A 576,716-nucleotide genomic window follows, 5' to 3' on the forward strand; every position below is an offset into this window, starting at 1 on the left:
CCAGTTCCTCTGTGATTGGTCTAAGTCCTAGATCCAGCCTCAAGGGGAGCAGCGGTGTGCTTGGTGGAAGTGCTACCAGTTGCCTGATGAATTTGCTTTCGGTTGTTATCAAGTTTAGGGCTGAAATATGGCCTCAGAGTTCGGCCCCGTAGGTTACTGCCCCCCGGGCCTGGGCTTTGTAGATCTGGATGACTGGGCCCAGTGGGCGGAGTGTTGATTTGGTCATCATCCTTGATATGCCTCCCGCGATCTGCACCAGTTTCAAGTTAGCCTTAGTCTGATGTGCCGCCCATGTCATGTTCTCATTTAAGGTAACACCTAGATAGTCGAATGTGGAAACCCTCTCTAGGCGTGATAGGCCAAGCAGTGGATTTGGACGCGTCCTCGGAGTGGGATTTAGGATCATAAATTTTGTCTTTTGCGCATTGATCTCTAAGCCCCTCTCCGTACAGAAAACCAAGAAAGAGTCAAGGATTCGCTGGATCCCCATTGGGGTTTTGGACAGCAGCAGGGTGTCATCCGCAAACATGACTGCGGGCACCCTGCTGCCATCCAATTTGGGGGCGTCGGTGTGTTCAATCCCATTCAGGTGGGCGATTACCCCGTTGACAAAGAGGCAGAACAGGGTCGGTGCAAGCTCACAGCTCTGTCTCACCCCTCTGTCAATGGGGAATCTGTCTGTCAATTCACCATTTCTTCCACACCTGACGCTTGCAAAGTTGTTCCGATGGAGCCTCTGTAGGATTTCAAGAATGTCAGGTGGGACTGCCATCTCAGCAAGCACACTCCACAGTTTCATTCTGGGCACCAAATCGAAGGTGGCGCGCAAGTCCACGAAAGCTGTGTACAAGCTGCCCCCCTCGAGTAGCGCCGTCCTCCAATAGATGAGGTTTAGGCGGAAAATCTGATCTACTGTGGACACCCCCTTTCTAAATCCTGCCTGGTAAGGGCTAAGGGTGTTAGTTTCTTCCAGCCAGGCCTGAAGGCAATCCAGCACAATCCTGCCAAAAAGCTTCTGGGACACGCCTATTAAGCTAATGGGCTTGTAGTTGGCTGGGAGTAGAGGCGAGCCCTTCTTAAATATGGGAACCACCTCTGCCCCCAGCCAAGTACTAGGAATATCCATGCCCAGCAGGACAGCATTAAATATTGTAACAAGATAGGGAGCCCAAATGTCAGGCTCCTGTTTAAACAGGTCACCTGGAAGACCATCCAGTCCGGGGGCCCTGCCAGATGCCAGTCCCACTATGGCTGCCCGCACCTCCTTTAATGTAAACAAGTCGCTCCCACTGTGGATGGGCGCACTTGGGAGTGTATTACAAATATCCCCAGCATCCGAAGTATAGAGCGACTGGAAGTGCGCCTGCCATATCCCAGGTGCAATATTTGGTTCGATTGCTGAGGGTAAGTTCCCAGAACCACCATTAACAATTCGCCAAAAATTACGATAGTCCCTGGTGGCTAAGGAACTAGAGACTTCCTCCCACTGACCCTCCTCCCATTCAATCTTGGCCTGGGCGACCAGTTTCTTATATGCCCGTCTAGTAGCCTGTATCTCACCTCTGCCTCTGCCCTCCTTAAAACTTAGGAGGAGCTCTCCCTTTGTCATACGGCAAGCGGCATTATACCAAGAGGACTTACAATGTGGTCCCCCCTATTGTGATGGGCTTTGGTAAAGAGGTCGTCTGCCATGGTACTAATAAGATCCTCATGGGCCAGATATATTACTTTTCGGATGTCCTCATTACTTATTTCGTCAGTTAACACGCCAACTTTTTCCAAGATTGGAATTATTCCAGCATAAAGCTTTGGAAGCTTCTCTCGGCTGGCAATAAGTTTTTCCCACCTGATTCTCCTTCTATTATTTTCAAGGAGGAGCTCGGGTTTGGTCACCGCCATACTTTGATCGCTGGTTCCCATACCAGGGTGGACAAAATCTAGTTCAAGGGCATTGTGGTCGCTGTCGGTTCTTTCTGCCACCCTAAAGTCAATAATATGCGACCATTTGACCATTCGGAAAGTTGTACAAGGACATAGTCCAGACGGTACTCCCTTCCCACTCTGTTGTAGGTGTGCCTGCTTGGTATATCAGATTTAATACGCCCATTGCAGGCTCTAATTCCGTGGTTAAGAGTTGGAGCAGTAATCTGTATGGCTAGGGGTGTCCAAGCTCTGGGAGGAGGTGCCGCTACAGGGGGAACCGCCCACCTAACACCCTCTTCCATAGAAAAGCCATCCAAAAGACCTACTAGGGGCTCAAAATGTGAATTCTCTTATTAGTTTCCCGTAGCAAAAGTACTGTTTCTTTATGTTGTTGGGGCACTTTTTTAATGCACACTTTTCCTAGCTGTGTGCATTTGTCTCCTATTTTATTTAAACTTTATGGGCACGCATTAAGAGCATGCTTGTAAACCCACGCCGAGAATGAAACCCAGCTCTCCAGCTCCAAGGTTGGCAGTTCTGGCCTTACGCCACTTCTTCTGTCTTGCACCTTTACTCTTTTTTTATTTCATCGGTAGCCCTCCAAATAAGTGCATGTTTTTGCAGACCGTTCTCCCCCCATTGCAACCTCAATGTTGCTGGCATCCGTCTCCAGCTGCCATCCCTTGCCCTGGTCATTACTTTCACCTGCCACCCCCTCCCCGTCATTGCTTGTTTATTTAGTAAGGTTGCTGCTACCGAGGGTCGCGCTCTAATACTAATATTACATTGTGAAGAGTTGCACTGGCTTTGAGCATCACATGTTGACACGAGGGATAGAACGGATTAAAGCACTGCTATTATTTGCTACAAATTACAACAACAAAAAATATTAAGAATCACATTGGCGAAACCTAATGCATTTACCAACACATGTTATTATTGGTCTGGCTTTTTTTGCAAGGAATTGTGCATGTTTTGTGCTTCATCTGATGGGGCAGTGTGCTTGTTTGTTATTTCAGACCTGGTAAGCTATTTCATGAGAAGACCTCATCACACAGGCAGATGCTGGTGAAGTTGTTTGGATAACTTCTACATTTGTGTCCTTTCATATGTTTTAAGGTGAGCTGGATATTCTTCATCTGTTACATTGTCCTTTATGCCAATGCTTCTCACTGATCCTCAAGTGATTCTCAAATTCAGGCTTGAATAATTCGAAAGCATCTACCATAATCCCACTTGACATGCAATGCGACAATGAATGACCATCCAGTTCACCTTAACCAAAACCTTTTCTGATTGATTCCTCATACGTGGTTTAGAATTTACAATTTGGATTTGAGCCTTTCGCTAAAGCAAATCATTGGTTTTAATCCCTGCCTATATGACAAATTGACACAATTCTTGGAAATTACTTTTTTTTTGACACACAGAATTGTAAATACAATTTGTAGAGTGCATGCTACTATTTGTGTGGCATTGTATTATTATTTACTTTGTCAAGACTAAAAGCCTGATATAGATCTTGTTTGATGGGTTACTCTGTCACTAATGTGATGGTCATCCCATCCACTGAAATATAAATCCCATTATTTCCTATGGGATTTATAATTAAGCGAATGGGATAACCCCCACCGGCGTGGAAGAGTAACCCGCCTGCCAAGATCTAAATCAGACCTTAAGTAAGCTGAAGTTTGCAAGGGTGGAAGAGGTGCATTGACCCAGTATATATTATATCAGAGCAGTGTTTGTATGTGTGAAGGCCAGAGTTGTGATTTAGGAATGCAGCTTAACACTACGGGTAAGCATGATAACATTCTGAAGCGTTAGATGAAAAGAGTAGAACTTGCTGTAGAGCTGCTGTAAGAAATCTAGGAAAAGTTGCATATCATGTATGAGGGCAAAGGATGTGCTTCAATCATGGGTGACCAACATTTAACTGCATGTGCGAGTTATTAGAGAAGCATAAATTCATAAATACGCATATTATTGTAACCTGTAGATGTGTGACTGAGGTTCATAAGTGATACAGCCAATAGCACTGACCGCAAGCAAGGAAATGGAACTATGTTGTCTCTCGAGTTGGGAGGGAACAACTAATTGCCCATGAGAACATTAGATGGCCTTCGTAGGCTACTGTTAAATACACACACAAGCATGCTATGTTTACTATTGTCCTGCAGAAATATAGATCTGTAATAAGAGGGTGGCATTACCCAACTCGGTGGTGCTCATCTTATTCTTAATTGAAGAATGACATTTTTGACTGACCTCAGTGAGACTTGAACCTGGGACCCTCAATATGCCGAAAGATTTCTGCAGTTGTAACTTTAACCCTCAAAGATTTCTTGCTAGGTATGTTTCCAGGCCAAATTATTACACTGGTAAAATGAAAGATGGCTCTCTCGGATATGTTGCTGATTGAAGGTAGACATGACCACACTATCACATGGATCCCTTTGCTATCCAGTGGAGGTGCAAATCATTGCGCAGCTCCTTCTGTAATATGTATTGCACAAGCAAGAACGTACAAACAATACACAGAAAGCTATATGCAATGCATTTCTTGTTCTTAAAAGGACTTTATTACTGTAACAATTATTATTAGTCTATTTCTATTTTCCTTGCTGACCCTTCAAGTAAAGCCTGTCACCCGTTGGCCACATAAAGGTGCTTTCAACATATCTTCCACCTTAACAGCTTCCTGTGATCTCTTCAGTTTTGACTGTTCTATCCTGCAAACTATCATTTTTCTTCAAACAAGCTTGAAATAATTAGTATTTTCCCCAATGCACCATAGGCTTGGATTCGGTCGTGAGTAAATTACCTTTTTAAAAATAATATTTTGGAAGAATACTATTTTTTTATACCTTGATCTATTAGAAAAAAATCTATTCTCGACTGATGTCTGTATTTCATGTTATTAGACGTGAAACTCTTTATCCATCCATCCTTTCACGCCAGATATCAAACCAGCCTAGGTTTTTAATAGAATTTATAATTAAAGCACAGGTTTTATTATGAGTCACAGTTTTACTTTTAGTGGAGAGATCTAATCTCTCGTCCAGTACTACATTAAAATCTCCCGCCATTATTACCGGGTCAGGAAAATCTAAGAGTTCTGACAGTAAGTTACTAAATGGATTAGGGTCATCCAGATTTGGTCCATAGTAGCTGACGACTGTAAAAATCCAGTTGTGGCATCTCATTTTAACTATGAGCCACCTGCCTAGTTTATCAACTCTGCAGTCTTCAATAATTATATGGGGATTAGTTTAGGACTCTTAAATGCCTTCTGTGAATACCGAAAGTCTTAAAATTAGGATTTTTCTCAATTTAGTAGTAGTAAAGTTAGGACTCCTAACTTTAGAAATCCTAAATGCCTTCTGTGAATACCGAAAGTCTTAAAATTAGGATTTTTCTCAATTTAGTAGTAGTAAAGTGAAGACTCCTAACTTTAGGACTCCTAAACTGAGAAAAATCCTAATTTTAAGACTTTCGGTATTCACAGAAGGCATTTAGGAGTCCTAAAGTTAGGAGTCCTAACTTTACTACTACTAAACTGAGAAAAATCCTAATTTTAATACTTTCGGTATTCACAGAAGACATTTGGGAGTCTTAAAGTTAGGACTACTAACTTCTGTGAATACCGAAATGAGTAAGTGCCTTCTGTGAATACCGAAATGAGTAAGTGCATTCTGTGAATACCAAAATAGTAGTAAGTTTAGGGTTGAGTCTTAAGTTCATTCTGTGAATCGGGCCCTATATTTTTGCCGGAGGTAAACCATTCTCTGCAATTCCCAATTTTCTTATTTTGCGTTCTGATCGGATATTGATTCCAGAAATACTTCAGCCTCCTCTACATTTCGAAAGTTCTGCATTTTATTATTGTGCATAACACTCAAACTAGCAGGGAATCTTAACTGTGCCGTCACACCACACTTTCTAAAAGGTTCAATCAATTTCCCAAATTCCCATTGTGTATTAGCCATTATCGGAGACACATCTGATCTAATATCAAACGCCAGCCCATCTAATGATAGATTTTTCTGTTTTAAAGCTTTTGAGAGTATCTCTTCCTTTATTTTATAGGTGAGAAAGTTTACTAAAATTCTCCTAGGTTTGGATTTCTTTGCATTGGGCCTACAGGTGTCCCTGTGGACTCTTTGAATATCTTTAATCAGCTCTATTTTTAGAAAAATCTGCATGTACTCCTGGTTTGGGCTCAAGATAGCAATGTCTGTTCCCAGCTTAGCCAAGTTTAATGTGGGATTTTTCAACTCCACTACCGTGGTCGCTATTTTGAAGTATGTCCTCAAAGAGGGCTTGATTTTAACATTGGAAAGTAGATCTTTCTTTCTCCCTCTTAGTCCTTTTCTTTTATGAGTCTCCCACTCCCCGTCTCTGCCTTGAAGATTGGGGAGACCTGATTCAATAACTCCCTTACAGTCTTTGCTTAGAACACTTTGTGCACTCGAGGCAGAATTTGCCTTCTTTCTTGCCTCCAGTCTCCTCAAATTATAGCCACAGGGCAGAGCAACGTTTTCTTTCGGTTCTTTAGATACACCCTGCTCTGCCACCCTTTAATCACTAAACCCTTGGCTACAAAACCTAGGTTTCTCGTCAAAAGACACACTACTTATACCAACAACACTCAAATTCACAGGTTTCCTCACAGTTACAGTTTTAGCGATCGTGGTTTTCTCAGTGGGCTTTGCCCCCCCTGCCTGGTTTCCATACCTTGAGCGTCTTGAGCTTCTTGTGAGAGAGAGCGATCCCCGCCCAGTCAGAGCCCTTCGCTTCGACTCCTTCAACTCCAACTGAGCTCCGCTAGGAATCGCGGTGCTTGTTCTGGCTCTGCCTCTACCCCAACCGATCCAAGCGCAGTAGCCTCGGCGAGAACGCTGCTCAAACGCCTTCCTGCCTCTGCAGAGCTCCTGTGCAGTGCGGGACCAGCAGGAATTCCGGACCGTTAACATCAGGGACTCCACGATGCTATGACACCACAGAACACCTCCCTCCTCGAGGGGTCAAAAAGAAACACTCCACAGCAGTGATGAGAGAGCGAGAGGAAACACAGAACTAGCACGGTAATCATAATTCTTGCTAGCCCACATTTTTCTATCCAACGCTGTCATTAACTGTTCATTTTTAACCATACAAAACCACTGAGAACATAACAGGCTCTTCGTAGCCTCTCAACCTTCAGGAACCTCCGCGACCGAGCTTCAACTGGCCGCCATGTTTTCCTCACTCCTACTTGTTTCTTCAGATGAACACTATTTTGTGCAAGCTGTTTGAGCATTGGCTATTTCGTGTTGAGCTGTTTTGAGTATCACCTGAAGTGCATTGTTGAGTACCGGGCGTTCACAAAGCAATCAAAGTCTGGGAGTAGGAGCAAACTAACCGAGCCTTAACACCAAAGTAAAACTCGCATGCCTCATTGCAGTTTTACTCATTGAGTTGGAAAAGTACCTGCCAAATAAAAAGCCTCTTGTTTCTTAGCTGCTGTTTTAGAAAACAATTTTGTACTACATTTATAAAATTGTTTCTGAAGGCAGTAACCAGTCAGTCAGCTTGGTATGCACTCTCCCTTATTAATGGAAGGGATATTGAACAAGATATGTGTTTGAAGCGTACCGATTTAATTTAAGTTTGAGTTGTCAATCTTGAGTTGGAGCTCAACTTAAGGTTTTTATAGAATGCCTAATGTGGTCCATAGACTGTTGAATGTTAAGCAGATTATTCCAGTACTTCATTTTTGTGCTACACACCTACGCACATCCTTCCCACATACTGCCCTTCAGATAAATAACTTATGAGTTGTCCACCAGTTGTAGCTAGGCTACATTAATTATGAGGGAAAATGAATATCTGCTCAAATTGCTCGGTTTGAGGTAATTAAGGTTACTGATTTTCCAGAAATGTGGGTGGGGTTGGAGTGTGGGTTCAAACAGGTATACCAAAGGTGGTAAGGATTCACCAATCTTTAATCCTCAGATAGTATTTGTTAGACGTGAAAGCTCTGAGTGGTAGTCCCCCAAAGTTTTAGCCTTTACGCCTCTAGTTTTGCTGAACTTGTTTTTGTTTGCTTTAGGACTCTTCACACTATACCACTGCTAACCAGTGCTAAGGTGCTTCTGATCTCCCCTTTAAACATGGTAAAATTGCCTTGCACCCAATTGGCACATTTAACTTACTTATAAGTCCCAAGTTAAGCGGCACTATAGGTACCCATGACCTGTAAATGAAATGCTACAAGTGGACCTGCACCACTTATTGTACCATCCACTTAAGTAACTCTTTAAAATGTCTTGGCCTTCCACTGCAGCCTGTGTGTGCAGCTTTAAACAGCCAATTCGACCTGGGAAAAAAAACACTTACTAGGGATAAAACTCCTTTTTTAGTACATATAACACACTCCTAGGGTAGGCCCTAAACAGCCTATAGGAAAGAGTGCATTTTATTTAAAAATGTGGACATGTATTTTTAAGCTTTACATGTCCTGGTAGTGTAAAACTCACAAATTCATTATTCATATTAGTTTGTTTGTTGTTACAAGGATCACCACAGGCGTGTTCCTGATATTCGAAGCAGAGACGAAAGTGCGTCTTAGACCATCAGCCCAAAGTCATAAATTAACTTTAAAGATCGCATCAGGCAGTAGTCTCATGTTTTCCTAGTAAGTTGTGGCTTCCGTTAGCGCCGTTCGTATCACTCTCATCGTTTTTTACTACATAACTGAGGATGTATGTCTTTTCCCCAGAGCGACTGACCAAGTCTTCACCACTGGCCCAGTCCAATCCGGTCTTTTTATTTTCATCATTCTCTTCTTTACACATACAAGTGAGTGTGAAATACAGTACAAATTTATTTATGATGTTGTAATCGATTCAACAGGAATTCTGAAGAACAAAAAGTTATTTGTTTAAAAATTTATGATTGTGACAATCTATGAACTTTGCAGCTGAAGAACCTGTTACACTTAAGTGATAGAGTTTTATTTTTGTGTCATTTCAGGTACCGCCCCTGACGAAGGGCCAAGTGGCCCGAAATGCATTGGGCAGGGCAAACTTGTCAGATAAATCTCTACTATCTTGATGTGATGTAAACATCAATGTGTATATATATTTTCAAAAAAAATATGAATTTGTGGTATTTACCCATACCAAATGTATATCATGTCTGATGATAACGATATGTCAGTAAAAACATAAATTTGAAACCTAAAAGGTTTAAGTCTATTTATGCACTAAACATATGTTAAATATTTGTCATATTTATATTCCTGCATTAAGCTAACATCCAAGGTTGGAATCGCAACAGTGCGTAGAGGGCAAGCGGTTTCGCTTGATCATTTTCATGTTCTAGTTCATTGTCGCAACATGGACTTTGCGTCTTCCTTCACAGCACGCGTAATTTATTGATGTCTATAAGTTTAGTATTGAGTATTGATTTGTTGCAACAAAAGGAGTGCCTCTCCCATCACTAACTGTTGTTTTGTACCCTGTCCACAGGGAGTGAGCACCCACTTTCAATAATGTCGTTTGATGCCATAACTAGTCTCACGGACAATTGAGCTAACATTCTAGCTTATACTAATGAACAAGCTTCAGAAATCTATTCCCTGATTCATGATGTCAGGTCCTTCAATGTGCAGGGGAGTAGCTTGTCACAACAACTCAAACAATTAGAATTCTTGACAAGAAGACAATTGAATCAGCGCCTCCATGCGTCCACACTTGTGCAATATCATCGCGCAAAGAGAATTCCAAGAGGCCTAAGAATGCCCATCAAACCCATGCTTTTCCGTTTCCACATGAAGAAAGATTTTATGGACTGCTGGTATGCAGTGCTTAACAAATGTTCCTTGGACTTGATTCTATTACTATTAGAGGAACTAGCAGTAGTTTTTAAGGAAATTACAGATGAAATCACACTCATTGAATCAGACTTACAAACTAGAATGGATTCAGAAGATTGGTCAAAATTTTTGGAAGACATGAACACTAGAATGGATAAACATTCCAAAGAGATTCAGGAGGGTAAACTCAGGAAATATAAGCGTGATACATTAGATTACAAGCTTAATGAAGTGTACAGGTGGGCGGAGGTGTATGCCCAGAGGAGAACCTTCACAAAACGAACCCCAAACACGTCCTCTCAAGAAAGTGTGGCTTCGGAGGGAGAAACCCATGTTAACAGAGCACCCCCAACGGTTGTTGCAACAGCATCAGGTGTAACAGACACAACAAATACCGAGGGAGCTGCCTCCTCCAAAACGTCTTTTTCCGCCCAGGACGCGGAAACCACCCAACCACCTGGAAAAGCCAAAGGAAAATCAGGAGAGGTAAAGGAAGTAACAAAACCCAACCTGAGGAGTACCCGACTAACTTAGTGATCAACATCTCTACACATAATCTAACAGCTCAACAAACTAAAGTTCTCAACAAAGGATTGAATTTTGTGCCAACTTATAAGACAAATCCACTTGAGATTGAAATTGACTTTTTCAAATTCATGAGAATTTTACGTTTGAGATACTTTTTTTCTAATCTTCCTGACCAAGCTACAGAGTCAGATCCACCTGAGTATTTGGAGTTTAGACCTAAATCTACTTTTCAGGCACATACTTCCCACAAGATTCTGGATGCATTTGAAAATCTAGTGCTAAATGATCTGAAACAGATTAACACCAACAAGAAATGTTATTGGAACCTTTCTAAATATGAGAGGGATACATTAAAAGAACTTGCAGAAAATCCCAGAATACATATCCAACAAGCTGACAAGGGTGGTGCCATTGTTGTAACGGATAAGACATTCTATGAGTCCAAAGTGATTGAGCATATATCTGATATCCACACATATCTAAAATTGGAACATGATCCCATTAAGGAACTTAAGGAGACACTAGACAAAATACTAGATGTAGCTGAAAACATGAAATGGATAAACACCAAGACTTGACAATTCCTTACAGTTTCATTTCCAAAACAGCCAGGACTATATATGCTGCCAAAAGTCCACAAAAATCTTTCTAACCCACCATTTCGTCCTATAGTCACCGGGTGTGGCACCATTTTCGAGCCTCTGGGCCAATTCATTGATCAGTTTTTGCAACCTTTTGTTCAGTCATGGTATTCTTATACCAAAGATACCACACACTTTCTACAAAAACTCATGAAAGTTGCAGTAAAACCAGGTATGTTGTTATGTACTTTGGACGTCAAAGCCCTATACACCTCTATCCCGCATACCGCAGGTATAGAGGCAGTGGAATGGGCTCTGCTAAAACAAGAGAATTTACCTGTCAACAACATTTTCTTATTGGAACATTTGCATTTCAGTCTCTACCACAGTTATTTTAAATGGGACAATGCTTACTATCTGCAGAACAAGGGTACCTCAATGGGCTTTTCTGGGGCCCCAGCCTATGCTAATACCTATATGGCAAGGTTTGAAGACCAATACCTGACAACAGATAAAGATTGGATTGACAACACAGTTCTTTACTGTCGCTATAGAGATGATATTTTTCTAATTTTGCAGAACTCAAAAATTCTGTTGGAACAAAAGATATCTCAGCTCAACTTGCATGATGAGAACATCCAATTCACGCACAACATTGATGAGAAAGTTATTCCATTTTTGGATGTAGTAGTGAAACTGGGAGATCATACTCTTGATACAGAAGTATATCACAAGGCAACAGGCAAAAATACAGCTCTCTCATACAACAGTTTCCATTCTAAAAACCTTATTGATAATCTGCCATATTCCCTGATGTTGAGAGCCAAAAGAATTTGTTTTCAAGAGGAGAGTCTCCAAACCAATCTCACTACTATTTTCACCAAGTATGCATCAAAAAAGTACCCAATTACAGTATTGGAAACAGCTAAAGAAAAGACTGAAAAAATATCCAGGGAAATTTTGTTTCACAAAATAACTAAACAGCAACATCAACGACAGGTATTTGTTTCGAAATACTCCACCAGTTCTCAAGAGATAAAAAAGAGTATCAATCACCACTGGGAACTGCTCAGTAATGAAACTGACTTTAAAGAACTATTCGTCAACAAACCTATTTTTGCTTACAGAAGGTCTCGCAATATCAAAGAACTATTGAAACCCACTCCGGCAAAACCACAGGGAATTACAAAGGAATGAAAAAGTGTCAAAACTGTGTACACTGCAATAATGTAATAGTATCTGACACAGTGAAACACCCACATACGGGAGAAACCATTCCCACCAGGATCAACGCAGATTGCAATACTATGAACGTTATATATGCCATCAAATGCTCCTGCGGATTGTTGTATGTGGGCAAGACAGAAAGAAAAATCAAGATATGCATATCCGAGCACAAAAGTACCATTCACAATAAAAATATCAACAGCAGTTTGGCAGTACATTGGGACAAAAACAGACACACAATAGCCCAAATGAAATTCCAGATTCTTGAAGTGGTCCCCCCATCACCCGGCAAGAGCCTCACCAAAACTTTGCTACAGAGAGAAATATTTTGGATTAAAAAGCTACAGACACAAGATCCCAAAGGGATCAATGATCGAGTTGATCTCATTTGTTTTCTCTGATATTTGCACAGACTAAAACGCTGGAGGACTGTTATTTTTCATTCATGTTGTTTGTAACATCATATAATGGATTCCATCTCATAACAATGCACTGTAATTTTTTTATTTGTTTTGTCTAGACTTGTTTCTATATTGCATCAAGTATTTCTTTCCTACATCCTCATCATGTACACTACACCATACAGATATGGCGTCTTTGTGTTGTGTCTTTCGCGACCCTTTTCGTGTATTGAGTCCGTTTTTTATCTTTATTCCTCCTAAACATTCCCGCGTCATTAAAACAGGCCGTCGCATCTAGCCTGGCGTACGTATCCATCCGTGCACTGGACGACTGGTATCACGAGCAGAGAGGGAGAGAATATTGGAGCATTGGAGTGACCGTTAAGAGCGGCATAAGGTACTAACGTTAGAGATGTGGCCAAGCAGTCTATTTTAAGGATAGCATTTAGTTGGAATAACGTTGGTGTTTTCGTTTTTCTAGTTTTTTTTCGGACATCTGTCAAGAATGGGTAGCATGGGAGAATGTTGACTATTATGGCATTTCGCCAGATAAACGAGGTGTGTTCGACGTTTTGTTTGTTGTTTACTATCTTTGGAGGATATAAACTTGGATGTGAGTTAGTTGTCACATAAGCTTTGTACTCGTATACAACTGTTTATTCAGGTCAAGTTTGTGTTTGTTTGTTTTTACAAGGATCACCACAGGTGTGTTCCTGATATTCGAAGCAGAGACGAAAGTGCGTCTTAGACCATCAGCCCAAAGTCATAAATTAACTTTAAAGATCGCATCAGGCAGTAGTCTCATGTTTTCCTAGTAAGTTGTGGCTTCCGTTAGCGCCGTTCGTATCACTCTCATCGTTTTTTACTACATAACTGAGGATGTATGTCTTTTCCCCAGAGCGACTGACCAAGTCTTCACCACTGGCCCAGTCCAATCCGGTCTTTTTATTTTCATCATTCTCTTCTTTACACATACAAGTGAGTGTGAAATACAGTACAAATTTATTTATGATGTTGTAATCGATTCAACAGGAATTCTGAAGAACAAAAAGTTATTTGTTTAAAAATTTAGGATTGTGACAATCTATGAACTTTGCAGCTGAAGAACCTGTTACACTTAAGTGATAGAGTTTTATTTTTGTGTCATTTCATCCAAGTGGCCCGAAATGCATTGGGCAGGGCAAACTTGTCAGATAAATCTCTACTATCTTGATGTGATGTAAACATCAATGTGTATATATATTTTCAAAAAAAATATGAATTTGTGGTATTTACCCATACCAAATGTATATCATGTCTGATGATAACGATATGTCAGTAAAAACATACATTTGAAAACTAAAAGGTTTAAGTGTCTTTATGCACTAAACATATGTTAAATATTTGTCATATTTATATTCCTTCATTAAGCTAACATCCAAGGTTGGAATCGCAACAGTGCGTAGAGGGCAAGCGGTTTCGCTTGATCATTTTCATGTTCTAGTTCATTGGCGCAACATGGACATTGCGTCTCCCTCCACAGCACGCGTAATTTATTGATGTCTATAAGTTTAGTATTGAGTATTGATTTGTTGCAACAAAAGGAGTGCCTCTCCCATCACTAACTGTTACAATTCTGTAAACGCCACTTTTCTAAAGTTGGCATTTTCTTGTCCTAACTATTGGTGCCTGCAGCCAGTTTTTTATCACATAACTAGGTGTAGCTGGCAGTTGGCCTTTGTGTGTTCCTCCCAGACAGCCATACTATAGAAGGACTGGGTGTCGGCAGGATAGGCCATCCTGATGGGAGGGTGTCAAACCGTCACAGTTGCACTTCAAAGACACTGCCTCAGCCACACACAAAGAACTTTACACTATCCTTTTGTGACCCCCAAATCCAGTGGAGCCTGTGCAGGAAGGCAGGGAATTCTAGACCTCGATGTGGGGGATCTCTAGAAGTGTCTCCCACTTCAATGCTGGCACAAGTTTTAAATATTGGCCCCCAGACCAACTCTACAGATCACTTCTGGACCTGTTGAATACTCAGAAGGACTCCTCTGCTGCCCTGCTTCTGGAAGAACTGCCCTCTGGCCCTGCTGCAAGAAGGACCGCCCTCCTGCCTGAGAAAGGAGGTCTGGACTTGCTCCTTGAACCCAGAACTACCAGAGTGACTCCAAGGGATTGCTGGTTAACCCTCATGGACTTGTGGTGTATCTTCCCAGCTACTCAGACCCTGCTTATCTTCTGCTGCTGGCCTCTGATAGAGTAAGTCTGGAACCCTACGAGCTACCCCCAGGTTCTTGCCCCACGGTTAGCATCAGAGTGGACTCCTCCTGGCCCAACTGGGGGTTTTCTCAGAACTGATGGATTGCAATGCAGGACCTTGTAATGCAGCACCTCGCAGCCCATGATCAGCGGCCTCAACAGAACTAATGCAGCATGAAGCAACTTGATGTAGGGCCTCGCATCACAGACCTTGCAACTCAACATTGGAATCAATCCAAAGCAGGACCTTGCATTGCAGCCTTTGGAGCTCCTCGTCAGAGCTGACGCAGCGTGATACAATGCTCCCCATCAAGAACATAAGGTACAATTCTCAGTAGGGCTAACCTGGACCCTGTATCAGGCTCACACTTCATCATGGTTGGCCTGAACTTGTAACTTTTTCTAGGTCCTGCGCGACCAGATAACCACAGTTTGCGCTTTGTGTTTTTAAGCGTTATATTTACCGTAATACTTTGCAATTGCATATCTCCAGTTCCACTGATTGGATTTTTGTAATTTTGCAAAAAAATCATGAAATGTAACTCTTTTTTACTAAATTGGTGTGGGATTATTCTTGTGCTGTGTTTTCAATTTATTACTGTTTGTATGCTGCATAAATACTTTACGTATTGACTCTAAGTTGAGCCTTAGATGCTTTTGTGCCAAGGTACAGAGAGTTAAGCACAGGTTAATTTTAGTGACTGTTAGTGGTTTACCCTGACAAGGACTGCGACTCTTGCTTAAGAAGGGCTCACATCACCCCCTCTACCAACAACTCAATTTCATAGAATATTTATAGAGTCTGATACTAAAACTGATTACGTCCATCAACATAGATCATTAAATGGCTTCACAAGAGTAATGTAGGCCACCAAACAAGCATGTATATCCCTTCTAGTGGCATACATCTAATGCCATAACAAGAGCAATAAATGCCCCAAAATCAGGAATAAATGCCACTCAAGCATAAGTTTTAAATACTCTGGAAAATGCTCCTTTTGATAGCAACTATAGTTTTCTCTAATCACAGTTGTCGCCAAATGTAATCTTGTCTTTTTTATCTTGTTTGTTTCTTCCTCATATTACAAGTACATTCTTATGTCCTTGTACTGTCATGTATGTCTTAGTGTCACAATTAGACCTGAGAAGTGTTTTCAGGAGTTCAAATGCAACCCTTACTTGCCCATGTAAGTATCCTATACTGTGTCTCGCTTCATCTTCATGGAATAGCTTCCTGCGCCCAGATGCAGCCTTCCACGCCCACTTGATGCATTCTATACTCGTGTCCTGCCTCGTAGGCCCAAACTATCACTGTCACTTGTCCAAGTACCATCATCATATGCCAGGTCGAGCCCCATATGTCCATGTTCAACATCGCATACTGAAGGCGAGGCAGCACACACACCTGCTATGTCCTGCTGCATCGACACTGTGTGGGTGGATGTTACAACGTTTAATAAGCAGCACTGGTTGAGTCCTCAGTCTGAAACTGTGCTAAGCAATTACAACTCGTGCAAGATAATGCTAAGTAGTAAAAACCTGGAGACCCCAAGGGAAACAACTGATATCGCCAAATTGTTCTACACATTTCAATTCATATTTGGGTGCTCTCTTTGCCAATCAACTGAAGGGGAAAGACGTTCTGGCCTCTGCATTTTTTGCTGCCCAGTAGCACTTTCATATGAGGGCTTTGTGAAGCTGCAATGTTTTCCCCACCAAGTTTGTTTTCTCAAATGTTTTTAAACTCTATGAACTTTTTGAAAGGTTAAGTAATTACAAAACCCTTCAAAGGTAGGTTTAATTGTGAAATACCTCAGGAAAACCGTCGTTTAATCAGGAGAATTCTCTAATTAGGCAGTCTTTATAAGAAATTGTTCAACACTTTGTGCATGATTTGTTGTGCAGATGTGAAGTTTACCAAACTTTTCAACATTGCCAAAGTATAAAATGTTTAACCTGCTCAAAGATGCTGACGAAATGTCATTTTTCCTTCTCTTGACTTTAACATCAACTTAGAAAGCTTTTCCTTAGATTCCTTACATGGAGCCGTTCAGCGAGAGTTACACACAGACAATTATTATGGGGCACTGGCTTCGTATTTGCTGTTCGTCTCTTTAAGTCGCTGGTGGAAGGTCAAATTTGGAAGTATGCGCTGGGTTGTAGTGATGACTAGACGTGGAATTTTTGTGTATGATGTTCTGGATCACCGAACTTCCCTGTTTGACTTATAACTACTCCCAACCGGCTTATGTCTTCGGACGTTGAAGATGCTTCTGAAGAACCTGGAGGCATATTTACAAGGGCTTATCGCCATAGGAAAGTCACATTTTTTTACTTTCCTGTGCGATAAGCCCTTCACCTTAATTACAAGGTGGCGTAAAGCCAGTTTACGTGGCTTAATGCTACCATGTAAATAATGCCCCCGTTCACACTACACTTAGCGCAAAAGTGGTGTGCAATCAGTGGCGGCTCGTCCGCTAAGGCGGAAGAGCATTGCCACACTGCTTTATGCAGTGAAAAAAAAGGAAATATAAAATGATAATAACTCTACTCTATTATCATTTTATTTGTTCCTGCTTCAGCATCTTAGCGGGGCAGATCTGCTCTGCTCTCAGAGCAGAGGGAGGAGTGGTGAGCACTATGTAAGTGTACATGAATGTTTGTCCGGCCCTCTTGGGAATGGGGAGAGGTGTAGTGAGAGGGGAGAGGGGAGTGAGAAGGGAGAGGACAAGGGGGAAGAACGAAAAGAGATAAAGGGAAAGTCAGCCCAAAGACCGAGTGGGTAGGTGACGGCCAGGGAGATAATCCAAGGCCAGTCTCCTCTATAGCTCTCTTGTAGCTCCTACGGGCATCGGTCAGAAAAATGGAAATGAAGGAGACAGGAAAAAGGTAGAATAGCAGAAATACGCAGGGGGGGAGGGCGAGACAGGGAGAAAGGGAGAAACAGTGTCCAGGGTGCGGCTGGGCAGATGACGGTCAGGGGAAAAACCAAGGCCGATCTCCTCAATTAGCTGAACAGAGCAGTTCCACTGGGCATCAGACAAAATGCTCGATATTGCGCTGGCTAGACCCGAAGGTATCAGAGTGCTTAACAAAAGGTTCCACAAAATTAAACAGTACATTAGAATCAGGTAACATCAGTTGCTAGAAAAACATTTCTAGAGCATAGATGTAAAGAAGGGTAAGGGGGTAGGGAAGGTGGGGGAGGGGAATATAGGACAGGGAGACGAAAGGAAGTCAGCCCCAAGTCCGGCTGGGTAGGTGACGGCTAAGGGGGAAGTCAAAAGCCCATCTCCTCTTTAGCTATCAGGTAGCTCCAACGGACCAGGGCCAAACAGCAGGGTCTCAGTTATGAGCAAAACATTTTTAAGAGTAAGTGGAGCGTAGAGGGGGTGGGGGAAAGAAAAAGGGTAGGGGGAGAAAATAACAGAGAAACGAAGGAAAGTCTGCCCATCGTCCGGCTGGGTAGGTGATGGTCGTGGGGGAAATCCACAGCCCAACTCCTCTTTAGCTAGCAGGTAACTTCACCGGGCATCGGTCAGCTAAGTAGGTCTCAACGGTCAGAGGAAGGTCCCAAAGTCAAAGTCAAGGTAGGTGAGCCAGGGTGGGAGGGTGGAGGGGGAGCACCTCCAGCCTCTCTAGAGTAACCTCGAAATGCCAGTCCAGGGAGTCCAGTGTGGGTGGAGGGGTTTCCAGGGTGAGGAATGGCAGAATAGAAGGTGGTAGCCTAGGAGTTTAGTCCATTTGTGTGGAAGCCAAGATGAAGTCAGGCTCCCAGGTAGTTTGTGATCCCTCATTTGCTTCATACTCATGATTGTGACTCCCACGGCTGCTCTATTGGAGTCATGCATCACCTTGTGTGAATGGACTCTCCCCTGCTTGTTGCCCCGGAGGGGAACCTCATGAGAGGATAATTCGTGCCACGTATGGGAGGTACAGGATTTTGAGTTTAGTAGAGGGGGTGGGGAGAGGACGGCCAATGTGTGCTTGAGTGGTATGTGTCTGCCACAAGTTTGAGGTGTTCGTCATGGGACAATCAGAGCTATTGTCACCCATCCCACACACTACATTAAACTGGGCAAGTCTTTTCAGAAGGTTGTTTCATAAATCGATCTACCATGCCATAACAACCATTTGCAGATCAAAGCTGACTATTAAGGACCCACAGATCTATTCCCATCCATAATAAAATCATAATCTGGGTGTTGAACTTGGACCTTTTTGCACGGTCATCCCAGAACCATTAGCCTTCCTCCTGTGTTTTTTTTATACCTGTTTTGTGGTTTTAGGACTCGGGGCACTTTATCACTGCTGTTTAGTGCTAAAGTGCGTGTGCTCTCTATGGTAAACTCGGTACGATTGGTCTACACCTGTTTGGCATATTTGATTTACCTATCACTCACTTGTACAGTGGCCTTTGATATACCCAGGGCCAGTAAATTAAATGCTACTGGTGGGCTTGACCTATCAGTCATTTGTACAGTGGTATCTGATATACCCAGGGCCAGTAAATTAAATGCAACTAGTGGGCTTGCAGTGCTCCTTGCTCCACCCACTAATGTAGCCTTTCAAACCTGTCTCAGGCATCTGCCACTGCAGGACCTGTGCGTGCAATTTACTGCTGCTGTGACGTAACACATAAAGTGGTTGCCACGTCCGTGACTCCCCTTTTACTACATATCAGTAACCCCTAAGGTAGGCCCTAGCTAGCCCTATGGGCAGGGTGCAGTGTAGGTAAAAGGAAGGACATGCGCCTTTACTGTGTGCCATGTCCTGATAGCAGTAGCGGTCGGCAGTAGGTGTTTCTATAGGGCGGTGACGTAGGCAGGAGGAGGGGCAGGGTGGGGGGAAATAATGTATGGAGTACGGAGTTTTACAGGTAAGTAAACATTTAAATACATAAAACGAATTTCGTTGCGCACACTGCATCACCAAATGTGATGCAGTGCGCGCATCGAAATTCGTTTTATGTATTTAAATGTTTACTTACCTGTAAAACTCCGTAATCCATACATTATTTCCCCCCACCGTGCCCCTCCTCCTGCCTACGTCACCGCCCTATAGAAACACCTACTGCCGACCGCTACTGCCTGATAGTGACAAACAGATTATTTACTACTGTGAGGCTGCCCTCTCATAGGAATACATTGGGGATTCCCTGATATACGCTTCAGTGATAATGTAGCAGCAGGGCCCTCATTGATTAATAACACGCCAGCCCCTTCATCGAGGGTCACAGTCCAGGCCCAAATAGCTCCTGTCCAGCCCCCGGCTGTCACCAAGGGATCAGCTAAGGGCACTTCTGGAGTTAATAATCTCCCTGTTAATACCCACTCGGGAGTTTCTGCTACACAGCAAGGTGTCCAGCGGGTCTCCTTGGTGACAACAGTAAAATCAGCTGCATTGGCGACTAGAGAAACTCCGAAGGGAGAGGAAAGTATGACACCCCCTAACCAACGAGCGGGTCGGGGAAGGTTGAGTCGACCTAATAAAGTTAAATTGCAGGGCCCCAATGTTGAATTGCCTCCCGATTCTGTGCCCTATGTGGTCGTGCTTACTGGCGTCCCACCCCTAGAGGTTGGTAAAAGGGAGGGGTATTCCCAACTAAAAAACTATGCTTCAGTGGTAATTCCTGACATGAGAGGGGTGGCGTGATCAAGTTTGGTATTTTTGGAATAGTGGTGATAAATGCTGTGTTCATGGATTTATTATCACTATTTTAGAAATGCCACTTTTAGAAGAAGGCATTTCTGTGTGCTATGTGTCTTTGTGCCTGCCTATTGTGTATTGACTGTCTGACCTTGGAGTGACAGCGGCTGGGGAGGTGGCAGTGGCTCCAGAGAGTCTGGCTAAGTCAGCGCAAGGCTGAAAAGGGCTGATCTGCATTTGGAGTGGTGGGAGGAGGAGCACCTGCGCCTGAATAGGGCTGTGCCTGCATTCCACAATGACGCCTCCACCCACTGTGGTGTGTCTGGGGCCAGGGCTTACATTTACAATGGGGAGTGTTGAGCACTGTAAGGCTAATTTTAAGTGCCTCCCAGAACTGGTTTTCAGTGGGTCCAGGGCCCTGTACCAGGGCAGAACAAAGACCTTTTGGAGTATAAGTATTGGGGCTGTGACCCCATGTTTTGTAGACTGGAACTGAACTTCTGGAACTTGGGAGAGCATGCTGCGTGGACGTAGTGTGCCAGGAAGAACCACCACTTGGGACTTTCCTGTGGCCCCCTTAGGGGGGCTGAAAGGACCATCTGCTGAGGGACTCTGTGTGCTGGCCTGCCTGTACCCTAGTTCTCTACCCCTGTGCAGGGAAAGCCATTGTGCTTCATGTCCTCTTCAACTGCTCCTGTGGACAAGCGCTGACAGAGCGTTTAATCTTTTCAATGGGCTAGAGCGCTCTTTGAGAATGCTGTGAGGTCGAGTGCCCAAGGAGTGGGCTCACTCATCCTGCACATAAACAGCTGTTTTTCTGCTCTTCTTGGCTGGAAGTGCAGAAGCTTTTTCATGTCATAAAGCCTCTGTTAAACACAAATCATTAGTTTCAAGCCACGAAAAATAAAGACAACAGGATTTGGACGGTAGTACTGGTGCATTTTCAGCACTTCACACGTCCTGCTATGCAGATCATTTACACATAATTATTATGGCTTTCCTCAACAGCTTGAACCAATGTCTTGTGTAGATCCCATCAAATAGCAGTTTGTATGATCTAATGCCAATATATCAACTCCTCCATAGATGCAAGACACTCATAAGAAGCGGTAACGTTGCATGTCCGGTTCACGTTCGAATGCCTTGTTGGCGCCTCATATGATTCTACCACTTCTTATGCCCAGAGCCAGTCTCAAAAGAGTTTGGACTGTCAACATTTGGTCATGTATTATCTTATTCATGTGCAACTGGGCCACTTCTAAATACATTTTAAAGATCTTTGTACTGGTCATCAAGTTTTATGTATCTTGACAACTCATATTCCTTACTCACAGACTGACTGACACTTGATATTCAGTGGCCTGGCATTCTGTTAAGTGGCAATGGGAACGTAACTATGGAGACTGGATCCTAGAAGGGTCGGTGAGCAGATGATGATTGGTGCAGGAGTTCATGCAACGTCTCAAAACCTAATGAGCAGCCCACTGCTTGTCATCAGGTATTCAGCACACCAGCATCATGTGCTCTTTCGAACAAAGGGAACGGGAAACTCTAATGTTGAACCCCTTAGTACTTGATGCTATTGTACCACTCATCTTTCAGAGGCTGGACATTACAGACACCATCAATTTAGCTTTCATCCCATTGGTTGTGACTTACTCCTCCTCTGCCACCTCCTGATGCTGGAGCCATGGTGGGGGATCTCCACAGAGTGTTTCCCTCCCTTCTCCTCCTGATTCAAAGCAAGTGGCATCAAGGGAATGGTCAAAACATGTGGCATCCAGAATGATGACTTATGGTGGCTCACAAGCACAACCCGGCACTACTGCAAGGGTTGAGACCATTAAGTAAAAGAAGGCTAGGGTGAGACATCAGGCCCTAGCTTGTTTTCTTTGAAGAGTCAGACGCTCCATCCTTATCCAGGTCCAGCAGATTAATATCCACTTCTGAAAGGACCTGAAAACCACCTCTCTAAAAAGCATGTCATCAGGTTGCATTCAGCTTGAAAAGAATCTCCTCCTCATGCCCTATCTAACAAATCTATCACTGCCACAGCCCCTTTAATTACCCAATCTGTTAGTGAGCACTTCAGGATTTGTTCAGTACTCTGTTGCTTAACAACTCGGTTTGTACTTTAGAAGACTCACACATATGTAAATAGATACATACAGTCATGCATCCTTGTGTTATTGGTGTGCTAATAAGGCCTGAGATGATAGCAGTTGCATGTCGTGGGAGGATTCCAGTAGAGTGGCAAAGTGCCTACTTTCTCCCTGCAGCACTGTATTTATTCTGGGTCTCTAGATGTGATAGTGTGGCATTGTTGGAACTGGCAGTTGCTGGTTGGGTGAGGCAAAAACCAGCCAGGCATAACCTGCCGCTCCCATCCGGGGTGGGTGATTACACCCACTGTATAACCTGTGCACACCCTTGGGTAGCTTGGCTCTGAGCAGTCAGGCTTACCATAGAGGCAATGTGCAAAGCACTGACACAGCACTCACTCATGATAAATACCTTGAATGTCACAAGAGATACTTCACAAGTGATGTACGTAAATGACATTTGTACTTAACACATGTAATCAACACAACATATGCATCATGTATTTCTAGGCATAAATTACATTGGGATTTATTACTTGCCATACTAGGACCAGCCGTGTTCAAATGACATCATTATTATGCACACTTGGGAAAGATCCTAAACTACACCCCCCCAGCACCCTTGTGTGGAGAAAAATGTTGTACACCCTAGCAATTCTTATAAATCAATAACACCCAGCACCTCTGGTCACAACAACATCAGAAATACGTACATATCACAAATTATAAAACTTTTTTGCAGTACCATGGGCTGAGGCCATGCGGGTAAAACCAATGACACATGTAATGCTATTTTGACAAAAAAATTAACGTATCAGGCAAACCGCCATCCAGTGTCGTCAATCAAGGGTGTTTCCCCACTATCACTTCCACACACAAACTCACTCTGCACCGCTACGTGATACAGCAGATAGCAGACAAGTCTGCATGGAAGTGGTCACACACATACGCACTTAGCACTCTAATGAGGTGCACTGATATCAAGCAGGTCAATTGGTTACACACTGCAGACCCTGTGGCCCAAAGCCTCCCTCCACCCTCCAACTCACCCTGACTATCCTACACCCACAGATTTGAGACACCTTGTCCTCCCTCCTGGGCACTAGGCTGCATGCGGCTGAAGTCCCTCTTAGTCACAGCCCCTGGAAGCAGGTGGGGGTAGGCAGCAAGGTCAATTAGGAGGCAGTCAGTAAAAGGGGTTTGGTAACCACTCGAGTAGTTCGCCCACAGGATGCAGCGCAGACACGGGATGAGGGCAATAGACGGTCACACCGAAGGGGTCCCCAAGGGCCTTCCGGTAACAGCCCAGTTCTGCAAAGCATGGGAGGGTCACACAATCACTTGACCCTCTTCCGATCATTCTCAGTAGCATTCCTCCAGCCCAGTCACTCACTCTCACCACCCAGGCTTGAGCTGGGTAATACTACCTGACAACACAGTGTCATTGGGGAAGACCAGGGGAGGAGAGGGAAGATGGAGGAACAAAAAAGGTCCCACAACAAATCAACTCATAAGAACCCAAGTGTAGTTCACATATCCCTCAAAATACCAGGTCTAGCTTAAAGTATGTACCATGTAGACATAAACAAATGTTAAGCAAAATATAAAACATAGAAAATGTGTGTATTATAAAAGTATACAATTTATTACAATTCAAAGATAAAATCAAACAATTTATACAATAAATGTGCCCAAATGCACAATAGCTTTTTTTAAAAAACGATTAAAAATCACAATTTAAAAACATTTCGTCACAAATGTCACAGTTGTTCTTGTAGTCGACGCAGCGTTTCGGTGAATCGGTGATAACACCTTCTTCAGGACAAACAATTCTATAAGAGAACATTGCAATTAGAAACATGCCATTGTTTATAGAAATCGGCATCTTCTACCTCTTTATGACTAAACATTTTCCGTTATTTTTGGGCACAGTTTTCGCACACATTGAGGGTTTTTTTTAAAAAAAAGTCACAGTTGGAATCTATGTGGTACATTTCTAAAGGCATTTGGTCTATATGACTATACACTTGGGTCTTGTGGCATGAAGACATAAAGTCCTCATCTGGGTAGCTATAAAAGATAAAAATCCTGTAGCATACCTGTGTGTTATTTAAACAATATCCTCACTCTTTCAATTTTGAGGAGTATTTATGGTCGTACTCAATCAGACTTGGTAAACATCTGGTATCTTTAATTTCCAGTTGGCAGTCCCTTGTTAAAAAGATGATTGTGGTTACTTTTCTTGTGGTCTTCAGTCATGAATTATAGACTTTTCTATTTTTGCCAACTAACCCTGAATATACATGCTCGTTTTACCTTGTTATGTCAGGAGCTCTGTAGTGAGGAGGGTACCGGAGGGGGGCCACTGTATTGTATATAAAAACACTGTTGGAATAAAGAAGTAATCTTATCCTTCAGGAATCAGCTCAGTTACTGTTTCCGCGGTTTAACTATTTAATCGCGTATCCTTAGCATAGTTTCACAAGGAAATGGCTCAAATTTATGTACTTTAATTTGCAGAAGTAGAGGGCATATTACGAAACATAAGAAATCCTACTATTTAATTCTAGGACTCTTCAATTAACATATCAAAATAGACTTCAATGATGGAGGCCATCAGTTATTTCTTAAGTTTCACTCACCTATGAATAAGAAAATTTCTTATTCTTTTTAGCGCCACTGGGTGCCTTCAATTCTGCCCGCGGCGTCAATTATTATCAATCGTGGTTGATCATTAATCCAACCTGTAAGGAATCATATGATGGCCTCAGTATGTATTCTTATTATAGTTCATCTGCGTAGTATTTTGGACTCGCTAGGGAGCTCAATTTGATAGCTTAATCTAAAATTTGTATTGGGTTGTATATTCACTTTATTCTTATTTTTACCCATATTATGGATTTGTTAGGTTTGAGACATATAATATGATTCTTAGGGAGGTTACATGATTCGCTATTCAGCTAGTAGATTGTTAACGATAGCGAGGTGATTGTGCAAAAGGCACTTCAATCGCATCGGTACTAACAGAAATTTAGTAACTAACGGGCCGTTTTTTTGTGCCGCTAAAGTTAAGTTTCTAGAGGGAGATATTAACTAGAAAAGGGGCCGTGACCGGGTCAGGTTGGTCTACCACAAGTTTGGGATTGTTCTTACCTTCGTTTTGTAAACCGGCCTCCCTGCTCCCCTCTCCGTCCTTTCAGCGTCTGGTTGCCCAAGCGATCAGCCAAGTGTGTGTCTTGGCATTCGTCAGCTTCTTTTTTAAATGCTCGTTTCGCGGGAAAAAGTCAATTAAGTGACGGTTTTTGTCCGCGCCTTTTTCTCATTGTTATGGGTTGAAGTAAAGAACTAGAATTGTAGTTCTATATGTCGATCGCGCATCACGTTGACAAATATGCGTATGTCAACACTACGGCGCGTTTGTTATTGTTTAGGTGGCAAACTGTTTGGATTACTTGCGGGAGCTTGTCAATGTCTCTTTTGTGTTCCCGCTATGTTTACTCAAAAATAACTCTGTGTCCCCTATTTTACTATAGAGGAGGCCTCCCTTCTTCTTTTCACTTTAGTGTCACCGGAGAGGGAAGATGGTCAGCCACGGTGAGGTCTAAATAAGGGAACAGTAGATGAATGGAGAATGAAGTGGGGGGGCCCTCGGAAGGAGGAAGCACCACATCAGGTACTCGTTGATCAGAGTCGCAGCTAGGCAACCCCGGCACAAAATCGACTGTGCAATGATACGGGGCACACCAGACTTTTCCGGTCACACACAAAAAAGAGTTGCAAAATCTGTACCTCCTTGAAAATGAGGCACAACATCCGTTGTACGTCAATGTGGGCCACACCAGACAGCTCTGATCATACACACAGCAAAGAGTTGCAAATTCCGTGACTCTCTGCAAATGAGGCACATCATCTGGTGCATGTCGATATTGGTCGCACCAGACACTTTCGGTCTCACACACAGCAGCAAGTACAACAATGCTTCACAAGATAAAATGAGGTGCTACTATGGTTACGAACCCACCTCTGGGGGTCACAACCTATGAATTGGACACTGCACACAATGAGCATGCAGTCAGTGTATCACACGTAGAGATGTGGCGCGATCAACGAAGCGTGCCATGTGGGTCCTGCAACCGGTGAATCTGCTCACCACCAACATATGGCCTATGTCTACCAAGGTACCCACAATGAGGAGGGTCACACACCTTAGAAGCGGGTCAGACTTTTGGCTCTACACAAGGCAGTCTGGTCTCCAGGCACACTTCTTAATTACACGCCACACTACCAGCTGGAATCCAGAAGACAATGTGGGCATTTGAGAGGGCACCGTGCTTCAGGCATCACAGTTAAACAATGTGGATCCCTCTTAGGAGATTTTTGATGTCCCTGAGACCTCTGAAAGAACAGGGGGCAAGATCAACAAGCCCTAGAAGAGGACACTTCAGGGGGCAACAAAACAGCAAGTAGTCGGCCAAGGCCAGCCACGTTTGAGGAAGGCCACAATGTCCCTTTCAATGGCAGTAATCCGCCATGTGTACAACAGAGTCCGCCGGCAATGTGCACCATGTAGTCCAGGATCTCTGGTCCTAAGTTCCCACAAGCGTCTCTCACCCCATGCTGAAGTTAGGCACCAGTAGTTATACTATAATTTGCCTTTGAAGTTGGGGGTGGTTCAAAAGATCTCTTTTCAAATTACAGATGCCTCCTCTAAATTTCATTCATGTCTGCCATGAGGCCATTGAATGTAGAGCTTTATTTTTGGAGGGGCAATGATCTGGCTCCAAGTGTCAAAACCTCTTCATCCAATCTCGCCCACCGTCCAGAAAATGGCAGAGGTCTGTCATTTCTGTTGCATTCCCAGTCTTTTATAGCTGTCACTGGGGAATGCCCAGATGTGTCCCCACACTCTCCAATGTGGACTGGAGCCAAGCAGCACACTAAGAGTTTAGAGAACAAAAATGCCCACTTTCCAGTAGTGGCTTTTCAGCACGAATTACCACAAAGCCACCTTTACCATTGGACAGGGGTTGTCTCTGCGAATCCAATGATATAAAAAATCATGAGGCTGCTCCATTGCAGTCTGATGTGATTTCCACCATTTCCCCATGTTAGTCATCGGAAGATCAAACCTCATAGGCAGTGAAAACATGCATGGATATACCTCAATACCTGGGGGTGGGGTTGGGGCACATCTGTTCTTGCCTTGCCTTTCATCTTCCACACACTTCACCCCTCAAGACGTACCCTCAAGTGAATGGTCCTCTCAGGATAGCCAGTGTCAGTAAACACTGAATTGTGCAAATCAGCCTGCAATGGCAGGATGGACAAGTCTAAGCACCATTGGGGCAAAGCAAGCACCAGCCTGCGATAGCAGGCCAGACACATATTTAGGAGCACCAAAGGTGTAAGCACACACACCAGTCTACAATGGTAGGCCACACCCAGATTTTAAAATATGATAGGTGAGAGTGTGCACTCACCAGTTGGCCATGGCAGAAATGACCGTCATTTTAAAAACCTCAGTTGGGCACCACTTCCTAAATGTGTAGGAAAAGCACACACACTTTCCCACTGCACTTACAGTGAGATAGTGCCACAGGCCATGAGGCCTTAACACAGGGGTCTCCAAACCGGTCCTGGAGGGCCGGATCCATGCCAGATTTTTAAAATTACTACATGTATCTCAATGGGGATATCCAAAAAATCTGGAATGGATCCGGCCCTCTAGGACCGGTTTGGAGACCCCTGCCTTAACAAGAGAATCAGCCACACCCAGTAAGTGTCCCATCGGGAGAGCCCACCCCCTAGATAGGGAAATCCCACATGGGGGTTTATTCCTACCCGGGCACAGCACATGCAGATGTATCTACCCGGCCACTCACCTACCCTGGTTTGGTGGTAGTTAATGGACCCTCAGGCTTGGCTATGGAGTGAGACCGGCCACCTTGAGTGTGAGACATTTTTGACAGGCTATGCAGGAGGGTGGCACAATCAGTACGGCATCCCCCTAGTAGCCAGTGTCACACCTGCCCTAGGTATATGGTGTACCTTTTTACAGGGCACTCACAGGTACAACACCTAACAGAAGTAAGCACCCGATCCAGACATGTGCAGGAAGGATGCGTGCACTGTCCTGCTGCTGTACAGTGGGAAAGTGCCCAGAGTCCTAAGGTCAGGATAAGAGAGTTGGCAAAAAGCAAAAGGTTTTAGGGAAGTCCCCCTAAGAAGGACCATGTTCAACTGGCATAGGGTCAATGTCTCAGCCAGTTCTCTGCCACAAGATACGTAGCATGCAAACCCATGGCAAACTTTCAGCCGTGGTCTCCGTTCAGCTCTGGATTCATGGGTTGTCACTTAACAAGAGCAAGCAGTCTGAACATGGCCCACTCACACATGTGCAGAACTCATCATTCCTAAACCCTCTTCCTGGCTACTGACTAATTTCACTTTGGGGGCACTCTTTGAGCACATTCACATCCTCCTGAGGTGGTTTTTGTAATTCTGAGGTTGAGCTAACACTATCAAGGCTCTGATTATAATTTGCACAATATTGGCCTGGTGCAAACTCTGCACACAAAGTAACACACAACTAATACTGTGCAATTAGTTAATCTCCACAGAATGGGATATTACTTTGTGGATGCAGTTGTACCAGGTGGCATTCTGCTGGGATTTCTCTGTTCAAAAAAAGGGGGAGAAACCACTCACCTGCTTTTAGCAGGTGGTAAATGTGAGCTGGGGCAGCTGCTTGGGGGACATGAGGGTTCTGTGAGGGCAGGGGAAGGAATGGGAAAAACATCGTGCGAGTACGTGTTTTTGTTTGTTTCTCGGCTGGTAAAATCGGGGGAAACTGGGTGCAGGAAGGCCAGCCCACTTGTGACCAGGCGAGGTCCGCCTGACTCCTAGCCAGACCCCAAGTGGAAGAGCTGCCATTGGTCTACATACGAAGAGTTGCTTTTTACACGTTTACAGTATCAGAAAGAGTATTTGTGTGGCTTGAGAGCCTCCATCCCAGACTGCGCCTCTTTTATCTGCAAAAGAGCTGTCTATTGTACAATGCATATGCGTGTCCTCCCTCAAAGTTTATATATAACTATGTACAGAGAGAAAAGAATATTCATATTAAGTCCTTGTTTTCTTTCATGACTTAAATGACAGATTTAAAATCGTGCCTTACTTGTCCGCGCACAAAGTGATTTTAGTTTTTTTAATCCGTTTGCTTCCTTGAGAAGACGGACGCATTTTCAAACTTGTGTTCATGCAGTGCACGCTATGCGCCTTTGAGCTTTGAGACAGATTTTACAATAAATGTGGCAATCTGTTATCCGAGGTTACATGTGTGTACTGCACATGTGCACTGCCTAGGACCTGTGACGGCGCATTGCTCTCAGTGTGGAAAATTCCAGTTGTTGAGAGTGTCCGATCCATGGTCGGTAGGCCTGAAATCTCCTATTCTAAGCTCGACTTTCTGTACTGAAATCTAGCCTACGTACAGTGTTCGGGAGGTACAGAGAAAGAGTCATCAATGATACATCGATGCATGGCCCAAACGTTGCCCCCTTTGCTAAATAATATATGATTAAGTGGAATTAAATATAATGTATAGTCTCTTTCAACCTTGACTTTGAACTGTTGCCACGTGAGATTCCCTGTACATACTAATGCACTGAATGTAGTGCACCAGAAATGCCTCCTTATTTCGAAGATCTGTTGGTCCTGGGTGTACTGCCTTGTCTAAAGACAGTTTCACGGGCTCAGGTCAGTAGAGGAGGAAATTGTCGAGCATTGTTCCACAGGTGAAGAAAATGCGCAGAAAATACTTAGATGATGCTGCAGGCCAAAAAATGAACCCAAGAGACCCCGATTAACAAAGGGATTTCTCTGTTTTACCCATGAGTATATTTATTTGGGTGTCTTGTGCAGTGAAAGAATGTTGCTGTTTGATTGCCAGTAGCTAAAGTAGGTTGATACATTGCCCTTTAACGTATGTTGGAGTGGGTGGAAGAAAAATGTGAATGACACTAACTACAGACTTATGGATGAAGTCTGGCTGAAACCCCTATTAGTAACTAAATTATACATATAATATAGTAAAATCAAAAGGTCTTGGCTAGCAGAGACCTAGTCAATCAGTTTGGCATTGGCTGCAGCCCTCTTGCCTTAAAGAAAGAAAGAAAGGAAAAAAGAACAAATGCAGGACCGAAAGAAGGAAGGCAAGAAAGAAGACAAAGAAAAAAGACGGCAATTAAAAAGACAAGAAAGAAGGCAAAAAAGGACACAGAAAGGACAGCGAAAGAAAGGGGGAAAGAGAAGGAACGAAAGAGAAAAAGAAAAAAGGAACAAGAGAAGGAAAGAGAAAGAAAGAAGGAATGAAAGAAGGCAAGAATAAAAGAAGGCAAAAAAGAGGAAGAGGGAAAGAGAAACAAAAAGTGGGAGGAGGGAAAAAAGAACAAAGGTCAGAGAAGGATTAAGAAAATGAAACAGAAAAAAGCCAAGGCAAGAATGTCAGAAAGCAAGAAAGAAACAAAGAAAGAATGAAATCAGGAAAGAAAGTAAAAATCACAGAAATAAAAAAGGATAACTTAGTACAAAACAGTTTTAAATGGACACAATCTTATCTTGAATGCTGTAAAATAGCAGATTCAGAATCATGAAACACTCCGAAAGGAACTTAAAACAGAATTGGCAGGAAATGGGATCCATCTGATAAAGATGGCATGTGCACCAGAAGCATCCTGCTATCACATCATACTCTAACAACAAATACAATACCAAAGTAATCGTAAAGTAAAAACAAAAACACTGACACCGAATTGAACTAGCTTGTGTGTGTAGATGAGCTCCTTGTGAGAGAGCAGAATGCAGTCACTCAAGGTGACATATTCAGTGGCTTAGGCAGTCTGACCCATGCTATATGCTGTAGTGGGCAGAAGCAACAAGGGAATGACACAACTACAGAGCAATGGATGAATCGAGGTGGCTAAAAGCCACTATAAGTAGGCACTTTATACATAGTTAAGTAAAATAAAAAGGTCTTGCCTAACACCAGACCCAAAAAGAAGGGAAGGTTGTTCCATATAAACTTTCTAGGTCCATGTGCAGTGCACTCGAACTCTGACAAGACATTTCATTAGCTTTACCTGTCAATGCATGATTAAAAATATGCATAAAGCAGGATTATTTGCAGTCCTCTGCAAAAGAACAGAGACACAAACACAACTGATAGGAAAGCTGACAAATAAAGCTGGTTCTTCATGAGGGTCTAGCACTGTAGTGGTAGTCGTTGAGGAGAAAATGTATATTCATAGCTAAGTAAAATTGATAGAAAATAATGAAGACATGGATGTAATACTTGAATTAATCTCAGACACTGGTAAATAATCTGGTCTGTATGCTAATCCATTGTGTTGTGCATATGTTATTAACCCTTGGTCCAACTTCAATAGCAAGTCTTCCACGGAACAGCCAGAATGTGGTCCTTGTGAAAAAGAAATGCCAGGCTGAGTTAGTTCTTGCTGTGTATAATCAGTGAGATGCAGTTTTAGTCCTATGGGACACTAAGCAAAGAATATATATGTCTAGGCATGCCTGTTGCACCAGGGTTCTGAAAATTACGAATTCGTTCGTACTCAGCCTCCATTTTGTGATCGCCGCCATTTTATGTTGCCCTCACTCAGGCAGCTCGGCAAACGCGATGTTTTTGTCGTTTCTGCCTTTGCGTGTCAGGTGGCTTCTCTGCTTATGTTTACTAGCGAGTGTCAGGGTCTGGCCGAGTACACTAATTCCTATCTGAGCTGATTAATCACCGTCCGGACTACATGTTGGTTCACACCATTGTTTGCTTTAAGTTATCTTATCTACTGTCCTTCGCTACATGTCTCCTGCATTCTCCTGTTTCACGACTGTCCTTCTACGACACACAGTTGTGTTTTCTCTGCTTGTAAATCGAATAATGTGGATTCATTTTGTAATTTGCTTAAGGGGTCGAGTGACAAACGGGACCGGGAATTTGAGTTGCCTTAGTCTTAAAACATTGTTTCTAACGTTTGCCTATAGCTCATGCTTGTGTGTGATTGCCTTTTTGCATTGTGTCATAACATATATAAACCTGTGCGCCACAGAGTTAAGTGGCAGTCTCATTTGAACCTAGTTGCACTGACGACTTCTAAGACCACTGTACTAGCTGCAGCTAATAAATACCATCTTCTACGCCAGTCGAAGAGTCTGTGTCTCTGTATTTGATAAGGCAGGTGAACTACGGGGATTTAGGCGTACCCTGCGCCGCCGGGCATTAAGGCTGCGGTTCTCCAACTGGCGCCCACGTGGGGCGACTTCAGCGGTAGCGGTTGAGCCTGAGGGTCGTGAGGAGCCCCGCAATAAAACACCGGAGGAAGCGCACCACCTGATCGACCCCTGTATGTCGGAAGTGGACCGAAGGTCTTTGACAGCGTGGCTACTCCTCTCCGACGGCTGCTGACGACTGCTGCCCTGACTGTCGCCCTGCCTTGGACCCTTCTGATGATGCTTGGTAAAGCGAGACGATAGGCGGACCTTCCGGTGGTGTAGAACGATCCTTAGTTAAGTATTTGGTGGGTCGCTACCACAGACCTTTGTTTTGTTTTGTTTTTGGTACATTCAGGTATTGCAATAGCTGAAGCCAAGGGGTGAGTACGATGGTACTGTTTCACTGATCTATACCCCGTGTTGTTTGTGATCAGTCTAGAGAAGTGATGATGCCTGGGCTGAGTAAGTTTAAGAAATGTTGTTGTTTAGGTTGTACGAGGGATTCCCAGTTAGAGGAATCGTGTCCGATCCCTCCAGTTGGAACTCCCACTTATGAGCTCAATTCGAAACATGGTATTGGTCCCATTACCTTTAACGAGACATGGGTCCGATATTCGAAAAATAGTGGAGTTTTAAGATGGCCCCAGAATGGTAGTTTTGATCCCACTATATTAGATAATTTAGAAACGATTTTGTTTAAAAGAAAAGCCCAGCCGGCTAAGTTCGACTCCTTTCGCCTTTGGCGTAAAGAAGCCAAACAGAAAGAAATTAAACAAGTGAAAAAGGATAAGAAAGCACAAGACATGTCGATTTTACAGGCTGCCCAACAGTTTAAAGATAATGAAGTAGATGGTGCAAAGGAGGTATCAGAGAGACAACATTGTATGGCAATAGATAGATGCTATCCGATGCTGCCTACTTCATCTTCAGATAAAAATAAGAAATTAGAAGAAGATGCCCTAATGACTTGTTTATTGAATTCCCCTCCGCCCTATGTCCAAAATGCTACTGCACCTCCGTTACCCCCTCCTGTTGCTCAGCAAGTGGTTGCTCAGTTGCCAATTGTTCAGCAACAGGCTCAGCCTATTAATACTTCGTTGCCTGCTTCTGCTCCATACTCGCAGTCTGTAAATCAGCCTCCGCCTTCTCCTGCTCCTACTCTTCAGCCTGCTATGTTTCAGTCTTTGCTGCCTTCTACATCTGTCATGCCTCCTATTCTTTTGAAGGATTCTCCTACTTCGCAGAGGAGGATAGCGGATGCTGTTTCAAGTTTCTTTTCTCCTCTCCTTGGGTCTTTTATCTGTCCCCAGCTTTCTCTAGACAACAATCTCGTTGTCAGCTTCCTCTTACGGACGAGAAAGTAGTTTTGGGCTCTCTTGCTCGTAGATGGATTGAGCAGGGATTAGAATATAGTACCGCAGATATTATGAGTAACTTCTATCAATGGCCAGAACCTACGCAGAGATATGTTTTTAACATTATGTGTCAAACCCTTATTAGAGGTTGGGAAGATATGGAGTCAGATACAGTTCTCTCGGAATTGCTGAAGCTGCAGGCTGACTTTAATAAAGGCATTACTGTAGGACACCGGGTTGAAGAGGCAGTGAATAACCTCATTGCTTTTCGCACAATGTTTTTGTCCTTGTCTGGTTCCGAGACTAATCCCACCAATAAACAAGGTAGCAAGAATTATCCGATGCGTGAAGTTCCTCCCGTATGGAGAGAAGAGGTGCTTGGTCCACCTCAAGTCCCCGCTCATTTCCAGCGTATATGGGTCCACGAACCCTGGAAGAGGTCTGAAGTGTTGGCGCTTAAGAACACTCTTCCGGACCCCCGTAAAAATCCTGCTGGATATTACAAAGAATTGTCCCAAACAGTCGACGCTTGCATTATGAATTTGGCCGACATTAATATGCTATTTGGAAATGTGGTTCCGCAAGGCACATGGACGCGGATTCGTAAGGAAAATCACTTGGCTGAATTAGATGGCGATTGGGCTGCTATTAGAGCTGCGGATGCGAATCAGGTGTGCGGTGCCAAACCTGAGGATTTGATTATGGCACTACCAGGTAGAATAATTGAATTGATGAAGACCATGATGCCGGCGGTGCGAGTAAATTGGGATAAGCTGGCCGCATGCAAGCAAAAGAAAGATGAAAGTGTCTCTGATTTCTTCACTCGTTTTGAAGAGACGTTATAGACCACAGTGGTCAGGATTTGAGTGTAGAGGGCGGTCAGCGGTTATTTGTGGACAAGTTTGTATACAATTTGCTTCACGAGTTATCAAATAAATTAAAGAGTTCTGAAAGTGCATGGGCTGTCTCTTCTCCTGCTAAAATATTGGCTACTGCACAGTATTATGGGAACAGAGATAAGGAGGAAAAGGAGAAACAAGAGAAGAAAAATAGAGATTTGAAAACAAAGGTCCTTTTACAGCAGGCATATCCGCCTCGCTCGAACCAGCATCAGCAATCTTCCCAGTTTCAGCAGCCTTCACAGTTTCAGAGATTGTTGCAAAAGCCCGAGTATTATGCGCCGCGACCTTCGTTAGGTCCTAATCAATGTGCATATTGTAGGGAAGAAGGGCATTTCAAGAATAGTTGTCCGGTTCTATTACAGCGTAATAATGGGATGTCTACTCCCCGAGGTCGTGGTAATTTTCAGACAGGATCTAGAGGTAGAGGACGAGGTGCAACCTCTCAGGAGCAGCGTTCTTTTTCTTCATCTACTTCGAATTACTTTGACCAACAGGCAGTTCTGTCCACACAATATTACAATGATGATTATTACGTTGAGAATAGGGTCGATGATTTTCAGATTGAATAGGAAGCCATGGACAAAGTAAGGGAGTTGTGTCAATTCCAGTAGATCAAAATGGGCCATAAGTCATTGTCAATACTATGGGCATTTTAGAACCGTTTCTTTTGGATACTGGTGCGATGAGAAGTTCTATCATGCATTCTAAACTCCCTGGGACACCTTTGTCTAGCATTATGAATACCTCTTTGGGATTTTCTGGCGCCCCAGTCCGTAATCCGGTTTCTTGCCCCTTGCCTGTCTCGCTTGGTCCTTATGATTTGGAAGCTTCCCTTATCCTGACAAGTGGTTGTGGTGAGAATTTGCTGGGTTTGGATTTGCTAAAAAGGTTACATTGAAAATTGTATTGTTCTCCTTCTGGTGTGCATCTTACATTGGGAAAGAAATTGATGTATTCTATGTGCTTGTCCCGAGATCAGTTTCCACCTGAGTTGCTTTCTCTCCCGGAAAGTCTTTGGGCCACAGGTCCGAATGACGTGGGTCGTCTTGCGATCGCACCGTATGTTGTTACAGTTAGAGAGAATGTTAGAAAGCCACGTATTCCCCAATATTGCATTTCAAGTGATGGAGAAAAAGCACTATTGGCTATTGTTGATGACTTTATTCAGAAAGGTGTGGTTGAAGAAACGAGAGGCAATGTTTGCAACAGTCCTGTTCTTCCGATCCTTAAAAGAACGGATCCTTCACAGCCTCCTGTCTATCGATTTGTTATCGACTTGAGGGAGGTCAATAAAATAGTGGTGCCACAGTTCCCTGTTGTTCCGGACATTACAGCTTTATTAACAATGATCCCTGCTTCGGCAGTTTGGTTTTCTGTGATTGATCTAAAGAATGATTTCTTTAGCATTCCTATTGCTGAAAAAAGTAGGACATCTTTGGTTTCTCTTTAGGTGGCCGAAGTTTCCGCTTTAAGAGAGCTCCTCAAGGCTATTGTGAAAGTCCTTCTATTTACAGTAAAGCTCTTAAGTCCCAGCTTGATGCTTTTTCTTTGCCTCCAGGTGCTACACTTATTCAGTATGTGGATGACTTACTGGTGGCTGCTGATACGGAAGATGTGTGTAAGAATGTGACAGTTGCATTGTTGTGTCATTTGTCTGCTTTAAATCATAAGGTGTCACCCTCTAAGCTGCAATATGCCTGCCAAGAAGTGACCTATTTAGGTCATCTCTAGTTGAAGGAGGGAAGGCGATTGACCCCAGAACGTATTCATGCTATTTCACAAATGTCTGTACCTACCACACAGAGAGAAGTGCGTGCCTTTTTGGGTATCACTTCCTACTGTAGACAATGGATTCCCAATTTTTCTCTTTTGGCGAAACCATTGGTGGCACTAACGTTGAAAGTTACGCCCCATCCGCTCCCTTGGACGGATGAATGTCAGAAAAGTTTTGTTGATTTACGTACTGCCCTGTGTTCTGCTCTGGTGTTGGGTACCCCAGATTATAGCAAGTCCTTTACACTGTACGTGCACGAGAGAGAAGGTTGCGCATTGTCAGTTTTGACACAGCAATTTGGAGATAAGCAAAGGCTATGTGCCTATTTCTGCGCTACATTAGACCCAGTAGCTAAAGCTTTGCCCAGTTGTCTCAGAGCTACAGCAGCTGCCGCAATCTCTATTAGACAGTCTGCTGGATTAGTATTGGATAATATGCTCATCGTTATGGTTCCACATGCAGTGGATACCTTGCTGAACAGAACTAAAACGCAGCATCTCACGAATGCTCGTTTGTCTGGTTACGAGCTGACACTTTTAGCGAGTCATGTACATATCAAAAGATGTAACACATTAAATCCAGCTACGCTGTTGCCACTCCCAGATGAGAAAGATGATCAGGAGAAACATGATTGCTTTCTCCGAACAGAAGAAGAAACGAAGGGTAGGATTGATCTAAAGGACACTCCGCTCAAGTACCCGGATGGGATCGTTTGGGTGGACGGTTCTTGTTTTAAGCTTCCAAAGGGAGAAACCACTTCTGCCTATACTGTCACTACCTTATGCACTATTGTTGAGACGGCACGTATTGGACATAATTCAGCCCAAGCAGCTGAATTAATAGCCTTGACTAGAGCGTGTGTGTTGTCAAAGGGAAAGATAGTGAATGTGTACACGGATAGCCAGTACGCCTTTGGCGTTGCACATAGTTTTGGTAAGTTGTGGAGGGAGAGAGGATTCTTCACCTCCCATGGGACGAAGATTCAGCATGGCCAGTTAGTGACTGATCTTCTCGAGTCACTTACCTTACCTACACAAATAGCAATCACAATGTGTAGTGCACATAAGAAAGTTACAGATGATGTGGGTCGTGGAAATGCGTTTGCAGATGAGGTAGTGAAAGCAACAGCCAGAAACACCGCTAGCCGAATGTATGTGGCAGGCCCTGCAAATTGGGTTAGGGAAATTGGAATGTGTGAAGACACGGTTGAGAGTGTGAAAACGATTCAGGGAGAGGCTACTGAAAAGGAATTGAGTACGTGGAAGGAAAGTACAAGAATGTTAGATCCGATGGGCTGTTGGGCAGAGTTGTCGGAACATCAGCGATGGTTGTTACCGGACGCTTATGTGTTACCGGTCGTAACTATGGCTCATGGTCCAGCTCATATTAGTGCGAAGGGCATATGAAAGCTTTTGGCCCCAGTATGGCAGAATGAAGGAATTCCGAAAGGTTCAGAAAATGTGGTTAAGCATTGCATTGTTTGTCTAATGCATAACCCAGGAAAGGGTACCCCAACTCCGGCAGGTCATTTTGCTCCTCTGCTATATCCTTTTGAGGTGTTGCAGATTGATTACATTCATATGGATCGCTGCAACAATCTCAAGTATGTTCTGGTGGTGGTATGTGCCTTTTCCCGTTGGATAGAGGCCTACCCCTTGAAAGATAATACTGCTCTGTCGACTGCTAAAGTACTAATTAAGGAATTCTTCCCTAGATTTGGTTTGCCGCGCATCGTCTGGAGTGACAAAGGAAGTGAATTTCTTGGGCCAGATTATGCAGAAAGTATGTTCTGGCCTTGGTATTAGACAGAAATTCCATGCGGCAAACCATCCACAGTAAGCAGGTTTGGTTGAGTCTTACAATGGTACACTCAAATTGAAGCTAGCCAAGATTCAAGCTAGCACTGGTCTTGCTTGGCCTGATGCTTTGCCCCTAGCTCTTTTATCTACCAGAACTACTGTGCACTCTCGTATGGGACTTAGCCCCTATGAGGTGGTATTTGGACGCCCGGCTAACGTTTGGGGCGTCCCTCGTCCCAAAAGATATTCTGACATACCATATCCTTTGTTGATTGATTATTTGCACGATTTGACTACTAAATTAAGTATTATTCCCCAACAGGTGCAAAGTGTTTTGCCGGAGGCCTCCACAGACCCAGGTCATACGATTCAACCTGGAGACTGGGTATGTGTGAAGAACTTTCAACGGACCAAGAATCTGGAACCTCGCTGGTTTACGCCTACGCAAGTTTTGCACGTCACTCGCACGGCTGTAAAAGTGGTGGGCAAGCGAAATTGGGTCCACGGCGTGCACTGTAAAAAAGTGCCACTGCCATTGCCCTTTGACCAGTGGATTCGTAGTGGTGTGAGAGAATCGGGCACTGCAGCGATTCCTTGTTTCGTTCCTTTCAGTGACACTCAAATCTATGGGACTCAGTCTGAAAAAGCGGATGATGATATTCTTCAAGCCGCTGTGCCTTTGCATCGTTGGATAGACACTACAAATCCAGAAGCTCTATTCCAGGACCAGACCGTGCCGAGCAAAACACGTTACAATTTAAGACCAAGGACTAATAAAGAGAACTACATTTATTTGAACATTTTATATTTAAAGACATTTCTTTTTGAACTCTTTTTGCTTCCTTGGATACAATTTTTAGTTTTAGATGTGCCATCTGTCTCCGTCGCAGGGTCACGGTAGGAGTCTCAGACTGTAACCTGATTTTTGATCCTTTAGTAAGTGGCTAGGGTCTCAGGATATACAGAAGTAAGTAGCTGAGTGATGAAGGAAGATTGCCGTGAGCAACATTTTTTTTTAGAAAAGATGGATGGCGCAACAATCATAGGTAGGGAAAATAGGAAGCAGGAAATGAGATTAAAGTATTGTACATTACTGCGTAGTCGATTTGGCGTAACTTTGTGTGTTCTGAAGGTTTTGTGTATTTTATTAGCTTGCACAGGATGGATCGTACATGTTTTGCAAACAAGAAATGTTGCTAATTCTACATCTTCTTTGCCTTCTCGTCTTTCTGTCTTTTCACATAAAATGCATACTCTACCCCCTCATGAGCAGATAAGGAGAGCCGAGTATATGAACAATACGTTCATTCAATTATTGCACCAACATCAGTTGGCTATTAACATGACTGTCTGTTGGGTGTGCGGTCTTATGGCACATAATGTGCAAAAGGGAATGCCAAATCTGGTTCTTCCCTTCTCATATGAAGGTTCAGCTTGGGCTATCTGACGATTTTCTCAGCCGCTTACCACAACAGACTTAGAAGCCCTGTAAGAACTTCTGGGAATGGACTAGATTTCAGTCATAGCTCTCTGATAAAAGGCATAGTGATAATGGCTAAAATCGTAGAGAAGAATAAGATTCCATTAGATGAGAAGAGAGCTTACGACGGATGGAATGTTACCCACTATGTCTCTATTCTTGGTGACAAAACTAAGAAGGGTGAGTCTTCCCCAGTATGGATTGTGCCCCATCAAGGTATTTCGTCTGCAATGACCGAGCTCATACTTGGCTCCCTTCCAATTTTTCTGGAACTTGTTACATAGCTTTCCTCCTTCCCCCTACATATACGGCTCCGTCAGACCATCACAGAGTTAGAAATAGCAGAGGTGTAATTGATGCCAAAGACACGGCAGAACAAGAGGGAAGAGACTTTCTTAAAGGATTCCTTCCCTTTTGGGCCCGAGGATTAACAGCAGACATATTAGGCAACTGGTTTGAGTGGTTGAGACCACTATTAATGTTACTGCAGGTGCGATAGGTAACATTACAGCGGAGCTTCAGGCTGACCGTCTCATGACGTTGCAAAATCGAATTGCATTAGACGTGATCTTAGCAGACCGAGGAGGTGTCTGTAGATTGATCAGATCTAGTTGCTGCATTTATATTCAAGACGACGCTCCGGCAGTATACCAAGCCATTTCAAAATTGCACACGAGACCGTCAATTCATCAGGACGAAGGAGATTGGTCTTTTATGGGATGGTTTTGGGAAATATTGTCAACTTGGGGATGGAAGATCTTAACGTTCCTTGGAGCAATCTTAGCCATCATATTCTCTTGTTGTGTATGAGTGCAATGTGGTCCTGCAGTTAGTGGCTTGTTGGCTACTTTATGTGTTCCACAATCTGCTACTCAGGAGACAGAGAATATTCGAATGATGGTGCAGCAACAGCTTGAAGACCTTATGAACATCAGTGTCGACTCTGACTCAGATTAGCGTGAGTTGGTCTGTTTTTGCCTGAGTAATGGCAAAAGGAGGATCTGAGGTTCTGAAAATTACGAATTCGTTTGTACTCAGCCTCCATTTTGTGATCGCCGCCATTTTATGTTGTCCTCACTCAGGCAGCTCGGCAAACGCGATGTTTTTGTCGTTTCTGCCTTTGCGTGTCAGGTGGCTTCTCTGCTTATGTTTACTAGCGAGTGTCAGGGTCTGGCCGAGTACACTAATTCCTGTCTGAGCTGATTAATCCCCGTCCGGACTACATGTTGGTTCACACCATTGTTTCCTTTAAGTTATCTTATCTACTGTCCTTCGCTACATGTCTCCTGCATTCTCCTGTTTCACGACTGTCCTTCCACGACACACAGCTGTGTTTTCTCTGCTTGTAAATCGAATAATGTGGATTCATTTTGTAATTTGATTAAGGGGTCAAGTGACAAACGGGACCGGGAATTTGTGTTGCCTTAGTCTTAAAACATTGTTTCTAACGTTTGCCTATAGCTCATGCTCGTGTGTGATTGCCTTTTTGCATTGTGTCATAATATCTATAAACCTGTGCGCCACGGAGTTAAGTTGCAGTCTCTTTTGAACCTCGTTGCACTGACGACTTCTAATACCACTGTACTAGCTGCAGCTAATAAATACCATCTTCTACGCCAGACGAAGAGTCCGTGTCTCTGTATTTGATAAGGCAGGTGAACTCCGGGGATTTAGGCGTACCCTGCACCGTCGGGCCTTAAGGCTGCGGTTCTCCAGCACCTAAGTCACAAAGAAAAGCCAAAAAAATGTCTATATTTGGGGAATTCAACATCAAACAATGGCAACAATACTGGGTGACACTTTGGGCGATCTGGGCATATATATGTAAATCAGCTTTGGTCCTGCTCCTCTGGGAACAGTCCAGCCCAAACTGCTACGGGCAGTTGTTAATTCTATTCTAACATTTAATTCATATAGCCAACTTGATTTGTTTCTCTGATATTTTCATGTTTTAATGTCATACAAGGATATAATATGATGGAGCCGCTAGAGAGTCCATCAGCAAGTTGGCCACTGCCTAGTAAGGCTCTGCCAGTGATGGCACAATCCAGGGTGCCTCTATGAAGTGACTGAGATGCAGCCTGGGCTGCTGTTCGCAGTCGTTGGCAACTGACGACACTGCAAAACTGACAGCCAACATTGCGGCCTAAGATTCCTCCTGACACGTGGCCCATCACGTGGGGCTCCTTTGGGTTTGCTCAAGGTGGTCTGGGGAGCCTCAGCGACTGCATTGGGGCCAGCGGTTAGCCAGCCCCACCCCAACAGATACACTTACCTATTTTTAGTGGCCGATGATAGCCCCAAGGAGGCCGAGTGGCTCGGCGGATGAAGTTGACAAGGTAAACGGGCCAGCAGGGGCAGGTTTGAGTCACATGATGCAGCCATCAGGCTGCTGCTGAGGCTGGTGAGATTGGCATCTGACAGTCGCAATTTGTGCAGGGAGCTGTTGGAGGGTAGCCGAACGTCTGCTAGGGCCAATGGCACTCCGGGGAACTGGCCTGGGAGAGGTGGATTGCCACGCCAGCCCTGCACAGTCACCATAGCCAAGTGAAGGTGCCTTGTGCTAGAGGCCCTGGGAGGCAAGGTGTGCTCCCACTGTCCCCAACCCGGTGGATTGTTGCGGGCCCAGTAGGGGTGTTGCATATTCAATACTGCCTGCACTGCAAACTACTAAGCTACAGGGATGTCAGAGGTGCTCCAATCAAAGCTGGATTTTGAAGGAAAGTGACAGAGATGTCAAACTGAACTGGACAAAGTTGTTGATGACCCCTTGGAGCAGTCCCGAGATGTCTCTCGGTATGAACTTGACTTTAAAGAAATTCCCCTCACTGTCAAAAACAGTCTCTGTGCTATAGATGCTAAGATTGATCTCCTCACAAGCCACATGGACTGGATGAAAGAACACGTGGACAAGCATGAAGACCAACTGGACCACTTTGAAGCATGCGTCTCAGATGCAGACAACACCCAAACAGTGGTCAGAAAACAACTACTACTCATGGACAAGGTTCTGGAGATCATCAAACAGAAGAATGAGTTTGGAAGCAAACACAACGCAATAACCTCCATATAATTGGTGTCCCCGAATCCACAGTGATTGACAGAATAACTAGGACTTCGTAGAAACAATGCTCAAATCTTAATTTGCTGATGATCTTTCAGCGGTGTTCATAGTGGAGAGTGCCCACAGGTTGCTCTAGCAAAGAACCCCGCTTGGCAGCCTGCCATGACTCATAATCGCCATTCTCCTCAAATACTGTAACACGATTCTTTGGGGTGCTTGCAAGTGACACTCCATTCAATACCAGGGAAATGAAGGGGCATATTCTCAAGGAGCTATCGTCAAGTTAACAGCATTTCATTGCAGTCAAAGTCGTGATAAAGTTACCACCCCATTCACAAGCTGGTGCTAACAGCCCATGGCACCGGTTTACCTGCAATAACAGGCGCAAAAAACATCGCCACAGACAACCTGTGCAACTATCGCTAATGAGATGCAGGGTAGGCGTTCCTGTGCAAAAACCTGTGACAACACGACTCTGTCGCATTCTCAACGGCCAGCCAGATCTGCGACACGACCACAAAACATGTGACAAGGTGCGTTAGCAGCAGGAAATTAACACCAGCTCTGAGGTGGTGCAAAGTTGGTTAGCAGCCTGCACCAGAAAAGGGAGCCCAGCCCACAGCCACACCTGAAGAACAAAAGATGCCATGGAGCTACTGATCATGCAGCTCTGAGCCCCCACAGGCCCACAACATGCACCGCTGCCACCCCCAGGCCCGCCACCACCATTCTGAAACCCCCCACACCACCGCCCCGTACCACCAGAGAGGCAGCACAGACACAGACCGCTGACCTTCAGAAAATGCACCAGCCTCACAGGCATGACACCAGAGTATGTCATTGCCCACTACAGGTTCAAAAGGACAACCATCCTCCGCATCCTGAACATCATTGCCCACAGGCTGACGGTATCAACACAGCGGACAACCAACATCCCTCCGCAGACAATGCTGCTGGCTGTACTGCATCTGTTGGCCTCTGGTACCTCCCAACTATCAATCGCCAGAGTCGGAGGAGTCTCACAGCCAGCACTATTAAAGTTCCTCAAAACTGTCCTGGATGCCATCGTCAGCTTGGTACCTCAGTACCTATAATTCCCCCACACTGCGTAGGAACGGCTTGAGACCAAGCAAGGCTTCTACACCATAGCTGGATTCCCGCATGTTTTGGGGGCAATAGACTGCACACATGTCCTACTTGTGCCCCCTGCCGACACTGCACACAATTACCGCAACAGAAAGCACACGTATTCCATCAATGTGCAGGCAATAGTGGACCACCGGGAACTCTTCACAAATGTCGTTGCTAACTACCCATGCAGTGTGCATGATTCCTTCATCTTCCGACAGTCCATCATCAATCGGTGCTTCAAGGATGGCACCTCACAAATGCTCTGCTCATTGGTAAGTACCAAATGAACACACAACACACCTCAACTCCACAATCATGCAACTCACAACTCTGGGAATGCGCATGTTACAAACTCACATACAACATGCCAAACAACATGCCCACCCACCAGACACAACAGCACAACTTACTGTGGGAACCTGAGCTAGCCATGTTCACAAGCCATCAACGGCATGGCACCTCTGCCACACAATAGCAGATTTCGGGGAGAGGTGGGGACCAGGTATGTGTGAAGGGGCAAGTGACCCATGAATAAACATGTACACAATGCCAAGTGTGGCATGGGTGTGATGCCAGACTGCAGTATGCAGACCACACACATATCCATATCGACATACACCGCTGGCCTATTCAGTATGATGGACAGTGGACGTGACCCTGTCACCCCAGCCAGTGGGGAAGATCGCCTTAATGTAGCTTGTTACGTCCCCCCCCCCCCGTAAGTGTGCGTGGAGTGGACTGGCCCGGCGTACGCCAGGCCAGCGTAGGGGTGTGAATAAAAAGCACGTAGCTCTGGGCGTGGTTCTCTTCCTGAATGCCCAACATCCCTGCCAGGGCGACGCCTCTCTCCCAGCCACGAGGCAGATGCCGTCGCCATGAGCAGTGGTGTCTGTGATCCTGTGCGCCTGCTGCACCCCAGTCCGCCGGTCCCCGAAACCGTCTTGCCCTTTTCCTGCGCACTAAGGCCTCAATGCCCACCTGCCAACACCGGTGTGTGTCGAAGAGGGCCCACCACATGCCGGTGCAAGGTCCAGGCCCAAGGCCCACAACCTTAGCAGCCTCCACGGACCATCACGGCCTCCGCGACACAGGCTTGCAGGACTCCATTCTCGTTGATGTACTCCACTGGCATACACAGAGGATAGTAGAAACACAATTGGAACTGAGTCTTGATTACACCATGGCAGGAAAAATTATTTAAGGCTGGTGTTAAGTCACTATACTCACTTTGATGTGGTGCCACCAAGGCTGTGCATAGGACTCGCACCAAACGCGTTTGCGGGCACTTGCTGACTGCGTCCTTTGGCCCACACCGCAGTCCTGCAGGCCTCACACCAATACAATGCAGTCCGTCACTGGCAGGACACGGCATCGTCGCTGGCTAAACACACGCCCATCTCTGGTACCTATGTCACCCACAAATCTAATACATATGCCATTCCATGTTGTGTGTTAGATCCAGGAGAAGATGGCTGGACAGCGGTTAACCTGCGCTGACCGCAGACTCCGTCTGACACTACGGCCAACTTTTTGGAACTGAGTCTTGATATCTTCATGGCAGTGTACATGTCACAGTACACAAGGAGATGAGAAAGGTTAAGGCACGCTTCAGTCCGGAGGAGAAAAGGCTCACCTTTATGGAGGTGATGGGACATTACCAACAACTGCACTGGTGCCACTCCCTCTGTGCAGTGCATGCCTATCACATGTCGCTGTGGGCCCCTGATGACCGCTGGCTCCTGCACACACTGCGGTGGAGTAGGTCACACGTTTTGAACTGCGTCTTACCCTCTATATGGCAGAGTCCATGTAATTGTACGGGCCTCATTGCAGACTGCATCCACTTCCAGCTCTGGTGCCCCTGAGTGTGTGCCCTGCAATTCATTGTCGATCTCTGTTTGTACGTCGGTTGCATCTGGGCCGTTGGGCTGGAGGTTGCTATCCTCTATATGTAGCTGATACTGACCAGGTGGAAAAGTGGAGTCTGTAACATTCAACTCCGTCATTTACCTGTTCCTGCTTGCTTTTGCCCTCTGCATCATGCCCTGGAGGGACACCTTCCACTGTCCTCCTCAACCCTCATGATATTCCCCTTGGACATTGACGAGTACAAGCTCAGCTCGTGTGGCCCTACCTTAGTGCACCACAAGTCACTGTCCCGTGGCGGTGTGCCTGTGCTGGCCGCTGTGCATCCAGGGCCACAAACTCTGTGCTGCTCAAGTCAGGGACACATGATTTCTGTACCTTTTACTTCTGATTGTCTGCTCATTGTTGTGGTTATTGCCAGCACCACACAATCCCTGAGTGGTAGATAACACTACCCAACACCCATCCAGCACATGCGTCACTGGAGATGTGACCCTGGCACGTGCCCATAGCCAGTCCCACAAAGTCACTCAGTGTGTCTGTGTGGTCATTATGTATGCATGTGGGACCGGGGCCATTCCACATTACATTGTGCTGTGTACAGCGTGCGCAATCATGTCACCGCAGGCAGTAGTGTAGACCTGGGACATGTAACCGTGTTGTATCTTCATGTGTGCGTAAGCGGGGTGGACAGGCATACAACAGTCCTGCATGTGGGTGTCGCCCCTCCTCACTTGGATCTGGGTGTGGTTCAACGTGGGCCTTGCCAAGGATGTGGATGATGCGTGTGTCTCTGTTGTAGTGTCTGCGCCACCTGTCCCGCACTGGACAATGTTGCTAGGTGGCATTCCCCCAGTGTGCGTGGTTGGCCAAACGGGTACATAGGGGAGGGCATACCTGCTTGGGGTCAGGGATCACACATGTCAACTGTTGTGTGTGTCGCTATTAGCGCAGTGTGTGCCAAAGATGTACGCTCAACTGCATGTAGAGTGCAGCCAGGCAGGTGCTATACATCTGTGTCAGCCCTGTCCTTGCAATGGGCCGACACAAATGTGGCTGGCTACATTCTGCGCTGCATCCTCACTGTTTCGTGCTCAGGCTTGTAGACATGCACAGACAGGCATGTCAATGGTGTGCCATAGGGGTGCAATTGATGCAATTGCGCTGTGCACACTAGTAAATGTGCTGGTGGGAGGTGCAGTTGTGAAACTACGTAGTATACAGTGATGCAGCTCATGTGCAACACGCAGTACATGTCATTCTGGAATCACTAGGTCACACATTTCACACACTAATAAACCAGTGAGCCTGGCAACACATCATGCAGTACATAGTCGGGACTCATGTCTCTCTCTGCACTGTCACAGGTGACCAAGGATAAGCACTCTGCGCTTGGATGAGGACACCACTCCGGCCCCGAACACACAGGCCTAGAGGCAGTACAATTTGGCCCATACACGCACCAAGGGCATCGTGGAGTGCACATTTGGCATGTTGAAGTCACGTTTCAGGTGCCAGACATCACAGGTGGTAAGCTCCTGTACAGCTAAGACCTCGTGTGCAAGATGATCATTGCATGTTGTGTGTTGCATGTTGTGTGAACGCAGCAAGGCCCCATGGATACGAGTGCCAGATGCACTGGACGATTATGATGATGAAGATGAGGCAGGTGAACCACACCCCACTGCAGCCGCCGCAGCACTAGCCCGTAGGTACTACATCATTGACAATTTCTTCTCTGGTTGACGTCACATTGTGTGGGTCCTTAGGAGTCATGGCACAGTATGTTGCCAGACCACAAGCATTGCATGTGCTAATACAAGCATTCCGATGGGAAACAACCTTTACAACACAACTTTTACAACGCACTACCATTACAATGAAACTTTTACAACGCAACATCCATTACAACGCATGCCATTACAACGCGACCATTACAATGCGTGACACTACAACGCATACCACTACAACGCATGTCATTACAACGCAGTCATTACAACGCATACCATTACAACGCATACCATTAAAACGCATAGTACCCTTACACTATCCAACACCTACCCTACTGTTGCACCCCCTGGAGTTAGAATAGTAATTTTTACCCCTACACTATCCAACACTTACCCTACTGCTGCATCCCCTGGAGTTAGAATAGTAATTTTTACCCCTACACTATCCAACACTTACCCTATTGTTGCACCCCTTTGGAGTTAGAATAGTAATGTTTACCCCTTCAATATCCAATACTTACCATACATGCAATGTAATGGTATGCGTTGTAATGGTATGCGTTCTAAAGGTAGTATGCTTTGTAATGGAATGCGTTGTAATGGATGTTGTGTTGTAAAAAATGTGTTGTAATGGTATGCGTTGTAAAAGTATGCATTGAAACATCATACATCATTTCCGATACACATTTCCTGCATGCATGTCACTCATCTGTACAGGCACTTCACTCAGAAAAGCGTGGGTGCAACATGTTGTGCTGTCAATTGAGGGATTTGTTAATAGATGGTGGGTGTGCGCCCTCTGTGCAGTGAGGCTGTTTAAGGTGTCACGTATTCGAACTGCCAGTTCTGTGTGTCACAGTTGTTAAGGTATCCCACTCTTTATCGTTTCAGATGTGTCCCAAATCATTCCATTTTGGCTGTCATATGTGGTCTACAAGTGACAACAGGGATTCTTTTGTGCCCCCATGTTGTAGGGATGCACTCTGTGTCACAAGTCCCACTACATGGGCAACATGTACGTAAGGGGGAGTCACTGCCCCTACGTTGGTCTGTGCTTTCACTCTTGTCTGATCATGGACATGGCACACCGGTGTGCAGGGGGTGTTGTTTGTCCCTCTGCAATGTGAGGGGGAAATGTGATTTCACGGTGTGTACCATGTTTGTTTCCGCATTGGCACAGGTTACATACTGAATGCATATTGATGTACATTGTGGCTGTTTGTGGGGAATTGCATATCTGATTTGAACAATGGTCATTTGTTCTGCATCACAGCTGTGGGGGTGTGCTAGCATGTTGTCATTTTACTGTTTATTTACTTTGCTTTTATGGTGCATTTTCCAGCAGACGCGAGGGATTTGCAGGCCGGTCGCTGGTTTTCTCTGCTTTTTGTGCCGCATAGTCTCCAGACGCATAGTCTCCAGACGATAGTCTCCAGATAACGTGTCAAATGTCCATGTTAAAATCAACGCCACACTGCAAAAATGCAAAACGCGAACGCAATAGATCTTGCGACGAGGCCCATCGCCAGATCTATTGCGTTTCGCATTTTTGCAGTGTGGTGTTGATTTTAACATGGACATTTGACGCGTTATCTGTAAACTATCGTATGGTACCGCCGTGTTGAGAATGCTTGGTTAATATTTTTCCCGCGATAGGCTGCGATGTTGAAAGTTGCGTTAAGTTACTTTTGAGATGGTTATCACACGTTCTTGAGAATATGTTCCAAAGTCTCTTTCCATTTCAGCCTCACACTGGCAGTGCAGACGGCCCACCTTGCTTTCCTCCTTGCCAAAAGTCTGCTCCAATAAGTGAATCCCACATATTACCTGCTTCACTGTGCAAAACTCTGCCTCTTTCAGGACTGGAAGACCCACTATTTCATGGATGCTTAAGCTGCTCTGTAATTCTCATGTCAGATTTCACCTCCCTCTGCCTCTCCCAGTTGTCATCATTAAAGATGAATATGGCTGCCTCATCGACAATGAATAACATTTCCTTGACTGCTGACTGTGCTCTTGGTCCTTGGTACTGCATGCTTATTTCTCTGCTTCATCCTCACCGCGGACACTTTTCTGAACCTTTTCCATCGTTGGCACCAAACAAAATCCTAAAATTGTCTCTTGCCCACATCTACTGGTGTGTTAACACCCCACATTGGCCACCCAGTTCTCCCCTAACTGGGCAGTAGTCCTGGGTCTCTGATGCCTTCATGGATGATACCTGTTGTGTCAAACTGTTGTTGGGTTGCGGGGGAAGAGTGGTGGGTTAGTAGGGTAAGTTCAACCATCTTCCTGGGTTGAAGCGGGTGTCTGGTGGTTGGTTTGAACACGTTGTTTTTTATGTTACATTCGGCACCTGAGTTTTCCTTGGCACACAATGACACACCTTATGCTCGACAAATACCCTGCATGTGACTACACTTTGAGGATGATCCGGCTGGTGGTTCTGGCATTCAGCACTGCACATAACTCACTCCCCCAACAGTGCGCTAACCACGAAGAGATGCCTGACCTGAAAAGTTTGTGGGCTGAACGACCAGCGGACAGCCAGACTTATCCATGCCTATATTAAAATACACTGCATAGACGTATGCTTCCTATAAGAATGCTCCCTCATTTAGTTGACGTCACCCCGCCTAAGAGTGGGACTGTGCTAAGGAAAGTACTATACCTATCATCAATGACACAATTAAAATACAGGCCCTTCAGGTCAACTGGGATTAGGGTACAGAGAACTCAGTCATGGATCAAGAACATTTGCTTGAAACTGAACTCAGACAACACGGAGGTCCTCGTCCTCAGCTCCACCCCTTCTGCCTGGGACAACTTTTGGTGGCCGGCTGCACTGGGAGCTGCCCTAAATCCCACCAACCACACATGCAACCTGGGGTTCATCCTGGACTCATCATTCTCAATGATCCAGCAAGTCAACGCCTTCTCCTCCTCCTGCTTCAACACCCTCTGCATGCTTCACAAGATCTACAGATGGATCCCCACAGGAACCAGTAGGACAGTCACCCAGGCCCTTGTCAGCAGCAGGCTGGACTACGGCAACGCCCTCTAAGCAGGAACCATGGCCAGATTCCAGAAAAGACTTCCACGCATACAGAACACCTCCGCACGCCTTATCCTCAACATTCCCCACCACAGCCACATAACTGCCCACCTGAGAGACCTGCACTGGCTCCCCTTCATTAGAGGATCACCTTCAAGCTCCTCAACTTTTTTTACAAAGCACTCCACAACGCCGGATCAGCTTACCTCAACAAACGACTCACCTTCTACACCTGAACCGCCACCTTTGCTCCACTGACCTCGACTCGCCACCTTTCCATGCATTCACAGAATGACCACCGGTGGCAGATCATTCTCCCACCTCGCCGCCAAGACATGGAACACCCTCCCCATCCACCTACGACAGACCCAGGGCCTGCTGACCTTCAGGAGACTTCTCAAGACCTGGCTGTTTGAGCAGTAGCATCACCTCCTCCCCCTTAGCGCCTTGAGACCCTCATGGGTGAGTAGTGTGCTCTACAAATGTTTGATTGATTTATTGAACAGCGCCATCTGGACATGAATGACCAGGCACAGGTAAGCAATGCTGCGGCCAGGCGGATCCCCGCATAACTGACTCGCAATTGAAGTGAGTACCAGTGGTTGGCATACTGCATTCACCCCCGGCGGGTAGTGGACTGACCTGGCATTGCAGGAGACTGTGAGATCTTCACAGTAGTGTCCAATGTGCCCCCATAGCGGGACGTTAGCAGAGGCGATGTACAGTTGCTGTTGATCTGGCATAGTTAACTGGGGCCAGCGCCGAACACACAGCACTGACATGGAGCTCCCATCTGCAAGTGGCAGTGTGCACTGCGGTAAGGGGGGGCCCCAGCATTCCATCAGGCACCCGCGGTGTCCCGGTGTGCTGTTGGGTGGCTGACCGGATTTCGTGCCCTCAAGCTGACTGTCGCCTGCGCTGGATTCGACGCAGTGATTGCACACTGGGCAGGAGATGAGCGCAAAGCAAATTCACTCATGCCACAAGATTGGGATCATAGAGCCCTAGAAACGCTGAGCTTGAGCGGCCGGTGTAAGATCAGAGGGGAACTGAACACAACCCCCCCATAGCAGTAAAAATACTAATCGAGCCACAAAGGCAAAAGACAGAGGGTAGGCAGGGGGCAGCGAAGGTGCGCAGACAACGGCATTGTGGACCCCGGGGTCTGCACAAGTGAGGGTGCCCGCTGTGGGAACTGGAGACGTGTTGGAGGACTGAGTGAGGTCCCCCCAACCCCATGAATCAGACACACCAGTAATGGGGAAAGCGGATGCTCAACAACCCCGTCTGATGTTCGATAAAAGGACCAGCAAACAACCGGAGGGGGGACTTACCGCCCCAGAGGTTGCATGAGACGCAGTCATGGGTACCGTCCCAGATGATGACATTTGAGCAATGTTTAAGGACGTTAAGGCAAGCCTCCAAGCCATAGACTCTAAAATAGACAACCTTGCAGTCCACATGGACAGGATCACTCAACGCGCTGAAAAACACGAAAACTGAATATATGCACTTGAAACCAGGGAATCTAATGCCGTCGACATGCAGACAGAAACTCAAGAAAAACTGCTGCAAATGGACTCCGTACTAAACCTCATCAAGGACAAAAAAGAGGATTTGGAGGCCAGGTTGTGGCACAACAACGTGCGCATTACTGGCCTTCCTGAATCCACAGACATCCAAAACATGGAAACGTTTATAGAATCCATGCTCAAACAATTATTTGGAGATGAACTTTCGGCCTTGTTTCTCATACAACGAGCGGACCGATCCCTTGGCCCCAGACCGCCTCCGGGAGCGCAGCTGCACCCCATCCTTGCTAGGATTTTAAATTACCGAGATGGAGACATGATCCTGCGGCTTGCCAGGGAGCGGGTAGCGGGGAGCCGTGCAGTACCAAGGGAACACCATATCTATATCCTGACTACTTTACTCAACAGGTCCAGACGGCCCGCAGAGAGGTTCTCCTGGCGAAGAAAGATACTGCAGCAGTCAGGAACAAAGTATGCTTTGATCTACCCTGCCAAGCTGAAAATACATGGAAATGGCAAGCCCACGATCTTCACAGACGCAAAACCGACTAAAGGTTCCGGACACAAGTATTGAGCCCGTGAGATCGAGCAGAAAAGTTCTCCACTGCAACATCAACACTAAATACACCACTGGACATTCTCTTATCTAGGGGGGACAATAGGGCCCCACAGTGGAATTATAAACTATTCAACATAGGAATGGGGGGGGTGCGGGTGTCACCTAATGTTGTATGTACAATGACATTCAATGATGCACGTTATGTGGTGTTTTTTCAGCAGACAAGGCCTCCCCACAGTATGAGTCAGGGGAGTTTGCCAGTGACCCCATGTTCATCCGGGGGATAAATCCCAATTACCCAATGTCGACTAGGAGTACAATAGTTTAGGGTTGTTAACTGGGATGTACACACATCCTGATTGGGGGATTGGTGTGAGAGGGTGGTGGGTTTTGGTTGTTAATTGTTGTAGCTTACCGCCACTCAATGTAAGATTGTTGATGATGTCATGACATAAGTTGCAAACTGGTCCAGGGCCATACTAAAATATCCCCAATGAATGCATGTGGACTATGTTCCCAGACATGTCACACCACACGGATGAGAAACCATGAAGTACATGGTATGGCCTTGCACCACTGACACACCATATCTATGACACCTAAAATGTATTCACTGAAGTGTATTACTCTGAACATATGTGGCTAAATGATCATAGGAAGACAAGACTGGTGCATTCTTATCTTATCAGGCACTGTGCAGATATTTGAACAAAATATTTGTCTTTTGCAAAAAACAAACTTGACAGATACATTAAGGCCCAGCCTGAGATCTAACCAGTGGGGGGAGGTGTTCATATCCAGCTCCTCCAACTATTCTCATGGGGTGGCAATCCTGATAAGTAAATGCCTTCCAGGGAAAACACATCAGACAGTTATAGATACAGAGGGGCGTTACATACTGCTGCAGGGAGAATTATATCATCAGCAGGTCATAATTGCCAATACATATGGCCCCAACACTAACAGTCCTGAGTTTTTTAACCAAGTATGGCACGGGATTCAATCGCTGGGCAATGCAGCAATACTGTGGGAGAGAGATTTTAATTTCAACACAGGAAGACAGAGTGGGTGTTTCCCACACACACCATCCACAGGCGGAAGCTGCACTCCTGCACATAATAGAAGACTATCACTTAATAGACTTGTGACGCCCACTACACCCTACCGCCTGAGAGGGCACCTGAGTAACCCAGCAGCATTGCGCATGGTCCAGACTGGACTTTTGGTTAACCTCTAAAGACCTGTATTCTTGGGTTACGGATGTCTCACACCACCTGAGGACACTCTCAGACCACGCTCCCGTATTAATTCAGCTCCGAGTCTCGAAGCCATATATCCAAACATTTACTTGGCGTTTTCCACCCAATGCACTACTCGACTCAGTGTTTCGGGTAGAACTACACAACAAAATACCAGAATATTTTGAGCTAACCGAGGGTACTGTGGACTCTGTGGAAACCATCTGGGAGGCCTTCAAGGTGGTCATATGAGGGACCTGCATAGCATTACAGTCAGGAGTTCTCAAAGATATACGATCTACTACGCTGACGAGAATTGAACATGAACTCCGTGACCTAGAATGCAATACTTTCAGGCCCTATCACCCACACTGCTGGCTCGTACATGAGTCAAACTGACGGAATTTCAGTAAGAGGCAGAGTGGGAGACTAAATACTTGCATACATACGCACAGGTGCGCAGATATGGTGAGGGAGACAGGCCGGGGAAGACTCTAGCAGGCCTCCTGAAACCACCTAGAGGCTCGGCGTACATCGCTGAACTTCACAACCCTGATGCACCACCATCCCGTTCGCCACCAGAAGTCCTGCAATCCATGACAAACTTTTGCTCACAACTATACACCGCCCAAACAGATTCAACCGAATCTGATATAACGGGTTATCTGGACTCGTTGGAGCTATTATGGCTAGGCAGGGCACACCGGGAGTACTTGGACATCCCATTCTCGGTGGATGACATACAACAAGTGATTAATAGCCTGCCAGCTGACAAGGCCCCAGGTGCGGACGGTCTTACTGCCAAATTTTATAAAGAATATGCGGACCTATTGGTTCCACGGCTGCTGCCGGTGTACCAAGAGGCTCAGGAGACGGGTATAGTGCCGATCAATGCACAAAGCGACCCTAATAACGCTATTGAAGCCAGATAAAGACCGCACAAAATGTGATTCCCACTGCCCACTCTCGTTAATCAATCTGGATGCTAAAATTTTCGCCAAACTCCTAGCAAACAAACTTCAACCATTACTCCTGCTAATAGTGCGGCCGGACTAATAGGGCTTTATTCTGGGCCGCTCTACAGCCAATAACCTATGCACAATCTTTGCACTTTTTCACTAACTGGCTCCTCGCATGTCAGCCAACGCTGCCCTGCTAGACACCACAAAGGCGTTTGATGCTTTAGAATGGAAATTCCTCTTTACGCTCCTAACCCGGCTGGGCTTTAGCCCTATTTTTATACAACAAATCAAACTACTGTACAATTCACCAACTGCCAGAGTTAGAGTGAACGGGCTCATATCAGAACCTATACAAACAACACGGGGCACCCACCAGGGTTGCCTACTCTCACCCTTGCCATAGCCAAAGAACCATTAGCAGCAAGAAACATACAACACCACACAAAACATGGAATTGGATTCACCACTAGGGGTCTGATTGTCTCAATGTATGCTGATGACATGACTGTACATCTTTCAAATCCTGGTGGGAGTTTTGCGCCTTTTACTAGGGAATTGGTGCGCTATGGGGTCCTTACTGGGATACAGATACACTGGGCCAAATCCGCTATACTTCCATTAAAGGTAGACACTACCCCATTCGAGTCAGAATATCCCATAAAATGGACAGACAGACCAACAAGATAGTTGGGAATCTGGATCAGTAGTGATGTGCAGGAAATATGGTTGGCGAACTATGGTAGGGTAATGGGCTGAATAGATAACAGAATACAAAGATGGGAAAATCTCATTCTATGCTTGGGGAGCAGCATCACAATCACTAATATGATCATTCTTCCCAAACTATTATATCTGTTTGTAAACATACCTATGCCTCGAACTGTGCACTTTTTTAAACGCCTCTGGTCCAGTATAATTGAAAACAACCCAGGATATCTTGGGATATCCTCACACTACCATTTTCGCAGGGTGGATTTGCCACTCCGGACTTTGAGCTGTAAGCACCCAGGCACAATTCCAACACGTCTGTCAGCAGCCAAAGCCATTCCAACCTCATGTCACCATTGAAATGGATAAAGTGGCCCTCTACCTCTACACACAGCCCTCTATTAACAATTCAAATGCCACAATTGCGAAATCGACACTGTGGAAACACTGAAATAGGTCTGGAAGAGACTTGCCAAGAGAGCAAAACAAACGGTACTGTATGCAATGTCTATGCCTATAGCGGGGAATCTACTAATTCCCCCATTACTGACCAATGCTGCAAAAATCAGAATGTAAACACATAAAATCATAACCAGGGGTGATCTATTCCCTGACGGAACATTTCTCACACAGCAACAAATGTGCAGCTCATCACAATGCTCAGCGCTAGAATGCTCTTATACTACCAGATTGGAGCAGAGTGCAAGGCTAGATACAGTACATTTCCTGAGGCCCCCCCATCTTTGCCCACACTGGAACACATCTTCACAGTCACCTCTGCCCATAAATTGGTCACACAATTGTATACAATCACTCAAAGAGAGTCCCTGATTACTGTTCCACAGTCATGCGTTGCCTGGGAGGAAGAAATGGGTCTAGACATCACTGACCAGCAATGGATATTTTGCTGTAATCAACTGGAGCAACTATCTCCCAATTATCGCCTCAGGCTCATCCACATATTTACACCGCATGTATCGCACACTGACACAGTTACATCGCATGGGACCATACCCCGACACACCTTGCTGGAGATGCGGATTCCCCCAGGCAACCTTTATACACCTCGCTTGGGAATGCTTGACCAATAGCCGCCTTCTGGCTAGCGGCACTGTCTCATACGGAGAACATAACTGAACAAACACTATCAAAAACCCCATTGGTGGCCCCTATTGAGTTATGTACATGCACCCTGGAGACAGTGAGAAAGCTAACTACGGCTCCTGGCCAAAAGACAGGTGGCAATTCACTGGAAAAAGGCAGCTCTCCCAACTGTGAAGGCATGGGTGTGGGACATCACATACTGCAAAAAGCAATTGTCACATTATTGGGAGCTGATGCCGACCCGCTCACGCCCCAAGGATATATGGGATCCATTTACCAATTGGCTTAGATCTGTAAGGGAAAATATGGGATAGTCCTGTTGGCCAAGGTGGCTTCACTAAATGTTGTACTATAGTGAATGGTATGAATCTAGTCAGCAGATATAGGCTGCAAGGCTGAAACGGTAATACATATGTGACTTGCCACAAGAAGTGGATGTACCAGACTGTTGGTAATACCATAAAGTGGAATATGTTTGTGACAATGTAAAATGTAACTCATAATTTGTCAATGACACAAACAAAAGGCGGTGATTTCACTTAATGTGCCCCTTTATTTTTATTCCCCTTTCCCTCATTATTTTTGTTGATATCATGTTTATTGTAAAATTTCAATAAAAAGAATTTTAAAAAACCCTGACACAAACCCAAATTTACTAGTTACATTGCCTGTTATTGTGAGTGAACCTGTAAATTGTGTATGTATATGAGAACACCATTGGCACCTCACACAAATCAGACGTCTACGACAGATCACACAAGTAATTAAAATAAGTAATGCCACTGGTAATAGCCTCTTGTAAACTGTAAATAAAAGTGAGATAGGGTAGCCCTACCTGGTGCCATATTTCATACAGCTCTGAGAGCAGTTGCAGCCAATTATAAAAACTGTCCTTTGAGGGCCTAATTTAGAGGTTGGTGACAGTGGGACATCTGCTCAAAAGTTGCAGATGTTCTGTCCACCCTACCATTAGTACCTTGTTGCCAATGGCACTCTAAATACAGTGGGCAGGAGATTAAACCTTTATGGCAGATGCCCCATTTCACCAAACTCTAAATAGGACCGTAAAGACCAGTTTTTGCACCACATTGATAAATATTGTGTATCTACATGTCTGCTAATATCCTGCAGAAACCACTGTACGACCTGATTAAAAATCTTGTTTGAATACAGTAGCATCAATGTCACTAAGGCACTGAAGAATCAGAGCATGATTAGTCTGGCTCATGGTTAAGTTAATGTGCAAAATGGTGTATGTTCCTGGAATGATCCCATGGTGAGTATTTGACACAAGGCAGTCAGTAAAAATGCTGTGTGTGCATTGCCAATGCAGTTTGTTTTGTAAAGCTACAACACATAATTTGGAATGCTATTCACAAACCTTATGTCAATGTTATTTTATGCAGATTTGTAGCTAGCACTATCACCAGGGAGGGTATCCAAACTAAGGGCCTATTGGGACTACTCGAAAAGGTCTTCAGATTGTGCGGAATTCGAGAAGTGAGGAGGTGGCTCTTATGTATTGTGGCAGGTCATTCCATGCATTAACAGAAATGTAGGAAAAGGCTTGACTGTTGGATTTTGTTTTCTGTATCTGTGGGATGTGTGACAGTAGGAGTCCAGATAGGGGAGGTGTCTTGAAGGTTTGTGAAAGCAGATGTGGTTGTTGATGTATACTGGGCAAGTGTTATGTAGTACCTGGAAAGTGTGGGTGAGAAGTTTGTGTTTATTTGCTTATGAGGAACCTAAGGAGTTCCTTCAGGTGTGGTGTGGTGTGAGTGCAGCATGAGAGGTTGAGAGTGATTCTAGCCACTGAGTTCTGATAGGAATGCAGCCTTCTGGTGCATTTTAGAGTGATTCCGACATTGAGGGTATACCTGTGGTACGGCTTGGTTGTGACCATGACATGTGTGACATTTTTTGGGATTGAAAGTCATTTGAAAATCTTCCTCAGCATCTTCAGGGTATGGAAGCATGAATAGGTGACCACATTGACTTGGGCGGTCATGTGTAGTTTGCTGTTGATTACAATCCTGAGGTTCTTTTCATGGGAGGTGGGGGTGGTTGTTGGACCTAGCTGTGTTGGCCTCCTGATGGAGTCTACTGGGGAAATGCTCTTACCGAAGATACAATTTTAGTCTTCTCAGTGTTCAGCTTTAGACATTTGAGTCACTGAACTTGCCATGTCCAAAATCATGCAGATGTCATCAGTCCTGGTGATGAGGGCAGTTTCCTTGCTGTTGTTAGGTCTGAAAGCAGGCTGTGGTCTGTCGAGGAGTTTGAGGTCATTGAGGTATTCAGTGAAGTAATGATGATTTCCTCTAAAGTCCTGGCTAGGAATCATAGCAGGGAGATTGGTTTGCAGTTGCCAAGCTTTGAAGGGTTTGCAGATGGTTTCTATGGCAATGGGAGGACAGTTGCAATTTCAAATTGGTTCACATTCCCGGTGGTTTGTAGATGAGAGTGCCACGTAGGGTAAAGTAGGCTGTTTCATGGCACTTGAATGAAGGATGATCCATGTGGAAGGATGACATGTCCATGGAGGTGGTGCAGCTGATGGTGTTCTTGTGGATGATGGTGATTCTGCCTCTGGGCTAGTTAAGTTTGTTTTGCCAGATGATCTTTCAGCAGGGAGGATAGCTGTGGGGATACAGGGTTCAGAGAGGTTTCTGTGAGAAAAATTAGATCAGAGGCCTGGTTGCACAGCAGGTCCCAGTTCTCTTTGGCATGTTTGGTGAGAGTGGGTGTTGGTGAGCATGCATGTGAGTGCAAAGTATTGTGTGGTTGGTCGCAGCACTATGTGAGAGTGAGATGTTGGGTGCAATTGGTACGGTGAGTGTTGGCTGTAAGAGCATAAAAACCGGCAGGAAGAGCACTCTCTCTGTTGTATGGTGCGACAAAGCAGAAGCGTGTGGAGCGGTGGCCTGGTTTGAGGGCATTGAGTGTTGCAGTGGGATATTGGCAGGGCAGATCAGGGTTCCTGGTGTTGGGTGTGCTCCACACGCAGATAGGTGCAGATTGGCTTGCCAAAGACACCCTTCAGTACACAAGTGGTGTGCCCACATCATGCACCCACTGCCGCTGATATTAATTAGGCCCTGGGAGATGAATAGAGTGATGTCACTTCCTGTACCAATGGATGATGGGAAATCCAGTGATGTCCCCACCTCTTGCATACCTATATGTGTGGAGATTTCCACCTAGATATATTTTCTAGTAGTAAATGTGTAAGGGACACAGGGGAGTGGCTGGAAAATGAGGAATACTCATGATTACTTCTCCCTGATGATTATCTGGGAGGAGTTTAGGACTAGATCTCATAGTTATCCACAATCTGTGCTTCTATAGCCAAAGACGGAGCCAATCAATAGTAAAGTTCTTCAGCTCAGATTAGATGAGATTTAGCATCACACATGGCCAACCACTCATATTGCAACCCATTTGCATAATAGAATAACGAAATTAGGGACCTATAAGAACTTGGGAAATAAGGTTAAAATAAATTACAATACTTTAAATATTAAAAAGTAGAAATAAATAAAAATGCTAAAATAATTAATTTATAATATTATTATATACATTTTTAACATAATTGTAAATATTTTAACAATTGTTTTATTAGAAATTATTGAAAAATAAATTGTATTCAAATATAATTATTACCTTTTAACAAACTACATACATCACTACTGCATAATGTGTTCTATTGTTTTTTATAATAGGTGGAAATCTATTTTTTAATTTGAATTTCAGAAGATGAATTTTAATTTAGTATAAATACATTAATTCAAATGTTCATTTAAAATTATGGTAATAGTGCTATTGCATTATTTTATTTAGTTCTAGATTTACTATAAATATATACATATTTTACATTTATCATAAAAAACTATGATTAATGTTAATGTAAAATATGTACAAAGAAATAAATAAAAATGCTAAAATAAGTAATTTATAACAATATTATATATTTTTTTAACGTACTTAGAATTATTTTAATAATTGTTTTATTAGATTATTAGAAATTATTTGAAAATAAATTGTATTCAAATATCATTATTATTTTGTAACAAACTGCATACATTTTCAAGAGTAATAAACATTTTTTTAATATATTTTTGACAGCTCCACAGCCAAGCAAGAGATTACATCATGGTAAAGTATAGTCAAAATATAATTTTTCAAATTTGCAAAATAATAGGAAAGATTTTATGTTAAACATTACTGTGAATTCATTTTAAATATTTTAAATATAGAGCTAAAAAGAATCTCCAGCACTATCAATAATTACGATTGACGCTGCCAAAGCGTTTGACAGGGTAAACTGGTCTTACCTAAGTGAGGTATTAAAGAAATTTAAACTGGGGGATAACATCATAAAGGTTGTAGAAAATATTTAAAACTCGCCCAGAGCCAAAATTCTAATTAATGGTCATCTAACTAACGACATCCAGATGGGAAGAGGTACACGCCAGGCATGCCCCCTCTCCCCCCTGCTTTTTAATTTCTATATTGAGCCGATTGCAGAATATCTTAGGAATCTCCCTTCAATCTCCCCATTTTGCTATCAAGGGTGGCACAAGAAAGTTGCTTTATATGCAGACGATCTCATGATCTTTACTTCAGACCTAGAAGAGGCTCTTAAAACAACAGAAGAGACCTTAATAAACTTTGGGAGGATATCTGGTTATCAGATAAATCAAAACAAAAACTGAAACTGTAAGCTGGAATGAAAATTTCGTATCCCCCTTTAGTAAAGAAAAGATAAGATACCTGGGTATTGATCTGGTAAAGGAGATTTTAAGAATTACCCAAATAAATTTTCATAGGGTAGAGATGGAGGTCAAAAAGTTACTGAAAGTCTGGAGAGCTCTGCCCTTAACATTCCTGGGTAAATCGAACATCATAAAAATGGCAATATCACCAAAATTCACCTTTATTTTTAACGCTATCCCGCTCGAGTTCAATAGAGACAAGATAAAAAAAGATGCAGGGAGACCTATCCAGTTTCATATGGTCTTCTAAAAAACCAAGAATCGCATGGCGTAAATTAAGAAGATCTAAAGAGCAAGGAGGTATAGCAAGCCCAGATCTACTAGAATACTGCAGGGCCTTTCAATTTAAAAGTAGTAGAGTGTTGTTGGGTCCTTATGAAAACTATCCATTATTCCTACGAATTTTAACAAATAATACCAGCCACTTTCTCTACAAATTCGGTCATCCGAAGTTCTTTAAAAAAATTAAATTGAAGGTCCTGAAATCTGCAGCTAGATTGTAGTACTGTATTAGATCTACAGTGGATATCCCCTTTTATAGTGATAAGGCCCCGATCTGGGATTCTCAGATCACACCAGACTGCCTTAAAGACAGTTTAGCGATACCGCTAAGATCAGCAGGAATAACGGAATGGGGACAGCTCCTGTTTCAAAATAAACTTCTTGATTGGGATATATTATCCCAATGCACGAACCCCACTCTTTCGAAATTCAAATATTACCAACTACTGAGTTGGAGTAAGTCCCTCAAAGAAACCAGAAAAGGTAACACCGCCCTGGAGATAAAGATGCAGAGGTCCAAACCATTTCTGAAAGAAATTTCCTTCTGGTACTGGGCTCTAATCTCGGCTGGGGAGGACGACTTCCGAATTCCAGAAAGTATCTGGGGAAAAGACCTGCCGACGCTGGATACAAGTGATGCATGGCAAGTATCTATGATCATATGCTGGTCAATTGTAACGTCTGCTGCTCTCAAAAGAAATCATTTGCTCACTGTACACAGAGCCTACTGGACACCGAAAAGATTATCCAAACTGAACGGGGCCACAGTGAAGAGCTGCCCAAAGTGTGGTTTACAGATGGCTGATGACTTACATATGTTCTGGCGTTGTCCCAGTCTGGACGCCTTCTGGAAAGAAGTGGGTACTACCTTAGAAGGGGTATTTGGAAGACAACTTTCTGTAAGTATCGACCTAGTTATCTTTGGGGTCTCAAGTACGATTGTAGGAAGACCTTTTACTAAAGCTCAAGAGAACTTAATTTTCATACTGATTCTTTTGGCAAGGAGGGAGATTTGTGTAAAATGGATAATTCCTGTGCCCCCCACTCATAATGAATGGCTGGCTTCAGTTTTGAAAGTATTCAACCTAGATAAAAATAAGAAACATGCCTCTAAAAAATATAAATTCTGGGACTTGTGGGAAGAATATCATAAGAGGTGAATTTAAGCTGTTTATATATAATGTGCATGTAACATGGTGGTAACATTCCTGGATTTCCCACTACTTCCTCTGTAAACTGTGAAATGATTACGCTATCGCAACAATGTCGAGGAAGGCTTGCAAGAGTAGCAAATATGGCTAGCTCATCCCACTACGATACAACAATCCTCCTCCTTATAAGTGTATGGACGTAAGGGGTCTCTTTTCTCAGGGGTGCCACGAAGTTGAGAAAGGTCCCTGAAAACTCCTTACTTTTAACTGTTGTGTAATCAAGAAAATTATATTTCCGAAGTTTACATTAAAAAAAAGATTCCCACCTAAAGTAAAGCATTTTATTATGAATTATTAATTAAGTTATTTATGGAATTTATTAATAACAATGTTATTTTCACAATAATTTTTAAATGCAGAAAAACTGAAACCTTTTATAATTAAATTAAAATGTGTAGTAGTTTTATAATCTTTAATAATATATACTTTTTTAATACTTTTGAATATCTAAAATCTTTTTATGTAATTTAACCTAATTTCCTAATGGATTTTTTTTTAAGTTACCAACTCTTTTATCTTTAATAGGAGAGAGTTGGCAGTACCAGTGTTTGGCTATGTATAGTGCTGGATGTATTATTTTTTTCAATTAGTCATTTACACACGTACATTTCGGTCCATATCGTTTTAGGGAACCGGGAACCTTACTACGAATCTGGCAGTCCATGGGCTTCAAGATTCACGAGGGCATGGCTGTGATGGTCTTCCAACAGTTAGTGAACGGCCTGGACTGCAGCAGTCCATGCAGTGGAGATACTGATTTTGATGTTCTCATTGCGGTGCCTATTTCATAGGCACCTCTGTGGAAATGACAAAGAACCACCCACCAGAGAGGAGAAAACTCCAAATCTGGCAGGCGGTTCAACCACAAGTGTCTTGGAATGGGCTGTGTAACCTCTTCCTAAAGGATGCATTTGGTTTCAGATGTCACATGACAATACCCAAAACACACATTAAAAAACTATTTTACTGTAGTTCAGTGTGTTCTGTTTGAAAATCAAAATGTATCTAAAGACCATTAAGGCACAAACGGCCCGATGTAGGTGGCCCAAATACCGGTTGGTAAGGGTGAAATCCAGTAAATTTCACAGTTACCGACCGGTATTTAGGCATTCGTGATGTAGGGAAGGATTCGGTATTAAGGAATCGGTAAATACTGATTCCTTAATACCGATTCCTAAATAGCCCTGCATTTAAGGAATCGGTAATACTGATTCCTTAAATGCAATGTAGGAAGCACTTTTAAGAGTGCGTTGCTGGCAAATGCATCAAAGTAAATACTGGGAGCAAATGGGCATATTCTCAGAATCTGCACTTTTGCTCCCAGTATTTTTGTTTTTGGGAGGCATCATCCCAAATGCAAAAATCTTAATTTAAGGAATCTCTAAATTGAGATTCCTTAAATTGCGATTGCATTTAAGGAATCCCAAATTTAGATTCCTTAAATGCAATGCATGAAAGTAAAAAAAATAGCGAATTCGCTAATAGGGGGAGCAAATTACCATGAAGTTGAACTTCATGGTAATTTGGTAAAACTTTGAAAAAAGCACTTTTGTGCATTTTTCAAAGTTTCATGTTGCGCACACACAAGCCCTTAGGGCATGTGTATTTACAACATATGTGCATAGATTAATTTCAGGGGTGCAACAGGGTGTCATTTTGACACCCCTGCACCCTTGAAATTGCATGAGCAATTTCCTAGTACCTACTGGTACTCGCTAATTGCTCATGCAATCTCCAATACATTCCTATGGGCCTGTAGGCCCATAGGAATGAATGGGACAGCATTCCTTAATTGTGACTAGCAATTTGCGAGTAGCAATTAAGGAATGTTAAGGAATCGCTATTTTAATAGCGATTCCTACATGCATAGGCTTTTGCTCCTCCTAAATAGCGATTTCTTAAAAATCGCTATTTAGGAATAGCAAAAGGCTACGTTGATGCATCTGCCAGTTGGGGCCTTAGGAATTTGTTAATTACCACCAACTTCAAGTTGGTGGTAATTGCCGAATTCCTTTAAAAAAGCACAATTTTGCTCTTTTTTAAAGTGCCATGAAAGTGCCATGTGGCACACATCCATGTCCTTAGGGCATGCATGTGTGCCACATGTGCACACATGCACATTTCAGGAGCGCAACAGGTTGTCCTTTGGACACCCTGGCACCCTTAAAATACCTCCCAGTAATACTGAATCGGTATTACCGAATGTCTTCACATTCATTCCTATGTGCCTCCAAGCCTATAGGAATGAATGGGTAGGTATTCCTTATTACCGAAATGGTATTACGGAATCGGTAATAAGTAATATTAACAATTCAGAATATTTTACTGAATATTTACCTACATCACAAATATCGAATTCTTAATACCGAATCAGTAACATTCGGTATTAAGAATTCGGTATTTGGCATTTACCTACGTATGACACAAAGTTCTCTATTCACGTAGCTATTTCAACCATTATTTCAGTCTTACGTTTTGGATCATCACAGTTTGAGCCATGTATAAATAAATTGAAATGTCCATCTGTTGTCAGCTAGTGTAATGTCCATGTATCAATGATAAGAAATACTCAGATTAAACCTCAAATTTTAAGTAAAACTATGATCTTCTTTGAACTGGCTCTAAGCCTTTGATCATGCATGTAAAGATTTTTGCAGTCGTTACTTTGTCAGGAATTTAATCAATTAGGCTTGGGCGGAAGTCCAGGAGTCCTTCGAATGAGCCGAAACTGGCATATTACTCTGCTTTTAGCACCCGGAGCTTGTTCCATGCTGCAAAATCAGCAAAACTGCACCACACAGTGCGCCAGAGAGCCCTGCTTATTTGCTGCCACTCAAGTAGATTTTCTGCTCGAGCTGCAGCTTTCTCACAGAAAACAATTGTGACCTTCTGTGACTGCCCACGTTAGGAAAATCATGCCAGGTGTCCTCCTAGCGCCCCCAAATCATGTTAGGGGATGCAAATTCTCACTCGCACTTCAAACCATTGGCGAGCCACATGCAAGAAGGGAGAGGAGTTGGCCTAACCGCAAGGACAGTCGACCTCTAATCTGCGGCACCGGTTTTGAGTCTCGGAAAAGACGTGCAACATCCTGTGATTCTGGGCAAATCACTTCGGGGCAGATTTATGTTAACTGGCGCATCCCCAGGGATGCGCCAGTTAACATGCACCACAGTGCGCCACATCTCCGCCAGCCATGGTGCGCCGCATTTATAATGCGGCGCACCATGGTGCAAAAACGGCACAGATGCGTGACGCATCTGTGCCGGAAATGTGGTGCATTGCTGGAGTTGCGTCGCAAGCGCGATGCAGCTCCAGCAAGGCTCGGGGGTGCCCCATTTTAACAATGCTGCGTCAAGACCTACGCCTGCTTCAAGCAGGCGCAGGCTTTTGACGCAGCATTGGCTTAAAAGTGACTGAGTGAAATCTCATAGATTTCACTCAGCCACATTTGCGAGGCGCACCTGCCCCGGAACGCCCACCCTGCGCCGGAACGCCCACAAGCGGCGCAGGGCTTTACAACGTGACGCATCTGCCTAGATGTGTCACGTTGTAAATCGTTCGTAGGGATGCGCCACGTTTACGCCGCCTTGCGTGACGCAACAGCGGCGTAAACGTGGCACAAGGGCCTCATAAATCTGCCCCTTAATCTCCCCGAGCCTACCAAAAATTAATGTGTCCTCATGTAACGCAACTGGTGTTCATGTAAACGCTCTGGTACTCGATACCCTCGGGTCAAGTTTGTGCTATATAAAACTCCATTAAAAAAAAGAAAAAATTCCACCACACAGCAGTTAGCGGAGTATGGTTGGAACTCCGCATTACAAGCATAAATTTGAATGGTCAAAACTCCAAACTCCGCTGCCGGAGTGAAATTAATCCCACACCCCTATAATTTATATTTCCACTGTTTGCTAAAACTTTTTTTAATGTATACATGTATTATCTTCACCCCACACCTGGTATATTTATTCCACACGCTGTTCAGACATTCTATCCTCTGGAGATACTACCCCTATTTTGCTTGGCAAGTATCCTATCAAATGGTTTTCTCTCTCCTATATCGGCTGTGTTCATAGCTCAAAAATCTTCCAAAAAGCATCTCTCCAGCCTCCAGAAATGCCACCAAATTACATGGTTTAATTTTTGTTCCAGTGGCCTGAAAAACAGTTTATCTTACTTTCCCTATGAAAGAAAGGTAAAACATTTGTCCTTTTCACTAGTTTTGACCTAACTAGCTGGTCTTTTGAACCGAGATGTGTCTGATCCTGGCAGTATTTGCTCACAATGTTTTTGCCCAAATAAGCTTTTCAAGAGAAAACTGTTCCATGAGATGGAGCACGTTTTTTCCTTAGATTTCTACAATTAAATGGCAGGATCTTATGAGGATATTTCCACCCTTATGTCCTGTAAATAATCAATGAAATTGTGCATCCTCTAATGTTTGTCCAGGGTTGACTTTCAGAAGTCTGACCTAAAGAAAAAAACGACTGTTCATCACATAATATGTTGTTCTTGAGCCAGAATATGAAACGATTTATCAATAAAGTTTATTGTATTAGTCGAGGGGGGTTGGGCATGCTGAGGTTGCATGGAGGACGAAAGGGAAACTTGCAAGCTCTCTGGCACTGATTTTTGAAATACCAAATGCTCTACTCCGGACAAGCTTCAGTTCGCAAGTCTGACATGAATGTCAAGGGGTTGTAAACTTCAACCCCCTCCTTCATTCCAAATATCTTTCATTTATTTAGCATTCTCTTTTGTCATGTCATCCAATTTAGAGAGTTTCTGTTTCAGACAAAAACATTTTTAGTTCTGTTTTCCATAGGTGAAGTATAAACGTGTTATTGTAAATTGAATGAAGGTTGTTTGGAACATCTGATTAGTTGTCAAAACTTTACTTTCTCAAAATTATACCTAGTTTCTCCCCATTGTAGATTTATCAGTTTTTCAATTGTTGTCAAATCGAGAGCGGTTGGTATCTCCATGTTCCCATCTTATCCCAATTAGTAGGGAGTGCACTGCTGCTTCCTGATTCCCTTCAAAGAGACCAGGCACCATTAGAGGTTACGGGTGGGCTCTTTACATTTTTTTCCTGTTTTCCCACAACAAGGTACCTGGTTAGATTTTTACTCCCAGGGACATCAAAGGACCCAAACTTTGTGTGCAGGTAATTAATCGACCCATGTTTACTTTGGGCCCTTCGTCTAAGATTGACTGCCTAATTTCAGCTGAAGCCTTGGTTGCTCATTTTTTTAAGTGTTCAATTCCAGGAGCAAAGTCCATAGAGAACAAGGGGGCATATTACCAAGCAATAGCGATAATTATCGCTATTGCTTGGTTAGCGTGAAAGATTTACTGCTGAGCTGCAGCGATTTTTACCGCAAATAAACCTTGGTATTACCAAGGTTTAACGCAAATGCGGTAAAAATCGCCGCAAAGCATGAATATCGCTGAAAAGTCAGCGATATTCATGCATTAGCGAGCAAATGCTCTTAGCCATGTTATCCACCTCCCATTGGATAACATGGCTAAGAACTGCTCAGGGCAGGTGTTAGCTTTTGGAGATATTCCCGCTTAGCGCGAATATCTCCAAAAGTTGGTAATAGGAGATAGCGATGTTAGCGACTGTTTTCAGTCTCTAACATCTTGGCACGCCCACTTTGCATCTCATTAGTGATAATTATCACTGACATGCAAAGTGGGGCCCAAGATGGTCGCTATCTCCTACTAGCTGTCGCTAACTGGTGTTAGCGGCAGCTAGGTAATAGGGAGATAATTTTATCTCCGCTTTCTTGGCTTTTAAAGCCAAAAAAGCGGAGATAAACCCCCTTGATAATATGCCCCTAGGTTTCTGGGAAATGACATGGAGTGATGGGAAGAGGACGCTTGAGTTTAGCCTCGTCATCAGGTGGAAGATATAGCTTTAGTCATTAGGAAGAGCAAAAGTGGCAAAGCTCCAGGACCGGATGGTATTCCAGTGGACATTTTTTTTTTATGTGGATCTGTTTGCTCCCTTGCTCATGTTCTTCGTGCTGCTATAACTTCACCTCTTATACCGACTTGGAAAGCAGCAGTCATTATTCCCATTTTTAAGAAAGGGGACAGAAATAATCCTCTTTGCTATCCTCCCTTATATCCATGCTGGACTCAATCGTGAAGATTTTAGGCAAGACTCTTTTGGCAAGATTAGAAGACTGGGCGTAGACAAATAAAAATAATATAATTTCAGATTTACAGTATGGATTCAGACAGGTGACCGGAACCACACAGAAATGCATAATCCTCTCCCTTTTAATTGCCAAATACACTCAAGCCAAAAAAGTGCTTTGCATTTAGCCTTTTGAACTTATCAAGCACCTTTGATACCATAAATCATTCAAAATTATAGAACATTCTAGAGAGTTTGGAGTGGAAAAACCCTTAGTCATGCTCTTAAGCCATCTACCTTGGAATACCTCAGTAAGGATTCGATAGACACCTTCTGGAGATTGCACAGCCACTATAAATTGCAGTCAGGAAGCCTAATAAGCCCGCATTTTAGCTCTGTTTTTTTAGACTATATAAATGGACTCGAGGGGCATCTTCTTCAAAAGAGGTCAGATATACTGAGGGTGTGAAAGAGTTTCACCCCTACACTCCTTTATACCAATGACGCAATCCTCGTAGCCAGGAGTGCAAAAGGTTTGCAGTGGATGTTGAATGGCTTTACAGAGTTTAAGACCTCCTTAGATTTAAAGGTTAATCAGTCAAACAGGTAGATTCATCAAAGACCCGTTTTGCGAGTCTTTAATAGCGATTCATAAGGAATCGCTATTACAGACTCGCAAAACGGGATTCATGTAGGAATCACAAAATAAATTGCGATTCCTACACATTCCTTATTTGCGATTAGCAAATTGCTAATCGCAAATAAGGAATAACTCCCCATTCATTCCTATGGGCCTAAAGGCCCATAGGAATGAATAGGGGGAATGAATGGGGAGTATTCCTTATTTGCGATTAGCAATTAGCTAATCGCAAATAAGAAAGCGATTTCAAGGGTGCCAGGGGTGTCCAAAGGACACCCTGTAGCACCCCTGAAATGCAAATTTACACAGGTGTTGCGCACACACATGTCCAAAGGACATGTGTGTGTGTAACATGCAAAAGAGAAAAATGCACTAAAGTGCTTTTTTCTATTTTTTCGCAATTTACCACGAAGTCAGACTTCGTGGTAAATAGCGACCAAATATTGCGAATTCGCAATTTCAAATTGGTTGATGAATTGCATTTAAGGAATCTCTCTTAGAGATTCCTTAAATCCAATTCCTCGCAAATATGCGATCTCGCAAATAGCGATTTTTGCATTTGGGATGATAAATCCCAAATGCAAAAATCGCACTCCCAAAGGGCCAGATTCTCAGAATCTGGCCCTTTGCGAGCGCAATTTTGTTTCATGAATCGGGCTGCATGTCCTTTGTTCTAATTTGCGCGTAAATAAGTACCAAATCCGAAAATCACCTTACAGAGTGATTATCAGTTTTAAAAGTGGACAGTTGTAACTTTTTAGGTGTTCCATTCAACTCTAAGCTTAAATGGAGCCCTTTGTTGTCGTTAAGAGTACTCCAGTTTTCAAGGGCAATTTAAGTAATTTTTCATTTTGCATCAAAATTGGGGAATATGCTAGTAAAGGAGATGATTACTGTTCAGGTGGAAACGAAGGAGTCTGACCAGAAATCAGCTCCAACACAGAAAGTGTATTCGTTCTCTTCGCAAGAAGGGGAATCCCAGACTGCTGCCTCCAGGAACCGCCTCTCTGAGAATGCGGGCTGCGGCCCGTCCCTAGAATTCCAGAGAGGATACCAAGAACGCTACGACAGTCCGCGAGACGCAGCAGCTAAAGAGCACCAGGTAAGAAACCCATCACAACACATCTCCTTTTCTCACAACAGAACAAGAACAATGAAAAAATAGCAAATCAAGAAAGCGCACAACAATATACAATATATGAACTCAGTTGAGAATACTATGCAAGTAACATCATAATAGAACAAACTAAATTAATACATTACAAAAGGCCTATACTTTTCCGGCACACAACACTTGTGTGGTTGTTTAACAACACAAGAGGGTTTTCTTATGAGCAGAGCCACTACACATTTCATCAATGCTTGGATGAACAGCTTTACCACACATTTTGTCATTGTTTTTCATATTCAATGCAACCCTCCTCAAATTCCACTTCTGCTCATTCTCCAATACCACGTACCTATGCACTTCTTTCACTTTGAAAGGATCGGAGAATTTGTTTACACCATGCTCCCTTCTCCCTAACTTGACTTTGATGAGCTCTTCAGTTTCTACTTTGCTACCCTTCTCAGGAAGCCTGACAAGAGTGGAATTGCATACATTCTCACACATCCAATGGGGAGTAAGTTTAGTCTTCAGTGTCCTCCCTCTCATTTTTGTAAAAGGGGCTACATTTGTGACACCATGTAAGGTAGTATTGTAGGACCCTACCATGTCTCCCACACACTTTTGAACATCACAAGCACCTTGAACGGCCAATTGGATCGTGCCCTTGACCCTATTCATGCGCTCAACCATGCTGTTACCCTGGGGGTTGTAAAGGGACTATGCTGGTTTCTTCTCTCACTTCTCATTCTGGACACCAGGGGCACTATTGCCAAGGCAAATAGGAGAGGGGATAGCAGGCATCTTTACCTCGTCCCTCCAGCTCCTTGGTGTTCAATGATTAGATATGGCAGTTTCTAACCCTGGTAGTGGGCCTAGCATAGAGAAGCTACATCCTTGGCCTCATATGTCTCCCAATGGCATGTTTTGTACAATTGTGAATGTATACTGCACGTTGTGGTGCTTTTTGGTGTCCAGAGTTAGACGTGTACACTGTGACCAATAATAGGGGAGGCCTTCCATTATTCCATGAGTCTCCTTATCTCCACAGACTTATTTTGAACTTGGATAAAATAATCTGTTCTGATCAGAATGGATCCAGTTTGGAAATCCCAGTAGTAATCTTTTTGCTAAAATCTTACCCAAAATTTGCTACATAGGGTGCAGGTTTGGAAAATGAAACTATAACAACCCAATTAGCTGTGGAGAGAGAGGTGCCCAACTTCAAATGAAGTTTTAATCTGTACGAATTGACAAGCTTAGGGCACAAATGGTTTCCAGATGTTGTATAGAATTTCAGACGTAAGAGCATCCAAACCCAGGGTTTTTCCTTTGGGCACATCTAATTAGTCCCCTTTAAGTTCTTTCTCTGTAATGGGCCACTCTTCTCTGACCTCAATGAATCAATTGATTGCCTCATCTGTGGCTTTTGGCCAGCATATAAATCTCTGTAATAGTCTGGTTGTTAATTATATCATATGAATCCTTGATTGTCTTTAATCGGTGTTATTAGGGAACAAGATTACTGTTTCCAGGTTAACCAGAAAAGGAATATGCCCACTTTGTTGTTCTCTGCATGTGTTCTAGCCGTATATACTGCGCAATTCATGCATCTCAGTTTCTCTAACATCATAGTGTGTTTCACACTAGTTTGCCAGAATCTCTCTGTCCATTTGGTCATTAGCAACCCTTCTACAGTTTGTTGCTCTCATTCCTCCCTTTACAGGCTTCTTCTGCAAATGGAAAACATGCCTTTTCTCATAACTGCTTTAAATGTTTTCCATTCTATCAGAAAGAGGAGGTGGTATCTTCCTGTTCTTCAAAAAATGTATCTATATTTTTTTCAAAGTTGTGTCTAAACAGAGTCGTCCAGTGCAACACATTGTAACCTGCATTAGGAAATGGGGTTTGGATTCTACCTCAAGGAATTTTCATTTCTATTGGACTGCAATTAGGTTTGGACAAAATTTCGATTACACCAAAGTAATTGCAGCAATTCTGCATTGCTCTTTGATGCGGAATGATTGATAATTACACTATTACTCCTACTTACCTAATTCAGAGCTATTTTGGGGGAAAAATCCTGCAGCAAGAGTACATTTATTGAGCGGCTGCTCTCGATCACTATTTGTGTTCTGCAGCATTAACTACTGCTTTTTAGCGCAAAACGCATCCTCGCTTCCATTTTGGAACTGAGGGGATATGTTTGCGCTACAAAATAGAGCTAAACGCAGAATTCCTCTTCTCACGTAAACCAAGCAAAATCTCTACAACATTTTGCGTAACTCTGTGTGATTATGCTCCATGGAACTACACTAATTATGCCCACCCCTAAATGTGATCTCAAACCGTTTTACCTGCGTATTCCATATGGTCTACTGCTGTTTAATCTTTTGAAATTCAATTGATACACTAAGTGCACAGTCATTACTCTGGTTTTTTTTCTTTACTAGTGATGTATATATTCAATTTTGGCATTTATGTCTCTAAAGTTTTGAATGTCTTGACGAGTTTACATTATGGTGTCTGGCCTCTATTCGTTACTGTCTTTTGTTAGACAGAGCATCACAAAAATAGTTTGCTACCATAATGGTTGAAAAAAGCCAAACATGTCTGGCATCATATAAGGCACAACTCAAATATAGTCCAGAAAATGAAGTGTCTTTATTTTCAAATCTTCATCAAAGTTGACTCATCACAGTTGACACGTAGATATACATAGACTCACAGCGGACACGTGTTTCGTCTTGAGACGACTTTTTCAAGGCTAAATAAGCAAACAGTGTGAGCGTTTCAAGGTTCAAGGACTTCTATGTATGTAGCCAGGTTTATACTTATTTGAAATCACATCATATCTGTTTCAGATAAGGTAGTTAGTGCAGTCACAGCAAGACCAGTCCTAATGGTACAGGATTACCAAAAAAATTGCGTTTTGGACAATCGCGTGTGTTTTGGAGAATCTATAATGGCTAATTTCAAGTGTCGATAGCCTTCTAGCTCTTTAAGAGGTAAGGTGCAACCGTCCTACTGAATTTCAAAGACTCTATATACTCAGATTCAACAGCGGTAAAATCAATGTAGTTGGGGGCCACCTGATAATGGTACGCGAAATGACGGACACAGGGCTCCTCTAGCCTGTGCGGGACTAGAACTCGCAAGACGCCATTTCAAAACTCGGCGGACCGTCTTTCCGGCTGACGTTTTTTCGTCCACCGCGGTCCTCCTCGCCATCCTAATATGGCGGAAGGGAATTTAGGTGCGGATGGCGGGCGGATTGCCCACACCAGGCTGGCGGTTGGTACCGCCAACCTGGCGGGGGCAATCTGCCCGCCATCCTAATGGGCCCCTTAATGTTCTGGACGTCCCCTACCCCCACCCCCAGCGCCTTGAAACCTTAAGGGGTGATTTGTTCTCACTTTACAAGTATGGATTTCTTTATTTATTTTACAATTAGGCACCTCAGCTGCTATAAAACAGCCAGATCTCTGTTCTAGTGGCCTTGGGTTCTACCCTCAAATGGCAAAGTATTTTCAAGGAAATGGAAGTCTAACCTCTCAGTGAATGCACAGGGCTTGACTCTCCAGAACAACAATCTGCATTCCGGGGTACCTAGGAATGAGTTGCTACCTGCACAGGTTCTTTGGTACTTTCATCCTTACACTGATAGCGAACGGGAAACGTCGTTTATAACGCTGTCGTTACATCGCGATGCCATTACATCTCGGTTACAACGACTTGCGCTGGATGGCGCTCTAGGACAATGAATAGTATAATTTACTATCCAACACCTTCCCTACTGTATGTAGACTGGAGTTGGAATAGTAAATTATACTACTCCTAAGTCCAGCGCCCTCCAACGCAAGTCGTTGTAACGACTTGCGTTATAAAAACCGCGATGTATTAGCATGTGTTGTAATGTCATACAACCTATCGAACAGAAGAGTCAGACTCAAATATGTTTGTGCCTGGTTGTCACTTGCACCCTTTATGCTCTGAGCAGCAATAGTGCATTGTCTAAATTTTTGCTCATTAAATTAGGTTTTGCTTCTACCTGGAAAAAAATGCTAAAAGAAAATTGTGTGATCTCGGTAAATACGACACACAGAATCGCTTCATTCCCTGTTGTTTACCGCAAAAGTCACTTCTTTGTGCAAAAACACACCGTGTGACATGAGCATTTGCACGTGAGGGGGTTTGTGCTCATTTTGACGTCCCATTGCGGAACGAGTCTGAATGAGTTTATTTGTTTAAATAAACGAAGGTGTTCATCAACTGCTAAACATATTCTTACTCCGTAGTCGGATGGCTGTTTATTTAATTTCCTCGTGTCCGGATGGTTTTCATCTGCAAACAATGTTCTGTTTCCTACTGGTGTCGTTTGCATGTGTTTATTCTGCATCTTATGGCAAGGCAGCTATCTCAATTTCCAGTTCAATTTGCATTTGATGTGCCTGGGCAGTAGACTGCCTGCATCTTCTCTTTGCGCCTCCCACAAATATACAGCACACTAGCCCCTGGCAGAGAACAGCAGCTCTATTTTTCCTTGCAACATTTAGCAAGCTTTATCTTGACAAGGTGGTGTCCTTGAGTGGAGGACGCTGCATGCTTCTTAGTTCAGCAGATCTGTCAAGTCTGAGGCAGTCATTTGATTTCACTTTCATACATATGCTTAGGTGCTCAGAAAATTACAGTACGGTATGTAGAAAATCAGACCTGAAGATGCGGAGGCGAGGTCAAAGCCGGGAGTCGGATCCCCCGGCTCCCATTCTCGCGCCTTTTCTCTAGGCTGACTTTAATCTGACTTTGGAGCGTGGACATCTCAGACAATTCCACTCATTTAATTTGCATTATAACTGTTCTTTTGCTTAAAAAGCGGGTTGTGTTGGCGTGGGCAGCGTGGCAGGTCTTCGTCATCAGCGGGATTCCTTTCTAATCCATTTTTATTTTGTATTCTATTGACGGCACTCATTTTCAGCTGGCATAGTGGAGTGCAGAACTACTGAAATAAAGCAAAAGATTAACAGGAAATCTGAACAAGGGTTTTTTTCTTTGAACTATTTTTGGTTTAATACATGTCTTTATATTTATATTGATGTAAACCAAGCCACCTGGTAGGTGCTGGTGACCATTTAAAAGTGTTGGGTGTAATCTTTTTTTGTTTTTGTTTTATATAGCGCAAACGCGCCTCTAAGGCATCAGTGCACTTTACATGAGCACCAGTTGCGTTACGTTACATATTAAGGGGCTTATTTACAAGCCGCTTGCGTCACTTTTTGCGTCACTTTTCCCATGTTAAAACTGACGCAAAAGTGGCGCACGGGGCTTGTAAATCTGCCCCTAAGTGATTTGCACAGAATCACAGTATGTGTGTCCCTGCCAAGATTCGAACCCTGTTCCCCGGCTTCGAGGTCGGCCGCTCTAGCCGTTAGGCCACACCCTCTCCCCGAATCCTGTAATCCTTGGTTCGAATTCGAATGAGCTTCTTCTTGAAGGGTTCTTTCACACTTTCTTGCACAAACGGTCTCAATTACAAAGATTTGGAGCAGGGGCAGTGTTGTACTTAAAGTGAAAGGCACAAAACAAGTAATATGCGAATACAACAGGCAGCACCTCAAGTCTTTTTGCTGCGCTACCTTACGCCAAATCGAAAGGGCAGGAATGCACCTTTCTATGAGATAGGGTGCATTCCTGTCCTTTCATGCAGCACTGGTGCACAATTTGGTGCCTAGCTCCAACACAGGCACCCTTGTCCTGCATTGTTGACAGGATTGTTTTTGTGCAGTAAGGGACACCATACTCTACAAAAACAATCCATGGAGGCTTTGTCCTCGTTGTATGTGCGCTGCAGAATGCAGTATATATGGAAGAGGAAAAAACTAAGAGACAATAAAACATTTCTCCTCGTTACGCCTGCTCTGGGGATGGGTAAGGTTTTAGCATCGCCCTAGGTTTACATGACTTTGTAAATCTGGGGCAGTATTGAAATTCATGGGTGTTCCAAAACAGTTGCAGCCCGTCATCTCTCTACCTTCTTCTCAGTGTAAAGGGCACATCGGGTCCCAGGAGGCCCGCCGAGGCCTGGGCTCCCGCCCAGCCCAATTGTGGCACGAATTTTCATTTATAGGGACAGAGACATTATACTACAGACAGCTCGCACTGGGCTACCTCTCAAGTTTAAAAATGTGACGATCACCTTTTTCGAGACTTTACAATTAACCCCTTCGCTGCTGATAACCAGCTCAGCTCGTCATCAGCCACGGGTGGCGTGTGCTGATGACAAGCTGAGCTCGTCATGTAACGCGGTATTTTTAAAAATGCCACACAGCGCAAAAATCACCGCAGCAGCGATGCGGTTAAACTACAGAAGTTGCGATACTCATTTATAGAATTTAAGAAGGCCCCAAAAGAAAGAGAAATGAAATATGCAATGATATTCCCAGTCAAACTCCGAGTGGCAGCAGAGGGCAAGACTTGATTTTTTAAGACTCCTGATGATGCATGGGCCTGGTTGGAGGGGTGGAGTAAAGTTGGGAACCGGAAAACGCAAACAAATTATTGGAGAAATTATACCAGCTCTACAAATACTGAACCACATCGGAACCCGAGGGCCAATACCACAGAAAAAAGTCCTCCAAGGTTGTAACTTCCTAGAGACTGTGGCGCTGTTGCAACTAAAGCTGGACACATCTCGGCCCAAATATATCAGTCCGTGGACCCAGGGATCCTCTGGGCCTTATTGATTAGCTTTCATGCAATATAAAGAACCGATTGACCTGAAGGGGGAAGGAGGGTGACCGCCCCAGGTTTAGTCACATTTTCCCCCATAATGGGTTGTTGGGAATGGGGTACACAGGCGCTCTGCACAGTTGGGGAAGGGGGGGGGGCGAGGGGGGGGTGAGTCCACAATGCAAGGAGGAGGGTGTGGGGAGGTGGGCATTTCAACATTTAGTTGTTTTGAAAATGTTTAACCTTATGGTTAGTGGAAATGGCAGGGAGGATGATACAGCATGAAGGTCGCAACACCTTACGTTAACTGGTGGCATTGTAATCCCTGATACCAGATGATGGGGCAGGGGAGGAGTCCCTGGGAGATGTAAGCACATACCGCTTACGCCACGCATGGTGGTCCCACCCAGCTATGTCATAATTGAAAACTAGAACAGATACTCAATGACTTCACATCAGAGCATTCATAGCTTCAGAATTTTGCCCTGGAATGTGAATGGACGGGTTATAAGATTAAGAGAGGGGTGGTACTACACTACTTGAAATTACAATTGCCGGACATAATCCTTCTACAGTACACTCATTTGCATGAGACATCATATGGGATGCTGTACAGACGGGGATACAAATTAGTCGCACATGCAGGATATATTAGAGGGTCGAGGAGAGTGGGCATCCTCCTCCAAAATACATTCCCCTTTACAGTTCAGCACATTTCACATGACCAACAGGGATGTTTCATGGCGATCTCTGGGAACGGGGAGGGGCGTTAATTTAACATCCTCTCTCTTCACATCCTTCCTAGACTCAATGCGGCAACCCTGGCACATTTGGGTTCACTATTTTTATACTGCTGCAGGGTGAACTAGTCATTGGAGGTGACTGCAATGCCGCAATCAATGGGGAACAGGATAGATGGCCTGTACAGGGATGTGATCCCTCAGTGAAATTATTAGCAGACGTTTTAGCAGCACTTGGCCTTATGGATGTTTGGGGAATACACAACCCAAGCATTAATCAATTTACTTTCCACTCTGAGGCACACAGTAGTCTCTTGTGCATAGATTATATATTCGGACTGGCACAGTACTCTCAATCGTTCAGTGGTGTGGGTCTCCTCCCCAGGGGTATCTCGAATCACTCCCCCATTTGGGTGATATATGGTGAGAATTTGCACCCAGCGGGCCACGCTGTCCCGTTTGATCCCTGGATCCTGAACATACCACACATTTTAACTGAATTACAAAAGACCATGGAGCGATACTTTCGGGAAAACAAGGGTACTGTGGAGTTGACCTGAATCCTCTAGGAGGCCTTTAAGGTGGTGCTATGAAGTCAGAGCATTGCCTCAATTGCAGGTCACAAAAAAAAAGGTGGCGCGATTTGAGAAACTAGAGAAGGAACTCCATCGCATTGAATCTGACCTGACAGCCACAGATCCGCAAGCAGTTAGACATAAATTAAGTATCAAGAGGAAAGAATACAGGGACACTGTTGAGGAGGCAGCTACACTTAGACATAAAGCAACCCTGCATCATCTATGTGAAGTGGAAGATAAAGCAGGAAAGCTACTAACCTGGTTAGACAAGCAGGAAGCAGCATCTAAGTGGATACGTAAAATTACAACGAAAGAGGGAACTCCTATACGGAGCAAACAGGGTATAGCAGATGCCTTTGCGGCGTACTATGCAGAATTATATACGCCATCACAAAGTGTAACGGCAGACTCAGCTTGCAAATTATTGTCCATACTCAATATGCTAACTGTGACAACGGAAGACAGGGCCTTCCATGAAGTAGATCTCACTGAGGACTATGTGATGCAGGCCATCAGATCCTTGAAATCAGGCAAAGCAATGGGCCCCAATGGCCTTCCAATTGAATTATATTAATGAATAGCAGCTAAGATTGCCCCTCATTTGATAAAATAGTTTAGAGGCAGTGATATTACCAGATGATCAAAGATTAGCTAACATAGTTGTGAACCACAAGTCGGGTAAACTGCCGGACCGCTGTTCATCTTCTTAGTGCTAAATGCTTTAGTAAAGAACTTGGCTAAATTGCTTGCAAATAGATTAACCCCGGTTTTGGGCTCGCTAATACATCCTGATCAGTCAGGTTTCATGCCAGGTAGAAACACCACATTAAATCTGAGACACCTTCATGGAATACTGGGTAGGACAGATACTATTCAGGAGAGCGCTCTTGTGGTATCAATAGATGCCTAGATAGCGTTTGATATACTGGAATGACCCTTCTTATTCGCGGTCTTAGAGAAACAAGGTTTTAGCCTAACATGTTTATCTTGGATTCGCCTCCTTTATACAAATCCTATGGCACAGGTATTGGTGAATGGAGGTAGATCAGCAGTATTCACCCTACAAAGAGGCACGAGGCAGGGCTGCCCCCTTTCTCCGTTTATATTTGCCTTGACCTTGGAATCCCTTGCAGTTTGGATCAGGGGTGACCCTCTGATTAGACCGGGTTCCAAGGTCCTGCATAGCAAAAGTGGTGACAGAGGGATTTCAATACCTGGGACTATACATTCCCAAGGACCCGGCGATCTTTTACGGCCACAATCTAGAACCCCCAATGCGACGGCGTTGAGACAATATACAACATTGGAGAACACTGCCCCTCACATTGTTGGGAAAGGTTGCTCTTTATAAAATGTTGGCATTACCCCAATTCTTAAACATACTGCAAAATACGCCACACCCAGTCCCCCTGACATATGTTCAAGCTATAGACACGGGTTTAAGAACACTGTTGTGGGATGGGAAAGCTCTGAGAATAGGTCTACACAAGCTAACAAACAGTTTGCATGATGGGGAAATTGCCCTACCGACCCAGCAATATTACTTGCGGGCGGCACAACTAATGGTAGTCAACCATCGGGGGCACTGTCCATCAAAAGACCCAGCCTACCAAATAATAATAATAAGTCAACAGGAGTGTATCTAGGAGCGATATATGGGGGGATATGTAGCATGCCAACACACTCCCCCCACCTCAGTGACAATTGAAATCTGGAATACGGCATTGACTGCATTAGAATGGCGTGATAGAATCACGTGGACCACCCCCTTATGGGACTCAATATATCGAAGCCTACTGGCGAGATGCCATGGTTTTGATAAATGGGACCTCATAGGTCTCTCGCAGGTGGGCGACCTGTTGACTAGCGGAGGGGTAAAACCTCTTACTGAACAACAGCGATAACACAAATTGGTGCCCACAAAAATATTACGCTACCCCCAAATAAATCATACACTGAAATGAGTCATCCCTCAAATAGGAGAACTGCCTGCATCTTCCCCACTAGAAGATAGACTACTTGACGATCATATGCCAAAGAAGGCGGTCTCCCGAACATACAGGAAAATACTAAATAACACCCTTGGAAACTTAACAAAGCTCAGAGAGAGATGAGGGAGGACCTGGGGCATATAGATGATGAGGAATGGCTGGAGGCGACTGCGTCCCCAAAAGAGGTTGCCAAACATTCCTGTTTTTTAATTGATCCAATTGTAAATTCTACACAGAACTTACTATTCCTGCACCACACTTGCAAAAATAGGGTCAAGAACCTCATCGCACTGTATCAGGTGCTGTATTGGCGAGGGCACCTTCTTCCATATTTTGTGGGATTGTCTTGTTACCCAGAGTTATTGGGGAGAAGTGAAATCCATTGGTGGAAACGGTTTGGACAGAGAATGTTGACTTCACCCCCCCAATTATGCCTGTGGAGTATATGGGGATGACAGATCTCGCAAGGGGAGGAAGATTATGGGTTTCACTCGGCCTCATGGTTGCAAAATGCATTATAGCAAGAAAGTGGGGGGCTCATTCTAGGCCAACCCTGAGGGGCTGGGAAGAAGATAGGGATCAGTGTTTGCAAGCGTAGCGTGTTGTCTATGAGAGTAGAGGGTGCCTCCACGAGTGGTCCAAAATCTGGGGAAACTTGAATACTGACAGAGGGATGCAGTGTCCGCCAGTCCAGGTAACCACTCAGCTGGAAGAAGAGTGACTTCTTATGGAGGTGATAGAGCCCACGTCTTGACAATAGTTATAATGTATTCTTGAGGGTATGTGAAGATAATTGCTGCGCATGTATGTATTGCCACAAATGTCCATCTGTGAGAACTAAACTGCTGCTGTTCTGCTTTCTGCCTATAATAAAAAAAGATTGTAAAAAAAAAACATGGGTGTTGCGTGGGAACACCCACTGCAACGTCATGGAATGCCTCCTTGACACAGAATAAGGCATGCAGTGCTTTGCGCTGTCTTGTATTACTCCATATGTATTAGGCCATGCCAAGCCACACAGGGTGGCTTTGCGTCGCCTCATAGATATGATTGAGAGGCTTGCACCACCAGAGCATCAAAATAAGTGATGCTTCAGCATCACAGGCCACTTGTAATTAACCCACTAAGCTTACTGTCTCATTTTGACTCACACTGTCCCACTGATTCTACTCTGACCTACTCCGTCTTCCCAGTCCCACTCATTCTCTCTCATTCTGAATTACTCAGTCTTACTGTGCCTCACACACAGCAACACCCAGTTACACGCATTCATTCTCCCTCACTCACTCACATTCATTCTCGCACATACTCAACCTTACTCTCACTCATTCTCACTGACTCTGACTTACTTCTTCACTGACTCTCTCTCACTTTAACAACATTTACCCTTTCTCTCAGCCATCCATCCTTTCACTCGCTCATCTATCTATCCATCTATTCATCCATCCGTCAATTCACCCTTTCACTCATCCATCCATCTTTTCATCCAGACATCCATCTACACTGCCTTTAACTCACACAGCCATTGTTTTATTCATCCATTTTACATATATATAATTTCACTCATACATCCATATTTTCACTCCATCCATTCATCCACTCATCCACACTTTTACACTTCAACTCATCCATCCATTCCTTCACTCATTTTTACATCCATCCATCTTTTCTCTCATCATTCAACAATCCATCCTGTCACTCTCCATCCATTCAGCCTTTCACCCATCCATCCATCCATCCATCCATCCATCCACTCTCTCACCTTCTCAAGTTCATTATGAGCCTTTGTCTGCCACACGCCAGACAGAAGAAGTCTATCAAGAACCTCACTCCCTCTGTAGCTGCTAAAGCAGGGAGTGGGTGGGGCATGAAGATGCCCCTGATGCGGAAGGGGCATTACTGCACACTTACCTTCTTTCTCATGGGCCTCTACAGTCATACGGAGCACTCTGTGTGCTCAGCGCAATAATGTTTTTTTCAAAGTGAAATCCAATGGGGTACTAAACATATGTTACTGCCAGTTGAGCAGCCCTAGCACCCCTCCTTCAGTCTGCCCCTCTGTGGTAATCAACAAATTATTGTCACTCACTCCCTCCTTAACCTCATTGGCCTGTCTCACCCTCAGCCAATGAAGTGCATGGAGTTTTGTAACTCCTCCCCGGGCCACTGTTCATGCACCCAAAAAGAAACCGGATCCTAATTCAGCATTCCCTCTCATGTGATGTCACTGCTGTAGCTTGTGCCTGCAGGTCAAAGAAAACCTCGCCCAGCTGATGCTTGCGCAGTACTACAGTTCACCCAGGAGATTCAGCAAACGGCCTCGGAGCATTATTTTATTTTCAGCTGCTCTGTGTTTATTTTCCCTGTTCTTGCCTCTTCCCCCTGGGTGGCAGGACAACGCCTCTTTTTCCCATGAACACTTGTCCCACCTGAGTAGGTGAACAATAAAGTGATACTTGAGACTGAACCAGGTAACATATGTAGCTTCATTAGACTGATATATGGTGACAGCAGACAAATATCACAAATTGAGTTTACAGTATGAATAGAGTAGTACCAAATGCAAAAATTACCCCAAGATAATACTGTTACTGCAAGATAAATATATAACCCCCATTAATATGTTCCCATTAGGAAAGGGGTATAGGGTGTGGCGTGTGTCTTCGTGATGAGTTTGACTGTACAGTATCCTCATTTCCAAACTGTTTTGCAAACCCAAATTTCGCTGGTTATTACATTGACGAAATTGTTCAGGCAATTGTAACAGAACGTGTGTTTTTTTAGTTTGGATGCAAGCACAATTTGTGCCGAATTCCAAATATACCACTGGACTGTTATTGAGACAATTAGTATCTCCCAGGGTCCACCTATTGCTTCAGTTTGAGATGTGATCTCTGTTCCTTGTAAATGGGAGGTAAAACCTCATGTTCCTTTCCCCAGCTCTTACCTCCAGGATGTTCAGCCTTTTCATTTCAACACACACCCTGGGTACCTCCACCTCCTGTTTTATTTCTGTGTCCCTCACACAGGTTGCATTGAGAAGACAGGAAACCTTTCATAATGTAGTAATAATCTGGCTGGGCCTGAGTACTATGGACCCTATTAGGATGTCGAACGGAAAGTCTCCGAATTGCATTTGGAGGCTTTTTGACTGACATCCTCGGTTTGAATTCCAACCACCGTATTATGATTATAGAGGCTGGAATTCAAACCAGTCGGTCATTACCACTGGATACGACAGGCTCAAGGTGCCCATCGATCAGTCAAAACTGCCACATAATCCCTCAGGGCCAGCCTTTCCGCCGTTGGGATTACGATGTAGGTTCCCGACAGGCTATTCATACCTGGCTTTCTATCATGGAAAGCCTATCAGAAAGTGACTTTGGGTGCCCCTAGCAGGGCCCCCTTCCCTCAGCGGCCTCTGGCTCGGGACCTATGGGGCAGCTATGGTGCCCCTGTTTTATTCTCTGCATCAAGTGGCAGGCACCATGAGGTGCCTGCAACAAGGTGCAGGGATGAACAAAACCTCCCATTTCTCTATGGGAGCTTGTACTGCAGATGGTGCCAGACTGCAGGACAGGCTCCCAAAGAGAAATGGAAGCTTGCGACCGCAACATGTGCGGTTGCATCGTAATTGCAGAGTCAGGCCGCCGATCGAGTTCTGCAGTGATCAAAAGACATTGTAATAAGGCCCTAAGTTTACTCTGCGAATACCTGCTTGGCAGTGGGTTTGGATCAAAGTTCATCAAATAATTCAAGCCTCCAAAGCATTGTTGGACTTCGGCTCGATACCTTTTGGCCTGCAGTGGGAACCAAACCTCCAAGCATCTGCAGGACCTGTCTGGATTTATGCCCATAAGGCACCTGGCGTTGAATCAGCTGTTAGATATATGCTATTGAGAAACTAATGAGGCATGGCCGGTCTTCCATGGCAGGTGGGATATAAACAAATTTGTGACATTCTCCTGTGCATTCCACTTCAACTTCTGGGGGACATAGACTGAGGGTATTCTATAAGGGTTACAAGAGAGCCAATTAAAGTCATCCATTTTTTCAACTCCTTTGAAAGTAGAGCCCTCGTTTCTGTGCTATTAGGACTCTGAACACAGCTACGTTGAGCAGGCAGACCTGAAAATGTTACAGCTATGCCTCATTTTGTAAGTCAAGTCAGCAGACCATCTTGTGCAAGAAGAAACCAGCTGGTTATATGTATATGCCAGTGTCTTGAGACATATAGCATTTAACAAGTCCTTTTTGGGTAATCACTAAGTTGAGGGAGTGTAACTTCAACATACAAATGTACACATTCACTTTATACACTCTAATGATTTGTGCCTGTTTGCTATACAATAGGTAACTATTTTAAGGCTGCTATATGCAGGTGAATCTTTCTTTCAACTTACAATAAATGTCTTGAATGCTATGGAACACTTGTGAGGACAACCTAATACCAGATAGGTACTAGGACTCGCTGGTTACGTCAAGTGCAACCATATTCTTAGCAAACTGTTTTTTGAGAGACACTACACATGTGTGCCAGTAAAATGCCCATTGCTTTTGCTATGGATTGTGGTGGAAACATATACTGAAAAAAAAATAAAGGTTATAGGGACCTTATAGTTTGTAAATGGCAACTAAAAAAACCTTCACAATTTAATGAAAAAAACAAAGGTTACAGAGACGTTATAATTAGGCTCAGATTTAACTCGGACAAAACCATAGAAATTCAGAAGTTATAGTTACCTGAGCTAACTGTAACTTACGCCCACTGCTTATGACCCCATATATTACATCACTTATGACATAGAATCACCATCTACTCAAACAAAGAGCCAACTCTTTGTTTTTAATGTGTCAGAGTGTGTCAGTGTGTGAATCAGTGTACGCCTGGTTTGTTATTGGTTGTATTAGTATTTGGCTGAGTGTGTCAGTGTCTGCTTTGGTATTTGGCTGGCATGTGTCTGCATTAATGTATGCCCAGGTGTGTCAGTGTATGCATTAGTATCACCCTGGGTGCATCACTGTATGCAGCAGTGTGTATTTGGGTGTGTTATTGGATACATTAGAGTTAGGTTAGGTGTGTCAGTGTAGGTATTGGTGAATGCCTGTGTACATCTAAACCTGCGTTGGTATATGCCTGAGTGTGTCAGTGTATGCGCCACTGTATGCCTGGATGTTTTATTGGATCCATTAGTGTTAGAATGGGTGTGTTGGTGCCTGCAATGCTCTATGCCTGGGGTTGTCAGTGCCTGCATTGGTAAATCTCTGGGTGTGTCAGTGTGTGCATCAGTGGGTGCCAGTTCACTGACAAAATATCGCCACTGGAAATATCGCCACACCAAAATATCATGACATAACCATTGTTGTAAAAAATATCATCATCATATATTTATAATGTGGCAGACACTTCACAGTGCCTGCCACATGGGGCAGGGATGTGAATCCAAGGCCACAAGCTGAGGGCTAAGGGGTAAAGGGGCCCTGTAAGGGGCCCCCCAAAGACTCTTCCAACAAGGAACTGCAGTCGAAAAGGGCATCATAATCCTGAGGGTGGAAACTTAGGGGTCTATTATGATGGCGGGCGGCCGTAATGGTATGCGTGATCGGCCGCCAGGGTTGAGGCGATGCCGCACCTGCAATTAGGATGCCACTGCCACCGTGGCGGTGGCATCCCCCAATTCCAGCATTGTGGCGGACGGTGCTCGCAGCACCGCCCACCACAATGCTGGGAATGCACGTTGTGCATTGGCATGCACAAGGGGACAGGCACCGCACGGTGCCTGCCACTTTGTCCATGCCAATGCAGGGGGTACAATAGGTACCCCCCCATATGCACCCCCCAATATCCTGGGGGCCCGCTACGGGTCCCCACAGTGAAAACTGCATGCCTTTCCATGGTGGCAAAGACGCCATTGAGAGGCTGCTCTCCGGCGGCATCGTAAAATGAATGTCAGTGTCTTGCAGACACCGCCACCATATTAAGCCCCTTTTCTGCCGGGTCGGGCGGAAAAGCAACAGACTGTCTTCCCGTCCGTCGTGGACCCCCCAGCCATCTTAATATGGCAGGGGGTCATTAAGGGTGGATAGCGGGTGGACGGCCTCCGCCAGCCCGGTATCCAAATAGACCACTTAGGGCCCGATGTAGGTCGCCCAACGGCTGATTTCGGCTGTTACCGACCGGTATTTGGCTTTTGACATGTAGGTGGCTCTGAATTTATAGATTCGGTATATTTACCGATTCGGTAAATTTACTGCTTCAGTATTTTTCCGAATCAGTAAATATACCGATTCTGTAAATCCATATATAGGTGGCACAGTTTGCAGTGCCACAGGCCCTTATGAATTCTTAATTTACCAACACATCCTATTGGGTGGTAAAATACCAAATTCCAGTGTACATGCACATCTGTGCATGTACACCTATGCCATGTGACACACAGACATGCCCTTAGGGCATGTATGTGTGCCATATGGCACACAAGCCTGCAATTGGGGTGCTACAGGCTGTCAAAGTGACACCCCGTTCCCCCTGCCAGGATTCGGCATTTACCGAATCGGTAAATACCGATTCGGTACTTCCCATTGATTCCTATGGGCTTCAAGGCCCATAGGAATCAATGGGAAATACAGATTCGGTATTTACCGATTCGGTAAACACCGAATCTTACAGAATCGGTAATTGAAAAAGAAAAATTACCTACATCTGCCTATTTCCAATTTACTTAGTCTTAAATACCGAATCGGTATGATTCGGTATTTAAGAGTAGGTAAATCGAAATTACCTACATCTGGCCCTCAGTCTGTTAGAGATTATAATGCCCTTTCAACTGCACAGCAGGCTCCTTGAGCCCATCGAAACTGGGTCAGATTCCCCGGCCGGTGAAACTCCGACTGCCATCATGTAATATGGTGGTCAGACTTTAAACCAACAATGTCGGTCGGAAAATCTATGACCAGCGGTTGGATGTTTTCCGCCCTACATCGAAATCTGGACCTAGATTTTTGTAAATGACAACAATATTACTTGTTTTAAAATCAATGCTCTTGACAACAATATTCTTGCAGACGATATTTTTATATCATGACATTTTAGACACTATGGTCCTAATTACGATGTCAACACTGTTTTGGCCCATGGAATGACCACCTCTGGTCAGCAGTCCGACTGCCTAATTAGGATGCGACCGAACACTGTACAGGCGAATTCCTACATTTCCCTATGGGAACATGCATTACGGCCGTAAACCACATGGCCGCACACTCAATGGGGGCATGCAGGGCGCAACAAACATGCTTTCTGATATGGTTTCCATGTCGGTCAGGCTGACATGGAAATCATGCCGGAAACCGTGCATCGTAATCCCAAGGGTGGAAAGGCCAGTCATTTGGTATTACGAGCCGATTACAACAGGAATCACAGATAGTTTTGTTTCCAACCACCAGCATTATAAGGCAGCTGTTGGAAAGTAAACCGAGGTCGGAGACTTTTCGGGCCGCATCGTAATAGCCCCCTATATTTTGGTATGACCATATTTTTTTTCTGTACTTTGTTTAAATACTGCGTCTGCCTGGTTGTGTTATTGTATGCTTTAGTGTTTGTCTGGGTGTGTCCATGTCTGCATCAGTGTGTCAGTGTCTGCATTTGTAAGTCTGGGGGTTTGAGTGTGTGCCTCATTGTGTACCTGGGTGTGTTAATGGGTGCATTAGTGTGTGGCCAGGTGTGAATGCGTCTGCATTGCTGTATGCTTGGGTGCGTCAGTGTCTGCATTATAAGTCTCTGGGTGAGTGAGTGTATACAACAATGTGTGCCTGGGTGTGTTAGTGTATAGGGTCCCGATTCACAGAACTAACTTAAGAAAAAATCCTAAACTTACTACTTTTGGTATTCACGGAATGCACTTACTACTTTGGTATTCACAGAATGCTCTTACTACTTTTGGTATTCACAGAATGGATTTTTGACTACTAACTTTACATCCGCACTAGGATTCCGGCCCGGAGGTGGGACTTTCAGCCCAGAAGTGGGCTTTCCGGCCCGGAGGTGGAGATTTCGGCCATGGCTAAATCTCCGCCACTGGCCGGAATCCCCACCTACGGGCCGGAAGTCTCACCTCCAGGCTGAAACTTCCACCTCTGAGCCAGAATCTCCGCCTCTGGGCTGGAATCTTCGGCCCCAGTGCGGACGTAAAGTTAGTAGTCGTAAATCCATTCTGTGAATACCAAAAGTAGTAAGTGCATTCTGTAAATACCAAAAGTAGTAAGTTTAGGAATTTGTCTGATAGTTAATTCTGTGAATCCGGCCTACGAGAAAAAATGCCTGCGTATGTTAGTGTATGTATTAAGATTGGGCAGTATTTGTCAATTCACAATACGCAAATTCGCGCAAATTTGTAATCGCGATTCGCAAAAATCCTCCAAATTCCGCGAGCTTCCAAAATTTTTTTTTGCGAGTTCGCAAGATTTACCAGTTCAGGAACGAAAATTTGCGCATGCGGTCGCAACGGTCGCAAACATGTTGTTTCCACTTAACCAGCCTGCTCTTGATGCCTTTTTCTTGTTTCGGGTCGCAATGACGTGTTCACGTTTGCAATTTCCTGTTTCGGGTCGCAATGGCGTGTACGCGTTCGCAATTTCCGGTTTCGGGTCGCAATGACATGTTCGCGATCGTGGCGTCGCTCGGCCAGCTACCAAAATCTCACAGCGCACGTGAACAGGGAGGAAAACTTATCAGCGAACGCAGAATCATGGTAAGTCAATGTTGCGTGCGCCAGATTGTATTTTTGAAGCGCGAACAAGAAAAAAAAATAAGCTAACTCGCGATTTTGTGGATTTTTGGGCAATTTCGAGCGATTCGAGGATCGCGAAATTGCCAAAAATTCGCAAATTCCGCGAGCGGAATGAATTTTCCGCCCATACTTAGGGGCCTATTATGATTGCGGTTTTCCAAAATCCTCTGGGCCGGCGGAGCCCACCGCCGGCCCGGAGGATGCGGGAAAACCGCAGCGGAGCAACGAAAGACCCTCCGCCAAATTAGGATGGCTGGTGGGTCTGGCATTCCGGCCGCAGCTTTTCCGCCGCGGTCGCCTTCCGAAACATGGCTGGCGGTGTCTATCAGACACCGCCAGCCATATTAGGATGGTGTAAAAGGCATGCTTTTCCGTGGCGGTTTTCCGCCGTGGAAAAGCATACGGACCTTCATTTCGGGGCCCGTTGTGGGCCCCCTGGGTGAAGGTGGGGTGGGGGGTGCACATGGGGGGTACCTATGGTACCCCCCTGCATTTGGGTGCACAAAGCAGCAGGCACCGCGCGGTGCCTGCCGCTTTGTGCATGCAAATGCGATGCATGCATTTTTAACATTGCGGCGGGTGCAGCTTGAAGCTGCACCCTCCGCAATGTTAAAGATAGAGGATGTGACCGCCACCCTGGCGGTCACATCCTAATCGGCTCGGAGGGAACGCCGCAGACCATGCGGACGTTCCCTCCTTCTGATGGGTCGCGGACGGACTGAAGTCCGTCCGCAATCCTAGTCGACCCCCTAGTATGTATCAATGTGAGCCTGGGTGTATCAGTGCATGTGCCACTGTATGCCTTGGTGTGTTACTGTCTGCATTACTGTTTGGCTGTTTGGCTGGGTGTATACTTGCCAGGGCCACGGAGGTCCGACTAAGCATATTACGAGTTTCCTCTCCATCACAGATTTCATGGTGGTTCCTACTCCATGAAAACCATGGCAGAGAGGAAACAAAGGAGGCCCTACAAGGCCCCCTATTGCCTCAGGGCAATGGATGCATGCAGGAGGGGCACATGTTGTGCCCCCCTGTGAGCAGGCACTAACTTTGATAGTCCTACTGTGGCACCTATTTCATAGGCACCAACATGGGAAAGACAAAGAACCGCCCGCCAGTGTGGCAGTCCCACACCCACACTGCCAAAATCGTACTCAGGGTCCTATTACAAGTCTGGCATTCCAAGGACTGCCAGACTCATGGTGGCACGGTGGTGGCGGATCCAGTCACTGCAGCACGGGCGATCCATCACCATCATTCTTTGGCATTCGAGTGGTGGCCAGAGGCTGCAATATACTTGGCTTTACTGTTGTGGTCCCACCAAGCTTAATACGAGTTTCCTCTCCTCCAGGGGTTACATGGAGGTTCTTCTTCCAGGTAAACCACGTAAAGAAAGAAAGGGGATCCTAAAGGGCATCCCTGTACCTCAACTGCATGTGGATACACACAGGGGGGCATAACAGGTGTCCCCCTGTGTTCATGCACATAGGTTTACTGCACTGCATGGACATCCACGTCTATGGCATGCAGGAAGTTATAGTGCAATCCCATGGTTGTGCATTTTTCAAAGGCACCACTGTCTTTCAAAGAGGCACCACCATGGAAATGCCACATCACCCGCCTGCCAGACCACTGAAAAGTCATAAACATCGGTGAAGCAGAGGCACTGCGGTTTGCACTGCCACACCACCACTCTGCCAAAAAGTTTTAACAATTTGTGCTTATGTGTGCAGGCTCAAAATCTAAAGTTATTGAACAACGCTGCTAGAACTAATAAGACATTATACCAATAGATGGTGCCATTGATCTGCAAAAACAGAAAAAAAAATATTCATTATTTTTACAATTACCAGTAACTTACAATTTTATTGTGAACAAATTACTTAACATTTCTCATATTGTGAAGGTATCTAATAATGTTAATAAGCATTTAATTTTCCCTTTTTTACTGTTCTCAGCTTCCTTACTCATTCAGCGTAATCGTTTTAAGCAGTCATCATTGAACAAGTGGGGAAAAAAACTATTATGAAGATTTTAGAAAAAAATGCTGCACACTATCTCATTGCAATTAAGTAACACTGTGAATTGTACTCACTACAAATAAGTAAATAAACAACAGAATGTATTTAACCATTTACAAATACAGTTTTGTGTACAACCACTTTAAACACATGTAGGTATATCTTTACATCCGCAAGCACAAAAGAAAGTGATGTCTGCAAGCATTTTAGAATTCCTTCAGGGAAAAAGATTACAGATAAATATGTACAGTGTAATATTTGCAACATACAGTTACCCAGAAGTACTGCCAAGAAGTATTTATATGGGGCATGTTTCAATTGAAAGCATTTAAAATCAATTCATGAAAGGGTGTACAACAGAATGATGCATGAGAAAATAGGTGCAGCAGAACATTCCACCACTGCCAAACTCATACTCAGAGCCCAATTACGAGTCTGGCATTCCGAGGACTGCCAGACTCATGGTGGAACGGTGGTGGCCGATCCAGTCACTGCAGCACCGGTGATCCATCACCATCATTCTTTGGCATTGGAGTGGCGGTCAGAGGCTGAAATATACTTGTCTTGACAGTTGCGGTCTCACCAAGCATAATATGAGTTTCCTCTCCTCCAGGGTTTACTTGGAGGTTCTTCCTCCATGTAAACCTTGGAAGAGAGGAAGGAAAGGGGGTCCTAAAGGGCATCCCTGTGCCTCAACTGCATGTGGATACACACAGGGGGCATAACATGTGTCCCCCTGCCCCCAGTGTGTTCATGCACATAGGTTTACTGCACTGCATGGACATCCACGTCTATGGCATGCAGGAAGCTTGTAGTGCAATCCCATGGTTGTACATTTTTCAAAGGCACCACTGTCTTTCAAAGAGGCACCACCATGGAAATGCCATGCCACCCGCCTGCCAGACCACTGAAAAGTCATAAATATCGGTGAAGCAGAGGTGCTGCCACACCACCGCTCTGCCAAAAAGTTGTAATCAGGCCCTAAGTGTGTCAGTGGCTATATCAGTGTGAGCCTTTATGTGTGAGTATCTCCATCTGTGTGTAGGTATGTATGTGAGTTACTTTACTGATGTGTTCCTAGGTGTGTCAACAAGTGTAACAATTTGTGCCTATGTGTGCAGGCACAAAATCTAAAGTTATTGAACAACACTGCTAGAACTAATAAGACATTATACCAATAGATGGTGCCATTGATCTGCAAAAACAGAAAAAAAGAAAAATATTCATTATTTTTACAATTAACTGTAACTTACAATTTTCATTTGAACAAATTACTAGACATTTCTCATATTGCGAAGGTATGTAATAATGTAAATAAACATGTAATTTTCCCTTTTTTACTGTTCTCATCTTCCTTATTTATTCATCATAATCATTTCAAGCAGTCATCATTGAACACGTGGGAAAAAAAAACAATCATGAAGATTGTAGAAAAAAATGCTGCACACTATCTCATTGCAATTAAGTAACACTGTGCATTTTACTCACTAAAAATAAGTAAACAAACAACAGAATGTATTTAACTATTTACAAATACAGTTTTGTGTACAACCACTTTAAACACATGTAGGTATATCTTTACATCCGCAAGCACAAAAGAAAGTGATGTCTGCAAGCATTTTTGAATTCCTTTAGGGGAAAAGATTACAGATAAATATGTACAGTGTAATATTTGCGACATACAGTTACCCAGCAATACTGCCAAGAAGTATTTATATGGGACAAGTTTCAATTGAAAGCATTTCATGAAACGGTGTACAACAAAATGATGCATGAGAAAATAGGTGCAGCAGAACATTCCACCACTGCCAAACTCATACTCAGAGCCCTATTACGAGTCTGGCATTCTGAGGACTGCCACACTCATGGTGGCACGGTGGTGGCGGATCCAGTCACCGCTGATCCATCACCATGATTCTTTGACATTAGAGTGGTGGTCAGAGGCTGCAATATACCTGTCTTGATAGTTGCGGTCCCACCAAGCATAATACGAGTTTCCTCTCCTCCAGGGTTTACTTGGAGGTTCTTCCTCCATGTAAACATTGGAAGAGAGGAACGAAAGGGGGTCCTAAAGGGCATCCCCGTGCCTCAACCGCATTTGGATACACACAGGGGGGCATAATATGTGTCCCCCTGTGTTCATGCACATAGGTTTCCGCACTGCATGGACTTCCAAGTCTATGCAATGCAGGAAGCTTGTAGTGCAATCCCATGGTTGTGCATTTTCAAAGGCACCACTGTCTTTCAAAGAGGCACCACCATGGAAATCCCACGCCACCCGCCTGCCAGACCACTGAAAAGTCGTAATCATCAGTGAAGCGGAGGCACTGTGGTTTGCACTGCCACGCCACCGCTCTGCCAAAAAGTTTTAATCAGGCCCTAAGTGTGTCAGTGGCTTTATCAGTGTGAGCCTGTGTGTCTGAGTATCTCCATCTGTGTGTAGCTATGTATGTGAGTTACTTTACTGATGTGTTCCTAGGTGTGTCAACAACTGTAACAATTTGTGCTTATGTGTGCAGGCTCAAAATCTAAAGTTATTGAACAACACTGCTAGAACTAATAAGACAATATTCCAATAGATGGTGCCTTTGATCTGCATAAAAAAAGAAAAATATTCATTACTTTTATAATTAAGAGTAACTTACAATTTTTATTTGAATAAATTACTGGACATTTCCCATATTGCAAAGGTATGTAATAATATAAATAAGCATTTAATGTTCCCTTTTTTACAGTTCTCAGCTTCCTTCCTCATTCATCGTAATCGTTTTAAGTAGTCATAATTGAACAAGTGGGAGGGAAAACAATCATGAAGATTGTAGAAAAAAACACTGCACACTATCTCATTGCAATTAAGTAACATTGGGCATTGTACTCACTACAAATAAGCAAATAAAAAATAGAATGTATTTAACTATTTACAAATACAGTTTTGTGTACAACCACTTTAAACACATGTAGGTATATCTTTACATCCGCAAGCACAAAAGAAAGTGTTGTCTGCAAGCATTTTAGAATTCCTTCAGGGGAAAAGATTACAGCTAAATATGTACAGTTTAATATTTGCGACATACAGTTACCCAGCAGTACTGCCAAGAAGTATTTATATGGGGCATGTTTCAATTGAAAGCACTTAAAAACAATTCATGAAAGGGTGTACAACAGAATGATGCATGAGCAAATAGGTGCAGCAGAACATTCCACCTCTACAGCACATTTGGGAGAACATTTATCAGCTGCAGTCATCACAAAACCAGCAGCCTTTGAAGATTTGAGTGAGATGGTTACTCACTGTACAAAATGTCATGTTTGTCACAGTTAAAATGTATTCTGTGGGTCCATTTCCTTTATACTGATCTCGGATTGTATACTGACTACACCCCAAATGATATACTGTTGAAAGAATCACCATTGAACAGTTGGAAAAAAAAGACTGTAGTTAAAATAATAAGCTGCACACTATGGGCCCAATTATGATTTTGGCTGCATGGCCCTAGATGTCATATTCCATATGAATTCCATCTGTTATTTGAAGTTGCTTCTTCTCAGTTCTCTTTTGAAAAAAAGGAAAAATATAAAACTTAGAAGCACCTTCCTAAAAAACATCAATACTTTAATAAACATTTGAAAAGTACCCTACAAAATCCTCCCAGCAGTAGTGATATGGTTTCTGACTAACCCCGAATTTCAACCTGCACTCCTCCGGGGTTAATTCATACTTACTGACAAATGCCTCCTTTATAGTGAGATACCTCAACCTCTTACCCTTCACTAGAGACAGTACCTTGTCCCTCCCATCACCATGAATATGACCTCAAAGACCCATCTAGAATCCTCCTCTTAGATCCTCTGTACCTCTACAACTGCTTTTTGTGCCAGAAATAACCTGTCTATATCAATCCCCTCCTTAAAGTCATGCACCAAGCCTCTGAATATATTAAATCTTTCTTCTGCACTGGACACAGAAGTGGTAATCCACTAGTTCTAACAGATATTTTCCCTTCAATCGGACTGCCTTGCCACTCCAGCCAACAAGGCCCTTTTCTCCGCCAAGTTTCTCTTAGCCTCAGATTGTCTCCCATCTGCACCTTGCTGGGTCAGCTGCAGCCTCAGGTCCCACTCAGTCTGTCTGTCCTTAAGGTCCTCAGGGGATTGAATTTGGGCAGAAACAGTACTTCCTGCACTGTATCCAATAGAGATGTGTCTCTCTGGGGGTCCCCTCTTGTTGCAAGGATTCTTCTCCTACACAGAACTGTGCACAGAGACCCAGGACCTCAGTGAATTGTGGTGTACCAAAAACTCACCTTAGTGCCTAGAAACCCTAATCAGCTAGCATCAATGTCACATTACCTCTTTGTCCTATAGCAAAGAAACCAATGATTAGACAACCCAGAACATGCGACTTAGATTATACTCAGGAATGGTGGGAAGCAAAAACACTCTTTTGTTACATACTCTCATACCAGTCCACAACAGGAGTAAAAAAGAGACACAGTAAGGTTAAAATGTTTATTTTAACAACGTGCTCTAAGGTGCAGTATCTTTGCTAACATGAGCAGACATATGATTAGAAATAATATGATCAGCATTGTTACAATTTCATAAAACACAAAAGTAGAAATCATATTACAATGATGTTGAAAATAGGTACAATAGTGCCTAGTAAATCACCCTCCCTAGCTAGGAACTATGGTTTATAAACTATAGAAGGTCTCTTAGGCTTGTTTGGGGGACTCCCATACCTCTAAGATCAGCAGGGATGAATCACATTAGGATCTGCAAAAGCTCTTTCTCTTTGGAAACTGAAATCTTCAAAGTGTCTGAAACTGCCTACAGTGTGATATTATAGGTGCCAGGATCGCGTTGGCTTTCAGCTGCATATGTGTTATGGCTAGAACGTTAGCCGATCAGCCCGGACAACAGCTACCTTGTTATGATAACCTTGGAGGCTTTAGCTCTCAGTGTGCAGACTAGAGTCACGGTGTAAGTCTAGGGATGCTGAAAAGAAACCATTCTCATGTGAAGCATTTCACGCTGCCTAACTTACGAAAACAACTATATGCAGTGTTGTGTGCAGGAGCAGCAAAGAGGAAAAATGGTGTTTAACCTTCTAATAATCTTATGCTAAATTAGCAGTGTGAATAACAAGGCACAGCCACACTGCACTCTCTCATATGAAAACTTCACCCACTCATTTCTCCACTCCTCTCACTCCTTCTGAAACCCACTCCCTTTTGGGGCTGTGATTCTGAAGTCAACTACAATCTGGGTTCTCCTTTTTCAAGAGTGCTGAAGTAGTCCTTCTCAAACTCTTCTTGTGGTGCAGGTTGCATTCTGCTGATATCCCCCCAGGCTCTTAAGGCGATCTAGTGCTCAATCATGGAAGTACACATGAGTAAATGGGTGTACGAAACAGTGTGGCACGCACTGTGGGAGTGAGTTTGGCAGTCACTGTCCGGCAATAAGAGTGGTGGGTGTATAATTGCTGTTGAGAGTGTGTAACTGGCTTTGGGGACCCAAAGGTACTCCCGTGTTGATCTCTGCACCCTGTGGCAGGCACCTTGTGGTGCCTGCCACTGTTGCAGGGATGAGCCTCACCTCCCATTTCCGTAATGGAGCATGTATTACAGCCGGTTTACAGCCGTAATGCATGCTCCCATAGGAAAATGTAGGAAAAAGACCGAATAGTGTTTTGGTCACATCCTCATTAGGCGGTCGGGACCACCGGCCGGGTGTTCAGTCCCAGGACCGAGTAGGTGTTGGGTGAAGCAATTCCGCCTGACATTGAATTTGGCCCCTAGATCCTAACTTTAACTACATACTGGCAACTGCCATTATGTATTTTTATATATATTTATATATATATAGATTTATCTGTCTATAGATAGATAGATAGATCGATAGATAGATAGATAGATAGATAGATAGATAGATAGATAGATAGATAGATAGATAGATAGATAGATAGATAGATAGATAGATAGATAGATAGATAGATAGATAGATAGATAGAATCTCAAACACATGCACAAGTATATTCACTGCAATTCCTCAATTATTTGCTAGAGAACCCTCTTGAGCCAGATGCAAAAGAATTTACATTCTTTAACGAAACTGCAGCTTCACATGTATTTACTAGAGGACCCTCTCAAGTTTGATGCACAAGCATTGACATTCTTTCATGAAGCTGCAGGTACAAACGTTATTACTAGAGGTCCCTCTCATATACAAGTACAACAAATCACCATCACTAAGCTGGGAGACTGCGTTTTTAATATAATTTGTTGCATGCACACTTTTGCTATTTTAAATAATTGTTCCTGTTCTCAATAAGATAAATGCATTTGCCTAAGTTGGTCTGTACTAATGAGTCAGAATTACAGATTTCATTAAACTTTCTTCATTTTTTTAGTTCAGTAAGATTTTATTGAATTTTTTGACAATGGAGATTAACTGAAGAAAGTAATGACTCACTACTATGTGTAGGAACTAGCATTTACTGGAAAATACAAGTGCTTTCAAATAACTAATCTTGGCTGTATATGTTTCAGTGGAAATAAAAGGATGTGCAATCAAGCCTCAATGTAAAGTCGCTCATTGGTAGAAGTGGAAATACCTATTTATATAAGTAGCGAACTGTGCTGGGAGTGGGGATTATTTGAATAACAACTGAGCAACGCAATGGATGGAGAGTGTTAACTAAAGGCTGTTATATAATTTCATTATTTATTTTCGTGACGCAGGCTATCAGCTTTTAGGAATAAAGTACTAGAAGACATTTGTAAAGCAAATTAGATTCAACCTTTTTCTTAGCATACTGTTTTTTTAATGGTGCTGTACATGTATTCCAATTATCCCAATAACGTATCTTAAAGCATGATGCCCTATGCTGTGGTAGGAAGAAGAAAAATGTCAATGTCAGTAAAGCAACACAGTAGACAAATATATTTGATGAAAGGTTATTTTATTCATTTCACATTGGAAATAGCCATTGTGTAGTTATAGGCGAGTCAAAGTATCCATAGGAAGAGCATTTTTGGATGGGGAGGATAATAACTATATCACTGTTTGGTGAATCTTCATGAAACTTTCCAAAAGAAAAGTTCACCCACCTCAGCTCCTTCCTGAAATGTTCTGGGGGATCCATCAAGTGGGGGCAAGAATAAGAAGGGGTTCCAAAGCACTTTCTTTCCCATGCGATTTCTATGGGGAAAATTGGACAGCGCTACAGACAAAACAGCTAAATAGGATTACACCATATTTTGCAGGGAAAGCTAGATATTTACCCAGAAAGCATGTTTCTGTGATTTTTTGCAATTCTATTCAGACATTTTATAGAAACGTAGGCTTCACAAATAGCGATATCTTTTGCAGATTGAATACTGCGTATTAGTAGAACTATAGTGTTACTGATTTATATAGTTCAGGTTTTTGTTGTTTTGCTTTTCAGGGTACTTGTCACGGTACGAATGCCTGGCCATTAACATTTGAAAATCACATATAACTGGCTTTTGAAATGCCGGATTGAAAGAGATGCAGCAAGCATTACTTGGTGCATTTTTGGCACATGAGCCTTTATTCTTTTATTTAAGCGTTATGGATCCGTGTGCATAGCCATGTGTACATTTGCTTATTGTAGTCACATGGATTGATTAGATGTACGTTAGAAAAAATTGGTTTTGTTTGTGTTTCTTTTTTCTATGGGTCCAGTGATTGAAAGGGATCTCAATTGGCACAATATATATCCGCAACACAGAAGTTCTTCTATATGTGTGAAATTTGGATTCCGGCACATTAGAATATACTATTCGTTGCAATTTTGAACAAAAGGTGAGATGTGTGTAGCAAGCTAAGCACATCTTAATTGGTTGAGGCCTTCAACTTATCTTATAGGATCCTTTGGTTTCACCACTGCAGGTTTTGTTTTTTATGTACTTTTCGTCACTTCATGGCATGAAATATATAGACTCTTTTTGTGTGTGACACTATTGTATGTCACTCACAACTACACATGCATGGCAGTTAGGGTTTTCTACAACACGGAGTGGAGTTCGTTTCTCCCCTTTCTCTTTCTTTTCTTTCGTTTTTCTTTTCCTTTTTTCTTTGGTTTCCGTAGAGCTCATGGACTTTTTTGACCTGAAAATAGAGCACTTTTGAGGATGGTGGTGTGTGCTCCACGCTCACTTTCAATGAGGAATATTATTTCGCAATTGTTTTTTACAATTGTGTTTTAGTCTTTTAATGAATAAAGTTGGTTTTAATATTTGTACATGTAATTAATGAGTGTCCATGATATATATCCACAACACAGAAGTTCTTCTATATGTGAAATTTCAATTCAGGCACATTGAATATACTATTCATTGCCATTTTGAACAAAAGCCTTGCGAAAGTCCAGGACGAAACGCGCATCAGCTGCCGTTTTCTTGTCTCAAAAAGGAATAAAATATTAATGATTGTACTTATCGAGTTTTGTGGACTACTCATTGAAAGATAGTACATTGGAACTTTATTGACTGGAGCTGTTCTTTTTTGATGCCTTACCACTTGTATGAGGATAAAAGTAATATTGAGTTGGTGTTCTCAGGTGCATTTCTGGGAGAATTACACCATATGTTGCTGAAAAAGCCAGATACTTACCCAGAAAGCATGCTTCTGTGATTTTGTTGCAATTCTGTTCAGTCATTATAGAGACATTTAAGCTTCAAAAATAGCGATATCTGTTGCCAGTGGAGACCTGAGGGGGAACAATAAAGACAAAAAATAAATTGTGATTGATTGGGACCATGGGAGCTTCACTAGACCAAGTGATGTGATTAGCAGATGCAACACAAAGAAGAATGGTTCAGCTGCCATTATAGGACTCAGAGACCCGAGTCCTAAAAACAAATATAATAGCCCTCAGTGTGGCCCCCTGTGTGGTTCCGCAGTAGATTCTTGAAAAATTAACAAAACAAAACAAAAGTTGGGTATGGGGTCTGTGGCTGGTTGGCTGTTTTAGAGAATATTGGCCACCTTCTAGATGGGTAAGAATATATATATATATATATATATTTATATATATATAAATTCACTGAAAAAAACAACGGTTACATGGATGTTCTAGTTAGGCTCAGATTTCACTCGTACAAAACCATTAAATGTTCAGCAGATATATTACCTGAGCTACCTATAACTTACGCCACACCAATGTACTGCTTATGACCTCACATATTACATCACTCATGACATGGTCTTTGACATCACTGATGAAATCTCAAATGACATCACTGGTGACATCATTCAGTGAGTGTTATTGTTTTGTAAACATTTCTGAGTCTTAAAGATATATACTAAGCTTCTGCATAACTTAAATTACTAATATTTTTGTACTTCTACTGGTTGATACTATCTCTACATAATAAGCTACTGCATAATTTAAAAAACTGTTATTTTTGTACTACTTATGTTTGAAAATATTTCTAACAGGTCATCTGAGAGGCAGTGAGACTGTCTGAATATGTGTGTGAGTGGATGTCTTAGTAGTTGCATGGGTTTGTGAGTGGGTGTGTGAGTGGCAGAATGGATGAATAAGTGAGCCTGTGAGTAGCTGATGTTTGAGTGAGTGCCTGTGTGAGGCTGTATTGGTGAGTGGGTGTGTGTGAGTTTCTGTATAGGTAGGTGAGTGACTGTGTGAGTGGCTGTATGTGTTGGTGAGTGGCGGTGTCAGTGGCTGTATAGTTGAGTAAGTGGGTGTATGAATAACTACATGGGCAAGTGAGTGGGTGTGTCAGTGACTGTATGAGTTAGTGTGTGGCTATGTGAGTGGCTGAATGGATGCGTCAGTGTTTTCACAAGTAGATGTATAGGTGGGTGAGTGGCTGTGTGAGTGGATGCATTTGTGACTGAGTGCCTCTGTGAGTGGTTCCATGGTGAGTGACTAGGTGCATATGTGGGTGTATGGATGATTGGCTGTTTTATTAGGGGTATGGGTAAGTGAGTGGGTTTGTGAGTAGTTCTATTGCACAGTCAATGTGTGTATGAGTGGTTGTATAGGTGAGTGAGGGGATGTGTGAGTGCTTGTATGGATGTATGAATGGGTATGTATGTGACTTTGTAGATGAGTGAATGGTTGGGTGAGTGGCTCTATGGCTGAGTAAGCAGGTCTGTTGGCTGTATAGGTGAGTGAGTGGCTGTGTGAATGGCTATATGGGTGAGTGAAGGTTTGTTTGAGTGACTGTATGAGTGAGCGAATGGGTGTGTATCAATATTTCTATTGGTCCGTAAATGGGCATGTGAGGGGGTGTGTGAGTGGGTGTTTAAGAGATTGCATGTGAGTGTTAGTGGGTGTGTGAGCAGTTCTGTGAATTATGCCATCAGTGATGTCAAAAGTGATGTCATTTGAGATGTCATCATTGATGTCACCGACCATGTCATGAGTGATGTAATATGTGAGGTCATAAGCAATGCATTGCATGACATAAGATATAGTTAGCTCGGGTAACTATACTGATGAATTTCAATGGTTTTGTACAAGTGAAAATGTTGCCTAACTTTAATGCCACTGTAACTTTTGTTTTTATCAGTGAATTTCGTTTTTGATTTTTTTAATTTTCTAACAATAATGCCCCTGTAACCTTTGTTTTTTTCAGTGAACTTCTAAAGTTTTTTATGTTACTTCCTAAATATAACATACCTGTAACATTTAGTTTTTTAGTAAATTAAGAAGATTTTTTTAATTTTATTTTCTAACTATCCTGTAACCTTTAAGAGTGTGTGTGAGTGGCTGTATAAGGCAGTGAGTGGGTGTTTGAGTGGCTGAATGGGTATGTGAGTATGAGTAGGTTTCTGGGTGTGTGAGTGGGTGTTTAAGTGTCTGTATGGGTCCGTGAGTGGGTGTGTTCATTTTTTGAGGGTGTATGAGTGGGTGTGTAAGTAGCTGTATGGATGAGTGAATTGAGGTGTGAAAGGCTGTATGGGTGTGTAAATGGTTGTGAGAGTGACTAAATGAGTACGTGAGTGTGTGTGAGAGATGCTGTGTCAGTGTGTTAGTGGGTGTGTGAGTGGCAGTATGGGTTTGTGAGTGGGTATGTGAGTCAGCAAGTGGGTGTGTGAGTCACTGTATAGGTTGGTAAAAGGTGTGTGAGTGGCTCTTTGGGTTTGTGAGTGGGTGTATATATAGCTGTATAATTCTATAAATTAGTGTGTGAGTGGTTTTGTGGGTGTGTGAGTGACTGTATGAGTCTGTGAGAAGGTGTGTGAGTGGTTATATAGGTGTGTGAGTGGGTCCTTGAGTGCCTGTATGGATCTGTGAGTGGGAGTGATTTTGTTGGTGTGTCAGTGGATGTGTGGCTGACCGTAAGGGTATGTGTGTGAGTGGCTGGGTTGGTCTGTGAGTGGATGTAAGAGTGGCAGAACAGGTGTGTGAGTAGGCATCTCAGAATCTGTGTGGCTGTGTCAGTAGCTGTGTGTGTTTCTGCAACAGAACTGAACCTCACCTGCCCCATTATCCAACAAGAGTTCATAGTTTCATGCAAAGTGTTTACCCAACTGGAGTACTTTCTACTGGTTAATTACTAAGGGCCTGATTACAAGTTTGGCATTGTGAGAGCGGGTGGTACTCTACCACTGCGTCCCCATACTGCAGAGTCATTCCACCACTCGTGCACCACAGATTACAAGTTTTTGTAGTCTGGAGAGCAGGCAGGTGGCATGTCATTCTTAGGGCAGTGCCTCTTTCAAAGGCCATGATGCCTTAGAAAAAGGCACTGCAATGGTAACACTTCACGAGGTTAAAAATAATTTTTCTGGAGGACAGTGGAGCCTTCTCACTGCCAGCACCTAACCTAATATTGCTCTAAAAAGTCTTGCCCCTTCTATTTTTATGGGGGTGACCACTGCGCCTTCGGCCTGGTCACCCCCACGCTCCTGTGCCTGTGCCTGCTCCCGCAGCCCCAGCCACCCGAGGGCCGCCGAGCCCACACCAGCCTCCCGCAGCCCCAGCCACCCGAGGGCCGCCGAGCCCACACCAGCCTCCCGCAGCCCCAGCCACCGAGGGCCGCCGAGCCCACACCAGCCTCCCGCAGCCCCAGCCACCCGAGGGCCGCCAAGCCGGCTCCAGCTTTTCCCGCCGCCACAGCCCATGGCCCCGCCCCCCGACAGCCGATTGGCTCGCGCTCCCGCCTCCCCGCAGACCCTCCCGACCGGCTCCCTTCTTAAGGGGAGCCAGACCAAGATCCAGGGAGTGACCACTGCGCCTTCGGCCTGGTCACCCCCACGCTCCTGTGCCTGTGCCTGCTCCCGCTCCCACAGCCCCAGCCACCCGAGGGCCGCCAAGCCCACACCAGCCTCCCCCAGCCCCAGCCACCCGAGGGCCGCCGAGCCCACACCAGCCTCCCGCAGCCCCATCCACCCGAGGGCCGCCGAGCCCACACCAGCCTCCCGCAGCCCCAGCCACCCGAGGGCCGCCAAGCCGGCTCCAGCTTTTCCCGCCGCCCCAGCCCGTGGCCCCGACCCCCGACAGCCGATTGGCTCGCGCTCCCGCCTCCCCGCAGACCCTCCCGACCGGCTCCCTTCTTATGACGTCCCCAGAGCGACCGCGCAGCGGACGCGCGCAGCGGGAGCACCGATTGAGCGCCGAAGGTGCACCAAAGGTAAGCCCGTCTACGCCCGTCCGCGCCTGGACCGCGCCCAGCGCCAGAACCCCTGGCCCCCGCAGATCCCAGCCCACCCGCCGGACGTACGACGCCGCCACCCTCAATGCACTCAACGCCGGCCGAAGCCCAGGATGCTACCGAGCCACCCCGAGACGCACCCACGGACCCTTCTGCTGCAACTCCTGCAAGTTCACCTGCATCCGGACCTGCACCACTCCAGCAGTGCCCAAGACCTCGACGAGCAACGGCAGCAGCCACCTGAGATGCATCCTGCTCAACACTCGCTCCGTCCACAGGCACGCCATCGAGATCTGGAACCTGCTCGACACCACAGCCCCAGACGTCGCCTTCTTCACGGAAACCTGGATGAACGCCTCCTCTGCGCCTGACATCGCCATCGCCATCCCAGACGGCTACAAGATCATCCGACGGGACCGCATCAACCACACCGGAGGAGGCATCGCCATCGTCCACAGGAACTCCATCCGCATCACGACCAACACCGACGACACCCTCACAACCGCCGAGCACCTGCACTTCCAAGTCCACATCAACCCGAAGACCACCCTTAGAGGCACCCTCATCTACAGACCCCCTGGACAACGCACACAGTTCAGCGAAGACATCGCCGACTTCATCAGCCCACACGCCCTCTGCTCCGCTGACTACATCCTCCTCGGGGACCTCAACTTCCACCTGGAGAACAACAACGACCGCAACACCACCACCCTGCTGGACAACCTCGCCAACCTGGGACTCAAGCAACTGGTGACAACCCCCACCCACTACGCTGGACACACACTCGACCCCGTCTTCACATCCAGCAAGGACATCGCCTTCAGCCTCGCCACCGGACTTCACTGGACGGACCACAGCTGCGTCCACTTCAGCTTCGCAAGGACCACGATCCACCACCACCAGCAACAGGTTGCACGCAGGAACTGGAACAAGATCACAGCCGACCAGCTCGCGTCCTCCCTGAGCATGAACCCTCCCACCAGCACAACGAACCCTAGCCAGGCGGCCACCAACCTCACGAAGTGGATCAGCGACTGCGCAGACAAGCTCGCCCCCCTGAGGACCCCGCCTAGCAGACCCGGCAGCAAGAAAGCCCCATGGTTCACCGACGAACTCAAGAGCTCCAAGAAGAACTGCCGAGCCCTCGAGAGAACCTGGCGCAGAGACCCAACTCCGGACAACATGACTGCCCTCAAGCTCGCCACCCGAAAACACCACCAACTCATTTTTTTTTTTTTGTAACATCGTTTTTATTGCAGCACCAAAATAATTGTACAGACAATATCTCCATGGCATAAGTAAGAAACATAGCAAGAAGACACTTTATCAAATCTCTCCCCCTATCATATCCGGCACGTCTCCAGAAAGAAGACTAAACTGCCATCGTGCTGAGTCCATTCCTCGCTGCATAGTTCAATGTCCGACATCACATTTACAAGAAAAAGAGGACTGCTTTTGTAGTTTTCACCCCTCCCCCACCCCCGTCAACTCTCCTCCCCCCACCGCCCGTCAGTCCCGAACTCCCCCCTCCCCCGTGGCAGCGCTGTGTGAAAAATCCCAGTCAGAGTAAGGTCTGGTGTGTGCAAGAAGGTCCTATACATTGACTAAGGTGTGTTCCTAGGTGTGTTAGTGGGGTCAGCTGCCACCAAGTCCTCCTCCTCTTCTTCCTCCTCATCATTATCATCCCTGAGTGCCTGCACCATCATTTCCCATGCTGTTGCCCTTTCCATGGCCTTCTCAACATCCGTCCTCCTAGCCATCTGGTACCTCAAAGTACTTTCACACGCTGCCCACCGCAGACACTCCCCATACCACCGTTTATACATGGGTCCCGCTTTCGACTTCCAATTCCTCGTTATTTCCCACTTTGCAAGGATCAGCCCCAAATCTATAAATCGGCTGGTATTTTTATTTTTAGACGTGTGTGGAAACCAATGTAGGACCCCCACTGCCTTGGTGTACTGTATGTCCCTATCTGTAGCATTATTCAGAGCCCTCCCGATTTCCTGCCAGTAATCCCCCAAGGCAGGGCAGGCCCACAGCATGTGACCCAGATCCGCCCCAACTGTGTTACACCTGGGACAGGCCGCCTGTTCCACCCCAAAGTATTGCCGTATTTTCCCAGGCGTGAAGTATGCCCGATGAATAATATAGAAGTGTATGAGCTGGAACCTGGCGTTCCTTGAGCTTTTCCGCGCCCTTCGTAGCAACTGACCCCAAGTTGCATCAGGGATCTCCATTTGGAGGTCCAACTCCCATTTAGCCTTCAAGGCTGCGAGCAGCTGCAAGGCCTCCCGCAACATTCTGGAGTACAGGCAGGTTACCGCTTTAAAGGTCCCGGCTGCCATCATCGTATATTGGCACGCCATGGAGGTCGCTGGTTCCTGCAAACCCTCTCCCCAGTGATCTTGCATGGCGCCTGTTACCGCCGCATGTAACAAGTAATCACCTCGCGGGAGATCGAACTGCTCCTGCAATTCCTGAAACGGAAGCAACGCACCATCCTCATACAAGTCACCCAGCATTTGAACCCCAGCCTCTTCCCAGCCTAGTAATCGCGACCAGTCCCCTCCATGAGGGAGGGCTGTAACCATCCCCAGTGGAATTTCCGGAGCATACATAAGGCGGACCCCCGCTCTTTTGCACGCCCGTTTCCAGCAGAGTCGAAATGTCTGTTCCTCTACTGTCAAATCTCTAACCAAGAGCTTCTGAAGCAGCCCGATGTATGCCAGCACATGCCGCGGGTGCCCTCATCTCTAGAATGCTCCGGGCCTCAATACACCCTCGCGACCTCCTGAGTGAAAGCCTGCAGCTGAGCCGCCAGATAATAACCTTCGAAATCGGGCACCACCATGCCTCCCTCATCCTTTGACCGCAAGAGGGTATCCAGCGCGATTCGTCGCCTGCCCGTGCCCCAGAGAAACGCTATGGTCAATGATCTCAGGCGTCGGAAAACGGAGCCCGGAATCCATATCGGGAGGGTCCTAAAGTAGTACAACAGCCTGGGCAGAGCCACCATCTTAAGTAGGGAGACCCGACCAGCCAGTGAGAGTGGAAGAGTGGACCAGAAATCCATACACCCCCTCAGGGCAGTAATACAATGATTAATATTGCCATCCAGCATATCCGTTGGGGTATGGTAGATGTAAACACCAAGATAGTGCAGACAATGCGGTTCCCACCGGAGTTCCTGCGCCGTGAGAGGGCACGGCTCTCCTTGTCTCAGAGGGTATAGACAAGATTTGGGCCAATTGACCCTCAGGCCCGACATTCGGCCAAACAGCTCTAACAGACGTCTCGCCCCCAGTAACTCTGCGTCCGCATCAGCCAAGAACATCAGTAGGTCATCTGCATACAATGAGATGACATGCGGCCTGTCCCTGTACATCAGTCCCGTATAATGGCGGCCAGATCTGGCCTCCGCTGCAAATGGTTCCATTGCCAAAGCGAACAAGAGGGGAGAAAGGGAGCACCCCTGCCTAGTGCCTCGTCGTACGGGGTATTGCTTCGAAATCAGTGAGCCCACTCTGACTCTAGCTGTGGCTTCCGTATACAGGACTTTAGTCCAGTTAATATACCCGTCCCCCAGCCCGAAACGCCTCAGCACCTCGTACAGATAGTCCCACTCAAGACTATTGAAGGCCTTCTCGATATCTATAGAGAGCACGAACGGAGTAGTGGCTTCCGACCACTGGGCCCCCATCAACCTTGTAAGCCTGCGGATATTGTGGGTAGTGTTACGTGTCGGGATAAAGCCGCACTGATCCTTGTGAATCAGACCGGTCATGTGGGTCAATAATCTATTTGCCAGGACTTTGCTCAGGATCTTGTAATCCGTCGTGAGCATGGACAATGGGTGGTAGGATGAAAGGGCAGCGCCCTCCCTGCCAGGCTTTAATAATGGGATCATAAGGGCCTCGCACATGGAGCTCGGGAGCCTACCTCGCGATTGCGCTTCATTATAAACCAATTGCAGTTGCGGAGCTAGATACTCCAAATATTTACTATAAAACTCTATCGGGAGACCGTCGAGCCCCGGAGTCTTGTTCCTAGCCATCTGCTTCACTGCACTCCCTATCTCCCCGATCGTAATGGGCCGACCCAACTCCTCTGCTTCCGAGTCCTCCAATCGTGGTAGCTGTAACCCTTCTAGAAAGGTGCCCAGCTCATCCGCCCGTCTGTCCGCTCTCATACAAACCCTCGTAGTACGTCCTGAACCTATCCAGAATCCCGGCTTGGGTGTGGCAAAGCCCCTCCCCCTCCGCCCGAATCGCCATGATCGGCGTGCCCCGCCTGATCGGATTGGCAAGCCACGCCAGCATCGATCCCGCCTTATCACCTTCTGCATGCGCCTTCGTCATATACGCCTTATGGTCGAAGCTACGCAGCCGCTCCAATTCCACCGCTAGTGCTTCCCTGGCACCACTAAGCCCCTCCTGAAGCTCGGGGTGATTCGGGCATTCCCTCTCCTTCTCTCTCAATCGCTTTTCCGCCTTCTCAAGATCATCTAGCAAAGTTTTACGAGCCCCTGCAGTGTTCCCAATACAGTGCCCCCTGACCACCACCTTAAACGCGTCCCACTCCACAGCTCTAGTGGAGGCGGAGCCACTGTTCTCCTCAAAGTAGCGCGCTATTCGCTCCCCCAAGGCCTCCCTGAAGAGCAAGTCATCTAAGGTATCAGGTTGCAGTCGCCATGTTGGTACACAGTTAACTTCCACCATCCAGTTCAGGGACAACAATAAAGGGTTGTGGTCCGACATCGTGCGAGCTAAATACTCTGCGCTACCCACTGTTGAGAGCATATGTGATGAGCACAGAAACGCATCCAATCTAACATGCAGGTCATGTAAGTGTGAGTGAAAGGAATAGTCCCTAGTGGTGGGGTGTAGTGTTCTCCAGGCATCCCCCAGGGCCCAACTCTCCTGCCATTCCAGTCTGCGTTTCGCTACCCTGTGTGCTGGGGATGCGCGCAGCGGGGGATGAGATCTATCCAAATCAACATCCACCACCGAGTTGAAATCCCCCCCCATGAGCACCGGCCCTGCCAGATAACTTGCCAGTTTGCCCGAGAGTGTCGTTAGAAAAGCGGGCAAATCCACATTGGGGGCGTACACGCTACAGAGAGATACCACCCGGCCCCTCAGTCTCCCCTCCATCGCTACAAACCTACCCTCCGGGTCCACCATCGTCTTGGTGACCTGGAAAGGGACCCCCGCCCGTATCCAAATCAATGTCCCCCTCGCAAAGGCCGAATACGTCGTGTTGAACAGTTGCCCCCTCCACCTTCTTTGCAGCGCAATCCCCTCCTGCTTGTTGAGATGCGTCTCTTGTAGGAAAGCTATATGCACACCCCTACGCTTTAGATACGCTTGAACCTTGTGCCTACGTACCATAGTATGGAGACCCCGCACATTCCAGGTCACACATTTCAGAGCCCCCGTACTAGCCATATGCCTTAGCACACACAGACAGAACGATAAATGTCATCGACCATGCGCTTTTGCCAACAGCGTGCTGCCCCTCCCTCCCACTCCAAACAAGTGAAATCCCCCCCCCAAAACAACCTTAGCACCCCCAACTACTCTCGGTTCCCAACCCCCAGGACAGGCCCCCCCACAATTGGAAGCAAACCCATCCCAACTATCACACCCAACTACCCCTCAAAGGAAGGCACTAGTATTCGCAGTCTCCACTGCGATGACCGTAAGGGCCAGTAGGGCACGGACCGATGTCGAGAGGGTTTGTCAAAGCAAATCAGTCCCGCACATCCCGCCCCATGATCCCCTCATTATAGAATCACAAAACCCCATAGAACAGTAAACTGCGCTCACGGGCACAGCGCCCCAGTGTCTGACCAGTAGGCCGCTCCTCTTGTCCAGATTGTCACTCCTCGACTATCTCCCCAGATGTCTGCAGTGTCACTATAGGGCCCTTGGCTCCACCAAATTCCAAGAGCCCCGTCTCCGACCCCGTGCCCTGCTCATCAGAGTCCGTGCCCTTCCCGGACTGGCTTCTGGTCGCGCTAGATAGGTCCACAACTGCCTGTAAGGCCGCCTTCCTCTCTGACTCTGTTTGTGACACGGATGGTTTGCCAGTTCTCCGGCGATTTTTACGAATCCGTTGCGACTTCCTGATCGGCTGTGCTTCTCTAGCCTCCTCCGCCATGGCTTTAGCTCCGTCCGTTCCAGCTTTATAGGTGTCCCACCAGGCCCAAGCATCCGCCGAGGTCGTAAAAAAGAGCGATTTTTCATCCACCACCACTCTCAGCTTCGCTGGAAAGAGCAGGGAGTATTTTATGCCCTCTCCACGAGCTCACGCTTGAGGGACAAGTAGTTGGCCCTGAGTCTCTGGGTCTCATAAGTGTAGTCCGGGAACATGGTGACTCTGTTGTTGTCAACTTGAAAGGGACCCGCTTCCAACGCCCTCTGTAGTAGGCAGTCCCGGTCCCTGTAATGGAGCAACTTGAACACCACCGGGCGAGGTGGCAGGCCCGGGGCCGGTGGTCGAGCCGGAACCCTGTGGGCCCGTTCCAGGGAGAAGAAAGGAGATAGTCCTTTTGGCGCCACCTCAGTGCGTAGCCAGTTGTCGAGGTAGCCCACCATATCGTCGCCCTCAATTTTCTCCGGTAGGCCCACGAGGCGAACATTATTGCGCCTACTCCTGTTTTCCGCATCCTCGGCCCTTCTCTCCAGCACCTTCAGCCTTTCTAGGGCGTCCGCCATCTGGGCTTTCACAGCTGCGTGGTCTGGGGCCAATTCCTGAACAGCGATCTCCATGGATTTGACTCTGTCCTTAAGTTTATCATGATCCGCTTTCAGGAGACCCAAGCCCGTCGCCACCTGGGCGATGTCCTGTTGTAGGGCATCTTTCGTGGTCGCGATGGCCTCCAATATACGGTCCTGCATGCGCTGGAGAGCAGACTGATCACGATCCGCTTCATCCGCCGCCTCCGTGTCGGTCGCTCCGTCCCCCTTCCCTTTCGGTTTCACCATCTCGGCTGCAGCTGGTAGCGGCCTCTAGGGTCGCTTTGTCCCCCTCACTGTCTCCACACTGCAGAGCTCCGCCACTAGAGAACTCGCCGGGCAATAGGATCAGAGATCTTGGATGTACGTAGGGCAGTGGACTCTGCTCCGATCGCACTAGATAGTGTAGTTCTCTAGGGTCCCCTGCTGCCGCTGAGCCTTAAGATGCCAGCTTGTGCTCGGATAGTCGGGACCGTCGTCACAAAGCCGCCGCCATTTTGGTGCTTTATCGGCGAGCGTAATTATGGCCACGATTCCCAACAGCTCGCATCAGCGTGAGGAAAGTTCACCCGTGCCCGCCGAGAAGGTCAAGAGGGGTCCTTCAGTCTATCAAACACCGCCAGTAATAGAGCAGCAGGAGAATCCGGCCACGCGCTCCCGTCGTTGCTTTGTCCAGGCCTCAGGGCGCCATCTTAGATCGACGGCATCACACCCGGTGCTGGTTTTCAAAGTCAAATTTCAGGACAAGGAACAGCTCCAGGTCGTCCACTGTGAACACTGTATCCTCCGCGACGACTTCAGATTACGGATTATCCCAGTTTTACTGGAATCCGCTCGGATATTCAGGATGATATTCGGGATCGGGCGCGGAGCTCCGGGCTCACGCTGCCTACCTCCTCGGCATCCAAGCCACGCCCCCAAAACACCACCAACTCATCCGCGCCACCAAGAAAACTGCATTCAAGGAATGACTGGACAACAACGCACACAACAGCAAAGAACTCTTCAACATCATCAAAGAGCTCTCCAACCCCAACGCTGGAAACAACAACATCACCCCTTCGCAAGACCTCTGCAACTCCCTCGCCTCCTTCTTCCACAACAAGATCGCGGACATACACAACAGCTTCAGCACCCAACCGACGAACACCACGACCGAACCACCGCCCCCCACCACCACCCTCCGCGCCTGGACTCCGATCAGCACCGAAGACACCGTCCGCACGATGAACTCCATCTACTCCGGATCTCCGACCGACATCTGCCCTCACCACGTCTTCAACAAGGCCGACGCTGTCATCGCACCCCACCTGCGGGACATCATCAACACCTCCTTCGATACCGCTACCTTCCCGGAGAGCTGGAAGCACGCCGAACTCAGCGCTCTACTCAAGAAACCATCAGCTGACCCCACCGACCTCAAGAACTACCGCCCCATCTCGCTGCTCCCGTTTCCTGCAAAAGTCATCGAGAAGACCGTCAACAAGCAGCTGGCCGCCTTCCTCGAGACGAACAGATCCCTCGACCCCTCGCAGTCTGGCTTCCGGGCCAACTACAGCACCGAGACCGCCCTGATCGCAGTCACCGATGACATCCGAGCACTGCTCGACAACGGAGAAACAGCGGCCCTCATCCTCCTAGACCTCTCCGCGGCCTTCGACACTGTCTGCCATCGTACCCTAGTACAACGCCTCAGCAACATCGGAGTCCAGGAGAAGGCACTGGAGTGGATCATCTCCTTCCTCGCCGGGAGGACACAGAGAGTCCGCCTCCCCCCGTTCAGATCTGAAGCCACCGAAGTCATCTGCGGCGTCCCTCAAGGCTCCTCGCTCAGCCCAACCCTCTTCAACATCTACATGAGCCCACTCGCAGACATCGCACGCCTGCACAACCTCAACATCATCTCCTACGCCGATGACACCCAGCTGATCCTCTCCCTTACCAACGACCCCGCCACCGCCAGAGCCAACCTTCACGAAGGGATGAAAGAGGTAGCCGAATGGATGAAGAACAGCTGCCTGAAACTGAACTCGGACAAGACGGAAGTCCTCATCCTGGGATCCTCACCCTCCGCCTGGGATGACTCCTGGTGGCCCCCCGCCCTAGGCAGCGCACCCAAACCAACAGACCACGCACGAAACCTGGGCTTCATTCTGGACTCCTCCCTCTCCATGACCAGACAAGTCAACGCCGTCTCCTCGTCGTGCTTCAACATCCTGCGCATGCTACGCAAGATCTTCCGGTGGATCCCCACCGAGACCAGGAAGACGGTCACCCAGGCCCTCGTCACCAGCCGTCTGGACTACGGCAACACCCTCTACGCCGGAACCACCGCCAAACTCCAGAAGAGACTCCAGCGGATCCAGAACGCCTCAGCACGACTCATCCTGGACATCCCCCGTCGCAGCCACATCTCCGGACACCTGAGAGATCTGCACTGGCTCCCGGTCAACAAAAGAATCACCTTCCGTCTCCTCACCCACGCACACAAAGCCCTACACAGCCAAGGCCCAGGATACCTCAACAGCCGCCTCAACTTCTACGCTCCCAAACGCCAGCTTCGCTCGACCAGCCACGCCCTCGCCGCCGTCCCCCGCATCCGTAGAACCACCACCGGGGGACGGTCCTTCTCCTACCTCGCCGCCAAGACTTGGAACTCCCTCCCCACCCACCTTCGCCTGACCCAGGACCACCTCGCCTTCAGGAAGCAACTCAAGACCTGGCTGTTCGAGCAGTAACAGACCCCCCCCCCCCCCCAGCGCCTTGAGACCCTCTGGGTAGGTAGTGCGCTACATAAATTCGATGATTGATTGATTGATTGGGGTCAGTGTGCACACCGAATGACACCCACTGTCACAGTGCCTATTCCCTCAGGAATTTTAACAATTTGAAACAAAAATGCACACGCACACCACATAAACAATGATTCAAAGTAGCACCCATTTTAGTATTCATAAAACAATAGATAGCAAAAGTCAGAGGTCTTCAATTTAAGTTCTTTATTCCATTTTCTTGTTGTGTAGAAAAAACAAAACAGCTGACGCTTTTCGTCCTGCTATAGGACTTCTTCAGGGCTGTTGAACAAACAAATATATATACATAAAAAGATATTTACAACACATATACAACACCAGTTACAAACTCACATGTCATTTTTTTTCTAAAAACACATTACAAGGGCTTAACATGTTATAGTGACATACAGAAAGACAGACAGGCAGTTATGTTTTTTTAAAGAATGTTTACCGATTATAACTCTTTTTAGGAAAGAAAACACATTTTTAGGTCGAGCTCTCGACCTATTGTGGCCAAGTTTCTCCTCAAGGGACGTAGATAGGTGCACACGCGCCGATTGCACATCGTGGACGCGCATCATGCCCCGCCCCCCCCAGCCGTGCACATCTTTTGCTCCACATTCCACATTCACAGCGGCAGCCTCTCACAATCACGCACACAGCCACACTCACAGAAGCGCGCGCACACACACACACACACGAACACACCACACACCATACACACCACACACCATACACACCTCACACACAGGTGCCAAGCCCCACTTACCGCCTCAGCCGCCTCTCCTGACTTCTGCTGCCATCCACTCTGAGGGCGCGGGCTTCTCGCAAAGTCGGAAGTCCCGCCCCACGACTGCCGTGAGCGTGCACATCCCGAGACCGGAAGTTCGGGAGAGTGCACGCTCGCGGCATTTTTTTAATGTGCAAATGATCCTGTCACGGCCATGCAGCTTTACTGCTGCGCAGCCAATGCTTGGGTTTTTTGGATCCATTTCGCGGCCGACGCAACTAAACGCTGACGTCTTGTTTCCCCACTGTTGGCAGAAGCGAATCACCTGAAGAGGTCTGATTTATGCAGGGATTTACTTCTGCTAATAGGGAACTAACACATAAAACGCTGCCCTGCCTTGCTCATGAGGAGAGTCCGTAAACGGATGTGAACAGGTGATTTTTCGCATGAGGTACCAGGATTTTTTTTGCTGAGTGTTGGTTTTTATGAGAGCAGGTTTCTCTGTTTGAGGTGACTTCCCCCAAATGTATTTTTTAACTAAATCAGGACATGTCGTGCCTTTTTTAGCTTCCATAGCTTCTAGCCTGATGATAGTGCATAAAGACTATCGTGACGTAGACACAGATGCGATCACGTACGGTGATTAAGATTGTTTTCTTTCCTGCACTGTGCACTTTTAGGTTTTTTCTAAAAGTCCATAAAACTCAGGTTAAATGAGTTACTAATGTAAATCTGTGAGACTCGGGTCGTGTGTGAGAGTTCATGTTTGGTTGTTAGCGCAAAATATGGATGTACGTTTACGAAACCCCAGTGGGATTTTTTTTTAATCTTCACAAACAGGGGAGTACCTCGTCACTCAAAATCTAAAATGCACCATGTGTTTCTGAACCTATTGCATGGCCCGCGTGCTTTGTTGATCTTTCCCTTAATCAGTTTGTTTTAAGCTTGCATTTTATCTAACGGTCCTACAACATAATGGTGTTAAGGTTCAATGAAGTTATATTTGACGGAAGCAAATTTGCACCCATTTAAAAAATAAATATTTATGATTAGATATTTTAATTTTATTTATTACATTTTCGTCAAAGTACAGAATCAACAGTTAAGTGGTCAACCAGACAAAGGGCGAAAATGTGTCAGACAAGACATTATCATTTTTTCCTCAGCTACTTATTCCACAGCAGACATAAAATGTGCTTACTCTTGACCACAGTGATTGCGCAGCAGCGGCACATGGACATAGTGGATGCACGGGCTTCTCGCTCTTCTACATATTTCCTTTAAATGTGTATCCAGGGGGTTCTGACGACCATATTGCTTCCATTTTTCAGGTCCAAGATCATCCCATTTCACTCAACTCCTAGATTAGTTACTTCCACAATTGTCGTCCCTGTCCTGAGGAGTCGGCGCAAAGGGGCCCATATGTCTCTCGGGCGAGTCATTTCCAGGAGCATCCATGTGTATGTTTCTAGTTGTTCATTACTGTGGATCAAGTCCAACATTCACGTTTTGCACATTGGCATACTACCCTTCCCCTTTGGCACGCAACCAGACGTTTATCTAACAGTAGTGTTGGGGCTCAATTGTTGTAGCCCAAGCCAATAGTGCCATCTGAAGCTTGAGGATGCCCGGCATGTCTATCATCTTTGACAGGGACTCCAGCACCGCTCTTCAGAAACCCCTCATCCCAGGGAAACCTCACGCCAGGTGTGCATAAACCCTTGCTTCCACTGCCTGCAATCTTGCACAATGAGAATCTTGCCTAATGCCCCATTTCTATTTCACAAACGCTGTATAGGAGAGTCTATGAAAGTATCTTGAGTGAATCAGGCGAAGTTTGCTATTTGATGAATAAAAACATATCTTGAGGGTTGTGTGTGTCTCGTCCGTTAATGTGGCCTGAGGAGATAAATATTTCCTCTTCATAGAGCCACCGCCTATTTCACAGTCGTTATTGTCTGTAGCTAGATATGACATTATCATCACTTGTCAGACTGAAGTGTTGGTGGTGTGGTATTGGAAGCGCATGTGAATGCATCAGTTCGAGTTTTGCTCTGGACTTGAGTATGCACCAGGCCTACAGCGTGCCATGCACCATGCTGATCTCAGCCGACCAGCTTTTTGCATGATATATTTAACAGTGGTGTCAGGTTAGCCATAAACTGTTCCACCACCAAGTGGGCCATATAGGTTTGGGGATTAAGCCTGTAAAAGGCAAATTGGTTCTGTTCACATAGGTAGTATCTTTCCGTGCTGGGCGCGGCAAAGCTAACTTGTTGATATGGGAGAAAAATCAGTGGCAGCTGGTGACATTTGAAAGTGGTTGGGCGTAAAATTTGGGTATGACTTTTATGTTGCGGGCAGGCTTAATGGATAAACATTCCAGAGAAAAAAGATTGATAAATTGTGCATTTTAAAGGAAATGAATTTAGTGATGAAGCAATGCTTATAAAGCAGTGGGAACATATAGTCTTGGAATATTGAACACATTAAAAACTGCCCCATATCTATCTTCATTATATGTTATACAGCTACTGTAATGTGCAATGCACGTAAAATCACAATCTAAGTACAGGGGAGAAGTAAAACCAATTCACCTCACACTGAAGGGGTATGGAGTAACTGGCCGTACAAAGGCAGGGTGTATTTATTGCAGCTAAATATTAAACCAAATAGCCCTGTGTCACATCAATCACAGTAGTGTAAATGTGCAAAAGCCTTTCTAGATGATATAAATTGCCCTGGTGTCGTGGCGATTTTGCACTGACATTTTCAGATTATGTAAATTGCGCCGGTGCAACTTTGTACTGCCATTATCCTGCCTGGCAAGTTGACCGATGCAAAACCAACATTTGCACTTGTATGCCTGTCCTAATGTCAGTGGGAAATAGCCCAGGCTTGCAACAGTGAAATATTCATATTCTCAGGACACTAATGTGACCTTGGGTCCACCCTGCATCCCTCTTTTAAGGAACGGATGAGAGGTTGCAGACTATTCCTATAGGTGTCCAGCAACATTCTAGGATAACTCAGTGAGTTATAAGCTTAACCCTGTGATAACATGTCACTAGTCCAACTCACGAGAAGCCAGGGCCAACTCCGTCGTTCATACTGCTGAGGCGGATAGTAATGCTAACTTACTGATAGTTGCCCGTGTATGCCGTACAATTACAAAATTGTGAAACTGATGTTGCAGGTGGGTGGTATACAGAAAACAAATTATCATCAGATGGGATCTATCAATCATCCTACAATGACGTCATGGAACTATAGAAATATTAAGATATGCAGCTGTCTGCCATGCATTATAGTCCCATTCAAAGCTACTCAACTGTTTACTTGCTATTATTAAATACATTCCTGATTTAGGATCGTGTTAGGGAAGCCTGTGACTTGGTGCATGACCCTGCCTTCTTTTAGTTTGGGTGTCAGCAATTTTCCAGGTGCAAATACACACATGCGTTATAGACAGTTTTGCGTTAAAGCGCATAGAGGTGTGTACCTGCCCACCATATGCGATATTTCTTAGTGAACCTCTACCCTAATTAGTAGGCGGACCGGAACATCCATGTGGAAGTTAATAAGCCTTTGAACAAAAAGATCCTCTCTGCTTTATGTTATTCCTGACAGAAGAGTAGCCTGACTCTGGTGCCCTCCTTAGCTTCGTGTCAAGACTTCGAGCTGGGGCATTTGTATGCTTAGCCCAAACACAGTAAAGAATGCATGCCATCCATACATACAATTTCAAGTCTCTACTCAAGTCCCGCGCTCCCCTTCCCTGTTCCCCCACCCTAACACCAGTGTTCGGTGTGGCAGGGAAGTGTGGACATGAAACAGGTGCCCATACCCAGTCTATCTCCGTCCCCTCACCCGCTGCCTCCCCGCCCCCACCCTCCAGCCATGACATTCATATCCGCGGTAAGTGGCGTCACGCTTGGTTCTCTGCAACTGGCATGTGTGTGTTTTAATTCCTGGTGGTGGACACACAGAAAGTGAAACTCACGAGCAATCAACGGGGCTCGGGGTGCACAACGTAGGCAGAGCACAGCTTTTTAAAGATGTTTGTTAAGGTGTACGGACATTTTCACAGCTTCAAGTTTACAGACTTTTTTGTTTTACCGATTTGCACACCTTGTTATTTAAAGCTACCAAAATGATGGAACAGAACATATAATTTGCAAAAACTGGTTATTTTCCTGCATGCTCCACTTTGCGGTTCTAGAAAACGATGGACTTGTAGAGAATTGTCCAGACAGTTTCCTCTGTGCATAGAAAAGATTTTCAAAAGGTACATTGCGGGAAATATTCGTCATTCATTTTTGTGCAGTGAAAATGGTCTCATGCCACAGAAGCAACCCAAACATCGTAGCCATCGACGCTTAGAAGCGAACAAACATACAGTGTGCTTAAAAAAGCTTCCCAGACACTGCAGTGAATGTCTGTTTCTACTGTGCCCTCGGGTACAGAGGCCATTCGTTTGGAACGCATGTGAAGAGAAGGCAGGGAGAGAGTGGGACCCTTCAGGTGGTTCACAAAACATGAAGATGGGGCTGTAGCAGCTCCCTGTGGAGAGTTGTCAGACAAGAATTTTTGAATGGACAGGTGGTGATCGTTGTGACAAATAAACAGAACTGAATATGAGAGGTAGTTTACCACGTAGAGGCCAAGGACAACTCCATACTAGGTTCCAGTCCCTCTGGGCACCAAATATGCAACTTGTTCCCAGTACGCCACTAGAGTCAGCCTCATGTTTCTGCTCAAAAATGTACTTGTGTGAGGGGAAAGCATCACGTCACGTCACCCTTAAGGAAACACATCCAATCACAGTTTGGCTTGATAATCAAGCTACACCGTGATTGGTTATGATATTTAATTACCCGCCACCACACAGTGTCTCCAAGCGCGGTACCACAGGGACAGGCTAATCGAACAACAGCGAATCGTAAATTTGCTCTCATGCAGTTTCAAGTAGAACAATCATTGAAAATGCTATAAGTCTCGCCTTTTATTAAGTTAAAGCCATTTGCTTTGCTAATGGTTTTGTATAGCATAGCAAATGGCTTTAATTTAATGAAAGGCGAGACCTATTGCATTTTTAATGCTTGTTCTTTAAGTTATTGTCCACATTATAGAGTCAAGATATCTTAAATGTCCCAAAGTTACAATAATGGTGATATCCCACTTATCACCAATGTTGTACACTAACTCGGATTTAGCTTGTATATGATCTCAACAATATTGTTTCTTATAACAAAAAGGTTCCAAAGCTATGTGACTACATAGATAGGGAGAGAAAAGTGAAAAAAGAAGAGAGAGGAAGAGGCCGAAGATGACCAAACTCAGAGACCAGGCATGGACTCCATTGAATTTGTGCAAAACTCTTCTTATTCAGTGCAACATGTCGAAACACAATATATATATATATATATATATATATATATATATATATATATATATATATATATATATATATATATATATATATACCTGTGGTCGTCCCCACTGGGTAGTTATATTTAGGACCATGTTTCCACAGGAAACTATACTTTGTTTTACTAATAACTTTAGTGACATTTTAAGAAGCTTTCCCAAAAAAAAGTTCATCCACCACAGCTCTTTCTTGGAAAGTGTTGGGTTATCTGTCAAATTGGACCAAGACAAAAATGGGGTACCAAAACTCATTTTCCCTATTCATTTTTCCATAGGAAAGTTAGACATAGCTACAACCAAAAAAGCTGAATAAAATTACACAAATTTGGTGGAAAGCTAGAACTTGGTCTAGCAAGTGTGCTTTTTATGATTTGTTGTAAACCTGTTCAGTAGTTTTGGAGATATTAAGGCGCAAAAACTTTGCATATGTTACCCCGTGGAGGATTTAAGGTTAGAACAATGATGCTGCGGCAGCCATCTTAGGACTCTGGACTCAGTCTGTAGTCCTGGAAAAACATTAAAAAGAGATATAAGGGGCAGATTAGGCTTAGGCCCCTTAGGCCTAGGGAGGGATCCCCGGCCCGAAAATATATATATTTTTTTAATTTGCAATGGATATGAAAGCCTGTGTCAAAACTAAAAAAAAGGTGGAATTCTGCTCTTTAACAATATACCCTCCCCCGGGAGTGGGCAACGCATTGCATTTTAAAGGGCAGGTGGCAAGCTGACCCAGCCCAAAGCCTGCTTGAGGCCCTGTGGTCCCCATCCTCCAGGCCAATTCTTGCATTTAAAAGGAGGTCGGATACATGCCTTCCCAGAGCTTTCTTGAGGCCACAGGGACACCATTCCCTATTGCCAGCAGGTAATTAAAGGGTAGAGGGGCATGCACCCCCATTCCTTGGACCTTCATATAGCTCTGGTGACCCTACCTTCCAAGGCCATCACTGTTGCGATGTCCCAGGGACCCCATACCTCGGGACACCGTGGTTTCCCTGGCCACAGAAATGGTATTAGCTCCCACCCGTTGAGAGCAGAAAGCTTCTCTTGCTGGGTGGGAACCTATACATTTCTCCTTGCAATTGCACTCATGAGGTGGAACTCTTTAAAGAAAGCAGCTTCCACTGGTTAAGATCAATGCTGTCTCCCACTGCATGTGGGATAGATGCAGGCAGAGGGACTTGGGAATGCCCCCTCAGCCCCCAAAGTGAGTAATGCTATGGGGTGCCCTGGATAGACATCAGGGCATCCCACTTTTGTAAACAAAAAAAAAAGTAGAAAAAAGCTTTGATGGCTCCTGTGCGACCCATGGGGATGCTTGCAGGGAGCTGGTGGGGCTGTGGTGGCTCTGGGGTTCCCCTTGTGCCACCTATCAAAAAGTAATCCTGTGGGTGCCCCAGGTGGTTACCCGGGCTCCACAGTCGGCTTTTTTTAAAGGTCAAACATTGCAGGCTCCTGCTTTGCCCATTGGGACATCTTGCAGGGAGTAGAAGGAGGCTGCAGGAGCTCCTGCTGCTCCCCCTCTGAAGGACTGGGTTATTTAAAACTCAGCGGTGCCAGGGGACAACACCTGAAACCTTTGTGGGTAACCTGCTCCGGCGTACGAATGACAGAGACACGGGACACTTCCTTCGGCGTCAAAGATTCGAGCTTTATTTACTGCAGGGAACACAGAAGTCACAGCAAGTACAACACGTGCAACTTGGGGAGACTGCTTCAAATTGCTGCAAGTAGGTCGCTCCTTTTATACACGTTTCTTCCATAGGTTTACATGGTACACAAAGGTTTATGGCTTGGTTCCCATAATTATCCCCGAGAGGGGTCGCTTTGGTCACTTTGATACATTCAAGGTCCGGAACATAAGTGCGGAAACATTTGGCGGTTCCCAACTGTAAAAACCCATCTTCCCATCATTAGTACATTCCAATCAGCAATAAAACAGATCGAAGAAGGAACAAGGACAGGCACAGAGGGAGATGGAGACAGTGGGGAGATTGGAAAGGGTGTAAAAAGAGGAGGTGTCGGGAAACACGAGCTACAGGCATCAAAGGGACGTGCCTAATGAGATGCACGGCTGAGACAATAAACCGGCACGGCAAGATGAGCCTCGAGCGAGGCCATCTGCCTTACAGTATCATCCCCCTCGTCATAAAGACATTTTCAAAGAACGTGTGTCTTCCGCAGATATCTTGGGAATCCCAGGGTCGCGAAGCGGACAACGTCCGTTCGCTGGCTACTTGAGGGCAAGCGACAAAATGGATGCCATATCTAAGATGGAACCCGTGGGTACAGATAGAAAAACCCACGTAACAGACGAACGATTTAGGTTAACACAGCGAAACTGCATACACCCACTAAACTCGTCATTTGCGGTTCATAGATACCAGACTCGACCATATTCGTGCGAGTCGAAAACACCACTTACAATTGTCACGGAACCTCAGACGCTCCTTTTGCCCTCATGTAGGCAAGCACTAGTCGGAATCATACTCGATATTCATCAGACCATCTAGATGTTGCTGTAACATAGCTCTGTCCAATCGAGCTCCCTTGGTAACAGGCGGCTGTCTTATACACGTTGTAGCACAGAGGCCACATAAGGCAGGACCACACTGCACACAAAGGCAACACGTGAACAGGAATGCCACAACAACTCCGATAATCATCAGAATCTTCCAACCCCAAGTCGACATCAGGCCCCAAAACCACCCAAGTAGCGTCCAATCCCCTACGTCCACGTGTATGGACTCAGAGATCTTATGCAACCTTGAGATGGCTTGATAGACAGTCGGAGCGTTATCTGGAATGAAAATACAGCAGCTCGAATGGATCACCTTACATACCCCACCTCGATCTGCTAAGATCACGTCTAAAACCATACGGTTTTGTAACGTCATAAGTCTATCCGCCTGAAGTTCTGTGGTGATATTACCAAGGGCACTGGCAGTAATATTAGCTGTCGATTCTACCACTCGAGTCAATTGTCTCAGGTTCCTACTATTAACCATAGGCCCCCAAAACGGGAGGAAACCCTTGAAAAAGTCTCCTGCCTCTTGACCGGCAGTATCCTCTTCGCTAATTACGCCTCTCACAACTCTAGTCTTGTGATAGTCTGCGTCTACAGTGAACGTCGGAGGCAACAGATTTGCGATAAAACATGAGCCCGCAAAGTCGGAGGGCAGCCATGCATACGCACGATCATGGCAGACAAAGTATGTACCCTTGGCCGCCAGAAACACAGGGGATGAGACCATCGGCAGAATGTAATTCTCGGTGCAAGCACTCCCTCCAAGTCGAGCTTTTGATCTTCGGCCACGACCCATTAAACAAAAATTACCAATGTGGGGTACGACCCATATCGGAGGTGAGTTTTTAAGATGTTTATCACTCGTCAGCGCACTATATTCGACCTTACTCAGGACCCTATAGGCTTGTACCTCTTCATCCGGAATGAGCGACGGCTCATAGATATCTCTATCTAAGTCTTCTATCGCTATAGACAAAGGCTTGTGATACGAGCCAGGGCCAAAGTAGGGAGAACGTGGCTCTCGACTGGGGTAAGAATCTAGTGCGCTTCGAAACATTGTTTGAAATGCTCGAGCGGAACCCTGGGAACTATACGGTAAAACCAGATATGGAATTCCCCTATCCGTGGTATGTGGCATCAACCCACACACCCAACAATTAGTAGTGTTAACCACTAACTGGTGCTGGTGAAGGAGCTGGATAAAGGAATTATTGCGGAATTCTACACGTCTAGCCTGCTCGTGTTCGGGTAAGATATGAAAAGAATGAGGGGATGCAGTGGAGGTAAGTTTAGGGTCAGAAGTAGGAGTAGGTATGGCAGAAGGTAAGAAGTACGACATCATATAGTACACCCCACCCGCCAATAATGCAGAAACAGTCAAAAGCAATATGAATATCTGAAACATAAAACATTTTGTACGACTAAGTTGTTGTAGCTTGAATCTTTGTGCCTGAGCTTCTTCCAAGTCCATCAGCTTTGAAAACGCCATCCCCTATGACCGTCCGCAACGTTTCTTGACGCACTTCGTTCTGTGTAGCAGTAGTCAATCCCTAGGAGTTCCCAGGAACCGACGGTCTTTAACCTAGCGTCAAGACCTACTAACCAGAAGGAAGTACACGCGCGGCCCTACGGTCTTTATTTACAATGTATATGCAAATGTCTCTCAGCTGTGGAAGCAAAAATACATATGAAACGAACCTTCAATATATACAAGAATAATTACAATGACACGGGTGTTCAGGCTGATCGTGGAAAACAGGGTAATGCAATTGCCAAGGGGCAGAACAGAATTTTATTTGTCCTTAGTGCTGGATCGCAAAAAGTATCGAGTTTTCCCAGGACGTGTCTGTTCGTCGAACAAAGGATCCGTTGAAGAAACAGAGTTCTGTTGATCAGTCGAATGTTCTGGTCTTGAGTCTTTCGGTGACAAATGTTCAACAGTGTCTTTCTGCTGCACTGGGGATTCTCCGACAGGTTGTGCGTCGCTAAAAGGTACAAACGCCGGCAATCCTTCGGATTCAGCTGAAGCAATGCCCCTCCTCACCCACGAGTCTGCCGGTAACGGTATAGGAACTTTCTTCGTATGGGTGGCATGCACCCAATTTTTCCGGCCCTCTAAACGAACGGCAGTTCTCGTGGCAAGGAGGACCTGATAGGGTCCAGTGAACCTGGGCTCCAAATTCTTCTTACGAGCAAAATTTCTGGTTACCACCCAGTCTCCGGGCTGGAGCTGGTGGCCTGGACCCTCCGTCTGCGTCGGCAATGCTTCGTAAACCTGTTGGTGAATTAACCTCAGTTTAGCAGTCAGATCATGAAGATAGTCAATCAACATTGGGTACTCAAGATCACGGAACACACCCGGTCTAGGGACCCCCCACACATTCGCAGGGCGACCGAACACTATTTCATAGGGACTAAGCCCTACTCGGGAGTGTACGGTTGCCCTTGTTGACAGTAAAGCTAAGGGTAAAGCGTCAGGCCACGAAAGACCAGTCGTAGCCTGAATCTTCGCTAGCTTTAGTTTAAGGGTGCCGTTATACCCTTCAACCAAACCAGCTGACTGGGGATGATTGGCGCTGTGGAATTTTTGATTAATTCCAAGGCCTTTGCACACACTCTTCATCACACTCCCCACAAACTCACTTCCGTTATCAGACCATACAACCCGAGGCATTCCGTACCGAGGAAAGTATTCCTTCAGTAGGATTTTTGCAGTTGACAAAGCAGTGTTGTCTTTGAGAGGATAGGCTTCAATCCATCGGGAGAACGCGCAAACAACAACTAAAACGTATTTCAGGTTATTGCATCGCTCCATATGGATGAAGTCTAATTGAATCACCTCAAAGGGACACGAAGGGGGAGCAAAACTACCAGGAGGAGTTGGGGTTCCCTTACCAGGATTGTACAACATACATACCATGCAATTCTTAACCAAACGTTCAGCACATTTCGTGATACCATCATTCTTCCACACAGGAGACAGCAACTTACAAATACCTTTCACGCTAATATGTGCTAACCCATGTGCCATTGTCACAACAGCCAGCACATACGCATCTGGCAACATCCATCTCTTATGTTCCGACAAGTCTACCCAACAACCATTCGCATCCAACTTTCCCGCACTTTCTTTCCACTTCGTCTTTTCAGTCTCGGTGGCCTTATTTTGTATCGCCTTCACACTCTTGATAGTGTCCTCACACATACTAGACTCTGTAGGCCACCTAACCAAACTCGTCACATACATTCGAGTGCTAAGGTTCCGGGCAGTCTCCTTAGCAGTCTCATCTGCAAACGCATTACCACGTCCAACATCATCCGTCACCTTACGATGCGCACTACATTTAACAATCGCTACCTGCTTAGGCAACGTAAGTGCATCCAAAAGATCATTCACAAGTTGCCCATGCTGAATCTTCGTACCATGCGATGTCATAAAACCTCTCTCTCTCCACAACCGTCCAAAACTATGGGCGACGCCAAATGCATATTGGCTGTCGGTAAACACATTCACACGTTTCCCTTTTGCTAACACACACGCTCTAGTAAGAGCAATCAGTTCCGCAGCCTGGGCAGAATTCTGATTCAATCTTGCAGCTTCAACAACAGTATTCAACGTCACAACGGCATACGCAGTAGTGACATCGCCGTTCGGCAATTTAAAACATGAACCATCCACATACAACGTTCCGTCTGGATCTTCTAAAGGGGTGTTTTTAAGGTCCACTCGACCTTTTGTTTCCTCTTCGGTCCTCAAATAACAGTCATGTTCTGCTATTTCATCTGACTCCGTGCTAATTGGTAACAAAGTTGCCGGGTTCAGAACATTGCAACGTTTTATCTGAATATGACTTGCCAGAAGCGTCAACTCGTACCCAGACAACCTCGCACTCGTCAAGTGCTGAGTTTTCGTACGATTTAGAAGAGTATCAACTGCGTGCGGAACCATCACCGTAAGCATATTATCCATGACCAATCCTGCTGATTGTCGGATGGACACCGCAGCTGCAGCCGTTGCTCTCAAACAACTCGGCAATGCTCTAGCTACCGGGTCCAAGGTCGAGGAAAAATATGCACATGGACGTTGCTTACCACCAAAAGGTTGCGTTAAAACACTCAAAGCACAACCTTCCCTCTCGTGAACGTATAATGTGAACGGCTTACTGTAGTCAGGAGTACCTAACACAGGAGCCGAACACAATGAATCACGCAATTCAGAAAAACTCTTCTGACATTCTTCCGTCCATGGTAAAGGAGTTGAAACATCCTTGCACGTAAGAGCCACCAATGGTTTCGCTAGCAATGAAAAATTTGGAATCCATTGCCTGCAATACGACGTGATACCTAAAAAGGCACGCACATCTCTTTGGGTTGTTGGCACAGTCATTCGCGCAATTGCTGCAATTCTCTCTGGGGTCAACCGCCTTCCCTCCTTTGACAATAAGTGACCTAGATAGGTTACTTCTTGACAACAATATTGGAGTTTAGAAGGTGACACCTTGTGATGTAAGTCACAGAGATGTTGCAGCAACGACACCGTAGCAATTTTGCAAATGTCCTAAGTGTCCGCAGCCACCAATAAGTCATCGACATATTGGATTAAGGCCGCACCAGCCGGCAACGTAAACGCATCCAGTTGTCCCTTCAAGGCTTGACTGTAAATCGATGGACTCTCACAGTAGCCTTGAGGAGCGCGTTTAAACCGGAAGCTGCGTCCACCAAGAGAGAAACCGAAAAGGTCTCTGCTCTCTTCAGCAATCGGAATGCTGAAGAACGCATTCTTCAGATCGATCACCGAAAACCAAGATGCAGAAGCTGGAATCAGAGTCAGTAGCGCCGTGATGTCAGGCACAACGGGGAACTGAGGAATCACAATTTTATTTACCTCCCGTAAATCGATAACAAAACGATAACCAGGTGGTTTCGAGGGATCAGTACGTTTCAGAATGGGCAGTACAGGGCTATTGCACACGTTTCCCCGAGTTTCTTCAATAACATCTTTCTCGATCAAATCATAGATGATCGCTAACAGTGCTCGTTCACCATCAAGAGAGATACGATACTGGGGAATACGCGGCAATCGCACATTAGATTTCAGTTGAACAACATAAGGAGAGATGTCAAGCAGGCCCACATCATTGGGACCTGTTGCCCATAGAGACGCAGGAAGAGAACTCAATTCCGGTGGAAGCTTATCGAGAGACAAGTACATAGGAGAGACAACCCTCTCTCCTAACGTAAGCTTTACACCCGCAGGAGAACAATACAGAGTTGCATACAAACGTTTTAGCAAATCCAGGCCCAAGAGATTTTCACCACAACCAGTAGTCAAAATCAACGGAGCTTCAAGCTCACGTGGCCCAATTGTAAGGGGCAAAGGGCGTGAAACTGGATTGCTAACAGGGGCGCCAGAGAATCCAACGGAAACATTTGTTAAGCCAGACAAAGGTGCGCCAGGGAGTTTCGAATGCATTATAGAACTTTTCGCTGCACCAGTGTCCAACAGAAAAGGCTCAACGACGCCCGATGTAGCAACTGCGACGTAAGGCCCTCTCTGATCAACCGGAACTGATACCACTCCCTCTCCTTGTCTATGGCTGTCCTAGTAATTACTGTCGTCAGTTCCCTGATCGACGTAATAATCGTCTACATTGTACTGCGCAGATCGTCCTTGCGATGATCCACGTTGATCGAAACAGTTATTAGAATTTGATGAGTTATCTGAACGGTCATTTTGAGCACCACGACCCCTACCGCGTGATGTCTGCTGAGAACCACCACGACCTCCTCTAGATGAGTTACCACTATTACGATCGTTTAGAACAGGACAATTACATTTTAAGTGACCCTCCTGTCTACAATAGGCACATTGATTGTACCCTAACAAAGATCTTTGAGAAGAGGAGTCATTTCGGGATTGTGATCTATTTGATTGTGGCTGCGATCTATTTTGCTGTGAGGCCTTCTGATTCGAACGCGGAGGATACGCTTGCTGTAACAACACTTTAGTTTTAAGTTCTTTCGTCTTTTTATCAGCGCGATCGTTCTCCTCTTTCTCTCTGTTCTCATAATACTGTGCAGTAGCCAATATTTGAGCCGAGGTAGAAACGGCCCACGCACTTTCAGAATTTTTCAACTTATTGCTCAAGTCGGGCAATAAGTTTGAGACAAATTTATCCACAAACAACCGTTGACCACCCTCAGTGCCCATATCCTGCCCACTATGATCAATGAATGCTTCCTCAAATCTCGTAAAGAAGTCGGAGACACTCTCATCCTTCTTCTGCTTACAAGCTGACAATTTGTCCCAATTCACCCTCATAGCTGGCATAAGAGTTTTCATTAGTGTAATTATTCTCTGAGGGAGAGCAGCAATCAACTGTTCCGGTTTAGCACCACCAGTTTGTAACCCATCCGCTGCTATAATAGCCGCCCAATCACCACCTAATTCGTTTGCGTGATTTTCCTGACGAATCTTAGCCCATACCGGTTGCGGTACAACATTACCAAACAGCATATCAATGTCGGCAAGATTCATCACCGTAGCATCTACAAGCTGCGACAATTCCTTATAATACCCCGCAGGATTTTTGCGAGGGTCAGGCAAAGATTGCTTCACCTGTAACACTTCTGATCGTTTCCATGGGAGATGTATCCACACTCTCTGGAAATAGGGTGGAACAATGGGGTTAGCATTAGGATCGCCTGGCATCCACACTGGTGGAACTTCCCGCATGGGAAACTGACCAGACGCATCTAACTGCCTCTCAACGTCCTCAACAAACAAGGCTTCAGGTATAGGAGTGGGACGGAAAGATAACAACCGCTCAACAGCACGTCGAACGTTGGTATCCACTATCAGTCCGTTCGAGAACTGAAGCTGTAGATCAGACAAAGCGGTCAACACCTCGTCAGGTGCATCAGCCGATATCTGATCGCGCAAAACTTTGCACATGTCTTCGAACACAAATCTTTGTGTCGGTACATTGAATTGGCAGAACGTATCAAGTACAGCACGTGGAGGATTTCTAAGAGGATGCGTCATCCAACCCATCGCCATATTGTATAGCGAAGCACGTTCCCTGTTACCGGGAAGCTGACTACGTCTCTGAGGACCATCCGAACCAGCGGACCCAAGAACAGGTCCGAGAGAATGAAAGAAGCTAGCCGCAACAGGAGAAGTACGACTACGAGTAGATGAAGAAGTGTAGCACAAGGGACTAACAAGAGAAGGAGTAGAGACAGAAGCAACAACAGGAGTTAGTAGAGCAGAAACAGTAGCGGGAGCAGGAGTATGCGGAAGTGGAGGCGCAGTAGGAATAGCAGTAGGCAAGGGAGCAGGAACAGTCGGAAGAACGGGTGCAGGTTGAGGAACAGCCTGAAGAACAGGTGGAGGAACAGGTACAGGGGGAACCACTGGAGCTGCGGTACCCTGTACATACGGAGGTGGCGACTTCATAAGATAAGACATTAGAGAATCCTCAACTAATTCTTCCTTTTCATCCGACTCCGTAGGCAAAGCAGGATAGCATTTATCTATGGACATACGCTGTAGCCTATCAAACACTTCCTTTTCCTTATCCTCCTTATCACGCTGAAACTGCTCTGCTTTCTTTACAATAGTAGCAACACCATCTCTCTGATTACGTTTAGTCTGTCTGATCTCTTTCTGTCGGGCTTCTTTACGCCACAACCGAAAGGCATCAAACATGGCCGGCCTTGACTTTTTCGCAAACAATTTAGCCTCAAGATTATCTAAAATCGGGGTCTCAAAGCTACCATGAGGTGGCCAACTAAGGACACCATCCTTTTTAGTGTAACGAATCCAATAATCATTAAAAGTAATCGGGCCTAGCCCGTGTTTGCTGTAGAGCTCATAAGTGGGAGTTCCAACCGGAGGTATCGGACACGAGTCCTCCAGTCGGGAATCCGTACCACAACGTCTGAAACAACTAAACAAAGTACAGCGACCAGGCATCTTGCACACTGGCCGTGTTTCACAAACTTCAAGGGTTACGGGATTTACCAAGTCCCAGCAAAGAGCAAAAACCCTTGGTTTTTGGCGTCTGCAGTCGTCAAATATCACAACAAAGTACCAAGAACCACAAATGCAATGGAACCATGCAACAACTAAGTAACCACAACCAAGAACTCTGGGAGCGACCCACAAATACTTAACTCAAAGATCGATGGCGTCACCAGGAAGGCCCGTCAATCGTCTCGCTATACCAAGGTCTACGCCAGGCGCCAAAACAGGTCTACAGTCAGGGCAGCAGTCCGTCGCAGCCGTCAGGAGGCGGGAATCTTCGCGGGAAAAGTCTTCGGGCCACTTATTTCGACAACAGGATCGATGAAGCGGAGTGCACCTTCCCTCGGAGATTTCACACGAAGTTCCTCACGATCGTCGGGCTTGGACCGGTACCACTGATGCAGCCCCACGTTGGGCGCCAACTGAAGGACTGGGTTATTTAAAACTCAGCAGTGCCAGGGGACAACACCTGAAACCTTCGTGGGTAACCTGCTCCGGCATACGAATGACAGAGACACGGGACACTTCCTTCGGCGTCAAAGATTTGAGCTTTATTTACTGCAGGGAACACAGAAGTCACAGCAAGTACAACACGTGCAACTTGGGGAGACTGCTTCAAATTGCTGCAAGTGGGTCGCTCCTTTTATACACGTTTCTTCCATAGGTTTACATGGTACACAAAGGTTTATGGCTTGGTTCCCATAATTATCCCCGAGAGGGGTCGCTTTGGTCACTTTGATACATTCAAGGTCCGGAACATAAGTGCGGAAACATTTGGCGGTTCCCAACTGTAAAAACCCATCTTCCCATCATTAGTACATTCCAATCGGCAATAAAACAGATCGAAGAAGGAACAAGGACAGGCGCAGAGGGAGATGGAGACAGTGGGGAGATTGGAAAGGGTGTAAAAAGAGGAGGTGTCGGGAAACACGAGCTACAGGCATCAAAGGGACGTGCCTAATGAGATGCACGGCTGAGACAATAAACCGGCACGGCAAGATGAGCCTCGAGCGAGGCCATCTGCCTTACAGTATCATCCCCCTCGTCATAAAGACATTTTCAAAGAACGTGTGTCTTCCGCAGATATCTTGGGAATCCCAGGGTCGCGAAGCGGACAACGTCCGTTCGCTGGCTACTTGAGGGCAAGCGACAAAATGGATGCCATATCTAAGATGGAACCCGTGGGTACAGATAGAAAAACCCACGTAACAGACGAACGATTTAGGTTAACACAGCGAAACTGCATACACCCACTAAACTCGTCATTTGCGGTTCATAGATACCAGACTCGACCATATTCGTGCGAGTCGAAAACACCACTTACAATTGTCACGGAACCTCACCTCCCCCTTGCGCCCATAGCCATGAGGTACTGATTTGATAAACCTGCTGCTAATTTAGAACAATTCTGTAATTTCTCTTGCATAGAAAGTATATGGAGATGTTTTCTATGTGTGCATAATGGAGGCTTTTACACAGATTCTTCCACTGGGCATGCAGGATGCCTAACTTTACCTAAATCAGCTATAGTCTCTAATCAAGGGTTCCTTCCAGGCATCCCATGAACTGTACAAGCAGCAGAGACAATCAGTTTTTTTCTCAGATAGACTATACTACTGATGTGTTCCTAGAGTACCCCAAATACCATATTGCTGAACTTCAACGTCTGCAAAATACCGCTCTTCATGCAGTGTTTGACCTAATGTTTGATTACCACATTAGACAACCTTCTTGTCCGGCTGCCAGTAATAGCAAGTATTAAGGTAATTTATGCCCCATCTGGCCCTCTATCAACATGTCCCCTGGCTCCTACTTCAACGGGTTGGCCTGTATAGATCTACCCATCTCCAGCAGCTAATAATTCCAAAGATTAAAAAATGTTGGGAGGAAAGGTTGAACCTCTTTGGAATTAGTGAACCAGTTGTGGAAATCTCTGCCACCTTTCTCAGATCACAAAAATGGCGATCTTGTCTTCAGGTGTACCAAGCAGATGAGGCTTGTCTTTAAACATGACAACAAAAAGGTGCTTGATATTCACTCCTTCTCAAAACAACCATATACTATGCTCTGTCAAGTATTCTTAACGTAAAGGGGCCTATTACTATCTCAGTCGGAAAGCCTCAGGTTGGTTTAAATTCCCACTGGCTGATTAAAATACAGCTGGTCGGAAATGAAACCGTCAGTCATTCCAGCTGGATTCCGACGGGCTCAAGTCGGAAGACGGCCCGTAATCCATATGGACTACGTTTAATGCCATCCGGATTACGATGCAGGTTTCCGAAGGCCTTCCAACATGGAAGAAAGAGTGTTCGGGGGCGGCCTGCTAGCCCCCTTCTCTTTGTGGCCTCAAGTTGGGGGCCGAGTGGCACCTATGGTGCCCCCTTGTTGTTCCCTGCACCTTGTGGCAGGCCCCTTAAGGAGCCTGCCACAGGGTGCAGGGATTAACACAAGCCCCCATTTCTCTATCAGGGCTTGTGTTACGGCCAGTAAACCGGCCATAACACAAGCTCCCATAGAGAAAAGGGAGAGAGAATGCGACCACACCAGGGGGCCTATTACGATTGCAGATTTCCCGCATCCTCCAGGCCGGCGGAAGCCACCGCCGGCCCGGAGGATGTGGGAAAACCGCCGGGGATGCTTGAAAGACCCACCGCCAAATTAGGATGGCTGGTGGGTCTTGGAATCTGTCTGCCACTTTTCCGCCGCGGTCACCTTCCGACTGCGGCGGAAAAGCATTAACATGGCTGGCGGTGTCTATCAGACACCGCCAGCCATATTATGCTGGAGTAGAAAGTATGCTATTCCACGGCTGCTTTTCCGCCGTGGAAAAGCATATGGACCTTCGCTTCCGGGGCCCGTTGTGGGCCCCCTTGGTGAAGGGGGGGTGGGGGGGGGCACATGGGGAGTACTTATGGTACCCCCCTGCATTTGCGTGAACAAAGCGGCAGGCACCACGCGGTGCCTGCCGCTTTGTGCACGCAAATGCAGTGCATACATTTTTAACATTGCGGCAGGTGCATCTTGAAGCTGCACCCGCCACAATGTTAAAAATAGAGGATGTGACCGCCACCCTGGCGGTCACATCCTAATCTGCACGGAGGGACCGCCGCTGCCCCTGCGGACGGTCCCTCCTACTCTATGGTGGCGGACAAACTCAGGTCCGTCTGCCATCATAATCGGCCCCTAAGTGCGGCCCCATCGTAATAGCAGTGTCAAGACCAATGACCAGAGGTTGGTCGGTCCGGAGACAGCGACGCTGTAGGGCGGACATCGTAATCGAGCCCTAATGAGTTAACTCAAGGATAGTCCTTTATATAAGGGGCAATGACTGCCCGAGCAGCAGCCAGAATTTAAAAATGAGATGTAGTCAACCTGGGATAACAGTGCAAATTCTGCACCCGGTGACTCTGTTGCAGCAGTGCCATTCTGCTAAATGCATAAGCAGTACAGGGGTGCAGCGGCGCATCCCTCCACAATCGCAGGGTAGGAGAGCAAGTGCTTTGGGGAATTCATAATTGTAGAATCTATAAAAAAAATATCCATTTCTGTGTGGAAAAAATAAATAATCGCTAATATACATCCCCAGGGGCCCCCCATATCTGTTAATAGTGTCATCTCACTTGAAGAATCGGTGACAAAACGACTCGTACTTGCTACATGTTCTTGGCACCCAAATGCCACTTACAAGATGACACAATTAGCAGATGCTGGAAGAGGTTCCCCTAAGGGGAATATGCAAATTCACACTGAAAGCTTTGTAGAAATAATAACATGGAAAAAATACATTTGTTACGTTTGCAGAGCGGCGGTAGGCAAGAAACAAAACATTCTTTGTTCCCGAGGAACTAGAAACCCCTTTTCATAACTCCATCCGTGAAAAAGAATCGACCTAACTGTCTTGAGGTCACGAAGCTTCAATTCCTAAAAAGTTTTCGCATGTGAGGCTTACCACAGGAAAGGAAATTGAATGCTTTCCTGATTTGGTAATGCATTTAAAAATAGAGCAAGATATGTGTAGCGAGCAAATTACTGCTCTCATTTATTATTCCTAGTGAATTACACATTATTCTAATGCATTTCTGTCCTGCTCATTTCTGCTGCGGCATAATTATTCAATGAGAGTGGGGCATGTTGGGTGAACAAAAAATCTGGGGGCATATTACCAACAACTAGCGATAATTTTTGTCTCTAACTTGTTTAGAGACAAAAATTATCGCCGCACATCGGCGATTTTTATCGCAAATAAACCTTGGTATTATCAAGGTTTAACGCAAATGCAGTAAAAATCCCCGCAAAGCATGAATATCGCTGAAAAGTCAGCGATATTCATGCATTAGCGAGCTAATGCTCTTAGCCATGTTATCCACCTCCCATTGGATAACATGGCTAAGAACTGCTCAGGGCAGGTGTTAGCTTTTGGAGATATTCCCGCTTAGCGCGAATATCTCCAAAAGTTGGTAATAGGAGATAGCGATGTTAGAGACTGTTTTCAGTCTCTAACATCTTGGCACGCCCACTTTGCATCTCATTAGTGATAAATATCACTGACATGCAAAGTGGGGCCCAAGATGGTCGCTATCTCCTACTAGCTGCCGCTAACTGGTGTTAGCGGCAGCTAGGTAATAGGGAGATAATTTTATCTCCGCTTTCTTGGCTTTTAAAGCCAAAAAAGCGGAGATAAACCCCCTTGATAATATGCCCCCTGGTGTGTGCGCGCGTTAGGAAAAAAAGCATTCATGCATTCAGCACTTTAAAGGAGGTTTGTGTTTTTTTTCCGATTTTTTTTTACCTGTTCTGTTTTGAGCTATATGCAAGCTGACAGCAAAGGGTGGGTCTACTTTAGATTATTCTCAAAATTCATCAACAGACGTGCACATTTACAAACAGCCATGTCAATGTAACCGAAATTCATCACTAAGAAAAACAAACAAAAAAAACAACACCACGACCTGCAGACATATGGATTAACGTGCAACGTTAATATGCAATAGAGGAAATCGATAGTTGTCTAAATATTTACAAACAAATCTGAAAATAATTACGTGTATCGTTTAGCTTAACCAGTTGTAGATTGAGTGCCCCGCCAAATTCCCTTGGAGCAAAAATGTAGAATTTGCGTTTCAGTATTTAGATATCCTGCATCAGGCCAGGTCATCGCACCATTCTTCTCATGAAATGCACAGAACCATGTACTATGGCTGCTTCCCTCTTATACATGTTTTGAATTGATAGATAATGGGCCTTGCAATCCTCGCCTCTCTCTGCGGTTCGACCAATCAAACTTGAAGAAATCTCAGCATCCATGAATCAAAAACAAGCGAAGCACATTTCTCTCTTTTCAGTTCGGAGTGGAATCTCTTGGGTATTCTGTCCATTACGCCTACGGGCCGAACGTTTTGCTGAAGCTTACAGATAAGTACGGCATATCTTTTATCGCTTCCCCTTTTGCCTCCATGTTCTAACATTATAGAAAAAGAACTTTAACATCGGAATACAGTTGCTCCTCTATTTATGCATTTGTTTACATTCTTCCCTCGTTTTCAGCTTTGATCTGAACCCATGCGGCTCCCATAAGAATCTTGAGGTAAGAAGTGTTTACACTTATGGGCAGATATACTAGAGAGTGACGCATCTGAAAAGATGCGTCAGTTTCCCTGCACCAGCCTGTAATACTCTTGCTCCACCCATGGATGCGCCGTATTTACAATACAGTGCACCATGGCGCAAGGATTGACTGATTCATTCGAAATTCTGACGCATCTGTCGGCACAAAAGTTATGCATTTGCTGGAGTTGTGTTGCAAGCATGACACAACTCCAGCAATGCATGGGGAGGCCAATACTTATTGTACTGCGTCACTCCTTCTGCCTGCTTCATGCCGGCCTAAGGTTTTGACGCAGTGGCGTCCTAGAAGTGGCGCCGCGAAATCTTGTAGATTTCACTGCGTCACTTCTACAAGGCTTTCCTGCGTGGGAACACCCATCCTGCATACATCATACCTGACGCAGGTGTAATGTGACGAAGGGCTTTACAACATGATGCATCTCCTTAAATGCGTCACGTTGTAAATGGGCCACAATGTGGCGCATTGTTTACGGCGCCGCTGTGTCACAAAAAGTGATGCAGATCAAATCTCTACCCCTGGGTATGCTGCAACAGGCTTCAGCTGAATTGGTAGCTGCTGAAGCATAAACATGGACTAAGGTCCCTCCCTCTACTTATGCAAAACCTCTGGTAAAGAGATTTGTTGTGCCTGCTCTGGATTCAGTCACTCCATTCTAAAAATGAGCAGCACAGCATATCTGCACATTAACCTGTAGATCAGATCTATACTCTAGCCTTAAAGAAATATTGGACAAACCAATGCATCTCTACTGTAAGAGACCAAGCTATTGACTTTGCTTGTGATTTTTTTCATTGGTATTACCTAAAGCAAAAATAGTTGCCATTGCGTCAGGGCGCATATGACCACATGTTGAAACATAGGTGACCATTTTGAAATGTGTTTTCTGTTAAAGAAAAGCCATTCCAAGATGGCAGCTAATGCAGACACGTGTTGTGACACCTGCGTCATGACTCATTTAACTTCTTATAGCCATTCCAGTATGGCTGCCAATGCATAAGCATATGCACCCATGCCTAATGATTCCCTGGCAGCCATTTTAAGCTATTTGTAATCTAATGTTATGATATGGCTGATGCCCATTTTAGAGTAGTAGATTAAAACTGAAAAGGAAAGTGTGCAGCAGTGCAAAAAAGTGGAAGCAATGGACCCAGTAGCACTTGCTGCCAGGCTCTCATAAAATAATTGGAAATGGGGTTCAGAGTGGGCAGAGAAGCATTAGGGAGCGTTGGTGTGGGAGGGGAAGCAACAAATGACCAGTGGAAAGGGATGGTAGTAAATAAAGGGCAAGGGCACTAGGATGTCTTGTTCAACTAAAGAGTTCCTCGAAGTCAGCAATGAAATCATTCAAATCAGACAAGTTGAACACTATGATCCATAAATCATTCTGAGTTGGGCAGACATAAGAGTAGGGAGGAAAGTCATTACAGTAAGAAAAGAGAACTAAGACAGACAGCAAAATCATCTAATCATGAGCAAGGATTTGACCCAAAGCCCACGCAGAGTATAAATTACGAATTGAAAATATTAGTTCAGACACCAACCGCTATAGGTGTCTGTAGTTATCCAAGGACAGATGCCAGATGATCTTCCTAATTCACGACTCTAAGAATAATCACAGGATAGAGGAAAACTACTGAGGCATAAAAAACCTCCATAGAGATCAAACGAATGACTACAGTTGACTACAGTAGTCTTCAGAGTCTAACCCCATCTCTAGACACCATTTCCAACAGCCTAGAAGGACGAAGGGCTGGAAATGTTCCACAATCCGGAAAGCACTTTAACGAAGTTGTTCCTGTGCATTCACAGTAAATAGTTAAATTGCGAATGGCACATTTCGCCATATATTTTTACTGTGAATAGCGCATTATCATGCAAAGTGCTGTAATGGTGTAATTTCAGGAATTTCACATAACAAGCGTAACCTGAAATTCCCAAAATGATGTGAATTACGCTGACTTAATTTACATTTTTCCCAGGCTGGTGATGAAACCGAAAAAGGCTACGGCTGCATTGCAATACAGCTTACATGACGAGGGGACACCTTTTGCAGGGGGATAAAGGGAATGATCCATAGGATGACTTGATGAGCGCCATGAAAGTCTGGGCTGAACAATGAAAAAAGATCTGGTCCGCCAACCTGAGTTTGGCAAATTGTAGAATAACTCAAGAAAAGTAATCTGCAAGGCTTTAAAAGAGAGATGCCCCTCTTTTTGTCTCGATGGGTTAGCCAGAAAGCTCTGAGGATGGAACAGCCCTGCCCCTTGTACAGCAAGGAGCTATGCTCCACCAGGACGAGAAGCCCCTGCATGAATGCCAGGGGTAGACAAGCAGACAAGAAGACGATGGCTGGGCTCCAGAAGTCACAAGTGAAACAGAGTTTTATAAAGATGCAAAAATAAAATAGTTAACGTCACATGTGACATGCTAATGCACAATTTATAGTGAACCGAAACAACATTTAAAATGTGCAAAATGCAGTATACATATATCCATAGTTGTACTAGGCCTAAAAAATGCGTAAATCAACTTTACTTTACTAGTGGCTTAACCAAATGTGATAAGACATGCATAAAATGTTTAAAAATGGACCTAATCCAGGAGGGATGTGGCCAAGGTGGTCAAGGTGGCTAAGATGGCGGTCGAGCTTTAACAAGGCTCCCGTCGCCCAAAACTAATCCCTAATCATCCTGCCTGACAGCACTTATCTACTATCCTCTGCTGGTACCCGATTGTAGAGGGGGGAGGACTCACGACACCCTCTCTGCCAGTTTTGGAGCTGCCGGGGGTGCCACGATCGGATGCTGGACCACAGACAAGGTGGGGGTGCCAGGTGGTGGTTCCCCAGTGACTGAGGGCCTACTGTGAGCTGCTCTAACCGGAGCTCAAGGCTGCCCACACCACTTGCCTGAATCCTGGTGTGAAACTAGGAGACGACCCCTGCTGTGGAGGGGTGCCCCAAACTGGGACGCTGAGGAGGATGGGGGCTGATTCACAGACAAGATGGCGGCTGCACTGCCACAGCTCTCCGGCAACTGAGGGCCTGCTGAAGGCTGCCACAACTGGAGCTCTAAGTGGCCTACACCATCTGCCTGAGACCTGGCATGACACTGGAGGGAAGACCGTGACTGTGTTTTGTCCCTGCTGATGGCTGAACTGGGGCTTCAGTCCCGAGACCGGCCATGGCGGATGGACTCGCGCACCGTCCTCCCTGGTATAGGTAGGGTAGCATCCCAGGTAGAGGCTCACTGTCGGCCCCGCCTCTCTCTGCCCTGCTGCCCAGGGGGTGGTGGTGGCAGTGGTCCCTGATCCCTCCCTTACTCTGCAGCTGAACTGGGACTTTTTGAGGGAATCTTGGGGGCCAGAGGGTGGCATCAGACACCGGGCCTTTACACCTGTGGCCACTGAGCACTATGACCGAGGGGGCCTTTCCATCCCCTGATTAGTTGGAGACCACGACCCCAGGAGCTGCAAAGTCCTGCTGCCCTTGTTTGGCATCAGTGTGCTGTCCATCTCCCGCTGGGAGGTGGTGGGGTGAGATTCGCATTGTTGCTGTTGACTGCAGCATAGGCCACCGGGCCTGCCACTGGAGGGAGGTAGGTGTCTTTGTAAACTTCTGCCCCCCCCCTCTTCCGCTGCTCACCTGCTGTTAGGTAGACTGGCTCACCCATGGCCTACCCTGCCTGATTGATCCTCTGGCGCCCGGTGGTGGCCTGGAAAATTGGGTGCCCCACTTGATACCTATGGCTGCACACCACTGATACCACGGATCCCTAGCCAGGGTAGGGGCAGTGGCGTGTGCTTCCCTGCCTCGCCACTGCTTCATCTCCCAGATCTTGTCCTGTTGATGTTGGCCTCTTATTGCACCTTGGTGAAGTTAAGTGGGTGCACTCATTTCATTGGAGCCCCAGGCCTGAGGCTGACTGCCGGAGAAGGACCACGTCCTGGAGACTTTGAAACCCAAAGCAGGCAAGCTGCTCATGCTCGCTGTGTGGCAAGCGGGTCTGACCCTCCTCAATCTCACCTACTGCTGTACCTGGACTGGGTCTCCTTGATGATGGTACATGGTAAGCCTCCCTCACCGACACTGGCCCAGACAAAAATGGGCCAGTACAAAATCTGTTCGTTGGAGGGCGAGGAAACCACCGGGTTCCCACACCTGGATCTGAGCCCCCTGCCACTGCAGACCTGGGAATGAACCTTAAAACCAACTAGATCTCACGCGAAGACATAGAATCCAAAGTTGATGGCCTCCGAGTGACTTCTCACTTCTGCACCAGGACCTGCGCAATGTAGCCGATAGAGTGACCGAAGCGGAGATGTGGATTAGCACAAATAAAGACAAGTTGCCAGATGTAGGTCGCCAATTACGGGTCGGTAACGGCCGATTTCGGCCGTTACCGACCGGTAATTGGTTTTTGAGATGTAGGGGGCCCGAATTTTACCGAATCTGTAAATTTACTGATTCGGTAAATTTACAGATTCAGTAAAATACCGATTCGGTATATTTACCGAATCGGTAATTCCAGATGTAGGTGGAACTTAAAATAGTGCCACAGGCCCTTAAGAATTCGTTATTTACCATGAAATACTATCTCATGGTAAATAACGAATTCCTGTGTACATGCACATGTGTGCATGTACACCTGTGCCTGTGACTGGATTGTGTGCCATGCCCTTAGGGCATGTATGTGTGCCACATGGCACACAATCCAGAATCAAGGGTGCAACAGGGTGTCAAAGTGACACCCTGTCCCCCTTGTAAATTTGGTAATTTTAACGAATCGGTATTTACCGATTCGGTAATTGACATTGATTCCTATGGGCCTTCGGTAATTGACATTGATTCCTATGGGCCTCAAGGCCCATAGGAATCAATGTCAATTACCGAATCGGTAAATACCGATTAGGTAATTACCGAATCTTACCAATTCGGTAATTGATTTGGTAAATATACCTACATCCCAATTGCCAGTTCTTAAATACCGAATCGGTATGATTCGGTATTTAAGAATCGGTAATCGGGGATTACCTACATCTGGCCCAAGGTTACTACATTCAACTGCCAAGTATCCAAGCTACAAACCTCAGTCGCTGCCCTAACTGATGGCTGATTAGCCAGAAACCGGTCCCAGGATGCTTGTTTCCGGGCCAGGGAAGACATGGCTTGGCAGTTCGGGTTGGACTGTTCCTATGAGGCACAGGGTCAGACTGATTTGCATGTCTGAACTGGGGTGGTGGAGTGAGCTAAAGAATGATGATGGATTAAACCCAGATCAGTTGACTGAGGGTGAGTGTTTGATTTGCTCAAACGCTCTGTCCATCATCCCCTTTGGTATCGCTTTGTTCGCCCAAAGTTGGCAGGGTATGCCCAGACGTGGGTCCCTTGCTCACTTTGCCACTGGATTCAAGCTAGCCTGGCTGATGACCGTTGAATAACCAGAAACCGGTCCCAGAATGCTTGTTTACGGTCCAGGGAAGACATGGCTTGGCAGTTCGGGCTAGACTGTTCCCATGAGGCAGAGGGTCAGACTGATTTGCATATGGCCATGTGTAGCGATTATGTGGTCAAGGGGACTGAAGCCCTATCATGCACGAAAAACGGGAAGCATCCCTAAGACTACAGCTACCAGAATGCCTTGGGGCCTTTTCCACAGACATAAGCCCCTCCTTTTCAGGGGAAAGGTGTTTGTCTATTAACCTGCTTCCAGAGAGGAATGGCGGATGGTGATCCCCGCCGGATTCCAGCGTGAAGATTCAAGACTTGTTAAAGACTTCTAGCTTTCTTGATATGGACCTGGTGAAATCCTGACCTACGAAGATTCGGAGGGTGTTTGATACAATCGTCACGTAGTATTGTGGAAGGAGAGCGGGCTCGCCTCCTTTACATCAATCCTTTTTCTGGAGAATAGAAAATCCCTGTGGATAGAGAAGCCGCGATGCAATTACATGCGCAGAGACGTGTTTCAATGGCACGTGAGTAAAAGAAAGCATTTTACTGCGTACAGCGTCTGAGAGTAAGACGCGTCCGGTGCAATTGCTTTCAGTGTTAGTGGAGGGATTCTTGTTGAAGAATACCTTAGTGTTTTTTGGTCACAGCTTATTTTTATTTGAGTTGGAGCATGTTTTGAAAGAGCCAGGCATTTGCTCTGAATTACGGACGCGAGTGGTATCTCTTTAAATGATCCATGGAATCAGTGTTGTGACTGTAACAACGTCTTGTTAAAAGGGAAGACAAATACCCCTTTTTCTAGTGACTTTTCTGCTTAGGTGTTTGGCAGCGTTCTAAGACTGTGCACCTTTTGAGGAAGTAATTGTTTTGCTGACATTAACTCTCGGAAATTGGCCAGAAACTATATCTAATATATGGGTTAGAAACTAAGTACAGAACACAAATTATTGCAGCGGGCTGTGAGACCTTGGTGAGCTGGAGGAGGGGACGAACAGTACTTTGTAGAGATAGTACAAGTGAACAGAGCGTAATCTTTTGCTTTGTCGCCCTTTATGCAGCCTTGAAGGTCTTTCGGACCCAGCGCAGATTGTATGCCACGCCCTTGAGAGGAACACAGAAAGCACAGCCTCTTTATTCTTTTATCCCCTTCCCTTTTTTCCCCGGGGCACGAATTCACGCAGAGAGTATATTCTCCTCTGTTGGGGGTCATGTCGAGAGGAATTGGGGGGCTTAGCTTCAGCCATCATGAGATTCTGCATGCCACTCAAACCGGCTTCCGCCCCAATCTAAGCACGGAGACCGCGCTCTTGGAGGTGTCAGAATCCATTAAAGGGGTACTGGACTCCGGGGGCAAAGCCATGCTGGTCATGTTAGATCTGTCGGCGGCCTTCGACACCGTCCCCCATGAGGGCCTTCTCGCTAGACTCTATGAGGTCGGCCTACGGGGGACGGTGCTTAGCTGGTTTACATCTTTCTTAGCTGGCCGCCGACAAACGGTCTGGGCCTCCCCGGACTCTGCCGTGATGCCGCCATTGGGAGTCGGGGTTCCGCAGGGCTCTGTATTGAGCCCAACTCTTTTTAACATCTTTATGACCCCTTTGGCGGCGTTGGCGGAGTCTTTCAGGGCCCAGATCGTATCTTACGCCGACGACACCCAGCTCCTCTTTTCATGTAAGAAGGGAGGAGACTTCGATAGGGAGAGTATCGGGATTGCCTTGGGGCTGTTTTTAAATGGTTCCAGCTGAACAGCCTCAAGTGCAACTCAAATAAGTCTGAGGTACTCTTCTTCGGTGTGCATCCGATCCGGACTGGCAGGCTTGGTGGCCTATTAACATGTTCCCCCCGTCTTGCCCGTCCCAATTAGCCAAGAACTTGGGGGTCAAGATGGACAAGGGTCTGACGCTGAGGTCCCAGATCCTTGGTGTGACGGGTACATGTTTCGGCCTCCTCAAGATGCTCCGGAAGTTTCTGCCTCTTCTTTCTGAGGAACACAGGAAGCTGACTGTGCAGGCTCTCATTGGGTCAAGATTGCATTATTCCAACGTCCGCTACTTGGGCCTGCCAGAGTATCTACTGCAGCGGCTTCAAGTTGTGCAGTATGCGACCGCGAGGGCCATTTATGGCCTAAACAGGTGAGCCAGCGCTGCTGGCCTATTGCAGTCCCTACATTGGCTGCCTATCCGAAAACGGATCGGCTTCAAGGCGTTAACTTTGGCCTACAAAGCTCTTCATGCTGTGGGAGCTAAGTATCTCCAAAGGAGACTCGCCTTCTACCACCCGGCCCGTTCTCTCAGATCAGAATCTCTGTTTCTGGCGGTTGTGGCGCGAGTAAAAAGAGCCCGCATTGGAGGCCGCTCCTTTGGATTGCTGGCGCCACAGTTGTGGAACACTCTGCCGCTGACCCTCCGCGGAGCTACTAATTTACTTCCTTTCAGGAAGGGCCTTAAAACCTGGCTGTTTGCCCTTTAGGCCTTTATTTTTCTGTTCTGTCTTCTATTATGTTGTTTTATCACTGTGTTGTGTTATTCTGCTATAGGTATCATTACAAAAAAAAGCGCTGGGACACTCTTTTTGAGTAGCCGCGCGCTATATAAGAATAAATATAACATAGCATAACATAACATAACATCGTCTCCGCTTGGCACAAGAACAAGGTTAGTGGCGTTCTTATTTCTTGCGCTGCTGCCAATCACAACACCATGTCTGAACAGGGGTGGTGGAGTGAGCTAAAGAATGATGATGGATTAAACCCAGATCAGTTGACTGGGGGTGAGTGTTTGATTTGCTCAAACTCTCCGTCCATCATCCCCTTTGGTATCGCTTTGTTCGCCCTAAGTTGGCAGGGTATGCCCAGACGTGGGGCCCTTGCTCACTTTGCCACTGGACGTACAGAACCAACTGAGCCAACACATCACCAAGTTCTCATTGCTAGATGAATGCCAATCAGGATTCAGAGCAGGGCATAGCATGGAAACAGTGATCCTCCATATTGCTGATGATGCACTACAGGCCCTTGACCAAAATCAAGCATGCTTACTGATTCTCCTTGACCTGTCTTCGGCTTTCGACACGGTGAATCACGAAGCATTACTGACCAGGCTGCGGGACAGGATGGGACTGTCAGGAACTGTGCTGAAATGGTTTGATTCTTTTTTACAGAACAGGACACAGCGATTCCTGGTCAATCAGTCAATATCACTTCCATGCCCTATTTCAATAGGAGTCCCTCAAGGATCGACGCTATCCCCAGATCTGTTTAACCTATATGTCGAACCGCTTACAGAAATTCTCCCAAAATCACAGATATCCTATCACATGTATGCAGACGACACGGAAATATACATAAAGATCGCATCCCTAAAAGACATTGAACTAATGAACGAGACATTAAAAATGGCTCTTCAATGGTTAACTACCAATCAGCTGAAGCTAAATGCTCACAAAACAGAGTTCCTACTAATCTCACCAGCAAGGAGCCATACGGAAATAAAGGAATGGACGAAATTCGTGACTGCCCTAAACTGCACCCCAACACTAATCAAGTCAGCGAAATCGCTAGGAATCACATTAGACGAGAATCTGGACATGAAAGCCCACATTAACTCAATGGCTAAAAATGCCCGCTTCCACCTGAACCACTTAAGAAAATTGAAACCATTCATCACAGAGGCGGATATTAAATTGGCAATCCAATCCTTAGTTATCTCGAGGATTGAATATGGCTGCACCACCTTAGCTGGCTTACCAAAAGCGTCCACAGCACCACTGAAAGCATGCCTTAACGCTGCAGCAAGAATTATCACCGGATCTAGGAAATATGATCATATATCCCCACACTTGAAAGCTTTAAACTGGCTACCTTATGAAGCCAGAATCCAAATGAAGATAGCATGTATCACCCATAAAGCGCTACACCACAACACCCCAAGATACCTAGCGAAGAAAATTCAGCTATCCGGTGGTAATCGACCAGCTAGGAGTGCTGAGGAGTTGCTGTTACGGCCAGCCTTTTTCTGAAAGAAAAAAACCTATGACAGAGCGTTCTCAGGAGCTGCCCCCAGAATCTGGAACTCACTCCCTCCTAACATTAGGAAGATCCAGAATTTGGCAACATTCAAACGGGAAGTGAAGAGCCTTCTGATGAATAAATACATTACTTAGAGTAGAACTATGATCACGGCCTTGATCTATTACTACCCTAATACAGAACAGTTATGACATCAGAAGGGAAGCACAGTCAGTTATATAATGACCGCTAATTACAAGGATGTAAGACCTATAACTAAATCCTACATGAACTTATAACGACCTACCTCATCTATGTATATATATATTGCTTATGATAGAAGTTTAGCCGCAACTGACTATTAACGCTAACTACACATGTGTTTTGAATATATGTCATCTACCTCATATATGTTGTTCGTATAACTGTTAATATATTTGTTAATCCTCTACTTCTTCTATGTTAAGCACGGGTCTTGTTCGTGCTATACAAAACTCTATAATAAATAAATAAATAAATAAGCTAGCCTGGCTGATGACGGATGATTAGCCAGAAACCGGTCCCAGGATGCTTGTTTCTGGTCTAGGGAAGACATGGCTTGGCAATTCGGGCTTGACTGTTCCCATGAGGCACAGGGTCAGACTGATTTGCATATGGCCATGTCTGAACTGGGGTGGTGGAGTGAGCTAAAGTCAAGTCAAGTCAAGTCAAGTCATGGATATTTATATGGCGCACAAATCACTTCCAGGAAGTCTCATGGCGCCTACAGCGGACTCTGACATCAGAAAATGGTATTAATTTGCAAATAACCAGGTCTTTAGTCCTTTACGAAAACGGCCATGGTCAGGGGAGTTCCATGCGGCAGGGGCCAAACACAAGAACGCTCGGCCACCATTTTTGGAAGTACGTACTCTCAGAGGTATTGATAGGAGTTCATTCTTGGACCTGAGATTTCTTGATGGCGAAAGAATGATGATGGATTAAACTCAGATCAGTTCACTGGGGGTGAGTGTTTGATTTGCTCAAACGCTCCGTCTATCATCCCCTTTGGTATCGCCTTGTTCGCCCTAAGTTGGCAGGGTATGCCCAGACCAGGGTCCCTTTCTCACTTTGCCACTTGATTCAAGCTAGCCTGGCTGATGACGGCTGATTAGCCAGAAACCGGTCCCAGGATGATTTTTCCCGGTCCAGGGAAGACATGGCTTGGCAGTTCGAGCTGGACTGTTCCCATGAGGCACAGGCTCAGACTGATTTGCATATGGCCATGTCTGAACCGGGGTGGTGGAGTGAGCTAAAGTATGATGATGGATTAAACCCAGATCAGCTGACTGGGGGTGAGTGTTTGATTTGCTCAAACGCTCCGTCCATCATCCCCTTTGGTATTGACTTAACTGAGAGGGTAGAGGAGGCCAAACACCGCTCAAGGTACCGTATTTTCCGGCGTATAAGACGACTCGGCGTATAAGACGACCCCCTACTTTTCATGATAAAATGTAGGTTTCATGCTATACTCGCCGTATAAGACTACCCCCACTTCCAACGCAGTCCTGCATAGCGATTTTGGTCATTCACGGCGCCATTTGTTCTATTTGCCTATTACTTTTTATTTGCTATCGATACTTGCACAGTGCTTCCACAGTGCCACCATCACCTACGTAACATTAGTTCTTGTGTTTGAGTGCCCTCCATTTATTTCAATATTATACCGTACCTCTACTTGCACACATGTCACTTTTTCCTCCTGTAATGCACCATTTTCTATTGAGAAGCGGTCTGACACCTTCGGGTGAAGTCCGCACTATGTAAAAACGCATGAACACATACCGTAAAGTTTGGTACCCGGCATATAAGACGACCCCCAACTTTCCAGAACATTTTAAGGGGTTAAAAAGTCGTCTTATACGCCGGAAAATACGGTGTGACAATCTCTTTCTCGTCAGCCTCCCTGAGTCCTTAGAAGCCTTGAACCTCACCAAGACTCTGGAGACCTGGTTCTGAATTCAGGGTCCCACTCGGCAAACTCTCTGCTATGTTTGTCATCGAAAGGGCACACCGATCTCTTGCCCTCAAACTCCCCACCAGAGTTTCACTTTGACCAGTGATACTATGCATATTTAATTTTCAGTACACTATCCTGCACGAAGCTCGCACTCAGACTGACCCCAGACACCTGATCTCTATAGTCCTGACCTTTCCTGACTACACCAGGGCAGTGGAGCAGCGCTGTCGCTCTTTCGAGGAGGTGTTCCATGCCCTTAACCAGTGTTATGTGCTCCTCTTCCTTGCCCACCAGAAGTTCATCTTCCAGTCTTCCACATATACTTTTTGGGGATGTATGATGTTACAACGCATACTTTTACAACGCCTACCTTTACAACGCAATTTTTACACCGCAACATCCATTACAACGCATACCATTACAACGCAGGCCATTACAACGCATAACATTACATTGCATGTAAGGTAAGTGTTGGATAATGTAGGGGTTAAAATTACTATTCTAACTCCAGGGGGTGCACAAGTAGGGTAAGTGTTGGATAGTGTAAGAGTACTATGTGTTGTAATGCTATGCGTTGTAATAGTATGCGTTGTAATGACTGCGTTGTAATGACATGCGTTGTAGTGGTGTGCGTTGTAGTGTCATGCGTTGTAATGGTTGCATTGTAAATGCATGCGTTGTAATGGATGTTGCGTTGTAAAAGTTTCGTTGTAATGGTAGTGCGGGGTAAAAGTTGCGTTGTAAAGGTTGTTTCCCATTTTTTTGATACCTCGGAAAAGGCCTGTGTATGGACTATGGAACAGCGGCCGCTAATGCAAACTGAGATGCATAGTCAGGAGGGCGCTCTCGACCACTTCCTCCGCAAAAGACCAAGGGAGGATATTCTCAATCCAGAAGACCAAAGGCTGACCACTGGGAGGTGGCCACTTCACCAGGCCCGGCACCAGTGGGGCCCTAGCATTGACAGAACCAGACTAAACCTTGATGGGCATTCTGCATATTTTTCGAACCTTTAACAATGTCCCAGCCCCACTGCTGTGACCCCCCTCCCTTCTCAGATCGCAGATACTGAGTCTGACTATCGAGCAATGGTCAATCAGGTACGGCAAAACCCCCTGCCATATTCAAGGTTGTTGTGGAACCTTGGTCTTGCCCTTGTTGGTTGGTGGGATTGATAAGCGTCTTCCACTCAGACTTGTGCAATGATCCTTGGCGCCTTTTATTGTACTGTACAGTAGGGCTCAGCCTGAAAATTCTTGCTCAACTTAACTACTTACATGCTGTCAGGCACGATCGCCTGTTCTATGGGCGCCTATGTAACCACTGACCTTTTACCCTGATTTTATTCCTTACCACTATGTTTTATTTAAGTGTGACAGATACTTCACAGGAGGAATTACGCGGTGAGTAGAGTTGGGGGACTCATGTCGGCCCTGCTGGGCCGTGTTCTTTGTTCTAACCTTGTTATTTTCTTACAGGTTTATACACAGCAAGCTCTTCTAGGTACTTTAGTGAATCTTTTTGACTGGGCTTGGTCCACTCTACCTGTCTGTTTCATACCGTCGTCAAGCCCTATAAATGCCCTTCTCTCCCTGCAATGCATACAACCGGCCTGATGATATTCTCTTGGAACACCAACAGTCTTCTAGACCTGATCAAGAGATTTGCTGTGTTGCGTTATACGAAGAGGTACAAACTGGCAGTTTTCCTACAGTAAGAAAATCTATTAATTGGGTTGACGGTGTTCCTTCTTTGGCTGATTCGGCTAGGATAGAGTTTTTCACTCAGGCTTTATGAGGGGCTCCCGAGGGATGGCCATACTGTTGCACTAATCCCTTCCATTGATGGTAACCAGAGTCCCTGGGACCCCCTGGGTAGATATTTGGAGGTTAAGGGAAGTATGGCCTGCCAGGAATCAAAATCGTGTTTCCTGCTAAGCTCCCCCACCACTGCTGCAGCCCATCCTCTAGGTCCTTGATCCTAGCCATACCTCTGGGGACCACAGTGGAGGTCTTCAATGCGGTTCCTGACCTGAGCTGGACACCTCAACTTCATCCCACCCAAGCTGGCGCACTCGCTCGGCATTCCTGTCCTCCTGGGCTGATTCAATTGGCTTGTGTGATGCATAGCACTCCTGGCATCCAACGATACATGCCTTCACCCATCAATCCGCAACCCACATAATGGAGTCGCGGATCGACTTGCTGTGGTTACCAGCTTCAGCCCTCCTTTTTTTTCAGCCAATTCACAACCTCCCCCATGGCATTTCTGACCATTCACCGCTGTTGATGGAATGGGGCGCCCGCCCCCAAACTTTACGCGCTGTCTGGAGGTTTAGTGCATGGAACTTGATAGCTCCTGACTGCGCCTCATTCATGGATGAGGAACTGCAGGCCTTCTTTCGACACAATGAGGGCTTGGTGTCCACAGCAACAAGTATCTTGGCGTTAAGCAAGTCCTCTCTGAGGGGCCTCTTGAAGGGCTATGTGAGGCGTTGTGAGAATCACCAGCAAGAATAGGTGAAAGGCATCGAAAGTCAGATACTCCAACTGGAAACCCACTCTTGAAGCTCTGATATGAAGGAAACTCATCACCTCCTGGCCCTATTAAGCATCAAGCTGCAACAGGTCTCCCTGGAGGAGACCAAACATTGCTGGAGGGCCTCCGCCCGAAGAGTTTACGAATCTGTGGTAAATTCGGCACATTGCTATATCGGCTGGTGATCCATGGCATCTCCACCAGGGTGGTGCCTGCCATCCGGGATTCAACTGGCCGTTGTCATGAAAAATTGCCCAGAATCACCCAGACCATCACAACCTTTTACCAAAACCTTTACACCAGCCATCCAGCTCCTACGACGGAGCAGAGATACCCATTCCCCAAGACAACCCGATGCCCTTTGTCCCAATTTCTCTATCCCTAGAATTAGACCAACCTTTGACTGCAGAGGAGAGAGACTCTATCGGACCTTCAGTTGAGGAAAATCAAGGGCCCTGATGGTTATCCCATCGAGTATTATGAGAATTTCTGTGACATATTAAGCCCCCATTTATTAAACTTCTACTTAACTGCGATACAGAAGGGGTAATTTCCCCTGGACCTGGACTGTGCTACCATTGTGGTTCTTCTTAAAGATGGCCTTCCCACAGACCATTGCTCTTCCTCCCACCCTTTGTCGCTCATTAATTCAGATATTGAGATCTATGCCAAGGGCTTGGAGACCCGGCTGACATGCACTCTCCCACATCTCGTCCATCCATTCCAGACCAATGTGGGTTTATGCCAGTCAGGAGCATGCACATTTTTAGAGCGCAGGAGGCCCTCTCCCGGATGCAGGTGCTGGACAGTACTCTTGCTGTCATCCTCATATATTTTTGCAAAGCCTTTGACACAGTCTTCTGGGACTTTCTGGATGCATTCCTCCAGCGGGCGGGCCTGAGGGCTGCTTTCCCCTGGATGGTCAGCCTTCTATATAGTGGCCATACAGCTTAGGTCTGGGTGAACGGTATCTTGTCTGCCCCCTTCCCAATCCAGCAGGGCTTGCACGAGGATTGCCTTCCTTTCCCTTTACTATTTGCCCTCGCTATAGAACCTCTGGCATGCATCATATGTTACGATGGACAGATACATGATTGGAAATGGGGTAGTGCATTTGAAGACCTCATAGCACTATACACTGACGACATCCTTCTGGTTCTTGGTGACCGCAAGGCCTCAGGACATCAATGCTTGGAGATCCTTTATCTTTACTGTGAGGCCTCTAGCCTCCAAATCAACATGAGCAAATTCATTTTGGTGGAGGTGAGGGGTGATGCTAGGGCGAAATACTGGTGCCCAGATATCCCTCTCCAGTGGAACTCCTTTAAATATTTGGGGATCCACATGTCCCTTCTCCGTGATCTGGCACGGACCCTTAATTTTAAATTCTTAGCCCAGGCTCTTGATTGGGTCCTCCGCCAATGGACCAACTTACCCCTCAACCACATGGGATGAACTCTTTAAGATGCTGTGTTTTACCCGTTACCTTTATGTCCGGGTGAATTTTTCTTGGCCTATCCCCTGTAGGTGGTTTCTCTCCCTGACCTCTACACATATGACCTTTATATGAGCTGGGAAATGCCACAGAGTGGCATTCCACCCGGCATGCAAATCACCCTTTGACAGAGGTCTGACATTTATCTATACTATCTGGGGCTCAGCTGTTACCCATTAACAACTAGTTTGCCAGGGGTTGGGATAATCCTGCTTACCATCTGGAACTTCACCTGATGGGCTTTGAGGGACTCCTTTGCCTCCTCTATGGAACTCAGCTGCCTCAGACATTATCATCCTGCACCTGGATGTCGATTCTGTGCTGGAAAGCAGCCTTACACCTTACTCGGTGGAACTTCCACCTGACCAGTATGACTTCCCTATGGCAGGGTACTTGGTTTCAGCATCTTTCCACAGGGCTTCACCCAGTGGACCGCATGGTCATCACATACATAGGGGATGTCCACAAGGGGAGACAATTTGTTGTCCTTCCAAGAATTGAAAGACCAATATGCCCTAGCTAAAACACTGTATTTTGGTCCCTTCAGCTGCAGCATACTCTGCGGTCACATATCACCCCGAACACTCCACTACCTGAGTTCAACCCACTCTTGGCCAAGATTTTTCCTGGGGTGCCTGGGAAAGGGAGCCATCTCCATGATCAACTGCTCCCTGATTATCCACTTTCCCAACTGCTTTGACTCTCTTAGACAGTAATTGGTGAACTGGGTGCATGAGTTAGACAAAGATGGCTGGGTGGTCTTTTTTACACCTCTAGAACTGGCAATTTCCTCCAATTTCTGCATGATTCAAGTAAATTATCTCCATGCACACTGCTTGCAACAAATATTACCTGAAACTCAGGCTGCTTGTATGCGGTGCACCCCGGCTATCCCAGCTGATTACATTCATATGGTTGGGACTGCCCAGCACTGCATTCCTTTTTGGATGGGGTAGGCCAGGAACTGTCAGCGGTTCTAGGATGCTCCCTTGAAAAGAGCCCACATGCTACCCTGCTGGGTCGGGTGAAGGAACTGAGAGGCCCCTGTGCTGAACAGACCCTCATTGTCGTGGCATGTCTGGTGGCCAAGAGAGATGTGGCTGGCATGTTGAAACAGCTCTCACCCCCCTCGATCCAGCAGTAGGGCAAGGGAGTAGACTGGTGTACACAACAATAAAAACCAATTTATGCTTCAAGTGGGTGTCCCCACAAACACAATAGGGCGCGGGTTGGAAATGGTGTGCCTTTAATGGCTTGTCGATGTAAAATAGTTGATTTTATGGCCGAGACCGCAGCATGTTTTGGTGCTTTTCCCAATGCACAGACCATATTGATAGATGTACTTCCTGTATAAACATAATAAAATTAGTTATAAAAAATGTTTTACCTTATTCTGGCATGCCTTTAATGAAAGCTTCACATAACACTGCAGAATGTTTCTGATTAATAATAACATTTTGAAAATGTTTGCTAGAAACACTATTGTTTAATAAAAATAGTTCACACAAAAATACAATGCATAAATAAGAAATGTTGACATATTTAACATATTTTTCTCATTTTCAAATGAAAAGATGTGGTGCTGAATAATATTTCATTTCAGTTGACGTTTCTATTTCACATAGTCCATTGTTAGCTAATATACAATTTGCTTTATTAGAAGGTTACAAATGTAGTTAAGCTCTTGAGAAAGGATGTCAAGGATCGAAAGACCCTTAGATGTAGACACAATTTTCATATTGTTTCACACTTCATAATAATTTTCTGTAGCCTTTTGTGCAAAATCGTTGGAAAGTAAAAGGAGAGTCTGTTTGCAGAAGAATAATGTAAGCTGATTGGATGGGAGGAGAAGACAATACAAAGTGAATGGCAACATTTCTTTTGACTGTTAATATTAGTGCCTGTTCCTAGAGTAGGTTAATGCCTTTTTTGAAGGCCCTTACTCCATTCACTTCCCATTTTTCCCTTACGCTATTATGCTAACGGCTTAATGCTGAAGGCTGAATGATGATTTGCCATCCTTTTCTGAACTTGTTGCAGATTGCGGTTTGCTGGTGCTTCTGCATGAATATTTTGCCTAATTGCTTGAGACTTTACTGAGATTCACGAACCTCCCTTATGGGAAGCTCTTCTGAAACTGAGTGATTGAATTTGAGCTTCATGCTCCATCTCACTCATTCTTTTCAAATTTGAACTCTTTATAGGTTTCCTGCCAACACCTTTTTTGCCCAATTCTTTTAGTAGGGATTCTTTGCTTTATGGAACACGCTTGATGTATTGTTTTAAAAAAAAAATCTTTTTATTAACAAGACAAAAGAAAAAGCATCAAGGGACATGTTGCACTTTCACATTTGTCAAATATACATTTCCATAATACAGAATAATACATACGGAATAACATTTAGGGATCACAGGGTATCCGACGCTACTGGTACTTCCCGGGCAACAGGAGGAACACAAATATCCCCTCTGTGGCTATTACATGCTCCCCAAATCTTACTCCACTTCGCGGGGCAACCCCTAGCAATGTAAACCGACCTCTCTCTGTTCATGCACCAATCCAGATCCTCCACCCACTTCTCAATCTGAGGCGCTTGATTGGCGCCCCACAACTGAGCGATATTGCGCTTAGCACTCATGCTCGCCAGGGTCACCCACTGCCTCCCACATGCACTTAGGTCTGTGCGCTCCCAGACATTTAGGACACATCTTCTGGCCTCCAGCGTTATCTCTACCCCCAACACCTCTCGCATCATTTCGTGGATTCTAACCCAGTAAGTCCTTGGTGAAACACCACCAAGCCATCCATGACCTCATCAAGGACGAGTCTCCCGATATATTTTCCATCACGGAAACCTGGCTTCAGGAGGCTGATGCGGCTATTATCAACTTGGCATCTACACTTTGAACCGCCCTACTAGAGGTGGAGGTATTGCCCTCGCAGTCAGGTCCAGTTTCACCTGTAGTTGGAATGGTCTTAACATTGCTGGTTGCGAAAGTGCTTCTTTTAAGATCTCAATCAGCCCCCAGTTCTCACTCTCTAGGATGGTTGTTTACCGACCTCCGGGTAGCGACGTAGCGTTTAGGGAAGCTTTCCCAGACGCCGTCAGCTCGTTAGCTATTGGCTGTGCCAATTTTTCCATCCTGGGAGATCTGAACCTTCACTTTGACAACCAGAACATCCCGGCTGTTAGCAGCATCTTAGCTGATCTAGAGGCCCTTCAGTTATTCCAACAAGTATCCCAGCCCACCCATGTAGGGGGTCATACTCTGGACCCTTTTTTTACAAATCTAGCTGAAGCTAAAGTTTTGACCATTTCCCCATTAGGGTGGACGGATCATTTCCTAGTGTCCATTCGGTACCCTCTGCCTGAGACCCCTTCTACTCCATCAGCCAGACTGGTTCCTAGACGGCACTGGAATAAACTCAGGCTGGAGGATTTGCACCGTATCCCGGATGAAGAGCCGTTAGGCACACTAGATAACGTGGAAACGGGCTACGATCATTTCTTCCAGTGGATCACCAGGGCGCTTGACTCTCTGATTCCCATTACTTTGAGCAAACTTAGCTCTAGAGAGTCGAGTCCCTGGTACGACAGTGCCTTACGTGCTCTAAAAGGTACCTGCAGACGGGCGGAAAGAGAATGGCGGAAGTCCTACAAGGCCGTCAAGAAAGCCGCGTGACTTGCTTCCATTAAGCTCTACCATCGAGCCATCTGTAGAGCTCGCGCGGCGTTCTATTCCTCGGAATTCTGCAACAGCCCGAACCCGTCTAAAACCATCTTTAAAGTCCTTAAAGACCTTTTGGCGAAAAGGATCTCCTCCCCGGAAGCCTGTTCCACCTCCCACTGCGAGACCCTGGCATCCTTTTTCCTGGAGAAAGTCCAGGTTATCTATCAGGCTTTCCCTAGTATTGGACCATCTCCGGGAGCCCCAGACAGCACTCAAGGCCATACCACCCTGCACTCTCTTCCCCCGCTACTACCTGAGGGGTTCAACAAATTGGCCCAGCAAATCAAGTCCTGCTCTCCTTCGGATCCGTTAAGACCTGCCCTTTTTAGAGACAAGTCTTTTTTGGGACGCTCCACGGTGTGTTCTCTGATTAACCTTTCACTGGCCTCGGGCATGGTTCCAGCCAAATGGAAGCAGGCGGTGGTTTCTCCAATCCTGAAGAAGCCTTCGTTGGACCCACTAAAACCCGAGAACTACTGTCCTATCTCATTGCTACCCTGGCCGGCGAAAGTTGCGGAGGCTCACGTTAATCTGGCCCTCTCGGACCACCTTACTCGGGCCAATATCCTGGACCCCACGCAGAACGGCTTCCGTGCTGGCCACAGCACGGAGACAGCCCTTCTCGCCATGGTGGAGCATCTGCGTGCGGTATTGGATGCGGGTCAGACGGCGGCGCTTGTACTATTAGATCTTAGCGCCGCCTTTGACACCGTCTCACACCGCATTCTTTTGCATCGCCTGGAGGAGATTGGCATCGGCGGGCTTGCTCTGCAGTGGTTCCGCTCCTTCCTCGACAATCGCTCTTTTTGCGTGGCCATCCCACCTCACCAGTCCAAACCCCATCCTCTGGGCATTGGGGTTCCGCAGGGATCCTCGCTGAGTCCCATGTTATTCAATCTATACGTGAGACCGTTGGCTGATGTCGTCAAGCAGTGGGGCATGACTATGGTCTCATATGCCGACGACACTCAGCTAGCGGTCACTATCAGTAGGGATGCTGAGCAGGATGCCCCTAGGTTCCAGAGTGGACTGAGGGCGGTGGCCAGCTGGATGAATGCCAACTGTCTCCAGCTCAACGCAAAAAAGACGGAAATCATGATTGTCGGTCTGGGGGGACAGGTGGTGGCCTCCGGAACTTGGGCCGTCTCCGACTCTGGTTCCGGAATTAAGAAACCTGGGAGTCTGGCTGGACCCCACCCTCAGCTTTATCGGCCACACAAAGAGAACTGCGGCCTGCTGCTTTGGTGTTCTTCGGGGCTTAAGACCTGTCCTCAAATTCTTCGATGCCCAGACCAGGCAGCAGGTGATTCAGGCGACCGTGATGTCCCGGCTTGACTATGCCAGCTCTCTCCTGGTGGGGGCCAACCAGGCAGAAATTACTCGCCTGCAGCGCGTTCAAAATGCTGCAGCCAGAGCGGTAGTTGGCCTGCCCAGGTTCTGCTCCGTCTCTAACACCCTACGATCCTTGCACTGGCTGCCGGTCAAGATGAGAATTCACTTCAAGGTCTTATGTCTGGCCTTCAAAATCTTGAAAGGTTCTGCTCCCCAGATCCTTACCAACCTCTTGTCTTTGTATGTCCCGACACGCTCTCTTAGATCCTTGGGCCAAGCTCTCGCTGTGGTCCCCCGGTTCAAGCTCAGACGAGCTGGGGGCCGATCTTTTCGTGTGAGAGCTGCGGCTCTCTGGACCTCCCTTCCGGTAGAGATCCGTATGCTGGAGGACCTCCTGCTGTTCTGTAAGGCCATCAAAACATTCTTATTTTAAATCTTGCCCCCGCAGCTGTTCCCCTTTTCTGTCTTTGCATCTAGCGGTGTTGTGTTCTACCTTGTCGTGCGCCAGGACGCTCCTTTGCTGGAGCATCTGTGCGCATTTTAAGTGCCCATAACATAACATAACATAAGTCTGTATTTCTGTACAATGCCACAGAATATGCATGAAAGGTCCAGTCTCTCCACACCCCCTCCTACAATCCCAATTTCCTGCTAGACCCATGTGCACCAGCTGAGGTCCCGTAACATATGACCAGTGTAGAATATTCAATTGCACCAGCCTGAGTCTCATTTGGATGGCCACCACTTTCGGGGAGGAAACTGCCTCTCTCCAGTCCTCATCATCTAATTCCAAGCCATCAGTACCCCATTGCTCCCTGATGGTAACCAGTGGATCGTGCATATTATTGATACATTTTTTATATATCAATGAAATGGTCTTTTTGGGAAGATGACCATCTAAGATTCGGTCCTCCAGATGGGAGACATTGGGGTGTGGTACCTCTGGGGATATGAGCAAGAAGGGCATGGCTAATCTGGAGGTATCGATAACTCTCACTCCCCTGTAGACAATATTTTTTTGGGAGAGCATCGAACTCAAGGACTGCGTCCTTGCCCCAAATGTACTTGATCTGCGAGATCCCAATTAGATCTCATTAGTCAAAGCCTTTAGTGTTCCAAAGGCTGCCCAACCTCTCAGAATTTCACAGAGGGGTTGGGAGGGTAAGTTTTCAGTGCCACTTAAGATGTCGAGTAGCCGCATGCCACACCTGTACTGCGTGGGCCGATGGAATGGCAAGGGGAAACCGGCCGGCCCTAGCATATAAAGCCCTCGTAAACCCCCCCCCCGCACCTGACCATGGTCCATCGCATATCCCGGGGACACGGGAGACCCGTAGACAGCTTGGGTGACCGCAGCTAGCTGGGAGGCCCAGTAGTACTTCCGCAGGTCCGGGTCTGGCAATCCAATCCCTCCATCGTACCAAGGGAGAGTGAATTTGGTGAAAGCAATGCGAGGTTTGCCCTCCCAGAGGAGGGACTCAATTTCCTTAAAGTAGGAGGATGGCACCGGGTGCATTATGTTTTGCAGCGCGTATAAAAATCGGGGGCGGGCCATTATCTTAAATAGCACCGCTCGACCGAGAAGGGAGAGCGGCAATGCTCTCCACCTTGTCACATCTTTCCTAAGTCTGACCAACGGAGGACCCAGATTATTATCGAATCTCAGCTTCCGATCCAATGTCAAATAGATGCCAAGATTACCGAATCCCACTGTCTCAAACTGTAACGGGCAGTCCCTTGGAATTATCGGGGATCTCCGCTAAGGACAAAAAGCACTGATTTTGACCAATTAATGGCAAAGCCAGAGTATCTCCCAAATATAGCCAGGACATCGAGGAACCAAATCAGAGAATCCCGAGGAGTGGTGAGGTAAAGCAGAATATCGTCTGCATAAAGCGAGATCTTATCCTCCCATTCAGGCCTCCAACGCAGCCCCCTAATCGATCGGTCCCTACGGACCCACGCTGCCAACGGCTCGAGAGCCAGGGCAAAAAGGAGCAGGGACAGGGAACACCCCTGGCATGTGCCTCTACCCAGGGAAAAGTCCACGGACCTACGGGTATTTACCACAACTCTGGCAAGGGGACCCTCATACAAGAGACGGATACAGTTTATGAACTCATGGCCAATACCCATCTTCCCCAGGACGGCAAATAGGTAGGGCCACTCGACTCTGTCAAAGGCCATAGTTGCATCCAAAGACACCAGCACCGCCGCCGCATGTATTTTCGAGGCACCTCCTAGTATACTGTGTAGCCTACGTAAATTAAGGTTCGTATTTCTACACGGCATGAAGCCCGATTGATCCGGATGAACCAGGGTAGTAATGACCTTGGCCATCCTGGTAGCCTATAGCTTAGGAAGCACCTTAGGTTCAGCGTTAAGAAGCGAGATGGGCCAATAAGAGGAGTACAGGGTCTTAGGCTTTCCTTCTTTGTGAATAATGACAATATTAGCAACTCTCTGATTGTATTGGAGCTGACCCCTCTCTATACTCTCTACAAACATGGCTCAGAGAAATGGAGCCAAAACACTTGCGTTTATTTTATATAGCTCTATGGGGACTCCGTTCAGGCCAGAGGCCTTCCTGGAGTGGACACCTCTAATAGCCTGTGCTACCTCGTTGTTCGTGAGTGGGGAGTCCAGGTATTCCCTATCTTCTTCAGATAATGAAGGCATACGAATGTCCTGTATCATAGTCACGCTATCTGCCTCCGTATAGATACAGACTGATTTGCATATAGCCAGGTTCTGAGCTGGGATGGGGCAGTGAGATAAATAACGGTGATGGATCAAGCCCTGATCTTTGGACTGGGTAAGAGTGGTCTGCTCAATTCAGACACTCTGTTCATCACCACCCCCTTTTGTAAATCGATTTTGGCCAGTATAGGTGTGGCAGGGTATACTCAGACATGAGTCCCTTTCTCACTGCTCCATCAGGATTCAAGCAAGCCGGGCCGAAGAGGCTGAAATGCCAGAAACCGGTCCCCGGTAGCTTGTCTCCTTTCTGGTAAAGAATTGGCTTGGTAGTTTAGTCTGCCCTGTTCCCATGATGCACTGGGCCAGGGACAGACTGATTTGCATATAGCCAGGTTCTGAGCTGGGATGGGGCAGTGAGATAAATAACGGTGATGGATCAAGCCCTGATCTTTGGACTGGGTAAGAGTGGTCTGCTCAATTCAGACACTCTGTTCATCACCACCCCCTTTTGTAAATCGATTTTGGCCACTATAGGTGTGGCAGGGTATACTCAGACATGAGTCCCTTTCTCACTGCTCCATCAGGATTCAAGCAAGCCGGGCCGAAGAGGCTGAAATGCCAGAAACCGGCCCCCGGTAGCTTGTCTCCTTTCTGGTAAAGAATTGGCTTGGTAGTTTAGTCTGCCCTGTTCCCATGATGCACTGGGCCAGGGACAGACTGATTTGCATATAGCCAGGTTCTGAGCTGGGATGGGGCAGTGAGATAAATAACGGTGATGGATCAAGCCCTGATCTTTGGACTGGGTAAGAGTGGTCTGCTCAATTCAGACACTCTGTTCATCACCACCCCCTTTTGTAAATCGATTTTGGCCACTATAGGTGTGGCAGGGTATACTCAGACATGAGTCCCTTTCTCACTGCTCCATCAGGATTCAAGCAAGCCGGGCCGAAGAGGCTGAAATGCCAGAAACCGGTCCCCGGTAGCTTGTCTCCTTTCTGGTAAAGAATTGGCTTGGTAGTTTAGTCTGCCCTGTTCCCATGATGCACTGGGCCAGGGACAGACTGATTTGCATATAGCCAGGTTCTGAGCTGGGATGGGGCAGTGAGATAAATAACGGTGATGGATCAAGCCCTGATCTTTGGACTGGGTAAGAGTGGTCTGCTCAATTCAGACACTCTGTTCATCACCACCCCCTTTTGTAAATCGATTTTGGCCACTATAGGTGTGGCAGGGTATACTCAGACATGAGTCCCTTTCTCACTGCTCCATCAGGATTCAAGCAAGCCGGGCCGAAGAGGCTGAAATGCCAGAAACCGGTCCCCGGTAGCTTGTCTCCTTTCTGGTAAAGAATTGGCTTGGTAGTTTAGTCTGCCCTGTTCCCATGATGCACTGGGCCAGGGACAGACTGATTTGCATATAGCCAGGTTCTGAGCTGGGATGGGGCAGTGAGATAAATAACGGTGATGGATCAAGCCCTGATCTTTGGACTGGGTAAGAGTGGTCTGCTCAATTCAGACACTCTGTTCATCACCACCCCCTTTTGTAAATCGATTTTGGCCACTATAGGTGTGGCAGGGTATACTCAGACATGAGTCCCTTTCTCACTGCTCCATCAGGATTCAAGCAAGCCGGGCCGAAGAGGCTGAAATGCCAGAAACCGGTCCCCGGTAGCTTGTCTCGTTTCTGGTAAAGAATTGGCTTGGTAGTTTAGTCTGCCCTGTTCCCATGATGCACTGGGCCAGGGACAGACTGATGTGCATATAGCCAGGTTCTGAGCTGGGATGGGGCAGTGAGATAAATAACGGTGATGGATCAAGCCCTGATCTTTGGACTGGGTAAGAGTGGTCTGCTCAATTCAGACACTCTGTTCATCACCACCCCCTTTTGTAAATCGATTTTGGCCACTATAGGTGTGGCAGGGTATACTCAGACATGAGTCCCTTTCTCACTGCTCCATCAGGATTCAAGCAAGCCGGGCCGAAGAGGCTGAAATGCCAGAAACCGGTCCCCGGTAGCTTGTCTCCTTTCTGGTAAAGAATTGGCTTGGTAGTTTAGTCTGCCCTGTTTCCATGATGCACTGGGCCAGGGACAGACTGATTTGCATATAGCCAGGTTCTGAGCTGGGATGGGGCAGTGAGATAAATAACGGTGATGGATCAAGCCCTGATCTTTGGACTGGGTAAGAGTGGTCTGCTCAATTCAGACACTCTGTTCATCACCACCCCCTTTTGTAAATCGATTTTGGCCACTATAGGTGTGGCAGGGTATACTCAGACATGAGTCCCTTTCTCACTGCTCCATCAGGATTCAAGCAAGCCGGGCCGAAAAGGCTGAAATGCCAGAAACCGGTCCCCGGTAGCTTGTCTCCTTTCTGGTAAAGAATTGGCTTGGTAGTTTAGTCTGCCCTGTTCCCATGATGCACTGGGCCAGGGACAGACTGATGTGCATATAGCCAGGTTCTGAGCTGGGATGGGGCAGTGAGATAAATAACGGTGATGGATCAAGCCCTGATCTTTGGACTGGGTAAGAGTGGTCTGCTCAATTCAGACACTCTGTTCATCACCACCCCCTTTTGTAAATCGATTTTGGCCACTATAGGTGTGGCAGGGTATACTCAGACATGAGTCCCTTTCTCACTGCTCCATCAGGATTCAAGCAAGCCAGGCCGAAGAGGCTGAAATGCCAGAAACCGGTCCCCGGTAGCTTGTCTCCTTTCTGGTAAAGAATTGGCTTGGTAGTTTAGTCTGCCCTGTTCCCATGATGCACTGGGCCAGGGACAGACTGATTTGCATATAGCCAGGTTCTGAGCTGGGATGGGGCAGTGAGATAAATAACGGTGATGGATCAAGCCCTGATCTTTGGACTGGGTAAGAGTGGTCTGCTCAATTCAGACACTCTGTTCATCACCACCCCCTTTTGTAAATCGCATGTATTTTCGAGGCACCTCCTAGTATACTGTGTAGCCTACGTAAATTAAGGTTCGTATTTCTACACGGCATGAAGCCCGATTGATCCGGATGAACCAGGGTAGTAATGACCTTGGCCATCCTGGTAGCCTATAGCTTAGGAAGCACCTTAGGTTCAGCGTTAAGAAGCGAGATGGGCCAATAAGAGGAGTACAGGGTCTTAGGCTTTCCTTCTTTGTGAATAATGACAATATTAGCAACTCTCTGATCGTATTGGAGCTGACCCCTCTCTATACTCTCTACAAACATGGCTCAGAGAAATGGAGCCAAAACACTTGCGTTTATTTTATATAGCTCTATGGGGACTCCGTTCAGGCCAGAGGCCTTCCTGGAGTGGACACCTCTAATAGCCTGTGCTACCTCGTTGTTCGTGAGTGGGGAGTCCAGGTATTCCCTATCTTCTTCAGATAATGAAGGCATACGAATGTCCTGTATCATAGTCACGCTATCTGCCTCCGTATAGATTCCCACAGATGTAAACACTGATCTGTAATAGTCCGGAAACTCTTCTGCAATCATTTGCGGGTCAGTTATCTTACCCAAGTCCCCCTTCTGCAATTCTGGTACCAATCTAGACGCCCACTTTCCCTTTTCCAGCAAGGCTATCAATTTCCCAGCTTTATCACCGTGTTCCTATATCCTGCTTTGAGTATCAGCATGCTGCGCTTTGGGCCTGTCTCTAGCCAGGGACTTGTATTCGTCCTGGAGGAGTTTCAGTCGGTGTTTTCCCTCAATGGTCACCTCCCGGGATACCGCCATCTCCATCTTAGTCAACTCCGCCTCCATCCTGTCTACTTACTTTCATCTTTTTCCCTGAGACTAATTATAAAACTTCCCCCCTAATGACAGTCTTGTACGCCTCCCATAGAGACTGCGCAGAGTCGACCGTTCCCACATTTTCGTGAAAGTATCTTTCTGTGCCCTGTATAATTTCTTTCTTGGTGTCTGGGTCTCTCAAATGCCATGCATTTATGGGGGCAATTCTACCTGCATCACATCGTCCTACCTCCACCCTGAACCAGATAGGAGAATGGTCAGAAACACCCCTACCCAAATGTCGCACCTCCGGGACCGCTGCCGCCTGTGCCACCGTTATTAGCATGTAGTCAATTCTGGAGAGGGTATGGTGAGCTGGGGGTGTGTGCGTGTAGTGTACCCCACTTGGGTTCCTCAGCCCCGTTGTTTCCAAAAAGTCGGGCAGTCACCTCTGGGACGGCACCAGGAGCCGGGCAGGATGCCTATCTACCTCACCATCTTTCACAGCGTTGAAGTCTCCTCCTATTACCAATAACCCCACAGGCAAGGTCAGGAAGATGGCACACAGGTCTCGGAAAGTGTCTGTCTGTAGGCCCAGTGGGACATACACTGACACAAAGGTAACAGTACTTCCCTCCCACAACTCCGATATTGCAAAATATCTGCCCCGATTGTCAGTCCAAGTGGATTGGATTGTTAGTGGGAAAGAGTTCCTAACCAGGATGCCCGTCACCTGGATCCTGTAGTGAATCTGGCATGGGCCACCAACTGACTCCCCGCCTTATAATAATAATAATAATAATAATAATAATAATAATAATAATAATAATAATAATAATAATAATAATAATAATAATAATAATAATAATAATAATATTAATAATAATAATAATAATTCTTAGCTTGTAAAGCGCCTGGCTACACTTACCAGTGTGTCCCCGCGCTATCAATGGACTGAGCAGCACATCGAGCAGAGAGAAAAGCCCGGAGCCGACAACAATTAAGGCTTTGGGAACAAAAGAGTTTTCAGCACCCTCCGGAACACCACCTCCGAGGTCTCCACACAGAGCCTAAGAGGGAGAGTGTTCCATCTACGGGCAGCCAGGGAACGGAAGGATCTCCCCCCCATCCTCGCCCTGTTGATCTTGGGAACCGAGACAAAACCTGCACCCCAGGAGCGCAGGAGCTGGGTGGGTTTGTACGGTAGGAGTAGGTTGCGCAGAAAGTTAGGGCCCTTCCCATGAACGATCTTGTGACTGACACAGAGAGCTTTAAACTCTATACGTTCCTTATGTAAGGCCATACAGCGATTGGCAACTAGATGCATCTCTTGCAGCAACACCACATCCGGGGAATGCCTCCTTGCTAACTGATTAACCATCCCCCTCTTAATTTTATTCCCGAGTCCATTAACATTCCAACTGAGCCCGGTTATACCCACTCCCTTTCTATCAAAAGACATTATAATGGTAGATCATAGCTAAGTCACCTGATGCAACGAAAAAATGAGAACATATTGCAAATATAACTGTACATGATACAATCACAATTCAGAAAAAAAAAACTCTTGGTCCCCCACCCCCCTCCCTGCACCCCTGCATATAGCTTACGCTCATCCCCAACTAGCAGTGTGCCTGTCGCCCCTCACTAATCTACAACTAACTAAAGGTAGAAAATGGAAGGAGGGCCAAGAATCCCACCCGCCACTCCCCCGCCAGCCACAATGCCACTGTTTCAAAACGGGCCGGCTCACAAGTATCTCTAAGCTAACAAAACAGATCAGGAAATGGCTGTGGACCCACCCCGCCCCCAGGCCATACCATACAACAAATTAAGTCCTGCCGTCCTCTTTGTGCGCGTTCTTATTGTTCCTCCGCTTCACCTCGATCCCGACTCTTTGCCTCATACAAGTGTATACCGTCCAACCAGTCCGACGCCACCTACGGGTTATCGAAAAACCAGGCCTTCCCATTGAGTTCCACTCGGAGACGGGCCGGAAACATCATGGCGTATTTTAGCCCCTTGTCTCTCAGTTTCCTTTTCACTGACAGAAAGCTCTGCTGCTGTTTCTGTACCATTTGAGTGAAGTCCGGAAAAAAGGAGAGGGCTGCGTTTTCATATCTCAATTGGGACCCTGCTTGAGCCTCCTGCAGGATCGCATCTCTGTCTCGGAAATTTAGGACTCTCGCAATCATATGTGGAGGGGGACCCTGGCCGTGGATGCCCCCCCGGCACCCTGTGCGCACATTCAATCGTGAAGAAGTTACTCAATCCGTTGGGCTTGAGGTGATTAAGAACGATGTCTTCTACGAACAAGTCCGGCGTTTGGCCCTCCGATTTTTCTGGCACACCAAGAATGCGGATGTTGTTTTGCCAGGTCCTCCCCTCATATTCATCCAGTTTGCGATCCGTCAGAACTCTGGAGGCCTTAAGGTCCCGCACCTCCTGCTGCAGCAATGCCGCATCATCAATAAGGCTGGCTGTCTTGATTTCCAGCATTTTCACTTTCTCGTTCGCGTTCGCAAGATCTGCCCGTATCAGTCCCACCTCAACCATGACAGTGTCGAGTTTGTTATCCAGGGTTTCCATCTTCTGGCCTAGGGACGCCTGGACTCCATTTATATCTGTCATGAGGTCCATCTGTGTGGTTCAGTGGGACTACGCATTTCAACCTCTCTCCCTGATTGGGTCTTCTTCGATTCCACTGGGGACTCTTTCGGCATAGTATACCGATCAAGCTTGTTGGATTGAACGTTTCTGGACCCCTTGGAAGACCTAGACTGGGACATGTCAGTATCCGTCTTGGTCGGCATCCTGCTTCCCTACTCCCCTGTGTCTGATATTAAACTGGGGGCTTCCGCCAGGGACAGATCCACAGGATATCTGCACGCCCTCAGCACTCAAGAACGCCGGCCACCTCCATCTCTTTCCCCCAGGAGCCTCAGACAGTTCATATCTGGTCGCCTGGTCAACAGGCAGGCGGGACAATCGTCTCAGCTACCAATCGTTCCCGCACTCGGGGTTCAGATTGCCACTTGCCAGTATCAATGCCAATGTCCGCTAGGCCGGTGGCTCAAATCAGTCCTCCAGTCACAGGATCCGGCCAAACCAAGCAAAGGCAACCCACTCTGCATCACAGGTCTACTTCCTTCACCACTGGACAAGCTACCCAGGCCCCAGACTCAACACAGACGGGGAGCGTGTCCCCTGAAAGCTGTATCTACGTCGTGGCTCCACGTATATGCAACCCACTGCACCTCATCAAATGTCTACGGGCGCACCATGGCAAGGCAAGGCACGCAGATCCACTACCTCTCCGGCGCCAACCTCCACTCAAAGCGTATGATGGGCACTCTCCTCCACGCCGCCCGCATCAAGCTTCAGTGCCCAGTAGGAGATAGTATCAGGCTGGCAGAGGAGTCCCGCCGCCACCTATCCAGCCAGTCCACCAATTTTCGGGGGCAGGGGCGACCCGTGAGGAATTCTTGCTTGTAGTTGATCGGCAAATTCCTGTTTCTTTATGAGTAACAAATACTCACACCTTGGAAACCATTTGGTATGCTCAATCCATGGGTCATCCCCTGATTCCCAACGCCTCAGTCCACCATCACAGCAAAAACACTTGACATCATCATTGCGACCCACATAATAGAAACCAACATTTGGCAGCTGGTCTGGTTGTACTGGGATTCTTGAAGGCCAAAGAGAATATGCACCGCCACCTCTGTGCACCCTGCAGCCCCCAGTCAGCATGGGTCCTTAACTCACGGGGCCAGGCAGGCAGGTCATCCAGTGCCCGGGCCCCCTATGCTCAGCCTGCCCCCCTCCACTCACTGCGGGACCGTACAGGGCCACTGGGGCGCCGGGGCCGATCTCCACGCCGGACCGGCAGCCACCTTCAACCGGTGCCCGATGTTGTTCCACTCGGTGGCCGCCGCCACCTCCACCTCCAGGAAAGTCCCCGGTTCTGGCAGGGAAGTAGGCCGCACCTCGCCGGATGCCATATCTCGGCCGCCGAGCAGCGCCGAGGGCCCGCTCCACCAGCAATGCGGGTCGCTTCTGCCCATGAAACCAGGAGTAGGACTCAGACCCAGGGGGGACCCCCGCAGGATATTTTGGTTGAGGATGGGGGCCGGCGGAGCCGAGCTCCTACGCGGCCATCTTGGTCGACGGTTAGGCTCTTCCCCCGCTTGATGTATTGTTGATTATGATTTGTTCTAACCATATTTTCATTATTCATGGCTGATTGTCATGTAAAATTATAAAGACTTTTATTTTAAGTAAGGCAGACCTCTTGGTTTTGTCAAAGGGTCAAAATATAAGCAGTAGGCCCATTGTCTTGAAAAAGGGGCCAGCACATCAACATATGTAAGGCATACCTGGCTTTGTCAAAAGGTCACCAATAGCTATAATCAAATGTATATTTAATAAATTGTATAATAAATAAATTGAAATATTCAATAATTGTGATTCTCTCAAATTATTTATGATAGAAAACCTTTAATTAAAAACATGAAACATGTTTTTCAGTTGTTTTGTAAAACTTCTCAAGTTACAAAGTGCAGCCATAAAGCGAGCCATAAATGGGCTCCGCACTCCAACGCTAGCTGGCAGTGTTTCAAAAAGACATGCTAAGATCTCCTGGGGTCATGAATTCAATGCTCCTGGAGAATTACTGTGGCCATTACCAAGAATAAATAGTATTCAGCAAAAAAGCCCTAGGGCATTATGGGGCGCTCCTTCAACCGAGCTGTGAATAACAACGGTGGGATGCCTTTGCTCATTTATTATTCTTTTTTTTTTTTTTTTTTTTTTTAAACTGGATGCAATGTAGGCAATTGTAGAAATGGCAGCATGGTCAAAGATTGAGTGACATCACTATAGTCAAAGATACTATGATGTCACTGATTTTAGTGTAATCTGGAAATAAAAGGGTATATGATGTCACAATACCCCTAGTATTTTGGTGAATCTACACCCATGAGCACAGCCGAAATGTGAAGTTGGCTGGAATTCCAAAATGGAATTACAGGTTTTGTGGTATTTGCAGCCATATGTCCATCCACTAAGTCACCTGAAAGTGATCTGGAATTTTGGGAAAAATACAAACGTCTGGCCAGTAATAACAATTTCTGCATGTTATTCCCAATTCCATGTGGGATTATATTTGTAATCCTACAGTAACATGGGCTATGGTATTACTGATAACCAATATATCTGTAATGACAGATTCGATGATGTCACCTGAAATTAGAGTTCCCCTCATAATGAGGGCCATTGTAGTAACCATGGTGTTTTTGCTGAATTGGAGGCCTGTTCTTGATTTTTAGGAAGCCTTTGTGTTTATAAATTTGTATTGGCACTGTACTGTGAAGAGCAGGCGGCTATTAAAATTAGGTGACTTAAATAGGCATTTAATGTAGATTTAAAAAGACAGTTATCATATGGTAATAAAATATCAACTGGTCACTGAATCCAGAGGTGTAAAAAAAGTGACTGGTAATTACGCAGGACCGCATCCCAGTCCATCAATATTTTGCACACCATGCCACTTCAGTTTGGATCCAGTCTTATGCAAATCACTCTTGACCCTACTCCAATGGGAGCATTGCAGCCCAAACTGCCAGGCCAGGTCCTCCCTAAACCATACCGTAAGCAAACCAGGACTGGTTTCATGTTAGTATGGGCTCCTCAGCCAGGTATACCTTGGTTCCAGTGATACAGTGTGCATGAGAACCACGTTTGGGCATACCGTACCACTTAGATCAACTCACTAAAGTATACAAAAAAGTGATGGATATAATGTTTGAATTAATCTCAGCCACTTGCAATTACTCGGGTAGCATCACAGCCCATCATTATTTTGCAAACCATGCCACCTCAGTTTGGCCACAGCCATACTCAAATCAGTCTTGATCCTGCTTCCACAGGAACAGTCCAGCCCAAAATGCTAGGCCAGGTCCTCCTTAAATTTGAACACAAGTAACCCATGACTGATTTTGCCCCAGTTAGGTTGGTGCTGGGGTAGCCAGCAGTGGCAGCAGTGGCCTTGGGGCCCACCCTGCAGCACCCGGCTAAAAATAAAATAAAGAAATGTGGGTTCCACAGGTGGGCACTGGGGCACCCATAAAATTAGTGTGTGTGTGTGCGTGCGTGAATGCGTGTGTGTATGTGTGTGTGTGTATATATATATATTCAGAGAAAAAAAAATATGTTTCTGGGGTGTTATAGTTAGCTGGATATTTCACTCGTACAAAACCATAGAAATTCCTCCGTTATAGTTAGTTCTGCTAACTATAACTCGCGCACCCGCAATGCACTGCTGATGATGTCATATATTACATCATTCATGACATGGTCAGTGACATCACTGCTGACATCACTGATGACATCTCAAATGGCATCACTGATGACATCAATGATGACATCATCCAGTGAATGTGGTTTAGTTTGACATTTGAATATGTATTATATATTATGTATTATATATATATCAATCTGTATTAAAGATTGAGTGGATATATAACAGTCTGGATGGAGGATTTAGTAACTGTCTGACTGACTGTTTCATTGAGTAATTAAAAGTGTCTCACTTAATACATGTATTAGTAACTAAACTATGTGAATGTGTGCATCACTGTCTCTGTTGTTGTATAACATGCTGCATCAGTTGGTCGCTAACTACATGAGGGTGTATATTAGTTATTGATTAGTTGGGTGAGTATTTGTATGGGACTCTTGAAAATAGGTGTAGACCCTCCACGGTAGCATTCTTACGTGAATTATATACAGATGCCTCAGCTAGAGTCAGATATGGTGCAAAAGGTGAACTTACCAATTCATTTCCCGTGACTAAGGGAGTCAGACAAGGTTGTGTTCTGGCTCTCTTTCTTTTTAATCTCTACACAAACGGCCTAGAACTGGCTATGTTGGAAGGGAGTCAGGACCTTCCTGCTATTGATCGCCGTCCAATTCCCGCATTACTTTATGTGGATGACGCTGTGATCATGGCCAGAACTTCCCTTCAATTACAGCATCTTCTTAATAGTTATTGTAAATTTATGGCATCCTTGGACCTTATGGTCAATATTAAGAAGACCTTCATAATGCATGTTGGAAAAAGGGTAAAGAAGTTAAAATCAATCTTTATTGATAATACTAAACTGGAATGTACCAATGTATACCCATACTTGGGCATATTAATTGATAATAAATCCTGTTGGCAACAGGCCATTAGCACCAGGAAATTATTATTCTTAATAGCCACTACTGCTCTGGTAGCATTCGCCCAAAAGTTAGAGAAGCCTCCCCCCGAAGTAATGATCAAAATATACCAGGCGAAATGCCACAGTGTATCAGTATATGGTGCTGGGGTGTGGGGCCATGTTGCTGTTGACTCTCTTCAGAAGGTAGAGAATGGATTTGTTAGATACCCGTTGGCAGTCCCACAGAGTTCTCCGACCTATGGTTGACATATTGAGTTAGGTATGGATTATATATCTGACAATATCAGAATCCAGCCAATTCTTTTATGGCATTGTGTTTGGACAACGGATCAGTGTAAACTAACACGCTCCCTTATTACGGCTTGTACTGGGCTGGCAAACTGGATACAAATTCCATGGTTGGCATATGTGTGTAACTTCCTAAAGGATTTAAATCTTGCTTCTTACTTTTTCCAACTATTATCTATAGCTAATATCTCGAGGAAAAATCTGAAAACTACATGCTTATCCCATTTAAGGGCATTACGATTAACCCAGGAGGTTATTAAAGTCTTGAATCGCCAGATTCTAACCATGCAGACTGCACCAGGGATTCAACCGTCTTTACTGTTTCATTTGAATACCTATGAAAAATATTTATTGACCTGGTTTTGTTTCAATACCTTTTTCGCATTGTAACTTTTCCAATTCAGCACGACTGGTCAAAATCACTTATCCTGTGTCCATGTGATGGAACCGCGGTACAGTCGACAATTCATGTAATATTATTTTGCAGAAACTATGAGTTTCCACGCAAGCAATGGAATATTCCCCTTTGGGTATCTATGGGCCTGAAAAGCTGCCGCCCTGCTCTCCTTGCGTTACAAAATCTTGATTCTGAATTCAGTGCCAAAAGTATTGCTTGTTTTCTTAAGGCATGTATAAAATATCGCTGTAATTATGAGTAACATCTGATGCACTAGCACTTTATTGAGATTTAATCAGATTTGTTCTCTTGAAATGTCCAATTTGTAATTATGATTCTATGTATATTCACCCCGCTCTCTTTTTACTTATGTTTTAAAAAAAATATATATGTACTTTTATGGTTCCTAAAAAAGTATGGCAACCGAATAAAGATATTTGAATTTGAATTTGTATGGGACACTGAGTTTGTGTGTGGTTGGATGGGGTGTGTGTAACTCTATGCATAGATGTGTGTATGGTTGATTGACTAAGTGTATAGTTTAAGGGTGCATGTGAAAACAGTTATTTGGGTGACTGAGTGTATTTATTTGTGTGTAGTGAGCAAATATATGTTTTAGTTGTACATCTTCAACAAAGTAAAAAAATAAACGACATTGTATGTGAGAGTTGGTGTATATAAATAAGTATATGTAAGAGTCCGTGATTGTGAGAGTAACTATATGAATGAGTGTATTATTGTAATGGTGATTTTTTAACATATTAAGTATGAGTTACAATGTGTTGAATAAATGAGGTGTGTGCATAATTGCGTAAGTGAGTAAATGTAAGTGTGATACATTTTTTTCATGAGTGAGTAGGATGACTGTATAACCGACTAAGATGACTGCTGATGTGTTAATGTCTATTAATGTGTATAAGTGCATTTGATAGTGTTCTATTAATTAGTGACTGCATATATAAGTGATTCTGCTGTTGAATGGGTAGTTGTGTGTGTCGACTTAGGAATCAGTGAGTGGGTATGTAGTAACTGGTATTGGTGTGTCAATGGTTTCAAATATGGTACTCTGTATTTTACAGTGAGTGATGAAAGGTTGTACTAGTGTACGATGAGGCGTATCAGATTGTCACGTGGATGATGTCATCAGTAATGCCATTTGAGATGTCATCAGTGATGTCATCGGTGATGTCAGTGTCATGAATGATGTAATCTGTGAGAATCAGCAGTGCACTGCGGATGCGTGAGTTATAGTTAGCAGAACTAACTATAACGGAGGAATTTCTATGGTTTTGTATGAGTGAAATGTCCAGCTAACTATAACACCCCTGAAACCTATGTTTTTTTTCTGTGAATTTCTAAGGTTTTTTAAATGCTAATTTCTAACTATAACGTCTCTGAAACCTTTGGTTTTTTCAGTGAATTTCAAAGCTTTTTTAAATGCTAATTTCTAACTATAACGTTTCTGAAACCAATAGTTTTTTCAGTGAATTTCAAAGGTTTTTTAAATGCTAATTTTTAAGTGTAATAGTAGTTATACCTTTTTTTGTACCAATTTTCTACAGTTTTTTATCTGTTTATTTATAAATATGTTATTCATTAAATAACATTATATCTTTTTCTGAAAATTGCAAAAAAAAATCAAAAATTCAAACTGAAATATTTGTAAAATTTTTGTTTTAAATTTTTTTTAAATATATTTATATTATTTTCTTTTTTTCAAAAAATAAATCGGAGTCGCGCACCCAAAGCGTACACATCACAGTGGGTGCACGGATTCTAGCCTCCATTTTAGAAAAGTTGTGAAGGATCCGCGTACGTTGAGCGACGGCTTCGTGTTTTTTCAGTTACGTCATATACATTTAACATTATGTGATGTGCGCGATAGGTTTGCGACGGATATGCAACTCCTGCTCCTGCACATTGGCGACACAAGCACATTATGGAACGCGACGCTTGCGCGGTGGCGGGTGCCGCGTGATGTCATATACGTGCTGGGTGTGTGACTCCCGTAAAAAAAATGTATGTTCTAAAATGATATGTATGTGTCTTTAATATACATATTAGGGCAAAAGATTATCTAAGATATTCATAAAAATAATCTATTTGTACTTATAATAACCTTATATTATTCTTAAATATAATTTCGCGAAGTCGTGTGTGGTGTTTCGTGAGCGCAGAGTGCACGGATCCCATGTGACCAGACTTCATTGGTTCATAACATTTCCCACTGTGACTATTGAAGGACCCCACCCATTTTAATCATTCTTGTTGGAGCATCTTTAAAGAAAAATCTCTTTTCCTACAAGAACCCTTTTTTTGGTGTTTTTCAAAAAATATCAAACAAAATGACATCTGGACAATAGCAGCAGCAGGAGGACGCATTTTCTGAAGAAGAATTCCTGCAGGAGGCACCACGCCCACAGAGGCCGGAATATGTTGTGTGGAAATTCTTCACTTTTCCACCTTGAGAGAAGAAAGTAAATGCAAGAAAGGTGACGTGCAAAATTTGTGACTGAGTCCTGTCAAGAGGCAGTGAAAAAAAATACTCTTGTGGCACTGCTTCTATGTACAACCATCTCCGGAGCACGCATCCTCTCAATCTTGCTCGGGAGAAATTGAAGCGACCTGCTTTGAACCCCTCACCTGCTGTGGCAAGTACGTCTGGGGCGTCCTCAGGAACACCTGCAACGGACATTAGGCCAGAATTCGCCTTTCTCGCGCAACACTGCGTGAAGTGTAAGAAATGTATATGCTTCGGTGAGCAGTCGGTGGATGCAGTTTTTGCTGCGCAATGCAACCACCATTTTTTGTTATTGTTTTTGGAATGATAAGTAATTCCTGAAGTTCCCTGTTTTATTCATTCTTTTTTTGTTAATTGTTTTGAAAAAACACCAAAAGAAAATACACAATTGTTCAAAATAAATTTACAAAAAAAAAAGGAAAAAAAAGTTCTGATCAGAACTACCTTATCTGGTTAAATAAAGAACTATAATTGCAAGGTAATGTGTGAAAGTTTGGTTGAATATATGTATACAGCATGATTGACTGAAAGAATGCATTAGTAGTGTATAGTGAATTTATAGGTGAAGATTTATGAGGAAGTACTGCAGCTTGACACGGCAAGCTCTTTAGCTGCACTGCACTGTGGCACTTCCGAAGCACAGCGATGTGACATATGTACATGAATATGTTGCAACTCTGTGCTTACCTCTGCACTGCTGCACTAGCTGCATCCATGGGGTGACACAGGCACCCTTGCACCATGGTGCAAGGATGTCTGTGTTGTGCGAAGATTGTTTTAGTGCAGAAAGGAACACCTTCCTGCACAAAAACAATTAGTAAAGGCATGTTCCTCTTTCAATGTATGCTGTGGAATTCAGCATGCATTGAAAGAGGAAAAAATGAGGAGAAATGAAAACAATTCTCGTTGCGCCTTGCTACACCAACTCTAGGATGGCGCAGCATTCACACACATCTCCAGATTCATGATTTCTCATAAATCTGGAGATGTGTGTTGTTCTATCGGTGTTGCGTGGGAACACCCACAGCAAGACCTATGGAACGCCCCTTCAATGCAAAGTTCTGTGTATGAAGGGGTCGTATTTACAAGGAAAGGAAAAACCATGCAGGGTGGCTTTTCCTCTTGTATATATGATGGAGTGCCTGGCACCATCACTACGTTACAAAAAGTGATGTACTGGTGGTGCAGGGTGCTTGTAAATCTGCCCCATAAGTGCTTAGGTATTGGCAGACTGATAAATAAGAAAATAGTGCTGGATGGGTGATTGAAGAATTGCATGAGACGGACAGGAGGTATCCTACGCTACATGGGTACTACTTCAGTGTTTAGTGGAGTGGACCAATAGTATGTATCTGCTTAGAGATTTGTAGGGATTATGCACAGAATACTTTATGTGTGCTTGTGTTGGTGCCTAGGTCATTTTATAAGATTACCACTAGTAACTGGAATGATGACAGTGCTGCAAACAGAGTGAACACTTAATTTTTAAGTGCATACTTATTGGTGGAGTGCTAGGATAAGTAGATAGTGGTAGATAAGTGATTAAAGAAGTGCATGGGACAGACTGGACGATTCCTACCCTGCATGAGTACTAGCTGGGTACTTAGAAGAAGGTATCAATAGTATGTAGCTAGTTAGAGGTCTGCTTGGATAGTACACAAAATATCATAGCTGTACTTGTGTTAGTAGCTAGGCCATTCCATATGTTCATGAATAGTAACAATAATAATTACAGTATTACAAACAGAGTGTATAGTGAATTTATAAGTGCTTAGGTATTGGTGGAGTAATAGGTGAAGTAGATAGTGCTGGATGGGTGATTGGAGAAATGCATGGGACAGACAGGAGGATTCCTACACTGCATAGGTACTAACTCGGTATTTAGAAAAGCGTATCAATAGTTTCTAGCTGGTTAGAGGTGTGCATGCATAGTGTACAAAGTATTGTACCTGCACTTGTGTTAGTGACTACGCCATTCCTTAAGTATACGACTAATAACTGAGGTAATTTCAGTGTTGCAAAGAAAGTTTGTGCTGAATTTATAAGTGCTTAAGTATTGGTGGAGTGATAGGATATGTAGATAGTGCTGGATGGGTGAATGGAGAGGTGCATGGGACAGGCAAAAGGTTTCCTAGACTGCATAGGTAATAACTGGGTATTTAGAAGATCGTATCAGTAGTATGTAGCTGGTTAGAGGTCTGCATGCATAGTGCACAGAATATTGTAGCTGTACTAGTATTGGTGTGTCTATGGTTTCGAGAATGCTAGTCTGTATTTTAGGGTGTAAGAAGGTGCATCAGATGATCACATGGATGATGTAATCAGTGATGTCATTTGAGATGTCATCAGTGATGTCATCCGTGACATGTCATGTCATGAGTGATGTAATATGTGACGTCATCAGCAGTGCATTGCGGGAGCCTGAATTATAGTTAGCACAACTAACCATAACGGCCGAATTTCTCTTGTTTTGTACGAGTGAAATGTCCAACTAACTATGACGTCCATGAAACCTGTGTTTTTTTCTGTGAATTTCTGAGGTTTTTTAAATGCTAATTTCTAACTATAATGTCCCTGAAACGTGTAGTCTTTTCAGTGAATTTTATATATATGTACTTAATCTCCTCTCACTCTTACAAGGAAGGAATCAGCGATCAGGTTGTAGTTTGGAAGTATGTAATCTGCAAAGGACGTGATCCACGTGTTTTGACTCATTCCGAACCTTGATAACGATACAAGACGTCATTGTAGCATGCTTATTAAAATGTACAAATGCCTAAAGTTGCCAACATTAAAAAAGGACTACATATTACTTTAATCCGAAAAGCTGGGGGCCATATTGGCCTGGTAACAATGTGAAAACAAGTGTTAATATGGACACAATGTAATTTCAGCATATCTTGCCCCGTGACCGCCATACCTGTATGTTCTTCAACGTGACTTATTCATAATAAGCATACTTAGGATTGTAAACATCCACCTAAACAATGAACTACACATTACTTTAAAGTGAAAAGCTATCAGCCATATTAATGTGGGCACATTGCGTATTAGAATGGTTCTAACACGCAAGAAAAGAAAAAAAGGGGTGTTAATATACACACACAATCCCTAAATAAAGTTCTAGCGATTATAGTTCCATTCCATTCACAGCTCATTTGAGATGCCATGAGTGATGTCTTGAGTGATGTAACTGACCATGTCATGAATGATGTAATGTCTGAGGTCCATAACAGTATATTGCGGGGGTGTAAGTTATAGTTAGCTCAGGTAACTATAACTGCTGAATGTCACTGGTTGTGTATGAGTGAAATCTGAGTCTAACTATTCTGTCCCTGTAATCTTTATTTTTTTTCAGCAAATTTCTAGTTTTTTTTAACGTTAAGTAAGATGCATATCACAATGGATGGTGGGTGGTTGCAAGCAGAGCCTGGCATTGTGCTGCCCCTTCCCAAGCTTGCTGCTCCTGCCTTCCCTCCTCCTAGCCATCCATTGTCCAAGTCCATGTCCCTGTTCCCTTATTACAGCCCTGTGTGGCCGTTGTTCCGCCACTGGCCTTCCCACCTTCTCTGAACAGTTAGCTTGCTGCCCCATCCACCTCCTTCCTATCCTCTGTTGTCTGAATCCATGGACTAGCTTCCTCCCTCCTGCCATGCATGGTCTGATGTGCTGCCACTGCCCTCCATTTAGCATGATGTACCAGTCCACTCCTCCTGCCTTCCATTGCCCAATTCTATGCCCCATCATTGACCTCCTGCTTAGCTATTCTCCTTCCCCCTGCCCTCCGATGTCTGTTTGCATGCCCCTGCTCCATCCTTTTTCCCCACCATGTTCCATGGACCTTCCAATCCTATCTACTCTGAGTTTTCTGTTGAGCTGCCACTCGCCTCCCACCTGCCTAGCATTGTCATATGACTGTAACATGTCCCTGCCAACTCCACCCTGCCTGTTCACATTCCATGCCCCTATCCCTTTCCTCTTGTCCTCCATTCTCCATTTTACTGCCACACCCTTTCTACCCTCCCTGGTCTGTTGTGCTGCAACTGCTCCTCCTGCCTGCCCCACGTGATCTGTTGTGAGGACCCTTCCCCTGAACTCTCTTGTCTGTGCCCAGGTTCTGACCCTCCCTTCTATCCTACATGGTCCTTTGTGATTGCCCCTGCACCCTCCTTCTTGCCCATCATAGCCATTGTGCTGCCACTAACCCTCCCGCTTGCCATGCATGGTCTTCTATGCTGCCACAGCCCGTCCTACCTTCTCTGTGTGGTCACCTAGCTGCCCCTGACCCCCTCCCACCTTCCCTCCATGGTCTGTGTGTATGCCATTATAGTCTCACTATTGCTCTCCATGGTGTGTCTTGCTTCTAGTGCCCATCCTGCCTGACCTCCGTGGTCATTGTTCTGCTCCTGCCCTGCCCCCTTGCTCCCAGCCCTCTGTTTCCACATGCAGACCCCTATTCCCTCCCTCCTGGCTTGTCTGTTCCATTGTAATGCCCCTGATCCGTTCTTACTACCCTTTATGGTCCGTTATGCTGCAGCTTACGCTCCTGTTTGTCCATTATGGTCAGCTAGCTACCTTTGCCTCTTTCCCCTCTGTTGTCCATGTGCATGGTCCTGTCCCCTCCCTATTGATTTCCATGGATTGTTGTGCTGCACTCCCGTCCCGCATGCCCTGTGTGGTGTATTGTGCTGCTGCAAACCCTGCTGCCTGCCCTGTAGGGTCAGTTTGGTGCACCTCTCCATGTCCCTCCTGTCCTCTGTTGTCCGAGTCCATGTCCCTACCACAATTCCTCCTGCCTTCCATGATCCAATGTACCATACTTGCTAACATTTTGAACTTGGTAAGAGGGAGATTTTGAAAAAAAATAGGGTATTGATTTTCCCCTTTGACTTACATTGAAAAAGAGGAGATTGTAGACAGGAGACAGATCAAATAAAGCCCATTTGGGCTTAAAAACATTGGACATTGTAGGAGAGTAGGGTCTGCTATCCTATGGTCACCCCAAATTTTTGCTTTTTGCTTCACTGGTTTCTGACTTAATGTGGCTGTGGGCCTGCTAATCAGACCCACAGCCTGCTGTTCTCTCTCTAAATTACTGCCAATGCACTTTAGGTGCATTACGAATTGGAACTGGTTCACCTTATGAGCCCCTGTAGTAGTGTACCCTAGGTACCCAGGGCATAGGTGTATCCAAGGCCTACCAGGGGCTGCAGCATGTATTGTGCCACCCCTGGCCTGGCCTCCATATTTGACACAACTGGCTGATCACTCAGCTGGGGTAAGTTGGTGTAACCACCTCTTACTTAGGTACAGTATGTCTGTGCCTAACCCTAAACTGGACACATATGTTCCTATCAGCCACTCCTATGGAAGGCCTCATCAATCCTGGAGGCAGAGTGCTTGGAAATATGTGAGATGGTGCTCTAGCATGAGCTGAGCCTGTCTGCAGCTGTCGGGAACCACTCCCTAAGCTGTTCCGGGATATTGCCCTACCGTATACTCTTAAGTGCATTATAATCCTCGCGGTTAAATGCTATCTTTGGTTTGGCTTTATCAAAACATGTCGAGTAAGGTGTCATACGAATTGGAATACTATCCCCTCGCCAGTTCTGGCGACGGGGATAGCATTCCACCCTTCTAGAGGGACACGACATGTGTGTAGCCTTAACCCCGGTTAAAGTTAAACAGAGCCTCAGCATCACAAAATGGATGCTGCCACCACAGACACGAGTCTGGCCTCCTGCTGCTGACCGAAACTCGGCAGATGGTGGCCTGGACAAAGGGTTTCCTGCCTTGGGAGGTGCGAGCACCACCCCAGACAGGGTTTTGTGTATTGGGTAGGACAGGGCTGAATAGAATCAGACATGCCCGGGGCACACAAGGTGTCCCCGTGCATAGGCCAGTCCAAACCGGTCCTGGGACTTTCCAGACCCAACTTGGCGCGGAACTGGACAAAGGAAAGGGGGTGCAACCGCCCCCCTTCCTGGTTCCTCCCAGAGGAGGGACCTAGTAGGTGATCCACCCCTCAGATTGGGAATAAGAGTGGGAGCAGTGCCATTGCACAGCAGATCATCCTGAATCAACTTGAAATACAGAAGAGGACTGGACTTCGACATTCTGCTGCACAGAAGACTGAAGAGAATCTCCCTTGTGGCCTAGGAGTGGCCACCCTGTGAACACAGGTACCAACCAGCAACTCGACGTCTGCTTTGCCGCCGCCTCCCGCCAGAGCCCGAGCCCAGAGCCCAACAAGAACCAGACTCCCAGACCTCTCAGAGCCCGATCCACAGTCCCTGCAAAGAAGGGACCTGTGGAGGCACTGAGTGACGTGGGACCGGACCTCTTGGAAGACACTCGAAAAGCTGACTGCGCAGCTTCTGAGGCATCCTCGACGTTGTGATTTGGGGACTGAGAACCCCCACCACCGAGCAGCCCTTGCACCGAAGATCAGCCCTCCAGCCTCTCCACGATCTGCGTGGGGCCCTTTTGCATTGTGCCACTCGATGCGCCATCCCGGCCACTAGCCACGTGGTCAGCGGCCATCTTGGCGACGAAACCGACGATTTACACAGCAGGTCTGGTTGCTCCAGACCTACCCAAGCTCCTGTGAAAAGGAGCACCCGCTCTGACCTTGCTGGTCCGAGTGAAAAGCATCTTTCAACTTCTGCGTGGCTTGCATTTGCCAAGGCCTGTTTGCTCCGATCAGGTCGCCGACACCGCCAACAGCGAGAAGCCTACGTGGGACAGCTCGTGACCGACTCCTGGACTTCCTCGACCCCGGGTATTCACGTGGCTGCAGAAAGAAGCTACCCAACAACGCCTGTTTGCACCCGACATCGCCTGGTTCCAATCTGGTTCCACGGTAGTCACTGGCTAGTGACTTTGAACACTGTCCCCTCTGCTTTCAGGTCTTCACAACTACAGATCCACCCTTGGATCCACCGGAACTCTTCACATCGAGCTGCCTGCAGCACCTTCAGCTCCAAGCACCATCGACCAGCGTGACGAAACCCGACACTACTTCGACCCTGTGCACCCGCTTCCTGTGGGTGAGGTAACTCAGCTCCGCCGGTGCTCCTGCACTGGTACACATCCCAAGGGCCTGTGTCTTAAGTTTCAGCTCCGTAGGTCACTCGGAAGGTTCCTAACTTTCTAACTTTGTACTTTTTACGCACCATAGACTTTACATTGGAAAGTGCGTGCACTTTGAACACTGCACCCGAGTCCCGCGGGCCTTTCCCGACTTAATCATTGCCAGTCTCGAATAGCTCCAGCGATTCCCAAGGCCCTAGGCCTGTTCCCTTTCCTATTGGTATCTCTTATACCACTTTCTTAGTATATGGTTTAGGTGGCCCCTAGGGCTCATCCATATTGTGCAACTTTTGTGTATTTTAAACTGTCTTCTGTGCTTCTGTGCTCATAAAGAGTCCAGGGGATTTTATAGTTAATAAATCAATATATATTTTCAATATATATCTGTGTGGTGTCCCTTTCATTTGGTATTCAAGGGGGTTGTGTATGGTATAACAGCTGGCTTCACATGCCTTTCAGAGTTTAGCCTAAGACTGCTTTGTCCACGTTACCACTAGGATAACTGGTCTACAAGGTTGAATTACAACCATCATCATAAGGGTTGCTTGGCATGGTACAAAGTGATCACTAAGAATTAGTGAGCATTATATACCAGGCCAACTTCTCACATTGGTGAGCAGCGGATTGGGATCTGAGCTTGCTGTTGTTTTACCATTACAATCTTTGAGATTATCATTTGAAAGATCATACAGGTACCTGCTAGGTACATATAAAACAAGCCTAGTATACTTAAGTTCTACTGAACTTAGTTGTTGTAGAGCAAAGGGAGTAGCACACCCTAGCTACAACTACTAGATAGGTTTAGTAGGTAAACACCAGTGTAGGTAGATTGCAACACATCCACCCACACTAGAGCAATGTCTGGAGCAGAGGGGTCCAGTGGACTTACTCCTGTTGAGAGTGACCCTCCAAGGGCACCATCCAAATTTGCTATTTTTTCCTTTAAGGAATTAAGACAGCTTTGTGTCTTAAGGGGTCTGAAGACAGGGCCTTCCCCTACTACAGACCACCTAAGAGAGCTCTTAGACCAGTCTGAGACTCTAAAGCCCTCTAAAGCAAACCCCACAGGGAATGCTGAAGGAGGCCATCCTTTAGAGGATGACACTGTAGACACCCCTGCCCCTATCATCCTGGTAGATGAGGAAGCCTCCACCACTGGAGCTCCTCGGGTAGATGAGGAGGAAGAGGAAGAGGAAGAGGAGGAGGTGGAAAGCAGTGAGTCAGATGATGACAGAAATAGTCAGGTGCTGGTCAGTAGACTGAACCAGGCTAACTTAAGTGTGGTTGGGACTGAAGCAAGGCTGACCTTGCCCAGCCACCCAAATGGACTTAACCAGGGGCATAGGAGGAGGAGGAATCACTCAGGTGAGTCCAATACCTCCCATGTCTCTAGAGGCTCTCATGGTCACTCCAGAAGGGAGATGACTAGCCCTCAGAGAAGGGAACATGAGACCAAATTGAGAGAATCTCAAATTAGAGAGGCTGAATTGAGAGTCCAGAGACAAGAGTTAGAAATTGCCCTGGCCCAAGAGAAACTTGCTAGAGCAAGACAGCCTAGAGAGAGTGGGGTAATAGAATCCACTGGTGGCAGCAATATCCACAAGGATAAAGACAGGTCTTTTGATAACAGAAACCTGAGTAAGATTGTGCCCCCCTACAAAGCTGGGGATGACATCCATAAATGGATTACTGCAATGGAGAGAGCCTGCAGAGTACAGCAGATCCCTCAGGAGCAGTGGGCAGCAATCTTGTGGCTCTCCTTTGAAGGTAGAGGCCGAGACAGACTCCTCACAGTTAGTGATGGGGATTCTAGAAATTACCTGGTCCTGAAGAGTGCTCTGATTGATGGGTTAGGCTTAACCACTGAACAGTACAGGTTAATGTTCAGAGATACCCAGAAGACACAGACTCAGGACTGGTCTGAATTTGTTGAGTGTGCCACTAAGGCTCTGGAGGGATGGTTGCTGGGAAGCAAGGTTACAGACTATGAAGGATTGTATAATTTGCTGATGAGAGAACAAATTTTAAATAATTGTCAGAACCAGCAGTTGCATCAACATTTGGTTGACTCAGATTTGACCTCTCCCCAAGAATTGGGAAAGAGGGCAGATAAATGGGTAAGAACCAGAGTTAAGCAAAAGAACCAGAACCAGAACCAGGGTGGCGACCAGAAGAAAACAGACCAGAAGGGTGGGGAGCAGAAATCTAAAGACCAGAAGTCTTCAACAGGGCCCCAAACTGAGACAGAGGGTGGGTCCCAAACTTCCAAGAAGAAGAAGAAAGAAGGTCAGAAGAAACCCTGGTGTAAAACTTGTAAGAACACCTCTCACTGGACAAGTGAGTGTAAAAAGGGTGGAGCCCCCAGCACTACTGCCCCTAAGGCACCTGCACCCACTAGTACAGCTAGCAGTGCTGGTCCACAAACCAAGGGGGTAGTGGGAATCACTTTGGGAACTGAAGGAGATTCTGACCTAGTCAGAACCCTTACACAGGCTGTTCTGGTTTGTGAGGGGGACATGGATTTGTCCCCTGACATAAGCCCCAGTAATCTGGGCAAATACAGACAGACGACCTTTGATCAACAACAAAGTGGCTCAAGCTTATAGGGACACATGTGCCAATGTCACAATGGTGACACCTAACTTTGTGGACCCTGGACAGTACATGCCAGGTGATAATTACCTGGTGACCAATGCCAGCAATGTCACTACTACACATAGTGTGGCACTTGTTAACTTTTCCTGGGGAGGGGTAACTGGCCTAAAAAGAGTTGTGGTTAGTGCTGATCTCCCAGTAGAATGTTTGTTGGGCAATGACCTGGAGAACTCTCTATGGTCAGAAGTTGAGTACAGGACTCATGCAGAGATGTTAGGGATATCATCACATGTCCTTGCTGTGACCAGGTCACAGGCCAAAAAGTGCCTCTCTGAACCTCAGGTCTTGGATCCTGGAACAATGGACCAAGCACCTTCCAAGAAGAAGAACAGGAGGGTTAAGGCGGTGCCTTCCCAACTGCCTGCAAGTGAGGATCAGGCTTCACAGGAAACTGATCTTGAGACCCCTGAAGGAACTGTCTCTGAAGAACTTGAACCTGATCAGGTTGAGTTTCTGGGGACAGGGGGACCTTCTAGGGCAGACTTGGGGCAGGCTCAGTTAACCTGTCCTTCTCTTGAACCCCTCAGACAGCAGGCTGCTGCTGAGGCTGCTGGGAATGCTGAAGGTGCCCATAAAGTTTATTGGGATGAAGGACTCCTTTACACAGAGGGTAGAGACCCCAAGCCTGGTGCAACCATGAGGTTGGTTATACCTCTGCAATTTAGGGGTTTCCTTCTCACCTTAGCCCATGATATTCCTCTAGCAGGACACTTAGGCCAGAACAAGACCTGGGACAGGCTTGTCCCTCACTTTCACTGGCCTCACATGTCTGAAGACACCAAGGAGTTTTGTCGCTCCTGTGAAACCTGCCAAGCCAGTGGTAAAGCAGGTGGAACAACAAAGGCCCCCCTGATACCACTACCTGTGGTGGGGGTTCCCTTTGAAAGAGTGGGGATTGATATTGTTGCTCCAATGGAACCCCCTACAGCATCTGGGCACAGATTCATACTGGTGGTAGTGGATCATGCCACCAGGTACCCAGAGGCAATTCCACTTAGGACCACAACAGCTCCTGTTGTGGCCAGGGCCTTACTTGGAGTTTTCTCCAGAGTGGGGTTTCCTAAGGAGGTAATATCAGATAGAGGTGCCAACTTCATGTCTGGATATTTGACAGCTATGTGGAAGGAATGTGGTGTCAACTACAAGTTCACCACTCCTTATCATCCACAATGCAATGGGCTTGTTGAGAGATTTAACAAGACCCTAAAGGGCATGATTAAAGGATTACCTGAAAAGCTCAGGCGAAGATGGGACATCCTACTGCCCTGCCTTTTGTTTGCTTACAGAGAGGTCCCTCAAAAGGGGGTTGGCTTCAGCCCCTTTGAATTGTTGTTTGGGCACCCTGTAAGAGGACCCCTATGTCTGGTGAAGGAAGGATGGGAGTTACCTCTCAAAAAGCCTAAGCAAGACATAGTGGATTATGTACTTGGTCTCCGCTCCAGGATGGCAGAGTACATGGAAAAGGCATCCAAAAACCTTGAGGCTAGCCAAGAATTACAGAAAGCTTGGCATGACCAAAAGGCTGTCCTTGTTGAATTTCAGCCTGGACAGAAGGTATGGGTGCTGGAGCCAGTGGCCCCAGCAGCACTCCAAGACAAATGGTCTGGACCCCATACAATTCTGGAGAAGAAGGGAGAGGTCACCTACTTGGTGGACCTAGGAACTCCCAGGAGCCCCCACCGGGTGCTCCATGTAAACAGATTGAAGGCATATGTCAGCAGGGCAGACATGGGCTTGCTCATGGCTACAGATGAGGGACAGGAGGAAGAGAGTGACCCTCTCCCAGACCTGCTCACTCAGAACCCTGAGGATGGTTCAGTTGATGGTGTGGCCTTAGGTGGCAGCCTCACTGAGCATCAGCAACATGACTGCAGACAAGTTCTGCAGGCATACAGACATATGTTCTCCTTGAGACCCAGTCAGGCTAACTGGTGTACCCATGTGGTGGACACTGGTGACAGTCTTCCTGTAAAGAGCAAGATTTACAGGCAACCTGACCACGTCAGGGACTGTATAAAGACTGAGGTGCAAAAGATGCTGGAATTAGGTGTCATTGAGCCTTCAGAGAGCCCCTGGGCTAGCCCAGTGGTTCTGGTCCCCAAACCTCACACCAAAGATGGCAAGAGAGAGATGAGGTTCTGTGTGGATTACAGAGGACTCAATGCTGTCACCAGGACAGATGCACACCCTATTCCAAGGACAGATGAGCTCATTGACAAGTTGGCTTCTGCCAAATATTTGAGCACATTTGACTTGACAGCTGGCTACTGGCAAATCAGGTTATCTGAGGAGTCTAAAGCCAAGACAGCATTTTCTACCCCTAGTGGGCATTATCAGTTTGTGGTGATGCCCTTTGGTTTGAAAAATGCACCTGCCACCTTCCAAAGGTTGGTGAATCAAGTCCTTACTGGGTTGGATGACTTTTGTACAGCTTATCTAGATGATATTGCTGTCTTTAGCTCCACCTGGGAGGATCACCTGGTCCACCTGAAGGGAGTGCTTGAGGCTCTGCAAAAGGCAGGCCTCACTATCAAGGCAACCAAGTGCCAGATAGGGCAGAGCAAGGTTGTGTACCTGGGCCACCTTGTAGGTGGAGGCCAAGTTCAACCACTGGAGAGTAAGATCCAGACCATCAAGGACTGGTCCCCTCCAACCACCCAGACTCAGGTCAGAGCTTTCTTGGGCCTGACTGGGTACTACAGGAAGTTTGTTAAGAACTATGGGTCCATTGTGACTCCTCTTAATGATCTGACATCCAAGAAGATGCCCAAAAAGGTTAAGTGGACAGAAATCTGTCAAAAGGCATTTGATGACCTGAAGAAGGCCATGTTCTCTGCACCTATCCTGAAGAGTCCTGACTACTCAAGAGAGTTCATTGTCCAAACAGATGCTTCTGAGTTGGGAGTGGGAGCAGTGCTTTCACAGCTTAATGTAGATGGCCAGGACCAGCCCATTGCTTTTATTAGCAGAAGGCTGACCCCCAGAGAGAAACGTTGGTCAGCTATAGAGAGGGAGGCCTTTGCTGTGGTGTGGGCCCTGAAGAAGTTGAGACCATACTTGTTTGGCACTCACTTCAAGATTCAGACCGACCATAAGCCCCTCTTATGGCTTAATCAGATGAAGGGTGAAAACCCCAAACTACTCAGGTGGTCCATTTCCCTACAGGGGATGGACTTTACAGTGGAGCACCGCCCAGGGACTGACCATGGCAACGCAGATGGTCTCTCCAGGTACTTCCACTTAGAACATGAAGACACAACTGGTCAAGGTTAGTCTAATATCCCTGCGTTTGGGGGGGGGGGTTATGTAGGAGAGTAGGGTCTGCTATCCTATGGTCACCCCAAATTTTTGCTTTTTGCTTCACTGGTTTCTGACTTAATGTGGCTGTGGGCCTGCTAATCAGACCCACAGCCTGCTGTTCTCTCTCTAAATTACTGCCAATGCACTTTAGGTGCATTACGAATTGGAACTGGTTCACCTTATGAGCCCCTGTAGTAGTGTACCCTAGGTACCCAGGGCATAGGTGTATCCAAGGCCTACCAGGGGCTGCAGCATGTATTGTGCCACCCCTGGCCTGGCCTCCATATTTGACACAACTGGCTGATCACTCAGCTGGGGTAAGTTGGTGTAACCACCTCTTACTTAGGTACAGTATGTCTGTGCCTAACCCTAAACTGGACACATATGTTCCTATCAGCCACTCCTATGGAAGGCCTCATCAATCCTGGAGGCAGAGTGCTTGGAAATATGTGAGATGGTGCTCTAGCATGAGCTGAGCCTGTCTGCAGCTGTCGGGAACCACTCCCTAAGCTATTCCGGGATATTGCCCTACCATATACTCTTAAGTGCATTACAATCCTCGCGGTTAAATGCTATCTTTGGTTTGGCTTTATCAAAACATGTCGAGTAAGGTGTCATACGAATTGGAATACTATCCCCTCGCCAGTTCTGGCGACGGGGATAGCATTCCACCCTTCTAGAGGGACACGACATGTGTGTAGCCTTAACCCCGGTTAAAGTTAAACAGAGCCTCAGCATCACAAAATGGATGCTGCCACCACAGACACGAGTCTGGCCTCCTGCTGCTGACCGAAACTCGGCAGATGGTGGCCTGGACAAAGGGTTTCCTGCCTTGGGAGGTGCGAGCACCACCCCAGACAGGGTTTTGTGTATTGGGTAGGACAGGGCTGAATAGAATCAGACATGCCCGGGGCACACAAGGTGTCCCCGTGCATAGGCCAGTCTAAACCGGTCCTGGGACTTTCCAGACCCAGGCTTGGCGCGGAACTGGACAAAGGAAAGGGGGTGTAACCGCCCCCCTTCCTGGTTCCTCCCAGAGGAGGGACCTAGTAGGTGATCCACGCCTCAGATTGGGAATAAGAGTGGGAGCAGTGCCATTGCACAGCAGATCATCCTGAATCAACTTGAAATACAGAAGAAGACTGGACTTCGACATTCTGCTGCACAGAAGACTGAAGAGAATCTCCCTTGTGGCCTAGGAGTGGCCACCCTGTGAACACAGGTACCAACCAGCAACTCGATGTCTGCTTTGCCGCCGCCTCCCGCCAGAGCCCGAGCCCAGAGCCCGACAAGAACCAGACTCCCAGACCTCTCAGAGCCCGATCCACAGTCCCTGCAAAGAAGGGACCCGTGGAGGCACCGAGTGACGTGGGACCGGACCACTTGGAAGACACTCGAAAAGCTGACTGCGCAGCTTCTGAGGCATCCTCGACGTTGTGCTTTGGGGACTGAGAACCCCCACCACCGAGCAGCCCTTGCACCGAAGATCAGCCCTCCAGCATCTCCGCGATCTGCGTGGGGCCCTTTTGCATTGTGCCACTCGACACGCCATCCCAGCCACTAGCCACGTGGTCAGCGGACATCTTGGCGACGAAACCGACGATTTACACAGCAGGTCTGGTTGCTCCAGACCTACCCAAGCTCCTGTGAAAAGGAGCACCCGCTCTGACCTTGCTGGTCCGAGTGAAAAGCATCTTTCAACTTCTGCGTGGCTTGCATTTGCCAAGGCCTGTTTGCTCCGATCAGGTCGCCGACACCGCCAACAGCGGGAAGCCTAGGTGGGACAGCTCATGACCGACTCCTGGATGTCCTCGACCCCGGGTATCCACGTGGCTGCAGAAAGAAGCTACCCGACAACGCCTGTTTGCACCCGACATCACCTGGTTCCAATCTGGTTCCACGGTAGTCACTGGCTAGTGACTTTGAACACTGTCCCCTCTGCTTTCAGGTCTTCACAACTACAGATCCACCCTTGGATCCACCGGAACTCTTCACATCGAGCCGCCTGCAGCACCTTCAGCTCCAAGCACCATCGACCAGCGTGACGAAACCCAACACTACTTCGACCCTGTGCACCCGCTTCCTGTGGGTGAGGTAACTCAGCTCCGCCGGTGCTCCTGCACTGGTACACATCCCAAGGGCCTGTGTCTTAAGTTTCAGCTCCGTAGGTCACTCGGAAGGTTCCTAACTTTCTAACTTTGTACTTTTTACGCACCATAGACTTTACATTGGAAAGTGCGTGCACTTTGAACACTGCACCCGAGTCCCACGGGCCTTTCCCGACTTAATCATTGCCAATCTCGAATAGCTCCAGCGATTCCCAAGGCCCTAGGCCTGTTCCCTTTCCTATTGGTATCTCTTATACCACTTTCTTAGTATATGGTTTAGGTGGCCCCTAGGGCTCATCCATATTTTGCAACTTTTGTGTATTTTAAACTGTCTTGTGATTTAACGCTTGTGCTTCTGTGCTCATAAAGAGTCCAGGGGATTTTATAGTTAATAAATCAATATATATTTTCAATATATATCTGTGTGGTGTCCCTTTCATTTGGTATTCAAGGGGGTTGTGTATGGTATAACAGCTGGCTTCACATGCCTTTCAGAGTTTAGCCTAAGACTGCTTTGTCCACGTTACCACTAGGATAACTGGTCTACAAGGTTGAATTACAACCATCATCATAAGGGTTGCTTGGCATGGTACAAAGTGATCACTAAGAATTAGTGAGCATTTTATACCAGGCCAACTTCTCACAGACATTTCCTGGCTGAATCGGGTCTGTTGGCGTGTGTGGTTGTACTACCACTGCCTCTTCCTTCTGCCCACAATGGTCTATTGCAGTGTTTCCCAAACTGGGGTCCGCGGACCCCCGGGGGTCCGTGACACATTCCCTGGGGGTCCGTAGGCAAAAGTTTTAAAAGCACAGAAAAGTTTCCTGTATAATTAGCAGAGTTCGAGCAACAATAAAAGTGTCAGATCATGTCAGTGATTAATGTACTTGCTGGAGAGGAGGAGAGTTTTGTTCAGTGGCAGCTTTGACTTAACTAATGTAGCACAGAGGGTTAATGTGCCTACTGCAAAGAACGTGTAACATGCATTTTAAAACGCAGTATTTTATGTGCATAGGTTCGTGTTACTGCTTTTGTCACAGAGATTCTTTTGTTACTGTGCACTTCACAAGTGACATTTGTAATGTAGCAGAGGGAGTATGATTCAATGTATCTATATATGTGTGATGTAAAGTGCTCTGGCATCCTACAATAGTATGAGAGATGCTATAAAACAAATAAAATGTATGTGACAGAGGGGCTATTACTTCAATATAAAATACTAGGGCCAGATGTATGATCTTTTTTATATGCGCGAACGGGTTCGCGACCCCGTTTGCGCATGCAAAAACCTATTGGGCCTTCTACATTGCCTATTTCGCGAGTCGCAATTTGTTTGCGACTCGCTAAATACGTTTTGCAACTTGATATTTGGAAGGGGCATTTCCTTCCAAATAGCGAATCTCAAAACCATCTACAAATGTTTTGCGGTCGCAAAACATTCGCAATTACCACCTACTTCAAGTAGATGGTAATGCATTTGCAAATGGGAAGGGGTCTTCAGGGGACTCCTTCCCCTGTGCAAATGCATGCAAAATTATTTTTTAAGGGCAGTCAGTGGTCCCAGGGACCTCTGCCTGCCCTTAGAAAATGAAACGAAAATGTTTCATTTCCTTTTTCTTTAAATGCATGGTAAATGGGCTGCATTTTCTTTTTAAAACTGCTTTATTTAAAAGCAGTCCCAAACATGGTGGTCTCCTGAGCCCAGCAGGCCGCCATACCTGGGAGGGCTGGCATTCCCAACGGGCTGCAAATTGCGAGAGGCTCATTAATATTAATGAACCTCGCAATTTGCGACTCCATTGGGAATCCCAAACAGTGTTAAACACACTGTTGTACATTTCATTTAGCGACTCGCAATTTGCCACTTGCCATGTGTCGCCAATTGCGAGGCGCTAAATGAAATGGTCGTACATCTGGCCCCAAAATCCTTAGTACTTTCAGTATTTGTTTTGTATGCACACCTGTGTATTTTTTTCGAATTACTGTTTTAACATTTGAAATTTAACTCATACAAATTGATTGGGGGTCTCCGGCTTCCAGTGGTGACTCAATGGGGGTCCTCAGGAGTCAAAAGTTTGGGAACCACTGGTCTATTGTATTGCCACAGCCTCTCTTGCCAGTCCTGTATTGTTGGTTGGTTGCCCCTGCCCCCCTTTTCACTGCCCTCCACAGTCTGTTGTGCTACCACTGCCCTTCCTGCTTGCCCAGTGTGGTCAAATTATTGCCTCTGCACCCTCCTACCTGCCTTCAATTTCAAGAGTCAGTGCCCCTGGCCTCTGCCTCTCAACAGTATCCTAATGAACAACTAGATTGCTAACATTCTAATATTTATTACAAAAGTGTGGAACTCCTGACGTCATCTTGATGTAATCAAAACTGTAATACCTAGAGTATTTTCTTCTAAATTACATATATGAGAGGGTCTTATTTGCATCAAAATTATGATTAGTGTTCTAAAAGAATAAAATGAGGACATATTTTCTGAGTTTTCAAAAAGCGACAAAGCACTTTTAAATTATTTGTTAACTTTATGTTTTTTTATCCAGTTGACCACTTGAATAAATTTTGCACTTGAGGGAGAGGATGTGGTGTTACTTCCAGAGCTGCAGACTTTGCAACTGGGGAACCAGGTTGGAGTTTCTGCTTCAGCTCGACATTCTGTGATTCTGGTCAAATCACTTAATCTCCCCATGTCTAAAACCAAAATGAATTTGTTCTTGTGTGATGTAACCAATACTCATGTACAGCACTCCAATACCTGACAAGTCTGCACTATATAAAACTGCAAAAACACAAAAAATAAAAAGTGTTTTGCACACTTCTGTCATTGGGCTACATGTGGGCTACATCTGGGTGATATTTGTTCTACATGTGGGCTCTTTTGTGTCTGGTGGCCATCTTGGGAGATTTATTTGTTATGAAGTTTCCTAATTTCCTCATTTACTGCAGTCTCATCAGTAGGAAATGCTTTCAGTTTTTTACTTTGATTCCATCAAGAAGGTATTCAGGTATGTCAAACATTTGCCATAAATTCTGAATGTTAGCACTTTAGTTGTTCATTAGATCACTGTAGTAAAGCTACTGCTCACCACGGAAGTCTGCTGCTGGTGTTAGAAGTGCATGTTTCAGTCTGCATGTCAGAATGTTTTAATGAAATAGAAGAGGATTTGAGAAGTCACTCAGTTGAGTTCAAAATATGCCCTAATTTTTCATTCTGCAGCACTAATCATACTTTCTATGGCAAAATGAACCCACTCATTTTGTTCCTTTTTAAATTAAATGTTTTAAGAGTTTCCACTTAATTCCAATCAAGATGGCTTCAGGTGTGCAATACGTTTGTCATAAGTAGGACTGTTAGCGCTCTAGTTGTTCTTTAGAACACTCTGGGAAGCTGCAGTAGAACACAAAGGAATCAACTGACAGTCTCTGCCCTTGTTGGATGTACAAGTTTAACTGAGAATGTCAGACTTCATTCTCACATGACTGAGAAAGATAATGAGAATTTACCGAAAATATGCTCTCAGTTTAGCTTAAAGATCACCTTCCAAACCTCTGTGGGAAAAGCATGAGAAAATAGTTTACTCTCAAACATGATTCATGATATCCCAGCAGAAGGCTTTTTCAGATGGTAAAGTCACCTTAGAACAATCACAATTCCTAAAATGAGCATGGTACCATCAATAAATGATTTATATTGTAACTAAAGTCTGAAAACCTTCTATTAACTGCAATGCTTTTTAATGAGGTGCTATCATGTATATTGGTCCCAAGATGGCTGCCAACACTTCTTTGATGAAGTGCTGACAGCCAATCAGATCTCACGATGAGATGTGGGGTTAGGCTCCGCCCAAATATATATATATATATTTCTTTTTCCATTAATATTAAAAAAAACTACTGAACGGATTTACATCATTTGACAAAAAGGGCTCTTTCTGAACACAGGGCTACCTTTCTGCCAAATGTGGTGTAATTCCGGGCTGTAGCTGTGTCTAAAGTTTCCTATGGGAGATTGCATAGAGAAAACACGTTTTCGGACCCCTTTTTTTCTCTGCCCCCACTTGCCGAATCACCCCGAAACTTTCAAGAGAGGCGCATACCGAAGCGGGCCATATGTTATGAAAATTCCGCGAAGATTCATCAATCGACGACAAAGTTATTGGGAATAGAATGTTGCAATTTTCCGATGGTAAGTAGGTCCTAACTATAACTGCCAGTAGGTAATATATATAAATATTTATATATAACCCAATGGCACTACAGACCAAAAATGGAGCGCTTTTTGGTTTGCTAATTACTTTGGTGCCATTTTACAAATCTTCACAAAACTTAAAACAAAAAGTACATCCACCTCCTCTCCTTCCTGGAAACGTTTGGAGTGATCCTTCAAGTGGGAGGCCAAGGAAAAAGGGGAGCTCCCAAAACGCAAAATCCCCATGCATTTTCTATAGACTTTTTTAGACAGCACTACTGCAAAAACTGCTGAACGGATTTAAACCAAATTTGCAGGAAGCTAGATCATGGTTCAAAAAGCTTGTTTTTTTATGTGATGTGAATCCACTTTGTAGTTTTTGGATAATTAAGGTTAGAAAATATTTGTATCTCTGTACTGTTGGGTTTGAGTGTCTCTCAAGAGATTCTCTTGACCTCCAATTTTAGAATACAGAGCATTCTGATTGGCCCAGGGATACTTGTTTTCGCTTAAGTCAATTTGCTCCCGTACTAGTCAGACTCCTGTGGGAGCTAGCTGTCTGACTGGCTGCCAACAACATGAGCAAAATGTTGCTGGCAGCCATTACCGGATTCTGAGACTTAGTCCCCTGTCCTGAAGTTTAATTAAAAAAATATATATAAGAGAGCATGGCACGGATACCCTGCCCCCATGTCCCAGTAAAGGTTAAGGGGGATCCACAGGGATAACCACTGATGCAAAAATTTAAAAAGTGCCAATATTTTCTTAAAACTCGCAGGACCCTCGTGGGATCATTACAAAAACAAACAAAAGGAAAATGGCGGCACACTATTAAAAAAAATATTTTGGGAATGGGGCGTGAGAGGGAACCCCTCCCTGACCCAATTTGGGGCCCATGGACCCAGCCCTCAGGGCCATGTCCTAAAAAAAGGGGAGTGGGGCGCGCAGCCCCCTCCCTGAGCCTTTGTAGGTGCCTGGGAGCGCTGGCTCAGTTATTGTGTCCCGGGAAGCCCACCCCGTGGACACTGCAGTTCCCCTACCCCCACTAACACGGGAAGGAAAATGTGTTTGCACCCACCTGGTGAGAGCATTTTTGATACTCTCACTAGGCGGGAACAAACCTGCCTTCCATGCCTGCAGTAGTGTGGGCAGGAAAGGCAAGTCTGCTGCCAGCCAACTTGAGATTTAAACACGCTCTCTCTGGCTAGGAGCAGACTTCAGCTCTGTTTCCCTGCCCGCACTCCAGCAGGGAAACAAACTGAACAGATACTGCTATTGCCCAGAGGAAGCAAGCATAGATGAATGCTCCCTCCGGGCAGGGAGCCGGCTGGAGCGGCTGTGGGCTCTGAGGCTCCTAACGCAGCCCTCAACTTTGTGCACCCACCTCTGATGCCGGGCCTAATGAGGCTCAGGGAGGGGGGGCTGCACACCCACTCCATTTAATATAAGTGGGGGTTGGCTTTACATATGTTAACAAGATATTACTTTACATTAAAAAATCTAGAGATGCCTTGAAAAAAAACAAAGGTTAAAGTGACTTTATAGTTAGGTGAATATATCAGTGCCAATCTTCAGCTGGAGTGCAGGGTCCCCTTGCGGTTGGTTCCATGGCTCCACTTTGTGGCCTGAAAAATGTTCAACAAAGACTAGCTGAGGTAACGGATCATCAATCCATTTCAGCTACCACTACCCTTTATCACAACAAGCAGTAGCTGATATGCGTTGATGGTCAATTACCTCAGCTGGTTGAAGTGAATAAGTATGGGCGAAATTTGCGAATTCGCGGTACGCAAATTCGCGCAAAAGCAAATTTGCGGTCTGCAAAATCCGTGAATTTGTGCATATTTGCATTTTTTTTTGCATGTTCGCAGGGCGCTTTGCGTGTTTGCGGGTTTTTTTCAGTCCAATGACCGCAAAGTTAACCATGCGGTCGTACATGGGCGTGGCCATCTTGTTTTCAGTGTTCGCTTTGCATATTTCCGTTTCCGGGCGCCACTTTTTTAACTCTTTTCTTTTATTTACTTTTTCCCTATTCTTTCTTTCCTATTTTATTTTCCTTTCCTGTCCAGGACCATGGCAAAGGGAGCCGGGAAGAACATGATTGGGAAGGGTCCCGCTCCCCGAACCCGGCTCCCTTGCGGGCGCTTAAGGGGGGAGGAAGTAGTAGCCCGGGAGATCTTCAGCGCGGTGGAGGTGGCCACACTGGTTTTCTTCGTCCAGCGCCCCCTCCCCAAGACCGTTGTGGCAGGTGGCAGGCCCGGTGCAGGGTACGGGCTGCGGGAGTGTCGCCAGCTATAGGGGAAGGTGTGCCGGGCCATGTATCGGGAGTCTGGGGTCCTGCGCACCTACAACCAGGCGAGGCACCGGTGGTCCAACATCCTGGAGCGGGAGCAAGACCTGCTCGACCTGCTTGGAGTTGAGATCCTGGGCCTTGGTGAGGAGTAGTAGCTAGTATTTAATCACTACTTTGTTTTCTCCTGCTCTGTGTTATGATATTGCAATTTGTTTTTTCCAAAGAGCAAGAAAGCTGCCGATTACTTTGCAGGTAAATTATGTTTCAAAAGCTTTTGTGAATGCAGGTGCTCGCCTGCTCACTGGCGGTGCTACTATGCTTACTTGTTTTCAATTTTGTGCTCATTTGCCCTGAGTGATTATGTATGAGTGAGTACTTTACAGAACTGTGTAATGCTAGACACTAGAGACTCAAGTCCAATCCTTCCTTTGTACTCCTGCCAAGAGATAGTGGTGGTGGATTGATAGTTTGAGTATGTTATGACATGGTTATTTAGTAGGAAACATTTTAGTGGTCTGCAATCATGACGGACTGTGTCTGTCACTTCACGTGCTGCAGAATTCTGCCTGCCAATACTAGTAGAACCTTTTTGTAGTTGGTTTAGTGAGTTACATAACTTTCCAAGTAGACGGTCCGCGAATCCAGCAATACTAATATCCTAGTGTACCACATCAGATAGATTAATACATTTAGTGCAATTGTTGTCTATTTCCCCGAAATAATTTGTTATTGTTTTTTGAAATGTTTGATTTGGTTGACAACAATCATCCATGTTTGTGTCTTTCTTTCATGTACATCAAATCCCCCCAGGGGCAAGAGGACAGAGGAGGAGGTAGCGGCGCCGGCGGAGCAGGAACAGCAAGGCCTAGATAGGTCTGCCGAGGGCTCCTCTGCTGGCCCCAGTAAGTTTTCCTGTTAATATTATTAATTATACTTCCCTATCTGTTACAGCACCTATTTATTCCAAACGTTCCTCATAATTCTATTTTTTCCTAAATCGTCTTTGATCTTCTTGTAGACTGTTTCTAAATTCTTATCCTACCTCTACTATGACTCTCTGTGCTACTACTAGATTATTATTAGTCTGTCTGTGTAGCTAGTTAAGCTTGCACAGTTGGCAAAAGGTGTACTGTTAAACAAAACTCCTATTCAGCAATAGCTCTAGGCACTGAGTGCAGTCATCTGGGTTGTCCATAATGTCTATTGAAGTCTTCTAAATGTTTATGCTTTGACAATTCCCAACAATAAAATGTCAATGGCCACCAAGAATAAGATACTAGTTTATTTTTTGATTGGATAGGAGGACATACTACTACTGTTGCAGGGACTATTCTGCACATACAGAACTATGGACAAGAAATAGGGCATTGGTTATAAACAATAATAGGTGTAGTTAGACCTTCCACATACCTCAGTCATACCAGAAGTTGAACCCCCAATCTCCTTACTGACTAGCTAGTGTGTCAGAGAGTAATTATTTTGCTCCCGAATGCAGCGATGATCCCTAATAATTATACAACCCAGAGAACATAAGACTATGGAGTCAGAGTCCCGACCTCTTAGAGTCACAGACTCATGCTTGCAAATTGCAAACCCTTTCGCTCACTCACTCATGACCAAAAACCACAGAGTCTATGTACATTTTAAAGCTTTATTAAAAGTAAAACAAGTAGCTCTGTGTGTACTCTGTACAAATTTAAATTGTGCATTATATAAAAACATTTATTAAAATAAATGTCATATAACAAACGGAGAAAATGAAAAGTGGCTGATTTCACACATTAATTGTGGGAAAGCCCTCACCTGGTTAGAACTTAAAGTCTTGGTGGGGATGAATCATTGACGACTCCGACTAAGAAATGATGATGATCTGCTCTTGTTCGTAGAAGGGAAGCTTCTGTCTGTTATGAGAAAAATGGTGCATGTTAAAAAGCAAGCATTCATAAGTTGTGTCAAAAAGTGTAGCATCACATGTTATGGCTAAGCATAAATAAAAAATATCCTTCCCTGAAGAAAGGGACATTTTTAGTTTAGACTAGAGAGTCACAAATTATTAAATTTGTTTAAGTAGTTCTAGTAACTTTTTTTCATTCCTAGACAAAATAGGGAGTGGTGTGTATGGCACCAAAAAATATTAAATGTTTTTTCTAGGCGTAACACCATCGGCACAGCCAACCACCAGTGCCCTGGCCAGCGCGGAGGTGGGCTTTTCAGGGTCAGATGCAGTGCCACAGCCAGCAGGAACTGCTGTGGGGGATGCCATGGTAGTGGCGGGCATTGGTAAGCTATTATATTCCTTACTTATTGAGATTGCAGAGTGAGCTCTCTGCATGGGGTGTATATGTTGTACAGTACAAGTACACTTTACTGTTAAGAAGACTTACAAAGTTAGAACTAAGTTTGTGTCAACCAGGTAGAAGACAGTTACCCTTGACTTCTCATTAGCAATAGTGGTGGGAGTTGACGAGTAACCAATGGCCTCCTTTAAATTTGACTTCAACTCAGCTGTGAAAGTTTTATCAAGAAGCCAACTCAGATCAGAGATGAACTTGATGGATGGGATGAACGAAATGGGAAAGAAGGGTGTAAGGAAGGACGAGCAAGTGAAAATGAATGACTGACAAAGAATGATACTTGTTTTTAAATGCTGCCCGAGGTGGCTGGGAACCTGATGCATGGTCTGATGCATGGCCGGTTGAAGGCTGAAGCAAGGATGGGTGGAAGTGGAAAGAAAAGAGGACTGGCTGGGGTGGGTGAAAAAGAAACTGTACGTGTGAGCAATATATACTTTGGTTCAAATTCAAATGCAAGTCAAGCACAGGTGCATGGCTGGCATTTTACAAAAAAAAGCAAAAGGTTGTTTTTCGGTGAAAAAAAGATAGGTTTGTCCAGTTGAGAGTCAGACATTAAGAAGAATGATTGACATTTACTTTGAATGGATGGATGCCTGCCTGCCTGGATGGTATCTTCCTCATAGTTAGCAGCATAGGTGTATGTAGACAGAGTAGACGGTCACTGGATGAAGAGTGTTACTTTGAAGAGCGTGTAACCCCGCACGTTAGTTCCAGAGTAGCAAAGCTGAGGAAAGTAGAAGTTGTAATTTTTCAGAATACTATCATGACTAGTAACAGTAGTTTGCAAGCACAGCATATATCCGGCGATTACGGTGACCACTCAATCACTACCTCTGTTAATAATTTTTTTACAACTCTGTCATTCATGTGTGGCCTATCAGTGTTCACTCAATCAAAAACAAAGCACCTAAATGTCATCCCATATGTAAGCAAATATCCTGTGAAGGGATAGATGATCCTATTATTTATATTCTTCATTTTCCTTTTGTAGTAGTCAGGGGCAGGGCAGGGTGAAAGTTAAATTAATCAAACAGTAGCCCTTGTAACAGAGTATGGCCAGTGCCACCCGTAATAGAAAAGTAAGAGTTTAACCACCTGCATATACTGGACTGGTAACAGTAACGCAAGTCTGTGTCATCATGGCTTGCCTCTGTTTTTTAGGGTACAAGTTGACTGCGCTGGCATTATGCCGGCTTCCACAAGTTTACGTACCAATTTAGCTAAACAAGAGAGAAGAAGAAGACTGGTGTACTGTCTGAGTATAATGTAGTGAGTCCATATAGTGCTAGTAGAATTCCTGAAACTCCCACTAATGTTAGAGCAGAGGGCGACAAAGTGGGAGGTTAGATAGATACGTGCCACAAATGTTATGTACTGTGCTTGCAAGTTGCCAGTGCTACTAGGACACAACTTTCTGCTGAATTATTTTGTCTTAATCTTAAAGAGCATTGGTTACAGTATGTTTTTCTTTCTTCATATAGATGCTCCTTCCAAACTACCAAGGAAGGAGTTGGCTAGACGGGCCCGGCAACGAAAGCTGGAGGCAATTGTCACCGCATATCGGCGGCTGATGGCCCAGGAGGAGGAGGACACGCATTCGCAGTCGACATCAACATCCACAACAGCTGTATCCTCCTCCCACCCTGGATCATCCAGTCAGCGCAAGCCTTCAGCAGTACGGAGCTGTGGTCCCGCAGCCACCTGCCACCGCCAAGCAGCAAAAACATCAGCTGCCCCCCACAGCAGGTGCAAGGCTTGTCTGCACTGCTTGACCCTCAGAGTGTCCAACCTCGAGCAGGAGGTGGCGAGGCTGAAAACCCTGCTCAAGGACCTCCGCAGAGAGCTCCTGTCCACCTGACCAAAGGACTCCGCTGGCGGAAATAGAGGAGAGACTGTCCCTTGCCCCTTTTTTAAAGACTTTTGGGGGGTGGGAATTGGGTGTTGGGGCTTTTGGACTTTTGGGGACTGATTTGATTCATGGACATTGGTTGGGGTTAGGGAGGGGGGTGGGTTGGGTTGGGTCTTCTTGTGGGATAGTTTATTTTTGTTAGGGCTCCAATAATTATTTATTTCTCTACTTAAACATAGCATACGTGTTTTTTTAAACTGTTTTGTGGGGAGGCAGGGGGGTTAACTGTACGTTTGTTTTCCTGAAACTTAACTGGCTGGTTGATTCAAATTGTGTAATCGCCCACATTTGTACAAAAGTGCCACTGACAGAGTTAGTGAATTCAATTGTCCTACTACTTTACTAGTACTACCGTCAGTCTCTCCTCTCCTCCTACTCCATTATTCTTCCTCCCCAAAAATGCTTATCTTACCTGTGATTCATGTTTGAGAATAGTGCTAGGCACAGAGCTGGGTGCATGGCAAATGGCAATTAAGGTTGGCTATGGAACTCTGGACAGATGAAATGTCATCGTTGTGGTGGTGGTAGTAGTAGTGGTACACACTGGCAGTAGCAGCATATGAAAAAAAAGGAAATGAAACATTGAGTGGCCTGAGCGTAGCCTTAGAACAGTACGATAGATAGTACAGTACACAGTAAGAATATATCCTCGGATTCCTTCACCATCCTTGAAATTGATTTTCTGTTGCTTGGACCTCATCCTCCCCAGCAAGTGTATGGAATTATTGTTGTCATTTAGTCACACCTCAATGAAAACCACTCAGCCCAGGGGAAGAGGGTTAGGGTTTGTAAATTGGAAGGGAATGGGGTTTTTTGGGAAAGTTTTGTGGAGAGAGGGAAAAAACCACAGCATGGACAAACAACAAATGAAGAAAAACAAATCTTTGGATCCGATGATATCCATCAATCTTTTAAGGGACATAAGGGAAGTGCACTACTGCATGCATGAAGTTGTTTGCTGAATGGATGGTTAGGTTACTGAAAAGTAGTACTTACTTCAACTTACTAACTATGAAGAAACATTATTTGACAGTACAGGGCTGCAGTAATTATGCAATTTCACTTGCCTATCTGCCCTCAGAGAGAATAAGCACTTATTGGTACATTAAATTAGTTTTGAAAATAGCAAAGAAACTTATGAAATAGCTGGAGGGATGAATTTGAAGCAGAGAGCAAACACACGCACAGAGTCACACTCATAGAAGTTCACAACAATAACATTATTTAAAAGATAAGGAGAAGTGAAGAGGATACTGTAACTGTATGTTGTAGTTGTCCTGTTAAATTTGGGAAGTTGCATGCATCCAGCCATTCCTCTTAAACGCGGTACTCCTCCATTCCATCTGACGCTCCGTTGATCAATCTTGGTGACCAGACAGACACACTGTCCACTGCCTGCCTGGCAGATGCGGAATTGCGGATCGCTAATGGTAAGCCTGAGTTAATCGTTTTTCCCATCGAACAGGGTAAAAGCCGGCCTGTAATTGTTGAATGAAAAACAGAAAGTGATATTAAAAAATACGACGTAGAAAAAAATATTAGGTACGGTGTGTAGTGCAAAAATAATACTTTCAGTTTCAGAGGCGACAGTAGTATTACATACAAGTATCATTTCTAAAGTGCGTACTCTGAGTTTCCTTTTCAAGGATAGTAACTAATTAGCACACAGCACAGCAGGCCAGGGCCATGCAGATGGTCAAGGCAGGCACCACTGAATTAAGCAACCTGATGTAGCATACCTCTTTGACACAGACAGACAAAGCATATCTAATTGTATGCAGCAAGCCACATAGCCATAGCCGCAATGTTACATGAAGTGCTGTCTGGACTCTGGCATAACAACACTACACTGGCTCGACCACTGCATACCACGACTAGACAGACATGTAGTTCTGCTGTAGTTGTTTTTGACTGGTTTACCTGTTTGCCACTCACGAAATGGCCATAGTTCTTCCGTGAACCGACGATGATGATCCATCCATCCCAGTGAGTGATTGTAAAGAAAAACTATATTATGTAACTTTGATCATCAAGACTCATCATCATCATCATGGTATATTGGCAAACTCAATGTTGTTCATGCAGTCGCAGTCTACGCACACAGTAAGCCCAAGGACATTTTGCAGATTAAAAAATGTAACGTAGTGGCCCCTGCAGTAGAAGTACAATTTGAATTAAACAAGGTAAAAAAAACTGTCACAGAGTGAAGGTTCACTAACCTCAACTGCCGGATACAACAGGAGCGATGCTAGGATACCAATCCCCCTACTCTGGCAACACCTGTGAGTCTGTTAATAGAACTCTACAGATATATACCATAGCCAGGGAAAGGGTAAAAAGGGACAAAGGAAACAAAAATGTAGGTGCAGTAAATCAAATAGACTCGACGTGAAGGGGAGGTAGCGGTCTTCGCTTTTCTAGGCACCCCCGAGTACCTGCATGTGACACAAACAAACAAACAGTAAGTGAACCCCTCCCTACCCTTGTGAAGGAGGTATCAATGAAGTAAGAAACATCTAACTACACACTTACAGAATATACTGCCCCACAAGCTCCAAGCAAAAACAGTTCAAAAATAGAAAAATAAAGAAAAAAAATCAAAAAGGGTCTGTAGGCTTTTTCAATTTCAATGAATCATCCAGGTATTAACAGCATGACCTTTCCGATGTTTAGCCAATAAGTAAAGGTCAAAAGAATTGTACTTAGCTGCCCTTTAAGAACGATCACACAGGACATGCGATTTCAGGTGTGCCAAATAAGTAATCCGGCGCTGCTTCTTCCTTCTGAACCAGCGGTGCCAAATGATGGCGAATTCAGTCTCAGTCAATACCGCATATCTATTAAAATCAAATCCTTTCCGTTTAAATATTCTTCAAGGCGGAAAAAATAAATTCTTTGTTACTCCGTGTTCTTCATCACGAGGCACAAGGAATACCAATAGGTCAGGCTACTGCCGCGAATGCGCTCCAGCGCTGATTCCAATGTCGAGAAACAAATGCAGAGTGTATATAAACACGAACGCGCTCCAGCGCAGTTCGAAAATAGTCTCGTACAACAACCCCAGCAACTGGGGAAAAACAAACAAGAGAACTCGGCTTGGGGAAATCCAGGAAGTCCTCAGGTGACAAGCACCGGAGAAAGGGAGGAGCAGGTTTAGATAGGCAAGAGGAAAGGGAAAGGAAAGTAGGACAAGGCATCAGGCATTCTGGGAGATGTAGTTGTCTGCTATCTCACTGCTCTATGGCTTAATTGTGACAAAAACAGAGTAAACTTGAGTTACATTTAGTGTGTAAAAGATTAAATAATAACAGAAGACATATGATGATTCATTTCATACACAACAAACAAACAGGAATTGCTTTCATCAGAGCCAGACAGCCAGTGCAATCCACTGCATGTACCTGTTCCACTTTTTGTCCGCATCTTGTTCTTAAAGTGAAGGTCCACTGGGCAGCCTCTTGTGTCAATTTCAGAAGTAACTGTCAGCAATCAGCATATAGTCAGTAACTCCAGTCCCACTTCTTTTGAGGGGACTCGTCTACGAAGCGACAGTTTCTTCATTCTGCGTAATCCAGCCATCTGCCTTGAGGGAAATGGATAGGGGGAGTCTGGAGGAGGAGGATAGAGGATCATGACTGAATTTTTTGCAGAGAGCGGCACCTTCAATAAGGAAATAAGACGAAGACAGTGCCTCTGATGGATTTGTTGTGATTAGAGTTTTTTTGTTGTGGTAAAAGTTGCAAAACAAAGAAAAACACACAGGAGTAAAAGTGAATAAGGAGTAGGACGAAAAAAAGGAAGTCAGTTTCCGGCCTAGGTATCAGGGAAGTAGAGCTCGTCCTCAAACTCTGTGAATTGAGACAGGAGTAGGTCAGCTAACAGAGAAGAACTTCCGTCACCTAAGTCGGTGTCCTCTTCTTCCTGCGTGGATTCACGTATTTTGTAATCTGGTGGTATGAAGTGCTGATTCATCTCGATCATTGTTAACCTCTCCACATTTTTGGGCGAGAGGCGGGTCCTTTTTGAAGTTACAATGGCACCAGCAGCACTGAGAACACATTCAGAAGACACGCTTGCGAGTGGGCAAGACAAATAATTTAGAGCCAGCTTGGTGATCAGTGGCCATTGACCCCTTTTCCAAAACCAATACAGCAATGGGTTGTGATCAATGTAGACCTCTGTTGGGTCATCCAGATATGCCTGCACCATCCACTCAAGGTCATCCAGGGCTGCTCAGCTTTGCGTACCATCTGTGGCGTTTGCATCAGCACTGGAACGAGCAAACTCTTGATGAGTTATCCAATCAGCTTCCGACAATATTATGGCTGGGCCTGGTGCAGGTGAGGATGATGAAACGGTTGCTGGTGTAGGTAACGGCTGTGAGGGAAAGTGACTGACTTCGGCCACAGAATTGGACCTTGACGTCAGGTGGCCTGCTGATTCAGTAGTACTTCTGCCGGTTCCTTCAATTTCCTGCCGCTCTTTTTTTAACCGAGTGGCTGATAGAGCTAGCCAATGTTTGTACTTTGTAACATCTGCTTCAGTAAAAGGAATAGATGCTTTGCTGGCCAGTGCCTTTTTGTACTGTGGATCCAGAATAGTGGCACAAATGTAATGTTGTTCTGTATGTATTTTTTTAAGCCTTTGATTGTCAACTAGGCGGGTTAATAAGCTCTCCGCCAATGGATATGCGTCATGCTTGTCAGTATCATCTTTGAACGTTGAAGACACCGCCTTCAGTTGGTGCTCTAGCATGCGCAACAATGGGATAGCTTTGCCCAGAGTACAGTCCTCCCTGCTGACTTCACGCGTGAGACCTCAAAAGGATGAAGCATGTCTGTCAGGCTTTTAACTAGGCCCCATTCCTCCAACTCTAGCCTCATGTCTTTCATAGAAGAACCTAGTGCAAAGACATACTCATTGATTACCAAGCACTGCTCAGACAGACACTCAAGTATGTAGAAGGTTGAGTTCCAACGTGTTACCACCTCCTGGATGAGTCCTCTGACTGGCACTCTACGTTCATGTTGAAGTTTCCTCAGCTGCTTCCGGGCCTTAAAAGAATGACTGAAATGTGTGCAGATTCTTCGGCAGGTGATCAGTAACTTGCTGACTGTGTTTTCTTTTTTCAAGAAATCTAGAACAACAATGTTAATACTGTGCGCCAAACACGGCACTCGGAAATAGCCACCACCATTCATGGCCCTAACTATATTACTAATTAAACAACAGGGGGTGGTGATGGACAGAGTTTCTGAATTAGGCAGAATACTCTCACCCAGTCAAGAGATCAGGGCTTAATCCAACACCGTTTTTTAGCTTACTGCACCATCCCAGCTACAGAACCTGGCTATATGCAAATTAGTCTCTCCCTGGCCCAGTGCATCATGGGAACAGGGAAAACCAAACTACCAAGCCAATTCTTTCACTGGGAAGGAAACAAGCTACTGGGGACCGGTTTCTGGCATTTCAGCCGTCTTCGGCCCGGCTTGCTTGAATCCTGATGGTGCAATGAGCAAGGGACTCACGTCTGAGTATACCCTTCCACGCTTTGGACAGAGTTTCTGAATTAAGCAGAATACTCTCACCCAGTCAAGAGATATGGGCTTAATCCAACACCGTTTTTTAGCTCACTGCACCATCCCAGCTACTGAACCTGGCTATATGCAAAGTAGTCTGTCCCTGGCCCAGTGCATCATGGGAACAGGGCAAACCAAACTACCAAGCCAATTCTTTCACTGGGAAGGAAACAAGCTACCGGGGACCGGTTTCTGGCATTTCTGCCGTCTTCGGCCCGGCTTGCTTGAATCCTGATGGTGCAATGAGCAAGGGACTCACGTCTGAGTATACCCTTCCACGCTTATGGTGGACAAAATAATTAAACAACAGGGGGTGGTGATGGACAGAGTTTCTGAATTAAGCAGAATACTCTCACCCAGTCAAGAGATCAGGGCTTAATCCAACACCGTTTTTTAGCTCACTGCACCATTCTAGCTAGAGAACCTGGCTATATGCAAATTAGTCTGTCCCTGGCCCAGTGCATCATGGGAACAGGGCAAACCAAACTACCAATCCAATTCTTTCACTGGGAAGGAAACAAGCTACCGGGGACCGGTTTCTGGCATTTCAGCCGTCTTCGGCCCGGCTTGCTTGAATCTTGATGGTGCAATGAGCAAGGGACTCAAGTCTGAGTATACCCTTCCACGCTTATGGTGGACAAAATAATTAAACAACAGGGGGTGGTGATGGACAGAGTTTCTGAATTAAGCAGAATACTCTCACCCAGTCAAGAGATCAGGGCTTAATCCAACACCGTTTTTTAGCTCACTGCACCATCCCAGCTACAGAACCTGGCTATATGCAAATTAGTCTGTCCCTGTCCCAGTGCATCATGGGAACAGGGCAAACCAAACTACCAAGCCAATTCTTTCACCGGGAAGGAAACAAGCCACCGGGGACCGGTGTCTGGCATTTCAGCCGTCTTCGGCCCGGCTTACTTGAATCCTGATGGTGCAATGAGCAAGGGACTCACGTCTGAGTATACCCTTCCACGCTTATGGTGGACAAAATAATTAAACAACAGGGGGTGGTGATGGACAGAGTTTCTGAATTAAGCAGAATACTCTCACCCAGTCTAGAGATCAGGGCTTAATCCAACACCGTTTTTTAGCTCACTGCACCATCCCAGCTACAGAACCTGGCTATATGCAAATTAGTCTGTCCCTGGCCCAGTGCATCATGGGAACAGGGCAAACCAAACTACCAAGCCAATTCTTTCACTGGGAAGGAAACAAGCTACCGGGGACCGGTTTCTGGCATTTCAGCCGTCTTCGGCCCGGCTTGCTTGAATCCTGATGGTTCAATGAGCAAGGGACTGACATCTGAGTATACCCTTCCTTGCTTATGGTGGACAAAATATTTAAACAACAGGGGGTGGTGATGGACAGAGTTTCTGAATTAAGCAGAATACTCTCACCCAGTCAAGAGATCAGGGCTTAATCCAACACCGTTTTTTAGCTCACTGCACCATCCCAGCTACAGAACCTGGCTATATGCAAATTAGTCTGTCCCTGGCCCAGTGCATCATGGGAACAGGGCAAGCCAGCCAGGTTCTGAGCTTAGATGGTGCAGTGAGCTAAAAAACGGGTGAGAGTATTCTGCTTAATTCAGAAACTCTGTCCATCGCCACCCCCTGTTGTTTAATTATTTTGTCCACCATAAGCGTGGAAGGGTATACTCAGACGTGAGTCCCTTGCTCATTGCACCATCAGGATTCAAGCAAGCCGGGCCAAAGACGGCTGAAATGCCAGAAACCGGTCCCCGGAAGCTTGTTTCCTTCCCAGTGAAAGAATTGGCTTGGTAGTTTGGTTTGCCCTGTTTCCATGATGCACTGGGCCAGGGACAGACTAATTTGCATATAGCCAGGTTCTGAGCTGGGATGGTGCAGTGGGCTAAAAAAACGGTGTTGGATTAAGCCTGATCTCTTGACTAGGTGAGAGTATTCTGCTTAATTCTGAAACTCTGTCCATCACCACCCCCTGTTGTTTAATTATTTTGTCCACCATAAGCGTGGAAGGGTATACTCAGACGTGAGTCCCTTGCTCATTGCACCATCAGGATTCAAGCAAGCCGGGCCGAAGACGGCTGAAATGCCAGAAACCGGTCCCCGGAAGCTTGTTTCCTTCCCAGTGACAGAATTGGCTTGGTAGTTTGGTTTGCCTTGTTCCCATGATGCACTGGGCCAGGGACAGACTACTTTGCATATAGCCAGGTTCTGAGCTGGGATGGTGCAGTGAGCTAAAAAATGGTGTTGGATTAAGCCCTGATCTCTTGACTGGGTGAGAGTATTCTGCTTAATTCAGAAACTCTGTCCATCACCACCCCCTGTTGTTTAATTATTTTGTCCACCATAAGCGTGGAAGGGTATACTCAGACGTGAGTCCCTTGCTCATTGCACCATCAGGATTCAAGCAAGCCGGGCCGAAAACGGTTGAAATGCCAGAAACCGGTCCCCGGAAGCTTGTTTCCTTCCCAGTGAAAGAATTGGCTTGGTAGTTTGGTTTGCCCTGTTCCCATGATGCACTGGGCCAGGGACAGACTAATTTGCATATAGCCAGGTTCTGAGCTGGGATGGTGCAGTGAGCTAAAAAACGGTGTTGGATTAAGCCCTGATCTCTTGACTGGGTGAGAGTATTCTGCTTAATTCAGAAACTCTGTCCATCACCACCCCCTGTTGTTTAATTATTTTGTCCACCATAAGCGTGGAAGGGTATACTCAGACGTGAGTCCCTTGCTCATTGCACCATCAGGATTCAAGCAAGCCGGGCCGAAGACGACTGAAATGCCAGAAACCGGTCCCCGGAAGCTTGTTTCCTTCCCAGTGAAAGAATTGGCTTGGTAGTTTGGTTTGCCCTGTTCCCATGATGCACTGGGCCAGGGACAGACTAATTTGCACATAGCCAGGTTCTGAGCTGGGATGGTGCAGTGAGCTAAAAAATGGTGTTGGATTAAGCCCTGATCTCCTGACTGGGTGAGAGTATTCTGCTTAATTCAGAAACTCTGTCCATCACCACCCCCTGTTGTTTAATTATTTTGTCCACCATAAGCGTGGAAGGGTATACTCAGACGTGAGTCCCTTGCTCATTGCACTATCAGGATTCAAGCAAGCCAGGCCGAAGACGGCTGTACGCCAGAAACCGGTCCCCGGAAGCTTGTTTCCTTCCCAGTGAAAGAATTGGCTTGGTAGTTTGGTTTGCCCTGTTCCCATGATGCACTGGGCCAGGGATAGACTAATTTGCATATAGCCAGGTTCTGATCTGGGATGGTGCAGTGAGCTAAAAAACGGTGTTGGATTAAGCCCTGATCTCTTGACTGGGTGAGAGTATTCTGCTTAATTCAGAAACTCTGTCCATCACCACCCCCTGTTGTTTAAATATTTTCCTAACTATATTACTGCCATTATCCGTGGAAACATAACCAATCATGCGCTTTCTTGGATGCAGCCATTCAAAGACCTTACTGTTAAACTCCTCCAAAATGTTTACTGCAGTATGAGATTTCTTCATGGCAAACATGGCTACTGTTGCATGTTTCCGACTAGCTTGAAAAATTGTGGCAGTGTCAACACCTGCTGACAGCTTGTCTCTAACCCCTGCGAAAGAGACCCAGAGTGCAGTGATGCACATGTAATCAAGGGCTTGGCACCTGGTCCACATGTCTTTTGTCAGGTAGATAGTGTGAACAGCACTCTTCTGCAAAGCTGCCCCAATCACCTCTAGCACATCTTGATGTAGTGCTGGAACCGCAACTCTGGCAAAATAGGACCGGCTAGGAACCTTCCATTTAGGGCAGACTGTTGCCACAAATTCTCAAAAACCCACCCCTTCCACGAAAGAAAAAGGTAGAAGATCCAGCGCTAACATTTTAGCCAGCATTGCATTATAAAGAGGTGCCGTTGGGTGGTTGCGTTCTAAAGCCGCCTCCGACCAAAACATGCTTTTAATGGTGGTCTGGACCGTTTTCGTACGTGATGATGATGATCCAGACTTCTTCAAGCCAGTTAGGCTCATTGATGTACTTTTTCGTATTGGTGTCTCTCCAGACTATTAGTGTGCCTCATAGATGTTGCTGGGGTAGAGGGTGTGGGCGCTACCACTGCAGTGCTGCTGCCAGGGGTACTGTGTGTACCAGAAAAAATGTCTGTCACTACTTCACCTCCCCCTGCACGATCATCACCCCCTCGTCATCATCAGATGCAATATCAATGGATACATTTGAATTTGTTGTATTTTTGGCTTCCCGGATCTTACTTAGGTGCGCCTCCCACTGGATAGTGTGATGTTTTTGGAGATGACCTCTCTGGCCTCCAGTACCATAGTTGGTACCAAGCATACCCCGACTAACTACAGTTTTACAAATCGAACAAACAACTAGGTTTTCTATCTTTTTGCTAATACTAAAGAAGTCCCAAACTGGGGAGTTGAGATTTCTGGTGGTGGTGGTGGAGGTGCTACTTTCAGTGCCAGATGAAGTGGAGGATGGGCGTGGCCGAATTTGACTCTTTTGTGCACTTACACACTGCCGGCCCTTCTGAAGAGAAAATATGGCAGCTGTAGGTCGTGTTGGTGTAGTAGTTACCTGTGTTGGTGGTGGTACCAGTGCCACGCCACCTACATCCCGCTCAGCAGCAATTCGAGATAGGGTAAAAATGTCTGTCTGCTACATGCCCGCTGGGGCTGGAGTGACGACTGTGATGACTGGGTCATCATCGTCAGACTGGTCATCAGCAGCAGAATACACTGCTTCTTCCACTTCTTGTTCGTCGCCATCACCCATAACTAAAAACCTTGCGAGAACCTTCCTTTTAGGCTCAGCTACCTGTGTCGGCTCATGGTGTGCCTCCCTCTCAGACTGCATTGGTGGGTTCCAATCAAGATCTAGATCATCAGAAGGAAGGGGGCTTGAAGAATAACTTGTACTAGCCCTCCTTGACCTTTTTCTTGATGGGGATCTGGAAGACAATGGATCATCAGGAGGAGTGGCTTGCTCAGATGATACCTCCGCTTGAATCTCAATTTCCTGATGTGCCCCTACTTCTGGAGGAACAAGCATTGTGGGCAGTTGGGCCTCTCCATGCGCCTCTACTTGCGCCTCACTATGCACCTCTACTTACGCCTCCACTTGCGCCACTCCTTGCGCCACTTCTTGCGCCTCTACTTGTGCCACTCCTTGCGCCACTCTTTGCGCCACTTCTTGCGCCACTCCTTGCATCTCCTTGCGCCTCTCCTTGCGCCTCTCCTTGTTGCACCTGTGGTTGCCATTGCGGCTGTGGTTGAACACCCATCAGATGAGTTACACCCTGCGTTGATTAGATGTTACTTTCTTGCGATGAGTCAACGCCAACATCACTGGCCGATGATGATTGAGCAATTAAAGTGGCTGCCTCTGCGGCACTCATGGCCTTGGGCCTAACTTGGCGTGGTGGCACTGAGACCAATGAAGCTGAGGTGCTGCTCCCAGCTTGGTCCCCGGCGGACACCGCTGCTGCAGGCGTAGTTTTTTGTCCCAAAAAAAGTGTCTGTGGGCACACCAGTCTCCTTTTATAAGTGGTGCCACTTGCTTCTTCTGCTCCTTCTTACTGGCAGTGGCACTGGCAACTTTCTTGGTAGAGGAGCTACTGCTACCTTTCTTTGGGCCCATCTTCTTCAGATGTCAGAACAGCAGGCTGCAGTTGCACGAGTTGCAGAGTTGTCTGTGGCCACACAAGACGTCACGTGACGTTGTGCTGCACACACCGCAGCAGGACTTCTTCCTGGCACTGATGATGAACGATAAGGATGATTCCTGGTTCTCTTTGTGCACCTAAAAGCAAGGAAGCCAGAGGAACATCAGCTAAATAAATGTTGCATATGTTGTGCTTCAATTAATATTTGCAACTAGGCATTTATTATTATTACAACACACCCAAAAACAGAAAGCCCAAAAATAGAAATTCAAATTATTTCTAATCAAAAATGGATGTTTACATTAATAGAAGAAAGACCACACAGAGAGAGTTGTTTCATGCACCACTGAGTACCCCTGGGCATAATGGATGAAAGGAGGCAGCTGGGGACAGGCCTATGGGACAAAGCACACTGCCTGGCTTCAAAGTGGCTCCTTGAGCCCCACCCACATGGCCAGGCCCTGGACCAGGCCTCAAAATGGCCCCCACACACATGGCCAGGCCCTGGACCAGGCCTCAAAATGGCCCCCACCCAAATGGCCAGGCCATGGACCAGCACTCAAAATGGCCCCCACCCAAATGGCCAGGCCCTGGACCAGGCCTCAAAATGGCCCCCAGCCACATGGCCAGGCCCTGGACCAGGCCTCAAAATTGCTTCCACCCACATAGCTAGGCCCCAACAACACCCCCAAAAATCGAAAAACAAACAAAATCACCCCAATCCAATGCCATCCATGCCCTAAATGATGTTTAAATTCAAGATACCCCACAGAAAGACTTGGTCCATGCACCACTGAGTACCCCTGGGCATAATGGATGAAAGCAAGGCAGAATGGGTGTAGGCCTATGGCACAAAGCACACTGCCTGGCTTCGAAATTGCCCCTTGACCCCCACCCACAAGGCCAGGCCCTGCCTGCCCTGGACCAGGCACCAAAATGGCCCCCACCCACATGGCCAGGCCCCAACAACACCCCACAAAATAGAAAAACACACACAAATCACCCCAATCCAATGCCATCCATGCCCTAAATGATGTTTAAAATCAAGACACCCCACAGAAAGACTTGGTCCATGCACCACTGAGTACCCTCTGGGCATAATGGATGAGAGCAAGGCAGACTGGGTGCAGGCATATGGCACAAAGCACACTGCCTGGCTTCAAAATGGCCCTTGCCCCCACCCACATGGCCAGACCCTGCCTGCCCTGGACCAGGCACCAAAATAGCCCCCATCCACATGGCCAGGCCCCAACAACATCCCAAAAATGGAAAAACACACAAAAATCACCCCAATCCAATGCCATCCATGCCCTAAATTATGTTTAAATTCAAGACACCCCACAGAAAGACTTGGTACATGCACCACTGACTACCCCCTGGGTATAATGGATGAAAGCAAGGCAGACTGGGTGCAGGCATATGGCACAAAGCACACTGCCTGGCTTCAAAATGGTCCCTTGCCCCCACCCACATGGTCAGACCCTGCCTGCCCTGTACCAGGCACCATAATGGCCCCCACCCACATGGCCAGGCCCCAACAACACCCCACAAAATAGAAAAACACACACAAATCACCCCAATCCAATGCCATCCATGCCCTAAATGATGTTTAAAATCAAGACACCCCACAGAAAGACTTGGTCCTTGCACCACTGAGTACCCCCTGGGCATAATGGATGAGAGCAAGGCAGACTGGGTGCAGGCCTATGGCACAAAGCACACTGCCTGGCTTCAAAATGGCCCCTTGACCCCCAACCACATGGCCAGGCCCTGCCTGCCCTGGACCAGGCCGCAAAATGGCCCCCACTCACATGGCCAGGCCCCAACAACACCCAAAAAATAAAAAAAAAACACAGAAATCACCCCAATCCAATGCCATCAATGCCATAAATGATGTTTGAATTCAAGACACCCCACAGAAAGACTTGGTCCATGCACCAATGACTACCCCCTGGGCATAATGGATGAAAGCAAGGCAGACTGGGTGCAGGCTTATGGCACAAAGCACACTGCCTGGCTTCAAAATGGCCCCTTGGCCCCCACCCACATGGCCAGGCCCTGCCTGCCCTGGGCCAGACCTCAAAATGGCCCCCACCCACATGGTCAGGCCCCAACAACACCCCACAAAATCGAAAAACACACATAAAGTCCCAATCCAATGCCATCCATGCCCTAAATGATGTTTAAATTCAGGACACCCCACAGAAAGATTTGGTCCATGCACCACTGACTACCCCCTGGGCCTACTGGCTAGTGTGGCTTTACACGCAACCCCAAAATTAAAAAAAAATCCACATATAACAGTGAGCTATTCAATTCCATCACATAAATGATATTTAACCCCTTCCATGCGTCTGCGATTCTGCGCCTGTGCGGCAGAATCGCGAGTGGGCGGGTTCATGACGGCCCCCAGCCGTCATCAGCACACGAGCTGGGGGCCGTCATCAGCATGGAAGGGGTTAAGTTCAACAAAACTCACAGGAACTGTTGTATCATGCAACCATGACTAACCCTGGGTCTACTGGATACTGTGCCTACCCACAATATATTTTTTTTCAAGTTGTGAAAAAGTTTAAAAATTGTAGTTGCAGCAACTGCAATGCCCCAAACAACACCAACTTACTTGTAAAATCTCAAATCCAAAAGTAATCCAAAAGTGATCCAAACAAAAAGTCCTCAAATACAAATATCCAGCAGCAGCCACAAAAAGTAATGCTTCCAGCTCCAGATCCAAATGAAAAGTGACCAGGACATGGACAAAGCACTGGGAGGAGCCTGCTGGACAGGAACAGGAAGTTGGATACTCAGGGGCACTTCCTTCCCCCCAACCGCCAAAAATGGACTCCTTGCACAAAAAAGTGCAGCCAAATGTCAGTTATTCTGATCCAAATCGTCATTTTCAGAAGGTTTATGCTGCTTGCGGTAGATTTCTTGTGCAGAATTGCAATTTTTGCAAGTTCGGGAAAGCGAGCTGTTCAAATCTCCCGCCGGATGTCAGCTGCGCAGCGCATCTACGTGTTCGCAATAGTTTTCTCGCTTGTTGCGTGATCGCGGGCCCTTATGACATATTCGTGTTCAGTGCAAGATGCGAGGCCGCAATGACGTACTCGCGGTCGAAAAATCTTGCGCGATCACGCAGCCAGATCCAAAATGGCGCAGCACACGCAAACCAGGAGGAAAAACAACTTGGCGAACTCAGAATCACGGTAAGTCAACGCCGCGAGCGCGAGATTGTATTTTTTGAAGAGCTTCTGAAGCAAAAAAATCTGCCAGCTTGCAAATTGCAATTTGTTTGACAAGTTTGTGCGATTCACGGCTTGCAAAATTGCCAAAAATTCACAAATTCCACGAGCGGAACGGATTTTCAGCCCACACTTAGAAGTGAACCACTAAATTATCTTCCTGAGTGTCTGTCTCTTATTGCGTGGGCAATGAGAGTGTGTGGTGAACTTGTGCATAAAATTGTATAATCAGATACTAATTTACCAATAATATCCTCAAGAGAGGACCTTTAAAGTCCCTCTGAAGTTTGTGCACTTAGAAATGCACAATATTCAATAACATGCACTAATAAATCAGGTGGGAGAAACCCCTGCCACCCGACCCCTCGCAATGTTTTCTGTAAAGCTATTTTTGAATGTTATTTAGGTCAATGAGGCTCTCATGAACCTCTGTAAACTGCTTCGTTAGTTTTCACTGTTTATTGGGAATAACCTCCTTAGAAAGTTTTAAATGGAATATATTCCATTTTGGCCATATTATGGCCCAACGTACATTTAAATACACCATGTTTTACACATTTGTCTAGCTATTCACCAAGGAAGAATACAGCCATCGTAAACAATGCCTGGTGTCCGGTTAACAATGCCTGTAATTTTAACATGTATGGCCTTGTAATAGCTGTTCTGAAATACCCTGGCAGTCCTTTAGCAGAGACTGCACCAGATAGCTAGTGTAAGCAGCAGAACGAACCGCAAGGTTGGAAGCCACAAAGGACCCTTTTAAATCCCCTCCAACCCTCATGTCCCCAGGATCAGAGGGAACCGCATAATCGGAAACCAGTTCTGCCAGCAGGGAATCCACCTTCACCACAGACGGAAACTCCTCCGAGAACCCTAGCAAAGGATATCTTTTAGCCAGAAACCGGGGAAAGACATGATTATCAATATCCTTCCACCAACTTGTAGTTGGTGGTAAATAACGAATCCTTAACTGAGGAATGCACCAACTTGAGTGCTCCCTACATCCTGGATTCAGTAATTTACCGAATCGCTATGTTAAGAATTCGGTATTTTACCGAATCCTTAAATTACCGATTCAGTAAAATACTGAATCCTAAAAAAATGCCACCTACATCTAAAAAGCCCAATACTGGTCGGTAACGGCCGAAATTCGGTAATTTCGGCCGTTACCGACCGGTATTGGGTGACCTACATCTGGCCCTATATCTTTTGTCCAAAAAATGAAGCAGTGTGTGTAAAACTCTTTAATTATTTTAAGAAGTTTATGTACATATTTTAATTTTAGCATATTTCTGCTTGTCTTTTTATGAAGTATCAGTATTCTGTTTTTTACTAATTTTGCATTTTTTGCACACTGATTGGCTGCTATTTGCTGCTATCTTGCACACCAGGGTCATGTTGAGTCTGTTTCCTATCATGCACCGGATGTTAGCCTCACATTTTATTTGAAGTGGGTCCCGGGATGCATTTTGCACATGAACTGGTTGTTACTGAATTGCTTTAATGCACAGGCCTGGATATGCCTAGTTATCCTTTTCTAGCTGCTAATTCCAATTTGAACATTTGAAGTCCAACTTGAACTTTGGACTTTGCCACATATGACCTGGTGTATATATACACTGCCCTTGCACTGAATATGAGATGTTTTGTCGTTTCTCCTTTTGCTGCTAACTCTAAATTGATTTTTTAGCTGAAACTGAATTTTAGATTTTACTGCATGTACGAACTGGTAACTTTCCAATGTCCTATATGCATCATTGGATGTGCAATGTTGAAAACCTTTAGTAGTTTATGTTTCGTGATTATTGACAATATTGTCCGGTTTCACTTACATGAAATTTTAGCTATCCTAATGCAGGTCCCTGATAATTACATGATGCTTCGTGGATTGAGTTTGTAATGTTTTATTAATCATATTAACATGTTTGTATTCATATGCTGACCTCCTAGGAGTTCCAACTCTTTAAATAAATATTGAATTGAACTCATATGGAGAGTGTACATATGTGTACCACCAAGGACAGTCTGTTTAGTGATTATGCTCTTATGGAATAATGCTAATCAAAGGGGAGCTTGCTTGAGATTTTGAGGCTGTATGTGTGCGTTTGATACTATTTCTAGGCATATAGTTGTTCTGCTCAGGAAAATTATGGTTGCCATTATCAAATAATGTCTGTACTGGGTTTTTTACGCTTTGATTGGGTCTTTGAAGCCTATGATTGTGTTGTCCCTGGTCTATGATTGTTGTCCTCCTGGCGTTTGTTGGTTGCACCACTAATATGTCATGACAGAAGTCCATTCAATAAATGGTCAATAGCGAAAAACACTTTTGTTTATTTTGACATCCTTTTTGTCATTGTGACATCCTGCAAAATGTTATCTTTTGTGAAGGCAACTCTAGAAATGGCAGCAGGTTCAAAGGTCGAGTGCCATCCCTTCCTGTGAATTCACTATGGTCAAAGATACTATGATGTCACTTACTTTAGTGTAATCTGGGAATCAAAGGGCATATGACGTCATGCTAACCCTAGCATTTTGGTGAATCAACGACCCATGATCACAGTCCAAATTTGAAGTTGGCTGGAATTCCAAAGTGGAATTACAGGTTTTGTGCCATTTGCAGCCAAATGTCCATCCACTAAAACCAAGTGTATGTGCAGCCTGACAATGACGCGAAATTGGGGAGATACGCAGAGATCTGTCTGGTAATACCAATTTCTGCATGTTATTCCCAATTCCATGTGGGACTATAGGAGTATCATTTGTAATCACCCGGTAACTTGGGTTCTGTTATTACCAATACTCAAGGTATCAGTAATGCCAGGCTCGATGTTGTCCCCCTCATAATGAGGGCCATTGTGGTAACCATGGTATTTTGCTGAAAGAGGCCTGTTCTTGATTTATAAGAAGCCTCTGTGTTTATACATTTGTATTGGCACTGGACTGTGACGAGCAGGCGACTGTTTAAATTAGGTGACTTAAATAGGCATTTAATGTAGATTTAAAAAGACAGTTATCGTATCGTAATTAAATATCAACTGATCGCTGAACCGTTTTGTGTTGTTATTGAAGTTTGCTAATTATCCGAGTGATAAATCAATTTACCATGTAGTTGACTGCCATTTGCATCAGCAATAAATCTGTAATTAGCTTTTGTATTAGCATAGTGCTAGTTTATTTGCCAAATGAATATATCTTCTGCCCTTCTGCAAAGAATGAGGTCTTTTTTTCTAATGTTCCTTGAGCTGAAGCGTTGACTCTTGAAAATGCGCGGCTGATGCTTTTCAAAATCGTATGTTCCCTGTTACAGAGAGCAAAACAGATTCATAGAAACTGCCTAAAAGTTTTCAAGCAGCTTTCGTATTTGTATAGACGGCTCTCAAATATGTGCACCATAATTCACTTAGTTCGAATGTTAGCAATTTTACACAGGAAGCATAGCAAACCCGCCCAAAAATATTGTTTGAAACTGCGAATTTAAGTAACACTTTTTTTTAAGAATAACGTAGTTATTGAAGTTTTCTGCTACTTAAAATAATGATTTCATGGTTAAGATGCTGAAGTGTGGGCACTCCACTTGAACCATGCCCATCACTTTTTCAAGGGAGCGTGAGTGGTTGGCATAAATAATCCGTTAATTAAAGAATTTGCTTTGGCTAAACGCAAATACAATAATTTACATTCTCAGTACCATATTTCAATGATGTCCTTAATTAACGAATACATGATCGTAAAATTCACAATTCGATAAAGACTTAAATACCTGATGTAGAGTGCTGTTACAACCTATAATCAATGCAATGCTATTTCAACAGTAAAGGTATTGGAAAAGGAATACAGTATGTCACAAGTTTAAATCGTATAACTAGATGGCCCTCTGTAGGAGTTAATGAGACCCCCTTCCCCTCCAAAAAACAATGGGGCAGATTTACAAGTACCCTGCATAACCAGTAAGTCACTTTTCGTGAGTACTGGTGGAGAAGGGGGCTCCTCCATATTTACAAGGAGAGGAAAAGCCACTCTACGTGACTTTTCCTCTCCTTGTAAATACGGACCCTATACATGCAGCCCTTTGCGTTGAAGGGGCGTTCAATGGGTGTTGCTGTGGGTGTTCCCATGCAACACCCATGGAACAAGACACATTTCCATGAGAAATCGTAAATCTGGAGATGCGGCTGAATGCACCGCCACCCTGGAGGTGGCGTAGCGAGGAGAAATGTTTTGTGCCCCTTCCTGCACAAAAACAATCCCCCCATGATGCAGGCATCCTTGCACCATGGTGCAAGGGTGCCTGCGCAAGCTCATGGCTGCAGTTTGTGCACCAGCGCAGGGGGAAGCACAGAGATGCAACATATTCTTGTAAATATGCTGCATCTCTGTGCTTCGGAAGTCCCGCAACGTGGAGCAGGGAAAGGGCTTGCGGTGCCACGCTGCCGCACTTCCTTGTAGATCTGCCCCAATGTGTGGGGCCATTGGATGAAACAACAAATATCCTTAAAGATAGTCTTTTACAATAATGATAGTGTTGCTGGAAATTTGTAGATCGATATTAAATCTTGCTGATCGATCTACCAGTATAAAAAGCATGTTGATCTTGGGTCCCTAATGGCAAGGCAAGATGTATTCCCACCTCTGCTTTGCCAGTCACTTTTGTAAGTGACATAAGAAGGGGACTTGGGTGGGATATCTTTTGAAAATAAGGATCAACTGCACGTGTTGGATATTTTGGAGAGCACCTGTCTTTCCATGAGGGGACAATTCAGGCTTTAGTGGTCATGGCGGTGGCAGAGACATTTGATGGGTTAGCGGCAGATGCCTTTGAACGGTGTAGTGTTCTAGATGAGCAGCAATGTTGACCGTCCATGCTATTCTTGATGGAACACTATCCCACACAGTCAAGAGGCCTATAGACACGGATTGCTACATACTTAAACCTGAGTCCTTTGTATCTAGATAACCCAGATGATCGCATCTAACTAAAGCTTGGACATTTCAAGTGGAGGGTAGGAGTCTCCACTATCTAAAGAGCTAGGGCAAGTGTAGACACACCCGGGGATGGAAGGTTAGTAGTCATAAATGAAGTCCTCATCGATTTCCATGTTAATTGGCACATGACGTCTGATGATTCCGTGGAGTTGAAATCTGCTTTGATTGGTGAAGAAAGCTTACTCTGCAGCTAAGGGTCTCTCCTGCCCATGGCCCAGAGGCTGAGTCAGAAGTGCAGGCAGTCTGGGTGGGTGGCATCCTTAATGTTACTCTTTTCTGTTCTGAACTTGTAGCTTCAGAACAAATCTAAAATAGGAAGTAGGCAAGGACGGTAGGTGAGTAAATAAACCCATCAATTCGAACAGGAACAAGCCTGAATACTACCTCGAACCATTGGGCCCTGATAGCTGAAGCACATAAACAGCTTTCAAATAATTTCAGGAAAAATGTATTGACTTTTAGTAGTCTATCAGTGGGAGGGTAATTGCCTTCAATTTCAAGGAAGCCTGCATACCTGCCACAACACCAATGTGTGAATGGCCTCCCATTTAAAAGGTTTATATGTTCTAGCTGGTGAAAAGGTGAGCAGTAGGAACCACAAAACATCAGCACCACATTAGTACAAAAGGTATGATTTACCATTCGTTAAACTTGGAAACTAAATGCTAATTGAATGGCTTTATTGAAGTAATAGATGAATTTAAAAGATGGTAGATTCGCGAAAGGAAGGAACATCTGGATACAAAGGAGTGCTAAGGGCCCTTTAACATTACTATACAACCTTTCTGATTACTTCATCTTGGCACTGAAAAAACTAAGGGGCATATGTACAAGCCCCTATCACCACGGGAACAACACTTTTTCCGACGTTCCTGTGGCGATAGGAGCTTCGCCTTATTTATAAGGCAGTATTAAGCCAATTAATGTGGCTTAATGCTACCTTGCAAATAAGGCCCCCTTTCACGCTATGTTTAGCATGAAAGGAGTAGGCATTGGCTGTTGCGGGGTTATATTGGAGACATGCAGATGGTAAATCCCACAGTGCTAAGGTGCTGGATTTCCTGACCTCAAAAGGAATTTAAAGGAACCTATTGCCTGGAAGAATACATGGATATAATTGAGCCCCCAGCTGCCAGATCCCTTTACGTTAAGTTCCGTGTTGGGGCTCTGCCACTTTGTTCATTCACTGCGACGTGGCAACGTCCCTTTGCCAATGCTGAACCTGACCTGAGATGTCTGCTTAGTCCTGCAGTTAAGGAAACTGTAGTCCATCTCCTGTATTTCTGTCCGCAATGCTATATTCATAGGAGGAAATCGATTCTGCTGTTGTTCCACAATCTGGGCATCAGGGACTACAAAACTGCAACAAGGATACTTAAGGCAGACACCGCTCACCCAATTGTGTTTGCTGTTTCAAGCTTTCTCACATACTTGGGGATACATAGACAGAAAAGGGTCGCCCTGCTGGTGCTTTATGCCTAGTGCCCAGAACCTGTATGTTTTTATCTTGTATCCTGCAATCTCAGGCCAGCACGGAAAGGCTATGGGAATCCGACATCGTAATCCTGACGGCGGAAACGCGGTCCTTAAGGGATTACGGTATGGTTCTGACCGGCAGTAAGACTCCGAGAGCTGGTCGGAACCTAGTCGAGAAGACCGGGCAGTTTATGTTCCGACCGCCAACATCGTAATCGGGCAGTCGGACCACAAACGAACTGTGTGGTTCGGGATAGCCTCCAACCGCGGTCGGAGAACTTCAGACTAGTGGGCGGAGGCTTTCCTACTGACATAGTATTTGGCCCCTTAATGTTTTATTCTTTTAACTTATTGTTATATTTGCTTCAGTTTGTCAGCACAAGGTTCCCTGCTTTGCAAAGGCATATTTTCAGACAAGAAGCAGAAGCAAATATTTTCTATCAAATCTTCTTCCAGCTCACTTCAACACCACCACTTCATTTCCAAAGAACCACAAAATGACACAAATTCAGTGTGTGCCTCTTTTCAAGAGATCACAATTGTTTAATGTTCAGGAGTGAGTAGCTCGTGTATTATAGTTTTTTTATTTACATCCTGGGGGTCCTGTTAATCCCACTATAAAATCAGGTGTACGGTCATCAGATACAATGATTATATAATTTACTGGATATGCTACTCACACATGAAGATGAGAAATTGTATTTCCTATCTACAGTAATTTCATGTCTATAGTCCTATTTCACTGACATCCCAAAATAGCATTTGTTTTGTTTTTGCCAAAGGATGCTGCATAAACAGGAGTTTTATCATCTAGTTCTGCCTGTTGTGTTTTTCAGTATCAGCAGTGCTAGCGCAGGCCACAATTCTGGGGCAAAAAAGACTAATTTATGAACATGAAAAATTAATTTGAAATTGATCATTTTGATAAATTAGAAAGAAATGCATGCCATTGGATACAGACCAATAATTGTGATCGTCGTTTTCTTGTAGCAGCATCCAAGCTATGGAATGCACTTCCTCTTCACATTAAGACGAGTTCCTCTCTCCTCCAGTTCAGGAAACAAGTAAAGACATGGCTATTTAATCAGTGAAATTATCTGCACAATATGGAAACAAACTGAATGGTCTAGCGCCGAGACGCCTTAGGGTATTCGTCGCGCTCAATAAATGTCATAAATAAATAAATAAATAAATAAAATTTGTATAAAGAAAGCTGGTACTGTGGACTAGCCAGTAGGAAATCATGGGCCTCATTTATGAGACTGTGCGTCACTCGTATGCCGCCGGTGCGTCACTTTTTGTGACGCACCAGTGGCGTAAAAAATGCGCCTTGTTGCGCCATATTTACAAAGTGACGCATCTAGGTAGATGCGTTACTTTGTAAACCCCTGCGCCACATTATACCTGCGTCAGGTATAACGTATGCAAGGGGGGGCGTATTGACGCAAGGAAGGGTCCTAGAAGTGACGCAGTGAAATCTATGAGATTTCACTGCGTCACTTTTAGGACGCCGTTGCGTCAAAATCTTGCGCCTGCCTCACAGCAGGCGTAAGACTGACGCAGGCCCTTTCACATGGGGCTTTCCCCATGTGAAAGGACGCATTGCTGGAGTTGCGTCACGTTTGTGACACACTCCAGCAATGTGTCACTTTTGCGCTTACAGATACGTCTGAAATACTGACGTATCTGTTACTCCTTGCGACATGATGCGTCATACATTAAATATGACGCATCAGGAATGTCGCAAGGAGTGCGCACTGAGAAGTGACGCATCGCTGCTTTCACGCAGCGATGCGTCATTTCTCATAAATGAGGCCCCATGGTCTTAGTGTAAGGGGACTGCTGCGTTTTCCTGGGATGTGTGTGAATAACACTAATAAACAATGGAAGATATTTGTAGCGATTATCGCTGTGGGGAATCTTCGTCATTTTCTAAATTGTGAGTTGATTGTTTCGTTTTCAGTAGCTGCGGGATGCTGGCAAGGGCTATGATGGATGCCCTGACATATAGTCTAGTTTGGATCAAGGGAACAGAGGTTTGTCTAGGGCATGGATAGGACATTCCCACACACTAATAATCAACAGAAATGTTGTGAATAACAAAAGGAACTTGGGGCTTTATTAGAGTATGGCAGATGTCGAACCCCTGCCAAAAACTGATGGCCGTGCTTTCTGACTTCTTTAAGGTGGATAGTGACCTATACATTCTAAATAGGGTGGGTGGGGCATCTGCCATATTTTAGCCGATGTGCTGTATCCACCAAACTCTACAAAGTCCCTTGGTTAGAGAAGCATTTTCATATTGATCAATGTTCATTATTGTCATGATCAACAGCTTGACTCTAACTTTGGCTACACCTTTTCTGCTTGGGTACTATTTTGAAAAGAAATCACATTTTTTATCGTGTTGAATATTTTGTATTTCATATTTTTATCCAAAACACTCTACATTTCTATATTGATTTGATTCGACTCAAAACGACTTTATTCTGCAAGTATGCATCAAATCCATAAACCTTCAAATTACAATTGTTTAAAATCAGATACACAATAGATAAAATCTAATAGAAATATTTTTTAAAAAGCCAAACAGTGCAAATAATTGAATAACACTTGAAGTACTATAACACTTAGAAGAGATAAAAGCTACAAAACCAACAGGATAGCTATCAAATGATGTTTTATTAGTGCTTTGCAACACCACTTAAAGTGCTTTTCCCCGATCCTCCACATAGCCAACATAAACTGTAAAGACCACATATTCTCAGGGATTCTCTGAATTCTTTCGACAGAGTGGTAAAGTCAATTTTTCTTTTATGCTCAGACATGCGGGGCAAAAGAAAAGTACATACTCAATTGATTAATTTTGATTAATTCAGAACGGGCACTGCCCCTTTCTTGGCTTAGTGTCTTGCCCCAACTGGATGTGAATGAAGAGAGTGGCAGGGTCCCACATCTGCATTGCAGGTAGAGCTTCCTGGCATTTATAGGTTCGATTTCGTCCAGGAACTGCTCTATCTCTAAGCCATCCTTCAACATAAAAAAATCAAGGGACCCATGTTAGACTGGCTTTGCAATAAGCTTACTTTATACTGCCAATATGACCTCTTACTTTGGTCTTTAGAGAACATTCTAGCCTCCACCAGAATGATCCACAGTCACTCAAGTCCAATGTTTGTGAAGGGTGGTCTCACATGCCTGAACCAAAGAAGACCACTGGCACCTGACAAATGTAATGTCTCAGCAAGGCCCAGCTGGAAGAGACTCAGTTTGGGCACTGTCCAATCCTTCTCCAATATAAAATGGGCCTCATACTAAGTCTGTCTGAAACAGACAGGCTCAGCCTTAAGGGGAGCAGAATGTTGTAATGAGAAAACTGCATAAAGTGATTTTTAACTGCAGCAAAAGAGGACATCTCCCTGTGTCCCAAAAGCTCATCACCATACAGGGCTGATCCTAAGGCCTGATAATTGTAGACTTGCAGTTCCAGGGAAATAACGCAGAATTTGGAGGCCTTATGCATCTTCAGCATTCCCCCTGAGGTTTGCTCTAATTTGAGTCTACACTTTGCAATGTGAGTTTGCCAATTAATGTGTTCTGTTAAAGTAACACCCAAATAATCAAAAGTGTGTACTCACTCCAAGGAGGGCCCTCTCAGCGTGGGGTTTGAGTGAGTGGAATGGCAAAGGTCAAAACAGTATATTTTGTTTTAGCAATATTAAAATCTAGGCCCCTTAGTTTTCAGAAACTATCAAATCTCTCAAGAATTATTTGCAAGTCCACGGGGGATTTTGAGAGGAGCAGCATATCATCAGCAAACATCAGGACCAGAACACTGATATTTGCCAGGCAAAGTGCGTCAGACTTTCAATGGTCCACATATGCTACCAGATCATTAATAAATAGCGAGATTTAAATGGGTCTGAGGATGCACCCCTGCCTGACCCTGGTGCATTCTCTAAAGCCAGCTTGCAAAGGTTGTATTGGCATTTATATAGCGCACTACTTACCCGTAGGGTCCCAAGGCGCTTCGACCGCTGCGAAACCCTTCCTGGCTTCCCTGAGAGATGGTTCCTTAATGGGTATCTCCAGGGTGAGACCAGGCATTCCCGGCGGTCTGGTGGGGCCGTTAGTGAAGATGAGGCAAGCTAATGCCCAGAGTTGCCGAGTGTGATCGCTGATCAGAGTGGGCACCGAGGCGAGAGAATTATCGAGTCCGCTGACCCTGGTCCAGAAACCTGCCACGCCGGGAATCGAACCCTGGTCCCGGGCCGTCCTCTGCTCTCGGGTCTGCCGCCTCTAACCAGTGAGCCACACTACTTCACTATATTTCACTATATTTCATTATATCTGAAGCAATGATCCAGTCTTGGCCTATAATTAGAGGGAATATCGCAGGATCCCTTCTTAAAGATAGGGATCATCTCAGTACCTGCCCAGAAGGGAGGGATGGGGGCTCCTTTCAACATAGCAATAAAGATAAGAAAGAAGTAGAGGGTCCAGACATCGATCCCATTCAAGAAAAGGTCCTCTGTGACATTATCTAGCCCGGGTACTTTGTGTGGAACAATCTTATTAATCGCTTACCAAATTTCCCTGGGGTAAACCATGTGTCCTCCAGTGGGCCACTTGACGGGGCAGATAAACTTACGGTGGGTACTAGCCCCTCAGAACTTTCAGTGCAGTGTCACATGCAGCCTGTTCGAAGGCTCCACGTAAGAATACAATTTAGAGAAATGAGCATCCCAATCTGACATCATAATATGATTTTCAACAGGAATAAACCCTTCAGAGGAACCAGTGGAGACAATATTCCAAAAGGTGTGAGAGTCTCCGTTTTTTGCCGCTACTAGCATACTCCATTTTCTGAATTTCCACTCTCTCTTAGCTTCCTGTATGGCTTTTTTATATGCCCATCTAGTTGCTTGAATTCATTTAGACCATAGCCAAACATCGAGCAAAAAATTGTCAATAAGTCTTGTGCCCTGTGGCTGGTTAAATGTATGATTTCTGTCTTCATCAGGTTTTGACTTGAAATTGCAGGCTCTTAGGCCCTGGTTCAGTGTAAGGGAATTGAGCTGTGAAGCCAAAGGGGGCCATTTTTTATGGGAGGACTTGTTAACTCTGGTGTAACCCTTACATGGTCTTCCTTTGTTGATTGTAACTTTAAATGGGCATCATGTGGCTCAAACTGGCAGTTTAAATCACCCCCTATGATCTTATCAGCCTCTGCTGGGAGTGCAGTCAGGTGACCAGACAACAACACCTGACTCTGATCTGTTTCCCGAGGGCCTACAATAAACATTGTAGCTGTAACAGGTAGCAGTACCCAGGGTGGGCAAGCTAATGCACATCAAATTAGGAGAACTTAGCTTGAGTTCCTTAATGATGCACATTACAGTGGTTTTAACCCAGAATGTGACACCTCCCCCTTCTGGTTACCTCTCCCTGATGAAATCGCCTCCTTGCTAAATGAAGTGAACGCTGAATGATACAAAGGAGTAGGCGACCATGTTTCTTGGAATAAGCATACATCATATGCATTGATGAAAGCAAACCAGTCTGGAGAAGACAACATGGACAGGAGCCCTGCTACATGTCAAAATATCAATTTGCATATCGGAGCAGTGTAAGATTTGTCCAAAGACACACTCTTGCAATCAACAACATGAGGTGAGACAGACCCAGTCACATCCAGAAACACACTCTCGCTATAATCAACATGAGATGGGACAAAGCAAGCCCCATTAAAACACACACTCTCTCTATCAACAATTCAAGATGGACTAGACCCAGCGAAATCAAGTCAGTCTATATCTTCTTGTACATCAAAACGAATGTAGGTCAAAATTCCACTTGGGGGACCTTGCACAACCATGGGGCTAAGATTGCGGGCCCCCTCTGTGCTCCAAATTACTGTGTCCGGGAGCACGAGGATCAGGCTTTTAAAAGTAGCCCAAGGACAATAAAAGAATATTTCTATTGTCTAACTAAGTACTCATGTACCCTCAAAGTAGGCTCTGAACCAAGGATGGTGATCTGTAATTGACAAAAATACAGTCTCCTTGCCTATACACAGGTTCCACACCTATCCAACCCACCCTTCTTGTCAGCAAGATATTGTTTGCCATGGCAAGCGGAACATTCCTCTAACGTCTCAACCAGTTCATGGGCTTATAAAAAAAATCGTACTCTTTGGTCCAGTTGCAGAAGGAGTATTGCGGAAAAGATTGCCACATAAGGGCAGGAGGCTTGGTTTATGTTGATCACTGGCTGCATTGCCAATTGTACGTGTCCATTTCGACCAGCGCTGCCTGATACCTGGGCTATATGGGTTGGATGTGCCTCTGGATGGGAATGACTATTTGGCTTGTAAGTAAAGTAGTCACTTTTTTGCATGAAGGTAATATACATTACAGCTCAAACTTGGGGAATCAAGGGCAGAGCGTATTATTGTCAATGTCACCGTTGGGTGCAGTTGGGGTCTAACAGGATTATTTTGATGTAGTCCTTGGCCCACCGTCTTGGCAGGATTTGCGGCAGAGTACATGCAATGACCCTAGGCGAGTAGTTCCCATGGATTTTTAAGGTTCCTCAGTGTACACTCAATAACATCTAACCATCTTTAAAACTGGAGACAGTTCCGCCCGCAGAAGATCATTTACTTTGTCTAATCAGCCCTCGATCAGACGCTTTGCTCCAGAAGATTCAAAAGAGTCTCTCACCCTTTGCTCCAATAATGCAGGATTTAACTGAGCTGGGCTAAGCCTGCTGTGCAACACAGGGGAGAGAAATGTGTCTGTACTGTAATTTCCACTGAGCAAGGCTTGGTGGACTACTTTAAACACTTAACCACTGCAGGGGGATGCAGACTATACAGTGAGCAAAACACTGCAGCGGGGTATGTCGGGCCTGGGTTGGGTACAGATGAGGGCAACAATGATCAATATGGCTTTCTTGTAGGGGGTAGGTGGGGAAGAAGGAGGGGGGACTTGCTTTTGAGGCCCATCACTTTGTTGGAACCAAAAGAAAGTCTTAAGTCTGTGAGAACGATCTCATTACTTTTAACGCTCACACCTCGTTGCATCATTCTATCAATTGACGTAGTTGTAGCTGGAAGTGTAGTGGTGCTTGGGCCTCCTCACACTTTTCTTTTCACCATTTTAGTTATAATTCTCAAAAAACAAACATACACAGGAATCCACTATGAGCTTGGCTGTTGTAAGATCACATAGAGAAAGTGCGCAAACCTCGAATAAGAAGACCCAAGAGGGGTGGCATCCTCAGGTCTCCGACGTGCCGGGATGGGGCCACCCTTGGCCAAGACTTTGCCTGGGCACGTCCTGCATGGTGGGACAGGGACACCAGTTTTGTAGCACATCCTATCTGCAACAGGTGTGCTCAGTTGATGATGGGACAGCCTCCTAGGGCCACAGGCACACTGGTACATGAAGTCCAAATCCCCTTGCCAAACTTGCAAAATCCACCCAAACTCTCCTAAAGGCACTTCCTTAAAGAAGCATTTTCATATTGATCAGTGTTCATTAGTGTCATGAGCAACAGCTTGTCTCTAACTTTGGCCTGCACTATTTCTGCTTGGGTACCATTTTGAAGAAAAAAAATCTAATTTGTCTATTGTGTTACATATTTTGTATATCATATAGCACTTTTATCCAGAACACTCTATGTTTTTGTATCTAACTGTCATAACACCTAATTTGTCATCTTAGCAATTTCTGGGATCCTGGGCCAGACTTATAATTTGGGGAGCTCCTGTTCGGAGGAACTTCGAATTTTATTGCCTTTTTTTCTGCTTCTTCAAGGCTGCATCACTATCAAATTATATATATTAAAAGAGAGAAATAAGAGTCTAAAATAGAAGTAGAGAGGTTCTGATAGAAAAATCAACAGAGGTAAGCTAGAGTGAGAGAAAGATGACATTACCAAGGGGGCTGTTGTAAGGTGGGGACCTAGGCAATTGCCCACTTTTCCCATGCCTTAAAATGTCTCTGAAAATTGTCAATCACAGGTGTCTTTGTGTTATATAATGTATGCAGGTAAAAGGCTAAATCCATTTTGAAGGGGTATTAACCAGTGTTAAAGGAATTATGAAGGGTCTGCCACTATTCCCCTCAAAGAAAAGCCTTTGTACCAGATGATGCACTAGCTAGGTAACATTTTAACAATAAATCAGATCAGTTTAGCTTTACTCTGACACTTTCTGCTTCGGTGATAGTCGCTGCTTAATATAATTTCTCAAAAAAGAATTGTTTCCTTTTTGAAAGAATGGGGCTTATTTACAAGCCTCTTTCCCTGCTGGTATGTCACTTTTTCCCATGTTAAAAGTGATGCACTCACATCACAAGGGACTTGTAACTAAGCCCCGATGTTTTCTAAATAATTGGTATTCGTTTTAGAAAACAAAATTCTAAATAAATGTAACTAAATGTCTCCTTGCATTCGTAGCCAAATTGTATTCATATAATTCAATTAGAGATAAAGAGTATATAGATTTAGGTAACATCTATTTTATTTCCGGATCTATAATGGAAGTTCATATCGGATAAGGGATTTCTGTTTACAGAAACATTCCCAAGATCACTTTGCAAATTTATGAATAAGCCAGAGAAGTCAAAGTCAAAAATTATGTTTATTTAGATCAAAATCTTTAAACATGTGTGAATGCATAGCTAAAAAGTTAAAATATTCTACAAGGAGATTATAAAAGTCATTACAGGTAAGAATATTCCACAATAGTTTAAAAAGGCTTACGCACACTATACACATATCTTAAAAAGCAACCACCAGCAAAATCCCTTTTTTAGGCAAATCCTTACCCTTTTTTTAAAAAGTGTTTTTTAAAACAACCTTTTTTCTCTTAGACAAGTTATATAGTTTCAGTATTTTAAAATTCCTAAAAATTACTCCTGGCTAGTCCATTTTTTGAAAATTCTGAACTACTTTTATGTACTTCCCTAGAGCAATGGCAATTATAATTGAGGGCATTTATGTTAAAAGGTTAACCGCCTGTGCCCTTGTTCTTAGTGGAGAGGTGTGGCTCACCGATTAGAGCGGCACACCCTGAGGCAGAGGTCTGGCCTGGGACCAGGGTTCAATTCCCTACGCGGCAGGGTCTTGGGCTCAATGTCCACGGACTCGATAATTCTCGCCTAGGTGCCTACTCTAATCCTGGGTCCCACTCTGCAACTCTGGACAATAGCTTGCTTAATCTCCACAACAGCCCCGAAAGCGCTAGGATGCCTGGCCTCACCTTGGAGGTGCCCAGTAAGGGGCATCTCACAGGGAAAGCCAGGAAGGGTTCCACAGCGGTATACAGCGCCTAGATACCTTCTAAGTGATAGTGCGCTTTACAAGTATACACACATTTACATTCTTATGTCATATTTTAGGAATATTGGGCGTAGCCACAATTTACACTGTTCTAATATTGTTAGACAGTCAAGGAGAATGTGCATTAAGTCTCCTTTAGTGCCCAAATTACACCTACAACACCCTTTATGGTCTAACATTTTTACTTTAAAATCTTTATTTATTAACCACGGATCAATTCCAATTCACATCCTTAATATCTCCTGTCTGTACCAGTGATTTGGTAGAATATCTAAATAGGGGAACCAGTTTCCCTTTGACTACTACTGATTTTGTCTTTGCAAGGTATCCCATGTCATTCTTTCAGGATACTTCTTTCCCATTAGTTTTCAGATCACTCTTTGTACAGACTATTTGTTGGGTTTCTTGGCACAGCTCCACCTTTAACCCTTTACAAGCCTGCACCAGTCTTTCCCTACAAGCGTTTGCACATTTTAGGTCACTGATTTGGATCTCTTTCCTACACCATTGTGCTACTTTTTGACCTTTTGTATTTTCCAATCGTTTCCAAAATCTGATTAACGCAGCTTGTACATGTACCCCCAATACTTTGTTCCTATTTCCGTTCTTATTGCTTGGACCATTGATGATTGGGGTAGGGATAGTAGACTTTTCAGGCATTTCCCTCCCTCCATGTCCCAGACTCCCTTACCGCTCAAATAAAGGATTTCTGCACCGTAGAGGATTTGTGGGGGTATCATTGCATTAAAGGTTTTTAGTAATGGACGGTGTGACATATCCCCATACTCTCTGTTAAACATTTTTAGGCCACAGGTTGATGTGTGTGCTTTTGCTTTTTGGGCTTCCAAATGAGTATGCCAATTTAATGTTTTATCGAACCATATACCTAGGTAACGATATTTGTTAACCATTTCCAGTTTAAGATCACCTAAAAACCAATTAAACCTAATTGCCTTTTTACCAAAACATAACATTTTTGTTTTGTCTAAGTTTACTCTTAGAAACTTCCTAACACAGCATTCATTAAAATATTTCAGCTTTCTTTAGAGGCCTGTCTCTGTCTGATCTATTATTACCAGGTGTCTGCATATAAAAGGCAGGGCACCTTTTTTCATTCCATTCTGGGGCTTGCACTACCCTCAACCTCTAGACAGGCGGGTAGATCTGACAGGAATATAGAAAATAACTGTGGGGCCAGAGCACAGCCCTGTCTCAGGCCATTTGCAATGGGTATTTTTGTGTTAATGACCCTTCAGTGTCCCTGATTACTTGGGCCCAATTACCTCGATGTAATTCTTTTATTATAATCAACAAGTTTCCCATAAGCAATCCCGGTCTACTGAGTCGAACGCTGCTCGGAAGTCAACGAAACAGCAGCATAGCTTGCCGTTTTTTTCCGTTGACTTCCTTGCCATTGCCCACAGTGCAAAAGAGTGATCTATCGTGGGGTGCCCCTCTCTGAACCCTCCCTGTTCAATGGGTACGATTGAGAAGTCCTCGACCCATGCGTTTAGTCGGTTTAACACAATTTTTGAAAAGACCCTCTCTCCTACATCTAGAAGGTTAATAAGTCTATAGTTTTGCGGTATATCCATGCCACCTTTTTTATGGACTGGCCTGATTACAGCGCCCTTCCAATTCGGTGGCATTATTCCTTCTGAAAGTATTAAACAGAACATCTGGGCAAAAAGTCTTGCCCACCACTTTACCTCTGACTTTAATATTATTGCAGGGAGATTATCGGGGCCTGCCGCTCGTGTTAGTTTCAATTCTCTTATTATGTTTTCTACTTGCTGCTCATTGAAATCTAATTTAATATCTTCCGATATTTCCTGCCAGGGTTGGGGCTCTGTGTACTCTTGGGAGTCTTGTGCCCCATATAGTTCCCTTAGGTACTCCTCCCAAGCTGCCTCGCTAATGATACATTTCATTTCTCTGTCTGTTGGGTCAGATGCTGTTTTTACCATTTTCCAGAATTGCCTCAGGTTTTTATCTTCAATTGATTCTAGCAAGTTTAACCAGCATTTCTCTTTGCATGACCTTTTTGCATCCATAACCATTTTTTAAAAATCAATTTTCAACTTATTCAAGTATTTTTCTCTCTCTTGGGTGAAATTTTTCCTTTGACTTCTTGCACTGCCCGTATCTCCCTTTTTTTAAATTGGCAGTCAATAGAGAACCACTTCACTCGACTAACCGGGGTTTTAGTACTATTTCTTTTATCCTTTTTTAGTTCTATTTTTAGGCACTGAACTACTTGGGCTATCTTCTCTACAAACCATTCCAAGCTCCGACTCCCAAAATCTTCTGGTTCAGTTTCGAGTGGGAAGGCCTTTATTTTTCTTGATACTCCTCAGTTAGTCTAATCGTCACACGTTTGGGGTAATCAACTTCTTGTACGATCACTTTATCTCTAAGCACCTTTCTTCTCCCCAATATCGTTAAATGCAATGGAGTGTGGTCACTAATTTCACTTTGATATATCTTAAATTCCTGTACTAAGTGAAAATTCCAGGCTGGCATAAACATATACACCCTGATTCATCATTCTCCCGTTTTGCGAGGCCCTAATAGCGATTCATAGCGAATCGCTATTAAGGACTCGCAAAACGGGATTCATGTAGGAATCGCAATATTTTTTGCGATTCCTACACATTCTTTATTTGCGATTAGCAAATTGCTAATCGCAAATAAGGAAAAACTCCCCATTCATTCCTATGGGCCAAAAGGCCCATAGGAATTAATGGGGAGTATTCCTTATTTGCGATTAGCAATTTGCTAATCGCAAATAAGATAGCGATTTGAAGGGTGCCAGGGGTGTCCAAAGGACACCCTGTAGCACCCCTCAAAAGAAATTTTACACAGGTGTTGCACACACACATGTCGAAAGGACATGTGTGTGTGTAACATGCAACTCAGAAAAATGCATTTAAATGCATTTTTCTGAGTTTTCGCAATTTACCGCGAGGTCTGACCTCGCGGTAAATTGCGGCAAGAAATTGCGAATTCGCAAAATGAAATTGAATGTTTAATTGCATTTAAGGAATCTCAAATAGAGATTCCTTAAATGTAATTCCTCGCAAAATTGCGAGATCGCAATTAGCGATTTTTACATTTGGGATGCTGAATCCCAAATGCAAAAATCGCTCTCGCAAAGGGCCAGATTCTCAGAATCTGGCCCTTTGCAAGCACTATTTTCTTTCATGAATCGGGCGGTTAGTCAATCGGGCAATTCTGTGAGCCTATTTTGAAGGTTTTCCCTGCCGGGCAGTCTGTTTTAACTCTGCCGTTAAGGCAGAGAAGACCCCTTCCTCCTAGAAATTTTACTAATTCCATATCCTGTTTCGAGGGATCACATACTGGGAAACTAGCGTAGTTTATTCCATAAACATCCAACAAATCTCTATTCCAGATATCAACCTTCTTAGGGTATAACTTATGATTAAAATCCCCCATGATTATCAATACATCTGAGACATATTTTTCTAATAAAAAGTCAATATCCTTTTTGAACTTTTCCACCTCGATAGCATACTATGCTGCATTGTCCCACTGCATATAAAGATTTATAACAATCAGCATTTTGTGTTTCTTTCCCAATGTCAGTAGTTCTAATCTACAAGCCAATACCCATTTACATTTCGTTTTTATTGATGTTACGTCTCTTATTAATTTTGTTGAAACAAGGGTCATTATCCCCCCCGATGGGCGACCAAATCTTTTGCTCTTGTCCGGTCTATTTAATTGGAGATAACCCTCGATGAATGGGGTTTCGTCGCATATCCAAGTCTCTTGTAGGCAGGCAATTTCCATTTGATTTACTACTTCCTTTATACGCTCTTGTTTTATCCCATTGCCAAGGCTGTTTACATTCCAGGTCAAGAGTCTTAGACTGTGCGACACCCCCCATCCTATTCTACCTCGCTTAGGCCACCATCTTCAGCCCTTTCCTCTGTGTGTCTCTTGGAGGATTCTCCCACGTAGCTTCTTTGGCTCCAGTTATTCCATGAATCATCCTTTCTTGCATTATTTATCACTATGTTCAGGCAGCTAACATCTTCATCATTATCTCTTGATAATGTCACTTGTCTCTTCCCTAAACCTGCATGGCACTTTAGGAAACTACTTCCTGAGAGGCCTTTCACTTATCTCTCGGGTATTATCCTTATTCCCACTTGAGTTATCTCATTAGTTGCTTTTATTATTGCTATTTTTACCAGATCTAAGTAAAGTAAAACTTTTGTTATTTCCTTGCCATATTTATTCTCTATGAAGCCCACCTGCCTCAGATCTTTTGTGCCGATCCCATTCAGGCTTCTACATTTGGCAAAGGAAGTAAAAATCTGTGCCCTGTTTAGTGGGTTCATTTTTCTCAATTTCTTTCCCCTTTGACCTGCTTGCACCGATTCCAGATACACCCATTTATTGTTATCCACCCCTAGTAATTTCTTGGGGATTTCAGGCTTTATCTGGCTACCCTTTGGTCTCCCTGGGGGCCTCGTTTTGCTTTCCACTCCTATTAGATCTTGCAGTTGTGAACTCTCAAATCTTTGGTCAAAGTGGGGTTGTTCTCCTTGGGATGCATTTACTCTCTGTTTTACAAAATGGCTTTTTGGGCGTTTCTCATTTTAACCCTTACTGCTCTGGCTCTTCCTTAGTACCTTTGGAGTATTTAATATTTTAGTCACTGGTTGCGGGGGTGTAATCGTTATATAGGTCAGGGCAGAAGCGTTTAAGCCTGATTGTACCTCGCCCTCCAGTTTCTTCCCTTTTCTCTTTTCTCTTCTCTTGCCAGAGAAGTGTTAACAGGTTTAGATGGTCACCTGCTTTCTCTGAGACTAAAAAAGCACCACGCGAGACATAGTTGGAATTGATAGGGCCAGGTTCCCTGTCCTAGACTTACTTGGGAACCCCTGGTCAACAGATCTTTAGCTTTTGCTTACAAGTGAAGAAGAGAGAAATATCCTGTCCAATTAGATGTCTCAAACATAATAACCATGAGTCCAAAGAATCACTGACTCCAGTTAGTTAGTTTATTACTAAGCCAAAAATAACTGGACAAACAGACACCTCAAGATAAGGGTGTAGAAATACATTGGAACTAATACAAGCCAAATCTACGGGCAAAATTGAGATGGTGAAGCACATAAAGATTGACAAGTTCAAAGATTAGGCCGCTGGAAATGACTGCGTCTACATCGAGATTATTCTTCATTGGTGGTTCGTAAGTGAAAAACACTATCACCAACGTGACATCCCTACTTAGCATTTCCCTAGGCAAGTTCTGGAAAAGGTGGTAGCGTGTGAAGACTTCCTAAGAAGTAACCTCACGTTGAATGGGTCAAGTAGCATAAAGCTACAAAGCTTGTTCTAAGATGCTCCTTCTCTCTCCATCAGATCTCCTCTCCTAACTCAACCCCCGGGCCACTGTCCCTAATTCCAACATCAAAGTCTTACGACACACCCATCTTCTCATTACACAATCCCCCAACGAGCTAGACATCTCCTCGTAGGTAACTTTCCAGACGACTTTGATGCTCCCAGCCTCTGGCTCGATGACCTTGATTCTCAGTCCTTCTCCAGTGAGAAAGAACACCGTCCCACATTAGCAGCACCACTTGTTCAAATGTATCCTGTCCTCCCTAAGCCTAACTCCTAAAACAAAAGCGTTTTTCTAACTAACAAGGATGAATTTCTCCACCATCAACAGAAACGTGAGAAAGAAAAGATTCTACATGCATATTAAAAGTATGAATACTTCAACTATGAGAGCCAGGGAAAATTACACATAAGGCCGACAGAAAATCGGCTAACATAAGAATTAATATGAACTCCATTAATCACACGTATACATGAACTTTAAGGCTGTGTATGTTTAAATCGCTGCTTTAAATGTCAGTGAATAAGATTCTCATTAGTCACGTGTAAAACGAACATTAAGACTCCACCGTTTAGAACACGATTACATGGGCAATTTCTCCACATTACATGAAGAATCGCCATCTTTACACATTATTACATTGTACATTCTAAAAGCCAAATGTTAACACAACAAAAGAAAATATGTAGGTGCAAACTACTCGTGATTATAATGCATCCCTACAATTAAGGGAGCACAATTGCGCTCCATCAGAATGCTCTGTTTCTTTTCAAGGTATGAACATATGTAGTAATTTTATTGGTCACTTTTATATTTACATAGTGACACGTGACCTTATTGCTTGTCCTGAGAAGGCCCTTACACATAGGCCAAAATGCGTCTACATAAAAGTTTAAACCTGGAGGAGATTATTTTTGCCATTTACTTGACATTATTAGTCCTTCTGGACTTATAAATATGCTACCAATAAGGTTGTACTCCACTATAAAGCTAATACGTGGGCACCCCCATATTCAAATACCAGACAACAAGACTAAAGTGCTAATGGACTTTTGTATAAATAATTATTTACATGATAAAGAAAATGATTTGGTCATACTACAAAACTGCTGTACGAAATGATTGAGTTGCGATGTGCTTGGAGGTGAAAGAAAATATGCATCAGAAATCAGACTTAATGTACATTGGCTAAATAAGTGTGCCAGTCCAATAATTGGATTCTACTATTGTTGATGAAGGAATTGTTCTATTTATCCCTACAGAGAACCCCTTTTATTGCAACATTAGCAAATGCTCAGTCTCTAGAATGGTTGTTCGGCTCCTCCTTTTCTCTGATTGAAGTCATAACCTTTTCAATATGCTCCCCGCAATGGCACCCTTTAAAGCAATAGCTCCGATTGTGTTCTTACCAGTAACTGTGTGAAGTGGAGAAAATCTGGTAATCAGTTTTACAAGGCATCATGGTATTTTCGTGAGACGCAATGGTAATTAATACAGGAAGCTGCTTCCGTATCACTAGGTATCTTCTTGTTCTTAAAGATGCGTCCAGGAGTTTATTTTTTAGTGTCAGAGAAAACTCGAAGAATTACAGGTAGAAACAACTTTTTAATCAGTTATATCCTCAAATTGCAAGGCCCAGATCTAAAAACAGAGGAAAAGAGCGCTTGGGAATGGTATGATTAGCTCAGCACGTTATGCCATATGTACTGTCCTCTTTCCTAATCTGGGATTTGAGAGTTTATAATTTTAGGATCAGAAGGCAATTAGACATTTAAGACATTGGCTATCCTAAGGGTGTACCAAGCCCCACTTTTGTTAGTGATTAGGCAGAGGTATAATATATATTGGTAAATAATAAAAGCTACAGGGAAGACTGCTTCTCTCCCTTGCAGGTACCCGTGATCATTATTTTTGAAAACTTCTGTCAAGGTCAAAAATTGCTAACGATTTTAGCTTCTTTATTAAAAAATGTAACTTTTTTCAGCATAACATTACATTTTTCTCCCAATGTATATAAGTTTAGATCCTTGAATTTTGTCGCGAACAAATGTTAAATCAGAGAAATATAATCCAGCGATTTTGTTTGGTTCTGAAAAAAAGATTCCTCCAGCGATGAGCAGGAAAGTATGAATCCCAGGCAGGGTGTTAGCGTTACAAAAAACTGGTTAAGATCATCTCCTCTTTCGCCTTTGGAGAGAAAAGCAATCCTTTCACAATACCTACTCCAGGAGCAACCGAAAATGCTCATCCAGCAATCATAGACCCTATTAAGCATGTGAATAATATGGCATTTTGTAATCAGCTCAGAGAAAGGCAACACTTCATTGGCGTGGCGGATCTTGGCAGTTTCTGTCATTGTCAAAAAAGATTAGCGGGGAGGAGAAAGAAGCAGCCGTGTGATATTGTTTTCCCTTCTTACTGGGGGGATTGAATCTGCAAACAATTGGCAGCTGTTTCCAAGTCACAGGGATGATTTTTCCTGCTCAACCTTGACACGCGTTACTCTGATTCATATTAACACCATTTGCAACTTGTTAATCGGAGAGAAATAGCTGCAAATAGCTCTTTTAGCAATAGGGTGGGTATTTGTTTTTTTCTCATGAAACATGAGGGTAAAATGTCAACTCGTTGGCGGAAATTCTGAAACATTTCCTGAACCTATTCCGTATCCCACGTTTCTAACACTAGAGTGAAGCAGTGCTTAATTTGAGCCGGTGGTTGCAGATGATGGGGACCTGGACTTATTTTTTTTTTTGTGACAGTTTGACCCAGAACAAGGTAGATAAAGGTAGAAAAGGGAGCAAGCAGAAGAAACAGAAAGACAGGAAAACAGTGACAAAAGGAGAGTGCAAGGAAGATAAAGAACCAGCAAGAGTGAAATAAAGTGGCAGCGAGTATAAGGTGCCGGACAAGAGAAGCAAAAGGTTGTAAGAGGACTAGGCAGCCTTTTGTATCTACAACATCCACATTCAATAGTGCTGGTGGCTAGCTTCTGCGAAAACTTGTACACTGGCCCTCATTCTTTGTCAAATTAAGCACTGGAGTGAGGAAATCAAACTGTTTTGCTTACTGGCTTCCTTGGAGCCTAGAAACAGGGCACTTTCTTTTGTGTCGCGTCTGTCATTTTCTACAAGATCATTTTTTTTTTTTAGGGGGGTATAAAATGTATCACTTTTTATGCTTGCCTTGACTTGCGTCTCGAAATGTACCTAATTTTCATGTATTGAATGAGCAAGTCTATGTGGCATGTGCATCAGCACAATACTGTATTCAAGTGCACAACATTCTACAGTTCTGGTACAGCCAGAGCCACTTGAATTTTGTGATTTTGCGAACACAACGTTTTTTGCATAATTATAGATTTGCTGCATTTGCTACATAATCCGTTACCTGCTGTATAATCGTCAAAGGTTAACAAAAAGTGTTTTATGTTTCTTGTAACATAATTTAGTCAATGCTTCCCTATAGGTTGTCCTCTCCTGCTACATAATTCCAGTGGTCCTAGATATAACCCGCCGATTTGAATAGTTGAGTATATTTCAAAAGAATTAGTTGAATTGAAAATTAACTTTCTTTTCCTGAGGAAAGGTGGCCATGTTACACGTATTGAACAGTAAAGGCTCTGCTATTATTTTCTATTGCCCTTATTCCTATTTACTGAAGAAAACGAGTAAAATAAGTCTGCTTGGACATCCAGAGACAATACTAAAACATTTTTTATTCAGCATGTGAAAATAATGGAAACGAACAAATATGGGCAAAAGCAATGGGGCACAGTGCACTATAATCGAGTGTTAAAAACCAGACACGCTCTTGAATATTTACCCTCCCTTAAGTCAAATGTCTCTTCCAAATATTTTTCTTCACTTGCTGACATTTTATTTTATTGTTTCTAGGTCACCTCAACAGCACTGACATGTGTCCCTCTGATTTTTGGTATTGTGTTTTGTTAGTTAGTTACATGGAAGGCAAAGGAAACATAATCCTCAGATTCAGCCACAAATGTTTTCTTTCAACTAAAGGTAAGATTTATTCTACCAAGATCATTAATATCTAGTTAAATATGTTATCCCAGAGAGTTTTAGCAGTGGGCATTGACTAAGGAATATTTCCAGACCCCTAGGTGGTTGAACCAAAGAAGTTTCCTAATTGATGTCGCTTGTAACCAGATAGTTTATGGAGTTCAGATGAAGATGTACTGTGTTGGTTATAGGCATCAGACAAAATTTGTATTTTTTACTTTAGGTGACATTTAGGTCCTCTGGCCAGTTTCTCCTTATTTTCTAATAGTTTTGTGTGGCATTAGGGAAAGGGTTCAAATAACATGAGGTACTTTTTTGTGGCAACATTGTACAATACATGGCAAAGCGGTTTTGAGTGTCTCTCCCTGCTGTTATTCACGACTGCCAGGTCAACAGCTGACCGAGTCCCAACATGAGGAGTTAAAAAACTGGTTGATATTTCCTTAAATCAATGCATATCTCATTGCATATGTGTTGTATAATGCACATACAGGTGTATTGTTCTGTTTTATTCCACTACTTAATGTGTTTAATCCCAACAGGCATCACCGTAAGATTGCATATTTATTCAAAATACATATTTTTTTAATATGAAGAGATGTGAAAAGGCATGTAATCAATCAAAGATGCAATGTCAGCACCCACAATATTCATTCTTGCTGCAGGCCAATAACTGAGTAGATTCCTTTTGTTTAACAATTTTTATTTGGGATGCAATGTATTCACGTATGGTATACAAAACTAAGTGAAACATATAAGTAGTTCAATAGACTGCTACTAAGATCTGTCAAGGTTAATGCATACGTTATATCATGTCTTCTCATGACCTACAAAGACATCCCCATTGCAGACATCCAGGTAAAAGCCCTTCTGTCTCTACAAACTCCCAGGATGGTACTCATGGTGGAGAAATGAATACTAAAGGTCGCACAATGTGCAAAAAAAAAAGATTTTGAACGCACCACACATAGGGCCTCATTTACAAAGAGGCTGCACCACCGGATCGTCCCTTCTTGCAGCGCTCCGGGGTTACAAGGACCTGCTCCATATTTGCCTGGCAGCACTAAGCCACTTTGCATGGCTTAATGCGGCTTTGAAATATAGTTCCCTTTAATGCAATTTTCTGCATTAAAGGGGCATGCAATGGGTGCTGCTGGGGGCGCTCCCAGCAACAACCATGGCTTTTTGACACTGCTCCAGATGTACGGGGAATCGTGACTCTGAGGGAGCATCAAAAACGTGCGCCTTCAATCTGGAGTATGTCACTAAATTTCACTGGAGCTGATGTGCCAGAGATATTTAGTCATGCATGTTATATGAAAGGAGACCTTTCAAATTATGTCAAGTCTCCCTAATGTGTCCAAACACAACTCTAGGCCCTTTTCAGGTAATATGTCCTCTTGCCGTTCCCTTCTCAGGACTTTAGGATGCATTGATTGTGAAAGCTCATTTGGCAGCTTTGCTCTCTTTAGGGTTGTTTTTCCAGTGACGTTGGTGATGTTTTGGGTCAGTCATTTGGCATATACAGAGATTCCATCCTCTCTGCATCAACTCAGTATGACAAAAGGTTACCTTTTCAGGGAGTTAAGGGTGGAGCCTCTGTCAGCCTGCACTGCTAGGTCACTGCAGTATTTTCAAATAGTTATTCTCCAGCAAAATAAAAATACATTTTAGCATTTTTTCCAATGAAGCTTTTTATTACAGAACAATGTATTGTCAGTAAGATTGTGTAAAACCCCAAAACTACACAACTGCACAAAAAGGCAAAGCTTCAAATTTCTAACATCTTTTTGGGCAGAATTTAAATTGCACTTCGCCCTAACTCTGACCTTAAAGTCATGGCTGAAGTATGATCATCATGTCCACAGGTTCCTCAAAATGCTCCTAAATCCTCAAGAGAAGAATGAATAGTGGTATAGGAGCATTGCTTAGTACAGCAAGATGAGGGAGATGAGAGGGGAAAAAAGTTGGAGTGATAACCACAAGTGCCTGCAGAATGTAGGCTTGATCCCAGGAGCCAGGCATGATCTTGATGCATGCAGCTCCATAGGCCCCTCTCAAGGTTGGTGCCCCAGTATGAGCCCCGAGTGTCATTGCCAAAAGCCAGTCCTGACCCCAGGTATGGAAATTTTAAGTAGGGCTATTAACTGAAATGCCTGCGGCCTCAAACAGGGGAACCAATGCATTGTTGAAGCAGTCGCATCTTCTGTTGCAAGGATTGGCATCTGTACGAAAAAATGAGACAACCCCCATAACACACGAGTAGATTGTTTAGCTTGGAGCCTTTTGTCATTCCATGAGTCCTGAGCAGCTGTAACAGTAACTTACAAATGGACTAAGTGGCTTTAGGCAAAATTCCTGAAAAAGAGTTGCTTCGGATTAGGCAGGTCTGAGCTCTGGCTGTGAAAGAAAAGATCTCACCAACATCTATTTCCTCTGTAACCCCTACAAGGAAAGCAAAAATGAAATTGTGTTCATGGTAGGCCTTTACCTCATCTTTTCTGGACTGGCTTGGAAGCTATCTTACCTTTCTTCCTGGTTCATGAAGTTAAGGTATATCTAGTGCAAGTGAGATTGAGCAGAACCAGGTGGGCTGGTGTGGAATGGAGCTGTGGAGGAAAGTGGCTGAATGAGTGTTGATGCTAATTTGTTCTCACACAAATTGTTGGCACTAAATTATTATTCTTAAGCACTCATTTTCCAGATGAGACACATTGTGTAAGTCTCAAAGGGCAAGGACCACGGAAAAGAGATAAACCAAGACAAAATCAAACTTACATCAGACAAGATTTCAAATCAAAACCAAAAACATTTTTTTTAATATTCAAAATTGTTAAAGAAGGCCAAAAGCAATTAGTCAGTTCTTATCAAAATCTTCAAAAGTTCTCTGAATGCAAAATAATGGGAATTAGCATACGGCTTAGTCTCTATTCTACTTAAGAAGCCAGAACCAAATACAGTCTAGCCCCATGATACTCATAGTACGGCCAGCAGACAGTCTGCGGCCCGGCAGCCCTTTATTGGCGGCCCATGGACCTTGCCTTGCCTTTTCTACCTTTCCAGTGAGGCCGGCAGTAAACACAGAAGATGACCGCAGGATCATATGTAGTGAATACGTATTAAATACCTATTCATTACATATGCTCCTGCCACCATCTTCTGTGTTTAGTGATGCCCTATGTGACGTCATATACTGCACTGTTGGAAAGCTTCCCAAAAGGCCCTTTAAAGGTCAGCTGTAAGCGCTTTCACAGCTGATTTTTAAAGGACCTTTAGGGAAGCTTCCTGTTTTGTGTTGCCCATGATGTCCTCTTCTCCCGCAGGCCGCAGCAGCTTCATCTTCGAGTTACAATCCCTGAACATTAGATGTAAGCACATATAGAATTTGGACAATGGCACCTAGAGACAGATAGAGACAATGACAGGTAGAGACCGATAGAGACAGAGACAGATAGAGAGAGACAGAGACAGAGAGAGACAGAGAGAGACAGAGATAGACAGAGACAGAGATCGAGAGAGAGAGAGAGAGATAGAGAGAGAGATCGATATATATAGAGAGAGATATAGAGATAGATAGAGAGAGAGAGGTAGAGAGAGCTAGAGATACCAGAGATAGATGAAGATAGATAGAGAGAGAGCTAGAGAGAGCGAGCGCGAGAGAGAGAGAGTGAGAGATGAAGATAGATAGAGATAGATAGAAAGAGGGAGAGATAGAGAGAGATAGAGAGGGATAAAGATAGAGAGAGATAGATAGATAGAGAAAAATGGATGTGTGTATGCCGGGTCTGGTGGCTCAGTGGACTAATGCGTCCACTGCGGGGGCCTGTGTTTGACCTCATGGTCACAATTTTTTTTTTTTGCTCTAGTCCGCCCCCCTACTGACCCCGCCCCCACCAGTGAGGCCCTCGACCACAAACCACACTGTAAATTTGACCCCTTAGAGAAAGTTTGTGACTACCCATGCTCTAGCACAACACAAAATGACACATTAGCAAGAGGTCTGACAATGTCTGCTTCCACAGAAAGCAAATAAAACTCTCTGTGTGTTGCATTAAAAATTGATTACCGTGGAGATTATTCTTCTATGTAAAGTGTACATTTTCTGGTAAACAACTCAAAAACATCATGTTATATATGTTTTCAACCAGAGAAGTTGCACTATGGACATGGTGCAATCACAAGATACATAATAATATCCAATAAAAGAATTAAAAGTTTGTTTTTTTCAGTCATCCCTGGGGGATTGGTGTTAAGCACATATGTTGTGATTTGACCGCATATGCTAGGATAAGTGGTTTCTTGGGGCGTAGGGTCATAGACTGAGATGTCTTTAGCCCTGGGACACTCCGGTGGAGTAACCATACAGTCTCTAAACTTTAATCTAATCTAATCTAAACTTAAAACGTTATTATTATTTTTTTAATGCTGAAGGACACATTTTTAACTAGATCTGCACAGACAAACTAGAAACCATGTTCATTTTAAATTGTTCAAAGTACAATAAATGGAAGTGCATTTAAGGCCGGATGTATGACGTTACAACGCATACTTTTTCAACGCACACCATTACAACACATTTTTTACAACGCAGGATCTTTTACAACGAAAGCCTTTACAACGCATGACATTACATAGCAGATGCTATTACAACGCATGCCATTACAACGTAAGTATATTATTTTTTTAACAAATGTAATTAATAAATATTTACTTAATTTTATTTATTAAATTAATTTTTTATTAATATATTTGTTAATACATTTATATATTTTTTTTAAATAGTGTAGGTGTTTAAAAATAATATACAAAATCCAGTTAGTGTAAAACCCAAACCCAGCCCTGAATCCTAAAAATACCCCTCTACCCCATAACCCAAACCCAGCCCTGAACCCTAAAAATACCCCTGTACCCCATAACTCAAACCTAGCCCTGAACCCTAAAAATACCCATGTACCCCATAACCCAAACCCAGCCCTGAACCCTATAAATACCCCTGTACCCCATAACCCAAACCCAGCCCTGAACCCTAAAAATACCCCTGTACCCCATAACCCAAACCTAGCCCTGATCCCTAAAAATACCCATGTACCCCATAACCCAAACCCAGCCCTGAACCCTAAAATTACCCCTGTACCCCATAACCCAAACCCAGCCCTGAACCCTAAAAATACCCCTGTACCCCATAACCCAAACCCAGCCCTGAACCCTAATAGTACCCCTGTACCCCATAACCCAAACCTAGCCCTGAACCCTACAAATACCCCTGTACCCCATAACCCAAACCTAGCCCTAAACCCTAAAAATACCCATGTACCCCATAACCCAAACCCAGCCCTGAACCCTAAAAATACCCCTGTACCCCATAACCCAAACCCAGCCCTGAACCCTAAAAATACCCCTGTACCCCATAACCCAAACCCAGCCCTGGACCCTAATAATACCCCTGTACCCCATAACCCAAAACTATATATATAAAATTACTTAAATTAATTTATTTAATTTATTTTGTTTGAATAAAATGATATACTTACCTATACTTACGTTGTAATGGCATGCGTTGTAATACCATCTGCTATGTAATGTCTTGCGTTGTAAAGGCATTCGTTGTAAAGGATCCTGCGTTGTTATGGTGTGCGCTGAAAAAGTATGCGTTGTAAAAGTTGCGTTGAAACGGTTGTATACCTTTAAGGCCTAGTCATGTCAACTTAAAAAGCTTTAAGTTGAATACAGCTCAGTTATATAATTTAAAACCTTTTATGTTAACTAAACACACTTTGTTGGATCTGACGTCCTTGTTGTGGTTTAACACAAACATTTTGCCTTCCACCCTCCCGTTTTCCCTGACTTCTTTTTTTGCTGGCTTTAGGACTCTGCACACTTTACTACTTCTAACCAGTGTCACAGAGGTTGTGCTCTCCCGTTAACCAAAGTAAAATCAGCTTACAACCAATTGGCATATTGAATTCACTGATAAGTCCCTAATAAAATGGTACTACTGGTACCCAGGGCCTGTAAATTAAGTGCTACTAGTGGGCCTGCAGCTCTGATTGTGCCACCCACTTAGTAGCCCTTTAAACATGTTTCAGGGCTGCCATTGCAGCATGTGTGTTCAGTTTTAAACTTCTATTTCGAACTGGCAAAATAAACCTTTTGCCAGGCCGACACCTTCAGTTTTAATACATATAAGTCATACCTAGTAAACAGCTTTAATTATCACAGAGGGCAGGGTGCAGTGTATTTAAAAAGCTGGACATGTACATTTAACTTTAGCATGTCTTGGTAGTGAAAGATCTTTACATTTATTTTCACTACTGCAAGGCCTAATTCTCCATTAGGATAACATTGAGTTACCATATTACATGTAATAAGTGCTAACTTTCAATTGGGAGCAAGTGGAAACATTGAGCTTGGTTTCTAAAGAATTGTAATTTAAAAACCTCTTCATGGGTAATGTAGGATCTTAAGTCACCATTCTGAAAATGCCACTTGTAGAAAGGCGGCATTTTCTTGTCCTAATGGTTTGGTGTCTTCAGCATGTATCCAGGGTCACATGACTAGGTGTAGCTGGCAGTTGGTCTTCGTGTATTGCTCCCAGACAGTGGGACAAAGGGGACTAGGTCTTGGCAGGGTGGCCCATCTCTGACTTGATGAGGGGGATAAGATGTCATCTACCACACTTGCATATCACAAAGGCTCTGCTAGCACACTCACAAAGGAGATGGCACTAATAATTTGAGACCCCATACAAGCTGACCCAGGATGGGGAGGGCAGGAAGCATCTCAGGGGGTGGAAACCTCCAGAACCTTCTCCTGCTTCAAAGTGGGCACAGGTATAAACAATTGACCCTCTGACCCAACTCTTCAGTACACCTCTGGACTGGCAGAAGACTCAGAAGGACTGCTGTTCTGCTCTGCAATAAGGACTGCTGCCCTGCTGCCCTGCTGCCCTTCTCCCTAAGTGAAAAGGACTGGACCTGCTTCCTGAACTCAGGCCCACCAGAGAAACTCCAAGGGCTAGTTAGCTGGCCTTCTGATCAGAGCCTCAGGGGCAAGGAAGGTTCCAACTACCATGAACCCAGCACCTGGACTCTGTCTGTTGTAAGTCTTACCCTCCAATTGGTGCCGCCCCAGTCCTGGACCCTTGGAAACTCCTTGCAGCTCTGCTCCAGAACCGCAGAACAACACATCCTGGACCCGGACCTCGTATCGCAGCCTCCTCTGAAATGCCACTGTGCGACACATCCTTGATGCAGGCCTTCACATTGCAAATCCCTCATCAATGGTATGCTCAACGAAGACACATGACTCTACAGTTCATGCACCGCAGCATCTCTGGAACCACTGAAGTGTGACGCATCTTGGATGGTAGACTTGGCATCAGAAGACCATCGTTGATGGCATTCTTGGCAACAATGCAGGACTCTACATCACAGCCCTGCAGCTTCCTCAGAAATGCCACTGTGAGATATATCCTTTTGGCAAGTTCTCCAATGCTTCTTAAACTAGGATTTAAGCTACTTTGCTCAGTAGGCCTAAATTGGTCCCTATATCCAGCCTTGCTCCATTACTGTCGGACTGAACATACAACTTTATACAGGTCATGTATGACCAGATAACCACAGTTGGTGTTTTGTGCTTCTGGGCACTAGCTTTACTTAAAAATTTTCAAATTGCATAGCTCCTGTTCTGCTGATTGGATTTTTGTTATTTTGGTCTCAAAAAAATTTATTAAATTTTTCTCTTTCTAACTTATTGTGAGACTTTTCTTACATTGTATTTTCACTTTATAGCTGTTTGACGTGCTGCATAAATGTTATCCACATGGCCTAAAAGTTAAGCCAGAGTGTTTGTGTCAAGTACAGGTAAATTTTGGGTTTGCTTATGACACAATCCTGACAAGGATTGTGTTTTTTGTTTGAGGAGAGATTTAAACCCCCCATCAGTACCCTAATTTCCTATAAATAATTTTTGTTAATTGCAAATTTACTTTCACAAGACACAAAGTGGGGTATGAGAAGGTCATTTTAGAAGAACAACCTCTACTTTAAGGGCAGGGGTATGATATCACATATATGTATTGATACATGGTTTTTCCAATGAGTAGCTAGTGAGCTACTGTTACCTCACCAGCTACCCATAAGTAGTTGTATGGTTTGCGGGTCAGCCTACTAAATGAGAAGCATTTGCTTGGCTGAAGTTATTTGGGTATACCAAAATAGAAAAGTGTGTTTTACAGATGAAATGTGTGTATTTTTAGAACTCAAAAGTTTGGAGAGCTAATGGTTGAATTTTCCAAAAATATTTAAAGCTGATATTTGATTAATAAATTATTTGGGGGCAGATTCCGATTCGGTAAAATCCCCTATGAACAGCCGTATGGAGCATATTTCCCGCGCAAATCGTACACCATAAATGTCCCCGTATGTACCATGAAGTACGATCTGAACCCAAAGCAGATCTCCGTACGAATCGTACGAAAGACCATACGACCTAAAAATCCATACAAATCGCATTCCGAACACGCAGTACGCGACGTCCGTACGGATTGAAGCAGCTTTTTCCGACCCAGCAAGTACGATTCGTCACGTCAACACTCCGGACGACTCTTTTTTTACGGGAAGTGTGTACAAGCAGATTTCGACTCGAACCGCATATGAAACGGATTCCCCCGGGTTTACGCGAGTACACCCCATGATTGCAGGGGTACGGTGCGTAGGGGTACGGTGCTTAGGGGTACGGTGCATAGGGGTACGGTGCATAGGGGTACGTTGAATAGGTGTCCTGTGGGTAGGGGTACAGTGCATAGGGGTACGTTGCATATGTGTACGGTGCATAGGGGTACGGTGCATAGGGGTACAGTGCATAGGTGTACGATGTATTGGGTACGGTGCGTACCCCCATGATTGCAGGGGTACGGTGCATACGTGATTGTGTGGCTCGCCGTATGAACTGCTCATACAACGTTTTCTGTACGTATTGCGTTCTCGTTCCCCGGTCCGGATCATACTTGTTGGATTGTACAGCATGTTTACGATTCGTACGGTTCATCGTGAGTGTCTGTATCGTACAGATTTTCCCTTGCTTTTCGTAAGGTTTGCAAAGATTCGGACGTATGTTTTTCCTACGGATCGTACTACGCGATGATTCGGACGGATTTGTACGATTTGGACAGAAAGGGCTACGAATTTGAATCGTTGTACGGATTAGTTTCCCGAATCGGAATCGACCCCTTGGTGTTGGGGAGGCTCATTATTATCATTATTATTACCTTGGTCCCAAGGGCTTTGCAGCCATGACTGTTGTGTATTTCCAATGCAAAGGCATTCCAAACAGACAAATTTTTTTCATGTCACTGCTTGCAACCCTGTTATATGCACGGGGTGATCACTGTTGCTAATCATGCATAGGGAGTCCACTAATGTAATCTTGTCTGTGGTCACTACCACAGCTATGCAATGCTAATAATGTAAGTAGCTCGGAATGATCACTGAACATTAGTAGCTCTTATTAAAGAAAAGGTTGGAGATCCCTGGTCTAACCTGCACTGAATGAATGGCTTAGCAAGCTATTGTTTTTGTTAGAATAGCAGTAAGATCACACATTACACCAACACAGTTAAGCATTTTAAAATAAAGTCGAACGAGAAAGTGTGACTACATTATATGGGATGGGGGAAATGAAAGACTGTGCCATGTTTCTACAATTACTTCCCTCTCCTTCCCACTTTTAAAACTGTTCTATTTAAATTACTTATGAAAAAATCAGATCCATGATTTTCTATTAGCCAACCCACCCCCTTCCCCCCCCCACCCCACCACCCCCCGTACACCCTCCCTTGAAGCAGTCATGTCATTTGCTTGGAAAGCTGATGCCGAACACGATTATGCACAGAACACATTTCTACCACTGATTGTGTTCATTTGCTAGGGCTGTAGTTATCCTATAAGCGAATAAGAGATTAACTAACTCTCAATTCAGCACAATCATGATAATTGGAACAGTGAATAATCGTATGCACAGAGTGCAATCTCACACAGGTGCATGGTAATTATTTCACTTGCAAACTCTAATTAGCGATCACAATCATGCAAAAGAGCAGCTCCTCTATTTCAGCTTTCAGGATTCATTTGAAATGTTTCGCTTTTTGTTTAATACTTCATGTAAAGGGCCGTCCCTGGCTCTTCAGAGCACCGATTTCCCTAGAGCACATCTTGCGAGTTTGTGAATGATATTCTTTGCCCACTTATCGATGGCTTGCGTTTACAAAAGTGGCTTCATCTCCTTGTACTTATGACGAGAAATATTATTCTTGTCGTTATACTGGTTTGTCTGTTCCATGGAGCAAAGAGCAGTTTGCCCTGCAGAAGGTGTTCATTCAAACGTGGGTGTTCCCTTATTTGCATTCAGGTGTGGCTCCATGCAAAGCAGTTGTGTTTTTGGCCCAGCGTTATCTTCATTTTACCTCACCATGCGCACATGCAAAGAGGCCCTGGGAGGGGAGACAGGAAGTGCACTACCCAGTTCGTGTTGAGGGGCCCAATGGGTGGGGGAATTATGCAGTGGCGGCCGCCACTAATAAAAACTGGTGGGTCAGCGGGGCGTATGGGGAGAGCAAAGCCTCTCCTTCGTCCTCTTCTGTTCTTGACTCCTGGCAGCACACAGGCTCCCAGACTTCCCTAAGCCAATCACTGCGCTGCTGTCATGTAGGTCATAGTATTATCAGCATGACAGCTGCGCCGTGACTAGTCTGAGTGGCCTGGTTTGCCACTCAGACAGTGCCTGGGAACCTAGGACTGTTCTCCACCTGGATGTGCAGCACAGCCGGATGGAGAAATGATAAGTGTGTTTGTTTCTTTGACCGTCCTAAGACAGTCGGCCAAACCGGAAGGCACCCTTAGGGTCCCCACCACTCCTCCTCCCTACTTACAACCGTGCAGCCCTGTCCAAAACTGGCACAGTACTGAAAAATAAAATAATAATTAAATTGTGCTATTATAATTTTATTTTTCCCTTTTGTGCTGCTCAGAAAGCAGTGGGGCGACACTCCTTTGCCTTAATGGAGGAGCCGCCGCTGGGATAATGAAGTCACATGTCCCTTGACCACTTTAAAATGTGTGCTGCATTGCCGCAATGAAGAAAATGAGTAAAGGTCGCTCTGCCAGTATCACTGTAGAAGCACTTGAGCCTTTTGTGAGAACCCGGAAGGCTGCAATGAGATTTGATATAGTCTGAGATTATGCCCATGTGGTGATATTTGGGCATAATGTTTGTGATGATATAAGAGTCTCTCTCAGTTGTTGGAGACCCATGAACACAAAGGGGTGGTGATTTTATCTTGTGCATGTGATAACTCTATCAGTGCATACATAGGACAAGGGATTTGTTTGGTCTGCCCTTTGAGGCCACTTTGTCTCACCAGTATATTTTTATCCCCAAAAAAGTCAAACATAACTTGTATTCATAGAGGGGCTTCTCGTGTGCAGGCTTTAATTCATCTATTTCAATATCACTCGCCGTGTGCTTCCTTTCACCACATTATACACCATGGGGCAATAAGTCAGCCCCTTTTACCCATTGGCTCCCATCACTTTCAACTATGCACAAAGCCTATGCGCATTATTCACACCTGTCAAAAGGTACTTTATTTGCCTACAGCTGCAAAGCTAGTTCAAAGCTAATTCATAGCATGTTATTTATTTAAAGGTAAATTGTTAATAATGGCTTTTTATGTTAGGTGTACTCCTTTGTAAAGTGTGTTAGAAACGATTTAAATGACTTTGTAACATTGTCGAAGCCTACAATTTGAGTGCTTAGTTGGTGATATGTGTCTCCTTCACAAATAAAGATAATAAACTAGAAGGTGCAACTTGAAAGGCTTGTTTAAAAATGTACTGATAGTAGAGCTGCATAGGTGTATGTTTTTTAAATATTACATTTGTATTGCAAGCATAAAATGGCGACGTTTAGTTGACTCTTCTTTTTTCTTTCTTATTTTTATAACGTGCTTGCAATAAAAAAGAAATTGCGCATCAGACCTATTGAATTTGGTAATGTTTGTTTTATCAACTGGGCTCATTTTCTCGTGTTGCTGTGGTGCACCTGGGTTCACATTTGGGAATGAGTGAACAGGGAGCATACAGCCTGATTCATCAAGCTGAAATCGGCTCGCAAAGGGCCAGATTTTCAGAATCTGGCCCTTTGCGAGTGCGATTTTTGCATTTGGGATTCATCATCCCAAATGCAAAAATCGCTATTTAGAAATTCGCAAATTTGCGAGGAATAGCATTTAAGGAATCTCTATTAGAGATTCCATAAATGCTATTCTTGAAACATTTTAAAATTGCGAAATCGCAAATTTCGGCCGCTATTTACCGCGAGGTCAAACCTCGTGGTAAATAGCGAAAACTTAGAAAAATGCTTTTAAAAGCATTTTTCTAAGTTGCGTGTTACACACACACATGTCCTTAGGACATGTGTGTGCGCAACACCTGTTGAAAAGTGCATTCAAGGGGTGCTATAGGGTGTCCTTTGGACACCCCTGGCACCCTTCAAATCGCTATCTTATTTGCGATTAGCAAATTGCTAATCGCAAATAAGGAATAACTCCCCATTCATTCCTATGGGCCTTTGGCCCATAGGAATGAATGGGGAGTTATTCCTTATTTGCGATTAGCAATTTGCTAATCGCAAATAAGGAATCTGTAGGAATCGCATTTAATTTTGGGATTCCTACATGAATCCCGTTTTGCGAGTCTGAAATAGCGATTCATAAGGAGTCGCTATTTCAGACTCGCAAAACGGGATTCATGTAGGAATCGCAAAATTAAATGCGATTCCTACAGATTCCTTATTTGCGATTAGCAATTTGCTAATCGCAAATAAGGAATAACTCCCCTTTCATCTTCTTTCATGAATCTGGCCGTTAAACCCTTAGATAGTCTAGTCTAGTGCTTAATTTGAACCCGTGGTTTCAGGTGCTCTGCAACAGCACCTGTTAGTCAACACCTGCATTTATGACAGCCTGCCACAATGTGGCACTGTCTATCTAATTTAGAGATGAGAAGAACAAGCGTGGCTTTTTAATTCAGTATAAATTAAAATGATTAATACCGGCTGTCCAATCTATTCTTATAGCATTAGGGGTGTGGAATAGATTGAACTGCTACACTTGTAGGAGTGTGATGGTTAGTAATTATGTTGGTACTGTCATAGACTAAGCATACAGGGGCAATGGGTGGCTCAAGGTGCAATGTCTCCCGTCGAGGGACATTGCACTTTTTAAAGTAAAAAATTACAAATCAAACACTAGCCCCTGATCTCTTAGAACCAATCAGACCATCTGTTAATATTATTCATTCTCTTGAGCTCCAGGTATAGATCTAATTTCTAAAAATGTGTTTTTAACATGACACATTTAATTGTCCTAACCACAATTAGTGCTAAAATCAAATGTGGGAAAATAGCGGAATAAGCAATTAGCACAGTATATGGACATTTATATGTTTTTACAGAGACAAAGAGCTGTATTGCAATGCACTTGAAACAGTATGTAGGTTCATAAAGAGTTCTCAATGTGCATAGCGATTGCACAGTGAGTAGAAAAACCATACGAATGTGTATATCGAAAGAATAACAAATGCCCCGTGGACACAGCATGAAATATGGATCAGCAATTTAGGAGCTACATATTATTCTGCATTAAACAACATTAATGCCCATGGCCTAATTGCTCATATGTTGACGATCGTAAACACAAGAACGACAACAAATTCCCATATCTATAAAGGGTCGCGTCACTGTGGCACCATGCAACCAGGTGCAAAAGCGACGCAACCCTTGAGAGGCAATTTATCAGGCCACCTTGCGTGGCCATTAGTGACTTGATAAATCCAGGGTAATGCTACGCAGCGCAGATTGCTGTATTGCGTTACTCTGCCCCAGGTAGGCATTCCATGGGTGATGTGCGGTTGTTCCTGTGCGAAACCCATGCCTCCCCAGATGAGACTTAATGAGGAGAAATATACAGGGATAAGTATGTTTATTTCTCGTCATTTTTTTCCTCTCTCTATGTTTGCTCCATCTTGCATCCCATGTAGAAAGAGGAAAATGCCGTAGGGGATTGTTTTTTTGTGCAGGAAGGTGCCCCTTTCTGCAACAAAAAAAAAGAGCCTGCTAACGATGCAGGCACCCTTGCACCGTGGTGCAAGGGTGCCTGCCTTGGCGCATGGCAGCACATTGAGCACTCGTGCAGGGAAAAGGCAGGAATGTGCCTTACAATATTAAATACAGAGCATTGCTGCTCTTTCCCCGTCACATAACGAATCAAGGTGACTTGCTGCACTGCACTGTGTGATATGATAATAAATATGCCCCACAGTACGCAAAAGTGAGGAGCTGTGAAACATATTTGATCATGTTCTCAAGCTCAAAATGTAGTAGCTCCCATCAAAACTGTAACACATGTTGAGTACATTTAGAGCCATACAGGAAGGTGCTATGAAAAATATGACAATTATTAGGATAATTTGCAATACTCGCTGAGTTGGATTGCCATAGGTATGGGGCTCGCTAGCAGGTAGAGTGGCAGTGCAAATATAACTGTGAACATAGCAATTATAGCACACAGGAGTATGCTTATAGTAGTAAGCTTGTCTCATAAATGCAGTTTTCACAGATCGTCAAAAAAGAACACAACTCAAAAAAACAGCAGGCAACAACGACTACAGCGCAAAAATCAACACCAAAAAAAACACATTAACACAACAAAATGAAGCACAATTATTTGCAAAATATTGTTGCCACAATTGTTTCCAGAAGTTTGCTTTGATAATACAGTGGTAAAATATATTTCCACTAAGCTCGGCCTTATTTGCCACCAAGGTATCGAAACAAGTGGTGGATGGAATGCTTGAATTAATCTCTGACACTGGTAATTACTGAGAGCCGCATCCCAATCCATCGTTTTTTTGCACACCATGTCACCTCAGATATGTAAATCAGTCTTGACCCTGCTCCAATCAGAAAAATCCAGCCTGAATTGCCAAACTAGGTCCTTATTTACCACAAAGTGCAGGTATTTTATCTGGAAGTGACAAAAAAATACAATTTAACCATAATAAATACACAGGTGTGGATTAGTGATAAATTGGAATGACATAAATGTAGTAACAGGAACAGGTATCGTTAACTGGTCTGGTCAAAAAGTTGTGTTTGGTTTTTACACCAGAAAGAATGCAATACAAATAAATCCATAGGGAAAAATTAGATTTTTGAAATATTGGCACTTCAAATATAGATTAAACAAGAGAAATGGGCTTCAGAAAGCAAAACACATTTTATCGTGAACAGTTGTTTACTTTGATTCCTGACAGAAATTCGTCCTCTCTGTACCTCACCGCTTTGAACGGAAATCCTCCAGGAAAAGAGGTCCAGGCTATGCACAGAATATTGCAATGACTAACTGCAAAGTGCTTCATAAGTCTTGTTTTCGCACTAGCTGGTGGTCCAACACAACAAACACACATATGATCATATGATTGACAGCCGGCGCCATAGATGTTAGTTAAACTTGTAGTGCCTGGCTAACTGGCATTTGCAAGGAGACTACTCCTGAACACTTCTGTGCATTTTCCCTTTATCTGGGTAAACCTTGAGGCAAGGTCAGGACCCTCCTTAGTGCTTGAAGGAGGGGACATGGTTAGGATTGTACTGTTTCCATTACTTCGTCGTCTGCACATTCTCGCCTACACACTGTGCATTGTCCTGCCAGCACACTGCACCCCCCCTCATGATCTGTTCTATGATGCCACCCATTGTAGGAAAAATGTTGTCCACCCCTGGAAGGGGCATATCTTCTATCCTCACTATAGTGAAAGCAGTCAAGAAAGTCGTTTGAAAACTTCTCTGACCTCCTGAAAAATTACACATGGAGGTCATCAAATTGATGATTCTTTCCTGAGATGTTTGCTTTTTCGGCCTCCCTCGGATGACGTCTTAACCATGGCAACAAGCCCTGGATCAGCATCCCTGTTTGCTCGGGTACACCCCGTGCAAAGCAGGTTGCTTCCTGTTCCGAGTGGGTTCCCACTAAAGCAATTTGATTTCAAATGCTCCTGTTGTCGCAGTCCTGATGATGCACTAATTCTTGGATGCGGTCGAAACGCCATTGCATTCATCACACTCCGACTCCTGGGCCTGTTCATTGGTGCATAAAGCTCAGAAAGGGAAAGCACTTGAATGGCAAATCCCTTGACATTATGGGTCACAAGTCGAGCTTTCACTTCTTTACACACACTTCACTTTTTCACTTGTGTACTATGTGATCACTTAGAAGTCCAACATTTGCATGGGAGTACCCCCATTGCAGATGCTTCCTGCCCTTCACAATTGCAGTGTCGCTGGGTGCACATACAAATCCATCTGGATTTGGATAAGTCTTTTGTTGGTGCAGAAGTGGTCCCCTGAGATGCGGCAGAGGGCTATCATACTGACCCCATCCAAGAAGTCTAGCTTACACCTCCCATACCACTGGAGTAGCAGGTAAAAATGACATGGTGTGGCAGTAATAATAAATCTACATGGTGACTGAAGCTCACTGGGAATTAAAATTGCCAGCTGTTCTAGATGATAGCATTTCTGTCACTGAGACAATATGATTAGTCTAGTGCTAATTGATATAGGTGAATGTTCTGTTCCTTCAGTAATGAAGCATCTCCCTTCTTACTAGGAGTAGTGGATTGGTGGGATCCGGAGATGATTTTTTTATTGGGTGAGTGCAGACTGCAAGGTGGTATTTTGTTGCTGCGATATTTACGGTGCACCGTATGGGGTTGAGTGCATGGGGGTGTTTGGGTCTGAATATGTGCACGCGTGCATGCTAGCAATGACTATGCATTGATAAGGAGCCTGCAGAATGACTTCCTAGTTCATATTAGATCCTCATGGGGCTGGTTGTTATTTGTTTCTAGGGTAAAAATTAAGATAATTTCAAAACAAATTTACTTGATGTTTTGCATGACTGAGTCTTAAGACTTTTTCCCACAACCTGTTTGGTTTTGGGATTCTAGGCCACTTGATGACCACATGTGATGGATAGGGTAGCACCACCTGTGTGATGTAGAAGCTCACCACTCCAGATAGAAAGATGCTACTGCTGTGGCTCTTGGGGGAGTTATCATGTTCTAGGCAGTATGTGGCAGGAGGCCCAAAACCATCTGTACAATATAATTATGCTCATTTATACACAGTAACTCGTACCCTGCCCACTCGAAGACCTCCAGCGCCCTGTTTCCCAGAAGCCCAGCACCCCTGTGGTGTCCAAGTGCAGTGTGCAGCTCTTTCTCCAAGTTGGGCACCACATTTGGTTGAAATATTTTTAGGAGTATTTAGGGAAAGAATGTTTGAATCCTTATTTGTTTGGGTTCGGTGGTGATGCGGCAGTAGGCCACACCTAGGTGGAACCCTAGCTCAGCAGTTACAAATAGCTGGGTCTGGGGAGAATCTCCGTCTCATACGTTTTCGGACGTCCAGACTGAATGCAGCTACACCTTGGAAATTCTTGTCAGTATCAAATGCCCCTTTCTGGCTTCCGTTTGTTTATATGCACTTACCTTATGTGTGTGTGTGTGTGTGGGGGGGGGGGGGGGGGGGGGGGGGGGAGAGGTCTGCTGGCCCGATAGAAACCGTTTGACTTTCCAAACTAAAGTCGAACTGAAGGTATCAGAACATGAGCACCAGTTGCGTTATGGACAGACACATTCATTTTATAAGGTTTAGGGAGATTAGGTGATTTGCCCCTAATAACAGAATGTTGTGCGTCCCTGCGGAGACTCAACCCCGGTTCCCCAGCTTCGAGGTCGACCGCTCTATCCGTTAGGCCACATCCTCTGTGATGAGTAAGAGTACATTGAGATCGTTCACAGCAAGACTTAAGATCCAGACAAACATACATTTGGAGAGCAAATTTGTATACATCACTTTCTATTGGTCCCAGAACATTTTTCGCATATTTGCGCAGTTAAAATTGCCAGGGAACCAGGAACGAAATATCTCGCACTGAAAAGCTCCCAAAGTCCTGAGCCTTTTAGCCAATAGGAGCTCAGTGTGGTGAAGAATGGTTCCCAACCTGACCAATCCCAAACCAAAACACCCCTTCTGACCTCTTCTGTCAAAGGGAAAGTCGCTTATTTATGTGTAAATGGCCTCGAGACAGCCTGGGTGGTAAACAGGCTCCGCTCCTCGCGCTTTAAGATTAAGGGATTATCTCTGCTTTCCCTGCTCTAGGAATTAAGTGCAGCTGGCCCATCCTCTTTGTCATTGAGACTTTTCATCTCTTTAGCAGCAGTGCCCCGCAGGCCCCCTCCGCCCGTGCAGTCACTGCACCAGCCTTCCATCTTGCAGACAAAGGCTGAGGGGTGTGCGCTCACCAGGCAACTGGAGTCCCCCTAATCAATAACTGTGGTCCACGTGGGCACAACAATGTTGCTGATGGCTAATCAATACACTGTTCCTGCTGACTTGTGCACATCTGCTGTGCTGGCTGCAAAAACAGAGGCGGGCGCGAGGCTCCCTCCATTAATTATCTTTGTTTATAGTTTGACCTGGAAGACTTGTGATCTCAATCGTGAAAACGCTCCTAGTAATATATTTTGTGACACTTTGCAATGGGTTCAGATGACAGCAACAACGTGTGTGTGGCAGCTTTCTCATATCTATGAGCAGGTGTTTTGAAGCGCTTTTGGAGGGTAAAAGGCAACAGTGCATCCCTTCTTTGGGCAGTAGGGAGCGAATAATTATTTAGTATGTCTTGTTTTGCAGTGCTACTAGCATTTGTCCCGTGCATTTCTGTCATTATTACATCGTAGCACTGTGATGCGAGTCTTTGCACACGGTTCTGGGCTTTCTTGGTGCCTCGAGTCAATATCCCCACGTAACGGTTTTGAGTGGGTTGCAAAATGCGAACTTTTTTTTACTGTAGTGGGTCGTCAGGTTCAGGAGTGTCCACTGTGCGTGGTATTTGTCTGTTTAGATCTCCTATTGTTGATGGAGGGTTACATTGTAACTGTGATGTATACTGGCTGGCTCGGATGGTTTTGACATTTACAATGTGTGTCTTTAACGATGAGCAGCCATCACAACGCTGGTATTACCACGCGCTGCCATTACGACGCTGCTTTTACAACGCAAGTCGTTTCAACGACTTGCGCTGGAGGGCGCTGTTGGAAAAGGAAGGCGACCAGGCTGAACACCACCTCGTAAACAGACATCGCCATAGCCATCCCAGAAGGCTATAAGATCTCCCGCAGACACTGCACCAACAGTTTTGGAGGAGTAATCGCCATAATCCACATGAACACTGCCGGAGTCACTACCAACACCAACGACACCCTCCCCACCGCCTAGCACATGCACTTACAGATCCACACTGACGCCCACAACACCCTCAGAGGAACACTCATCGATAGGCCACCTGGACCCCGACCACAATCCATCAACTCCCTCGCTGACCACATCAGCACTCATGCCCTCGGCTACACGGATAACATCCTCCTTGGGGACATGAACTTACAGCTTGAGAACAACAAGGACGCAAACTCCACTGCCCTGATCCACAACCTCATCAACCTCGATTTTAAAGTACTCGTGACAACGCCCACCCACACCGCTGGACACACACGGGAACCCATCTTCTCCGCAACTCCACACGTCTCCTTCAACCACACCACCGAACATCACTGGACAGACCACAGATGCCTCCACTTCATCTTCAGTAAACCCACCACACCACCCCGCACACAGCACATGCAATGCCGCTCCTGGTGCAAGGACACCGTGGACTAACTGACCGCCAACCTCGCCCTGGGACTACCCGCTGACCACACCTACCCCGACTCCGCTGCCATCAACCTCAAACAATGGATCAACGACTGCGCCAACACCCTCGCCACACTCAAGACCTCCGCCACCTATCACAACAACAAGATAGCCGCATGGTTCACCGAAGACCTCAGGACCTCCAAGTGCACCTGTCGGAAGCTATAGAGGAGCTGGCTCCGCAACCAAACACCAGACAGCTAAACCGCACACAAGAGCACCACCCGCAGACCCCACCAACTCATCAGGACCACCAACAGGACAGCCTAGACAGCAACGCACACAACAGCAAAAAGCACATCAACATCGTGATTGAACTCACAACTCCCCCCTACAACACCAATGACATACCACCATCACAAGACCTGTGTGACTCACTGTCCACCTTCTTCCACTGTAAGATCATCGACATCCACAACAGCTTCCACCCCGCTACCCCCACCCACACAAACGAGTCCACCCCCCCCTTAGACCAACACCCACAAAAATAACCTGACCTCCTGGTACAACGTCAGCGACAAAGACACCATCAGGACCATGGACTCCATCCACTCCGGATCCCCATCTAATACATGACTTCTCAACATTTTAAACAAATCCAGCTAAGCCAGCACACCCCTTCTCCAATAAAACAATCAACATCTCCTTGGAGACAGCTACCTTCAGCAGGAGCTGTGAGAATGCTGAGATCAACGCCTTAGTGAATAAACATAAGGCGGACCCCAAATACCTCATCAACTTCAGGGCCATCTCCCCTTCACAGAAAAGGTCACGTAGACGATCGTTAACAGACTGCTGACCCGCTACCTCAAAGACAACAACATCATGGGACCATCCCAGTCTGGATTCTGCAGCAACCACAGCACGGACACCGGCCTCATCACCGCCAATGACGACATCAGCATCCTCATGGAGAAAAGAAGAAACAGCCGCCCTCATCCTTCTGGACCTATCACCAGCCTTCCACACGGTCTGCCAAGACACCCTAACAGCACAAATCCATGACGCCGGAATCCAAGAGATTGCCCTGGCCTGGGCCACATCCTTCCTCTCTGGCAGAGGCCAGAGCGTCTGCCTCCCACACTTCCATTCCAAGACCACTGAGACCATCCGCAGCGTTCCACAGAGATCATCCCTCTGCCCGACGTTGATCAATATCCACATGGCACCACTCACTCATGTTGCACTACAACATAGCCTCAACATCATCTCCTACGCCAATTACACCCAGCTGATCATATCCCTCACCAAAGAACCACACACTGCCAAAGGAAACCTCCACAGAGTAATGAAGGCCGTTGCAAAATGGATGAAGTACAGCAGGCAGAAGCACAATTCTGACTAAACGGAGGTCCTCATCCCCAGCCCCACCACCTCAGCCCGTGACAACTCCTGGTGGCCAACATCGCTAGGAACAGCCCCAGTCCCCACCAACCACGCACGCAACTTGTAGGTCATCCTCAAATCCTCCCTCTCCATGACCAAGCAGGACAACGCCATCTCAGCTTCCTGCTTTAACACCCTCTGAATGCCCCACAAGATCTTCAAATGGATCATCTCAAACACGTGAGAAACAGTCATCTGGGCCCTCTCCACGAGTTCACTGGATTACGGGAACGCCCCCTATGCAGCTACAACAACCAAACTCCTGAGACGGCTGCAACGCATCCAGAATGCCTCGCCACGTTTGATCCTCCAACACGGCCACATCACACCACACCTGATAGGCCTGCACTGGCTCACTGTCAACAACAGGATCACCTTTAAACTCCTCATCCATGCACACAAAGCTCCTAACCACGCCGGACCAGCATACCACAACGACCAACTCAGCTTCTACACACCCACCTGCAGCCTCCTCTCGACAAACCTCGAACTTGCCACAGTCCCTCACATCCAGAAAACCACCGTCAGTGACAGATCATTCTCCTACCTTGCCTCAAAGACCTGGTACACCCTCCCTACAAGGCTACGACAGACCCAGGACCTGCTGGCCATAAGAAGACTTCTCAAGACCTGGATTTCCGATCTGTAGCAGCCCCCCGTGCATTGAGACCCTCACGGGTAGGTAGGGTGCTCAACAAATGAATTGATTGATTGATTGATAGATGGCTTAGCCAAATTGTGTGTGTAGGATTGGAGAGCTGTAGATGATAGTTACGATGAGGGTGGTCAGGCTGTTGGTGTGATACCGGATGTGCAGATGTTTGACAATGCGGAGTGTGTCCTTGGTGCTGTATGTGACACTGACGGTGTACCTCGTTAAGTTAGACCAATCATAATCCTGGTTTTGGTGTGTGGTCCCTGTGGGTTTTGGACTATCCGTCTGTGATGGCTATGTACAAGTGGTGTGCTGATGTTGCGTACTACCACGTTACAGTAATGAAGGCGATGTGTGGTGCTGTTGTGTTGATGAGGTAACACAGCACAATGTGGTGCTGCTGGAAGTTGTCTGTGTGCTGTACGAGGCACATGGCCTGGTTGTACTTAGACGCACTGTTATGTGGGGCTGCATCGTGTTGCCAGTATGAGTTGCACACACAGGCTGAGAAGCTGTCATGGGTGTGTTTGTGGTAGCGTGATACCAGGTGGATGATTGTCTGGTGTTCACTGTGTGGAGGGTGGCTGGAGGATGAGTCTGTTGTGTTAAATGAGTCATAAAATGAGCTGAGTGACTTGCAGTGTGCTTGTTGCAGGTGCTGACAACCTCCATGCCTATGTCATGGAGGTTGTGCAACAGTGGCACAGACAAGCTGTGGCATGCTTTAAGAATAGATGGATGGAGGAGTATCTTGTAGCCTTGTGTGGTGCAGGATCTGGCCACTTGGCGCTGTGTTGTGGCTGGGGATGCAGCAGCAGGAATGAGTGAACACATGACGGCAGAAGGGGTGAGACTACATGCTAAACAAGCACACAAACCCAAGGATTCTTGCAGGGCACAAAGTGACATGTGTATGTGAAGGCAGGAGTGTCTGGTTACCCATGGGTCACCGCGAGCAAAATGGGTGAACAGTCGCCAAAGATCAAGGGCAGAGGATTAGGCAGCCTAAGGCCAAGCGGGGCACAGAACACACAGCGTCAGCAGGTGTAGCCTGCACGTCGAGTGTAGGAAGCTAAACAATGCATACACAACCATGTACATAAGGCACAATATGGTACATTTGCGATTACCAACAGCATGCATGTTGTTACTGTACACGTAAACACATATGAACAATCATCGTAAACAATGCCATATTGAACGCATGCAGACTGACAAGAGATGTGCGTTGACAGCAATGAGGCACAATGTTCTGTGGGAAACACACTTCCTACACAATAGGATAAAGTTGTTTGTGAGGCCATGCTGCATTAGCCAATATACATGCCCAGTGGCATTGCTCTGAAGACAATAACAGTCATGCAATGATGTTACCTGTAATGCTGGTGAAAGATTCTCCACACGACTGCCAGGGACTGTACGTACCTTTGATCATCAGAGTGGTGCGATGCTGAAAGGGCTCCTTCTCCAAATAGCCCCTTGGTCTAAGTACAAATGACAGACACAAAAGGGAGATCAGGCGAGGGAAGGAGAGGATGGGAACTGCAGGGAGGGAGATCTGAAACAAAGGAAAACAAGCATAAGGATTCCATACTTTTGTCACAGAATCACAGAATACCTCCGGACCTACACTGTACCAGTCACACCTGTGAAGTGTAACCACTGCTACTGTACCCTATGTGTGATCACAGATTTTGTAATGAGACAAGATCAGATGCTTGAACACGGACACATAAAAGGTAGTACAGTTTGTTACCTAAACTAAGCATGTGTAACGCTCACAAGGCTGCTACTATGCAATTAGATCCATGCGGCCATCAACTAAGTCACAGTGTATGATTAAGGGTCCTAATCTCAGAAAATGTAATGTATAGTAGTGCTACTAACACAAAGCCAAAAATCCGTATTTATCCCTGTGAATACGTAAGGGCCATGATGGGAAAGTAGACATCACCCGCAAGAGCCGTTAGTAGCTCCTCCAATGAGGAAGGGAATGACCTAAACACAAGGAAGCCCCGCAGGAGCCAGTCATTGGCTCTTGCAACTGTGCTCCACTATGCTAAACATGACAAGCAGGATCCGGACCATCCGAAAGAGGTGGCAGGACATCCAGAGCTGGACCCGCTGTATTGCCCGGGTCCAGCTGAAGCTTGAAGCTCCACGCCGGCATGGTGGCACCCATCACCTCACCCCCCACATGCTCCGGGTCCTGGAAGTGGTTTTTCCTGACGTCCATAGGCAGTTGCAGGAGGGACAGCAGCAAGGAGGGGGTAGGTACATGTCTGTTTGTTGTCATGTGTGTCACATGCTACCTGCATTGCTCAGAAGCCTGGTAACACTCCCACAGTTGGGGTTGTCTGGTCAGACAGGCAATTTATACATTGTCATTTCCATGCCCCATATTCAGCTAAATGCTCTTTTACATCCCTTCCCCTCCTCCACATGTGTCCCCTGCTTTGGGTATTTCAGTTTTGCGCTTGTACTCCTAGGGTGCAATGTATTAGTATGCATATTGCTTAGCACATCATCATGTTGGTGGGAGGTCTGTGACACGTGTTGGTACCTTACCTGGTCCACGACCTGTGCACTGTGTTTGCCCTTCATGATTTTTTGGGACTGATCTTGAGTCTCAACATGGGGTTCAGCACGGGTCTGCCTCAGTGGCCTTTGTCCCTGGTATACTTTGTATTTCTCATGTGTTAGCTACATGTGCACACTGTCCATGTATACAATGTTTGGCTTGTGCATACTCACACTGGGCAGTGCGTGTGTGCATATTCACAAGAATATGTTGCTGGTTGTTTGTGACTAATATGGATGGGCAACCACACGAGGTGACCTTGGGTTAATTTACATCGCTGCACAGTTATTGATACCCTGATACTGAGTTTTCACTACTTGAAAAGCTGTCACACACATTCAGTCAGCTGGACACACAGTATGCTACACATCCCACTCTATGGTACAAGCTTGCACAATATTTTACTAGGTTTTCCCATTATGAGAAGAAGGTGCGTATGGGCTGACTCCGGCTATCATCCTCCTCCTCCTCATCGCTTGCATCCTGGCCAAGGCCTTCATCCTCAACGGGTGGATGTTCCAGCTCATCAGGATCCAGGATGAGTGGCACGGCCTTCTCAACTGCCATGTTGTGCAGCATGCAGCACACAATGAAGATGTTACACACCTTGAGCGGGGTGTATGGGAGGGATTCGCCAGTCTTGTCGAGGCACCTGAACCGGCTCTTCAGGAGTCCAAACGTTCTCTCTATCACTCACCTGGTCTGCCCGTGTGCATTGTTGTACCGCTGGCCTACAGCTGTTCTGGGGTTGCAGAGCGGAGTCATGAGCCACGGCATGTTGGGATATCCTGAGTCTCCTGCAAATTGACATCATGGCAATGAGTGTGTAATGTGATGCCGTCAGAGATAAACATAAAATTGAGACATACATGAGAAATAGAGTTTATCCACCAACAAGACATGCCCGATGGTTGCGCAGCTGCAGCATCATCTGTGGTACCCTGCTACGCCTCATGATGAATGCATTGTGGCACGATCCTGGAAACGTGCACAAACATGTGAAATCAGCATGTTAGCAAGACACACCACCAGGGCATTTATGGAGTGGTATTGTTTCCTGTTGTGGTAGGCCTGCTCCTGAGCTTGTGGTGGCACCAAAGAAACATGTGTTCCATCAATGGACCCAATTACATGTGGCATCCCACCCAGGGCATAGACATCACCCTTGACACCTGTCAACTCTTCTGGAGTAGGGAATTTGATGAATTCATCAACGTGACTCAACATAGCAGCTAACACATCACGTAGGACACGGCTGAACATGGTCTGTGACATCCCCCCCACATCGGCTATGATAAATTGAAACGTACCTGTGGCAAAGAAATGTAGGGCTGCCATTACCTTTACCTTGGGTGTCAGCGCAGTTGGATACCTGTGTCGTGGTAGGAGGTTTGGTTCAAGCCTGTCCGTCAAGCCCTGAATCAACTGTTGAGTGAATCTGTAACGGCGGATACAATCACTTTCCCTCATGGCATCCAAATCTGGCAACGGCCTTGGCAGAGGGGGTGCCCTGCACGACATATTAGTGGAAAAAGGTGCACAACTATCAGCCAACGACTATTACAATGTACATAGCACAAGCAACAATGATTCAAAACATTAAATCCTGCATGAGAAGGGTGTCAACACATCCAGAAAGCTGACTGCAAGGCACACACCCACATCACATGTGCTATCAATTGCACATATCTATAATATTGTGAATGAGGTGTGCATTTGACTAAACTGCACCACAGACATTCACAGAATGCAGACCTGTATGTTTGGGGAAAAAAGATCTATGATGCCATCACACACATGAGCAGTTGAAACCCTTGCAATCACGGCACAGACCCATTATAGATGCACCTACAGCAGGTTAAGTTTACGGGATACAAACAGCATGCCTAATCTTTCATATGGCACACACATGACATTGTCACACAGGGTCATGCTGTGCAAGTGAGACAGTGCCCCTGTCCCAGGCATCATGTGACAGATGCCCGTACGGAATAGTGTGCTATCCCAGTGTTGATGTGCATCACAACATGTTTATGAGGTTACTTGTGTGACAAGTGTAAAGGTTATGTGAACCACATAGTGCCCCATCACAAATGACATGTCTCAACAGCTCATCACACATCAACTGTGCCAAATGATCACATGCCCTGTGCTATATCACTGTCTGCCACTCCTAGGGCCTGCTGATGTAAGGATGCCATGCAAATATATACATCAACATCCGCATTATGACCTTACACCTACATCCCTGCCATGTGTTTTCCTGGTATCACTATTGTAATGGTACCATGCATGAGCTTGTAAAACGCACCGTACACATGCATTCATTAGAGCATGTCAAACGCCCAGTACCCCTATTGTACGTGCGTGTGTACGGGTCATTTCACTATTACATTCGAGCCATACGCGTTTGGACCGTGCGTGTGTACGGGTCGTTTCACTATTACATTCGAGCCATACGCGAGCGGAGCGTACCCCAATAGTACCTGCGTGTATGGGTCGTTTCACTATTACATTTGAGCCATACGCGTTTGGACCATTCGTGCGTACGGGTCGTTCCACTATTGCATTCGATCCATACGCGAGCGGAGCGTACCCCAATAATACGTGCGTGTGTACGGGTTGTTTCACTATTACATTCGAGCCATACGCGAGCGGAGCGTATCCCAATAGTCTGTGCGTGTGTACAGGTCGTTTCACTATTACATTCGAAATACTGTGTGGGTTGGTAGACAAGTGCACAGATGTTGATCAACTGTTTGTGAGCAAATGTTCAGTTTATAAAGTATGTGCTCCCAGGTGTCGTCCTCTCCCCGGTGGACGAGTAGTAATCCAGAAATCAAAGTGCTATCAATTGGAAATTGATTGCATCCCTTAGGGCACACTTATGTTGGGGGGTCATATGCCTCCACAGTCTTAAAGAAACAATCTTAACAAGTGTGTTTGAAACTCAAAGAATAAAGGTTTTAATCCAATGTAGCCATTACAGTATGTTACTCCACATACTCAATGTAGAACATTATATCCATAATTATTTCCTCCTGCTCCAATGCATTTCGGGCTGCTGCCCTTCATCTGGGAGCATCTAAAAAAACGACATATAAGAATACCTATGTATATTCCTTGTGTTACTTAAACAGACATTTCTATGTACATACAGTGAAAATGCATACAGTGAAAATACAGTGCACTAGAAATCAGGATCTACGCAATGTGGACAATGGTTGTGCTCAAATGTGATCAGTCGACAGGTTTGTGCACGTAAAACTGGGAAGCAAGCTGTTAGATATTTATCGTTCGTGTGCGTGAAAAAGAAACGGCTCTATGGCGGGGGAAATACAAGGGGTGGTGTTACGCTATTCAAAAAAGGCACGATTGAAATAAGGATGTTTGGGGAACCAAAAACGCTAAACGCGGCTGGTATTTAAACATGACAAGGTTAATGCGAGCGTGCTCGACTATAATTCATCATTTACCCAAGCTCTAAATGTGGCTAGTATCTGACAAGGATAATGCTAACAGCTTCAGAGGTGGGTAAAGCTTAGAAGAATGCTCCGTGACTTACGTTAGGGGAAAAAAATGACGGGTCTGTGCGCGCCGGTTCAAACGCTCAGCAGTAAGTTGGGAACGAATGCGGAAGTGTAGATCAAACCCGGTGTGTCGGTCACGTGATCGGAAGCATAAGGGTAAAAATAGGACTGTGTTTCGATCGGGTAAATAATGTACAACAACGATAATATTGGCTTCAGAACATAAATAATAAATCATAAAAGATACAAATAGTAAATGTTGCATGAAAGGGCCATACGCGAGCAGAGCGTACCCCAATAGTACATGCGTGTGTACTGGTCGTTTCACTATTACATGCGAGCCAAACGAGTTTGGACCGTGCGTGTGTACGGGTCGTTTCACTATTACATTCGAGCCATACGCGTTTGGACCGTGCGTGTGTACGGGCGTTTCACTATTACATTCGAGCCATACGCGAGCGGAGCGTACCCCAATAGTATGTGCATGTGTACGGGTCGTTTCACTATTACATTCGAGCCATACGCGAGCGGAGCGTACCCCAATAGTACGTTTGTGTGTACGGGTCATTTCACTATTACAGTAGACCCATACGTGAGCGGAGCGTACCCCGCCATTGCGTGTGTGTGTGCGGGACATTTCACTATTGAATAATTTGAATTCGCGAAAGAAAACGCACCGTACTTGTGAGGGGATCCCAGAAAATACATTGGGAACATCTAGGGGAAGAGTGGAATGCCCAGAATACAGGCTAGATATCAAGGAAACAGATATTTGAGTGTGTACTACAGGTGTTCTGAAAAATTCAGTTGGCCAAAACTATCCAATGTTGCAATATTTGTTGTGGATCTCAAGCTTAATTCTTAAACCATGCAAATGTGTGTAATGGCCTTATGTGTAATGGGATTGGATGAAACACAGGATGCAAAGTAATCTGGCCTATCACAATGTACTCCTTGGACTGATAGGCCCTCAGCAGCACTGATTTAAGGCTGCATGTGGCTGTGAGAGGGCACTTGCTTGCACAACAATGAAGTGGACAACACTGCTGCTGTCTCTGCATTCCCTGGACTCTGATTTTGCTGAACATGGAGAGAGCACCTGTATTCAGTGAGGAGGAGAACCAGGCCCTAATGGATGCCCTCCTCCCAAACTTCAGCAAGCTGTTTGGGAAACCAGGGGATCATGTGAGTGATGAATGTGTGAGTGTCACTACAGCCATTGTGTATTTATGGAACAGAGATGCAATGTTGTGTGGAGTGAGTGCCGGGTGTGTACACTGTGGTATCTCCCATGTAGTGAATGATGTACTTAAATAGTGTTTACTGCTTACCTGCATTGTGCTAACTGTGACATTCAATGCAATGTGAATCACACTTTCTGCGGTGCCACACCTTGCATGTTTTTTAGCCATGATTTACTGAGGTGTAACAGTGTTCCCCCAAGAGTGATAGATGAATGTACTTACTGTTGCGAATTGTTTTTCGTGACCAGTGTGGATGTTGGACAAATGCATGCTTTGAAGTCATGGACATTGAAGAGTGTGAATATTCTTTGTCACCTGGCTATTTGTGTATGTGAAGTTTGGTAACACTGATGCATGGCGTATGCCACAGCTGTACCCATCTGATGTGACAAATATGCAGTGCCCTGTGCATGACTTGGACAGTTAGCATGACGCCTGTGTCACATCTTTGTAAAGTGTGACATGTGTAAAGTGAGGTTGTATACAGTGTTGACAATGATGAGCAAATGATCTGTGCCAAGGTGTGCATGTATGGTCTGCTGAGGGTTCTTAGGTGTAGTGTGATATGTGAGAACATGTCACGTGCTGTTCCCCACCCTGAAGTTGCATATCTTGTTCAGTGTGCCATGCTCAGTGAGTGGTTTGCACCCCTTATGGCATCTGTTGCCTTTCAAAGGCATGTAGTGCATTGGTGCTTGCTTACAGGCCACATTCACATGGGACCTTACCTGTTCCACGACCTGTTACTGTGTTTGCCCTTCATGATTTTTTTCGGACTGATCTTGAGTCTCAACATGGAGTTCAGCACAGGTCTGCCTCAGTGGCCTTTGTCCCTGGTATACTTTGTATTTCTCATGTGTTAGCTACATGTGTACACTGTCCATGTATATAATATTTGGCTTGTGCATACTCACACTGGGCAGTGCGTGTGTGCATATTCACAAGAATATGTTGCTGGTTGTTTGTGACTAATATGGATGGGCAGCCACATGAGGTGACCTTGGGTTAATTTACATCGCTGCACAGTTATTGATACCCTGATACTGAGTTTTCACTACTTGAGCTGTATCACTCACATTTACGGGGTGATGGGGGTGTTGTGCAGGGGAGGTGTGATGGGCGAGCCTGTTTAGCCTTGTCAGTGGCGAGCTGTGTATGTAATTTCTGATGTGAACTCATCATTATGCACTTACCATGTGATGCTGGAAAATGCTGTCATTGTTGGATTTAGAGGCTATGTTGTTGGCTCACAGAGATGATTGTTTCACAGAGATTTGTGCAACATGTATGTATTGGTGGTGCAACACAGTTTTATATTGGTGTGCACTGTATTCACTTTTCCCATGTTGTTGAGGGTGTGTCAACAATGCTGCGATGTTTTTATTATTCACAATTCCAGGCATATTAGCTTAGGCATTTTGAGGATTTTGGCCATGGGGCCCACTTCACTTGACAGCCGGTGTGTGTTATGTGCTAGCAACTGTATGATCTGGTGATAGATGCCCCTGTGAGGAGTGTCACAATAGTGTGTGGTGATGGAGGGAGCCTCTGTACCAATCATATACTCACACCCAGTCAACAGGTCAGGGTTTTATCCATCACCTTTTTGTTGCACTCTCTGCCCCCCCCCAAGTTCAGACGTGGTCATGTGCTAATCTGTCTGTCCATGTGCCTCATAGGAACAGTCCAGCCAAATATGTCAAGCCATGCCTTTCCTGGACTGGAAACAAGGTTCCTGGAACCACCTTCTGGCATTACAGCCGTCTTCAGCCATGCTTGTTTGTACACATATCTGTGTTTCACGCAAGCCTGGCTGTAGACGGCTTTGATGCCAGTGAGAGATGATAGAAAGCTTGTTTCAGGTCCAGGGATGGCATTACATGGCAGTTTGGGCAGGACTGTTCCCATTTGGCACAATGTCAGACAGATTTGAACATGACCATGTCTGGACTGGGGTGGCAGAGTGAGCAACAGAACGGTGATGGATCAACACCTGACCTGTTCACATACAGTGGCTCATCATTGTGACTCTCATTCAAGTTGTGGCCTGGTCTGTTACTTGTATCTTTGTATACAAGCAGCATTGTGTCTATTACAATTGCGCAGTACTGGACCTAAAAATGTGCTGAGTTATGTGGCATGTGACTCATCATGCATGCCATGATTAGAAATGTCCACAAATGATTTGTTGATCATATGTCTGATGTGTACAGGTGACTGATATATATTTTTTCTTTCTCCTTGCCAACAGCATCCTCACCCGAAAGTGGAGGAGACACAAGCACGGACCAGGCAGAGGGACCCAGCCACAGTGCCACCAGCTTTGAGGTGTCGGAGGGAGGCAGTGGCACAGAGGGTGAAGGGAGTCAGGCGGCCGGACCTCATGAGCAAGATACATCATACCATGTGGACGTCATACCATGTGGACGGCTCGGCTTTGGACTCCCAGGAGGAGAGGGAATACGCAGCAACGGCATCTGCACCCACTATGTCTGTCCCCTCCTCCTCCAGACCCATCTTCACCCTCCTAGTTGCTAGGGCCCCTTCGGTCCATGCTGCCCCCGTGTCTCCTTTGTACCCAGCACCGCAGCCCCTGCCACTGTCTTCCCTGCTGCCCTCAGTGCTGAGTCTGTGGACCTACTCCGGCAGATTCAAGTTGGTCAGGCGTCAGTGTTGACTGTCCTCGATGGCCAAACAAAAAACATGACACAGTTGTCATTCATGGAGGGCATGTCATCTGACATGTCGGATCAACACTTGCCATCCTGCAGCATCAACCCCCCCACTCCTTCTGACCCATCCACATCCCCCTCTCTCATACCTGTCCACCATACACGCAGATGCACCAGATCACACACCCCAACAGAGACACCCAGCACACCCACACGTAAGTCAAAATGCAGACCCCCAGGCACCCAATCTCAGGGGGATGTACGCACACCCACAGGGACAGGGGACAGACATCATACATCCACCTACAGACACACTACACCTGACTCACAGCCCTCTACCTCCACTCCCATTGTGTCCCTGGGTTCGGGCGGTAGCCTGTCGGAACTGGCCGCAGCGTGCAGCGCTGAATATGTTTCATCCTTTTGCGCTGCACCTGCCACTGTGGAGGAATCCTCCCCACCTGCACCCACTACACATACCCTTCCCTCTCCTGTACCTGCGGTGCCGGACACTGACTCCGATGATGCCCCCTATGTGTCCACAGACCTCTAACTCCACCATGTGCAGGCAAGTTTGGGGATGACAACCTCCACAAAGTTACCACTGTTGTGGACAGTATTTGGGACTGGCCATTGGCCGTCTGCGAGCCTGGACTCATTTATTTATTCATTTACATTATGGCACTGAATAAAGCATTTTGGGGCATATTACCAACAACTAGCGATAATTATCGCTATGTTGGCTTAGCGGCAATATTTTTATCACCGTGCTGCGGCGATTTTTATCGCTTAGGAGCCTTGCTATTATCAAGGTTTATCTCCTAAGCGATAAAAATCGGCTGAAATGCATGAATATCGCTGAAAAGTCAGCGATATTCATGCATTACCGAGCTAATGCTCTTCGCCATGTTATCCACCTACCATTGGATAACATGGCTAAGAACTGCTCAGGGCAGGTGTTAGCTTTTGGAGATATTCGCGCTTAGCGCGAATATCTCCAAAAGTTGGTAATAGGAGATAGCGATGTTAGCGACTGTTTCCAGTCGCTAACATCTTGGCACGCCCACTTTGCATGTCATTAGTGATAAATATCACTGACATGCAAAGCGGGGCCCAAGATGGTCGCTATCTCCTACTAGCTGTTGCTAACTGGTGTTAGCGACAGCTAGGTAATAGGGAGATCATTTTATCTCCGCTTTCTTGGCTTTTAAAGCCAAAAAAGCGGAGATAAACCCCCTTGATAATATGCCCCTTTATTTTTTATTCTGAAATATTGCACTTCAGGGAATTACTTTAGGTGCTGTGTGCCCACGAGGTGGTGTAATGTTAATGTTTTGGTATTGTGAAAGATGTCTATTTTTCTGATGGGAATGAAGTGGACCATGGTATCTCTGTGCTATCCCAATGTTGCAGCACATTATCTAGATTGGTGTGTGTGCAGTTTGCATATAGACATGATCTGAAAGAGTGTCCCTTCCTCAGTGTCACATGAGATCTTCGCTACAGACAGTTGCACAATTGTTGTGGTGACTTTTGTATGGATTTCCCCTAGGTTTGTACATTCCCTTCAGCAATGGCCATGCGTGCTCACAAATGAAATCAAATAATTGGTCAGTGCATCCATGCTACTCACTGTACTTGGGTTTGTAATTTGTAGTACTGCCTTCAGGGGGTCCATCATAATTTTTCACACTATGCATGACAATGTTATCTGCCTTAAACTCATGATTCAGATTGTACACTTAGAAATGTGTGCACACTAAACACATTTCGGTGCCTTGTATCTAGGGGTTTTCTAGCCTGTTCCTTCTATGAGGGTGTACATGTTTCACCACCTGGACATTCACATCATGTCTGGGATGTACATGACACTTTATTAGTCTATTTGTGCTTCATTTTTTTGTTGGTCTGTTACATGACTACACACTATTGAGTCATGATGGAGGGGGGGCAGGGGGGGGTGCCGGCAAACTACATGGGTGGATATGCATGTGGGATCTGACAAAAAAACACATGTGGTGTGTCACCCAGGGTGTGACAGGATACCATTCTACCTGGAGTAGGTCACTGCTGTGAGTGATGTGTTGATATGCAACTATCATGAGTGTTACAGGTTAGGGATGTACACATACAGGCATGTAGTTGTTGTATGATGTTGGAAATGCAAACCCCTATGACTGAGCACTGCTGGGAGTCCTATGCACCCACCCCTCCTATGTTTGGGCACTGCTGGGAGCCCTATGTACACCCCCCTCCTATGTCTGGGCACTGCTAGGAGTCCTATCCAGCCACCCCTCCTATGTCTGGGCACTGCTGGGAGTCCTATCCAGCCACCCCTCCTATGTCTGGGCACTGCTGAGAGTCCTATGTACACCTTCCTCCTATGTCTGGGCACTGCTGGGAGTCCTATCTACACCCTCCTCCTATGTCTGGGCACTGTTGGGAGTCCTATCTACACCCCCTCCTATGTCTGGGCACTGCTGGGAGTCCTATCTACACCCCCCTCCTATTGTGTCTGCATACCATAGTGAGACTCTGGGGAGCAAAACAGGATACACACTTGGGGATCTGGAAACAGGATGTATGGCTGCTGAGCAAGGGGTGTATGGAGGCCGCAGTTGCCCTCAGAAATGGGTGGAAAATTCGGGGGAAATGGAATGCATATAGAGGTAACATTTGTAATGGCTTTAACTCCACAGACCCTATTGAATAGTGACCGGGTCTCACTGTACCCCTCATTTTTGTCGATCCATTCAAGTAGTGGGAAGGAAGTATTGTCTTAACGGCCAAGTATCACACTGCATGCTTTCGCGCCTCAATGGCATTGCTCAATTATGTTTAGTATTTTTTGTCTTTGTTTATTATACTGTCAATAAAAATACTTTTTTTAAAAGAACACCCCTTCTGCACTTGATTTTATGTCAGGACCGGAGGCTTCAGATTATGCTTTTCCTTCTTCGCTGTTTATTACAATCACAAAACACAGCAGCCCAGAAAAGCACTGAAATGTAGAAAAAAATGACTGCATAATCCCGAAACAAAGGGATTAAGAACATGTATCATCCAAAATCCATGGAGAAAAAACTACATATCCCATGAAGTCCATGAGTAACCATAGAACAATAGTCCTTTCATAGTGTCCATCGCACTAAGATAGGGCGTCCATCTTGTGTCCCCTTCCTCTTTCTTCGCTGCTTCGCAGCCAGTTAAGTCCATTGCTCTTTTCTCTCACAAATTTGGCTTTGGGTAGAGTTTAAGTTGCATGTTTTGGGCTTCGTTTCGCTATTGAATGCTTTGTAATGCTATTGGGGGGCTCTGTGTGGTGCATGTTCTGTTTTTTCTCTTTCCAGAGCCACTTTTTGCATCACGGGGACGTTTTCACCCCTCACGCGATGTCCCCGTAATTGTAGCGGTACTGATTCAGCCGCTAGAGGGAGCCATTGCGTCTCGTTCTCCTCGGCGTGGTTCCTCTCTCTGACGGGAGCCGCGCTGAGGAGAGAGAGCCGCGCCGGAGCCTCGCCTTGCCGCCTCAACCCTGACGCCCGTTTTCGGGCTGTATTTGCCACAGTTTTTTCTTATTTACGCCCGACGGGGTCTGTATCAGCGGGTTACCGCAATGAATGCCAGCGGGCTGTAACACGGCACCATAGCGGTTTTAACCGCGTTTACCCACCGCGTTGCTAAAATCAAGGGTTTGACCTGACCTAGTTGGCCCTTAAGTTGTAAGCTCGCAGCGGGGACGGCGTGGACCCGGTCCTTTGAGAGGGTCTGCGCGCTTGGAGGCGGGTGCTGCCTCAATAGGTCTGGTCCCCAGCCCAACTTACCTGCTAGCCTCCGGCTGGTCAACACCTAGGTACTGCGGTTACCTGTGCGCCCCGTGCCCACCCTTTTTCATTCCTGACAGGGGGTAGCCAGTCATGGCAGAGGGGTATTACGCAGAGGAAGAGGAATCTCATTAGTACCTGTATGATGATGAGTTCTTCGACACTGTAGACAGTTCCATCTATAGGTGCGTACAGGAGATAGTGGGTCCCATGGAGGACAGGCTCTCCGCGCGCATTGTAAAAAAGTGCGCGAAACTGGGACAAGCGCATTTAGGGACCTCTGGAGGCAACTCGGCATCCTCTGAAGAGGTACCTCCTGCGCCTTAGAAAGTTTGTAGGGACGGGGGTTCTAGGGGTCTGCAGGATGTAGACAGGGGTGCCTTTGAGCGCTAGCGGGACGCTTTTTTGGCAAAGGCAACCAACCCTACCCCTGCGACGCCCCCGGCCCCGCGACCTTCAGTGCCGGCTGGGACAGCCCCTTTCTCCCAGGGAGGGATCTCCCCGGCGGACACAGACGAGGATGACGAGTGGTACGCTCGTGGTGGCCGTCCAGCTCCACAGCAGAGTTGCCACAGGATAGCTCAGGCATGCTGGACCCGGACAAAATTGTTCATCCGACGTCAGCGGCCTGGGTTCCTGGGGACAAGGTTGCGAAGTTTGTGGCGGGACGCCTCTGCAAAACACTGGAGAAGGAGGCACAGAGTTGTCTGAGGGGAGAATGTCCACGTCCTACCCTGGAGGGAAAAGTCGCCATGACTCCAGAATTGGATGGCAAGATGGCCACATTCATGGCGAATTTTGTCAAGGACCCCCTTAAGGGGATTGACCGCTCCTGGCGTTCCTGCCAGGATAAACTGCTGGACGCCATAAGCCTAATTACGAAGATTTTGGATATGGCCGAGGAGGCCAAGGTTTCTGGCACCCCCATTTCCCCAGATATGCTATTGAGCTAGGCGCAGAGGGTGGTCATATTCTTGGGGAACGCCAACTGCGCCCTCTCGACTGAACGTCGCCGGTCTCTGTTGATTAAGTTAGATCCCAAGTTCGGAGACTTGGCCTCTTCGAAGGCGGGTGTGGTAGCGCAGACAATCATCAAGGAGCTGGGCAAGTTCGTCAATACATTCACCTCCCTGTACAAGGCCCAGTCCAGCATAAAGATGGTGTTCCAGCAACGTTTTTCCCGAGGGGCCGGTCGCAGTAGGGGCCACGCGACCGGCCGTGGCGGTCAGAATTTACCCAACAAAGGGCAAGGCTTTGGCAGAGGCAAATACAACACGTCGGCAAACTACAACAACTTTTATCCGACGAGAGGCCAGCGCTTCAGGGGGCGCGGCGGCGGTTTCCGGAACGACGCTGGTGGCAACAGTTCCCATGGTAAGTGTGATACCTGCAAGTCGGGTACAAATTGGGGGCCGGCTGGCGGGTTTTCCGGATGCTTGGGCAGCGATTACAGAGGACGCATGGGTTCTACAGACCGTGCGAGGTTTCCGCATAGAGTTTTACGATCGGCCCTGTCAGCTAAGGGCACCACGCCCTATTGTTTTTTCGCAGGCAGATGCAAGTCTAATCGACGAAGAAGTCTCCGCGTTATTACGCAAAGGGGCCATCTGCCGGTCAATGCGGCACCCCTATGGTTTCCTCAGCAACCTCTTCCTGGTGGAGAAGACGGATGGGGGAAAGAGACACGTGACCAACCTCAGAGATTTCAACGGGTGGTTGGTGTACCATCATTTCAAGATGGAGGGAATCCATCTGCTCCGGGACGTTTTGCTTCCGAACGACTGGATGGTCCGGCTGGACCTCAAAGATGTGTACTTGGTTGTACTCATTCACCCTCCCCAACGTCGGTTCCTTCAAGGAAGGATCAGGTCTTCGAATTCACCGCCCTTCCATTCAGGCTTTCATCGGCCCCTTGGTGCTTCACCAAACTGTTGCACCCGGCGGTGGAGGTCCTTCGGAGTCAGGGGATCCGAATGATCGTCTACTTGAATGACATCCTTCTGATGGAACAGTGTCCAGACAAGTTGGTTCTCCAGCTCAATCAAACAATTTCCTTGTTGCAAGGACTCGGTTTCATCATCAACATGGACAAGTCGGTTTTTTCTCCATCACAGACAATGGTATTCTTAAGTTTCGTAGTAGATTCCGTGCAAGCCTCGCTCAGCCTCCCTTCCCGGAAGATGGCCAAGATTTGTCACTTACTGAAACAGACGATTTCCAAATCTCACACCTCCCTGCGGCAGATTGCCAGGGTGGTAGGACTCCTGTCCTCCTCCATTCAGGCAATCTTCCCGGGGCCCCTGCATTATCGTGCCCTTCAGCGCCTCAAGGCGTATCACCTCAGGAAGGGGTTGTCTTACGACCAGCTGGTTCCTCTGTCACAGGAGGTAAAAGGGGAGATGGCTTGGTGGCTCTCCCATATGGAGGCGTGGAACGGCCGAGCAATTTTCGTGTCAGTTCCGGATTTAATCATAGAATCGGACGCCAGCAGGTCCGGCTGGGGCGCCCGCTGCGGGGATTTCTCTACAGGCGGCGCTTGGTCGTCCGAGGAGCAAAAGCTCCACATCAACTGTTTGGAGCTGCTGGCGGGGTCCTTTGCGATCCGCTGTTGGACCAGAGACTTGGCAAAGTCATGTGTCCTTTTACGGATGGACAATGTCTCAGCGGTGCGATATGTCAACTATCTGGGTGGTCCTCGGTCCCGAGCACTAGCAGATCTGGCGAAGGATTTTTGGGATTATTGTCTATCCCATCGAGTCTCGGTGACGGCGGAATACCTTCCGGGCCAGGACAACCAGGTCGCAGACTGGCATTCGAGGTACCTGCGGGACTCCAGCCTTTGGAGGCTGGACGCCCAAGTGTTCCAGTGGCTGAACAACCTGTGGGGTCCATTCTCTGTGGACCTGTTTGCGTCCCACCTGGATTTCCAGCTACGTAGATTTTACAGTTGGAGACCGGATCCGCTTGCGGAGGCGTGGGATGCATTCCTCCAGGACTGGAGTCGGGAACGACCTTATGCGTTCCCCCCTGTCTCGATGGTGCTGCGGGCGGCAGCCCAGCTCCGCCTGCAGAAGGCAGAGGTGATTTTGGTGACACCTTTTAGGAGGTCTCAAGTTTGGTTTCCTGTTCTTCTGGAACTTTCCTTGGATTCTCCAGTCCTAATCCCCCGGCTCCCTCATCTTCTTCTCAATCCGAAAGGGGATCCACACCATCTCATAATGCAGGATTCTCTCCACCTCATGGCATGGCGGCTTTCTGGGGACGCTGGTCGCTGCCAGGCCTTTCGGAGTCGGCTCAGAACCTTTTGTCTAAAGCCTGGGCTAACAGTACTGCAAAGAGGTACCAATCTGCTTGGACCAGGTGGGTTTGTTGGTGTCTTTGACGAGACCTGGATCCCCTGGTCGCAGGAGTTGTTCCCATCTTGAATTTCTTGGCAGAACTACTGGCGGAGGGTTTAGCGTACCGCACCATTAACGCGATGCGGTTTGCGATTTCAGCGGCTCATGAGTCTGTGGATGGAGCCCCGGTGGGAGAACATCCCTTTGTTTGTAAGCTCCTAAGGGGAGTGAGGCTGTCTCTGCCTCCAGAACCACGTTATTCCATCCTGTGGGACGTTAACGTTGTGCTGAATCATTTTCTTTCCTGCAAACACAGCAAGTACCTTTCTCTGATGGAGTTGTCCGCAAAATTGGCTATGCTCCTGTGTTTGGTGTCGTGTCGTAGGGTTTCGGATGTGAGGGCCCTGGAAATCTCGGCGAGAATTTTTTTCCCCAGAAGGGGTGACATTTACGGTGGGTCGCCGCACAAAGACTGCGACGAGATCAATTTCTTATCCGGCATTCGCGGATGTTCCCAAGCTCTGTGTGGTTCAGTGCCTTAAGACATATGAAGATGTCACTCTTCGCCCTCCAGGTGAAAAGCAGTTGCTCATTGCCTTGCGTAAACCGCACAGGGCTGTATCTTCCCCCACCATAGCCAGATGGGTGCGGTGGGTGTTACAGGAAGCTGGCATTAATACTAAAATGTTGGCGCTCATTCAGCTAGGGGGGCCATGGCCTCGAAAGCTTTCTCGTTGGTTGCGCAATTGGAGGATTTGATGCGTGCGGCTTATTGGTCCTCGGATTCCACCTCTAAAAGGTTTTATTTCAAACCGGTGGTGGATATTGCGCATTTGGTGGTAAGTAAGCTTTGAACGAGCATAATCTGAAGCCTCCTGTCCTGACATAGAATCGAAATTTGCCTAGCTTTGTAACGGTAAGTTTCAATTCTATTAAGGACATGGATGCGAGGATTATCCCTCCCAGTCCTTCGGAGGAGATCCCACCCGTATGGCTGTAAGTAAACAGGTTTACTTTCTTGATTGTTAGTGGTATTACTGTATTCTTCCCTTAAGGAAAGTTGATGATGGATGTTTCTAATTGGCTTATTTGGCTTTGCAACGCTTACGCTATTGTTGTTTATTCCGTTAGGTAATGAAGGTTCAAAACAGGACCGTTGATGTTTTGGCGTGACTCGCGCGAAGAAAGAGGAAGGGGACACAAGATGGACGCCCTATCTTCGTTCGATGGACACTATGAAAGGACTATTGTTGTATGGTTACTCATGGACTTGATGAGATATGTAGTTTTTTCTCCATGGATTTTGGATGATACATGCTCTTAATCCCTTTGTTTTGGGATTAGGCAGTCATTTTTTTCTACATTTCAGTGCTTTTCTGGGCTGCTGTGTTTTGTGATTGTAATAAACAGCGAAGAAGGAAAAGCATAATCCTCGCCTCCGTGTCCTTAATAGAATTGAAACTTACCGTTACAAAGCTAGGCAAATTTCGATTCTCAGGGTAGCTAGGATAAGCAGTCTAATAGGGTCTTTTGGATGACGGGCGGACTTAGTCCACCCGCCATCTCATCAGGGGAAGGAACGGCCTGCCATAAGGGCGGGGCTCCCATACATGTTTAAGATTGTGGCGGGCAGTGCTCTCAGCACCGCCCACCACAATTCTAAAAATGCTTGTGATGCTTTTGCATACACAAAGCGGCAGGCACCGCGCGGTGCCTGCTGCATTGAGTATGCAAATGCAGGGGGGTACCAAAGGTACCCCCATGTGCACACCCCACCTTGCCTTCACCATGGGGGTCCGCAGGGGGCCCCATAGCAAAGACCGCATGCTTTACTGTGGCGGCATTGCCACCACGGAAAAGCATCTTCAAAGGCCCATTCTAAAATGGCTGGCGGTGTCTGATAGACACCGCCACCATATAAACCCAAGGCGACCGGGACGGAAATGTGGCGGACGGTCTTACCGTCCACCGCGGACCCCCAGCCATACTAATATGGCAGGGGGTCATTCCGGAGTGGATGGCGGGCGGATTGCCCCCGCTAGGCAGGCGGTGACTACCTCTGGCCTGGCGGGGAAAATCCGCCCGCCATCCTAATGGGCCCCTTAGACTTCTCAGGAAGGTAGCGTGGCGGCAGAAACTCAGAAATTGTCAAAGAGCAGACACAAGAATTCACTGTGCTACGCAGGGCTTATTTTATTAATGAGAAATTACTTTAAATCACATAATTCTATAAGGCAAAGTTATAGTTTAAGTAACTTGTTATTAGGAGTGTTAAGTGTATCTTTAATTGTGAAAGTATATACATTAACAGTATCTCTGTATACCCTCCTCTCTGTTCTTCGGAATGAAAGTGGCAATTCCAGGAAACTACACATATGAAAAATAAGAATCTAAAATACATGCGTGAACATGCTCTTTTCCCTATGTTTTGAATAAATGCTTCAGGCTTAGATACTTCACCCTTTGTTATGGAAAAGAAGTTATAGTTTCTATTCTCATTCTGCAAGGGTAGCCCTTGACCAATACCTGATATTATGTGGAGTTGCGATGATGAATGAAAAGGCAATCTATACTTTTAGTGTTAGTGGTGCTTGTATTTGGTGTGGAAAAGCAATTCCAGTGTGAACTGTGAATCTGACAAAGAATTACAATTAGTTCATGTGGATTATGTTATTAAAGTGCATGCTTTTTAGATCTATATAGTTTTTCGTGCTGTGTAGTTTGTGAGGTTTTGGGATGGTGTGTGTGTCATTCTTTTACAAAGGTGTTTTGTATTTAATTACCTTGTTGTTATGTTAGATGCACAAGTGGGTGGTTTTGGAACATCTAGGTTATTCTACTAATTTGTCATTCTATGGTGCTCAGATTTACACTTCGCAACTCTTTTTGTGTCTCTATGTCACTATGCTTTTCGATCCCTCTAAATCTATATTACTTGGAAACAGGCCAAAATCCTGTAACTTTTGATAAAACCCTCTTTGGATCCTTTACTCCCGGTCAGCTAGCGTCCCATCTCTCTCCTTCCGGGCGTGGTGAAAGTCTGTGGAAAAGTGGTTAATAAACAACTTTCTAGCTATGTCGAAGGTCACAGCCTGCTCCATCTGGCCCAATTGGGCTTCAGAGCCACGTACAGCACCAAGACGGCTCTTGTTGAAGTGAAGGAAGCCATTTGGTAATGTTTAGATTCAGGCGGCAGAGCAGCTCTGATTTTGTTGGACCTATCTGCACAAATTGAGAATACTTTCCCATTCATTCCTATGGGCCTCCTGGCCCATAGAAATGAATGGGAAAGTATTCCCGATTTGCGATTCTCAATTTGCTAATCGCAATTAAGGAATATAAGAATTCGCTAAAAAAAGCGAATTTGTACATACATACCAATTTGCGATTCTGAAATAGCGATTTCTTAAAAATCGCTATTTCAGAATCGCAAATCGGTACCTTCATACATATGGCCCTAAGTCCCTTAGGACATGTTTACCACTTCTCCATAGGTCAGCCAGGGAAAGGGTTACCCGGGCAATGATTTTTTCACACATTGACTTTGCCAATGCCCTGTATGTAGGCTTTCCGGAATACCTTTTGAATAGACCACAGGTAGCCCAGAATGCAGCAGCTAGGACTCTTCTTACTATCCCTATAAGAACCAGCGTAAGGCAACACTTATGGGATCTTCATTGGTTACCTGTGATACAAAGAGTCAAGTTCAAAGCCCTTGTCCTGGCTCACTCAGCCCTGTACGGACATGGTCCGACCTATATGAGAAAGTGCTTCAGTATTTACATTCCCGCAAGACAGCTTCATCCAGCAATACAGCTTCTTGCTCATGTCCCACGTTTTCGCTTCAAGAGAATTGGAGGAAGATCTCTTGCCTGTATGGCTGCCTCTGTTTGGAATTTGCTTCCACTGGATCTCTGCAGTATTCAGGACCCCAAACACTTCATGATGAGATTGAAGACACGCTGGGACAGTAGTGCCCCATGGTGGGAGTGCTGCCGGGTGCTGACGTGGGGTGGGTGAGGGGCATGGTGGGGATAGTAAACTATGAATTACTGCCGTAATAGCGGTAAGTAAACATATAAATCAATAAAACTAATTTTGTTGCGCGTGCCGCATCGCCTGGCAGCATTCCCACCATGGGCCGCTACTGCGCTGGGACACTGTTTGAGTAGCTGTGCACATTATAAATTGCATTAACATAACATTACTTGCTCTGCTGTCTCACCCCCACTGGTGTTTCCCGGAATATCACTTTCTCTCTGCTCTATCCTACTGTCATTCTTTTTTAAACTGTTCTTGAATCAGTCTCTCTCTCTCATTCTCTTCTCGTTCTCTGTTTCTGTCTCATATCTTTGTGTCATTTTCTCTTCCTCTTTTGCTCACTCTTTTACACTTTCCACAGATGTCAACTTGGTCAATCTCGGTCATTGTCGTCTATTGCCCTCTATCTTTCTCCTTTTGTATTGTTTCTGCTTTCCTCACTCATTTTCTTTCTTCTTTGGTCTCTCACACTGCCTTCCTCTGTGCGTCTGAGAGGGACAGAGTAGGAGACAGACATCTAGAAAGAGAGAAATAGAAAAGAGCAGGAAAGATGTGAGCGAGAGAATGACAAGGGGTCATATGTACAAAAGCATTTTCCCATAGACACAGAATGGGCAAAATTCTTTGATACATCTGGCCCAAAGACTATTAGTTTCTGTGTCTTTTTATGGTTGGCTATCAAAATGACCTAGGGAAAGAAAATGAGATCAGGAGATAGGCTGAGTAAGTGACGGTGTATATGAAAAAGAGAGGCGCACTAGGATGTGAAAGTGGACATGGAAGACAGTGTGAGAGAGAGAATTCTACAAAGAGAGAAAAAAACTGGATGCAGAACCAGAATCAGAATCATAAGACATGCTTCCTGGTCTAAACAACAGGGGGGCACCGGAGAGCCAGGAAGCATGATGGCCGCTCTTTAAGGAGGTTCTGCTGGCTGGGACTATATTCTGTCATGTATCCTAATCAACTGCTGTTGGACAATGCATCCCAGAAGCTGTAAGGACTGCTGGAGATGCTGGGTACTCATCAGCTGCTTCAGGGTCACTGCCAGAGAGAGTGGAGAGTGGAGGTGACGGCGCACCTGAGGCCTAAGACTCCGCTTGCATCAGCGGTGGTGAAACTACATGTCGCCTGTGTTGATATGTAGGCGTGTGTCAATGGAAATAAGTTCTGCTGGTGATCTGAGTCGGCAGGCCCCACGTTGAGCCCTGCAGCCCCAAGAGTCATGAAGGGACCAGGAGGACTGCACCCAGTGGGAGAGCCCAGAGGTCTGAAACATTGACCGGAGGGAGCGGCTGATGACAACAGCGTGCTTTGGGGGTGCGGGCACTTCAATCTGTGTCATCAGAATTCAGGATTGCCATGGCCATGAAGGAGACTCTCCACTGGGCCAGGAGTGGGGGAGATTCTTCCCCTTGTTGAGTCAGCCTCGGTCGGATACTGGCCCCTCCATATCCATATCGAGATGCAGCATACATACCATCCGGAGTATGAAAACTGGCTGCAAAGTTGCATATACTGGTGAAAAGATGAGTTTGCCAGCACTGGGGGAGGCCGGTTTCGCCCAAGGTTGTTGACTGGATGGTGGATGCAGCATATTGTCAGGAAAAATTGACTGAGTTCTGGTAGCTGATGCCAGCCACTAGCAGGCCACAAGATATATTGGTTCCGTTAGAACTATACCTGGCAGTGCAAGAGGGGGATGAATTGACTGGTTAGTGCTAGTCTTATAAATGTTGCCAATGACAATTGCAATGTCTCTGCAAATACTAATCTACCAATGTGTGATGTTCATAGTGAATGTATATATGTTCCTGTTGTATCGCCATTCCAATATGTCCGCTATGCATCTTGTTCTTGTCTTATTTACCCTTTTTAAATGTTTTCACTATTCAACACGCATGCACAGGGTTTCCAGTATATGAGATGCTAACGCCGTTTGCACTTTTACCTAATTCCTGCTGTCACGCTTCACTTCACATCTTCTGTCCAATCGGTGAGTGGAGACATTTGCTGCTCTCCATTGGTAGCACTCCATATATGGAGTCTTCACTGGTTGCAAATTGCCATGCCTGTTTGGCTTACTGCCCTACAAATGTATTTGTTATTTTTTAGGTTGGTTTCTATCATATCCCAGTGTCATTTTCCAGCCCGCATGTCAGGTGCAGCGCGATTGCCTGAAAATATTTACGGCTCCCTTTTACATACAGATTCACTGTCAACCTTATTCCTATTTTATTTGCAGCCCACTTCGTCCACCCAGCTGCAACCCTGTTTTAGCGAATTGTCCTGACATGCCACCTTATTCAGGTTGGTTCCCTACCCTTGCAGCATTGATCCTCATACCTGTAATTACTTTCCAACTAATGGACCCTCATGTTTTTTAAACTCAATCGGGTTTGTACTAGAATTTGTAAAGGCTCCTGCCCTTCCTATCCTACAAGACCATCTCTAATGTTTTTTTAGGTCAGATGATCCAGCTATTAAGACCACAGTCTACAGCCTTTGGAGATATGCACGATGACACATTGCCACCTTATGCATGGCCTGATTGATTGGACCGTCAGAGCAGTAATAGGATGACTAATTGGTTTAACATTTTTTTTCTCTCTCCCCTTCTTCTTGTGCTCTTCCTTTTTTGTTTTCTTTCTCTTCTCTAGAATGCATTTTTCTCTGAGGCATAATCACTTACTTCCTGAGGATGATCTCTACATCTACTTAAGGGATCAAAATGTCGTCGACCATAGTACCATGACTCGAATTGTTGTTATGTAATTGCTCATGTGAGCATAGGTACTCAAGAATATATGTGACATGGCCATTATGTGTTTACTGTAGTCACTTGGAGGAATGTCTGAGCCTAGAACTTTTTTAACTTCTCTATGTTTGTTTTACCACCCTATTGTTGTGTTATTTTAACTCAATTAATGTATTTGAATTTCCATTTGGACACCTAACGTAGACCTCATCTCTATGTATCAATTTTTGTGTTACCTTGCAAGTGAGGGGCCATTGTTCCTTTAAAAATATGTATGCCTTCGTCCCTTAAACTCCTTGGGGTTTTCTTGTCTTTGAAAATATACTACTGGGCCAACGATTTCCTGTGATACTGCTGGTGCTGCTGGCCTCTGCCATCCATCTTACCCTTGCCTGAGGTACCTCTTTCAGTCCTGTGCCTCAGAAGTGGGTTCTGCAGCTGATTTTGGCAAAAAGCAATGCATTGCCTCAAATGCGTGAGAATTTCCGCCACAGTGCAACTTTGACACTGACCCTGTTTAATAAAAAATCCGCAGCCAGCACGGCTCGACGACGCCACAGATGCGGCTCGATGATAAAGCGTTGACTCACTTCAACAGAGCTCGCCGATGACGTGGGACCCTCTCTACCTAGCTCAAATGATTACGCAGTAGACTCTAGACATTAACAAAAGCTCCATCTAAGGTATTTCTTCAGCTGGATCTGTCTGGGTCCTGTAGCTGGCCTGCCATTTATTGTGGTCAACCCAAACTTTGATTTTGCATCAGTTCAGCACTATTTTTGGTTTATTCTTTAAACATTCATATCTTGACTTGTACTTATTGGATTTTTGTTGCTTTGGTCTTGTTTTCCTCATATAAATATTCTCTATTTTCTAAATCTATGTGGAGTCTTTTTGTGTTTAATTTCATTGAGTTACTGCAATTTAAGTGTATCACAAATAGCTTACATATTGCCTCTTAAGTTAAGCCTGACTGCTCTGTGGCAAGCTTCTAGAGGGTGAATACAGGCTAATTTAGGTTATGTATCTCACTTACCATGACTAGGCTGGTGGTCCCTACTTGGACAGGGTGCAAACCTCTGCCAAATAAATACTCAATTTCTAACAACGGGTATCCATTTTTACATTTTCCTGTGACATTGGATCACAGGGTTATGGGGGAAAAGGGTAGTTGTTTTGAGCTCCTACTTTTTAGGTCGAGCTCTCGACCTATTGTCATCGAGTTGCTCCTCGAGGGAGCTAGACTGGTGCACGAGGGCCGATTGCACATCGTGGACGCGCACCCCCAGCCCCCCCCCTCCGGAGCCGTGCACATCTCTTGCTCCAACTGTGCACAGCCAGTCAGCCATTCAATCGTGCGCGTGCACACACCCCCACACCCCCACACACACACACACACACACACACACACACACAAGCGCACAGAGACACCCCCCCCTACAACTAAGCCCCACACCGCACACACAGACAGTGCACACACACGCAGATTGTGGTCTGTGGACGCGCCCGTGAACACGTGCATGTGCACAGCTCCCTTCATCGTCGCAAGCTTCACTTTCCTAATGCGCACGCACGCTACAAGCCCGGGAAGCGCCGTCTTCTTGTATTCAGCCGTCATGTCCCTCTAAGTACCCCTCCTCAGCAGTATAGATCACCCTCGCCCGTTAACGCTTACCGTGCCCTTCTCATCCTCGCTCTGGCACCTCTCCCCGTACTCTACTTCCACAACCAGGTCCAACCTGCGAGCCCCACAGAGCAGCGCGCCTCCCGGTCCCTGGACAGCCTCTGCCTATTTTCAGGGGCGTAACACAGGCCCCCGCAGCCCAGTAAGCACTATATATAGTCAGGTATTTGCTAATGAAATCGTTACGTGCATGGCAGTCGTTCGTTGCACCAGCACCTGGTCCTCGCAGTGGCCTCTTCATATTGGTGAGCATGGATGTCTCTCCATCTGCGGCTGCGCAGTATTCTCCCATAGGGTGGGGCTGGCCTGGTGACCATTATCATGCGCATTACGCAAGCGTGACTGGTGAGGCGAGGCGCCGAGGCATCAAAGAGGCCAGAGATAACTGAAAGGGACCATGCGGCCGCAGCCCGCAGGCCATAATTGAATTATTACTGCCCGCAGGTGAGTCTGTCTATGCATCCATGTCCGAGGAGCAAGCAAGGAGTCCATGTCAGAGGGTGGAATGGTATGGGATGCATGGTGGGGCGGGTGGCCGGGCCGGCATTAAAAGTGAAACGTCACATAAGCCTCGGTTCCGTTCTGCGAGTGCAGACAGAGACCATGAGGATTGCTCCAGTGCGTGTTTTTATTCACGAGGATTGAAAGCTGCCAAGGTTTCAGATTACTGTGTGTAACATTTTCATAATTTCTTGGTAAATATGATTGAACTTTTAACGACTATGCGTGGCACTTTGTTACGAGCATAATTAAGCAATGAAGACAAGTGCAATAGATGAATATCAGAAATATTGAACGAATGTGAATCCACCAGCAGCACTCTGCTGCCTGTAGGTAACTTGGTTTAGCAATAATGCCACGTTTTACTGAATGTTGCACTCCATAATTATGCATTTGTTGCATTATTGTTTACAGTCCGTAATCGTTTATTTTTCATGCTGCTCGTGCTCCCGTAAGCTGTTGTGTATGAGTGTAGCAGGGCTAAGCACAGCGCTATCTCGGGATAAGATCTCAGACAGATTGCCCACCCCTGAGCTATAATATGTGGACAAGGCAAAATGACAAATGGCACAGTGTAGATTATTGCAATTTTAAGTAAACTACTGCAGAGCCCAAAAGGCCGAAACTACCATCAACACTGTTAAATGCGATTCGTTCTTTCAAGAGCTCAGAGAGGAGCGACCGTGCCAAATTAGACACTCTCTTTACCAGACGATTATCAAGCAACCTTAGAGCTCTACACTCGCTTTCTTATCACTTGTCCACCTCTCGTCTGTTGCTCTCCTCTCTCTCTCTCATTACGTTTCTCTCTCTAGCTCTCTCCAGCTCTCTTTTTATCCTCATCTTGTCTATTATTTTCCTCTGCTCCCTTTCTCTAATTCCTATCCCTCTTTCTCTTCCTCTTTTTACCCTCTCTCTTTATCTTCCTACCAATCTCTCGCCTTCATCTTCCTTCTCTCTCATGTTCATCAATCCCTCTCTCCCAGTTATCTTTTTCTCTCCATCTTATCCTCTCTTGCGCACACTCCTTTCTTTCCTCCTGTCTTCATCCTCTGCCCTCTTAGTCCTTCACCTCTGTCTTTGCCTCTCTGTAACGCTATGCTCCAGCCCGTCCTTTCAAAGAGACAATACTATCGGGCGACATGCTGCACTAGCCTCAGGCAGTGCAGTATGTCAGAAAATGGTGAATTAGGTCCTTTCCCTCACACGCCCTTATGACCCATCAGAAGCCATGATAATGGAAAAGGACAGCCTTCTGTCCTATTTGAGCTTCTGATTTGGCATAAGGGTGTGAGCCTCGATCTGGCGCACTTTTTACTGAATCTGGGCACTTGGGAACCGTGATTCATGAAGTGCATGTCAAGGACTGCCTCGGGTAAGTTTCACTTATGTCTATGTCTGAAAGCATGTGCATATTTTTTTCATGGGTCTGCCAGCCTGCACCAGTGTATGTGTATTTTAATGTGTGTATGTGTGAGATTTTACACAATTGTATCAGAATACTTTAAAAAAATGTTTTTTGTGGCAATGCTACCTGCGTCGCTTCCCCTCGCCCTTTCACCCCGGAAGTGTATTCAAGGTGCAAATAATAACTTCTCAGGAAGCTACAAAAAACATTTAAAACGCCCCCCCGCCCCCCCCCCCCCAAAATATTCTGCCAATGCATGCACCACGTAGAACGGGCAGTCAGTAGCAGTGATAAGGGGCATACATATCCGGTTAATATGGAATGCTACAGACATAAATAGAAAACTCTGACACCGTTACATTTCTTATGTGTAAAAGTGCAGTTTCACAATGTTTGTTATTTTCTGATCTATGGCACAGCTCCACTTTAACAAGCAGCATTTAGAACAATTAAATCTGGTTGTAGTTCTGAGCAGAATCGGGTGCCTCATTGAAATGTAATCCTAGGTGACGTAGCAACCAGGCTCAACATAAAAACGTCATTTGCAGCTTCAGCTTCAGTTTAAGGTGTCTGATTGGAATGGCCTTTGAATTTACCAATCGTTGACTTAGGTGCTGCACATGGTTATAAAAATAGAATATTACAGAATTGTGGGTGTATATAGGTTAGGATGATAAGAAAGGCCATTACAAGCCAGTGAAGCGTGGGCTAGAAATTGCCCCAAACAGAAGGACTGACAAAAACAGCAGATCCACAATGTGAAAAAGGATACTTCGAAGGAGTGTACTTACTTATTCTGTATCATAAATGTACACTAAAATGTATTGATGTGTGTGGGGGCGGGGAGCATCAGGAGGGAATTGCGTTCATGGAGCACAAAATGTGTGTTAAAATAACTGGAACTAAGTTGGAGAGGCTAGTCTTGCAATCAGCTTCTTCCTTTCCTTTGTTTCTCCCTCTCCTATTACTCCTTTTCTCCGGTTTATGTTGCTTTGCCAGTTCTCTTCTCTTTCATGTTCCTTGTTGTGCCATTGTCCTCCCTTTCCTCTTTCTCTTTCTTGCTCTTTTCTTTCTCCTCTTCACTTTCTTGCTTTCAATCTCCTCTTTACTTTTTCTTTCCTCTTTCAATCATTTCGTGTCCTCTTACCGCTCATATTCACGTAACTCATCCCATCTCTAGTTCCCTCTTTTACTTTTTCTCTCCTCTCCTCATCTTTCCTCTTTCTTTCTCTCCCCTCATGTTTTCACACCCTCTCCTTGTTTTTGCGTGTTCTCTTTCCCGTCTGCTTTCCTCATTCCTTTCTTCCCTTCTATATTCCTCTTATATTATTTTATTCTCGCACTGTTTACTCTCTTCTCCTTCTTGCTATTTTCCCCATTTCCATTACCACTCTTCACAATTTGATAATCTCACAATTAACTCTCTCGCTTTTTCTCTCCTCTCCTTTTGTTTGCTCTCCTCTTGCTTCACTTTCTTTACATGATCCTCATCTTTTCATTCCATCCACTTTCCTCCCACCTCTTTCATTCTGCTGTCCACCTTTCTCTACGTTTTTCTCCTCTCCCCTTTTCATGTCTTCTATTTTTCCTCTCCTCATTTGCTCTCCCTCATTTTCTTTTTTTAGTTTTCACAATTTGGCTCATCTTTCCTCTTCTCCCTACATTTACTCCTAATGCACTTCCCATCTCTTTAACAGAGCCTTAAAGCACATCTAGTTCCACACACCTAAATTCCTTGCATACCTGAAAATAAATGGTCCACCAGTCTAATATTCTTGAGAATGTGGATACGTCGCATCATCAGACAGCTCACACCCATCATCTGAAACCCTCTCTATTACACCACCCTCATGTCACTCTGCCTATTATTTCACGTCCTCATGCTGGCTCCTCTCATCCCCGCTCACATTTAACTAAAAGGTCCCCTTCCTCTCTTCTCTTCACTCTTTTCAACTTTCCCTCCCGTTGTAAACCTCTTGTCCCCCTGTCTCCCTCCCCCACACTCCCCAATTCCCCCACCACCAACTACTATACATGGCTCCTGGCCATCTTCCACATCGGAACTTCCCACACAACAATACACCCAACATTGTACCATTTCCTATGATCTCACCTCACATAACCATACGATACTTCTGCATTTGGCCAATATACTCTCTACTGTGGATTGATTCCTGTCTTTCTTGTGCTCCCTCTCCTGCCTCTCACTCTCCTGCTCACTGTCCACACCTGTTCTAGACCATCACTTACTCAACAACACACCACCACTAAAACTCAGTCTCCAAATAAAACTCACCGGCGACTTCATCCCTGGTGCCTACTTTGCCTTCCCTTCTTAGAGTACCACAATATTCCATGGCATACAACCCAGGTCACAGCATATCATACAAACTCCACATCTAGAACACCACCCGCCTTCACACTTCGGCACATGACTCAACACTGCAGAGACATGGTCAACAGCATCACTTAATACATCTCACCATACACCATGAGGGAACTCTTGCCTTAACTCACTTCAGCATACCACTAGCTCACACAACATAGACCTTTGTGTCACTTGTGACTAACACATTTCAGTACACTAATCTATCACACCCATTTCAGTGGCCATTTTTCTGATTAAAGACCAATACATAAAAGTCCTATGTAAAAGCATATTTAAAGACAGCAAACTTTGCCGAAGGACATAAGTGCACTTCTCCAAAGACACAGGCCATGCTCCATTTTTAGGCACAAGGAGATTTTCTGAGATTCAAAACTACTTCCTAGTGTTGCATTAATAGCAGCTATACCTACTAGGGAACATTGCCTTTAACATTCACCTTCCCATCAGACGTCAATACGATTAGTCAACTTAAAGGAAAGTCTGTTGTAATTCCCAGTGCCCACTATATATATGGCCTAGCAATTTTGCTTATTCTCTTTGCTGTCTTGCTTAGTCAGAATCAAAAACCTGGTTTACGTCTCACCACTTTCTAAATCCACCAGCCGCCTCTGCCTGATGAAGTCAGGGGGGGCGGGGGGGCCCTCTAGGTACCTTGCAGGGGGGCCCCCTCAGGTTTCGTTACGCCACTGCTTTCCTCGGTGGCCAGGTATGGCCATACCTGCTACAGGGTTTCATCCATCCAAGCGGACTAGAGGGTCCTCTATCCCTGAGCATTCGAGCGAACGCGCTCCACACCCCACCTGTGCAGTAGTCCATCCGGCAGGCGCGCGATCGCGACTCCACTCCTGACCCGTTACAGGAACAGAGAAAGTTGCAGTCGCGTCCTAGAGACGGCGCGCTCCCACCGCCTCCTTCCCTCGCTCTGACCGCAAGCGCGCGCGCCAGCCTGCACCTGGTGAGGGCAACGGCGCGAGACAGCGGAAACCGGGCAGAGCGCGAGATCCTGCCCCGCAGCAATGCCTCCACAGCCCGAGTGCGGCAGAGGAAGCTTCCCCACTCTGCCCCGCCTGCCCTAAGAGGGTGAGTTGGGGAAGAAGGGATATTGCTTTCAACTATCTGTTCTAAAGTTACACGTCCCAGCAATCACAGCCTCTCCTACGGTGAAGCTTCAACTTTCTCTGAAACGTGTAATGCTGCCTGTACCCTGGCATCGCCAATTAATTATACCAAAGGGCCCTCTTTGCTGCTCATCTTCCCTGTGCACATTACTTCATCTTTCACGTTTCCTTTCTAATCACCATCGCCGCCCCTCCCGCCTCATGCAACATCAAAATCCAAATCCGGATTCATATTCGTGACGTCACTGTATGTTCCTTACTTGCTTTATATTTCGATATCAATGTAGTCTCATTGCTGCTTTGTCTTTTTATTATCCATTCCCTACACTTGTTTTATGTGATGTCATCGCCCACTCATGACGGATGGAATGTGATGTCATTGCCCACTGACTCCTTGATTTATGCGCCATTATTGCCCGATTCCTAATTGTTTTTTGCGGCATCATTGCCAGTTCCACACTTACTTACATGTTATCTTTGCCCACCCTACCACACGTTTAATTTGATGTTATTGCCCCCTCGCTGCTTGTTTATATTTTAATATTTCCGACCCCTAATTGTTGTATACACTACCATTGCCTACTCCTCACCTTTGTTTTACGTGCTGTCGGGCCCCAGGCACAAATATAGATTGTGACATCAATGCACAATCTAAGCTTGTCTTGTGATATCACAAATTATTTAACTTGGCTACATCACTGTCCCCACACCCTTTGCAATTTAGTGGACTTGGAGCGATTGTTCATTTGAAACAAGTTTACACATATTTACATCTTCGCGGTGGACTGTAAAATAAAACTGCGATGGACACTCTGATACCCACTTGTGTCATGTTCGTGCTATACAAATCTTTTAAAATATATACAAAAAAATAAGACCTATCACCACACTGCCTTCCTTGCATCCTGATGGCCAAACCTCACATCACCACAGCACAAACAGGAAGCAGGCCATTTAAGGAATCCGATGCCCATGATGAGCCAGCAGTTTCAGACCTACAGAGTTCAGAGTTGATTTCAGACTCAATTTAAACCCAAAACGTTACGGAAGATAAGGGTTTGCCATTGTTTACTTTTTGTTTTATAATTAAGATATTGTACTTCGAATCGGCCAAACCAACTTGTTTAAACAGGCACCCACACAGCACCAGCCGTCACTGCACGCTTTCACCAGGCATACACCCCACCGGCCGTCAGTGCACACTTTCACCAGTCACAGACACCATCAGTCGTCAGTGCACGCTTTCACCGGGCACAAACACCACCAGCCGTCAGTGCATGCTTTCACCGGGCACAAACATCACCAGCCGTCAGTGCACGCTTCCACCAGGCACACACCACCAGACGTCTGTGCGCGCTTTCACCAGACACACACACCAGCGGTCAATGCACACATCCAACAGGCACACACACAACCAGCCTTCAGTGCAAGCTTCCAGGCACACACACCACCAGCCATCAGTGCACGCTTTGCCACCAGGCATACACACCACCAACCGTCAGTGCACGCTTTCACCAAGCATACACACCACTGGCCGTCAGTGCACACTTTCACCAGGCACAGACACCATCAGTCGTCAGTGCACACTTTCACCAGGCACAGACACCATCAGTCGCCCGTGCACGCTTTCACTGGGCACAAACACCACCAGCCGTCAGTGCACGCTTTCACTGGCCACAAACACCACCAGCCATTAGGGCATGCTTTCACCAGGCACAAACACCACCAGCCGTCAGTGCATGCTTCCACCAGGCACACACCACCAGCCATCAGTGCACGGTTTCACCAGGCACACACACACCACCAGCCATCAATGCACGCTTTCACAAGGCACACACACACGACCAGCCATCAGTGCACGCTTTCACCAGGCACACACCACCAGCCCTCAGTGAATGCTTTCACCAGGCACACACACCTCCAGCTGTCCGTGTGCGCTTCCACCAGGCACACACACCAGCAGCCTTCAGTGAACGCTTCCAGACACACACACCACCAGCCGTCAGTGCACGCTATGCCACCAGGCACACACACCACCAGCCGTCAGTGCAAGCTTTGCCACCAGGCACACACACCACCAGCCGTCAGTGCACACTTTCAACAGGCACACACACACACACACACACACCACCAGCCATCAGTGCACGCTTTCACCAGGCATACACACCACTGGCTGTCAGTGTACACTTTCAACAGGCACAGACACCATCAGCCGTCAGTGCACGCTTTCACCGGGCACAAACACCACCAGCCGTCAGTGCACAGTTTCACCGGGCACAAACACCACCAGCCGTCAGTGCACAGTTTCACCGGGCACAAACACCACCAGCCGTCAGTGCATGCTTCCACCAGACGCAAACTACCAGACGTCAGTGCACGCTTTCACCAGGCACACACACACACACCACCAGACGTCCGTGCTCGCTTTCACCAGGCACACACACACACACCACCAGCCGTCCGTGCACGCTTTCACCAGGCACACACACACCACCAGCCGTCCGTGCACGCTTCCACCAGGCACACATACCACCAGCCATCAGTGCACACATCAATTGTTAACGCATCCACAATTAACTATTGTAGCAATCGCAGTATGGCGCACTTTTCTTTTAAACATCTTCATCTAAAGCGCAGCATGCCACCATTGCTAATAAATACACATTTGTTTGGCCTACAATTTACAGACTTTTGTTGCAATTGGTGTTGCAATATTTAGCAATGCCAATAGCTCAAAATTAATTAATGCGAGACCTATTGCATTGCAAATGCTTGTTCTTAACAGTAGCTTTTCTTTAAAAATGCCTTTGAGTGTAAATGGAGAAAGGCAGCCTTAAAGGGAGACTGTATATTGGGGTGCGATATCAAGAGGTGGACCATTGCAAACACTAAGGTGGGAGAAGATCGGGTGAACTTTCCCATTTAGAGTGCACCATTAACTGGGTGCACCCAGTACAGACCAGTCCAGCTGCTTGAGAATTTGTGAGATTCCTCCCTATATGTTTCTAAGGACATGAGGTTGGCCAGCTTGTGAGTATGAAGAAAGTCTCCATATTCATCACTCAAAAAACCTGGGAACGCATCATCATCTACAGAGAATGTTGATGAACCTACTTTGTCTCTGTCACTCTAGGGCATCAAGGTAACATGTTTGCACCTTTTATTTGCCTCTACAAAACCACGAGGATTACCTTAGTAGAATCTACCTGCTAGTAGATTGTAAGAACGGTGGCTGGACATGAGTGCATGGAGCAGTACTTAATTTTTAAAACAATAAGTGCCAGGCAACTCATCAGGAGGCGACTGCAGCTTACACCCCCCATTGTCCCTGCCAGCAGCACTAATGACATAACCAACACACTATTAACCAAGTCAAGTCAAGAAGGCTTTATTTCGATAAAAATTATCATAAAAGCTTTTAAAATACACAATTACATATTTAAATTTAAAAAAGGCAGAGTAATCAAAACACAGAAAATTAAGTATACAGTTAATTTTGGAATTTCCGGAGTTCATAGGGAAAAAAAAGATATTTCATAAAATGATTTAAAACGCAAATTAAAAAATTGATTTAAGCCTCTTGGATCTAATGGACCAAGCCCATGATAAAAATTTTGCAAGAATGCAAGCATATAAAGTGCGACAGTCAGACCTAAGTATGCGTATTGCCTCCGCATGGCGCCTAGTGCTTAGCTGGCGACATACATGTTTAAGCCATTTCTTCCGTGGCAAGGTGTACTCTCCGCATTCAAACAAGAAGTGCGCCACTGTCTCTGGTCTGCCTATGCACATTGGGCAGAACTCTGTGGTTTGCGCGGGCGGTTTCCAACGTGATGAAAAGGCATACAAAGGAAGAGTACCTACTCTAAATCTAAAGTAGAGGGCCCTATCAAAAGGTTTCTCGATTGTATCTAAGTACAGTTCACGCACTGGTAAGTCCTTAAAATTCAGGAAATCTTCGGTTAGTCTGCCCAAACAGTCATTGGTGTCCCTTTTTGACGCAATCCAATTCCAGTACAGGATTTTTTAAGTTTCTTTAGGTGGTGAGGATCTATTTAGCCATGCTTCTTTTAGGACCACATTAATTAACAAGGTTTTCATATCTCTCAGCCATTTAATTTTCTGCCATCCTGGAAGGGACATAATTTCTGCAAGGCCTTTTGCGTATTTGCCAAGTTCCTCTACTCGCCACAGGCGGGCCCGTAACAATAGTGGCCGAAGTTTTGCTTTGTCGTCAATTGGGCGACAACCTAAATCCAGCATTAGTGGGACCATAGGCGTACCTTGTGGGAGGGAAATAATTGCTCTACAAAATTTCCTCTCGGATCTTGGCAGTTTGTTTGTAATAGATGAGCCCCATAACTCAGCCCTATTAACCACCAAACCCTGCAAGTGTGCCGATTCAGGCTATTTCAGGCCCCTCAAAGGTATAGGAATGGCATGGGCAGCAGGTATTAGTCATGTTTAATGTATATTGAATTAATAAAGAACTGCTGTTGTAATGTTCATCCTGAAACCACAGGTTCAAATTAAGCACTGGCACAAAGTCTGTGGTTATAAACTGTGTGATAATGTGTTACAAGGTTGTAGAATTAAAAGGTTTTGCAACACCTGTCAATACCCCAAGAACTTACTTCCAGTTTTGGCGATCTTCCATATGTAGAATAGGTGGCAGGACTGCGGGTGAACTGGGGGAAATCATGTGCTTTCGCCCTTAGCCGTTATGCACTGATTCGGGTAATTCAGCTAGGCGGAGAGCTATTGACATGGGTAACAGATGCAGTCTGACATCTTGGGGTACACCGTTATCAATTGCCATTGGCCCTGGTGGGTAGAGTAGCCCTTTCAAAAATAATACTTCCTCATCTACTATATTACTTTGTTAACGTTCCAGTATTTCCCAAGTAATGATTCTTTCTTAACTTAGACTGGGCGATGGGAGGTTTACTCTGGGAGAATGTGTGATGTAGGATGGCCTTAAATAAGCTTCAGTAACCAGTAGAGTGTGGAGGGCTGGGAGCGCCATCCTGCGAGGCTTATTATCTTGCAGCACAGCTGCAATGGGTGGCCAGATGGCTATCTGGAAATACTCATTTTTAAACCAGTACGGGGGACGGGTCCCTACCCCCCCAAGTGATACAAACATTTTTTTTTCATCTACTATTAAGCTGCTTTGTTCTTGGGTACCAAGCCTCCAACACACGCAGTGATGCAGGCGCTGCACATCTTGGGAACAGGTCTACAGAGCCTTTAGGGCCAACTCCATCAGGAATGGGAGGAGGATTTAGCGTGGGCACTATATGAGACAGAATGGACGCTAGCACTCGAATCCCTTCTACAACCTCTAGAAATGCACAATTTAAGAATATTCCGTTTATGATTCTTCATAGGGCTTATCTCACACCTTCTCGAATAAACTATATGTTCTCATCAGCTGAATGTGCCTGTGCTAGATGCCGAGCACTGTTCGATGACCTTAGGCACATGCTTTGAGCGTGCCCGGATATTGCCAGTTTCTGGCAATCCTTGCACGCCCTATTAACTACAGTTACAGAGCAAACAACACTCAACTCCTGGGAAGCTACAGCGCTCCGTATTTTTCTAAGGAGGAAAAGGTTTAAGTTTCGGATACATGTTTGCTAATTTAGACCTTCTTTTACCCAAGCGTATACTAACTATGCATTTGCATGCACAATAGCCCCCATCCTTTCTCCAAATGTGTTTAACTTTGCTCCGTTGGGTGTGAAGCAAAAAGTACTGCACTTCATTGTGAGAAAGTCAGAGGAATAAAAAAAACATCTCTTGCTAATACAATTCAAAGAGCATATAGCAGGGTGTAATCTCACACCAGTCTACTCCTCCTATGTCGTCCTCTAAAAGTGAATAACATTAAGGGTGTGCGCAAAAACCGTTCCGCTCGCGGATTTCGCGGATTTTCGGTAAATCCGCGATCCGCGAACTCCCGCGAATTTACTGAAAATCCGCGAAATCCGCGAGCGGCGGATTTGGGGGGAAAAAGTTCAAGCCTGTTGAACTTGTAAATATTTTAGGATGGCGCCGGCAAGCTGCCAGCGCCATCCTAAAATAGTTACTAAGTTAGCTTCAACAGGAAGCACTAATAGATAAAATAAACTCGAGCACCTGCTTTATTTTATCTATTAGTGCTTCCTGATGAAGCTAATTTAGTAACTATTTTAGGATGGCGCTGGCAGCTTGCTGGCGCCACCCTAAAATAGTTACAGGACAAAAATGTGAGTTTTGTCGAGGTTGGGCAGGTGTGCGTTCTCCCCATATCTATCGTCGAAAATTTGCTATGATGCTTGATGGAGGCCTTTGCATTATTGACTTTCACGAGCTCAATCCCTGTGCAGTTCCTGTGACCATGAGCTTCTCTGATCCCTGCCTGTCCTTTTATGCACACAAGAGGCATGTGAACTCGCATATAAGGCTCGCCTGTTTGGCCCCTCCCCACACACTAGTGGTGTGCACCGTCTTCGCGCCCTTTACCCACTTGATGGACAGCTCACTCGAGGGACCCCGGCGCTCTTTGTTGTGATGGCAAAGTTAATCAGCCCCCCCAAAAATGTGAGTTTTGTCAAGGCTGGGCAGGTGTGCGTTCTCCCCATATCTATCATCGAAAAATAGCTATGATGCTTGATGGAGGCCTTTGCATTATTGACTTTCACGAGCTCAATCTCGTGCAGTTCCTGTGACCACAAGCTTCTCTGATCTGTGCCTGTCCTTTTATGCACACAAGAGGCATGTGAACTCGCATATAAGCCCCGCCCGTTTGGCCCTGCCCCTCACACTAGCGATGTGCACCGTTTTCCCGCCCGGCCTTTACCCACACAATCCGCAAAATCCGCGAATCCGCAAATTTGTGGATTTTGCGGATCGCGAATTCGCAAATTCGCAAATTCGCGAATTGCGAATTCGCAAAATTCGCCCATGCTTAAATAACAAGACACAAGGTAGATCTTGGTCAACACCATGACCGGGCCTCACACTACTTACTTACAGCCCCTAACTAACAACCCCTCTATTCCCTCATTTGTCTAACCATGTTTTCCGCTCGTATAGTCCTCTTTCTTCCACCCCTTCCAAGTTGGACTTCCCCAAGATGAACCCAACTAGTTAATACCAAATGTTTTCTTTTCTTATTTTAAAGATGCTGAATTAATCTCTCATAATGTATGTAGTGCAAAAAAGCTTGTTGTATTGTAATACTACATTGAATATTTTTTTAAAAACCTAATTAAAATAATTGAACTATCATAAAATCTACACTGCAATGATTCCAGTGAGCAGATAGCGAAAGCCTGTTAGTCCCATACATAGCTATTTGCATGGTGGATTCCTATAACAGGCCAGTGAATAATGCCCATTTCCTATCCTTAGTGTGTGATTTGTTTGATAACGCTTTGGGTAGCCTTTTCTCTTCATTTTGAAAGCTGGGAACCAAAATGGGTGTGAGTTTTCATTTAGAAACCAGTGATACAGTAAAATCACTTTTCTTTTTTTTTTAAATAGCAGGTTTATGAAGAGTTGTAGGTTAATTGGTTGTAGGTTAATTGGTGGTGACTGATGGATGTATTGAATATATACATCAAGGGATACTTTTCAGTTGGGGAACATTGCAACGGGCTAGTGGGCCGCTGATGGATGCTCGTAGACTGTTTGCTTAAATGAACTTAATATTGAGCTCGTTGTGTTACTGTCTTAGTGGGGACCAAGCAGGAATATCTCCTAAAACTTGGCTTAGGTCACTGTATTCAATGTTAAGCTCTTTTCTAGCACTTAGCCTATATCAATATACACATAAATGGCCTCAGATTTCAGGCTATGTGTATTATTTCATTGAATGTATAATAAAGTAGTGACTGACATTCAGTATCAGGCAGTATTGTTGTGCTATCTTGAGTTCTGAGGGTCCAACCCTCATCACTTCCATGAGTAAATCTTGGACTGATCTACTGAGCCAATGCTAAAAGGGAGAACTTGAATTCTGTTTGAGCTTCAATAGTAAAGGTCCCCAGGATATTTTTTGTGAATTACTTCAGTTGTCAGAATGGGAGCTCAGTAACCTCAGATTGCCCTTGGACCCTAAACTGGGACTCATAAGATGTAAATTTTGGTTTGACTAAAACCCTGTTTCCCACCGAATCTGTTTTTTAATAGCTATTTTCTAACACAAACGTGTATAAAGGGCATTGGAGCTCTTTGCAACAGACATAGACGTTACATGTTCTTTCCTTTTTAGGCACAGGGAGATTAAGCTATTTGTCCAGAATTGCAGGATCTTGAGCCGAGGCTGGGATTTGACCTGGCTTCCCAAGTTCCAAGGCTGGTAACTCTAGCCACTAACCCACATCTCCTCCATCAACCTCAAAAAGAGGGTCTTAGTCAAACTATCTAAATAAGGCAAAATTGCATCTTCCACCTATATCTTAGTTCCCTTATCTACCAAACTTCTCAGGGGGCATATTTACAAGCCCCCTGCGCCACCCGTACTTCACTTTTCATGATGTACTGGTGGCGCAGGGGGCTCCTCCATATTTACAAGGAGAGGAAAAGCAAACCTGCGTGACTTTTCCTCTCCTTCTAAATATGGCCCCTTCACACACAGCACTTTGCGTTGAAGGGGCGTTCCATGGGTGTTGCTGTGGGTGTTCCCACACAAAACCCATGGAACAAGACACTTCTCCAGATTTACGAGAAATTGTAAATCCGGAGATGCGTGTGAATGCTACGCCACCCTAGAGGTTCAAGGGGGAGAAATGTTTTCATTTCTCCTCGTTTTTTCCTCTTTCAATGTGTGCTGCATTCTACAGCATGCATTGTAAGAGGGAAATGCCTGTAGTGATTGTTTTTGTGCAGCAATGTGACCCTACCTGCACAAAAAAAATCTCCCCACGACACAGGCACCCTTGCACCACGGTGCAATGGTGCCTGCGCCAGCAATTTGTGCAAGAACGCAGGGGGAAGCACAGAGATGCAACATATTCTTGTAAATATGTCGCATCCCTATTCTTCGGAAGTGCCGCAGCGTGGCGCAGCCAAAGGGCTTGCGGTGCCACGCGGCGGCACTTCCTCGTAGATCTGCCCCAATGTGCATTGATGTTTAGAAGAAGGAAATTATTAAAGTTGCACCATTGCAGGATACTGATAAATGTGAACCTATGCCCTGGCATACCACTGAAAAATATTATGTGCATAGGAGGCGTGATATTTGAAACAAAATAATATATTTGACATTGTGCAGCAACAACTAAAATAAATCTGAACATGCAATTACGTTTCAATTATGTTTCCGAGACCTATGAAGTAATTTTTATTTCTAAATCCAGGAGACAACCTACGGTTGTGCTCTATAATTTGCAATGATGTACAAAAATCTCAGACATTTACAGTATCTGTGGTACATTAATCGCTATTGTAGTCACCACATTCCATGGAGGGCCATCTCTAAAAAGTATATATTTGCTCCTTTAACCCACAGGCATTAAAAATTGATTCTTGCACTTCTAAGACTAAATGTCAGTTATTCCCATATCGTGCATAGTAGATACCGTATGCAAAATGTACTTCATGAACAAAAAAGAAATGCAGTAAAAATATTTCATTAATGGGTACCATGCCTACCAGTAATAGCTGACCCACTCAGCGATAACCAGGTTTTTATTCTAAGACATCTCCCTACTTCTCCTGTGCACCTTTCCAAATACCTTATTTCGACAAGAATATTCAGCTGACTTACAAGGTAATAACACTACATATGGAAAGATTACAATAGCTCATGGTTTTTGTGTCGGGGAGAGTTTGGACAAATGGGACAGTAAGTTAAACATCCTTTATTTATTACAGGACGGAAGTGTTTCTTTAAGTAACTTTGTTTTTCAAATTGTGCCTTTCTTTCATCATAGCTACTCATCACAAATGCCTATACTCTCTCGTGAGCCAGCTTTGATTACATTAAATTACGGGGTATATTTACAAGTACGGTGATAAATAAATGCAAAGCGCGCTTAACACTTTTTTATTTATCGCCGTCTATCGTTGTATTATATCGCCCTGTTAGCGCATTATTTACAACACGTTTCCCCAGGGCGATATAATTACCAGCGATAACGGGGAAATCGCCGTTTTGCTGGGAACATCACTGGTTTTCCAGCGATGTTCCCTGCAAAACGGCGATAACCTTGCTAATACGACCTTGTGGCAGGGGCGCAACTAGGTCTTAATTTCGGGGGGGGCTAACATGGCAGATGAAGGGGCGTGGCTAATGTAAATCAATGGGGCGGAGCTAAAATGGCAGATAACCAGGATCGGTTAATGCTCAGGTCAAGCTGAGAAAAAAATGTGGTGAATTCTGCATTTGAAACTGGACAACAATTAAAGTACACATTTTTGTTAGCTTGATGCATTGCCCCCCAAAACCCATACTTACCCCGAATCTTAAAATTACCCCGGGCACACCAAAACACATACCCACGCTGAACCCTAAAATTAACCCCCTCACACCCTAAAACCCATACCCGCCCGGAAATCTTTAATTACCCCTGGCACCCCAAAACCCATCCCATCCTATCCCTAAAATTATCCCTCCCCGGCACCCCAAAACCCATACCCACCCCACACCCTAAAATTACCCCCTGGCACCCCAAAACCCAATATAACCCTGAACCCTAAAATCACCCCCCTGGAGCCCCAAAACCCATACCCGCCCTGAACCTTAAATTACCCCTGGCACCCCAGAAACCATACCCATGCTGAACCATAAATTCCCCCTTGCCCCCCAAAACCCAAACCCACCCTGAACCTTAAAATTACCCCAGGCACCCCAAAACCCATACCCATGCTGAACCATAAATTCCCATCTGGCACCCCATAACCCATACCCACCATGAACCCTAAAATAGCCCCCTGACATCCCAAACCCACACCTGCCCTAAACCCTAAAATTACCCCAGGCACTATAAAACACATACCCACGCTGAACCCTAAAATGAATCCCATGGCACCCCAAAACCCACACCTACCCTGTACCTTAAAATTACCCCTGGCACCCCAAACCCCATACCCATGCTGAACCATAAATTCCCCCCCGGCACCCCATAACCCATACCCACCCTGAACCATAAATTCCCCGCTGGCACCCCATATCCCATACCCACCCTGAACCCTAAAATTGCCCCCTGAAACCCCAAAACCCACACCTGCCTTGAAACCTAAAATTACCCCTGGCACACCAAAACACATACCCATGCTGAACCCTAAAATGTCCCCTGGCACCCCATACCCACCCTGAACCCTAAAATAGCCCCCTGACATCCGACACCTGCCCTAAACCCTAAAATTACCCCCGGCACCCCAAACCCCATACCAATGCTGAACCATAAATTCCCCCCCCGGCACCCCATAACCCATACCCACCCTGAACCATAAATTCCCCCTGGCACCCCATAACCCATACCCACCTTGAACCCTAAAATTGCCCCCTGACACCCCAAAACCCACACCTGCACTGAACCCTAAAATTACCCCTGGCACACCAAAACACATACCCACGCTGAACCCTAAAATGTCCCCTGGCACCCCAAAACCCATACCTACCCTGAACCCTAAAATTGCCCCCTGGAATCCAAAAACCCATACCCGCTCAGAACCCTAAAATTAGCCCCTGGCACCCCAATCCGTAACCCACCCTGAACCATAAAATTACTCACTGGCACCCTAAAACCCACACCCACCCTGAACTCTAAAATTACCCACTAGCACCCCCAAAAAAAATAAACACTACAAACTTACACTACATTTGTATATTTGGAGGGGACTGTCCTCTTTGACGTTTCTATGTATGTAAGTCAAGAACAACATTCACAGTAACCTAGATATGCAGGCAGTAGGTAATGCTGTGCTGAAAAATGCATTAAAGTTACTGGAACTTACACAAAAAACTGCTGCCTGCTCTTCTGATACTATACTGTGGAGTCTGGCTGATCAGCAGCACTGTGTCCTGGCATCCAGCCCCTCCCGAAGGTCTCACTGTGTAGATCAATGTGTGTCAAATGCACAGACAGCAGGGGGAAAGGGATGGCCAGTGCAGGTGAAGCTTTTCCTTTGTAAATTAATTCCCGCTGGCGTCATAGGGTTTGCTGTCTGTGCACTTGTATGGAATACACATCTATACAATTGCACAGACAGCACACCCTGTGCTAAGATGCCAGCAGAAATTCCTTTACAAAGGAAAAGCATCACCTTAACTGGCCATGCCTTTCCCCTGCTGTGCACATCTTCACACCCCATGCTCACAACCCATCAAGTGCTTAGGTGAAATCCCTGCCTTCAGGCAAGGATTTCACCTCTGCCACTCTAAAGGAAACACAAGAGGTCAGGGCAGGGGGGTCGTTTCACTCGCTGAAACTTTTCAGAGGCTCGCTGTCTGGCTCGGGCTGCTGGGCCTCTCAGGAAGCATTTAAAAAATCACATTCTCGGATCGGATGCGCAGCCTTCCTGCACCATTTCAGTGCGTGTCATTTTAGCCCGGGCAGAGGAGGCGACGGGGGGGGGGGGGGGGCTGAAGCCCGGTGAGCCCAATGGGTGTTGCGCGCCTGCCTTGTGGTTGAATCAGCACTAACACCCCCTATGTTAAGCATAGGTAGGTCAGGATTTTTGCAGACGTTAGTTTTTGGCAACAACCGCAGTTTTCGCCAAATTCTAACATGTGTTAAAATCCTGTGAGCTGCCTTGTAAATATCGCGATATTTGCAAGGTAGTCCATCTGGGGTACGCCCAGTGACGCCCACTTTGCATCTCATTAGAGATGCAAAGACGGGCATTGAGGGAAAGGGCGGTCCGGCAAGGATTCACGTGATAGGGTGACTTTGCTAATAGGGCGTTAAGATTATAGCCGCTTTAGCGGCAAAAAGTGCTGCTAAAGCGCCAATAGTGCCCTTGATGATATGCCCCCCGTTTCTTCAGCTCTACACTTTTTGTTAGCTCCCTTCTTTGTGTTGCTTTCTCATTCATTGTCTGCGTAATACTTTAACATATTCCAGTCTTGGCACCTCATTGCGATGGTCCCAGGAAGTCGAGTGCAAACTGTTTGATATCCGACTCCTAATTTCACAGCATGCATTTTTTCCACGCACAATTTCCTCCAATTTAGAGAAATGTGTGCAGTTAAAGAGATCAGCAGTGGTAAAAACGTGCAAAAATAACATGCGGAAAGACCCCAACACGTGTTAAAACACACTCTGACCTCAAACATCTGGAATGGATAGTAAAATGACCCCAAATAACACCACGTAATCCTGAAGTGGATTTACCACATGGTGAGACTGAAGGAGGTAGTTGGCGCGTTATGTTTAATGCGATAGGGAGGTGAAAAAGCCTTTGTGGAACTAAGGGTTACATGACCACGAGGTGCTTTTAAAAGACCGCTTTGTCTCAGGCACAGTTTGTGCTACTTTATAATGATATCTCGTTCAGTTTCTACCCCAAACTGTTGCCCTTTCAAGGCCTTGGATCATTGTTTGAATAATCTCCCTCTTGCCGTGGGGCACGAGACTGCGTGAAATGTCCCCATATCCTTCCTGAAAGGAATGCTTCTGTGATCCCTGCCCAAATGCTCACTCTTCATTCCAAAGTTCAAGGGAATATTGGGCTCAAGAAAACCTAATAGAAATATCATAAAAAACAATGTTCCCTCTGGACTGGTGTAAGATAAAATCACCGATGAAAACGTACAACATTCGATCCATTGTCATTGAAAAGCCCTTGAAAAATGTCAACAATCATAATAAAAAATTCCATGAAAGGCCAGGGAAATACAATAATAGGAGGTGGAGTTAATTGATGTTGTATTGTCAAAGAATTATTTACAACAGATTTGTGGCAAATGACAAATAAATAAATAAGGAAATAAAGGTTTTTCCCCCACATGCATCAAACTCCCGTTTTGCGTTTCCAAATTTGAGATTTTTACCGCATCGCAAATATGGATTCGCAAAACGGGATGCATCACAGAAAGTGCATAATTTTTGCGATGCGGTAAAAATCGCAATTTTTACCGAATCGCAAATATTATGCGACTTCAAAATTGCGAATTCACTATTCCCATTGATTCCTATGGGCCAAAAGGCCCATAGGAATCAATGGAAATTGCGAATTCGCAATTTTGAAGTCGCATAATGTTGATGCATTCCATGGGTGCAGGGGGGGGTCCAAAGGACCCCCCCTGCACCCCTGAAATGTTTTTTTAAATGGATGTTTCACACACACATGTCCTAAGGACATGTGTGTCTGTAACATGACATTGTTTAAAATGTAAATTTGACCATTTTAAACATTTTTCGCAATTTACCACGAGGTTCAACCTCGTGATAAATTGCACTTGCAATCTTCAAGATCGCAATTTTTTAAAGAATGATGCATTGCATTTAAGGAATCGCAAAATTGCGATTCCTTAAATGCAATCGCATTTTTGAAAATCGCAAAATTAGCGATTTTCAAGAAAAAGCAATGATGCATCCCAAAAAGCATTTTTGGAATCGCAAACGGCCGATTTTAAGGAATCGCACCGTTTGCGATTCCAAAAATGCTTGATGCATGTGGGCCTTTGTACATTAGATCTAAAGTAATTGGTTACAATCTGTATCTATGATGTCTACAATGTTTTAGCTACAGTAGCAGAATGGCCAAGGTTTTCTTTAGGACAGCATTATTTAAAAAAATGTTGAAGGATACAAAGACCTCCCGAAGAAATACAGCGGTCAGTGTACAGAATATTATGGGTCTGAATGCTTTATTCCCCCTTATATGACATCATTAGTGCATGCCATTACTTAATATCCTTATTGAATGATCTGAAATTGTATCTCTTAGTGGTTTAATAAGTGGCAATTTTTCCTTGGTTAGTGACACCATTTACTCTTTTGGAAATTGAAAATATCATTAAGAACTCGGCCTGCCGATCCTGCAACTGCCCAAGGAAGTTTTTATTCACACTTAATTTTTGAAATTCCTACTAGCTTGTGGGAAAGAGAACTACCCATCCTCACTCGTCTTGTCGCCTAAAACATACTCCAAGACTGATATTTTGATGCTGGTTATATCGACAACTCAGAGGTATGGCCATTTGCCTGTCCCACAAATATCCTAAAGGAAGTCCAACTGTGTAGCTCCTCACTTCACAGGTATTCTACATTGTGTATAACTGAGCTTCTGTGAGGCTGTGGTCTGCCCTGACCTCTATAAATCCTATCCTTACCTTCTTCTCGGCCTGCTGAACTTATGGTTTTGTTTGTTAAATGTTCCTTGTCAACCTATGTGAAGCCCAGACATACAGGAAATCCCAAATAAGGCATAACTTGAGCCATGCCACTGATTCGCCCAGTCTCTTGCCCTCCCATCTTCATATGTTAGAAGAAACAAGGATGTCTGCGATCGCTTAACTGGGCCACCCCCTCTCTTGTTCCTCTTGCAGTGATGGAGTCAAATGCAACTGATTGTAGCCACTCTTGTATGCCAAAGGAGAAGAGAAACCCATGCGGGTTCGCTCCTTTGCAGCAAGAGGAAAGAGGGGTGCTCTCGAGTGCCACTAATGTGCAGTTTCGGGAATGTGGGACTGTATTGTAAGCCATGACTGTGCAGCAGTCATGGCTTACATGCTTACATGCTTGTCTCCCTCCATTTCTGGTAGAGGGAAGATTGACCGCATGATGATCTGCAGCAAGTACTAGTTCCTGGAATGTAAGCACCATTTGCCAATGACCAAAGAACCCTGGCACACAACAGTTCAAAGTTTGACAATCTGAGCAAAATGAAGCACCCATGCGAAAATTACGGACCATCAATGAATTCAGGACCATCAATTTAAATGAAAATGAAGGATGGAATCAGCATGCTGATCAGAAAGCTCATGATTGCAGTAGTCACACAGCCAAAAAGTGAGCAAAAAAATGTCAGGAAACCTTTGGGTACAAAAGGTGATTTTTTTAATGCACATACTTTACATCCAATGCCTTTCTTGCTATTTTTGTGAAAAGTTTCGACATTTTCTAAAATATTCAACAACTGTTTATTGACAGCAGCAAAAATGGCAGCTGGGGGGCACAGAATAAAATTAGGTGGACACTCTCTTAGGTATTTTAAAACTAGTTTTGTACTGATAAGATCCCAGTAGCTGTAGGCTTATCGAGAATGTTTTGCCCTAAAAAAGACACAATTTATTTGCTCTACACTGAGCGTTGCACTGCACCACAGTGTGTAAGCACCCCCTATGATGAAGCATGACACTATCTCCAATGAGGCCAGTTTAAACTCCTTAGAGCACTGCCCATGTAGAAGGCTATTATTATTTCCTCTTACTTTTTCATATGCGTGGGAACAAATAGAATAACAAAAAATTAAAACACATCCAATTAATGCTATTGATGCGGGACCGGGGGAGACCACATGAAAAGATGGGATGTCCAAACTTCAGGGGAGGAGAGGGTGCGCAAAGGGCAGTAATCACATAGATTGGGAGACGGAAGCATGGGACAACAATAATGCACTCCTGCAATAAAAAATAACAACGAAATACGTTGACTAAAATAGCATGCAAATATGCTCAGCATAGCTTTATTAAAAAATCTAACATGGAAGTAATGCCAATTACATAACAAACCAGTGTAGATCAAATAAAACTAAAAACCTAAATCATTTTGATGAATGAGCTGGCATGGTGGTGTACATATTTTCCGCTTTACATGTTTCAAGGAAAGCTTGCAGTCGAGATGGGTCCTCATAAGTTGTCATCTTATTATTGTATGTAACTTTAAAAAGGAAAGGATGAAAGTGCCCAAACTGTGCTCCGAAAGAATTAAATGTCAGTCGCATATTTAAGAAATGTCTTTGTCTATCAGCAGTACTTTTAGCCTAATCCTGAGAAAAGAAGATATAATGACCAAGACAAGATATACATTTCAGTTGCCTAGCCACTGAGATGACCTGCATTAATTCAGTGTACTCCATAAAATACAAAATTACTCTTCTGGGCTTTTTAGAAGTAGTCAGAACCTTAGAAGGATGGCCTGGCCAAATGTTGAGTGACGATCCTTCAGGTAACTTCAGTAACGGAGGTAAAAAAGTTTTGAGTTGAAGAATGAGATAGGCTTTGTCCCTTCCGTAGTTTCAGGTAAACCATAAATGCAAAGATTGTTTCTTCTATTACTATTTTCAAGGTTTTCAGCCTGTTTAAGCAAAGTGACAACCTGCGAACCTGCGAATTCACTTCTCCCTTCAATATGAGACTATTTGTCACTAAGGTTCTGCTACTTGGCGTTAGTTTCCTCCATAAAAGGGTGAAGGGCTCTTATTTCATCAAATGATAAGTCTAATGCGGTATTAGGAGAAGATTTTGTGGTGGATAGAGGATCTTTATTGAATATTTTAATTGCCACCTTGCGAGGATTTGGATGTGCAGAGGAAGAAGAAGAAACAACGCTTTTATTAGATAAACAATGCTCCATTTCAAGATATTGTATAGACTTATGGGAACACTTGAAGGATTTGTCTGCAGGAGGTTTGAGGTGAAGTTTGAAGTTTCTCATTCTGCCCATAAAATGCACTAGAAAAAACACAATGAGCAAGCAATAAGGCCAAACACATATATAGAATGCATGCAAGGAGTCAGGAATATACCATAAAATCCGTCAGCTGAGGCAAGAAGGAGTATAACAAGAAATGAAGGTGATAATTTATCAAAACTTGATTACATAATGTTAAATGTGTGTAAGACGCAACACACGACTGATTCCGCCCTTGCTCCTCAGACACTGAACTTCTTCTATGGGCACGAACTACATGTGCCATAACTCTTTGCGCCCATTGAGAGCGACGGCGTCCCATAAAGATAGACGCCTTGCAGGAAACGCCGTCTGATTCTTCCTTCACGTTTCCGTGCTGGATGCTTCGTCCTGCCTGGTGCTCAGGTGGCATTTTTGGCCACCTTCTGTTCTGCCCTCTGTTGGTGGGCTCCTGGCGAGGAGTCCGTGCAGAGGACGGTTTTAGTTTTCCTGTTCTGATCGGCACTGTTTGCCGATACCTGTTTTCTTCTGACTCCTGTTGGTGAGCCGCCTGTGCTTGTGCGGGAGAAGTAGCTTTTTGCTGTTTCTACCCGATCGGCAAGGACAACCGAATCGAAGCCTGTGCCCCCCGTTGGTGAGTGCATTTTCAGTGCTCGTGCGGGGGGGGGGGACATTATTGGTTTGTGTTTATAAATAAATGCATTGTCCTCCGTTGGCGAGTGCATTATTGGCGCTCGTGCGGGGGATGATTTCCTTATTACCAACCAGCAATTTGGGTTCAGAGTTTCTTTATGACTTACCAGAGAACAAGGATCAGTCTTGGACGAGCGCCAACTCCTGGTAACATTGTTTTTGTTCTTTCCTTATTAGACAATTTCCTTATTGACTTAGTACTCCTGGATTTACCCTGACCTTATGACTTTGCAATTCTGCCCTGCCTATTAAGCACATTGGATGTTGGCATCTTTCTTGGAGGTTACTGCATGCGGCCTCAGCACTATGTTTTGACAATAGTGTCCCTTAGAAATCAGCGAGCATTCACAAAGGGTGTGTTATGTAGATGTATTCTATCTTTGAGGATAAAAGACTAGACCCTATATAAGTGAAGTACTGATATATATACTCTGGTTATGTTTCCTTTCTATGAAGTCAGGATTATACTTTGGATTATAACAGGATCGCAACAGGGTTCAAGCACAGTTGTATGCTCTTAGTTTTCTTTACAGGTATTTTCAGTATATATGATTTTGTATTGTGGAGATAGTTACGGCATTGCATTTGATAATTACAGGTTGATCTTTGTCGTTTCAGGTCTCCCTCCTAGCTGTCCCCTTCCTTTTCTTCCCTCACCTGATCCTGCTGCTGACCTGTGCCATTATGGCTATAAGGCTCGGCTAGATCAGGAGGTGGACATTTCTGGCATCATACCAATCCTGAGGACTGACAACGTAACACATAAAGTCTCATGTTTAAGTTGAGAGAAAGAACAAAGTCTTTAAAGTAAGTATAAAATTACCTCCATCAGACGCTGTGACTGTTTCAATTAAGCTGAAATGTGCTCCCTTCAAAATGCCTGTGTTTGCGCTCGACGCGCATCTATGAGATTCAAAATGGCAGCCGCTTGTGCAGAAAAGAAGCACACCATAAAAATGGACCTTACACTGTCTCCTAAGTTCTATTGGTGGAGAAAGTAGCAGTGGACATTCCTGTCAGAGATTTATAAAGTAATTCTTATACTTGGGTTAATGAGACCCTTCCTGTCTGTGATGCTGGCGTACTTCCTGTTTGTGATACTGAGGAGGAGTGGACAGTGAACTCCGCTCTGCTGGCCTAGTTTGCAGAGGTTTTCCCACTCTGCATAGAGTGTGGAGTTCTTAAGAACTCTGCAAAGCGGCATAGGGTTTTTCCTCTCACGTGGCTCACCAACGTTAAGTTGGTGAGGGCGAGCGAGAAAAATGATACGCTTCCTGGTGAGATTTCTTAAGGAGGGCGTTCGCGGCAGGTTGCTAACACTCACAGTTTAGAAACCTGCTGCATGCGTTGAGGAAGCTGTCGCTTGGGTAGAACATCTACTGGAGCGGCAGAAAGAAGAAGCCCTCTTGCACTGCATGCAGTGCTGTTCACATTCATTTCACAGTGCGGGACAAACTCCTGGTGCTAAAAATCAGTCTGACTTACTGCACTCCGCTACTTGCGTAGCTTTGCAGAGCACGGCTGAGTTTTTTTGGCACTTTGCGGAACTCCTCGTAGCAGAACTATGCAAACTCCATCCAGGCCTAATACTGAAGTAGCCCCAGATGAGCACAACATTGTTTTCCTACCCTCTCCTTCATTGAAGCTTCTGCTTTAGGAGCATACACCACCCAACCATGTGGCTGACGTGTGAAGGAAAACGATGTTGTGGTTGGTTGCAACTTACGTTTCTTCGGACCATGAGAGTAAGAGTATTGTTTTCTGCTTTGCTGCTGACAGGAGCAAAGTACAGAGATTTAGGGAAAGTCTGAAACAGTGCGCATCAGACAATTAACTAGCATCCTTTTAGTGTTCATATCGATGAACATTGTGCCAATTCAGTTCTGTTTGACAACTGGCTTGTTGAACATGCAGAAATCAATGATATTGAATGTCTCAATTGATTAACAATTAACCAATTGTCAGGTCTCGCTGCTTATTGATCACAAAACATGTATAGCACTTATTCACTCATCCCTAGTTTACGAAATTTGTCTCGAGTACATGGAATAAAATAATGGCTACCGAGTTGAGCAATTGCAAACTAATTTCAGATAAGAGAAGGTGCTTGCCAAATTTTTGTTATGCATCATACAATTCTATGTTTGAAAAATAGTCTGTGGTGGTACAATTGTAATTACTGCCCTAGAAAATGCGAAATTACAAGAAGGTTCAATGATTCTAATGTTTCAGTATAATCAAATTAATGTGACTACAATAATTTGCTGAGGAAATGCCATGTAAAAAATAATTAGGTATACACTAATGGTTATCTGTAACTGTGGGCAGACTAACATATGGGGGAATCAGGAGATTGTCTCATGAGCCATAGACTCTGAAAGGCAAGTTGGGCTCAGGCAGATTAGTTTATCACGGTCTTGAAAGTATTGGGCTTTGAGAGGCATCATCATTGTAGAATATCTCAGTTTTCTTTTAGTCTAACACATCTGCTGTCAACTTTCTTTATATATATATATTTACTAAAAGCAGGTTTGAAGTTTTGTATTGGCAGGAAGTAATATGTTTAAATAAATGCCTATTTTTGCATGATCACCCCATCGTTTGGACTGATGCTGCTTGTTTTTCGACTCTGAGAGTGCAATGGGGACTGCTAACCAGACCTCGGTGCCAGGGCTCTGACCCTTAAAAGCATATGTTTGATTGGGTTATAACTATTTGGTATGATTTAACTTACTTATAAGTCCCCAGTACATGCTACCAGGGGGTCTCCAGGGCCTGTAAGTTAAAGTGTCCCGCTAGGGCAGCAGCATTTTGTGTGCCACCCTCCATGTGATAATGGAAAAAAACATATTTCCCAATCTGCCATTGCAGATTAGAAGAGCAGCTTTACACTGCTAACTCGATTTTGCCATTTAATTTAATTTATATTCTGCCCTAAGGCAAGATGCTGTACATTAAAAAGAAGGACATGTATTTTTATATGTCATAACAGTAATAACCCAAATTGTCATTTTTTACTATGGAAAAGCGAGTAGCCCCTTTGGCAAGTACATGGTTGCATGATCACAACTCAGCTGTGCTGACTTATGAATGGGACTATTAAAGTCAGTACTTCAAGGTATCCAATAATCATTGCTGTAAACCCTACTTGATGCCCAAGCCAAATTTAATGTAACTTTTAAAGAAATGCAACTTTTAGAACCTTGCCGCTCTGTTACCAACGTTTTCCAGTGGCCATCCACAGACGCTGGCCAACAGACAACATTCTGTCCTCCTGGGGAGAAGTGGGTACGATTTCCAGGGGTGGAAACAATTGTGGTCTGCCTTTGGAAGATGTGTTACCTCTCCCTTTCAGTAAGCCACACAGGGTGTGAGCCCCGAAGGTGAGCTTCAACAGGTAACCTGTGGCAGAGTCAGGCTACCAACAAAGATGTCCACCTAACACTGAGTCTCCTGGCCACCGTAGGGCTCCCATCTATCAGACTACTGGCATTGAGGAGCTGAGCCCCTAGGTCATGTCTGCCAATCTTCAGGTTCCCCTCTGCTGGGCCATTGAAGAACACACTGCCCCACCTGCTGAGCTGCTGCATAAAATTAAGGCCTGTCAGCTCCTGCAGATGACAAGAGATAGTGGGTCCCAGATATCCTCTGTGCTCCACGTTACATTGTCCACGGGAGCTGAGGAAGCACTAAAGGACTGCACTATTGAGGAACAGGGGAGGGGAGCTGAAGTGGGAGACCCCACCCTTTAGAGACAACAGTGGCAGGCTGGTGAAACATGGAATGGAGCCATAAGCCTCACCCTCATCGGCATTTACCTGTAACCCCTGAAGTGGACACAACCAGCTAATCTGCGGTGCTGAGGAGGAGAGAAGCGTGGCCTCCACCTGCAGCCCGCCCACCCCTTGACCTCCCTCATCCTTGGAACAAACCACAGAGCCACAGCACTCCTGTTCTGCACAGGCCTGCCCTGATAGGTCCCTTCCTTGTGACTGCCGATGTGGCAAAGACCTGCTCTCTCTGGTGAAGAGGGGGTGCGAAGCGAGACCTCCATCAGCAGCTAGCTACCCTCATCACTTGCACGACATTCAGAGCCATAGTTCCCTGCCCTGCACAAGCCTGCTTATCACTGTGACTGTCTCCTGGCAGGCACAACTGCCCCCTCTGCCAAGAGAAGCTTGGAGGGGCCTATCAAATGGGGAGATCCTTGTGGGGCCTGGATTTTTGCTTGACAATTGGGTCACCCACACTAGTGGACATCCCCTGCTGCAGATCCACCTTTCCCTCTGCACAGGGTGATGAATTTGAAGGGGGCCATCCCAGGTTAACTTACATCTATTTGCCTCAACACCTGCATTTCAGAAGCCTGCCCTTGGATTCAGGGCTCCCACCCCCTCGATCAGCTGTTGTTCATTAGACGCAACCCCACACAGCCCACAGCATGGAAAACACTGACATTCACGACCTGGGACCCTCTTCGACATTGGCCCCCAACCAGCCTTCCTCGATATAGGGTGGTCCACTCTCCAAAATCACAGCGGCACATATCATGATGCACTTAGGATCTCCAAAGAAAGGGTCAGAAATTGTGTGCACTGTGTGAACGGGTAAGAGTCCTGTGGAGCCTGGACTTTCGTTAGCCCCTGGGTTGCTCAACCCTTGTCCCTCACCATAATGGAAACCACCTGATCCAGGTTGGCCTTAACCCCTGCACAGGGTGACCACTTTGGAGGGGCCCCTTCCAGCTTAACTGAACCTCATTTACTTGACAGCAGCATTTCAGAAGCCTGCCCTTTGGTTCTGGGCTCCCCCTCCCTCCATCAGCTGTCGGCCATTATCCATAACCCCACAAAGCCCTCAGCATGGACAACTCTGGCATGCACCACCCTGGGACCCTATTTGACCCTTGGCACCAGACCGGTCTTCCTCGAAATAAGGTGGCCGACTCTCCCTCTATACAGTGGCACCTAACCTGGTGCACTTAGAATCACCAAAGAACAGGAAGAGGATAGTGGATTCTGTGTTGAGAATCTGGACAGACTGAGCTGGGGTGACTAGCTTGCATAGCACACTACTCGCCTGCTCCTGTGAGCCAGAAGAGGCCGGATACTAGTGGACATGCCTGCTGCCATCTTGGGCATGCTTCTTCCCCTCGACCATCTACTAGAACCAGCACTCATGGTGTCTGGGAAGACATCCCAACAATTGCTTTTCAACGAGGTCCTGACTCAACAGAAATACTTTGCTATATAGGGGCGGAACGCCCAGACGATATGATGGACCTCATCCTTAAAGAAATCACTGTGGTGGGTCAGGGACTGAACTTGATGGACACGAAGATCACAGACCAGACCTTACCACTGACATAAAGTCCATCAGACCAGAGATTGGGTGTTTTAAAGGCAACTAGAGGGCATAGATAACCGCCTGATTACTCTGAAATCCCGAATGGCCTGCATGGACTCTTGAGACTTGTAGGCCTGGTGCCGCTGGCACAAGGTTGTCAACCTAGAAGGCAGGAGTCACAGGGATAAGGTCTGTTTTTTTAGCCTACCAGGACGGGTAGAACCAAGTGCTGTGGGTGGCTTTTTATGTGATCCATTCCCCTGTCTCATGGGCCTTACATTCACACTGCCACTGGAGCTGCAGAGGGCCCAAATGCATCTGGACTCACAGGCCAGATGCTGGAGATAAAGCCTGTCCAATCATTGCATGTTTCCTAAGACACTGGAAGGTTCGCCAGGTACAGTCTGTGGCTCCTAACCTTGGGCCATATGAATATGAAGGACATAAGATCCACATTGTGGTGGATTTCTCCAGGGAGACGAACAAAAAAGGGAAAGCCTTCCTTTCCCTACAACCAATGCTATGTAAATGGGGCATAAAGTATGGCGTCTTTGAGCCCGCATGGATGTGGATCACAATGGACAGAACCAGCGCATCATATGCCTTCCTAAACAGTCTTCCTGCCTGAGTATGGATAATGCACAAATCCCCCCTCAAGAATAGAGTGTCACTACCCCAAGGGATGGTGTACCAAACAGTTGAATGGGTAGATTGCAGGATCAGGGATTTGAATTGCACCCCCTGAAGGATGGTGTGATCAAGGCAGTAGTGGAACTCACTCAGGACTCAGAGTGGATCAATTCCGGTGCACTGCTGAAGACGAGCATGGACCCAGACTGGGCATGATCGGTGAGACAGCCAGCACCTTGCAGCAGATAAGTATGTCTATTTGCATTCTCTGTACCATGTGCAGTTTTCTTTCTTCTGATGCGTCTCCCCCATGCCAGTAGTTGAGGTATGCCTGTCTGTTCCCCAGTGTACATGTTGCTGACCGTATCCTCCTCCCTTCTTTTGATATTTCCCACACCCGCTTTCCTTACACCCACAGCGGGTGGGTACTGGGATTTCTCCCCATGTGCAGCAACAACAATGATATTCATCGGGCCCTCCTTAGTTGAGGCAGAGTGGCATTCCATAGTCCTAATGGGCTTACCATTCGACGTCATATTCCCCTCCTCCCCACCGATTGCCACTTCAGCTCCTGCTCTGACCGGCTGTAGTACTAGCTTTACTCACTACATGTGGGTAACTAGCCATAATATCGAAAAAAATATATAGAATGGACATCATATCGAATTAAAATTATAGAATGGACAAACTATCGAATGGACACAATATAGTAGTTAAAAATATCGAATTGAAGGTAAGTAATATCGATTGTCAAAATATAGAAGTCAAAATATCGAAGTATATAATTAAAATATATTGAATTTTTATAATATCGAGTGTTTTGTATGTTAGTATATGTGTGAAAAGTGTATATTATTTTTGTAATGTATATATAATTTATTTTAAATAATGAATTTATGTCATTTAATTTGGGTTTATAGGGGAATAGGGTGGGAAGTAATTTAATTATATTAAATTAAATATTAATTTTTAGAAATAATTAATTATTTTTAATTTAATTTTGCTTTTTAGTTCTGTAGCGAGAAGTGGGTTTATAGGGGAATAGGGTTGGGAAGTAATTTAATTGTAATTAATTAAATATTTTTATTTATTTATTGGTGTATATTTTGAGTTTATTGTTAATTAATTTTTAATAATTGATTAATTGATATTTATGTTAATTGTATTCATTTATTTTCCGTAGTGGGTTGTGGGTTTATAGGGGAATAGGGTGGGAAGTAATTTATTTTGTAAGTGAATAAATATTTTTTTTCTTTATTGGTATTGATTTTTTATTTATTGTTAATTATTTCAATTGGTAATACATTTTTATTAATCGGTAATTAATTTGTATTAATTGATTAATTGATAATTATGATAATTGTATTAATTTATTCTCTGTAGGGGATTGTGGGTTTATAGGGGAATAGGTTGGGAAGTAATTTAATTGTAATTAATTACATAATAAAAATACTTTTTGTGTATTGATGATTAATGTACTGCTAATTAATTAATAATCGGTATGTAATTTTATTATTAATTCGTTTTTGTTATTGAAAATAATTCGTTGTTAATTAAATATGAATAGGTCATACATTTTTTATAACTAATATTTATTTGTATTTCTAATTGATTAATTATTACATAATATTAAATTGGTATTTCATTTTAATACATTTTTTATATGAAATCATTACTTTCCCTACTGTTAAACTCACTGGAGTGGGAATAGTAATTTTTACCCCTATGCTATCCAACGCTTTCCCTACTGTTGAACTCTCTGGAGTGGGAATAGTAATTTTCACCCTCCGGCTATCCAACGCTTTCCCTACTGTTGCACTCACTGGAGTGGGATAGTAAGTTTTACCCCTACACTATCCAACCCTTTGCCTACTGTTGCTCTCTCTGGAGTGGGAATAGTAATTTTTACCCTCCCGCTATCCAACTCTTTCCCTACTATTGCACTCACTGGAGTTGGAATAGTAATTTTTACCCCTACGCTATCCAACGCTTTCCCTACTGTTGCACTCTCTGGAGTGGGAATAGTATTTTTTACCACTACACTATCCAACGCTTTCCCTACGGTTGCACTCTCTGGAGTGGGAATAGTAATTTTTACCCTTACGCTATCCAACGCTTTCCTTACTGTTGCACTCTCTGGAGTGGGAATAGTAATTTTTACCCCTACTCTATCCAACGCTTTCCCTACTGTTGCACTCTCCGGAGTGGGAATAGTAATTTTGACCCCTAGGCTATCCAACGCTTTCCCTACTGTTGAACTTTCTGGAGTGGGAATAGTAATGTTTACCTCTACACTATCCAACGCTTTCTCTACTGTTGCACTCTCTGGAGTGGAAATAGTAATTTTTACCCCTTCGTTATCTAACACTATCCCACCTATTGCACTCTCTGGAGTGGGAATAGTAATTTTTACCCTCCCGCTATCCAACACTTTCCCTACTGTTGCACTCACTGGAGTGGGAATAGTAATGTTTACCCCTACGCTATCCAACGTTTTCCCTACTGTTGCCCTCACTGGAGTAGTAATAGTAAATTTTACCCTCTCGCTATCCTATGGTAAAAATATTGTATATTTTTTATTAATATTACGTTTATATATATATATGTACTAAAAAATAAAATTGTATGTTTATTTTCTTAACTTACATTAATTATTTATTAATTTTAAGGTTATTTACGTATTTTTAAGTATGTTTTAGTTAATTAGATTTAATATTTCATTAACTTTAAATTACTTTTAAGACATTTAATAAAATTTGTTATTTTGACTAACTATATTTTTTTACAACTATATTTTTGATTCAATATTTTTGTACTTATCTGTTTGCAGATAGGAATTAGATATTTTTGCATTCTATATTTTGTCCACTATATTTTGGTAGGTTGATATTTTGGCATTCTGTAATCTGTTAGTGATCCGAGGGCAATCACTCTACCACCATACCGTGGAAATACAGTGTAGCGATTTTTCTTCACAAATAACTTCCTTGCATGGTGCTCAAAACCTGTAGGGATCCTAAAGGCAGATATGTTTTCACAGAACTCAGAACTCAGAATTGATGACAAGTTTGTGAGTGTAGGATGATTCTATTCTCCAGTGGGGATGAAAGCAGCATTCTTTTTTCTGACTTAATCATATTCTGAAGGAACTAGGCATCATGCTTATGTTCCTCACGGGCAACTGGACTTTGGCCCTTAATGTAGTCCTGGACTAAACAACAATGCTGATAGAGTGATCATGCAAGATTTTTTGTCAGACCAATGACTGATAGATGCCTGTTCTCATCTCCACCCGGTTGGGAAGGAATATAATTTTGTCTCCCCCGTTCATGGTACCCAGTCCAGGTGGGATTACTTTCTCATCTCCACTCCCTCACTGCACTGGTTGAGGATGCCATGATTTTTGAGAGTGCGCTCTCAAACCATTACCCAAAAGGCATACTGATTGACCTGGGATTGGCATGACAAACCTGTAAACCCTGGCACCTTAATACTTTCTACTACAAAAACCTGAGAAATAGTACTCCTCCAATCTCATCTTAAAATATTCCTGGATCATAATGCAGGATCGGTGGCCTCCATGCAGATGCTATGTGAAACAGCAAAAATCCATCATTGGGGGCAACTCATGTGCAATGCCACCTTGCATAACAAACAGAGGACGACCCAACAGACCTCCCTAGAGACCACAAGCCGAGATCTGACATGACTATAAGACCCCCCCATCCAATGCCACCAGGTGGCAACTAGAGAAAGCAAAAATGAACATCAACACCCTCTTCACTTCCAAGGCAAAGTATGCACTTCACAGGTTCCAGCTCCATAACTATGAACAGGGTGAGAAAGTCGGAAGGTTGTTCGCAGCCCAACTTAGACAACAGGAAGCTATGATGGCCATCCAGTCCATCAGGAGCTGGGCCATCCAGGTTATTAGGCAGCCACAAGGAATAGCAGACATATTTGCTGAATGTTATAGGAACCTCTACACACCTGAGATCATCACTGATAAGGCCCATACGAAAAAAAAATTCAACAGTATCTATATTTTCCAATGCAATAAGAAGGGCCTGTCACAGCTTTCTGGTGAGATTACTAAGGAGTTGATTGAGTAAGCTATCACTAAGTCACCAAACAACGAAGAAGGCTCGCCCCAGAGTTCTACAAGCGGACTAACCCCGACATAGTAGACTCCCTGCACGCCACCTACAAGGGGAGAGGCCAGACTAGAGGCCTGGGGCCAATCTGCAATAGGGCCCTGATAATGGTGCTCCCCCAACTGGGTAAGGTCCCGATGTCCTGGAGCAGTTACCAACCAATCTCTCTCGTCAACAGAGACATCAAAATCCTGGCCAGCATTCTTGCAGCTCACCTGAAACAGGTTATCCCCACACTTAAGTACTTTACGAAAGTACACTGCATCCCAGGACGATAGTCCTAGAACCATCTCTGCACTCGGGCTCATGTAGCATGGCTCGCCAAGGACATGCCGGGTGGCAATGGCACTGTCACTCGAAGCTGAAAAAGTGTTTGACCACAATTAATGGGATACCTATTCATGGTTCTCCAGAATTTTGGACCCTCAGATGATTTTGAAACTAGGGTACACTGATTATATTACTCCCTGCAGCACAGGTGAACTGCGGGGGCTTCCTGTAAGTCCCTTTTGCCGTGTGGCACAGAATCTGGCTGGAGTGCCATCTTTCCCTTGAGCCATTGGCAGCATTTGCCAATCTCTGGACACTGTGGGTATACCCACTCCTGGGGGGCCCCGCATCCGAGCTTCTTTATGCTGTCAACATCCTGCTGACACTTACTGACCCTCCGAGCTCCCTCCCTGCCCTCCTGAAACTTATGTTATGTTATGTTTAGGTCTCTTTTATAGCACACGGCTACCCCGGGGGGTGTCCCAGCGCTTTGGCAAAGAGAACTGTAAAGGAGAGAACACAACACAGCAGCTCACTGAGGGCCAACCAGAAGATCATACTGAGTAGAGCCAAGTTTTCAGCTCCTTTCTGAAAGCCAGAAGACTATTTGACTTTCTTAAGGAGACAGGTAGCTCATTCCAGCAGCGCGAGGCCCAGTATCGGAAGGAACGCCCTCCGATCCGGGCAAGTTTAACCGGGGGAACGACGGCTGTGGCCAACAAGGCCGACCGGAGCGTCCTCCTCGGGACATAAAAAGCCAAGCGCTTCTCCATATACTTTTGGCCAATTGAGTGGAGGGCCTTAAAAGCCAAGGTCAACACCTTAAAGGTGATTCTTTTAGCAATAGGCAGCCAATGCAATCTCTTTAGTAGTTCCGAGGCTTTTGCCTTGCGTGGGAGACCGAAAATGGCTCTTGCAGCCGAGTTCTGCACAATCTGCAACCGGGCCAACAGATATTTAGGCAGCCCGATATACAGGGCATTCGCGTAGTCCAGTCGCGAGCCAATTAGAGACTGCACTATGATTTTTTTGTGCTGCAGAGACAGCAAAGGAAGAAACTTCCGAAGCATTTTCAAAATGCCAAAGCATTTCCCAGACAAACCGATGATCTGGGGTCCGAAAGAGAGGCTGTCATCACATTGCACACCAAGGTTTTTGGCCTTCACAGAGGCCACATCAGGCGGAAACATGTCCTGGGGCCACCAAGTCTTCCAACTGGGATCCGGCGGACAACCGAAAAAAAGCAGCTCTGACTTATCGGAGCTGCACTTCAGACTGTGTCCCCGAAACCAGTCGAAGACTGCACCCAGGCATTCCCTTATCAGACCACCATCAAAAGCCTCTCCCTTTTTAAATGTAAAAAGGAGCTGGGTGTCATCAGCGTAGGTTATGATCCGGGCACCAAAGGACTCCACTACCTCCGCCAGAGGGGCCATATAGATATTAAAAAGGGTGGGGCTCAGGATAGAACCCTGAGGGACCCCCACCTCTAGCGGCGGCATTTCCGCGGAGAACGGTGGTGCCCAGACCACTTGTCGACGGCCGGTCAGAAAGGATTTAAACCAGTTCCACACCGTCCCACGAAAACCGATCTCCCAGAGTCTAGAAAGGAGACCGGCATGGGGGACGGTGTCAAACGCCGCCGGCAAGTCCAGCATAACCAGAATAGCCTTCCCCCCAAGATCGAGCGCCTCTCTGATGGCATCGGTGATCTCGAGCAAAGCTGTCTCCGTGCTATAGTTAGCACGGAAGCCTGATTGGGAATCATGTAAGATGTTGTTGCTCTCTATGTAGTTGGAGATAGATAGCTGTACATGTTTCTCGATCACCTTTGCCAGAGCAGGGAGAAGGGAGATCGGCCTGTAGTTAGCATGGACAAGATGATCCAGAGTGGGCTTTTTGAGTAGTGGCAGGATCAGAGCATGTTTCCAGGCCGAGGGAACTTCGCCCGTGGTCAAGGAGAGATTGAGCAGCGGATTAAGCAAGCTGTTAATTGCAGGCGCTATATTTCCTAGACATTTCGCTGGGCAAGGATCCAACAGCGAGCCAGATTGCAGCCGGGAGAGAAGGTCAAGGGAGGAGGTTACGGATAGGGAAGGAAAATCCGAAAGGACTATACTCCTCTCATCCGAAGGCAAGGGAAGGATGGCCCGTTGACTAGCAGAAGAACCAATGCCGGCGCCTGGGAAAGTGTCCTGAATGGACTTGATTTTATTTATGAAAAAGTCCCCCAGCTGGCTGATACAAAGCTCGGAGTGAGAATGGGAGGGTGAGCTAGAGGGAGGGGAAATGAACTCCTTTACAATCCTAAAGAGTACTTTACTCCTATTTTCCGCCTCGTCAATTCTGCGCTCCAGGTAAACTTTTTTACCCTCGGAGATATGTTTATGATAGCTCCTAATAACTTCCCGATATTTAGATTTATCATCCGGGTCATACTTGCGCCGCCATATTCTCTCTGCTTTCTTGCAGTCCTGACGCATTTTTCCCAGAGAGGGAGTAAACCACGGGGCCGAGAGATGTCTGGCCACCAATTTAGCTGGTTTACCCGGGGCAAGCTCATCAAATCTAGCGGCCAGCCACTTCTGGACAAGATCTAGATTTTCCTCCAGATTGCCCGAGAGTCGACAGGGATGGCAGCGCAAAGCATCGGACAGCATTTCCATAGTAACTTGGTGGAAGGGCCGCCCCGTCTGAGTCACCTCTTTCAACACTCTAGGACCAGTCGTGGTGGAAGAAAGAATCCAAAAATCAATTAAAAAATGGTCAGTCCAAGGCACAGGACGCGGCAAGGACACTTCAATCATCTTAGTTGACTTATCAACATGTTTGCAGAAATAGCCGGATATAAGGTTTACTTGAGCAAAAGCAAAGTTCTGCCCATATCAAGATGAGAAGGAAGTATGCCGTACAGTGCTGTCAGTTTCACTGGAAAGCATCCCACCTCAAATTCCTGCGAGTTTAAGTCAATTGATGCTCAGAAAGCATGATACTAGACTTGGAGCGTATGCAGGTGGACTCCGCCAAGTGGGCTCACATCAAATTCTCACTATGGACAGGGCCCAAGCTGTCAAGATGATGACTCTGCAGATTCACGTATGTTTTAGGCACGTTTTCTGGCTCATGCATTCCATAGAGTGGCATTGATAGGGTCACTAAAGATTTCATATGGGGCTCCTCGAAGTCACAGTTGCTGATGTCCAAACTTATACCACCCTCCTGTCAAACACTGTAACCATGCACTTCATCTCATGCAGCTTGCCTATCATGCAATGGCTTACACCCTCCCCTCCCCTCTGGGTCTTGATTGACCGAAGTCTCTCCCACAGCCCTCTGGGACAGCAGACACTCTGTAAGCAAGGCATGACACGACCCCCCATTCCCTTTGATCCAGGGTATGGTCTGCTCATGGGAACATGCCCATCACTTACTCCCAGCGACGGCTCGTGGAGGGAGTTACGGTGGGGCAGGAGGGTGGGGAGGGGGAGGGGCAGGGTGGAGGTTGCTAAAAACCGGCATATGGATAATTGCAGGTAAGTAAACAATTTAATTAATAAAACGAATTTCGTAGTGCGCCTTGCATCGCAAAATGCAATGCAGTGCGAGCTACGAAATTCGTTTTATTAATTAAATTGTTTACTTACCTGCAATTATCCATATGCCGGTTTTTAGCAACCTCCACCCTGCCCCTCCCCCTCCCCACCCTCCTGCCCCACCGTAACTCCCTCCACGAGCCGTCGCTGCTTACTCCAGAGCGATACCTACATCCATGTCGGGCATCCAAATAAGGAGAGTCTGGCCCAACTGGTTTTTATGGTGGAGGGCGGGCACTATGCCCTGATCATAAGTCACAAGTCAAAATCGGAGGTACCCTCGAATCGTTTGATGACCCAATAGAGGATTTCGATAGTTCTCCTAATGAGAGTTGGAGGTCTTTAGCAAACTGGGCACCCACCATAAGTGTATTCTACCTGAACTGTTGGAGCCATTTTTCGAGGGTAAAGTCAGGCATGTACAATATGCTGATACAGCATCGACACCCTGTGCTTCAAGTGCAGAGGCTAGCAGTAGCGGCTCCTCGAAAGAGTGCTGTGGGCGGAAGGGCGGGCGGGGGAGGGGCTGGTTGAGGGTAATAAACTCCAGCATACGGCCGACTGGAGGTTCGTGAAGAAATAAACAAATAAAACAGATTACATTGCGCACCTGCAACGCCAAATGGCGATGCAGTGTGCACAATGTTATTAGTTTTATTCATTTATTTCTTTACATACCTCTGTTCGGCTTTATGCTGGAGTTTACTACCCCCCACCCTGCCCTCCCATGCCTCACCCCACTAGAGGAGCCGCTACTGGAGGCTATGAGACATTGGGCAGGAGAGACTACAAATGGCTTACATGGATGAGGATTTGGCAGAGGTCCTGGAGAACTTAAACTTTGGGGTGCAGGTGTCACAGAAGAAATTCTGCCTCTTCAAGACAATTTAAGACTGGCACAGGACCCCGGCAAATCTCGAGCAAATCTGGAGCACAGGGGGCTACTGCACCACTTATGATGTTGGCGTTGTAGACAACCCGATTGTGATACAGTGCACGTGCTTTGTGTCTGCCCAGCGATTACAGACCTGCAGGTCACAATGGATGATATGTTTAGCAGGACTATCTTCATCCCCTCTCAATGCCTCAGCATGTAGTGATGCTACGCAGCACCTCTATCATTTCCACGCTAACACACCACGAACTCTGCAGCTGGCTAAGGCACCCACAGGGGGCCACTAGAGAGGTCAGCTCTCCTGTGTTGTCTGGGCACTCCACACCCCCCACCCCTTTCAGGGGCAGAGACTCTGGTTGGAGTCCCCCCTCTCCAGCCTCGTAGCAGAGCACAAGTGGCATCACTTCCTGGGTGCCCAGGACTTGGGGAGGGTATATGTCCCTCCCCCACCATTTTGGGGATCTCTTTGATCGCTGTACACGCCGTCTCCCTCGCTACCGCTTACCCTGCGTGGTGGTGGCAGGAGGGGGGCAGAGAATATTATAATGTTTTCCTTTTTAGCTACAGGCGGAGTTACAGGGCGATATGGAAGCAAAAGGGTACAGAAGGGTACCTCTGCGCCGCACCATGGTGGGTGCCAGAGCCAAATCCGAGGAGCCTCATAGGAGGGTCCTTGAAACCGTGTCGGTGCCTCGCTAGTCCTTCCGGTTTTGCTATGTGATGCTACGCCCTGAAAGGGGCGTGAGTAATGTACCAACGGTCACGTGATCCGGGAGAGGATCACTAGTAAGGGCAGCATTGGCGGGGTTCGCCCCAGTGCTGCCTGGCGCATTAGGCGGGCAGGCGGCCCAGTTGGTTACCTGCCCTTGGATCGCCCGTAAGATAACACACCTATTACATAACGGTGTATGTAATAAACCTGCAGCCACTTTTACCCAAACCAAAAATGTGTTGTGTGTTTATTTATAGGAAATGTATATTATGTTGGGGGGGTGGAAAAGGATGGCAATGACGATACTATGATTCCTCTCCCTGAGCTCAGCGCAGCCAAACTTTGCATCCTTTGACACTGGTGTTCCCTGCAAAAACCCACACATGCGGAATGACTGACCCAGATGTTTAAAGCAGCTTCGTACGAGCGTCTCCTTTACAAGCTATCAAACAAACTGGAGACCAGCTTACCAGTGCCCTGACCAAACAGGTACAATAGATGAATCTCAGCTTCCCTGTACTGACTCAGGTATTGGGGACATCCCTGGTGCAGATCCAGACTGCTGAGGTCAAAACACAGTAGAGTCTGACCAGACATATTGCCTAGACAGACCTTGATCCCAGTACATAAAGCACGAAACATCATCTTTCTTACAGCTGTTTGAAAGAGATAATCTAGACCACGAAAACATAAGAAATGCCATGGTTCCTAAAGGAACAGATGGTAACACAATTACTCTTGCACTCATTACCCCAGCTCACAGGGGTAATGCCTGGACCTGCAGCAACCATCATGCTTTCACGTGACGTTACTGGAACCTCTGAGTTTTTCACAACCCTGCCCATTGTCTACCGAGAAAATCCAAAGTGGACAGAAAATCTTATTGTGGATTCACAGCATGTGTTCTCAAATGCTGAAAAATAAACATTTCTTCATCCACATTCACTCACTCGTAAGTAGTAGCAGTGAAGGAATCATGTCCACTCTGTACAAATCCACAAAACATAGTTTATATGTGCATGGATTTTAGGGAGCAGCTTTTGAACCTAGTTCCCAGTGGAAGTAAACATCAGGTTGCCAATCAGTCAGAGCTCAAAACAAGATGCTTTCAAAATCAATCGGACTGTAGAGCCAGCGTCTACCTAGACTGCAGCTCCCCAACATCACAACCAAGCACACAGCAGTCCCCAGGCCACCAGTAATACACACACGGCTAGCTCACATCAAAACAACAACTTCTAAGCAAAGGTAGGTAACCAGGCCTTCCTCTTTTATACTCCACAACCACCCTTGGTTTCACTTACTCAGTTTTCTGATTTTAATTTGAAGGTTGGTGGTTAGCATTGGCATGGTTTCACCGAAAGCTGTCATTTCAGGAGTGCAATTGACGTATGGATTTGGCGATGTGCAGTTTGTTGTACACACTGACCTCTGCTTTAACCCCTTAAGTGCTGATGACGGAACCACTCCGTTATCAGCTGCGGTGGCGCTGTGCTGATGACGGAGCGGTCCCGTCATGGCCCGCCCGCCGCTCATGGGCGGCGTGAATTCTGTGCCTGCGCTGAGCGTTCCATTGAGCAGGAGGGGCCATGACGGAACCGCTCCGTCATAAGCACAGCGTAACCGACGCTGGTGACGGAGCGGTTCCGTCACCAGCATGCGCACGCCGCTCTTCCGCCCCGCCCCCTTAGCACTGCGGCGGAATAGCCGCCGCAGTGAAGGGGTTAAGACATTCAAAGGGTACCCCAGACCACACTTACCGTACGGATGTATGGAGGATTACGCCTACTTAGATGTTTTGGAGTGTTATGAAGGGTTTTACTTACCACGAAATAGTGCTGTGCAGCAGCAAAGACATGTTTAGCTCTACAAAATTCCTTAAATAAATGAGTAGCTTTTTCTGCCGAGGGCGGACACCGCCTTTCAGGAGGAAGAATTTGAGGATAAACTTAATTTGTCATAATCGGTGACACAAAAAGGAACTAGGCCCTCAGAAAGACAATTGCATTTCATCATGTTTTGCAAAATTTTTTTCCAGATCGATATCCTGCCATTAAACATCAGCATATTTAAACGATAACATTGAAGGTGTCAAATTATTGCTTTAGTAATGCCTTTAATCAGCCAAAAGGAAATTAGCAAATATTTTCATCAGTCTTGGTGCCAGTCTTCTAAATAGGTTTGCAATTTAGGGGCAGATGTATAAAGATTACATTTTGCGAATCCTAAATAGCGATTTTTTGCAAATCGCTATTTAGAATTCGCAAAATGGAAAGTATGTAAAAATTTGCTATTTTTTAGCGATTCCTTAATAGTCTTTATTTGCGAAATCGCATTTTGCGAAATCGCAAATAAGGAATAATTTCCCATGCATTCCTATGGGCCAGGAGGCCCATAGGTATGATTGTGAAGTAATTCTCAAATTGCGAATTCGCAATTTGCTAATCGCAATTTGAGAATTATTTCAAGGGTGCAGGGGTGTCTCAAAGACACCCTGCTGCACCCCTGAAATGTACAGGTAGCCCTATGGGCATGTGTGTGCGTCACATGCTACCTTAACAAATGACAAATGACAAATTGTGCTTTTTCAAAGAATTCGCAAATTACCATCAACAACAAGTTGGTAGTAATTTGCGATTTCTTAACCAAAATTCGCAAATTAAAATTGATACATACATAGCATTTAAGGAATCGCAAAAATTACGATTCCTTAAATGCTATGGCAAGATAAGGAATCGCAATTTTTTGCGATTCCTTAAATTGCGATTTTTTTATACATTCCAAAACATGCAAAAAGGCCGTTTGCGATTCGCAAAGGCCAAAATTCTGCGAATTTCGGCCTTTGCGAGTCGCAAATGACTTGATACATCTGCCCCCCTGTTCTTTCTGTTAATTTTTCTCTAAAATGTCTGGAATTAAGATAGATGGCTGTAGGACACTGGCAATGGGCAATTCAGTAAGGAATTTCTGAAAACGGGTACACCCCTGACTTTTCCCTAAATATGTCAGAGCGAGCATTCTTTGATAAGCAACATTTACTAGCATATTTTAGAGGATTTGACTACATTTATAAAAGGCCTATGACATGATAATTAGGGGTGGGCGAAGAACTCCGCTCTGCCGCCGGAGTTCATGGAGTTTTGCGCACTTGGCGTTCTGCGGGTATCACGAAGTTCCGCAAAACTCTGAAAAGCACTGTGGAGAGGAGTTGTGGAGAGGAGTTTTTTCTCTCAAACAGCTCACCAACATTGTTTGTGAGCGCTATTGTTGAGAAATCTGCCATTAACCTTGAGGATGCTGCCGCTCGAGTAGGAAATCTACTCGAACAGCAGAACAAAGCGGCAACCTCTTGTGCTGCGCATAATGCTGTTCGCACTGATTTTACAGTGCGGGACAAACTCCAGGTGCTAAAAATCAGTGCAAGCAGTCCTGCTTGCTAAACTTCGCGCTTGCGGAACTCCGTGGAGTGCAGCAGAGTTTTGTGTCACTTTGCGAAGTTTCGCAGAGTAAAATTCCGTGAACTCCGCCCAGGCCTAAATTAGTTTATGAATATTTCTGATCAATATTTTTGTTTTAAAATGTATAGGATATATTTTAATTTGTATTATTATGGCATATTACAGATACCGATGCAGCTGATGATGAAGGACATCATTTACTAGCCATTTAACACTCTGATGAGGCACTTTTTAGAAAGTGATGGAATTCAAATTGCATAACTTTAGACAGGAATTTGCTTTGCAGGCTCTCAGAATGGCTCTTAAAAAGTTAATATTGAATAATTGCAACTTGGTCGTATGAGACTACTCTTAAATGTCTTTCCTGTACATGATTGACAATACGGACATGAAAAATTTGAATAATCCCTTAAACAAGCTGCCTCCCTTGTCCTTGTAAGAAACAGTCTACCCTATTGGTAGTACCAGAGAGTCTTTTTGAACTGATTTCATAAAGCAGGCGTATCAAAATTTGCAACCAGTGCTTTATTTGGAAATTAAATCAAAAGTGCTAGGGCCTAAGATGTCATGTGTGAGAAGGGAATGGGAGTGCTGATATTATTTTCTTGATATAAATATAATTGTTAAAAACGCTACTGATGTGCTGTGTTTAAAAATATGCAGACAGCATCACCATGTGGTGGAATATAAAGAAATACCGGTGTTATGAATGAAATAAGCGCTGGTGATAGGACACAGCAAACACCGCTACAAATTAAGCACTGGCTGGAATTGATTGCCCTCTACTACCTCTCGTTCCCTCTTCAGTAGCAGCCATCATTATCTCTACCCACATGCAGAAAGAAAATCTTTCCCAGGTTTAGGTTCAAGACATTGGACCTGTAGTAAGAGCCTGTAAGTTCCTACAATCAAATGTTGCTGGTCCCCTTACGCTAGTGCCATCGGCAGTGATTAATTTAAGTGACGTCAGAAGTCAGCTTGCACCAGTCCATTTCTCCTGTTAGCGCCGCCTAAAACAGAACCAACTACTAACCATGAAAGTGGAGAGAGGATGTGGCGTTATGGCCAGAGCTACCGACTTCATGCGAATCTTGGCGTCGGCTCATCATGGGCCTATGGGTAAATCACTTAATCTCCCTGTAAATGAATGTGCCCTTAACTGAAATGAGCTGGTGTTGATGACAAGTGCTGATGATGAGCACCAAAAACCAGCGGCTCAAATTAAGCCCTGGCCGTTTGCATAAAGCATACTGACTTCTGCCTGACCACTTACTTTTGAGGGATTGGTTTATTCATGAATATCCTCTTGCTCGCCTAAAAGTCCTAGGTTTGAGTTGGGATTGGATTCCTACGGTTAGATCAAAGGCAGGAGGTAGAATTGCAATGCTCCTAATTCTACAAACCCAAACAGGAATAAAAAGAAGTGTTGCAAAACAGAGTCACTCTTTATTCGCTTTAGGTTGAGGACGCCTGGGTTCAAGCAAGTGCAGTGCAACGTGAAGAAAATCCTTCAACTCTTTCATATGACCTTATCGCAAAGTCCAAGCGCAGCAATCTGCAAAAAATGTAAAGCCATTTTAAGGATGCGTTCAAAATATATCCGTATAATAATAAAATATAGCACAAAATGCATTTTAGACCCAAGCTTTAAAAGGTCATGCAATGCAAGGTGCAATGAAAGTTGCTGTTTCTTTGCTATAGCACAGAGCCATGGTTTTTATTCACTTTTCACATAATATGAATGCATGGGGGCAGTAGAAATGCAATTTTGTTCGTTACTTGAAAATTCCCATTCATGAATTTAAAAACAAAAGTTTTCTTGTAAATATCTCTCCTTCCAACCCGCAGATTTGTGCATATTGGTCCAATTTAACATACTGTGGCATGCACGCCTACTGTACCAATCAGGTTTAAGTTTTATGTGAAGATAAGTGTTGGAATAATGCATTTGAAAATGTTCCCACAAGGTTACCACTGGTGGGGTGTTCAATTTATATACACTGAATTTCACTCCCCACTTCTGGAACTCCCCTGAGGAAAGTCTCTCATCGAATCTCAGCATTTTTCTATGTGTGTTGTGTATGCATGAGTGCATACAATTGACATATGTAGATCACATTTTTAACGTTCAAGTCTTTATTCTATGTACATGTTCACTTCCCCCGTTGGTGTATTAGTAAAACAAGAATTGACAAAGACAATAGGTCAAGCATTTTGGAACTTTTTGCTTTGCTGGTGGTTTTTAGAGATGCTGTATATCAACACCGATGCTGGCCCCATTGGTTATAGACAGAACAGCTGTGCTATTTTGTAGGTGCAAAAATGCACATGCTTACAGAATTACTCATGCTTTTTTCATTTCATTTACTGGTCTGAGTTAAAAAAAATGTAGAGGAAAATAATTTTTTAACCCAGATCTTTGTGACTGGGGTGAATGTTTGCATTATTCATCATTCCGTCCATCATTGGTTCCTTTTGCTTTTTTCATTTTAAGTGATAAGGTATGCTCACACATTGGTCCCGTGCTCCCTGCGCCACTGGATTCAACTAGCCTGGCTGATGAGGTGTGATGTCCAGACACCGGTCACAGGATACTTATTTGTGGTCTAGGTAGGACCTGGCTTGGCAGTTAGGGCTGGACTGTTCCCATGGAGAGCAGGGTCAAGACTGATTTCCATATGGCTGGGTCCAAACTGGGGTGGAGTGGTGATCAAAATAATTATGGATTAAACCAGATTTTTGTGACTGGGAGTGAATGTTTGCATTGTTCAGCATTCTGTCCATCATTTGTTCCTTTTGCTTTTGTCACACACTTAAGTAGCACTTCAAACATGTCTCAGGCCTGCCATTGCAAAGCCTGTGTGTCCAGTTATAAACTGCATTTTCAACCTGGCAAAATAAACCTTTTGCCAGGCCCAAACCTTCCTTTTTTAATATATATGTAACCCTTAAGGTAGGCCTGGAAATCCCAAAAGGCAGGGTGCAATGTATTTAAAAAGTAGGGCATGTACGTTTATGTTTTACATGTCCTGGTAGTCGAAAACTATTAAATTTGTTTTTCCCTACTGAAAGGCTTATCTCTCCCATACAATAACATTGGAGTTGCCTTAATACATTTTATACGTGTAATTTCCAAATGGGAAGAGATACTAGTTCATGTTTGGTGTCTCTGGAATCAAAATTTAAAATCCTAACTTATGGTGAAGCCAGATTTTGTATTCCAATTCTGAAAATGACACTTTCGTAGAGAGGTGGCATTTTCTTGCCTTAGCCATTTAGGGCCAGATGTAGGTAAATCACATTGACCAATTCTGAAATACGGAATATTACCGAATTTTACAGATTCGGTATTTCAAAATCGGTAAATGGGATGTAGGTACCAACATCTGGATTTTTTGCCGATTCCTTAAAAATTCGGTATTTACCGATTCGGTAAATACCGAATCGGTATTTGCTATTGAATCCTATGGGCCTTGAAGCCCATAGGATTCAATTCAAATACCGATTCGGTATTTACCGAATCTGTAAATACCGAATTTGTCAAGGATGCAGGGGGTGTCACTTTGACACCCTCTAGCACCCCCAAAACGGGCATGTGTGAAATGTGGCACACAGACATGCCCTAAGGGCACGTCTGTCTGTCACATGGCACATGTGTACATGCACTGATGTGCATGTACACAGGAATCAGTATTTTACCATGGATTTGTATTCCATTGTAAAATACCGATTCTGAAAGCCATGTGCCAATGGAAAATTGGCTACCCACATTTCAATCTTGCATTTTCTGTAAAATTACAGAATCCGTAATTTTACCGAATCGGTAAAATTACCGATTCGGTAAAATTACCGAAAATGCAACATTTAAGGGCCCCTACATGGCAATGGCCATTTACCGGTCGGTAACGGCCGAAATCGGCCGTTACCGATCGGTAAATGGCTATTTTCGGCCACCTACATCTGGCCCTTAGTGTCTGTAGCCTGGCTCTGTAATGACTGGGTGCAGTTGACAGTTGAACTTTGTGTATTCCTCCTAGACAGCCCCACTCAATAGGGAGCTTATTTGTGCCTGGATGGACCATTACTGTCAGGGCAGAATGGGGGGCTAGGAGCAGCCCCACTTACACCTGAATAGGCTGTCTCTTGCCTCCACGCAAAGGACTGCATATCCCCTTTAGTTACTATTGAGCCAGGACAAAAGAGGCAGGATGCAAGGGGACAAAAGGGGAACCTCCATAATCTTCTCACCCGCTTCCAAACCACAACTGGTTATAAATATTGTACCTCTGACACCAACTCTTCAATACACATCTGCACCTGTGGATACTTTATCAGGAAGAAAGGCTGGTGTGCTTATACAATGACTGCCACTCTGCTGGGCTGTTGCTCTAAAGAAACTGCTGCCTGCTGTCCAGCTGCCCTCTAGCCTAGGGAAGAAGAACTGGCCTGCAACTTCATCTTGAACTCAGACTCCAGAGTGACTCCAAGGGATAGTCTGCTGGCCTCCTGATCTAAACCTTAGGGACATAAGCGCTCCCAAACTAGCTCCTGAGCCCAGCTGCAGTGAGTTCCTGAGACACAATTGGTGCCTCTCAGGTCTTGGATCCTTGGTGTGGCGCATAGGCTCTTAAATCATTCTTTTGGGCTCTTCACGACTGTAAACTGATATTTTCGTATAGTGACGGGGCTGTTCGCACTGCAATCCAGCATGAGCTGCTGCCAGCCCATCTCTTTGCACTGCATCCTCAACAGCTTGTGGAGGACCGCTAATGCAAAGCACCTGTCCGCCTATCCGTGACACCTGGGCTACTCTTCGTGCCAAGCTGACAACCGCCGTCAATGCTCTCCATTCTGTCCGTGACCTTCTCCAACACGAGCAGGACTCTTGCCACAAAACTTGAGTGGGGCTAGGCTGGGACTGTATTGGACCGGCTCTATCGCGGTCAGCCTGAAATTTTGACTTTGAACCAGGCTAGAGTGACCAGACAGCTGCAGTTGGCGTTTTGTGCTTTTAGGCACTATATTACACTTTATTATTTAAAAAAATCATAACTTCGGTTCAACTGATTGGAATTTTGTGATTTTGGTCTTGTTTTATTTATTAGATTTTGCTCTATGTTTCCAGCCTGGTGTGGGATCTTTCTGTGAGGTGTTTTCACTGTTTTACTTTCTGAAGTGTTGCACAAATACTTTACATATTGCCTCTAAGTTAAGTCTGACTGCTCTGTGCCAAGCTACCAGGGAATTGAGAACAGGTCAATTTGGGGTTTGCTTGTGCCTCACCCTGACAGATATTGTAGTTGCTTCTTGACCAGGGCTCACTCCCCAGTGGATGTGACCACAGCTGCCAACTTTAGATTTGGGGAACCAGGTTAGAGTCTCAGCATCAGCTCAACATCCTGTGATTCTGGACAACTCAATCTCCCTGTCCCACCAAAAATGAATGTGCCCTAGTGCAAAGTAACTAGTGGGCATGTGAAGTGCTCCAATACCTTTGGGTTGAGTTTGCGATATAATAAACTGCAAAAAAAAGTAACCCAATTTCTTACATGGGGAAAGAAAAGCTGCAATTGTAGGGCAGTTTGAATCCTTGACTGAATTCTTGTTATCTTGTTTTTTCTCAGCATTTCAACAAAATTCCACATCATATGATGATGCAGTCGGACTATGTACTCCATTATTCGACAGAGAACTTTCTTAGCATTTAGAGGTCAGAGATTTCGATCATGCACGGGCAAAAATTACCTCTCATCCAGGCTAAAGTCTTATTCCATAGAGACCCACAAGATTCTTTGGTTTTTATTTTGGGAACATTTATCAGAATGACATTTCATTTGATCTTTGACCAGATCTAGTTTTTTAAACCACCCAATGTTGAGAGGAGGCAAACCTTAAAGAGATTTCAGAGTTTTTAATCCGCCGGAGTGTTTCATGGGGAGAAATTCTGAGTCCTTAGCATTCAGAGGGTGCATTAATAGACTTCCCCTTTCTCCCTGAAACTGTTGTAGTTTTCAATTGTAATCTGACACAGAGGAGCAATCACTGGTATAATTCCTTTTGCCTTGTTCCCCGCTTTGATTGCATGCTTCAATCAATCAATTAATCAATCAAGGGTTTGTTGAGCATGACTACTCACCCGTAAGGGTCTCATGGCGCTGGGGGTCACAGGTTTCGGTCCATCAAGGAGGGGGTCTGTCGAAGAGCCAGGTTTTGAGGTTTCTTGCAAAGATGGGGAGCGATGTTGTCTGTGTGAGGTGGAGAGGAAGGTTGTTCCAGGCTTTGGCCTCGACGAAGGAGAAGGAGCGGCCTCCCGATCTGGTCTTTCTGGCTCAGGGGACCACTGCGTAGGAGAGCTGAGCTGATCGTAGGGTCCATTGGGGTGCGTGGATTTCGAGTCAGGTGTTCAGGTATGCTGGTCCGGTGTTGTGGAGGGCATCCTTGTCGAGCATCAAAAGTATTCGGACAAGCCTCAGGATTTCGCTATGCATTATGGTCCTCAGAGGGTGAGAGCACCCTCTTTGAACCACATTTTGATTTCTTAAAGTGGGTCATTGCTGACTGAGTCATACGTCTCACAGAGTGGGGACCACATTCCTCAGTCTGCCTTCTCATCTCACTTGCTTTCCATTTCACCCCTCGCTTCTCATTCCCTTGGGACTCTACCCCCTTCACCTTCTCCTGCTCTTTCTCACCCTAACCGTGAGTAAAGCCCAAACCAATAAGAGAGGACAGGAGGAGAGAGTCCAAAACGTACATTGAGTGCTTGCAGAGCACCCAATGTGCAGTGGAAGAGGTGTGGCGCAGCAGTGGAAGAGGTGTGGCGCAGTGGCCCGGGCGCCTGACTCCAGACCACGGGGTTCACGATTCGATCACTGGTGCCAGCAGCAGGTTATCCCAGCACCAGGTGACTCTGGGCAATAGCTCGCTGAATCTTCCAGACGGACCCCAGTGCCGGGACACCGCTCCAGGGGTAGCTGTGCGCTTAACAAATACTAGTATTTATATTTCAAACAGGGCCTCTTCTGACAGACTGTGCTCATGAGACACAAAAGGAGCCAATTTATTTGGCGACGAGGAACCAGTACATAATAGTAAATGAAGATAAGTGTCGGCCTCAACACATTTATTGGCCCTGTAACAGCACAGTAAATTACTTTAGTCCTTGCAAAGCATGTTGAAAGCATTAAAAAAAAACTATATAATGGGGTTGTGTACTTACATCATACTTCTTTTCCAAGTCTTCTTGTGAATTCCAGAAGTAAGGAAAATTTTTCTAGACGTGCAAGTAATACTCACATGAAAGGTTAACTCAGTAAATCTCAGCAATTGGGGCCAGTAGCTAAGACAATTCAATTCCATAATGTTCCCATTTAGAGATGTATGCGGTATAAGGGATGTTTGAACGTTTTGGGTGGCTAGAAATGTATGAAAAGCAGAGGATTCAATTCACTCTCCATTTAATTACTTAACCAAACCTTAAGTAATGTTGTGTGACATGCTCCGGGGATGCTGTCCTTAATTGAGCAGTGTTCTGTTGAATTAAATGGATATCTTTGTGTGTGGGAGTGCTGTGGCGAGGCCGTTAGCCGGACTCGCTGTCTGGGTGTCTTTCTGCGAACAATGCCTGTTTTGTGATGACATGTTTCGCCATTCTGGGTCTCAACATAATAGTATCAAGAGCTGCAGAAATAGGCAAACTAACTTTAAAAGCTTGCAAAAGAAGTCCCCCTACACTCACGGACGGCCGAGGAGGCCCAACTTTGAGTCTAAGTAGGCATGGCTTTCTTTTCTTCCGAGGGGGCTATTGTGGAGCTCTTGTTGACCTCCGACCCTGAACTCTGGGATGGAGGCTTCCCAGGGAACCAAGTGTTGGACAAAGTTGAATGAGTTGTGACCCAACGCGAGTGAGGAAATGGCTGACGCTGCCATGGTTACATGACCTTGCGCTGTCTGCCTGGAACAAAAAGGGTTCTCTTGTCCTTTTTTTCTCTCTGCCCTTTGAGCACGTACGCGTCAGGAGGGAAGTGAATGGTGAACACCACGCGGAAAGGGGTGTTCTTTTAAGTAGGGCACCCATATGGGGCATTGGGAACGTCTGAAACCTGGAAAAAATCAACTCACCAGAGCACTTTGGAAGAATATCTCCTTTTCACTTGGCAATTTAAGTGTGAAATTGATTAACACTCGCGCAGAGCAGCTCAACCGACCAACTATTGCCTTTCTACTAGTAACAATATATTAAAACCGTAAGGTCCCGTTCCCAAGTAAGACCTTTTTAAAGCCTTGTTGAAGCATAACTGCGATCCATCTGGCATAAGTTGTGCACATATCAATTCTTGTGGTTGAAAGACAGTAAACCTCCTCAAACCATTTACTTTCATGCATATACAATTATTTGAGTAGCACATATGGCAAACCAATTTGGGAATATTATTTTTGATTTCATGATTAAGCTATCTTTCTTTAACTTCCCATGTGTGTGCTCCTGAAAGCATATTCTGTTCCTACAACTGAAGAAAGCATTTTATATATGTCCTGTATATTTCAACATTTTCACTACGCATTTATCATACAGAACCCGCCTCTGTACTCTAGGCTCTCATTCACTGGTCAACATGTGCCCACTTTACAGTAGTCTCTATTGCAAGAGAAACTAGCACTGGCAAAACCAATAGGTCTTGCTTTTACATGCTAATACATGCATGCATGAATGAATGGTATTTGCATGCTTTAGCACATTAAAACCAAACTTTTGGCTTTGTCACTGCTAGATGTCCTGAGAGTGACAGTTTTTTTTGTATCAAGCTAAATTATATGTTACCATTTGATCATCCCCCTTTACATTAGCAACAAGGCTCTTTGTAGGATATGTGTTGCAACTTGGAACCAGATTGGGCTCATTGATGGTGGCACTGGTTTGCACCAGCATACAATTGCCGGAATACACCACCAGCCCTGGGTGGCTCTGTGCATATGAAAAGGATAACAGGTGCAGAACTCCCTAAAGAAACAATTTTGCATGAATCAGAAAAGGCAAAGGAGTGTAGCTGTGGCCAGAAACAGCCTTGTCTGAGGCTCACAGACATACTCTTAGGCGCCAAGGGGCATATTTACTGGAAAATGTCAGAGTGCAGAGCAATAGCAAATTTGGCAGCGCAGCTCTCCTACATTTTCAAAATGCAGGGATGATCCGTATTTAATACAATACAGCTCACCCCTGTGTTTTCCTTAGCGCTTGCACTACGGTTCGCTGCCTAGCCCCAACGCAGGCACCCTTGCATCATAATGCAAGGGTGCCTGCGTTGCCGGGAATGATTGTTTATGTGCAGGAAGGTTCCCCTTCCTGCACAAATAGAAGTAGCAAATTTTCATTATTAATGATTGTTTATGTGCAGAAAGGGACACCTTTCTGCACATAAACAATCATTAATGGCTTTTTGCTCTTTCTATGTGGGCTGCCGAATACAGCACACGTAGAAAAAGCAAAAACGAGGAGAATTTAAAGTATTTCTCCTCGTGCGCCATTCTAACACCTGCTCTTGCATGGCATTCGTTTTTGGTGCAGCCACAGATTTACACCTCCTTGTAAATATGGGGCAGCGTCAAAAAGCAATGGGTGTTGCAGTGGAATGCCCACGGCAACATCCAATGCACACCCCTTTGCCGCAGAGGACTGCAGTGGAAAGGTGCCGTTAAGCCAGTATAAGTGGCTTTGTGCCACCTTGTAAATATTGAAAATGGCGCAATGTCATTGGATCATCAAAAAAAGTGATGCTCCAGTGGCAATAGGAGCTTGTAAATATGACCCAAGAGTCAGCTGCCTGAACAGGCACAGACAATTGCACACACCCCTCGCTATTGGTTGAGTTGTTTCTGTTCCAATTACCACTTTGTACTAATGTGATGGGAGCATCTGCTGCAGCTGTGATGTGTGTGTAAATGTGTGTGTGTGAAGGAAGCTTGCACTGCTGCTGCAGTGAACAAAAACACGTATTTCTATATACAATGAATGTTTGAGATGAAAGTTTTAATGTAGGATTCAGTCTACTTTTGAGAATTAAATTGTCCTATATGCAAAACCATGCAAGCTTTCTATAGGAGGTGGAATAATACACCAAAAAGCCAATAGTATGAGGTGAAAGGAAAATATTTCTGGGCAGTTCTTAATTTGTAAATGAAGAAGTGACAGGTCCCAAAGCTTTGCTCAGTATGCCACGGCCAGTGCTACTGCATGACGAATACCGGGACTGCATTTTCTTGTTTCTACCTCAAGCCTCTTTAGTTCACCACCAGACACTTTCTTCTTCACTATCTCACTCTTGAAAGTACCTATTCACCCCTGCTTTCTCCATTTGTCACATTTTTACCATTTTTCTTTTTTCTCCTCCTTTCCCCCTTGAGTGATTTTCTCACCCTTGCACTGCGTTAAAGTCTGATGTGAAAAAGTAAGAGCTGTTCCCCAAATCTTAGTGTTGATGGGCACCACCTGCAACAACCCGCTCAAATTAAGCACTCAATTTTCCCACTTGAAGGCCTTGTGTGAACAAAGTGATGTTAGCTTATTTCTCCTTTCCGCAGTCCCTATATTTGACAATCAATCAATCAATCAATCAAAGCATTTATATAGCGCACTTCTCACCCAGAGGGTCTCAAGGCGCTAGGAGAGGGGGGTCTGCTACTGCTCGAACAGCCAGGTCTTGAGTTGCTTCCTGAAGGCGAGGTGGTCCTGGGTCAGGCGGAGGTGGGTCGGGAGGGAGTTCCATGTCTTGGCGGCGAGGTAGGAGAAGGACCGTCCCCCTGTGGTGGCTCTTCGGATGCGGGGGACGGCGGAGAGGGCGTGGCCGGTCGATCGAAGCTGGCGTTTGGGAGTGTAGAAGTTGAGGCGGCTGTTGAGGTATCCTGGGCCTTGGTTGTGTAGGGCTTTGTGTGCGTGGGTGAGGAGTCGGAAGGTGATTCTCTTGTTGACCGGGAGCCAGTGCAGGTCTCTCAGGTGTCCGGAGATGTGGCTGCGACGGGGGATGTCCAGGATGAGTCGTGCTGAGGCGTTCTGGATCCGCTGGAGTCTCTTCTGGAGTTTGGCGGTGGTTCCGGCGTAGAGGGAGTTGCCGTAGTCCAGACAGCTGGTGACGAGGGCATGGGTGACCGTCTTCCTGGTCTCGGTGGGGATCCACCGGAAGATCTTACGTAGCATGCGCAGGATGTTGAAGCACGACGAGGAGACGGCGTTGACTTGTCTGGTCATGGAGATGGAGGAGTCCAGGATGACAGATATTGGAGTGCTTAGAAGCCTGCTTAATGTTTAGAATAAATAAATAGCTTCATTTGCATTACAAAACATATTGGGACATGTTTTGCGAATGGAACTATTCTCGTTTAATTTGATTTCGTTAGAACACTTTTCTACAGTAGTACATTGGCAGCTTTGCTTGGGATAGTGCAGTTCCCGGATAATCGAAGAATGATTGTAATTTTGAAAGGTTCATGACTGGCAGTCTACCTTACTTCATGCCTGTGGCAGTCTACCTTACTTCCTGCCTGTATTTTTATTGGATGTAAGGATAAGGCCCCATTTCGTTGTAGTCTGTCATATTGGTAATATTTTTCTGAGGTTTGAGCGATGACCCAGAGAGCTCAAGGTCTTCGTTTTGAATCCTAGAAGAGCTAGCTCAGCTTTTCATCCATCCGATAAGTAACACAGAGTTTGACTGTAATAAGAAGGGTCTAGAAGTCATTTATTTCCTGGTCTGCACCGAATAAATAATCTTTAATAATATCACGCTATTGTTGAGCAAGGTTGCTACACTCATAAAAGTTGGATACTTGCTATGTAAAAGGTTATCCATGAGATTATTGCCTCTCTTTTATTTTTGAGTCCATCTGAATCAAGGAATAACCATGGGTCCAGGTTTCATACAGTCATACACCAAGGTCAGTGTCCCCTCAGACAGTGAACTAGAGTAGTTACATCAACAGGAAATCCCGGCACCATATCAGCCCCCTTATGACAGCTACATATACTGTGGTATCTTCCCCTTCTATCATACAGTGAGACCTGGATTCCTAGAATCATGATGATGAAAATTTGCTAGATTTGCAAACCATTTGCGCTCTCGTAATGTGAGACGACCCTCTATATGAACCTACATTAGTAAATGCATTCGTTTTCGCCAATGAGATTAGTAATAAGCTTTTTTTGTTGTAAGTTGTAGCTTGCTGAGTAGTTGTACAATATAAGTTTAAAAAAGTCTGTTAAAGTGTTTTGACTTGTTTATGAACAAAAAGGCAATATATTGTGCTGTTACTAGTCGTATTATATAATGGGGAGATTAGGTAAATGGTGGAGGACAAAGATTGAAAAAAAACTTTACCTGATAAGTAGGCTTGAAAGCGCTGCAGCTATGGGGAGAGGTAAGGGTGGATGAAAAACTGTACAAGTACAGAGTAAGCAGAATTTTTGCAAATCCAAAAACACAAGGTTACGAAAACTAGATGAAAAGGTCTTATTTGATTATTGTCCTTTGTTAAGATAAACAAATACAAATTAACTTAATATTTTTCAAATGAGCATTTGAGCAGTTGTCCAATATAAGTGAAAGAAACACACTGAAAGTGAGATTACTGTTTTTATTGAGATGGGCAAGATTTTGTTTTTATTACAGATTTCTCTTATAAACTTTGTTATTCTACTTTGTATTGCACATTGTTTGTATTATTGCGAAAAAACCTAAACATGAGCATAAACTCTGAAGCAATAATGAGCATAAAGTAAATTATTGCACTTGTATTGTCATTGGCATTGTGTTACTTAAGGTATTTTTCTTTATTTAAACAGTACACTGTGACATTTATAATTATTGTTCTATATACTTTGAAGTTTGTATGTTGTAACAAATATTGAATTTGTTAAAAATAAGTCCTGGTGCCACTGCACTTGCCTCACAGTTGAAATCATGACCCTAGTGCCAGCTAGATAACTGCAGTTTGCCTGTTTTAAGACAGTGCAGTTGATGCAGTGGTGTTCTTTATACTTAAGGCCCCTAGTTTTCTGATTTACTGATTTTAACAGATAAATGCAGACAAAAAATTTGTGTTTCAATCTGTATTTATTTTTTAGAAGTGGAAAAATACTGAAAATTGCGCTTCCTTTGAGTGACCATCTCCCCCGTTGTACTCAATTTGCTCAATTATCATGTTGCTTATTCATATGGCCAACAGAAAATGCAGCAAACGATATGACATGATTTTGTGCTAGAACAAGGCCAGTCTGAAAAAAAAACATGCTTACCACCTACCTGCTTACTAAGCGAAATGCTAGGGGGCCCATTACGATGTCGAATGGATTGCCCCTGCCAGGCTAGCGGTAGCCACTGCCAGCCTGGCGGGGGCAATCCGCCCGACATCCATACTCGTTTTCCCCCCGCCATATTAGTATGGCGGGGGTACCTCGGTGGACGGAAAGACCGTCCGCCGCTTTTCCGCCCTGGTCACCTTGCGGCCAGGGCGCAAAAGGAATAATATGGTGGCGGTGTCTATCAGACACCGCCAGCCATATTAGGATGGGCAATTGTGGATGCCTTTCCGTGGCGACAATGCCGCCATGGAAAGGCATGCAGAGAATCCCTGCGGGGGCCTGTTGCAGGCCCCCTGGACTCCCTGGGGTGAGGGGTGCACATGGGGGGTACCTATGGTACCCCCCAGCAGTTCCATGCATGGCAGGTACCGCGCGGTGCCTGCCATGCTGTGCATGGAAGTGCACAGCATACTTTCCTGTCATTGTGGTGGGTGGTGCTGAGTGCACCGTCCGCCACAATGGTAGGAATGCAAGTGGTGAGCTCACACCAAAGAAGAAAAAAAGTTTTTTTAATTTAAAAGTATTTCAAAATATTACATACCTTCTGTAGAAAGAACAGCTGCACAAATCCCATACAGTCACTAAACTTGCTTGCTCACAAAGACAAGCTTTATACAATGCGACAAGCTTTGACGCAATGCGACAGCGATGCCCAGCAGCTGGAATTTTCAAATTCACTGATCTTGAAACTATACAGTCTCTTTCCTGGCCAGTAGAAGGAACAGGCTGCAATTAAAATTTTTGAGGAATAGTTTTAGAACAGACACATGGCCATGTATACAATCGGAGACTCTGCGGCCGTTGTCTGGTGCTGTAATGTTATAAAGAAACTGTCCCAACAGATAAAGGAGGTTAAAACATCTTTTTAAAAACGAATCAGAGGTCTCGTACTTATATCCCGGAGGAACAAAGACGAATAGGCGTGCCTTTTCCTGTTTTAAAACGAACATGGAAGTGTGAAAAGCCCATACACTCTATTGCTTACCGGAATATATTTATATATTTTTGAAAGGAAAACAGCCGACGTGCTGAATTTCCGGTCGACTGGGACTTAGATAACATAGTGGAAACTTCAGAACACTAAATAGACTTTTATGAAACGCGGTTGAACTCTGAGGAGCCCCGCCTGTACACAATACGTGATATCACTATAGAACCTACCTCGCAAGCAGAGGAGGTGTTTTTATCATGTTTAAATACAGGAGAGACAAATATTAGGTGGTTGTTATCAATCAAGTACCAGCGAAATGCGTCAACGCTTTGGTTTTAAATAATGTGGTTGTATTTAAGGAACGTGTTCATGCCCAATGGATGATTATATTGATGGACATTTGAACAGACTAATGAAATGGATTCCATGTGGAACAACCAAATCATGATGTGATTAATAAATTTACGTGCAAAAAGGTATTGGTAGGGTGCACTACTCTTGTTAATCTATGATTGATTCGTTGTTCGGTGCTCTGGAGTATCACTTTCTGACAGGGAGTGTAATGGATAACAAGGTAGGTTGCATACCCATCCACGTGGGCTATGTCCCCCAGGCTCCGTTGATGCCTTCAATGCGAAGGTTTATCCTTTTAAAATGAAAGCTGGAAACATTTGTGTTGATTCGCAGTATATTGTTTATTTCGGGATCTCGTTGTACTTCACAAGATTTCTTATAATGCATATAATGGTTCATTCATATTTCAGATATCCACTTTATAATTCCCAATGCATTTCGGCATAAAACATGCCTTCATCCGGGGATATTTCTAAAGAAAAACAAAGTATCTATTTTTGCACTCTGGTATGAGGAAACCGTGATAAAAAGATTCCAAAAGGTGCACGAATTTAAGAACAACGGTTGTGGTGGTGTTCCCCAAAAGGTATAGATAAGACAGGTGATACCTGTGTTTAAACGAAAAAGCGTAAGACGCTTAGCAGAAGATGAAAGGACAAACAAAGCTTAGGTGGTGCTTTGAAAAAGGCAGGAGAGGTTTCTAATGTGATATACGCGATAGGACCGTGAACGTAAATAGATTCTGGGTGATTAACGGCGTGTAATAAAATCCCGTGCTATGAGATTTGGACAAAGTACAAGCATGCATAAACATTTAAGACGACGATTTAGCAGTTAACCACCGGAGCTTACCGCATTGCTTGGCGTAGCGTCTACCCACGAATGACCCGGAAGTTAAGCTGATTTACTCCGGATATATTAGGCGGCCATATATACGGTTGCTCGAGCGCGAAGCTCAGCGTTTAGGCATGAAAATAAACAACGGAGAGAAACATGCATCGATGGTGGAAAAAATAAAAGCGAAAAGAGTGTCTGTGGGATAGCGACCAGATAGTATTTATGCAAATCAAAGAAAATACGGATGATGTTCTAACTATACCATACCACCAAATATAAAGTAACAATTTTAAGTGTCATAAGTAACATTTCGATTAATTAAGGGTAAAATATCAGAACATACTGCATATGATTGAATAAAAAACGTAAAGTAAAATTTTAACAGTGCCACATTACGGACAAAGGAAAAAAATATTTATAGGTAACAATTGTACTCCATGCGGTCATTGAGACCATGTGGTTTCATGCTTGATAATAATGAAATCCAATAGTTCTCTCTCTGTAATAGAGAGTTGTGATTGTCCCTTCCTTCCATTTTCGCAACGTTTTCAAGAACACAGAATCTTATTTGACGGACATTGTGTCCGGCTTCAATGAAGTGTTGAGCCACTGTAGATTTGGTTTGTTTCGTTCTGATATTAGACTTTTGTTCATTGAGTCTAGTTTTGATCTTTCTTTCAGTCTGTCCTACGTAAACTTTGCCACAAGGGCATTTCAACATATATACCAGATTAGATGTATCACAGGTTGCTGTTGCTCTAATTTTGATTTTATGACCCTTCATAGGGTGATTGATGGTCGTTCCTTTTATGACGCTGTTGCAATGGTTGCAATTCCCCAGATCTATTTACGTTCACGGTCCTATCGCGTATATCACATTAGAAACCTCACCCGCCTTTTTCAGAGCACCACCTAAGCTTTGTTTGTCCTTTCATCTTCTGCTAAGCGTCTTACGCTTTTTCGTTTAAACACAGGTATCACCTATCTTATCTATACCTTTTGGGGAACACCACCACAACCGTTGTTCTTAAATTCGTGCACCTTTTGAAATCTTTTTATCACGGTTTCCTCATACCAGAGTGCTAAAATAGATACTTCGTTTTTCTTTAGAAATATCCCCGGATGAAGGCATGTTTTATGCCGAAATGCATTGGGAATTATAAAGTGGATATCTGAAATATGAATGAACCATTATATGCATTATAAGAAATCTTGTGAAGTACAACGAGATCCGGAAATAAACAATATACTGTGAATCAACAGAAATGTTTCCAGCTTTCATTTTAAAAGTATAAACCTTCGCATTGAAGGCATCAACGGAGCCTGGGGGACATATCCCACGTGGATGGGTATGCAACCTACCTTGTTATCCATTAAATAAATAAATTTACACCCTTGTGTCTCTCAGATAATAGATATATGGTACTTTGGTTTTTAAATTTATGATTGTAACTTTGATTAATTCATGACTATTTTAGGAAAGAAAACTCAAAAGTAAATTTGTTGTTTTTAATAAATACATGTTTGCTATAAACTTTTGGTAGTTATTATTGTGTGTATTATAATTGTCGAATAGGGTACATTTTTTAAATTTTTTCTATTTTTATCTTTGGGTGAAAGGACTGTGCTTCTTTGGTACAACTGGATGTTGGGAGATGTATGACATTATATGCTAGTTTAGAATCCCTTTTTTGGCAATCCCAAGAGAGTCTTGATTTGTATCCACCCGGTGCCACTGCACCTATTGCGCCATTAAAATCATCATTAAAATATAATTGCAAAGGTAGCTGCAATTGTGACTGTCTGTTTAGTAGTCAAGTATAGCAATATTAGGTGTTTAGACGGAAAGAAAACAAAATGTAAAAAACAAGCGATATGCAGCGTTAACTAAAAGAAAAAAGTTTGAACCACCAACACAGATGGGAATTAATAGTTAGGCCATGAAACTGATAAGTGAGACACAGAAGGGAGGCTACAACCAATAGAAATTAAGGAAAGTAAATTGGCAAGCACACGGACCAATAGAAAGTGAAGGCCCTTGTAAGATATATTAAAACAATAGATTTAACAAGCACAAAGCACGCCGTGTGCAGGCGAAACCTACAAAGGACATCTGCACAGCATGTCTATTACAAGATAGTGCAGGAAATGCAAGCACTGTAAGTAGAGGAAACATTAGCCAGCAACAAACTGCATTTTCTGCACGCATTTAGCCCATTAGATGGTTTCTCACTATTTGTGGTTGATGGTGTTAACAACTGCACAAACATTTTCAAAGCTAAATATTGCCTATCATTTTATTTATGACTCCCAGCATTTCCCTTATCGGCCCTTGATTTACAACCTTTGCACGGTGCTCGGCTGCTAACTTGCTTGTGATAAAATGCGCTGCAGGAAACTTAAAATTATTGGATGAGGAAGGCAGCCTGTCACAGTGTCAACAGACCCGAGCAGGCTTGCCATATCATCTCAGCCTCTGGTCCCTGGCAACTGAGCAAGGCCTTTTACATCAGGTAAATCTCCACCCCTTTAAATGTTAACAAGTGATCTAATTGTAATGATGGCGTTAATCATAAGTGAATCAGAGTCTAAAGGGAAATGAGCAATTCTCTGCTTTTCAGTGTTTTTCAATCAAAACTAAAACGATTGACTTCTGCCATACCACAGCCTTTTACCCAAGGAGCTCCACAGGAATAAATGTTTAAAAATTGGGTAAGTTTCACCTTTTTCTTTAAAAAAAAAACTCAGCAGTGAATTTGCTGACTAAATAAGTTTCACCCGGCCACTAATCCACTCTTGTGGCTAAAATCAAAGAGCTGAGTGGAGACCCATCGGATACAACTGATTGAAGAAAACAAACAAAAAAACGAGCTGTAGACATGCTTTAGATCTGGATGCAGTATTAAAAGTAGTCTATAAAACTGTCCACATCCTAAAGGTGATAACTGTTCCCCCTTTCCTTTTGGAAACCACAGTCCTTGATCCTCCTCATAAATTGCCCACCTTCCTCAATGCATAAAATGGCCGTCTTCCTCAATGCATAAAATGGTCATCTTCCTCTCCATCCATATGACATTCCAGCAAAAGATCACTAAAGCTCCATTCCATTGCTTGCTATTTTTAACCTCTGCAAGGAGCCTCTGACCTCAACTCTATTTCACTATTACATGTCTTACCACTTGTGTGAAGAAGAAATCTAACTGAATATGGAAATCCTCTCCCCAAAAGAAGCTGAGTTCATGACCAAGGGTCTGTAGGATATTCAAGCATGAATGGCACACTACAATATCAAGCTCATTTTGCTTAAACTAGAGTTCCTCCTCTTACCCTGTCTAACTTCCCAATGCTGATTCAAAAATGTATTAGCCCCTAGTTAAATTGTAACCCTTTCATAGTAGTGTTTGCCAAATCCCTCGGCTTTTGTGGTACAAGACCTTTCCATGTAAACATTGATCAACGATATGGCTATATTACCACCGTTTTAACTTGGACTCTGTGGGGGGAAAAGTAATGTTTATATGGAATTCAGATTTTAAGGTCGTAAACCAGTCCCTAATTTTATTGAGATTGGATGATAAAAATGATGTATTTGGATTTACCTCTAACCGACATTTAGTGCCACTCAACGCAGCCATTCTTGCAAGTGCCAAGCTACCGAAAGCCAAAAGAAAGACCGCAATTCTGATCTTGCTGAAGTGGTTCCCCATAAGCAAATGAGCATCTTTAAGTTCAGAAAGAAGTTTATTGGTCAAAATACATGGTATCATCAACAGTACAGGAAAAATGAAAGGAAACCAAAGGAAAGAGAAAAGAAAACAAAAGCATTCAAGAAATATATAACAATAAAATCAATGTCATAAACAAGTTATGGGCATTAAAATGGATCAAAGACAGTATAAGGGCTATACTTGTAATCAAGTAGAAATAGTCAAATAACAGGTGAGAACGAAGGAAGAAGGAAATTCAAGGGGTATTCAAGGTGGTTTAAGGACTTCTTGGTGGTCAGGCTGTGGATGGTGAGAACGCAAAGCACATTTATCTAGGTACAATGTAATAGGAAGCCATAAATCTGCACGTTTTGTAGCCATGCTAATGGGAAAGACAAAAGTAGTATCTAGCCTGTGGTTGTGACAAACATTATACCACCATGCTTTAAAGGAAATGTTAGATGGAGCTTTCCAATTAATGGCAATCTGTTGAAACGCCACAGCCAACAATAAGTCAACAATGCGTACATCAAGGTCAATATCTTTCCAGCAAGGGGAGAGGCTTCCTAGGAAGACGCAAACATGAGAAAAGGGAATACGAGTACAAAAAATTACATTGATTTGAGCCCACACCTGCAACCAAAATTCATGTACATATTTGCAGAGAAACAGCATATGAAATAAGTCAGCATGTGGGGAGGAACAAGACCAGCATGCATATGGGGTGGCGGGAAACCTCTTATTAAGGGTGAAGGGTGTGTGGAGTAGCCTATTGTAAATACAAAACAGAGATTGCGTTAGGGTCGCCGCCCTGGATGATTTACGAATCTTGGTCCACACTTTATCCCACAATGAAATTGCCCAAGTAGTACCAAAATCTTGTTCCCACTCTTCCTCCATCTTGGACTTGGGTCTAATGAATTCGTGAGCACGAAGATATTTGTAAAGAGTAGCAGCCTTTCGGGTAGTGCGAAGGAGACAATGAAGTTGTGTAGCACAAGTGAGAGAAGAGGAAGGCAACTGGGCTTGCATTAGTATGTAAAGCCATCACAGCTGTTTTAAGTAAAAGATACTTGAAGGCAAAAGATGCGGGTAAATCGAAGGAAGAACAGAGAGTTGAAAAAGGCATAAAGGTAGAGTGTAAGAATAATTGCGATATCCAAATTAAGCCTCTTTGTCTCCAAGCCTTCCAATAAAAGGGTTTGTTGTGGATTAGAAGATACGCATTATGCCAAATTGTGGAAGAAAGGAAATCATCAACAGTATTAGGAGGAGAGGGCTTAGAGGAAAGGAGGAGCCTGGTGGTGAATTTATGAATGGGAGTGGGAATCTAGGTAGGTTTACGGCAAAAGGATAGATAATCCGCAAACGAGAAGGGGGAGAGGAAAAGACGCTCCACCTTAACCCATAGAGGACAGGGAGAAACAGGGTCCTGTAACCAAAAGGAAGCTTGGCGTAGCAGAAAAGCTTTGTGGTAATCTGGGAAATTAACTCCACCTTCTGAAACAGGATGAATCAGTCTGGCAAGGGACATCCAGGTTTTTTTGTTATTCCATAAAAAGGAAGATAAGACTCTGTTAATTTTCTTTAAAAATTAGGAAGGAATAGGAACAGGAATATTGGAGATTGTATAAAGGACTATGGGGGATAACATCGTCTTAATGGTGCCAAGGCGGCCCCACCAAGACAAATAAGTGGGTGCCATCTGGTCACTAAATCTGTTATCTTTTTAATACAATTATTCAGGCAAAGGGAAACAGTATCTGAAATAGAAGGGGTAATGTGAAGGCCTAAATACTTGATATGCGAGGGGCTAAAATTAGAGGCACTTAAGTCGGGCTTGAAGGTGAATTTTGTTAGGGGCAGGATCTCGCACTTATCATTGTTAAGTTTGCAGCCAGAAATAAGGGAAAAGCTACATACTTCCTGCAGGAAAGCAGGGATTGAAACTGTGGGGTTGGAAAGGAAGAGTAAAGTGTCGTCTGCATAAGCAGCAAGTTTAATGTGAGCATTCGTGGTCTGAAAACCATGAATGTTAGGGTTTTGACGTAATTTAGATAAAAAGGGTTCCAAGCCAAATTGAAAAGAAAAGGAGAAAGGGGACACCCTTGGTGTACACCCCTACCAAGGTCAAAAAAGGAGGAGACCTGACCATTGGCACAAACTGCCGCGCGGGGGCGTGAGTACAAAAGGGAGACTAAAGAGATAAAAAGAGGGCCAAAGCCAAACCATTCGAGAGTATGGAAAAGATAGGACCATTCAAACCTGTCAAACGCCTTTTGGGCATCAAGGGCTATCGCTGCTAGGGGGAGGTGTAGGCGTGGGGATTTTGACAAAATGTTAAACAGTAGTCTGGTATTATCAGTTATAAAGCGGCCCTTCACAAAACCGGATTGCTATTCTCCTAAAAGATCAGGCAACAAAGGGTCTAAGCGCACAGCTAATGCCTTGGCAAATATTTTATAATCGATATTCACTAGGGATATGGGCCTATAGTTCTTACAATATTGAACATCTTTCCCATCTTTGGGTATCAAGCAAATGTGAGCATCAGAAAAGGATCCAGAAGAACTTCCGAGGGTAGTGAACGTGTCTAGAAGAGAATGAAGTTTTGGGATAAGTAGCTTGGAAAAATGGAGGTAAAACTCAACAGTGAAACCATCTGGCCCAGGGGCTTTGTTCAATTTGAGATGTTGAAGTGCAGTAAGTAGTTCCTTCTGAGAAATGTCCAATTCTAAATGAGAAAGGTCAATAGGGAAGTGTGCAGGTTTTTGGATAGTGGAGAAGAAATGTGTAAGCGAGTGTGGGGAGGGTTGAGTTTCAGAGGAATATAAAGTTTTATAGAAAAGGGAAAACTCATTGAGAATGTCAGCATCGTTGTGCTTGAGAACAGAATCCGTGTCGTAAATAGATTCAATGTTCAACTTATTATGTTTTGCCTTTAGGTAGTTGGCAAGAATCTTTCCAGCTTTATTTCGTCCCCCATAGAACTTAGCACATAGATTTCAGCAAATATAATGAGGCATCCTCCGTGGATTTCTTGTTAAACTTCATTTTGGCATTCACAAAAGCAGTCAAGCTGTCCCGCGAGTGTGAGGTAAAATAGGCATGTTCCTGTCTCTTAATGTCACAAAGGAGATCTCTAGTGATGTTATGAGCAACCTTATGCTTCTTTGCCACACAATTAATAATGAAATCTTGAGCTGCAGCCTTAAAGGCGTCCCAAATAGTGTGTTTTGAAATGGAGGGAGACTCATTGATGAAGAAAAATTCATCAAAAAAGGCAGTGAAAGAAGAAGTAAATTTGGGATCCAGAAGGAGAGCATTGTTAAAGAGCCACCTCTTAGGTCCGGCGGATTTAGGGAGGACGTCTATACTGATCAAAACAGGGGCGTGATCCGAAAGTAAAATCGGACCAATTTCAGCAGAGTTTGAGCGACATGGTGAGATACAAAAATGTAGTCAATCCGTGATTGGGAGCGATGATATGGAGATTAAAAAGTGTACTCCTTTAAAGTCGGATTGCACAAACGCCATGCGTCAATAAGCTTATGATTAGAAATGGTGTGACTGAAGAGCTTGTGGGATTTGCTAGGAATGTAGTGAGCAGCCGAGTTCCTATCCATAAAGGGATCCAAGGGCTGGTTGCAGTCGCCCGCCAAGATGAAATTATCATCCGCAAGACGAGTAACATGTTGGGAAAATTCAGCCCAGAAAAGAGGCTCACCTACCGTAGGAGCGTAGACATTGAGAAAAGAGGCTGGAACACCTCTGATAGATAACTTAACAAAAGTCCATCTGCCATTATCATCGGATTCTTGGGAGATAATGGAAAATGGAAGAGATTTGCGACATAAAATTGCTACACCATTTTGTTTGCCATCGCCTTGTGAATAAAAAACTTCACCCACCCAACCCCTTTTAAGTTTTGCAGACTCAACGTCAGAGAGGTGGGTTTCCTGCAAGAAAGCCACATCAACATGCAGTTTGACTAAGTGGGAGAAAATGCGTTGGCGTTTGATGGGAGAATTAATACCCCTAACATTCCATGTAACTATGTTCAGCGACATATCATATAAAGTAAGCCAAGAGAAACATAACAACAAAATTGACGAGAAAAGACCAAGATGAAAAGCATGAATACAAAGAATCGAGTAAAGTCCGAGAGAAGAAAACAATCACATAGGTAAAAGTGAGGGAGGAAAAATATGAAGGGGAAAATGCAAGATAAAAAGAAGAACAAAAGGTAAGAACAAAAGGAAAACATACCTACGAGAGGAGAAAATGAGAAGGAGCTGGGGAGGGATGGAACCACACGGGTAAGGCAGCACATCCAAGGTCAGCTAGGCGGGGAGCCGGGGAAAAAAAATCAGACAGGGAGGAATTCCTGCAAAGATGAAGAAGGAAAATAAGGGTTAGGATACAGACAAATAATTACGGGGATATAAACAACAATGAACGACAACAGAAATCAAAGAAGACCAAAATCGGAGAGTGAAAAACTGATCAAAAAGTGAAACAAGCGAAATGCAACATCAGAGCAACATCAAAGCAACATCTGATAAAACTGCAGTTCAGCCAGGGAAAGAGGACGATGGCCCAGAGGAGTCCATGGTGGAAGTCTGGTGCGCATTAATGAAACTCTGTAGACAAACTGGATCCTCATATGTGGTTGTCTTGTTGTTATAGGTGACTCTAAACAAACAAGGATGGAAGAGGCCATATCTTGCTCCCATTGAACGAAGATCGCTTCTCATACCCAAGAAGACCTTACGTCGGTTAGCAGTAGCCTTTGAATAATATTGGGCAAAAAACAAAGAGGATCCAGACCATGTCAACTTTGGAGAAGACCTGGCAGCTGTCAAGACCTTCAGAAGATCCGTGTACTCTAGAAAATAAAGAATAACACCTCTGGGTCTCTGCGAAGGGAAGGCAGAGGTAGTGGGTCGGCCCAAACGATGTGCACGTTGGATGTTGAGATTTGTACCCTCTGGAAGATGAAGCAGCTTGCGCAGGAATGATTTGAAAAAGGAAAGTGAGTCTGAGCCTCAAGTCCCTCCACCAGACCATAAATGCGTAGGTTGTTTCGCCTATTCCTATTTTCCAACTCTTCCACCTGTCGCTGAAGAGCAGATACTTGGGAATTAAGATGGAAGACAGTGGAACAAATCTCCTGAAGAGATGTAACTGAATGCTCAACTGAGGATACCCTTGTTTCCATTAGTGATCAAATATCCGCAAGAGCCTGAAGTTTAACATTAGTTTCCTCCATAAAGGGGCGAAGGGATCTAATTTACATAAAAAAAGGGCGGAAAGATCTGATTTTGTCTAGTAAAACTTCCATGGAGACAGGTGTAGACTGTTTAGGCGAAGGAGGGTCCTTTTTCAGTCTCTTAGTAGTAGATTTCCCCGTTACAGTTTGAGATGGCTCCATAGCAATGTCAGAGCTTGCAGAAGTGGAAGAATCCTCGAGCTTTGAAAAGGCAGAGAAGACTTTAGAGTTCTTGACAAAACCAGTCTGTGTTGATGTAGGCAAGCGGGACAAGGACTTGAGTTTGCCCATATATTGCAAGTTATGGTGAACTTGTAAAACAACAAAGGCAGGGAGGACAAGATCCAAAACTTACAGCTGGTTAATCAGGAGCCAATAAGAAGCACATCTGCACAAGTGGGTAGATCACTGTATGCAAATAAAGTCGTCAAATGAGTAGGTTATAAGTTCCTTGAGTAGGAAAGACCAACCATCAGGCAGCCAACACAATAGAGTGAGAGATAAAAGGAAGTTGCGGAGAACACATCTCTCATAAATTGAAGCAGGCGCGGCCTCAAAGACCCACATGGAGCCACATAATGGAGTAACGAAGGACAGCGTTGTAAATCACAATGTCCTCAAGAGAGCCAGCCCAATGACAGCAAGTAGGAGATAAAAAAGAAAAGAGCTTCCATCACCCATGGAGGCAAATGTCATAGAGAGAGAGAGAACTCTTGAGGTGAGATAGGGTGATAGTTGCAACAACCCAAAGCCACAAGTAATCTGCTGCATTCAGAAAAAGAAGTAGCTGAAGCTGAAATGCATCATTAGAACACAGTCTTAAGCTCATGTGGCCTCAGAAGAGCAAACGAAAGAGCAAGCAGCTGTATAGAGGCTGTATATAAGCAAGTCCGTCAGGTAGGGAGAGGACGAAAATGCAAACATAACAGAGAGCACAAAATGGCGGCCGTCAAAACAGCGAGACCGCTAAAAACTCACTGCGACATGTAGCTGGGTTGTAGAGCAGGTGGAAGGCTCCTGGTAACTGTACAGCCCTCCGATGGTGCTCCGGTAAACATCAATAAGCTTATGGCACGGCATTTGGGAAATAAGGAGAAGATGCGGCAGCTCGCGAAAGAGCAGAAAATGGCGGCCTCGATTGCAGCGGCTCACAAAAACTCTCTCTGACAGAATACTGCGTCTTCTGGAACGTATGTGAGACCTGCCATCGTCTTAAAGTTGTCCCTGAGTGTTCCGTTAGCAAAACATTGTCTCAGGGCAGGAAAAGGTGGTGGTAAAGCGGGATTTCCTCGGCTTCGCAGTGGAGCTTCACATAGACGCCGCCGTCACCCTCGGGCGCCAAGCCACGCCCCCGCCAATGAGCATCTTTAAAAAGGTACTTTACCAAACAAAGTCATGTTTTTGGGAACTCCCACAACGACCTTGCATAAACACTGAACATCTTCTGCTGGTCAATATCTCATGAGCAGGGACAACCTCTCAAAAGAAATTGTACCAGTCTGTGGAATTCCTATCCCTCTGGTCTTTGGAACCATTCAGTCCACAATGCCTTTGTAGAGAACTGGAAAACATTTTATTTCCATGCTACATTCAGCTTCAAAATCCCTTTTTGTCTTGAAGCAGTTATGGAAACTGGTACTGAGTGATATGCACCCTTTAAATTCTTTTCACACGGAATAGCTTGTCCTACCTTTTATAGTATTATATATTACATTGCTTATATTGTTAGTTTTCTCTTTGCACAAAACTGTTCTGCTGTAAAGCACTCTGACAGCCATTAAGTCTTGCATGTGCTACATAAAACTCCTAGCACACAGATACATCTGTGTGCAGATGCTTAAACTAGTTCTTTATTGTACTAGTGCTCTAAATAAATGCATGCATTCTAATTGATATAATTGTATGGTTAATAATAAAATAAATATGATATAGTGTTGCTGTTACTCAGACTAGAAATAGAATCTTACATTTTGCTAGTATGAGCAAAGTCCTTGGCTTAACCTAAGCCATAGTTTCACAATGCTTCACCTGTTCCATGCATCAGCATTTACTGCCCATCCAAGACAGAAGATCAAGAAGCAGAGATTTATTTTCCTACTGTCAGGGTTGTTCTAGAGTAGTCGTGTGTTGCAAATGGGTTACGCTGTTTTATTTTGCTCATGCTTTTTTTTATCGCCCGGTTTTGAACTTTTTTCTGTGAGTGAATCTCATCATTTGTGTCTCACCCAGGGTAACCACTTTGCAAACGGATTGTGTGTGTTTACTGCCACTGTCTCCCTTTTAAGATAAGGCTGCTTTGATGAAGCAAGGGTAAAGGGCAGCTCCCTGGTTACACATGTGAGTATGGCTGAGATACCCGCCACCCCCTCTCAACACAATCCCCAAAAGGAGGGAAACCGGAAACAGTCTTAAAGTTTTTGGATGTGGGATGGAGTGACCATCCCGCGGCCGTATTTATTAAAACAAAAATTAAAACATTAAACGTTTTCATATTATGTACAATTTCATTATCACATTACGATGTTTGGCTAACCTTAACATAATCTCTAATACAGAGGTTCTCCTAGCCGAACTAGCATCCTACTAAACATTCTCTAAGAACACTGAAATTGTACATCCTAACGTTTAAGGGCCAACGGCAAGGTCATAACCGGTGTCAAGATCCCTAACCAGACTTACCCCTCCCACTTGGGAAGGGCGACAGCACAGAGGCTTACCTCCAGTGCAACTACTAACAATTTCCCTTGTCTTGACGGGGGCACTTAAGACTCGACGCCATTTAAAGGTCGTTCGAACACTTGTGCGTGGTATCTAGAAGGTATCGTTGACCTCTCCCCACCCCACACAACTTACCGCATCTGCCGTCGCAGATGACACTGGCCCCGGGAAATTCCCCAGGAGGGGGCTGTAACCCCTCCTACAAAGGAAGGGGCCTTGACCGCCTTTCCTTTACTTCCGGCGACCCGCCCTTAGACGGGACCGCCTCCCCACCGAGGGGCCAATGGCCACCTCTCCCGAGCGCTCCCATCCGTGTTGGGTGACGCCCACTCATAGGGATCTACCAATTAGTGCTCACCGATCATGACCTTACCGCCTACCAAAAATAAATACGACAATTTTATTCAAACCTATGAAAACATTGGTCGCTACGACCGAAAGAACGTACTAGCAATGTAACACTAAACAACTCATTTTAATCGTAACAACCTAGACGATATTCACCAAACTTTATTATGATTAACCACAAACTGATACTGTCACAGCCTGTAACGAAAACGGAAAAAACCAACTTATAAATTAACTTTATTGCACAACAACTTGCTGTCCTCAGGGGCTGGTGGGTGGGTAAAAAATGGCTCTTCGTTCCGTCCCGAGCTCACGTGTAGCGAGGAGGTGCAGCTTCGGAGCACAAGAACAAGAGGACGTCTTCTGGTCTTGCGCCTTCTTTTATCCGTCTTCAGGGCGGGCGAAAACCCGCCCCTGCCCGCCCCGAGGGCGTGGCTGGCTGCGTCGGTGTCTAGGCCAGCCCACTCTAGGGCGAGAAAAGGCGCGCCCCGGCTACGCCGCTTCGGGCATACCAGCCGAGACGCGCCTCCCGCCCAAAAATGGCTTCCCGGGGGGATCGAGGCACTCAGCCATACGTTCGGGGGGACCGAGTGGTCGCCCCTTTCCATATGGCTGAGATACCCGCCACCCCCTCTCAACACAATCCCCAAAAGGAGGGAAACCGGAAACAGTCTTAAAGTTTTTGGATGTGGGATGGAGTGACCATCCCGCGGCCGTATTTATTAAAACAAAAATTAAAACATTAAACGTTTTCATATTATGTACAATTTCATTATCACATTACGATGTTTGGCTAACCTTAACATAATCTCTAATACAGAGGTTCTCCTAGCCGAACTAGCATCCTACTAAACATTCTCTAAGAACACTGAAATTGTACATCCTAACGTTTAAGGGCCAACGGCAAGGTCATAACCGGTGTCAAGATCCCTAACCAGACTTACCCCTCCCACTTGGGAAGGGCGACAGCACAGAGGCTTACCTCCAGTGCAACTACTAACAATTTCCCTTGTCTTGACGGGGGCACTTAAGACTCGACGCCATTTAAAGGTCGTTCGAACACTTGTGCGTGGTATCTAGAAGGTATCGTTGACCTCTCCCCACCCCACACAACCTACCGCATCTGCCGTCGCAGATGACACTGGCCCCGGGAAATTCCCCAGGAGGGGGCTGTAACCCCTCCTACAAAGGAAGGGGCCTTGACCGCCTTTCCTTTACTTCCGGCGACCCGCCCTTAGACGGGACCGCCTCCCCACCGAGGGGCCAATGGCCACCTCTCCCGAGCGCTCCCATCCGTGTTGGGTGACGCCCACTCATAGGGATCTACCAATTAGTGCTCACCGATCATGACCTTACCGCCACAGGTCCGGATAGTTGACCGGCTATCCGGACCCCCCACAAAACTCCTACCTAAAGGTCATGTTTTAAAGATGTTAACCAGGCTAAGAAGTCTCCTATGAGTAACTCATTCCCCGCCCTCGACAAATGCACCCCATCCCCCAAATACATACTGTCATCATTAATACAGTTATGCGAGATCGAATGCAATGTCTTGGAACGGAACAACCTACTCACTTTGTTATTCAATTTTTTAACAGAATGATTCAAAGCAGGGATCGAGATAGCTCCCCGCCACACTTTTCGTGGGATCATATGGGACCACGCAATTAGGCACCCCGGAACTCTCCTCGCCAACCAACTTACCGTGGAAAGCATAGCCTCCAGGAGAAGTCGTCTACCGGTGGTGACCAAATCATTGCCCCCCAAATGCACTATGACTATGGACGGCGGTGACCTCATCCGCTCTAACAAACCCTCAAAAAATTCCTGAAACTGGTCAATACAGAGACCGCCCCTTCCGTAGAAGGACACTCTGTACCCGTATTCCCCAGGTACGTGAATCATGTCACCTGCTTTGAATACGTCTGCGGCCCGTCTCACGTATGAGTGGCCCACGACCCACACCTCCTTCCTCACAGCCGGTGACGTGCGACCGCTGGCCTGGTGTTGGGTTGACTGCACAGTCTGCCCTGCCGCGTAGGCTTGCGCAACTGCAAACAAACAAAAGACAAGAGGCGTGAGTGCACGGTTACAGCTTCACAACATATGCAATCGCACGTACCTCTTATAACAATTGGAGGACCAGCGCCCCACACGTTTCACTTGCTCTACATTAAGTCCCCTGGCTGTAGCTTCAGTGGCAGCCCCTATCCGAAAGGAGTGGGTCCCAAATTCGCCCGGGTCCAAGCCCGCTGCGGCAACGGCCATTGCAAGCACCCGTTGAAACTGAAACCTCGTCAGCGGGGTGGCGTCTGCATGCCTCAACAATGTCCCCCCCCATGATGCCGCTCTCCGTGCTAGGTAATCTTCTAAGCACTGTACCGGACACATGGATGACTCGGGGTTCCTGCGAATGATCGTGCAGTCCCCTCTCCCATCTTGGTCGGTCTTAGACCTGAGAAAGGAGACAATCATCGCATCCCCCCTGATCTGAACATGTTCCCTGCACAAGCCCCCCGTCACATCCTGCTTGTTCCTTGCAACCAGCTCACTAACTCTCATAGCCCCGTGAAACGCCAGCGTAAATGCAGTCCGGAACAGACAGGACTCAAACGGGGACGAGCATGTGTTAGGGAGTGTGGCCAGTAACTGGGACAACCTGTGTAGACCTATCGGTCGTCTTACGTCTACTCTGCGTCCCTCTAGGCGTTGCCACCCACGCAGCGCTTTCTGTACTGTGAAAGACGCTGTTGGGTCCAGGATGCCATGGGCCCTGGCAACAAAGGAAATGGCGGCACGATGCCTTTGGGCCGTAGCCACCGATTTCCCAGCCCTACGTAAAGACATCAGAAAAAGTACAACACACTCTTCCTGACCCCAAAGACCCCCTCTCTCTGCCCCCAAAAAGGCTAAATAGGCCTGGAACGCCCCTTCATATGCCTTCCTTGTCCTGGGTGCTAGACTCTCTCCCACGAGGTGACGAAGTTCGGGGCACCGAGAGACCAGAGAGCTTCGGGGAAGGGTGCCGGCTCCGGGTCCGCTGAGGGAAGGAAACCCGAGAAAGCCTGCATGTGAAAACGAGACAGTGCGTCAGCAGCCTGATTCAACACCCCTGGGACATGTTTTGCTCTGAATACCACGTTCAGTTGCATACATAGTAGGACAATTTCTTTGAGCAGCCTCAAAATCATTTTACAATGGGCTGACTGACTATTGATGCATTCTACCACGGTCATATTGTCGGACCAAAAAACGACAGAATGATCTCTGAAACCTTCCGGCCAGGTTCTCAGGGCCACGAGAATGGGAAATAATTCAAGGAAAGCAATATTACTCGTTATCCCCTTCTCGTGCCACCATAGGGGCCATCTTTGAGCAGACCAGTTCGTGCCGAAGATGGCGCCGAAACCTATGCTCCCTGCTGAGTCTGTCCATAGCCCAAGCTCTTCCGAGGACACGGCTGGCTTGTTCCAAACGACTCGGCCATTGAAGTCCGCCAAGAATGCTAACCATATCCGCATGTCCTGGCGGACCTCAGCCGATAACCTCGTGCGATGATGACCCTCTTTCAGGCCAACCATCGCTCGGGCAATTGAGCGGGAAAAGGGGCGAGCCATTGGGATCACCCTCAAGGCAAAGTTCAACTTCCCCACTAATTGTTGCAACTGATGCAGTGTAACCTTAGGTGTTTTCAAACATACTAGGAGGGCTGTCCTGAATTTCAACACTTTGCTAGCTGGTAAACGGAAACACCCCTCCCATGAGTCCAACTCGATCCCCAAAAACTCGAGGCAAGTCGTGGGACCCATAGTTTTACCCGGTGCCAATGGCACGCCAAAATGACCCATCAACACACAGAATTCAGCTAAGGCCTGAGCACATTCAGGACTTGCGGCGGGACCAAGGAATAAAAAGTCGTCAAGATAGTGCATTACATTTCGAAAACCCGATTTCTTAGTGAACACCCATTGCAGGAAAGTACTGAACTGTTCAAAATAAGCACATGATATAGAGCATCCCATTGGCATACACCTATCCATGTAAAATGACCCCTGGAACCCGAACCCCAAAAGACGCTGATCGTCTGGGTGTACCGGGAGCAACCGGAACGCTGACTCGATATCTGATTTCGCCATCAACGTTCCGGGCCCCAGGCGATTCAAGATGGCTACTGCCTCGTCAAACGATGCGTATCGCACCGAACAAACTTCTGGATCAATTGCGTCATTTACTGACAGGCCGTGTGGGGCAGACAGATTATGGATCAAACGAAACTCACCCGGGTCCTTCTTGGGAACCACCCCTAACGGAGAACAAACAAAATCCGGTACCGGGGGTACACTAAATGGGCCGGCGACCCGTCCCCGGCTAACCTCTTTGTGAATTTTTTCTTGCACCACAGATGTATGTTGTAAAACGGAAAGTTGGTTCTTGCAAATCCCTACACCCCGAAAGTCCCCTACCGGGATGCGGAAACCATGTGTGAAACCGTTCCGTAGCACCCCGGCAGAAGCACGATCCGGGTATTCGCTGAGCCAGGGAATCATTGCCAAGGTATCAATCGGGGTTGGTAAAGGCGCCCCTCGGCCTAGCTTAGACCTGTTTGGCGCCTCTCTTACCCCCATTCTCACCCGTTTTGGCTCTGCACGATGACTCAGGATGGGACGACCCACACGCACTACACTCATGTTTGAACTTACACGATCCCGGAGGCCTGGTACATTTCCCCTTGTTGAAATTAAAACAGAAACCCTTTCTCCCTGTATTGCCTGCGGGCCTCGACTGGTCGTCGCTGCTCGTACTCGGTCGAAAGGGTGTCCCCACATTTTGGCGGGAGTAATCAACAACATTGCTCCCGACCAATGGCATTCTTAACATTCCTGATTCTTTCATTTTGTCCCATGTTAACGAATCGTAACAATCCCAAGTCAAACTCTTGTTATGCTCTTTTTCTTTCCTGAACAGATTGTCATAACAAAACCAATGGTTACCTTGATACGTTGTCGAGTAACCCATAATTCGTGATTGGTAAACGGGAAACTCAGGGAGCAACTCGGGCCTACGTTCCCCCAAAATTGATGTGAAAATACCCCACGCATTGCCCCAGTTGCCAATGTTCTCATTTACCTTAAAGGCGGCCATTTTAGCGCGCCAAACACTCGGATGCATTAAGTCCTTCTGACTTTTCACATGCTCCACATCATAATGATCAACAAGCAGGGAAAAAATATTCACGTACTCCCCCGCCCAGATCTTTTCCTTTATAGCTAAAGGCACATGTTGTCCCAATCTCTCTCTACGAGAGGGTGCTGACTCGTCCCTTGCAATCGGCAATGGCCGCTTACCTGCACCGGACGCAGCATCTGCCGCTTGCGGCTTGTCTATCCCCGCCACTCTAGCTGCCTCTTTCTTCTCACGAAGCCCTTTTATCAGCGCCTGTGCCTCGGCAGCCGTGGCGCCATCACCACTATCCCCCAACCATGCCGCTAGCTGTGCTGCCAGCTCGGGGGGCATGTCTTCCTTCGATGTCGGGGTGACGACAACGGGGATTGGATTCCCCTCCATCGGTACTGGGGTCGGCGCCTCGAGAGGGGCAGAGGGAACCGGGACGTCCCCACCGGCTGGAACCTTTCTCGGCCTCTTAGGTCTCCCTCCAGCCGGCGAAGGGCCCGAACCCTCCTCCCCATCTCGCTCCGCCAACCGTTTCTTTATGTCGGACATATCCTTGAAGAGTGCCCGAACCATCTGCTCAGTCGTCATTCTCTTTTCGCCTTTCTTGGGCATCTCTCCTACGAAGTATCTAGAAGACAAAGAAAACAGATCAAAACGCTCAAAAAATGGCTCTTCGTTCCGTCCCGAGCTCACGTGTAGCGAGGAGGTGCAGCTTCGGAGCACAAGAACAAGAGGACGTCTTCTGGTCTTGCGCCTTCTTTTATCCGTCTTCAGGGCGGGCGAAAACCCGCCCCTGCCCGCCCCGAGGGCGTGGCTGGCTGCGTCGGTGTCTAGGCCAGCCCACTCTAGGGCGAGAAAAGGCGCGCCCCGGCTACGCCGCTTCGGGCATACCAGCCGAGACGCGCCTCCCGCCCAAAAATGGCTTCCCGGGGGGATCGAGGCACTCAGCCATACGTTCGGGGGGACCGAGTGGTCGCCCCTTTCCATACATACTGCAAGTGTGAGACTACAATTGTGCGCAGGCCAGTAACTGCGCACAGGCAGCCTGGTACAGAGGGGACTGTGCATTGTTAGACATTGACCTGGGGTTGGCCTTACACTATTAGTAGGCACTCATAGGTAAAGTTAGTATGGTTTACTGTTTTGTCTGAAGTGACACTGTATCATACATATAGGGGGAAATCTGCCTTACGGTGCAGTTTCCCTACCCTTAAGCCTAAAATGCCAGGAATTAAACTGGGATGAAACGTGTGCACCCAGTCTGACAACTTTGGTCTGGCTCTGCTAAGGATGAGAGACAAAGTTGTTTCTCCCCCTGCTGGGCCAAGCTAATTACATTGAACCCCAACAGAGGGAACAAAGGCCTTCCACACACAAGGAGTATTTAACACTGCTTCCCTCCGCTCCTGAGGAGGAAGGGGTGTGGAAGATAATATGCATCTATTAATTTAGTTGTCACACTGTACCAGGGTGGGGGCAACCCAGGGGCACTGATCAAACGGGGAAGCCCAGCCACTGGAGCCAACGCAGGAGAGGGCTTGAGGTTTTAGTGTGAAAGACTCTAGCAGTGATGTCGCTTCTGGGCAGAGGAGATGCGGCCAGTGACTTCTGGATGACACCATCTTGAACTGTTCCACCATACAGTGCAGAAGAACTGAGACAGGAGTGGAAAGCTGATGTGGCACCATAGGATTGGCCAGTTGTGCTTGGCTTCTAGAACCAACCACCCCCATTTAAAGACTCCTGCACAAGGTAGAGAGGTATGTTTTTTGCTGTTGGACTCTGGAAACAGGGACTTCAGTAGCAGCAGCAGCCGTGGACAACTGGAAGAACAGCTAGCCCCCGATATCCTAAAGGAAAGGAACTCTGCCTACAGTTGACTCCAGGACAAGTGAGTCTCTCCAATTGCCAATGAGGCTGGCCGCTCCCCCCAATCCCCCCACCTCCCCCCCGCCCGGTCCCTCCAAAGGATCAGTTGGGGAAAGAATTGGACTCCACTGCCCTAAAAGATGACCAGGAGAGTCTTTTAAGAGCAAGGCAGAGGAGAAGGCTAGCCCAAGGAGCCGCTGAGACCTGCTCCCCTTAGTTGTTGTCATTTCTTGTTGCAAGGTCTACTGAAAATGCTCCTGACAGAAGAAAATGAGACCAACATTTTGCAAAACAGTCCAACAAGGCCCAAGATTTCACAAGAAAAACATGGGCGACCTTTGAGCCGTGCTCAATTGATGGAGCACATGTGGATCCACTGTCTGACTGAATTCTATCACTGGGATGAGCCAGGGCCTGGGATCATGGTGGTTTATTCATTTACTGGGAGATAGGGGCGTAGGGTGTACTCCTCACTGGAAGCTCCCTTGGCCCGAACACCCCATCCCCTTGGGATGGCCACAATTCCGAAGTCCCAGGTAACCTCATCTTCCTGGAACTGGAGAAAATAAGGGCCATGCGGGGAGCTAGCTGGCCCCTGTCATAACACCCTGGCTGTAAGGACAGCGGGCTGGGGCAGAGAAGAATGCACGCACTCCCCCACCTGCAGGAGGACAGCACAGGCAGTGGGGAGAGAACAGGGAAGAAGATGCAGGCTTCCACATGCTGGAAGGCAGTGCGCATTGGGGCAACAGGGGCATAGGGGCTCCCTTCGAAGTCCCTCTTGCAAGAACTGCTACAGGGGTATACTGGGTAGGATAGGACCCACCCCAAAAAAAGGAAGAACTAAAAGAAACTGCAAAAGGCCACATGGATGCAAGCAAATGTGACCTGGAGCCACAAATATAATATTCACGATCTGGCTGGAGGAGTGCCCCATGTACAAAATAAGAGAGGCACAAACATGGAGATATCTGAACAATGTCCTTGGGATAATCCACAAGACAGTGAAATCACAATCACCAAAGCATGGGACGAAATCAAACATGCGTCTATGTTGCGCAGTGTTTATAAAAGCCGTAAACGGCCATTAGGGAGTCAGCTGTGATTCTGTAGCGTCAGAATCAGAGCTGACCCATATAGTATCCAGACAATAAATGACTGCTAATACACAGTTGAGATTTGGACCGGATTTTGATGAAAATTGTGATGAGGACTTTTTTCCAACATTAGGAAACCCTCAGTGGGGGATTACCCAGCTTGATCACGCCCTGAGGAAGCCCATATTGTGGGCGAAATGCATTGGCTGTTTTTATAAAAAGTGCATATGTAGTGCCAAGAAACGAATAAAAGAAACTAAGAATATATAAAGAACGAATGCATCTGTCATCTTGATTTCGCTGTCTTGTGGGTCATCCCAAGGACTTTGTTCAGATATCTCCATTTAGGTGACTCTCCTATTTTGTTTTTCATGTTGTGTTAATAAGGACCATTAATGGTGGCTGGTTCTGAGAGGTGGGCATTTTTTGGAGACCGAATAGGAAACCAGCATTGGTATCTAGTACTAGAACAACACGGGAAGTGGTGCGTCAGTCTATATATCCTGCCATCAATCATCATTTTTGAGTGCCCCATGTGCTCTCTGGTCCTGTAATTAGCATATTTTCGTGGCTTTTGGTAGCTCCAAGATAGCAGGGGCACTACCAACGAAGGAACAGATGTCATGGGAGGAACTGCAGGAGTTGTATTAGCCCCTCAGAAGTGAATTTGGAAACTGACCCTGTGTTTGTGGAGTCACAGAATTTATGAACCCCCAGGTTTTTTATCATAATTTCAAAGCACTCCCAAAGCTGGAGCTTTTGCTCTTTGGCTGGGAGTGCAGTGGTGCTACAGACTGGTTTTATGGTTGCATTGCTGACATGCTTCATTGTTAGTAATTACTGCATTTACCCAGGGTTGTTATTGTATTTTATTCACGAAATTATGGTGGTTTTTAAAATGTGATTTATTTGCCTTTTAATATGATGCACCTTCTATAAATCCAATAGGCTTATTTTATATGTTGTGATGACTCTCGATAAAGCCAATAGGTATTTTGTATTTGAAGTGATCCGCAACTTTTTTGTGATGTCTCTCTGTATAGGGAAGGGGACTGTGATTTTGGAGATCATGGCTTCATTAGGGGTCAAATGTGTTTTCATAACATAATCAAAGGTATTTTATCTGCCTTATGTACATCTTTGGAAATTAGTGCATAGTAGTTAGTAGTGCGTGTTTGTGTGTAATAAATATACTTTTCCTTTTCTCAAGAAAAAGCACTGAATGGACAATATTTTATTGAGTATTATTATTGCGTGCCAGTGAAGAGTGAGTACTAGCCCTCACCACCTCACCTGTAGAGACTTTGGACTGCTCTGCTTCTCTACCCTGAGAGCGTCAAGCTCTACAATGGGGTGCTTAGTTCTCAGTAGGGGAAATTGTGGACCTATTACTTGACCAGGCCTCGCATCCAGCACAACTAATAACCTAAGTTCTTACATAGTGTAATACACAATAGCTCCTGCTCAGTAGCCAGCCTTTCCCTCCTGCCATGAGTTCTGCCTGAGGACTTCTGGTGCGGAATAAATTAAAGGGAGGCAGCTATGACGCAACCCCGACAGGGGTAAAACAAACAATAAAGCTGTCTCAAAAGTATTTAACCCATATTGATTCACCTATTATTAAACCCAATCACACACATTTTGAAATGAGGTCAGAGAATCAGGAGAGGCCTAGAATGAGGCAATGAGTTTATAGTTGATTTTTTTATAAATACATATCGATTAATGTAACCAGAATGGTAAAGAATAGCGGGGCATATTATCAAGGGGGTTTATCTCTGCTTTTTTGGCTTTAAAAGCCAAGAAAGCGGAGATAAAATTATCTCCCTATTACCTAGCTGTCGCTAACACCAGTTAGCGACAGCTAGTAGGAGATAGCGACCATCTTGGGCCCCACTTTGCATGTCAGTGATATTTATCACTAATGACATGCAAAGTGGGCGTGCCAAGATATTAGCGACTGAAAACAGTCGCTAACATCACTATCTCCTATTACCAACTTTTGGAGATATTCGCGCTAAGCGCAAATATCTCCAAATGCTAACACCTGCCCTGAGCAGTTCTTAGCCATGTTCTCCAATGGGAGGTGGATAACATGGCTAAGAGCATTAGCTAAGTAATGCATGAATATCGCTGACTTTTCAGCGATATTCATGCATTGCGGCGATTGTTATCGCATTTGCGATAAACCTTGGTAATACCAAGGTTTATTTGCAGTAAAAATCGCCGCAGCTCAGCAGTACATTTTTGTCTCTAACCAACCAATAGCGATAATTATCGCTATTGCTTGGTAATATGCCCTAGCATTTTTTTAATAGTTCCGATGGTGGGCGAGCAAATGTAAATACTAACCACCACATGCATCAATGTTGGCCTTTGCAATTCCTTTTTTTTTTTAATAAAATAAATGTTTTATTTAAAAAGCAATCACAGACATGATGGTCTGCAGATTCTTGCAAACCAACATCCCTGTGATGGTAGCGAATCATAGTTTATAAAAATAAATGTATTAAGATTTTTGCACATATTACAGATTTTTATAATTCCTTGATACAACAGTGTCTGTGTTGAAAAAAGAAGATATTGCATGTGCATAAACTATATATCTGTACCAAAAATACAAATAAAAACAACTTTTCAAAAAAAGAAACTGCCGCCTTCCCCTTGTGTCATCTTCACATACACGTAGTCATATCATCACTTCACAGGTTAACATTTCCATGACATTTCATAGTCTGCATAAATAATGTCCACATTATTATGCAGTTCGCACGGATGCATAGTTTTTCCCCCCGTATTTATGACCATCTCAATGCCCAAATACATACTTGCCCCCCTTCAGACCTGCCGTGTGTTCTTGTATTAGTAATCCCAAATGTCCACCCCTCCTGTTCCCAACCGGGTCACAAAGGGTTCCCAGATATCTTTTAGTCTGGTCCTGCTGGGCGTTAGCTCCCAATAATGTGACAGTTGGTCTTTGCAATAAGTGGCTGCTTCCACCCATGCTGCTATTGTTGGAGGGACTGTTTTTTCCAATGTATCACCACCTATTTTTTTGCCCGGAGTAGCATGATTGCTATGAGTTTTCTCTTTCCCTTAGGTAAATGTAGGACATATCCCAGCAGTGCTATCAACGGTGTACACGTCCATGGATGGCTTGTCATTCGGCCAATGTGATCAAATACTGCTAGCCAAAACTGCACTATCGGTCTGCATTCCCAGGCTCGGTGAATAAAGGTGGCTCTTTGGGATCCATATCTCCAGCAGCACGTGTTTGGGTGAAGTCCCATGCGGTATAACTGGGTAGCTGTACGATATAGTCAATGTAAATAGTTAAAATGAATCAGCCGAAGACGGTAATTTGGTGACAGTTGTTCAAGTTGAGTACAACAGAATACCTATTGCTTGTCTATTATAGTGATGCCTGCATCTACCTCCCAGTCCGTTTTGTATTGAGCTACGATGATCAGGGATTCCCTCTGTGTGATACTGTATAGGCGTGTTATTAGTTTGCGGGCAGATGATGTGGATATAATATTTTCCAGCGCTGGTAGCATGGAAGATATTAGTGGAAATTCTTCATATCTAGCCCTGCAGGCCACTCTTTTCTGATAATACAAAAGCATATCTGATGCAGTGGGTTATGCCTATTTGCACATCTGTTGTAGTGTCAGAAATGTACCATCTGGAAACAAATCGCTGCCCCTACCTAGCTCATGAGATGTCGCTCTCTTCTTGGCAGCCTTACCTAGTAGTGGCGCGATGAGTGGGTTGCCACCTATTGGCATAGATGGTGAAAATAGAACCTTTTGGTGTGCACTCTTTGCTAGCCCCTGCCACGCCCATCTCATGTTTCGACAGTATCATTTTCTAAGTTAGGGCATTTGTATTGCTGATAGAGTGCTGTGTTTAATGGGAGGGGGATACCTTGTCTAGTTCAATTACCACATGGGGCATGTATGGTGTGAGGTTATGCCAGTAGTGAAGGAATTGTGCTTATGCGCAATATGCTATAGTCGGGTGCTCCTAGGCCGCATTGTGCAAATGGTAGAGTTAAAATATTCCAGGAGTTTCGGGGTTGTTTACCAGCCCATATCAATTTCAGTATGTTAGCACATAGTCTCTTAAAAAAATTGTGTTTATCGGAATTGGTATGTTTACAAATAAGTATAGTAGTTTGGGGAGTATTACCATCTTTGTTATTGCTATGCGTCCTGCCAGGGATAGTGGCAATTGTTTCTATCTCTGTATTTTACCTCCTTGCCAGTCTATCACCCTTCCATAATTAGCCAACCATAACTCCTGCATGTCTCTACTTGTCCATATCCCCAAATATCATATTGGACAGTTGGCCCATTGTACTGGAAATTCTGTATCGAACGGAATGGCGCCATCTGTCAGCGGTGTTATTGTTGACTTGGCCCAATTTATCTGAATTCCCGTTAGCCCGCCATAGTGAACCAATTCTCTCATCACTGGTGTGAAATTTTCTGCAGGGTTCATTAAATAGATCGTCATATCGTCTGCGTACATTGATATAAGTAAACCCCTAGAAGTAAATCCTATACTACCCTGTGTATGATGTTGACGGAGTCTGGCTGCGAGTGGTTCGGTGGCGATCGCAAAGAGGAGCGGCGACAGAGAGCAGCCTTGTCTTGTTCCTCTCGTTATGATAATTGGTTCTGAAATGTGTCCGTTCACCCTGACTCTCACCATCGGTGTTGTATATATTAGTTGAATTTGTTTTAAAAAAATCGGACTGAGTCCCATATGGGTTAACAGCGTGAAAATACATTTTCACTCAAGAGAGTCAAATGCCTTTGTGGTGTCTAAGAGGGCTGCTACTGTTTGAACTTGTGGAGATAAATAATGTAGACAACCGAATATTGTTCTGAGGTTATGTGCCATCGAGCGGCCAAGTATGAATCCTGATTGGTCAGGCAGAGCTATTTGTGGGATCATTGGCTGTAGCCTGTTTGCCAATAACTTTGCATGAATCTTGGCATCTAGATTTATTAAGGACAGTGGATGGTACGAGTCAGGCTGTGTCGGGTCTTAATCTGGTGTTAGCAGGGTTATTATGGTAGCTTCGGGCAGTGTCTGTGGCAATAATCCTGTTTCTTGTTCTTCCAGGAACACCTGCAGTAGTCTTGGCACTAGTATATCTGCATATTCCTTGTAAAATGCAGCAGTCAAACAGTGGGCGCCTGGGGTCTTGGCCTTTGCGATTCCTCAATTGCAATTATTGAGGAATCGCAATGAAGGAATCGCAAAAGCCTTTGCATGTAGAAATCTAAAAAAAAATAGTGATTCCTACACATTCCTTAATTGCGACTTGCAAATTGCAAGTCGCAATTAAGGAATGGCTTCCTACTAATTCCTATGGGCCTACATGCCCATAGGAATGAATGGGAATTGCATACACAATTTGCGAGTACCCATTAGGTATTCACAAATTGCGCATGCAATTTCAAGGGTGCAAGGGTGCCAAAAGGACACCCTGTTGCACCCCTGAAATTGCGATGTGCATCCATGTTGCGCACACACATGCCCCAAGGGCATGTGTGAGTGTGACATGGGACTTTGAAAAATGCCCTTTGGTGCATTTTTCAAATTTAGCAATTTCCTAAATGCAATGCAATAAAGTAAAAAAATTGCAATTTCGCAATTAAGAATCCCAACTGACGTCAAATGAAAGGTGATGGTAAATTGTGAATTTTAATTTGCGAAATTGCAATTTCTTTGTTTACTTTATTGCATTGCATTTAAGGAATTGCAAATTGCGATTCCTTAAATGCAATCGCAATTATAGTAATCGCAATTTTGCAATTACTTAAATTGCAATTTTTGCATTTGGGATGATGCATCCCAAATGCAAAAATACTGGTCGCAAAGGGTTTTTCCTTTGATGCATGTGGGCCTAAGGCCCTCATTATGATGTTGGGCGGACGTGTTGGGGTAAAGGAACCACCCGACTATGAGCAGGTGGTTCCGCAGTGGCAATTAGGATGCGACTGCCCATGGTGCAGTCGGAAACTTTTATTTTTTGAATGGGAACTTGTGAAGTGGGCTGAAAATGCCGGCAGCACAAGCTCTCATTGAAAAATGGAAGTTTGTAAACATCCCTGCACCATGTGGGAGACTCCTCACTGTGCCTGCCACAGGGTGCAGACATGTTGATGGGAGGCACCATTGGTGCCCCACAGGGCAGTATGCGGAGGCCCAGGAGGGAAGGAGGCCCTGCTAGAGGCCCCTAATTTCACTATCCTACAGCCTTTCTATGTCAGAAAGGCAAAAATGAAATGGATGTCAGAAACCAACAACATAATCCCAATGGCGGAAACGCCATAGTTAAGGGATTATGCTGCCTTTCCAACTGACCGACAGGATCCTGCAGCCCATCGGAACTGAGATGGATTCCCTCACAGATTTAAACTCTGACCACCATCATCCTAATATGACGGTCAGACTTTAAACATACCATGTTGGGTGGAAAGCCTCCGACCAGTGGTTGGAGGTTTTCCGCCCAACGTCGTAATCGCTCTCTAATACTTGCTAATTGAACACAGAATTTTAAGATTTGTTGTTCTCTCAATATAATCTAATATTTCCATGTTTTTCTGATAGTCTGTAAGCACATAAAATTTATATCTTAATCGAGTTCTGAAGTGTCCCTCAGAACTAATGGGAGCTTAAAGGCACACAGTCACCATTCAAGCACAAAAAAGTACAAAGGTCGTTATTAAAACTAAAGGCCTGAATTTGGCAAATAAATGCATCAATAGATCAATTTGCAGAATACGTGCATCTTCATGCCTACTGCACCAAAAGTGAAACACTCAGAAGAAATGTAGAGCAGTGAAATTGCAAAGTAAAACTATTAGCTTTGATATTGCAAATGGTATTTGTATTCAACAGGGTATGGTAGTAAACGGTTTTCTGGTGTATAAACTCAATAGAAATTCCAAAACATCAATTGTGTCTAAGGAAATATTGAATTTTACGAAATGAGTGAAGCAGGGGGCATAGAACATAAAACCTCAAAGCATTCATTTGACTGAAAAAAGGAAGGACAGAAAGCCAATTTAAGTAAAACAGGGACAACAATAATCCAAGATACTCACATAGCAGCAGATCAGAATGACCATGTAGTAGTTTGAAAGAAGGTTGGAGAGGGAATAATGAAGAAAATTAGAAGTCAAAAACCCAACAAAGACCAAATCTAAAAAAGTAAGGTGCTTACTATGAGTCTGGTGGTCCATGGAACGCCAGGCTGGCAGGTGTGCGGCGGTGGAAGTCTTCTGACTGCCCTATTAGGACCATGGTGGTCGGGATGCCCTGGGACCATTGCAACCACCAGGGAGCACAGATCCCTGGCGGGGGCGCGGCGGTTTTGAGGTCGCAATATGCTTGGCGGGGAAACAGACCTATATTGATAACAGACTTTTATTGACTACGACCATATTTTTAAAAATTGTGTACAGAAGGAGTCATATGTTTTTGGAATAGTGATGCACTGTTTTCTTGTTTATTTCATCACCCCTCACTGCACCACTTCTTCACTAAAGCATGAGCACCAGGTCCTCTCTATGCAAACAAGTATACATTGGATTAAGAATGTGCAATGAATAAATTAATTGCAAAAGAACATATCTCTCGCAGCCTGTCTTCGTTATATGCCTTGGTATTCTAAATTGGAAACACTCTCGGTCCTCGACTACGAGGAATGAGTTTATTTCATTGTAGATATTCAAATCCTAGTGAACCATTGCTTCTTTAACATTATGGTCTCTTTAGCCAGCATACATAGAGTAACATGGGAAAGTTGTGCCATTAATCACAATGGAGGTGTTACAACAGGCATGGGCGATCAGGGTACTTGTACATTCCTGTACACACACGTTATAGTATTGGTGGTATGGATGAACAATTGCAACATTTGAAGTGCCCAACAATGGGCCCGATTAGGATCGCGGACGGACTTGAGCCAATCCGCGACCCCTGAGGAGGAGGGAACGTCCGCAGGGGCTGCGGCGTTCCCTCCAAGCAGATTAGGATGTGACCGCCAGGGTGGCGGTCACATCCACTATCTTTAACATTGCAGCGGGTGCAGCTTCAAGCTGCACCTGCCGCAAGGTGAAAAATGCATGCATCCCATTTGCATGCACAAAGCGGCAGGCACCGCGATGTGCCTGCTGCTTTGTGCACGCAAATGCAGGGGGGTACCATAGGTACCCCACCCCCCCTTCACCCAGGGGGCCCGCAACGGCAGTCCGTATGCTTTCCACGGCGGGAATGCCGCAGCAGAAAAGCATGTCTTTCCCACCATCCTAATATGGCTGGCGGTGTCTGATAGACACCGCCACCATATTAGAGCTTTTCCGCAGCGGTCGGAAGGCGACCGCGGCGGAAAAACGACGGACGGACTTCTCGTCCCCCCAGCCATCCTAATCTGGCGGGGGGACATTGAAGGCTCCGCTGCGGAGAATCCGCATCCTCCGGGCCGGCGGAGGCTTCTGCCGGCCCGGAGGATGCGGATTCTCCGCGATCCTAATGAGGGCCTAAGTTAGGTAACCCTGAGTAACTATTACTAGTAAGTGGGAAGCCCTGGTGTAAATCATCTGATATTTTTAATCCTTTTGAAAGTAAGCATCATCTATCCAATGGAGAGACTGTGTTCCCATATAACAGAACAATTATTTCCATATTGTTTCTCAGAAGGATTAATTAAAGGTGCACACCAAACCACTCCCTTGGTTGTAGCAAGTGCTAGACATAAACGGTTTGCGTCTGGGGCAAAACCTGTTTCTTTATCAGGCCTTGTGCATAAGAAGGTGAGTGTAGTTTCACTCAACAAATGTCACTACTACTTCAAAAAATATTAAGTACTCTTTTACAATTGTGTCTTTTGAAAGCTATACATATCTCTTAATTCTATTTCCCCCCAAGTACCAGCTTATTGTTGTAGCGCCTGGATGCACTCTAGGATTGACTACACCAGCGCTTGCTACTTAGGATATAAGAATCAATCAATCAATCAATCAATCAATCAATCAATCAGTACACTTGTAGAGCGTGCTACTCACCTGTGAGGGTCTCAAGGCGCTGGGGGGGGGAGTAAGTGCCGCTACTGCTCGAAAAGCCAGGTCTTGAGGTGTTCCTGGAAGTGAGGTGGTCCTGGGTCAGACGTCGGTGTCTTTTAAAAGCTTTACATATCTCTTAATTCTATATTCCCCAAGTACCAGCTTATTGTTGTAGCACCTGGATCCACTCTAGGATTGACTACACCAGCGCTTGCTACTTTTGCTGGTGGGGAGCCAATGCAGGTCTCTCAGGTGGGCTGATATGTGACTGTGGCGGGGATGTCGAGAATGAGTCATGCGGATGCGTTCTGTACGCGTTGGAGAAAAACCAACTTCAGTCTTGCTCTCGTCTACATTTGCCTCAAAACACCTCTATCCAAATTGTCTGTAGCCTTCGTAAATTTGCAGAGGCTAGACTTATGTTATACTGGCAACTTGTTTCTTCTTAAAACAGTTCTTTGCATTATGATTTGTTCATAAAGTCCTCAGTGGGTTTGATGGTCATCCCATTAGGACCCATATAAAAGTTATGAGCTCTCATATGTTTTACGCTCTTTTACAACTCTCGGGCCATATTATCAAGAACGGGGATAACATTATCGCTGCTTTTGTGGCAGGAAACTGCTGCTAAAGCAGCGATATGGGGCTTGATAATTTGCATTTTTGAATTCCCATAGAAGCCCAGGTTCTGGTGTGAACCTGGGCTTCTAGGGATATTATTCTATATATATTCTAGGCATATTATCAAGCCCATTATTGCTGCTTTAGCAGCAGTTTCCTGTCGCTAAAGAGGCGATAATTTTATCGCCGTTCTTGATAATATAGCCCATGATGTGGTATCGGACATTAAACTAGCCTCATGGGCGGCAGATCCTTTGTGGTATTAACAGCTAAAATGTGGTATCAGCTCTCTATATATCTTCAGGACATTGTTGATCATGTTTTTTCGTTTTTTTTGGTAAAACAATCCTACCTAGGCTAGGCTTTCTTATTGAACTGGCCTTTAGCTTGCATTTGAATTCTGTTCTTTATTTCTGTTGGACCTTTCTCCCATCGACAAAGTGGATTTTGAAGAATGTTGTATTTATTATCAAGGTTTATTATCAAGGAACGGCGTTAAAATTATCGCCGCTTTAGCGGCAGAAAACTGCCGCTAAAATGTCGATAATTGGATTGATAATATGCCGTGGAGAATTCCAATAGTAGCCCATGTTAACACCAGAACATGGGCTTCTATTGGAAATCTCCAGGGCATATTATCAAGCTCATTATCGCCGCTTTAGCTTTAATCCTGCTCCTTGATAATATGCCCCGCTGTGCTTTACAAATATGTTCATCCACTCAAAAGGTTTCAGGGAAAAGGCCACATATTTATAAAATGGCCTTTACACTGGAGAAACAGTGTACTACAAAGGGTCTCAGAAAGGTTTTCCCAATCCTTGACTTTTTGAAAAGTGTAAATAGTGAGAATGCAATAGTTGACAAATTCATACAGTCTAATTGCTTCTTAGCTGACTAGACTCCAGCTAGAGAATTTTCTTTTATAGGATAAATGGCTAATGAAAGGATGGTAGGCGGTCCCCCGCTACTGCTGTGTAAGGTACAAGACTGTTAAACTGATGCAGAATTGCTTGTCTGTAGTGTGGTAGAGAGTGCACAACAATAGCCTTATCTTTCTGGGATGGAAGGCATCTATGGCTGGGTGATTTATATGTTGTAGTGTATTTAATGTCAATGTCTCCTTTTCTAGGCTTGCTGTACCTAATTACTTCTGCTATCTATCAATATCAGAAAGATACAATTTCCCAGTTGTTACCGGAGAATAATTTTGGACTCTTTAGGATGGCGAATTAAAAGTATAAGGGGGACGTATTCATGTGACATCAGGAGGGATTTCATGGTCCGTGCTTCAGAACAAGTGATTTTACCTAATTATCCCGAAAACTCTGATTAGGTGCAGTATTTCCTCCGTGTTAAAAGTAACAGCTGCCTAGACGTGTGTGTGTGGTCCTGTGAAGCAGCAAAAGGGTTCGCCGAATTATCAAGGGCATCTTTGCTGCCTGTATTTTCTAACTTCACCAGCTAACTTTTTGTCAAAACTTGTGATGTTTTAAAAAGGTTTCGGCAAAGTTGTAAGGATTAGAAGTTCTCAACGTTTCGTAAAACTACTTTTAAATCGTGAGAGAGCGCAATTTGAATGAAAAGTATGTCCGTACCATATTTACAAGCTAGTAGCGTAAAGTTAGCACATGTAACCTTAGTAATAAGAAATATATCTGTATTTACTCTAGAATGTGCATTAGAATTAGAAAGGCCCGTATATAGGTTGGGCTAATATAGAAGTGTGTGAAAATGCTTAAGAACAGTAGAACGTGCTAAACGGAATTCATGTACGTATGTAATTAATTAAATGGAGAACGAGATGAAATGTAAGTTGAAGAAACGTGCAGACCACCTAGCACTGTGTAAGAACGAGGGTATAACATTGTATTTTATGTAACATGGATTCGATTATAATGAATAAGTTACTAATTCGACTATGTATATGTGTGTTAAAAGTCATATCGTATAGAAGAGTTTGTAGGAATTCTAGAATGGTGTGTTCATATGCTATTTTAACCTAACGGACCAAGGGTTCGCAAGAGTGTAGTCCACTGCATGTAATTTAGTGGTCACAGGGATAGGGGGATAGCTTTGATCTGTACGTGCGAGCCAAGAGTCAAAGGTCTCGTTAAATTAAAGTGACAATGCTGGATGAAGTTTTATGGCCTAGTGCGATAAGGGGCGTTTGGAATTTGGGGTCTTGTTTTGAAGTGTCTGTTTTCGAAGTGACCAGGGGGTTACAATCACAATTGTAATGAATAGAGCTCTGTTGAGGTGATAGACTTTGGTCTGGAGGTGTCAACTGGAATGTCATGGGGTTACCAGCACGACGGAGACGGCGCCATGAGAAGCAAGGTCAACTTAACAGACGACTCGAAGAGACGAAACTATGGAAAAAACCAGAAGCAGGACTACGTGAAATGTGTACGTGGTGGGCGTCTCAAGGGGGCGTTCCACCCATACTGTGATTTTGTATTTAGGGACAGCACCCCGGAGAGAAGGGAGCGCAGAAGAGAGCAGATGGCCTGAGGCAGAACAGAAGGAGAGCAGTAGGCCGAGGACCCTTAGAGAGCAGATGGGTAGGCAGAAAGGGTACTGCTTCTCGACATAGGTTTTCATCAGAGATTAAGGGAGTTTGAACTTCTTTGGAAGTCAAACGGCTGACACCTTTTTAGGTCAAGAACTTGTTGAGTAGGGATGTCATCTAGCATAGAGTAGGGACAGATTTAACTTGTTTCATTCTTTTTCTGTAAATGACGCATCATATCCATTTTGTGTCTATGCTATTCAATTTGCTGATTTTAGAATTGGTTTTAATTGTTTTCTTCTGTAGACTGAGATTCTTTAGGGAATTTATGTTCCTTTTAGTACCTGTATACTTGTTGAATCTTATATTGAGAGGATTGTATGTGCAAATAACTTTGGGTTTATATTAAACTTTTTAAACTCTACCAGTCGTAAGTGGTTCTTCAGAGTTGCGTCAGTCTATTGGGTTGATTTAACTTATGTGGGTTTGCCTTTTACTCAATGACAGTCAATAATCGATCCAAAAAGGATGAATGAGATAGGTATCTAGGTGATCAGATAAGATATCAAAATCTCATTCCCCGCAGTTGGTAGCAGAGAAAGATGGTTGGCTTCTTGAGGAAGGCAACCTAGGTTAAGTCTAGATTACCCCAAGGCCCCTAGTCATCGACGACCAGAAGAAGAATCCCTGCCGAAGAAGGTGCTGACGGTGCGAGAGAGAAAAGCAGCAGAGTCGATCGAGAGTGAGTATAAGGGTCATGCGTTGCCAGATTGCGGTGTTTTGTGTTGTACCTATGTTGTAATGTCAAGCGGAGTTGAATGCCTGTAGTGTGATTGGGAGAAGGTTGTGAGCGCGCGCAACCGGTGAAAATCTTAAGTCCAAGAAGGGCTTAAGTGGTTCGGGTGTATCGAACATCCAGAGTAATTGTCTACCATTGTAAAGGGGGTCATGAGGTACCATTGATCGCCCGTTGGACCGAGATAGGGGGAATGTCAGAGTGAGTGTATGAGTAACGGACGCTGGTCGGACGTTTACTGTGTGTAAGTAACCTATCAGTTAAGGCGAGCGACGTCTCGTCAGTTGAGGTGACAATTACAGTTAGACTGTGGACGTACAGTCAAGAAAAGTGATCGCTTGGTCGGAAGTAGTCATTTTTCGGTGTATGAATGAGACGCATGCAAGACCGCGAGACGAGCTGAGAAAGGAGGGGAACTGCTGCAGAGGGGACGAGTGACGTCAGCGTAGAGACGCGCTGGGATAGGCTGATCAGCGAGAGCCGCGCAGGGATTGGTGGTTCGCCATCGGGAGGTAAACAAGGAAGAGAATTAAGGAAAATCGTAGATTTTTGAAAATGAAGTGTTTTAAACGTTTAAGGGCGATCTTTAAGAGAGATAGAGGGAACTCGTATGCGGGGGAAGAAGCCCCACCAGAAGGCACACCAGCTTATTATATGGCTGTGAACGTTGGGTTACACTCAATATTATGGATCTCCGAGTGGAGTAAGCTAACAGAAGGAAATAAGGAACTGACGTTCCCGAGATACGGGACGTTTAGGTTAGAAGCATTGAATCAGCTGAAAGCGGTAATGCTCGCAACGAGACCTCTACCGAGGCCAACACAGTTCGAAGCCCTCAATGCATGGTTCAAGGCGGCAAATGACAGGAGCCTGAATAGGCACCAAGAAAGAGTGAGACGATCTGTAAGAGCAGTGCAGGATGCTAAATGGGATGATGAAGCTAAAAAGTGGAGGGTGCAAAGAATAGAAGCAGACAAACTGTACCCAATGCTAGAGGCTACGGGAGAAAAGAAACCTCCAGAAGAGGATGAGGAGAGCGAGACGGAGGAGGATCTGATAGATAGGCTATTATTGGACAGACCACCTCCGTACAACAGAGAAGCCGAAAGTCCCGAACTACAGCAGGGGGACGGGGCTAGGATAGGGGAATATAGACCGCTCCCCGTAACAGAGTGGGAACCCAAGAAAGGTGAGGAAGTACCTCAATCTAGTCCCGTACAGAGAGTAGTAGGAAGATTTGTGGTACAGAAGGGGCCAGAAACGGAGTGTACAAGGTCGTATCAACTGCCAGATGCTCTACAAGTACCTGTTACCATAGGTCCTATAGTGTCAATCTACAACCCGGAGGGAGCCCAGCAGGAGGAACAGGCACAGTGGGACAGGGAAAGGGCAGAGATGGAAACTAGGACCAATACGATAGATTCCCAAAGGCAGTTGCTAGGACCAAGGAGTCGGAGTACACCATTGAATCCAGCAACGGATCCCTGGGTAGAACAGGGGGGTCAGAGAGGACAGATGGATTTGAGGGGACCAAAACCGAAATCCTTTAAGGAGTTAAGAGAGTACTTGAAAGAATGGGATGCTGCCGTAGAGACTCAGAATAAAAAGATAGAAACAGAAACTGAATGGAGAGATCAAGATAACAGGATCCTCTCTCACTGCTGAGCTGGCGAAAGCAGTCCGGAGTGGGAGAGAGGGAGTCAAGGAAGCAAAGGAGATACTTGCCATACCATCGGTGGCAATAGACAAATGTGTGATGACAAGAGTACAGGATGTGGGGGAGTGCCTCGCCCCATCCTTAGTGAGGGAGAACAAAGGACACAGGAGTACCGAAATAGTTACAGGTGCACGCACCATACCCCGGACGAAAATGTGCGACATTGGAGTCACGAGAGTATGGGGAGTCGCGAAAGGTCTCGCCATGCATTCAGTGATCACGGACGGGATCGCGGGAACATGGAGGGCCGTGAGGGACCTTATCGTTTATTGAGTGACACCAGACAGCAAGGGAGTTGCAGTGACTCAGAACAGAACGGAGGATCCTACCTTGCATCTAGAGAGACCGAGCCGAAAAGACAGAATGCAGTGATGGGGAATAGAACATTGTTCCACCATACCCCTAGGGAAGATGGGAAAGCTTGGGACCTAGAGAGGTGGGAACAAAGAGAAGCAAGAAGGACTCCTCATAACTCACCTGTGCCTAGACGAAGGACTCGTAGTGGGGGTGAGAGGGATGTGAACGGACCATCTAGGAGTGAGATACTGAAGGCTGAGATAAAGGCAAAACGGCTCGATGTAATCAGTTTAAAATCAGATTTGGAGGAAATAATAGACGGCACATTGCCAATGGAAAGGATCGATCTGTATGAACAGGATGAAATACTGTTTATGGCTAAGGATGTTACTCGGAAAGCGAGGTCAGTTCATGAAAAATTATCTGAGTTGGCAACCAGGTATATGATAGACCTATCAAGGACAAAAGCTTTACAGGGTAACCACAGGCTAAATTGCACGGATCAGGATCTAGATGAGCGTAGGACGATCGGGCTGAAAATACACATAAAAGAACTGATCCTGAGTATCAGAATGTGGAGGGATTTGGACAAATGGGAGGAAAGATGGTCCAAGAGGGGAACCGTCAGAAGGAGCACACTTGAGGGGTCCCCGGAGGGAGGGCTAATGCGAATGGAAGCTTTCCCTTTGCGAGAAATCGCGAACGGGAACTACGTGCATGTGCCCTGGAGTAGGGGGATCTAGCGGCATTTACCAATTCCTTCCCAAAGCTAAGGGAGAATCCCGTCGAATGGTACAAACAGGTAGAGAGGTTCATGAAGATCTCTAAAGTACTGTGGGTCGACTTGAACACCCTGTTTGATATCGTAGTACCCGGAGATTTGTGGACGGCATGCAAGCTTAGTGTTGAATGGCCCATTTCCGAACCGGATAGAGATGCCCAGACGAATGGACCATCAGAGAAAGTCATGGAAAAGTACGAGAGGGTAATGGCATGGTTGAAAGAGAAGGTGCCGTTGCAGGACATAGACTGGGTTAAGATAGATCGAACCACTCAGGAACCTAAAGAGACCGTTCACGAGTACTATGAGAGATTGCTGAAAGCATTCAAACAGTACAGTGGATTGGACGTGATGGATCCTAAAGACATAGGACAGTTTGTGTCGAAGTTCGTCCTGGGATTGAGATCAGACATAAGCCTAATGATTCAACAGCATTTGATCTGTTGGCAAAACAAACCTTTAGATGAGATCCTGAGGTATGCGAGGTACTGTAGCGATGAAATAGATTCAAAAGCAAAGAAGCTTAAGGAGAAGCTGATGTTGGTGCAGATGCAGTCAGCTGGAAAGGGTGGACAGCGGCAACAGGGAACAGGAACCCTAGGGAAGAAACAGATTAATCAAAGCAGAGATGAGGAGGAAAAACCGAGACCTAGGGTAGATATCGCGACACTGAAAAAGACAACGAGGTGCCATCAGTGTAATGAGGTGGGACATTGGAGACGCGAGTGTCCCTATAATATCGAGACGGGGGAATTTGAACAGGAGGAGGATGAGGTTCAGAACAGCCTGGTAAAGGGAACAGCGGTCCCGAAGGGAAAGTTTATCAAAGGGGGGACTCAGACCCCTCGAGCTCCGTTCCCTCATCCGCCTCGCATTGCAAATGGAGGGAAAACCTATAGGCAACTGCCACTGTTCGTAGGAGGAGAAGAATGCTACTACGTTGATCCCCTTACGGGACAACGAGTGAATAGGGAAGAAGACTGTACCCTAGGGGCAGCCCTGGAGGTAGACCAGAGAGGACCATACGTGGAGGCTGAGGTGGCTGGATGTCCTACGACCTTTTTGGTGGATACGGGGGCCACTCGATCCACTTTGAGATCGGCGGTAGTCCCAGGTCTGCCAATGTCGGGAGAGACAATCCAGGTGGTAGGAGTCGCATATAGGAGAATGACGAATCCTCTGACAGAACCGGTGTCAGTGAAAATAGGGAAATACAGTGATGAACACCAGTTTGTGATTTGTGATTCAAGCCCTGTGTGTCTGCTAGGAAGAGATCTGTTGTGTAAACTAAACTGCACCATATATTGCACACCTGAAGGAGTAGAAGTGCAGACCAACGATGATGATGCCGACTTTAAGGTTGTAAACTCACAGGGATGTGTGGAACTATACCCTACCTTAACGGTGGAGGAGCTTCCACAGGACTTGAAGGAGATGGTGTCAGCTGAGGTGTGGGATTTTACTGGAGAAGAAATAGGACTGATCAAAGGGGTAGAACCGGTAAAGATCATGGTAAAACCCAATGCCGATTATCCAAGAACACCACAATATAAGTTGACACCGGAGACGATTGCAGGAATAAAGCCTGTGATCGAATCCATGATTAAACAGGGAATATTGAAGGAGATCGTGGGAAGTCCATGTAACTCCCCGATTATGGGTTTGCAGAAGCCTAGTGGGAAATACAGAATAGTGCAGGATCTTCGAAAGATTAATAATATTGTTGTTTCATGTTGTCCAGTGGTACCAAATCCATCAGTGATATTGTTTCAGATACCGTTCCAAGCTGAATGGTTCAAGGTGATAGACCTGTGCCAGGCTTTCTTTTCAATCCCCTTAGATGAGGAAAGCCAATATCTGTTCGCTTTTAGGCTGGAAAATCGCGTTTTAACATGGTGTCGTATTCCCCAGGGGTATACAGAAAGCCCATCGATTTTTAACCAGCTGCTGAAGAAAAATCTTGAAAGTCTAGTACTGCCCATGAACTCGGTTCTGGTCCAGTACATAGACGACCTACTTGTGGCGTCAGAAACTGAGGAAGCTTGCAAAGTAGACACCATCACCTTACTAAATCACTTGGCCGAGAACGGACACAAGGTATCTCCAAGTAAATTGCAGTATTGTCTGACAGAAGTGCAATACTTGGGCCACAGGATTGAAAAGGGAAAACGGAAGGTGTCTCCAGGCAGGATAGAGGCGATCATGAAAATGAGTGCGCCCAAAACACAAAGAGAAGTCAGGATGTTTCTAGGCATGGTTGGTTATTGTCGGCAGTGGATAGCCAACTTCTCACTGAAGGCAAAACCTTTGCAAAAACTGACGCACAAGGGGGTGAGTGATCCGGTACCATGGGACAAAGATTGTTTGATGGCGTTTCTGCAGTTGAGGGAGGACTTGTGTCGTGCCCCGGCTTTGGGAATGCCTGATTACGAGAAACCGTTCTTGCTTTACTGCTGTGAAAGGGAAGGTTGTGCTTTGTCAGTTTTGGCCCAGATACACGGAAATGCCCGTAGACCAGTTGCATACTTTTCGGCTACCTTAGATCCAGTAGCCGCAGCGTTGCCCGGATGTCTCAAATCCGTTGCTGCAACGGGTGTCAGCATTGAAAGGTGTGAAAATGTGGTTATGGGACATCAGTTAGTGGTGTACGTACCGCATTCTGTGGAATTGTTAATGACTAGGACCAAGACTCAGCATCTGACGAATAGCAGGCTCACATGCTATGAGCAAGTCATATTGGCTGCTGAAAATGTGACCCTAAAAAGATGCTCTGTCTTGAATCCTGCTACTTTGATGCCACTTCCTAATGATATTGATGATGAAGTTTGTACAGATCATGACTGCCTTGATGTGACTGAACTATGCACCAAACCAAGACCAGATATCGTAGATGAGCCATTGACCGACCCTGATGAAATATTCTTTGTTGATGGTTCATGCGTAAGAGACGATATCGGTCAGCTGAGAGCAGCATATGCAGTTTGTACCATTACCGGAGTAGTGGAAGCCGCCTGCCTGGAAGGAGTACACTCCGCTCAGGTAGCTGAAATCATTGCTTTGACCCGTGCCTGTTTGGCAGGCAATAAAATTCGAGTCACCATATACACCGATAGCCAGTATGGTTTCGGGGTAGTTCATGACTATGGGCAGTTGTGGTCTCAAAGAGGTTACATACCTCCTCGGGTTCTCCCATTAGGAATGGAGAATTCGTGAGATTATTGTTAGAGGCATTACAAGGTCCAGCAGCTATAGCGGTTGTTAAATGTACCGCGCACACGAAAAACACAGATTTTGTGTCGCAAGGTAATCGGTATGCAGATGAAGTCGCACGTTACTGTGCGGAACAGGGGTATTCCCTCACCAAGGTAGAAGTGGGGGGAATACAGGAAAGAACTGATTTGACTATGTTGTTAGAAACTGTAGACACGTGGGATGAACTGAAATGCGTCCAGGAGAATGCACCTGATTTTGAGAAAAAGGCATGGGAAACAGCTGGTTGTACCAAAAGTGAGATGGATTTTTGGATCTCTGCAGATGGGAGAGCAGTTTTACCAAACAAACTTGTTAGTCCAATGGCAAGGAGATTGCATGGACCAGCACACATAGGTAGAGATGCCATGGTGAGAGTATTCAGACAAACGTGGTACAATCCGAAGTTTAGAGTAGCGGCAGAAGCAGTATGTCAGCGTTGTGTGATCTGTCAGCAGCTAAACGTAGGAAAGAGAACACCAGTGGTGGAAGGTGTCTCCAGGCAGGATAGAGGCGATCATGAAAATGAGTGCGCCCAAAACACAAAGAGAAGTCAGGATGTTTCTAGGCATGGTTGGTTATTGTCGGCAGTGGATAGCCAACTTCTCACTGAAGGCAAAACCTTTGCATAAACTGACGCACAAGGGGGTGAGTGATCCGGTACCATGGGACAAAGATTGTTTGATGGCGTTTCTGCAGTTGAGGGAGGACTTGTGTCGTGCCCCGGCTTTGGGAATGCCTGATTACGAGAAACCGTTCTTGCTTTACTGCTGTGAAAGGGAAGGTTGTGCTTTGTCAGTTTTGGCCCAGATACACGGAAATGCCCGTAGACCAGTTGCATACTTTTCGGCTACCTTAGATCCAGTAGCCGCAGCGTTGCCCGGATGTCTCAAATCCGTTGCTGCAACGGGTGTCAGCATTGAAAGGTGTGAAAATGTGGTTATGGGACATCAGTTAGTGGTGTACGTACCGCATTCTGTCGAATTGTTAATGACTAGGACCAAGACTCAGCATCTGACGAATAGCAGGCTCACATGCTATGAGCAAGTCATATTGGCTGCTGAAAATGTGACCCTAAAAAGATGCTCTGTCTTGAATCCTGCTACTTTGATGCCACTTCCTAATGATATTGATGATGAAGTTTGTACAGATCATGACTGCCTTGATGTGACTGAACTATGCACCAAACCAAGACCAGATATCGTAGATGAGCCATTGACCGACCCTGATGAAATATTCTTTGTTGATGGTTCATGCGTAAGAGACGATATCGGTCAGCTGAGAGCAGCATATGCAGTTTGTACCATTACCGGAGTAGTGGAAGCCGCCTGCCTGGAAGGAGTACACTCCGCTCAGGTAGCTGAAATCATTGCTTTGACCCGTGCCTGTTTGGCAGGCAATAAAATTCGAGTCACCATATACACCGATAGCCAGTATGGTTTCGGGGTAGTTCATGACTATGGGCAGTTGTGGTCTCAAAGAGGTTACATAACCTCCTCGGGTTCTCCCATTAGGAATGGAGAATTCGTGAGATTATTGTTAGAGGCATTACAAGGTCCAGCAGCTATAGCGGTTGTTAAATGTACCGCGCACACGAAAAACACAGATTTTGTGTCGCAAGGTAATCGGTATGCAGATGAAATCGCACGTTACTGTGCGGAACAGGGGTATTCCCTCACCAAGGTAGAAGTGGGGGGAATACAGGAAAGAACTGATTTGACTATGTTGTTAGAAACTGTAGACACGTGGGATGAACTGAAATGCGTCCAGGAGAATGCACCTGATTTTGAGAAAAAGGCATGGGAAACAGCTGGTTGTACCAAAAGTGAGATGGATTTTTGGATCTCTGCAGATGGGAGAGCAGTTTTACCAAACGAACTTGTTAGTCCAATGGCAAGGAGATTGCATGGACCAGCACACATAGGTAGAGATGCCATGGTGAGAGTATTCAGACAAACGTGGTACAATCCGAAGTTTAGAGTAGCGGCAGAAGCAGTATGTCAGCGTTGTGTGATCTGTCAGCAGCTAAACGTAGGAAAGAGAACACCAGTCACATTGAGCCACATAGGGAGGTCTGGGGGGCCTTTCAATAGAATGCAGCTGGATTTTATTGAAATGCCCAAGTGCAATCTCCTCAGATACGTCTTAGTGATTGTCTGTATATTTTCCAGATGGGTTGAGGCTTACCCTACACGTAGGTGCGACACACTTACAGTAGCAAAATTGTTGCTTAGAGAACTGATACCGAGGTTTGGGGTGCCGGCCTCTTTGGAATCGGACAGAGGAACACATTTCAACAGCGAAATAGTGAAGATGCTATGTTCAGCTTTAAGTATAGACCAGAAGCTCCACTGTAGTTATCGACCAGAAGCTTCGGGGATTGTAGAGCAAATCAACAGCACCATTAAATCCAGACTCGCCAAAGTTTGTTCATCGACGTCCTTGAGCTGGCCTGACGCACTTCCACTGGTCCTTATGAGTATACGTAGCACGCCAGATAGAAGAACAGGTCTCTCTCCACACGAGGTGCTAATGGGGAGGGCTATGAGACTGCCATCGGTTCCGACTGCAGCACTGTTGAACATCACAGACGATTTGATCCTGGACTATTGCAAGGGACTATCTGACGCCATTCATTCTGTGTCCCTCCAGGTCCAGGCTGCAGAGGTTCCATCAGCTCAAGACTTGTGCCATGACCTGTGTCCGGGGGACTGGGTCCTGGTGAAGAAACATGTCAGGAAGAACTGTCTAGATGTGCGCTGGCGTGGACCATTCCAAGTCATACTAGTTACGAACACTGCAGTAAAGTGTGGAGGCTTGCCCAACTGGATACACGCCTCACACACCCGAAGAGTTCCAGCACCTCTGGAAGAAACAGCTCCTCTCTCGGATGAAAATCCAGCGGAAAGCGGAGAAGCCACAGAGAGGGAAAGTCAAGCTGTAGAGGTGGTCGAAGAGGCTGAGCCTGTGTCGGAACAGGCTGATGACGGTCAGGACACCAGTGAGACCGAAGTTGCCTCAGAAGAGGAAAGTAGCTGGGAATTCGGCTCAGACACCGATCAAGCTGTAAGCGGACAAGAAACGAGTCCAAGAACAAGGAGTAGGAGGACAAGGAATGGAGAAGCTAGTTGGCCGGAAAGAAGGAGAAGGTCAAGCTTGAGAGCAAATCCAGAGAGAACCCTTGTCCCGATCTCTGAAGATTTAGATCTAGACGAAGGAGCTACGGACTCAGGCTCTGAGAGTCCGAGAAGATCAAGGAGGGTACGTGTGCCCTGCAGAAGATACGCCACCCCCGAGTGGACCTATCTAGCAGCAGATGTCTTGGGGACAGAGATCTGGGAGAGTGAGAGAGGTGCAGGTGACTAATCTCGATCCAATTGTGACGGTGGAGATATGGATGTTGACGCCTGGAATCGAGACTGAGGGGTTACTGACCTTCACACTCCCCGTTCCCCTTTACCTAAGTTGGATCAAGGACCTGATGCTGAATCGATTAGAGTTTCCAACTTTGGGTCATCCAATACCAGCACAGGAAGAAAAAGTCATTCGTTTAGAACTGTTGGAAAATGCCATTAGAGCTGCTGGTACTAGAATCATTGTAGATGCATAAAGACTTTGTGATTAAGCCATAAAGAAGAAGATAACCTAGCACTGAGTGGAAAGAAGAATAAAATTAGGGATTACATTTAGAGGACGGAGAAGGGTTAGGGTTGTCTGTTGCTGAAAATAAAGAGACTTTTTGTTGGTTAAGAGTGCTTCACAGACTGAGAAATCAAATAAAGCACATAAAGACCTGAAAAAGAAAACTTTTAAAGAAGAAAGAGCCACGTTGTTTGATAACATGGAGACTGGCAACCCAAACCGAAAGGGCAAATGCATAATAGGCACACTAATAGCAGTAGTAATTTCTCTTATCATCATAGTAGTTACCATATCATACATAATAGGACATGCAAGTGTAAAGGAGACAACAGATGTAAAGCCTGTAACGACTTTGAAACCTGCTCTCATTGGGATGAAAGAGGAGAGCAATGAAATCTGTGAAAAGACGTTACTGGCAGGTGAAGCTCGTAGGTTACACGTAGACGAGTCGCAGGGAAACTTTAGATCAAACGCATACGCCAAGTTATTATACGAGTATATTGATGCCATGGAGGCCAAAGATTGTTATGTTTGCATGCAATTGCCGGCTTCCGTAGATGAAGGCATCAGATATCATCATCTTCCACTGACATATGGGATAACATGTAGTTTATTGCTCAGTATATTTTATGGTCGAGAAGGGTTTGAGTACTACTTTTCAAATTATGATTCGGTACTGCCTGAAGTCCCGAATTATAAACAAATGAATAAGTGGGACTATTACAAAAAGGAAGATAGATTAGCAAAATTCTTTCTTCCTTGGGATACATTAGATACTTCATATGCACGCCGAAATAATCTGACTTGCAAAGTGTCAGAGATTGAGAAAAAATTCATTGGACAAGTTGATGACCGGTACAGGAGGCAGAAGATTCTAAAATTGTCAGGACAATGGAAAACAGATTGGACCGAAGAGGAAAAGGCACACAAAAGGAAGGGTAGTAATGGTCCAATAGCTTTGGATAGAACACAGAAAGGAAAGTTATGTTTGACTCGAAGCAAGACATATTATGAGAGTGTATTTGTAGGTGAAGTTAGTTGCGAACATGCTTTCCGGTTAGAGTACTATACAAAAGATTTCATGAAAGGGATGCAAGCGATTCCTAATGTATATTTTGTATGTGGAAGGAATGCCTATGTAAAATTGCCTGACAATTGGTATGGTTCATGTTATTTGGCAATTGTCTTCCCCAAAATATATCATGCAAAGGATTTAGAGATCATAGAGGGAAAGGCTTCGACAAGAGGGAAAAGGGAAGTAGGAGATCTTGAGGTAGTTGGAGACGTATTTGGAGCCATGTTTCCTCTTTTAGGTTTGATACTTAATGATGTTAAGATCAGGAGACTAGCTACAGTTGTGGATAGACTGTCTGCCAGTACTGCAAGGTCATTGATGCTAGTAGAAGGAGAGATGCAGTCGATTAGGGCAATGGTCCTTCAGAACCGTCTTGCTTTAGATGTTCTGTTAGCAAAAGAGGGCGGAGTCTGCAAGGCTCTGAAGGTCCAGGAATGTTGTACTTACATTCCAGACAATTCAAAACCACTTGAGAAGGTTATACAGAACATTAGTGAGATACATCAAGAAATCGAAGATTTGACAAAAATAAATGTTTGGGAAAAAGTAGGTCATGGAATGGGAAAGGTTGGAGGTTGGTTTGCTAATCTCGGTAAAAGCATTGTTTGGTACATCTTGAAACCTGTTTTAATAATTTTGATTTGCATAATCATACTGTGGGGTTTAGTGAGACTGTACAAATGGTATAGGTCAAACCAGTTGCAAAGGTCCATGAGAGAGCAAGAAAGGAGATTAGCTGCTTTACAAGATCAGCAGTATAGAAGTTTGAGAGCTCTCGAGACGATAAAAAGAGGGAGCCTTGCAACTAGTTCTGTGTAAAGTAACATTCAAATTGAAGTATTTGTGATGACCCCTAGAGGTCATCAAAGGGGGGAACTGAGAGAGCGCAATTTGAATGAAAAGTATGTCCGTACCATATTTACAAGCTAGTAGCGTAAAGTTAGCACATGTAACCTTAGTAATAAGAAATATATCTGTATTTACTCTAGAATGTGCATTAGAATTAGAAAGGCCCGTATATAGGTTGGGCTAATATAGAAGTGTGTGAAAATGCTTAAGAACAGTAGAACGTGCTAAACGGAATTCATGTACGTATGTAATTAATTAAATGGAGAACGAGATGAAATGTAAGTTGAAGAAACGTGCAGACCACCTAGCACTGTGTAAGAACGAGGGTATAACATTGTATTTTATGTAACATGGATTCGATTATAATGAATAAGTTACTAATTCGACTATGTATATGTGTGTTAAAAGTCATATCGTATAGAAGAGTTTGTAGGAATTCTAGAATGGTGTGTTCATATGCTATTTTAACCTAACGGACCAAGGGTTCGCAAGAGTGTAGTCCACTGCATGTAATTTAGTGGTCACAGGGATAGGGGGATAGCTTTGATCTGTACGTGCGAGCCAAGAGTCAAAGGTCTCGTTAAATTAAAGTGACAATGCTGGATGAAGTTTTATGGCCTAGTGCGATAAGGGGCGTTTGGAATTTGGGGTCTTGTTTCGAAGTGTCTGTTTTCGAAGTGACCAGGGGGTTACAATCACAATTGTAATGAATAGAGCTCTGTTGAGGTGATAGACTTTGGTCTGGAGCTGTCAACTGGAATGCCATGGGGTTACCAGCACGACGGAGACGGCGCCATGAGAAGCAAGGTCAACTTAACAGACGACTCGAAGAGACGAAACTATGGAAAAAACCAGAAGCAGGACTACGTGAAATGTGTACGTGGTGGGCGTCTCAAGGGGGCGTTCCACCCATACTGTGATTTTGTATTTAGGGACAGCACCCCGGAGAGAAGGGAGCGCAGAAGAGAGCAGATGGCCTGAGGCAGAACAGAAGGAGAGCAGTAGGCCGAGGACCCTTAGAGAGCGGATGGGTAGGCATAAAGGGTACTGCTTCTCGACATAGGTTTTCATCAGAGATTAAGGGAGTTTGAACTTCTTTGGAAGTCAAACGGCTGACACCTTTTTAGGTCAAGAACTTGTTGAGTAGGGATGTCATCTAGCATAGAGTAGGGACAGATTTAACTTGTTTCATTCTTTTTCTGTAAATGACGCATCATATCCATTTTGTGTCTATGCTATTCAATTTGCTGATTTTAGAATTGGTTTTGATTGTTTTCTTCTGTAGACTGAGATTCTTTAGGGAATTTATGTTCCTTTTAGTACCTGTATACTTGTTGAATCTTATATTGAGAGGATTGTATGTGCAAATAACTTTGGGTTTATATTAAACTTTTTAAACTCTACCAGTCGTAAGTGGTTCTTCAGAGTTGCGTCAGTCTATGGGGTTGATTTAACTTATGTGGGTTTGCCTTTTACTCAATGACAGTCAATAATCGATCCAAAAAGGATGAATGAGATAGGTATCTAGGTGATCAGATAAGATATCAAAATCTCATTCCCCGCAATCGTAAATTACATGTGGGGACTGTATCGCTGCTCATTGGCATATTAGGTCTTGAAAATATGTTTTTATATGGGGACAGTCATGTTTTGCAATCAGGTGCAAGTTTTCTTGGACTATTTCTATAATCCCATTTCAAGTGGTTTATTCTGTACCTCTATCAGACCCTATTCACCGTCGTATGGGGCAAGCAGAGTTATTGGGTGTCAGCCATGGGTGCTGGGGTCCCTTGGCTTCTGATATCCAATGTTCTGCACTGCAATGGCTTCGTAAACTGGGCCAAGTACAACCACTTAAGCACTTGACTCTCACTGGTATCAACGAGGAAAAGTCTCAGGTATCTCAGGGAGATAGTGTGGAGGCACACACAACTCAGCAGTCACTCAGCAGCGCTATCACTGAATGTCTAACCTGTGATTTACTTTGATAAAAGAAAAGTACTTTAATATACACCATTAAAACGTAAAACTTTTTCGCAAATCAAAGTCATAATTCCTGTACTGGCACATGGGCTACTGAGCTGTGTATCAAGCCCCTTCTCTCCACTCTGGAAAGATCACCCACTCCCCCATCCTTCCAAGTCTAGGTAGCCCTCACTGCTCACCAGTGAGTGTCTCTCACGCACGTTTCAAGGTCAAGGCATAAATTAGCCCTAAGTTTGATTCTCATCATTTAGTGCCCTTTGCAAGTCCCAGGTGTTACAGGCTCATCACAGTGCAGGCCTCAGAGTCTGTTTCTAGTTGTGTCAGGAGCCTGAAGCATGTGCCTTGTTTCACTACCAGTTTTGGAAGAGACAAACCACAGTATAATGTCAGTGGGAGCCAGTGTCCCGAGAGGCAGGTTTCAACTTTGAGTGAAGGACCCACTTCTGGGTCACTGCCCACTGGTCATTTGCATTTGGTGAGCCACCAAGATTAGAGGTCACAGCAGGATGAGGGTGGTGTGCAGCCACGGTCGGCAGTAGGAGTTCCTGCAGGGCGGTGACGTGGGGAGGGGCAGGGTGGGGGGTAGTAATGTATGGATTACGGACCTTAACAGGTAAGTAAACATATAAATGAATAAAACGAATTTCGTAGCGTGCACTGCATCACCAAATGCGATGCAGTGCGCGCAACGAAATTACTTTTACTTATTTATATGTTTACTTACCTGTTAAACTCCGTAATCCACACATTACTACCCCCCAGCCTGCCCCTCCCCCTTCCTCACGTCACCGCCCTCCAGGAATTCCTACTGCTGACCATGGCTGATGGTGTGGTGTAATGGCCAGAGATGCCAACTTTGGAGCTGGGGAACCAGGTTTGAGTCTCAACATAGACTCTAAATTCTGTGATTCTGGGCAAATCACTTACCGTATTTTCCGGCGTATAAGACGACTTTTTAACCCTTTAAAATGTGCTTGAAAGTCAGGGGTCGTCTTATACGCCGGTAACCAAATTTTACCGCTCCACCAACCTTGCCTATGCCTGCCTGCTGTTGTCCTTACCTGCTATGGTAGGCGTGCCGCTCCGCTTTCACGACCCATGCCACTCAGCTGGGCCAAAAAAATATGCCTCCGCGTCGGTGCAGTCAGTGATGGCAGCGCAGCAGCTCCAGTGGGGAGGAATTTGGGCGCCCTGTTATCTGCCACTGCTCGTGGGAGGGTGGGGGGATGCAGCAGCATGTCCTGATCTGGCGTCTCTCTCCTTCCGATGTGGCCAGAAATCTCGCGGTCATCGGAAGGAGAGGAGTGTCAGTTAATGGCCATAGAAAGGGGACTGTAATATTTCCCCCGCCGGCAATACAGCAACATAATGTTTTGCTGCAGTTACCGTACTGTATTTCAGAAGGGTGATTACAGTACACTTCTTCTGAAATCCCGAGTAAATTCCAATTAAGCCAGCAAGTAACTCTAAAAGTAAACTTAAGTCTATGAGAAGACATTCCATTCTTTTTGCGAGAAATTAACACCATGTAATCAGAGGCTGTGAGCGATCACAGTCGGCCTGTTCTGGCAGGTTTAAATTGCTGCTTGCTTGATACAAGAAATGTTAATACCTTTTAAACAGTTTTTTCATACATTCTTTTTAAGATCGGATGGACAGTTCTTTACACTTCATGTCACGGAGGAGGGCTAGAATCACGGGTAGTCTTATACGGCGAATATAGCACAAAACCTAAATTTTTTCAAGAAAAGTAGGGGGTCGTCTTATACGCCGGGTCGTCTTATACGCCGGAAAATACGGTAATGTCCCCATACCTACCAAAAATGAATGTGTCCTTGCTAAGTGTAACTAGTGCTTATGTAAAGCACTCCAATACCATTGAGTCGACTTTGCGCTATAAAAAACTGCAAAAATAAATAAATAAGAGGGCTCATTGGTGCAGTGACACAGCACTCCTTGGAGCAGTCATTGAATGGCAGCAACATGGTCAGCAGTGGCACACACCGTTGAATGGTGGCACAATCTTCCTTGGGAACAAATATTCTTGCGGTGGCATGGTCTATCTTGGCACAAAACTTCTTGATGCTCTGCTCTGAGCATTATCTCCCTTGTGTCAAAGGTAATGGCAGCTCTCTGCAATTACTTCAGGAATCGCCCACTTGATGATTCTGATGCCCACACACGGTACACACCTCAGCGCACGCAGCCCACTCTCTTCAGTCTTTGTTTGACTGAGCAGGCCCACACAGCACCGGGTCAAGCTGTTTTCCTGCCTCAGATCAGTCACACCTTTGCAGGATCATTAGGCTCTTCATCTGTTTCTTAGCAGCAGGTTGGCTTTAAGGGAAAAAACACAGTCCAAACCTTCGCCCCCACCATCCACAAAATGGCTGTGCGGAGGGCGACTTATCAGCAGCTTCTCTCAGCAAAAGGACCTAATCGAATACCTAAAGAAGCCCTGTCTCCTCTTTCCCCACTTCATTGTTTAGCTTTCTTTCCTGCTACTTCTGGGTTCTCAGCAATACACTTCCACTGTGGAGGAAAACAACTTCCCCTCCTCTGGCCTCCATTACTCTGGTACACTCATATACACAATGCATGTGTCACCGAGGCTACATACACTTAGGATGCTAACACTTGGACATGGATTAGCTCATAAAACTGGAATTTTATATGGGTGGACCAGTACACCTCCACTTCAGTGATGCAGGCGAAAAGGGCTGATAACAACTACCGATTCACAAAACACGCCACATCCACCAGTCTACTTAATAAACTGTGTGAGGAACAGTAGTCCTCTGTCAGTTAAATGAGGCACAACCAATGCACTCCTCCAGGTCACGACAGGTATAGGACCTCACTCACATCAAAGTACAGGCCTACACCTTTACCTGCCCACTAGATTAGCATGAGGCTGGGGCTAAAAAAAAACAGGAAACCAGATACTCTCAGTCAGGTACTTGTTCCAATGGAACACAACTGTACATCATGCAGGAATTATTCCTATCCTAGCATGCCGTTTGACTTGTTAAATTTTTGGTTTACAGCACACTACTTACCTTTTCCCTCACATTTTAGTGCATGTCATCCCTTTCTTCTGTTCGTTTGTACTCTGTGGCACCAGTCAATTGTGTGCTAATGCCACAGCACATCTCATCAACGATTTGAAGAAATTCAACCACATCACCCCCCATGGCCCATTTGCTCCCACTCTTCATGCATCTGCTTCAAATCAGCTGCATGTTTTAAAAGGATAATCAGAAAAGATTCCCCAAAATACTTGGCTATGAAACTAACCACTTCAGGTAGGCAGCGCTGCATCGGGAGCTAGAACATCGAAGGAAGGAAGGAAGGAAGGAAGAAAATGGTAGAAATGTAAAACTAAAAGGCAAGCCTTCTGGGCTCCGAGCGTATGAAATGCCACCCACACTGACATCAGAACTACTACAGCCCTTGTGCAATTCAGAAAGAAGCTAAAGACAAATCTCTTCAAAAGACACAATCCCTCCAAACAACTCCTTTTACATGCTTCTCTGCAAATGTAATTGAATTTTATCCTCAGGCTCCCATCCGTTGTTCAGCCCTCCACCACTCCCCAGCTAAGTTAAAGCTCTACAAATACCTTTATATTCATATACACACATATGTCTTTGTACAGTTGCATCAAGTACATTTCAGATTTTGACCATTTAATTATGACTAACTCGTCGAGTTTGTCAACTTTCTATTTCTCTTAACTATTCAAGGATGACAGGACTTTGTAAAAAAAATTGCTTATACATAACTCAGCTTGGCATCACATTTTCATCTAGTGGGACTAGCTGAGCTGCAACTTTGTGAAGATGGGTAGTAAGCAAAGTATGCCATCACACTGAAGGAATTCGCTCCCCCACAACTTTTCTACCAGTTCAACTTGTAAAATATTAATGTAATGTCTGTCATGAACTTAGATCTGCAAAATCTACAGTACACCGATTTATATTGCATTGGAGGCATTGTTAGTTATGACAAAGCGGTTGGACTCCTGGGATGCAGGACAGCAGGTAGCCAAGCGACCCATCCCTCTGCTTTGGTCTTCCTCCAGGATGGAAAAGTGCCCCATAGGATTTTACTGGGGAAATCTTCTATATGTACTAATGAATAATGTATAATGACATCTTATGTGAAGTCAACATAAATGGCCGAAAAAGTGATCCCTTCCTAGTAAGGTCCCATATAATAGTGGACTGTAGTACCGTGCCTCCTTGTTATGCATCATAAAACGTTTAGCGTTCATATGGAACAATGCTGAAATCAAACAGAATGCAGAATATACAGATGGTAGATGACTACTGGTGCCACGCTTTTACTTAGAAGACAACATTATATGATTCAAGCACAGTTGAATAAGGAAGTAAGTCTCTGGTATAGCCCACAAAGACAAGGACCCTGCATTAGGAGCTATGCTCAGCATTATTAGCCCGCCATTACTGTTTACCAGCAGAACTCTGGGACTCTGTTGAACTTCTAGATTGTTTGCTCTGTCCCACTATTCTACCACAACCTGGTCTGTGCACCCGGCTAAAATTCCATAAATTGCAGTGTGCATAAAACACTTAGAGGTAAAGTGTTGTGAGAATAGAGCTTGTACATACAGGTTCTGACATGCTACAGTATAACTTTGAAAGGGTTTTACGGTTACACGTATAATTTTCTGACTTCTCCAACGTGTCACTGTTCTAGCTACTGCTAAGTCAGACCCTGTGTATGTACAATTAACTATGTGTAAAAGCCTAATGCCACAATAAAAACTCGTTGCCCTTCAATAGGTGTTAGACGTACATTTATATCAAGATGGGTAATATATCAGATTGTTGATACAGCATGCGTCACTGTGGATTTTTTTTGGGATATTTGATTTTTGGTATGGTTTGATTCATCCTCACAGGAAGATTTGTGTAATGAGAATGCCAATAACAAAAATGTCTCTTTGGAAGTGTCAAAGGAGCAAGGGTATATTCTCTCAAAGGAAGGCCAATTGGTTTCTGGTTGGGAGTCAATGGATTCATCCTTTTTGTGAAGCAGCTCTTTCTAGAGATCCATCGAGTTCTGGATACAAGTGCTGAAGCGTCAGAATTTCATGTATTGTGAGATTTACTGCATTTGTCCCCATAGTGAAATGAGATGCTTGGTCAGTTTGCTAGAACTGACATTGACTAGTTTAGTGACATCCTACTAATCAAGCTTTGGCATTTTTTTGTAATGCCAAGCTGAAGGCCACCTGACAATGCATTTGTTAGCATACAACTTGCTCTTTGCCAGATGAGGAGATTCTTACTTGGCTTAGTTTGTGTAGGAGTGGTGACTGCTTCCAAGATAAGGTTCCCAATTTCCAGTCTTTAATTTGAGCTAGTGATTGTAGGTGGGGCCAACTGCACTCATTTTTGGAGATCAGCACTTTAGCATTTTCCTCATCAGAGCAAGAGGGCAAAAAAACTAAAACAAACAAAATTTGTAAGAAAAGAGGATGAAGAGAAAAATAGAAAAACAGTGACAAAGGGAGGTAGGAGGGATCAAAAAGCCTGCAAGCGTGAAATAAAGGGTGAATGAGTGCATAGCACTGATAGAAAGAGGCTTTAGGTGGAATCAAGACTAAGAAGTAATGGTATTCAGAAGTTCCAACATTCATCAGCGCCAGCTGTCGCCTTCTGAAAACACTTTGGAGACATGCACTTTTTATTTTTAAAATGAAGCACTCCCCAGGACAAGAGATGCCTCAGCTTTGCCGGCCGTAAGATCTGATATTTCAACTTAAGTGTATGTAAACCTTTGGCGGAATGTGCTTCACAAGCTACGTGGCTCATCGTCTATAGTCAGCCATTAGCTGAATGGGGCTTTGAGTAGGCCAATGGAAGCATCCCTTCTGTTGATCCCGAGATTGCATCTACATACTTTACATATGTTACCTGAAAAGCATTTGGAGTTTGAGGTTTGCAAAAGAGCATAAGTACTAGGATGAGTACTGTGCAAGACTTTTCAATATCACCGCCTACTACAAGCAAAATATGAAGACCGATCAAACTGATGTAGATCATCAAATCTCTTTCAACCCAGTCTATGCCACAGTCTGGTTCATAATGAAATCCAATTTCAAGAGTCATTTTCCAAGTACTTAAATGATTGCTCATGTAATGCTGTTTTGTAACAACTGAACTTGCTTCAACCAAGTGTTTGACCATGACAGGACCATTACTGAGAGATCTAACCAAAGACACCAAATGATGTCTGTGGTATTAAAAATTGCATTTTAACTCAGAAGATGAAAAAATTGTGAAATATGTTGTTGGAAATGCAATTTGGGTGTTGCATTTACGTCAAGGATTTTTATATTGGTTGGATTGCACATTTTATAATTTAATAGTAATGCTTGTTCCATTGGTTTCAAGTTACCTTTGATGAAGGGCATGTATTGCCCGAAATGCATTGGGCTAATAAAGCACTGCTTTTGAAGAACTTTTGCGTTTGTATGTGTTCTTGGATAAAGGTCCGGGTGGACGAACTTGAACATAAGAAACACTTGAAAATTGGCATGATATCGGATGTGTGGAATTAACTTAGAGAGATTCGAGAGAAAAAAATGATGAATGGAATGTTTAAATTAATCTCAGTCACTGGTAAGTACTCGGAGCTGCATCCTAGGAAATTATCTGTGCATTCAGTGTCCTTGTCCTTACAAGGAACACTGATGCAACATGCCTGTCTGTGAAGTAACATTGAATCCCGAGATTAGACAAATGGAGTTGCCTGTTGTCTGAACCAACAGTGAATTTAAAATCACTTGATCTCCATGTGTCAGCCAATAGGAATTTCCTATGAGCACAGTACAGTAGATTCCTCGTCATATATATGTACACATTCCTTAAATTTCAGACATGCATAATTTCCTGCACTAAGGGCACAAGGTGCACAGATCGCAATAGGGTGCACGCCATCTGCAGGTACTAGTTACGCAATTTGGTTTCCCAATTTTGTTTCAATATGAGTGAGGTTTTTTATTAGACGGACATAAATGATGTACAAATAAGCTAATATTGAGTGGTTCTTTGGATGTAATAGGTGTTTTCTTTAGGCCCCATATGCACTTTGTACAATTCTGTAGTGTACTTATAATTTTAAACGCATATTAAAAAATGAAGTCTACTCATGAAATATTTATGAATAATGTCGGTATCTTGCATCAAATTAGTGCAATTTATATATAATCTCAGATACAAGAATACAGGCAACTTATACATGCTTCTTTATGCACATTTTTAGGGGTGTTGACATGCATCCTTGTTATGTCTCGGTGAGGCCTAAATTAATCAGGCCTAAACATGTCTAACTAGTTCTAGAAGAGTTTATAATTTAAATAATAACAAAAGGTCTGATTGATTTCGGCCATGAAAGAAGTAGCGGCTGTTAAATAAAGATAGGCAGTCATTTTGTGCTGCTTTCACACTGAGAAGTACCTAAGGGTGTAAAAAGCATACCATAACTACGTGACAACACCCTTTTGAAAAATTCTTCAGAAGACTTGAATTCAGTGAATGAGAAATTAGTGTTTGTATGCAGCCACGATAAGGGGAACATTTGTAAATTTTATCAAATGGCAGAATTGTCAGAAAGATGATGTGATGTTAATTTTGCAACAATGCTGAAAAACATTTACATAATTGTGCTGCCCGAATACAGGGCCACTGGGACTATGCAATTCTGTGGCTGCAGCATTCTTTCTCATAATCATAGATATGCCGTATGCTTCAATAACAGCAGCATAATTTGCATTCTTCCCCGAAAAAAAACAGTTTCTAGCTCAAATTTAACAACATATTACACTACAGTGGCAGATTTTTTGTGAAGTGTAACCGGTCACTTTTCAACTACTAGTTGTTGTATTGTGGTATTAAACAGGTACTAATAAGATGCAACTTTGTTCAGATACTATTAGTAGTTAATAAAAACGAAGACATGCTGCTGGCACATAATGCTCTCTTGTGCTTCCTTATACCGCATAATTTTCCTTTTCTTGACACATAATCTGGTCCCCCACTGCTGCATTATTCCAGTGGTCCCGTCTGCAAAAACTGCAATAAAACTGTTGCAATGTAGGGTGAATGGATTGCAATAACACTAGTGTCTTTTCGCGTGTGAATAGTGCAGAAACGCAGAAGTGATGCCATGTGAGAGCGGTGCATTAAGGTTGATGGATGTCCGAGGAGAGCATTTCACTAACACCACAGTGATGTAATATGACAGCAATGTCCTCGGTGATGTCACCAGATTGCATTGCTCAAGTGTTGAAAAGATGTTACAAAAACATGTGTAATTATGCTGAAAAGATGTCCGTTTAGTACCGGGGAACTCTGGGAAACAAAATCTGATGTCTGTCACAAGATCACATTTCACTTGATTTCACAGTGGGCAATATCCAATCGTTGCATTAAAGACTGAGTGGTATCATATGAAAACATTACACGAGTGCTGTCATTATAGTACAAAAGTATATTAAAGTACTGCTAATGAGAAAAGGCATGGCAGTACTGCTTGGCTACTGAGCAGAAGTCACTTGGAAGTATAGTCCTAATGCTGAATGAGGTAATATGAAAACATTGCAAATAGGTTGCAGTGATGTTACATGTGAGCATTGAAATAATGCTAATTTGATAACACACGGCAGTGTGTCTGTAACACTATAAATACTCCCTATGTGTCTACTGCAGTAATGCTGGAGAGATCTCCCCTAATACTATCACCATAATGCTGAGGTCAAGTCACCATACAACAGAGGTCTCCAAACTTTTATTGTTCTGAGCTCCCTAAGATAAATGTTTTGCAGTCAGGCCCCCCTCCAAAGCTTTCTAGCAAGGATTGGAGGAGTGGGAGGGGCGGGGCTGAGCGCAGGCGACTGGCTTTGTGAGATCATTTCAGGGGTACTTTTCAGTAGTTCACAATCCACACTAAATGTGACACTAGTAAAATAGTAAATGCATCAAACTAAAACAGAAATTGAGCAGCAAACACTGCTCCCCATAATGGGTGGTGTTGTGAGGCCCATATACTCCTGGGCCCAATTGCAACAGCACATGCTGCACTAATGATAGCTGTGTCCCTGAGTGCAGTTTGTCTTAGGTGCCTCTTACCCCCCTTCCACACCATTCCTGGCCATCACTCCAATCTTGAAACAAGTTCTGTGTTGCTTTCAGGATAAAAATTAGCTCACATATTTTGCACCCCTCTGCAACAAGGGTGCCCGCGGTTCCAATGTTATTAAAGAGTATGATACCCAATGCCCCTTTTGTAACATAAGATAATCATAATTGGGATGCAGGGGGGCCCTCACAATCTTGGGCCCCAGTGTCCTGCTTCATTAATGATAGCCCACTTGCAAAGAAGCAGCTGGAAGCTATCGCTTCCGCCCTTTGTTAAAAATATGGGCCCCCCGTCTTGCCCATTCACCCTCCATGCTGTTTCTCTGAGGCCCAAGCTAGGGTTCCCCTCTGCATCAATCTTTCCCTCCCTTAGGCCATTGCTCCGAGGATCAAAACAACAGTGGCACAGAAAGTTTAAAATGGGTCCTAATGCAAGCAAGGGACAATAGCAAAAAGATCTGTAATTTGGGTTTAGTTGGGCCTTCACACCCTTGGGTTCCAGTGCCACTGTACCTTAAGCACCAGTGATGCATAATGGCAGCCACCTCTACTTATTCCATTGAACCATTATACCTAGGCCTAATAGCCAAAATAGGTAGTCTGCCTCCTTGTGTAAAAACCTCCCAAAAAGGTAAAAAAGACTTGAATCTCAAACTTTTTTTGCTTGGGCCCTGCCCAGAAAGGGGGACATGGGCCTTAAAACTAGCATGAAAAATCTGCATGTAAACAGAGTTGGATGCAGGTTGTATTTATGTGACCCATGTGGCTATGTTTTTATTTTTACCATCACAGACACAGTTCCTGTACTTTTTGTTAAAGCACAACCACACCCTGAGCGGTTAATGTGGGCCTTGAGGGGCCTCTGACTGAAAGAGAATTGGAGGGAGCTGTCTCCTGTGCTGGGAAGCCTAGGGAGGGACAGAGATACATAGAAGAAACAGGCCTACTCACCAGGTGCCTGTTACCCTAAATAAACATAAATGTGTGTAATAAGTTAATTACCAAATGTAAAAAAAATGCTTTAGAGCCAGTATTGGCTTTCATTGATGGTCTCTTGAAGATTCATGCTGATCAAGATGAATTCTTTCTGAGTATTTCTGAGTTCTGGAATGTGTCCTTTTAATGAGCACTTATAAAAATGTTGGAATTATGTACTGTCTGATTACATGAACAGTTTGATACGTAGTACTTACATATGTTAAAGCACTAGTTTTATCTTAAACACTAAGGTCCAGATTTTGCAGAAGTGGCTGCATTACAGTGGACAGCAGAACAGCGCCACTGGAACTAAGATGAGTGCTGTTCTGCTCTCCCTCGGTGCTGGCACACTTTATGCTGCCATGCCCTGATGCAGATGCCATAGTGCAAGGGAATCTGCTTTGTGATCTGCATAGTTTTTCTGCTGGAAGGCATATTTTCCTTTTCAAAAACTATGCTTTAAGGTGTTTCATTCTTTGCATATGCACTGTAGAATGCAGCAAACATGCAAAGAGGGTAAAAAGACAAATGAAATATTTCTCCTTGTTATGCCTTGCTTCAAGGAGGCTCAGGATTTTGGCGGAAATCTCTGTCCACAAGTCTATGGGGCAGATTTATGTTAACTGGCGCATCCCCAGGGATGCGCCAGTTAACATGCGCCACAGTGCGCCACAGCTCCGCCAGCCATGGTGCGCCGCATTTATAATGCGGCGCACCATGGTGCAAAAAACGGCACAGATGCATGACGCATCTGTGTCGGAAATGTGGGGCATTGCTGGAGTTGCGTCGCAAGCGCGACGCAGCTCCAGCAAGGCTCGGGGGTGCCCCATTTTAACAATGCTGCGTCAAGACCTACGCCTGCTTCAAGCAGGCGCAGGCTTTTGACGCAGCATTGGCTTAAAAGTGACTGAGTGAAATCTCATAGATTTCACTCAGCCACTTTTGCGAGGCGCACCTGCCCCGGAACACCCACCCTGCGCCGGAACGCCCACAAGCGGCGCAGGGCTTTACAACGTGACGCATCTGCCTAGATGCGTCACGTTGTAAATCGTTCGTAGGGATGCGCCACGTTTACGCCGCCTTGCGTGACGCAACAGCGGCGTAAACGTGGCGCAAGGGCCTCATAAATCTGCCCCTTTGTAGTCAGCCATTTGCGTCAAGACACTCAATGTTTTTTATGTTGATTATTATTTACACCCTTTTGGTCATTTTACCTCGTTCTGTATTTTAGTTTTTTTTCATTTGTGTCCTTCCCAGCCCTGAAGACTCACATCTAGACATGGTGTGACGATATACATGTCGACTGATTTTATGTCTTGTTGTACTGATCAAGTTGAAATATATCACTTTGCAAATTAAACATTGGATGTCGGCCTCAGTCATTTCTAAATATGAACAGTGAATAATAATTTTGGGTTATCTATCAACCCTCATTACACTTGAAATGTGTGCACAGGATTTTGAACACTCCCCATTAGTTCCGTGTCACACCTTGGTGCTAGCCCCTGAATATAATTGTCTTAAAAACCGGATCAAGACCTGATCTACCTTCAAAACAGCCAGAATATCCAACAGTTTACTATGTATCACACAGTCAAAGGCAGCCGTAAGGTCAACAAATGCCATATAAAATATCCCTGCCTTTGCCTGAGTGTACTTACAAATTAAAATACTTAGATTTAAAACCTGCTCATTTGTTCCTAAACTCTCTCTAAAACCATATTGAACATCACTTAAAATATTTTCCTCTTCTGCCCAAATCTGTAGTCTATCTAAAACTATCCTGTCCGCAACCTTTAACAAAGAATCTAATAAGGAAATTGGTTGATAACGTTCAGGATTTTCACGTTCACCTTTTTTTAAAATTGGCACTATTACAGAGTCTGACCAAGTATCAATAAAACCCTTTTCACAGCAGGCTTATAGGAACTGTGTGATCAGAGGGGACCATAATGAGGGGTTTGACTTAAACCAATCTATTGGCATCCCGTCAGGCTCAGGGGCCTTACCAACTTTGCTTGCGTCTAATGCCACAATAACCTCCTCATGTGTCATTTGTAGTTTAATGGGTAAAAAGATGGGCGTATCTCCCACTGGCTAAACAGAGTATCTGTAGTACCTTCTGTATTCTCTGTTGATTTGTACTCACCTGAAAAAAAGTTTATCCAAGTTTTCTCATCTATTGTGACCGCTATTGTCACAGCATCTGAGTTAACGTAAAAAGGTGCGTTCACTGCCCGCCAGAAACTTGAGCTATTCCTATTTAGGAATGCTTCACGGAGGGCAGCCCAGGCTTGCTCCTTTAACTCTTTGTTTCTTACTTTTCTAGCCAGGTTGTACATCTTCCTACATTCGAGGATTTCCTCCTGATCTCTATCTGTCCTGCGTAGGGCTTCTTTTAAACGTCAGTACGTTTTGGTACCATGTAGATCAAGCCACCCATTACTGCGAACACGAGTGCCCTTCTTTTCTGCTCTGAGCGCATTATCAATACAAAAGTCACTATTCCCCACAGTACCAACTAGGATTCAGTTATGTGACTCTCTAGGGGAAACATCCTTTACAACGCAACTTTTACCACGCAGTGCTATTACAACGCAGGTTTTACAATGAAAACCATTACAACGCATTGCGCTGATGGGCGCTCTAGGATAGGGAATAGATTTACTTTACTATCCAACACCTTCCCTAGTGTCCACGGGGACTGGAGTTGGAATAGTAAATTAAACTATTCACTATCCAGCACCCCAAAGCGCTATGCGTTGTAATGGTATGCGTAGTAAAACCTGCGTTGTAACAGCATGCGTGGTAAAAGCATGCGTTGTAACGTCATACATCCCTCTCTAGTCACATATACACAGACATCTGCAATGATTGCATTCACCAACTGAGGTTTCATTACGTAGGAGTGCTTTATCACCTGATTAAGTTGCATTTATATTTCATCTAAAGTATGTGCATTATTTTATATACAGCTAACCACAGGTGAAAAAACACACGAAAACAACTACAGAATATTGTGACTTTTTTATGCTGGTCAGTGGCCCTGCTTACCACACTGACTGACCCCTGCCTAATGGCACTTCAAATCCCTGCTTATGTGCTTTTTCATGCACTGAAAGGCAGCATGTAAATCAAGCAAACACAAAGAGATGAAGGACGGAGTGCTGAACATTTTCAGACACTCACCCCCAGTCACAGATCTGGGTTGATTCCATAATTGTTCTTTAGCTCACTTTGTCACCCCAGTTTGGCCTAGCCAGGCGCGCAATGCCCATTGGGCTCAAAGGGTTTTAGCCCCCATCATGTGTGTCGGTTAACAAGGCTTTGTTGTGTTTTCACCCCTTCTTAGAGCCCCTGAATCTCTACTCTGCCTACTGCTGGAACAATTAGCCCCTCTCCGAAATAATAGCCCCTCCTCTGAAATTTGTCTATAGTTGCACCTCTGGGGAACAGTCCAGCCCGAACTGCCAAGCCAGGTCTTTTCCTGGACCAGAAACAAGCATCCTCGGACCGGTTTCGGGGTAACACCCCTCATCAGCCAGGCTAGCTTGAATCCAGTGGCAAGTTAGCATGTAAATGAAAACTGCCTAGAATCGCAAATACGGTCACACTTTCAGACCATACGCAGTTACAAGTATTCAGTATACATTCGCTTGTCCTGCACCCCCCCCCGCCAACTCCCCAGTTGGAAACAGGCATGCCCCCCCGCACCCTCCCCCCCCCCCCACCGGCTTGATGACCACTGCTATACAACAATGTAATAATGCTTTGGTACAATCAGATGAGAATATTTAAGTGATATGGTTGTAACGCCTCTCAAACTTTGATAAAATGCTGCCTTGATCTCAAATGTGACTGCTGTACTGATGTCGCATGCCAGCAATACAATAAGGCTGTGGTCATGTCATACAACAGTGCTGCGTATTTATGAAGTGATGTCATGCTATTTTTGGTTAAACTACTCCAGTATTGCCATATGAGGTTCCCCTTGCTGAAGTTCCGCAATTGATCAGAGTGCCAATGAGGCCATATGGCAGTATTTGCAGAGAAGTGGGATGCCAACACAGACTGCAGGTGACTGTGCCAAGCCCTAGTTTTCATCCCCAAAGAGTGCCACAGAAAACAAGCAATTATTCAAATGGAAGCTCTCTTGAAATGAACAGTCTAGGAATTGAAAGACACAACTTACCCAGCCTGACATGAACAAGAAAGAATGTAAAAAATCTGGCACATGAAATGAAGTGCAACATGTGTTCCTAAATGCAGAAATGTAGATTCTCCATTGCTCGCACAGGGATCCTTGGGGCACGAAGAATTCAGGGGTGTAGGTTCTGCTCAGGGTGAAGTATACCTATGCCATCCTGCAGCAAAAATATGAATCCTCCTTGGGGGAGCTTGAAAATGGCTTCAAATGATCCCCTCATTAGCGAAGATGAATCCTCTTTGAACACCGTCCCGTTTCATCACACCAATTCACTCTCCAGCACTAGGAGATAACTGCCTCCCCAACATATGTCATGACTCATTAAGGGACTTCGGCGGGATGAAGTCTGAGCTTTAATGACTTGTTAAAGATGTTTAACACTTACAGTTTTGTTTTTAATTTAAGAAGCAGCATGATCAAAGGGCGCCCTGAGAATTTCACTTAGATTTGGCGAAATCTGGAAATTGGCCTGCTCCGAGGATTCGTGCTCAGACGAGGTGCTGCTTAAATTGAATTGCGGCCCTCCAAGGCATGTTTTGATGTCAAGTGCCGCCATGATCTGACGTGCTAATGGGTTTTAGGAAACAATGTGTTTCGGAGGTAATTGCTGAAGCAATGAATTCCATGAAACATTTAAGGGGGAAGAAAAAATGTGCGAGACTCGCTGGTAGTCGATGCTAACGCGACGCATAGCTAGTTAGTTGTCTTTTAGCATTTGTTCTCGTTCTCTAAATTCAGCATACACGGGCAAGTGACATGAAAAACACGTTTTCTCACTGTGAGTTGTCTTACAGTGACCGGTGGTAAGCTAGCGAGTCCCTTGATCACGTGAATTTCTCCCAGTTGCATCAACTGGTTTGCCAGGAGAGCTGAATTATTTTCGCAACTGACGAGAAACTTTCGAAAGTGTCCTGATGTATGTCAAATTGGAGCGTGCAAATCTTTTTTTTTTTCGCTTTCGGAATTTTACGAAAATTGCAAGCATCCAACCTTTTTGAATTTTGTAAAATGTCTGTGGAAAAAAAAATACTCAGGCGGTTCCCCAATAGGTTGTCATTCGATGTAAAATCAGGGCACAGGATAGGTGCTTTGCGAACGAGTTTTCACATCGTTAATATAATATTGTAGCAGTAGGGTGTGTCCTAGATCACATTATAGAACAAATCCATGGCACACACGGCACTAGCATAGGCTGTGAACTCTCTTTGCCAAGGGCCACGTCATCTTACATTGTCGCACATAGCATAGGTTCCTTTGGCCATCAACCAGTAAGCAATCAATTGGCCTGAGAGCTTGATGTACTTTATTTGGTTCTCGCAATTGTTTCATTTTGCTCAAGGGAGTATTTTGCTGTACTGTATTTAGGACCTCCAGTTGTCTTTTCATTTAGAGCAGAACAGAGCGTCTTTGGCTGCCCTCTTCATTGCTCAGCTCCCTCTAACTTTGTGTCCTGCCTCCACCCCCACTTCGTCCTCATTCCATTGCCAAGTGGCTTTGTACTACTCAGTCCTTCCTTAATTGCAATCCAATGCCCATGACATATTGTGAATGCTCCTCCTGTTGGGTGAGCTTCCCTTATCTAGGAGCAGGTGGCTGTCTTGCTGCCAGCAGCATATGGTTCCTCTGGCCAATAACTGGTAAATCGACAAGGTAAACCCATGCCTGAGGACGCTGCTTTTTGTGTTTGTTTCCACCCGAATTGTATTTTCATTGCATACTCTGTCCTGGTGGGGTGTACCTCATTTGCTCTCCCCTGTGTTCATTTATTCCTGTGTGTCTCTTTTTCTTTACTCCATTGGGAACCCAAGTCTTCGTTCCATTTACACCAGAACCAAGCACATTGTTGTCTGCCATTAGTCAAGTTGATTTCTCTATGCCTCCCCATGTCCTGCTTTCCTCTATGTCACCATCCTCTCCTCTCTCAGAAGACCTAAACTATTTAGAGTCCTTCTTCTGTAGTAGCATGATCTCCAGAACTACTCAGAAACCCTTCTTATATAGTAGTCGGATCTTCCACCTTGCGATTGCAGGGTAGTCTTCATTGGTGGCTGCTGTGAAATGAAAGTGGGGGCAGTGAAGAAAAAAATACAATTGCACTTACCTGGTGGCCGCTGCTTTGATACTCTTCTGTTCCTCTGCTTCTCTCATCTCCCGGTACCACATGCACAGGATCCCAGACTCCCCACACCAATCCAGATGCTGCTCTCATGCTGGTAATACCCAGTATGAAAGAAGCGCAGGGATTGGTCTGACCAGTCTGGTATGATGCACAGTTAGGTCCTGGGAGCAGTGGCGGCTGCACTAGTTCTGGGTGGTGAGTAATGTGGGGGGGACAGGGGTGAGGGGGAAATAGTAAATTTTAAAAAACGTGCTCCTGCGGCTACCTTGGTGCTCATCTCTCGACGCGAGTGAAGCTGCATGCAGGCTCTAAGGGGGCAATCACAGGGCTGCTTTCATGCTTGTAATACCAGCATGAAAGCAGCAGTGTGATTGGCCTGAGCGGGCTGACTTGACACTCGCTCAGGCCCAGGAAGCCTGGGGCTTTTCTCCAACTCAGCTGTTCAATACTGCTGAATTGGAGAAACATGAGGGCACATGTATGTTTGGCCGGCCTGAGATGGCCGGCCAAACATACATGCACACTTGCGAGTGCCCAAACACTCCTCCTGCAGTGTGACGCTCAGCAGGATGCCCCCCCTGACCTTGACTAGGAGTAATGAAAAATACAATGATAATAAAGTGGTTTTAGAATCATTTTATTTTTCAGTAACGGCGGAGCCGCCCTTGCCGGGGAGCCTGTGTCTGTTCTCCTCCTGGCTGTGCTGCACAGCTCGGGTGAAGAGATCTAACTGTGCATGTCGGTTTGGCCGACCTTAGATGGCCGGCAAAACTGACAGGCGCACTTGCAGCAGTGCCCACCACTCCTACACCCTGCTCCTGTTGCTGTCCATTCGGACAGACGGCCCAGACCTGCGCTAGACTCGGCTCAGTGAGGAAAATAAGTGATATTAAGCTGCTTTATTATCATTTTATTTTCCATTTTTTCACTGCTGAGAGAGCAGTGGGGCGATGCTTTTCCGCCTTAATGGAGGAGCCGCCGCTGGTAGTCTTCATGTAAAAAGACTATGCATGACCTAGTTTAATGTTTATCCCACTTTACATGTGTGCTGTAGATTGCAGAACACATAGAGTTGGAAACGTATGGAGAGTTTCAAATCTTGTTCCACTACTAAGCCTACCTCGAGGAGTTATAGTTTTTTATTGCAAATCCCAGAATGCAAATTTTAGTACTTAGCAATTTGCATAAAAAAACATGGGTGGTTACAGGGGAAAATGCATGTACCACCTGTAGAATGCCCCTTGATGAAAAGTAGTAACTTTCAAAATAAAATCATGTCTTGCATTGGAAAGTACATCTAAACACAACACTTTAAACCCAGTTTGTGTCACTTTTGTGTAGCAAACCTGGCACAGTGCCAGTAAATTTCCTCTTGAATCTGTACATATTTTGTAGCAGCATGCCTTGTACTGTGTGTAATACCGTTTTAAAATATTGACTTACATATTCACATTGCTTTCTGTTGCAGGCTGGACCCTTGTAGATCTTAGTTCCCATGTATTTCTTTCAGGACCCATCTACTTAGAATCCCCAACTTTTGTTAATCTGCCACTCACTCTTGGCCAACTTTTCAGAAAATACCTTACATACTTGTTTGAATAGTTAATCCACATGTGTTATAAATATTAATCAACCAATACATTTAGTATGTTTTGACATTTCAAGCAATAAAGCTGTACATATGATCTATGTAAAATAGTACTTAAAAGTATGATGACTTCCTAAACCATTGTTATATGCATAGAAATATTCGGAAGATGCAAGCAGAACAAAATACAGAGACAGAGCCAACACACATTTTTCTATTGTATTCTCTTGACATCAGACTGGTATTTGTGGTACCACTAGAGATAGTGGTGCTGAGTAAGATTGAAAATTCAAGTTGGGAGTTGTGTGGAACTGACCTTTGCTCCCTGGAAGTCTGCGGATTGCTGTGTCCTGCTTGTAGTGAAGGAATCGTCTAGCGCCTCGCCGGACCCGCTTCGCGGGTCCCGCAGCGTGGTGAAACACCCTGAACTGTGACCGAGTGCCTGGACCTTGGGTGAGGAAAGCGCGGGGCAGGCAAGTGAGTCGGCGGGGCTGCGAGCTTCCTGGCAGGGACTCCAGTATCCAGGAGTCCCTGCGCGCCCAACTCGTTACACCTGGGCTGCTCTCCCCGCTGGCCACGCCCCCCGCCAACGGAGTAAAACCGGACTCGTCCCACTGTTTACTGGGACCCTTTTGGGAGTTGTGTGGAACTGACCTTTGCTCCCTGGAAGTCTGCGGATTGCTGTGTCCTGCTTGTAGTGAAGAAATCGTCTAGCGCCTCGCCGGACCCGCTTCCCGGGTCCCGCAGCGCCGTGAAACACCCTGAACTGTGACCGAGTGCCCGGACCTTGGGTGAGGAAAGCGCGGGGCAGGCAAGTGAGTCGGCGGGGCTGCGAGCTTCCTGGCAGGGACTCCAGTGTCCAGGAGTCCCTGCGCGCCCAACTCGTTACACCTGGGCTGCTCTCCCCGCTGGCCACGCCCCCCGCCAACGGAGTAAAACCGGACTTGTCCCACTGCTTACTGGGACCCTTTTGGGAGTTGTGTGGAACTGACCTTTGCTCCCTGGAAGTCTGCGGATTGCTGTGTCCTGCTTGTAGTGAAGGAATCGTCTAGCGCCTCGCCGGACCCGCTTCGCGGGTCCTGCAGCGCCGTGAAACACCCTGAACTGTGACCGAGTGCCTGGACCTTGGGTGAGGAAAGCGCGGGGCAGGCAAGTGAGTCGGCGGGGCTGCGAGCTTCCTGGCAGGGACTCCAGTGTCCAGGAGTCCCTGCGCGCCCAATTCGTTACACCTGGGCTGCTCTCCCCACTGGCCACGCCCCCCGCCAACGGAGTAAAACCGGACTCGTCCCACTGCTTACTGGGACCCTTTTGGGAGTTGTGTGGAACTGACCTTTGCTCCCTGGAAGTCTGCGGATTGCTGTGTCCTGCTTGTAGTGGAGGAATCGTCTAGCGCCTCGCCGGACCCGCTTCGCGGGTCCCGCAGCGCCGTGAAACACCCTGAACTGTGACCGAGTGCCTGGACCTTGGGTGAGGAAAGCGCGGGACAGGCAAGTGAGTCAGCGGGGCTGCGAGCTTCCTGGCAGGGAATCCAGTGTCCAGGAGTCCCTGCGCGCCCAACTCGTTACACCTGGGCTGCTCTCCCCGCTGGCCACGCCCCCCGCCAACGGAGTAAAACTGGACTCGTCCCACTGCTTACTGGGACCCTTTTGGGAGTTGTGTGGAACTGACCTTTGCTCCCTGGAAGTCTGCGGATTGCTGTGTCCTGTTTGTAGTGAAGGAATCGTCTAGCGCCTCGCCGGACCCGCTTCGCGGGTCCCGCAGCGCCGTGAAACACCCTGAACTGTGACCGAGTGCCTGGACCTTGGATGAGGAAAGCGCGGGGCAGGCAAGTGAGTCGGCGGGGCTGCGAGCTTCCTGGCAGGGACTCCAGTGTCCAGGAGTCCCTGCGCGCCCAACTCGTTACACCTGGGCTGCTCTCCCCGCTGGCCACGCCCCCCCGCCTATCGCCCTATCATAGAACGGCATTGTGAATAATAGTCCCTAGGGTTACCGCCTCGCAGGAGCGAGCGGGAGCGGGCCGGGAGAAGCCCGTGACAAGGGCGGGACCGTCCAAGGCCGTCATAGGCCGGAGTAGGCTGGGCTGGGCCTACTCTCTTGGATCTGCCGTTTGCCATCAAGTCCCTAGCGCAACAACAAACTAAGACACCATGCCGTCCCCGGCAAGGAAAAAGTACCCCCATAAGGCAGGGAGGAGCAAAAAATATGACCCTAGAGAATTACTTTCCTCGGGCTGGGGGAGATGTGGACAAGGAGAGCACACTAAACCGGCTCAGGGTCGAGCGGAGACGCTCCATAGATAACTTGAAAGGTAGACCTTTAGGAGATTATCCCCCCACACCCAGCGAAGATTTGACTATAATTGAAGATGTCCCGATCCTGCTTAGGGATTGTACAAAAACGCCCCCAGTGTTACCTATGAGCTCAACCCCAGTGAGTAGCACAAGCCCAAGCAGGGGGACGATTGATCTAATTTCTCAACCTCCCCCAGCATCGAAGCCTAGGAAAGCCAAACCAAAATTAGGGGCAGCACAAGGGGTATTTGGGCCCCCTCCAAACAAACGTAGGAGGAAGTCGAGGTGTGCCCAGGGAAAAAACAAACCCTAGATCCCCCATTCCGACTTTGGGAAGTCATTTAAACCCTCCATACCGACCGTGACAACAGTGGATGACTCACATCCTAAACCTGCTGCGCAGGATTGTGTGGCCCCTGCCCTGACTAAAGAGACTGCTAGCAACATTGTTAGTGCCCCCCTCTCTGTTGCCCCGTTGGGTAATTTGGAATTCCTGCTCAGGTCACTATTGTTACCAATTAGTGAAAGCATCAAAAAAGTGGAAATCAGACTAACCATTCTTGAGGCTACACTAAGTAGCATGAAAATTCCGGCCAATTCTCATGAAAGGGCCCCTAAGCCTATTGCCACCCCAACAGCCCCGAAACAGTCCCCAAAAAGTGTTACGCATCTTGCCCCCTCACAGGTTGCAACTGCGGCCGCCCCACTACAAACTCAGAGGAATAATCCTGCCCCAAATAAGCCATCTAACCCCATAGGATCTATCCCCCCAGCAAACTCTGCTCCTCCAGCACAGCCCATAGATAGTGTTGTACCAACCCCACTAATGAAGCTTCCCCCCAGGCCACGCAGACCCAATTTACCACCAGAGGCGAATGACTTTACAGTAGTCATGGCGGGTGTCCCACCGTTAGAGGTGGGTGAAGCTGAGGATTTCTGTGCCCTAAAAAGCAAGGTGATTAAGTGGTTAAATCTGAATAGACCCCTACCAGTACACTTAAGCAATGAAATCATAATGGTTAGAAGGGTGCCTTGGGTAGGGAGAACACGTAAATCCATCATAGGGGATTGCATATTGGTGAGCTTCTGGGATGCTGGAACCGTCGCTCACATATGCCAGGGAAAGAACAGATCACAGGTGTCAACAATTCAAACACTCCATGTGTCCTTCTTCTTTCCCCCCATCCCTGCCCCTGTACACGCGACCCGATCATATGACAACTGGGAAAGGGTGGGTCGGAGGGGTGTTCACCACGAGTTCAACCCCAGGCCATTATTTAGCCGCCCAGAGCCACCTTTCCACACATTTAATCGGTTTCATTGCATAGATGGTCTTGAGGGGGTAGATTGACAAACAGATAATGGTACACGGGGAGCAGGGGGTATAGGGGTTTTGAATGATGAGCCGGAGAAGCACGGCCCTGAGGCAAAGCAAATGTCATCGAGTTGTGCCAGGATGCATGTGCTGGATGAACCTAGGGCTGCAGATATTGCATGTATAGGAGGGGCACAGGGGCCGGAAATGGAAAAACAAGGGCACGAATTACTAGGAGGGCCCCAGGGAGGAGGGGCTCAGGGGGGTGAAGCACTAAGAATTATCTCATGGAATATAGCTGGCCTGGCTGGAAAATTTAATAATAAAGAGTGGCTTGACTATATCAGAAAATTCCATGTAATTTGTCTGCAGGAGACCTGGGCCCAGGAGAACAACTTTCATTTGCAAGGGTACAAGTGTTTCTTTGTACCCGCTCAAAAATCAAGATCAGGGAGAGCCATGGGAGGTTTAGCTATTTATATAGATCTGGGCCTTCCGGGTAGTTACACTTGTCTTGATTGGAATTCCTACAGGATTCAGGCAGTCAGGTTCTCTGGGAAGGGGCTTAGATTTGTTGCAGTAAATATTTACAACAATGAGACAGCGGGTTCCAACATCTCTCTGGTTACTGAATGAGATAATAGGCTGGGCCAGGTCATAACAGGCCAAAAGGGGCAGCCACATGGGTTGGTGGTTATGGGAGATTATAATTGTCACCTGTGCCCGGCACTGGTCCAAATAAACACAGATTGGTCCTGATGCCCCATGGAGAAGGGACCGCACTTCTCTCATACACCGTTAGGTTCAGCTTTTAGAACGTTACGGCTTAAGTATGACCTTGAACACACCATTAACATGGTAGGGACGCAGGAGGATGGCACACTCCCCCCTACATTTAAGGGTAGAGGATGCTCATCTTTCATAGATTATATTCTGGTCTCTAGATCCCTAATAAATAAGACAACCAGTGCAGGGATTGAATGGAGTGGCTTTAGTGACCATAACCCTCTTGTCTTGGAGCTGTTGTACAGGGTGGGCCTAAGTATTAGAGTCCAACGTACCTTTACGGAGAGGGCAACAGACCAGGGCAGGAGATTGAAATGGGCTAAAATAGATGGGGAAAAGTTCTGCAAGGACCTGGTGGACGCGGGCAAACTTGCCATCAATGACTGCTTAGATACAGAAGTCCGCGGATCGAGGATAATGGAAGCTTTCGACCAGATCGCTAACCTGGTCGATGGTTTACTAAAGACCAGGGTTCCACTTAAGAACCACGGGAACCCCCGATGGTTCGATAAAGACTGCTCCAAAGCTTTGAGGGAGCTGAAAAGCTGCCTTAAGACTAAACCAAGGGTTCCCCATAAAGTTAAGGTGTGCAGAGAAAATTACAAAAAGGAGATTAAGAGGAGGAAACTCGCCTTGCAGGCGGAAGCGTGGGCAGATTTACGAGAAGCAGGGGAAAGAAAGGATCTAGCAGGTTTCTGGAAAATAATTAATAACCCAACTTTCCAGGAAAAAGATACCCCGGATATAGGGGCCAACATCCTCCCAGAGCAGTGGGTCACCCACTATAGGAGCCTCTATAATCATGAGCCTGGTTCTATTGTAGAGCTATCGGCTATTCCAACTGAGGCTACATTGGTAGAATTCTCTATTAAGGAGATCACTGCAGGGATCGAGGGCCTGACCAAAAATAAAGCTCCGGGGCCTGACGGAATCCCCCCAGATTTGTTCCTGAGTAACATTGAACTCTGGGCCCCCCTAATGACAAGGGTTATTAATACTGCTATTACCTGTGGCCTTCCCCCGTCTTGGTCCACGGCGGTAATTGTGCCGATTTTTAAAAAGGGCAACAGGGATGACCCAAAGTGCTAACGCCCGATCTCCCTGATTGACGTGTCAGCAAAACTTTTGGGGAGGGCAATTCTTAATAGACTGTCCGAGTGGACCGAGGAAAAAAACATCTTCTCGGACACTCAATACGGATTTAGGGCAGGGAGGTCCACTAGTGACCAATGCCTGAACCTTTATATGCTGACTGCCAAGTATACCATGGCTAGTGATGAACCCGTTTACATGGGTTTCATGGATCTGGCAGCGGCATTCGATCACGTCAATAGGGAGAAATTGTGGGGTATGATGTTTAGCATGGGGATAGAGAGTGGCCTAATTAATATATTAAGGGAACTGCATAGTGACACCACCGCTAAGGTCCGATTTAATAGGGAGGGGGGGCTGACTAGCTCTTTTCCTTGTATGAGTGGAGTCCGACAAGGCTGCATTCTTGCCCCCTTTTTGTTTTCCCTTTATATTAATAACCTGGAGCAGTTTTTGCTAGGTCTGAAGGCAGATTGCCCAAGGGTTGGGTCGCGTCATATTCCTGTTCTGCTTTATGCAGATGACGCGGTACTGATCGCACGCACACCAAGGAGCTTACAAATCTTGATTGATGGATTTGTTAAGTTCATGGGTGCCTTGGACCTTTCTGTTAACCTGAGTAAATCTTATGTGCTCCTGGCGGGGAAAAAAACTACCTCTAAATTTACATACACAATAGGGAGTCACATTGTAGAAGAGGTTAGAACTTTTCCTTCCCTTGGTGTAACATTTGATGGTGCCTTGCGGTTTGATGCCTTGGTGGAGGAACGTTGTGGTAAAATGATTGCATCTAACGGGGCAATTGCTAGCTATGGCAGGAGGCTAGGAAGATGGTCCCCGGAACAGGTGATAAACTTGTACAGCTCTGTATCATGCTCCAAAGTAATCTATGGGGCAGAAGTATGAGGCTTTGTCAATACCACTAGTATCCAACGAGAAGAAAATACATATTTGAAATCACTCTTGAGGGCACCCCAAAGTACTGCTGGTTTGGTTGCCCACAGGGAGTTAGGGAGACCGTATATAGAAGATTTGATAAAACTGAGGCCCATTATTGCTTGGATAAAAATCTGGGTCAATCCTGATGCGACACTCAGTAGAGAAATCTTATCAGACTGCCTAGAGAGGGACAAGTGTATGCGCATCCCCTGGCTCCTTTATGTGAAGAACACCCTAGAGGAGCTAGGCTTTGGGAACCTCTTTACTCATCCTGCAACTATTGTAGCCCAGGACAAACTGCAAGTAGGGAGAATTTTTCTAGAGCGGAAAAACCTACGCAGAGATGAGGCTGAAGGGTGCAAAAAGACAGTGAGGGCCCATCACCTAGTGAAGAGCGTGGAGGGTATGGAGCCATACTTGTACCTCATGTATAATGCACAGGATAGGTTCTTGATGTGTCGCTTCAGATTGAACCTACTCCCATTTATGTTGGCATCACCAGCGGGAATTGCTACATCAATGGAACAGAAGGGGCCCTGCGGCTGCGACAACAGGTCTCCGCAGGACTCCCTTCACTTTGTTTTACTCTGCCCCTTTTACTCAATGCCCAGACGCAGATACCTTGTAAACCTTTTGAAAAAAGCTAATTTGGTCCATGCTAGGGAGGCACTAGTATTTTTACAGAAAGCTGCGGAACCCTTAATACTGTGTAGCATTATGAATTTTATTAAGGTAGCACTTCGTTTAAGGCTTACTAGAGGAGAAGATTGAAATGTTTTTAATTCTAACCTTTTAAGCGTTACACACAGCTAAATTGTTGTATTTATGTTTTGTTAATTCTCTGTACAAAGAACCTTGAAATGTTTAATGACTTTTTACTATGTATATATGCGTGTGTTTTTTAATCACCGAATAAAGATTCTTTGACTTGACTTGACTTGAAGTTAATTTTACAATACAGTCTCTTTCAATGTAGTAACCAAGATAACATTACATAATAAAAGTACAATTCTGCACATTTTGCTATATACATCAAAAACCTAACAACTAACATCATTTTTATTTTCAGTAGATTTTCTAATGCAGAGAGAAAAATCATTGTAGGCTTAGTGGTATGAAATGCATAAAACAAACATAAGATGTGGGAAAAGACTCTGGGAAGCTAAGAATTTGAGAGACAAGCATTATATGCATCCGACGAGCAACTCCTCTGATCTCACATTCACAAATAACTCAATGGTAAAACAAAGCCATTTTACATGTCAAAAAGGTTAGACTTTACAAAGGCAATGATTTTCAGTTCTTCATTGAAAGGCACTTTTTCTGATAAAGGGAACTGGGGGCTAAAAGTAAGTCTATTTCTGATTAATACTTCTAACTGCAGATTCTTCACCTCTGAATAACCCTAGGAACCAGACTGGCTCCAAAGATTTTACCTAGTATTGCTCCCGCACCCCGTAAGTGGTGTTGCGTGGTTCCCCGTCAGTTTTATCCTACTCAGAAGAGACACCAGAGCCACATATATGTGCCACCCTGATGTCTGTTCCTCTCTCCCCCGTCCTTTCAAGGCCTGGGTCCGGGATCCAGCCAACAATGTCCAGGCCCTCGGGCAACATACTGCTCAACCTCCATCTCCTCCCACCATCAAACCTTATTAGGTTGCCCTCTGTAGCATATGTCCATCCCATTGGAGGCGGCATGAGGCATTACCTCCATGGGCATTACATCCGACCAGTGGGTGCTTCTGATAGTACAGCAAGGATATTCACTACTATTCCTTTCTACCCTGCTGTGAATTCTACCTACACCAGAGCAGCTGTTAGAGGAGCATTTGCTCATCTTACATCAAGAAGTCAGGCTCTCCTGGACAGATGACCATCAAGAGGCTTTCCAGGCATCAGAAATAGTTACTCAAATGTACTCCATTTAGTTTTTGTTGCTGAAGAAGGATGAAGGCCTTCTTCCTATTTTAGATCATAACCCTCCTAATTTCTTCCAGAAAAAGGCTTAAATCAATATGCTCATGTATGTTTGCCCTGGCTCCAGGAGACTGGATGTTAGTGCTGGATCTGAAGGATGTCTTTGTTCACCTTCTCATCCTATAATCCCACAGGAGTTACCTGTGGTTTAAGTTGGGCTAGGAGCATTTTCAGTTCACTGTGCTTCTTGTCAGCCTTACCAGCGGCCCTCTGGTCTTCACAAATAGTTCAAGTTCAAGTTCAGTAATTTGTATAGCGCACTACTCACCCAGAGGGTCTCAAGGCGCTTGAGGGAGGATGGGTGCATTACTTATCGAAAAGCCAGGTTTTGAGCTGCTTTCTGAAGGAGAGCTGGTTCTGCGTAAGACGGAGGTGAGTGGGGAGAGAATTCCACGTCTTGGCCGCTAAGTAGGAGAAGGATCTTCCTCCCATGGTGGATCTATGGATGCGCGGAATTGCGGCGAGGGCTTGATTGGATGAACGTAGTTGGCGGGTGGGTGTGTAGAAGGATAGTCGTGTGTTGAGGCATTCTTGTCCTAGGTCGTAGAGGGCCTTGTGTGCGTGGGTGAGGAGACGGAATGTGATTCTCTTGTTTACTGGGAGCCAGTGGAGGTCTTTCAGGTGACCGGAAATGTGAGCATGACGGGGGATGTCCAGTATGAGTCTGGCTGAGGCGTTTTGGATGCGTTGGAGTTTTTTCTGTAGTTTGGCTGTGGTTCCGGCGTAAAGGTTATTTCCATAATTCATTCGACTAGTGACCAGTGCGTGGGTGACTGTCTTTCTTGTTTCGGTGGGGATCCAACGGAATATTTTTTGGAGCATGCGTAGGATGTTGAAGCATGAAGATGAGACGGCGTTGACTTCTCTGGTCACCGAGAGGGAGGAGTCTAGGATGAAGCCCAGGTTACGTGCGTGATCTGTAGGTATGGGTGCTGTACCCAGGGCCGGTGGCCACCATGAGTCGTCCCAGGCAGAGGGGGATGATCCTAAGATGAGGACTTCCGTTTTGTCCGAGTTTAGTTTTACACAGCTGTTCTTCATCAAATCGGCTACTTCTTTCATTCCTTCGTATAGATTGGTTTTGGCGGTGTTTGGGTCTTTGGTGAGGGAGAGGATCAGCTGGGTGTCGTCTGCGTAGGAGATGATGTTGAGGTTGTGTTGTCGCGCGATGGATGCGAGGGGGCTCATGTAAACGTTGAAGAGGGTGGGACTGAGCGATGATCCTTGTGGTACGCCGCAGATGACTTCAGTGGCCTCTGATTTGAATGGGGGGAGGCGGACTCTCTGGGTTCTTCCGGCGAGGAACGAGATGATCCAGTCCAGAGCTTTTCCTTGTATTCCGACGTTGCTGAGGCGTTGTATGAGGGTGTTATGACAGACTGTGTCGAAGGCTGCGGAGAGGTCAAGTAAGATGAGGGCAACTGTTTCTCCGTTGTCCAGTAGTGTTCAGATGTCGTCTGTAGCTGTGATGAGGGCGGTTTCGGTGCTGTGTTTGGCTCGGAATCCGGATTGTGAAGGGTCGAGGGATTTGTTGGATTCGAGGAAGGCAGCGAGCTGACTATTGACGGCTTTCTCAATGACTTTGGCCGGGAAAGGGAGGAGTGAGATGGGGCGGTAGTTCTTAAGTTCAGAGGGGTCTGCTGTGGGTTTCTTCAGGAGGGCGCTAAGTTCGGCATGTTTCCAGCTTTCCGGGAAGGTAGCGGAGTTGAAGGGTCAGTTGATGACATCGCGGAGATGGGGTGCGATGATGGAGTCTGCTTTGTTGAAAATGTGGTGGGGACATGGGTCGGTTGGTGAACCTGAGTGGATGGAGTTCATCAGGCGGATGGTGTCTTCAGTAGTGATTGGGTTTCAGGCGCAAAGGTTGTGAGAGTGCTGTTTTCGTTCGGAGGTGGGTGGAGTGGTCTGATCTTTGGACTGGTTATCAAAGCTGTTATATATGTCGGCGATTTTGTTGTGGAAGAAGGAGGATAAAGAGTCGCAGAGGTCTTGGGAGGGAGTGATGTTGTTGGTGCCGGCGATGGGGTTGGTAAATTCTTTGACGATGTTGAATAGTTCCTTGCTGTTGTGGGCGTTGTTGTCGAGTCGGTCCTTGAATGCTGATTTCTTGGTGGATCAGATCAATTGGTGGTGTTTGCGGGTGGCGTCCTTGAAGGTGGTCAGGTTGTGAGTGGTTGGGTTTTTTCTCCAGAATTTCTCGAGGGTATGACATACCTTCTTGGATTTCTTAAGGTCATTGTTGAACCAGGGGGCCTTTTCCATCCAATGAAGCGCTGTGGTGTGATCGAAGGAGATGTGTTTGCTGGAGGTGAAGATCGGGTCGAGCGTGTGTCCGTCTAAGTGGGTGGGGGTGTCAACAAGTTGTTTGAGTCCGAGATTGGCCAGGTTGTCCAGAAGGGTGGTGGTGTTGCTGTCGTTTTTCTTTTCCAGGTGGAAGTTGAGGTCTCCCAGTAGGATGTAGTTCTCGGATGTGAGGGCATGTGGGCTGATGAAGTCAGTGATGTCTTTGTTGAATTGTGTGCGGGTTCCTGGTGGTCTGTAGATTAGGGTGCCTCTAAGTGTGGTCCTGGGGTCGGTGTGGATCTGGAAGTGAAGGTGTTCGGCGGCCGCGAGGTTGTCGTCGGGGCTGGTCGGGATTCGGATGGTGTTCTTATGGACAATGGCGATGCCTCCTCCTGTTTGGATGGTGCAGTCATTTTGGATGATCTTATAATTGTCCGGGATGGCTATGGCGATGTCGGGTGCTGATGAGGCGTTCATCCATGTTTCAGTAAGGAAGGTGACGTCCGGCGATGTACTGTCGAGTAGATCCCAGAGTTCAGTGGCGTGTCCGTGGACCCAGCGGGTGTTCAGCAGGATGCACTTCAGGTGGTTAGAGTCGGAGCTGTGTTTGGAGGAAGTGGATTTGGTGTGGGTACTGATGCAGGTGAACTTGCAGGAGTGGCAGGCAAATGGTCCATGGGTGTGTCCTGGGGTAGCTGCGCAGCATTGTGGTGTGTGTCCGGGGTTAAGGGCAAAGAGGGTATCGGCGTCGTACGTTATGCGGGTGGAGTGGAAGTTGCGAGGACCAGGGGGTCTGGCGCTGGGCTCGGTCCAGGCGTGGACGGGCGTAGACGGGCTTACCTTTGGCGCACCTTCGGCACGCATGGGGCGCGACCGCTGCGCGTGAACGCTGCACGCAAAAGCATCTGACATATGCGGATAGTGGGAGGGGAGGGGCGAGGGCAGAGCAGCTGGGAGGTGGGGCGGGGTGGGGAGCCAGGCAGGGAGGCACAATAATAAACAACAAAATGGATGGCTGCGAGCCAAAAGCGAAAGAGGAATGGGGCACAAGCACTGAAAACGCGAACTAATTGGCAATGGCACCGGAGCAATCAGGCACAAGACAAATAATTAAGGCAAGGCAGCACAGCACAGTATAATCATAAACAAAGCGCACTTTCGCACTATAACGCTATTTTACAAATCTATTGTGCAGTCAGGCACTACTGGTAGCGTGAGCAATGCGAGCTTGCAATATCAATTTGGCAGTCTTTTATGCCGTCTGGCGCTACGATACCACTCAGGGAGCTGGGAGCTGGGAGCAGCGTGAGGAGTGACCGCTTCTGAACGGATGAGGACGGTCACAGCGCTACCACGGGATCGGAGCCTGCAGTATCAGTGGGAGGGTGGAGCAGCTGGGAGGCGGAGGCGGGGTGGGGAGCCGGGCAGGGAGGCACAATAATAAATAACAAAATGGATGACTGCGAGCCAAAAGCGAAAGAGGAATGGGGCACAAGCACTGAAAACGCGAACTAATTGGCAATGGCACCGGCACAATCCGGCACAAGACAAATAATTAAGGCAAAGCAGAACAGCACAGTATAATCATAAACAAAGCGCACTTTCGCACTATAGCGCTATTTTACAAATCTATTGTGCAGTCAGGCACTACTGGTAGCGCGAGCAATGCGAGCTTGCAATTATCAATTTGGCAGTCTTTTATGCCGTCTGGCGCTATGATACCACTCAGGGAGCTGGGAGCACCGTGAGGACTGACCGCTTCTGATGGTTGCAGTACTCATTCATAGGTTGGGGATACCAGTCTTGCCCTCCCTTGACAACTGGCTGTTGAAAGTTGACTCTCCACAATCAATCCTAAAACATCTCCAGACAATGATGAACCTCCTAACATCTTTGGGGTTTTCAATCAACATGCCAAAGTCACTCCTGACTCCTACATAGAAGTTCCCATTCATCGTGGCTATCCTAGATACAGTGCAGTTCTGAGCCTTTCCTCCGGAGCAGCAAGTCCAGGAAATTTGGGCTATGATCCCGATGTTTCGGCTCCTGCCCTGGGTCTCAATGAGAGTGGATTTGAGAGTTTTTGGCATCCTGGCCTCCTGCAACCTACTGGTGGACTATGCTAGAATTCACATGCAGGTACTGCAGTGAGACCTGAAGTTTCTTTTTTTATCTGAATATTTGTTATTGCAAAGTTTGCAGTTTAACCCCTTAACGCCCTTTATCTTAGAGACAAAAACAATAACATCATTGATCATACATAGAATAGGATCACATCCTAAAAACCAACTATTTGAACTTTTCGTGGCAGGATTGTATTCAGAACCATTCTATTGTATCCTTACTGAATAAAGAAAAAAATGAGAAAAAGCAGAAAAACACAATTTATTCTACCAGAAAGCAAATTTCATAGCATAAATCAGTATTACGCCATACCAAGCCTTATCAATCTCTATAGGATCTATAATCCCATGGTAACCCACCACTACATCATGACTTCTTCAAGTTTGTTCTTCTGCAATCCAGTCTATAAGTGGAGCCCATATTAATTTCCCTTTTGCCCTGGCTTTCCCTCCTTTACATGAGTTTAACAATATTACTAGATTACAAATTGCAGAGAGTCGCTCACACCACTGCTGGAAAGAGGGTGGAGACTGACCGAGCCAGGCAGATGGTATGCATAAACAGTACACCTACATCTACACAACCATAAAGAGCTGGGTCCTATGAATACCCAAAAGAATGAGCCAAGGAGTAAGAATGATTTTGAGTTTCAGACTGTTCTTGAGGAATTTACTTATCTCTGTTAATCCGCTCCCTAATATTGGCATCTTGGACACCTGGAATATGTGTCACCCCCACCTCCCTTTAATGATCTTCCCAGGGCTATAGTAAAGATTGAAATGGTTTTAGAATGTTGAGTGGCTAAGTAGTACGACATTAATATAGAATGACCTACTTCCAGTGATTCCAGAAATGAGCTTTCTGTGGCCCTCAGCTTCTCCTGCCATTTCAAAATTTGTTTCTCCACATCATCCTTTGAGAGAGAATTAAAAACCCCATATACCTGACCAATCGTAAATGTTGTCCCTCTCACCGAAAGATCATAAATTCTATTCTAGAGAACCCATAAGGTCCGCCTCCAATCTTGATTAGGAAATCTTGAACTTGCAGATATTTAAAGAAGCCCCTTTGACTAAGCTCAAACTTCGATCTTAATTTCTCGAAGGTGTTAAAAAATCCCAGCTCATTATAGAAGTCACCAGCCTGAATATTCCCCTGCTTTTCCTTCTGAACATGTAAGAATTCCAATAGATACCCAGGAGACAGGGATTGTCATTTACCGGAGTGTAAAAATGATATCAGCCCAATCTGAGTTTCCTTGCTGGCCAGATTTTATATGCTCACTGCATGTTCTTGAACCTTGTTTTTTTGTTTAAATAGCTGGGTTCTATCTGCAGTAGTAGACATCCTCTCACCACTGCCTTAAGAAGCAACTTAAACACAGAGGGAATATCTTCCATACCATAACCCATCCCATTCTCCTCTTTGATTAAGGTGACCAGATACTGCAACGCCAAAGCCCAGTAATACAGTTTAAAATTTGGGGCAGCCAACCCCTTCTTTCTTTTTGAGGAGTCAAAATTTTGAGGGCTCTCCTGGTTTTAGAGTAGGCTCACATAAATCTGGTTGCCGTTTCCTCGATCATTTAAACCAGTGATTCCCAAATTCAATTGTTATAGCCCGGAAAAGATACAACACTTTGGGCAGAAGCATAATCCTGACAACATTAGTCCTGCTGATTATAGTGTTATGTCATGTTATGTTAGGGGGTTCTTCTGTAGCGCTCGACTCACCCAGGGGGCATCCCGGCGCTTTCTCTGAGCGAAACCATAAATTCAGAAGGAGAGGAGGAAGATTGGTGAGGGTCAGTTAAAATAGAAAAGTTTTCAGATGTTTCCTAAAGTCCAAATAGGAAGTGCTTTTGCATAGGGTCAATGGGAGCTGGTTCCAGTACTTTGGGGCGAGGTATGAAAAGGATCTACCCCCGGTGCGCACAAGACGTATACGGGGGATCTTTAGCAGAGCTAGTGAGTCAGACCTAAGATTACAATCCGAAGACTGTTTAACAAGCTTCTTTTACAGATACATGGGCCCCTTGCCCTGCAAGGCCTTGAAAGTGAGACAGCAAATCTTAAAGAAGGGTCGCTTTTTTACTGGCAACCAGTGAAGTTCCCTTAGAAGCGGAAGAGAGGGGGAGCCAGGGGGACGATTTAATGTCATCCTTGCTGCAGTGTTTTGTGTCACTTGCAGCTTGGCTAATAATGTCTCACCCACTTCCGCCAGCAAGGCATTTCCGTAGTCCAATCAGATGCCCTGATTTAGGAAACAAACCAATCTGTGACTTATGAGTGGGTGAGTAGTCGTCTGAGTTTACTGCAAGGAGACGCGATATTCCCCAGATTTCAAAATAGGCTCATAAGGTACGAGAAGATGATACAGTAGAGGTAGAAAAAACATAGCTTTCTTATGGACGATAACTTAATATAGGAGAGGAACAATATTAAACACGCTTTTGATATCTTCCTTTACTGCGTGCACAAGCGAGCTATTATTGGCTAGATGTGGGCCAATCAGGATTCTGATTTTGGATTCTTAACCAATCCGGAGTCCTAGAGAAAAGGAACACCGGCTTGTTTAGAAACTTCCTAGTCTGGGAGAAACTGACTGACAAGTTCTGTCCTTCTGAAAAGAGATGAGTTTGGCAGAATTGAAGGACACGCGATGGTCCATGATGTATAGATAAGTTTATGTTGTGTGAAAAATACACGATATCAGAGGTAGAATATTGATCGCATCTTGAATCATACTCCGTATATAGCACTTAAACGCGAGATATTATTGGCTCAATGTGAGCGAATCAGGAGCACCATTTCGGGCCTTTAATCAATCCCTGGTTCGTAATGAATGTGGAACGTCGGCTGACTCCGATCATCCGGTTTGGGCTAGAAGTCGAGTGATGGGTCCGATTTCTAAACGCGAAAAATTATTGCATAACGCTCCTCTAATCAAAACAACTAACAAGATAAAAGCGGTCGCTAGGAACACACGAGTGCACTTAGCGGAAATAGCAGCTTTGAGACATCACTTGTGATTGAGAATTTGATTGGCCATGAGAAGGCCAATGACAAGTGTCAACTCATGAGTCGCCTCCCATTTACAGGTGTTTGATTAACTACAGCGGTTCCCAAATGGGTCCGCGGGCCATATGATCCAGGATGGCCTGATGCTTGGATGAGCATGGACTTATTAACAACTAAGCTTTGTCCAGTCGGTACCTCCCCCCGAGCCTCAGGACGAGGCCAGAGGTACCGACGGACAGGTAAGGAATAGCAGTGCGTTGCGCTGCTCTGTTCTTCCTTTAGCTTTTGTTCATGCTTTTCTTACTCCCTAAACAATTACAAGGTAATGAAGGAACCACTCCATATAGCCCCTGAGATGAAGCTGAGTCAATCGGGCTATGAGAGGAGGGTCTAAACTATGTACCTCAAATATAGCAAGAAATGTTTCTGAATAAAAACACTGCTTTTCTAACAATGAGTGTTGAAATGTACACATTAAATGTGCGTGACATTAGCCTTTTAATCTGCCAGCCATCTCCAAATCTCTGTGACTTAAATACCAATGTTGTTCAAGTGCTTCCATATGGCAGCACATGCAGTGGATAAATTACCTGATGGGTCTCACTTTTTAGGATAACCCACAGATATGTAAATTTCTTTTCCACTAAATACAGAGCGGCCAGGAGAGGTGAGGTTTACTCCCAAGACTCTTTGGGTGAGTAATATTTAACTTTTTTTCAATTTTTTTCAATTATTGTTATTCACTATCACTGTAAAGGTTGACTATGAAGCAAAATCTATATGTTCTCAATAGTGGGCATGTTGTGTCTGTGTTAGATACAGGTGTACAATGGAAATATCTATGTGTTCTTTACACTTCTTTTCAGGAAAGAATCCTTTTTGAGAATTCTGGAAATACTGACGCAGTGAGTAACTCGCGGACGGCCCATTCTCCAGTATTATTATTTGGTAACATAATTTATTTTGATTTATGTACATCATTGCAGTAGTGTATTCTATGTTTGGTCCTGATTAAAGCCTGGTAGGGGAGACGCCCCTGCATGGCAGAAACATGTTGACCACAATACCAACTTTATAGGGCAGTCATTATTTCAGACCGCCATACACTTTTCTTTTCATCTTGACACCATGATTTATCCCCAATAAACATTTCCTTACATCATGGTAGCCAATTTTAACTAGCACCTTTTTTGATCTTTGTTTCACATTATTTACCTCACTGCAATTTATTTTCCCACACCATTATACCCACATATAACATTCAAGGTCGGATCCATTTGGGTGGTATTGGAGAATTGGAGAATTGGAGAAACACACACAACATCATCAGGTGTGTCTCCTTATCTGGACCATGACCCTTCTCAATCCCAGATGATGAAGTTCCGCCATATGGGTGGGCTGATGGGATTCATTTCCTTTCATTCACACACATTAGTTGTCTAACACAGATGCGCTTGCTTCTATTCCATTGGCTCAGTCTTCAGTATAGACCGCAACCAGTTTTTGTTTTTTGTTTCCGTAGTCCAGCCAGCTAATAACCAATGCTTGGACCATGGTTCTGCGTTGGTTCTCCGGCAGAAAAGGAATGATGCTGCACAGAAGAGGAAGGCTGTAGTAGCAGGAGCTCACTGTAGCTGCAATGTGGTCCTTCATAGTAAGAGATTGGTCTAATTTTAATCCCAGGTTTTTTACCAGGGAGGTTGGAGTGGGAGCCAATCCCAGATGGTCAGGCCACCAGTCATCCTCCCAAAAGGCCGATGCTTTACCCAAGAGCATCAGCTCTGTTTTCCCGGCATTTATTTGGAGGCAGTTTTCCGTCATCCATTTTGAAATGGCCTGCATGCCCGCTGCGAATCGTATTTTTTCCTCTTCAGTATTCAAACCAATTGGGAACATTAGCTGAGTATCATCAACATAGGAGATGATTTCCAACCCAAGTGTTCAACAATTGTGGCCAAAGGGGCCAGATAAACATTGAAGAGTGTAGGGTTTAGGCAGGAGCCCTGAGGCACATCCTTATTTAAACAGGTTTTTTGAGACAGATAGGGACCCAGCATTATGGTTTGCCATCTATCCGTCAGAAAATCAGTGAGCCATTTTAGGGCTAGCCCTTGTATGCCACAGGCATATAGTTTCTCCAGAAGCCGTCGATGCGAGATAGTGTTGAATGCTGTGGAGAGATCCAGGAGGATCAAAATCATAGATCCTCCTGAATCCAAGGTCAGTCTCACAGAGTCCATGACTGCCAGGATAGCTGTCTCGGTGCTAAAACCTGGGCGAAATCCCAATTGGGATGAGTGAAGAACCTTATTTGCCTCCACAAGAGCTTAATTGCCTGTTAACTAATGTTTCTAATAGCTTACCAAGCAAGGGTAGCAAAGATATAGGTCTATAGTCAAGTGCAGATTATCCATCCTTGAGAAGTCTTTACTCACATTTTCAATCATAGCACACAGGCTATTTTCACCTATTTGGTAAATCTCGGGTGGGATACTAACTCCCTGGTACACCGCCTTTCCAACCACTAGTGTGTCACTGAACTGTACTATTGCTGTTGATAACCAGCTTGGTTTCATCCCTATTTAACAAGTACCCCGAAAACCACCTAAAGTTGCTAGTCTCTTTTTCAATTTGAATAAAGCCATATCTTGATCTGGGATCACTATGGCTATATCGTCACTTTTGTAACCCACCTGTGATACCGCATTGATGGGATACCAATATTATTCTCCAGTTTGCATATTATAGAATCTATATATAAGGAAAATAATAATGGAGAACATGGACATCCTTGCCTTGTACCCCGTCAAATCACTATTCCCTCAGAGTACCATCCCATTAATGCTATCTTAGCTGTGGGATCGCAATATAATGCTTTTACTGTTTTAATGTACCTAGTTTCTATGCCAAACTTGCTCAATATAGCCAACAAATAATGCCAGGAGACACTATAAAAAAGATTTTTTAGCATCTAATAAAATCAATGTGCTAGGATCTCAAGCAACCACGGCGGCATCTAATAGGGTGATTAATCGTTGTCTGTGATCAGCGGTCCCCCTCCCTGGAATAAAGCTGTATTGCTTATATGACAACTGACTAGCTAGTACTTTTGAATATATTTTAGTGTCTCTGTTCATCAGCTTAATAGGGCGATATGACCCTGGGTCTTGGAGTTTCTTTAAACTAATTTGCGGCTGCCCACGATGCAGGGGGAATCGAGCCTTTATGAATACCAAAAAACAAATCTGTCAAGATGTCGCTAATTGAGTGGAAAACACCTTATAAAACTCAATAGGAATCTTATCAGTACCCACTGCTTTCCCTGATGGCAAACTTTTAATAGCCATTAGGATTTCTTACCCTGTGATGATAGCTTTGAGTGATGCTTTATGTGTGGTATTAAATTGTAAGAAGGGGATTGCCTCCAAATGCTCTATTGTTTCATTGTCCCCCTGTTCTACATCTTGAACCGTAGAGATATTGGTAGTACCCTAGAAAATTCTCCCTTATATCCTCAGCATCTCCGGCGCTGTGCCCCTCGGGCGACCTCAATTCCCTTACCTCTCCCTGTGGTGTTTTTTGCCAGACTCAGATAGCACGAAGATGACCCACATTCACTATATCCATACCTATCCTTCTTCCAAGGGGTGCACTCGTCAGTAGCCTTTCTTGCAGTAATCTCATTGATGATAGATTTAGCCAGTGCAACATTGTGCTATGCTCCCACAAACTCTACCCTGTCTAATGCTGCTTTTCTAAGTTTTGATTCAGCATCAGCCAAGATTTCATACCAAGCATGCCGCAATTCATTTTCTTTCTTTCCAATACTGATTCCGACAAAATCTCATTGTTCTTCCATGCACACCTGCCTTAAAGGCATCCCAGATTACACCTAGAGGGGCACTACTCCTTTTTTCTTCCATGAATATCAGTATACATCTATCCATAAATTAGACATAATTGCTTAGTAAAGCACGCTCAAACGTCCAGTCCAGTTCCGTTCTAGGCTTCCCATGAAATGTTTTTGTATAACCAGGAGTTTATGGTCTATGATGACTGAGGACATTTTTCAAACTTTCAATTTTGTATCTAACCATGAGTGATAAAAAAATAATCTAGGCAGGCATTTTTCCGATGCGGGTCGAAAAGTATGTGAATCCTGGATCTGAGGCCATCATACTGCTTCACACATATGTTAACTCATGATCTCTCCCCATCTTGCTGGGATTTGAGTCAATCATAATAATTAATTTCAGATTCCAACAAACTACCCTGTAAATGAATATTAAAATTACCGCAAACTATGATCAGGGTAGGCCACAGTGCCATTTCTTTATTCAGCCAATGATACACCCTTGGGCCATCTAAGACCGAACCATACACTGAACACAATTTAAAAGCCCCTCCTAGATAGCAACACTGGATAATCACCCATCTCCTGCGCCTATCAGCATGAGTCTGCTTAAAACTGAAACAATTTTTCTTTGATAATATGGCCACCCCTCGTGTCCTTGTCCCTTGAGTCGGGGAGCCGATTACGGCATAACCCAATGCTTCCAGCAGATTCTTCCTTCTCAGTTCTATATGTGTTTCCTGAAGACATGTAATATTCAACTCTTAATACCCGCAAATCTACAACTGCCCTTTGCCTCTTAGTGCTGTCATTCAGCCTATTAACATTTATTGTCTATGCGAATCTTACTCATAACTAACTATCTGAAAAATTGACAAATATAGAACCCAGCAGTTCCCAGTCTTATCATTCTTCCATTTTTCTATTGTATTTTTTATCTCTGTGTTGTAGCCCACCTTCCTCTAAATCCCACCCCAACTCCATGCCCCTCCCCAACCGCAAACCGCTCCCACCCAACCCCCCCCCTCCACCACCACGTGATGCAGTCTGGCCGGACATGGTCTGAATGATGGTTCATGAGGCCACCCCTGTGCTCCCCTCCCAGTTGGCTTGCCAAGATATAAGGAGAATAAATTCATATTTCCTAGATGTTTCCTTTCTTAAGCAGTGCAATCACATGTCATATACATCCTCATAATTACAATGACCGAGAGAATCCTACAAGTAAACAAACGTTTCTCGTCATACCCCGAATTCCGGCTTTTGATCCACTCATTCCCCAATCATAATACCAACACATTCCCTACCACAAAAATGTTTTACTTTTTTAAAAACATGCCATTAGCAATTCTATCCCCAATATCAGAGCATGTCTAATTCATCTTTCTTATTGCTCCCTGTAATTTCTTGGTGGCTAAATAGACTTTAGGGCTGTCTCTCTGAGTGTCCTCCTGTAGTTGTTTTATAGGTTGATAGATTACACCTAGCGAGGGTTCCCCTCTCTCCTCTGTTTCATCACCTTTAGACTGCATTCCTCACTCATGTTGTGTCCTGTGGTCATCATCCTCCTAAGCATAAACTTGCCAAGTTGTCTTCTTGGGTTAGTAGCCATGTGTTGCAGAGTTCTCCTGGGGCCAGATACGCAGTATCCACAGTGCTCTCATTCCCAGCACCTATTTGGGCTGTTTTTGAGGCCAACTCACTCCAACCCAAAAACATTGCATACCGTGCAGGCTCCCCCAATACATTCTCTTTAGTTTGTGCAGCCCTCAGACTAACCTGCACCATGAAGGTTGCTTGTGTGTGTTTTGTCATTGGAAGACTTTCGGAAATCTCTGACTCTGTTGCAGTCTCCCAAGTCTTTACAGTGTTGTTCGGAGAAAGCAGGGGGGAGGGCCCGTGATTGCCATAGAGCCTTGATCTCTACTGCAACTTCCATCTGGGAGCTCAGGCAGTTCTCCGTGCTCGCCGGCGCAGTCTTTACTTCCTTCTACACAGAGGAGGCTCAAGACTGGTTCTGGGACAGCAAAGAAATCTACTATTGAGGGTTGTGGCAGTTTTACTGATAGACGCTGTCCATCTCACACTTCACTGCTATGGACTCCATCTCATACTTCAGCATTTGACCCCAGGGCTGCCCGAACCTTTCGCAGCCCACTGTTGTTTTGTATCCCACAGCCGGTGAGCCTTATCCAGCTGTGCCTAGTCAATTGTGGGAGAATCGGGTAAGAGATGTCTGCCCTTTCCCATTGCTGCCAGTTTTGAAGGCATGCTTTTCGTCCTCTGTGTCCTCCATCAAATTACACTGCTAATAACTTCAAATATCCAGTGTAGAACCTGGGAGGAGACCACTACTGCTGCAACGAATACTTGGATCTTTGGCATGTGTGTGCTTATAGGTGTTGACCGGTTTCTCTGACAGCAATGACTCTACATGCCTTAAGGTACTTTGTTCTCACTGTTCTCCTGGCCTGAAACATTGTGTCTCTGACAGAAATGCTCAGCTTACGAGGAAGGAGCTCACTGGACTTTCTACAGAGTCACCATCTTGCTTCAGACAAGAGGGGACCTGAAGTTTCCAAGAGCTTAGCACCAAAGGGACCTGTCAGATTCATCTACGTTTCAGAGAAAACTGCAAAAGACCTGCAGTGATGGCTGGTCAGCTGCAATTTGCCAGGCATCTCTTCCTACACCACTCTGAGCGGACAGTGGCAATAGATGTGTCAGTCTTGGGTATGGGAGGTCATATGGGAGAGGTTGAGGTCAGAAGACTGTGGTCTCTGGCTGTGACCTTCACATCACTTGGCATTGAAGGCCTTCCTAACATCCATCAAAGTGAGGCTAGTCACTGCCACGGGGTACTGCAACAAGCTGGGTGGAGTAGGGTCCTGGGTCTTGTCAGGAGCCATGGTGCTTCTGGAACTGGCTAAGTTGACAGGTCATCCCCCTGGTATGTTAACCATCCGTCAGGATCACTAAATGCGAGAGTTAACAAACTTAGTCTGTGACACCTTGTGTATCACAAAAGTCAGCTACAGCTGGAGTGGCGTAAGATGACTACCAACAATGAGGAGAGTCCTGGCTAGAACACATTGCTAAGAGCATGTAGTGTCAACACTTTTGCATGTTTGATTTCCCAAGATAGCCTTCTCTTGGAGAAGCATTCTGATTTGAATGGGGCTCATGCCTCCTGTAAGCCTACCTACAGCTACTTCTCTTGCCCTGAGTACTGAAGAAGATCAAGAATGACCAGTCATCCTAGTGCTCAGGGATTGTGCCAGAAGTCCTGCACCTGGTCTGCACATCCTACATCTCCATTGGTGGAGACTGAGCAATGACAGGCGATTGCCTTCAATAATTCTCCTTCAGTAGTAGATGTAATTCTAGTGACAAGGCATCTGTTTACATAATCTGCTTATGCTGTATGCTAGGATAAGTTTGGGAGCTGGTGCAATTCCCACTGCACAGACCTGGTAAAAGCAAAGTTAATGAATGTTCTGCTTTTTGTGCTGTCTTTCGCCCAGCAAGGACTTACCGTGGGCATTTAAGAGATACTTATTGGCCTTCTGGGCCTATTTCCTGGATAAGCCTTCCTTTTTTAAGTTGCCTGTTGTGATGACTTCTCCCGGGTTGTAAGTGAAGCAGCCACCACGTAATTATACGATGACCATCTAAAAAATGGCTGCAATGAATCCTATCATGTTTTGTATCAAACATGTTGGAATCATGTCCCCACACTATAAATGGTGAGGGAAATATGATTCCAAGCACTGGAAGAGCCCTCCGTTACGCTTTCAGTGTTCCCGGTACCAGCCTTCTACACCCGGACAGCACAAAATGGTTGCTGCCGCCCAGAGACACGATTCTACCCTCCTGCTGCTGAGCCAAGCTCGAGCAAGGGTCAATAGGCATACTGAAACAGGGAGGTGTGACACAATTTAGGGTATTGGGGCAGGGTGGGTGGCACCATGCAGTCTGCATGATTGTCAGGTTTGGTGTCCCCATGCATAGTCCAGGTCAAACCAGCTCTGGGAGCCATTGGCTCCCCCTCTGGTGCAAAACTGGAAAAAAGGACATGGGAGTAACCTTCCCCCTGTCCAGACCCTCACCTGGGAGGGTCCCCTGAATCGTCCCAACCCTTTCCTTAGGGTACTTAAGAGCGTACCTGTGGGTGGTGCCATAGATTCGTTGTGGGACAAGATTCAGATCAGATACCACTTCTTCTTGAAGTGAAGGAGTTACTTCCCTGAATTCACAGGCACATCATTTTAGTTGACCGGTCTGCTGATCCTGAGCTCCTCCAGACTCCGAAAGGTTCTGCAACACAGGTTGTGATTCTCCACAGCTCTCGAGGCCTGCTTTGCCCTCTTACCAAGTTTGAGGCTAGTATCCTTGTGGGGGCTGCAATAACCGAACTCCTGTGCACTGCATCAACAGTTGCAAAGGCTTGTTGACTTCTTTCCAAAAAGATCTTCAGGCTCCAATTAGCCCCAACATCAAGCATCCCCAGTCCTCTCATGACTCCAGTGCCTTCGGCCTGTGGGTCCATTTGTGAGTCACTTTAGTTTATTTTAGGCTCCCCTGATTGCTCGGGTCTGCCCTGACTCCCCAGCTTGGGGTGAGTCTCCTTGCCCTTGCTGGTGACGACGTTGCACCTTCTACGACTTCTGCGTTGGTTGCAATTTCCAAGGCTTGTTGGTGCTGCCGCCGGACACCGACCTCTCAGCACTTGACATCTGACGTGGGACAGCATGGCTCCTGGTCTTCCTCATCATCGCCTGGTCCTCACAGCTGCAGAGGCAAGGTCCTTGTCAACTGTTCTGCAAATCCCGACATTAGTGGGCATTCGTCTTCCAGATAACCTGTTCACTCCTGAGTGACATAGACTCTGCCCCCTCTGCTTGAAGGTACCTCTTAACTAGAATATACCTTCGAATTCCACAGGACACTTTCTCCTTCATCAGCAGGGGCACTTTCCTGACATCCTCCAGTGAGTTTGACAACTTTTTCCGATACCACTTCACACCTATGCACTCGACTTCCCAGGTGTCAGTAATGTGGCTACTAGGTACCACGGATGGGCTAGATCTCCAACCGTCTGTCTTCCACAGGGTTTCTTCAGGGTCCACTTGGAAGGATCCTTAAATTTTCAAAGTCCAACCGTGACTTACATGTTGCATTGTACGGAGCACGTGGTTGTGTTCTCGCACTGCACCCGCTCTCTGTGGGTTTCCCATCTACTTACCTTGGGTGGTTCCGTGCCCTGCACTTCTACGCCCTCTTGACCTTGTCTTGACCCAAGTCGTGGTTCTTATACCACTTTCTGAGTATATGTTTGGTTCCCCCTGGGTCCAATGTGTTTTCTGTGTTATTTACTGTATTTCTTTGCAAAGTATTGTGTGCATTGTGTTTATAACCAGGTAGAAGATAGGTAAACATGTATTACATAATGAATACATATTTTTATAAATACCTTGTGTGGTTGTTTTTTACTTAATTTATACTATAAGATTGCATTCTGGTAAAACAACAAGCTGCTTTACACTCCTTCTGGTCAACTGGACTGAGCCTGAAGGCTGCTCTCCTCAGCTACCACTTAGAGAGCTTTCTAAGGTTCATTTGATTTTTTTTCTGCCAAGTGGGGCGGGGCTGGGCTCCCGTGATGTACGGGACAAGGAGTGGTTGCTGCACACTCGAAAGTGCTCATGACTGCTTGGACGGTCCTCTCGGGCCGCACCAAACAGTCATGCACACTTTACATGTTCCTCACCAGGGTGCATTATGCAGCCTAGTGAGAAACATGCAAACACTCCCAGGTCCCGTCTCTGCACTAGGCCACAGCGCTGAGACCAATCAAAATTCTGCATTGCTGCACTGTGATTGGTGAGGGGAGGGGAGGGAGCCTGGGATCTTCCTGGTTCCGGAGAGACGAGGGACAACACGACCGAGGAGAGGCCTCCACACGATTCGGCCCTCCCTCCACCCCTCCATTTTCGTTCTCTGCCAGCCGCTATGGAAAGGAGGTGTGCTTGTAAAAGGGGTTGCACTTTAAGGGACAGGATGTAAACACTGGTTCAGAGCTTAAGTGGTTTCGAGAATCATACGTGATCTAAGCACTCATTATTGATGAGTGCCAGGGAAAAGTGTTTACACATAATAATCTCCACCCTGTGGGAGGTCATGTGTATCTGTGCACAGGTGGCTGCTCTTGATCTGACTTTATTCGAGGACCTTTGTCACCTGCCTGTGCATGACTGCTTATCCCACCAGAGTTAGTCGTAATGTAGGAGCGCTTGTGCTATCGGAAATCCCCAGATCCTGAAAGGTTCTGTACATCTTTGCAGCACTTTAAGCAGCTGTGGCAGTAATATCAAAACCGATGTCTTTGCAGGAAGCCGCCTTCTTGCAAAAGTGCTGCATTTCAAGGTTTTTGGTGTAAAGAGGTTTCAGATAATCATTGTTTTGGATATTATCAGTTCAGCAGAGACCTCTGCATGACGTGCTATGAGACACCCTGTATATACTGCTGGAGGTGTATTTTTTACAACCAAAAAATGTACACTTGGGGATTTAATAGGACATTTAACTCCATCCTCTGTTAAAACAACAACCAACCCGGGGTTTCGTCAATTGTGAGTCACTTGCTGCTGCCTATTCCTAGATGCTGGTCGCCTCGTGACCTCAGCTTCTTTCCATTCTGGACAACCTCCTGCCCCATCAGTCCTCTAGAACTCTGAGGTCAGCCACCAAAGCTTTCCTCCCATTTGACCACCAAATTACAAAGGCTGCCATAGTGCCCTAATTTGACTTTTTTTTAGAAAGAAGAATCGTATCAGAGGATTGGAAAAACCTAGGATGTTTGAACGAGGATCTTTAATTTGAAATACTAAGTTCAATTTGAAATGTCTTAGAGGCAGGATACCTGTTTTTGTGTGGCGTAAAACTTCATTATGTAAGCGATACGCTTTACTTTCTCGACAACACTATTATTTGTTAGGAGCTTCACGACTTTCGATTCTTATTTTTAATAAAAGTGAAGCACTTTCTTGTAATGGACGTGAGGTTTTCTCGGTTCCGGACAAGGCCCTCCTTACACATTCACGAATGTCCTCGCATCGGAATCCGAGGATTATGAAAGGTTCCCCCAGAATGGGGAATAACAATTGGAGTTGGGAATACTGGGTCCAAATTGCCCTGTGCTTCCCCATTTCAGGGAAATTAACATCTCCAAATTCGCATCCACTTCCCACCGGCTTGAAGCAGGTGGAAAATCGATGTGGGATGCAGGAGAGATTGTGCAATGGTGAGTGTAGCGAAGGGGAGAACATTTGCATCTGTTCCATTGTGCAAGCGCAGGACGGGAGGGGTCCCTCCGGCAGCAGATGCACTGCATCTCTGCATCCGGTTGTGGTGATTCTGGGTTCGTGTTTAATGGGTTTGGTATTTTCAGACGTGGTCATTTTCAGCTTGGAAACACCAGGTTACTCCAAATGCTCAGGAGTGGTACACCCATGGGTGTGCTGCTCTGTACCACTTGTAATGATGGCTTAACTGTTTGTTTCTGACTAGTTAATTCCCACTTACCAATGACTGTCTGCTAACAAAACACTGTTTTTTAGACCAGGGTGCCTTGGAACATATAGCCGCCGGTTATACCAATGCACACATCTGAAATAAAGTCTGTGGGACTTGGCCCTTTTTGCAGGGTCAGAACTTTTTGCCTTCCTACTGTATTTTTTCTGACCTGTTGTTGGTTGTTTCGTGACTATGGGCACGTTACCACTGCTGATCAATGCTATAGTGCATTTGCTCTCTCATAAACTTGGTAAGTTTGGTCTACACCTGTTTGGCATATTTAATTTACCTCTAAGTCCCTTGTACAGTGGTATACTCAATGTCTGTAAATTAAAGGACACTAGTGGTTTGCAGTGCTGCTTGTGTCACCCACCGAAGTAGCCTTTCAAACCTGTCCCAAGCCTCTGCCACTGCAGGGACTGGGTACAAAGTACACTGCTGCAGTGACATGGCATAGCACGTGGTTGCCACATCTGAAACTCCCCTTTTACTACATATAAGTCACCCCTAAGGTAGGCCATAGCTAGCCCTATGGGAAGGGTGCTGTTTAGGTAAAAGGTAGGACATGTGTCTTAACTGTGTGGCATGTCCTGGTAGTGACAAACAGCCTATTTGGTTTCCCACTGCTGTAAAGCTGCCCTCTCATAGGGTTGCAGTGGGCATTCCCTGATTTGTGCTTCAGTGGTACTTTCTGACATGAGAGGGGTGGCGTAACCATGTTTGTTATGTTTGGAATAGTAGTGATTAATCCCACTTATTGGTGAAAGCAGATTTATTATTACTGTTTTAGAAATGGCACTTTTTAGAGGTGAACAAAAGACACACAATTGATGGACAGAATGCTAAACAAATCAAAACATTTACCCCCAGTCAAGAGATCTAGGTTATATCCATCATTCTTTTGCTCACCATGCCACCACAGTTTAGACCTGGCCATATGCAAATCACTCTTGATCCTGTGCCTCATGGGAACAGTCAAGCCCGAACAGCCAAGCCAGGTCCTCCCTGGACCGAAACAAGCATCCTAGGACCGGTTTCGGGATTTCACCCCTCATCAGTCAGTCAGTGGTACAGTGAGCCAGGGACTCACGTCTGGGCATACCGGGGCACTTATAGCGAGAAAGTAAATAACACACAATTGTGTTTGCTTTGTTTGGCCTAAGTTGGCAGGGTATGCCTAGACGTGGGTCCCTTGCTCACTTTGCCCCAGGATGCTTGTTTTCGGTCAAGGGAGCACCTGGCTTGGCAGTTCAGGCTGGACTGTCCCCATGAGGCACAGGGTCAAGACTGATTTGCATATAGCTAGATCTGAACTGGGGTGGTGAAGTGAGCTAAAAAATGATGATGGATTCAACCCAGATCTGTGACTGGGGGTGAGTGTCTGAATAGTTTCAGCGCTCCGTAAGCCATCTCCTTGTTTTTACTTTGTAGAAGTGGGCATTTCTGTGTGCTTAGGTTTCTTTGTGCCCTGCCTGGATGAGTATTGACCATCTGGTTTTGACTGACAGGAGAGAGAGGAAATGCATTCACTCTAGACAGTCACAAGGGGGTTGAGGTGTGCTGTGCCTTCCCTGAGTGTCTCAGCGCTAGGCTGAATAGACCGTGGCTGAATTTAGAGTATCAGGAGGAGTTTTCCTTGCACCTGAATAGGCCTGGTCTGCATTTGGAGTGGTGGTAGGAGTTGCACGTGCACCTAAAGAGGGCTGCGCCTGCCTTCTACAATGCTGTCTCTGCCCCCCTGTGGTGTGTCTGGGACCAGGGCTTACAATATGAATGGGGTAGTTGTGCACTTCTAATATGTGTTTGAAGTGCCCCCAGAACAAAGACTTTTGCACTAAAAATACAGGGGCTGTGACCCTATGAAAATGTGAAGACACTGTGTGGACTTGTACCTTACCCTGGGTGGAGCAGACATAGTGCCACCATGCAAAGTTCCACAGAGTTGGGAAACATCTCCCTGGAACTTCAATGCGCGCCCTCCCAAAGTAATTAAAAGTAATTAAAAAGGCACTTACCTGCCGTGGCCGCCCCTACTCGCCATGGCCGCTCTCCTTCCTCCTCCTCGCTGTCCTTCTTCACCGATAACCCTTGCATTGTACGTCTTACGCGCGCGCATTCACAAGACGTACAACGTAGGGGTTGATGATGTTGTTGATCATATCTTGCAATTGTTAGGAAGGGGCACCAATGAGTTTAGTGATGGTGTTTATGCATAATGATTTAATGCAATTTTGTAACATGTTTCGCCCTATGAGCACTGCTTCAGTGCACTACATGTTTTATGACAATGGCCTGATTGGCCAAGTTATTTATGAATCTGTGTGACGTCATGGCAAGTGCCTAGGTGCACAGTGATATATGTGATTGCGATCTTATGTGTTTTTATGAATAATTCAAAGGATATTTTGATATAAACATTGTGTGGAGTCTTTTTTGTGGTGTGCCTAGTGTGTCACTGGTGTGTGGTGTACAAACGCTTTACACAATGCCTCTGGGATAAGCCTGACTGCTCTGCCAAGCTACCAAGTGGGTGAGCAGTGGTTATCTTGAGCGTGTATCTCTCTTGCCCTGACTAGAGTGGTGGGTTCTGCCTGGCATAGGTGCATACACTCGCCATCTAGAAACCCCATTTCTAACACAGTCCTTTGAAGAAGCACAATTAAAGAACCTTTATCTGTTGCTCAAATGTTTGCTAGTAAATGCAATACGAATAAGCACAAAGCGCCAGCATGTACTTGTTTGAGGTCAGCAACTTTGTCGAAACTGTCGGCTCCGATGAAAAAACTAATTTCCCTTAAAAAACAGTGTTTGCAAATGTACAGCTATTAATAATGTTTCCTACTGGAAGGAGAATAAAAAAAAACAGCCATGCACTTACGATCCATAAACACATGGCGAAGATGCAGGAATATGTTTTTGCTTAACAAGGATGTTGCATCTATGTTACTATCAGCACAGAACGACTACTTGATGTCATTGTAGTTGCATAATTAATTAAATAACATTGCGATGGGTTGCTCAATGTACAGCACTTAACTTTAATTAATTGGCCTGCCAGCAAGCAAGAGTGTTTATTTGGAAAATCACATGTTACTTGGAAGCGGTCCTTAGCAGAAGTCTTACATTTTCTTTGCACAACAATGATCTTTCTTTTCCACTTAAAATGTAGAACTCCTAAATCTGTTGATTTCGTTAATGGTTGTGGATAGGCCACAATTTGAAATCTGAAACTGAAAGACAAAGTTGAAGCACGTTCGGTGTAACAACGATTTGTTAATTAAATTATACATTTACCTATATCACATTGATTAATACGCTGTTTGTAAGTGGGTTTACAACACCAACTGCAATTTTTCTTGAAACATGTAGTCAGGAAACCTTCATTGCATCTTTAGTTTAGCTTTCCATCAGGGGAGATCCCATACCTCTGACCTCTCTTCCACACTCTCACCAGACTCCATTTTAGGTTTCGCTTGCACAGTGCTTGCGCTGTGCTTGAGAAATCTATTGTTTTCAATATAAACTAAAAAGGGACTCCCACCTCTTCTCAATCCTGGATTCTCATTGGTTCATGTGCGTGTCACTTAACTTTCCTCCATTTCTATTGGCTGTAGCATATTTTCCTGCATTTACCAATGTTTGCGCGTCATCTGCTTCTCTTTATCAGTTATTATCAGTTTCCCACCATCTTAATACTGTTAACATCTGCTTTGGTAAAACTATACTTTCATAAAGTTTTTCCTTTTACTCATGCAGCATATTTATATAACAATTTAACATCTCTGGCCACTGTGCCATATCCTACCCACTCCTGTGGCATCTCACAGGTGTCTCTTTCCTTCTCACAGACGATGATTGATGAAAACAGCTCTTTATTCATTATATAGGGAAAACCAATGTTTTACCGATGCTTGTTCCTATTGTGCTTCTTGATTGGTCAAAGATTTGTCTCCTCCTTGGTTACTTTTTCTCTTCATCTGAACAAATGTCCCACTGCATAGCAACCCTACACCAAAGGCTTTAAGTGGGATCAAAAAACTGGGAGGGTGTCTCTCAAAAGGGCACGGCCGAAGTAATTAAGGGTGTGGTTAACAAACACCTAAATTGGAAATCTGTGCTTAGTAGTGTGGCACCTGACTGGTATTTTGCTGCTTCTCTCATTATTTATTTATTTATTTTTAAAGTTTTATAGAGCACGAACTTGACCCGTGAGGGTATCAGAGTGCTTTACAGATTCATAAAGAATACAAAAGGCAGGTCATCACAGGAGACCTGTACACCAGAGAGCTTACAGGGTTGAGGGGTCATAAGGTAGGCAGGATATCATACGTTTACTGTACATTGGGGGAAAGGAAAAACTATACATCAGGGCATTTTACAGAGATAAGAGTCATACAAAAGGCAGGAATTCACACGAGTACTGTACAAGGTCGCAGGATAAGGCAATAGTCTCTCAGGTGGCTGTGGAACGGGTTTAGCCAAGGAATTTACCCATGAGGAAGGATTTAGCCTCTTTTTTGAAGCGTGCCAGGGAGGGGATTCTTCTGATGTCGGGAGGGAGGGAGTTCCATATTCTTGGTACAGTCCCGGCAAAAGCTCGATTGTAGGTTTTTATTTTCCTAAAGCGTGCAGGCTGGAGAAGGAGGGCATTGGCCGATCGTGAGTTTCTGCTTCCTCTGGATATCATAAGCTTCTGTGCAAGATACGCAGGGGAGTTAGAGTGTAAGGCCTTGTGCGGGATGCATACCAGCTTGAGGTGGGTCCTAGCCTCGAAGGGAAGCCAGTTCAACGCTTCAAATGAGGGGTGATGTGATCGAATTTTCTAGAGCCTGTAAGTAGTCTGGCGGCTGCATTGAGGCAGGCTTTTAAGGGTGCCAGCGAGATCTTGAGTAAGCCAGAGAGGGTGAAGCAACCATATTCCAGCCGAGAGATAACTAAAGATTGGACTGCTAGTTTTAGGTCAGGAGTGTCTAGAAAGGGTTTCAGTTTCCATAGGTAGCTCAGGTGGAATCTGGCAGATTTGGCCATTGCATTGACGTGGTCTTGCATGTTTAGGTTATAATCCAAGGTAATTCCCAGAGATTTGGCGGAATCCACAATGGTCGGGGAACAGTCTGGATCTAAGAGTGGCTCTTGGGCGGGGAGATTAAAAGGAACTCAGTTTTCTTAGCATTGAGTTTGAGTTGGTTGGAGGAGAGCCATCTGAAGGTCAACTTCAGGGCCTCATTCAAGGTGAGGATCTCCGCAAGAGAAGAGATTTTTATGTAGATCTGAGTGTCATCAGCGTACATATGGAAGGAGATATTTGCAGTGCGCAGGACTTTGGCAAGGGGTTCTAAATAGAGATTGAAAAGGGTGGGGGACAACGTTGATCGTTGAGGGACTCCCACTGTGACCATGGAGGGAGCGGACAGTTCACCATTGGCTAGGAATCTCTGAGATCAGTTTTGGAGGTAGGAACTAAACCAGTCGAGGACAGTGCCATCTAATCCCATCCTCAGTTTGAGGCGTTTGAGTAGCATCTCGTGGTTGACCATGTTGAAGGCCGAGTATAGATCAAGGAGGATTAGGAGACAGGTTTTGTCTTGGTCAAGGGCTTGTAGAGCGTCATCAACAATGTGGAGCATGGTGGTTTCAGTGCTGTGTCCCGGTAGGAATCCGGATTGGCAGTCGTTGAGTAGATGGAAGTTGTTGATGTGGTGACTTAGCTGTATTTGTACACACTTTTCCAGCACTTTAGCCAAGAGAGGAATATTGGAAATTGCTCTAAAGCTAGTTGGGGAGGCTGGGTCCAGTGACGGCTTTTTCAGAATGGGGAGGACTTGGCCTGCTTTCAGCGAGGCCAGTATTGAGCCCTGCCGGAGAGAGGCGTTGATGATCACAGTCCAGCTAGGAATAATGGATTTGGCAATGGTCGCGAGACAGTTTGAAGGGAGCGGGCCATTGAAATGATTGTTGGGTTCAGGGTGGAAAGGAATTTCACGACAGCGTCTTCATCATAGGGTGCAAATTCGGACCAGTGGGCTAGATTCTTCGGTGAGGACCATGGCGGCAGGGGGGGAGGAGGCGGAAGGTCGAGGTTGGGGGAGTGAGGCAGCCTTGAGTTCGATATCTAAGGTTTTGATTTTATTTGCGAAAAAACCAGGAGAAATCCTCGGAGGAGATGAGAGACTTGGGGGTTTCTTTCGCTGTTTTGGACAGTTTGTTCGATTGGATTTTGACCATCTCAAAGAGTTTGCGGGGTCTGTTCTGGGCCTTTCCTAATTCCGCTCTGAAAAACTCTTTTTTTGAGTTGACGATATTCTTGTTGTAAGTATTTCTGGCCTGGCGAAGAAGTTTTAGGTGATCTGCCAAGGGATGCTGTCTCCATATTCTTTCAGTTTGTCTGAGGGATCTCCTCTCATTGTGGAGGGAATCAGTGAACCATGTTAAAGATGTTGATTTTACCAAAGTTTCTTTATATTTTCAGGACCATTCTGCTTGAGATTGCTCAGTCTAGCCCTGCCCGTGCAGAAAGATCTTGCAGTAGGTTCTTATGGGGTTACCATCAGCCCCGGAGGGCGGCAAAATGGATGCAATTGCCACTCGACACGGGAGGGTGGTCAGTACCCAACCTTCTGCTTTATAGCTGGACAGCCTTGCTCCAACGCCTTGCAGTGCCACTTTTTGGTGAGAGAGCAGTAATACCATTATGCTGCAGACCCTCCATCTTTGAGATTGGTCTTGGAGAGGATGCTAAGGGGATTCTGCTGTCGGTCTTAGAACCCACCCATTATAAAAACACGAAATTTAAAGTTATCGTCTCCATGTACTCAGTGTGGAGGAAGGTACGACGGAAATGGTTAATTCCTAACATTAATTTTTATACCCCTCTCACGGCAGCTAGACTGTTACCCTCCATTTTCCAAGATCATATCGCAATTCGCTGGAGGCTTCATTGTAATACTGTTCTAGGGGATTTAATTCATGAGGGGGGTATGGCCTCATTTCTTTTTCTAAGAGAGAAGTTTGCCCTAGATACGCATGAATTTTTTAAATATCTGCAGACCCGATGCTACTTAGATAAATTGGCACGAAAAATTCCAACTTTGTTTGATAAGCATACACTCATACACCTGATTTGGAAGAGGGCACGTATCGGACCACTCTATCAGCATTTTCTCTCGGGCTTCCCTGATGATTTATCCCTCCACAATATTAAATGGGAGAATAAGCTAGGTAAGGCATGCATAGACATTTCCCATGCATTAGAGCTATCAAACTCGGTGTTAATCTCAGGGAGTTTACGTTTACAAAGCCATATGGCTGTATATGACCTTTATTATACTCCTGCTAACATTTCTAAATGGGGTAGAAGGGCTGGGCATGTTTGCCCGCGCTGTGGGATAGTAGCAGCAAATGATGTCCACATGTTCTTTACCTGCCCCAAACTTGACGTATTTCTTCGAGATATTCAAGTATTTATTAATTTAAGTCTAAACATTCCAGTGGTTTTATCTCTGAATTAGTAATATTGGGTTGTGAGACCGATGCTCCGCTGGCCAGAACAAGCTATACCTCGGCTCTAATATATATCGCAATGTCACTAGTACGTACATGCATCACATCAGAATGGATTAATCCTATCGCACCCACTTTTGTGAGTTGGAGAGCAAGGATTTTAGCTCTTCATAATTTAGAATCAGCCGCGTTTTTGAGGGGGGCAGGAGGAGGCGGGAGCGGGGGTCACAGATATGGGCTCCATTTACGCAATGGTTGAATAACTGAGATGGATGAACTATTTGGGATAAAGGTGTATTGTATTTTTTTCTTTCTTCTTCTTTTTCTTTCCTCTTTCTTTCCATTTTTGCTGTATTCAGCTATAAATGATTCTTTAATGTTTTTTTTTTCATATAGATATCCATGAAAATGTAAATGCTATTTGCTATTGTTCTGAGTTTTCAAGCTGAATAAAAAAAAAAAAAAACATTTAAAAAAGAGGCACGTTTGAGAGTGGCATAATGACACTGTTTATAACATACTATTTCCAGTCAACCACCAGGATGTGGGCCTGGAAGTTCTCTGCCAGCCCAGCTGTTGTCCTGTGCATCGCAGGCCCCTCATCAATGACATCCACGATGATGACGCAGAACTCCACATCGCAGCTGCTCTCCTTCTGCTGAACCATCGATGAGTAAAGCATCTTGATGCAGGACTTTGCATCGCAATCCCACCACCAAGGGCCTCCTCGATGATGACACAGGACTTCGCATCACTTCCTCGCAGCTTTTCAAAACCATCGTCGCAGGATGTATCTTCGATGTGGGATGTTGCAACACTCCGCAACCAGGATTTAAGGTACTTTGTTCAGAGGACCGAAGTTGGTCTCTGTATTCAGCCTACACTGTATTATGGTCAGCCTGAACTTGTGACTTTGTCTGGGTCTGGCGTGAGCAGATAATGACAGGTGGTGCTTTGTGCTTATAAGCACTGTTTTTACTTAATTCTTTAAAACTGCGCATCAGGTTCTGCTGATTGGCTTTTTGATATTTTTGTGTCAAATAATGTATTAACTGATTTGTGCAAGCTACGAGAGGATTACACACAGATTAGTTTGGGTCTGCTTGTGACTTCACCCTAACAGGAATTGTGGCTGCTGCTTGAATAGTGTTTCACGCACCCTCAACCAGTACCCCAATTTCCTACACACAGCATACTGTAAATAGTGCAGATAGGCCCACTATGTACTTAAAGCCAAAGCACTGGGAGTCTCTATTAACTCTGACTCTCCTTTAACAGCTCAGGTCAATTATGTGATCTTAGCATGATTTTCTACCCTGGGTAACATAGGAATATTCTTCCTTTCCCATCATTCTCCCACCTTAAATAAACAAGATGTTTGTGCGTCTGCTTGGGTCCCTTATAACCAAACTGGAGCTTATCAAATTTCTAGTGATTTCCACTATCTACATGCTCTGCAAACTTGAACTTGACTCATTGCGCAACACTCTCTTCATTAGCTTCCAGCAGAACGATGCATGTGGTGTAAGACTCTAGGCACTGTGCATAGGATCTTTCCCGTGCTAGATCGATCTGACATACGAAAAAATAAATTGTGACTTACTTTTCCAATTGTCCCTTTCTTGCAGCACACCATCTACTGTTCCATGCTTCACAAATAAGAAAAGATGGCTGCGATGGATGGTCCTCTCGGAATCTGGTGCCTAAACTCTGGACTTGTCTACCCATCATGGAGGGCTTTGGATAACCATCTGGGGGCATAGTATCAAGAACGGCATTACAATTATTGCCGGTTTAGCGGCAGAAAACTGTCGCTAAAAAGGCGATAATGGGCTTGATAATATGCCCTGTAGAATTTGAATAGAAGCCCATGTTCACACCAGAACATGGACTTCAATTGGAAGTCTCAAGAGCATATTATCAAGCCCATCACCGCCGCTTTAGCGACATTTTTCTGCCGCTAAACCGGCGATAACTTTTAACGCCGTTCTTGATAATATGCCCCCTGGTCTTTAGGTATGCTTAGAAAACCCTATTAAGCTGTTAGCTATGGACGTCTTGCTGTCCCCTCTGCTCCTCTATCGCACCAAGAAATCTTTTGGTGTTAGCGCGCTTTATAAATAACAACATAATAATAATAATGTACTGTTGAGATATCCGTTTGCTATGAAAATGATTGAAACATCAATACAAAAAGCATTGTTCTGATAGATGTGCAGTCTTCAATTGGGTGGACTTGTCCGCACATTAGGGAGCTGGAGTGATCATTGCAGAAATATTACTAAGACTTCATGTTTTAATGAGATGGCATTTTAAACAGCAACAATTCAGTTTTTCCGGAGGAGCCCTATATTTAACCCATTATAAATGCCAGTGAGTTAATTAGCATATAGATTTTTCCATAGAAAACTAATTTTAAAAATGATTAACGCTCTAGCAAGCAGACCAGTGATCAATCGGGATTGCTGTGCGGTTTCTTATTTGCTTTTCCAAATTTTTGATGTCGGAGTCGCTGAAGTAGCTGCTGAAGTCGGGGATGTTTGTCATAAGTCTTGCTTTTTGTATATGTCTAGCATGACGTTTTGGCTAGCTTAAACTGCCTACAGAAGCAGATTTGCGTATTTACACTGTGCGCAAAATGAAAAATGTTTTTTTTTCTTCACTTTTATGAGTTGGGTTCATCTTTTCAATTGACATTCTCTTTGGAAGCTCATATTAACCAGCCATTAGCACATTGTTTTCCGCTTTATCATCAAAAAATAAGTCTCTCGGTTTGTCATTAGGGCATTAAATTAACTTTGATCAATTAGTAAACTGAATACAAAGTATGACGTCAATGACCATCAAATTAGTGAAATTTATCACCTCGGTATTGTATTCTGTTATGAGGGGAAGGAGGAGAAAAACTTCCAAATGAGTATGTGGAAAGTCTCAAGAATCGTCTTTCACGTGAGTTGAATAACACGCTTAATTTTAGTAAAATCGCCAAATCATCTGCCCCTGTGAGTAAATAAGCTTCAAATATGTAAATTTAAAAAAAAGCCCTTGAAACAAAAAAAGTTACTTTGGCCCAGGACATGTTCTTAATGTGCGTCCTCTTTGATTGCTACTTTTTATTTTATTCAATGTGTTCGATTTTGTGCCTTTATCTTGCATCTAGAATTGACAGAGGTCCCTTATATAGTTTGAATCCAAACGAGTGTGATACATGCTGTCCTGGATCTGGGGTGCTCTTTGTGGGGCACTGCATGGAGGTACGTTTCCTAGAGTCCAGGGCTCCCTGTGTGATGTTTTTTGGCGTAGATTAATGTAGCAAGGAGGTGGTCTAGGTGAGGTGTATGCGGTTAATGAGGCCCTGAGTTGATAGAGACAGGGTTATTTAGTGAGGCTTATATGTCCATGTGGTATTCGCTCTTCCATTTGGTGGCTGTTCTAAGGGACTTGATCTAATCACATGATTGACAGCTCATTGAATGGTCGCCTTTTCACAACTCTTTTTTGATGAAAGGGCATTTTGATTGAAAGGCTTGTGTAAAAAGCTTCCAGGGCCATGGAGAGAAAGTGTACTTGCAGGTTTCACCTTTGTGTTTTGGCCGATGTGTAAAGGAGGTGGAAGTTGCATCCGACATCTTGCAATGACTAACAAGACATTTCTAGGTTCTATGGCACACTGTTAGATCTTTTCATTAATGAGCAGAAATTGACTTGTATTGAGCACCGACAAAACAGTGCAATCCACTTAGGGCCAGAGAGAGGGATAACAGCCAGCACGATCTACAGCAACCACTCTCCAATCTATCTAACCAAACACTCAGTCAAGGGTACTTGCTCTTGAGTGCAGACCCATTGAGCATCCAGCACAAGGAGGTAGAATGCCTACTACTAGTACCTACTTTATTGTACCAGTGTGTACCCTTTTCCAGACATTCACTCCTCCCCGACTTTGAAATCTTCGGGCCTACTCTCGATGAACTGTATGATCATCAGCCATCTGTTCCTCAACCTGCTTCACCCTGCCTCCAACATCTTGAGTAGGAAATTCTAATCCTACAGTACTTTATCCCCTCATTTTAACCAGGTTAATTGGCTTGTGAACACTGCTTATTAATGTGGATTTGCTCGTTTTGCAGTAGGATCCTAGGTAGGGAAATGTGGAACTGCCCTCTCTTAGAGTAAGGAAAAGGCTCGAGATTCGCAAACCTTCCCTGGAACAAAACAAACACATGATTACTATCCTATATCGAATACCTTTCCATTAATGATTGAAAAGGGATGTTTGTGTTTAATAATTGTATGAGTTTACTTTTGTAACCTACCTTCTAGTCGTCAAACATCAAAAAGCAAACTCAGTCTGAGAAAAGTAATATTTTTGTGTGTCTGTTATACATGAACAAGCGCATTTTGTACTAAATCAACTACTTAGTAGATTAATTTGGAAACCTATTAGAGAGAAAGTGCACCTCTCCTGCCATTCTCTTATCCAGCTGTAAGAATTTCTTCTCAGTTGTCTTTTACACATTGAGCTTATGCAACAAAGTCCAATAAAGGGCTTAAGGGGTCTAAACGTGTTATAAGTGGGTATTCGCAGAGATTTTTTTTTCCGACAGAAAAGTTTTTGAAAGGTTCTGATTTTCACCCAAAGCCAACAAAATTTTCCAGATCGATTTATCCTGTGTAAGGTTTTGCCAGAGAATTTTTATTGCATTGTGACTTAACTCTCAATTAAATCAAACTCATTTTCGATATGCAAACATTTAATCCCGTAAATTTTCATGTTGCATAGCTTTTTGACACAATGCAGATATAAACAGTTTTTCTCTGCCAAGGCCACCTTTAGGTACATCATTTGCCACAATAGTACAATTTCCAGGAAAATTGGCGAAAGCAAATGTTTGCAACTTTGTTGAGCTTGCAAACGTTTCCGTGTATCATTACAACTGTTGCAGGAGAAAAAAAATGCACATCCCTAGGGAGAAGTGGAGGTGAATAACATTGGAACAGTTGGACTTCACCAACTAAAGAAGGATGTTTAAAAGATAAGTGGCTTTACTAACTTACCGTATTTGACAAAGATATTCAAATTCATGCCTTAAACATACAGAGAAAGTAAATTATCGTTATCGCAGGGAAAAAAAATATTAGGAGGTATTGTAAATTGCCTAAAAGGAGCACCTTTGGGATATTAACAAATGTATAAACTAAATGAAATTGTAACCTTTTTAAATTAGCATATCTTTCCATATTTAAAAGTATATCAAGCATTTGCTAAGCAATATGTCAGGGTTTAATACACCACTTGTTTTTATATGACAGTACATTGAAGCCAAACCTAATCGCTATTCCAGAGTGCCAGATTCTGAGGTTGTACGCCCACTGACACCCCTTACGGACCCTGAATTTCTATGCCAGTAGCAAAGCAAAACTTTCTACCTGGTATAGTAACCTGATGAAAACAGGGAAAGCGAGTGAGAGAGAGATTAACACATCAGAATTTAAAACCACGACATCTCTCTTATGGGGTGGCATAATATAGAGCCGTAACAGACACAACTGCTGAACAACAGAGGGAAACAGGTATGCACAGTTCCTTAGTGAGCATAGAAAGGCTGACTGGTTTCAGCAGTGAGAGGCATGAGTCCGCCTGGAATGCACCTGACCACCCCAGGATATGCGGACAAGACACTGGTCTAAATCTAAGAGAAAAACGAGAACAAGGCTCACATAATACAGGACTAGCAAGAGGTAATTGGGAATACAAGCAACCTTAGGTAACCTTAACAAACACGAGGGATGAAATATAGGATCAAACTGATTGGATGAAGACAGTGCAACTAACGACTCATTGCCTGACAAAAGCCATTAGACCATTATACCATGAGGTTTTAAATAAGGCTATAAAACTAGTGGCCTAGAAATAACTCCAGCAACGGAAGTGAGTAAAAGGTTGATCTAACATTAGTGGTCTAGTATTTTGAATCTCCTTGATATTCATTGTCCCTTCTTCCACTTATTCAACCCCCAAAAACTTCTTGTGTTGTGTACGTACCATCCACATATTCCTGACACAATGTTTCAGGTGCTGGTGATAGTGGTAGTGGTGCTGCTGTGGTGGTATTGATGGTGGTAGTATTGGAGATACTAAAAATTGGTATTACTGATACTGATGGTGATTGTGGTATTAGTATTTGTGGTGATACTAGTTATAGTGGTGATATCATTGGCATTTATGGTAGTATTGGTGGCATCAAATGGAGGTGGTTAAATTGTTGAAATTGGTGGTCATCATATTGGTTGTGACAATACTGGTAGAAGTGGTACTGTTGCTGTGGTATTGGTAGTAATTGTAAAGGTGTGATACTAATGAACGTGTACTGGTCATTCTGAGATGTTTGGGGTGACAAAAAGGTATTATGAGGTCATATTGGTGTTAGGGTTTCCCTGGAGTTATGAGAAAGCATTAAAAAATTCATCCTAAGGTAAATAATGTTTTTGTATAAAATGAATGTATGAGAAAAAGGACTAAATGTGCAAAAAATGAGATGCCTTAGGGCCTTATTACAAGTTTGGCAGCCTGTGAACCACAGTGCTTCTCAACTCTCTAATGCGGTTATCTGTGGCCATGTGAAAAGTTAACTACCAAAAACCACCACTCCCTAAACACCCGTGAAATGCTAAAACTTCAACTTACTGTTGAGCTGTAACCACCAAGTCGACTACTGTTGCAGTTCCACTGTTAAAAGCTAAAGGCTATAAGAAAAACATTTCCGGATTCCCGATGTGCCGGCTCAGTGCCATTGAGCACGCCGCTTTACCTCCGCTCGATTCTTGAGCAAGGCAGCAACGTCTGTGGACCAAAGACCTGAAACAATTCGAGTGCCCACCCTCGTGTGGATGAATTTCAAGTATTTCTTCGAACTGGAAGAATTATAACAAGTGGCTGACAATTTTTTGTCTTCCCAGTAGAAACTCGAGGCACCGGTCCTGCTGCAATCAATTAAAACCTTCTCTCGACCCATTGGAGCAGATTAAATATTGCTCTGGAAGGCTTTTTTTGAAAGCACAAACAGGCAATATATTATAAAGTCCTGATGATGATCCCAGTTCACTAGGAGCCAGGGATCGAAACGCCGTCGACACTTTTTACAATTCTGTAACTCCTCTATTGTGTTAATATTGTTACAGTAATTGTCTGTCTGAACTTGCTTTGCAAATGTATTAATGATGCAAGGGACAGTTGGCTCCCACGTTCTTTTTGACTGATATTCTTTACCTTCTTCTCTTGCTTACCTCTCTCACCCTCTGAACCTTGTTCGAGTGTGTTCTGGATAGGTACAGGCTTGTACCCTATCAGTCTATGAATCAGACCTCTCTGGTGGTCTTCTTACCTATGTTTATACTTGAATAAAAATTCAGGCCCGGCTGGGTACTGAAAAACTTTTTGATATAGGACTGATTTGAGTCTATATAATTGTTAAAACTTTTCTAATCCTAAGGACCATTATTTTCTTCAATAGTCGTTTGCCCAAGGTCCGCAGGTATCTATTGGGTACCCTTGTTTCGTTGAATAAGAAAAACACGACCATAAATGAGATATCTGCTAATGACTTGCTGCCAATGAACTCTGTGCGTGAAAAGTAAATTACCTATTTCAAAATCCACTGTAGTCACGACTTCACTTCTGAAATTTCTTACTTACATGTAACCAAATGAGAGAGTTGAGAGGCACTGTTGACTTCATCAAGGTCACCTATTCTTGTTTTTTCTTTTTTCTCATTTCTTTCTTTTTTTCACAATTTTGGAGATTTTTTGGCTCACATTTCTGCAGTTTATTCACTTCATAGTTCTAACATTGCCCTGAGAAACATGTATATTTGGCCTGCTTGTCACTTCTGGACATTGGAAACCATGTATCTGTGTGAAGTAACATTTTCTGAAGTGATCGAATGGTAAACTGGGATTTATTTATGTTTTTTCTACAGTGGCCCCTGAAGAAGGGATTATTATAATCCCGAAATGAATTGGGCATGGTTGGGTAACTCTGCAATGTAAATTTTAATTTGTATGAACCATTCTACAAGTACATCACATTGTTGTTTATCATGTTCAACAAACAGCGTTATTTTTTATTGATTCAACATTTTTCAAGATATTGACCTTTTGATTTGGCAATCCTAAGAATAATGATCCTGACATGACATATGTAAAAAAACAATGTATGAAGCACAGAAGATATTGTGAACCCTTTTTTTGCAAATTGATGTGAAGTTTTATAAACGGTATGTTGTAGCTGTGCATCTGGTACACTGGTGGTTTTCCACCAGAAGACTCATGTCATGTATTTGGTTGCCTACCTTTTCACCAGGTTACACGCATTCTTCGTAAACAATGTTTTGATTGTTCCAAAATATTGAGTTTAAACTAGGTGTGTGCAGACTTCTCACACATTCCTTTATCTTTCTGGCCATATAAACTAGGACTCCCAACAAAATTACTGAAAGATATGAGTGTCAGATACCTGTTCCAAAACTCTGATCTTCCGCAGGAGCTGATGATTACTTCCACAATTCCCAATCCGCTGCCAAGTACGTATAGCACCCAAGCAGCAGAGAGGGGTAAAGAGGATTGGGAAGAAAAGAGAAACACACAACTTCTTTCTTCTGTTGGACAGGTCCACTACTATCTTGTGTGTTCTTCCTGCAAAAGAACTATGTTAACAACATATACTTGTCCCTCTAATTTCTAGGACAACACTTTCTCTCTATACCTTACATTTCCTGTCCCAACTGGGTGGCTATCTGTTCTCTTGTTGATGTTTGATTTGGTTTGCTGCTACACTTCGTTCCCTCTATGTGTTAATACTGCTTGAAAGATTAAACAATAGAAGAATTCACTAATATCCTTATTTTATACTCTCTTTTGCTAAGTTTTATCTAGATACTATTTGGTTACCTGTAGGAACTAGTGTAACGTGGTTTTACTTTATTTATTTTTACAGTTGAAGGCATAGCTGGCATTTCCCTGAGAATCTCTTGAGAATTCAGTCTGGTTCTCCATCAATGTTGGTAAGTATGCTTATGTATATATACACAACTACACCTACTTGTTGTAATGCTATCTCTTTCTGTTCTCGCAAGTTCAATGAATATTTCAAAGTTCCAAAAAAGGCTGTTATGATTTATATCACTGGGTAGCTCACAATATTCAGTTCTCAGGTAAATATTGTCTCTGAAGAAATTCACAACTAAATACTTCTTTAACTCCAACAGTCTCTAGTGATAAGGCTCACTAAATGTTCAGGAAAAACAACTATAATAAAGTATTGGTTCACAAATGTCTGAAGCGCTACCCTAAGCGCTATTCAGAAAACAGTTACTCCCTGAAATCTTCTTCTTCCCACACTCGAGACTTTAAATAATCCTAGACAGACTTACCGCAGCCACGGAATATCCTGCCTGCTCAGGAAAGCTTAAATTGCTAAACATAACGGGAATTGAATCTTCACAAGGCAGCACCAACGAAGGCAACCGTTCTGCGATGCTTAAGAGTTGAAGTGCGCACTTTGCAGGGCGTGAGCAAGTGAGCACAGCTGCCCTTGACAGAACAACTAGACCGGCAAATCAGCAAGTGAACCAGCGGCCATCTTGGAAATCCGCCGCGAGGGTAAAACTTGCCTACTAATCAAAAGGAAGGACCAGCTGTTCGGTAAGAATCTACGATGCCTAGAATGTTTGCCCTGACTAAGTTTACAACGAACTGGGAGGAACTTGAGGCTTAATGACAGCTTAGTTTGACCAGTCCTGACAATACGAAATCTTGGAATCATCTTGGAATCTGCACTTTTCATTGTTATTCAAGTGGACAGGTTGTCTTGATTGACTTTCTACACAATGAAAACTCTTAAACACGTTTTTGCACATCTTGGATTTTCTCAAAGGTACAAGGAACAACATCACTCATGCTCTCAAAACGTGGATGTGTTAAAGGACTATATCATAGGTAGGCTCCAGAACTCATTACTCAGACTACTTTTGAATGAAAATATGTAAACGCACATCGCTCTTGTTCTGAAGGTTCCACACTGGCCCCCTATTGCAAGAATAACCTCTTTCAAACTACTGTGCATAACACACAAGCCTATACATGACCAAAGACGAAATTTAATTCAACCACAAATCACATCCACATGAGTTTAATTTCTGTCAATAGATAGATAATCTCCATGACCCTCAAAGATCAAGGAATAGCTAAATCAGAAGAATCCTTTAACAGACTACCTTAATATTATCAGAAATAACCACATCCACCTAGAAAGATACCTCCGATGCATTGGTCTCAAACTAATACATAACAGAATAATCAATGCAACTCCAAGGGATTGTCCACTCCTCAAAATCGTACCTAATGAACCAGATATGTAGGCATACCACGAAGCTCAATAACTTGTATTAAAAATAAAAAATACAAGTCAAACTATCTCAATAATATCCTTATCTAGGTAATAAATGGACAGATTACATCAATATCATCAACAACAAATAGGAACAACCATTCATGCAGAAATATATATATCACCTTCCCACAGGCAATCAACTTTGATCCTTTCTTTCTACTTCCTCAGATTGCTTTCTATGTAAATATCCTACCCTCGCCATATACCTAAAAAAGACTGCATGAAAATTGATTTTGATTTATAACTAGGGTTATTTGTCTCTCCTATTTTTTTATTTCAATGATATCCTCCTCATGCTCCATCCTTGGTGCCCTCCGATCTGTGCACGCGTCAAATTCCGCCGCACTGCGGCGGAATGTGAGCAGCGGCGAAGCGGTTATGGACTGACCTTCGGGCCATGATAAGTGAAGTATGAGCCAGTATGCTTCTTTTTTAGGCTCAACACCTAAGGGAGAAATTATTACATTTTAAAAAGGCCAGTTAAAAACAGGCCTGCCAATCTGCTTTCATTTCTTTCACCAATTTTTTCCAAACTTAGGGGTCGATTAGGATCGCGGACGGACTTGAGTCCGTCCGCGACCCCAGAGTATGAGGGAACGTCCGCATGGGCGGCGGCGTTCCCTCATGTGCGATTAGGATGTGACCGCCACCCTGGCGGTCACATCCTGGATATTTAACATTGCGGCGGGTGCTGCTTCAAGCAGCACCCGCCGCAATGTTAAAAGTGCATGTGTAACATTTACATGCACAAAGCGGCAGGCACCGCGCGGTGCCTGCCGCATTGTGCATGTAAATGCTGGGGGGTACCATAGGTACCCCTCATGTGCACCCCCCACCCACCAACACCCTGGGGGCCAGCAACGGGCCCCCCAAATCAAAAGTACACATGCTTTTCCACGGCGGAAAAACCGCCGCGGAAAAGCATGTTTTCAAATGCTTCCTAATTTGGCCGGCGGTGTCTGATAGACACTGCCAGCCAAATGAGAGCTTTTCCGCCGCGGTTGTAATCCGACCGCGGCGGAAAAGCAGCGGACAGAAACCAAGACCCACCAGCCATCGTAATGCGGCGGTGGGTCTTTAGTGAGTCCGCAGAGGATTTTCCGCCTCCGCCGGGCCGGAGGTGGCTTCCGCCGGCCCGGAGGAGGCGGAAAATCCTCCATCCTAATCGGCCCCTATATCAGGCATTTGCTTAGCTGATTTAAGACTATGTTCCCAAAGTTGTACCCAAGGACCGTGATTACCTAGACAAAATCCTTGCTGAAAACCCCAAGATAATTTCTCAGTTGCCACCTTATCTGGATACGCTCGTAGCCAAAATTAGAGTTCTTTGACTTTGATTGGGGTAGGAGCCATTTTGTGCAAATTAAAATTGCTGACCATTTCTCTAGTCCTGCCTCCCATGCCCAGTGTATCTGTTGTCAGGAAAACATTGTGTGATTGGATTCCTCCACCCACATTTTGAACATTCATGCTTGTATTTAAAAAATTGCATCTGACAAAACCCTTTGTTGAAATTCCAGCATAAAGCTATCCCTGTTTGAGTTCTATTATAACCTCCCGCCCCATGCTGGACGGTACAATACTGAAAAGACAGACAAGTCACTGGTAACCTACTAGCCGTGTATATTGTATCCAGCGGCTGCATGGACTGTAACCAGAGTTCTGAGTCAACATCACCCCAAGGTTTGTCACTGTTCAAACTGACCATGGCTCTGAATTCTTCTTTGTTTCTTAACCACGCATAACCCCGAAAATGCATTTGTGCTTTTTTCATAATGTCCATATATTTAAATATGGCCACTGCTCTATCTGCATGGTGGTACCAATAAACACTATTACAAGTTATAAAGGCAGAAGTCCAATTTTCTATATTTTCTATATATTCAACATTGTACTTTTCTTGTCCCTCGCCAAAGAGAAGTTCGTCAATAAACTCATTTTTGATTCAGACCCACCTGTTAGAGCTGCAACCTGCTCTGTCGGCTTCCTCTTCACCTTGCATTTCTTCTCCTGTGAATGCACCTTCCGAAAGAGCGTCTGGCTGGTCAAATCTACAAAAATATCAGTACTGTGGGCACCAAACGCTCCTTTTTCCCTAGGCTGTGACTCACTATCCAAACTCCGATCCTCTAACCAAACACATCTACCTTGTTATTTTTTATTTCCTTTTTACCTACACATACATCTTTATTATCAGGAACTTTACTAAAACTTGCTGATTTGTCTGACTTCTGTTGCTCATGTTTAACCCTGATCCTCTTCATCATCCTTGGCGACGGTAACCTAAAGCCCAACATGCATAACCTATGGGGAACTTTTTCCCCCATTAAAGACCTAGCCACACGACGCACACCCTCTGCTTGACTTTCCAGCACTGGGGGATAAACTGTTGCTTGAAAAGCAACATAGAGCTGAGGTAAATTTAGTTCAAGTAATTTTCCAAATTCTTTTTAATTCTGGTGCGACCTTTGGTAGGTGAACAAGCCTCAATTGCAGTTGCTACACCGCCTGCTGCCTTTATTTTAGGTCTGACAAACCAACCCATGCCTGCCCTGGTATCCCTTCATGTAACAAATCATCCCTTCCCGCTTCACATAAAATGTGAATAGCCCTTCTAGCTTCTTCATTTTTATCCATCACGTTTATTTAAAGGTGATATTGTTAGCCTTGCCATTTTTATGTAAATATGTCCTACAATCCTCCCTGACTGAAAAGACACTTCATGAAAGCCCTGCCCACCTCCTGGTACTCCTGACTGACCTAAATGTAACCTATATACTTATTGGCTACGCCCCGCCCCCTGAACCAACCCACATATTCTGAAATGTAGCCTGTCCCACCTATGCAAAGTCACCCAGGTGGAAGCATGTTGATACTATGCTACCACTGGGTCTCTTCATGCCATTAAATAGAAAAGGGTCAGGAAACGTAGAGGAACAGGTTTCCTGGCCAAGTATCTAGCTCCGAAAAGCAGACGGGTGCTGCCATTCATGGGTGAGCAATGGCCAAGAATACACAAGCATCTTGGAAAGGTTACATCAGCATGAAGATGTAATGTAATGTAATATATGTGTTCTTGTAAAGCGCACTGCTGCCCTGAGGCGTTGTGGCGCTGTAGACCGCTAGGGAACCCGTCCTGGCTATCTCTGTGAGATGGTCCCTACTGGGTATCTCCAAGGTAAAACTAGGCATCCCCGGCGAATGTGGGGGGCCGTTGTAGAGATGAGGCAAGCTAATGCCCAGAGTTGCCGAGTGTGATCCCTGGTTAGAGTAGGCACCAAGGCGAGAATTATCAAGTCCGCTGACCCTGGTCCACGACCCTGCCGCGTCGGGAATTGAACCCTGGTCCCGGGCCGTTCTCTGCTTCCGGGTCTGCCGCCTCTAACCAGTAAGCCACACCACTCCACTTACTAGTAAGCCACACCACTCCCCTCCATCAATGATGCAACCCTAGAAGTGTACATAGCTTGTTTGGGTGGGAGGGTTGTAACTGGGCCCCAGGAGGAACCTTAGCTGCTCAACTGTGCTGCTGCATAGTCTCCTATGGTCATCTTCATTCATGCTGGTGCTTGTTGCAAAGCACGCATGGTTGTTGGGCCAGGGAAAAGACAGAGTCATCTCAGCTCAATGGGCTTTCAGGAGCACAGTCTAATTTTAAAGATGGGCAAGCTTGTCACGTCATTAAATAACTGCATAACCCCGCACACAGACAACCTAATTCAGAGTGAGATTGCCCCCACTAACAGCATCACTGGAAGCTATGACCTGCCACAGAAACTCTCTGTGACAGACAAGCTATTGTGGCATTAATAACAAACAGAAAGGGTTTTGGTTACTGGTAACTAACTAATGACTGTGAGCTGCCTGCATTGTGACATCTACCCTTGAACCCCTCGCTACTGTCCAGGCCTTAAGGCCAATGCACTTCATGAGCCGTGATTATCACTGATATAACCATGGGGACTGGTCTCATTAGCGCCCGTAGGAAATGGCTGCTATGATTCATGCTCATTAGTCGATATTTCTGTGCGCAATGATAAAGTGCTTTTCTTTTTTACAAGCAAAATTACTGGCAGGCTACTCTGTTTGCAGAAGACCTTCCTTCTTAGACCTTGCCTGCTAGTCTGTTGTGAGACTATTGTCAGCTTACAGTGGGCTTAGTGCCAGCTCATTGCTTACCATTGGTTGGCTTCACTGTCACTCTCATTTGGCTGCTTCTTTTTCGTTTGTCCCTCCCCTGGTGCATTGACACATTACTTGTGTCCTTCCACTGCTCGCTTTTCAGGTGCTACGTTTTTCTTTTGACTACGCAAAATGAGGATCCATGCCTTTTTCAGCTGTCACCTTCATGTTCTTCCCCCACCTTTGCCGCTTCTTGCTCGGGTTGCTCTTTCTAGGCCTGATCTACCCGCCTCCGTTCAATTCTCTATTATCCATTTGTTTCTCCACGCCTCCACGTTGTGCTCTTTGTTCCTCCATATTTCTCTTTCTGTTTGTTTCCTGTGCCCTCCATGTTGTTTTGCCCCAATGTTGCTTCGGCCCCCACACTCCTATTGCTCGGCCAGCCCTCCATGATTGCTCCTTCCCCTTCATCTCACACCTGTTGCTTCTCATTGCGCTACTTTTATTTTTATTTTTTGTTCACCAATTCAACAAAACGCTTGCGTCATTTTGCAAGAGCGCGCATGCTTTTTGCATGCACCTACAAAATGATGAGGCTGGACTCGTGATAGGCTTTTTTATTTCTTAAAGTCATGCTGCACAGCAAAGCAAGAATCATTCAAAAAGACCATATATCGCAGACATGAGATTTATTTGCTTTACCAATGCTTGTTTATTATAGTTGTAATGTTTTTTAATCTGCTGGAGTGAGATGTGATGTGACTAACAGGTAAGTTTCTGATGGATGGACAAAGGGGCAGTTATATTGTGCGAGTCGCACCTGTGCTTGTATGTTTATGTGTAAGGATGTACACATGCCTTGAGCAAAGCACCATCTAGACTGCCGGGCTAGGCTCACTACATTTAAAAAAAATCCAATAAATATCATAAAAATAATAAAATACCATTCCTAACAAATCGAAAAAAAAATTGCAAGTGGTCCCTTTAATGATACCCTTTCCATACCCAACGAAAAAAACAATTGTCTGGGTCCATTGTAAATTATAGCATCCCTATTTTAAGGTTAAATGGAAGCAGAAAGGGCAGGGTGCCAGAAGTAACGAGTGCAGGGTGACAGCGCCCATCTTTGTGATCAGGAGCAACACTTAACGTCGGGAGCCTTCCAATTGAAAGTAATCTTCAGGAATTGCACTTGCTCCAGCATGTCTGCTTTGGCAAATATATGAAACACTTCAGTAGGTAAAGAACACATTAGTTAGTGGCACGAGATAGAGGAGAGGTAAATATTCCATGTCGCGAAACCTGATGGCTTAGTGGACTAGAAATGCATTTAGTTGGCCTTATCAGGCATCAGAAGCCCTTATTTTAGTAGCCACTTGGCTGTTGCCAGCCTGCCTCAATAATTTGCGCAGATACGGGCCCTTATCAGGAGAAGCCCAACTCGAGGCGAAGACGCGAGGGTGACGGCAGAGTAATAGCTTCAGAGCACCTTGATAAAGATAAGGAGGAAGAACTTGTTCATTACTTTTTCAGATTTTCTGCAACTTAGGAAAATGTACTTTAAAGTGTGATCTTGTAAGATGAGCACCGCGCTGACAGACCATCCAGTTGTGAAAGCATTTTTCCAGTGTTATGATTTCAATTAGTTTTGGGTGGAGAGGGGGCGAGAAATTACAATTTCTTTACATAAAATTGAGTTCGCCTTTCAACACGTCAGCGTAATTTATTTTTTTCCACGTTACTTCATAGCAGTGTATTCGAGCATTTTTAGAGTTCTTTTTTTTAGAATGTTGTTATTTAAAAACTATGCTTTCTTATTGCTTACCACGTGAAACCGAAAAATAAGGAATCACTTTAGGATCTGTATGCGCTATATAATTAGATGTTTTTATGTTCTTAAAAGGGGTCAAATGCGTAGTCAGTCACCGTGGGTTGGACGTGGTAATTAGTATAAATGCTGCAACATCCATCCCTTCATCCCTTCTCCATATTATACAAAGAAGCGTTAAGCCATTTTTTGTGGCTTAATGCCACTCTGTAAATAAGGTCCCGTTACACGCATCACTTAGCGTGAAAGGGACGTGCAATGGCTGTGGGCGTTCCACCGCAATACCCGTTGCTTTTGACGCTGCTCCAGATTTACAAGGAGCTGTAAATCTGAGGCAGGCCAAAAACTAACACCATGCAAGAGCAGGCATTAGAATACCGAAATGAGGAGAAATACTAGTATTTCTCCTCATTTTTGCTTTTTCACTGTGTGCTGCAGCACACTTAGAAGAAGCAAAATGTCATTAATGATTGTTTATGTGAAGAAAGGTGTCCCTTCCCTGCAACTAAGGCACCCTTGCACTATGGAGCAAGGGAGCCTGCGTTAGTGCTAGGCAGCTACATGTAGCACCAGTGCAAGGGAAAACACCGCGGTGTGCCATATTCTTGCGAATATCGCATATTCCTGCATTGTGAAAATGTCAGAGCATGGTGCTGCCAAATTTGATGCAGGTTCCCCTCTCCAACATTTTCTCATAAATATGCCCCATAGTCTCTTAAGATGGCCACCTAATTTAAATAATAATGCTCTGAGACACCACTACTTCCCCACCACAAACGTCAGCGCACCCTCCACATTTGCTGAGTCTTTAATATCGGGTCCCTAGATAACCTCTACAACATGGCCAATGTATGTGATCCCCCTCAGTATATTCACTTTCCACATGGGCTACAGCTGTTCATGGCCTTGATGGTAGCTTCTGATCTTACTTGCATACATTGGGTGGAAATCACATACTTCAACTTCCATAAAATAGCTTAACTTACAATATAGATCTCGGTTTCAGCTTGACTGGCTCCTAATTCGCATGTCACTAGCATGAATTAATCTGTTTTTTTATTGGACATTTAATTTTAGGCGTATGTACTGTGTGGACATAAGTCCTTTTGACCATTTTATTTAATTTGTTTGTGCAGCACTGAATGTCGCCAAATGCCATTTTCCAACGCAGTATAAACAGCCTCACACTCATGTTGATCGCCCAGGTCTGACATTACCTTAAATAAATAGCCCAGGTTTCCTGCGATTGGCCGCCAGCTGTCAAAATTCCCTCTAAAAAGTGTGCTCTTCTTTACCCATCAGAGTAAAGAGATTGGCTTTTGGAAGTCATAGTGTGGAGAGATGGAGAAGAGGACAATACAAAACATTTTTAAGCGAGGCAAAATACTTTTAAATTAGTTGAAGGTTGACGAAAATGCACCAGTAAACATGAGGATACTTTTTTTTATTTAGGAATATACTAGAGCACAGCCTGTTATAATCCAGCTGCGGGTATAGTGAAGCTTCAAGGCACGTGTCCAGAGGCTTAGGCTTCTGGTTCATTTGCAGCCTTAATTTGTATGGTTTACTTTGTAAACTGGGTATAAGTGCTTAATTGCTTATGTAGCCAGGTTTTATGGCTTGTTAAAGTCAATCAAAACCAAGTGCAAACACATTCCTTTCCAACCCTGTTTTGAGGTTTCCATTAAGACCAGAGCGTGATTTAGGGTCTTATTATGACTGGCAGTCTTGGAGTAGGGCTACAGCCTTGCTCCAAGATCGCCGAAGCCATAAAAAACCACCCGCCAGATCACAATTTTTTTTGTCTTTGGCGGGCGGTTCTTTGGCAGTCCCACTACAGTGCCTATAAAAAAAGGCACAGCACTGGGAGCATCAGAGGCAGTTCCTGCCGGGCATAGACTGTCAAGTGAATACCCTGCAGGAACTGAGGGTGAATGCATACGGGGGGCACACGTGTGCCCCCCTGCATGCATCACCTGGTACAGAGGCAACAGGGGGCCCAGTAGGGCCCCATTGGTTTCCTCACCGCCACACTTTTCTTGGCGGGCTCACTGACATGAAAACCGTGACAGGAGGACAATTTTAATATGCTTGACAGTGCTGCAGGTGCCTCAGACCACTGCAAGACCGCTAAGGATTGCAGATCCCTCGTGGCAGTAGTGGTCCCAAGGTGGTCTGCCGCCGCATCACCACCGTGGGTATGGCGGTCCATCAGACTGCCACCCTCATAAGAAGACCCATAAACTTGTGAGGCAGTGCCATCATTTGTTTTTGTGTGTGTTTCTTTTACTGTTTACATCGTGTTTTAAGCATTGACATTCCTGTGGGTCATAATGTTTGAGGGGTGGAATATGTTTCACATTTCTTTTTTCTACCTTCCTCCACATATGGCCCTCCTGTATTTCACTGAGACCAACAGTCCCACAGGTTGTCCCCATTCACAGTTTCTCCAAGCATTATTAGAGAATGGAGAGTTTTGGCTGGTGTTTCAGGAAAGGGTCCATTGGGTGCAAACAGCATCAGATCAGGATGGTAGGGTCTACATAATCATCTGAATGTTTTGGTCTTCATTGTAATTAGATAGCGAGGATGAAGTACAGAGTCTTGGGCTACGTACCTTCGAATTAGGTTCCAATAGAAGGTTTGATGGGCTCATTTTAAAACAAATAGATGCCTAAATCAAAAGATGTGCTTATGTTCTTGGTTCTGAAGTTAACTTGAAGTTTCTTAAATGTTATATTTGAATCCAAAAACAGAAATATTAGGTTGGCTGAAGCACTGCCTCCGATCCATCTTCACTGTGCATTCAGGATGGGAATGTTGTAATTGCTTCTGCCACTATTCTACTGCTTCATGAATGACCATTGAGGGAGAGCATGATTGAGGATAGGGACAGAAAGCCTGGTGATACAGTAGTGGCTTTTTAAATAGGGTGTGGCAACAGGTAGCAAGGCCAGAGGCAAGTGTGATGACAAGTGAACTTGGGTTTACAGATTAAGGGGTCGATTCCGATTCAGTAAAATCCCCTACGAACGAGCATTTTTCCCATACGAATCGTACACCTTCAACCTCCCCATACGTACGATGAAGTACTATCTGAACCCAAAGCAGATCTCCGTTCGAACCGTACGAAAGACCATACAACTTACAAATACGTACAAATCGCATTCGGAACACGCAGTACGCAACGTCCGTACGGATCGAAGCAGCTTTTTAGGACCCAGCAAGTACGATTCGTTATGACAGCACTCCGTACGACTCTTTTTCTACGAGAGTTTAAAAAGTCTGGAAAAGCAGATTTTGACTAGAACCGCGTGCGCAACGGACCCCCCGGGTACGCGAGTAAACCCCATGATTGCAGGGGTACGGTGCGTAGCGGTACGGTGCATCGGGATACGGTGCGTAGTGGTACGGTGCATCGGGGTACAGTGCGTAGGGGTACATAGCATAGGGGTACGGTGTGTACCCACATGATTGCAGGGGTACGGTGCGTATGTGAATGTGTGGCTCTCCGTACGAATTGCTCATACGACGTTTTTCGTACGAATCGCGTTCTTGGTCCCTGGTCCAGATCGTACTTGTCGGGTCGTACGGCATGTTTACAATTCGTATGGTTCACTTTCAGGATCCGTATCGTACGGATTTTCCCTTGCTTTTCGTATGGTTCGCAAACGGTTCGGACGTATTTTTTTCCTATGGATCGTACTACGCGATATGGACGGATTTGTACGATTCGTATGGAAACGGCTACGAATTCGAATTGTCGTACGGATTAGTTTTCTGAATCGGAATCTACCCCTAAATATTACAGAGCCCCGTGGCGGCTGGTGAATTTTCAAAGTAGGGAGGCATAAACGTTGCCGATGAGTGTGATCAAATGAAGTGTGAAAGTCCAATTGTCAATTAAGGGGTTATGGGGGCTCTTCCTGAAAAAAACTTCGAAAAATAGAGGTCAAAATGGTGCATTTCATGTTCATAAAAACATACACATTTTCTCTAGAGTTTTATTTTTTTAACAGGACAATCAATTATTGTTGCAAACATAATCCATGTTTGTTGTCTTCAAAAGATTTTTCTTCCCAATATAATAGTTACATTCAATTCTTTAATTTTTTTTTAAATTCTGTAACTATTTATTTTGTGGCTATAAACATTTTGGACCTTAATTACAAGAAATGACGCATTGCTCCACCAAAGCAGCATTGTGTCAAAATCACTTACAAGATGCTACAACATTTTTTTCCACCATGGATGCGCCAAATTTAGGGAATACAGTAACAGAAACAGTGGCGAACCCAATATACCCTTGGAAGCTGAAATTAATAGCTCAACCTAGAATTAATACAATCATCAGTAAAATTATTCAAATATTCAGCTAAAGCTTTTACAGGAACATGGGTATATCTTTTTTCAAAACAAATACAAATGTATTATAATCCTAAGTCAATGGGGTACATTCAGAAAACAATAAAACACCATGATGGAGGAAAAATAAACACACCTACAAATCAGTGTATACATCTATCACAAATAAGTCATTTGAGGGAAAATGAATCTCAAACAATAGAAAACAATTCCTCAAGAGCAATTAATGACAAAGAAATAGATGTAACAGTCGATGTTTCAGTCTGTTGTGGCAGGATCGTCCGTCAGACCATCTTCAGGACATATATGTAATTGTTCAAAAGAGTCCCTATTTTCGAAAATATGGATCAGTATAAGCCTTGTAGGTCAAAAAAAGGGGGCCTTACAACTAGGCTCCAAAAATGTATATAGATTAATCGTGGCGCAAGCAAAGATGTGGTCGTTATGGGTAAAAGAACAGAACCAAAAGGTTGGATGCTTTCATTATCGGGGTCACTGGCACAGCCCTAGTACTCTATTGGAAAGTTGAATTTGTGGCCCATCACCTCGATCTTAATGTGGATCTAGGAGTCATTTGTATAAATGTGGAAGCCCACACCCTGGTTGGTCAAGATATGAGGTTGAGCTGCTAGGTATGTATTGAGGATCACTGTGTAGATTCATATTGCTTGAGACCATCAAGAGGTTATTTTAAGATTGTGAAGAGGGAGTCCACTGTGTTTCCTCTGGAGGCATTATATAACTGTTGCGAGTTAGATGGTGGCAAAGGCCCTGATGAGGTTTACAAAGTAGTTAAGCTTACGCTATCTCTTAACCTCTGAAAAATTGTGTAGATTCATATTGCTTGAGACCATCAAGAGGGTATTTTAAGATTGTGAAGAGGGAGTCCACTGTGTTTCCTCTGGAGGCATTATATAACTGTTGTGAGGCAGATGGTGGCAAAGGCCCTGATGAGGTTTACAAAGTAGTTAAGCTTACGCTTTCTCTTAACCTCTGAAAAATTAATATTTATCCTCTTACATTCAGTAGAGATGTTTTTATCCTTTTGCTTTCCGAATTGGAAGCTGTTGCCTTTGCCAGTACTTTTATTTTTGCTATCAAGCATGTATACCCGTCATGGACCAGTAATGGCTTATACAATGGGGCCACAATATATAGCACAACAGGCAATCATTTTGGAATGCTAAATAGAATACCAAATTCCATTCTGATGGCCATCTGCCACTAGCCTTTCCCTCTGGAATTGTACAAGCATTGACACAGCCAATGCTGGAGAGCTGCAACCAGCCATCTTTGTAAACTTACAGACTCAAATTTGGAGCTTGGACATAGGGATATGAAGAAAGGCAGATGATCACTGTGGCACTGGAAACAGAGAGAGGGTGGGAAATTGGGAAAAAGAGGTATAGAATTGAAAAACAGCACATTGGTAGGGAGATACAGCAGAGAGCAACATGGAGTCAATAGCAATGGGAAGCTGTTGGGGGAAGGAAGCAACACCGTGACAGGATGGGGAGTCAGAGAGCAGTGGTATAGAGCAACAGGGATTGGTGAATAATGGCAGGAAGGAGGCTACAGTGTTTGCCGGTGAAAGGCAATACTGCAATACAATTAGTCGATCGGAAGTGAAAGGATATATAAAAAGACAATACCTAGAGATGACTGAGACAATCACCTCTTGCCTGAACTAAGATGCATTTGCCAATGGCTAAAACACAATAAGCAATGGGTTTATACATGTATGTAAAATGTTGGACGCAACAGGTCAGGTTACTGCACTCATAAAGTGGGACCAGAAAGTCATTTTAATGCTCAATCATTATTTTGAGACACAAGTTTACATTTTCTTTGTTCTCATTTCAGGATATTCTATCTGAGACTCTGACTAATCTTGAAACCTGGAATAAGTAGCTCTAGCATAGAGCGTTGTCTCAATATTTTACATATATTTTAAAGAATCATTTATCTAAAGTAAGCTCTAAATATTTAACTTTGTCTAAAAAAACAAAAATGTGATTGACCTAAAGACCTTTATGAAACTGAACTGCTTGTAATTACTTTGAACAGATTACACAAGACCACTTTTTACCTTCTTAGTGCCACTATTGTATGGAAGCAACATTTTCAAATCCGTCTTGGCCTATCCCAAAGAAAGAGTTTTGTCTGAACTGCTAGATCCTATCCTCTATGAGCGTTTCCACCAGCATCCACAGACACATTTCAACCTTTTCAGTACGGATGGTCAGAACTTGGAGTTTCATTCCACAGAATTCCGCGGAGTTACATAAAAACTCCATAGGATTTCACAGAGTTCCGCAAGCAGACAGGAAAAGCACATCACACTGATTTGTAGAGCTTGGAGCTTGTTCCCTGCTGCAAAACAGTGTGACCGACACCACACAGCACACCAGAGGGTGTTGCTTCTTTGCTGCCACTGGAGTAAATCTTCTATTCAACTGAGAGCTTTCTTACAATGCGCAACAGCATTCTGACCGCGTTGAGAATATCTCACCAAGTGCCATCCTAGTGTCAGAAAATTGGGAAGGAGACACCAATTCTGGCTCTTCAACTTAACGCTGGAGAGCTGCGCGCAAGAAAATACTATGCCACACTGTAGCTGGTAGAGTTTTGCCACATCTCTGCATGACATAACGTGGATTGGAAAAAACTCTGTGAACTCAACTGGCAGAGCGGAATTTATCACCTACCCTTACTCATCAGCCAAGAGCACCCTAAGAGCATCTAGAGCCACAACCTAAGAACCAGACCTCTGGAAATTAGGGTGAATCCATTTGCAGAAAAGCGATGAAGGACAATCTTTCCATAAACTCGAACCACTAAACTGTGTCCGAAAAACGCACTATTTCATAATTTTTAACGTGTTCGTACCATTACACTCAGAGAAGAGCCTAAGGCAAATCATTCTTGGTCCTTCTGCTGGCCAAAATTTTTTAGGGAATGCGGTTGATGTTTCAGTAAATAAGGAAATGTGGTGTGGAACTGCACTATTATCTTCTTTTTATTTTGATCTTTAATACGTCTATGACTGTGTTTTGCGGCTAAGAGGGTAGGCATAAACTTTTTACAAATCTGCGGCTAAGTGGGTAGGCATAAACCTTTTTCAAACCTAAAACACACATTGAATGCGCAATTCCAAACACATTTTATGAATTTCCAAACAAGTACACAAAGCCATCACAAGAGCACAGAAAATTGTGTAAAGAAAAAAAATGAAATAGTCCAATGGTCCTTTTAACTATTCAAAATTGATTGAATGAGTAATTGAATTGAGAATGTATTGCTTACCACATCCACTCATATATTTACATGAATAGTTGTTATAGTACAGATGACTATATTTATTGTCTGACTGATGAGAAAAACCTGTATAAAACAAGCCAAAAATCATATGTTTGCTTCACTTTGTTCAGCAGGGGATTATGTGTATGCCATTGTGACAAAGAAAGGATGTATGGAGCTTGTAAATACTGCACCTGCCCTCTGCCGCCGAAATCCAATGCTTATATGGTTTGCAAAATAGACATTTATTAAATGGAAATATGTTTGCTTTTAGAAAAAAAATCAATACAGCAATAAAATGCTCTCTAAGCTTTTAGCGAGTGGAAAATTTCCTTGCACTCTTGAGGAATGTTCTTGAAAGAAAGGGTTAAAAGGCGACCCGAATCCCTCATGGGTAGGATCCTCAAAAAAAATTCAGATGTTTTCTTTTAATTATATCAAATTAAGGTCATTAAAAGTTAAGCTGTGTATGGAGAGCATTTTTCTCTAAAAGGCGCTGTACCATCATTATTTCGCCCAAAACGCGCGCACTGTACATTTCTGGGCGCCATCAGCCTTGATTGAAAGCTAATGAAAAAGCTGTCCTGCGTCAGTTTATTCCTTGTATCCATTAAGAATAATTACGGCTGAACAATTTTTGATGCCTGTAACCTTCGCAAGTGTTGCTAATGGCATTATAAATTGCTCCTTGTCCAATGACTACCGTCTGATGCTTAATTCACAAGCGCTCTGTCAACAGGGCTGATTTGTGCGGCTAATGAGTGCGTTTAAAACAACAGCCTCGGCTCATGCATCCTAATGTCGATAAGAGGATGTGGTGGTTCAATAAAGAGGCTTGTCCGTAATAATTAGCGGCACCAAATGCTGGGGCTTAGACCGATCGCGGCGTTAATGGTCCGGGCTTTTTGGCACGTTTAAATCAAAGTTTGCATTTTTTCGTTCACCCCAGATGCATTTCCATCCCTACTCGCTGGTGGAAATTCCAGTAGTCCACTTGCAAATGGTTTCTTGAGGAGTCAAGTGCAGCTTAGGGATTGATGGAGAATTGGCATCCAGGATCAAGCATAAAAAAAAAAATGGGAGAAGGTCCACTGATTGAAATTCCAGCTGTAATAATGCACGATAAATATTTGTAACAAGGTACTGTTTTAAACAAATGGAATTTTCCATATAGCAGGTTACATAACAGTCAAAATTCCATATGCTTCCACGTGCATCCAATAGCTCTTGGGGAAGAGTTTTTTTTAGTACATAATTCCATCTACGGTGCTGTATGAGCCATTGTCCTGCTGCATAAGAAGGAACATTTGTTAGGACATACCTTATGGTGCCAATGATCTGCTAAATTTATTGCTGAAATTATTCTTCAGAGTGAGACCGATTTAAACCGGGTGTATAGTTAGGGCATCATAAAATAAAGACAAGTTTATTTTAAGCTATAGTTGATTATCAAGGTCAAAAGAGCATCTGGCTTTAAATAAGTAACACTTCGGCTCTGAAGAAAGGTTGTCCCAAAGTTAGAAGATATTATATCAAAGAGAAGAAGCAGAAGATCAGATGCGCTCCAACAAACCTACTCAAATCTAACCAGGATGTCTCATGAGCAAAGTTAGTAAAGCGCTAGGTGGAGAGAAATCATGTGTCTCTTTGTGTTACATACAGTATGTGACCAGATGACTGACATTGGGTCTAGGTGTATGTTTAACACAAGTATTAATGGCATGTATTCTAACACACAATTAAAGACAACATGTGTGTTGTGTATGGTTCATATATATATATATATTCAGGATAAGATCCCAGATTCCACAGTCTTTGACACTGAAAGCATCCAGGCACTCACGAGCAGGGTTTTATCAAAAGCTTATTTATTTAAGCATGTACCGCTCCGCCGCCAGGTGAAAAAGTCCAACACCTGCGGTATGTGTGGCGCCCCTGGTGTTATGGCGCCTACATGTCCCAAGATGCAATATTCTCACAGCATTCTTGAAATGGGGCTGTACGAGCGTGCTGGATAAGAACTCCAGTCCAGCGCCGCGAAGCAAAGTCCCCCAAGTCCTCAAGCCCGCACCAACCTCCAAAAACAAAGGGGTCCATCTTTGCGGGGGCTCGGCAACAGTGTGCCTCGCCTGACGTCGACCAAGCTCCGTCTGTGGAGCGAAACGCGTCAGGGAGGGCGCTTGCTCTGACATGAACAGCAATAAAATCTGCACTGCTGACACTCTAATTGTGTGATGGCGTTGGTGACATTGTGTTAAAATTACTGGAGGAGAGGAGGTCTGCGCCCGCTTGTGACCACAGCTAGAGGCGGTCGGGTTTCTTTCGATATATATATATATATAAAAAAAAAATATATATATATATATATATATATATATATATGAACCATATATGGGGAAATTGACAAACGCAGTCGCCGAAACGCGTCCTTTGTGTTAATATATAAAGTATATATCTGTCTGTGTGTGTGTGCAAGGAAAAAGAGAGGGACGTTTCAGGCTGAAAAGCATGAGCAGACGTTATGTGTTGGTTAAAACTCCAGGTCAAATATAACCGTATTTAACACTGGATATGCCGACTTTGCAGTGACCTTTATTATCTTGTTTTCGTCTAAATTTATTTCCCTAGGTTTTAGTTGGTTGGCAGAAATCGTTAGAAACTGCAATTTGCACATATGCTATGGCTATGGCTGTTGCCCTTGCCACTTTGCATTGTTTTTATTTATCCCAAATCTGCAAACCCCTCCTATTACCATTGAATTTTAAGCAAGTGTGACCTGCTTTGTTGTAATTTAATTTGTACAGTTTTATGATAAATCTTGATATATATAGAGTTTGACTATATATATATATATAGATAGATATAAATATTTATATTAATATATATATTTTATTTTTTTGCAATTTCATAGTTAAGCCAGATTTTCCATGGGAAGAGAATTTTTTTCACTGATAACTTTGGCAAAATTTGTCAAATCTTAACCAATGTTTGAAAAAAAAAAACATCAACCTCCGCCCCTTCCTAGAAATGTTTTAGGGTATCCATCAAGTGCGAGCCAATAAAAAGTTGTATTTTCTTTTAAATTATTTATGTTCTTGTGGTTTGAATGATGATTGCAATAGGTAAAAAAAGAGAATCCAGACAAAAAATGAAGTCACTTTCCCCTGCTTCCAAACATAGGCCCATATTACGATCTTGGCAGCTGGGACACTCCCTCACATATATGACGGATATCCCATCCGTAGTATTACAAGTTCCATTATATCTTATGGAACTTGTGATTTGGCGGATGGGATATCCGTCTTGTTTGTGATGGAGCATCCCATCCGCCAAGATCGTATTTAGGTCCATAGAGTCTGACGCCTCATTATCAAACGGATCACTGGCATAATATTGACTACAAAAATATAAGCATTTAAAATATCGACTACAAAATATCGACTACAAAAATATCGAAGTCCTATCTACAAACAGGTAAGTACAAAAATATTGAATCAAAAATATAGTTTAAAAATATGTACTTTGTAAAAATATCGAATTTATTAATATTAATGTAAAATTAAATAAATATTAAAAATAAATAACTAAAATATACTTAAAAATACTTAAATAACCTTACAATTATGAAATATAATTAATTTATTAATATTAATGTAAAATTAAATAAATATTAAAAATAAATGACTAAAATATACTTAAAAATACTTAAATAACCTTAAAATTATTAAATAATTAATTTAAGTTATAAAAAAATCATACAATTTTATTTATTAAAACATATATATATATATATTAACATAATATTATTAAAATATATACAATATTATTACCGTAGCATAGCAAGAGTGTTAAAATTACTATTCCCACTCCAATGAGTGCAACAGCATGGAAAGCGTTGGATAGCGTAGCGGTAAAAATTGCTATTCCGACTCTAAAGAGTTCAACAGTAGGGAAACCGTTGAATAGCGTAGGGGTAAAAAATACTATTCCCACTCCAAAGAGTGCAACAGTAGGGAAAGCGTTGGATAGCGTAGGGGTAAACATTACAATTCCCACTCCAGTGAGTGCAACAGTAGGGAAAGTGTTGGATAGCGTATGGGTAAAAATTACTATTCCCACTCCAAAGAGTGCAACAGCAGGGAAAGCGTTGGATAGAGAAGGGGTAAAAATTATTATTCACACTCCAGTGAGTGCAACAATAGGGAAAGCTTTGGATAGCGTAGGGGTAAAAATTACTATTCCAACTCCAAATAGTGCAACAGTAGGGAAAGCGTTGGATAGCGTAGGGGTAAAAATTACTATTCCCACTCCAAAGAGTGCAACAGTAGGGAAAGCGTTGGATAGCGTGGGGGTTAAAATGACTATTCCCACTCCAAAGAGTGCAACAGTAGGGAAAGCGTTGGGTAGCGTAGGAGTAAAAATTACTATTCCCTCTCTATTGGGTGCAACAATAGGGAAAGCATTGGATAGCATAGGGGTAAAATTACTATTCCCACTCCAGTGAGTGCAACAGTAGGGAAAGCATTAGATAGCGTAGAGGTAAAAATTACTATTCCCACTCCAGTGGGTGCAACAGTAGGGAAAGCCTTGGATAGCGTAGGGGTAAAAATTACTATTTCCACTCCATTGAGTGCAACAGTAGGGAAAGAGTTGGATAGTGTAGGGGTAAAAATTACTATTCCCACTCCAAAGAGTGCAACACTAGGGAAAGCATTGGATAGCGTAGGGGTTAAAATGAATGTTCCCACTCCAAAGAGTGCAACAGTAGGGAGAGCATTGGATAGCGTAGGGGTAAAAATTACTATTCCCACTCCAGAGAGTGCAACAGTAGGGAAAGTAAATACTTCATATATTATTCAATAAAATATAAATTAATATCTACAAAAAATTAATTAAAATTAATTACCAATTTAATATAATATAATAATTAATCAATTAAAATTGCAAATTGAAATTATTTATTACAATTAGTTACCTATTAATACAATTTAATTACAAATTAACAATTAAAAACTTAATTAACAATAAATTCAAATTAAATATAAATTACTTCCCACCCTATTCTCCTATACACGCACAACCCGCTACAGAAAATAAATTAGTAAAATTAACATAATTAGCAATTAATCAATTAAATACAATTATTAGGCAATTAAAATTTAATTAATTACCTATAAAAATGATTTAACAATTAATTCTAAATAAATACCAATAAATAATTTTACATATTTGATTAATTATAAATAAATTACTTCCCACCCAATTCCCCTATAAACCCACAACCCGCTACAGGAAAATAAATTAGTAAAATTAACATAATTAGCAATTAATCAATTAATTAAAATTAATTGCCAATTAAAATGTAATTAATTACCAAATATAAATTAATTAACAATCAATTAAAAATGAACACCAATAAATAAATGTACATATTTAATTAATTATAATGAAATTACTTCCCAACCTATTCCCCTATAAACACACAACCGCTACAGAATTAAATTACGCAAAAAATTTAAAAAACAAAATTAATTAATTAAAATAAATTATAACATAAATACACACTTTTCACACATATAATAACTTAAAAAACTATAAAAAATTCGATATTATTAAAAATTCGATAATTTTATTAACCTATATTATATACTTCGATATTTTAACTTTCTATATTTTTAACATTCGATATTACATTACTTACCCTAAAAACGATATTTTTGATGTCTATATTCTGTCCATTCGATATTTTGTCCATTCTATATTTTAAACTCGATATTATGTCCATCCAAAATTTTTCCTCGATATTTTGACTGTTTACCAACCAAACCGAGCAGATCAGTATAGGGTTGATGGTGGGAAAGTGCATATTCTATTTCTACCATAGGTTTGAGTCGGATGTAAGGCAGCACCAAAATATTCCATCTACAGAAATCTTTACCTTCCTCTCTTACAACCTGAGAAAGAAATTTCTTAACCCACGTGGAGCTCTTTGGAAACACGCTTGAAAACTGCGCAAAAAGATGGGCTGTTGCTGGGCTACAGAAGTGGTGAGATTTGCTTTTAAAAAATGGAGTGAACAGTTATTTTTCACTTTGCTAGTTGACTCACTGTTAGGTAAACAAGTAGTAATCTGAAGAAGTATAAATAATATATTAAATCCAAGAAAATATATGGAAAAGTCTGTTACCAACTCATGAAAATGTATTAACTGAAGTCTGAAAGTAGACCTGAAAATGATTGAAAATTATTTATTAGGTGTACACATTTGGAGCTTCAAGTTCGTGTGGTTTCCATGACAATTCTAGTAGGTGACGAAAGAGGATCCATACTGATACTGAAGTTGGTGGCCCCTGCTTCCAAATATAGGTGTCTGAAACCTCATGGTTTGCTATCTCTGCCTCTCTTTCTCTTGTCCTCCATTCTGTCTATGTGTCCCTACCCCCTCCTACCGACCCTCTGTGTTCAGCTTGCTTCCCATTGCCCCGGCCTCCTTCCCCATGCTTTCTAGTCTCAGTGTAAATGCTTCTGCACCCTTTCTCTTGCCATCCATGGTGCCACTGCTAGCCCTCCTTGGCTAGGTTGATGTCCTTTCTCCCTTCTTGCCTGCCCACCATTTACCATCAGCATGCTCCTGCCCCCTCCCACCTGCTCCAGTGGGAAGATTGCTGCACTTACACAGGCTGGCCTGCCCTTTGTGGTCAACCTAATACTAATGTCCCTGCCCCCATACCCCGTAACTCCATTGTCCTGCCAGCTTTCTGTCACCACCCCATCCCATGCCCTAAGTTCTTCAAGTGCATGCCTGCCACCTCTATCTTGCCCACAGTGGTCCACTGTGCTTCTACTGCCCCTGCTGACTGCCTCCCTGGTCAGCTTGCAGCTCCTGTCCCCCTCCCCTCTATTCTCTGTGTATATGCACCTACCCCCTCCTTCTTGCCCCCTGTGGTCCATTATGCTGTCTCTGCTGGCCTATTCTCCACGGTCATTTGCCTGTCTCTTGTCCCTCCCTGCTTTCCATTCTCTGTGTTCATGCCTCTACCATGCCCTCATGTCCTCTAAGGTCAGTTTTCTAGCCCTTAACATTTCAGCCTGCCTGTCATTAGCAGCTGGCTGCCCCTGCCATCTGTTCACTGTGTGCATGCCCATATCCCACCCTCCTGTCCTTTGTAGTGCATTGTGCTGCCCCTACACTCTGTGGTAAGCTTGCTGAACCAGCCCACCTCTTGCCTACCCTCTGTTATCTACATGCATGCCACTGCCCCCTCCCTCCATCCCTCCATGGTCTGTTCTGCTGCCTCTGACCCTGACCCCTTCCTTCCCTTGTCAGCTTGCTTCCCCTGCAGCCCTGCCCTTTGCTGCACATGTGGATGCCACTGCCTCCTTCCTCCTGCCCTCCATGATCCATTGTGTTGCTACTGCCCCTTCTGTCTGCCCTTCATGGTCTGTTGTGCTGCCCCGGTTGCCTACTCTCTGTGGTCTGTTGTTCTGCCCCTGTCCATGACGTCTTGCACTCTGTGGTGTCGTCCTGCAATCTGTGGTGATCTTGCAGCCCCATTCATAGCTCCATGCCTTCTGACCTTTATGGTCTGCTGTGCTGCCCTAGCCAATGGCCTCCTGTCCTACATTGGCCAGCTTGTTGTCTATATTTCCCTTCCCCCCTGTTGTCCACCCATGAGGGGATTTGGCTACCTGCAGCAAGGGGTTGGGTGTAGGGGGGAGGCAGTGAGGGTGTTGGATTAGTTACAGATCATGCTAACAGGTTATGTCCTGCAGTAGCGGCTGCAATGAGGCAGTAGTGGTGAGGAGGGGAAGTGGGGGGTTAAAAAACATAAAGAAAAACTTACCTCCTCCTTCCTCTTCTTCTTCCATCGATGGAGAAAGCAAGAAGCAGGAACAGGAAGCATCCAGGATTCCAGACTCCCATATCCAATCATGATGCTACTGATAGCAGCATCGTGATTGGTCTTTGTGTTGTGGTTCAGCTCTCAGATGGGGACTGGGCGCTGGGGCATGTTTTCCACTCAGGCTTTGCAACACAGCCCGGTGGAGAACATGGCAAGAGTGCATGGCGGTTTGTCTGGCCCAAGACGGCCGGCCAGACTGACATGCAAACTTAGAGAGTACCCACCACTCGTCCTCCTGCTCTATTGGCAGTCCAGCCCATCCCAATATTCTTATTATCATTTTATTTTTCCAGTGGAGGCTACACTTCTCTGCTTTAGTCGAGGAGCCTCCCCTGATGTCCGGTCCCTAACTTCCTGACTTTGGTTATCGGGGGTTGGTGGTTAATCAGTAATTGGGTGAGGTTTAGTTATTTTTTTATAGTTACGATAGGTACTGTGTTACGATAGGTACTGTGTCCAAAACTGGGATGGGAGATATCCCAGAAAAAGATTAGCAACATTGGCATTTTCTTTTTAACTGTGGAAATTCTGCAGTACTAGTACAATTCAGGTAAATAAAATAAATTTAAAGCTTGTCCATTTTTGAGTAAATAATCAAGGTTTAATATATCAAATTTGACAAAAGTATGTAACAAGGAAGAAAATAAAATATTTCATTTATGAGATATAAACACATGACGAAAATAATTCATAAAAGAGTCTCTTGAAATACAAATAAGTCGTTATAGTGCTATATGAAATATATTTAAAAGTGTAGTCTATCAGTTGTATCATTCAGGGAATAGGTTGTGCTATGGGATCCATTGTAGCAATGCTGCAGTACATAGGGCGTTGCTCTTTCTGGAACTCAACAGAGGTTACAGTGACTCCAACCAATTGTTGACGTTCCCAAATTATTTTCGAAAAAAGATTTATTCTAATTGGATGTAGAGATCTAAAACCTTAGCAAGGGTATAGCCCTTACATAATCCTGGCAAGCTGAGTTTATCTCTGGGTGGCGAGGAGGTGCATGACCTGAACTCTTTTGCTAGTTCTAATCCTGAGAGCTGACATTATGTTTTGAATGTGTTACATAAGGCTTTTTTTTAGCATTATTTCTACATAGAGCTTCTTTTACATGCAATGGAATATACACTAATATTGCAGTTTCATATGTGTGCTGTAAGCAGATAATGTATAGTTCTGAAATATACTTTAAAATTATGTATATGTTGAGAATGTGCTATTCAATTGTTAGAATAGTAGTATAACTATATAAAAATGAACTTGTCTGTCACCATTTCAGGGTTGTGTCTTTTTTAAGCTGAAAAATAATGTAATAAAGAAATTAAATTATGTACTCAATTTTCTAACAATGATTTTACACATATTTATATGTAAAATGTGACTATTTTAAATGTGAGTATGAAGAATACAGGTTAACTTTATTTGAGTAGTTGTCTACTCTATGCACTTTATATTCTCACTTATTTAGTAGAAATATTATATTCTCGTCATAGTATTGTGGTATTGATTATGGTTGATGTTGGATTATGGATGTTACTTCAATTATAAGTTCAATAATGGTAATTATCTTAGCATAGTGAGGCTCGTTTGTTGAAACTTATAGAGGTTTGTTAGTATTGTCTTCTGAGTTTAGAAGGCAAGTATCAGCAACATGGTCCTCTGTAGTAGATCCTTGCATGATAACTTGACTTACCGCAACTACGCCAACTATTTTATTGTGCCAAGACTCAAGGCACCATACAAAAAGATATTAATAAAATGTAGTGTTTAAACAGTTTTCTGTAATACTATATTTAATTCAGTTGTAGTATTTCTCAAAATATGGAATGGTTCATGTTAACTTAGGGAGTCGTACACAATTAGAAACTGACATGAGGTCAGACAAAACTGTGGACGTCCACATTTTTGGCATGTATAGTATCTGTGCCTTACTACCTCTCATTCTCTTCTTTACTCAATGTATGATTTTCCATCTACGCTCGTTTGCTCTTTTATTCTTCATTATCTTTCTCAATTTTTTTTCATGTATTCTTATACTATATCTATACTTGTTGATTGGTTGTGCCTTTGTGTGCTCTCACAGCATCACTAATTTCTCTGTTAATATTTGTTGAATAATTAAGTATGCAACAGGTGCTATTAAGTACAGGAGGAAAAATCAGTAATACAGTTTAAAATGAAGGGAGGTAGGTGGTTCCAATTTAGGTCTGTTTATTGGTGCTATGATTTATGTTTTTTATCCTCTCATTTTGTTTCACATGCATTCCATGAATTTCTCTCTGTTGTATTTTGAACTGCTCTTGTTTGTCAAATCACTTTCCATTGCATTCTTCTACTGTATCTACCATTTTTTGAACAGCTGTGTATTGTTTACTTCATCCATGTATTTGTTTCTTAGAAAAATAGGCATTCGGAAGGGACTATTCAATACCGATGAACATGAAAGTTGGGGAAAAGTGGTTTCAGTACTGAAAATGTAATGTTCATCTATCATTGCCATTTTGACTGTTGAACTCAATGTATAATATAGCACTGAGGTATTAGGCAATATATGCTAAGTTACCGAGCATTTCTGCTCCTAGAATGTTATAGATCCCCACTATATATTACAGCCTTATAACTCATCATAACGTGCTATGCTCGAAATTGAAGGCCTGCTTCAGCATTGTAGTCCAAATTTGAAGGTGAAGATCTAAGACAGGAGCTCGTTTTTAACAGTTGGTGAATGGTGCAACATTGGTGAATTACGTTATCAGAATATAAACCTGATAAAGGTGAAAGGTTCTAATCGAGAAAACAGTGCTCATAGAGTCTCCGACAGTTTACAAAGTCTCACGCCTCCAAGAGTTGGGCAAGGTTCACTTTTTTCTATATGTGCACTTGTCAGGTGCTTGTGTGTGCATACAGACTGATCTGTGAGATTGGGTAGCAATGAGTCCCATCTTGCTGGGCTATGTGAAACTTGTTTTCTATCGATTGACACAGTTGAAAAACATGACAGCTAATCAGAATTCCCTCTTTCCTCTTTCTTAGGGTGCAGTGACATTACCAATTATGGGGTGATGAATGTGGAAAGCTCTTATGTGTATTTATTGTGTAGTGCCTCTCCATTGTCTTTAATTCAAATTCTAATCTTCTAATATATTTCATAATGTTGGACCTTCATGATTAAGGTACTCTGCTTTTCATACCCAGGTTATATAGAGCCTAATTAGGTCAGTACTTTGTACACCAGAAGGAGTAGAGAGTAATGAAATGTTTATATCTCATGATGGCACATGCTGGGTGTGCTAATACTGCCCTCACTCACACAGATGTGTGTCATGCGTCATCATAGGGATGCCTACAATACACCCCGGCAAAGCCACGCACAGGGTGGAGCAATAGGGTGGGGGAAGACAATACAATACAGAGAGAAACTATTTATTTCATAGTGTCTGGGAACAACAGTAGTGAAAGTGCAGTGTTGTGTGAGTTTGTGAGTTAAAACTAGCTCGGAAGTGTCGCTGTGCCTAAGACTCTATTCCTGAACCCTCCGGCCAGGGTTAAAAACATGAAGGATGGTGGTGATTTGGAGATACTATGTGCTCCGAACACACCTCCTTTACTGCCAGGTGGTCAACATGTTTCGGTCGTAAGTATTTGCCCCACGTTTAGGGTCATGCTGGCCTTCTTCAGGACTCTACCTGTCCCAGTGTTCTGATACTCTCACCTCCAGTTGAGGTAAGAGGGTATCCTAAAAACCAGTTCTTCTGTAATGAGGAATTTCCTCTAACAAGTAGTGGTATTACTAAAAGGGGAGAAAAAAGGGGATACCAGCATAATGGGAGAGAGAAGAGAAGAAACAAGCAGTTAGGAGTAATCTTCTCCTCCATGCTTAACCCCTTCGATGCTGATGACGAGCTCAGCTCGTCATCAGCCACGGTGGTCGTGTGCGGATGACGAGCTGAGCTCGTCATCTAACGCGGCTTTTAGAAAAAAGCTGCATAGCGGAAAAATAACTGCCGCAGCGATGCGGTTAATAAGCTATGTGTATAGAAATGTATTTACACATGAATGCACCATAGTGTGTCATTCATCCCCCACGGAAGAGCAATAGTGTCTTATCCTCTTAGTATCACATGTGCGAAAAAATTGAGGTACAAGTACCTAAATCGGTAAGTGATCGTATCTACAATTAAACATTCAGGGTTTGCATACATCTTGCTATCGTCCAAACAGTCGCATCCGCTGCCTAACAGGGGTCCGGTGTGTATCTACTCACCCAGTTTACCCCTTTTTCGAGTTAGAACTGGCAGTGGGGAAGGAGAGAGCTCTATAATCACATTCTTAATTGTGGGAACGATAAATAAATAACAAAGAGAGATCATCATGTTAGTAATCACACAATGGCAAGGTCTAGTGCAGGATAATGGTAACAAAAGACCACAGAACTCAACCTTTAGTCTCCTCCTAATGCACCCTAAGTATATGTAGGAGTGTGCCTAGAGATGTTAAGAGCAGTTCAAGTAGTGGTACTGACTCATAATAGTCAAATCGTGTCTGCTATCTGGGTCAGGTCCACTGTACAGTGCGCTAAAATGTGCGCGACTAAGGAAGACGTCACCTGGTTCAAAGTAGGGTGGAGAGCAGCAATCGCACTGCTCCATTCAGTTGATCCCAGTGGTAAGCTGCATTGGGCCATGCATGATAAAGTGGTTCGGCATGGTGATAGAGAATTGAAGTTGTATTTCCTGACCATAGTGCTACATTAAGCAAATAACAATATGGCGGCAAAAAGAATTTAAACAGTTTGTGCCCCCCCTCGCTTCCCCCCACTTCTTACTACTCCAACGGTAGTGCTCCTCCAAAGCTGCTCACCTCCATCTGCCATGTAGGATAATAGTGGAAGGAAGATCCAGATGTTTATATCATTGTCTATCGGAACCTCCTTGTTCCGGTTGCGTGAAATGCGCGAGGCGCGTGATGACATATGACGGCATTCGTCGAGCCGTGGCAGCCCACGTCATCCGATGTTAGTCTGACCGGTGACGTTTGGCAGTCACCCGATCTCATGAGACCGATCACCGTGAGTGTACGGCCTGGGGTTAAAGTTCCAAGTTGAGATGAGCACGTCTAAGCATGTTGATGAAATTTGAACCGCCAGGAAGGGGTAATGGAAAAGACATATTTCGCAGATAATAATGGCAAGCAATATGATGTAAAACTCACTGGGAGCACAGGATCCCTAGTTCCGTGCTGTGTGAGGTGGTGAAGCCCGAGTCCTCCTGAGTACATGCTGGGGAAATAGCCCCGACTATACAGTCCTGAAGGTGGGAAGCTTTCCACCCGCTACACCCACGGGGGAGGTGGATGACAAAGTATTAAAAGGTCACATCACAATAGGGCGGGAGGAAAGAGGGAGATGTGTCAGTATATACCACATGAAACAGGTCACTCTTTTACACAATGCTAGTCGATTTGTGTAAGATGGGACAATGTGCTGTGGATAAAGAAAGAGGTTATCGGTCTGATATGTACAGATTATCTGGTAGTGGGGAATGTATTTATCGATTAAGGGAGTGCCATGGGATATTGTCATTCAGACCCACTTGATGATTCTTCAGGCGGTACACCTATTTTTGTTCCCTCAGTAGGAGGGCTCTGGTTCTATCCTCAATAGAGGTGCAAAATCTAGGTTTCTCTATGACAGTCCACATTAAATATTTGGAGGTATGACGTTTCTCCAGCTAGTGTGTGGTGAGTTTTGTATAGGACCTCATGCACCTTATTGTACTGCGGTGTTCCATGATGCGTGTCTTAACCTTGCTGTTAGACATGCCAACATACCACATGAGGCATGGGCAGGTAATGAGGTAAATTGCGCCCTCAGAATTACAATTTGTCTGTGACCTCTGTTCCCAGGGGTAAGGTAAGTTCCACATCAATGGATTTTGTGTTGTTGGTGAGGTGGCATACGTTGCAGGAGCCACACCTTGAATGGCCTTGTACTGATGGTAGTTGACCTTATGCCACCATCTAGGAGACCCCTGGAAGGTGGATAAGAGAAGTTACAATGTTTTTTGAAAATAGGAAAACTGCAAGTTTGGAATGAAGGTGTTAGTGACACACAGGTAGCATCAAAATCAAGCATGGTTCCAGGCATATTAGGAAATGCAAGAATGTGAACAAATGCTGAAATTAGGATTTTTCTAAAAAAAACAAGAAATGTAAAGACATTTGTGAAAAAGTATTTCATAATAGGGTAGTAAATCACATTGTTAAGTCAATGAAGCATGCAGACTTGCTAGACTCGGCAGAATTAGTGTGCTGACACTCCTATAGGGAAGGAATTTGCTCTAAAGAAGAAGTTGTTCATTGTTATTCCTAATAGAAAGTGCTGCAGAATATAACAAGTCAAACTAGTACAGAAAGTTTTTTCAATGAGGAGAGGTATTTTCGGCAGCATACTTTAGTTTTTTTGCTATTGACAATGATGCATGTGCGTATGAAGTGACTAAATACAGAGGAGTAGCTGGTGGCAAGAAACAGAGATGATATAGCTAGGGATCAAGTGTTACAAATACGCCAACCTGTTCCTGTATATGAATGGCAGTGCAATAATATCTATAACATAACATGATGAGAAATACAGATAAAAAAAAAAGATATATATATAGCAAAGGAACTATAAAGCAGAATTTTAGACCTCTAAAAATTCTTGATCCTAATACAGGGGGTCCAGTCCATCCGCCATCCTGATGGTGACTTGGACCGTCTGCCATGCATTTGGCGTTCCAGCAAACCAGGTTAGGGTGTACACCAGATTAGGATGCGACCGCCACCATGGCGGTCGCATCTTGCCATCATACACTGTGGTGGGTGCTGCTGCCTGCAGCACCCGCTGCGATGCCAAAAAGGCAGGATTTGCATTTCACTGCACTACATGGCAGGCACCATTCGGTGCCTGCCACGTAGTGTTGTGAAATGTAGGGGTGTACCATTGGTACCCCCATGCACGCACACCTTCCCCAACACAAGGGGGGCCGGCAATGGCCCCCGTAACAACTTCCCACCAGCCTTTCATTGACGGTATCGCCACCATGGAAGGGCCGGCTGTAGCCAGCATCCTAATTTGGTGGACGGTGCCTGCTAGGCACCGTCACAATTTTAGGCTCTCTGGACTGTCCACCAGGCAGTTTGTATCTGCCATGGTCCGAGCGTGATTCCTTCCACCATTGTAATGTGGCGGAGGGAATATCTCGGTCTGATTGTGGAAGGACCGCCAGCGCATGGCTGGTGGTGACAGGCCTTCCCCAATCGTAATCGGCCCCAAAGTTTGCAAGATCATTCTTCGGCTTGTATTTCAAAGTAGGTGGGTGACAGGAATATGGCCCTTTACAATGAATGCTTTCACTAACCAATCCATTACAACGTGGTTGTTACAACCCCGTTGGCTCCCCGGGGCCTGTGATGGCTCGGGAAGAAGGGCCACACACATTAGGGCATTAGTTATGTAAAAGGGCTTCAGTGTCTGGAGGAACCTGGTTTTCCCTTAACAGTTGTATACAAATTGAATACTGTGTGCAGGACATTGCACTTTCATCAGTGGTTCATATTCAACATGAACTCAGCTACCCTCAAATTGTATGGTTTAGGGTCAATGTTGCACATAACACAAGCTTGCTTTACCTATGGGGGTTGTATGTATGATAGCAGTAATGATGCTTCATATTATTCCACCCTATATTGCACTTACTTTCATAGCTCTAATGTGATACCCGTTTATAGAACAATGACTAAAAAAAAGAAGTTGGTTGTTGTCATCAGTGATATAATTTATCAATGATGACATCACTGATGACATCTCAAATTAAAGCCTTGATGATGTCATAGAACGGTTTAGGGTCAATGTTGCACACAACACAAGCTTTTTCCACCAATGGGGGTTGTATGTATGACAGCAGTAATGATGCTTCATATTTTCTGCACTATTTTGCACTTACTTTCATAGCTCTAATGCGATACACGTTTATAGGGCAATTCGTAAAAAAGAAGCCTGGATGTTGTCATCAGTGATATTATTTATCACTGATGACATCACTGATGAAATCTCAAATTACAGCATTGATGATGTCATAGAACATGTCATGAGTAATGTAATAGGTGAGGTGACAAGCAGTGCATGGCAGGGACGCAAGTTATAGTTTGCTATAATAACTATAACTGGTAAATTTCTGTATTTTATTTTCACTTCAAAATTTTAATGTTAAAGTTTGCTATGCTAACAATAACGGTTGAATTTGTGGGTTTTTTCAGTTCAAAATGTTAATGGTGTCACTGACATATTCACCTAACTATAACGTTACTTTATTATTTGGTTTTTCAGTAAATTTCTAAGATTTTTTTTTTAAAACAAAAAATAGATCTTTTTATAAGACCTAACTATACCTTTTCTTTAACCTGTGTTTTATTCAGTGAATTTCTAGTTTTTTTAATGTGAAGTAATATTGTATTGGCATCATTAAAACCAACCCCCCACAATGGGAAGGGGCCCATGTCCCCCTTATAAGGCCCGGGAGACCCTATCTTCCAGGGCTAGTTTTATTTATTAAAGGGGAGGGAGCCATCTAGCCCCCTTTCTGAGCCGGATTAGGCCCTGGGTACCACATCCCGAGGGCATTTTTTTATGGAAGTTAGGGGGACTGTGAGGCCACCTCCTCAAGCTTTATTAGGCCTTAAGGACCCCATTGCCCAGGGCCATTTCTTTTCATTAAAGGGGAGGGGGGCTACTTGGCCTCCTCCCCGAGTCTTATTAGGCCCTGGTGCCCTGACCCCATCCTTCAGGACCTTTTTTAATGAAAGAGGAGAGTGACAATGTGGCCCCTTCTTTAGCCTTATTAGTCACTGGGAACCCTATACCCAGGGCCAATACTTAAAATAAAGGAAAGGAAGCCACACTGCACCCGCTCCTCGAGCCTTGTTAGGCCCTGGGGACCCCATACATAGGATATTTTTTTTCATTAAAGAGTAGGGGGCTGTGTCCCACTGAGCCTTATTAGCCCCTGGTGACTCATCACCCAGAGGCTTTTTTTGTCAAAGGAGAGGGGGCATCAAGACCCCCTCCTGTGCCTTATTTCCTTATTAGGCCCTAGGGACCGTATCCCACAACGCGGAACCCCAATGCTTATTGAATACGGCTCCAGCCCAGCCGCCATTTTTTATATTGATCCCTCCACACTCCCACGGGATCACAACACTTTTTGCAGATTTTTTGTTTTATTTTATTTCTTTTCTCAGGATGATCTTTTTGGGTTCTCTCTGTGTGGTCTAATGGGTCAGGGTATCCCTACCCTGTCCCCTGATATTACTTTTAATTTTTTACTTCAGGATAGGAGACTAAGTCCACAAGTACTTTAATGGCTGCCAATATACTTTTTCGGATATTTTGGGCACCAAGCAGAGCACTCACTCTAGTGGGAGTCTGACTTCCCCTGGAGCGAGTTGGCCCAAGGGAAGTAAATCATCCTGTGGCAATCAGACCACCCTATTTTTAAAATGGCAGTTCTGTGAGGATCTCTTCAGCTTCTTGCGGAATCAATCTTTCAGATATCTATATATTTTGAACTTACACCAATTAAAAAAAAGCACAATCTGCGTACCAAGATCTAATTACCTGCCAAATTTGAAGCAGTTCCATTTAGCTGTTTTTGCTTTAGTCTTGTCTGAAGAAGTCTAAGAAAAACGGATCACTGAAATAATATCGAGGGACAAAATATCGACTTGCAAAAATATCGTGGACAAAATATCGACAGTCAAAATATCGAGTTTGTATCTATAAACAGGTAAGTACAAAAATATTGAGTACAAAATATCGTTTACAATAATATAGTTGTTAAAAATATCGACTTTATTAAAAACAGTGTTAAATTAAATTAATATTCAAATTTAATTACTAAAATATACTTAAAAATACTTAAATTAACTTATAATAATTAAATAATAAATGAAAATAATAAAAATATTTTTTTACAATCTTATTTGTTAAAACATATATATATAGTAACATACTATAATTAAATAAGATACTATTATATTACCGTACGATACCAGAAGTGTAAAAAATACTATTCCCACTCCATAGAGTGCAAGCGTAGGGAAAGCGTTGGATAGCGTAGGGGTTAAATTTACTATTCCCACTCCAGTGGGTGCAACAGTAGAGAAAACTGACCCTGAACCCTAAAAATACCCCTTTACCCAAAAACTGAAAACTGACCCTGAACCCTAAAAATACACCTTTACCCAAAAACTGAAAACTGACCCTGAACCCTAAAGATACCCCTTTACCCAAAAACTGAAAACTGACCCTGAACCCTAAAAAAACCCCTTTACCCAAAAACTGAAAACTGACCCTGAACCCTAAAAATACCCCTTTACCCAAAAACTGACCCTGAACCCTAAAAATACCCCTTTACCCAAAAACCCAAAACTGACCCTGAACCCTAAAAATACTCCTTTACCCAAAATTAATTAATATTATTTAATTACCAAATAATTATTAATTAACAATAACAATAAAGTAAATATATTAGCACATTACCTGTAATTAATTTTATTTAATAATTAATATTATTTTTTCCCAATTAATTCATTAACAATAACTAAAAATTATATATATAAATAAATTACTCTAATTAATGTAATTAACTAATTAATATTATTTAATTACCAATTAATTACTAATTAAAAATATGAACAAAATTATATTAATTAATTAACTAATTAATATTAATTAATTACCAATTAATTATTAATTAAAAATATTTACAAACATATATTAATTAATTAATTATTATTAAATTACTACCCACCCTTATCCCCTATTAACCCAACATCCCGCTCCGAAACATTAACTACAATTTATATTACTATTAATAAAAAACATTTTTTTTAACCTTTTTTCTAAATATTATCGATTTTTTTGAGTCGATATTTTTGTACTCAATATTTTTTTATCATTATTTTATACGATAATTTGACCAACGATATTTTTGTAATCGATATTTTATTGTTGTCGATATTTTTAACTCGATATTTTGTCCATTCGATATTTTGTAGTCGATATTTTGTCTGTTTACCAAGAAAAACACCTTGGGATTATGTATTTTGGGACCCCCTTTATTCTCAGCCCGAAACTTTCAGTGCACATCTTGTGAAATAGTAGGACAATTTTGCAAAGATTTGTGGAGATTCTTGAAACAGGGCCAAAGTTATTAGCAACACAAAAAAACGCTTTTCCTAATGGTTGGGAATAAACAGCCTGATTCATGTACGGGCCGTTTTGCGTGTCCCTAATAGCGATTCATAGCGAATCGCAATTGAGGACACGCAAAACGGCATTCATGTATTTTCATGTGAAAAAATAGCGACTCGCACGCGGGCGCAAATTCCGTTAGCGACCAACCAAAAACGCAGAAAAATCGCTATTACCGCCCACCAGCGATCGGGATTGCGACACGCAATCCCGATCACACGGGATAGCGACTCGCAATCCCGTGCGATCGGGATTGCGTGTCGCATTATCGCGGGATCCGGAAATACGGGATTACGCATGCCGAGCACCGTGATGACATCACAACCAGGAAGCTGCCAAATCGCACCTTCAAACACCACAGTGACGCAGTCATCCGACTCGAGACGACGGAAAGCAGCCGCCTAACCGCCGATAGCGAATCCCGACCCGGCAGAATTTGCGCCCGCCATGGCTGAAGAACCACTGCCCGGCCCCAGCAACAGCGCTAGCCGAAAGCGCAAGTTGAAATTCTCCGAGTCGGAGTTGGAGAGCCTGATTGAAGGGGTGGTGGCCCACCACGCCCAGCTGTTCGGTGCAAACTCGAGGAGGGTCCCCGAGCAGGAGAAGAGGAGGATCTGGGTGGGGATTGCCTCCAGCGTGAACGCAGTTGGCGTAGCGGCAAGGTCAATCGAAGAAATCAAGAAGCGCTGGTACGATCTCCGAGGGCGTGCAAAGGAGAAGGTGGCGGCGCGTCTCGGAGAGTCTACTGGCACCGGAGGTGGGGGACCGACTGTCCCACCCAACACCCCCCTGGAGGACCAGGTCGAGGACACTCTGGAAATGGAGGCGTGTGTCGGTGTGATCCCCCTGGACTCCTCCCGCCCAACCCACAACACCCAAGGTAAGTGGCATGCGACTGCAACCCTGTCCCTTATGACCGTCCCTGCCCAAATAGGCTCACTCATTGGCCCTTAATCATGCCTATGTTGTGCATCAGGAAATGCCCTGAGGCATAGTGGGAGACGTAGTATGTCCACAATGTAGTTGTACCACTATGCGGCCTGAAAGGTGCCTAAGCGCACATCTACACAGCCATCCAGGGAATCTCACCCAGCATGCATGTAACATCTGCACGTCTGACAGTCACATGCACCTAATGAGTATCCACTTACCCTCACAGGTGCAGACGATAGCAGCGACAGTGAGAGGCTGGTGATCGTCGAGGAGGCCCAGGAGGATGTATCCCTACCCGCCACCCTGCCACCTGCCCCTGCCGCTGCGGCAACACCAGCAGCCAGGCCCACCACCTTACCTGCAGCTAAATCCGCAGGACCACCGCCAGCCAAGGTCAGGCCCCCCACCAATGTGCCTACAGTGCCTGCCGCACCTACAGTGCCTGCCGCACCTACAGTGCCTGCCGCACCTACAGTGCCTGCCGCACCTGTGACGCGAGCTGCCACTACACCTGCAGCGCGTCCTCCAAGATCTGGCCCAGCCACATCCGTAGCACAGCGGCAAAAGAGCAGGAGGGGCAAAGGGCATCTCCATGCCTGCATGTCGGTGGAGCGGCGAATGCTGCGCCTCCACCAGAGGCAGTCGCAGCAGCAAGGAGCCATCCAGCTCCAGCTGCAGAAGATTGGCCGCAATGTGGCAGGAGTGGGCCAGCGTGTGGACCGCATGACGGCGGCCATTGAGCGCATGGCAGTGGCTATGGAGGCCAACACAGCTGAGCTGAGGAAGCAGCGCAGTGCTGCTCGCAGGCGCCAACACCATCTGGTGAGCCAGATGGCAACCTACAGTCGCTCCAACTATGTGGCAGCAAATGCCACCTCCCAGCTCTCCAGACGCTCAATGACCCAGCAGCACCAGCTGGTGCAGTGCTGCGAAGAGGTCACCCGAGTGCTGGAGCACCTCACCACCGCCGTGGTCCCACTGCTCCAACCTGTGGTACCGGCTGTCGTTGGGGGAGACGATGGGAGTGAGGCTGCCTCCAGTGTGAGCAGCAATTCTGCCACGCAGGCCCCCCCACCTAGGCGCAGCACCAGGGCAACGCCTGGTCCATCTGGCCTGGATGAGGATGAGGAGCCGCAAAGGCGGCTGGGAAATGTGCGCAGGAAGCAGCATTGACATTGAGTCAGGGACACAGCCACAGGCTGAGGATAAGCCTGCCAAGCAAAATAACAAGCAGTATGCTGTAATACTGTTTTTCTTTGTAAATAGTTCATTCCATGTCCCTTTTCTGTTGTGAATCAAACAATTACATTTATTTTGAAGCATACATTGGCCTTGTGTTATCATTATATATAGCATGCATTTGTGATATGTGGGGTGGGGGAAGGGGGTGGGCTAGAAATAGTTGTCTGTGATTTGGTTGCGACGTCTGTGGCCTTCAGCTGGGTTCTCCCCGCATGCATGGTGCGCATTTGCTGGTGGCCGGTCGTCCCCCTCGGATTCACTGCCTGAGATGTCAACTGGTATCCGCCGCTTGGTAGCAATGTTATGAAGCATTGCACAGACAGCCACAATGCGGCAGCACGCTGCAGGACTGTAATACATGGCCCCACCTGTCTTGTGCAGTATACGGAACCTGCTCTTGAGCAGGCCAAATGTCCTTTCTATACAGTTCCTTGTCCGGATGTGCGCAACATTGTAGCGCCGTTGCTGAGGTGTGGCAGGGTTGAGGTAAGGGGTCAGGAGGTATTCCCGTAGGGCGTAGCCACTGTCACCTGAATGAGAGGAGCAGATGTTGATTGCCTGTGCAGCGCAGTTACTTCATAGCAATGTGACATTGTCGACAAAGTGTACTTACCAAGTAGGTGTCCTTCCCCAAACTCTCCCCTGGTCAGTCGTGTGTGGAGTCCGCTGTGCCTGAAGATGAAGGAGTCATGGGTACTCCCTGGGTACTGGGCCACAATGTCAGTGATGATGCTCTTGGCATTGCAGACCATCTGTATGTTGAGGGAGTGGTAGCACTTTCTGTTGCGGTACATATACTCCGTGCCAGCTGGTGGGCAGATGGCGACGTGGGTACAGTCTATGCAGCCGAGGACATGGGGAAAATGGGCAACATTATAAAATTGTAGTTTAGTGAGGTCCAATTCCTGTTGGCTTGTGGGAAATGTGATGTACCGGTGGAGCTGGCTGAGCATGGCGTCAACAAAAGTGTGGAGGCAGCGTGACATGGTGGGCTGGGATATCCCCCCAGCAGCGGCTACTATGCCCTGGAAACTGCCGGAGGCCAGGAGGTGCAGGCTGCACAATACCTGCACATGTGTGGGCACAGAATTGTTTCGCCTTGTTGGGTGCTGCATGATGGGGTCGAGTTCTTGTATCAGCCAGGTGATCATTTCCCCATTCAGCCTGTATTTAGCATAAATCTGTTCTCTGGTTTGGCCCAGCAAGGTGACCCGCAGCCGGTAAATCCTTGCCTGCCTCATGCGTCTCCTCCGTGCTGCTCGCTGTAGCCTTCGCCGCCTCACCACCATGTACATCCCTGGCATTGTGGAAAGCCTAATGCTGCTGCTGAATGTCCTTATGTGTGATTGGTCAGGCCTGGCCCTGTTGGTGATAGGTCAACGGTTATTTGAAATTTTTTTTCTATGCCTTTCATGGTTACCACCTGCTTTGAGTTGTCCTTATTTTGCGCCGTGCAAATAGCGATTTCTGGCTTTTTCGCACATTGCGATTGTTCTTGAATGCCGATAGCGTGTTCCTATTGCGATTACGCTATTATTTTCGCAGATTCCGTGGTGTGTCGCTAATTCCGATTCGCTAATGCTCTGCGGCAGGGATTCTGCGATTATTTTAGCGACTACGCAAATATGTGTTAGCGAATTCGCTATTTTGTTGTTGAATGCCGATTACGGAAATTGCGCCCGCAATTGCCTTTTCGCAGCGATTGCGGGCGCAATTTCACTTCATGAATCAGGCTGAAAGACATTAGAGATGTCATCAGTGATGTCACTGACCATATCCTCAGCGATGTAATATGTGAGTCTATAAGCAGTGCATTGCGGGGGAGTGAGTTATAGCTCAGGTAGCTATAACTGCTTTATTTCACTGGTTTTGTACAAGTAAATCTGAGCCTAACTATGACATCCCTGTAACCTTTGTATTTTTTCTGTGAATTTGTAAGGTTTTTTAAAATCCATTTCCTCACTAGAACGTCCCTGTACCCTTTTTTTCCAGTGAATTTTGAAGGTTTTTTAAAAAAAAAATCCTAACTGTAAATTTTAACCTTTGAGAGTGGGTGTTCACGTTTTCTTTTGTTCTTTTGGGGCTCAGGAAATCTGAACAAAATGCTTTCATCACGTTTTTTTTAAGCAATTCATTTTCACCCAAATGTTATCTATGACCTGATACGTTAAAAGCCATCTGACATGGAACTCTAAGACTCTGACCTATGGCTTATGAAAAGACCAAGCAGTTTTTTCATGACATTTAACTTATGGTGACATATGGACTGAATTTAAATATAGCGATACAAAAGGGGATGATGGACGGAGCGTTTGAGCAAATCAAACACTCACCCCCAGTCAACTGATCTGGGTTTAATCCATCACCATTCTTTAGCTCACTCAGCCACCTCAGTTCAGACTTGGCCATATGCAAATCAGTCTGACCCTGTGCCTCATGGGAACAGTCCAGCCCGAACTGCCAAGCCATGTCTTCCCTGGACCGGAAACAAGCATCCTGGGACCGGTTTCGGATTCATAATCCTCATCAGCCAGGCTATCTTGAATCCAGTGGCCAAATGACCAAGGGGGTGAGTGTTTGATTTGCTTAAAAGCTCTGTCCATCATCCCCCCCTTTTGTTTAGCTTTGAATTTAAATATAGTCATAAATTAAAGTTTTAAAAAGCATATATCCATTCACTACAGGTTGGAGGGGCAATGGCATCTGAGTTGAGATGTACAATATGAAGTCTATGGTATTTGTATTCTGTATAAGATAATTGTTTGGCACACTATGCATATACATCTGGTTACAATAAAGTTTTACATTTATATTTATATGGTATGATGAAGTGTTGGACCAAAAGATACAGACGGCACTTTGTTTGCTGAAAGCTTTCAAAGAGTCGGTAAACTTCGAATAAAACAATATTTTTAATAGTGTGAGTGTTTGTCCAATTTACACAGTTCTCTCTTATAGGCCCAGAAAACATGCGAACCTGTCAGTTAATAATGGAATCTTGGTATGTAGTGTTTTCGACCTTTCACCCAGCCAGCAGTGTGCATTTTATCGACCTCAGAAAAATAACAGACTTAGCCAGCCCTCCTAGGAATCAAGTCACTGTCCTCCAGAATGAATAAAGTTATCAGTAGCATGCGTTTATCTAACTGAGCTATCACATTCCTTTCAAAATATACACAATTATGTAAATACATGTAGTTACAGCTGCTGTGTAAGAATAAACATATGCATGAAGTGGATATGCATGTTTTATTACATTATGGAGATTTATTCAGCACACGTTCTGCCATTAGTAAGCTCTCACAAAACCTCCTATAAACATTATAGGCAATGTGTACAATAACCAAATGATTCAAGAATTTCCAGAGTAGTTACACATTGTTTTCATCTTCCATTAGTATATTTGACATAGTACTTCCTCGCTCTATTGAGCAACTGAGCGCTTTACAGTGAAATTTGTTTTAAGTGTAACTTATTTTGATACAAATAAATATAAGCACCCGATAACAAGACAATGGGTGTTAATTAGGTTTTCAACTGAAAGCAGAATATTTTACTGTAGCATGAGCTTCTCAAATGATACTGGTTGTGCTGTGTACGGAACAAAAGAGTGGGGGGGGGGGTCAGATGAGGCTGGTTTCCAAAATAATGCTCTGGTGCTCCTGTAATCGGAACTGAACTATAGACCAGGCTGCACTGTTTTGCATTACAAGATTACATAACTTAGCAAACAGGTGGTTAAAAGATATATGCCCATGTCAAGTACCGGAGGCAGGTTTCGAAACACAGTCTATATGAACTAAGGAGAGTAATTCATACTACAGACTGGGACAGAAAGTAGCATTACTGTAATGTGCAACAGGTATCTGTTGATCTGTATATCAATTCACTGAAGAAATACTTTGTTGATAAGCAATGGAGTTTCTGTAGGAAAGTGGGTTTCTGTTGCAGTAACCCCCCTACTTTTTTCCAGACTACTGATGCACTTTCACTTGATGTGCCCTGGGTTCCTGTCAATCAGATTCCCAGGGTGTGTGATCTTTCCCTAAAACTATCCCAATTGGCATATCTGGCCACAGGTCAGCCCCTTTTAAATGGTACCACAGGTACCCAGGGCACTGTGACCAGCAAAGACCTTTAAGGGCTGAAGCACTTATTGTGCCGCTCTTAGAGGCCCTGTACCTTTACACACACACACATTGCCTTTGCAGGCTGCATGTTTTGGTGCAGAACAAAGTGAAGAGTCGACATGGCACACATCCCTGTGTGCCATGCCTACAACCCTCTGCCCTGGCATAGATCAGTCACCTCTCTAGCTAGCTGCCCTATGCCAGTGGTGAGTGCATGATTCCTGTACTCCAACAGTGGCTAAGTCTATTCTTAGACATTGTAAGTGCAGTGCTGCCTTAAAGAGTATATGATGCTAGGAGCTTGTCATTACGAATCCCACAGCACCACAATGGCTACACTGAAAACTGGGAAGTTTGGTATCACACTTCTCAGCACATTAAACCCACAGTGATGCCAGTGTGAGATTTAATGAAAAATGCACACAGAGGGCAACTTAGAGATGCCCCCTGAAAAACGACCAGCCTCTGGCGGGTTCCCTGACCGGTACACACCATCCGGCCACCACAATAAAGGTTTCTGGACCCTTAGGGTGGGAGCTTTTGCTCCCTGAGCCGAGAAACAAAGCCTTTCCTGGGTAGAGGTGTTCACACCCCCCAGGCCAGGAAGAGCCATCTGTGGCAGGGGAGCTTCAAATGCCTTTAGCCTTTGTAATGCAACCAACAGCCTCTACTTCTATCAGGTGCGGGACCCCTTCCTGTCTCCCCTCCTTTTCTGTAGGGAAACAGGTGGGAAAAACTAGTCAGCCTAAAAGGTGTACCCACCTCTCCCAACTCCACTCCTCAGATGGGGGGCGAGGTGAAGCCCTCTCTTCAGTGCCCGCCATCTTGCAGATGGCAAGCACTCCCCAATCAGGATTAGGGATTGTGCTCAGTCCCCCACGTTGGGTGAGCACACCAAGGGTGTAGTCACCCTAAGGTCAGTAGCCCATTGGCTACTGACCACAAGACCCCTAACACGCCCCCTAAATACAGTATTTAGGGGGCAGCCCTGAACCAAGAAAGCAGATTCCTGCAACCTAAGAACAAGCATTTGCAATGCAATAGGTCTTGCATTTGCGAAATTTTTAGCTATTGGCATTGTAAATGACAATGCCTTTTTTATATCTGTTTTCAAAACCAACACATAGATAAAAGATTTGTAACATAATATGCAATGCTAAAGTAGTATGTAATAAAAAACTGACACTGCTCCAGTTTGCTGTTCTTTTTTTTATTTGCACTGTAAACGTGGGTATTGTTTTTTATATTCTAAAGCATAAGAACATGAAATAATATAATAAAGACAGCAAATATTACATGCCTCGCAAAGCGAGCAGCGCATGCGCTGCAACTCTAGGCGAGACCTAAAAAGGCATGCACTACGAGATTGCCACTGCATTCCATTTTTTGTAAGATTCAGTTAATCTAACTCATTAGTGAATGCTGCATTTTTCCACCAACCCCTGTTCCCGTAAATGCTCCTAGGGCTCTTTCTACTTTTCACTACAAATGACCCCCGGTTTCAGTCTTTTATAAGAAATCATCTAGGTGCTCCTAACAAACATCAGAAATCTTGAAAACATTTAGAAACGGTACTGCAAGCCACATGTTCCCATAGAATTTTGAAATTATGAAAATGTCACACATAAGCAATCTGAAACGTTAGCAACTATGGGTATACTGATGCTCATGTGTACTAGAGAAATTGAATCCGCCCTGCACCATATAATAAACATAGTAGTGATTGGTTATTGAGCACTGTGCAGCATAAAACACGCTGCAGTGAAGAGTATCAGGGTTGAACAGAGACTATGGCCGGGATACCCGTCACCCCCTCCCAACACAATCCCCAAGAATGGGAAGACGGAAACGGTTCTTGAATTTTTGGAAGGCGGGAGGGAGTTACCCTCCCGGCCGTATTTATTAAAAATATGAAACAAAATTAAAACATTAAAATAACAGTTTCATATCATGTACAATTTCATTTACACATTACGATGTTTATTGGCTAACCTTAACATATCTCTAATACAAAGGTTCTCTTAGCCGATTCTAAAACATCCTGTAAATGCATTTCTCAAAATTCGAATTGTACATCCTAACGTTACGGGCCAACGGCAAGGTCGTAACCGGTGTCAGATCCCTAATACCAGAACTCCCCCCCTTACTTGTGAGGGGCGGGCGCACAGAGGACTGTACCTCTGTGCCAACTTCCAATTTCCCTTGTCTTAGCGGGGGCCCCATATTTACTCGACGCCATCTTGGTGGTCGTCCGAGGACTCGTGTGAGGTGTCTAGAAGGTAGCGTAGACCCCCCTCCCACCCCACACTGCTTACCACATCCGCCGTCGCGGATGTCCTGACACCGGGAAATTCCCAGGAGGGGCCCGTAGCCCCTCCTCCCCAGGGAGGGGCCTATGACCGCCTTCCCTTTCGGCGGCCCCATCCTTAGAGGGTACCGCCTCCCCGTGTGAGAGGCCAATGGCCGCCTCCCCCCGGGCGCTCCCATCCATAATGGGTGGCGCCCCACCTCTAGGGATCTTCCAATTACTGCTCACCGATCATGACCTTACCGCCCGACCAAAAAATAAATACGACATTTTTTAACCTAATGAGGACGGAATAAACAGTTATACTGGGCATTTCAAGTATAAACTTCTAACTATGCAATAACACCTGGTTTCAACTCAGCTGCGATACTTCGCCTAAGTACATGCTAAAGGAGCAACCATTTTATTGTCACATCAAACAATCCCAACTTTATTAGAAACAACCTGAAAAAGAGATAATATCCTCGTTAATCGACTTTATTGCAATACAAATCGCTGCCATCAGGGGTTGGTGGGTGGGTCAAAAATTGGCTCCTTGTTCCGTCTCGGGCTCACGTGCAACGAGGAGGTGCAGCTTCCAAGCACAGGAACAAGAGGATGCTTCCTTGGATTGTTGCTCCTTTTATTCTTCCTCGGGAGGGCGTGGACCCTCCTCCAACCGCCTACGGGGCATGTCCAACGGTGTAGGTGTCTAGGACAACCCCTCTTGGGCGGGAAAAGGCGTGCCCCGGCAACGCCACTTCGGGCATACCAGCCGAGACACGCCTCCCGCCCAAAATGGTTTCCCGGGGGGATCGGGGCACCCAACCATACGTTCGGGGGGACCGAGTGGTCGCCCCTTTCCATATGGCCGGGATACCCGTCACCCCCTCCCAACACAATCCCCAAGAATGGGAAGACGGAAACGGTTCTTGAATTTTTGGAAGGCGGGAGGGAGTTACCCTCCCGGCCGTATTTATTAAAAATATGAAACAAAATTAAAACATTAAAATAACAGTTTCATATCATGTACAATTTCATTTACACATTACGATGTTTATTGGCTAACCTTAACATATCTCTAATACAAAGGTTCTCCTAGCCGATTCTAAAACATCCTGTAAATGCATTTCTCAAAATTCGAATTGTACATCCTAACGTTACGGGCCAACTGCAAGGTCGTAACCGGTGTCAGATCCCTAATACCAGAACTCCCCCCCTTACTTGTGAGGGGCGGGCGCACAGAGGACTGTACCTCTGTGCCAACTTCCAATTTCCCTTGTCTTAGCGGGGGCCCCATATTTACTCGACGCCATCTTGGTGGTCGTCCGAGGACTCGTGTGAGGTGTCTAGAAGGTAGCGTAGACCCCCCTCCCACCCCACACTGCTTACCACATCCGCCGTCGCGGATGTCCTGGCCCCGGGAAATTCCCAGGAGGGGCCCGTAGCCCCTCCTCCCCAGGGAGGGGCCTATGACCGCCTTCCCTTTCGGGGGCCCCATCCTTAGAGGGTACCGCCTCCCCGTGTGAGGGGCCAATGGCCACCTCCCCCCGGGCGCTCCCATCCATAATGGGTGGCGCCCCACCTCTAGGGATCTTCCAATTACTGCTCACAGATCATGACCTTACCGCCACAGGCCGGATAGTTGACCGGCTATCCGGACCCCCCACAAAACTCCTACTAAAGGTCATGGCTACACAAACTCTTTAACCAAGCTATGAAGTCTCCTATTAGTAAGACATTCCCCACCCGGGACAAATGGACCCCATCCTCCAGATACATATGGTCCACCCGGATACATCCATGTGGAATACAATGCAATTTTCCTGTACGAAACAACCTACCCAGTTTGTTATTAACCTTCTTTACCGACTGATTCAAAGCTGACACAGAGAGGGCCCACCGCCACACCTTCCGAGGAATCATGTGTGACCATGCAATCGTGCACCCCGGAACCCTTCTCGCCAACCAACTTACTGCGGATAAAATTAACTCGAGAAGTACTCGTCGACCAATGGTCACCAAATCATTGCCCCCAAGATGCACTATGATTACAGATGGCGGTGACCTCGTCCGCCCTAACAGTCCCTCCATAAAACTTTGAAACTGGTCAATACAGAGCCCGCCCCTTCCGTGGAAGGTCACCCTGTACCCGTATTTCCCAGCCACGTGAATCATGTCACCTGCTTTGAATACGTCTGCGGCGCGCCTCACGTATGAGTGGCCAACGACCCACACCACTCTTCCCTCAGCCGGTGATCTTTGACCGCTGGTCCCCAGGTGTCGGGTCAACTGCACAGTCCGCCCCGCAAAGCCTGCTCGCGAAACTGTAATCCAAACAGAAAACAAGAAGCGTGAGTGCATGTCATTAGCTTCACAACATGTGCAACCGCACATACCTTTTATAACAATTCGAGGACCAACGCCCCAACTGTTTCACCTTTTCAACACTCAGACCCCTGGCTGTAGCCTCTGTAGCAGCCCCTATCCGGAAGGAATGGGTCCCAAAATCGCTCGGGTTCAAGCCCGCTGCCGCGATTGCCATTGTTAACACCCGCTGAAACTGAAACCTAGTCAGTGGGGTGGCGTCGGTGTGCCTCAGCAAGCTTCCCCCCATGATGCCGCCCTCTGCGCTAAATACTCTTCCACGCATTTTACCGGGCACATGGGAGACCCCGGAATCCGCTGGACTACCACACTGTCCCCGATCGCTCCCTGATCGGTCTTGGACCTGGCTATTGAGACTACCATCGTCTCCCCCTTAATTTGAATGTGTTCTCGAGACAGACCTCCCCCCGTATCCTGCTTATTCCTCGCTACCAGTTCGCTTACCCGCATAGCCCCATGGAATGCTAATGCAAAAGCGGCCCGGAACAGCACCGTCTCTGATTGAGATGAACATGTCGCAGGGAGTACGGACATTAACAGGGACAACCTTGCTAGACCTATCGGGTGCCTCTCATCCACTCTTCGACCCTCAAGGCGTTGCCACCCACGCAGTGCCTTCCTTACGAGAAAGGACGATGTGGGGTCCTGGATGCCATGAGCCCGCGCCATGAAGGAAATGGCGGCCCGGTGCCTATTGGCTGTAGCCACTGATCTGCCTGCCTGATGTAATGATACCAGAAATTTCAGGACATACTCCTCCTGCCCCCAATGCTCCCCCCTAGCTGAACCCAAAAATGACCAATAGGAACGGAACGCTCCTTCATATGCCTTCCTTGTCCTGGGTGCTAGACTCTCTCCCACGAGGTTTTGTAATCCGGGGCACCGAGAGACCAGAGAGCTTCGGGAAATGGTGCCGCCACCAAGTCCGCTGAGGGCAGAAAACCCCGGAAGGCCTGCATATGGGAACGAGAGAGTGCATCAGCTGCCTGGTTCAGTACCCCCGGCACGTGTCTTGCCCTAAAGTGGACGTTTAGTCTCATACATAGCAGGACAATTTCTTTCAGCAATCTCAAAATCCATTTGCAGCGTGCTGCCTGATTATTGATACATTCAACAACGGTCATATTATCAGACCAGAACACCACAGAGCGATCACGAAACCCCTCTGGCCATGTTTTCAAGGCCACCAGAATGGGAAACAGCTCAAGAAACCCAATGTTACCTGTGAGCCCACCATCGTGCCACCACGCCGGCCATGTTCGTGCCGACCATTGATTACCAAATATGGCGCCAAAACCCACACTCCCTGCCGAGTCGGTCCACAACCCCAGCTCCTCGGAGGAAGCTGGCGGTTTGTTCCACACGACGCGACCGTTGAAATCCGCCAGAAATGCCAGCCATATGCGCATATCCTGGCGAACCTCTGCTGACAGTCTTGTGCGGTGGTGCCCTTCCTTGAGGCCAACCATGGCTTGTGCGATAGAGCGGGAAAAGGGGCGAGCCATCGGTATCACTCTAAGGGTAAAGTTAAGCTGACCCACAGCTTGTTGCAACTGATGGAGAGTTACTTTCCTCTCGCTGAGGCACATTTCAAGCGAGGCCTTAAATTTCATTACCTTCTCCTTGGACAAACGGAAGCACCCCTCTACAGAATCGAGCTCAATTCCCAGAAACTCGAGTGAAGTAGATGGCCCCACTGTCTTGCCTGGTGCCAGTGGCACGCCAAATCGTTTCATGAGATTACAGAATTCCCTCAAAGCCTGTGCACATTCCATGTCCCCGGCCGCCCCCAGAAACAGAAAATCATCAAGGTAATGCATAACCTGCGTAAAGCCCGTGGCTCTGGTGAACGCCCATTGCAAAAAAGTACTGAACTTCTCAAAATACGCACAAGAGATGGAGCAACCCATCGGCATACATTTATCCATGTAGTAGCGTCCTTGAAACACCAAACCTAAGAGACGCTGATCCTGTGGGTGTACCGGGAGCAACCGGAACGCTGACTCGATATCTGATTTAGCCATCAGCGCTCCGGGCCCCAGGCGATTCAAAATGGCGACGGCCTCATCAAAGGATGCATACCGCACCGAACAAACTCCCGGGTCAATCGCATTGTTCACCGAAAGACCCCTAGGAGCGGACAAATTATGGATTAACCTAAACTCACCTGGGTCCTTCTTGGGGACTACTCCCAACGGTGAACAAACAAAGTTAACAACTGGTGGGTTCCCATATGGTCCCGCAACCCGACCTCGGGCCACCTCCTTTGCAATCTTTGCCTGTACCACAGCCGTATTTTGTTGAACCGATAGTTGGTTTTTACACTGTGCTTCCCCGCGAAAATCCCCCGCCGGGATGTGGAAACCATATGAGAAACCGTCTCGCAACACCCCGGCAGAGACATGATCAGGGTATTCGTTCAGCCAAGGGATCATTGCCATGATGTCAACGGGAGTAGGTAACGGTGCCCCTCGGTCGATATTAGACCTGTTTGGCCCCTCCTCTACCTCCTGTATCACCATTCTTGGCTCTGCACGAACTCTCGGGGTGTGAAGACTGTCCGCACCCTGCACACTCATGCCTGAACTTGCATGTCCCTTGTGGCCTAGTGCACTTGCCTCTGTTAAAGCTCCAACAGACCCCTTTTCTACCCGAGTTCCCATTATTCTTTGTGTGCTGATCACTGTTGGCGCCCGCCCGAAAGGGCACCGCCAAATAATGGCGGGAAGGCTCCGCCCCATTCCCGCCAAAAGAAGATGACTTCGTCGTGTTCGGCATAACCTGTTTCTGCCAGGAAATGGAGTCGAAACAATCCCACGTCAGGGATGAGTCGTGCTCCTTGGCCTTACGAAATTTGTTATCATAACCCATCCATTGATTGCCTTCATACGTTTCATAAAATTCCATAATACGTGTCTGGTAACAAGCTAATTCCGACAATACTTCAGGCCTACGTTCCCCCATGATTGCAGTGAACATTCCAAATGCCCTGGCCCAATTAGCGATCGTTTCATCTACTCTGAAACCCGCCATTTTGGCAAGCCATACACTCGGATGCAACAACTCCTTCTGATTTTTAACGTGCTCTATCTCATAGTGATCGGTCAACAGTGAAAACATGTTCACATATTTATCCGCCCAAATCCTTTCTTTCACATCCATCTGGATATGTTGGACCACCTTTTCCCTCCTTGAGGGTAACGATCCCTCCCCCGCCATTGGCAACGGCTGCTTACCCGAACCAGTAGCTGGGTCTGTTGTCGCTGCTGTTCCAACGCTCGACGCCGGTTGTTCCGAGGGAACCTGCGGGGAAACAAGAGGACAAGGTCCCTTCGCAGCATCTCTCGATTGCCGCAACTGCTTCATTATTAACCTGGCCTCCTCGGCCGTGTCTCCCGGTGCCACAGCACCCTCGTTGTTCCTGCCTAACCACGCTGCCAACTGGGCGGCCAGCTCGGGAGGCATATCCCCCTCGTTAACAGGTGTAACTACCACAGGGATCGGCTGTCCCGCGTTCGGGATCGGAACTGGGGCCTCGACCGGACTGACCGGGCTCGCCGGAGGTGACTCGGGAACCGGGGCCGCCCTATTCCTGGCCCTTTTACCTCTCCCGGCAGGGACTACTCCCGGCAATGCTGGTCCGATGACTTTCTTCGGTCTACCCGTACCATTCATTGCCGCCATCTGCTTCTTCATGTTCGCCATGTCCTTCACCAGCATGCGAAGTATTTGTTCGGTCCCAACCTTCTTTCCGACCTTCTTGCCAGGCATCGTTCACGGATATTCGACTCGAGGTCCTGGATCCAAAGCTTCGGAATCACTGAAAGGAGAAACACAAAAATTACAAGTTCTCAAAATTGGCTCCTTGTTCCGTCTCGGGCTCACGTGCAACGAGGAGGTGCAGCTTCCAAGCACAGGAACAAGAGGATGCTTCCTTGGATTGTTGCTCCTTTTATTCTTCCTCGGGAGGGCGTGGACCCTCCTCCAACCGCCTACGGGGCGTGTCCAACGGTGTAGGTGTCTAGGACAACCCCTCTTGGGCGGGAAAAGGCGCGCCCCGGCTACGCCACTTCGGGCATACCAGCCGAGACACGCCTCCCGCCCAAAATGGTTTCCCGGGGGGATCGGGGCACCCAACCATACGTTCGGGGGGACCGAGTGGTCGCCCCTTTCCAAAAGATCAGCAGACACGGTCCATCAGAGTGAGGTGCATCAAGGGCATTGCACAGTGTAGAGACATTAGGAACAGAGCACAGTGACTGCACAAAACACACTGCATTGAAGAGCATCGGGATTGAGCACACTGCAACCAAGAGCATCTGCAAGGAAGCATAATAGTCACAGAAAGGAAGCATACTGCCGCGTATTACATCAGACACAAAGCAGCTTGATCCAGTGAGTGCACAGAGCACTGAGGTGAAAAGCACAGACGTAAACACATTTTACGTCAGGAACGAAATTCAGGACATCACCTGCTCTCCCAACTTTTGGAACCGGTGGTAATTTCTGCGGGAGAATTTGTGAAGATAGTTATGAGCAGTGGTAAAGTGCTCTTGCACCCGGGAGAGTATCCAGGCACGAAGGTAGGAGCAATCATGGCCTAGCATAGGGCAAGCCTAGTCGAGCTAGTCGAAGAGCCACTCGGCAGCTTGAATGAAGAAGGGCCCGGGGCCTCATTTATGAAGGACTTGCGCCACTGGTGCGTCACTTTTTCCCATTTTAAAAGTGATGCACCGGCGCCGCAAGACCTTCATAAATAACGGCCCTGGTGTTTAACAAACTAACAGTATTATAGCATATACTGTTCTGTCTCTTCCAAGACGTTCCCGGGTAGAAAACAGATTTGCCAAGGATCACACATTGTTGGACCAATTTAAAAGCCAAGATTAGAACGGAGGGGCAGATTTATAAGCCCCTTGCGCCTCTTTTACGCCATTGCTGCGTCACAAAAGTGACGCAACGGCGGTGCAAAAGATGCGCCATGGTTCGGGGTATTTACAACGTGACGCATCTGGGAGATGCGTCACGTTGTAAAGCCCTGCGCCATAAGGAGGCGTTACACGCAGAGGGGGCGTTCCTGCGCAGGAACGCCTCCTAAAAGTGGCTGAGTGAAATCTACAAGATTTCACTCAGTCACTTTTAGGCCAATGCTGCATCAAAACGCAGCTTGGCGCAGCATTGGACAGATAGGGACCCCCCCCCAGAGCATTGCTGGAGCTGCGTCGCGCTTGCGACGCAACTCCAGCAATGCGCCGCCTTTACGGCACAGATGCAACGCATCTGTGCTGTTTTTGCCCCATGGTGCGTCGCATTGTAAATGCGCCGCACCATGGGTGGCGGAGCTGCGGCGCACAATAACTGGCGCATCCCTGGGGGTGCGCCAGTTATTGTAATGCACCAGTTATTGTAAATCTGCCAATGAATGTTTCAGGTTTAAAAAAACTGAACTAGAATGACGAGGTACGCTTACACCAGGAAAGTTCTGAAGTAATTATACATTTCCTAGAATCCCAGACACCACAGTGTCCCCTGAGGCATAGGGACAGAAGCTGGCCTATACCTTACCTCCAGCCTTGAGCACGTCTTGGAAAGACCGATGTGTCCAGCCCTGTGAAAGACAGAAATCAAGGCAATTCTAATATTTTAAAGCAGAGATTGTGTCAGGCCTGCCTGCTACCACTTTACAGAGGTTTACCTGCTGCACACATCTGGTGGCAGGCGGCCCATACACAGAGCCTTAAAAGTGTACATGTTTATTCTGAATTAAATACTTTTACAGCTAGCAACAGCACACGCAGCACTGGTGTTGTTTGTTACTGGAAGCACCATGCTGCCGTTTCCCTTCTTTAAAAAAATTATAATATTGTTATTAGTTTTTGGTTAGCAGCAACAGGGAGTTATAAAATAAAAGGAACACAACAATGGCATACATTTTTACATGGAGCACCAGCAGATATTAAAAGAACAATAACAACCTATAACACTAACAGTAACATGTGGGGTTATAGTCAGCCGCTTCGATACTTAACTACACTGTATGATCCTGGGCAAATCATCCCATAGCGTAGTCAGTGACTGCAAGCCATAATCTTCTAGCCACGCCCCCTAAATAATTTAGCAGCACTTACAAAGCAGACAACAAGCTTAGAAGGGAGACTTACAGGTAAACCTTCACCCAAGCAAGTGTTTAATCAAAACATTAAATGCAGGTTTTGAAGAGCACTTGACGAAGTTCTGCATAACTTGGAGCAGCTGGAGCTGCACTACGTACACACCGGGGCTGGAAGCAGAGAAATAACTTCTTAAGAGCCCAGCTACTTTCACAGAAACTTTGAAGCATTAAAAGGTAGAGAGACCGAAAGTAAATAAACAGGAGGACTCACCTAGCGCCAAGCTGGCTTCCCTGCGTGCCCCAGGCGCTCAGATTCCATGCAGCGCCTCTCTGTGCTGCTGCTCTGGAACCCATGCGAAAGTTTACCCAGTGAAGGAGAGGGGAATTTGTCCAGGGCCTGGCTCGTCTTCAGCAAACTGAAGGAGGGCCGTTCTGAGCTGCGTTGCTGCCATCACAACCTAACAGGATCTCAAGCGCAGAGAGGGCGGCAGAAACAAAGGGAACTCGGACCACGGGAGGGGGGTGTGAGCATGGAAAACACAAACCACGGGAGGGGGTCAGCAATAAATGAAATGCTCCCGGGAGAGGGCAGGAGGAAGAAGAACATGGACAACGGGAGGGGGGTGGGTACTAAGTAAAGCCCAACACTGAAACTAACTAGGAAAGTGAAATCAGGCCATGCGCCTTGTGCGCGTGTGCGTGCCTGTAGTGGGAAGAAGTCATTGAAGAAAGTAGAGCTCAGAGACTAACTTTGAAAGCATGATCCATCACGCCACCTTTAGATAAGAAATACCCTCATGACAACCGTCAAGCAAACAATCCAGTCCAGATGGGCCGTCCCAAATAGAGGCAGGGCGGTAACAAAGAAGCCGCATTTTCAATCGGAGGCCACCGTTTACCATAAATGATGACGCCAGCCAATGAAAATAATGTGCTGGGCTTCAAGTCCCCTTCTGAAATCTCCTCTACCACAATATGTCTTGCAGAGCGAGCTGCGCATAAACACTGCAATGCTAGGCAAGACCTAGAAAGGACGAAAGAAGACGCTCAGTGGAAGAGACTGCAGAGAACAAGTGACTTGGCCCCAGCCCTACCAGCCCGTCTGCAGTTGTCGGAGGTCCTGCGGCAAAAATCATATTGTCCTGCAGCTAGAGACCTCCAGAACCCCTGGGAGGACTGAGCACCTTCAATAAAGACCTGATCTCCTGTGAACAGCAGCTTTGTTAAAAAGAAACTCTGAAAACAGACTCTGAGCCTACAGAGGACAAAAAAATCTGACGCCTAGAACTACCACTTCACCTGTCGCCTACCGCCCGAGCTCGAGTAGCTCACTGGTCCCAGCGAGGTCCCCCAATGCTCCAGAGTCCGAATCCACTGTGGGTTGACCCCTCCAGGACTCCAACATCGCCTGAACCCTCTGCACGGAGACCCCCCAACCGCAAGTGGCCCAGTACGGTGAAATCCAACCTCAAAAGACACCTCTGCGCTCTAGAGAAAAGAACCTGCAGTACACCTACATCCCAGAGCCCTCCAACTTACCTTCTCAGCTGCTGGTTGCTCCCAGAAGTCTTCCTGGACCGAGCCTGCAGCTAAAAAGCAAAAACAAAAATCCCCATTGAAAACAACAAGGCACCCAAAGCCAAAACAGCACTCTGCACCCGACCGCCCCAGCGCTGCTGAGGGTGCACCTTTTCTGCTGGCTTGTTTCCCCATTTGCCCTGAGCTAAAGTCCAGGAGCTTTGCTCCCAAAGCCAAGTAGCCTGCTTGTCAGCAGCCAAAAACCGGAGGCCCCCTTTCCAGATTGGATAACATTAACCTTCAACACTCTGCACCCAGCCGCCCTAGTGCCGCTGAGGGTATAAGAAGAGTGCATCACTGACCCTTCGGGACCCCTGAGTCTACCCCCAGAACCTTACCTCCCACTACCAAATACTTACCTCAAAACCAATAACCGTATTTTCCTCCATAGGATAACATTGACTGTTTTTCTTGGAAAAGTTTTTGTGTGGAGTTTGAAAACTAGAAATTCTTTAAAATTGTACCAAGTAACAAAAGCGATTTTACTTACTGTAGCGTCCAGCTACCAATAACCACAGACACCTTGGTTTAACTTCAGGAGCTTTATTCAGTACATCCAGCTTACTCAATGTCCCTACTCTAACTGCCCGGTTCCTGTCCCCTGGCTCCTCCCGTTCCTGCTCCTCCCTCTTAGCTCCACCCCAACCACTAGACTACCACATGCAATCCTACATCTCCCCCCTTCTTAACAAAATGAACTTAGTTTCCACAGTGTTTGCAATTCTTCAATCCACCACACGGGTGGACGGACAGCTTGTTCTTCAAGCATCAGTAATGTCGAATCCTTGGTGATCCTGACTTTGATCAATCTTAGCCAAGACGTCCTTAACTGCGGGAATGCATTTTTGAGATTGCAACCCATTACATGCGGGCTGCTTATTATTCGGTTTCGCAGTTATCGTGGTTCTTTCTTGTTGGGTGACTGCTACGGGCTCAGCTCGGCAGTGGCAGTCTGCCTTCCTTGGTGACTCTTGGTCTATTGCCGATTTATCTCCTTCGGGAGCGGACGGTGTGCTGGTCTTCTTCTGAGCTCCCACCAGTAAGGTTGTTTCTCTTTGTCTCGTCCGGTTGGGGACCGCACTGTTCTTCTGTTCACCGTCAGGCATGCCAGACACAAGGGTATTATCTGACATGAGTGTCCTGTCTTGATTCTTGGACTCGTTTGCTGCCTCTGTTTGTTTCTTCCCTTCCCACTCGTGTCTGAGACTGGCGAAACCCTTGACCACCCGGTCAGGTGCCTGTTTGTCTCTCATTCGGTGACTGTTCATCTCTGTCACCACATTCGATCCTCCCCGCGGGGTGACGGGATGATCCTTTACCACTTGGTAGATACTGTCCCAGTCCTTTGCTCTCCTTCCGTCAGTTCTTTGAGTCAGCCTCTCTGACCCCTTCAGGGGTGACGGTATATTATTTATGTCTTGATGTGGCGATGACTGATGTGACTTGTTGTCCTTTGGTTCTGTTGTGTGTTCTGGTGATTGATGCCATGGCCGTGGTCGGGGCCATGATTTTGTTGACCCGAATGATCGGACAGACATGTTTTCCGACTCGGAGGAGTCGGTTACCGATTCCCTTTGAGAACGTTCTTTTGAGGACGTCGTGACTGATAAGTTTATTGAGTTGGTAATCTGGGATGACGTGCTCCTGGAGTCGGAGCTATCTATGGAGTATTTCCTTGGGTATGTCTCTTTATGTGTCTTCTGTGTTGTTGCGGTGGAGGGGTCGTTTACTTCTTTAGTTTGGTCTCGGAGCACTTGGTCTTTACCCTTTTCACGGGACATCAATTGTCCCTTCTCCGTTTTCTCGTTGACACAACTGTCTGAAGTGCCCATGCCCCTCCCTTTTCGGTGTCTGAGTGGCTTGCCACTCCTCATGTGGTTGGTTTCTTCTTCTCGCTTGTTGTTTGTGTTAACGTCCGTGCTATTGAAGTGATGTGTCTCACTGCTTGATGCTTCCTCAGACTCATCTATAGACTTTGGTGCATAGCGGGAGGATGCCCGAGGTTGTTTGTGTGCTGATTTCCGGCGTTGATGGGATAGGTCCCGTCTTCCGTAGTTCGTCTTTCTTGCCTTCTTGTTGAGTAATCTGCCATCTGGTCCATGAGTGTAATCTGTCCCACTTGACACTTCATCTGCTTCATAATCATTTTCATCATCGGTTGACTGACTCCTTGAGGTTGAGTAACTCCGTGAGGTTGTATCAGTATCATCATCTGTTGACTGACTCCTTGAGGTTGAATAACTCCATGAGGTTGCATCAGTATCATCATCATCTGTTGACTGACTCCTTGAGGTTGAATAACTCCATGAGGTTGTATCAGTGCCGCTTTCGCAATCCTGATTCATCCAGGTCTTTTGTGATGGTGACTTGGAGTGTTCCATGACGCTCTGTCTCTTGTTACGTCTTGGCTCTGATTCACCCTCCCTCTTTTCAGCATTGTTTGTTTCCTGGGCCTTCCCCTAGACATAAGGGGTGCCTCTTTCCAGACATCCACGTGTCTTGCATTCGAGTGCACGTCTTTCGATAAGTCTTTTGCTTTTACCCGCACTCCAGCCTCGGCCCCTCTGATGATTCTCTTTAGCGACCACTGTTCCTGAAGAATCTTGCGCTTCGTGTCTGCGCTTGAACAGCCTTCGATTATTTGGAGCCGAACTGCTTCTTCATTCGTAAATGTATTGAAGTAGCAGCAGGGTACCAATCCTTGTAATCGGGCAATGAATTTTGGCAGTGGTTCTCCTGGTTCCTGCCGTGCGGTGGTGAAGGCGATGCGAGCATGGTCCACGTCTACCGGTGTATGGAAATGGGTACGTAGTTTCTTTTGGAGTCTCTCATAGGTCTCTGTATCCTTTTCAGGGAATGTTCTGACTAACCGTCGGCCCTCATGACCTATCAGCTGGAGAAGTAGTGTCAGACATTTTCTATCTCTTCGTTCACCAATTGCGTCGAGGAAATCGTCCAATGATTCCAGCCACTGGTTCCATTTGGGGCCCAAGCTCTGACTGTCAGTCTGGGTCACTGGGGGCGGTACTTCAATGCAGGGATTGGACTGATGGGTTGCTGTAACCACTGCCATGAGGTGGGGAAAGTTTCCGTCTGCTGCCGTCGCAGGATTGTTCACTTTGCCTCCCGTCTTAGTTGCTGACCTTCTTCTGCCGAGGTCCTGTGTTTGGTCGCTTACGTTGATTCTGGGAAGGTTCGCCACTCAGCTACACCATGCGTGACTCAGCGAATCCCCACTTTCTTTTGAGTTGCCTGCTACCTGCAGGTGATTTGGGGCTCTTCCGCGATGATATGTGACACCAGTGACATCTCGTTCTTGTGCTTCTTTTGGCCTGGCACAGGTTATCCAGTGGTTTCAATGATGAGAGAAATGCTTTGTTGATGTTCATTTACTCATGTATCTGGATTATTTTAACTCCTTAGCTCTTCTTACTATTGACCATTTATCTTCGCGTGGTGCTGAGAGTTTACTTTGGTACTGGCCTTTAGTTCGTGTTTGTTACGTTCGGGATCTGCATTTGCTTGGTGTATTCAGGATTTGCACTAGCTTGCGCTCGTCGACTTCGGAACTTGCATCCGTCCGTGCTTGGTGTGCTCGGGTTTGTCTTGGTTCGTGCTTATGGTGTTTGGATTTGCATTTGCTTATGCTTAGTTCGCTCCTCTGCTTGCATTAGCTTATGCTTGTTCTCTCGCATTTGCCAATGCTTGATTTATTATTTCTCTCCTTGTCTTTGTCAATGCTTGTCTTCTTAGACTGCTTCTTGCATTTGCATGTGTTCATTTGTCGTCTTTTCAGCGCTTTATTGTCCTTCACTTGCATTCGCCAATGCTTGTTTGCATGTGTCAATGCTTGTTTTGTCACAGTCGCCAATGCTTATTTCATTTACAGTTGCCAATGTTTACTTCATCACTTTTGCCAATGCTTGTTTTTCACAGTCGCCAATGCTTGTTTTGATCCAATCTGCCAATGCTTGTTTATCTTCAATGCCAATGCTTGTTTTTGGTCTTTGCCTGACTCCAAAATGGCCGCCTATAAATCACACAGGGTACGTCCCAGAAATCCGCCTGACTCAAAGATGGCCGCCGCTATGGGAATCTCGTTTCCCACGAGATCTCAGTCTCATTCAAGCCTCCAGACACACGTCTCTTCACTCGGCACTCACCGGCAGCCGATTTCCAGGCGGAGAGCACTTCCAGACGCGCATCTGGGCATCCACGTGGCAGGTAGGATCGGGCTGAGCTCCCGACCTCCGTTTCTTAAGCTGCCTCGCCACTCCTCACGCATCGGGGGTGAGACCCGATGCCAGCCGACTCGGCACTTGTCCTCCGGTGCCTCCGCAGGGGTCACTTGGCTTCTGGGACCCCTTCCACTTTACGGGTCACTTCACGAGGGCTGGGGTGGGCTCCCAGTACCTTCTTTGTTGTCGGCGTCACTGGGGGCAAGTCCGACGCTTTCCTTTGGCGCGAAAGCGTCTTTCAAACGCCGGCCATACAGGGCTTGTCACCGGGCTCTCGGGGCAGCTTCCTCGACGTCGGGGGACTCCGGTCTCGATCTGGGGTGCTGGACAGGGTCGGAGTGGGCTCCCGACTCCTGTTTACCTAGGATGCCAAGTTGCACGCATCCAGAGTGACTCGCGCTTTCGGCGCGAAATGTCTTCCTATATCGAGCATTGCAGCGCTCGCTGTCAGGACTCTCTTGGGGCTCCTCAGCGTCTCTGGGGCCGAGGTCACTTACTGCCGACTTCCTCTTTTCGGCGCCCACTTGATTCAGCAGCGGAGCTCGCTCCTCGACGCTGCAGGGACAGGGTGGCTTTACGAGGTGCTGTGGCTTGTGGGGTTTTGCTCATCCCACCTTCGTCGCCAGCTGTAGCGTCCAGCTACCAATAACCACAGACACCTTGGTTTAACTTCAGGAGCTTTATTTAGTACATCCAGCTTACTCAATGTCCCTACTCTAACTGCCCGGTTCCTGTCCCCTGGCTCCTCCCGTTCCTGCTCCTCCCTCTTAGCTCCACCCCAACCACTAGACTACCACATGCAATCCTACACTTACCTGTTTGCAGGAGATGTCCCAGTGTAGTATCCAGGTATACTACACTGTGTAAGAAAAGTAATCTCAAAAGTAACTTACCTGTAAACACTATTTTCTTCAAAGGATAACAACTGTTTTTCTTGGAAAAGTTTTTGTGTGAAGTTTGAAAACCTAAAGAAATTCTTTAATATTACACTCTTTAACAAAAAAGATTTTAGTGACATGTTTGCATGGTAGTATCCAGGCATACTACTCTGAGTAAGGAAATTATTCCAAAAAGTAACTTACCTGGTATCTTACTGAAAATCCCATGCAAGTCTATTTACTGTATTTACAAATCATTCCATTTCTCTGAAACAATACTGTACGTTAAATCAAAGTACATTTACTATTGCAATTCAAACTTTTTACAAACCACATTACTACTGTAAAGTATTTATTGCGTACCTGTGCCAGGCTTGCTTGGTTCTAAAAAAAATAACTAAAATACTATTTCTATACAAAAACAATTGGTCTGAAGTTCAGTCTTTGAGTGTGTCAATTCATTTGCTAACGGAGTGTGTACAACAAATGCTTAACACTGTCCTGTGATAACGCCTTACTGCTCGACCACACTACCACAAATAGAGAGTAAGGTTCTATCTAATTTTACCTCTGCCTACCTTTGGGGTTGCACTGGACTCTGTGCACACTATGCCACACTTTGGTATAGTATATTCAGAGCCATCTTCCTACAGTTTCTAGTTCCTAATTGAAGACATTTTTATTTGTTGGGCATATGGTTTACTACACTGCATTTGACATAAATGAATGTTTTGGTAGAAAATTGAAGTTGGTTAACCCCTTCGGTGCTCATTGCGAGCTCAGCTCGTCATGAGGCACGGTGCTCGTGTGCTCATGATGAGCTGAGCTCGTCATGACCACACCCATTATCATTATGGCCCAGCACAGCAGAGGAATTTCCTGCGCAGTCAAGGTGTTTAAATGTTACTAAAGGTCTAGGTGGACACAATTCAATGGAGCAGGGGGTCTGCACCGATTTCGGCCCCTGGTACCTGATCCCCCAGGGCTTGGCATTAAATTGCTGGGTGTCCTGGACGCCACCTTGGGTGCTCACTTAACACCATTGGGGAGTCTGAATTCTCCAGGTCCTTACCAGCTACTTACCTCTAGGGGAATATGGCATTGCTGTCACACATAGGGAGCTGCTAAATATGTAGCTCCCTGTGTGTGTTAGCAATTGTGTCATCTGTTTCCCTGTCCTCATGACAGTGGGCAGGGAAACAGATGACATCACTGCTCCCAGCAATTGGGAGTATTTTGACAGCTCCCGCTAGCTGGTAGCAGAGTTGCTGTTTGCTCTGACTTGGTGGGAGTTATCAAGGCCCTTGCCAACTCAGAGCAAACAGTTTAAGTCCTGGGGGTGCACAAAATGAGACATGGGAAGCAGGCCCTCCAGGGTGATGGTCCCCAGAGCCATGAATGACTCCAGGAGGGGGGGCCACCTTTCCCCAACGCTGTTGCACAATGGGCTGCCATGCACCCATGCAGGCGCAAGGGTGCCTGCATTGCAGGTCTGATTGACTTTGTGCATAAAGGGATGCCTTCCTGCACAAAATCAATCTATTCAGGCAATTTCCTCTTTCTGTGTGTGCTGCAGATTCTGACACATTCCCAGATGTATGATATATCATAAATCTGGCAATGTGTAAGATTCCGTGGCTGTAGCGTGGGTACACCCACAGCAACACCCATGGAACACCCCTTTCATGCAGGGTTCTGTGTGAAAGGAGCATATATTTACAAGGCCTTGAAAAGCAACATAAAAATTGAGGGGCACATTGCCCCACCAGAACGTCAAAAAAGTGACGTTCAGGTGCATGAAGGCCCCCTTTGTTGCATCTCCAAACCAGGTTTTAAAAAAAGTGTAACGTTGTTTGCATATAACTTAATTTTAGCCATCCCATTGACTGGAGTCTTAATTGATCTATCTTTAATGGCGATAGCATTTGGTTCAATAAATATCATGCATAAAATAGGGGAGAGTGGACAAACCTGTCTTGTCACATGCTGAACCTTACATACACCAAAATCAATAGAATTCACAATCAAAGATGCTTCCGCCCCTTTATACAAGTTGGATATTACTTCAGTAAGCGCTATAGGAAAGCCAAACCCACTTAAGATGCAGAAAAGGCTCTCCCATTAGACAAAGTTGAAATAAATAGACCTCGGCCAGGTACTGTTTTCCTTAAAAAAAAATGCAAGACTTTAATAAAAGAAATAGTATTAGAGGAAAGTGACCTGCCTGCTATAAAGCCACTCTGATCCTTATTTATCAACCGCTCCACTACTTGGTTCATTCTATTCGCCAACAATTTCAACATTATTTTATAATCAGTGTTTAAAAGTATGATTGGTCTACATGAGCTTAAGTTTTCCGGATGTTTATCTTTTTTAAGGAAGCTTATGACCATAGCTCCGTCAAACACTGGTGAGATGTTCCCTTCTTTCATTATATAATTTGCAAATCTCAAAGGGGCCGATTTACAAGAAAGTGGCGCATCTGTAGAGATGCATCACTTTCCCTGTACCACCCTGAGAAACCCTCGCGCCACTATGGATGCGCCACATTTACAATATTAGTACCAATTGGGGCTGGCTCTAATCAGTCAGGCTGAGCCTTCTATACTAAACAACAAAAGAGAAATGCGAATACTGATGCTTGATTTCAAAACAAAAAGTTGATTAACAATGTAAAGACCACAGTTCAATACATGTATGTGCTAATGAATAGCTATTTATTCTGAAATATTTTGATTGTACACAATTTTTTAATTAATGCTGCAGTTCAAAACAATATTGTATGACAACAATAGAAATCAGGACACAAAAGTGGGAAAAAACCTCATGCATACCATCACTCATAATTCTTCAAACATATCACAATCAAACTGCTTGCATTCAATCAGAATCCTGAGAACAATAAGGATTCGAAACGCGTAGGCGGTTTGGTCTGCTGGTTGATTCTTGGTGTTTATTTGTTTGCATCTTGATTTGCGTCTTTACACTTTAATTTTGATGACTATGCCTTCAATTTTATGATTCAATTGCATTGTTTATAGTGTATTGCTAAGAATATTAGGAAAACTCTTGATCTGTGTAGCAGACCTAGTACTTCACCAACTGGTGTATTTCCCCTCCAGATTGTGTGGCGTACTTTGTGTGAATGTTTGAAGGCAAGCCGTTTGATTGTGATATGTTTGAAGAATTATGAGTGATGGTATGCATGATGTTTTATCCCACTTTTGTGTCCTGATTCCTATTGTTGTCATACAATATTGTTTTGAACTGCAGCATTAATTAAAAAATTGTGTACAATCAAAATATTTCAGAATAAATAGCTATATGGCCGGGATACCCGTCACCCCCTCCTAACACAATCCCCAAGAATGGGAAGATGGAAACGGTTCTTGAACTTTTGGAAGGCGGGAGGGAGTTACCCTCCCGGCCGTATTTATTAAAATATGAAACAAAATTGAAAACATTAAAATAACAGTTTCATATCATGTACAATTTCATTTATACATTACGATGTTTATTGGCTAACCTTAACATATCTCTAATACAAAGGTTCTCCTAGCCGATTCTAAAACATCCTGTAAATGCATTTCTCAAAATTTAAATTGTACATCCTAACATTACGGGCCAACGGCAAGGTCGTAACCGGTGTCAGATCCCTAATACCAGAACTCCCCCCCTTACTTGTGAGGGGCGGGTGCACAGAGGACTGTACTTCTGTGCCAACTTCCAATTTCCCTTGTCTTAACGGGGGCCCCATATTTACTCGACGCCATCTTGGTGGTCGTCCGAGGACTCGTGTGAGGTGTCTAGAAGGTAGCGTAGACCCCCCTCCCACCCCACACTGCTTACCACATCCGCCGTCGCGGATGTCCTGGCCGCGGGAAATTCCAAGGAGGGGCCCGTAGCCCCTCCTCCCCAGGGAGGGGCCTATGACCGCCTTCCCTTTCGGCGGTCCCATCCTTAGAAGGGTACCGCCTCCCCGTGTGAGGGGCCAATGGCCGCCTCCCCCCGGGCGCTCCCATCCATAATGGGTGGCGCCCCACCTCTAGGGATCTTCCAATTACTGCTCACCGATCATGACCTTACCGCCCGACCAAAATAAATATGACATTTTTTAACCTAATGAGGATGAAATAATAGTTATGCTGGGCATTACGACTTATAACTTTTATTCAAGCACTACCCTCTTTCAACTCAGTTGCGATACCACCCTTAAGTACATGCAAACAGAGCAACCATTTTATTGTCACATCAAAATTCCAAACTTTATTAAAGACAACCTGAAAAGAGATAATACTTCATTCATCGACATTATTGTACTCAAAACGCTGTCATCAGGGGCTGGTGGGTGGGTCAAAATTGGCTCTTGGTTCCGTCTCGGGCTCACGTACAACGAAGAGGTGCAGCTTCCAAGCACAGGAACAAGAGGATGCTTCTTTGGGTTGTCACTCCTTTTATTCTTCTTTGGGAGGGCGTGGACCCTCCTCTGACCGCCTACGGGGCGTGGCCGACGGTGTAGGTGTCTAGGACAACCCCTCTTGGGCGGGAAAAGGCGCGCCCCGGCTACGCCGCTTCGGGCATACCAGCCGTGACACGCCTCCCGCCCAAAATGGTTTCCCGGGGGGATCGGGGCACCCGACCATACGTTCGGGGGGACCGAGTGGTCGCCCCTTTCCATATGGCCGGGATACCCGTCACCCCCTCCTAACACAATCCCCAAGAATGGGAAGACGGAAACGGTTCTTGAACTTTTGGAAGGCGGGAGGGAGTTACCCTCCCGGCCGTATTTATTAAAATATGAAACAAAATTGAAAAAATTAAAATAACAGTTTCATATCATGTACAATTTCATTTATACATTACGATGTTTATTGGCTAACCTTAACATATCTCTAATACAAAGGTTCTCCTAGCCGATTCTAAAACATCCTGTAAATGCATTTCTCAAAATTTAAATTGTACATCCTAACATTACGGGCCAACGGCAAGGTCGTAACCGGTGTCAGATCCCTAATACCAGAACTCCCCCCCTTACTTGTGAGGGGCGGGTGCACAGAGGACTGTACCTCTGTGCCAACTTCCAATTTCCCTTGTCTTAACGGGGGCCCCATATTTACTCGACGCCATCTTGGTGGTCGTCCGAGGACTCGTGTGAGGTGTCTAGAAGGTAGCGTAGACCCCCCTCCCACCCCACACTGCTTACCACATCCGCCGTCGCGGATGTCCTGGCCCCGGGAAATTCCAAGGAGGGGCCCGTAGCCCCTCCTCCCCAGGGAGGGGCCTATGACCGCCTTTCCTTTCGGCGGTCCCATCCTTAGAAGGGTACCGCCTCCCCGTGTGAGGGGCCAATGGCCGCCTCCCCCCGGGCGCTCCCATCCATAATGGGTGGCGCCCCACCTCTAGGGATCTTCCAATTACTGCTCACCGATCATGACCTTACCGCCACAGGCCGGATAGTTGACCGGCTATCCGGACCCCCCACAAAAGCTCCTACTAAAGGTCATGGCTACATAAACTCTTTAACCAAGCTATGAAGTCTCCTATGAGTAAGACATTACCCTCCCGGGACAAATGGACCCCATCCTCCAAATACATATGGTCCCCCCGGATACACCCGTGTGGGATACAATGCAATTTACCTGTACGAAACAAGCTACCCATTTTGTTATTAACCTTCTTTACCGACTGGTTCAAAGCTGACACAGAGAGGGCCCCCCGCCACACCTTCCGAGGAATCATGTGTGACCATGCAATTGTGCACCCCGGAACCCTTCTCGCCAACCAACTTACTGTGGACAAAATTGACTCGAGAAGTACTCGTCGACCAATGGTCACCAAATCATTGCCCCCAAGATGCACTATGATTACAGATGGCGGTGACCTCGTCCGCCCTAACAGTGCCTCAATAAAACTTTGAAACTGGTCAATACAGAGCCCGCCCCTTCCGTGGAAGGTCACCCTGTACCCGTATTCCCCAGCCACGTGAATCATGTCACCTGCTTTGAATACGTCAGCGGCGCGCCTCACGTATGAGTGGCCAACGACCCACACCACTCTTTCCTCAGCCGGTGATCTTTGACCGCTGGTCCCCAGGTGTCGGGTCAACTGCACAGTCCGCCCCGCAAAGCCTGCTCGCGAAATTGTAAACCAAACAGAGAACAAAAAGCGTGAGTACATGACATAAGCTTCACAACATGTACAACCGCACATATCTTTTATAACAGTTCGAGGACCAACGCCCCAACTGTTTCACCTTTTCAACACTCAGACCCCTGGCTGTAGCCTCTGTAGCAGCCCCTATCCGGAAGGAATGGGTCCCAAAATCGCTCGGGTTCAAGCCCGCTGCCGCGATTGCCATCGTTAACACCCGCTGAAACTGAAACCTAGTCAGTGGGGTGGCGTCGGTGTGCCTCAGCAAGCTTCCCCCCCATGATGCCGTCCTCTGCGCTAAATACTCCTCCACGCATTTTGCTGGGCATATAGGAGATCCCGGAATCCGTGCAACGAAGAGGTGCAGCTTCCAAGCACAGGAACAAGAGGATGCTTCTTTGGGTTGTCACTCCTTTTATTCCTCTTTGGGAGGGCGTGGACCCTCCTCCGACCGCCTACGGGGCGTGGCCGACGGTGTAGGTGTCTAGGACAACCCCTCTTGGGCGGGAAAAGGCGCGCCCCGGCTACGCCACTTCGGGCATACCAGCCGTGACACGCCTCCCGCCCAAAATGGTTTCCCGGGGGGATCGGGGCACCCGACCATACGTTCGGGGGGACCGAGTGGTCGCCCCTTTCCATTCATTAGCACATACATGCATTGAACTGTGGTCTTTACATTGTTAATCAACTTTTTGTTTTGAAATCAAGCATCAGTATTGGCATTTCACATTTACAATATGGCGCACCACGGCGCAAGGATCAACAGATGCATCAGAAATTCTGACACATCTGTTACCCCAAAAGTCACGCATTGCTGGAGTTCTGTCGCAATTACAAGAAACTCCAGCAATGTATCGGGAGGCCTATCCTCATTGTGCTGCGTTTCTCCTTGCGCACTCTCCAAGCAGGCATAAGGTTTTGATGTAGTGGCGTCCTAGAAGTGGCGTAGTCAAATCTTGTAGCTACATTGTACCTGATACAGGTATAATGTGACGCAGGGCTTTACAACATGACGCATCTCCCTAGATGCATCACATTGTAAATGGGCCGCATTTTTACAACACTGCTGCGTCACAAAAAGTGATGCAATGGTGGTGCAAAAATGACGCAATGGGCTTGTAAATCTTACCCTAAATATGTTGACGTTAAGAGCATTAAAACCTTTTTTTTTTAATCTGCTCTGATGCCATCTTCCCCGCACACTTTCTACTTGCTAAAGACTTCACCACTTCCTCTAACGTAAATGACATTGTTAGAACTTGGACAGGCTACTATCTTTAAAATTCTCACAGCTGGACAATATCCACTTCCTGCAAGGAACCATATATGTTTTCATAATGATGCCTAAGTATATCTTGTATGGTTTTCCATCTGTAATCCTGGTATTGTTCTTCATGTCATAGAGTGACTCAATGTTTTCTCAGATCTTTTTTCATGCACCTCCCAAGTTATGAACCTACAGGAATATTCTCTTTCTTTGTGCAATTTTTACATATAAGCTTGATTTGACAGATACGTCTGCCCATAATAGTAACCTGTTTTGTGCATTTAAGTGCTGTAGATGAGTGAGTGATTTATTATTCAAATACATTTCATGTGCCTTCTTTAATTGAAGCTCAAGGTCCTTCTTTATCCCTCTGTGTCCCCTTTCCTCTACTGTATCTCTAGAAATTATATTGGCTCTGATAGCTGCCGGAAAGGCATCCAATTCCATTTCTCGGCAAGCGATCCATTCATTGAGTTCGAAATAACAAGATATTCTGCTCTCAGTTTGTAATACCCAGGATTCATCTTCCAGGTTTACTTTATTAAAAAAATAATTATGTGTAGGTTGACTCTTGCTAATACCAACAAGATGCATCTCAAATAACAAGTGGTCTGAAAAACTATTTGCTAGTTGCCTGTACTGATAAAGACCGTAATCAGAAGATATTATAAGATAGTCCAGCCTTGCAGCTGATTTATATCTACCAGGTGCACAAGTATATTCTCTCTTGGTTGAAAATGTATGATTCAATTAAGGTTAACGTTCTCTGGTATTCCTGTAATATTCCACCCATGTTAGGCTTATTTTGCCTGCCAGTAACTGTTGAGTAGTCTTAGACAGGGTTTTGGAGGAAGTTAAAATCACCTCATAGGTTTGCTAGGAATAATCATAACTCAATTAAATACATTTGTCAGATGTCCTGTGTGATCTTGAATGGGGTCATGCATTATCACTACTGTAACTCTCTCCCCATCTATCTGTTGGTTAACCCATGCCCATCTTCTCTTTTATCCATCTGAAAGGCCCAGATATCTCACTTCAAATGCTTATTGATATCAATTGCCACACTCCTATATGCTGATTCTGGGTAGGAAATACATTCAAAACCGGCCTTTCCTCTTAAATAATGAGAATTTTCACCTGTTGTACTGTTTAATGTGGGTAGCCTGTATTAACACTATGTCTGGGGAATGGCTTTTATCCATTCCTGAATAGGCTTAGCCTTACATTTATTGTTCATGGCATTTACATTGAAGAATTAGATTTTCAATATATCAGTTTCTAATTTGCAATAACATTTATGGCTTTCCAATCCAGAATAAACCATAGAACCCAGATTCTACACCCATGCCTACTTTTCATATTTATATTCATATTTATGTTTGGGCTCTATTTCTATTGTTGATATACGGTGGAGCAGGAAAGTATGCATAAAGGTCTTGATCCACAAAGAGCCTTCACAGTCATGATAGAGGCTCTGTAATCGTAGCAGAATCTCAGCACTGCAGCCCTCATTACGGAGATTTCACCACCACTACAGAGGATCTTTGTGAATCGGGCCTGAAGTGTCTACCACTCCAAAATATGCACAATATCTAAAGTGCCTAACAGTGCAAAAGTGATGAAGTGACTAGGGGCCACATGTGGGAGCCCTAATACCGGTCGGTAACGGACGAATTCGGCCATTACCAACCGGTATTAGGGTTTTCATATGTAGGGAGCCTATATTTTACCGATTCTGTATATTTACCGAATCGGTAAATTTACAGAATCGGTAAAATACCGAATCGGTATATTTACCGATTCGGTAAATCCATATGTAGGTGGCACTCCTAAGAGTGCCACAGGCCCTTAAGAGTCGGTATTTTACCACCCAATCCTATTGGGTGGTAAAATACCGAATTCAGGTGTGCATGCACATCTGTGCATGCACACCTGTGCAATGTGACACACAGACATGCCCTTAGGGCATGTATGTGTGCCACATGGCACACAAGCCTGTACTTGGGGTGCTAGAGGGTGTCAAAGTGACACCCCCTGCACCCTTGCAACATTTGGTATTTACCGATTCGGTAAATACCGAATCGGTATTGCCCACTGATTCCTATGGGCTTCAAGGCCCATAGGAATCAATGGGCAATACCGATTCGGTATTTACCAAATCGGTAAATACCAAATGTTACAGATTCGGTAAATCAGATTTTTGATTTACCTACATCTCCCTCCTTCTAATTTACCGATTCATAAATACCGAATCGGTAAAATTTGGTATTTATGAATCGGTAAATTAGAGTTACCTACATCTGGCCCAAAGTGACCAAGTGCATCAAAGTTCTCAATTCCTCCAATACCAGCTTACATCTATGGAAACCCACTTACTTCTCCACTGCACTTGCCACACATGTTTAGAATGGCAATAGAATGGTCTAACAGTGCAAAAGTGACAAAGTAACCAAGTGCATCAAAGTGACCATGTCCTCTAAAACACCTATGGAATCAGCTATGGAATCAGCTATGGAATCCCACTTACTTTTCCAACACAACTTGCCACAAAGTTTCGGATGGCAATACATGCCAATGCGCACAAACTGGCTAAAAACATTAACAGTTACACAAGAGGAAGCTGTGGAGGTGCCTAAGGCAAGCTAAAGTGTAAAAGTGCATACAACATCCTAAATGCTTTGGCATAAGTAAGCCCCCCCTGCTGTGGATAGTGTACTTGATTCAAATACATAACCACCAATCTGAGATGCACATACTAACCACAATGCTTCAATTAAAAGATACATACATCAGGCTAAATGGCAACAATATATTGCAGCAACAAATATATATATATATATATATATATATATATATATATATATATATATATATATATATATATATATATATATATATATATATATATGTCCAACCATATGGCTCACTTTCTCTCCCGATAGGCGTTGCCAAATGTGGCCGCGTTACTCCTGCGGTTGAGCCCAACCGCTATACCTCACAACAACGATTCCTCCGACTGGAGGAAAACTTAGAGTCGCAGTAAATCAATCGTAGTCCGCACAAGTTTGTGTTAATTTATTCTTAAATCCATTGGGGTGTCAAAACAAAGCAATAAACAACGCGTTTCGACAGCCTCCGCTGTCTTGGTCACGGTAAGTTTGTAAAGTGCATTTGCCACAACTTATATAACAATGAAATTACATACGAAGTCACTCCCCCAAATGGGTGTTACCAACACTACAGACCATTTCAGTTCAGCCACACCCCCGCAGGGATTGTGGGCCTTGTAGTTAATTGATAAAACACAGTTGTAATTCTCAATAGTAAACACCAATTTGATACATACATTTACATTGTCATTTTTGTGAACCTTTACATATTAAACCTATATCTAGGTGATGCACTTTACAAACTAACCGTGACCAAGACAGCGGAGGCCGTCGAAAAGCGTTGTTTATTGCTTTGTTTTGACACCCCAATGGATTTAAGAATAAATTAACACAAACTTGTGCGGACTACAATTGATTTACTGCGACTCCAAGTTTTCCTCCAGTCGGAGGAATCGTTGTTGTGATATATATATATATATATACAGCACAAGCCTGCCGCTCAACTTACTCCTCCACGCCACCCTCCCGGATTGACCGCCACAGTGCACTCTGGGCTTTGTGGTTCATTATTTCCCGCGAACTGCTTAGGGTGAGCCGACTGCTTTAAGGGGGAGGAGACTCACATGCTGGAAGGCATTTCACGCAGGAAGAAGACTATTGGGGGAGGACATGCCACAGTGGATGGGCGCTGAGGAAGGCCTATCGTTCCGAAAGGCCACTGTTTTCCTGTGCATTAAACAAGCTGTTTGCCCTGAATTCCCTCTGGCCTCTGAGTTCTTCTTTTTGAGGTACTTTTCCGTTATATATATATATATATATATATATATATATATATATATATATATATATATATATATATATATATATATATATATATATATATATATATATATATATATATATATATATATATATATATATATCTCCCAAACACCACTGCATTCAGCGATCCTCAGCCTCACAACGCTGGTGCCGTGGGTGCCCGCAGTCACCACCCTATTATTACTCGCAATTCCCCAATCACCTCCACCTTTCGGTATCCAACGAAAAACGGCACACCAGATAGGTCCAGGCACAATTAATGTTTAATGTGCACTCTCTAAACAAAGACAATATATATATATATCTATACTACTATTATAAAGAGAGAACTGTGTCCTTTGAGCCAGGTAAACTCGAAAAGTACACCACCAATCCAACCACCCAAGACATCTTTGAAAACCTCAGGGCAAGCAGAAGGACATAGGCTATTAAAAATAAAAAAGAAACGTTGTTTAAAAAATGTTGAAATAAAAATAAAGTAGTCCCTTGCAAGTAGCGCCGGCTGCGACGTCTGCGTGATGACATCATTTGCGCTCCCTGGCAACACTTCCTGAAATGGCGGCGAATCATGCTGCCCGGGGTGTCCGAGGCTGTGCAGCTCTGCGGATCGTGCCCATTGACGGAAGCTCGCGACCTGCTGGGAGGACTGCTGCGGCCCTGCTTGCTGCTGGGCGAAGTGGCGGCATGTGCGGGCGGGGCGCCTGCAGCGGGACCTGACAATCCCTTAGAGCGCCGACGGCGGTGAGTCCTGGAGTGACTGGTGCTGCTTCATGCGCGGGGAGCGGGAGGTAGCAAACGGTGAATTACAGGAGGAAAAGCGCCTGGAGCGGGACCGGCTGCTGAGGTAGGGCTCAGGCTCACCGGGACACGGGCAGGAGGGGGCCGGGGCGGGAGGGGGAGGGGAGTGGGAGGTTGGCCCCGAACAACGGCGGCTGAGGTAAGACTCAGGCTCTGGGACACAGACAATGTCGTGGTGGGCGGGGGCCAGGGCGGGAGTGCACGCAAGCTAGAAATGCTTACCCCAGCCCCCTTCTAACCCTGGGCAACGCTGGGGCGGGCTGCTAGTACTACTATAATAAAGGAAGAACTTTGAGCCTTTGAGGCGGGTAAACTCGGGAACCACAGCGCCAATCCACACACCCGATACACCGTTGGAATCGTCAGGGTGTATAGATGGTTATAGGCTATATAAATTAAAAAAAAAAACGTTATTTAAAATATTTACAGTAAAAAAAAAGTAGTCCCTCTGAAGTTGCGCCGGCCGCGATGTGCGTGCTCACGTCAGGGCATCCTGGAGCACGACGTGAGGAGCAGCGGACAGGCCAGCGGCGGTGCGAGCAGCGGACAGGCTGGAGGAGCGGCGGCTGAGGTAAGGAGACCCATGTCGGGGCAGGCGGGGGACGGGCCGGGCGGGGGTCGGGGAAGCCTCTTGCTCCCGGACAAGCTCGGGACGGGCTGCTAGTATATATATATATATATATATATATATTTATTTATATATATATATATATATATATATATATATACATATATATATATATACACACATATATATATATATATATATATTACCTACTGGCTATCGCCAGTAGGTATATATAGTTAGGATTTTTTCTCTATGGGACTTTTGAAAATTCTATGTCTAATAACTTTGGCGTTTGTGGACGGAATCGGCTGAAATTTTCAGGAAAATGGCACATTTTGATTCTGAGCAGCCCCTGAAAATTTGGGGGGGTTTCGTCAAGGGGGGGCTGAGAAAAAAGGGGGGTCCCAAAACGCGTTTTTCCCATGTTAATTTCCATAGGGCGGTTGGACTCACTTTTAGCTCGAACGGCTGAATGGATTTGCACGAAACTTGGCAAAATTGTAGGGACTGTTAGCCCGATGTGCCTTTGCTAGGTCTCAATATATGTGCTCCAGTAGTTTTTGAGAAATTAACGTTCAAACCAAGATATATATCTGTAACAGCGCTCTGGGCAGCGATCCGGTCCGCTTACTTTTCGCTTATCGGAACTTTGCGCGCAGAAAGCTGATTGGCTCTCCGGTGTCTGTCAACATTCTAAACAGTCCGGAGCGGACGCCATCTTGTCTCTCGGTAGGATCGAGAGAGAAGAAGAGGTGGAAAACGAAAGGGGAATTTAATGAAAGGGGGCAAGGTATTCCCCTCTTGACCCCCTAGGAATGTTGTTGGGGTTATTAAAGGGTCTCGTGGGGAAAATAAAAAAAAAATGATTTTTCACGGTAGAAGCGCGGCCGCGAACTGGTAGCGAAACGGGAATTCGCCATTTTGAGCTTCGTTAATTAAATTACTAGTTATAAGTGGGTGCGGGAGACGTATCCTAATCCCCTATGTTTCCTGAGGGTGGCTGAGGAGGCTGATATATGTTGATACATCTCTTCCAGCGGCTGTGCGTGAGGTTTTTTTTTTTTTTTGCTGCGTGACAGTCCGGAGCGGCCGCCATCTTGTCTCTCGGTAGGATCGAGAGAGAAGAAAAGGTGAAAAACTAAGGGGGAATTTAATGAAAGGGGGCAAGGTATCCCCCTCTTCACCCCCTAGGAATGTTGTTGGGGTTATTAAAGGGTCCCGTGGGGAAAATAAAAAAAAAAATGATTTTTCACGGTAGAAGCGCTTCACGGGCCGCGAACTGGGCCGCAAACTGGTAGCGAAACGGGAATTCGCCATTTTGTGCTTCGTTAATTAAATTACTAGGTATAAGGGGGTGCGGGAGACGTATCCTAATCCCCTATGTTTCCTGAGGGTGGCTGAGGAGGCTGATATATGTTGATACATCTCTTCCAGCGGCTGCGCCATCTTGCCTTTTTTTCGAATGGCACAATTTTGTCGTGCACGGCAGCCATTTTAGATGCCAGGCTGGTCCCAGGATATCACCTAACCCTGCGGATGTAGTTTATGGCCCCAGCTGTAGAGAATTCAGACATGCCAATCCTCCTGATTTAGGCGTGTGACTACTGATTTCAGTGCTAGTCTCCCGCCTCCCGATTTCTGCAAGCAAAAACCCGGGGGCATATTACGAACAACTAGCGATAATTTTTGTCTCTAACTTGTTTAGAGACAAAAATTATCGCCGCACATCGGCGATTTTTATCGCAGATAAACCTTGCTATTATCGCAGAAAAGTCAGCGATATTCATGTATTATTGACCTAATGCTCTTAGCCATGTTATCCACCTCCCATTGGATAACATGGCTAAGAACTGCTCAGGGCAGGTGTTAGATTTTGGAGATATTCGCGCTTAGCGCGAATATCTCCAAAAGTTGGTAATAGAAGGTAGCGATGTTAGGGACTGTTTCCAGTCGCTAACATCTTGGCACGCCACTTTGCATGTCATTAGTGATAAATATCACTGACATGCAAAGCGGGGCCCAAGATGGTCGCTATCTCCTTTTAGCTGTCACTAACTGGTGTTAGCGACAGCTTGGTAATAGGGAGATAATTTTATCTCCGCTTTCATGGCTTTTAAAGCAAAAAAAGCGGAGATAAACCCCCTTGATAATATGCCCCACGATTCCTTGGGGGTTTCAGCCGACAGGGCTTGCTATTGTGTTACATGGTAATTTTTCCATGAAACGTCAGAGGGTCGATGCAGGGGTTCTAGAAGAGGTGATAAACCATTTAAGCCTCATGAACAAGCGCATGGTCTTTTAAAGATTTGTGAAGTACTCGGGGCGGCGGTGTGTGTGTGCCCTCTTTCAGGAGCGGGCGGGGGGGCACTGCCAGCAACTTGCCAGGTCAGGTAGTGTTCAACACGTGCATCACCCTTTCTCTGCCTGCTATTGCGCTCCATGCTTCGGAAAGGTAAGAAAAAGAACGTGCATTTGAGTTTGAAATGTCCGATCCTGCAGCAGCACACTTCCAAAGCCCACACATGACAATAACCCGATTCAAGGCCCCATTCACCCGTTTTTCAAAAAATAGATAACACTCCAACAAATTAAGGTTATAAAACTTTATTAACTTTTAACGATAATGAACAGAACAAAAACTAAAAACATTTAAACATTTCTTAACACAAAAAGCAACAATGGTTAGAAGCTGTCTTTTGTGCGAATAGTCCCAAGGCAGCACAACGTGCAGAGTTCTGGACGGCACCCAGGTGATGTCGCCTGGGTGCCGCACTGGTTTAGGGATCCTACAATGCTGCTCCGAAAATTGGCGTGGGGCGTCCCGGGTGGGGCGGGGGGAGGCCTCGTCAGTAGCGGTCTGTTGTGCGAATAGTCCCAAGGCAGCACAACGTGCAGAGTTCTGGACGGCACCCAGGTGATGTCGCCTGGGTGCCGCACTGGTTTAGGGATCCTACAATGCAGCACAGAAAAACAGCGTGGGGCGTCCCGGGTGGTGCGGGGGGAGGCCTCGTCAGTAGCGGTCTGTGTCCAGTGTCACATGGCTGACACAACATGTACCACAGGCACCCAGGTGATGTCCAGTAACTGCCGCACTGGTTTTGGTATCCTACAATGCTGCTCCGAAAATTGGCGTGCGGCGGCCCGGGGGGGGGGGGAGGCGGCGTGAACGGGCCTCCCCAGGTGGCGGCCATCTAGCTGAGTTGCGCTCGCTCTTGCGGCCACAGCGTCTCGCTCACCATGTTGTGGAGTTGCTCCCACTCTTGCAGTGCAGCGATAGGCGGCTGCCACATGGCTGTCAAAATGGCGGACGGCTCCTCGGTTTTGGGCCTGGTCCACTGAAATGGCCCTGGGACACCTTGGAACTCGGACGCTTGCCTGCTAGGGCTTGGGCTCCATTCTCGAAAAGCGTCCCCTCAGCCGTGAAGATTGTATAAAAGTCTTGGGGGCCCCCGACTCCCGCAGTCTTCCGGTGGGGAGCGGCTGCCATGATTGCTCGCGGAATGACCACGACGGAGCCACGAGATGGTGGTGCTCTCATGCTGACGCCAGCTTCAGTCTGAATGATCCAGAAACAAGGTGGGGCTTTCATCGTTTGGGAAAAAAATTTTTCTAAACCAATGAAAAGTGTTATTTTTAGGTCATATGACCAAGCCTTCCATCTTTAGGAAACCAAAAGTAAAATGAACCAATGAAAAGTTTTATAAACAAGTCACATGACCTGTTCTGCGGCATAGGGCTACAAAAAGCGTAGAAAATCCGTTGGCACGTGAGGCGGCGTCAGTAGCGGACCGATGTGCGAATAGGCCGAAGGCAGCACAACGCGTCGAGATCCGGATGGCACCGAGGTGGTGTCCAGCAAATTGCCGCACTGGTGTGGCCATCCTACAATGCTGCGCCGAAAGACGGCGTGTCCAGCTGAGTTGCGGTCACTGTTGCGGTACAGTGACTCGAACGCGCCGAGATCCGGATGGCACCGAGGTGGTGTCCAGCAAATTGCCGCACTGGTGTGGCCATCCTACAATGCTGCGCCGAAAGACGGCGTGTCCAGCTGAATTGCGGTCACTGTTGCGGTACAGTGACTCGAACGCGCCGAGATCCGGATGGCACCGAGGTGGTGTCTAGCAAATTGCCGCACTGGTGTGGCCATCCTACAATGCTGCTCCGAAAGACGGCGTGTCCAGCTGAGTTGCGGTCACTGTTGCGGTACAGTGAGTCGAACGCGCCGAGATCTGGATGGCCAAGTTTCAAGTTTCATCTGGCAGTTTTTCTCCATCCCTCCTGGATCAAAGAAGGTGAATGCTATGCTGTCCTATGGCAACATGAGCATCAACCTGATGAATACGGCATTCGAAAATCATAAATGCCCTAATGCACCCAAGAAGTAATTTTTTTTTTGCTCCAGTTGAGCCGTTTTCAATGCCTGTTTTTTGTTGTTTCCCCTCCATCAAGAACAAAACAAAAATACAAGGCGCTAAGATCCGAATGGCAAGTCCTGGATGTTGAGTGCCTCAGTTGAGAGTTCTGAGCAGTGCTTGTAAGACTGTCTGAAGCTTATTTGCACCTGCTGCAGCTTCACTAGGTCCGGCGGAACTTTTTGCCTTTTCTTTTCTGCTTCTTTTCCTACAATGCGTTTCATCTGAAGACACGACCAGGTCCCTGAATGTGTGCAGGGGGACGCTATTGATTGAATGAAAATGGCGGCTTGACACAAAGCTGACTCAAGCGTTACTGTTGGTGCTATACAGACAAAAATTGGTTTTCAGTTTGTACATTCTTCAGGTTTTTTTTTTCCATTAAAGTCTGATTGAGAGTTTGTAGAAAAATGGCTTCAGATTTACCACATACTACTCTTCAACATTCTTCCTAAATGTAACAATGTGAAACTCGAGAACGGCTGTTTCTGTTTCCTTTCAAAATGCTGCCACCAATATTTTCTGAATGGAAGACACCATCTTGTAGCATAAAGGGCCGAAAGGGGTTCTGGTCTGGCCGATGGTTGGTGGAGACATTTTGACTATATCTTGGACCTGCCCGGCCTCGCCCAAAATGGCGCCGGTATAAATGGGACTCGTAACTCCTTGCCCGCAAATGTATATCTAGAAAATGTTATTGTAAGTGGCCCTGTCGTATTTTAATTACAAAATGTACGTCCACCGATTCCGCAACTGTTAGACACCTTTGTTCTTGTCAAATAATGGCCCGCTCGTTACGTTCTTCTACAGTGTAAATGTCTCCTCATCATATACGATTTCAGTTTGCTCCGTGGCCGGCCCACGTGGTTATAGGCCCGTATTTGTATACTGACATTTTCACAATAAAGGTTTTTAAAACAAAACTCGGTAGTAGTATTTACATTTGTAAAGTTTTTACTTTTAGTGACTGTTTTCGAATCAGTAAAAGGCAAGTGAAATAAAGCAGTCCAATTACATGACGGAAAAAAGGTATAATATGTAGGAACGCAGTAAAGATAAATGGTCAAGGGCAGTTGTGTTTTCCACTCCTGCAACATAAAGTGATCGATAAGAATCTGATAATCAGGCGTATCGGCGACTAAGACAGCAGGCCGAATCTCTTTTACTCAACGGCTCCGTCATGGAAGGAAGAAACGCCCTTTTTCTCGAAAAAGGAATATATTTTACTTGCAAGACAGTTGTAAATTTTCCGGGAAAGTACATTAGCCTGGAATATTATAACATATGTTTGAAAAAAAAATATTGTTCGAAAATAATAAAAAGCGTAATTTTTAGGTCATATGACCAAGCTTTTCATCATTAAATTAACAAAAGTAAAATGAACCAATGAAAAGTTTTATTAACAAGTCACATGACCTGTTATGCTTACGTTACGCGCTGCGCGTCGTGCCTCGGATCACTTCCGGGTGCGCTAACGCGGCGTGTCATAAAACGCATTACGCGACAACGTAGGTCAAGAATATAGTCAAAATGTCTCCACCAACCAGCGTTCACAACACAACCCCTTTCAGCAGTCCAAGAAGTTCTGTTAAATGACAACAGAGGGGACAGGCAACAAGAACCATCAGTCAAAGAGGGGAGGGCAAGTTCTTCTCTTCCGGGTCATGTTGGGGCGCTACCGGAACTGATCGAATTGGTAGTCTATAGTGTTTCTGGATGTTTCAGACTAAAGCTGGCGTCAGCATGAGACCACTACCATCTCGTAGCTCCGTCGTGGCCATTCCACGAGCAATCATGGCAGCCGCTCCCCACCAGAAGCCTGCGGGAGTCGGAGGCCCCCAAGACTTTTGTAGAATCTTCACGGCTGAGGGGACGCTTTTCGAGAATGGGACCCAAGCCCTAGCAGACAAGCGTCCGAGTTCGAAGGTGTCCAAGGGCCATTTTAGTGGACCAGGCCCAAAACCGAAGAGCCGGCCGCCATTTTGAGAGTCCTGTGGCAGCCGCCTATCGCTGCACCGCAAGAGCGGGCGCATCTAAACTACATGGTGAGCGAGACGCTGTAGTCGCAAGAGCGGGCGGTAAACAGCTGAATGGCGGAAGAGGCACAGTGTAGCAAAAGCGGGCGGAATGGCAACTAAAACGATAAAGGGGCGCCCCACTACAGCTTGTCTTCAGGTCAAACGGATTGTGGGACAAGGTCCAGAATTGAAGAGTCATCAAAAGGCAAAAAGTTCCGCCGGACCCCGGGAGCCGGCCGCCTATGTCGGGGGCGATCTCAGGCTACACCAGTGCTATAAGACTTGGGGAGGGTGTCGGAGCCAAGCGTCTTCTCCGAGTCCATGGCCATCACACCGCCCCTCAGGGGCCTCCGTCAAGCTGTTTAGGAAGGTAACATATCACATTGTTTTCTAATGCAGTCAGGTCCACAAACGACACTCACTTACTTTGAGAATAGTGAAGCTGCAGTAGGTGGAAATAAGCTTCATACAGTGTTACAAGCAGTGCTCAGAACTCTTAACTATGGCACCCAACATCCAGAACTTATGCTATTTGAGAATGGTAGTGACATCGAAGCATCTCAGGGACCAAAACCATTAACGTACTTTCACGTATGAAAATCTTACTTGGGGAGGGGGCAGGAGTGAAGCGCCCCCTCCCAGTCAGCGCCACCACACCGTATGTTGAAAATCTGAAGCCATCGTTCTACAAAGTCAACCAAACTTGGATTGAAAAATCTAGAAAAATGTACAAACTGAAAACCAGTTTTGGTCTGCATAGCATCAGTAGCAACGCTTGAGTCAGCTTTGTGTCAAGCCGCCATTTTGATTCAACAAAGCACAGGCATTGAAAAAGGCTGAAATTCAGAACTCTAAACTATGGCACCCAACATCCAGGAGCTTGCCATCTGGATCTTGGAGCCTTGTGCTGTTTTCGATCTATTCACACATCGGTCCACTACTGACATCATCTTATAAAACAACGTTATGTAAATAGTTTTTTAATAAAATGTTTTACCCTGTTTCTTTGCTGGTGTGTTGTCTATATTTTTAATATTTGCATAGGGTTTGTCGTTATTTTGTGCGGTATGGGTGATGGAGCCGAGCTGTCTTGCAGTCCTCATGGTGTGGAGCTCAGTTCATCTCACTATTTTCGTATTTCTCATGAAGGGTTGTTCCTAATATTTCTATTTTAGCGAGGTCAAAAAGAGATCTAATTAGTGGCCTACTGATTTTGCTCGATTACTTTTATTATTTTACACGATTTTTCACTATCTGCAAAGACTAAACAGAGTATTGCGACTTTGTGCTTGTTTGTAAATAGAGAATGATCCAAAGAGAACCAATTCTAAAACAGTAAATGCTTGGACAACAATCAATCAAATGGAGAGACAAGGAGGCACGACGGATTACAACGGGGGTAAAGGCCTGCGTTAACTACCCTTCAGTATCTGCAAAGAGAGAGTACTACTAAGACAAAAGAGGGGAGGGGGGGGGGTGCAGCGTTCAAAGCACATCAGCGTGCATAAATACGAAAATGTTTTTATCTATCACGTACTTGACATTTTAAAGCTTTTCATATTTGCTATTAAAAAACCAATGAAATTCACAGAAAAAACCATAGGTTATAGTGGATATATAGTTAGAAATTTGCATTTAGAAAACCTTGAAAATTCAATGAAAAAACCATTGGTTTTAGGCCATATATAGTTAGGAATTAGCATTTACAAAACCTTATTTTACTCGCATAAAACCATTGAAATTCCATATATAGTTAGAAGCGCTAACTATATATCGCGCACCCGCAATCCACTGCTGATGATGTCACATATTACATCATTCATGACATGGTCAGTGACATCACTGATGACATCACTGATGACATCTCAAATGACATCACTGATGACAACTCAAATGATATCAATGATGACATCTCAAATGACATCACTGATGACATCACTGATGACAACTCAAATGACATCACTGATGACATCTCATTTGTCATCACTGATCACATCACTCATGTGATAATACAATGAACCTCTTCAGACTCTAATATAACCTTACATACACTCAGTATAAACAGACACTCACAGACTGTCACTCATCCATGGAGTTACTCACACACCTACTCAGTCATGCAAAGAATCAATCACACCTCCATTTCCTCAACTATAAAGTTATACACATCTTACTTATTCAAACATATAATAACACATATTTATTCTCTTATATAATCCCTGATACAAGCTCACAGTGATCGATACAGCCACTCACACATTCACTGGCTCTTATGTTCAGTTATTTATATATCTCAACTCTCACATGTATTGTGTTTTACATACGTACTTACTTGCTCATGTAGCAATGAGAAATCCATTCACTCACCAACACACCCATGCATAGTCAACCGCCCATATAGCTGTTTCCACATGCACTCTTGAACTCATACTCCTAGTGAATCAACTGCTTACACATCTATGCACAGAGTCACGCACCTCCCAGCCACCCACACACACACTCAGCCTCCCATTCAAATACTTGGGCAACCAATCAATAACCCATATGGCCACTCTTATAGCTACTGATCAACACATGCAGCAGCTTACACAACAACAAACATACTGATGCACAAATTAAGACAGTTTAGTCACTAACCCATGCACTCAGTGAGACACATTTAATCACTCACTCATACAGTCAGTCATGCACCTACTAAATTCTTCATCCAGACACTTATACATCCACTCATTCTTCAATATGTGAAACATATTTTAACTTTACAGAAACATACAGTCACTGGGTGTTGTCATCAGTGATGTCATCAGTGATGTCATTTGAGATGTCATCAGTGATGTCACTGACCATGTCATGAATGATGTAATATGTGACATCATCAGCAGTGGATTGCGGGTGCGCGATATATAGTTAGCGCTTCTAACTATATATGGAATTTCAATGGTTTTATGCGAGTAAAATAAGGTTTTGTAAATGCTAATTCCTAACTATATATGGCCTAAAACCAATGGTTTTTTCATTGAATTTTCAAGGTTTTCTAAATGCAAATTTCTAACTATATATCCACTATAACCTATGGTTTTTTCTGTGAATATATATATATACATATATATATATATATATATAATTCCAACTGTATATTCTTTGCAGTCAGAAATTCTTGTAACACTCAAATTGGACCTCCTGGGGTGATTTTCCAACTCCTCCTGCTTACTTCGCAGTAATAGTATCTCTTTCCCATACTTATCTACCACCCCAGAGGTCTCTGAAAGTCTGTCCTCACAGTTTGGAATTCATTGCTCCATTTCTTACACTCTATCCAGCATCTGAGTGACCTTCTCATCCATCTTGATCGGGCACCCTAATGGTTGTTTAGCATTGTCTTGTGATTGTTTAGTCTACTTTATTTCACCTAGTATCTCTCCTAATGCCTCTTTTAGCACTGTGGGGCTTTCATTCCTTGCTTCCACATTCACTACAGTGTTCCCGTGCACATTTTGCCCAGCTGAGACTTTCTTTGTTGTTTCAAAACACAGGATTCATCCCGGTACTAGCGCACGCAGATAAGTGCATCAAAGGAAACATTTGGCAGGTACGGGCAATTCAGCGCTTAACAAAATGGTGGGCGGAGCAGCCTATTCTAACTGGATTGCCCTCATTAAAATTTCGTTTCATGAGAATTTGAACGACCACCTTTTTGATGGGGCACAGTTACCTTTGTTGCCATACAAAACGACTTTTACTTTGTGGTGATTTTTTTAAAGAAAGTGGCATGACCCTAAGGTGGCGGCTGTCCGAAGTGTTCGAGAAGCATTTTACTTTCTCCTGTGGAGCTGCAATGCTAATTACTGAAATTGTGGACAATTAAATATTACTAAAGCTGTGCGCGTTGGCTATAAGGAATGTTTCTACACGAATCTGAGTACAACAGAGTGATGATCTTCCTCAGAACGAGGCTTGACCCTAAGATGGCGCCCGGGATTTAGTTGTCGGCAAAATCAATCAGCAATACAGTCGTCTCTAATTGCTGCAACGCAGAGCTGCTTTTAACCCTTCCTTGTCACACCAAATCAAGGGGCATTCTGTTAATACTAGGAGCCTGACACCAGATTATCCTGCATTGTGCCGGTGTCCTTTGCAACTTTCATGGAGCTCATCCTTTTAGGTCTCAGTTCCCACTTTTTAGAAGCAATGATCTAGGCACCTGACAGTCTCCCAAGCATGTAGGAGATTCAATTGTTTGTCACTGGGATATAAATGACATTGTATGCATTGCAGCTGATCCACATGTGAATGGATACCAGCCCGGCTCGCCTATCCTATTGCTAGATGAATCCAAGATGGCCGACTGGTGAGGAGTTCTGGCCAGAAGCTCACTGGATGGAATCTATGACGACGCCCCCTGGGCGGACACCAAAATTGTTTATACCCTCTTCGGAGACCGAGCAACCTTGGCCGATGCCCGGTAGAGCTGTCCTATGCAGCTATAGAGGAGTCTGGCCCCTTGGCCGTCACCTACTCAACCTGTCATCTGACTTGGATCCCCGTTTGTGTCTCTTTCCCTCCCCCTTCGATTGAACTATGACGATGCCCCTTGGGCGGACCCCAAAACTGTTTTTACCAACCGCGGAACCCGAGCAACCTTGGGCGATGCCCGGTGGAGTTGTCCTATACAGCTATAGAGGAGTCTGGCCCCTTGGCCGTCACCTACCCAGCCGGTCATCTGACATTGTTTTTCCTCGTCTCCCCTTTCGTGTCTCCTTCCCTCCCCCTCTTCCTCCTCCCCCTGAGATTCTTTGATTCAAATTGATGTAACTATGTAACCTGTAACTAGCTGATTCAACTGTTAAACCTATGTATCCTGTAACTCGCTGATCCTCATGTAAAGCGCTCTGATACCTCCGGGTCTAGCCAGCGCTATATGAAACTTTGCAAATAAATAAATAAATAAATAACTTGTTGTATGGCTTATTAAGACTTGAGTATTTTGAATAATATCCTTCCTTCTTCCTCCTAAAGGGGCCATTTACAGAGTAGTGATCTCCATTTCCTGCTGCACTCATGCTTGATTTATTATTAACGAAAAGAGAAAACAACTTTGAAGCCTTGACATTATGAGGCAGCCAAAGAGGCTTTTAAAAATGATACTGCTGTTCCACTAACTGGATGTTGACATTGATATTAGAGCTCATGCAGGGAGTATTGCATTGCTTATTCACATCTCTATTTTCTAGGCAGCATCTCCAAGAATCCTTAGTCATTTCTCCCGTGGACTTTCCAAATCCCTGAAAGGGTTCAACTTATTTTCTTCTCTACTTCTGCAAGTCTCCAGCATCTTGAGCGTTGTTTGTGCTATTTGTCTCCCCTGGTGCCCTTGTAATGCTATATGAGTAACTATGTCCCCTCCTGAGTGCAGCATAGCCTCTTTCATATCCTCCATAGTCTTCCGAAATAAATATGCTTCCCACCTGACAGTGATCTCTGCATTGTGCCCCCAAAGCTCGGCCTTTTTTTTTTTAAAGCTGGAGCAAGTTTACTAACATTTGGTCCTGCTTTGGGTGCCTCGGAAGGCATGATTCATGTGCAGTTTGTGACACAGTGTTGCTGGCACCAATACACTTCAGTGTATCCTAGATCCTGAATCTAAAGGTGTATCATCTCTTAGAGAAAGCATCAGATAGCCAATGCCATCCTGGTGCTGACAGTGTTACCACGTTTATCCACGCTTATTCGGGAATCAAAAACAAATCAATAGGACTCATTCTTCTCCATTTGTGACAGTCTATATTCTTATCAGTGCCTAGAGATATTAAACACTACTGCTATATTAGAACATTGGCATGTTGGGAGCTCCATTGAAAACAATGGAGTGCTCTGGGCTTATAATGGCTGGTATAAGCCTGGAGCTCCAACATTCCAGTGTTTCTTTGTTCACAAATGAAGATTATGGAGCTGTCATCACTTTGATCCTCAACCAGGGTTGCCGCCCTGTACACATTTTAGCCAAACCACACTGTACTAGCACGGCGGTTTGGGAATTTCCCCAAGTAGTGGCCCTCAAGGGAGTCAGGGTAATCTTGCTGAAGTTACACTGTCTTTGCCTCAAAGTCTGTCCATCAGCACAGCTAGCTTTGCTCTCAGTGTCTTCTCAGCATGTCTCTCATGCCTCACACCAGTAACCCGGGGAAGGTAGCGGGGCGAGAATCGGGAAAGCTATGGGCAGTTTGCCACGGGTAGGGCCATCAATCCCACATATGACGCAAATGGATCAAACAGCACCAAAGTTGTAGTCACATGAATATTTTATTGACTCCATTTATTTATACACCCTTTTATGGATTGGCCCAAAACCTGTCATACCAATAGACAAGAAAATCTTCCTAGCTTTTTCTAATTGTTTTGCAGATTCATCATTGAGTGCCAAACCTAATAGCAATTAAATACTTTTTTTATACCCTTCATTTGCAGCCTTTAAACTGCCCCCCTCTGAATATACATACATTTGAAAATGCCTTTAGTAACCTGCAGGTAAAGTCTGCAGTTTGCAGGCCTATCCTTCAAATGCTTCTGAAGTTATATGCAATTCAATAAATAGCTTTTCAACTGACAAAATATACACAAGAGTTTACTGTTTAAATCATGCCCAGCAGTTGTTTGTACACATCTCTGAAAGGATTTATACCAAATCAGCAAAGTACACTTTCAGATTAAAGGTTTACATTCTTGCTAGTTTAGAGTAAATTCTTTTGGCAACATTTTCTATGTGAGATAAATGGTAAATGATACCCTGCAAAGCTAAATAAGTCTATGAATTCTGCTAGTTTAACAAGAAACTTGGATTTCTTAATGTTTATTATTTTATTTTTTTCATTGAAGTATTTCAGTTTTAGTACAAACATAATAGAACAGTACAGCAGTGAAATGATAACAATTAATGTCCATGCTCTTCCAACTATCTAACCATGTCAACATATTAAAACAGCACAATACAGTAATTATTAAAGGTAATGAATGCACATTTGATTGTTCACTATTATCATTCCTTAAGCTCATCAACAGGTAGCTAGGGAACAGTGCCTACGTGTCCTTTGGCTGTGAAGTTATAGGAAGCTGTTTATTGGAGAGTTCCAGTTATTCACTACAGTATGTAAATCCATTAAGCCACTGTCTGGGATTCAGTGCTCTTCCATGGACCCAATGCTGGGCTGCTAGTCTTTTCGCTAGGCGTCATGCTAGGACAGTGAGTTTACGGTAAGCGTATGGAGTTTTCTGCACCTACCCCAGGAGCACTGTCTTAACCTACTGATAGGCAAGAGTGCACCCATCTTAGCACACTACATCCACATAATATCTGTTAGAAGCGAATTCCAAGTCAAAGTCCCAGCCTGCTCTGGCTAGACAGGCTTGTATGGATAATGTCCCTTGTATATCTCGTTATAATGTGTCGATAAATTTATGAGGAATTTTTGGCTTATGATTGACTCAATTTGTTTGCAATGGTCATGTTCTTGGGGGAAAATAAAGTGTGATTTGTCTGCATATTCGCTTTAGTTTATCATGAAGACATTTGTTGGGTGGGGTTATTGTGGCTCCCGCCAGAAGGGAGTCTAGAGTGATGAATGTGTTGTTTTTGTAAAGGTCTCCCAAAGTGTTGATGTTACATTTTTGTAGCTGTGAACAGTGAATATGCTGTATTTTCAGATGCCAATATGATCACTGGGTGAATTATTAAGGATGTGGTGGGCATATAAAGTAGTTTTAAATGCATGTTTTGTCTGTGTTTGCCTCCAGCCAGCACAGAACCTCTGACAGTAATGATTACGTATTTTGTCACTGTTTGTTTGGCCAAAATGGACAACCCTAAAGGGATATTGCCCATCTAGCAGTAGAAAAAGACTTAGAAAGTTGCGTACTTTTGTGGATAGAATCAATAGTGTGCTAAGTGTGCCTGGGCACATAAGTAGTAGATTTACATATTAGGGACGGTAAAGTCTCCCATATTATAGGCAGAGTCATCATTTCCCAGGTAACTGCCTGACCAGAGTAAGTGAATGAGTTGAGCTGTCATTGTTTCAAAGAAACCTTTGGTTTAACAGAATGGGAATGTTGATGAACGAGTAGAGGAAACTATGGCAGGACCACCATTTTAATAAGTCTGGTATGATCAGCCATTGACAGTGCCAGTTTAAACCATCTAGCTAATTGATCTCAAAGTTTGCTACTTGCCCTGTCAAAGTTGAGTGCAATGATTTTTTCTGTTTTGGGACTGACCTGCCTTCCTACTAATTTTTTATGAGAATTGCACCACTTAAGTGGGTAATCATACTCAAATCTGAGAGTATTGCTGATTTGCCAGAGTTTATAGGAAGACAAGATATAACCCCAATTTGTATGAGTTCCTTTATCAATGGAATAGGGCCTTCCTGGCGATTTATAATGTAAAGCGTAATATCTGCAAAGAGGGAGAGCAGGAGAGGTCTGCTTTTAACTCATAGTACATATTGTTAATAGTGCTGTCTCAATTTATCTCTGAGGGACTCAAGTGCTATTGTCAATAAAATGGGACATCCTTGTCAGGTTTCACAAGCGATTGGGATAGAGTTGGATATCCTACCATGTAAATAGAGTTTGTCCATGGGTGCTGTGTAAAGAAGAGTGATGAATGCCATGAACGGTTTGGACATGACCATTCGACTAATGACCTTCAAAAAATAGTTCCATTCCAGTGAGTCAAAAGCTTTTGTGGTGTCCATATAGATAGCTGCCACACTCGTCTCAGGGTGTGTCTGGTACAACATGGCAAATATCATGTGCTGATTGTTAGTGGTGGATCTACCTGGCACAAAGCCAGTCTCATCTGCCAACACAAGCTCTGGTGACATGGAAAGAATTTTGTTGGTGATAATTTTATCTCCGATTTTTATGTTACAGCTTGTTAATAACAGGGACCTATATGATTCAAAGCAATCAGACAGTTTAGAATGCTTTAGTAGTGTTATCAGGACTGCTTTACACATGGAGAATAGATGCTTTACCTTCTACATTGCTTCTTCAAATGTTTCCAGCAGATATGGTACCAATGGATCACCATATGTTTTATATATTTCGGCTGGTAGCCAGTCACACCCAGGGGCTTTGCCATTAGTCAATTAGTGTATTGCATCAGTGACTTCTACGAATGAAATAGGACAGGCTCTCTTTGAGATTTGCTCATCCAGGCCAGGACCATCTCCTTCTACTAACTTTGAGTGTGTATAGGGTCAAGTAGGTGTTGGGACATGTAGAGCTCTTTATAGAACTCTCTGAATGGCTCCTCATTCTCTTTGGCCTCATACTTGACTTCACCAGGCATTTTAATCACAGTTTTTTGTTGCATCATTTCCAGCTCATGTTTTTAGTAGCATTTGCGAATGACTTCCCTCGTCTCTCCCATTCCCCATATGCCTATGCTCTAGCATATTTGCCCAGGTAGTTGGCTTTTCAGTTACCTATTCATTATATTCAGTAACCTTACTCCTGATCTCCTCTTCAATGTTAGTGCCTTCCTGTGTTGTAAGTTGGCGTCTCAAATGTTTGATTTCACTCTCAAGTTTAGACAAATGTAGAACTCCATGCTGTTTGAGAACACATTGTCCCCTTAGTTCTAATTTAAATGCCTCCCACAGTGTGGCTTTTTCAGACATGGAACCCTTATTGTGGACAAAGTAATTATGAATTGATGTTCTCAGCTCTTCGCAAAACAGTATATGTAGCATTCAAATGGGAGATAGGTGCCATATTGTCTCTGCCCGGGGATTCCCTGGTAGAGCGAGTCCCAAAATCACAGGGGAATGGTCCAATAATGTTCGGGCTAAGTATTTAATTTTGGAAACTCATGTGTCGACATCTTGGGTAGGTAGCTAAAAGTCCAGTCTAGAGTAGACCACATATTATGTATGCCAGAGTAGTATGCCCCCTGCCTATTAATGGGGTTCCTCAGTCTCCATGTGTCGAGGAGTTCACTTTCTGCCATTATATTTCTAAGAGTTATGCGATTGTGTGCCATTTGACTGAGGTATACAATCTACTTATGTGTGATTTTAATGTAGTGTTGAAAGCTCCACCCCATATCAAGGTCCTTGGGGTTTTTTCTTGGATTCTGCAACATAGGTTATTGTAGAAGTCAGATTTCTCTATGTTTGGACTTTAAGTTTTGATGAATATAACATATTTAGTACCCAGTTTGCCTTGTGCTATAATGTATCTATCCACTGTAACTCCAACTGTAGCAAATGAAACAGAGAACCATACTTGATAACCCTGGTTGGTGAACTCCACTTCGCTCGCGGAGTTTGTGGAGTTTTCCACACTCGGTGTTACGCGGAGTTCCGAAAAACAACGCTCCACATAGCGGAGCAGAGTTTTTTTCCTCGCTCGCGTTCGTCAAAGTCAAGTTGGCGACCACAAGCGAGGAAAATGAACCTCCTGGCGAGTTGTTTCCTCGTTCGCGATCATCAACATCAAGTTGACCAGCACGAGCATGAAAAATCAACTTCCCAGCGAGATTTCTCAACACGAGGATCAGGTTTCTCATTGCGAGTGCTTGCGTATGCTCGCGACAGCTCACGTTGAGAAACTGCCTGTTCGCGTTGAGAAGGCTGCTGTACCAGTAAAAATCTACTCGAGCAGCAGAAAAGGAAAGCAGAGACCATTGGTGCTGTGCATGGTGCCGTTAGCAATGATTGCACAGTGTGGACAAGCATCCGGCACTGTGCAATCAACGTGAGCAGCATTTTTCTATTGTACTCCGCCGCTTGCAGAGTTCCGCGTAGTGCAACTCTGCGAACTCCGCCCAGGCTTAATACTTGACTAAGGAGACAACTCTTTTACAATTCGCAGATTATGAAGAGGTGAGAACAATACCTTCCCATTTCTTCAGCAATTGTTTTACATTGAGTGGAGCCAGGAGCATTGCTTCTAAAAGTGTTATATCTGCTTTTTGCCTTTGCAAGTAAGCCGTTGATTTGTCTCAATTTCCTGGGATTGTTCAATCCACGCACTTTCCAAGAGAGGGATGTAAAGTCTTTATCTTTGTATAGGCTGCTTGTCATCTAACTGTAATCTCGTATGTTGACTGTGATATGTGTGTAGTGTGGTTTGTGTCTCAATGGAAAGCATACCAGTGTAATTGTAGGGATTTAGCAGGACTAAAGGCCTGCATGTAAAGTGTCTAACTTGTTTCCCCATCCACTCCCTCCCCACACCAGTCCCTCCAACCAGCTGGCACATGAAAACAACTCGCTCTGATGTCCACCATCTATAACTTTCCATCTGAAAAAATCAATGACAAAATTGAATTAGCAATAAAAAGGGTAAGTATTTCCCTGGATTTTACCTTGGAACTTGAGCCAGGTGATCACATACTTTAGTAGAATTACAGTCTGGGGCGACACAATATTAGCAGGGCTGCGTGGGGGTTGGTTGTCCCACTATCCCCTTTGTAGAGAAGTCACCCATGGCATGATTGCAGTTTGTGTCAGTTTCAATAGTGTAATGCCATTTTTAGAACTTTGCAGCACTCCTCAGACACTCCTCGGTTATGTGTTTCAAAGGTGCTTTATAATGGTGATATTCTGAGTCTCAAACTGGTGTGGGGGGATGAATCGTAATCGGAATCGGAATCGGTATTTGTAGAGCGCAACTGTCGCTCCGAAAGGAGCATCTTGGCGCTGAAAAAGTGTGCAGTACTATTTCAGAAACTAAATGGCGGCCATAACATAGGCATCCGGCAAATTAAAAATCCAAGTCTTTAATTGCTTCCTGAAGACATTCTCTTGGTCCAAGAGTCAGAGATCTTTGGGCATAGCATTCCAGGCCTTGGAGGCCAAAACAATCAGAGTCTTCCCCCCCTTAGTATTGTAGTGGAATCTGGGGATATTAATCAGATTGCCACCAGATGACCTCAACTTTCTGGGGGGATTATAGCGAGTGTATCACTTAGAGAGATACCTCAGGCCTTTGTTGTTGAGAGCTCGAAAGGTAGTCACCAGGATTTTGAACAAAATCCTCTTATGAAGGTGTAACCAATGCAGATGCTTAAGGGCAGCTGATGTGGATGATTTTCTAGGTAATTTCAATAACAATCTAGCAGCGGCGTGTTGCACGCTCTGCAGCTTTTTTAACGTGGCCTTTTTTGCCCCGGCCATCAGGCCGTTACAATAATCTAGGCGGGAGAGTATGAGCGCCACTGCCACCGCCTTTCTTGAGTCAGTGGGAAGGAACTCAAAACATTTCTTTAAAGATTTAATGATGCTAAAGCAGCTTCCAGCCACATTCCTCACATGCTGGTCAAAGGAAAGTGCAGAGTCAAATAAGACCCCCAAGTTTCTAGCTGATTCCACTGATTCGGGCGGAGCGGGAGAATCTTCTGGCCACCATTTGTTTGGACAAAACTGGACATTTTTCCCCAAGGGCAGAATCTCCGTCTTATTGGTGTTGCATTTTAAATGGTTGTCCTCCATCAACTGGAAAACATCCATCAGACAGTTCTTTAGGTTCTGTTCAGCTTCAGTGGAGTTCTTGTCCAGGGGTCCAACCAATTGGGTGTCATCGGCATATGATGTTACAAGTATCCCGTATGACTCGATTAAAGAAATAAGGGGAATCATATAAACATTAAATAATAAAGGACTCAGAATAGAGCCCTGCGGAACTCCAGAAGAGACCTTTTTTCCTTAATAAGAAAAGGGCCCAGACAGTAATTTGGGATCTATCTGACAAAAAAGAGATCATCCAAGCCAAGGCCACATCTGTAATACCTATATCTCTCAGCATGTTAATCAGTATTTTGTGGGAGATGGTATCAAACGCCGCTGTTAGGTCTAATAAGATCAAGACGGCGTTTTTTCCTTCGTCCTGTAAGAATTTAATAGAATCGGTAAGCTCAATAAGGGCTTTTTCCGTCGAATGCCTAGGGCGGAAACCTGATTGCTGAGGATGAAGGATATTGTAGGTTTCAACATGGTTTTTTAACTCTTGGTAAACCATCTGTTCTGTTATCTTGCCCAACACTGGGAGGAGAGATATCGGTCGTAGATTGGAAAGGTCGGTAGTGGATTTGTTAGATTTTTTCATAAGTGGTTTGACTATTGCTATTTTCCAGTCGAGGGGGACCGTACCTGTGCTGAGTGAGGCGTTGACGTTCCCATTAATAATGGGATTGACTACGTCAATTATCTGGTGGAGTATCCTTGGAGGACAAGAATCGGAAGGGGTCCCAGATTTGCAGGCCAAAATGACTTCCTGAGTTTGAAGCAGAGAGGCCGGTTTAAAGGCGCTAAGAGTATAGGCTTGACAAGATAGATATTTCTTTTTGGTGTTTTAGGAATGAAGTAGCTTGATGAGACTTAGAGAATATCTTTTGTTTATCTTTGTTGGTGATCCTCAGTCTGGACGGTTACAACATTACTTATTGAATATCTAATTCTTGTAGTTTCTTTGTAATGGGTAGGGAGCACTGTGAGGGAAATTTGGCAACTTTGCTATTGTAGATCTGTTTTTCATGTGCAATATCAAGAGCAGAATCTCTGTCCCGGAAATGTAGGACTCTGGCAATTATGGGGAGTGTGATATCAGCATGCTCTCCACAAATATTTCAATCTTACCAATGCCTGTGGAGTCTGCAAATTTTATAATTTGCTAATTATTTTGCACAGATTTGGACTCCAAATCTTCATTTTTGGCTTTTATTAGGGAGAGTACCTTGGCCATTTTGTCTTTATCAATTTGTTCCATATCTTCCACTGACAATAGCCTTTGTTTCGCTTCTTTTAAGCAATCTCAATGTTTATCTATTGCTGAGGCAATATTGTCCATGCTGAGATTAATGTGCTCAATCTTTTGATGTATGTGTGTGTGAGTATATATACGGAATAAACTGAAGATTTCTTGCCCTTAAACTATGTAGTCTGTGTCTCTTTCCTCGCCAAACCGCCACAGCGGTAGTTGGAAGTGGTTCGAGTGTCCGGGATATATATATATATATATATATATATATATATATATATATATATATATATATATATATATATATATATATATAACCTACTGGCGGTCGCCAGTAGGTAGTTAGAGTTACCATAGGAAATCTGCAACATTCTATTTGGAATAACTGTGGCGCCGGTTGACGAATCTTTGCGAAATTCTCAAAGAAGATGAGGCGCTCCCCTCCGCTCCTTCCCTAAAAGTTTCGGAGTGATTTGTCAAGTGGGGGCCGAGAAAAAAGGGGGTCCCAAAACGTTTCACCCCATGCAATTTCCCATGGGGACCTTTAAGTGAGGCTACAGCCTGAACTGCTGAATAGAATTACATCAAATTTGGCAAAAAGGTAGAGTTTGTTTCGCATTTTGTTAAATGGTGTAAATCCGTTCAGTAGTTCCTTAGAAAATCAAAAGTGATGTCATTTGAGATGTCATCAGTGATGTCATGAGTGATGTCACTGACCATGTCATGAGTGATGTAATATGTGACATCGTCCGCAGTGCATTGCGGGTGCACGAGTTATAGTTAGCTGAGCTAACTATAACGGGGGAATTTCAATGGTTTTGTACAAGTGAAATGTCCAGCTAACTATAATGCCCCTGAAACCTTTGGTTTTTTCGGTGAATATATATATATATATATATATATATATATATATATATATATATATATATATATATATATATATATATAGTGCACTTGATGCTCTGTAGGTGTGTGTTATCATTCCAGGATCATTGTCCCCTTCATGAGGTTCACCAGCCGCCGCGGCTGTTAGTGTATTTTCAGTGTCAGCCTTGTTTGCCCTCTTTGCAGCTTTTGAAGGTAGCTTGGGTTGCCTAGGGACAGTGATATTGCTCATTATGTCAGAACCTGGGTTGGGGAGGTGTCAAAGCGGTGGCATGTGTGTGCAGATTTGGAGCTAAGGGGCATGCTGTACCTTTACTACTGGCAGTTGTGTTGTAGTGCTAGCATGTGCATCCAGAAGACAATCCAGTTTCCGCATTCATACAGTACGGGCTAGGTGGGACTGGGTCCCCCGGACCTCCCCAGGGCCATTTCTGCTTATCACCGATATAGAAGATGAGACCACCAGGGGTGCATGAGCAGTCCCAGCCGTGGCATACACCAGGGCCGGACTGGCCGTAGCGGGCACCGGGCAATCCCCCGGTGCGCCGCAAGGGTGGGGGCCGGTTTTGGGCCCCTGGGGGCCGTTTTTGTTACAGGGCCGTTTTTGCAGCATAGCTGCAAAATCGGCCCTGTAACAAAATCGGGCGAAAACCGTCCCTGACAAAGAGCTCGGCTCGGCTAAAGGGTTTTGGTTCCCAGTCGGCCCTGGCATACACCTGGTATAGCAGCCTGCAGGTGGTGTATCTGTTGGGGGGGGATGGAGGACCCCAATCTCCTTCACCCCTCCCAGTCAGGCTTTCGTCAAGGCTTCTCCACTGAAACCACTCTTTTAGGAGTAACTGAGAATATTCGCCAACTATTGGATCGAGGTGAAACGGCTGCACTGATATTGCTCGACCTCAGTGCAGCCTTCGATACTGTCTCACACAGTATCCTTCTCAGTAGCCTTGCCTCTTTTGGCATATGTGACAAAGCCTTGCACTGGCTTTCTTCTTTTCTCACTGACCGGACTTTTCAAATCTTTTCCAACACCTCCACTTCCAACACTTACCTTTCTCCACATGGTGTCCCCCAAGGTTCTATCCTTAGTCCTCTCCTCTTCAATCTCTATGTTGTTCCTCTAGCACATGTTGCACATCACTCTGGTCTTAATCTCTTTACTTACGCCGATGATTCTCAGATTGTGTTTTCCCTATCTCAAGCCGACCCTTCATCACCTTCTTCTCTGCAATCAGGTCTTAGTTACATCTCCCGCTGGATGAGCCGTAATTTTCTCAAGCTCAACAGCGACAAGACGGAGGTGCTTGTCTTTGGTAACAAGCCTGATCTATGGAGTTCAAGACACTGGCCGTCGACCATGGGCGACTTACCCATTCCATCGGAACGAGCGAGAAATCTTGGGGTCCTTATCGATAGGGACCTATCGATGAAAGACCAGGCTAATAAAGTTGCAGCCACCTGCTTTACTATTCTAAGATGGCTGAGAAAAATCTTTTGGATTCTGCCTTCCGACACCCAGAGATCTGTTGTGACGGCCCTGGTGACCTCTAGATTGGACTACAGTAACGTGCTCTATCTGGGGGCCACCAGGGCGGTCATGCGCCGTCTCCAACTAGTCCAGAATGCCGCTGCTCGGCTTCTGTGTGGATGCCGGAAATACGATCCAATTACTGAACGCATCAAGCAACTCCATTGGCTTAACCTTGACAACCGGGTAAAATTTAAGGCACTATGCTTTATGCATAAGATTAAAATCGAAGCTGCCCCCACTTATCTCCAATCACTCGTTAAACCTTATGTACCCGCACGCTCTCTCCGCTCTTCTTCCCAACACCTGTTCTGTGTGCCTAAGTTTAGGCTTACCAGAGTGGGTGGTCGTTCCTTTGCTGTACTAGGATCCAAACTCTGGAATTCTCTTCCCCTGGACCTACGAGTGGAGCATTGTCATCTTCGCTTCAGCAAAGCCGTAAAGACCTGGCTTTTTGCCCAATAAACTCCTTTTTGGGATTACTATGCTATTACTGTCAATCAGCGCTGGGAAAACCCTACGGGTAGCTGTCGCGCTCTATAAGATTAATAATAAATAAATAAATAAATAATCACAGCACACACTCTGCATGCACACAACCAGCACTGCCTGGGCAGACTTAGAAGTACAGTTCCTGTAGATCCATCCCCGTGCACTCCATATATTCATCAATGTGGAGTATCACATACAGGAAAATGGAAGCCTGTCCTGGTCTCACTGTTTGATGCGAGAGCACCAGATACTTTGGAACTACTCAGTTGTGGTTATGGGGTCATCCTGGTCCACACTCAATGCCTGCCACAACACAATCAGCGCAGCATTCGTTGGATATTATAGTCAGGCTAAAGGTCTCTGGCCTGATCACCTCATCCAGCACATGTACATATCCAAGGTCTAGTGAGATATGAACCGGCGGCATCTTAACAGTAGGTTCCCCTTAGCCAGTGAGGGCATCTGCATTATCCTAGCTTTCTAGTTGTTGCTATTAGGGCTATCAGTACCTTCCCCTCACGCAGGTCGTGGATAGGCACAGCATCAATCTGCACTTCGGTGAATCCGGGACTCAGCACTGCATCCCACTCGCCTGCAGAATTGCGTGTTACTGGTTACACTCACTGCAATTAATACAGGACTCAACTGAACTGGGAGGTTGAGCTCTCTGTCACCTTGGGGTGGGGGACTACATCATTAATCAATTCTCAGATGACCTTAGTTATTATAGTGGTCACGTGTCAAGTACCATCAATTGTGCTGTGCTGTTATTCCATGGTTGTGCAACTCACTCCTCAGGAATCATAAAAGAGCGTTCGCCATTTTGTTAGTGAGAGGTGCACAGACTCCCCTCCCAGTGCGAAGCCACTAGATGCCAGCAAATGTCCCATGTAGCCATTCCCATTGATCTGGACTTCCCTTTTACCACACAGCATTTTTATGTGCCGCTCTCCCTTTAGTTATTCAGCTGCGCTGGCTTCCAGGCGGGAGGAGCTCGTTGCCAATGCGATCCTCTTGGTCACCGGCCTAGCCACTCCCCCTCAGAACATATATTTTTAAATGTCCTTAAATACTTTTTATGCTCTTCAATCACTTGGGATTACATTCCACTGTTTAGTTTCTGAAGTACAGTGATGTTGTGGCCAAATGCACTTTTGAATTCGCTGTAAACTTGGCTATTGTTTCGCGGTATCCCGAATCTCTCTGGACGTATGTACCAGAGCTGCAGAATACTCTGTGATCTTTGTGTCACAGATGACTATATTGACACCCCATGTGAGTATCACATAGACGTGTTATTGACCGAGAAAAACGCAGCCCTGCCTTTTCCGCTAGGAAGGCATGCACTTAATTCAAATCTTATTGTCTGTAATTACAGTCAACTGAAGGCGCAGCCAAAACTAGGTAGGTTATTTTTTCAATTTAACAAACAAATTAGCATCCCTGTCACTCGAGTTTACAAAACCCTGGAAAATCCAAGCATGCAGCTTTACCTTTGAACAGGAAGAGAAAGTGCAGGAGGTTGAATCTTTCTTAGTTAATATATACAGAATTCAGCAAAAAAAAAGCGAGGTACCATGAAATTTGCTGAGAAAAAGTACATGTGGCAAGGCGAATGTGGGGCTTCATTTCAAATCATTAATGAGCCATAGGAGACTAACAGAAATGCATTTAAAGTAGGAATGCCAAATCCCCTCATTATATATGGAGGCTTGAGCAAGGGGGTTACATTGATCTGCCTTTTTTCCTGTCAGGACTTTGCATTTGTATGCCTTCTGCTTGCTGTCTGGTGTCATTGGAGGCTATGTGTGTTGGGGGAAGGGGAACTGTCGAAGACAAAAGTAAAAAAAAACCAGTTCTAGCTTGCAAAGGGTCGTTCTCGTGTCGCAGTTTAAAAAGTGTGAAACATCAGCATGATGTGCTGCTTGTCTTCTAAATGCTAAATGCTGGTGAAGCTAAAGGGCTGCATGAGGATAGACACGAGGTGTGATTTCATCGCCCCCACCCCCACTCCCAAAAAAACAAAAAACAGGTGTGGTGCTTTCAAGACACTTGGTGGCAACATAGGAAATGACAACACGTGGCCGCCTAATATAGGACTTGTTCATTGGAAACTATCCAGCAGAAAGTTTGCATGTAATGAACAATAACAGCTGCACATCACAGGCAAATAAAACTAGCAAAAAATGTTAGTAGTCAGATTGGTTAAATCGCAGTGGTTTTTAAAGCAATGACCACAGGCTGTGTCAACGGAGCAGCACTTGCAGCCCCTCAATAATGCGCATGGCCTCCATCAACGTTAAGATTTCCAGTTTCCGAACAATTTGACTAATGGATAGCAGAGGGTAGTCCGATGTATTCGGTACTTGTCATACATGTTAATTTTCTCGTTGCTTGGTGGTGAACTGGTCCGCTAAGTGCAGGACAAGCACAGTTATCAGTTAACACGAATCAATAGATGTATATTGTTTCCAGTTAATAGTCAGCAAATAGCCTAATCGTTCCCCAGAGGTAAAGTGGAGCGCGAGCTGACCGAGCATGCGACCCCTCACACATTGGATGGATAATGTTGACGTCAACTCGAACTGAGTGTCCCGCTAACAAAAGCAGAGAGAGAACATCTTGATGATATCATTCAATCATTTGCATAGGAGGACTCGAGTAGGAAGGGGACAGCTGGTTAACGCAATTTCAAGATATGGGAAAATGTGCATGTAATTGTACACTCTTCATTGATTAAAAGATTTGGTTATATTTTTTCAAGTGGGATACTATACATTGTTAAAAGTATGTCTGACATTAGTATCTTTTTACTAATTTGGAGAAAATGTGACAACTATAATAGTCTTCTTGTGGGTCCATACTCTTACCCCTTTAGACAAGGTGCTGAACGTTGGACAAATACCTTCAGAGACCCCCCCCCCCCCTCAATGACTTCGCTGTACTTCTAACATTTCTAAGCACTGTAAATAAGACATGACTATTGTGCACCTATGGAACTTGATTTACCTACTTCTGGGAGAATGACAAGATGGGTCGGTCTTGTCAGGACTCAAACGTGTGACCTGCTGATCACCACAACTCTCTGAACCGAATACCTCAACAAGCTGGCTGACCATCTGCGAGGAATAGATAGCCGCGAGGTAACATATAATGGTCTTCAATAAGACAAATAATATACTACCAGAATATTGTACTAAAAAAAGAACCCAGACAGAATATTGACTAGTAAATGTAAGTATACAGAAATAAGTATAATTTAGAATTATTAACTCCACATATTTATACTTTTAAAATATATAAATCCTAAAAGTATAAAGTAAATCTTAACCCCTTTGGTGCTCAGGATGGCCCCCGGCCATCCAGCGTAATGGTGGGCTTGTGTGGAGGACGGCCGAGGCCATCCAAACCCCGCCTGCTCATTAATTCTCCCGCACAGCGCCGAAGGGGTTAAAAAGTACATTGCTGACATAGAGACTTGAGGCATCTTTGGGTTACCATGAGTGTAACTGAATGTAGTTAAGCTAGAATTGTTTGGATACATATATGGGGAAGCTATGTGTTACTAATGTTAGTGTTAAAAATAATTTACCAATCTATGATTGGCAACAATTGCTGACATTTTCCAACGTTAAAAATAGACTGTTTGTTGTGGGTCGTGTGGAATAGGGTCACAAGTGAAAGATGATCAGACTAAAAACTACCAATTAAAATCCAATGAGATGCTGTGAACCAATAAGGAAGTGTTGGCATCAAAAATAAGGACTTCTGTAAGCTAAGTTATCTGGAAAGTGGAAATTGCAAACTACACCCTTTTCCTGCCCCTGTGTGATTTCAACCTTGTTCACTTTATGGAACAATATCAATATAAGACATACTAACACTAAGTGAGAGCTAGTTAGCACTTGATATTGATGCAAATACACCACTGGAGGCCACCAAGTGCCCTTGTCGGTTGGCCCAAACGCGTCTTCCTTGTTTTCTAATAGATCTTGCATTCCTCCCTTCCTCTGCCCTTGATGTTAAACCTCCCATGCAAACAAGGGTGCATGTGAATTGACCCATCCTTCCTCCTCACATGTTCTCTGTTGTTGACCACTCTCTTATTCCATGTTGACTGAACTACTTTCCAAGATTAAGCTTAAGTTTATATAGTTTTAAGAAAAGGATTCATGCAGATATAATTTCATGTAAGGCCATCGTTGAAGTTGTTTTTATCCATTTTTGTGGATGTTTCTGTTGGTTGGTATCTACTTGTAATGGGGACAGAACAGGATTCTCCGCTATACCCTCTGCACTGAACACACTAGAAGCGATGCTGGTACGGGTACGATTGAGGGAAAGTTAAATTCTGTAGGTAATGTTATTTCATCCACATATCCTCAAAGCTAATTGCTAAATTTAGCCATACAGCATGTAACAAAACTTTGAGAATCATACCTGTCTTGGAATTGTGTGTGGTCATAGCATGTGTACCTCTCCCTCTTCAAGACCATAGCCAAGAGATTTTCGTAACTGGGTCAGCAAAGTTGAGAAAATGGGCAATGAGACAAAACAAACAGTTTTAGTGTTAAGGATCAAAATCTGAGGTCTGCAAATGTCCGCAATTGTTGAGTGTTTTCAAACTAAGGGGGTCATTAGGATAGCGGGCAGACTTAGTCCGCCAGCCATCCTATTGGTTATTGGGACCACCCGCCACAAGAGCGGGGGTCCCGTGGGGGGTGTTAGGATACCTTACTGACTGCAGGAATGTGATTACCCTTTGTCCCCCTGTGTTTCTTTTCTCACTACTAGAGCGGGGCCTCTACCACCGAGCAATTGCCGGGTGAGGTGAGGTTCACTCCCACAAAAAGCTGGGTGAGTACTTTTCAAATTATTAATATATTTTCCCCCAAATGAGTACTTTATGCCAAAGGGATAGTCGAATACAATGTTTAAATGACTGTGTGATATGATTCACCCACTTACTTTGAGCACTTGTTCGCCGTTCACCATTGCATCCAGCTACTTTATTTTGACAATATTCCTTCCTTTTTCCTAGGGATGAAGAAGTAGCTCTCAAACTACCTACACATGATTTGATTTTTTCTGTTAATATGTACTAACATAATACTTTGTTCACTTAAGGTTTTTTGTAGTAGCACTTTCACACACAAGGGCCTGAAGAAAGCCGAGTCAATGAGCTTCACTGCTGAAACATGTCGACCCCACTTGTAGCCAATAGATAGGTCTAATTATCCTATACTATCAGGCGGTTTTTAACATATGGCATCAGGACAATTCCTAATAAACATATTTTTTGTCCTTTTAGTCATTTTTACTACACACACGTTTTTTCACTTGCACTGCACTCCATCAGTCCTCACATACCTTGAACAAACAAAAAGGCTGAGACTGTTTTGAGAGGAGGAGGCCCAATATTTACGCCTAAGTACCATCTTTGGCTATAGGTGACCCCGCTCTCTTGGTTTTCCAGGTGACAAAGTTCTGCCAAATGGGTGGGCTGATGAAAACCACACTCAAGCCTGAGATTGTGCGAGTTATGTATTATTGGTGAACTGTAGTTGCTCTTATACTGTTGGTTTTTCTATCACACCAAACAGACCAGTTCCCTTCCTGCAGTCAGTAAGGTAAAGTCAGGGGTATGGAGTGAATCTGGTCTTTAAAAAGTGCTCCACAGTCCCTTCCCCACCTTTCTTGTTGTTAGGGTGTTAGGATACGCCCGCCACTGTGGTGGGCGCATCCTGCATTTTTAGCATTGTGGTGGGTGGTGCTCTCAGCACCGCCCGCCACAATGCTAAAAATGCACGTATGCATTTGCATAAACAAAGCGGCAGGCACCGTGTGCACCCCCCACCTCTACTTCACTCAAGGCGACCGGGGCGGAAAAGTGGCGGACAGTCTTTCCTTCCGCCGCGGTCCCCCATCCTAATATGGTGGCGGTCATTTGGGTGAGGAAGGCCGGCGGAATCCGCCCGCCATCCTAATAGGCCCCTAAGTCTACATAAATGTAGTACCTCTTTTTCTGCACATCTCTAAATCATTGGGCAATCTTTGTATACGAGAATAAAAATTGAAAATGATAGTTTTGCACCGCTATATTGGCACATCCGCATGTCCAATTATCTGCATGAATACATTTTTTGAGAAAGTTTTGAGCATGATTTTCAAGTGGGAAAACAATTATTAGCACAACCAAAAACGTTGATCTCATGGATTGATCACCCTAACCTTAACTATAGAAATGTGCTTGCTCCTTCTGTGATATGTATCAAATTTGATTAACAATTGCCTCAAACTGAACTCATCCAAGACCTAAGTGTTGGTCTTCAGGAAAGACGCATCACCATGGGACTCCACCTGGTGATTCATAGATCTTGGATCCATGCCTGGCTCACAAGTGAGCAACTTAGGAATCATCATAGACAACAGGCTGGACATGACCACCTATATTAATGCAGTGCTCTCATCCTGCTTCAAAACTCTAAGGATGCTGAAGAAAATCTTCTAGTGGCTATCAGACAACGCCAGGAAAATGCTCACCCAAGTCCTCATCACCAGCAGAGTAGATGATGTGAACATTCTGTACGCAGGGATAATCAAATAGCTCACAGGGAGACTGCAGACCATCCAAAATGCTGCATCTAGATGAGCCTTCAACCTCCCTGGCTGAGCACCTCTCACAGTACACCTTAGGGAACTCCATTGGCTCCCAATACACAAGTGCGTACACTTTAACCTCCTCCCCAACATCTAAAAAGCACACCACAACACAGGCCCGGCCTATCTGAAGAGCACATTGACTTCATCCAAATATCTAGACACCTCCGCTCTGCAGGTCTTACTATCACGCACCCCACGCACAAACAAAAGTGCAGCAGGGGGTTATACCTTTTCAGACCTGGCTCCTAAAGTGCGAAATGACTTCCTACATCACATCAGAGCCTCCGTCTTTCATTGTGGCATTCACAAGAAGCTGAAGACCTGGCTTTTTGAATAAGCCCCCAGGGCTGGCCTCACACACCTGCAATGGAGTTCACGAATACCCTTACTGGTGATTGGCATGTTAACATACCATAATGAATAGAAACCCCATTGTAATGTTCATACAAACAGATAAACCTCTTTGATTCATGAATCATGCTGTTTAATGGTCGACAAAATTTCTCTTTTGAGATACACTTATGGATAGGTTACTAATGAAGAAGAGGTAAAAAGCCCCTGTGGTGCAGGGGGAATCCTGCTTTTTAGTGGGCCCCTTTCAACCCAAGACCCATGAATATCTAAATGCTAAGGGGCCCTCACCACAATCTGAAGAGGCATCATCATTTTGCATTACGTCACTGGTCAGGGACTTGATTTAAGTGGCAAGATGAGCTGTAGCAGGAGTTCATTTTTCCTGGTTTACTTCCAAGTACTTGGCTTCCAAATCCTGTTTGAGATTAAGAATAAAGTAGCGACCCTGTAGTCACCAAAATCTCTGGCTGCAAGTTTGAAGCAAATGGTAGAATTACTTGAATCAGAAAGAAATACTAATTGGCTGGTAATTCCTCTTTTCTCGAGATAACCTTGGAGTTGCCTCTGTTATGTCTGTTAAGTTTGTCCCTCATTACTAACTCCCAGGAGTCAAACTTTTCAAGGAGAAAGCTTGGCCACAGGCACTAAGGACCTTAGTGGATTATCTGAACTTTGGGTAGTTATTCCTGTTTTGTTTGTGTTAATTAATTGTGGGTTTGTAATGCGCTAGAATCGACTCCCGAAGGAGTATCTCTGCGCAGTAGACCGCTGTGGAACCCGTTCTGGCTGTCCCTGTGAGATGGTCCCTACTGGGTATCTCCAAGGTGAAACCAGGCATCCCCGGCGTATGTGGGTGGCCGTTGTGGAGCTGAGGCAAGCTAATGCCCAGAGTTGCCGAGTGTGATCCCTGGATAGAGTAGGCACCGAGGTGAGAATTATCGAGTCCGCTGACCCTGGTCCACGACCCTGCCGCTTCGGGAATTGAACCCTGGTCCCGGGCCGTCCTCTGCTCCCAGGTCTGCCGCCTCTAACCCGTGAGCCACACCACTCCCTGAATAACTCATGTTGCATGGTTATTCAGATTAGTATGGATTGCTAGCCGAGATAACAGCATTCAACAATAAATATATTTTTTATAGCTGTCCAGATCACCACTGAGACACTGACCTATCCTGACTGCTACGCAAAAGTAGTCAAAATAGCAACAGTTGCTTATGCCTGTAGTTATGAAGTTTCCTTCCCCTGCTGCCTATTTGTTACTTGATTATTTTACAATAAAAATGGTTGTTAGCGAGTCCGTTTGAGGTAAAGTCCCCCGCCCCTAAAGGCAGCGGCATTTATTAATTTTCTAAAGTTAATGAAATTCTTTATTTTAAACCCATCTTTAGGGTACCTACTCATTTCTTTGGATTTCAGATTAAAAGGAGCAGTGCGTAAAATGATTCTGAAATTAGGTGCTCTACGCCCGCTGATGATTTCAGTACTGGTTAGGGATTTGAACCGAGTGCCTTGAGATTATAATTGCATTTCTATAGCGCTTACTACCCCTAACGAGGCGTCAAATTTCTTTTTCTGCAGTAGCACGTTACACCAGATCCCAAAGAGGATTAATGGTGAATTAGTATAGGGTGATATGAAATTAATTTGAGCGGTGGACTGTTAGTTGGATTGAAAAGGATATTGGAGGGATGGAAGAGGGAAGGGGGAAGGGTCTTGACAGTGTTTTTTTTCTTTTTTTCTTTGAGATTTGGAGCACATAGCAGTAGGAGGAGGTTTGGGATAAGTAAAGGAGAGGTGGAAGGGGAAAGAGTCCAGGGTTTACAAAGGCTTGTCTGAGATATCTGAATAGTAAAAGAGGTATGAGATGATGCAAGGAGGGGTAGAGGAGGGAAGAGTCTAAAAGGGTTATTTTGTGGATCAAAGTAGTAGAATGTATTTTGGGATGAGCCAGAGAGTGGAGGTAGAGAATATATTGAGAAAGGTATAGGGTGAGAAATATTGTAGTGCATTAGAGAGAACAGTAACATGAGGTCTGAGATTAGTCAGAGAGTGGAGGTAAAGGATATATTGAGAGAGGAATAGAGTGAGATATAGGGTAGGTCATTGGAAATCCTTAATCGGAAGTAAATTAATAAATATAAAGAAGGTGTATATGTATAAGGAAGGTAATATATTTTGATTTAAGTTGTGTTTGATAAACTCAGACTTTCAAGTGTTGCTGTACATTAAGTTAATTTATTTGATTTTTATACAATTGTTTTTATAATTTAATAGTGAAGCAATTGTGGATAAATAGCTATGAAGATGATTTACTTATCTATATAGTCACATGTTAGACATACAATAATATAACCATAAGTAATATATGCATTTCTTAAGCAGAACAAATACCTATAAATTCATAAACATAATTATTATACACGTTTATAGAAAGCAATACATATATGTAGGTACACATATATAGCCCAAATAAATGCTTATATGCACAGGGGCATGCTATGCACAGGGGCATGCTGTATATTTATGTTTGAGTATGGTGGTTATATGGGGAAGAGCCATTTCTTGGGTAGTCTTCTGAAGATAATGTAGTTATCTGTGGATCTTATGTTTGGGGGTAAAGAGTTCCATAGTTTGGCTGCTTGAACAGAGGATGTGCCATCTATGTTTTATTCTTGTATGGTGGCCAATCTAGAGTGGAGGTTCATTTGTTGAATGTATTTGGTGGTTTTATTCCTGATGAAGATCCGCCCTGTTCCATGTATCACTTTGTTGGCGATACAAAGCAGATTGAATGTGGATCTTCTGGCAACAGGTAACCAATGCAAGGCCTTCAAGACAGGGGAGATATGGGTTTGTGGCTTTATATGAAAGAGCAGTCTGGCAGCAGAGTTCTGAATCCGTTGTAGTCTTTTCATAGTTTTTAAAGATGATCCATGGTAGAGGTTATTAGTGGGGGAAGATGCGTTGCAGAGTTTTTTTTATAGCAAAGCAGCTTCATCTTTCTAGTGTGTCCACTTGGGCATTCATTGATAGCTTGGAGTCCATGGTAATTCTGAGTTTTCTTATTTCCTTTGATACTTTAGGCGGTGTTCCCAGATCGTCAGGCCATACGTCAAGTGGGTCGTAATTTTTCCAATAGCCACATGTGTGTATTTCCATGTGGAGGCATTCAATTTAAGATGGCTCCATGTCATCCACTGATCCACAACTCTGAGGCAACTGAAAATGTTTTCAATGTCTTTGGGGCTTTCCAGTTTAAAGAATAGTTGAGTGTTATCTGCATAGTTATAATATGGGAGGTGGAATTGTTTGATCAGTGCTGATAATGACTTCATGTAGATGTTGAAAAGCATGGGTGAGATGAAAGAGCCTTGAGGGACCCCTGCTTTTGTGAAGTATGGTTTGTATTTGAAAGGTGGGATATGGATGACATTAGTTCTGTTTTGAAGGTAGGATGTGATCCAGTCGAGAGCAGTCCCCTCTATGCCGGTTTTAATAAGTTTTTGTATTAGAGTGCCATGGTCAATCGTGTCAAAGGCGGCTAAGAGGTCAAAAGAAGTAGTGTAGCAACCCTGTTGTGCTCACCTGGGTTCTTAAGGTCATCCCAGATAGCAATGAGCACAGATTCTGTGCCTCTTCCTGGACGGAATCCTGTTTGGAAGTCTGAAAGTATGGAATTAACTTCAATTAATTGTGGCATCTGGGCCAATGCTGCTCTTTCTATCAGTTTCCCCAGGAAAGAGCCATTTGTAATCAGTCTTTAGTTGTCTGGGTTAAGGGGTCCAGGTTTGTTTTCTTTAGTAATGGGTGTATGTATGACTTTTTTTTTATTTTCTGGAAATATTCCCATGGTTAAGGAATTGTTAATGATTCCTCTTACTGATGTGGCAGCAGAGGTAGTTAGATGAATGAGAAGAGATGTTAGTGTTTTGGTGTGAGCTACTTAGGTGCAGTGAGTGAACAGGGTCATTTCTGTGAGTGTGGTGGTGTGCGCGAGCACCGCGTGGTGTGTGTAAGAGGGGTACAATCCATGAGCGATGTGGTGAGGCGGTAGGCTTAAGGTGCTGTCACTTGTCTAAAATGCTGTGCTACGAGTGTGGGGCTGTATGTGACCAAAGTGCTGAATCGAGAATTTCTCTGAAATAGCAAGAAATTAAGACATGCCTATAAACAGCAGTGCTTCTAAGAATGATAGCTTTGAAGCTGGGTTAAATCGGTAGCTCTGAGGCAGGGTTAATCCTGTAGACGGAGTCCATCCCAGGTGAATGATTATGGCCCTGTTGGATGTGTTCTGTTGTAGTGAAGGACAGGAAGTCCTGACTAATGCCCTCTATCGTCCAAAAAAGTAATTGTGTCTCTTCTAATGTTGTTCTTAAAATAATAAGTGCTGGTTTCAAATGGTTTTATCAGTTACAGGCGAGGATGCTGATTGTAATACCTGTGTTGCAACACGGTAGAAAATTCACTCAGAAACATTAGTGTCTAAAAAGTTCCACACAAGGACTAAAAAACATTCCAATTGAATTTGCAAATTTGAGTTTTACTGATCATTTAGAACACATTTAAACTGACAACACACCTCATAAATCAATTATAATCAGTGTAAATTACAGTTCCAATAGAATTCTTTCTATGATGAATATTAAAATTGGTATGGGGTGAATTAGTTCAGGTAACCAAGATCCAGAGAAAAGTTAAAAGATGGTTCTAGAAAGATTTTGCTTAAGTTAACAATTACCATTAAATACGTGATTTCATCAGCCTTCTGAGAGCTGAGGTTGCATCATAACTTTAGAAACGCATGTGACAGCAAACACAGAAAACATAATAGATTTCTCTATACGGTACCCATCTCAGTTTGAAACGTGTGAACTACAGGAAGCCGACGCAGAGATCAGACACAGATGTAGATTGCCTGCTGGGGTTTGCCTGCAGATTGGAAATGTAAGGTGCTCACAAAGACAGCAGGAACAGTCGAATGTGCCCTGGACCATGCAAGGCCAACTGAAAAGGTCACGCCCCATCAAGTTCTTCAAACTCTTGAGTGACAGGAGCATGACACAAGCCCCCCCAAAAGATTCAGGGACCATGCTGCACCATTTCACCGTCTTTAATTTAATCTGTCACATTCCCATCAAAAGGAACATGAATATAACTAAGTTAATTAGATTACACTCTGAGTGTTTATAGACGCAATGGCCCTATACGAGAACAGCAAATGAATTAGAAAAATGTATTTTCCTAGATGCCGTTCTTTTGCCATTTTGACCTTTTTTGGGCAGAATCCAACATTCTTAAGCTCACTGCGACTTACTTTGCCCATGTTCTCCCAGAGCAGCGGCTAATGTGATTAAAGCCCCCAGTGAGCTATTCTCCCAAAGGCACTAGCTCTGTGTGGTTTCTTAAAAGACATGAGTACTGCTCTGGCTCAAGTCATGTCATCAACCCGAGCCAAAAATGTCCTTTCCAATAAAGTCTAAATGTATTATGTTCTTCTCCCTTGCCTCTCCTGGAGCACTTCCACTGCCTTATACATTTTAATGTTATTTATCATATAATCATTGTAACGAGGAATAGCTTCGTAGGCCTATGACTCCATCGCAGCTGATTACTTTTGAATTCATACAAAGAAGGCCAGTCGTGATAGATCTTAAAAAGTGATGAACCTAAGTGCCTTTTAATATGCTTATTAACCTATGAATTTACATTGCAGTCAATTGCTTTGGAAATATTGCTTCAGTTTGATGTGCTTGATTTCATTTTTGATTAATGCACATTTTTGCTTGACAACGGAAAATAGCCCAGGCATGTTTTCGTTTCGCTTTGTCAAGCCCAAAGAAAAGGTTGAATGCTAGAAAAAAAACCTTCCAATGGTACGGCACTTAAGGTGTGGTCTTTTGAAAGTGTTGTCTCTGATAGCTCCCACCTCAATAGAAAAAAAACATTGGTTTCCAATAACCAGCGTAATTTATCTTTCTCACTAGACCAAACTATTTGGGTAAACCATGATGTGCATTCTACAAATATCAAGACATGGGGCCCTATTTACAACAAAATAATGCAGCCCGGTGCCACAAGCCATTTTGCTGCGCCTAGCTGCATCATTTTCAAAGCACAGGGATGTCAAATTTACAAAAATATGAGGCATCCCTGTGCTTTCTTCTGCATTTGGCTGCCATGTGCCAAGGCAGGCATCCTTGCACCATGGTGCAAGAATGCCTGCGTTGCAGGGATGATTGTTTTTGTGCAGAAAGGGACACCTTCCTGCACAAAAACAATCTGATGTTCTTTTCTTTTTTCTACGTGTGCTGCAATTGAAAGAGGAAAAAACAAAAAGAAATAAAAGGATTTCTCCTCATTGCGCCTCCTTACACCTCCTATTCTAGACGTGGGATTCTGATGCATTCCCTGGTTTGTGAAGTGTTGTAAATCTGGGAATGCAGCAGAATCCAGGGGTGTTACATGGGAACACCCACAGCAACACCCATGACATGCCCCTTTCATGCAAAGAGATGCGTGAAAAGGGGTTATATTTACAAGCCCATGAAAAGCCAGGAAGGGTGGCTTTGCGTGTCCGTATAAATATTGACTAGCAGACTGTGCCACTGATGCGTATAAAAGGTTACGCACTGGCCGCGCAAGATGATTGTAAATAAGCCCCTGGAAGTCTTAACCTGTACCTCGTGTAGAGCCCCCTCCCATACCATGCCATAATTGTCTGTTTCCCTTATCTAAAGAGCTATCAGCCTGATTCATGTAGCTAAATTGCACTCGCAAAGGGCCAGATTCTCAGAATCTGGCCCTTTGCGAGCGCAATTTTTGCATTTGGTATTCATGATACCAAATGCAAAAATCGCTATTTAAGAATTCGCATATTTGCGTGGAATGGCATTTAAGGAATCTCTAATAGAGATTCCTTAAATGCTATTCATGACACACAACAAAATAGCGATATTGGACATTTGGGGCCGCTATTTACCGACAGGTCAGACCTGTCGGTAAATAGCAAAAACTCAGAAAAATGCTTTTAAAAGCATTTTTCAAAGTTGCATGTAGCACACACACATGTCCTTTGGACATGTGTGTGCGCAACACCTGTCCAAAAGTGCATTTTAGGGGTGCTACAGGGCGTCCTTTGGACACCCCTGTCACCCTTAAAATCGCTATCTCAGTTGCGAGTAGCAAATTGCTACTCGCACATCCCCATTCATTCCAATGGGCCTCTTGGCCCATAGGAATGAATGGGGAGTATTTGCGAGTAGCAAATTGCTACTCGCAAATAAAGAACATGTAGGAATCGCTATTTAAGTAGCAATTCCTACATGAATGCCGTTTTGCGTGTCCTCAATAGCGAATCGCTATGATTCGCTATTAGGGACACGCAAAACGGCCCGTACATGAATCAGGCTGTATGAGCCTACAGCTGGTCAGATATAAAGAGTAAATTTTATATTAACATCAAAGGATTTCCAATGGTGTCAATGCTCATTTGTAAAATACCAGCAGCAACATTAATCATAATAATAGCAATAATCAATAATAATTCATAATTACTGATGCCAGGTCAGAAAACTATTTCACTTAGAAGACTGCCACCACTTGCACCTCTGGTACTGCTCACTTTTACATGGAACACCCACTTCAAGCCTGGCATTTCTTGCTACCTTGTGTAACAGCCCCAAGGCACTTGCTGCCCTCACTACTTCTCCGGCTGGAGCTTGGTGGTGGGCAGAGTTCAAGAATACATGTAAAATATCTGAACTGGATGAGTTGCTCAGGCATGGCACGTGAAAGCTTGAGAGTTCTGCATTCGGTCACCTCCTTATTGCTGCTTGCAGATGTAATTGAGGAGAGTGTACCACATGCAGCACCAGAAAGACGTAAGGTCCTGCTCTTGGCTGGAGCTGCAGCATATCTTTTCTTATGCACATTGTTCTCCTCTCCTCCTCAACACTCACTTCAATGTCACATCACTTTCAGCCTCAGAGGGGCAATAGAAAAGCAGTTGTGCAGCCCCCACTAATACTGCAGTCTGGTACACAGTCATGGGATGCCTCATTGTGCATACTCCTTAGCTGCATCAGGAAGTAAAAGGTGGGATGGAATGTCAACCTATTCTTCATAATCTAGCCCATAACGAGCTGCAGACTGCAAGGGTGTTTGCTGAAAGGAAGATCTGCTCAGGCCATTTTCATTCAGTGCCGGCTTTAGCACTGGTGGTGCCTGATGAAACACTCTTTTTTGGTGCCTCCTCTCCTGTGACCTCCTGCTGCATGGTTTCACTCAGTACCACCCTCCAACAGTGCCCATCCTCTCCACATCAATATAGAAAACAGTTGGTCCTCGACGAAGATTCACCATATAAAACAATTATTGCATTTAGTTAAGTACATTTTTAGTCAACTCAAGAGTAAATCTGTACTGTTGGTTAAATAGGTATACTAGCCCACATTGTCAAAATATTATACAAAAAGCACCAAAAACCTTGGGATTTGAAATGAATCCAATCGGATTATCTTATTTAATATACAATTCAAAAAAGGAAAGAATTTGGCAAATCTTTATACAAATATTTACATTAACAATAAACAAAAATATATTTCTATGATAAAAGAGAGGCGTGCACAGAGAAAGATCAAAGTGTGTGCTCAAGTGATTGATCAAGGAGATCAGAGAAATAAAGTGCAGATTACTTATATACAAAAATTAAGCCTGCCCTAAAGAACGCTTGCAAAAAATGTAATTCTTTTTTACTAGCTTGTAGTTATTCAAACTCCGTTATCCTTGGTTTGCACAGTCGGCAATGGGATTTGAGAGGGAAGGAGATGGGGAGAGGGGGCAGAGACTAATAGGTGCAGGCTCCCACAGGGAAATGTCGACGTTTCGACCCAACCATAAAACGGGTAGTTCAATTCCTCAACACAGGGTCTTCATCAGGACGGATATGGGGAGGGGCGCAAAAAGTCTTTCAGAGTGCACGCAGGTTAAAAACCATTGTCATTGGGCACCTGTAATAATAAATGAAAACTGGGCTAAGTATCACTAAATCATATCAAACGAAAAAATTCATACCATGGTGGGCATGGAATTGCACTCACCCTTCTGTAGTGTATCAACACACGTGCGACGTTTTGTCCGCACTCAAAAATATTTTTAATCACAGATTGACACTGTAAATGAAGGAGAAGGTAGCCATTAGTGCTACTCATATCTTGCCATGTGGTTATGTTGTATAATACATGCGGAGAGATCTCACTTTTAAATTGCATCATTTACTTAGAGATTACAGCAGTTAGTGGAAGGAGAACCCACTACAACATACTATTAATTTTTTGCTGGGGGCATAGTGTTACATAGTTAATTATCAACTACCCATATACCCCGAGCATAAAAAACTTTTATGCTCGGGTATGGGAATTGAACTACCCGTTTTATGGTTGGGTCGAAACGTCGACTTTTTCCTGCGGGAACCTGCACCTATTAGTCTCTGCCCCTTCTCCCCATCTCCTTCCCTCTCAAATCCCATTGCCGACTGTGCAAACCAAGGATAACGGAGTTTGAATAACTACAAGCTAGTAAAAAAGAATTACATTTTTTGCAAGCGTTCTTTAGGGCAGGCTCAATTTTTGTATATAAGTAATCTGCACTTTATTTCTCTGATCTCCTTGATCAATCACTTGAGCACACACTTTGATCTTTCTCTGTGCACGCCTCTCTTTTATCATAGAAATATATTTTTGTTTATTGTTAATGTAAATATTTGTATAAAGATTTGCCAAATTCTTTCCTTTTTTGAATTGTATATTAAATAAGATAATCCGATTGGATTCATTTCAAATCCCAAGGTTTTTGGTGCTTTTTGTATAATATTTTGACAATGTGGGCTAGTATACCTATTTAACCAACAGTACAGATTTACTCTTGAGTTGACAAAAAATTTACTTAGCTAAATGCAATAATTGTTTTATATGGTGAATCTTCGTCGAGGACCAACTGTTTTCTATATTATCGAATACCCAGGTCCTTTGACTAAATTGGGTCAACCCCTGTTCTATAACAACATCCTCTCTACATCGGCCTTCTCTCAAATGCATTAATTTGTTTTTATAGTACTACTCTTACCAGTTTAGGGTGTCAGTCGGAGCACTTCCCATCACACAATTTATATAGAGACGATGAACCATACAGCTATAAATTAGTCAATAGAAAAAGTTACATTAGACAATGAGAAGTTGGCATCCTGTACAAATGTTTGTTGACGCTGCAGCACATTTGTCCAGTGTGGTAATTTCTATGTAACATTTTTTAAATCATTTAACTTTGCAGTGAGTGAACTTGAGGCAACCATTCATCAGTGGTGTCCAGCACAGATATGGGTTGGTAGGGCAGTGGGGGAGAGGGGGTAAGGATGTATAGTTGTTAAAAAAAAAAGAAATCTTCACTTACCTCCTCGCCTCTCTGTCTCACGTCTTCTTTCCTCTGCCGAACAGGAAGCAGCCAGGCTCCCCAGAGCCAATCACAACGCTGCAATGCAGTGCTGGGATTAGCTCTGATAAACTAATCACAACACTGCAATGCAGCACTGTGATTGGTCTGAGCTCCATGGTTAGATGCTCAGATATGGACTCAGGGCCTGGGCATGTTCTCCATGCGGCCGGCATGGAGAACTTGCTAAAGTGTGCATGACTGTTTAGCAGGGCCAAAAGGGCCGGTCAAAGCATCATGCGCACTTTAGTGTGCCCACCACTCCTCCCCTGCTCTGTCAGCAGAGCAGACCAGCCCTCATGCTGCCGCAGCTGGAAAGAATAAAATGATGATAACATAGTATTATTATCATTCTATTATTATGTTACTGCTGGGGGTGAGGGTCCTCCACCTTAGCGGAGTAGCAGCCACTGCAATTCATCCAAGAGAAGTAGAAATCACTCAAACACGAGAAAGCTCCAATTTTCACAAGTCTTCCATTGGCAGTTTTTTTGTATTTTGTTTTTTAATGGTGAGTGTGATGAAGGTCAATAAATCAAGGCTCGTTAAGGACCTGTTTCTAGGCCCTTTTTTATTGTTATGTTTTCCCACGCTTGCCTTAAACACCACTTTGCAGAAGCTGTAGGCTCCGATCTTCTTCATCCACAGCCCTGTGAGCACCTCACATGTGTCCTTACTCCAAGTACGAGGTGGGGGCCACAGAGGCTGGTTCCCACTCCACCTCTGTGAGTTTAGAAATGGATGGGTTGACTGTTACACAGTGCAGCCTCTCTAATTGACAAACAGCCTCGGAAAACCCATGGCTTAAGCTTAAAGCGTACAGGCTGTTTTCAATCAGCGAGGCTGCACTGGGTCATAGGAGGCTATGGCCCTGCAGCCTTTCAGGGCACAGACGATCAGGGCAAAAAAAATGTAAGCCCTGTAAATCCTGCGATGGCAGACACCAGCGCACTAGAGCAAGAGTCTTTCTAAAGAGCCTGCTTGTGCTTGACCTTGCACAGAGCGAGGGTCGGAAGCTCTAAACAGTTCACTACTATCACAGTTTTAAAAATAATTAGCAGGTAAGAATTGTGGCAGGGGGGTGGGGCACAGCCCTTTTGCCCTAATTAAGTAGCATTCCCTGCAATAGGAGACACTTAATCCTGTTCAGACAGACTATTTCCTTATGGGCTAATGACAACCACAGATAAGGATGTCATTGTATATGTAATAATTCAAATAACAAGTTTGAGCTTTGACCGAGTTGTAGAGTGCAAATATTCAAAAGGGGCGCTCTACAACCGGCGAAGACGCGGGAACACTAATTATTTGGTCATTGGTGGTCCCTGAAATGTTCCACAATTTCCCTGATGCCCATTGTTATATTCTCTTCTGTGGAACTGTCTACCTCTGGTCGGGGACCTGGTCCCTGTACTTGAGCTAGAGTTGTCCGATAGGTCACTGTCTGTGTTGTAGCCCTGGTTCTTTCTTGAGAATATATAGTCCTCCCTGATGTAGGGATAGACCCTCTAGTGTCTTAAATTTGCTGTGTCCTTTTTACATTTTTGGAATTTACTCTGCTTAAATGATAGTTCAAAGTCATTGAGTGTTCTATTGAGCCTCTAGGTTCTTTTTGTGGGTGTTAGTGGACTGGTAAGATTTTAGCCGGACCTCAATCTCCTGTATTTCAGTTTTCAATTTTTGTGCCAGTCCTGTCACAGTTTTTATAATGAGGATCAACCAATCCCTTGTGCAGTGCCATGATAAGAGTGACCAGTATTTCTTGAATTCCTTGTCATGTTGGAATATAAACAGTTTGTTCCTTACTATGAGATCTTGAGGTGCTGCATTCGCATGTAGGTATTTGGTGATCAGTCAACTAGTTTCCAACTCGGTATAAAATTGTACACTTATGCTGCTAGATGATGCAGGAGCTCCTGATGTCATGGGGGAATAACATTTTCCAAATACCAACTTTTTGGACCTTCTTTGAGTTCCTCTTGGCCACTTCTAAGGCTTCCAGGACCTAAGTGGCAGCACTTAAAAGACGGGACACACTCTAGCAAAGCCACAAGCAGGATTCTTCCAGTTGCAGTTGTAACTAATCACATCAGGAAAAAAAACTTTTTACAGCATTGCTATCCCTATTGCCACACTACATCAGACCATTCAAGTCCACAATTTATTCTTATGTGCATGTGGGCGCTGGTCCCACCTTATGGCTGTGGGATGACTCTGGATAATCCCTGACCCATGCCATTCCTTACCTCACTGCAACCTATACCACAGAGCACCTTTCTCAGTAAAATCTACATGGCAAAATCCAACAGATGAACTTGTGACAAACCTAAGGGTGAGTTTAGGGTAATGGGAAGCCCCCTCCCACTCAAAATGTTTCTGGAGCCAGCTTCGTCCTGCACTAAGATTAAAGCTAGGATGCTATAGTGTGCTTTTGGGAAGAGGAGACTCCTCTTCTCCAGGCTTCCCTTATCACTAAACTATAAAAGGACAGGCCTCCCCCTGTTCTCTTTTAAGTTAGTGCTGTTCCTGGGCACCCCTAAACTGGCATGTGCATGCATTTTTGTCAAGTCCAAGCCATTGTCTTTATCCGTAGAGCAGTATTTCACACCTCATCTAAGAATCTTTAACTGGCCGGTTTCAGGGAAACTAATGCTAATGAACCCTGCAGTGGCTTCAGGCTGGGAAAGTAAAACTTTTGAAGATTTACTTTTCCTGTATATTTATCCAAAATCTAACGTCATGATTGAATTGGATTTTTAATACATTTTATAAATAATGGTCCAATCCTCTCTTTATCTTGTCCAAACCAGGTTCCGAATGAACAATTTAAATGCACTTCTGTTTTTTCTTTATGGAACTAGTCACTGCCCTAACAGTGAAATAGATTTTAAAGTCAGCATAATGAATAGTATAATAGGTGCACCAGTCCACAGGTGATATTTTACTTTCTGTGCCATTGGTGTATATCTTACACCATATGCGATGGTCATAATGGAGAGTTAAATATACCAATTTGGATTAGGTAATTTTACAGGTCAGACACATACATTGGGGACTGGATAGCATTACCCCAGAAGTGCAGATTTAATACTGTATAAGAAGCATTTTTTGCACTACGCATCCAAATATAGCCACATCCACGTAAGAAGCATCCTAGCACAAGGAAGCAGCCGTGCACCAACCAAGAAGCAAGACCGTAACTTCTCCAGTGTCACTGGCAAGCAGCTTTGAAAATTGCCATCACATATTGCTTAATCATTTTAACCTCATCAGCGCGGCGCAAATTCGTGCGCTGTGCTGAACGTTCTATTGGGCTTATGGACTCATGACGGAACGGTTCCGTCATGAGCACAGGCCAACCGACGCTCATGACGGAACCGTTTCGTCATGAGCATCGAAGGGGTTAAACCCCTAACACTCTACTACTGAAGAAGAATTCAAGAAACTAAGAAGACAAAGAAATTGAGCCCTTCAGTCTATCACTAATAGTAGCTTTAATTGAAGCACTTTACTTTCCGTCCATACAGGTGAGAGGGTTTTGCACTGAACTGAAAGCCATAAACTGTATCATCAGTGCTTGTTTGAATTTTATGGGCTGATGATCTAAACAATCCTAAAGAAAACCGTCTGGTGTATGGAAGGAAAAGAAGCACAGCTCATACTTCCAGGTGTTTCTGCAGTTCCTATACCTTCTGGAAATGTAAATGTAGTGCATCAAACCACCTTTGGTATTACTCTTGGGAGTGGAATCGTACAGCCCAGGCTAAACCCCTACTTTACCCGGTGATACAGTAACTGGGAGGCACTCATCTAAACACCAGGAGACCCTACCATACTCAAGGACTAACCCAGGACAAATGCTCAGTTTGCCATAACAGACCCTCATGTCGCTGGTATAGACCCACATATACCCCACAGACCTCATTACAACAAATAATTGACCTTTACATAAAGAACACGACTCTTGTCTATCCCCTAAATGACACACAGTCCCTGGTAGATGCTTTGTGAGTCCCAAATCAGATCTCCACATAACAGACAGGCACATTGATGTTCAGAGCAAACCCTTCCACATGTCAAAGTAGGCTTTAATTTAGACACTAACATACCTTAAAACAGACCATGCATAGATCTAGCAGACCCTCTTATTGTCCCCAGCAGATCCTAATATAACTCAGAGTAGACACTAATAAATGTTCCATAGCTAAATACAGATGCTAATATGCCCCCAGCTGATCATGATCTAGTTAACATTAGATCATCACCTAATTCAGAACATAAAATCCAATACCACAGAACAGACCCTTGCATGTCTTATGCTACCATAAAAAGGACCGGTTCTCACAGACTTTAACATAGCTAGTAACAGACCCTCATAGCCTTTAATAGACCCTCACATATCAAAGAAGATTATTGTATATCAGTCAACTGGTGATCATCACATCAAACAAAACAGACCCTCACATAGCCCGCAGCAGGCTAGTGCAAATCCCTTCACAGGTCTTCAAAGAGCCATCACATACTGTTTGCCTCCCCTTAACTTTCAATGTAACCCTTCCAACCATACTGAGCAAGTACCTAGAGAGTTCTGGGGTTGAGTGCTAAAAATAAGAAGATTGACAATCTATGTCTGTCGAAAGGCTCTCTGCTTATGTTCACTCTACTTTTCATCCCTTTCTTCCTAATCCATGACTCTTCTCCACTACTAAACATCACCTTTCCACTTATGCCTCTGAATCTGCTAATGCAAAGTCCCTGCACATGGCCCCACCACTGATCCTCAGTGTCCTCACTGATGGGAGTGATCACCCAGGGCCAAAAACTCCAACATCTGTTTGTCCCCCTCGAGTCACTGAAGGAGCAGTCCCTATTCCCAAAATCGCAACTGACCATCCTCTGGTTCAACATCTACTGTATGCCAGAGAGGAATCCAGGTGTACAAAAGAGGTCCTAGGAGCCTGGGCTATACGCCTGAACAAATGGGACTGCCAAGAGTGAAGCATATGACAAAATGGACACCACATAAAAGTTAGAAACTTAAGGCACCTGCCTCCACCCATTGCTGCCAGTCGTGTGAGATGCTGTGCCATCCTAATGGTTCTGGTCCTCTTCAACATCCCAAACTACCTCATCAGTTGTTTGTAACAAATAGAAAAAGGCCTCTTGGTCCCAATCCTCAAGACCCGTTCTGCACACAAATCTTGGAGCCATCCTTAAGCCAAGTCTCTTCCCCCCTGTGGGCAGTGTGGGGAGCGTCAAAATTCACAGCTGTACAGTCACCTATGTGAGTCATACCCGCATGGCAGTGATGAGAATACGTTTCATCTGATGGTGACCCCTACCCTTCACCGAAAGCCTACTTCTTCCAGGTCAGCTCATGAGAAGTACCAGGAGCCCTGGGAAACAACCAATGCCCTGGTGACAATAAAGCACCAAGGAAGGCCTCCCAAGAAGATGTCCTTGTAAACAATGGATGCTCTTGTCACAGCAGTGAAGGAGAGAGAGCCTGCAGGCAGGAGACAGGTCTGTCAGGCAACAGCCAGCAGTACAAACATGATGGGTGACTCATGCTCTGTAGCCTGCATCATGAGTACTACTGTAGTGGGCAGGTGGGAAAACTGCCTATACATAAAGCCAGACAGAAGTCCCTGGGGAAGGGCAGCACAATGACAAAGAAATGAATATGTTGCACACTCTTACTGAGAGAGCAAGGCTGCCATATCGTACAATGGTGAGCACAGTTCTCTGATACAGCCACTGTACCACCACCAGCCCAACACTTTTTTTTACATTGTTGAAACTGTGATTTGCCTGCAAAAATGAGTAAGAAAAAAGTCAACTTTGTTAGTAGGTTTGTGTATTGCAGTAATAGAAGCAGCGTTTGAACTGTAATCAGTTAGAATGCATATTAATACCACTTAATATAAAATCTTTCCAAAATGCACTGCACTAAATCCTGGTGTTCAAATGAGTGCAGGGTCCATATCACATAATGTGAGTTCCGAAAGTGCACATTTAAGACATTAACTTGTGGCCACTTTTGAAATCAAAAAGGTTCAATTGATGGATCCTGGGTTTTGTGGTAGTTTTTAAGAGAAGAGAGACCTAACCACGATCACACATTTTACCCAGAGACACAAATGAAATTATTTCATAGATACATTGGAATTGCCTACAAAAAAAGATTTTTTTGTGTTTTCTCTAAAGCAAGATAAAAAACAAATATTTGAGTCAAGAAACAAAATATGAGCCCAAACTATTGGATTTGCCAGTTCTGGTTTTGAATGGTATCAAGCCCGTCTAATTCTGGTTGTGCCTTTTAATCCAATGCCCCAACAACCCTAAACACCAGGCTATGCTGTCTGACGTCTTCCCTCACCAATCTAATGTTATATTATTCACACATTTTCTTTTTTGGATAGATTGCATTGCACATAAAATACAAAGGGCCAGATGTAGGAAGGCAAATACCAGTCGGTAACGGACGATTTTGGCCGTTACCGACCGGTATTTGAAGATAGAGATGTAGGGGCATGGTAAAATACAGAATCGGTATTTTTACCGAATCGGTAATTTTACCGATTCGGTAAAATACCGAATCAATAAAATTACCTAATCTGTATTTTGACATGTAGGTAGCACTGTAATCAGTGCTACAGGGGTGTAAGAATTCGTTATTTACCACCAACTCAAACAATGAAAACCCTTTAAAAAGCATTTTTTTTTACTTTTTAAACAGTGCCATATTGCAGACATACATGCCCTAGGGGCATGTATGTCTGCAACATGTGCACCCATTCACAATTGAGGGGTTCAACAGGGTGTTAAAGTGCCACCCTGCCACCCTTCAATGTTTCCGCCAATTACCGAATCGGTATTAACCGATTCGGTAATTGACATTCATTCCTATGGGCCTCCAGGCCCATAGGAATGAATGGCAATTACCGAATCGGTAAATACCGATTCGGTAATTTTACCGATTCGGTAATTGACATTCATTCCTATGGGCCTCCAGGCCCATAGGAATGAATAGCAATTACCGAATCGGTAAATACCGATTCGGTAATTACCGAATCATACCGATTCGGTAATTAAATCGGTAAAAATGCCTACATCCCGATTGACAATTCTTAAATACCGAATCGGTATGATTCGGTATTTAAGAATCGGTAATCTGGTATTACCTACATCTGGCCCATAATATTTTTATTCGGATAAAATAAGAATAAAAGCGCACAAAACAAAATCAGACTAAATGCCCAAATATCAACAATTCAAGTAAAATAAAACAGAGGCTATAAAAACAATAAGAACGGACAGCGCACAATATATACAACTTTTACATTCAAGATGGACATGGTTATCAAGGTCGTACAACTCATAGTTAATTAACAAATGATTTTGTACCACGTGCAAAATACGATTGAAACCAAGACAGGAAGTGTTAGAAGCAGCTAAATTAATAAAATCCATCCCTGGGCCTAGGGCTAGTCTTACTAAAGCAAACTGGATAATAACAGATGGCTCTTAAAGCAGTCCGAACCCATTAAAGTGCAAAAGGTTGAGCTAAAAGTGCAGGGTGTCACATCTTTGGTCTACTAGCAGCAAAGAGAAGCTCTACAGTAGCTGCCATGAGAATACAAAACGGCCCATTGGAGTCAGCCAAACGTTTTCACTCTTATGGCCAAGCTCCAGTGCAAAAATGTAGCAACACCACTGGCAATCAACTCTTTTGTCTCGGCACACAAATCTCTAAGTGCCACATGGCACTGTCGAATTCTAAGCTGCCTGCAAATAGGTAAAATCCATTGATTCCTCCAGCGCTCATTTACTGGGCCGAATAATAGGCTGTGCCGGGGGGCGGGGGAGGATGGGGGGCGCCCCAGGCGACACAAATTGAGGGGTGGGCAGCCTCCCCCTCCCCCTTCCCAGCTCTTACCTGTGGCTGTCACAGGGCAGAAAACGCAGGAATGATCCCCATCCCCCCTGCTCCTACATGCGGCCGTCAGATGCAGGGACTGCCACGGGCTGGCAAAGGCCTAGCTATGCCATTGAAAATAGGAAATGTGGTACAGTTTCATCTGCCTGTAGAGAGAACAATCAACAAGGCTACCGTGCCAAAACGTAATATACAATTGTCTGATGGTTCCGGCCAAAACACAATCAAGGGAATATTCAAACCTGCTATAGTTATTGAAAAAAAATACAATCTGACACACACACAAACAAGCATTGGCATAGCCAATAGGTCTCACCTTTGGGACCTTATGTTTTTAGCCAAAACTTTTGGCTATATTGCAGAGCATTGTGGCTGCTGTGCATCATGTTGAAAAGTTATAATAAAAAGTGTTGAGCATTTGTATTACCTTTATACAAACCAAGACGACATTATATACAACTGAACAACCTAAATAAAAAAAGATTTTAACATGAAAAATGTCTTCCAGTTTTTTTATACTTGCACTGTTGGCAACTTCTTCCTGCCTGTTCTGATGCTTGTTTGTTATAAAAAATGTTGTTATGGGGGAGCGTGACATAAATAACGGCGGAATGGAGTTTGCAAAACAGTAATTTAATTAGAACACAAGCAGTTGACCGACACTAGGAGAGAATCAACAGATGCCAGATTCTGAGGGCAGACTGACGAGATGCTTAGATGAAGCTTAGGCGGTGCGCTGATGCAAAATGATGGGGGTGAATTATGTTTGGTGCTCAGTTGGTGCCACTATATGGTGTGGATTGGAGGTACGTTGTGGATTGTGGAGTTGAAATATGTTGTTTGGTGTGTTATTATGTGGTGTAGATTGGAAATGTGTGAAGTTGAATTGTGTGGCCTGGATACTGTGGTGTTGAGTGAAAATATGCTTAGTGAAATTGTGTCATGGTGTGGAGTGCTTTTATGCTGATTGATGGTATCTGGCATAGAGTGCATTTATGTGGAGTGTATTTATGTTGCATTGAGTAGAGTGCAAGTATGTGGCGTGTAATTATGTGGCACTGAGTGGTATTATGTGGAGTGTATTTATGTTGCATTGAGTATAGTGTAATTATGAGATGTGTAATTCTATGTCAGGACTGGAGGCCAGGATTATGCCTTCTTTCTTCACTTTTATTGTCATTGCAGCAACAAGAAACAACTTAAGACTACATTTCCCATGAACCATAGGGGAAATGTAGTCAAAACAAAATACAAGTATTAACCAATTAGGATCAAGCAACAATGTCCAATCAGGATCGTCCAGTAGTTGTATAGCCCCTTGCTAGAGTCCATTCCTCCTCTTTCTTCGCTGCTACGTAGCCAGATAAGTGCCCTTCAGTTCTCTCCTGACTGTTTGTGATTTGTCTGGTGTTTCCCTAAAGTTTCATGGTTATTGTTGCTAGGGCGATTGCGCTATATGTTTGTAATGCATTCTTGCTGATTTATGACAGTTTGTTATTTTCAGATGATTGGCGTGTGACTGCTGAAGTGTTTCTCAACGTTTGAGTGCTAGCGTGTTTCTAGTCAGCGAGTCGCTTTTTAGGTCTCGCCTGTCGATGCGCATGCGCATCGAGCAAGCGAGACTATGGGGGCTTATCCACTCTTTGTCCAACTTGCAAGGAATCGTGGCGATTCCTTGCAGTGCCCGTGACTTTTAAGCTCAATGCGCATGTGCATTGAGCTTAAAAGCGCGTACACATCAGTTCCCTCATCCGCACTTCTCCTCCCCCCTCGCCCCCTCCCCTGCCCGCCGTGTCGCATTTCTCCTCCCCCCTCCCCTTATCTGTCTTCCCTTCGTCTGTTCCCTCTCCCCGCTCCGCCCCCTCCCCTGCCCGCCGTGTCGCATTTCTCCTCCCCCCTCCCCTTATCTGGCCTTCCCTCCGTCTGTTCCCTCTCCCCGCTCCGCCCCCTCCCCTGCCCGCCGTGTCGCATTTTTTTTTTAAATCACCACTTACCCCCTACCCCCCAGCAATTCCAACACTGACGCCGTGCTCGGTGTTTCTCTTGTTAACGAGAGTAACCTTCTGATACATAGTGCCCACTCATTAACTATTGGGGTAGCACGAGTCAGCTGTCCCAGAAGTACGTATACAGTGGCCAAACTGATCCTCTTCCCATCGAGCAAGTCTATCGCCCCAGAACGTTAACATGTCTAGGCCAAAACTAAATTTCCAATAAATTTCCGGGGAGGCGAGAAGGTGGCTAGCGGACTGTACCACCAGAATGATATGGGGTGCTACTGTGCGTGATCGTAAAACGAGATCCATAGTCATGCCTTTTCCGCCACGCAAACGGGGCGTTCTGTTATTAAATTCTGATATAACTATATGGAATTCGATTTCCCTCCTGAGCATTCCAAAATGTTTCATGAATGCGCGGTGGAGACGTCACACCTGCCCCTATTTTGGATCGTACCAGGTCTTCAACAACAAAGTTGTGCGACCAGACCGGAAAACGTAATCAGATGGGCCGGGCTTCATGCCTACTACTGAAAGGTATGATTCCGCTCATTGACCCGCTGTTCTTTACATCAGACGGACATTAACCCGTTTCTAAATGGCTTTTGGTGTTACTGCTGGGTATTCAAGCTTTACTTTTTTTGGGACTGACGACCGTCTCTACTCAAGGCTCATTGTCTGTTAACAGGGTAGTATTGCGTTCCACAACGGTAGTCCAGCTGTAATTACGAACGTGAAAATTAGCCCTACCCAAGATGGCCGCCTTGTCGCCTGTATTAAGGCTGGCGTCGTTCTGAACGGGAAAACGTAATATTTCCAGATGACAACTTTTTGAACTATTGGAATTTTGTTGGCACGATCCAAGCCCTATGTAGTTGTTCTTATATTGCCAATTTTATAATGCAAATTTCAATTTATACACTTCTGTTTAAATATATCATTGTGAAAGTCTCTAAAGTTTTTTGCATAGCGCGAACCTGGACATGTACCAATTTACAACAAAACCATTCAGACTAACACATCTTTTAAGGTGCAGGAAGGGGGCGTATATTTTTTTTGTTATTGCAGTTATTAAAGCAATTTGCCCCAAAGGTATGGGAGCGCTTTACATGAGCATCATGTTACAAGGGTACATACATTTTTTGGTAGGGGGAGATTAAATGATTTGCCCAGAATCACAGGCTGTTAAGCCAACACTTAACACCAAGACTGGAACTTGGTTCCCTATGGCCAAAGTGGGTAGCTCTGACTGTTATGCCACATCCTCCTTTTGAAATGACTTGTAGCTTAGGCGCAAGAGCTGTCTACTTGGGAATGGGAAAGGCTCAAATTGTCAAGCCTGCAGGCTCTGATTAGGCTTCTCTTTATTTTCATATTTTTTTACAGCAGCCAATAAGATTAATTAATGTGAGAACAC

Source organism: Lissotriton vulgaris, chromosome 2_1 (genome assembly GCF_964263255.1).
Source record: "Lissotriton vulgaris chromosome 2_1, aLisVul1.2, whole genome shotgun sequence".
In the NCBI taxonomy this organism is placed as follows: domain Eukaryota; kingdom Metazoa; phylum Chordata; class Amphibia; order Caudata; family Salamandridae; genus Lissotriton; species Lissotriton vulgaris.